Genomic DNA, 475,995 nt, shown 5'->3' with positions numbered 1-475,995 from the left:
CTTTCTTGGCTGCTACCGACACAAACGGAGCAGAGGTTTTCAACATATTATCCATAATGACCCCTAAATCATTTTCCTAAGTGTTGGCTCCCAGTGTGGAACCTTGAATTGTGTAGCTATAATTTTTTGCTCTTCCCTCGTGCATCACTTTGCCCTTGTCCACATTAAATGTCATCTGCCATTTGCATGCCCAGTCTCCAAGTTTTTCAAGGCGCTCTTGCAATTTCTCACAATCTTCTTGTGATTTAACAACTTTGAATAATTTTGTGTCATCCGGTAAATTTGACCACCTCACTCGTTCCCATTTCCAGGTCATTCCGCTTCTGAGCTAGTCTAATAATGAATCTCACAGGGGGTGCACTGAAAGAGCAAGAACGTGGAATTCCTTCCTGCCAGCTTCCAATTGGCTAGGTTACTTTAATGTATAAGAGGATGACTTTTAATGGAAATTCAAAGTGGCGATATGGATGAAAGCAAAGCAATAAGCTTAGAGATTTTTCATAATGTATTATTTTTGGTAAATGCAGTACTTTAGAACACAACTCAGTGTGTGTCTTTATTTACAAACTTTTGTAACTTGCTACCTTTTTAAGCCTGTTTTCTTCCTGTTGTAATTTTGTAACAGATTGTCCTTGATCACTCAACATGTGAAAAAGCAAAACTTAAATGTGGATGGTACTTTCTTAAAATGTATAAATTTGTGACGCTAAATAGTTTGCAGGGGGACAAACCAAGGAAACCCTTAACGATTAATTCCAATCCTCATTCCTTGTCCCCTAGACCAGTTCAGATGCATGTTTTTTTTTTCCCCCTACCAGCAGATGGAGACAGAAGATAAGCTTTGCTGCACTCTTGGAGGTAGATTTTAAAGGCCTTGCTCGTGCGATGGGCTAGCAACAGCCACATACATGCATAAGTGGGCCGCACGGTAGCTACGCAGATTTTAAATAGCCGAGAAGGGTGCACGACCATCGATGAACGCGCACCCAGAAAACGTAAGCGGGAAAGGGGCAGGGCACGGGCATTCCAGAGGCGGGGCCAGCACTGATGTGCGTAACTTCTCATTTTCCTCAGCCAGCACGGTATGCTACGCATGCCTTTTTGCTACAGCTCCTCGGTAGGCAAGAGAGCCGAGAACAAGCCTCTTTATAAGGCTCAGGCTGATACTCTATAGGGATACTTTGATTCAAGTTGAGGTGGATTGGGGTTTGGTGGGGGGGGGGGGTGTTACAGATGCATTCAGAGGTGTCCATTGTAAAACTGACATCATTAAAGAATTTTAGACCTTATAAGTGATGAAAAGGAGTTGATTTGTACAATGCAGCTAGCAGAGACCGCCGTGTACAAACCAACTCCTCTTGTTAGAATTTTCAACACTTATGAGGTCTAAAATTCTTTAATGATGCCAATATTACAATGGACACCTCTGAATGTGTAACACCCCCCCTCCAAACCCCAACCCACCTCCTGAAAACTCATCCCCCCCCTTACAATATCAGGCTGAACCCTATAAAGAGTCTCTCTCTCTCTCTCTCTCTCTCTCTCTCTTTCTCCCTCCCTCTCCCCAAGCGCGTATAAGATATGTGCGCAGAGCCGCAGACATACGCGCTTGAATATCTTATAACCTACGCATATAGGGGCAGATTTTCAGAGCCCTGCTCGCGTAAATCCGCCCAAAACCGGGCGGATTTACGCGAGCAGGGCCCTGCGCGCCGGTGAGCCTATTTACATAGGCTCACCGGCGCGCGCAGAACCCCGGGACTCGCGTAAGTCCCGGGGTTTTCGGAGTGGGCGTGTCGGGGGCGTGTCGGGGGCGGGGCCGGAGCGCGCGGCGTTGCGGGGGCGTGTCGGCAGCGTTTTGGGGGCGGGTACGGGGGCGTGGCTACGGCCCGGGGCGGTCCGGGGGCGTGGCCGCGCCCTCCGTACCCGCCCCCAGGTCGCGGCCCGGCGCGCAGGAGTCCCGCTCGCGCGCGGGGATTTACGCCTCCCTCTGGGAGGCGTAAATCCCCGACAAAGGTAGGATGGGGGGTTTAGACAGGGCCGGGCGGGTGGTTAGGTAGGGGAAGGGAGGGGAAGGTGAGGGGAGGGCAAAGGAAAGTTCCCTTCTAGGCCGCTCCGATTTCGGAGCGGCCTAGGAGGGAACGGGGGTAGGCTGCGCGGCTCGGCGCGCGCAGGCTATACGAAATCGATAGCCTTGCGCGCGCCGATCCAGGATTTTAGCCGATACGCGCGACTACGCGCGTATCTACTAAAATCCAGCGTACTTTTGCTTGAGTCTGATGCGCAAGCAAAAGTAGGCTGATCGTGCTTCTTTTAAAATCTACCCCATAGTGTATAAAACAGTGCGGATCTTTGCGCGAGACAGGATATGTGCGTTTATGGGTACATTTGCAGCCCTTTTAAAATCTACCCTTGGTTCTTAAGCAGCCTGAAGTCTCTTGGAATTCTCTGTCTCCAGCAAATGGTAGGAATGGTTAATTGTGATCAGACATTTTCCTGGAGAAATTGCTTCTAGGGGTGTTAGGTTCAGTGTTGAGAATGAGCAGGGGGGGTGTCAGTGGCCCTTCTTTAGCTTGTACCTGGTTAGGAGGTTCTGATAGCCAGTGGGGCTGGCTCCCTCAGATCATATCCTCTTCCTCTCCGCTCCTCTCTGGATGGCCCAGTCCTGATTCTTGAAGATTCAACTTGGGTAAATATATTTTTTATCCACTTCTAGTTTTTTTCGTTTGGGTAAGCACTGCCTTTAAGAAAAAGAAAACAAAAAAAAAAGAGCACTAAAGACAGTGCAGAAAGCAACTGGGAGCTGCTAAGGCACAGCAGCTCCGGTCAGTTGGTAGTTTTTTCCTGCAGTGCTGGGGCCTGAATAACTTGCATGGAATTGTGCAGAAGGCTTGCTGCAGAGAAGCCAGGTGGCCCATGATAGTTGACAGTTCCTTCGTTCAGTGCTGAGCCCTGCATAAGCTACACAGAGCGTGAACTGAAAGGTTTATTCTGCAGTGTTGCCTTTTCCCACATAGCAGATTTAGGAGTGATGGCCACATTTGGGCTGCGTGGGAAGACTGTACTATGTGTGGGGAGCAGATGGCGATCTTATTCCCTCTGGCCTATGTGACATGGGCAGCAGGGAAGATCCATCGGGAGAGGCCTATTCAGGCGCGGATCTTAAAAAAGCAAAGAAACAGTTCTGCACTGCAGTTTCTACCACTCAAGTAGAAGCAGAGAGAGCAGGCCAACTTAGTAGCTGCTCCAGTGGTGCAGAGAACTCTGGGGGAGGATTCTACAGATCCTCCACTCTTAATACTCGCTGGGGGAGGGCTCAGGGGGCCTCTCAAAAGAAGGCAGGGGGTTCTTCTGAGCTGCCCTTCACATCAGAGGAGGAAGAAGAACCCTTTTTCTCACAATTTGTTTTGTAGGTGCACAAGGCCTTTTTGGTGAAAAAAAGGGGCTGCATCTGGAAGCTCTTGCTTAAAGAGGTATTATCCTGGGGTCCTCGGCCAGCAATTTGTCCCAGGGAGGTTAGAGCCAGATCCAGACGTGGAGCTCAATTCAGGAGGCTCTGGGGGGATTCTCTGCTAGCATTTCCAGGAGTCCTCCCAGAGAATGAAGATACAAAGGCGGACCCTCTAGAAGAATGTGAAATTCCAGTGGCTGAAGGTGATGATCCTAAGGTTGTACAGCTTTTTAGGCAAAATGAGTTACCAGCCATGATTGTGCAGGTTCTCTCAGAGCTTAGGATAAAAAAAATAGGGCAAAATCGGAGCAAGAAGGGCAAGATCCTATTTTGGAGGAGCTTAGAGGATCTTCTAGGACTTTCACTGGTCCTTTAAGGCCTTATGGCCGCATTTTAAATTGGCCACACGCGCAAATATCGTCAGTTATGTATGTGGCTGGGCTCTGTGCGCGCTGCGTGCATTTTCAAAGAGCCCAGCCATGCATGTAAATGACAATATGTGCATAATTGCCGGGCCCTGAAAAGGGGGAGGACCACAGGGCATGTTCTGGGAGGGGCAGGGCGGAGGCCAGCAGGGAATAAGGAGGGGAGTATGCGTAGGGGAGTAGGGAACGGGAGAAGGCCCGATTGAGTCACCGCGTGTAACTTACTAAAACCCCCTGCGCGCGCCGCCCACACATGCGCACATGGATTATAAAATCCATTTGCATGTGTGCGCCACCATGGGATTTTATAACATGCGCGCGCTGGCTTGCATATATTATAAAATCAGTGCCTCCATGTGTGCGTGCCGGGAATTGCGCGCACCTTTTAAAACTACCCCTTAGTGTTTAAGGATTGGGACACTTCAGAGGTTGGACTGAAAGTTAGGAGAGCCATGGCCAAATTATACCCTCTGCCTGATGATACCTTGGAGCTATTTAAACTTCCCAAGATGGACGCCATGGTATCAGTGGTGGAAAATCATTATCCCAGTTGAGGTTTGTGGGGTGCTCAAGGATCTTTAGGACCATAAGATAGAAATTCATCTTAAGATGTTTGAGATGTTTGCCTTGGCGCTCAGGGCAGTGGCATGTAGCAGCTTTATGGCTTGTGCTTGTTTGCGCTGAGTACAGCAAGTCCTGGTGGCAGACTCTGAGGAATCTGTGTCAAAGAAGGAAGTGGAGCGTCTAGAGACATGCTTGGCCTTCATTGCAGATGCCTTGTATGACTTGGTTTGCACCTTGGGAACATGATGTTGGCATTGTCGGCAAACACCTGTTATGGTTGTCCAGTTGGGCTGTGGATAGTTGATCCAAGCTGAAGCTTGGTAACCTTCCATTTAGGGGTAAATTGCTCTTTGGGGAAGATTTGGACAAGTTGGTTAAGCACTTGGGAGAGTCTAAGGCTCATAAGTTGCCTAAAGACAAGCCTAAGAGGAATTGTAAATCTTTCCCCAGCAGGCAAAATTATCTGAAGCCAGTTATTCAGGGAAGAGCTCTTCGTCACAGCACAAGTTTTCAGGCAAGTCGCAGTTCTTTTGGAGAAGAACAGCTCCAGCTCCAGAGCAGGAGGCCTTAAAGAGTTCTCAATGAAGTTCCATTGGTCCACTCTTTGATCTGGTGCATAGGAGGCTGCCTCTCCTGTTTTAAAAAGGAGTGGATCAAAGTAACGACAGACCAGCGAGTTCTGTCAGTGATAAAAGATGACTATGCCAGTCCTCTAGGTCTTCTTAGTCTCTACATGTACCTTCCAAGTAAAAAAAAAAAAAGGAACTGGTGAGAATCACCTTGGAGTCTTTCCTCCTTTTAAAGGCAGTGATCCCTGTTCCAGCCAGAGAAAAAGGTCTAGGGCGTTATGTCATCTAGTTTGGTTGCCCAAGAAGGAGAGGGCATTTCATCCAATTTTTGATTGTGGGTGCTCCACTTTTGCATGGAAACTCTTCAGTTTATGATTGCAGTGGTGAGGAAAAGAGAGTTTTGGTGTCTTTGGATCTTTTGGAAGCTTACCTGTGTATCCCTATCTGGAAAAATCATCAAATTTGTAGTCTTAGGGGAGTATTTCCAATTTCAGATGCTCCCTTGTGGCTTGGCAACTGCTCCTTGCATGTTTACCAAGGAGATGGTGGTCGTGGTGGTGATTTTGCACAGAGAGGGCATTCTAGTGCACCCATATCTGGACAATTGGTTGATCAGGGCAAAGTCTGAGGAAGCTTATTGTTCTATAAGTAGGGTGATTGTTCTATTACAGATTCTAGATTGGGTGATTAATTTTATCAAGAGTAGATCGGATCTCTTTTGGGGGACTGTTTTGAGACCAGTGTGGGTAAGGTGTTCCTTACCATGGAAAGATGATTAAAGCTTCAAGGACAGGTGCTGCAGTTGTTCGGATGTGGTTCCTCAGGGTTTGGGATTACATTCAGGTTCTAGGATCTATGGTGTTTATGTTGAACCTAGTACCCTGGGCATCTGCTCATATGAGACCATTGCAGAGAGTCTTCCTCTTGATTTGGAGCTCTCAGTCTCAGGATTTAAATATAAGGCTTCCTCTATAGGGAGAAGACAGGTTAAGTCTATTCTGGGGCTCTCACGGGACACTTTTATTTGGCGAGGGGAGTAGAGTTCGGTACTGGTGACAACTAATGCCAGTCTACCAGGCTGGGGGACAATCTGTCAGGGGCAGTAATCCTTGGAGAAGACCTCTGGGACCATCAGTTGTTTAGAGATGTGGGCAATAAGGAAGGTGTTGCTGTTCTCTCTACCACTGGTCAAAGACAAGGCAGTCAAAGTGCTGACTGAGACCTAGAGTCTCCTTGGAACTGGAAATGTTACTCCGGTAGGCCTAGAGCAGTGGTTCTCAACCCAGTCGGGTTTTCATGATATCCACAATGAATATGCATGAGAGAAAATTTGCATGTTATGGAGGCAGTGCATGCAAATTTTCTCTCATGCATATTCATTGTGGATATCATGAAAACCCAACTGGCTGTGGGGTCCCCAGGACAGGGTTGAGAACCACTGGCCTAGAGGCATTTGATGGTCCTGTTGGCATCTCACATTGCTGGGGTGGAGAATGTGCAGGCAGATTATCTAAACAGGCATAGGCTGGATCCTGGAGAATGGGAACTAGCGAAGGGGGCATTCTCTCTCATTAAGTCCAGGTGGGGCTCACTGCAGGTAGATTTGATTTCGTCACAATAAAATGCCAAGATGCTGAGATTCTTCAGTTGGAGTCAGGGTCTGAAGGCCTCACACCTTGTCTCAGCTATGGCCTCAGGATGTGCTCCTATATGTGTTTCCTCTTTGGCCTCTAATAGGCAGGGTTATAAGATGGATAAAGAGGAATCAAGATCTGGTGATTTTGGTGGCTTCAGAGTGCTCCAGACGACTGGTTTGCGGATCTCACAGTCTTGTGATGGATGACTTGTTGCGGCTAGGTTATGTACCTGGATTTCTGTGTCAAAGTCCTATTTTCTTGAAACAGGCAGATCACTTTTGTCTTGCAGCCTGGCTCTTGAAAGGAAGAGGTTGAGAGTTAAGGGCTACTCTGAAGAGGTCATTACAACCTTGTTGTAAGCCAGCAGAAGTTCTACATCTTTGGTGCATGTATGTATTTGGAAGCTGTTTGAGTGGTTAGGGCACTTAGTATAGCTGGGTTTTGGATAAGTTCTGGAGAAGATGTCCTTTAACTGCTGTTAATAAAGTTGACTTAGGGAACAGCCACTGGTATTAGTAGCATGGGATCTACTTAATGTTTGGGTACTTGCCAAGTACTTGTAGCCTGGATTGGCCACTGTTGGAAACAGGATGGACCCTTGGTCTGACCCAGTATGGCAACTTCTTATGTTTTTGATGTCGAGTCGGGTTTCCGCCCATTTCAGGCCTCCATTCCAGGAGATCCTCTTTTTTGCAGAAGGAGTTGCAAAAGAGTTTGTCCTTGAACTTTCTTAAGGTGCAAGTGGCTGCATTATCCTGGTTCAGGGGTGAGGCTATTACCTCGTATCTGGATGTGCTCTGTTTTCTGAAGGGTGTGAAGCAATTGAATCCACTCATCTGCCATTTGGTATCTCCGTGGAATCTCAAAATTGTCTTAAGAGCATGGTCAAGCTGCCTTTGAGCCGATTAAGAGGGCTTCTGTGAAGGATCTCACTCTGAAAGCAGACTTTTTGGTAGCTGTTCAGCAAGACGTATTTTGGAGTTACAAGCCTTATCTAGAGATCCCTTCCTTCATTTTTTGGAGAATGGAATTTCTGTTCGTATGGTGCCTTCTTTTTTGCCTAAGGTGGTTCCAGCTTTTCATGTGAGTCAGTCTGTTGAGTTTACGGTTTTGCTAGATCAGGACTCTTATTCTTATCTCTCCTCCAAGTTTCAGACCCTTGTTGTAATGTAACTTTTGATCTCCCTGCACTTGTTTATGTTCCGTTTTCTGTTCTCACCCCTTGTTACATGTAAACCGGCATGATGTGGTTTCTAACCATGAATGCCGGTATAGAAAAAACGCAAATAAATAAATAAATAAAAATGTCTTGGATGTACATAGGATTCTTCTAAGGTATTTGAAGGTCATTAGAAGTTTCCAAAAATTGGATCACTTTTTTGTATTATTTTAGCAGCCCTAACATGGGACAGAAAGCGTCTAAGGCTTCTCTTGCTAGAAAGGGTACATTTTCAAAGACCTGGAGGTGCCGGCAGATCTGGGAACACTGAGAGGAGAGGATCACCTTGCTGGTGGATGAAAGGAATCAGTAAGTTTTTGCTTGGGATATTGTCTTTTTTAAAAGTATTGGGGCAAAGTTAACTATTTGGGAATATTATTTAGTGTGTTTGTGTGTTTGTGCCTTTAATAGTCAGAAAGGCAGTGAATAAACAAGTTAGACTGTTGTATTTTTAAATAGTCAATAAGGTAGCTAGTAAGCAGTAGGTAGTGTGTTTATTTTTTAAAGTCTGCAGAACTGAGTGTTTGTATTGGGAAAAAAAAAAAAAGTAGCCAGAAGCTAGAAATAAGCTAGGAGCAGTGTATACCTAAGTAAAAAAGTTGAATAGTTCAGCTCAGTTACTCACCTTGGAAAGGTGTTGAGGAAGTGTAATTGGGTTTGAATAGGGACCAACATTTGTTAATCAAGAGAGCAGTGAGTCAATCTGGCTGACTAACTGAATTCGATCAGACCCCCAGTAGGCCACTACCAGACACATAGTGAATTCACTCATACATTTAAAGGACGTTAGACACATTTCTACTCCCATAGCAACCTAAAATTTAACTAGGAACTGATCAAAATTGAGATGAAGGCAGCAGTCAAGCAGCAAGAGGGGGCTTCCTAGTCTTTTGCACAGAGTGTCACATGTATGATTTTTTACCCACTGGTGAGAAGTTGTATATGTGCATGCGATGCAAAGAGCTCCTGGCTCTCAGAGAACGAGTCCGATCTCTGGAGGCTAGAGTGGCAGACCTGGAGGAGCTGAGGCAGACGGAGAGGTATATAGATGAGACCTTCAGGGACATAGTAGTCAAGTCTCAACTTCAGACTGGCAGCCCTGGTGCTGCCTTGGAGAAAGAAGGTCTCATGATGGGAGAGCACCAACCAGGTGCAGCAGGAAAGGATCCTGTAGCAAGGACCTGCTTTCCAGGTGATGCATTGTCCTTTCGCACTGAGGATATCTCCCCAAGGCCTACTGCCCAGGAGGGAAGGGTTAGGTCGGCCGTCATAGTTGGTGATTCGATTATTAGGAATGTAGATAGCTGGGTGGCTGGTGGGCGTGAGGATCGCCTGGTAACATGCCTACCTGGTGCGAAGGTGGCGGACCGCACGCGTCACCTAGATAGGATTTTAGACAGTGCTGGGGAGGAGCCGGCTGTCATGGTACATGTGGGCACCAACGACATAGGAAAATGTGGGAGGGAGGTTCTGGAAGCCAAATTTAGGCTCTTAGATAGAAAGCTTAAATCCAGAACCTCCAGGGTAGCATTCTCTGAAATGCTCTCTATTCCACGCGCAGGTCACCAGAGGCAGGCAGAACTCCGGAGTCTCAATGCGTGGATGAGACGATGGTGCAAGAAAGAGGGATTCAGTTTTGTTAGGAACTGGGGAACCTTTTGGGGAAGGGGGAGTCTCTTTCGAAGGGATGGGCTCCACCTTAACCAGGGTGGAACCAGAATGCTGGCACTAACCTTTAAAAAGGAGATAGAGCAGCTTTTAAACTAGAACAAAGGGGAAAGCCGACAGTCGCTCAGCAGCGCAAGGTTCGGAGAGAGGTATCTTCAAAGGATACTAATGATGCATTAGAATTAGGGCATCCTGACAGCGAGGTTCCAATAATTAGAAAAATAGTCCAAGTGCCTGTAACTAAAAACTCACCTGAGCTAAAAAAAATTCTAACTTATCCCTATCAATTAAAAAGCAGAATGAAAATACAAACAAAAAACAAACTTTGAAATGTTTGTATGCTAATGCCAGAAGTCTAAGAAGTAAGATGGGAGAATTAGAATGTATAGCAGTGAATGATGACACAGACTTAATTGGCATCTCAGACACATGATGGAAAGAGGATAACCAATGGGACAGTGCTATACCGGGGTACAAATTATATCGCAATGACAGAGAGGAGCACCTGGGAGGAGGTGTGGTGCTTTATGTCCGGGATGGCATAGAGTCCAACAGGATAAACATTCTGCATGAGACTAAATACAAAATTGAATCTTTATGGGTAGAAATCCCTTGTGTGTCGGGGAAGACTATAGTGATAGGGGTATACTACCGTCCACCTGGTCAAGATGGTGAGACTGACAGTGAAAGGCTAAGAGAAATTAGGGAAGCTAACCAAATTGGTAGTGCAGTAATAATGGGAGACTTCAATTACCCCAATATTGACTGGGTAAGTGTATTATCGGGACATGCTAGAGAGATAACGTTCCTGGATGGAATATAGCTTTATGGAGCAATTGGTTCAGGAACCGATGAGAGAGGGAGCAATTTTAGATCTAATTCTCAGTTGAGCACAGGACTTGGTGAGAGAGATAACAGTGGTGGGGCCGCTTGGCAATAGTGATCATAATATGATCAAATTCGATTTAATGACTGGAAGAGGAACAGTGTGCAAATCTAAGGCTTTCGTGCTAAACTTTCAAAAGGGAAACTTTGATAAAATGAGAAAAATTGTTAGAAAAAAACTGAAAGGAGCAGCTACAAAAGTAAAAAAATGTCCAAGAGGCGTGGTCATTGTTAAAAAATACCATTCTGGATGCACAGTCCAGATGTATTCCACACATTAAGAAAGGTGGAAAGAAGGCAAAACGATTACCGGCATGGTTAAAAGGGGAGGTGAAAGAAGCTATTTTAGCCAAAAGATCTTCATTCAAAAATTGGAAGAAGGATCCAACAGAAGAAAATAGGATAAAGCATAAACATTGGCAAGTTAAATGTAAGACCTTGATAAGACAGGCTAAGAGAGAATTTGAAAAGAAGTTGGCTGTAGAGGCAAAAACTCACAGTAAAAACGTTTTTAAATATATCCGAAGCAGAAAGCCTGTGAGGGAGTCAGTTGGACTGTTAGATGATCGAGGGGGTTAAAGGGGCACTTAGAGAAGATAAGACCATCACGGAAAGATTAAATGATTTCTTTGCTTCGGTGTTTACTGAAGAGTATGTTGGGGAGGTACCCGAAATGGAGAAGGTTTTCATGGATAATGATTCAGATGGACTGAATCAAATCACGGTGAACCTAGAAGATGTGGTAGGCCTGATTGACAAACTGAAGAGTAGTAAATCACCTGGACCGAATGGTATGCGCCCCAGAGATCTGAAGGAACTAAAAAATGAAATTTCAGACCAATTAGTAAAAATTTGTAACCTATCATTAAAATCATCCATTGTACCTGAAGACTGGAGGATAGCAAATGTAACCCCAATATTTAAAAAGGGCTCCAGGGGCGATCCGGGAAACTACAGACCGGTTAGCCTGACTTCAGTGCCAAGAAAAATAGTGGAAAGTGTTCTAAACATCAAAATCACAGAACATATAGAAAGACATGGTTTAATGGAACAAAGTCAGCATGGCTTTACCCAGGGCAAGTCTTGCCTCACAAATCTGCTTCACTTTTTTGAAGGAGTTAATAAACATGTGGATAAAGGTGAACCGGTAGATGTAGTATACTTGGATTTTCAGAAGGCGTTTGACAAAGTTCCTCATGAGAGGCTTCTAGGAAAAGTAAAAAGTCATGGGATAAGTGGCGATGTCCTTTCGTGGATTGCAAACTGGCTAAAAGACAGGAAACAGAGAGTAGGATTAAATGGACAATTTTCTCAGTGGAAGGGAGTGGACAGTGGAGTGCCTCAGGGATCTGTACTGGCACCCTTACTTTTCAATATATTTATAAATGATCTGGAAAGAAATATGATGAGTGAGATAATCAAATTTGCAGATGACACAAAATTGTTCAGAGTAGTTAAATCACAAGCAGATTGTGATAAATTGCAGGAAGACCTTGTGAGACTGGAAAATTGGGCATCCAAATGGCAGATGAAATTTAATGTGGATAAGTGCAAGGTGATGCATATAGGGAAAAATAACCCATGCTACAGTTACACAATGTTAGGTTCTATATTAGGTGCTACTACCCAAGAAAGAGATCTAGGTGTCATAGTGGATAACACATTGAAATCGTCTGTTCAGTGTACTGCGGCAGTAAAAAAGCAAACAGAATGTTGGGAATTATTAGAAAGGGAATGGTGAATAAAACGGAAAATGTCATAATGCCTCTGTATCGCTCCATGGTGAGACTGCACCTTGAATACTGTGTACAATTCTGGTCGCCGCATCTCAAAAAAGATATAATTGCGATGGAGAAGGTACAGAGAAGGGTGACCAAAATGATAAGGGGAATGGAACAGCTCCTCTATGAGGAAAGACTAAAGAGGTTAGGACTTTTCAGCTTGGAGAAGAGACGGCTGAGGGGGGATATGATAGAGGTGTTTTAAAATCATGAGAGGTCTAGAACGGGTAGATGTGAATCGGTTATTTACTCTTTCGGATAGTAGAAAGACTAGGGGGCACTCCATGAAGTTAGCATGGGGCACATTTAAAACTAATCGGAGAAAGTTCTTTTTTACTCAACGCACAATTAAACTCTGGAATTTGTTGCCAGAGGATGTGGTTCGTGCAGTTAGAATAGCTGTGTTTAAAAAAAGGATTGGATAAGTTCTTGGAGGAGAAGTCCATTACCTGCTATTAATTAAGTTGGCTTAGAAAACAGCCACTGCTATTACTAGCAACGGTAACATGGAATAGACTTAGTTTTTGGGTACTTGCCAGGTTCTTATGGCCTGGATTGGCCACTGTTGGGAACAGGATGCTGGGCTTGATGGACCCTTGGTCTGACCCAGTATGGCATGTTCTTATGTTTGGGCCCATTCTGCTACCGTAGGACCCAGATAATGTCTTGGGCTGAGTGTCAGTTGGTTTCGCCTCAGGAGACCTGCAGGGTGGCCACTTGATCTTCATTACACACTTTTGCCAAACTTGGATGTTTGGGCGTCAGATACAGAGCTGTTGAGTGAAAGTCTTTACTAGTGGATCTTTCAGGTTCCCGCCCAGTTTAGGGAAGCTAGGGTACATCCTGTGTGTTTGTACTGGTCTGAGAACGATAAGGAAGAAAAAATTGGTTGTTTCCTTGGAGTCCCACAGACCTAGGATTCTCCAGACCGCTTTCCTGGTGTGTATATTATATACAGGCTGATTCAGTATTTAAATGAAGGGCCCGTGGTAAAAAGATGCGCTAGGGACACTAGCGCCTCTTTTTTTTGACAGGAGTGGCAGCTGTCAGTGAGTTTGACAGCCAACGCTCAGTTTTGACGGCGTCAGTTCTCAAACTCGCTGACAGCCACGGGTTCGGAAACCGGACACCGGCAAAATTGAGCGTCTGGTTTTCAAGCCGCAGGCCGATTTAACATTTTTTTTTTAAATTATTTTTTACTTTGGGACCTCCGACTTAATATCACATTTTCGATGCGCTAGCTTTATCCCTTATTCAGTAAAGGGTAATAGCGCATCCAAACGCGGGTTAACAGTGTGCTCCGCCGGAGCGCACTGTACTGTATCGGCCTTATAGTTCGAATCCTTCTGGAGTTAGAATTTACAAATTAAATTTCAGGCTTTTACCAAATCCTCTTCTCGTAGAAGTTAGGGGGTGTTTTGTTTTTAGCTTTGTTAAAGATTTACTGAGAGACTGTAGGTATGCACAGTAGCTTAAGTACCAAGCTTGCAGTGAAGCTTTTGTTCTCTGGCTCCATCTGCTGGTAGGGGAGAAAAATCCATGCATGTAGACTGGTCTGTGGGACTCGAGGAAAGAAAAGTAGCAGGTAAGAACCAATTTTTCCTTTTAAAGTTATTCTGCTTGTAATAGTATATAATATGCAAAGTAACTAATGCATGGCAGACGTAAATCACTGGTCAATACATCTTGGCAGGAAAAACTTTCATTGTAGATACAGTCACATCAGTGTACATTAGTCAAGGGAATTATAGTTTGTGGTGTGGAAGTTTTTTCCTGCCAAGATGTATTGTCCAGCGATTTATGTCTACCACAGGTTAGTTATGTTGCATTTGATCTACATGTGTGTGCTGCTTACTTCGCCCTTTTCATGTCATATAGCATATAATATAAAATATATATATATAAAATAAGTTATTTTAACTTATTTTATTTCTGTCTTGAGATTAAGGTTAAGTTATTTTAACTGGAGTTATTGCAGTAACAGCACTGACTCTGATATACAGGTGCTGCCTCCGGTATCTATTAGAGACAGACAGGCCGATACAATCTCATGCACTCAGGCTAGTGCACTGGTTAACCCGCGATTGGACACGCGTTTTGGACGCATGTCCATAACCCCTGATGCAGTAAGGGGATCAGCGCCTCCACACCAGCACATAGCTAATAGCGCTCAACACACATAAATGCCATGTTGATGAGGCTCTTAGCTGGTACCACTGATGTAAAAAATCACTGTGCACCCAACGCGTATGTTTTAACCTTCAAAAATTAACGCCAGACCCCGAGCTGGCATAAAGTCTTGAGGCGTCCCCAAGGCCTTAACAGAAAAGCATAAATTACTGCTTTTCTGTGGTTCCTCCGCCTTAATATCGTCGTGATATTAAGTAGGAGGAACCACAGAAAACAGCAACATGGGAAAAAAAAAGTCTTGAGGATGATCAGGGTAGGAAAAGGAAAACAGATGCTTGTAAAATTGAGCGTCCGTTTTCCTAACCTGTGCACAGCCTCGTCTCCTGGGCACCCGTTTGCCATGGATGCGCTGGGGAGGCACAATTTATCCCTAGTGCGTCCCTTTTAGCACGGTGGCTCATTTGCCTGTTGCATCGGTGCGCAAGAGAGGTGAATGCACGTGGTAAAAAACTGGGTGCCCAGTTTGGATGCACATTTCTTGCACGCACTGTATTGCATCGGCCTGAGAGAGATTGTGGTTTGGGTGCAGTTATCTAGTCAGGAGTTGTTTCTTTGATGGAAGTAGAGCAGAAGTACTCAGTTCGGTTCTGGAGGGCACAGGGGTAAGCAAGTTATGCAAACTTGTTTTGCGCTTAGATTATTTGCACATAAATGAATTATCGAATATTCATTGCTAATAGCCTAAAACTGAGACCTGTTCTATTGTCCTGAGGCAGGCTCTGCCTCCCTGCTGCTGTTGGAGGACTGCTGAGCAATGAATCTTTGTTAGGGCAGAGACTGGTGATAAAATCATTCTTGCTGTTTAGTGGGGGGGGGGACAGAAAAAAAATATTAATGCTTTATGATTTGGCCGTGCCAAGAGTCTCTTGAAAGAGGATTGATCACCTGTGTATTGAATTGAAAAAAAAAATTGGGGCAACTGCAGTTGTCATTAAAGAAACATTGCCCTATTACCAGTACGATCAGTCTTTGCACTGAATTCTAATTGCAAAGTAATAATTGGGTTCTTTGAAGTAATTAAAATGTTTCTCTGTTTACTAACAATGCATGTGAGCTGGGTTTCTAATGGAAGAAATACCAGCTCTGACCGCTAGGCTCCCCTGCTGCGCCACATGAGTTGCAAATTATGTAACAGCTTCCCTTCTTAAACCAGAAAGTATCCATGAGAATAACAAGAGAATGGGTGTTGTAACGGGATGCCTCTGTGTGCAAAGCATGCTGCAACCTGGCCTACCTTCAAGAATTATGCGCTGTCCCAGTTTGAGCCTTAGGGCTACATGAAAGCAATTCTGCCTCCTTCAACAAATTGACCCCCATCCCACCCCTGACCCCAGTTCTGTGGCTACTGGTAAGAGGGGGAGGAAAAAGCAGATGATGCAGTGGAGCACCAGCGGTGGAGACAGCATATAGTAACTAACGTTACACAGGTACCCCCCTCAGACACAAGTGGCCACATATAGCTGAGAAGCTCCTAAGCCGAGAACTGAAGCACAGCCCGTTCATTGCCGGGGGTGTCCCTGCAGTGGTGCCGCTGCCAGGCGGCGAGGAAATGCATCCAAGTGAGGGATGGCCGTCTGCAGTGGGCAAGGTTTCCAAGTCCAGGAGAAAGAGAGCTGTCAAGCTGGCCCAAGTGACCGGTGTCCATGAACCAGGGGCCTAGGGAGGACTCTGCCGCTGAATGCCACAGAGTATCAGCTACTCCTCTGCTGCTGCCACCGGGGGGGCTAAGCCGGCCTCGTGCTGAGGAAGCTGGGTAGCTCCGCTGCACTCCTTTCCCCATTCCTGGCGCAGCTAGGTCTGATGCTGCTGTCTCTGTAAGTGTCGCCTTCATCTGCGCTACCACGACCTCCATTTCTTGCAATGACGACAGGCAGCCCCTGTTGCTAAGAAATGGCCTCCTCACACATCTTAGGGCCTCCTGTGTCTGAGTATAAGGAGCTGAACCTCGCATGCAGCTGCGGGTCCGGTCTGCTCTAGGCCTGTTATGGAAAGAGGTTGACCTGGCGTTTGCTCGAAACACACAGCTGGGTTTATTATTACACCTCAAAGCAAAGCCAAACTTCCCTCAGTATCTGTTTACGGTCATTTGCACTTTTGTGCTACGTAAATACTGAGAGCCTTTCGATTTGTGCCTGTACTGAAAGCCATTGTTTTTCAGTCTGAGGGGAAAACTTTGGGAAACACAGTGTGACTGACTAAATAGAGTGTTTTTAAATATAATGGCTGTAGGAGTAGTAATCTAATCTGAATTAATGCAACAGTTCTGCAGCGAATGCACAACCTTTTGTATTGTAACTACTACCAGGCAGCCGTGAGCTCGCCCCGTTCCCCCACCCATCATCAAAACACCATGCCACACTTTGCTGATTGATATAATAGGGCCCCAGCTTTATTTCATATTATCACAAGTGTCATTATGGTCCCCGAGCCAGATCAGATTTCTCCACCATGGAGCCCTCTCATGCCATCAATTCACTGATGTGCAAGGCTCTGAAAAATGGCAGGGAGAAGGCCAGGCAGAAGAGTGTTGCTTAGACACAGACTGGCATCTTCACAGTGCCTCCTCCCAAAGCTGGCACAATATTTCATGCATGTCTGGGTGCCTTCCATCCCAATGGGGTTCTTTGCCCAGCCTTTGAATAATTGCTTGATGACAAAAACTCCTGTATGGGTCCCCCCCAGATCAAGATTTTAGCCAAAAAGGCTAAGCTGGCCACCTGTGTAGTGACTGGCCAAACCCCCGTCTCCTGGCCGGCCTGCATGATATAATCCACCAGTGCTTTCTCCAACACCAGGCCCTGTACCCATCGCTGCTCCCTTGAAAACCATATATGGTGTTGAAGCCTTGCTTGTACGCCTTTCATGTCGCTAGGAACACTGCTCTGTTTAGTATGCTCGTCTTGCATCATTACAAAGGTCCTCCAGTACTAGTGCACCCTCTATGTCTGCTCCTGGAGCCATCTGCCTGAAATGAGACCACTTAAAATGAGAGAGAGCGTCAACTATACCGTTCCTTTTCCCCGGTATAGGCCGAGCCCAGACTGTCATGTTCGGATTTGAACAGCGCAGGACAAATTCCCTGGCTAATGAGGTGAGCCATCTGCACTTAGGTGCCTGCTTGTTGATCACCTCCATCCTGCTTAGGTTGTCACACCAGATCACCGACTTCTGGTTGGCCAGCCTCTCACCCCAGATGGGCAGGGCCTCAGAAATCAGGAATAATTCCAAAAAGATGATGTTGTTAGCCATGCCTGCTTTAAACCATCTTGCAGGCCAAGGGGGCTGTTCACTGAGCTCGCTGGCAAAAGACACCAAAGCTGTTCCCAGCAGGGAGTTGGAGCTGTGCTCGGCTTCCTCATGGGCTATGCTAGGTTGCTGGCCTGGACTTCCTTGTGCATTTGTGTGGGGTGTCCTGCTCCACAAGTGCTTAAACTTGCAGGACTCTTGGAATGGGCATGTTGCTGTTAAGCTTGTAGCAGACATCCTTTGGGTCTGCCGCCGTCTGTCCCCGTGAGGAGATACAGCCTGGGTTATGGCCAAGAAAGAACTGTGATGTGGCCCTTCCCCTTCCTTTCCATCTCCTAACTCCAGGAAAGCTGCTTATCCACCTTCATTCTCTTTCTAAACTTATCATCATAATTGAGCACTCCCCACCCACCATGGTCACGTCAGCCCCTTATTATTATCATCATATTCACCATATTTCATATTATTCACCATATTTAAGTGAATACCATCGTTCAGATAATACTGCCAGTCTCTCAATACCTCCTTAGCTCTACAATTTGATTGTAACTGTACATATTGTCAACTGTATATAGTTGCCTCTATTGTGTTCTTCACTGCTTCTATCAGTCCAGCCTTGCCCATCCCCCTATCCCCTCCCTCTCCCACCCTTCCGTATCCTCCTTCCCCTCTCTCCTCCCCTGTTTTATTGCTCTATTGTTTTATTTGTTTTACTGTTCTGTTGTTTTATTGTAATTTTCCTCCTTTGAGTTATTTGTAAACCGGCATGATGTGTTTCATGAATGTCGGTAAATAAAAGTTAAATAAATAAATAAATGTTCCCATGAGGCCCTTCAGGTAAGCACGATTTTTATGATTTTATGAATGTAATATTTTGAAGCTGCAGCGAACTTTGGATTGAGCAGCATATACCTTTTTAAATAAATAGAGGAGTAACCATAAAGGTCAAGTTTCCAGTTATCAGTATTCCTGGCTACCTTCATTCTACAACCCTGAGTACCCTTTTTCTTATCATGTTTCCCCTGCTGGGGGAGAAACAAAAGTAGACCCACTCCTCTGGGTATCCACCACTCCACTTGATCTTCAGGGGGGAGTTGACCCCCCCCTCCCCCAGCAGTCATGCCTTGAATGTGAGAGAAGAGGACTTCCCACTCCTGATCCGCAAGCCACTGATGCTTGGGGCCTTTCTAGGTGGGAGAACTGGCATCGCACCCCCTGCATTCCCACTGCCTCGCACCCAGTTACTGTGGGGGCACTTCTGCCTGCACTCCATTGGCCCTTGCCCTCCATTTTGCCACTGCTGGGGCTGCATAAGGTGTGGGGGCCACCCAACGTTGAAAAGGGGCTTGTGCCGAAGCCTCGGGCGGACGAGCGCTAGGACCCAGAGGGAAGCCGGCTCTGAGGCGTGGAGCTTGCTGCAGCTTCTGTAGTAATGCGAGCTGGGCCCTCCCCGCTGCCAGAGCTCGGCCGTGCTGGAAGGGCAGAGGAAGCCACATGGGCAGGAGCTGCAAGGAAACGGGCGGCTCTGGCTGCAGAGCTGGGAGCTGACTCCGGCCCCGAGAAGGAAGGAGTGAGCCGGGGGCTGATCGTCAGCGGGCTCGGGGCTGCATGCATGCCGGCGGAGCCATTCCGGGCCCGGGAGGGCAGCGCGGAGGACTCGGCGCTCGCAGGTAGGGTAGAGGGGCAGAGGCTGCTGCTGTGCTAAGTGTCAGGTCGGGAGCGAAAAGGCCAAAAGCGTCCTGGAAGGCTTTGATCATACGGAATGAGCGGGGTTTACCCTGCTCCTGGCATTACCCAGGATTCCATTCCTAAACCTTGCCTTTTTTTTTTTTTTTCCATTTAGACATTGTTGATGCTGCTTTAATGATTGCATTTGCACAGAGGCGTAGCTTTATGTGCTGACTCCTTATTCCCTTTATGTCACTCTCTCTTGCTTTTGTTCCCTTAAGGCAGCGTCTTTTCAGGTTTGTTTGGCTTATTGTTGTCCCTCTGTTTTAAGGTGGGAGAATAAAAATCCAGGCAGCAGATGGTTACTTCAGAACATAAGACGTGCCCTGTTGAGTCGGACCCAAGATCTATCGAGTCCAGCATCCTTTCTCCGACAGGGGCCAGTCTGGGTCGCAAGTACTGGGTAGATCCCACTCGCAGAGATGAGCAGTGGCTTTCCCAAGCCTGCCTGATAATCGTTTATGGACTTTTCCTCCAGGAACTTGTCCAAACTCCTTTTAAACCCAGCTGTGCTGGATGCCTTGACCACATCCTCCTACAAAACATTTCACAGCATGATTGTCTGAGGTGGTAAAAAAAAATACTTTCTCCAATTTGTTTTACATCTACTGCCTGCTAGTTTTATGGAAGGATAAATAACTGTCTCCTATCTCCCTATTCTACCCCACTAATGATTTTATAAACCTCTATCATATCTCCTTTGTCACCTTTTTCCCCAGCTGAAGAGCCCTAATCTGTTAAGCCTTGCTTCAGTTTTGCTGCCTTTCTGTGCCCTTTTCGATTCCTGTTGTATCTTTCTTGAGATGGTAGGACTAGAACTGCACACAGTACTCAAGATGTGGTTGCTCCATAGAACTCGATTGGTGTTTCATTGACTTCCCAAAAGTCTTCAGGTACAATGGCTGTTTTTGGATAGATTACAGATTACTAGTAACAAGTCTGTAATTCCCTATGAGTTATTTCAGAGCACTGGGGTGAGTACCAACCAGTCCTGATGATTTGTTACTCTTTAGTTTGTCAGTTTGCTCTATTACATCCTCCATTTTCAGTACTGATTTGCTTCAGTTGCTCTGAATTGTCCCCATCAGAGAATGTTTTCGGCATGGTTATCTCCCCAATATCCTTTTTAAATTAAAACCAAAGCAAAGATTTCATTTAGGTCTTATGTCTGGCCTTGTCATCCCTGATCCTCTAGTAGTGCAGCTGATCCCCTGACAAGCTTCTTGCTTTGAGGGTTCCTGAACAAGGGAGTAATTTTCAAAAGGATTCGTGCACAGAAAACTGGGTTTTATATGTGTAAGTGGGCTTTTGAAAATCGCCATTTGAATTGTCAATAGGCTTCATGCGCGTAAGGGCACTTTAAGCACACATTGGGCAATTGAAAATTGCTACAATATAAGCTACATGCATAAATCCTTTTGAAAATTATCTCCAAAGCCTTTATTATTAGTTTTTGCCTCCATGGCAAGCCTCTTTTATTTTTTTTTTTTTGTATGCATTTTCAAGATAAACATATATCAAGTATACCTGGAAAAATAAAATACATAACTGAAATGTATATCTTTATATCACAAAAAAAAAATAAATTCTTTGTTCGCCTACCTTAGAATGTTTTATGTCTTGACTTGGCAGTGCTTTTGCCTTTTTTCCTCGTTTGGATCTGCTTTCAGTTTTCTGAAAGATGGCCTTTGATTTTAGTCATATCTTTCATGTCATTATTTTAGCATGCCGGCAGTAGTTAGGTCATCTTTCAACCTTTTTCAAAGCATGGAATACATTTTTTGTTTTCTGGGCTTTCAGTATGGTTTGTTTAAAACCATGTCCTTACCTTATGCAAACTTTTAACCTTTGTAACCAGACCTTTTATTTTGTCCTCGTTTTATCGTTGTCTCCCTTTTTTTAAAGTTAAATGCTCCTGCAGTAGTTTTACTTTATATCCCCTCTCCAGTGATTATGTCAAGATTTACTTGCACCCTTGCTAAGTGGCCCCACCATCATTACCCCTTGTATTAGGTGCTGCATGCCATTGAGGGCTTATATCTAAAATATTTACCTGCTGCTTCAAAAAAGGTTTGGGGTGGGATACAGTAAAGACATACATAATCAAAAACACTTAATAAACAACTTGCACAACACAAATATGCTGGAAAATGAAAAGAGCTTTCACTGTGTACCATTGGATAAGGGGAGAAACAATATTTCATCACATACGTACTGCAGCGTTCTTAAGCATGTAGGACATATTATCTTAGTTCACTGCATCAGATGAAAGAATCTTGCCCTTGGAGGGAAAAGCATAATTTAATATAAAAGGCTTTGTTTGGTGTCACTTGTGTGACATACACTGGATGGTAATAAATTCCACATAGTTGGCCCAAAGAAAGAGAGAGAGACCTCTCTCGTGTCTCCGGTATTCGTTTAGGAGTAGGAACACCTGGTAACAGCTGATTGGATGTATGGATTGCAATGTGAATTCTTAAAGTTGAACTAATCCAGGGTGAAGCAACATTATTCAACAGATTGTGTACAATGACTGCAGTTTTGGACACCTGCATACTGGAAGCCAGTGTAGTGACTTGAATAATATGCTCACACGCTTCAGTCCTAGCCAATGAACGAGCTGCTGAGTTTTGTTTTTCATCATTTTTATTGAGGCAATATAATAAACAACTTCAACATTGGGAACATTGAGTATCAGCACATTATACAGTAAACAAAACATAGTAAATATGACATCCATGTCACCAAATGTTACAAGCGGAAAAAAAAGTTACCATTATTTTCCCCTGGATACCCCCCCCCCCCCCCGCACCAGAATCAAATAAATAAATAAATAGGAGGTAGTTGGGAGAAGAGAAAAATTGAGGCATTAATACGAGAGAGGAGGATATCTTGCAGACCCATCATAAGACTTTAAATAGGATTTTTAACCATCTGTAAGAACATTATGCTGAGGGGCAAATCTGCGAGGTTTAGCTGCTGAGTTTTGAATTAGCCGAAGAGGTCTTAGTGTATTTTGTGGGGAAGCAATGTACAGAGAGTTAAGGTCATTGAGATTCCTAAGAATTAGAGCCTGAAGCACAGTATGGAAATTTTGGATCCAGCAGAGCTTTTGAAATGATATGGTCGTTTCGGGTTCACAAATGAGCTTTGAACGACCACTTTAACTTGCGGTATCTTAGTTAATTTAGGATCCAAATAGCACCTAACTCACCCCCCTCACTTCTGTTCTAGCAAATCCTGATGAGACATTTTCCCAGTCAGCACTGGAGGAATTGAAATCTCCCAATATTTTTGTATTGGCAGTTTTGTTCAACTTTCTAATTTCTGGTGCTATTTCACAGTCTTTTTCTTCATCCTGGCTAGGTAAACAGTTGTATACCCCTACTGCTATACCCGTCCCCATCACACGTGGAATTTCTATCCATAACAATTCCACAGTGCATTTTGTTTTCAGGACTCTATGAATAAATACATATTTGACTCTGTGCCATGTTTAACATATAGTGCCACCCCATCGAACGATTCTATCTGCCCTGTCATGTTGATAAAATGTGTACCCTTCGTATCACTGTCCCATTGGTTATTCTTCCACCAGGTCTCTGACATGCCTATTATCTCTATATCTTTAAGTGCCATACATTATAATTCTCCAATCTTAATTTTAGTCTTCAACATTTGCACACCTACAATTTAAAGAATAGTTTTTATTTGTATTTCCATTCTTATTGTATTACAGCCTGCTTACAAGCAGTTGATATAAATATTTTGGAATCCTTCATAGCTGTCTGCTCTTTAATTCCACCTGAGCTACTTCAGTCTTTATCACAACCTCTGTATTGGGATATTCAGACTTCCCTGTTTTGCCAGTTCATGCCAGTATTATTTAACGAATCCTCACCCCAACCATGCACTGCTGCGCGACTGTCTCCCCCATTCTCTAGTTTAAAAGCTGCTCTATCTCCTTTTTAAATGTTGGCGCCAGCAGCCTGGTTCCTCCTTGGTTAACATGGAGCCTGTCCCCACTTCCTAACAAACCTAAAACCCTCTTCCCTGCACCATCGTCTCATCCAGGCTTTGAGACTCTGGAGCTCTGCCTGCCTCTGGGCTCCTTCTCAGGTAATGGGGAGCATTTCCAAGAATGCAACTCTGCAGGTTCTGGGTTTCAGTTTCCTACCTAAAAGTCTAACTTTGACTTCCAGACCCTCCCTCCTGGGCCTAGTTTTACAGGACTCTCTTCACTCAGAAAGTGAAGGCCTTTATCGCATATTGGGTGGGAGATCAAACCGCACAGGCACCCTTGGACTGCTCTGGGTGCCTTATGTGCCTTTATTTTAATAACGGGATTGATGATGTGCCTTTTTGATTTCAAGCATATCTGCAGCACACTTTTCAATGTAATATTTCAGAAGCTGCCACCACAGAGGTGGATGTCATGACAGCACATTTTTTTAAAGCTTCCATGGGCATGAAGAGAAAAGGAACAGTGTAATTGTTACTCACTCATTTTCAGAGGAATAAGCCAAGGTATGACCTGCCCAGGGCCACCCAGAGATGTAGTGGCAGATGGAGTTTGGGCCTCCATTGGTGCTGAACTATTCAGCTAGACCACGGTGCCTCCCGCATTATTCTGTTTGCAGATGCTACAAAAATCTGTGACAGAGTGGGCCCGCCAGAAGGGGTGAAGTTGGGGGGGGGGGGGAGGGGGAGGGGAGTTGGGGAAAATTGGAAGTAATGGTCAAGGATTTTGAAGATGAACTTCAATATTAAAGAGTGTAAAATCGTGAAATTTAGATGCACAAAATCCTCTACTTCTCATTTGGAAGGATAAGAACTGGAAATTGTTAAAACAAGAAAGAGGGCTGGGGATAATCAGATCCAATGAGCCGCTCATAGTGTGCTGGGTTGCAGAAGCAGCGGGCTTGGTCCATGGATAAAGGGAGGTGAGATTTTCCTTGTATAGATCACTAGGGAGACCTCATCACATACCCAGGATGGTAGAGAACCAAAGAGAAAGGCAACTAAAGCTGCCTTGGATACAAAGCAGTATCCTACAAGCAGTCAAGCATCTACAGCTGACAGCTGGGATCTGTTCTTGGCAGTGTTGAAAATAACCGGGCAGACTGGATGGCCCATTTGGTCTTTTTCTGCCGTAATCTCTTACGTTACTATAGACATGCACTGTGAGGAAGGGGGCCGGGATTTATGAAAATGTTCTTCCATAATTTGTCGGTTTTAAAATAAATCTCTGGATTTTCTATGCAAACTTTAAATAAATTTCCTTTCTTTTCTCTCTCCATAAAGAATGTGACATGACCCAGTGTTTCTGCCTGGAATTTTACTGACGAGGGACCTATAGTATATTCAATTAATTGAATTACTGTACTTTGGAACATTAGGGGAGCACCATAACTGTCAGCATCACCATGAGTTGCCTTGACATAGATGTCCCTCATGTACAATTTTCAATTACTTCCTTGGTTTTGATTGTAGTGTTAATGTACTGAATATAATCAAAGGAATTGGGGCAGAGGGCTTCACTGCACTCTCACTCTGAGATGCGATCCCCAGTTTAGCTGTTGGGAGTCCAGCAGGCCAGTGGTTTACTTTTGGTCGCCTGGTGGTGCAGGGCGGTTCTGTGGGCACCGGTTGCATCACAACGGGACAGTAATTCCCAGATGGGGAGGATAAGGGGGCGCAGTGCCAAAAAGCAGGAAGCTGGCGCAATGTTGCTCTGCTTTCTCCAACACGGTTCCCCCCCCCCCCCCCCTTCCAGGGCTTGCACAGATGTAGTTCTCCCTGTGTAAACCCTCAAGAGTGCTTTCTGTTACCTGAAGCCCTGCTCTCGTTAATAATAATGCAAATAAAGCAAATCTCCCATGGAGCGTTGTGAGATTCTTTCCCCAGGGCATCGGGGAGGATTTGAACTTTGAGCAGCCCCGGACTTTTACCACAGGCCAGGTCAGAGAAAAACCACACACATTTTGTTCTCTTGATGGCTTGCACGTGAGGAGGTTACCAACATTTATAGAATAGTTAAGGACAGCCATGCCCTTTCTTGCAAGCACAGTCAGCAGCTAGAAACGCCTGCAGGAAGATTAAAAAAAAAAAAGTGAAACCCTGGTATGTGAAAGATTCTCTCTTTGAATGCATTTCGTGCTGCTTGCTCTCCCTTCTAGCTAGGGCTGTAAAATTCCATTTTAATGATCACTGTAATAACTCATATTCCGCCACCATCATTTTTGGCTGCTGCTTCACTGACCTGATGATGGGAGCAGAGCTCCTGAAAGCTCAGCACAAAAAGTCAAGTACTCGCGCTCTTTGTACCTGCTTTTTTTGTTTGTGGGCGGATATGTGCTGAAAACCGGTGCTCATAGTTTTGAGAATCCAGTCCCCACGTGTGCTGCTTTCCAGTGCCCTAGAGCCCCTACCTCCCTCCCCTCCCTGCGCCCGCTGGATTCAATAAGCGCTGTTTGCAGAAAGCCCCGGGTGAGAGGGTTTGGACATTTGTCCTCTGATGGAGTAAGTTAGCGCAGAAGAAAAGCGTCCCCTGCTGCTTCCTGGTTTTCCTTTCTCTTTTTTTTTTTTTGCGGTAACGATAGAAAGGAGCACTGACTCTCAACTCCCAGCGGCAAACATCGTAACCTTTTGTCTGTGCCAAATTTGTGCTCAGCCACCGTTTCGTCCATAACGATCCAGCGCTATTGGTCTGCACAGTAAGAGGAGCCTCTAGAATGCACCTTAGGCAGGTAAAACAGCTTTTCCCCGGGCTAGGAGAGCTGAGAACACTGCAGTATTTATAGCCCACCTACACCCAGGTCCCAGGCGGCATCCAAAAATCCCCATACATAATCAGATAAAAACAGAATGCAACAGAACAAACAAAAATACCACTGATCACTTTTGTGTGTTTAAATATTGCTATTTTATTCTTGTAAACAGAGCCGGCATGCTCCATGTTAGGAAGGGCCACGCAAGAGACCGTACCAGAATGATTTTCAGGGCCTGGCTGAAGGCTGCTATGTGACATCTAGCGCTCGGATTTCTCTTGAGCCATTCTGTAAATATCAGAATAACATGACTCATCTTGCTATTTATTCTGCTGCCGCATGCTGGCTTCTGCAAGACAGATGGAGCTTCAGAGAGGCAAGCGCCTCTGTATTTACATTCACCCCCAACTCTGGGTTACTCTCTGCCTTGCCTGATGCAAGGCAACAGATGACTGTGGACCGCTTTCCGTGCACCCGCTCCAGCTGCTGGCTGAAAAGTGCATCCGACCCGTGAGTCTGCCGTAACTGTGGTTCCTTCCCAGGTCTCGGTAGGGGCGATGGTGAAACACGCAACTATAAAGATGGGAGGATTTGCTCTAAACTTTGCCTCAAAGTGTTTGCCGGCTTCCTTTTGTAATCTGAAGCGAATGTTTAATTTAGGCCCAGGGATGGCCCCCTCCAGTCCTCGAGAGCCACGGTTTTCTGGATCCCCACAATGAATGTGCATGAGAGAGATCTGCATGCACCATCTCCATTGTGGCTCTCAAGGAACAGAGTTGGCCACCCCTGATGTAGGCTATGCTCAGAAAGGGACATTTTGCTTCTTGCACACCCCAGCATGTATTTCGTTCAGTGATTTCTTTGCAGTTTTACAGCTGGAGCTGGAGAGAATGAGATGCTGCTGTGGGGCTTCTAATTAATCATTTCTCTTGGGATGAAATGGTCCGGACAGTGTTAAATATTTGCTGTCGATCCTGCCGCTTACAATGCTGATGCTGAGTGAAGTGGCGTGTATTCTGTGCATCACATGCTTGTGCTGATATCTAGTCAGCCACTGCCCCTGTCTGCAAACAGATTTATTTGGGACAACTACTCATTCCAGTGCTTGTCGTTGCTCTAGTGCTACAAGATGTATATAGTGCTGCACAGGCACTCACAAGAGAGAGCCTTCCTGCTTCATGAAGCTTACAGTCAACTCAAAATGCACATGCAGGACAAATAAGAAGCTATGGAAAAGTGTCTAAAATCAACAATAACACCACCCCAATCTTCATTCAAAGTGCAGCATCAAATATAAATATCAAGAAATATATAACATAAGTTCCATTGACATTACCTATAGGCTTTATTTTAGTAAGAAAACAGTAGAGAGATGGTATGGAAGCCACACCGGTCAGCTGTCCCGATGATGTATTTCTTTCACTCTGCTTATAGGAGGTGGAACATGGCCTCATGACTCTTGCGAACGGTTGGAAAGGGAATCAAACATTTGATTTATTTTATTTATTTAAAATTTTTATATACCGGCATTCATGTTGCAAACATGTTGATGGGCGTGGCCTCCACTCTAAATGCTTTTCTCCTTTTGGATTTGGATCCGGCCTTTACCGGGCAGTTCTAGATGCCTGACGGGATTTTCAGTTCCTATCTTTCCTTGAGAAAGATGCTTTGCCTCTCCAGGGTTAAAAGAAAAATCAACCTGCTGCTTCGCTGGGTGATTTATGGCCTGTGCCTGCATTAGAATAGAGTCGAAACACAATGGTTGCTACAGTCGGTCTCATAACCTTCCACCGCACTCCTCGCAAGACGGGGCTGACCCTAGGAACAATGAAAGAATAACCATGGAGAACTCTCCACACAATAGCTGGCAGGTTCTTTTTCCTGTTCCTATTTTCTAAGGATTATAAACTGGTGTTCAGTTCTGTCAGTAGACGTACCATGCACTGGCTTTAAGGGCAAGGACCATGATACTTACTCTGCTTTTTTTGAAGCCTCTTTGGGTTATATTAGATCGTAACTTTTGTACTTGCTAATCCTGTGCATGGGTGGTGGGAAAACCTCCTTGAGCTGCTTGCCATGAAATGAGCCACTATATTTGCCTTGTTTGGTCAGTGCCATTATCGGAGGTAGGGGGATCATATCCAATAGGTGGGATTTGTGTTTTCCAAGTACCAGTAGAATTGTGCTTTAGTGTACTGGTCAGGTTCAACATTGCTTTTCTAGGCTGTGGGGGACGGTCGCCACCCAAGGGGCCACTTCTTGGGCTCTGGTGACACGGTGATGGTTTTGGATTTTGAAGTTGGGAAGTTCATTTTGATCTGAGGCCTGGAATAGCTGTTTTTGAGTAATATCTTAATTTTTGCTTTTTTATTATTTCTTAGATGTCTTACTGCTTTGCTTTGTTTTATGTTTGTTCTATTTTTATTTTGTGTTGCAATTTTGTGTAACTTTCATGAAATTTGTATTTTTTTTTAATTGTTGTAAGCCACTGTGGACAGTTTTTCAGATTGAAAAGGCAGGGTATAAGTGTAAACAGAAATAGAAATGTGGGTTCCCTGTGCGTACCCAGATCAATCCAGACTCCTGGGTTTTGCCTCCCTGCCAGCAGATGGAGACAGAGATGTTCAGAAAAAGGGATCAAGCAGAAGCCTTTCTTGAGAAACTGTCATATTCAGCATCATAAGTTCAAATCAAGCCCTCTCCGCAGCAAGCTACAATTTCAGAAGTGGGAGGGTCCTCCTCAGAAGATCTGGGAGTGGCTGCAAGCGGGTCTCCTTTTTCCCTGTGGACCCCCCTGCACTGTAGGGACTGCTTGGGCTGAATTTATGCCACTGGTCACATATATCGCTAGGGGGACTTTAGGAGCTTTCAACAATCAATAATTCTATTCCCCTGTTTGCTGCTTTGAGCAGCATGAATTTGATGTGGAGTAGGAGAGAGAGATTTTGTCAGTAGAAGCGTAGTGATATGACACTGGACGCCAGACGTGTTGTGCCATTGCTTAGGGTGAGAGAGGGGAAGCAGGAAGCATTCAGTAACGCAGATTTATTCGGGAGCTCGAGGCCTGAACTTTATTGCCCGGACAGAGGCAGAGAGGCCGGTTCCCCTGGAGCATAGCAGACCAGAGACGGATGCAGCGTGGTTTTAGCTAGAATACATTTGGATGCCACCTCCTAGCGGGAGGCTAATTCACAAGAAGCACATCAGGCAGCACGGTGTGGGGGGCTGACACCTAGGTTTCTAGTTTTTCTGTGTTTGTTTTTCAAAACTAGTATCCCATTAGCATGATGTTCAGCTCACAACGGGCCTGTTCTATTCAGGGGTGGTCATGGCTTGTGCTCATGGTGAGAAAAGCTTTGATAAACCCAGTATTTTTTGTTTTGGTTAAAGCATTTGATGCTATGTATTAAAAAAAAAAAAAAAAAAATACAGACAAATATCATCCATGAGAAGATTTTTTTTTTTTTTTTGCTTTGATGAAGAGAAATGAGTATTTCTGTAGCCTGTAAGCTGCAAGGTATGGAGTGGTTAGAGCAAATCTTTGTAATCCTCAGACTATAAACGGCTGCATGTGTACGCAGCCTGCCTCTGTAGAGAACGATACTCTCTGCCGTAGTTCCAGTTTATCACGTCACTGCTGCAGCCGCCTTTAATCCGATCTGTTTTAGACAAGCGGGAAGAGGCAATGTCGTGATTAATTTTTGTCATGCAGGAGCTGTAGCAGGAGTCAGTTTTTGACAGCTGTTAGGTGTCGGACGTTTTGCAAGATATTGATTGGTTGTATTTTTGCAAGTGTGGACCCTTGGACCGAAGTGAAGTTGGCGCTACCCACAGGGAGGGGCCCTGCAGGCCCTCATGGCTGGAGCAGAGGCCCAACAGGAACGTCACCAGTACCGGCCCTCGTTCCCCCTCAGGTTGAGCCCTTGAGTGCCGGGGCCGGCTGGACTTAGGCGCGGGCCTCTGTGCGGGGAAGAATCCATCACGGAAGCAGTAGGACTAGCAAGAAGATGACAGGTCGGTCCCAAGCAGAGGTCGGGGGAGGCAGCAGACAGCAGAGATGAGAAAAGCCAAGGTCAGGGCGGGCAGCAATCCAGCGAAATCAAAGGAGGTCTGAGGTCAAGTCAGAGGTCCAACGAAGCTGAAGCCGAGATTCAAGCCGACAATCCCGGGATCACCTGGACGAAGACATAGGAGCTCCGAGGAAGCAGGAACGGGAACCAGGAACAACAAGGCAAAATCAGCTACTCCGAGGAGTTTGACCTATTGCCGATGTATCTGAGGGGAGTCCAAGCAGGCCTTATATACCCTGGGAGCTGTGATGTCATCCAGAGGTGCCCCGGGGTATTTCCCACCGCAGACCCTTTAAAAAAAGGCTGAGCCGCGCACTTTGCGCGCCTGGGGACGCTTGCTCAACTGAGCGGCATCCCTCGTGCGACCTTCGTGCATCACGTCTGGCCTGCACGGCAGTCGGGTGCGTCTTCGCTGGCTGGAGCCTTGGCAGGCCCCTCTTGGCCCGGGACCAGATGTAAGAGCGGCCGGTCGTGGGACGGACCCGCGGCCAGCCAAATGCAACAATGTTGATGAAGAAAAGCTAATTTCCTGTATTTCCACTGGCAAAACCTTATGTTCCAGTCCCTCTTCATTATCTCCTAGCAAGTTTAAAATCAGATGTATGTTTTTATAGCCTAATAACTGTGCTAGTTGAATTTGGGCCTGAGATCGGCTCATTCCTGTATACAGGTAACTGAATGAGACCTTAGGTTTTTTGTGCAGTCATTTTTGGAGGGGGGGGGGGTGTGAACTGGTAGGGCTTGGGGAAGAGATGACTGAGAAGGGGATGCGATAAGCATTCAAAAATCATGTATGGTGCCAAACAGGTTTAATAAGGAACAGTTATTTACCCTTTCAAATGGTGCTAGGACTAGGGGACAATCCGTGAAACTAACTAACTGGTAGCAGAGGGTAAAGCAAATTAAAAACGTACTAGTGTTTGTTTTTCAGTCAGCACGCAACAAGTGCGGAGGACTTTGCTGTCAGAGGATGTGGTCAGGGTTATTAGTGCAGCTGGGATTGGGCACAGCTTTCGGAGGACAGGTCCATGAACGGCTAGTTTAAGCCAGACGTTTGTTTGTTTATTTTCCGCTTCTCAGGCACTTCAGAGCAGATTACTTTCAGGTCTGTAGCTATTTCCCTTCCCAGAGGGCTCATAATCTAAGGGCCAGATTCCTGAAAGCTTTTCTCTCATTTTGTGTCTATGGGAAAACCCTTAAGCAATCAGGTCCTAAGTTTGCGCCTGAGGCAGTGGAGGGTGAAGTGACTTGCCCAAGGTCACAAGAGGCAGCAGTGGGATCTGAACCTTAGTTTGCCTGGTTCGCAGCGCACTGTTCCGCCCACTAGGCCACTCCTCCACTCATTGATCACTTGAGCCACAGAGTGAATCTCTTCTTTTTGCTAAACCGCAGGCCTTCGTAATGCCTTTAACGTGATATCCTATGGCCAACTTTTCACACATCAAGAGCCACAAATCCAGAATTCCCAGTACCAGCGTCTCCTAATACCTCCTGTGAGGACAGCGAGGTTGTCAACTACGAGAGAATGGGCCTTTTCTGTGGCAGCACCTGTAATGTGGAATTCTATTCCTGCACTTTAAGACTTATGGAGTGTAAAAAAAACTTTTAAAGCTGCACTAAAACCTTTTCCTGTTAAGCTAGCATTTACCTGAACTATGCTTTTTCAAACCTGATTTATACTGGTGGTTGGTTACTGGACTATACTGGGGAAAGGGGAGGAACTGCTCCATTCCCCTCTGAAAGAAAAGGCCAACTCTCTCCCACCCACAAAGACACAAACTCAGTCCATCTTTCTCTCTCCCAGCCACAGGCACATAAACTCCTTCCCCAAGACACAAAAAGACTCATGTACTCTCTTTCTCAAAACCCACAAAAGCTACATGCTCCCTCTCTCTCTCCCCCAGTCACAAAAAGACACCCTCCCCTTTCCCAGCCTCAGACACTCACACTCCCTCTCTCTATCCCAGCCACACACAGGAAATTTTCATTCCTGGAGTCTCACATATCAGTCCACACACATGGGTCCCTCTCCCCCACCAGCAGATGGAGACAGAGAAGGAAACCCCCAAGGCACCCCAGCCAGCATGCCGCCCAGTCTCCCAGCATGCACTGCACCCAAGCAAAAAAGATCTATAACCAGATCTACCCCCTCTCCCAACCAAGCAGGGCAAAGATGAGTCCCCAACTGGAGCTCATCTGCTCATAGAGGAGATTCCAAACTCCAAAAATGAGGTAACTTCTTGATCGTTTACACACAGACTGGCGTGGTCTTTTAACAGGGTGGGGCTCTGGACTGATCTGAGGGACTTCAATATCATGGAGATGGCTGCCTGTTATTTCAAGGAAAGGATCCCACTTTTAGGGCAGTTCTGGGCATCTCTGTGTGACCCGGACCTGCCACTGTTGGAGACAAGGTGCTGGGCTCAGTGGGCCATTGGTCTGACCCAGCATGGCATTTATGTTCTTATGAAGCTGTGGGTGAAACAAAGAGGAAATCTGAGCAGACAGAAAACTAGACAGTGTTGGCATCCTTCGTATCGAAGACGGTACCCGATGATGAGTTGCACATTGATCGGGACTGATATGTTTAAATTCTCTTGTGTGTCTTTGTTTCTATGCTGTATATATTTATATATTTTAAACTGCTTACAAGGGCAGCCTGTGTGACTTGGTGGATTGGTACCAGGGTTATATTGCCTCTCACCTCTATCTTATCAATTGAAATTCCTCTTCAGCAAAAATGATTAGCAATCTCGATAATTGTTTTGATGGCCCACGCCAAGTGAGTTGGCGATCTACTGTAGTCCAGATCCCAGGGAGCAATCCAAAAAAAAAAAAAGAAACCCACCCTCCCAAATCCTATTTGACACCGATTTGGCAGGTTCAGACAAGCCATGGAAACAGAAGTGCCTTTTTATTGTTTGACGTGGTCCCTCCAGGACCGGATCGAAGCACACGAATCGTGTCCATGTGTGGGGAAGCTTGCTCCGGCACCGCCAGCATCGCACCGGCTTCTGCAAACAGGCTTTGTTTCTAGCACTGCCACCGATTCACTGCCCTTTGTGAGTGCAGAGCTGAGAAGCCACGCTGGGCATGAGAGAACGGGATTTCTTTCTGTGTAATTCCAGTCTTTTATGGGGCCAGCAAGATGATGGAGTATGCGAGCTTCCAAGACTGTGGAGGTCTCTGCTTCAGAAGTCACAGGTTCACTGGAAAAGTGATGATGAGACACTTCTGATCCTGGCAGGACATTTGCTTTCTTACTGACATCTTCCACTTCAGCGGCTGCCTCGGCCTAGACTCGTTTCTGACACCCAGGACTTCCTTCCAGCAAGCTGAGTCCCAGACATGCCTTTGTCAAACTGTTTGTGAATTTTATGTGTGAACATCAGCCCCCTTTTTTTTTGCCTTGATATGGTCCTTTTTTCCAGATATCAGGGTTATTCTGTGGCGTATTTCCCACCCTAAGGAACACCACCTTATAGCAGCACGAAAGATTGCAAAAGGTCTGCCCAGCTTCACTCCTGGCACAGAATCCCAGCGTAGATTTCTTCCTGCTCAGAAGCAATATAACCATGTGAATTAGCCAGTGTACTGGTGATGCTATTTAAGTAATATTTTTATTACTATTCATTTTTTGGTTGCACATGGGGAAGTGGATGAGGGTTTGGATAATTATGACTCTGTTATGCCATCCAGTCTGCATGAGGTTAGGCTATAGAGGGCTAACGTGGTACAGTAGATGGTGGTTGATTTAGTGGCCTATGTGCTAATGGATGTAATTGTTAATGCTTGCGTTAAATGCCGACACCCATGTGAGAAAGCATGAGCAGGTCAGTGTGTCACTGGTCCCATTTTTAGATTTAATGCTGCAGCCGACAGAAGGGAAACAGCTTTTACTTCCTGCCAGCAAAGATTTGAGAGATGAATTCCAGTGTGACCGGGGGGAGGGGGGTCTGGAGGTTTCATGGGTCCAGAGATCCATTTGTAGATAGGTGTTTGGGGGAGGGGGCCTGGAGGTCTGTCATTGTGTTTTGGAGGGTGGGGAGAACTCAGGAAGGGGCTGCAGAGGTCCTGTCTTTCCAGGGGAAGTGGGGGGATGGGGGATTCAGGAAGGGGCTGTGGGAGGTCAGTTCGTTCCACTGGGGGAGGGGTAGCTCGCAGAGGCCTGGATGGAGTGTGTGGATGAGTGTGTGGATGAGTTTCACCACACACACACACACTTTTCTCTTGAGGCACGTGGTCCTGCTGCGTTCTGTGCAGCCACGGTAACGCTGCCACTTTCTGTAGATCAGTAGTTTTTCTTTCTCGTGTAACCCTGCTGGTTTTAATGCTGGTTAGTGCCTAAATCTCTTAGTTGTCAGCTCGTTGAAACACTTGGTTTCACCTTAGCAGCTGGAGGACTTGAGTTATCTTGCTTAAAATATGACATGTATGGAAGGTAGGACAGGACGAGGCCACGATCTGTCCTTAACACCTGCCAGATGCTGCTTTCTTCCCTTCTCCTTGTACAGTGGCCTGCTTTTACCACCACTCAGATCTTAGGATGGGTAGTTTGTGAGCGATGGCTAGTTCATTTCTTTTCTCTCAGCATCTAGCACTGCTTTGGGGAATTTGCTCCTGAGAGAGATCCAGCGCTGCGATTCTGTCTCTCCTTTTGAAGTCAGTGGCTGGATGCACAGGGTCTGATTTCAGCGCCCTCACCATGGTGTGTCCCGCGTCAGGATGATGATAATGTGAGCGTAACCTTGTACGGCCTAGGAATTAAAGATATATATACATATATATAATTTATTTTTTTTTTAATGTAAGCTGTGGCTTGACGAGGTGTTGCTTCATACTCTGTAGCTGGGGATGTTGTTCAGATCCAAATAAGCCAGCTGGTTGTTGAGATAACACATGTGGGTTGTGCTAGTCTCAATTTCTGGAAGAGAATACAGCCTGTAGGGAATGTAAGAAAGGGACAGGAAGTGGTTATTGCACTAGAATGAGTTCACAGTGCGCTCCATTCTCGTTTCCAACTCATCTGGAGGAAATGAGAACTTATTGTACAATGGTGACTTGGTTAGCTTTGTAGGTTGAATCCACAAGCTTTGCAATAAGTCAAAGACAAACTTGAAAGAGATTTCTGACATGAAGTGAAATCTGGGTGCATTTTTAAACAAATAGGCCAAATATTTCCTCTTTAGACGCCTGTCTGCTTGTGCATATCTCTCTAATTTTTGCATTATGTATAGAGCCAGAGGTCTCTGCTGTTCTTTCAGTGTTCATTGTATGCCTAAAATACTTTAAAATAAAGGGTTATTAAAATAACAAGATCAATTAATTGTAGTGATATTGCCTGGTTTGGCTGATTTTTAGATCAGTGTTGGGAGCATGGAAATATTTTTCGGCATTTCTGTGGCACCATGTTAACTTGGAAGTATATTGCACATACCGCTTTCAGCTGACCTAACATAAGACATGACCTCTTACACCCTGCAAGAGCGCCTGCCAGGAACGTTATTCAGCCAAGAGCATGTGAGGTGAGTTAACATTGAAGACATTGTTCCACTGCAAGGTGAATAGAAAGAGAGAGAGAATTTCTCCCAAGCACCAAACTTCCGTAAAACTGGGGCTTAGAATAATTTGTTCGAGGCTTCAGCTGAGCCCTGCGGAAGACAGAAAATGGAGATTTAAAGTCCCCTGTTTTTGCTTTTTATGTGGTTTTGCTTTCCATTCAGGAGTATCGGTTATCCTGCACTTTTGCAACAGACAGGAGACAGGTTTAGAAAAAAAAAATCATCAATAATGGTTTTACTACTTCTCTGGTGATGGTGCTCAGTCCTGAGATATCTGTCAAGTCACTGAAATCTTGGTATAGTGTTTGGTTTTTTCACTATTTCTGACCCTTATATCATTTACAGTTCCATTCAGTTCTGTGCTAAAATGTAAAAGAACCGTCCTGGCGAAGGCTGCACAGCTCAGAGTGCAAGCCAGAGATCCAGTGGAAGATAATGACAAACCCATTTCTTCCAGCAGCACCAGTGGCAGAATCAGGCTAGGGGTAAGGTTAGAGTAGAAGTAGTTGCAATTACTAATAAATAGATTGGAAACTCTGCTGGGCAAGTGGCTTCTCTCTTGACTTTTTTTTTTTGATTAAAAAAAAGAAAGTAGTTGTGCAGGTTAATGGGAGATGAATCCCTGTGGCTGCTCTGGACCTAATTGTTGGGCTACAGGCATCTAAGAGCAGAAAATGACACAGAAAGCGATGGCTCCAAATCTTTGTGAAATCTGTGTGGCGTGGCTAGTGATTCAGACGGGGGGGTCCCGGCAAGACAACGGACGGAGCAAAAAGCAAGGCCCAGGCCGCCGGAGGCAGGGTGGTGTTACACCGTCAAAGCGTTTGAGTCAGCCACTTCTTGGAAAAGGAGAACAATAGAGGTTTATTGGCAGAATCAGATTCTCACCTGTCACTTATGGCAGCAAAGTGAGATCACTTCAAGGTCGCAGTGTCCTTTGAAGGAAGCTGGTCTTTTCCACCTCTGCCAGGGTTCAGGGGTAGGGGTCAGTGCGGCAGCTCTCTGCCCACACACAGGAGGTTTAGATGACTCTGGTTCCTTCTGGGTTGGACCTGGAGTCTTCAGGGATTTACAGTTCTGCTGATCTTTTACTGTTGCCAGTGGCGCAAGGCCTTTTTCTTTCTTGAAACGAATAATTTCTGGAGGAAATCCTTGGGTTTATAATGCAGTCATTCTGGTCACAAGATTCCCTGGACTGTAACTTTTCAAACCTGTTTTTATGTAGCAGAAACTCTGGATAACAGTAAAAGGACTCCTGCCAGATCACAGCATACTGCTTACAACTCTGAATGTTTTTGTGCCCAGGTCGTTATCTGCGATGACAAAGGGTCAGTGAAAAGGTGCTGAACTGAATAAGGGTGTAATTGTGCTGGCACTGCATTGGCTAAGATCTTAGTTGACAGACCTAAAAGAATTTGTGATTGTCTGGCTGGCTAGTATCATCAGGGCTTAGAATGAGTGGACTGGGTCGGGACAAATTTCATCTCCTAGCATGGAAGGTGAAATTCTTATAGAACTGTGGTTCTGCAGAGTCAGCACCAACCTGTTAAACCATCTATGCAGTCTGAAAAAAAAAACCCCAAAAACCCTTTAGTCAAGCACTGCCTCCATTCCAGCATTCAGAGGAAAATTTATTTCCAGCCCCAAGAATATATGTAGGTTCTGACTTTGTACGTTTTTAGATTGAATACATTTTGTAAGCACAGAATCTTAAATTCTGTCCACCAGCGCAGTGTATGCTGTATGTTTATCAGCTATCAAACCAGAATTACATGTCTAGTTGGGTGTTGCCTAGTGCTGAACTGTTTTGCTTTAGTTCACCCGTGTCTTAGATTACCGTTTCTGGAATGAGATCCCAGTTTAGCAATAAATAACTTCTGTCAAAGCGCATGGCTCAGGGAGGGGCGGAGGGCACACATGGGTTCAGCCTTTGCACAGTGGCGACACCTCCTGGCCAGACAGGGTATTCAAATGCTGGGGCCTGGAGGGAGCTGTGGTCTGTAGCTTCTGGGCGAGAACCCACCACTGCAGTGACTGAGCTAGGCAGGTGGAGGAGGGGGGTTTAAAATGGGGAGAATACCCTGGGGTATGTGTGAATAGAGGCTTCTGGTGCTGTAGCCCAATAGAGGCAGGTTCTGGCTGAGCTGGAATCTGAAAGAAGCTGGAGAGAATTTCAGTGTTAGCTTGGATAATTTAGAAGGCATTTCCAGGGGTAAAACGATGCTTTTCCGCAGAGAGATGGACCTGGTATAAAATTTCCCGCCAGACAGAGCCTGTATGTGCATACGTTTACCTGCTAGATGCAGGGGTGCGGTTGGGAAGGGGTTTCCCATACACGCCTGTTTCTGCATTTTATTTTTTTTTTTTAAATGAACATGCATAAAATTTCTCTAAAAAAAAAAATAAATCTGCACAGAGATCAGTGGGTGCAATTGCCTGTGGGTAGTTTTGGTGGGATTTCTTTTAAAGGGAACACACAAGTGTCCTTCCACAACTCCAAAAAGATATAGCAGAATTCAAAATGATACAGAGAAGGGTGACCAAATTGAGAAAGGGGATCGAACAATTTCCCTATGAGGAAAGGCTAAAGAGGGTGGGACTCCAGCTTGGTGAAGTGACGGCTGATGGGAGTTATGATAGTCTATAAAATAATGACAGTTTACTTTTTCAAAAAGTACAAAGACTAGGGAACACACAATGAAGTTAGTAGGTGATGCATTTAAGACAAATAGGAGAAAACATTTTTTTTTTACTCAACTCATAATTAAACTCTGGAATTCATTGCTGGAGGATGTGATGAAATCTATTACTGTAGCTGGGTTTAAAAAAGGTTTGGACAAATTCCTGGAGAAAAAGTTCATAAACCATTATTAAGGTAGACTTGCAGAAATCCACTGCTTATTCTTGGGATAAGCAGCGTGGAATCCATTTACCCCTTGGGGTCCTACCAGGTACTTGTAGTCTGGATCGGCCACTGTTGGAAACGGGATAATGGGCTTGATGGACCCTTTGTCTGACCCAGTATGGCAAGTTTTTATGTTCTTATGTCCTGTGTATATTTGATTTGAAACTAATGCGGGCAATTAGCCCCCGTCCCTTCCACATTAAGAGCAGGTTTTGATAGACTTGCTGGATTCCCCTACATTGTTTCACATTCCTCTCTAAACAAGATACATTCCCTCTTGCTTTGAAGGAACACAGATGAATGAAAAGTTGGATGGAGGAGGATAAATGGTCTGGCAGAGAGTGCGGGTTACTCCTGCTTTCCCTTTGGCCACTCACTGTGGATGCCCGCAGGAGCAGGATGGGTCATCTCCCTACTCCCTCCCCACTCCAGCCCTGCATTTTAATGACCAGTTGTGGTAGTAACTATGATTTGGGTTTTATACATCCCTATTTTTTTTCTGTTATCCCCCCCCCCCCCCGAAAAAGTTTCTGTATGTGTCCTTGCATCTCTCCCTATCCTCCTGTTATCTTGGTTTAACCAACAATAATTGATAATATTCCTACCACCACTGCTTCTCCCAGATCACCTTTAAAAGTTATCAGGCTATTGCACTCCCAGCACGCTTGTGAAATATTCCCTGATAAAAGTGCATTGGGGGATGGTTTAAATGAAAGTGATTATATAATTATAAATTATTCTTATTAAATTATGCATGCATAAATATTTGAGAGCTTCATTTTCAATAACAAAACCCTGCTCTTGCATCATCTTTGCTCTATAAGACACAGAATCAGACAAAAATCATTGTGGGAATACAATTTTGCTTGAGTAAATTATGCGCTTTGTAGCCGGGGGGTGGAGCCTGCAGGTGAATTTTCAAGGGGAAACTCCCCTCCCTCCTGGTGTTTCCCTTTGAAAATTCAGGGGATCGTGTGAAGTGTGTGTACTCTTGCATCCATGTGGGGTGAAATATGTGCGGGGATTTTGAGATGAAACCCCCGTGAGTACTGACGTTTAGCTATATTCCTTGGGGGGGCAGAGTTTTCAAATGTCATTTTTAATGGCTAAACACATATCTACCTGCATAAAAACTTTAACAAACATAACAACGCAATTAACAATCTTAATAACATAAGAAACAGTTATCCTCCAATAACAAATTAATAGCTATACATATAACACCAATTATACCACTCGAGCACATTGGGACGTCTCAGAGCTTGAAGGAAATGCAGTATGAAATTTCTCAAACCAAAGGAAGTGCCTGAGTAAAACAGAGTAAGCTTTCTGTGCTTTACCTCAGCTTAAAAAAAAAAATATTTTCTAACCAAAGCTGAAGATTTGTAAATGTTTAGGTTAAGTATCTAAAAGTTCACGGATCCTTATACTGGATTAATCAAAAAATGAAGCAAAAAAAGATGCTAAATTAAGTTTTCCACCTTTATTCGTGAGTGGTTGAAGAAAGGTTTTGGTTCCCTGACACGGACCGTGTTTCGCCACATGGACTGCGTCGGGAGGGACGGAGGCCCAGGAAGTCAACAGTGGATATCCAATACATGAAACTAACAGAATCCATGTGCTGCAGGAAGGAACGGCAGTGCTTTATGTGAAGCGCCCTCCCAGGGCGCTTTTTTCGCTTCATTTTTTGATTAATCCAGTATAAAGATCCGTGAACTTTTAGCGCTATACCATTTGTAATTGTGGTTTCTACTAATTGTGTATACCCCTCATCTCCACTTCCCGTTGGTAGTTTCAGTATCTGACATCTTGAAGCCAGCGGGTCAGTGAAACAAATTTTAATTTTAATTTCAGATCTGCTTATCCAATAAAAAACAAAAAAAAAAGATTTATTTTCATCTGAGCTATAGTCGGGGGGGAAAAAAGATTAGACTTCACGTTAAAAGAATCACGACTTCATTATCGCACTCTTCACTTCCTTGAAGACACTCCATTCCATTAAGACACACCTGAAACAGTTGGAGAGCTGACACCGTGCCCAACGTTTATCTGTACCTCTATTATTTCCACAGTAAATGCTCAAGCACTGTTGTGTGTTCTACTTCCTCTTTCTCTAGCATACATTGCCACCTATTTTTCTTCTTCTGTGCTAAGAAAAGCAAGGCGGCTGTATCAGCAGTAGCATTTAAAGTGTTGCTGTGTCGGGATGCACTAACTAGTTGTATTTGTGGCTGGGGAAAAGTGGGAGCTGCTTAATTGGAATTCCTGTGGTGCCTTCCTCTGGGCTTCTGATGTGCTCTCCATTTGCACATGTCAGATGCAGGCATCTTTGCACTGGACTGCATGGCCAGCCCCTTTTGTTTTTGGCGCCCAGCCTAGTTGAAGAAACAATACTCTCGGTATCATTTCTTACTGACTGTTATATAAACTGAGGGATGGGCAGGCTCGGCCAGGCTTGCACAGAAGGGATTTGAATTTGCAGCCCAGCCGTGTTCAGGGTTCTAAACACCAGGCTGGGCTTCCTCCTTTACAGACATAGCCAGAGGCGGGATATGAGGTAGACCCTGTTTAAAAAAAAAAAAAAAAAAAAGTGCGCTTTTAAAGGCAAAGACATGATTTTCTGAAATACAGTATCCACATTTTTAGGAGATACCACATATTCATGAAAACATAATAATCCCATCAAACTACTAATTATGAGATCACGAAGTCATAATGAAGGTGACATCTCACCAAATCTACGTGGCAGAATTCCAGTGGTCTGTGGCAGCACTAAACCCTGATTTTGCCACCAAGCGACAGCTAGCCAAATGACCATTAAGCTTTAGATGGACTTCCGGTGCCTTCCTGTCATCAGTTATATTAGTAATACATTTTTTTTTAAGTATCAAACTATGACCAGACTGTCGCTGCAATCTCTGGGCCAGCAGAGCTCTGCCCGTGATTCATTTTATCATCAGAGGATCTTGGTAGAGAGAATGCCTCCCTTCCTATACTGTTAATCTCTTTCCTTAGGAACCTGAGCGGAATAACATTTTGGCTTGCGTGGCATGTCGTATACTTGTCAGTCCTAGTCTGCTGCAATTTGCATGCTTAAGACATCATACCTGCTCCAAGATATCTGGATAGGACATTTTAAATGATCTAAGCCAGGACAGGAACAGTAACTTTAATGGCAAAGAATTTATTGCAAACATGGTTTCACTCCCTGTCTTGCATCAAAATGTCTCACTTTTTTTTTTCTTTTTTTTTATTCATGTGTACATGTGTGAGGATAGTTTTTAATAGTACGGAGAATAGACAGTTGATAATAACTGTAGCAAAACACATCAATTAAGGAGACAGGGATTTCAGAAGCTGGCAGAAAGAATGTAATTAATCTGTCTTCATAGAAAGATGAATCCCCGTTCCACCAGTGATGATCAGCATGCTCACCAGCTCTATAAAAGAGTTGTGCACTGCCTGCTGGGCGGGACCCCGTTATTAATACCAAAAAAGGCATTTCCATATGAATCCATCTACTTTTCCTTACAGTGGCCTGGGTCTTTATTATTTGACAAATTCTAATGATGTTTTTGAGATGCCTTTGAAGTGTTTGCGCCTTTTTTTATATACTACTTGTCTCTCTGGTCTTTGTAGCAATTCTTCTGTATGCTGTATTGATGTCGCACTATTGGTTTTCTTTTCTGGAGAAAACAGCTGCCCCTTATACTCAGCTGGCCAACATCTTCAAGCTTCTTAAAACAATCTGTCACTGGGTTGTCTCATCACAGAATGGCTCGTACTCTGCAGGGACTAGAGAGATCTGGGTTTACTTGCCAGCTCGGGCTTTGGCCCTGATGTTGGCAAAAGCTTGGCTTGTCGTCGCTGAAGAATGACGTCTCTCATAGAACTGGGCTTTTGAGTAAGGGGAATTTGTTGTTCCTCATGAGAACACCTAGAGGCCATCCACGAGGTTGAATGTGGGAACGCTCTGGGGAGAGCTATAATAGGCGGGGGAGCACTGTGCCTGCACAGTTTGACGTGGTGCAGGATGGGCTTCCTTGAAAGCCTGTGACAAAGGGGCAAGAAAAGGAAGTGATCTGGATTTAATTCTGAGAAATAGAAAAGCTAACATGGAGAAACAGTGGAAGCGAAGTGTAAAGCAGTTGTGACCACAGTCTATGGCGTGCCTCGGGACGGATCTAGAAATGAGCATCCTGTTGGGTGCAATAGACTGCAAGCAGAGGGTATTTTGGAGAGAATAGAGCAGTGGAGGAACGAGAAAAGTATGTGAAGAAAGCTTTTGACATGTGGCCAGGACTTTGACTGCTTCCATTGGAACTTGAAATCCTGCTTGGTCGAGAACAAGCGGCTCTTGCAAAGATGTACGAAACCATCCGGATGTGCCGTACACTGAGGACAACTTGTTTGGCAACAAAGTGCAAGAGATGGCGACTGATGAAGGAGCATCAGTTTACCCTGCAGTTATTGGTGGCTGGTAGGCATTCGCTGGCTCCAGCCCAGCATCAGCTCATTTCCTACACAATATCTATTCTCCCAATGTGTGCGGAAGAATTTTGATGATTTTTTTAAATTAATTTTTATTAAGAATTTAGCAATTTTATGTTTATAAACTTTTAATCTAGGATTATGTTTAATGCTTTTGGTTTTATGTCAATACATTATGAATGTTCTCTGTAAACCACCTTCATAAAAAATTTGGAAGGACAGTATATAAATATTTGTAAATTAAATAAATCTTTCTCAGGACACTTCTATCTTGTCCTTATTTATTTATTTTTATTTATTTAGGAGTTTTATATACCATCGTTTCACAATAACAGATATCAGCTTCCGGTTGTTGGGTCAACATTCCCATTCTGTTTCAATGCTCATATTCTAGGTCGCTATAACCTCATGTACGTTTTCTAGTAAATGTATTTTCTAGGTCTGTTTTATACATAATCTAGTTCATCTCAACAGCAAATGCATATTCTGGGTCGATATGTCATTATTATTTGGGGTGCTTTGAAGTAGAATTATAACCTAAGATTTCCATTACATTATTCTTCGTGTTATATTCACTAACATTTAACATCACTCAATACTTATTGCTGAGTCTGTTAACATAGTCTAATGTTCCGACAGCTATGTTGTTAGCATATTGGAGTTTTTCTTTAGTTCGCATGCATTTGTGAAGAGCCATGTTTTTAGTTCTCGCTTGAGAACTGGCGTTGTGACTCTGAGAGAGAGTTCTATAGTCTGGGGCCTACTATGGAAAACATTTGGTCTCTTATTTGTGTTAGGTGTGGGCTCCGTATTGTGGGCACCTCTAGGAGTCCTTTGTTTTGTGATTTTGGGGCTCTCTGCGGGGTGTATGGTGGAAGAGTCGCTCCGATTAAACATGGGATAATGTTGTTGATGATATTAAAAATTAGAGCTAATACTTTATGTTGAATTCTGGGTTGTAGAGGAAGCCAGTGCAGTGCTATCAGCCAGGGGGTGTTGTGGTCAAATTTCCTTGTCCCTAGTAAGAGTCTAGCTGAGGCATTTTGTAATGACTGTAGTGGTTTTAGTAGTCCTGCGGGAAAGCCAAATAATAGGGAGTTGCAGTAATCTATCTTTGAAAATATTAGTGTTTGTAAAACCATGCAGAAGACTTTATTTATTTATTTGCAGTTTTTATATACCGACATTTGTTTAGTAACCTCACATCGGTTTACAGATGACAGAAACATTGCAGCTGTGCGAACTAGAACAAACACATGCAACAGTGCTTTACAATAAACATTTACAATAATCAATAAACTTTACAATAAACTTGTTAACGAAAATATGCTTTACAATAATCAATAAACAATAAACTTCATCTTTTCTGAGATGAGGTCTCCAGAGCTGAACACAGTATTGCTCAGAACTAGTGATATGCACGGACTTTACCACATCTGCATGGCTGATTTATTGACTTAGGCACAGAAATCAGGGAAAAATTGTTTTGCTTATGACAATGTCAGTTTTATGATTTGTATTATACTACATGTTTTTATGTACACCACTTAGTTCAATTTTATTTGTAATTTGCAGTTTATAAGTTTTTAAAATAAATAAATAAATAATGGTTTATGAATTTTTCTTCCAGGAACTTGTCCAAACCCTTTTTAAACCCACTAACTGCTTTCACCACATCCTCTGGCAACACATTCCACAGTTTAATTGTGAATAGAGTGTAAAAAATACTTTTTCTGATTTGTTTAAATTGCCACCCTTTAGCTTCATGGAGTGTCCTCCTGGTCCTAAATAATACTTTAAAATCGTCAGCTCAGTGTGCTACAGCAGTCAAAAAAGCAAACAGAATGTTAGGAATTATTAGGAAGGGAATGGTGAATAAAATGGAAAATGTCATAATGTCTCTGTATCACTCCATGGTGAGACCGCACCTTGAATACTGTGTACAATTCTGGTCGCCGCATCTCAAAAAAGATATAGTTGCGATGGAGAAGATACAGAGAAGGGCAACCAAAATGATAAAGGGGATGGAACAGATCCCCTATGAGGAAAGGCTGAAGAGGTTAGGGCTGTTCAGCTTGGAGAAGAGACAGCTGAGGGGGGATATGATAGAGGTCTTTAAGATCATGAGAGATCTTGAACGAGTAGATGTGACTTGGTTATTTACACTTTCGAATAATAGAAGGACTAGGGGGCACTCCATGAAGTTAGCAAGTAGCACATTTAAGACTAATCGGAGAAAAATCTTTTTTACTCAACGCACAATAAAGCTCTGGAATTTGTTGCCAGAGGATGTGGTTAGTGCAGTTAGTGTAGCTGGGTTCAAAAAGGGTTTGGATAAGTTCTTGGAGGAGAAGTCCATTAACGCTATTAATCAAGTTTACTTAGGGAATAGCCACTGCTATTAATTGCATCAGTAGCATGGGTTCTTCTTAGAGTTTGGATAAATGCCAGGTTCTTGTGGCCTGGTTTTGGCCTCTGTTGGAAACAGGATACTGGGCTTGATGGACCCTTGGTCTGACCCAGCATGGCAAATTCTTATGTTCTTATCTGGAAGGGTAAATAGCTATTTCTTGTTTACCTGTACCTCAATCAAGATTTTCTAGACCTCTGTCATATCTCCTCTGTCACCTCCTTTCCAGGCAGAAGATCCCTAGCCTCTTTAGCCTTTTATCATAGGGAGAGCTGTTTATCCCCTTTATCATTTTGGTTGCCCTTCTCTGTACCTCTTCCAGTTCTGCTAGATCAGACCAGAATGGCACACAATACTCAAAGGGGCAGATTTTCAAAGGGGTACACGCATAAGATACGTGCAGAACCCCTGAAAAGCTGCCCCTTCCACCCCCTGCGCACGCTGAGCCTAAGCCTCTGGACGCGTGTAAGTCCTGGGGTTTTCCTGGGGGGGGGGGCGTGTTGCGGCTGGCGCGTCATCGGGGGGGGGCGTTTCATGGGCGTGGCCGCAGCCTCCGGACCAGCCCCCGCACCGGAACATGGCGCGCCGGCAGCCGGCCCGCGCACGCAAGTTACGCCTGCCTTGGGCAGGCGTAACTTTTGAAATAAAGGTGGGGGTGGGGGGGGAATTAGTTAGGGCCCGGGGGCGGGTTAGTTAGGGGGAGGTGGGGGGCGCTGGAAATAAAGTTCCCTCCGAGGCCGCTCCGATTTCGGAGTGGCCTCAGAGGGAATGGAGGCAGGTTGCGTGGCTCGGCGCGCACAGGCTGCCGATTTTGCGCAGTCTTGCGGGCGCCGACCCCAGTTTTTAAAAGATACACGCGGCTACACGCGTATCTATTAAAATCCAGCGTACTCTTGTTTGCGCCGGGTGCAAGAACAAAAGTACAGGCACACGTACTTTTTTAAAATCTGCCCCAAAGTGCACTCACACCATGGAGCGATCCAGAGGCGTGATGAGATCCTCTGTTTTATTTTTCAGTTCCTTTCCTAATATTCTATTTGTTTTTTTGACCACTACCACACACCGGGCCAAGGATTTCAAAATGTTGTCCACAATGATTACAAGATCCCTTTCCTGGGCGTTAATGCCTGATATGGAATCCAGCATTGTGGATTAACACTATCCAGCATCCGGATTAAACTCATTACTCACCTCACCTACAACCAACTTCCAAGTACTACCAGTATGCAGAAAACCATCACTTATGACCACTACCCTTATATAAAAAAACTGTAATTATTTCAGTTGAACAATTCATTGTAAATCACATAATTCTTGTAATGCACCCCGTCATACTTCAGGTTAATATACTATGTTAAAGTTCCTTTCATTTTTCCTCTTGCTCCCAGTTTTACTCATCCCTGTTTTATTGTAACTGTAACTATTTTATGTTTAGCACCTATTATTTATCTCGTTCATTGTTCCTTTTTTCACTCCACTGTTTATTGTAGACCGGCATGATGTGATACCATCACGAATGCCGGTATACAAAAAATTAAAATAAATAAAATAAAATTGTGTACCGATAGATTGGATTACTTTTCCCTATGTGCATCGTCTTGCACTTATTCACATTAAATTTAATCTGCCATTTAGTCGCCCAATCTCCTAATCATACAAGGTTCTCTTGCATTTTAACAATCAACTCGTAATCTAACAATTTTGAATAATTTTATGTCATCTGCAAATTTGATCACCTCAGTTATCGCTCCATTTTCCAGATCATTTATAAATATATTAAAAAGCATCCATCCTGGTACAGATCCACAGGGCACATCACTACCTTCCTTTCTCCATTGAGAGATGTGACCATTCAGCCCTACTGTTTTCCTGTCCTTTAGTTAATAATTAATCTGCAACAGGACATAGCCTCCTATCCCATGACTTTTTAATTTACTGATGAGTCTCTCATGAGAGACTTTGTCAAACACCTTCTCAAAATCAAGATAGACTTTATCAGCCAACTCATTCTTGTCAGCATGTTTATTAACCCCCTTCAAACATATCTAACAGATTTGTGAGGCAAGATTTCCCTTGGCTAAATCCATGTTGGCTCTGCCCCATTAGTCTGTCTGACTCCAGATGGTCAGTAATTTTATTCCTCAGAATAGCTTCTTCCATGTTGACCAGCACTGATGTCAGGCTCACCAGGCTGTAGTTTCCCATATGAACCCTGGAGCTCTTTTTAAAAATGGGTGTGACATTGGCCATCCTCCAATCTTCAGGTATTGTAGCTGAATTGAATGAGAAATTATAGATGACTACTAATAAATCTGCAGTTACATTTTTTTTGTTTCAAACCCTGGGTATATACCATCTGGTCCCAGAGATTTGTCGCTTTAAACCCGGATTTTAAACGCCCTGCATGCGTAAAGTCTGGGCTTTACGAGCGTGGCCGTGCCTTGCGCGCGCCAAGCCAATTTTCGAAGGGGCCCGGCCAAGCGCGTAAAGCCCAGAATGCGCACAAGTGCCGGGCTTCTTCGAAGGGGTGGGACAGGGGGGCGGGCCATTGTTCACTATCCCGAAGAAAAAGGTAGGGTTTAGAGAGTGGGGAAGGGAGGTTAAGTGGGGGGGGGGGGGGGGAGGGAAGTTCCCTCCCAGTCCGCCGCACAGAAATTGCAGAAGTCCTCCCCCCCCCTTGTGCGTGCCGCCCACACATATGCGCGCAGATTCTAAAATCTGGCACGCATGTGCACGCATCCCACGTATTTTATAACATGCGTCCGTGTGCGTGCGCCGGGAAGTGCGCCCACTTTATAAAATCTACCCCTTAGTTTGTTGTTTTGCTCTATTATATTTTCCAGGTTCACCATTATTTGATTCACTTTCTCTGAATCGCCCTGAAGTCATTTTTTCAGCATAGGTACTTTTCTACTACCCTCCTAGTAAAGACCGAAGCAAAGAATTCATTTAGGTTTTTTTTTCCTGCAATGGCCTTGTTTTCCCCGAGTGCTCTTTACTTCTCGGTCTAATGTTCCAACTGATTCTCTCACAGGCTTCTTGCTTCAAATGTACTTGAAAGTTTTTGAAATTTTGCTCCTTAGCAAGCTTATTTTCCAGTTCTGATTTGGCTTGCCTAGTGCTTATGCTCTTTCCTATCTTCCTCATTTGGATCCACCTTCCAGCTTTTGAAAGATGTCCTTTTGGCTTTTATAGCCTCTCTTACCTCACTATTAAACCATGCTAACAGTCATTCGGTCTTCTTTCGACCTTTCTTAATACATGGAACACATTTAGTGGGCTTCCAAGATGGCATTTTTATTTATTTATTTGAATCAAAGCGGATTACATTCAGGTACTTGATGCATTTTTAAACAGCATCCAGGCTGCATACAGACTTTTTTTTTAACCCTTGCAACTTCTCCTTTTATTTTTTTTTCCCTAATTTTCTCATAGTCCCCCTTTTTAAAGTTAAATGCTACTGCAGTAGCGTTTCTTAATGTTTTCCCATCAGAGATTAAATTTAAATGTGATTAAATTATGATCACTATTACCTCCTGAGCATGTCCCAGTGAGATATTTACCCAATCTATATTGGAATAATTGAAATCTGCCATTATTATAATTTGTTAGCTTTTCTAATTTCTGTTAGTATTTCATTCTCTGTCTCCATTCTGGCCAGGTGATTGGTACTATACCCCCATCACTGTACTGTTTCCCATCTGTTTGAAACAGAGATTCTTAAAACACTCAGCATGGAGGAAAGAAGAGAAAGGAGTGGGATATGCTAAAAAAAATTACATTATTTCACAAGCTTCAATAAAGTATGGGAAGGTGAAGTTTTCCATAGAAAAATTCAGAGACATGGGGGGGGAGGTCATCATATGGAGTTACAGGAAGGAAGATTTAGCAGAAACTTGAGAAAATTACTTTTTTATTGGAGGATGGTAGATGCATGGAATAACCTACCGGCTGAGGTAGTAGCACTATTTAAATGTGCTTTGGATAAGACAGAGCATAGTGCTAAGGGTAACTGGTGGGGGGGGGGGGATGTAACAGCTAGAAGAAATGAGGGAGGGGGCTTGCGTGTGTGTTCAGTCATATGAAATTTCAGAGGGTCAAAGAAGGAAGAATAGAAGCCGATGCTTGTAGAGTGGGAAGGTGATACGGCTGCATCAGGTGTCCAAGAAGGCCTGGGGTATCCTGCACGGAGTGGTCATACCCTCAACCCCCTAACATCAGCAGTAGGGTTTTACTGAGAGCTCAAGAAGGCTGGAGTAACGTGCATTGTAGCAGACATGGTTACAAGCACTAGTTTTGGTAGCTGCTTGGATTATTACAGACCCTGGTGGTGGGACATGGTGAGGGGGCCTGAGTATTGCACAAAGCTTGGGAAGTTTTAAGAGACAAGGAAGAAGGGGACAGGTCCTGAAACAGTTTTGGAGAAATGTTTGGACAGGCAAAATATAAAAGCTATTAAAAATAAGTGCGCGCTGTAACAGATTTAGAGATGCTCGGAACAGATACGGAGGGCAGCAGAAGGAACAGAGCTGAGAGGCTGGGAAAAAGACAAGATGGGGAGGGAGGGGAAGCTCGTGCTGGTTTAATTTTAGGAGCTGATATGCTTATCTGCTTCAAAATTGGTAGAAAACCTTGAGAGGAAGACAATTTGGGTAGAGCAGTAGGGCCAGTTTGTCCCTACCTATTCTCATCCTACTTTACCATTGCAGCATGTGAAAATGGAAGCATATAATGATCAGCCTTTGCGCTATCCAGAGATAAGATTAAAAGAATACAGTGTAGGCCAGGACTTGGCAGAAACCCAATCTATCTCTGTACTGTGATCATTTAGATTCTTCCTAACCATGTTCTAACAGCTTTATTGAGCCATATAAGGGATTAGTGGCTTAATCAGGAAGCAGCACTTAGCCTGGTGTTAAAAACATCTCTCAGCCCGAGGACCTCAGCGAGGACTCCAGGCGGCATCACTGGCCAACAAGGTCACTGCCCTTTAAATGTCAGCATGCTGGTACAGATTAAGAGAAAAGGGGGGGAAAATGGTTTGTTAATATTTTAAACGAGATTATTTTCAAAAGAAATCGGGTAAATCGAATTGTGTCTCCAGCCATTGGGACCTGTGGTCTCTGCTCGGTGAACATTGTCTCTCATTAATGAACGTTTCTGCACCGCTGCCTCGGTGCCTACAATGTGTTATTTCCAACAGATTTAGCTTTTGCCTTTGAATTTCTTTTGACTTTAATGAACTATTGGGGGAAAAGAAAATCCTGCTACTGCTTGTGAAAGCTGCCATGTGACCAGCCCCAGAATCCAAAGGCCTGCAGTGGTGCTCGGAACAGTTACGGGCTGGGCAGTGCCAGTGCCAGTGCCTCTGCCCTGCCAGTGTTCCTCAGCCCTGCTCTGGAAGCTCCACCTCTCCATTTCTGTGCCATAGATGACCCTATGTAGAGATCCCTAATTCCCAGCCTCTGGGTAGAGCGCTGCAAAGGGATAGACCACAGGTTCCCAACCTTTTTGGGAGCATGGACCCTTTTTGAATCTCCAGACTTTTTGCAGACCCCCTGGGCTTTTCTTTCATATTTTACCTGCAGTTATGCACCGTATATAGAAAAGTAATTAATGTAATAACAAAGAAATAATTATATAGACACCAAACCCACTGATAATATATAAAACTTGTTAAATAAGGCTTACTGATATAAACTGAATACAATTAATTGCAAAGCACAGCCGTGAATGTGCAACACTGTGCTCATATTCAGTAACTACAGGTAGCCACACAGCTTGATTGGTTTGGATCTGGAGCGACCGGAGGGAATGGACTGCAGGGAGAGTAGCAGGTTGGGATAAAGAGATGGACTGGTTGAGGGAGAGAAACAGAGCGACTGGTGGAGGGTGAGAGAGAATGGTGGGGTTGGACTGGTGGAGGGTGAGAGAGCAACTGGTGGGGCTGGACTGGTGGAGGGTGAGAAGGAGACTGGTTGGGATAGACTGTGGAATAAAGACAGAGTGAGACAGGTGGAGAAGGGGGAAAAGGAATGATTTGAGAGGCTCGCATCACTAAAAGGGAGATGTGGAGAGTTTTTGTGCACATATTTTACCTCTGTCCCCCAAATCATGGTATTTTTTTTTTTTATTATTATTTTGATGACAGGGAAACCACCCTGTTAGTTTGATCTTGGTGGGCATCCAATGGCTCTCTCCATACCTGCCTGTTATCAGATTCCATAAATGCAGAGCCAGGACACCCCCGTTCATAAAGCAAGAGGCACTACTACAAACATTTTGCACCATTATTGCATCTCGGTGGCATCTCTAGATAGAAGAACCTTCCAAGTAACACAAATCCCTGACCAGTTTCAACCATTAAGTAAAACTGCTACTAAAATGATTCAAGAGTATCAATCAAAAATTCTTCTGTATAGGAGTGGGGCAAATCCCAGAATATAAAACCTGCACTAAAGTACTCTACCAAGGCCGCTACATTCAGTTGCAGACTCGCCCACTTAGGTGGTAGTTCCCAGTTTATCCAGGCCCCATCCAATTGAGCCACTGACACTCCTGGCCCTGTCACATCAGCTGCCTTCTCAACTTTTCCAAGGTACTTTCCTTTCTGCCTAAACACCACCCTAATTTGTCACATCTGTTTCCAAGGCTCCTTCCCCCGTGTGAAACGATGTTACTCAGCAACTTCCCGCTCATAGTGACATCACTTCCTGTCTCCCTTTCATTTTCCCCTTTGCAGTGCCCTCTACTTTCCTGGTGGGCTTAACTGCCCCTTGTCCCTGGTTTCCTCCCAGCTGGGTGGAGCCCTGGGTGTATTAGAGACTACAGCTCCCCTCTTTAAAGCCACATTCCTTCTTTCTCTGCTGCTGATCCCCTTATCATGCTTTTTATGTCACCAATAGCCTATCTACTCCATACTGCTCTAGTGAGGGCCCCCCCAGTCTCCTGTGATTCCACGGCCTCAGCAAGAGCCACAAACTCTGGGCCTTCCTGTGGAGTTGCCCGGTCCCCCCCCCCCCCCCCCCATGGAATCGCCATGAGAGACTGGGACTGGAGCATTACCCTTTTTGGATGGATGCGAATCATCCCATTTGTACATATTCCTATCATCCCCAGTCACTAAGGGTCCCAAACCCTTCCTCCCTGTGCTGATCTTTCCACCATGAATTCAGGTCCTTTGTGAGGAATATTTCTTGCTCCCCTGTGGTAGGCAGGGAGCACTGCTGAGCAGATCTTAACTGCTTTTCAGTCTTTACTAACTTATCCTTAGTACCTAGGTGCACAAATGTCCAGGTCACATCCCTTTTTGGTTTTTTTTTTTTTCTGTCTAACTTCTGGATTTTCTGCCCATCCCTGGATGCTGATGCACCTGGAAGACAGTCATGTTCCTCTCCCCCTGATTTATTTCCTCCGCTCTCTAGCCCTCACTTTGGGGTCCACAGTCCCCTATCACAATGTTTGCTTTTCCGTCTCTTTTTAAAGTCCTTTATAACAGAGGCCCAGGCCCCTCCCCCTGACACACGCCCTGCTGAGTTTATTCCCCTCTCTGGGTACACTTAGAGCTTGTTTCTGCACCAGACGTAGGTAGTTAAATGTTTGCAGAGGAGCAGAGATGACAGGGGTCTGCCTTTCACAGTCTGAACTCTCCTGGTACCCTCCTTTTTTTTTTTTTTTCCTTTTTCTTGGAGACTTTTGCAACAGTGGTACCGGTTAGGGCAGCCCCTGATTTGTTCTCCTAACACGACATAGCTCAGCCCTGCTTCGGGTAACTTACTAACGCTGGATGCATGACTTATCATTGCTTCTCCTCGGCTTACGTTTGAAATATTTTATTGAGCTCAGTGTGGGTTTAATTAAAGTTGTGTGCAATCGTGTCAACGTGCCGAAATGGATGCCTCTTCCTGGTAGCGGGCTGGCCATTTGTTCTTGTTTCTGGGCTCAGCCGTGGTAGCTGCGGTCTGTTTTAGAAAACTGATTTTGTTTTTAACATCCCTCTTTTTTATTTTACACCTGAAGTGCAAGGAAGGCAATGGGACCCCGTGCATGCTGAAATGGGTGCACCGACATTCACCACTGCAGAGGTCCATTCTTAATTTACCACCTGGGAGCCTTGAAGGAAACAAAACCGCCCCATGCCCTTACTGTTAAGGTAGAATGCGTTTTTATATGCAGAACTAATTTTGCATGTCATTCAAAACAGCAGCAGGTAGGGATTAATAAAGCCATAACTCGCTGTGCAGTTGCAGAAAGCAATGTCAGGGATCAAAAACCTGTCGTGAGCAGGGCAGCAGGTCCTAATGGAGCCCCGCCGTGGGAATTAACTGGGGTACCTCTTTGGTTGTGATTCATAAGCCGCCACAGCGTGTTCAGCAGGACTCTGAGGTTACTGCTGGTGCCAGCCTTTCTTCTCTCTCCTCCTTTCCCCTCTGATCCAGTCAAGGTTTCTGTAGTCTTATGAGATCTGTTACATGAATTATTCCTTCTCCCCTTGCACGGATAGGCTTGATGAAAGGTTCATGATATATTCCATGTAATAGAAATCTGCTCCTATGCCATAAAAAACCCCCCCATATCTATATTTTTACCTCCTCTGCTTGCTGGCTGTACAGCAGCGTCTTTCTCTTGCCAGCACTGGGGCTGATATATAAAGAGCTTTGCCTTATTTTGCACCTGCGGGCCCATTTGATTTTGATTTGAGTACCGTGTGCTTTATGGAGGCCCACACTTAACTTGTTTTATGGAATTAACTTCAAGGTGTTCCAGCAGTGACACAATACAGTGGCCACAAATGTCAGCTGCTCTTGAGGTGCAGCACAGGGTGGTCGGTGTGGGTGAATACAGGGCAGTCGGACTGGCACGTTTTGCTACTATTGATTTCACATGGGCTGAAGTGCTCCCCTGTGGGCTTACAGAACTTTTAGTTCTATAGAGCTGTACACTTTGGAGGTTTATACAATAACCTTAAAAAAAAAAGTCATTTGCTCGTCTATCTTGGGTTTCCTACATGCCAGGAAGCCAGGCATGACCTTGCAAGGGTCTTGGGCCCTCCTGCTGCGGAGGGAGCTCGTGAGGCTCTGCCTCACAACTATTCTTGAAAACTGGAGACCAAATGCATTTTTTTTTTTTAAAGGTTATTTTTATCTTGTTCAGTTTTTACAGGGCTATAAAAAAAAAAAAAAATTGCTCTCCCTCCACGAGGCTGTGAGGCCAGCAGCAGTATTTGCCAATCTCTCAGCTGCCTACTACACAATTAACCACCACCTCACCTTGGTGCAAGATGGTAAAGATGATGAAGAGGTGGCGTTTCCCAAAGATGAGACACATCCTACCAGAAAGCAGAAAGTTCTTGCAACCATTGTGACGAACGGAGCTGTTAGCCCTGAGCACGGAGCACCTACCACAAAGCACTCGCTGTTCTCCATCTATGCAACAACCAAGCAATCTACCCTCGGATGATGCATGTCATCTGCCTCATCTAGACGTTTGCTCTGATAGAAAGTTCTCTTCCAACTGTGCTTGGAGAATACTTTGTAGGCAACCCAACTAGGATGGGATGACGTTCACTCTTTGTACAAATGCGGTATACCTTAGTTTTATTCTTCATCCTGCCCTCTCCTGAGACCATATTGATAAGGCCAAAGCAAAGGACAACAACCATAGCAATACCTTTAACAAGCTATGGTGTGAATTTGTCTATGCCATGGTCACCTTCTTTGGCACTCTGCCACTGTTTTGCTAAATATGATTACACAGCATGGGCATGGTCTCCACATACAAGGAATCTTGATGCACCATTAAATATTTGCTGCTGTGATGTCACTGGATGACTTAAACCAACTGACAGCAGTGGTGATTTAAAAAAATGTAAAAAAATAAAAAAAGGCACCTATAGGGAAAAGAGGGGAGGGGTCTGGATAAGAGTGCAGAGCAATAGCTTTTTGCTCTGCAGTGCCTGATCTACATCATCCCCTTCCCTTCCTCAGGAAGTCTGCAGGGAACAGGAAGTGGCAGGGTGAGCCTGGAGCAGACACTGCAGGCAGCAGATGGGGAGAAACTGGAGCGGGGCTGCAAGGGACACAACTCGGTCTGCAGCTGTGATTTCAGGACTTGGGACTCTGCAGAAGGTAGAGAGTGCACAAGTCTGGGAGCTGTGGCTTTACAAAGGGTGGGAGAAAAGAAAGGGCAGAATGCTACAGTCCTCCCTAGAGGAGGAAAAGTGGTAGGGGGAGGGGGGAGAAGGAAGAGGTTAGAGCGTGGATAGTTGGGGATGGAAGAGAGAAAATTGATATGCATTTTTCCTTCTACTCCTCCTTCCCCTCCAATCGAGCAATTTCAGGGTGACCACAACTCAGAAGGTCCCAGGTCTGCACACCCCTCCTATCCCCTCGTTTCAGACAGGCTGACTTTTGAGTCTGCTTGCAGTGCTGCTGTAAGACCACACCCAGATAACCAAAGTTTAATTTAAGGAATGGTTCCAGGGACAGAATAAAAGCACGGCACGCGGTCCTCGCAAGAGTCTCCTTGGTTTCATTTCCCTGCACAGGCCTCGTTGCTCACAGTTTAATGTTTTCATGCAGTAAAATGTTGAAGGGAAACGGTAAAGATCTTTGGCCAGAATTAGCTTTGCCAATATATGCTGTGGCTGTATGCAGGCCAAATTTTATTTTGGAGGGGTGGAGTGAAGATCTGACTTTCCGTTTCAGCATAGCTGTCTGCAGCCTTCAGACCATGATTTCTGGGATGAGGTCGGTGCAAGCTGGGGTATTTTATTGTGTGAATAGCAGTAGCTTCTCAGAGAGGTGAGGGGACTGCTCGGTGCTCTATGTGGCTTGAGTGCCCAGTACTACAGGTGAAGTAGCAAATCACTGTTTCAAATGGAAAAAAGAGAGAGGCTCCTTATCAAAAATCTGGCACTTTTTTTTTTCTCCTCCTGCAATTCACAGATACTATTTACAGTTTTCTCCTGCAAATGCACTGATTGAGAAGGACAACTGGTAGATTAGCCTTTGATTACGAGCTGTCCGGCTTCTTCAAAAGGGTTTCTAAACGGGTTAGCTAGAAATCTTATCAGTTATGAAAATTAACAACTCACAAGTGTGATTAATGCACTTTATTTTCTAATATTAATATCACACATTTAGTGCAGGGGGAAAAGAAAGTTGTATCCTTCCTTGCTGATAGTTTATAAATCAGAACATGTTTTAAGGCATGTCAGGATTTTTTTTATGTTACTGAAATTCCCTAAATATTGTACTGGTGGTATCACTGATTGTAACTTCAGTTTTTAAATTAAGAGCAGCTGAGAATGTTTTTCTAGATTATAAGGCGGGGATTTAAATGTATTTGTTACAGTTTGTTTCCTTCCAAATAACTAAGTGATCCATGACAAATGCTCAGGTGGGGGAATGATACCCCATGACGAGCTGGATTTATATATACAGTCTGTCGTTTCAGTGGAATACATTTTTACAGTTTTAGCACTTTGGAGAAATACGCGATGCAGCCATGGTGCATTTAGGACTGGCGTTCCCATTAGGCAGAGCAGGCACATGGCTAAGGGTGCCTGCGCTGGACAGGGCACCATGCAGGGCTGACCTTAGGGGGAGGGGGGGGGAGATGTGTGGCCCGGGGTGAATCAGCTGCCGCAGAGCGGGAAAGGAAATTATAGAGCTGGGGATGGGGCTACCATGGTGGGTACTGTTCATCCTCTAAGGACAGCCATGGCACCATGGGGTTTACCCCCTCAATGTGCAGTCCTCTCTCCCCTCCCTCCTGCTAGCGGAGGGCAATGCACCCAGAATCACATAAGAGATAATTCTGGCTCAGGGTGCATGGCCTGACAGCACACTTTGTGGGAATCTTTCTTACTGGAATAGAGCTAGGATGGCCTGGAATTGGAGGGACGTCAGTTGTTGTTACTGTGGGAAATTTTACAGCTAAGATAACCAAGCTACTGTGAGAGGAAGAGGCTTAATCGACAGGCCTCTTCCGTATTCTTTGCTTTATATTATCTCCTATGTATAAAATGTTGGCTCTGTCGTGCATATGGCAATGGCACAGTATTGCATCCCATCTGTTAAAGGGCAGTGTTCGAACTCATGAAGCAGGAGGCCCAGCCAAGCAGCCCTGTGGCCCACAAAGATACACATGCATTGGCCCGCAAGGACCAGAGTTCGGAAGAGGCTGATGGGGTGGGTGAAATGGCCCCAAGTGGGATGTAAGATGAAAGACTGTGTCTTGATAAGTAGGATGGGGTAAAGAATCTCTTTGGGTAAGAGAAGAGTGCTGGGTTTGGGTTGGGGAGGGGAGGGGGAAAAAAGAGGACTGGAGTTTGAGAGGAGGGGAAGAAAAAGCGTTGGGGTTGGGGGAAGAGGAAGCTGGGGTCAGGCATTGGAGGGGAGGGAGCTGGGAAGGAAGAATGAGTTTGGAGGAGAAGGTAAGGGGCAGGGGAGGGAGGGGTTGAGATAAGTGAGGGAGGAAGTGGTGGAGGGGGAGTGGAACGAGATAAGGGGGAGAAGGGTTTAGAGGGTGGGAGAAATTTACATTCTCCACAATGCAGCGGGCCTGACTTAGTCTCTTTTAACAATAAGCTTTTGGATGCTGTCTGTCTGGAGGTGCATGCTAACAGTGGCCACAAGGTGGCAGTATCCTATTATAGCAGATGTTGACACCTTGTGGCCACTGCCAGAACTGCAGCCTCATGTTTCCAGGACAGACAAGAGTATTATTTATTAAATGTTTCACGCCTGATCAAATTAATGCTCCAGATGTGCTACAATATAACATTTCCTTTGCAGAAATCACAATAAAAGAGAGATTTTTTCTGAATATTTTGGTAACAATACTGGACAAATACTGCTCAGTAAAGGCAGACTACACATGTGCTAACAGTAGTTTAAGTGCATTGGATCCACAAGCAATGGTTCAGGAGCACGGAGACAGCATTGGCTGCTGGTGAAAACAGCAGGGCCAATGACGGGTGCACTGCCTTAACAGGCTCCATCAATAGCATAGGCTGCACTCAGGGTGAGAACGATGGCAAGGCAGAAGGCCACAGATGTGGCATGGGGCTGATGGCCTGAGGTGGTAGGGGAAAGGGTTTGACCTGATAGGAACAATGAGGGTGAGAGGGGACAGGGGTATGAGGTAAGGTGGGGGGGGGGGGGGGGGGGGGAGGAGAAGAAGTTGAAGAAAGAGGGCTAAGGAAAGGGAAGGTTGTGATGGGGAGCAAAGGGAGAGAGGTGTTGCAAGAAAGATACTGATTTAATTGCAAATCTTTTAGCAGATTTCAGCTAATATGAAAATAATTGTCTTAGAGTGTATGCAGTGTGTAAATTATCATGCACTGTGTGCTGTCGCACATTGAAATGTTTTGGCATAAGAGAAGAAGATATGAAAAATGATTGATTTGTGGCTAAGAGGGTGGTTTTGGTAATTTGGCGTCCCAATCTGGAGATCTTTCTTTATACCAAGTGACATCTCTGGAGGGCCCTGATAATAGGACATGTGATCTGCGAGTGCTTGTACAACTCATTTACAGTTATAAAGTGCAAACTTACTGCAGAATGAATTTGCAGCTGTTTGTTTTTTGTTGCCCTTGGTTTTATTTTCTGATATATTCAGTTTTGATTATATGTTTGCTAGGGCGCATGCAGACTGATCCATCAGAATCTCCAAGAAAAATATTTATTCCTTTAATTTATGAGTCAAACTTTTTTTTTAGTTTTATAATGGAACAAGTAGGGTCAAGTTCTGGAAACACTTTGTATTATGAAATATCTTTATTCCAGGAGCATGCAGTCTTAATTTGGTGAAATACTGATTGAGACATATTCGTTAAAGGCTCACACCCTCCACCCCCATTTCGTGCATATGGAAAACATATTTTTACGTTCCCTAAATTGGGGAAGCAAATACCAAGAATGCTGGAGCTTGGAGCCCCATGTCCTGGCCCACTTTCTCCAGGATTGAAAAAATAGCCTGCAGCTAACAAAAAAAAAAAAGATTTCAGAAAGCTTTTTCTCTCTGTGCCTGATGACTCATGAGTGCTGTTTTTGGAAGGTCGGCAGATTGCTGCCATTTCGGAAAACATTGACGGTGCCTTCTTTGCATAGAGCATGGCGTGACACACAGAGCTGCAGCCGGGGGACATTTTTTTTTTTTTTATAGGCATTATTCCTGTTGTTATCATTAGTGGTGGTAGCATGAGTAGTAACACAAAATGTCGTTAAAACAGAAGCCGTTGTTCAAGAAAATAGCAAAGCCAAAGCCAAGCGTTCGCTGTTTGCCAGTTTGGGAGTGGAGATGTTTGCATAGTTTTATTTTGTTTGAAGGCAAATGAGAAGGCAGCACTGTACCACAGGCCACGCTTCTGTGCACCGGTGTGGAGGAAGCAGGACTCTTATTTCCCCTTAGGCATGGTAGGAAGGCACCGAGGAGGGACTGTGGGGCAGGTAAAGCTTATTTAATGTGACATGGACATCCAAGGGGTGAGCCTCGGTCATCGTGGAACAGCGACTCCTAGGGATCGGATTTAGTGGCCATGATTTTCATTTCGGAAGGAGCCCTGGTGCATGGCCCCCAGCCAAGGGACCATCACTGCACTGGCTGGACTAAAAGGATCTGGGAAGGGATATACAATAGCGGGGAAAAACAAATTCCCTGGGTCATTGTGAATGAAAAGTACATGGCTCCAGCTGCCTGGGCCTGAATCTGACTGAGCTTAAAACCCAAAGCAGGAGGAAACTGCTGGCTCCTTCCCCCTCAGATTTAAATATGGGGAGGGCCTCACATTTCAATATCATGTTGGTGTGATCCTCACACACACCTTCTCTCCCCCCCCCCCCCCCCCCAGTGGCTTAATCCTCTTCCTCTTTCCTCCTGCTGGCTTGTGTCATGGAGTGCTCGAAATGTAAATCCAGTCTTGTGTGGGAGATAAGTTACTACCCTAAACAGAGCTTATGGGAGTAACCTGCACGGAGTGGCAGTCGCTACCCTAAACAGAGCTCATGGGAATAACCTGCATGGAGTGGCAGTCGCTACCCTAAACAGAGCTCATAGGGAATAACCTGCATGGAGTGGCAGTCGCTACCCTAAACAGAGCTCATAGGGAATAACCTGCATGGAGTGGCAGTCGCTACCCTAAACAGAGCTCATAGGGAATAACCTGCACGGAGTGGCAGTCGCTACCCTAAACAGAGCTCATAGGGAATAACCTGCACGGAGTGGCAGTCGCTACCCTAAACAGAGCTCATAAGGAATAACCTGCACGGAGTGGCAGTCGCTACCCTAAACAGAGCTCATGGGAATAACCTGCACGGAGTGGCAGTCGCTACCCTAAACAGAGCTCATGGGAATAACCTGCACGGAGTGGCAGTCGCTACCCTAAACAGAGCTCATGGGAATAACCTGCACGGAGTGGCAATCGCTACCCTAAACAGAGCTCATGGGAATAACCTGCACGGAGTGGCAATCGCTACCCTAAACAGAGCTCATGGGAATAACCTGCACGGTGTGGCAGTCATTACCCTAAACAGAGCTCATAGGGGTAACCTGCACGGAGTGGCAGTTGCTACCCTTAACAGAGCTCATGGGGGAGGGGAGGTAACCTGCACAGAGTGGCAGTTATTACCGTAATCAACTTGCTGGGCAGACTGAATGGACCATTTAGTCTTTATCTACCATCATTACTGTGTTACATAATAACTGGCATAGCTGCTTCCTAGTGAAATCTAACTTAACATTTAATTGTATTTTTCTGGCCGATTTTTATTTTAATACTGGAAAAGAACCATTCATCAAAACGAAATCATTCCCCCGCCCTGGAAAAAACCCAATGTGCGGAGCTCTCGCCACTGTATTGATCCTGCAGAAAGCTGGATTCTCCCCAGGCTGCTCTACCTTCTCCTCTGACCAGCTAGCAGTTACCAAGGCTGCTGATTTACACGAGTCTTCGCAACCATATCACCTGTCAAGCAGCGAGCTGCGTGGTCTCAAGAGCTCATATACTAGAATGCTTTTGGACTTGGCAGAACTGTCACCTCCACTAAATAGCTCGGGATTGAAGAAATCTATTTTTTTTAAGAATATTGGTGCCGTAAAGATTTTTGCTTGGGCCACTTTGTTGATGTAACATTAAGGCACGTATGCAGTTTCTTTGACAATACTTCAGGGTTTTTTTTTTTGGTGTGTTTAATTTTTTATTTATCAAATTTTCAAGTATACACTTGCTTAGAAATCTTCAGTACACAAAGGCAACTAATTAGCACAGGTATACTTAAATATGTGTTCCATCAAAATACTGTACTTATACAAAAATAAAAGAAATATAGGGGAGAGCCCTGAAAATTAGAGGGTTTCTATTACTATAAAGAAAATAATAAATAATGGTAGCGAAAGGAGATCCAGCACTTATAACTCCAAGCCCAAGCCTGCAAGGGGTACTTCAGGTGTGAGAGTCTAGGAATACCCTTAGTTGTGGAGGTTGAAAAAACACCTAATTCTGATCTTGGAATCTAATACAGCATTTACAAGGATAGCATAGTTGAACCTGCACTCCCATTTGTATTACTTTTGGGCGTATATTAAGGTTTGTGTACTTTTCATTAGGTCTGGATAACACCAGACCTTTTGCCCAAAGAATAGGGTGTGTCTGTTACGAAAGAAATGTTTAAATATATTATTTCTGTCCATCATAAATGCAAAAGAATCCAACAGGATAAAGATCATTCAAGAGACTAAATGCTCAGTAGAATCTATATGGGTAGAAATCCCATGTGTGTTGGCTAAGAGTATAGTGATAGGAGTATACTACCGTCCACCTGGACAAAATGGTCAGACAGATGATGAAATGCTAAGAGAAATCAGGGAAGCAAACCAATTTGGCAGTGCAATAATAATGGGAGATTTCAATTACCCCAATATTGACTGGATAAATGTATCCTCAGGACTTGCTAGAGACATAAAGTTCCTGGATGTAATAAATGATTGCGTCATGGAGCAATTGCTTCAGGAACCAACAAGAGAGGGAGCTATTTTAGATTTAGGGCCTTATTTTCCAAGTGGCTCGCACGCGATACCAAAATGGGGGTGGAGTCGGGGTGTCACCAGGGCAGACTCCGCGAAGACGCTGCGGACGACGAAAAGGTAAGGCCCTTTTCGCGTCCGAAACCGGCACCCAATAGCGCCTGCGATACTTTAGAAAATGAGGCCCTTAATTCTTAGTGGAGTGCAAGATTTGGTGAGAGAGGTAATGGTGGAGGGGCCACTTGGCAATAGTGATCATAACATGATCAAATTTAAACTAATAACTGGAAGGGGGACAATAAGTAAATCTGCAGTTCTAACACTAAATTTTAAAAAGGGAAACTTTGATAAAATGAGGAAAATAGAAAAAAACTGAAAGGTGCAGCTGCAAAGGTTAAAAGTGTTCAACAGGCTTGGACATTGTTTAAAAATACAATCCTAGAGGCGCAGTCCATATGTATTCCACGCATTAAGAAAGGTGGAAGGAAGGCAAAACGATTACCGTCATGGTTAAAAGGTGAAGTGAAAGAGGCTATTTTAGCCAAAAAAAAATCCTTCAAAAATTGGGAGAAGGATCCATCTGAAGAAAATAGGATAAAGCATAAGCATTGTCAAGTTAAGTGTAAAACATTGATAAGTCAAGCGAAGAGAGAATTTGAAATGAAGTTGGCCATAGAGGCAAAAACTCATAATAACTTTTTTTAAATATATCCAAAAGCAAGAAACCTGTGAGGGAGTCGGTTGGATCATTAGATGACCGAGGAGTTAAAGGGGCTCTTAGGGAAGATAAAGGCCATTGCAGAAAGACTAAATGAATTCTTTGCCTCCGTGTTTACTAATGAGGATGTTGGGGAGACACTGGTTCCGGAGATGGTTTTCAGGGGTGATGAATCAGACAAACTGAGCGAAATCACTGTGAACCTGGAAGATGTAGTAGGCCAGATTGATAAACTAAAGAGTAGCAAATCACCTGGACCGGATAGTATGCATCCTAGGGTTCTGAAGGAACTAAAAAATGAAATTTCTCATCTATTAGTTAAAATTTGTAACCTATCATTAAAATCATCCATTGTACCTGAAGACTGGAGGGTGGCCAATGTAACCCCAATATTTAAAAAAGGCTCCAGGGGCGATCCGGGTAACTATAGACCAATGAGCCTGATTTCAGTGCTGGGAAAAATAGTTGAAAGTATTCTCAAGATCAAAATCGTAGAGCATATAGAAAGACATGATTTAATGGAACACAGTCAACATGGATTTACCCAAGGGAAGTCTTTCCTAACAAATCTGCTTCATTTTTTTGAAGGGGTTAATAAACATTTAGATAAAGGTGAACCGGTAGATGTAGTGTATTTGGATTTTCAGAAGGCATTTGACAAAGTCCCTCATGAGATGCTTCTACGAAAACTAAAAAGTCATGGGATAGGAGGCGATGTCCTTTTGTGGATTAAGATTACAAACTGGCTAAAAGACAGGAAACAGAGAGTAGGATTAAATGGTCAATTTTCTCAGTGGAAAAGGGTAAACAGTGGAGTGCCTCAGGGATCTGTACTTGATAAACTAAAGATATTGAAAAGCACCAGTCCAAGTACAGATCCCTGAAGCACTCCACTGTTTACCCTTTTCCACTGAGAAAATTGACCATTTAATCCTACTCTCTGTTTCCTGTCTTTTAGCCAGTTTGTAATCTTAATCCATATATATATATATATATATATATATATATCATCCGTAATTTGATAACCTCACTTGTCGTATTCCTTTCCAGATCATTTATATATATATATATATATATATATTCCTTTCCAGATCATTTATATATATATTTGCGGATGATACAAATATATATATTTATATATATATATATATATATATCAAATTGCGGATGATACAAATATATATATATATAAATGATCTGGAAAGGAATACGACGAGTGAGGTTATCAAATTGCGGATGATACAAAATTATTCAGAGTAATTAAATCACAAGCAGACTGTGATACATTACAGGAGGACCTTGCAAGACTGGAAGATTGGGCATCCAAATGGTAGATGAAATTTAATGTGGACAAGTGCAAGGTGTTGCATATAGGGAAAAATAACCCTTGCTGTAGTTACATGATGTTAGGTTCCATATTAGGAGCTACCACCCAGGAAAAAGATCTAGGCATCATAGTGGATAATACTTTAAAATCGTCGGCTCAGTGTGCTGCAGCAGTCAAAAAAGCAAATTGAATGTTAGGAATTATTAGGAAGGGAATGGTTAATAGAACGGAAAATGTCATAATGCCTCTATATCGCTCCATGGTGAGACCGCACCTTGAATACTGTGTACAATTCTGGTCGCCGCATCTCAGAAAAGATATAGTTGCAATGGAGAAGGTACAGAGAAGGGCAACCAAAATGATAAAGGGGATGGAACAGCTCCCCTATGAGAAAAGGCTGAAGAGGTTAGGGCTGTTCAGCTTGGAGAAGAGACAGCTGAGGGGGATACGATAGAGGTCTTTAAGATCATGAGAGGTCTTGAACGAGTAGATGTGACTCTGTTATTTACACTTTCAAATAATAGAAGGACTAGGGGGCATTCCATGAAGTTAGCAAGTAGCACATTTAAGACTAATCGGAGAAAAATCTTTTTCACTCAATGCACAATAAAGCTCTGAAATTTGTTGCCAGAGGATGTGGTTAGTGCAGTTAGTGTAGCTGGGTTAAAAAAAGGTTTGGATAAGTCCTTGGAGGAGAAGTCCATTAATGGCTATTAATCGTTTACTTAGGGAATAGCCACTGCTATTAATTGCATCAGTAGCATGGGATCTTCTTAGTGTTTGGATAATTGCCAGGTTCTTGTGGCCTGGTTTTGGCCTCTGTTGGAAACAGGATGCTGGGCTTGATGGACCCTTGGTCTGACCCAGCATGGCAATTTCTTATGTTCTTAAAAGTGGTCTCCTCCTCGTCACAGTTGTCTCTTGAGACATCTCAAGTAATTCGGTGACATCTAAGGGAAGTGCAGGTTCCTCCGCAGCTTCATGGTTATCCTCTGCCTGCGGTAGATAATAAACGTTAGTTAGGACTGGTTTGGCAGCATCTGGAATTTTCAGTATCTGAGATACATAACATTCTGAAAAGTTCCACTGACGAAATTGTACTCATTGTACTCAGGGAAATTAAAAAATCTTAGATTGTGTGCCCTTAGGCTGTTTTCAGTGTTCTCAAGCCTTTTATTATGGACAGTTTCTCCTTGTAACAAATTTATTTGCACTTTTTCAACTTCAGTCATTCGAACTTCCAATGCCACTATCTTGGCATTTTGTTGGGAAATCCCATCAGCATTTAATAGGACTTGGTTTTTCGCTTCCAAAGTCACTTTAGTAAGGGCAACAATAGAAGTTTCCAGGGATTTTAAATGCTGTCCAAATTGTAGTTAAAGATATCTCTGAAGGAGTTTGTATGATAACTCCTAAACCAGACTCTCCTTGACTCTCACCACCTCCTGCCCTTGTAGTGTCTGTCCCATTCTCAATGCCTGGAGATCCCAAAGAGTCTCTTCTCTCCCAATGGGGACTGCACCTGGATGTTGGCTTGGCTCACAGTAAACTCCTGTGAGGTTGCTCTCTGTAATGTCTCGGCCTCTCTTCCCCCGGATTTCTTCTGGAGGAGCCGTGGTCAACAGCTGCTCTTTGGCTCCTTTTCGGCATGGAAGGAACAGGCCTGCTTGGAAAGCCGGGGCTCAGTGACACATCCAAGAGTCAAAGGGGACAGTGCACGCCCCGCCACCATTCACCCTCCTTGACCAGCTCATCCGGCGTCTCTAGCACTGCCACGGCGAAAAAGCTCCCGATTCCAGGCTGGGTGGGTCTCTAATGGAGAGGCGCTGACCCCTGCTCCCCTCACTCTCGCCTTTCTGTTTGTGTGTGGCATTTTCGTCTAGGAATTGGTAAGTAGGCAATCAGTTCGGGAGCCCTCCGATAGCGTGTCTCCTCAGGCGGCAATCTTGGAAGGCTCTCATGACTTCAGTTTTTTCAATCGCCTACTTTTGGAAAAAAAACGATTGACATGGAGGGGTGTGTGGGGGTGTGTGCCCCCTTCCATGCATGTTGTCTGAAAATCTGTGTGTTGCCATGCAGGAGATCTGGATTTGAATCCCGAGCCCAGCTGCTGATGCTGATCAGACTGAGACTAAGGATGACGTAGGGAGTGCTAGCCATTGCTCAACAGCGACATCACCTGGCCAGATTCAGGAACTGCATTCTGTGGCCTTCCTCTGAGGATGGTGTCTGGGTTGAATGGGCTAGATGGTAGAAGGGTGCAAAATGGGTGAAACAAACCTCGGGTGGCTGTGTTAAGGATTTATTTATTTGTTGGTTTTTTTATACCGTCATTCGGCAATGCCATCATAACTGTTTACAAAACAGTGCATCAATCAGTTTACATTCATTAAAGTTAGAGCAGAAAATATATAATATTCCAAAAAATAACAATTTAACAATTAAAAAATAAATTTCACATCAGGAAAATACAGTAAAATCTTAAAAATACATAAACCATGAGTATTATTAGTAAGAGCATCTTAAAATTATCATTACAAGAGTTAATTAACCTACACTATTGTTCCTTTCCCAAACTAGAGAAGGAAAGTGATAGTAAAAGAAAATGTTACCATGAGCTGTCTGCATGATTGAATGTAAATAGTCTCATTCTCTTTTTTTGTCCGTCTCTTGTGCCAGTTACGCTATAACTTCCTTGCTATATATTCAGTAGGCCGCATAGTGGACAAGTTGTCTGGCTAAAATTAGTATATTGGATATTCAGTGAGATAAATTACAGACTATACTTAGCTGGATAACTTTAACCATAACTGCATATTCTTTTGAATATCACTGGTTATGTATAAAGCTATCCTGCCTTATGTGGCCAGATAACTTTACATTTAACTGATTATATTAAAAGAATATAGCCAGTTAAATAGCAGGTGGTGGGAAAAAAAATTGCAGGTCCAAACCTTTACCTACCTCCCTCCCAACCGAACTCCAAAACCCTTGTGGGGCGGAGCTTTCTGCCCTCTTCTCAAAGCACTCCATTTTTCAGAATTAAAAAAAATATATCAGGGTTGCGAGTCCCTGCAATTTATTGCCCCCTCCCCCTGCTCCCACTTCCCATCTGGTGTCGGGGCCCCCCCCCCCTCCCCCGTACCTTCAGTCCCTGCACCTGATCACCCGGATCGCGGCAGCATCCCCACCGCAATCCGAGCCAGAGGTGCCCTGCCATTGCCAGGCCACTACGCCCGAAATGTACACTTCCACCATCGTGGCCTAGCCACGGCAGATGGGCCCAGACCGGGGTAGGACGCCACCGCAACCCGGCTGAAGAAACACACAAGCTCCAAGGTTCTAGAAGAGCTAATTTTAGCCACAGAGGGTGCTGTGTGTGGACAGGGGGGATTGGCAGCCTTTGCCTCTGAAGAGGGTCGTCGTCTCCCCAAAGATCCAATGGGGGGGGAGGGGGGTTATAGTAAAGTTTGATTTCTGATTGAGCTAGAAACTCCAAAAGACAGAAGGAAACTTCAGGTGCTCCCCCAAACCAGAAATCCTTAGGAAGCAAGATGGCCACCGTGGACAGCTCAGAGCTCCGGGATAATTCTGGGCCCCCGGCGGTGATGTCAGCAGCATTCTACGTGGTGCAAGAAACCTCTCTCTCTCAGCAGATTGCTGGCCTCGATCTGTGCAGAACCTGCAGGTACAGACTGAAGGGCTGTTGCTATTTGGCTTTTATTTGAATAAAATGCCATCTTTGGGGAGGGGAGGGGGTGGTGGGGTCCATTCCTTGACCTGCCCAATCGACTGCCGACAACGTCTTCTGCTCCCGATCCTGCTGAGGCCCAGGAAACCTTGCTGACCGTTGGACCTGTGGACTGCTTGCCGGGTATTGAAAATGTGGTTTCTTTGGACCCTGAGGCAATTGAAATGGAGCCTTCCTCTCATATACGAGACCAACCTTGCTGGAGGTGAAGGGGACATTCTCCGACTAAAGGGATCCTTTATCTCTTCAGATGCTTGGGAGCTTCCTGCTGAGAACCTGAACACTTCCTGAAATACCAAACAATATAAACCTTCAGTTTGCAGTGCATGCACTTCAAAGTTTAGAAGATAAGGGTGAGAGAGAAGATGACTTTCTTAAGAAAAAAAATGTAATAACAGAACAAGCTTTGGAACAAGAAACGGGAGTTGCTGGAGTAGGCCGGGAACTTGTGTGAGCTTTACAGCCTGCCCTGGCTGTTGCTGTGAGTAAAGATAACACTAATTTGCAGGTGCAGAATGAAGCCAGGATGATGAATATATTACAGGGGTCAGTGGGGAGCCTTAGGGACGGCCAGAGGCACTGGAGGGATATTTTACCGGCTCAGTTGGAGAAACAAATATAGGCCTTTGTTTTGTACATTTTGTTGGTTCAGGATAGACCAGGCTTATAGGATTTTGGTTCAGAGCAAAATATATATATATATTTTTTTCATTTTATGCATCTCCCTTCTGGGCAGGTCAGCTGAAGTGGTCCGTGTTTCTCCTATATCACTTGATAAAACCCCTCAGCCTGTGAGGTCTTGGCATAAGTTCAGATAGTTTCAGAAAGGGTTCAGCGAGCTGGGTTGGGAGATCCTGCACCGCAGGAGCTGCTTGGGCAGAATTTAGGCCACTGTCTTCACCTCCCTCTCCCGCCCCCAAAAAAAGCCCCCTCTTATTGTTTCTTTGAATGCAAAAGGTAGAGATGCTTCTAAACATTGTGAAAAAGCAGCAATAGGAAAATCTACAAACTTGCTTTTTTTTTTTTTTTTCCCTCCATGCCACTCGGGAAAGAAGATGTGCTTCTCTGGGTGAAGGTTTTCATAATATTAAAGCAAATGTCAAAGTCTGTCCTCTGCTCTTTCTCATTAAACCCAGTAATGTGACAACAGAAAAAGACCGTGTGGCCTATCTCATCTGCCCATCCACACCATCTCATTCAGCTTCACAATTCCCATCACTCCCTTCCAGATCCCTGTATTTACCCCAGGCTTTCTTAATTCAGATACTGTTTTTGTCTCCACCGTCTTCATGCTATTCCACTACCCTTTCTGCAAAGAAATATTTCCTCCTATCCTCTTTCACCGTCATCCCATGATCCCTCGTCCTAGAGCCACCTTTCTGTTGAAAGAGGCTCGCCTCCTGTGCGTGGAAACCTTAGAGATACTTAAATATCTTTTGTTCATATCTCGCCTGTCTCGCCTTTCCTCTGAGGTATAACATGTTTAGATCTTTAAGTCTATCCCCATAGAACGAAGGACCATTGCTCATTTTAGTAGACTCCCTCTGGACCGATTCCATCCGGTTTATATATTGTTGTGAAAGTGCGGTCTCCAGACTTGTACCCAGTATTCCAAGTGAGGTCTCACCATGCTTGAGATACATATTTTATGATTATGAGGATGCAAAGAAATCAGATGATAAATCAGTTCAACAAATAGGTTTTCAGAATCATTTGCGCACTCTCCTAGAGATGTTTGTTTGTTTTTTATTATACTATGTTTTTATTAGCTGATGAATGTAAGGTTTAATTTTTAAATGTGTTAAGTTTTAGGATTTGTGTGTGTGTGTTATATTTATTTAATTTATGTTCTGCTTTCAGTACTTCAAAGGGATTACATTCAGATACTAGCGGTATTTCTCTGTCCCTAGAGTGCTTACAATCTAAGACCCTAGATTTATCATTTTGCTATATGTTTTGCAGGAATAGTGCCTGCGATTTAAAAAAAAAAAAAAAAAAGGTGCGTGGTTAGGGACATTTTTTGAGATACTGCAAACACACGCTATTTTACCACTTCACATAGGTATTTTACTAGTGATATTTTTTACTTTGCAAGCTGAGAAGTGCCCAGACAGGCATTTCCATGTTTGGGCTGCTCCTGGGGAGGGAAAGAGTAAGAAAGAGACTGACTGACTCTTTATAAGGCTCTCATGTAAGTCAACTATTTATATTACTATAGAGGGCCAGCTAGTAACTTAGTGAGGTTTTTGGGGTGATGGTCTAGGTTTAGGGGGGCAGTTTTACATGCACAGTCAGAGGTTACGAACAGCACAGTACACATCAGGTGAAGCTTTGATGTGATTTAGAATGAGGAAAGGTACACAAAGATGAGTTTGTACATTGTAACTCTCAACCTAGCTTGATAGCAGTTAAGTAGAGAGTACAAATCAAACTAGGGCAAGAGGTACAATGTATATGCATACTAACACATTCATTCTTTCACACCACTCCCTCTCTCATATACATGCCAAGTGCTCTCACACACACTCCCATTCTCCTCACACACACACACACAGGCTCTCTCTCTCCCGCACATGTGCCTGTGAGAGTCTGTGTGTGACACACCAGGCCCTAAAAACCTTAATACACCCACCTACTGGGCAAACAGAACAAGCCAGACTACTACAAAGAAACTAACACTAGTCAAAATACTGCACCTTTGACATACATGCACATCACAGACAGACCCTTACCTAATATAGAAAAAGGGACTACAAATTAGAAACAGAAACAAGTAGGCAAAACTGAAATGAAAGCCAGAGAAACCAGACTCTGTGAACTCTGGAATACTAAAGAAAAAGCAAGATACAAATATGTAATAAATGCACTATTCCCAAAGATGGCATATTCCAACTGCTGAAAGGCAAATTTTTTTTTGTTTTTACCTTTGTTTGTCTGATCTGTATTTTTCTGAGTTGGTTGGTCCCAATTTCTCTTTTTCCCCTTGTCTGTCTTTTCCTTATTCCTTTTTCAGGTCTTTTTATGCTTTTTGTTTTCTTCGTTTCGTCCTCCTGTCGTCAGTCCTTCCTCTATACACACACAACAGGCTCTCTCTCACACACAAGCTTTCTCTCACACAGAATCCCACTCATGCATGCTCTCCCACATACACACAGGTTTTCCGCTTCCCACCTCGTAAGCTCTCTCGCACTCACATGCTATCTCTCACACACAGGCTCCCATTCCCATAAACACACGCAAGCTCTCACTCTTACATGTTCTCATTCGCACACAGGCTCTCACAGACATGTGCCCATTACCACAAACACACACACAGCTTTCATTCTCACATGCTGTCTCGCACACATTTCCCATTCCCCTCAGACACACATAGGCTGTTTTACATACTCTCTCACACACAAGCACACAGGCTCTCACATGCAGGCTCCCACTCCCATACATACGTACACACACCCAGGCTCTCATTCTTACATGCAGGCTGTCAATATCATACAGCAACCCCAGGCTCATCACATGCTCTCCCACTCCCTCATACCCCATACAAGCCTTTACTCCCACATGCTCTCGTCACACGTAAACATACAGGCTCTCACACTCACATATGTTCTCTCTCTCTCTCATAACACACACACACACACACACACACACACACACATGCTCCCATTCACATCCCACCCTTCCAAAGCAGACCCCTGTTCTCTCTCACACACACAGAGCCAGGTAGGTTACCATTAACACTACACACACACCCACAGCCAGACAAGTTTCCATTCACACACACCCAGGCAGCTTACCATTCTCTCTCACACACACATACATCCAGGCAGGCTCCCCATTGTTCTGGAAGACTGCTGATGGACCAAGTCCCACCTGTGGCCGAGAAAGAGGAGCAGGCCCGGGAGGCCCACCAGCAAGCCGAGAAGAGGAAGGAACCTCTCTCCTGCTGCTCCTCATGTGCCTGCCCCACACTATTCAAAACTCGCAGAGCTAGCACTTCCTCTATGCTGATCTCATGATGCACAAGATCAGCAGAGAGCACATACTTGGCCGCACGTGGTTTGAAGGCTGGCAAACTTAGAGAAGTGGAAGGACAGGCTTTCTTTCCTCTTCTCGGAAGCCAGCACCTCCTGGACCTCTTCTTTCTCGGCCGCCGGTGGGATGAGGTCTGCCGATGGCCTCCTGGGCCTGTTCCTCTTCTCGGCCACCAGTGGCCTAGTGGGCCTCTTCCTGGCCACTGGCGGGTTGGGATCCGCCAGTGGCTTCGCGGGCCTCTTCCTCTTCTGTGTCACCGCTCCCCTGGATGTGCAGTGCAACCTTGTTAAAGTGGGTGGTGCCTGTTGCACCCCTGTAACTATGGACGCTACGCCCATGACATGAGGCAACAATAAGGTACCCTGTGGGATTGTAACCCCCTGCGTCTGGAGAGGAACGTTGTGCTGTCTTCCCCTCTGCTTCATTGAGTTTTTGGGCGTAATTGTACTTACTGTGCTTAGTCACTGTAACTCCTTTTGATTTATATATATGATTTATTAACCACCTTTGTGTTTTACTGGCTGCTATACTGCTGCTAATTGTAGCATTGCAGGAAACACCAGGTTCCTTTAGTGGTTTGTCAAATTGAGAACTTTAAATGCTGGATGTTCACTGGAGAAAGGGGTATAGACGCGTGTGTCTCAGGATTCTGCGGTTTTGTAGTCTGACATGAGCTCCGAGGCTTGCCAGATGGCACTGCTAGGTCGCCCTTACTTTTGGAAGCCTTGTGGCTGCACTCCTGTGGCAGAAGGACCACGGGTCTCAGCACAGAGGTGGGATTTATTATTCTCCCCACAACGATTAGAAGTAAAATATTAATGAACTGAGGATAATGAGGAATGATTTAGCAAGGGATAATTTTAAGGTTATTTTTGGTTTGAATATCTAGGTAGAGAATCTAAATCAGAGGGTGAAGCTGCATGATTTTCACACTCAGGGAGACTGGAAGCTTATCAGCTGCACATAATTGCCCTATTTGCGCAGTTTCCTCATATGAGAGAATTTTTTTTTGCTTTTACCATAAACTAGTTTCCAGGGGCTTCTCTAAGTGGTTTATATTTTTGTAGAAGGTTCATCATATCAATCCACTGGTTGGCTGCCGCATTCCCAAAGATACTGGATTTTATAGTGAAAGTGTCTGTCCTTGCAAAGGTTGCTCCTCCCTTGGGCTGTTAGGTAGATTTCTATTACTTTGCAGGTTTTCCCATTACTTGATGGTCCCATTTTAAATCCACAGAATGTCAGGATCGGTTCATGCTGCTATTCAAGCTAATCTTTCATGGGATGCATGGTGTGTGTTTTCTGTGTGCAACTGATCACATCTGCATTTCAAAAATACAGATTTAAAGTAAGAGGTTGACAGACAAATTCTAGGTGATTTCCTTTGAACTCTCAAGACATTGGGACTGTTTTGAGTAAGTTAGGCTCCCTTCATGGCACTGCAGCACCTTGGAAGTGACAGGCGGTAGTTAAGTTACTGGAATAAATACCTGTGACTTGTTTGTTTGACCTTTACTTCTCTGTATCCAAGGGGACTCACCCTGGCAACTGCACTACGAGGAAAATTCAATACCGTTGCAAGAGAAGTACTTCTTGTGGATATTGGCAATTCACGTGAAACGTAGGCGATAAGGGGAAAAGTTGAATATCCCATTTCATGCAATGCCTGTCTGGCACTGGCACCCTGAGGCAGGTCCGTTTGAATCGCCAAGCCAACCCTGGCGAATGCCTGCACTTGTAGATGCACATGTCAGCAGGCATCAGCCCGTCCTCTGGCACTGTCTACTGAGAACTATGGCAAAGTAAAACTACCGTTTGCTTTTTTAAATATCGCTTGTTGTGTGGTTTTTATTTATTCTCTGCGCTCCTCCAAAACCACGCTGTATTGTTCTGAGACCATGGGTGACTTTTTTTTGTTATGAAGATGAAACAAATAGAATATTTTAAGGGTAGTGAGTCTGTGTGTGTGTGTGTGTATGTGTTAAAGTAGAATAAAATGGTTTTTGCATGCAGCACAGAACACTCGCCCCCATCCACAATGCAGCAGCACTGTCTGGACGTAAAGAAAAAGTGGCTGTGGAAGAGCTCCAGCAGCTTTTTTTCCTTATTAACTTACGACGAGCGAAAGGACACGAGTAGATGCAACACTATGGTACCTGCTGCTTCCAAATTCTCTCCAGAGATCTAAGAAGCGGAGTGTCTGATACCCCACATCCAGCAGGTCACTGCTGCAAAACGTCCCAGGCTGGCAGGCTCGTAAAGAAGGATCAGTCTGGCCCAGAGACATGTGCTGACGCTTCCAGGGGGAAAGGCTGATCCCCGGGGGCCTGTCCCTTCCCCAGCATCCTGCAGCGGCAGCCAGGAGGAGCCTTTCAACACTGATCCCCGCCCCACCGGTGACTTTATGGGGGGGGGGGGAGGCAGAAATACCCAAATCCCATTCCCGCCTCCCCCCTTCCTCCTGATATTCTGGGATTTGGGATAAAAAGCTGGCAGTGTGTGCTTCCCATTTCATCTCCCAGGAAAGGGAGAATCTCTCCGAATAATGTTTGAGATGCTGGAACAGCCCCCTGCCTTGTCTCTCCAGGCAAAGGAGCCTCTGTTGCATGCTGAACGTCTTTGCACAGCTGGAGGAAAGCCAAGGCAAAGGCAAGCATGGTACCTGGGAGAGTTTTATGGCATGCAGCGTGTCAGCTTGAATAGCAAGAATTTGGCAGGGATGGGGAAAACAGGAGGCGAGAAGTGTCTACCTGCATTTCTCTTATCCCTGCATGACCCGGGCCACCCTTTTACTCTAGTTAATCAAAGGGAGAGAAGAGCCTTGCATTAGCAACTGCAGCCATAGTGGAGGAGGAGTCTTCTGGTTAGAGCAGCGCGCAATGACACAGGGAAGCCAGGGTTCAAATCCCACCGCCACTCCTTAAGTCACTTCACCCTCCGTTGCCTCAGGTATAAAACGTAAGACTATCGGCCCTCTGGGGACAGAATACCTACAGTGCTTGAATGTAATCTAGGGAATGTAATCAGATCATTAAAATAAATCCTCGTTCTCGCCTTTTGATTTCGTGGAGAAGCCCCTGCTTTGGCCAATGACAGAGCCCTGCAGCAGCTCGCACTGCGCGCCCCGGCGCCTTTCCAAACACGCGCATCAGCAACACAAGCTTGCTGCTGAGACCTTGACTCATGTAAACACAATGGGGAGTGTAGGGGTTGGAACTGGTGTTGCTGGAGATGACCCCCCCCCCTCCGGGTCAAAAACAGTTTTTCTGCACACCCCTACCCCAGCCCACCAGCTGTAGAAACTGTTCCAGCTCCCCGGCCCATGAGCAGCTCCTCCTCCTGCCTTTATATGAGGGTCAGGTCTACTAGCGGAGGTCCTGAGCATTAGACCTTGGCTTCTTCTGCAGTCAGACGGGACGAGGCATCTGCTCAGTAGCCTAGTGAGAGTTAGCAGGAAACACTTGGGCCTTGCAAGGAGGAAGCTTCCCTCCTGGTGGTGAGGGCTGGAGCTTGTGATGTGGCCAAAGGCCTGTAAGCAATCAGGATCTGACCTTCCTCCTTTCCTTGGTTGCCGGTGACTCACATAATTTCCTTGCCTCAGCCTGGTGTCGTTTCTTTAACAGTGAGCCTGTTTTGTACTTTTTTTGTGGCAATGCCTAAAAATACCCTTCGATCAAAGAAACGCAGAAGTGAATGAGTAGGGGATCCCTGCAGTATGGTGACCTCACTGGGGGTGGGGAAGAGAGGCAGGCATATGGCTGACTGACGTTTTAGCTAGACAGCTGTCACACTCCTAGTTTTCTAGTAAGCATGACATGTGTGCAGCAATAGAAAATGTCTTGCCTGAACGTTGAACTTCTCTTTTTCTTGTTTGCCTGCTTTTGATACTGTCATGGCCTTGCTAGTCCAGGCAGAGTGACTGTGATGTGTCCTGCAGATGTAGTTACACTGAGCCCAGGAGATATCGCTTATTCGCTTTGAACTCTTCCTGTTAGATGCAGTGCAGCATTGCAGCCTAGCCTACCTGAACATTTGGGGGGGGGGGGGGGGGGGTGGGCTGCAAAATGCTGCCAGTACAAGACCTAAAGAGGTGCTGGGCTAAAGCCAATCCCAAAGAAGGAAGCACAGTGCTAAAACCACTGCCACAGGTAGGAGGCAGCGATGTGCTGAACATGCCGCCAATAGGTAAGTGAGGGGAGGGAGCTGCAGGTACTGAAGGTTCACCGGCCCTGTCCATACCCCACCCAGTCATCCACCAGTCATGTCTGCTTTCTTTAGATGGATTCCGGGGCCTTCTCACGCTGGCAAAGCCAAGAGTTCAGATACAGAGCTAATTTGTTTTGCGTGCTGAAAGATTCCTTGCATCCAAATACGGTGGTAGTCTCATTTTTCTGAAAGTCAAGTCAAGGCGGCACGCGATATTTTCAAGAAGGAAGAACAACTTACAGCAGTCGCTCTGAGAGAGGCCCACGAGACTCTGCCGCATGGTAGCTCCTGCTTCTCGTTGCAAGAGACATCGGTGTGGATATGCAGCACTTGCTCAGAACTAGGGATGAAGTCGTGTGGCTGCTGTTAGTCCATTTTGAATGTACAGAAATAAAAAAAGAAAAAAACCAATATTGTGCAATACCTTTTTTTTTTTTGGACTCAACCAGCTTTCAAGAGCTACAACTCTCTTCTTCAGGTGAGAATCAGAAGCTGGCAGCCATGAGTGAGCCGTACCAGGCAATCCAGTGCTGAGGGGTGGGGGCAAGTGCGGGAGTGGCTCTCAAACGTGCTGTACGGGCCCATGTATTGTGCAGCTGGGCCACTTTCAGCCTTCCCTGGCACCTGTAAACTTTGCCTCTGGGTCTGGGATACATGGGGTTCAGATGGTACCCATCAGCCTAGGAGAATGATAAAGCTCTCGGCCACTGCCCCTGACGACAGGGCTCCCGCTGCCCAGGCAGGACTTGGTTGCGATTTTGCCTCACCTCGCGGGGCAGACGTCATCAGCTTTGTACCGGCACTGCCACACCATATCCTTCTGGCTTTCATTTTTCCTTTCTTTTCCTCTCTTCTTCACGCTCCCCCCCCCCCCCCAACCTCTCCCCACCTCCTCAGGCTCGTGCTGAAATTGTTTAAACATCATTGTGACATTGTAATGTTGTCCCCGCAGACTTGCCTTGGGAGCGTGCTGTGAGATTGTTGTGATAAGTGTCACTCATGTGAATGGGGAATTATCCTCCACACAAGCAACATCATTAGGAAGGAGGCCTGCACATGCTCACTCAGCAGCTGAGCCTGCCTCATCAGGCCTTGAACCTGACAACCCATCCATGAGGACTGCACAGCAATAAGCAATGCTAATCTCCCTTCACTTCCTCCAGTGCACTCGCTGACCAAAGGTACAGCTTTGGTGCAAGTCAGGATTATTATTATTGTATATTTGGCTCCTTCATTTCCAGCGCTGTCAAAACTAGACGTTATTGGGCTGTGGTGCCAAGAGCCTTCATTCCAGGGCTGCAGCGATGATCACTTCGGTGGTGGGAGGGCAGGGTCCTTCTCTAATGATGACTGGGAGTTGATTTCCCTCCAGTGACGGGGAGGGGCGCCAAGCAACTGCAATGATCAAGGGGAGCCATGTCAACTCAGTCGATATGGGTAATGCACAGGCTTGGGTTGTCACGTTCCGAGGGGCGGGGCCTCTCTTCTCACACATGCCCTAGTGTGGGCTGCACAGACTGACCTCTGTCTCCAGTAGCTTCTGCACTGTTTCATTTGCAATTTCCTAGTGGGGGAGGTTATTGTGATAAACTCGTATGTGTGCACCCGATGCAAAGAGCTCCAGGCTCTCAGAGAACGAATCTGATCTCTGGAGGCTAGAGTGGCAAACCTGGAGTAGCTGAGGCAGACAGAGAGGTACATTGATGAGACCTGCAGGGACATAGTAGCCAAGTCCCAAAACCAGTCTGGCAGCCCCGGTGCTGCCTTGGATCAAAAAGGTCTCCCAGTTGGAGAGCATTACCCTGGTGTAGCAGGAAGTGGTCCTGTAAGCAAGGACCTGCTCTCCAGGTGATGCGTCCTCTTGCACTGAGGACAAGTCTCCCAGAGCTACTGCCTAGGAGGGAAGGATTAGCTCGGCCATCATAGTTGGTGATTCGATTATTAGAAATGTAGATAGCAGGGTGGCTGGTGGAGGTGAGGACCACCTGGTAACTTGCCTGCCTGGTGCGAAGGTGGCGGACCTCATGCATTACCTAGATAGGATTATAGACAGTGCTGAGGAGGAGCCGGCTGTCATGGTACAAGTGGGCACCAAAAATTGGAAGAAGGATCCATCTGAAGAAAATAGGAAAAAGCATAAGCATTGTCAAGTTAAGTGTAAAACATTGATAAGGCAGGCTAAGAGAGAATTTGAAATGAAATTGACCGTAGAGGCAAAAACTCATAATAAAAACTTTTAAAAATATATCTGAAACAAGAAACCTGTAAGAGAGTTGGCTGGACCATTAGATGACCGAGGGGTTAAAGGGGCTCTTAGGGAAGATAGGGCCATTGTAGAAAGACAAAATGAATTATTTGCTTCTGTCTTTACTAATGAGGATGTTGGGAAGATACCAGTTCTGGAGATGGTTTTCAAGGGTGATGATTCAGATGAACTGAACCAAATCACTGTGAACCTGGAAGATGTAGTAGGCCAGATTGACAAACTAAAGAGTAGCAAATCACCTGGACCAGATGGTATGTACCCCAGGGTTCTGAAGGAATTAAAAAATGAATTTCAGATCTATTAGTTAAAATTTGTAACCGGAAGACTGGAGGGTGGCCAATGTAACCCCAATACTTAAAAAGTGCTCCAGGGACAATTCAGGAAACTATAGACTAATGAGCCTGACTTCAGTGCCAGAAAAAATAGTGCAAACTATTCTAAAATCAAAATCATAGAGCATATAGAAAGACATCGTTTAATCATGGAACACAGTCAGCATAGATTTACCCAAGTCTTGCCTCACAAATTTGCTTCATATTTTGAAGGAGTTAATAAACGTGGATAAAGGTGAGCCAGAAGATGTAGTGTATTTGGATTTTCAGAAGGTGTTTGACAAAGTTCTGCATGAGAGGCTTCTAAGGAAACTAAAAAGTCATGGGATAGGAGGCGGTGACCTTTCATGGATTACAAACTGGTTAAAAGACAGGAAACAGAGAGTAGGATTAAATGGTCAATTTTCTCATTGGAAAAGGGTAAACAGTGGAGTGCCTCAGGGATCTGTACTTGGACCGGTGCTTTTCAATATATTTATAAATGATCTGGAAAGGAATACAACAAGTGAGGTAATCAATATTTGCAAATGATACAAAATTATTCAGAGTAGATAAATTCCAGGAGGACCTTGCAAGACTAGAAGATTGAGCATCCAAATGGCAGATGAAATTTAATGTGGACAAGTGCAAGGTGTTGTATATAGTGAAAAATAATCCATGCTGTAGTTACAAGATGTTATGTTCCATATTAGGAGCTACCACCCAGGAAAGAGGTCTAGGTGTCATAGTAGATAATATATTGAAATCGTTAACTCAGTGTGCTGCAGCAGTCAGAAAAGCAAACAGAATATTAGGAATGATTTAGGAAGGGAATGTCAAAATGCCTCTGTATCGCTCCTTGAATACTGCATACAATTCTGATTGCTGCATCTCAAAAAAGATATAGTTGCAATGGAGAAGATACAGAGAAGGGCAACCAAAATGATAAAGGGGATGGAACAACTCCCCTATGAGGAAAGGCTAAAGAGGTTAGGGCTGTTCAGCTTGGAGAAGAGACGGCTGAGGGGGGATATGATAGAGGTCTTTAAGATCATGAGAGGTCTTGAATGAGTAGATGTGAATCGGTTATTTACACTTTCGAATAATAGAAGGACTAGGGGGCATTCCATGAAGTTAGCAAGTAGCACATTTAAGACTAATCGGAGAAAATTCTTTTTCACTCAACGCACAATAAAGCTCTGGAATTTGTTGCTAGAGGATGTGGTTAGAGCAGTTAGTGTAGCTGGGTTCAAAAAAGATTTGGATAAGTTCTTGGAGGAGAAGTCCATTACCTGCTATTAAGTTCACTTAGACATTAGCAATGGTAACATGGAATAGACTTAGTTTTTGGGTACTTGCCAGGTTCTTATGGCTTGGATTGGCCACTGTTGGAAACAGGATGCTGGGCTTGATGGACCCTTGGTCTGACCCAGCATGGCAACTTCTTATGTTCTTAACGTCCACCCCTATTCCAGTCATTGGCCCCTGACAAAGGACTATGAGTGCAAAGAGCGTGATTCCTTCTACAGCCTGAGTCTGGCCATTGAGTGATGTCTGAGATTCCTTCCCTCTCCCCCCCCCCCCCCCCCCCCCCCAAGAGGCCATGAACACTTCCTCTGCTGCATTTCCAACTCCAGGCAACAGAAGAACTGAACTGGGAGTCAAACCACATCACACTTGGTAGGTTTCGGTACATCTTTGTACATGCCTCTGGAAGTTTTTCCTGGCACCATCAGTCTGGAAAAGCAATTTCTGGAACTCTGAATTTGTTGGAAGAGTCATTTTAGTGTCATGGCATTCTTACATTTCACTAAAAGAGGGTGCTTTACATCAAATTACGTAAGCTATAATGAGTCTATGCCTCAGACAGTTTAGCGTCTAAGTGGGCATCTGAGGCAATGGGAAATAGTGACTTGTCCAAGGTGAAAGGGAATGATGGAAGCAGAATTTGAACCTGGGTCTCCTGGTTCCTCGTTCATTATTCTAACCACTAGGGCATCTGCCCATAGGAGTAATTCAGGAACAGCACTGATTAATTTCCCCTGTCTACAACTTCTTCAAATTACTTGACCCCTTCGCACTCAAGCTTCAATTGTAAACTCTCTGAGGAAGAGGCTGTGAAACTATGTGAATTATTCTGGAGAGCACCGGCTATACTGACAGTGCCATGTAACATTTTTTTTTTTCTCAGTTGTGCTGAAAAATCAGTTTGGGTCAGGGCTAATTGAGGGCAGTACAACATCCGGACTTGGATTAGGAGCATAGTAGTATCCCACAAAACCGGACCCGTTCTGTTTGTTTCTGCCGCTGGGCCAGCATGGTCCTGAAATTCCCAGCGCTGAGTGCCTCTGCAGATTGAGTAACTGGCAAATCATTCAGTGGGTTTTCGCTAAAAATTATTTTCAGATTGAGCCCTTAGTTTATGTATATATATTCTGAGGTTTGGTACCATCATTCAGTTACGAGCTTTCAAGCTGCTTCACATGGTCTTAAAGGCCAGCTCATTAACGGTACAGAGTAAATGACAGCAGATGAAGACCAAAAATGACCCATCCAGGCTACCCAGGGGAGATTGATCCTCTTTTGGTAGATATGCATATAAAATTCCCAAATGCAATCTAACACCAACTCCCCCCGGTACTAATCGTTATTACACATCAATAACTAATTTTAAATAAATGGGGGAAAACGTTCTCTGGACAGGGTAAGTTTGTGATCCATGTGATGGATGGTTGTGTTCTGTGCCGTTCCGAAGTGAATCCTTAGATTTCAGGATCTAGGCGGGTTCAGTCATAACCGACAGCAGTATGTATTGTGGAGAGCCGGGAGAATGTCTTTCGTTTCAATTTAATGTACTTCCAGTCCTGTAAATAAGCTGCAGGCACTGCCCCAGATTGCACAATAAAAAAACAAGGGTGGGGGGAAGTGATAGGAGTAAGTGATTTCCACTTGAACGGACCTTGCCGTTAATTATCAGAGAGAAATTTTATTAGGGCTTTGAAGAGTGCAGGTAATGGGACGTGAACCAAGCACCTGACGTACAGCATTGTAATGCGGTCTTTGGACGCTGTTCATCCCCATCTCCACCACCCAGAGTGTGTTCCTTTCCCTGGCTTGGGATACGACTTTTGTCACTCAAGGCAAGAGAGCCCACAGAAGCACGATATCCAATATTACCGCTGGCATCAGAGAACATCGCCATGGTTTGAACGTATAACTATCGTCGTATATATAAATGCATGCGGGTGTGTCTGGCAGGTGTTACAGCACAAGAGAAGCGCAGAGTACGTGGTGCAACCGCTGTGGTTCACATCATCCACGTTATAATCGTGGGGCCGCACATTGCGCCAATGCTCTGACATGGAGAAAGGAGGAGAGCTAACCATACTGTGTTATCTAAGGCACGAGGCCGCGTTACTGGGATGTGACTTCTCCGACGAGGGCACACGTACTGATACACAGTAAATGACGTCGGCTAAAGGACCAAACTGGTCCATCCAGTCTGCCCAGCAAGGAGTTCAGGGTTGTAACTGCTGCTCCGTGCAGGTTAGCTCCCATGCAGCCCGGAGCTAAACCAGAAGGGGGAACCCCTCTCCCGGGTCTAACACCAGTCGTGCCCTTCCCGTCCTTGGGGAGCACTTTTTCCAGGGCGTGGCAGGTGATTTCGTTTTGCTGCCACCTGCAACGCTCGCCAACACCTGGGGCTATTTTTAATTTTTTTTTTTCCATCTTATCCATTATTTACAACCATTTGTCGCCAAACATTCACACCCTTGCAGGTTTGCCTTTAGTGATTGTAAAACTTTATTTAGAAATAAGCACACGCTACCAAGCTTACTGCTGTCATTCTGAAAACAGCTAAGTGGGAAGGTGACTTTCAGAATCCCATTGCAATGAAGTAGCACATTACATTAACACTTTTAATAGACTCCTAATGTGTCCTGCTTTCCTGATTAGTGTCATTTTAATTTCGTTGCTTGCGCTCACTGGCACAGCCGTCAGAGCCACACTCCCACACTGGCAACGATTTTCATATTTTTTTTTTGAGTGGGATATAGAAGGGAGGGGAATGCAGTAACAACCCCGGCATGGACAGCACAGGTTTCCCGAGTCTTACATAGTCAATGACGCCCGGTGGAGATTCTTCTAATTTAGGTACGCTGTATGCATATGCAAGATCCCTTATGCAACCCAACATCAACTCACCTCCTCCCCCAACGCTCAACCCTTTTCCAACTCTCAGCATGCCCAACATCTTGGAAGGAATCCGGGCACTACCTCGAAATTCTCCATCGTTGGAGAAGCCCATTGTAGATGTTCGCTGTCTGTCTCTGAGTGTGGTAGGGTGGAGAGAGGAGTGCCTACCCCTCTCCTCCCTCCACCCAATACCTGCTGAATCGATAGTGAGAGCGTGGGCTAAAGAAATGTTTGCACTGGCACAAACTTGTATCTGTCCAGCATATAGGGAGAAAATTGAAGGGCCTTCTGTTTCTTCAAGCCTTTGGATCTGATGCTGGATGTTTTGGTGGGGGTGGGATTTTTTTGTAACATGTTTCAAGAATGACTCCCCATCGGATTTGTGGTTTTACATATTTTTTGGTAGGATAATTGAATATTTTAATTTTTTTGTTATTCGTGTGATCTAGATCATGATGATGTATGTGCTACTTTGTGATCTGCTAAAAACAATTTTATTGGACACGCAGAATTCAAGCATTTTATAATAAAACAAGCCGTTGAGCTCGTTAAAACGGGTGTGATGTTTGTTTGGAAAAGTGTAATGGAAGAGCCGAAGAAGAAAATTAGAGTTGATGTCTACAGTACACTTTTATATACTTTGTTTTCTGCGCATTTGCGGCACGTCTGTCAGAGCTCAAATATATATATTGATGGATAAATATTTATAGGGCTGTTACTGCGTTAGTCCACTTGGATGCCTAGAAATATAATGGAATAAAAAGTTGTAAGCGAGCCTTTTTTTTTATTGGACTAAATAGATATAATAGAGTAAAAGAGTTTGTGAAACACCAGTGCACTGACCTGGCTGATCTTCCTGCTTGCTTCCTATGTATTTATTTTATTTATTTATTTATTTAAGGCTTTTATATACCGACTTTCTTGATACAAATCAAATCAACTCGGTAGAGTAAGATGGATACTCGATATTCATGGCTAGTCTTGGTGTGACCCAGGGCGTGGGTTATATCAGTTCCTTGTATATTCAATGTTCCTTGTAATAAGCCCAGGTCGGACCGCCCCAACCAGGGTAACTTATTGTTTATTGTAAACCGGATTGATTTGTATTGTATACAGGAATTCCGGTATATAAAAATTAAAAATAAAATAAATAAATAAATATCAGTTGTCCTTCATTTCTAGCACTTACTGTCCATCCTGACTTATGCTCCAACCTTGGCCAATGGTGGATCTCAGGGAAGTACCATATTTGATACCATTTGGATATGTGCAGTTCCTTGGCCAATAGGGCCTGCTCACTTCATCAGTCTTTGTACCCTGACCAAACAAAAAAAAGAAAGATAAATGCCTGTAGCAGGTAGAAAGCTGAATTTTGTTTGAAGGTGGTTCCTGGATGGACTGCCAAAGAGCTGTCATCGCTGAATGCAGCAAATGCAAGGCTGCAGATCCTAACCTGCAGGAACCTGCCTGGTTCTCCATATCCTTAAGGGAATACTTTGAGGGCAAAGCGTTACTTTTCGTGTAATCTGGGACACTTACTCCAAGGTAGGACGTTGTGTGGATTGCAGCGTGCTGCCCTGAAACTGTCCAGATTGGGGGCTGAGCCAGTCCTCACCATGCAGCAACTCGTCCTGTGTTACCAAATTACTTGTGCATCTCTGAAACCAGTTGCGATAGAAAACTTGAGACGAATTACTATATTTCTTTCTTTTTTTTTTTTTTGGCACAACAGGCCTTGTCTTGCAATGTGGGCTATGGTGACTCTTCTAAGCTGGGTTCAAAGCTAAATATGATGCTTGTTAATATTTATTTTTATTTTGAGACAATAGGGTCTAAGCATTTTCCCTCCAGACACAAGATGGGGAAAAAACTTTGAATGCATCTTGCCCGTTGTTTATATTTTATACAAAATACAACCCAAACCCATCTTGCCCGTTGTTTGTATTTTATACAAAATACAACCCAAACCCAACCCCTAACCCAAAGCCTTGAGCTTTTGGGTTAGGCGATTAATACATAAACCTCCTGAATTCTTTCTCACATCCTTATGTCAAAGCCGATGTCTGTCAAAGCTGCAATTTTTAGCAAGCCTCCCAAATTTCTTGCAAACGCCTGCTGTGCTGCAGAGCACTTTTTGCGCATTATAATTCGGGAAATAAAAAAAATTAGGGATCTCTGCCATAAAAATGACAGCTGAAAAACAGTTTCTAATCCTGCTCCCAGCTAAAATCTGAATCGCAAATCATCTCACGAGGAAGCCACAGTGTGGAGAAGGCTGTGGCTTTGCAGTTTGTTCCCCACTGCTTGTTAGCATTAGATTTTTAATGTTAGATTTCTTTTCTCTCTTTTTCTCGAAAGTGGGTAGAGCTGCTTGTTTACTGACCAGGTTCTCATCATCCTTCAATTTAATCTGCTTTGAAGTGCCTAAAAAGCAGAATATAAATATAAAAAAAAGCAGGCAGTCAAAATGGAGCCCTTACGTTCTGTTGAAACTGAATAAAGTTGGCACTGATTGCCCACCAGTTGCTAAACCCAGCCCTTGTGAGTTACTCTCCTTACCCCATGCCTCTGACACAAGTCTTCTGCTTTCCCAGATGTTCGGTTCACCTGAAGTGTTGCAGCTCTACTGCTAATGATCATCTGTGAATATAAAGGGCTATCTGTTTTCATGAAATTGGTTTCCCCAGTAGAAACTATTTGTGCCAAACAGCGGTGGGATGTATGTTTAAAAAAAAAAAAAGGTATAGCATTGTGTCCTGCTGTTAGGAATACCTTGCATGTGCTGCAGACTTGGCCACTGGTGTAGGTGACACGAACATGAATGACAGGGGCACTAGTGACGAGCACTGCAGTGGCCCAGCATGGCACATCTGGCATGTCCATACAGTATATTGCCTGCAGGAACTCCGCCTCATTGTGCCTTCAGAAGACCCATCTGCAAATAGCTCTTAAGACACCTTCCCTCGTGGCTGGCCCCATGGCTCCAGTGCTGCCGCGCCGGACAAATCCTTTCCCAGCTTCTGTTTTATTTAATTTTTTTTGTTTGCTGGAGCTCACGTTGCCGCAGAGATAGCAGTCTCCATTTCAGTAAGGTTTGGGGGGGGGGGGGGGTTTCCAGGCTTCTCTTGTTGAGGTTCAGGGCATCTGTGGTATACCCAAACCTCTCTCCTCATCCCCACTCTTTACTGTGTGGAAGATGTAGCAGAGAAGTGCACCGGGAAGCATATTTTATGGTGGATTCTCACAGACTTATATGCGACCACGCATTGGAAGTTTTATATATATATATATATATATATATATATATATATATATATACACATAGAATATTTCCAGTTTCTGCATGCTCATCCCCTGGGTTTCTTTCCATGTATGTTGTCATTTGTGCAAGCTTTAAGGGCAGCTTATTCCAAGATCTTCTTATAAGGTGGCAAAGCCAGGTCATTTATTCTTATCTGATATAATGTATTTTTAATGTTAGCACTGGCAAATAAAGTTAGTATAATTTGTTGTTGATTTTTAAATAATCAGTCATGTAACTTATGCAGTTTTTTTACCTGGCTTTGAATGGCTCCTTTTTTTTTTTTTTTTTCTCCTTCAAATTTTGTCTAGATTCTAGCTAAAAATTATGCCAGGCTAGAATTCCAGCCCCTGTGCCCTTGGTGTGCCAAGAGTCCCGTTATTCACACAGAAATGGGCCTTATCACCCGCAAGCCTTCCAGAATCTGACAGTAAGCTGAAATTAAATAAGCAGATACTCCAGCAGACAGCAGTCAGTAATGACATTACGCCCTCTGTGATCCATGTCTAAATCTAATTAGTCATTTCTGTGGTTCTTTTTGACATGCTGAACAGCGGCATGGCTTAAGGAATCTGAAATATGGTTGGTAAATTTCTCCTCTCAATTTATCTTTATCCCCTCTTCCCCCCCCCCCCCCCCCCAATATTAATGCCATATGTCTATAGCTACACAAGCAAAGCCATGGGACTTGGAGCTGCTGATTTTAAACACCCCCACAACCACTTCCATTAAGAATAACATACGGCTCGATCCAGTAAGGCCGCGGTAAAAACAGTGCGGTAGTGTCAGGCGCACCCTTCCTCCCCGCACGCACAGTTCTCTTCACTAACTCCCCGATACTCTCCTCTAATCGCATGCAAATGCATGCCGCGGCTTTAAAGCGGTAGGGAAGGGTTATGGCCGCGTAACCCATTTTACTGTATAGGCGCTTAATACAGCGCCTATACAGTAACCTGGGTGCGCTGGTACCTGTCATTTCAAATGACATTTGAAATGACAGGTACCAGGAAGTGTAAAAATCAAAATTTGTAAATACCTGTCGGAGGGCCGCGTGGGTCCAGGCGGCCGGGGGGCCGGTGGTCGCGTGTTAAATCTAGGCCGCGGGCGGGTGGGCGCGGCGGCAGCGGCGGCGGGGGGACACGCGTTAGTTCGAGACGGCCGGCGGGCGGTCGCGTGTTAAATCTAGGCCGGGTCCGCACAGGCGCACATTCATTCATTCACTGCCGGTGAGCGCCGAAACGCAGGGGTCGCACAGGCGCGCATTCATTCATCCAGGCGGAGGAGCCGGTGGCGAAAGCAGCCGGCTCCTCCGCCTGGATGAATGAATTCATTCACTGCCGGTGGGGGTTGCCTCTCCGGCAGCCCCCACCGGCAGTGAATGAATGAATGCGCGCCTGTTCAGCGTTCAGCGATACAGTCTCCAGCGATACAGTCGTGCAATTGGGTAGGGTAGGCAGCAGCGGGGTCCGGGGGTGGCAGCGAGATCCGGGGAGCCAGCAGCGGCAGCATGATCGATCGCGCAGGCAGGTAGGTGGCAAAGTAAAGATGGCCGCCTGCACGGGAAAATCGTGCAATTGGCCGCTGAAGACGTGACGTCACACCCCGTGACGCCAAACGTCGTGACGTCACGTCTTCAGCGGCCAATTGCACGATTTTCCCGTGCAGGCGGCCATCTTTACTTTGCCACCTACCTGCCTGCGCGATCGATCATGCTGCCGCTGCTGGCTCCCTGGATCTCGCTGCCACCCCCGGACCCCGCTGCTGCCTACCCGCCGCTCCCCGATCCTGCTGCCGCCCCCCCGCTGCCGCTGCCCCCCCGGACCCCGCTGCTGCCTACCCGCCGCTCCCGGATCCTGCTGCCGCCCCCCCCCCCCCCCCGCTGCCGACCCGCCCGTGCGATTTTGGCGCTCATCCAGGCAGGGGAGGGAGGGAGGAAGGGAGAAGGGACTACCGGATGCCGCTGATGGCTGCCCGCCGCCCACCGGCCGCCTGGACCCACGGCCCTCCGACAGGTATTTAAAATTGTTTTATTTTTTTATATAACACACAGGTTTTTTGTTTTTTACACTTTTTACACTTACCATAGCAGGCCCGAGCCTTGCTACTTTTTCGTTTGTTTTTTTTTTCCCTGGTCCCGTCCGGTCTTCTGCAGCCCCGTCCGGTCCGGACGGGGCTGCAGGAGACCGGACGGGACCAGGGCCGGTAAGCAATGTTTTTACCCTACACTACACTACACTAACTCCTACTAGGGGGAGGCGGTAAACAAGCAGGTTAAGGCCGCGGCAGAACAGCGGGTTAGGGAGGAGATAATATCAGCGCCCGTTACAGTATCGCAGGGGAATAGATAATTCCTTCATTATACAGCTTTTTCGTTCATTTACATGCCGGGTGCGGAAAGGGTTATGCGTCTGTTTTCAGAAGCGATACGGACGCGTGAAACTGGAGACTGTATCGCTGAACTGCCTTGCGCGCCCGAATTGTGCGCTACGAGCACGTTACAGACGGGCAATCCTCGAGCGGACGATACTGGATCGAGCTGATAGTAATGAGTGCAGAAAAAGACCAAATGGTCCATACACTCTGCCCAGCAGTTTTCTTATAGTACTAACTGGCACTGCTGCTCCCTGCACATTACCTCAATGCATTCTGGTAAGGGTACTAAGTGTTGCTCTGTGCAAGTTCCAGCAAGTTATAAAACAATTCAATTAGATATTTGCCAGAACATCTTACTATGCTATTCTTTGGAAAGGGGTTCTTTATTTAAAATATATATATATAGGCTGATACATCCAGATTTCAGTAAGCGACAAACCCACAGTTCCATTTGTTTAGGAGAGAGCATGCCGCTGCTAAGTGCTTGCCCGCAGACTAAGCTAAAAGTAATGTCCCTAGGTCAGGAGGCGAGCAGGTTTGGACTGCCCCCGCCCGCTGCTCCTCCTCCTCCATTCCAGATGTGTGGTCGCGCGCTGCTACAGCTGCTCTCCTCTGGCGGCGCGCGCGTCTGCGCGTTTCTGAGCCCAGCTCCCTCCTCTTTCTTTTTTTTTTTTTTCTTCCCCTCGCCATGGCAACTTCGTCCTTTGCTAGAGGGATGGCAGTGGGGGGAGAATCAATGCTCTTCCTCCGAACGTGACTGTGCCCTGGCAGAGAGCCGTGCAGCCAGCAGCGTGCCGGGGTGGGGGGGATCCTTAAAGCCGCGTCGGAGGCCCCCCCCCCGCCCGCTCTGCAGAACACGAGGTGCCGGAGAGGCTCCTGTCCAGGCAGGTGCCCCCGCGAGGGGCTGGGTTTGGGGCATTGATCGATCGCGCCGAGGGGGGCACAGAGTACGGGCAGGGACTGCCTACGATGGGGGTTTTTATTTCAAAATAAATAAATGTGGCGGTGCCTTTTCCGAGGTATTCGCCGCTGCTCCACTCTAAGCAGGTTTATAATTGTTGAATGGAACGGGCAAAGATGGTTTTGTTTTTATTTTTAAATCTAAGCCCAGGTTGAAATAGATTTTGCTTTTTTTTCTTCTTCTTTCCTGGATCGCTAATAAGTAATAATTCTAATTGATTTCAGTTCCCTGGGAGGGAAGGAGTCCTTTATCGTATTAAAAGGGGCGATGGAGAGTTGATTTAAAGCTGCAACAATTGCCGATGCGAAGCGTAAAAACGTGGAAGAGTTTGGAGGGGAGAGGCAAGCACAGCTCCGCTTCCCCCCCACCCCTCCCCTCCCCTCCCCCCACGCACGGAGCTAGCCCAGGTCAGAGAGCGGCTGTTGCCCTCCGATTGCGCGCGGAGGGGCGGCGAGAGCTAGAAGCTGCCCCAGTCCCCGAGTGCTGCCCGCACCGCTTGGGCTCTTGTTGCCCTCTGAAGGGCAGGGCAGGTCAGGGGCTGGGAAGGAGCTCCAAGCCCCCGGGAGGTCTTCCTCGCTCCATGGGCGCAATCCCCGGGGGAGCTGTGCTGGCTTTTCAGCTCGTGCGGCGGGCAGTGGGGACTCGGTGCTGCCCCTGGCCCGGTGCTCGGCTTTCCTCAGCCCGTGCATATAACGCCGGAAACTTTGCAAGTGGCCCGGGTTTGCAGGGTGGGGTCGGACCCTGTGCCGGACTTGCTTCTAGAGCTGCAGGTGCTGCCAGTTCTGCTTTCCCTAACGCTCGAGTGACTTGGAGAACTTAGCAGGCTCTGTGTATGGCTGCGAGCTTGTAAGTGTTTTGCCCGAGCAAAGCTCTGCTTTGGTTAAAGAATTTTTCCTCGGTTTAGGTGTTTAGGGTGTGCCGCTGTGTTGCTTTGTGTTCAGTTCGGGTTGATGTTTGGGGCTTTTTTTTTTTTCTCTCTTTTCTTTTAAAGGCAATCCAAAATAATGCTGTCCTTTAAAAGTTGCCCAATCAAAATGGTAGGAGGGTCTGGATCTGTGGTTTTAGCACAAGCTATTTACAAATTCTTGTTTCTGTCGCCCCTTAGGCAAATGAGAGCAACCCCAACAGCCTCCCTCGCCCCCTCTTCCCCCCCCCCTCCTTTGTCACTGTGGACCACCCACTTAGGGGCAGGTTACCCCATAAACCCTTGCAAAATCATAGGTTTTATTCTTCTTTATTGGGCTTTCAATTTTTCATACAAGGCATATTAGGTGCCTGGTCTCAGTGGCCCCGAGAAAAGCCTAGGTGGTTTATTTTATATCTGTTTAGTATTCGAAATTGTGAATACTAAAAAAAAATGCATCTGACCACCATACCGGCTCAGATAGGGCGGTCTATATTCAAACTCTGCATGCATGCCTTTATCCCTTGAATTTCATGAACTCTTTACCATGTTTTTTTCATTTGATGACTATGAATTTCTACCCCTTGGGAAGCTGGTTTTCATCCAAGAGATCAGAAGTGACAGTACACTGCAAGAAAGTCAAACCAAAGCCACAGCACCTCAGCAGATTCATAAACATAATTATATTTTATATTCCCAATAAAAACAGAAAAAGCATGCCAGTGTTTGAGCTCTAGCATAGGGCTTCCTAGCCCTCTGCTGGTTTGCAGGTTCTCCACCATGATTATGCATCAGGAAAATGTTGCCTCCGCTGGTCTCCAGCGTATGCAGATTTACCACGGACATCCTAGAAGGCTGGCTGGGGGGCCAGCTTGGGGAAGCCCTGTCTAGCCAAGAACAGTCCCATCAAACACACCTTTATGCCTGCAGTCCATGGAGTTAGATGCCCAAACCTCTGGAGCTGAAACCTGATTGACTTCTGGAGGTACCCACATGTATGCAGTCAAAAAAACGGATACAAATATCTTAGTTCCTTCTGCTTCAGTTTGCTTGTTTTCTTATTTTTCTTTAATAGTCTTACGCTGAAAGGGCAACTAGGACTCTGACTTCTTTTTGTGCTATCCTAGAAGGAAAGCAAAGGGTTTTTTGTCATTTTGAGGAAAGGATCTGCTGTTACAGAGCAGAGAGTCTGGAAACCTGGCTGGCAGCTGGTATAGCGTGGATTAGTATTTCTTTGGCCTGCAGAATGAGTGTAAAGGAGGCTGAATGTACAGGGAGTGGAAATATCAACCACTCCTAAGGGGGGGTCAAAATCCAGAAGATCAGACACTGCTTAACTGCCCCTTTCTTGGGTGGTGCGTAAAATATTTGTGATTCATATTTTGTTTTTACTTGTAATTTATTCTGCAAGTTCTCTTATTTCCAGACAAGCTAGTTCTGATTCTAGTTGTGTGTGTTTTTGTTTTGTTTTGTTTTCCCCCAAAGCTCTGTGACAGTTGTGTTGTGGTGGCTGCTCAGATGGGGTATTCCAGATCTACTGGCCCTTCTGTGACTTCCTGGTCAAAGGCCACTGAAGTTAAACAGAGGCTTTAACAGAGGGAAAACCCTCCACACATGGTGCTTCTCTCATGGAAGGTGCATGAGGCCCTCCTAAAATACAGATTTTAGAGCAAGAGGCCATGGCATGAGACTCAAAGGAGAGGAGACTTGGGAGTAACACTTAAACAGTATTTCTTCACAGAAAGAGTGCTAGATGCATGAAGCAGCCTCCGGGGCACGTAGAGGTGCCAAAATAGTAACAGGATTCAAGGAGAATCCTTAGTTTGTTTATTTATTTAACATGTTTTGTGTACCGTCATTCGCTTTCACCATCAGAATGGTTTACAGTGCTCGTGAAATAATCATGGTTACAAAAATCAACGCAGCAAAAAGTCATCTGGATGGAAAGTTTTGGGGCTTGATTGTTAGTTGAGTACATATACAATAATTATTACATATTAACAGTCTACTATCACAGCGATGTTCATATATGTGGTAATGTTGATATAGATAAAAAAGAAACTGTTGATACATATAGGCTAGGGGGTAGTAAGTGAGGTCAGTTGCACATTGTCTTACGTGTTCAAATGGTGGGAGTTATTTAATTGAGGGATGGAGTGTTTTTCTTGGTGTTGTGTTGCTTGGTTGATTGGTGTTCTTGTTGAATGAGTTTGAGTAGGCTCTGGTGAAAAGCCAGGTTTTCAGGTCTTTTTTGAAAATGTTGGTGCTTGGTTGATTTCTTATTTCCATTGGTATTGCGTTCCATATCGTGGGGCTGGCGATGGATATGGCTCTCTCACTGGTTGTGTTTAGTTTTGTGGTTCTGGCGTGAGGGATTTTGAGGAGGCCTTTGTTCGTTGAGCGTAGGTTCCGTTTTGGAGCGTGGATTACGACGGATTTGCTTAGTTGGGAAGAAGTGAATGGAAAAGCAGAGATCAACCGGCAGCTCCGGCACTGCTTCAGAGCTAAAACTGGGCAGACCTGGGTGAGCTTTTATGGTCTTTTTATCTGCAGAAGGCCCAATGGAGGCTGGATCCAATTTGTGCTAGGAGCAGGAGGAAACTGCCAAGCCTGCAGGCCATCCACGTTCTGCTGTGTTTTATTGCTTTATCTGTTGGCTATCTTTCATGGGAAAGAGGCTCTTGGGTGTACTTACCCGCATGGCCACCCTGACCTTGGCTTTTGCTCCATCAAATTTTGATCCGTCCTGGAAGTGTTGTTCTGCATTTGGAGAAGGTCTTTCTGTGTTGTGCAAGTGTGGGACCAAGGCGAGCCGAGGTATTCTGTTAGTGTGTAGGGATCTGTAGCAGTCTTGTTCATTGGGTTTTCCGAACAGGAGGTGGTTTGGTGTTGTAGAGAGGTTTGCTGTGCTGCTGTATGAGTCCTGTCAGTTAGTGTTGCTATGGTATGGCAGGTTTGCTCCATATATCATGAGTGCTGTTCACAATGTTCCTGGCAGTGGAAGGAGTTTGTGTTACTTAGGCCACACCAGAATATATATATATAGTAAGGTATAGGGGGAAATATCCTGCTCTCCCCCTTGTTGGAGGTGTGGGGAAGGGGTTCCTGTGAATACAGAGTATGTATTTACAGACCTGGAGGCCCGGGGTTTATATTGGGTTTCTCTTGCACATACAATGACCAGAAAGAGCCTCGCTCATAAGCCCACGGTGCAGGGTGTCAGGTTGATCTCACTCTTAATGCTTGCATTGTGCCGATCTGCTGCTTTCTTTCTGTAGCTTGTACTGGCAACATTTCGAGGTGCGCTTGGAAGTTTTGGGATCAGGAGAGGGCTGCCCAGTTAGGATTGTTTCTCTGCCTTTAGGCCAGATTTTCTTTCTCTGATTACCTCTTTTGGTTCGTGATGATCTTCTCTCCATACATAGTACAGAATAGTTGCTTAGCATCACTAATAGAAGTGTCAGTACTATTTTTGTCAGTTTTCTCCTTTACCACGATGTCTGTCTTTTTTTTTTTTTTTTTTTTCTTTTTCCCTAGCATCGACCATTTAATTGGTTGGCGAAGACATAATTCTACTCTGAATTATGGGAAAGGATATCTGTAAGGAAGGAATGCCATTAACTGCTAACTTTATGAAATTGGCAGCCGAAGCAGGAGTGGAGTAAGGGGGGGGGGTGGAGTTCAGGTGTCCTCCCACCCACCCCCAACCCTAAATCAAAAAGGCATTCCAGCCCTGCTTAGCTGCCCTTGGGAACACGATGCCCAGAATCCCGGTGAAGTGAAATCCCATCGTCCTCATTTTGTCAGGTGCAAGAAGTACGTGGGGGGGTGGAGGTGAGCCGTGTCCTGTGGTAGTGTTTCTAGTTTTGCTACTATTAACACGTTCCCAAAAAAATAATGGACTGCTTAATCCAACCCGCAAATGATTTTCTTAATGTGAGCACTGTACAACTTTTCAAAGCTTGTGGTGCTGGTTCCCAGTGGTCTGTGTACTATGGGGTCCAATTATACTGCTCTTTGTAAGGCCTGCCCGTCGATTATGCCTCTTGCTACTGATGGGGAGGACTTGCCAGCTCGCCCAGAGCTCGGGACCCTTGGACTTTCTCTTCATTTCCCCCCTCTGGATTTTCTCTGCTGCTGGACCTGTCACTCTGTTTTTTGTTGTTGTGTGCATCCTTGCTGGGGACAGTCTTGTTCTTTTGGTAAAAATGCCAGGAAATAATGTTAAAGAAACCAACCCTGGAAACCGTGGGAAATGTGATGCGTGGTTTGTGGCCGTTGAGGGCACTGTCGGCTGACGGACGGGTCCGGTTTTTAGAGTCTGTGCAAGGAAGAAGCAAAGCGCACCTTATTTCAATAGATTTGTTTTACTGAATAGCTTTAATGGTGCCCTGAGGCTGGGCAATTCCCAAGCATGCCTGCCTGTTAGCAACTCCATATCCTGCTTCCCTGCTTCGGAAGAGGCAGCAGGCTCTTGTACTCGGGTTGGTTTGTAGCTCGTGCTGTCTGTGCCAGGAAGGGCAGAAAAGATGCTGGGATCTGAAGCTGTTGGGTGAGTTGTTTTTTTTTTTATTTTTTAATCTTTCTTTTAATGTTTCAAGGTCACCAGGCTGTCGTCCCTCCTGAGAAGTTTACTGGTGCCTGTGGGCCCTAGGTCAGCTCCATGACAGTGGGGTTACACGGGCAGCTGCATGCATGGAATAAATCCATAGCGATCAGCTAGCCCGCACCAGGGATTAGGTTTAAAATTACAGAGAAATTTAGATTTTTTTTATTTTTTTTTTACTGAGGGAAATGCACATTTTCATTAACCAGACTGCTCAGGCACCGTGTGTTTGTCTGCGATTGGCAAAAAGAGTCCTAAATTAACCCTAAAATGGAAGAGATTTTTACTTTAAAAAAAAAAAAGTGCCTTTTAAACCTCAGAAAGAGAGGAAGCTGTGGACTCTGAGAAGGTATTCTTTCAAAAACTAGGGAGATCTTATTTGCAAATTTGACTCCCCAAAATGCGAATCTACTTCCAGACTTTGAAGGCATCTTCAAACGTTAGGCTCCTCAGGAGCCCCTCTGTCTGTGTGTTTGCAGCTTGGAGAGCAGCTGAGCAGGCTCGTTCCTCGGCCATAAAGAATCGGGACTAACAGTCCAGTAAGTCTTTCATGAGTTTACATTTCTGTTGGAGGTTGGTGCTTCCTTTTTTTTTTAATTTTTTTCTGAATGCGTTTCTTTATTGTAGGTTTTCCCAGAACAACAGTAGCGACAGAGAGCTGTCACCTGCCTGGTGTTTCAGCTCCCTACTTACAAAAAAAAAAAAAAGTATAAAATGAATTTACTGCAGGGAAGGTAGTTCAGGGTTATAAATGTAAATCTATAATACTACAATCTATAAACACACAGCGCTGGAGGTATATCAAATTTAAAGTTTACTGTTTCTCATGGCTGAGGAATAAACATTGTCACAGAAAATGAAGGGAAACTCTTAGGCAACTGCCTGGGAATAGATGCAGTAAGAACTTAACCCATGGTTATAAAATGGGCCAAGCTCTCTTACACCTGGACCCCTGGGGGCTCTGTTTTTTTGTTTCTACTGTTGACCACAACCCGGAGGTGCAGATTGGTGGAACTTGATAATTGGTCAGGTAAAAATCCTTTTTTCAGCATAATGCTATGCAGGTTAGGATTACACTAGCTCCTTGGCATGCTCTTCTGCTTTGCCAGTTGAAGGTTTTCCATATCTGTAACATCGGTAACCATTTCCCAGTGATCTGGGTGGCACAGTTTGTTTGTATCTTTTGTACATAGATATGAGTCTGGTTCCTGATTATAATCATTTTCTGCAGAAGCCTTGGTAAGCTTTTATTTTTTTTCCATTTTAGGGCTGTAGTGCCGATGGAAATTCTGTTCAATAGAGCAGGGCCTTGGCTCCCTTAAGAGAGAAAATCCTTAGAAGGGCATGAAAAGCTTTGAGAAGAAGTGGATGGTGGGGGGGGGAGGAGATCGAACCCAGGTTGGCAGCAATTCATGATGACAAAATGTAGCTTGTCTAGTTGCTTGTGCACAAAAGCTACCCCTGGGGCAGTTACCAGATTGTGCAGTAGTTCATAGGATGTGATTTGATCCAGCATTCAGCGATGCACTGTGTGTCGAATCTACCAGAGCATTTCCCCAAGAACGCCAGGCTAGGAAATACTTTAGTGAAATGCTGCTCTTGTCTGGTTCTAAGATGACCTGCATGGGATTTTGCATCTGGACACGATCCCTCTATTACTCTGCTGTCTGCCAAGTATATGCCCAAGCAAATCTGGCATTCCTGCAGAACTGAATGTTTAACTTATACTGCCTTGGTTATACTGCTTTATGTAAGCCAAGGTTCAAGCCAAAATGGTTTACAGAGCAATCAAATACGTACAAATACAATAAAAAAAAAAAGCAATAATCATCAGTAGTCTAAAAAGAAATTGGATGCAATTTTCAAAACACTTTTCTAATTGAGTATATAATTACAAAAAAAAGATTTGTCCTGAGCAAGGAGAGCAAAACCAGAGAAGGAATTCCTGTATATATTTTTTTTTCCCCCTCTCTCTCCATTCGTTCTACAGAATAGTTCTTGGGATGGACGCTTCTTTTAGCAATGCTGATCTTCCTTTTTTTACCCCCCCTGCTTTCAGTATGTCTGGTTTTCTGGATGGGAATGTGCCTGTCCTATGTGATTACGACCTCCTTATTCTTTATGGTTCTGTCTGGGTCATGATCCCAAGCGCTTTGCTGCCTGACAGCGTGCACATCACGCCCAGTGACGCACTGCGTGACCGGTTCCCATTCTGATTTACAGAATCTGCATGGGTCCGTCTTGCCAGTGGGTTTTTGTGGTTTTTTTTGTGCGTTGTCTGTAGTCCACTGTCCTGTGCTGCAATTATCAATCTGGCTTTTTTGGGTTAAATTCACCCCTTCCTAACCATTCCTGTGTCAGGTTTTGATCCACCTGTGATTTGCTGAAATAACTTTGTATTTCCCACTGTATTTGTACTTTTGCTGATGGTTTTTTGGTCTAGCTCTTAAAAAGTTTCGTCTCTTGTTTTTTGCAAATTCTGTTGCTTCTTGTTCCATGTGTGCTGGTGGCTTCTCGCTCGCTCCTTCCCTTGGGGGACGGATGGTTCGTGCTTTCTGTTGTTGACCTCGCTGACCATCCCTAGTTGCTGTAAATGCATACCGTCCTATTCTGCCCTCTCCTCTATGGATAATGCTGGGGTCATTACTACACTGGCTTCTCTACGTTAATAATGTGTGGCACAGCAGGCAGTGTGGACAGGAGGAAGACTCTCAGCCAAAAGGACAGCCAGGGAAGCACTGAAAGCCCCCACCGGTCTCTCGCCCAAATTTTAAAAGCGAGAGGGATGGAGACGTACAGGGGACTCATCATGATGGAGCCATGCTCCAGTGACTTTTGAAACTTGCTGGCATGCCTGTGTCAGGGCAGGTGGCTCCTAACTTTAAGCAGATGTGGTTGGTTACATAGCGCGAGAGACAGGCATGCATATACCCACCGTGGGGATACCGTGTCGATTTTCTGCTTGCAGTCCTTATCCACGAATCTCTCTCCCACCATCTCCATGGCTCCCCTGGCATTTGAGGGTGTCCACGTTGCATTTGTGGGTTATCCGTAACTTCAGCACACATTTTAGTAACACTTCCCAGGGCTTCAGCTACAATTTGACCCTTTTGCTATGCATAGAGGAGTCTCGCCTTGGGACACCATGCTTTCTGCTTATTTTTCTTCACTCTTCAGCTGCCCTTTTACCTGGGCACATCGCCCACGTGCCTCTCCTGCTCCTTCCCTCCTTTCAGCATTTTCTCACATGTGGCCAACTGCTTTCTCTAATCTGTCCGCAGGCTTCCTTGCTGTGAACAGACCTCCCAAACTACCGCTCCCTCTGTGTAAGGGAGAAAGCGGAGATCCGAGCTGTCCATTAATTCCCACACTCTGGGGCTTGTGCTGTAGCTAGGAAGGAGAGGCACGTGGTCAGAAAGGAGCTCTTGCACATTGAAGTGTCCCCTTTTGGTGTTGCTGTGAGGGTAGAGCCTGGTTGCTGATCTGGAAATGATCATCGGGCATTGGTGACTTTTTTTTTTTTCTTTCCTGGGGCACATCTGACCAGGTCTGACAGCGTCCCAGAATGCCATGGCCCACTGGTTGGTAACGCTGCTTTATGCATAAAGAGCCCAAGCCATTGCCTTTCCTGTGGGAGAACAGATGTTGGCGTTCACGGTGTGGTGCTTGGTGCAGTGTGTGCGCGCGCAGTGTGCTCTCGTTGGACGGTGAGCAGATTAGGGCTGGTAGCCCATAGTTTCCTTTTCATCACCATGGTCTGCCTTCCTCCCGCCCATGTCTGGTGGTCCTGGAGAGCGTGGCTGAGCAGCACAGAGAATCCTCGCTCTGAGACCTGGAGGGGAAGCCGCCTCTTCAGTGCTGCTCTGTGGCCAGCAGGGGTCGCTGCAGTGGTGGTGGTGGTGGCTTCCTAATGCCTCCCTCTGTCCTCCCCCCCCCCCCCCCCCCATCAGCCCCTGTTGAACAGCAGATCTGATACCACTGTGCCACAGCATGCCACCCTGTGGCCCATCACGACCTAGGGCTGCCCAGGAATTCAAAAACACATTTAAAAAAAAAAAAATCAAGGTGCATGGGTGGAGAAAAATGCATGCAACACTTTCATAGATGTGCGTTTACTTTGATTCATACGGCTATGTCTCAAACATGTAGCACTCAGTCCTCAGATCTGTGGGTATAAATAAGACCCTGTTAATAAACTGAGCGTAGGGCAGCAGGGCTGGGTGCAGACAGGCTGCAGCATGCTATTAATCTCTCTAATTCAGGTTTTTACTTTTACATCCATCAAAGTATGAAGGGCTGCTGGCTTTTACACTCAGCCAGCTGTAGTATTTTCCGAGCTGCCATTGTGCCCTGCTGCTCATTTTGGATTTAAGTCTGTGCCGTGCGTGGAAAAAGAAAAAAAATTATTGGCAGTCCATGCGGCAGTGCGGCGTGCATTGTTTGTGTAATGTTAGGGAAAACAGCAAGAAACAAAACCCCTCATCTGTCCGAGGCATAATGATGTATTTTTTTGGTTTTATGTTTGTGTGTAATTTACTTATGTAAACTGCTTGTTTTTGTCACATACAGGCCATCAAATGCAGTAAATAATATATTTGGCTAGTACCTGCCCAGCTGCCTGTGTGGCGGTTCACATTTCAGGTACTACTTTTTAATGCTAGATAACCAAAGCGTCTCTCCCGAAGCAGCCCTAACGGGGAAAACGCTGGGGCATGAGTTCAAGGACTCCCCCTGCTGCCACAGTCTCTCTCTCTCTCGCTTGTAACTTTGGGCAAACCCCTTTGAAAACAGAGCAGCGAGCTTAATCTGACTCTCCGGATCTGCAAATTTAAACTCTCATTACGCCAGTCTCTTTGAGATTATCGGAATGAGCCCTTCAGAGGCGGGGGGTGTCCCTTTGGAGGGAGGATCGAAAGCAAGGTGAGAATTAGTTTTATACCGAAAGGGTAATGGACCCCCCCGGAACGGATTCCCAGTGCAAGTTTATAGGAGCCCGATCAGGGACTGAATTCAAGCACGTGTGGCATAAAACCTTGTTGATGGGGCAAGGTAGGGAGAAAAAACTTAGGGGCTATCCAGTCCGACCCCTGGATTCACAATCTGCCAACATCTCCCTTTACATGGGATAAGGACATTTTTGTAAAACCATTAAGGTTTCTGGTGTAGAAACCTTTTTTGTGTGCACGTATTTTCTTCACTTCGTGGCCTAGTAGTTTAGAGAGGCCATCTCGCACAGCTGTACTTTTTTATAAGAACTAAAATTGACCTCCTTGGTCTTAAAATAAAATCTCTCTTCGGGTCTTATAAAACCTAGCTTTCTAGGTGTCCTAGTAGTTAATAGTTTAACATCAGGAGTAAGATGAGGTGTATGGCATTCACCTCCCATTTAATAACCACGTGCAATAAACTGTAGAGAATGCTATTAAAATGCATCCCTTCCTGACAAAAAAAAAAAAAGCTATTGCTTACACTTAAGCTTGTTCTAATGTGGTATTTTCTAACCAAGTAATGACATTTTAGTGTCAATAAAACATGACTGGAATTGGAGTACAATTCTGTTCATGTCCTTAAAAAGTCTTGGCTAAAGGTACGAAGTGAAACAGTATCTCGCATATAATTAGGAATACATTTCCCCGTTTTAAAGAGTCCTCCTGCGTTGGGAATAGGTCTCAGGTTGCATTAAACTCCCCACCTGCGAGATGCACGTTTTTATAATGGGAACAGACGTTTCTGTAATGATCTCCTCAAACCAAAATGTTAAAATAGTAATTGGGCATGTTTTTTTTTTTTAAAAGGAGGTTGGGATGGGGAGATGTTGGTATTGAGGTTACAGCAGGTGTAGAAGATCTTGCAAACCTCACCTCAGACCCAGCTTCTAAAATCTTTTGTGCGGTGGGGGGCTCTCATGGCTTGTGCATTCCTACTGTTTAATACCAGGACCTTCCACTTTCCTGCCTGGTTGCTTCATTAGACACCGCAGAAGGGTGACTGGGTGAACTGTGTCGTGCAAGAATAAAAGGTTTCTGCCATTTTATTTATTTTTTTCTCGTTCCTTGAGGCTTTATCTGATGCTTGATGCTATTGGACACCAGGAACATTGAAGCAAAAGTAACTTGCGGGAGCTGAGAGCCGAGCAGGCCGGTTGTAATAACTTACTTCTGCTGCATCTAGCCTCGAGTTTGTTGCATTCTGGTTTCTGTCACCTTTCCTCTTCTCGCACTAGCTGCTATTGCTGCAGTTGTAGGTAAGACCATCCCTCAAGACTGGGAGGTGCCTTTTGTATAGTTAACATGTAGCCTGGTTTCTTGGGAATTTTTGTTTTTTTATTTTACTTTTCTATTCCCTGACTTATGTATTTTTTTTCCCCCCTCCTGAGCGCCTCTGTGGTGCCCTCCGTCCGTGCCAAACCCAATGGGCGGCCGACTTCGTGACAAGTTGGCTCGACAGCCCGCAACATGGGGTCCAGTTCAGAATCTGATTGGTAGAAGATTTTGCCCATGTAAAACCAGGTTGCTGGAATACTTTCTCGCCCTCCTCTCTCCAGCTCCCATTCCACTCTTTCGTGCTGTCCTGACCCTCCCACTTAAGGAAGGGGCTGCTTCCTGTTTGGCACATTTAATTTTATGGCATCCTTTTCCATTATGGAGTGAGTTTGCAGTGATGCACATCCCATCTAGTTATGAAAAGAACACGGAGCTACCGTTTCTCCCTTTTTCTGCTTTGATGCACTTCAGGTAAAGACACGCCCTCCCTGTTTGCCTGTATTGTCTCTTCCCTTCTGATGCTCACATGCAAGAATGTCCCGGCTGGGCTGCCTTCTGGACAGGTTGCCCCCTCCCAGTACTATTTATAATATTAATATTCCGCCCTTCCAAAACGATTGTTCATGTTGGATAACAGGTTAACCATTAGTGAACTAATAATATAATACAAATATAAGACACCAAGCATTCAGAAATGTTTTTATATTAACTGTAATATTTAACTTTTATTTTATGATGCAAGTTATCTATATAAATAAATCAATGTCTGTGACAAAAAGTATAAAGTCCTGTAAAAGCAGTCCTGTGCATCTTGGGAGGTTTTGGCCAGGTAGATCAGTGGGTACTACAAAAGCCAATGCTCCTTGTCCCCCCGTCCCCCCCCCCTGCAAGACGAGCTCTGTGGAGTGACAGAACCAGAGTGTGAGCTTGGCCTCCAAATAAACTGGGCCAGGCCTCCTCAGAATTCTGAATGCCAGCCTAAACGTTTTGGGTTTGGCTGCCCCTTTGTTTCTGAATCCAAGGCTGGTGTATGGAGTAGTAGTTGCAGAGCTGACCGTGTCAGTGCTCAAGTACTGCTGGAACAATCTTGTCCAATAATTCTGCCATTTTCTGAGCTGTACTATGCTTATAATGTCCTCTCAGTCCATTTCCTTCCCTTGACCCATGGATGTAATTCAAACGCGGCTTTCTTCCTCTGTGGTTGAGTTTCCACCTCCTCTTCCTCCTAATTTCTCCTTCTCTGCTGATGCCATGAACATCTGTGGTCACACTTGGCAGCTGTATAGCCCAGATGCCAAACGGTGGCATAGACTGTGTGCAGTATATTTGTAGGAGTGGGCACCAAGCGTGCCACTGCTTCCTTGTGCCTTCATCTCGGGGGACCAGGCTAGGTCCTACTGACTGCACTAGCACAGCCCTTTTATTTTTTTTTCTTATTCAGTTTTAACTGCACAAAGGGTTCATTTTTCTTTCTATACAGTATTCAAGAAGAAACGTGCGTGTGCATTCTATGCAGATTCTTGTTTGCTAAGGCTCTACAGGCCGAAACAGTACAGTGCGCTTGTAAACAGGTCACCCTGACTTGTCCGGCTCTCCCAAATGTTAGATAAGAATATAAGAAATGCCTTGCTGGGTCAGACCAAAGTCCATCAAGCCCAGCATATCCTGTCTCAGGCAGTGGCCAGTCCAGGTCACAAGCACCCAACAGGATCCCAAACAATAGATCCAGTCTTTCTCACTCATAACCAGGGATAAACAGTGGCTCTGCCATATCTGCATGGCTCACAGTGGTTTATGATTTTTCATCCAGGAACTTGTGTAAATCCTTTTAAATACAGCTACACTAACAGCTTTCACCACATCCTCAGGCGACAGATTCTACAGTTTAATTATGTGCTGAGTGAAAAAAATACTTTCTCCAATGTTTGTTTTTAAATATTCTACTATTCCTAAAACTATTTGAAAAGGTAAGTTACTGTTCCCTATTTACCTGTTCCACCCCACTCATGATTTTGTAGACCTCTTTCCTATCTCCTTTCTGCTATCTCTTCGCCAGGCTGAAGAGCCCTAATCTGTTTTGCCTTTCTTCATCCCTGAGCTGTTCCATCCCTTTATCATTTTGGTCGCCCTTCTCTGTACCTTTTCTAGTTCCCCTAGATTTATTTTTATTTTTTTGAGATGGGGCGACCAGAACTGCACCAGTACTCAACATGTGCTTGTACCAGGGATCAATTATAGAAGCATTATATCTTCTGCTTTTTTATTCCTTGTCTAATATGTAATAATCTATTTGTTGCTTTGAGTGCAGTTGCACACTGAGCCTAGAAACTTTGTCCAAAATAAGTCAAAGATCTTTTTTCCTTAGTGGAGACGCCAAATATGGAACCTAGCATTGTGAACCTATAACATGGATTATTCTTCCTTATGTGCATATTGGGACTGTCTGCATTTAATTTCATCTGTCAGTCCTTGCAAGGTCCTCTTGCAATTCCTCATAATTGGCTTGTGATGTAACTACTTTGAACAAATTTGTGTCATCTGCAAGTTTGATCACTTCACTCCTCCCTCTCTTTTCCGGATCATTTATAAATATATTAAAAAGCATTGGTTCCAGTACAGATCCCTGGGGCACTCCACTATTTACCTCCATTCCATTGAGATATAAATAACCATTCGATCTTACATTCTGTCTTCTAGCTGTTAGCCAGGTTGCAATCCACAGTAAGACGTTGCCTCCTATCCCCTGACTCTCTAACTCCCTGATTAGTGTCCCATGAGGGACCTTGTCAAATGCCTTTCAAAAATCCAGATACATTGTACCAACTGACTCATCTTTGTCCACATGTTTATTAACCCCTTCAAAAAAAATCTAACGGCTTGTAAAGCCAGACTTCTGTTTGCTAAATCCATGTTGGTTTTGCCCCGTCAATGTGTGCCTTTCTAGAAGACTAGTAGCTTTTTGTTTTTCAGAATAACTTTTACCATTTAGCCCAATACCAACATCTCTAGTTTTCCAGATCACCCCTGGAGCCCTCTTTAAAAATGGGCATTATATTAGCCACTCTCCAATCCCCAAATACTGAATCGGATTTGAATGAGAAGTTAGAGATTACTAATCGTTTTTCAGTTCTTTCAGACCTCTGGGATGTATACCGTCCAGTCTCAGTGATTTGTTACTCTTTTTAGTTTGTCAATTTGCTCTGCTATGTCGTCCCAGTTGCCCATGATTTGTTTCAGTTCCTCTGAATGTTTCTGGTGTAGACATTTCCCCAGTACTCTCCTCAGTGAGTACCAGAGCAAAGAATTCATTTAATTTCTTTCTGCTATGGCCTTGTCTTCTCTGAGTGCTCCGTCTGCCCCTCCAACCAACTCCCTCACAAGTTTCTTGCTTTGAGTATACTTGCAAATATTAGTATTATGACTTATTTCCCTCTTGTTAGCTTCTTTTCAAATTCTCTTTTGGCCTGCCTTATTAATGCTTTGCATCCAACTTGTCGATGCTTAACGCTCTTTTTCCTGTTTTTCTTTATTTGGCTGCACGTTCCAGTTTTTGACAGATGCCCTCATGGCTTTAATAGCCTCTTTCACCTCATGCTGGCAGTCACCTGGTGGTCTCTCTTCCTTTTCTAATGCATGGAATACATCTTATCTGGGCTTTCAAAATGCACGTGACCTCTTGGTGTCCAGTGCCAAGAGGGTATATTCCTTGCCTGGCAGTGCCTTAAACATATTGGAAACAGCACAGGCCTGCAGCACCTTCCTGATAGCCTCTGCTGCAGGACAGGAGCCCAAGGGAGCGAATCTCTACATGAATAGTGATTGTGGATATGCAAATTCATTTCTGGATATCCTGAAGACAAGCGTGGCTGTGCGGGTGTTGGGACTTGGTTGAAAAGCACTAGGGCCATTGTGGTCCAGAAGATTCAAGTTTCAGAAAAAAAAAACCACCTTTTAATGTGGAAACTTCTTTTCTTCCTCTGAGTATGTTGTGTGTTTGCATAAGAGGGAATAAAAGAGGGTATTGCTATGTCCTTTCTGATAATTCTGTTGGAAATGGTGAAAAATATTGTATTTGCCCCTCCCTAAACATGTTAAAAAGAACATGGGATGGAAAATACCTTTCTGTTAGACATGGAGCATTACGAAATTAAAGGAGTATAGTGTTTTTTTTTTGGTGGAGAGCTGAGCTGGATAGTTGCTCATCATAATTCAGATTTTATTTATTTATCTGCTAAATTATCCAGTTAGCGTTTAGCCGGATAAGTTCCCAGATCTTCTTCTTTTAGCTGGATAACTTCTGAGTCATCCGGCTAAATGCTTTAGAATATAGGCCCAAAAACAATCTATCGCAGGGAAGAACTTGGGGAAAAAAAAAAAAATCCTAGCTTAAGAGAGAAAATAAAGGCTACGTGTTAATGCCGAGCATGGCCAAGAATCTTTCACCTTAAAGATAAAAGATGCGCGAGATCCTCCTGTGTCAGAATGGCCCTGCTTGTTCCCGGATGGGATCCAGAGAGCCTGCTTCTGTATCTAAATGCTGCAGCACACTTTGGCTGTCAGTTTTTAAATAGATTCTTTTTCATCTAAACTTTGATTTAAAATCCTTTCATCTTTCATCCACCTTACAGCGGTAATTGGTAATGAATCTAAAAGCCAGAGACGTTATTTTCTTCTGCACTGACAGTCTGGACTGCCTGGGGCTTATTCGTTCTGGCTTACAAGTTACTTCATTAGTCCTTTTTTTCTTTTCTTTTTTTTTTCCAGCGTAGTCTGATGCCGTAGTAGATGCTGGAGAATCCAGTGAAAGTGATTGATAAAGGCTTCAAATCCGTGAGTAAATTACAGCTCATTGTACCTGCTCATTTAATTACTTTTATTTCAAGTTTGTTCAGCTAAAGGGAAATGTAATGTGACCAGCACGTCGGGTCTGAGTTCCTCGGTCCCTTCTCAGCGGAAGCCCTGAGGCATCTGATCCTTGAGTTCGTTCTTTTGGCTCAACATGAGAACCAGCCAGAGATGCTAAAGTACATTTTGCATAATGCTCATGTTAGATCCGGTAGTCTGAGTCACAGCGTACAAAAGATCCATCTATCCTTTGCGGAACTCTGCGCCACTGCTTCTTTTAACGACACCGAGACAACATTCCAGGTGAAAAACGTTCCAGTGTGCACCTTTTCCAGGGAGGCCGTGAAAGTCCTGTTTAAGATGAAGATTTTTTTTTTTTTTTTTTTATAATCCTGTGCCTGAGGCCTTGCCAAAAGATCCCTTCCCACCACCTTGGAAAGAGAAATCTCAGGTATCTTGGAATACCAGCGTCCAACGGACTGGAGAACTCTACTGGCAGCAGCATGGAAAGGTTTTCTAGTTTATCCCCCTTTATATTCTCTCAGCTCCTTTTGCCAACTTCTTGGGTCGGCAGCAGTTTTAATGGCCGCAGTCAAATACCATCACTGTTGCACTTGGTTTGATAGGCCAGCGGTTTTGTGTACGTATCCAGACCCCTAAGGCAGTGCTCCGTTGGTACTTTGGATTTTGGGAACATTTTTGCTTCGTGGCAAGGTTTTTTAAAATACTTTTTGTTTCTCTGTAAGAAACGTCCCTAAGCCTTTTTTTATATTTTTAAGAAATTATTCTAGTCCACATGGAAGAACAGACTCTGCTTTCAGCCCTCTCTTTTGGATACGTTAAGTCACATCTTCTTCAGTGGTTTTTATACTACGAAGGATTCTTGTACCGTGGCAGCTGTTTTTTGTTTGAAACCCCTCCTCTCTAAAGGACCCTATTTTTGCCCAGCATGGGGTATCTCTTCAGCAGTCAGAATGGAGGGCTGGCCTTGCAGTAGAAGAAGGCCGGCTCCCGCCTGAGTTGCTGCTTTTCAGGAAATGCGTGGGTCTTCGCTCACGCCCCCTTGCTCTTACAGATTTGCACAGATGCTATCCGACCTGGAATGCGCTGAGAGATTTTGCAGACTTTTTTTTTCAGGGGTGGGACTGTGTTCTGGTCTCTCATGTCCTATTTCATGGAGACAGGCCATGCCTCGGACATTGCCAGGGTTACTAGCTAGGCAGCTCTCTAGTTACTAATGTAATAACCTCTCCTTTCAGAGTTTGGTTGTGCTCAAATTAGCTGTAAAACAGAGAGAATAATTGCCATTGCAAGAGTCTTAAAAGGTTGAAAGGACTGGAAGAACTGTCACTTGTAAAACGTAGAAATTACTAAAATAAATCCCTAAATTCTAGAACAGAAGTAAAGGAAGGAACAAGATGTAATCTTGGATTCATCTTTTATTCCGGTGCTTTATCATCTTAGGGACTTCAAGGCTATAAGCAATGGAGCAAGGTACCTAGGATGGTTGTACAGGCTTCTATCAGAGGGTTTTGATTTTTATTTTTACGGTTTTCCTGTGTTTAATGACTTCATACACTTGCTGATGTTTTTAGAAATTCACAAATGTCAGTTTTCATTAAAATTGTACAATTTCACAACTCTTGTTGAGCATGTTAGAGACACATTTGACTGGTGGGCCCTGCAGGGAGCCAGGGGGAATGTTCTAGAATTGCTAGGTGACCTCTCAAGGTCCCTTCCTGTCTGGCATTTTCAGGATTCTAAGAAACACCAGTAGCTTTCCTAACTGCTCTTTCTGTTTTTGGAAGAAACATGAAGAGGATTTCTTCCCTCTGCCAAGATTCCTTTAAGTCTGATTTCTGGAGTAGCTGGCCAGCTCCCAGGATGGCTCCGATCTTGCTTCACCCAAGAGAGAATACCGTATTCCGTGTAGAGACTGTCTGCTGCTTATGCTGACATAGCTTGTTAAATTGGTCTAGATACAGTTTAGAATTGCTTTCCTTGTGTGAGACAGACTGGCGGTAGCTTGGGAGGACTGATTTGTTTCTTCACCAGATAACAAATTTCTGCTGCACTTTGCTTTTTCCCTGTGCTGTAGCAGTCATCTGTTCCCTCTGACAAGCTGTGACACGGCTACAAATGGTTGCTGCAAACTGTGGCCTAAAAATGTTATGCGTGTGAAACAAAACCAAGCATACGGTGGTTAAGAGACACCCAATCGGGCGAGTGGGTTATGCGGTAGATATACAGCAGTGCTCCTGGCTCCCTCCTCCTAGGGACCGGCATGTGCCACTTCTGTACAGCAGACACACTCTGCTCCAACCTGAGCCATCCTAGCTTCTGAATGTGGTGGTCTGTGTTTGATGAGTTGTATGTGGGCCATGAGTGAAGCACAGCAAGACTGACCCATATTCCCCTATGTCTAGGCTAGCGAATTAAGGGAGAGCAGGGAAAGTGACTGAGTGCTTATCAAAAAGTATTGATGATGATGGATTGGAATCCCAAATATCTCTAGGTTGGGCAATTTCTTGATTTCCAATGTGAGAGGAAAATGCTGTCCAGCTGTAGCCAACTCCTCTACTCTTTAATCTGCCCAATGAGAGAGATCAGGCCTTTTTGATTATTAGCTGCCCTCCCTCAGAGTTGTAAAGACCCAGGACAGGACAATTGAAGTTAGACTCAAGACATGTTTATACCAAGTGATGTTGCCTGAGCACTACTACTACGGTTTCTAAAGTTCTCCTAGACGTACATAGCACTGTACAGATGCATATAAGAGATGGTTGCTACTCTATGAGTAGACAACATATATGACAGTCTATGGCAAGTCATTTAATTATAGAGAAGTGGTTAGGATTTAAGAGCAGCCTCAAAAAGGTGGTTTTTAAACTGGATTTGACTACGGCCAGAGGGGGAGCATGACTCACCAGCTCAGGAAGTCTATTCCCGGTGTATATCGCAGCAAGATGGCAGGCATAGAGCTGGGAGGAGGAAGGCGACTTGCTCAATGAATGGAGTTCACAAGGAAAGGTGTAGGTAGAGAGAAAAGAAGGTAGGATACAAGGAGATGCAAAGCAAATGCATTTTGTAGGCAAGTAAGAAAAGCTTGAACTGTATGGCGGAAGCAGATATGGAGTCAATGTAATGGCTTGTGAAGAGTGGTTATGTGGTCATAGTGACATAAATTGCGCAGCTGAATTTTGAATAGATTATAGTTGAGAAAAGTGGGTCAGTTGAAGACTCGTGAAGAGCAGGGAGTGGATGAATGTTTTGGCAGCATGCTGAGAATGGAAGAGATGGATTTTAGCAATGTTATAGAGGAAAACACTTTAGTAGTGTGTTGGATATTTGTAAAGATGGAGGAAGAGGCATCAAAGATGATGTCCAAGGTTATGGGCCAAGGAGATGAAGAGGATGAGTATCCCATCCACAGAGAAGAGACTATAAAAGGGAAGGGTTTGGCGAAATACAAGTTCCATCTTAGCCATGTTAAGTTTAAGGAAGCAGTCAGGCATCCAGGTGGTGGTGATGGACAAGCAGGAAGAAAGTTTTGGACTGTATTCTTGGTAACATTTTCTGGTATAGAGAGATATTGTAGATCCCTAGGGGAGTCGGCCTAAAAATGGTACTGAAAACTGTGGGAAGAGATCAGATCACCAAGGGAGTAGATGGTGTCCAGGACAGAACCTTGAGGCACACCCGCTGGTGACAGAATACAGGTGGAGGAAGAACTACCAGGAGGCCATGGTAAAAGTATGATCAGAGAAGGGAGAAAACCAAAAAGAGAGAGCACTCTTAAGTCCTGAAATCCAGTTGAGTACATTGTGTCAAGGAGCCAGGTGGTGATGAATGGATCAAGCAGGATGAAGAATCAAATTGGACCTTGACCTTGGCCATGAAGAAATCACTGGAGACTTTGTCAAGAGCAGTTTCTGTGGAAGAAAGTGCAACTATTAGCGTATTGCAGTGCTTGAAGTGTAAATCCAAAAATAATTGAGAATCTTGTGGGCACATAGTGCAGCATTGTACAGTGACGGGCATGCATTAAGAACTGATTTCTTGGATTGGTCATGCTCAAGTTAATTGCCTGTCCAGCTCCTGGTGTCTCTTCTACCTCCCAGTTGCTTTCTGACCTGGAACAAGGTCTCTATAAAAAGCATCTCTGACACACACTAAATCCCAGAGGAGGTCTCTGAGCCCTGCTGTGGAACTAATAGCAGTTGACAGTCCTCCAGGAGCAATTCCCCGGGAGGCTGTAGACCCAAGTCTGAGAGTGGCCTGACTCCCTGGAGCTTTTTTGGACTTTGAAAACGACACAGAAAGCTCAGTTGCTTGACAAATGTGCTTTTTAAATCATTTAAAAGATTAATTGTCCCTCTCTTTACTGAGGACGCTGCAGCGGCATAATGAGGGTGCATGGACAATCAATAACCGCCTTAATCAATTAATGAGTAGTGTTTTCAGGGTGTAAAAGATGACACTTCATTTGTGTGTCAGAAATCCTCTGCTGCAAATCATTCCTAATGCCAGCCAGCCTCTGCTAGCAGCTAAATAATGTATAGTCCGCATTTTTGTGTTCCCTTCAGCTAGTGTAAGGTTTGTAGAAAAAGAATAGTGATGTCTGGAATAGTAAACGGAGCTGCACTGCTGGGTTTCTATTGTTGTGAGTTCCCTTATGAGTATGTAAAACACATTTTTATAGCCTATATAAATGCTGTCTCTTTTTAATGCCCTCTTTCCAGGTAATTCTGCATCCCTTGATGACTTAAGTACATAGCTTGAGTCTGAAAAATTAATTGGTGTGCAAAGATTTTGGCACAGATATTTAGGGGACGGGACTTTTCCAGGTTCAAGCATAGGGTCACAGCTTTGTCCCTGCTCGTCTCTCTTCCTCGTTTTTAAAGGAAGCTTCCTCTCATTATTCCTTTCCAGAGGTGTCTCCCTCCTCTCCACCAAACAACAATATGCAGCTTGGATCCTTTTTATGGTTATGATTTGTATTTTTTCTATTTGCTTTATTGTAAACTGCTTGGAGATTTTAATATCATCCAATATATCGAAATTGGATGAATAAATACAAGGGAAGAAGGGGCGCGACAAAGGATGCCCCCACTGTTGTCAATCTTGGCATATTTATTTATACTTTAGAGCAAAATTAGGGAGGATTTGTTTAATTTCCTCTTCAAAACAGATGTAAGCTGGAGACCTGCTAAATCCATGCAGACACCAGTCATTTTTTTTTTTTAAACATAGAAAATGTCCCTTTGACCCAGTAGGCGTTCCTTCCTTCTGCTAGTATTTTTGCATGGCTTTGGGGAAGTTGACTCATCTTCTGTGATAAAATCTGTGTACTAGGGTCACCCAGTTCCCTTAGAAGCCTTCCACGGGTGTTGTCTCCTCTGTCGGGCTCCTTGTCTCATCGCATCACCGCATCCATAGCTTGATCGTTGCTGTTGAACTGCATCTAGTGGACCGCCCTCTCTCCCCAAGCTTCCTACATACTCGCCAACTTCAGACCCATCTCCAATCTCCCCTTCATAGCTAAACTCCTAGAAAAAGCCGTTAACACCCAGATCTCTGAACACCTCAAAAATCACAGCATTCTCTCCCCCTCAAAATTTGGGTTCCGAAAATACTTTAACACCGAAACCCTCCTTCTCTCACTCTGACACAGTTATCAAAGGTCTTGACAACGGCCAATCATACATCCTTGCCTTACTCGACATTTCTGCTGCTTTCGACACTATTAGTCACAAAACCCTCTTATGCAGACTAGCTGAGAGAGGCTTTTCTGGCTCAGCCCTCAACTGGTTCAAATCATATCTTAACAATAGATCCTACAAAGTAAAAGTAGACAGCCATGAATCCCATCCCATCAGTCTCACCCGTGGAGTCCTCTACCCTCTTCAACATTTACATGTTGCCCCTCTGCCGTCTCCTTTCTGACCTGGTCCTAACCCACTACATCTACCTGGACGATGTCCAAATCCTCATCCCTATCACCAACTCTATCACTACTTCCCTTCAAACCTGGCAAAACTGCCTATCCTCTATTAAATTGCTTCTCTCAAACCTAAAGCTAATATTGAACACCTCCAAAACTGAACTTCTTTTCACACACGACCTTCCACTTCCTCCTCCCTCTGCCCCCCCCCTTCCTCCCTCTTACTCCACCAAGCACGAAGCCTTGGTGTCACCCTGGACTGCAACCTCAATTTCAAAATATTTATCAGCTCCACCCTCAAAGACTGTTAATTACAAACTCCATGTACTTAAAAAAAAAACTTTAACCCCTCCTTCACATATACGATTTCCGTACGGTCCTCCAAGCAGTAATTTTCTCCAAAATAGATTACTGCAACGCACTCCTTCTTGGCCTCCCTGCTACATCCCTGAAACCCCTGCAGATGCTCCAAAACTCCACTGCCCGTATTCTCACTAACTCTCGAAAATGCGATCATATCACCCCTATCCTTAAAGACCTACATTGGCTTCCCATCTCCTCGAGAATTCTATACAAGACCCTCATCTTAGTACACAAAACCCTACCCAACCTAGGCATGCAATGGCTAAACAAGTCCCTATACTTCCACACCCCTTCCAGACTCACCAGATCCTCCCCCCGCCAAACACACACACCTCAGCTCCACCAGATACCGTGCCTTATCCGTCGCCGGCCCCTATCACTGGAACTCGATGCCCCCTGATATTCGTCTAGAGCCCTGCACCCAGACCTTCAAAAAAAAAAATTAAAAACCTGGCTCTTCATACAGGCTTTCTCATAACACATCGCCACTCCTACCCCTCCCCTGTATATATCCCCACCCCCCTGAATGAATGCTATGTTATATTTCTCCAGTTAATTATTCCTCTACCTTTCACCCCCCTCTCCTATCGCTCTTCTCTTCCCTCTTCTTCTTTCTTAGATCCACCTATATAATCAATTAACTGTTATATTGTAACTTTTTTTTCCAATTTCGCTCCCTCTTCTTCCTTCGTTTTATGTAAACCGATGTGATGTCCATACGAACTTTGGTATATAAAAGTGTTTAAATAAATAATACCCCCAAACCCCTCCGTAGCAGCAGCAAGAACCCAACTCTGTTTTACACTAGGAGGTAAGAAAATGTGCAGTTAGAATATATCAAATTAAGATTAACAACCAAAATGCAGGATAAATGCAGATAGTGTAATGTGTTGCAGGTAGGGTACTGGGCTGTCTCGTCCTTTAGCTAAAAAGAAATCTGGCCATACCCAGCTCCTGTCTCTCCATATACCTGCATGCTTATTGCTCCCATCCTGTGCTGGTCTAAGGTTTGTAAAGCTGGCTGCAGTCTAGAATCAGATGATCTGTGGGCTCGATTTATGACCCTCCATCTGCCCGAGACATGCAGGGGGTGTGTGGCTCCTGTGAGTACCATGTGCTGCTCCATGCAGACCTATCGCAGCCTTTGGGCTGTCTTGCCACCAGTTAACCTAAGCATCCTTCTTTGGGTGATTCCAGTCTTACCCCTTTTTTTTTTTTTTCTCACTGTTACAAGCTCCTTAGGTCTTAATTTTTCATTGAATTGTTTTGGCCCATTTGTCCAATAAAAAAAAAATGTTGTCTTACTTTTGGACCCTTTCCTCAGTTTTATGTACATGTTGATAATGCACTGGGCAGAGTAAATACATGAAGAGCAGAGCTGGGTTGATGCCATGAGCTACTGTAATACAGAACTGTGCTGACAAAGGATAAGACTGCAAAAGGGGTGGACAGTGATTCATTTTCTGTCCTGTGATGACCTCATCAGGAAGACAGCATGCCATGTCACCAGCCCTGTAGCGCCATACTTAGATTCAATTGGCACAGCTTTGTGGTCGACTCTGGTTCACTTTAGCTGAATTGTACTTTTTAGGAAGATTTATTTTTTTGTCATCTGATGGAAAGGAAAGTATGGGAAGGGAACAATTCAGGGGAATTGAATCTCTTTATTTCAGCAGAAGGAGTTGAAATGTGCAGTCCTGCTTGGTGGAGAAGGCATTCATCATTCCCCTCTGGGCACGGCGGTGATTGTGCTGCTGTTATTGGCACCGTGTGACTCCTGAAGCCAGTGTACAAAAGTTTTTTTGCATTTATATTTCTTCTCGTTACAATAATGGGCACTGCAACTTTCATAAGAACATAAGAAGTTGCCATACTGGGTTAACTGAGGGTCCATCAAGCCCAGCATCCTGTTTCCAACAGTGGCCAATCCAGGCTGCAAGTACCTGGTAAGCACCAAAACACTTAAGTAGATCCCATGCTACTGATGCAATTAATAGCAGTTAAGTTAACTTGATTAATAGCAGTTTATGGACTTCTCCCCCAGGAACATCTCCAAATCTTTTTTTTAAACCCAGCTACACTAACTGTCCTAATCACATCCTCTGGCAATGAATTCCAGAGCTTAATTGTGCATTGAGTGAAAGATTTTTCTCAGATTTGTTTTAAATGTTCTTGTTAACTTCATGGTGTGCCCCCTAGTCCTTCTGTTATCTGAAAGAATAAATAACAGATTCAAATTTAGCTGTTCTAAACCTTTCATGATTTTATAGACCTCTATCATATCCCCCCTCAGCCGTCTCTTCTCCAAGCTGAACAGTGCTAACCTCTTTAGCCTTTCTTCATAGGGAAAGCCGTTCCATGCCCTTTATTATTTTGATCGCCTTTCTCTGTACTTTCTTCAGTGCAACTATATCTTTTTTGAGATGCGGCGACCAGAATTGCACACAGTGCTCTAGGTGTGGTCTCACCATGGAGCGATACAGAGGCATTATGACATTTTCTGTTTTATTAACCATTCCCTTCCTAATAATTCCTAACATTGTTTGCTTTTTTTGACTGCCTCAGCAACTGAGCTGGCGATTTCAATGTCTCTTTCTTGGGTGGTAACTCCTAATATGGAGCTTAACATCGTGTAAACAAAGCAAGGGTTATTTTTCCCTTTATGCATCAACTTGCACTTGTCCACATTATATTTCATCTCCCATATGGATGCACAAGGTCCTTCTGCAGTTTATCAGAATTCGCTTGTGATTTAACTACTGAATAGTTTCATATCTGTAAATTTGATCACCTCACTCATCATATACCTTTTCCAGATCATTTATAAATGTATTGAAAAGCACCGGTCCAAGTACAGATCCCTGAGGCACTCCACTGTTTAAATGATCTGTGTTCTCAGTGGAAAAAAGATAATCTTAATCTGTTTCCTGTCTTTTAACCAGTTTGTAATCCACGAAAGGACATCGCCTCCTATCCCATGACTTTTTAGTTTTCCTAGAAGCCTCTCATGAGGAACTTTGTCAAATGCCTTCTGAAAATCCAAATACACTACATCTACCGGTTCACCATTATCCATGTTTATTAACCCCTTCAAAAAAATGAAGCAGATTTGTTAGGCAAGACTTCCCTTGGGTAAATCCATGCTGGCTGTGTCCCATTAAACCATGGCCTTCTATATGCTCTGTGGTGTTGTCCTTTAGAATAGTTTCCACTATTTTTCCCAGCACTGAAGGCAGGCTCACCGGTCTATAATTTCCTGGACCATCCCTGGATCCCTTTTTAAATATGTTACATTGGCCACCCTCCAGTCTTCAGGTACAATAGACTATTTTAGTGGTAGGTTACAAATTTTTAATAAAACATTTGAAATGTCATTTTTTAGTTCTTTCAGAACCCTGAGATGTATACTATATGGTCCAAGTGATTTGTTACTTTTCAATCTGGCCTACCACATCTTCCAGGTTCACAGTGATTTGGTTCAGTTTATCCAAACCATCTCCAGAATTGTTATCTCCCTAATATCTTCATTCATAAACACGGAAGCAAAGAATTAATTTAGTCTTTCCACAATGGCCTTATGTTTCCTAAGAGCCCCTTTTAACTCCTCGATCATATAACTGTCCATTGAATTCCCTCGCAGGTTTCCTATTTTGGATGTATTTTAAAAAGTTTTTGCCTCTACAGCCAACTTCATTTCAAATTCTCTCTTAGCCTGCCTTATCAGTGTTTTACATTTAATTTGACAATGCTTATGCCTTTTCCTATTTTCTTCAGATGGATCCTTCCAATATTTGAAGGACTTTTGGGGAAATCAGAGATTTGTCTCTTTTCAAGAGTTTCAGGGAAACATTCATTGGAACCTAGGGAAATCTTCTGTTTCCTGCAAATTAGACACTTTTTAGTAGCGGAAAAAGTGGAGTCTGATTTTTGCTTTTAGGGAAAACCCATTTTGAACATTGGTGTGAACAGGCGGACTCACACCTTTATAGATTTCTTAATCAAGACCCAACCAGAAAAACGACGACAGTGGCGGCTTGGAAGAGGGATTTGGGTCCGGAGTTATCAAATGAGATATGGGACCAAATTTATTTGAGCACTAAGCGCAGTTCAGTTTCCATGCTTTTACAGGAAAATAGTTACAAGGTTTTGTTGAGGTGGTATAATACCCCTGCGTGCCTCCATAAGACCTTTCCGACCCAGTCAGATCTTTGCTGGAAAGGTTGTGGGAGAATAGGATCCTTTTTTCCATCTATGGTGGCAGTGTTTGAGGGTAACACAGTTCTGGACAATGATATTTTCCTTTGCTCATAAACTGGTTGGATCTACCATGAATCCTGCTCCTGAGTTCACTTTGTTGAATCTGCCTCTAGATATAGAGGTACCTAAAGAGAATTTTGTTTCAACAAATTATGCTCTCAGCCCGTTGTGCCTTGGCTTACAGATGGAAATCTGAATCGATCCCTACGCTGGATGATGTTAAGCAACAATTAGGATATTTTTATCTAAATTGACAGCTATTAAAAATAAGACACTAAGGGCCTTATTTTCCAATATCGCATTGGTAACGCATTAGGGGGCGTTACCAATGCAAATGAGGCTTCTTTCGTGCAGTGGGGAAAAATCGCGTGCGGCGATGTTTTCGCCATTCACGAAAACATTAGCGCCACACGCGATGTTTTCCCAGTGCACGATGATTCTTTCAGTCTTTTATCGCAGTTCACGATATTTGCCGGTTTCTTTTATCGCAGTGCACGATAGAGAGAGAGAGAGAGAGAGAGAGAGAACCTTACTATAGTGCCTATGCCCTACATAGGTATTTTAACCCCTATGGGAGGGCCACCTACTAACTCGGGGTGGGGATTAGGTATGAGCGTCGGGGGTTGGGGGCCACTTTCGCATTCCACATGAGACCTACGGACAGAACAGTGGTCTCTAGTGCAGATTTGCTGGCTGTCGGAGTGAGGACGCTCACTCCAAGAAGTGGTTTGGGCAACGTTCTCTCTACCTAGCTTGATGGACACTCTACCTGGGCAACAACATGCTAGGTGGAGAGAATGTTGGCCAAATCTCCGCTTGGAGTGAGCGTCCTCACTCCGACGGCCAGCAAATCTGCACTAGAGACCACTGTTCAGTCCGTAGGTCTCATGTAGAATGCGAAAGTGGCCCCCAACCCCCGACGCTCATACCTAATCCCCACCCCGAGTTAGTAGGTGGCCCTCCCTTAGGGGTTAAAATACCTATGTAGGGCATAGGCACTATAGTAAGTCTGTCTCTGTCTCTCTCTCTCTCTCTCTCTCTCTCTCTCTCTCTCTCTCTCTCTCTCTCTCTCTCTCTCTCTCTCTCTCTCTCTCTCTCTCTCTCTCTCTCTCTCTCTCTCTCTCTCTCTCTCTCTCTCTCTCTCTCTCTCTCTCGTGGATGGCGGTAATCCTTTTCAGGCCCGTAACGCAGTCCACAACGCGAGGTTGGAGTTGTAGTTATTAGCCGCGCTAACACTGCGGCTGTTTCGCCGCACACGATACACAGGTTCCCGCTTTACATATGCTCCGCCCCCTGAATACCAAATGACTAATTTGCAATCGCGTTAACAGCTGTTAACGCGATTTGCGAATTTATCGCACGCGGTAAAGTGCTTGGAAAATGAGGCCCTAAGTTTTTCAAAATATGGAACCCCTGGATTGAAGACTCTGTTACTCATGTAATATTGCCGATATTTGATTAAGACACTTTATGCGACTAACTCAAATTAGTAGCAGATTATGCTGGCTCTCATGCTGGTTTTTGTCTGAGATTTAGGAATGAGGTGGGGGTGGAGGGAGGGGATTGGGGATGGGGATATTTTGAAAAATGATGCACTGTTTTTTTGTTTGTTTTTTTTCCCCACACAATATATGTAACTTTATTTCATTTTGTTTTATTGGAGACAGTCAATGGGGTTCATGCTTATTTGGACTCTTCTCTGTTTTTTATGTAATGACAATATTTGTGTATCAATAAAACTACAATTTGGAAAAAATAATTAGATCTAAAATAGCTCCCTCTTTCAAGGTTCCTGAACCATTTGCTCCATGAAGCAGTCATTGATTCTGTCCAGGAACTTTACATTTCTAGCGTGTCCTGATGTTACATTTACTCAGTCGATACTGGGGAAATTGAAATCTCCCATTATTACTGTACTACCAAATTGGTTAGCTTCCCTGATTTCTCTTAGCATTTCATCATCCATCTTATTATTTTGGCCAGGTGGACAGTAGTATACTCTTATCACTTATACTCTTCCCCAACACCCAAGGGATTTCTACCCATGCCCTCCCGGACATAAAGCTGCTCCCACCCACTACTCAGCAAGTTGATCCTTCCTATCATTGCGATATAATTTGTACCCTGATATAGCACTGTCCCATTGGTTATCCTCCCTCCACCAGGTCTTTATGATGCCAATTATGTCTATCTCATTATTCATTGCTATACACTCTAACTTCTTAGACTTCTGGCATTGACATTCAGACATTTCAAAGTGTGTTTTTTGTTTGTATTAACAACCTGCTTTTCAGTTGTTTGGGATAATTTGGAATTCTTTAGCTCAGGTGATTCTTTACTTATAGGCACATGGACTATTTTTGCTTTTATTGGAACCTCTCTGTTGGAATGCCCTAACTCTCCTGTTTCATTAGTATCCTTTGACACCTCCCTCCGAACCATGCGCTGCTGAGCGACTGTCTGCTTTCCCTCTTGTTCTAGTTTATAGTCTGTAGCCAGCCACAAACCCCATATCTTTCAGTGTCTGAAATTTAAGTCCATCAGCACCCTTTTCCTTGCATCATTTCTTTAAGAAAATGTGGTCAGTTGCTTGAAAAACTTGTGCAAACCTGGACTTTTTTTTTTATATGTTTTTCCCCAGCATTTTAATCCATTGCATTTGTGAGAGGGAGGCACATCTGAAGAAGATCTGTGTGATCTCAAACTCATGTGTATCATCACATTTGGATACAATTTAGATAAATGTGTTGGCCTCTTATTTCTACCTGTATCACTTCAATAAAAGATTTCACAATCTGCAGTGAGTGGGTGGGTAAGGGAAGGGAGATTCTATTCCCCCCCCCAGACTGGTACATCCTTCTCGTTGTGCGTGTCGCTTGTCATCTGGCATCTGATATAGTTCAATGAAACATTAATTCCAGATAAAAGCTTGCTATCACTTTGCCCAGCTGTTCCCTGCTGTTCAGTTTTGATTTTTGGGAGGTTTGACGAGACGAGGGAGGGCAAATTCCTCATTGCTTTGAGCAGCAGACCATGAATGGAACTAAATGGGTAACGGATGAGGTGGAAGGGAGAGCCGAAAGAACTGTTCTGATCCAATGTGCGGGGAAAGGGCTCTGTGACTGGAGAAGGCCCAGGTGATGGGAACGCTTCAGTAAGAAGCAGTTTCATAAGTCTTCGCTTCCAGCTTATATTTGGACATCCAGTGAACTGTGACGGGATTTAATAGCTACGGTGGAAGGCTACTGTTCAACACATTCCACTGATCCTACAATAAATGTAGACTTTACAGTATTTAGCCTTCATTGTTGGCAAGTGATGTCAAATTGTCTAATGGATTTTAAAAAATACTTATCGCTAGTTTATTTTTTTTTATTTGCTATATTTTTTTTTTTTTTGTGTGTAGCCTCGTCATTCCTTGGCATTGCTATTTTTTAAGCAGTACTATCTGCTTTTGTGTAGTGGGAGGGTGGGTTGTGTGTCTTGGATGTAGAAGATGTGAGGTAGATAAAGACCCTACCTACTGTGCCGCCACGAGTCCTAGTCAATCTATGATGGTCTCTCCCTCTGCTGCCACTAAGGACCCCTGGTATCTGTCCCATGTAGGCTTGATTTCTTCCACAGTTTTGGCTCCTCCTTAACCACCTCTAGATGTCTGGTGTCCACTACCTTCCTTCTTATCGAAAAAGTATTTTCTCGCATTCCTTTTAAGTTTCCCTTCTTTCAGCTTCATTATATTCTTTTAGTTTTTTCTGTTTAATGTAAATAGGAACTCTTATTCTGCTTTTGCAAAGAGCACCATCACTCATTGTAAGATATGCCCATCCCATTCTAGAGAATGCAGCCTGGCACATATTTGAATGTTTGCGTCATCTGTTTTGCCCAGTTATGGCACTTTTGGAAAATAACATCTTGGTAACAAAGTAGAAAATACAAATTATTTATTTATTGTAGTCTTTTATTGCAGCTGTGCTTCAAGAGGATCTTCTTTATTCTTGCTTTTATTATATATATATTTTTTTAAATGTTAAGAGCTTCTTATTTTATTTGCTTCACTTGTGTCTGAGCAGCTCAGTTTTGAACTGAGGCAAGTGGTGGACAGGGAGCAAGAGTTATAGTACAAGATGCAACCTCCGATCCCCTGTACGCCCCCCCCCAAAAAAAAAAATATAGTTGCTAAGTAGTGCAAGAGAGTAAACCAATAAGAGTAGATCCATGACTCCTCCCTTTTTATGCAATGCATTTAACTAAAAAAAAACTCAAAAAAACCTCTCTGTACAGGGGTTTCAAAACGATGGATCCGATTTCAAAGTAATCTATTTCACGATGGGGCCATCGTTTTGAAACGTCCTGTACTTTAGGGACCCATGGAAATGTTCTAAAGTTAGGCTCGTATGATCTGCACGTGTGTAGCTTTGACCCGGATTGAACAAAAGGGGTTCCTGGACGAGGGAGGGAGAGCGGGAGGGGTTTGCCCTTATGACTGTACCTTTTTTTTCCCCCCCCCCCCATTTTCAAAAGCAGGTGCTGAAAGTCTGCCGTGCTGCCCCCCCCCCACCCCCCCCACACACATAATAGGTATAAAATTGCGTGGGGGCAGTTTTTGGTGGTTTTGTTTTCACAGCAGAATTATGCATAGAAGTCGGCTTTTGAAGATTTGTTGTAAGCTATGCATGCATTTGCTGCCTAATTTAGGTGGGCTGTTATAAAATGACCCCTAAGTGATTTAAAATACATTTTAAAGTCAAATTTCCAAAATAACTGGTCACACAACATAGCATTTACAGTGAAATAAATGTTCTGCCGTGCTCTTTCTGTCACCCTACGCTTGGCTTTCATCTCATCTGCTGTCTCATTCCCTCCCTGTGTCCCTCTGACCCTGCTCTTTCAGGTCTCTCCATCTTTCTTTGTGGCTCTTCTCTCCCCACCTTGTACCGTGTTCCTTCCCTCTCTCTCAAGTGTATTTTTTCCTCTTTCCTCTTTTCCCCATTCCCAGCCTTCAACATGTTCTCGTCCTCTGAGCATTGTTCTGCATCCCCAGCTCATAGTTCTCCCCCTTTCCTCGGCTCTGGCCTCGTTCCTCTCCTTGCCCCTCCATCCTGTAGCACAGGAACGCGAGTGTACACTGCACTGTCCCCGCAGGTGCCCCTTCTCTTCCTGCGCTTTGGGGCAAGAGGACCACCACGCAGTTTCGTACTTTCGTTCAGGCTTCTAGTTTTCCTCTCGTTGACTGTTGTAATGGTCTTTATCTTGGCCTCCCTGATCTTACGCTGCAGCCTCTTCAGCCGCCCATTTGATTTCTGGCATCAAATGACAAGTATTACCCCAGCGCTTATACGCTTGCATTGGCTGCCCTTGCAAAATTGGACTGTGTTTTTTTTTTTGTGTTTTTTTTAAGCTTATCCATCTGAGTAGCTGCCCCTGGTCAACTGCCTTACTCAAACTGTACCGGCTTTCACGACACTTAAGATCCTCTCGGAGAGGCCTGATTGATGTTCAGTCTGTTTGTAACGAGGCAGTCGGCCTTTTCAGTTGCAGCTCCAATTTTATGGAACGCCTTTCCTATCGAATTACGACTCTGTGTCTGAAAACATTCCTTTTTAGGAAGGCTTATTGATTACATCAAGTTAGTTAAGTTCTGAAGATACCTTGTCACAACCAGGTCTAAGGCTAAGTTACAAAGTGTGGGTTTTTTTTTTGTTATTGCTTAATTTGTATTTAATGTACTGCATTTTGATTTTATGGATTTTTGTTTAGCTTAGGCCGGTGAGTGTGCGCCTTGCTTTATCTCCTCCCACAACCACCCCCTTGCTGACATCACTGGGCCATCCAAGCCTGACCCTCTGTCATAAAACAGTGAACGTTTATTACACTGGCCATAAAAAGCTTCTGACTCTAGACACGGAGAATGCTTTGACTCACTTCCTGAAATGACTCCACTTTTTAAAACCCCCTTGGCCTGCTACCCAGAGAGGAGTAATAGGACCATAAAATGTATAACACGGCAACCCGTGCGCCTTTTGCCTGCCCAGCCAGTTTTTGGCTAGCAGAACTGTCCACAGACTGCAACACACACAAGTTCAGCAGCTACAGCTAAGCCGTTCTCTACGTTACAGCAGGACGCCATCCCACAGGTATCTCCTGTGCCACTCTATCACTAAGCAAGGTGGGCTCGGATGTACTTTTCTGCTGTATGACTCAGTTCACTGAAGCAGTCCCTTTGAAAGTGACTCCTGTGAAATCAACAGCAGGTTAATTCATTATTTCCTGAATATGGGGATGAAAAGGAATATATGCTAATAAGAGAATTTTCCAGCAGTATTAGCTCTCTTTTATTTTAAAAACATTTTTCTGTTCGCTCTGTACTCTGTGGCGTCGTTCAGCAGCTGTTGCCTGTGTGTGTGTTCGCTGTGTCCTCTCTAGGCAGTAACACTTGGACATCGTTGGCTGATACTAGTTGTTGAGGTGACGGTGGAGAAGGCTTGTAGCAACACAGTAAGCAACAAAGCAAAAAGAGCTGCTTGTGAAAATTGAACTCTAGTGTCGGATGTTCTCAGAATTTACAGACTAGGGACACCTTTTTTTTTTTTTTTTTTTTTGCCTTTCATCCAAATACATATATACTTCAGAAATTAAAGCTGGCAAGCAAAGCTGCATGTGGCTGCATGAACCTGATCCGTTCATGATTAGTTTTCATGACTTAGCAGCTATACCCCTCCCTAGTTTAACCAGTAACATAAGAACATGCCATAATGGGTCAGACCAAGGGTCCATCAAGCCCATCATCCTGTTTCCAACAGTGGCCAATCCAGGCCATAAGAACCTGGCAAGTACCCAAACACTAAGTCTATTCCATGTTACCATTGCTAGTAATAGCAGTGGCTATTTTCTAAGTCAGCTTAATAGCAGGTAATGGACTTCTCCTCCAAGAACTTATCCAATCCTTTTTTAAACACAGCTATACTAACTGCACTAACCACATCCTCTGGCAACAAATTCCAGAGTTTAATTGTGCGTTGAGTAAAAAAGAACTTTCTCAGATTAGTTTTAAATGTGCCCCATGCTAACTTCATGGAGTGCCCCCTAGTCTTTCTATTATCCGAAAGAGTAAATAACCGATTCACATCTACCCGTTCTAGACCCCTCATGATTTTAAACACCTCTATCATATCCCCCCTCAGCCATCTCTTCTCCAGGCTGAAAAGTCCTAACCTCTTTAGCCTTTCCTCATAGGGGAGCTGTTCCATTCCCCTTATCATTTTGGTCGCCCTTCTCTGTACCTTCTCCATCGCAATTATATGTTTTTTGAGATGCGGCGACCAGAATTGTACACAGTATTCAAGGTGCGGTCTCACCATGGAGCGATACAGAGGCATTATGACATTTTCCGTTTTATTCACCATTCCCTTTCTAATAATTCCCAACATTCTGTTTGCTTTTTTTGACTGCCGCAGCACACTGAACCGATTTCAATGTGTTATCCACTATGACACCTAGATCTCTTTCTTGGGTTGAAGCACCTAATATGGAACCCAACATTGTGTAACTATAACATGGGTTATTTTTCCCTATATGCATCATCTTGCACTTATCCACATTAAATTTCATCTGCCATTTGGATGCCCAATTTTCCAGTCTCACAAGGTCTTCCTGCAATTTATCACAATCTGCTTGTGATTTAACTACTCTGAACAATTTTGTGTCATCTGCAAATTTGATTATCTCACTCGTTCTATTTCTTTCCAGATCATTTATAAATATATTGAAAAGTAAGGGTCCCAATACAGATCCCTGAGGCACTCCACTGTCCACTCCCTTCCACTGAGAAAATTGACCATTTAATCCTACTCTCTGTTTCCTGTCTTTTAGCCAGTTTGCAATCCATAAAAGGACATCGCCACCTATCCCATGACTTTTTACTTTTCCTAGAAGCCTCTCACGAGGAACTTTGTCAAATGCCTTCTGAAAATCCAAGTACACTACATCTACCGGTTCACCTTTATCCACATGTTTATTAACTCCTTCAAAAAAGTGAAGCAGATTTGTGAGGCAAGACTCATCCTTCTTATTTGTTTTAAATTAGACTGCATTTTACCTAGAAGGCCTCCAATTGGTGAAATCCCAAAACAGTCTTTTTTTTCTTTTCTTTTCTTCTCCCTTTCCAGTATCATGCTGAGCATGCAGGAACTCCCCTAAGCTCCCTCTCTTCCTGGTCTGGTGCATGGCATGGGTGTACGTGCTCCGAAATCTTGCAGGTCCTCACCTTTTAAACTGCTTGCTTTTCCCCCACACCTCTGTCTGTCCTTGTGACCGTCCTCGAGGGACATGGATGTGACTGTCCTGCCTGCCACCAGCTGTATGAACTTGAGCAAGTCACTTTTACCTCTCTGCTACAGTTCATATAAGCTCAACTAGGCAATGACACTTGCAGGTTTTATTTCTTCCATGTTCTTCTCTTTGCAAGTGCAATTCTAGGCCCTGCCCCCACCCCCCCATGTAGTCGTGACGATGTAACTTTTTTTTTTTTAAATTTTTCCTGAAGTATTAATTTTTAAATTTGTAAATCGGTGTGTAGTGTCCCTCCAGGAGCATGAAGGAAGTCCCAACTCTGTCACATCGGTGACACCCAAGTCTAGCAGGTTCTGGAGCGAGCTGTGGGGTGCAGGCTCTGGTTGAGGACACTTGCTGGGATGCCTGGGCTAGATAGGAGTGGGGAGAGGTTGAAAAATGGCAGGGCTGGTGCTTCCATTAGGCAAACTAGGCAGTCGCCTAGAGTGCCAAAATTTTGGGAGCACCAAAATCCTGCCAGCACGAGGCCCAGGGGGGAAGGGAGTGCTGTGCTGGAGCTGCCGCAGGGTGGGGGGTGCACGACTGAAGCTTTGCCGGGGGCACCACGGATTCTTGCACTGGCTCTGGGGGGGGGGGGGGGGGATGAGGACAGCACCAGTAGTTGCAAGTCCCCAGTAGAGCCTGCTTTCAAATAAGTTGGAAGCTTGAATGAGCAAGAGAATTCCTGGCCCAAAATAAAAATGGTAAAGGACCCCTTATGGATTCAAATTATTACTGATAGCTCTTTAAAATGTCTGAGCTTGAAAAAGTAAATTTGTAGATCCACTAAACATTAGAATTAATGGCTTCTCTCCCCTTGGCTTCCCCTAGTATGTAATCTCTGCAGCAGTGCCAGTACAGCACTACAGAACCTGAGCGAGACACGATGCAGGCTCTCGGGATTGATGCGTAATTTATTAATATTGCTCTTTGCTGGTGCAGCCAGGTCGCCTCCTGGCATTGCGCGAGAGAACCCGAGGCCGCCTGGGATGCCGGGCATTCATCGCCCCCTTGTTGAGCGGTGCTGGAGGACCTTTCCACGCAAGTTGGGGTGCGAATTCTCCAAGCAACTGTTGGCTTTTCTTGCAGGCACTGAGAGGGCCTTGGATCAGTGCCGCTTAAATCATATAAAGAGCTCCCACAAGTCGTGTACGTGGAAGAGGGCCGCGGTTTGAGTTTGGCGGCTGTAGTGAAATAGGGACCGCATCGGGTGTCTGGGATGAAGACGCGAGTAGGTCCTCGTGCGTGCCCCCCAGTTTTGTGTATTTGGGCAGGAAAATGTCAGCCGCTGTCCAGTTACTTTTACTGTCGTCAGGATTTCCTTGATTTTTCAGACTGACCCCCATCCCCCCCCTCCCTGTATGCAAGGAAGGAAAGGGAATCTTTATTATGAAGCTTAGAATGGTTGGCTCCAGTTATTTCTCCTTCTCCCTCCCCCCGGTGCATTTCCCTCAGGTGTGACCGTCAACCGGATAGTTTTTTTTTCTCTTACTCGGTAAATTCATTGGTGTTGCAGGAAGTGAGATCATTTTGATCTTTAGCAACGAAATCCTTATTCTTCACTGCATCTTGGCTTCTTCCCTGGGCGAATCCTAACACAAGACTGCAGTTCTTGTTGCGTTCTGAGATTCTCTGCTCCTGTGTGCGTTATCCTTGTTGCTTTTCTTAATTCTGTGTTCTGGTCATTGGTTTTGTAAAATTTGGGTTTAAGGCTCGACTCAGTCTGTGTACCGGGACGGTTCTTCTTTTTTAACCAGCAGATCTAGCCAGGCTTCCTCTACCATCTTCAGTATGTAGACGGAAAATTGGATTTTCTCATCTGCTGTGCTTGCTCTTGGCCAGTTGCCCAGTGTGATTAAGCAATGGCCCTTTTGACAACCTGATGCAAAGTCCTGCTGTCCCTAAATAGGTGTTAACGTAGGCTTGGGTATTTGGTACAAGACTGATGTGCTGATCCTTTTTTTTTAATCTTTCTCTAGCACAGCATTTCCCAACCAGTCTGTCTTCAGACCTCATCGGGTCCGCCACAGAAAAGTCACGACTGCCTGATGCTCGGATCTAGGCCAGCACCTCATGGCGAGAGCGTGTGGTAGCGACTTTCTGAGGCCTTATATAATCGTGCCTGCCGCCTCTTCCTAGCTGCAGCTTGAGCCCCACAGCGTGGGAATCAGTAAGCAGCGTGCAGGGCACAGTATTAGTAAAGCCAGACTCTGCTTTGTGTGGTGCATACATAGGACCCTTTTGTGTTCAGTTTTTATTTTATTTTTCCAGGGAGTTTCAATGTTATAACACAAAAAAAACTCAGTGGTAAAAATGACTTTTCCATTGCTTTTTCTCCTGTGTGTTATAACAGTCATCTTTCCACTGACTTTGTTTGTTGTTGTTTAAAACATTGAAATTCCCAGACAAAAAAAAAGCAAAGCTGAAAATGAAGGTTCCTGTGCATACAGCATCTCCTCACCTTTCCCCTTCTAAACTTACTCTTTTGCATGCTTTCAGCCTCTGTCGTCTCTCTGGAGAGAGCATGAACTGAGCGCTGGATGTTGACTCATCCTAAGTGCGGGGAGCCACATGCAGCGGGCCGAGGTAATGAACAGAGTCAGCTTCTTGCATCCCTCCACCATCTCTCTCCTCCTGCACAGCTCACATTGTGATGAGTTCATGGGGGTCTCTTCATTTTAAAATTTGAAAGCGAGACTGGTGGGGCTTTCACTGCTTCCCTAGCTCGCTCTTTTGACCGTGCGAGTCCTCTCCATGCCTGCACTGCCTGCTCCATGGAGGTTGGGGTGCCACACATTTTAGTTAATGTAGGTGTGCCTTGGGCTTCAAAGCTTGGGAAACGCTGACCTAGCAAACGGGCCGATATAGTAAAAGTCGCGGGAGAGCGGTTGAACGCAATTCTGTATTCAAATGGGGGCCCACGGCAAAAAGAGGCGGCGGCTGTCAGCTGGTTTGACAGTCGACGCTCAATTTTGCTGGCATCGGTTCTCAAACCCGCTGACAGCCACAGGTTTGGAAACCTGACGCCAGCAAAATTGAGCGTCCGGTTTTCAAGCCGCGGGCTGATTTCAATTTTTTTTTTTTTTTTACTTTTTTAACTTTGGGACCTCCGACTTAATATCGCCATGATATTAAGTTGGAGGGTGCACAGAAAAGCAGTTTTTACTGCTTTTCTGTGCACTTTCCCAGTGCCAGCAGAAATTAGCACCTACCTTTGGGTAGGCGCTAATTTCTGAAAGTAAAATGTGCGGCTTGGCTGCACATTTTGCTTTGTGAATTGCGCGGGAATACATTTGCATGTTGCGGGCGCTATTAGGTTCGGGGGGGGGGGGGGTGGCGGTTGGATGCACGTTTTGGTGGAATATTGTGTTTTAAACAAGCATTATGGATCATTCAACTAACCACTCTAATATACAGCTTCTGTGTTCCTAACATTTAAAGAAGCCTAACATTTAAAATCATGAGAGGTCTAGAACGGATAGATGTGAATTAGTTATTTACTCTTTCGGATAGTAGAAAGACTAGGGGGCACTCCATGAAGTTAGCATGGGGCACATTTAAAACTAATCGGAGAAAGTTCTTTTTTACTCAACGCACAATTAAACTCTGGAATTTGTTGCCAGAGGATGTGGTTAGTGCAGTTAGTATAGCTGTGTTTAAAAAAAGGATTGGATAAGTTCTTGGAGGAGAAGTCCATTACCTGCTATTAAGTTCATTTAGAGAATAGCCACTGCCATTAGCAATGGTAACATGGAATAGACTTAGTTTTTGGGTACTTGCCAGGTTCTTGTGGCCTGGATTGGCCACTGTTGGAAACAGGATGCTGGGCTTGATGGACCCTTGGGTCTGACCCAGTATGGCAACTTCTTATGTTCTTAAGCCCATCCAGGTCATTAGTATGTGGGACTACAAAAACAGTTTCAGGCTGATACAGTACTGTGTGCTCCAGCGGAGCGCACTGTTAACCCGCGATTGGATGCGCGTTTTTGATGTGCTAGCTTTACCCCTTATTCAGTAAGGGGTAATAGCGCGTTGAAAACGCGCATCCAATCGCGGGTTAACAGTGCGCTCCGCCGGAGCACACTGTACTGTATCAGCCTGAAACTGTTTTTGTCGTCCCACATACTAATGACCTGGATGGGCTTAAGAACATAAGAAGTTGCCATACTGGGTCAGACCCAAGGGTCCATCAAGCCCAGCATCCTGTTTCCAACAGTGGCCAATCCAGGCCACAAGAACCTGGCAAGTACCCAAAAACTAAGTCTATTCCATGTTACCATTGCTAATGGCAGTGGCTATTCTCTAAATGAACTTAATAGCAGGTAATGGACTTCTCCTCCAAGAACTTATCCAATCCTTTTTTTAAACACAGCTATACTAACTGCACTAACCACATCCTCTAGCAACAAATTCCAGAGTTTAATTGTGCATTGAGTAAAAAATAACTTTCTCCGATTAGTTTTAAATGTGCCCCATGCTAACTTCATGGAGTGCCCCCTAGTCTTTCTACTATCCGAAAGAGTAAATAACTAATTCACATCTATCCGTTCTAGACCTCTCATAATTTTAAATGTTAGGCTTCTTTAAATGTTAGGAACACAGAAGCTGTATATTAGAGTGGTTAGTTGAACGATCCATAATGCTTGTTTAAAACACAATATTCCACCAGTCTTAACATCAGTTCTCCTCCGTGGACTACAGCAATACAACATACAGTATAACACACAATAGTATGGACAAGCCATAACAAAACCCACATATAATAAAAATCCTAATAAATAACAACAAATTCTGCTTTCTAAGAGCTTATTCAGCTGACTGAATAATTATCTGGGAATGGGTGACTTGCATTTTTTTTTTTTTGTTTTTGTTGAATTTTAATGTTAACATCTTCCTTTCTAAATATGTAGGAAGAGAGAACTCTTTAGAAGTTGTTGGTGTGCATTTGGGTGCTGCAAACTAATAGCTTCTTAAGCAGCCCATCAAAGTGTACAGAAAAGCAGAAAATACTGTTTTTCTGTACATCCTCTGACTTAATATCGTGGTGATATTAAGTCTGAGGAACCAAAAGTTTAAAAAAAAAAAAGTGTGTTGGGAGTCAGGTGGAAAAGGGACGCTCAATTAACAAGCGTCCATCTTCCTAACCTGTGGCTGTGCATGGCTTAGGAAAATGGACACGCTTAAAATTGAGCCTCCTTTTTCCTAACCCGCTGACCGCCACCTCTCCTGGGCGCCCGGCTGCCAGGGAGGCACTAGGGGTGCACACTTGTCCTCCTTGGCAGCGTGACCCCTCCTTTAAATATTCAATCTCGGGCCCAGGAGAGGTGCTGAGCGTGCGTTTAGGAAAGCGGGCCCTCAAATTTGAGTTCCTGATTTTTTTTTTTTTTTTTTTTTTTTTTTTGCATCGGCCCCTTGACGTGGTGTGAGTCAGCTTTTGTTTTCCCTCCAGCACTGCTAAAACAAATACCAAAAGGAACCAGGAAGCAGAAGTGATGCTCCTTTCTGGGGTTGGTGAGGATGTGATTTGAAACTGAATAAGCCTGCCAAGTAGTTGGGCCATTGTGCCCTATCATCTTTTAATCCCGTTCGTTTTTTGGTTGACTTTTTAGAAATTGTGTAGTACTTATTTGTACAATAACTTCTACAAATATTTCCATCTGTTTTATTTTTATGCGTTTCAAATAGTACCGACATCAAATAATTGTGTCAAAAAGAAATATCAGGTATAGATGGCAAATCATTATTTACCAACCAAAAAATTTTTTTTTAAATCAGTCTAAGCCATTTACCCAATGTTACAATACAATTAAGGGGGAACCCTTTAATTGAGCAATTACACAAACTGGGGTAGATTTAAAAAAAAAAAAAAGGACGCCCGCACATACTTTCGTTTGTGCAACCGGTGCAAATAAGAGTACGCCGGATTTTAATAGATAGGCATATAGCTGTGCATATCTTTTTTAAAATCCGGGGTCCGCGCGCGCTAAGTCACACAGCCTGTCTCCGTTCCCTCCACCCCCCTCCCTTTGTTTGAAAAGTAACTCGTGCACGATTCCCCGGCCTGGGAGCAGTTTCGGAGGCCTCGGCCCCGATCCCGGATGACGCGCCGCCGCGACACGCCCCCCCCTCCCCCCCAGGAAAGCCCCGGGACTTACACGCATCCTGGGGCTTGCGAGCGCCGCCGTGCCTGTTCAACATAGGCTCGGTGCGCGCAAGGGGATCTTGGGGCAGGTTTTCGGGGAGTACGTGCCTATCCCTTTGAAAATCTGCCCCACTGTGTAGTAAGAAAAAGGAGAGGCAGGGAGTTCTTTGGAGGCAGCATTCCTAGTCCATGGGGGGAGGACGACGTTCGGGCAGTGGCAGCCTCCTGTGGCTGGATTTTAGGGTTCCTACAGGAGTCCTGGTGCATGGCCCCTGGCCCAGGACTGTCGTTGCATTGACCAGACTAAAAGTGAACTGGGAGAGATTATAAAATAGGAGAAAATTCCGCACTTAGTTACTGCCACTGCTGCTTTATCCATCTGTAGTGCTATTGGTGTACACAGTGCTGTACAGATGTAGGAGAGTCCCTGCTCCATGGAAGTTGCCGTCTAGTTTGAGACACAGGCAAAATTTATTTTTGAACAGAATGTGGAAGCAGATACAGGGGAGATAAGTGTAGAGCTGTGAGAAGAAGGGTAACCTGGTCAAAACGACGCTGTAGGAAGACTCTTGCCAACCCCAGGTCTGATTTGAGCTGAAGCCCAAAGGAGCAAGAGGAAATTGCAGTGAAGGGAAGAGAGAAAAAAAAAGCCAAAACAATATTTGGATTCAATAAATTTTATGACCGCCAAAATAAAAGCTTCCAAGCAGGAGTGCGGACTCAGCGCTTGCTCTTTAATTGCAGAGCGTGGAATGTGCCAGCCTGTGGAATATCGATCTCGGAGTACTCTGCTCTGTTTATATTTCATCTCTAATGCAGCCGATGGATCTCTTCCATTACTACAGCCTATGTGAGCAGATTTGTGCAGAACAGCAGACGCATTACAAAGTGCCTCGTTTTGGTAGGCATATATATATATTTTTGTTGTTGTTGTTAGGGTGTGGGGATAAAAAATTTAGTATCTAGAGAGAGGAAAATGTTTTAAACTCCTAAACCACCTGGACCTTTGGCAGTCAATCCAAAGGCCTCTGTGGTGATGGGGCTGTTTTACAACGAGATCTAACACATTAGGAGCAAGAGCAGTTTCTCCACTAATCCTGAGCATGAGGAAATACAGCTGGTACTTTATATCCTGCGTGAAATTGACATTCAGCTATTTGAAAGGAATAAATAATGTACTAGAAGCCAGCATTTTTTTTTTGCTGGAAAGAGAGCTTTGAGGTAAAGGGTTCATGCTGTGAGACGGAATAGCATAGACATGGTGCGTGCCTTCCCAGAAAGGGTGATTTAAATGCACGGAGCGCCATTCCAGGGATTCTGGCGGAGGCACAAGCAGTGCTTTTGGCTTTAAGAAATCATGGGATGAGCACAGAGGAGGCCTAGTGACTCAGAAGTTGGAGTAACGCCAGAGATTAAAAAGGGGAATTGTGTGATATTGAAATGGAAAGGGGAAAACAGGCAGGCCTTGAAGTCTTTTTTTTTTTTTTGTTTTCCTTTTGTTTTGAAATTAAACAAAAAACAAACTCCACGGTACAAAGGCCCGTGTCTCTCGTCCATCTCAGTTATGTGCTGGGAATCTGAAGCCTGGTCTTTTGTATTTATTTATTTATTTTTGTATTCACTAAAACTCCTTGAAGCTTGATGAACTCATGAGAGCAGCATTTACTTCCTACCGGCTTGGCATTGGTGCAGATGGTTTTTTTTTCTGTGTTGCTCATTTATTTATTATATGGTTTTCCAACTAACAGCTCAAACCATTATAACAAGTTTAGGTCTACAGTATGGGGTATGGCACAGGAGGTAACAGCTATGTTCGAATTACAAACATTTTAGGATAAATAATTTGGCATTGCTTTTGAGTACATAGGACACAGCACACTAGCCAACAGCTGTGTTTAAACCACAAACATTTAGGGTAAATAATTTAGGACATATAAGGCATCCTAGGTAACAGCATGGGAGTAGTCAGGACGGAAACCAGAAACTAACGTGACTTAGTAGTTCAGCCACATGGCTGATATCTTCTGAGGGTTTAGGGTACCTCTTGATAGGCACAGTATGAAGATGAGTCCCGTATTTAAAGCGTCTGACGGCAAAACATCTAAATATCAGGAGGCTAGGTCCCGTATTTAAAATGATTCATAATAGCTACATATCGAATAGCCTTATTTAAAGCAACTGGGAGCACGTCAGAAGTCAAAATTTGCCTTCTGGGGAAGGGGTGCATTTCATGTTGTGGTTTCAGTACCCAAAGCCATCTTGAAGAGCCAGGTTTGTAAAGACGAGCAGGCTGGATGCTAGTAATCTGTCCAGTGGCAGGGTTGGAACTGATCCTGAGGCTTTTTCTCAGGTGGCTCTGAGATGTGGGTCTTCTGGGCGCACTGTTAGGTATACGTGGGGTACGGTGACTCCTTAGGTGCTGCGGTGTACTTGCTTTTGAAGGCCTTAAAGGCTAGTACCCATTATTTTGAACTTGGCTTGATGGAGTATTGGAAGCCAGGGCAATGGTTTTAACATAGGAATTGTTCTTTAGGGTTTACTACCTTTTGTATTTAGCCCATTCATTCACACCCGTATTAATCTGAATTAGTAAAGTAATATGTGAGAGCCCAATATAAATCTGGTGCAGGCCCCTGAATATTTTTGTTCACTTTGTACCTACACATCTGTATTTGGGAATGTTCTTTTTGGGGATATTAAAAGTATACAGAGTAAAAGAAAGTAGCCCCAGATGTCAGCAACTGTGATCCAGAGCAAACTTCCCTAAAATTAAAACCTGGGAGCATTGGCTCAACTCCAAATTCCTGTGTTTGCTCTGAGAACCAGGGCCCCCCCCAGCTCTGTCCTGCAATCTGTATTTTTAAAAACTTGACATGCCCCCGCCAACCCCAGATCCCATGGATAGGGAAGGGTATGAGGTACTCTAGGCAAACCTTGCAGCCTAGCACACACTCCACCACCCCCCCCCCCCCACACACACACACACTCTCCCACACCCTTTACGGACACACAGATTATGCATTTATAACACATTTTACATGAAAAAGAACATTCAAAAGTACAGGCTGCTGAGGCAGTAACACCACAAGCATATTTACATGCACTCCTGTAGTGCGAATCAGAAAACTCTGCAAAAAAAAGACACTTGGAGCTCCTATGGAATTAGATTTTTTTTTTTTTTAATGCGTATTGGGTGTGAGCTTGGCCCTCAGAAAACCATGAATAAACAGAATTACCATTACAATATAGTAAATCTCCCATACCAACCCTAACAACCTTATCTATGAAAAGGCAACACTGCACACATTACCCCAGGCCCTAGAACACCAATAAAAATCTTATTAGGAAACCAGGCTGCTACAGATCCTTACACAGAAATTACATGCCAGCAAAATACCTCACCTGGGTCGCATATATAGAACACAGAGAGACCCTGACCAAATACAGAATAAAGAGATCAGAAAGTATCAACAGAAACTGTGCTGAGAAGAACTGAACTGCAATCTACAACAAGCAGAGCAACAATGGAAAACCAGAAACATTCCCATTCTAAACAAAACATTAGATAGTGAAATCAAGAAATATAAAACATCAATCATAATAGTAAAATCAGTCATAAAATTAACATTTCAAATGAGTAAATGAACAGAATATCCAAAATTTCCCAAACACCAATAAAATTTCAAAACATCTGATGAATAAAAAAATCCAGTAATTAAAAGATGTTCTATTCCCCCCTCCAAAAAAAATTAAATACTTCGAAAGAGCAGAATCATCAAATCATACCCAATAACTTAATCCCACAGCTTCCCATATTTTGTCATTTATTCCCCCCCTCTGTCTAATCACCCTGTTTCCTACAGTTATCTAAGACCATTTTATCATTATACTTGAACTCAGTCTATTTAATGTACCTATCCTTTGGTACATCTTATCTGGTTTATACTCATTGTGCTTATCCTCTGGGATACCTTGCCTTGTTCATATGTTTGACATGACAGTTCTCAGATTGTTAAATGTTATTTTTCTTCAATGTCTTCAATAGTTTTATGTAACATGTTGTTATAATCTGTAAACCGGAGTGAAGGCTACTCTGCTCTACCTCGGTATATAAAAAAATGCTAAATAAATAAATAATTAGAACTAATAAGGATTAAAAAAATCTTTTGCTTTCCCTACCTGTGATCTTCTGATTTTGTTACCCTGAGATTGTCGTGAATTGGGGGGGGGAGATAAGGCCGCACACATTTTCTTCTTTCACATATACGCACGATAACACATTCACTCTCTCATACACTCTCTCCCTAACATACACAGGCTCCCTCTCCCTCACAGATACATTGTGTGTGTTTGTGTCTGTCTGTGCCTGGGAGAGCCTATGTATGACACATGGGCTTCACAGGCTCTCACATACACACACGGCCTCCTGCTGTCTTTGGGTCATGGTGGGATGAGCTCCACCACTGCCTACTGACCTTCTTGCTTTGCAGAGGGGGAGAGCAGAAGCTGTGCGCAGGGGCATGCACAACAGAAGACCCGGGCCTCTCACTTTCAGCTGCCAGAGTTGAGCACCTGCAACCTGCAGCATCAATCCTTTGGCCGCTGGCGGGTTGAATGCCAGTAACCCGCCTACGGCCGCCGGTGGATTAGACTCCGCCAGCAGCCCCTTGACCTCTCCTTGCTGCCGCCGGCCACTACCCCGTGCAACTGCACGGTATGCACACCCGGTCGTGCTGGGCCTGTGCAGAACGTCTCTGGCTAAAATCCTGTGCCAAAGCAGACTTCATACATTTCAAATTCATGCTGACCTCCTTCTAGTCTGCTATTGCACTTGCCAAGCAAGACTACTACGTCCATCTGACAAACTATCTTGCATTCAACACTTGCCATCTCTGTACTACACCGAATTCATGCCTCAGACTTTCTTTGCCTCCCTCCCCAGTTCACTCTCTCCAGACTATGGCTGACTACTTTAGTGATGAGATTCACAAAATTAGTCTTGAGTTCTCAACCAGGTCACCTCTTCTTCTTCTTGCCTCTTCCACACACTCCTCCTCCTTTTCTGGAGTCACAGTGGAGGAAACAGCCCCAAACTCACTCCTTGTTCCTCTGACCCAGTTCCTCAGCTCTCCCTCCACTGCAGTAATCCCTTCCATCTAGCACCTTCCACTGCTACTGGTGCTGCTGCCTTCAAACATGCTGTAATCACACCAATTCTCAAAAATCCCAACCTGAAACCCTACCTGTCCTGTTTTGACTTTTTTATTTTTCATCTCAAGCCATTCTTGATCCACTTCATTGTGTTTTCACCCTCTGCATTCTATACAAACAGCACTTGCCAAAGTCTTTAACGACCTGTGTATGGCTAAAATCAAAGACCTTTACTCAGTCCTTCGCCTCCTTGACTTGTCTGCTGCTTTTGACACTGATCACCTCCTACTCCTTGATACTCTGTTCTCCCTTGGACTTGTCTTGTCTTGGTTCTCCTCTTACCTCTCCCATCACACCCTTCTCACTGCAATCCCACTATCAATTCATGTGCCTGGGGGTTCTGTCCTGGGCCACCTTCTCTTCTCTGGGTGCTCTGATTTCCACTCATGGCTATCAATACCATTCCTAGATTTACCTCTACACCAGATATTCCATCAGGAGTCCAGTCCGGGTTCTCAGCCTGTGTGCCTGACACTGCTGCCTGGATGTCCCACTGCCACCTTAAACTCCACATGGACAAGACAGAGCTCCTCAGCTTTCCTCCTAAGCCCACGTCCCCTCTTCCTCCTTTCTCTATTTTTGGGGATCCCGGACCTATCAGCCCATAACCTAGGAGTCATCTTCGTCATCTCTTTTCTTCTCTACGCATTTCCAAAGCTCTGCTAAAGTGTGCCGTTTCTTTCCCTATAATATCACCAAAATCTGTCCCTTCCTTCCTGAACTCACTACCAGAACCCTTCCCCACTCTCTCATCACCTCCCGCTTAGACCATTGCAGCCTGCTCCTCGCAGGTCTTCTGGGACGCGTGCTCTCTCCTTTGCACTCTGTCCTAAATTCAGCTGTGCACCTTAACTTTTACCAAAGTCGCTATAATCCCTCTTCTGAAGTCACTGCATTGGCTCCCTCTCCGCTCCCGCATACAGTTCAAACTCCTCTCTCTCACTTACAAATGTCTTCACTCTGCAGCTCCTCACCACCTCTCTTCTCTTATTTCTCTCTCTACCCCTCATCAGGCAAGTCGCGCCTATCTGTGCCCTTCTGTAAATTCCCCGCTCCATGCTTCCCACGTGACCTGGCTACACTATATGCTTGAATAGAGTTCCTGAGCTGGTGCGGCAGGCTCCCTCTCTTGCCTTATTTAAATCCTGTATAAAACCCACCTTTTGAGGCTGCTTTTAAATATTAACCCCTGAATAGCTCTCTTGCAGTCTCGTTAATTTTTAACTAGGTTCTTAATGAATGACATTCCCAAAGTGTCTTTTTGCCCTATTTGCTTGTTTTTGATTAGCTCATAAGCTCTACTGAGCAGGGACTGTCTTATGTTTTTGTACAGCGCTGTGTATGTCGAGTAGCGCCATAGAGAAGTGTTAAGTGGTGGTGGTAGAAGGATGTAGCAAATCCCTCACTAAACCTCGGTGGACACAAATACAGAAAGCATTCTGGGGGCTGAGAAGACATTTTAGCATGCGTCCTTTAGGTGCTGGTGCTTCCGTTTACGGTATGTGTGGTGGTATCTGGTGCTGGTGCTGCTGAGTTCTAGGGGTCGGAGGGTGCATGCAGGATCTTTGACTGGAGGGGAAACCTGCATGGAGCCTTCCGGAAGGTGGGTGCAGGAGGTCACTCCAGTTCTAGCAGGGCACTGCCACAGGGAGGCCCTGCAGAGGGATATAGGAACCAGGAGGCCGTGCGGTTAGGGCATCGCTGCCTGCTAACGAAGTGCTGTGTAAAACCTGGGAGTAGGTATGAAGACCTGGGGGGAAAAAAGATGAAACATTTGGAAAATGTTTTCGGGGGGGGGGGGGGTTTGTTTGTTTTTTCCCGTGGCCCTTGCCTCACCCCAATAGAAGTAGAATAATTTCGGGGTAGGGGTGGTGGTGGTTTTTGGCCCTTCACATCTCTGCTTGGGAGCATAAAGCACCTTTGCACAGCAGAGCCTATGGGATCCTGTCTGTGCTGCGTCTGCGTGGGCGCTTAGGATGTGTGTTATTTATTTATTTATGGTAGGAGATGAGTCTGTCTTTTTTAATCAGGCGGGTTTTTTTTTGTTTTTTTTAAGTCTAGTCATCTGTAAATGCTGGCTAGGTCAGAATGCCACCTGCTGACGTGTAGCACTAAAATACATCGCTTTGTATCGGGCTGTTTAAAAATGAACCCTTTGTCAGGCTAATGAGGGGGCTTATTAACCCCAGAAACTTTTGATAGCAAAGGTTTTTCTCCTCTGCATTGCTAGGATAAGTGGGAGCCTTAATATAAGCCCTTGTTTTTGTTTTAGCTCTGAAATTTTGCTCTCTAAAGAAGGGAGCGACTTCACGTCTCAGAACTTTAAGACTACGATATCTGATCTGTGCTGAATGGAATAAAGATCTCACACTGTCGCTGCCAATTCACTTTAGCACTTAACTGTGGATTAAGACCTTTTGGTGTGGACAAAAATACTTGGTAGAGGTTATGTCCTCATAAAAATATCCTGTGTTGGCCAGAGATTCTTGACTATAACAAGAGACTCTCTCCCGCTGCTTACATTGCTTTGAGGCGAGGCCAGGAAATGTTCACCTTGTTCAGACGTTCACGGTACTGGGGCTTGTTTGCTATTCTGTTTTGCTGTAGTGTGGGAGGGTTTTGGGCCCAGCAGGGCTGGTGGGAGAAATATGTATAGAGGAATTCTGGTGCTCGGAGCCCCATGGGTTTAGATGCATTGCTAAAACCATACAGAGAGCTTTTGAATTTTAGGAAGCCCCACGATGTGTGCTTTCTATTTGTGGGGAGGTAGGGAGGGACTTCATAACATCGGAAGTCAAATTGACGCATGGCCTTTTCCTTGGTCACAGTAATTTTGTGAAGGACAGTAGAGATTGAGAAGTTGTAGCTGATTGATATAAAAGGGGGAGCAATTCATTTTTTGAGCTTGGAGTAATTCATAAATCCATGCATTCTAGTTAAAGAATTACCCTTTGTGTACTATGAAGGTTACCATCGCCGTTTCTTCATCTGCTGTGCGAGTGTTGGCCATGTGAATGAGGCTTGCCTTGGGAATCGTCCTGCCTGCCCTCAAAATCTTCGTATGCTTCAGCAATGTTGAATGGCTTCTATGGTTCTTTTTACTGCAGGTGTCCTGGATGAATCCACTCCTAGCCCTTTGAGGAACCTTTACTTCCTGGAGTCATCTTCTGAGCAGCAGGAAAATTCTGGACTTCAAGATGCTCATAAAAGAATATCACATCCCTCTTCCAATGAGCTTAGAAGAGTATCGGATTGCCCAGCTGTACATGATACAGGTCTGTGATGGCTACAATATTACGTGCTTTTCATGGATTCTTATACTGTGGTTTAACTTTTTTGGTTATCTTTGTGCAGTTGGGAAGGCTGCATGAGCATTTTCATTTGCAAATGTTTTACTGGAAAAAAAAATATTGTACACAGGACAGTGGATCTTGCCAGCCTGTAACATGTTTGTTGTCTTGAGGGTTTTGTCCAGCCCTATTTTCCCAACTGCTGTGTGATTTACAAGTGTAAACTAAGCTCTGCATTCAGGTCCTCCTTGTTGTTCCAGGTTTCCCTCGATGGTGAATGGGTTTAAGATTTTGGCACCCAAAGGAAGGGCTGAAAATCAGGGGAGGGATAGGGGGGTCTGGAGCGCTACAGCAGCAGCACGCTGAAGTGGCTCATAGCCTTAAAACGAGCGTGAGCAGGCTCCTCTCTGGCCCGGCAGCACCCTTCTTCAGTCCAGGCGCTTGCTGCCTTCAAAATTTTGGCAGAAGTTGGGAGAAGCTTTCACGGGACCAACCAGGTCTGGTACGAGGGTAGTAGGCCCCCTAGGCGGCTTCTGCCCCGCGCCATGCCGGTCTCGGCCCTGACTCCTACCTCGTTCACGCCCACCGACTGCGTGCTTCTCAGAATGCATGTTAAATCAGCAAATGTGCTCCACGGCTGCACAGCTCTCTTCAGCAGAGAAATCTGACGTCAGCAGAGGGAAGCAATGAAGCAGTAAGCTGAGAGACATCCATTCCCCCTTTACGCTGCTCCCGCATCCTTCTTCTCTGGCTGCTGCTCCGTTTCTCAGAGGATCTTTATTTAATGAGGAGAAAAACCCACTTGGCATTTAATTTCTTTCCTGACCTGACTTTAAGTACGTTTTGCAGCAGGGCTGTTAAGTAAATAAGGAGCTTTAATTAATGGCCAGTGCCATCATGTCTGCCTCGGAGAACATCGGCAAGGTAATAGGTTATGTAATCTAGCAGGCCTTTCGGATCTGGACCTCACGTTCCCCCTAACGAGTCGGGGATTTTAGGATATAGACATGGGGGGGGGGGGGCTCAGAACTTCCATAGTTCAGTTACCCTGAAAACCTGACCCGTTTGAGGGAGGGGAGATACTTGAGGACCGGATTTGAAAATCTGATTCAGAACAAATATCCACCTCTGAAGCAATATTATCAAGTCATTTACAAAACCAAATAGCAACTGCCCTAGTGTTAGTCCAAGCATGACGAGACCAACGACTAAATGGGACTAGTGGTCTCTTATTTGCAGTCGGTGGCTGTTACTGAAAGAAAGTTGGATGCCAGTTGAACTCTCGAATAAACTGACATCCTAGGGCAAAGAGTATTTTTGAGATCCTACACAACCAGGTGTGGACTTCAGTATAATTCTACTTTCTAGGGAGAATACTGCATGTGTTAGAACTGTAAAGCTCTTCGTGGCCCTGTTTGGGTGAGAGGCTCTATGTAAAGCTGAGCCATTGCTGTGCTGAGTGAGGATGGGATGAGAGAAGCCTCCAGTGAGGCAGAGCCTTGCAAGAAGGCCGCTGAGCTTTCAGCATGCAGCCACGTAGTCCACAGCACATCCACCCTCCCCAGCCCCACGCCACCTTCTCTGAAGGACACTGACCACAGCAGACTGTTCTTTCTAAAAAGAGCACTAGCAGTAAATTTGAAAAGATGGAGGTCGTATGCAGTGTACTCCGGCTTATGAGCAAGGTTCATTGCTCTCATGGTACGTGCAAAAGAAATCCATAGTAATGTACGGTATCTAACACCAAGAAAAGAGCATCTAGCCTGCCCAGTTACCCTCGCCGGCTGCCACCCAGAAGGTTTCTCCTTATCCGAGACAATCTTTGTTTTTAATCTTCCCCTTTTGTACTCTACCATCTTAGGTAGGAGACCGTTCAAGATCCTCCAGCACCCACCCTTTTCCCATGCCTACTTCAAGGCTGCGTAATATCAAAATAGCCATCAAGTCTAACAGGCCATTGTCCAAACATATGGCCTCCTGGGACCCCTGTACAGACTGCCAGACCCAGGTTTGAACCAGGGACCTTTTTTTCAGATCTTCATTGTGACGCTTTCCGTGCCAAGTTATTTCAGCACGGACTGGTGAAAAATGTCAGGGGTAAACATCTTTGGAGACCCTTGCCCTGTGCGATCTCGGGCCAGTCCAGACTGTTTCACCAGTGTTGCTCAGCTGGATCCGTAGGTGTACACGTGCTGCCAGGGACCTAGCAAATCTGCCAATTTACTTCCAAGCCTGTTCAGAGATGTCTTCAGAAGATTCTTCTGGTTTTCGGGGAGTTTTTTTTTTTTGGTTGACTCCTATAAATCATATGAAATTTTAAAGTCCTACTTTTGCCAGTTTGAAATATATGAGTGCAAATCCCTGACTGGCTGAACTTGACAGCATCAAGTATAAAATAACCCTAGAAGAATGAAACTAATGATTTTCAGTATGCTGTTAGATGGGACTATGACCACAAGTGACCTTTTTAACTACTTTGCTTATTTGGAAATTAGTAGATTGATATTATTGGGATTCACGTTTGGGTTTTTTGTTACTCTTAGAGGCTGGTCAAAAGACAGTTTTAGCAATGCCAGCTAATCACTAATAGTTCTGTTATAAGGCTTTCATATTTTGAACAAGGATTCATGTTGATGCGTTGGGCCGGACTCTGTGATCCATTGGCGTGAAATGATTCTGCTCTTTATATTTCAAACAAAGATTCAAATGTATGGCAATCGTTGAACAGCTAGGATTTGTCAGATTGTCTCTTAGGAATTAGCATGAATTACTTTGGGATTATTCTGGTTATATTTTTTAAATTGTATATGGGAGTGTGGGATTTTTTTTTTTTTACTCCTTTAATGATACTATTACCATACTGTGTTCAGTTACACAGATCATATCTCAAAAAGGATGGAGACAGGATCAAAGCAGGTCCATAGACAGGCAACCAAAATGTTGTGGGGCCTGCAACAAAAGTTATGAGATGAAACTGAAGAACCTAAATAAGTATACGCTGGAAGAGAGGAGAGATGGGGGGGATATGATACTGACTTTTAAATACCTGAAAGATATTAATCATGCACAGGAATTGAGCTTTTTTTCAATGGCTAAAAATTAACTGTAGAGCAAGGGATCATAATATGAAGCTCCAAGGGGGTGGTATCAGGACCAGCACGAGGAAATATTTCTTCAAGGAATGCCCTCCCAGTGGAGGTCGTGAGGACAAGGACAGTAAGTGAATTCAAAATGGCATGGGATAAGCACAGACTATTCCTGGTGGATAAGTGGTAGAGACTAAGAAAAGGGTAACCCATGTTGACTAGGGTATCCTGCACAGAGCAATAATTACCCTAAGAATTAAATCTCGCTGGGCAGAGTGGATGGACCACTTGGGTCTTTGTCTGCCAACATTTATCTTGTTACTATGCTGCTATGTAATTTAGACTGTTTTAAGCCTTTTAACTCCCCACATTTATTCTGTCTTGGGAATAAGAGCCCTGAAGTTGCTTTCGGTATGTCTGAATAATGTTGGCATAAGGTGCTATGACAAAGTGTCTTCCAGGGCCCACCTCAGTAAGAACATGAGCAGACATCGCTCTGCTGGGACTAGGACCTTTAACCTGCTGGTCTAGAGCTGGCATCGTGACTGATTTAGTCAAATGACGATACTGTCTGTGCCTATAGCAGGGGTCTGTAGTATCATTGCCTACCATAAAGAGAGAATATCCCAAACATGACTGCTGTCATTGTGGTCTTGCACACTTGGATGACTTATTAACTTCTAGGAATAAACTGGGACATGGGTGTTCGTAAACTCTCAGAAAAATACATCATTTGCCGGCTTTTTTTTTTTTTTCTTTTTTCTAAATGCAGTCTTTTTGAGAATGTGTTACCTAGAGAAGTGGTGGAAATATTTTCATGGGAGGTTTGTGCCGGAGGTTAGATGACCATCCCTCTGGGATCCTTTAGGCATGGCAGGTCAGCGCCGCTACAAGAGTATTTGGCACCCTAGGCGAATCTTCGGTCATGCATCCCCCTTCCCCCATCTTACCTATTGGTGGCAGCTTCAGCTTAATGCTCTTTCCTATCTGTGGCTCTAGCACAGCACCCCTGACGGGATTTCAGCCGTCCCCAAAATGTTGGCGTTCTATGCAACTGCCTAGCTTGCCCAATAGAAAGCACCGACTCCTGCCCCAGTTCTGCCTGGAAGCAGTGGGGCTAGATCAGACGAGCTCTTGAGGTCCCTTTCTGCTCTGTTTCTCTTAATAGGATTGTGTATATTGACTGTACATTGCAGATTTTGAAGAACAGTCTTGCTGTACTTTTGATTTGACATTTTTTATTTAAAAAAAAAAAAAAAAAGATACTGGGGAACAGCTGCAGTACGCACTGGGACAGATAGACACATTTTTCCATAAAAGAATTTGAGTATTCACAAAACATGAAATTTAATCTCTCAAAAGATTAACGTTATGGTTAAGATGGTTTTAAAGCTCCCTCTGAAGCAATAAGTAGACAAACAATGAAGTATTAAAGGAATAAAGATAAGGGAAGAGGAACCATTGTGCTCAGCTATTACTGATTCAAGTGACTTTCTCAACCATAACAAGAACTCTGTGTGTTTAGTTGTATTTCTTTCTTTTTAAGCTGAACGGCACTCTAAAGGAAAGGGCTGACTTTTTTTTGGAATTTCCACTGGGCTTCCTATGTTCTATTGTATGTTGTATTTTTTTTTTTTAATCTCTCATCCTTTCTGGTCATCTATCCTCAAGCTCTTTAAAACCTGTGGTAAACTTTCCTGCACCAGGCTAGGAATAGATTCCAGGAAAAGTATACGAGCGAGAGCTTTTTGGATTTTGCCAGCCTTTTTCAAGGGAGATTTTAGTCTCCCTTATTTTTGGCCCAGTTTCCATTTGGTGATAGAAACATACTTGATGTCCGAAAAAGATCGTATGGCCCATCCATCCAATTAATTTAGCATCACTTCCCTAGAGATCCCTATATTTATCCCAGGCTTTCTTGAATTCAAATATTTTTGTCTCTACCATCTCCACGAGGAAGCCGTTCCACACATCCTGGTTATATCCTTTTGAAGATGTGGTCTCCAGAATTGTACTCAGTATTCCAAGTGAGGTCTCATCAGGGACCTATACAGGGACAATATCACCTCCATTTTTCTGCTGACCATTCCTCTCCCTATGCAGCCAAGCATCTTTCTGGCTTTTACCGTCACTTTATCCTCCTGTTTGGCCACCTTTAGATTATCAGATACAATTTACCCCCATAATCCTGCTCTTCCTTGGTGCTTAGAACCTCACCTCCAATGTTGGTGCTTTTCTCTTGGGTTTTTGCATCCTAAATGCATTCCTCTGCATTTTTTAGCATCCAATCTTAGCTGCCAGACCTTACACCATTCCTCGAGCTGTAGTGGATCTTTGGTCTCCTGTGCCCTGCTCCCATCTTCTCTTGCCAATGCGCACACGGTCACACGAGGTCGTCTTGAATCGCTGTAACAGTTTTTTCATGAGTTGTAAACATCACGGCCCAGAAAGGGAGAAAGCACATTAAGTGCTTGAAGCGAGACCCTCTAATGTCGCTAGAGCTATACGTGCAAGAGCAATCCCAGTAGATGCACGTGCACACATGGTTAGCCAGTGAAAGAATATATGATGTATCGTGCACAAGTTTGTCTTTTATTATAGCTAAATTTTAAAATAAAAGTACTATAGATCCATCTTAACTGATCCTTTCTTGTGAGTATTGCATTTGTCTTCCTTGAGGTGGGGTAAAGAACCGTCATAAATCCAGCTTTTAAAATGGGGGTAGTTTTTTTCGTTCTTGGAAATCTTTGGGGTTCTGTAAGTGTAAATGGTGAAATGATCTGCGTTTTTGTTAATACTGGCGCTTTGTTGTGTACATTTTATTTTCCCTTGTGTAGAAAACCTAATGGATTCTGTCCTAAAAAGCCCAATCCAGTTCTCGGAGAGGGGAGCAGAGTTAGCAGTAGCTATGGGTGTTGGCTCCCCCCATGTGAGACATTCAGGTGGTACGCTCTAACGGTTTATAAACCCCTGCTGCCATCTCAGGTCTGGATTTCCTTGCTTGACCCTTTTAGGGGCAGCATGTCTTGCTGTTCCCACTTCTGATAGTGTTTTTCTGGGAATGGGGAGTTTTGGATTAAGGCCTGGGTAGAAGATTGGAGACCGTGCGCCTCATCCCTTAGTTTTTGATCATGGTCTTGAAAACCTTCGTTATTGGAGGAGGAGGTTTGCCTCATTTAATTTCCCCCTTTTGAGTAAGATTTTTTTTCCTTCACATATTTCATTGGCTGAGTGCCCTAGGGCCCGGGGACGTGGATTCTTTACCATCTGGAGGAAGTGATGTCTTAAGAACCTGGAGAGCGTTTTCTGTCAGCAGGGAAGCATGGGCTCGCATCCATTACCCGAGAAGAAGGAGTTGGGCGTATCATCATTCAAGAGCATATCGCTACTGACCCGGGTGAGAAACTCGTGGGAGGAGAGGCATAAAACTGTACCAAGCCGCTGATAGGGCCAGGAGGAAGCCAGGTGAACAGGGAAAACTGCAGGAGTGGTATGAGAACTGGGCCTCAAGATTTGTTTCAGTGACTGGGACTGAATTTCTAACCATTTCGCAATGGGAAGAAGCCACAAGTAACCTTTTACTGATTGGGAAGGAAGAAGGAGCTGAATTATCTAAGAAATTGACTTGAACATCTAAAGACATTTTGCTGGAAGTTAAGAGGTCACAAATTTATTGAAGAATTAACATGTAGATCGATTTGGACTGTAACATCAAGAGCTGTAAAGATCATTTCATTCCATTCTACCAATTATCAGTAAAATTGAGTTGGAAACCAGAGCAGCTTCCAGCATGATCATTGCTGCTGTCTGTCTTATTAATCATCAGTACTGTTTACAAGGGACTAAAGGGGCAGATTAAGAGGTAAGTGACACGTCGGACCCCCATCTGAGAAGTGAAAATCCTGAACGGAGGTGTGCGCCCTGAGGGTTACACTTCCATGGCGCCTCTCGGAGGGATCGAGGCCCAGGTCTCTTCTTTCATTTATTTCCTCCTTTCCCTTCCCCCACCCAAACAAATAACTTAGTCTTCACATAAGCATTTAAGATCTAGGCCTAATTCGGTCTTGTCTTCCTTTCTCTGGGCCTGTTTATCCTGGGGATATTTCTTCAGGGTTTGTTTGTTTTTTTATAGTATTAAGTATGTTTCATACTGTGTGTTTATAACTGTGTATGGGTTTGTTTGTACCTGCCTTGAATGTTGGCTAAGGTGGGAAGACGTCTTTGTAAATCAATAAAATACATGTTTATGGCACTTACTGTTAGCTACCAATCAGCTCGATCCAGTAAAGTCCGCGGGAGAGCGGACGAACGCCCGCTCTCCCGGCGCGCGCACCGGCCCCTCTCCGGTGCGCGCTATCCAGTATTTAAATGAGGCGACGCGGTGCAAACGGGGAAAAGGAGGCGCTAGGGACACTAGCGCGTCCCTAGCGCCTCCTTTTGGCCTGGAGCGGCGGCTGTCAGCGGGTTTGACAGCCGACGCTCAATTTTGCCGGCGTCGGTTCTCGAGCCCGCTGACAGCCACGGGCTCGGAAACCGGACGCCGGCAAAATTGAGCGTCCGGTTTTCGGCCCGACAGCCGCGGGCCGAATTCAAAATTTTTTTTTATTTTTTTTTTTACTTTTTTTTACTTTTGGGGACCTCCGACTTAATATCGCTATGATATTAAGTCGGAGGGTGCACAGAAAAGCAGTTTTTACTGCTTTTCTGTGCACTTCCCTGGCGCCGGAAGAAATTAGCGCCGACCTTTGGGCGGCGCTAATTTCTTAGAGTAAAATGTGCGGCTTGGCTGCACATTTTACTTACTGGATCGCTAGGGAATACCTAATAGGGCCATCAACATGCATTTGCATGTTGAGGGCGCTATTAGGTGCCGCGGGCGGGCCGCGTGTTTTCCTCCCCTTACTGAATAAGGGGTAAGGGAAAACACGCGTCCAGAGCAGGGTGACAGTGCGCTCCGACGGAGCACACTTTACTGGATCGAGCTGAATGTTATTGTTTGTTTAAAATCAGCTGAGAAATGTGAAACTGTGATTAAAGTTGCTACTCGTAGAACATGAAGAACATGTGACTTTCCCACTTGCTTGTGGGGGTCTGTTTTATAATTTACATTTAATTTTTACTAGCCTCAGTGACTTTTTTTTTTTTTTTTTTTCTTAATTTCTGGTGCGGTGTACTGAAAGCCCAATAAAACTCTGAAATCCCTGAACTGATTCAGGAAAAAAGTCTCTTATCAAAAAAAACAAACCTCTTTCCTTCCTGGGATTTTGTAACTCCGAATCTTCACAAACAAAATATCATGTTTTATTTTCTTTCACCCTTTTTGAATTAGGTAACCTCAGTATCTTTCAAAGTCCCTTTTGATGACTTTGTTCTCTTCCAGGGTGTGCATCCTCGCCATTAAAATGAATGCCTCGCCTCTCTGCCCAGATAGCTTTTGAATCTGGAGTCTCTTTGAATGTGTTCCCTGTATAATGTGGGTCCCATCCAAGGCAGCCAGGCCTTCCAAATTAAATTGCTTGATTATAGGCCTGGCAGTCCCTAGCGAAGGGAGATGCTGGTTCCTAAGAAACTCTGGGGGAGGTCTCAGAATTCTCTGTCTCTTATCAACTTGCATAACTTTGATCAGAATTTGGTTCCTTGCCGCCACCATCACCATTTTTTTTTTTTAAGGTGCCCTAGACCATGCTGGAGGCACCCCCAGTCATTCCCACTGGGGCAGTTGTGAAATTGTTTGAGGATGCACGTCCCCCTTTTAAGAACATAGCCAGAATTGTATGCAGCCTTGACGATTTGTTTTCCTGAAGACTTCTGACACCCTCTAATTTAATCGCAGATAAGTGTAGTCTAGCTGCACATCTTCTAATAGAGTTTTCCGCAGGGTTCGTGGAAAGTCAGCTATTTACTTATCCTGCATTGTTTTTTTTTTTCTGTAATGCAGTACCCTCTTCAGTAACTTCGCTACTGATTTGGCTTGTGCTCTAGCATTTTGTATGTTGATTTTGTAATAAGCCACACTATAATTTTCTGACTTCTTCTTGAAGGAGGAATGACTTTCTAGAGTCTTCATTTGCTTTCGCTGCTCTGTTTGTTCGTGTCTCGGTGTTTCGAGTTCAGGGTTTCCGTTTTATTTTATTTTTTGCAAACTTTGGGTTTCCCCTCATGATCTTCAGTTGTCTGTTGTTCCTTCTGTTAGTCTTTAGATCATGGGTTCAATCCATTCCTCTGCTGAATTTCCCCTTCCCCCTCCTCACTCCTAATGACCCAACTGATCTTGGTATAGAACTCTTAAGAATACTTGGAACCAGCCTTGGCGGACACAGGAATGGAAGAACTGATCTGCGACTTGAGCCCTGATTCCTCAGCAGGCCCTCTGTCCCTTATTTTTAAAGGAACCCAGTTGTGGTGCGTAGTAAGCTAGCACTTTGGTTTTTAAAGCTATTTTCAAATTGAAAACGTTTGTGGCTAATTGGAAAATGTTTTCCACTAAATAGTTTCTGGGCTTTGCAAGGGGATTATATGGAGGTGGTTGGCTTAATCTATACTTAGTGATGTAATGGCAGGCATATTACATTCTGCTTTGTCATGCAACTAACACGCAGGTTAGGGAGAAATTGCAAGTGGCTCAGCAAACTTAAGACCTGTTTGTTAAAACTGCAAATAAAACAGGCCAATAAAACTTCATTTGTGGGTACTATTGACATTTTAAGTTCATTTTCAGCTGTAGAGGTGGTATTGTTAATGTTCAGGAGTTTTACGGTGCTCACAGATGAAAATTGGTGAAGGGACCCTATTTCAAAGGGCTGAGATTTTTAGCGTAACTTTTTTTTTTTTTCCCTAGCTTTGGAATGATTCTGAAACAGAACGAGCTTGGGACGGCTGCTCTGAAAGATGTATTTGTCTGATGATAGGGGACGGGAAGACTTGATCTTCAGTAATCAAATTATGTTGCTTGGACTCACAACTCCGAGCATGTCTTTTTTTTTTTTTTTTTTTTCAATCAAAAGTAATTTGAGATTCCTCTCTGTTTTTGTGCGTGTGGTTGAAAATATTTACTAGTTAATGGCCCAAAACTTGTGTGTGGTGTTTGAGCTCTAATCCTCGATGGAAGCATCTCGTGGGAGAAGTGATGGGGATTTCTGGTTTCGTTCTGCCTTGGTTGATCCGTCTTAGACAGGCAGGGGATCCATGGATGAAACCCTGGCAAATCAGTCTGCAACTGATTAACGTGGTCTCTTTAACCTTCTGTTTTGTAACCAGATAACCGGTGTGAATTGGCCTCTGTGTCCATTGCGCCCATCAGGGCAATAATTTGTCATGAGGCAAATTTTGTCACTTTTGTAGCCATATCAAAGCAACAGGCATGCGGCGGAGGCTATACTGGGGCCGGGTCCTTCATCACACGCAATCTTGGAGGCAGGAAACGGAATTACTGAAGCAGCAGCTCATGAAATAACAAGTTATTTTGGGCTGTTAGAGCTTTTAATACTTCCGTATGCGCAGGGAACTGGAAATCAATATTTTCCAGAGGATGAGTCCTGCTATTCTCATTGCTGTTCTGAACGCTGATGGGATTATTATTATTATTATTATTATTTTTTTAATCATCTTAGTTGGGGCTAGGTTTTATTCTGTTCAGTATTCTGTATTTCATTGTCAAGCTGTCTTTGGTTTTACTGCATGTCCAGTTTTAAACCTGAGCTTTGGTGTGCAGTAACTATGATTAAATCTTTCTAGTAAATATTGAGTGCGGTGCTGCCTGGCTCAGGAAGCGGATTGGATCTGTTGTAAGATGCATGACAACTTTTTTCATCCGGCTGGCTTGCTGTTCTGGTTCCGCTGTTACCAGCTTACAAATAAAGAAGCACTTAAGAGCCATGGATGCAAATGCTGAAGCTTTTCTCTCCTTTTGTAAAGGTTATGAGTATTTTAAGGTGCAAATTAGGGCTGCTGCAGAGGTTGGCACGCACATTTGCCCACTGGCCGCAGGGCACATAGAACTAGGAATTTTACCGATCCAGCCTGGAGTTGCATCTGACCTGCTGCAGTTAGCTTAATAGTATGACAGGAAATGCATGCTGGGGGAAAATCAGCCCTCGGAGATAGAGTCCTACATTCAGAGGATTGTTTTAGGTATCTGGAAATTATAGTATGTCTCTGGAAAGAAGACAGATGTTAGTGAAATAAGTATGTGCTAGTATGTCGATGTGTGCACACACTTAACGATTTAAGACATTTTAATATTCATACTGGTTTCTCTTTATATACAGATTCCCAGAAAGTTACCACAAACAAAACCTTTTTATCTCCTCGTTTTTGTAAATTATTTTTTCTGGGAATACGCTGTACTATTGGAGCCTCCAGATATTTCCTGAAGTTTACATGTTGAGAAGCAAACATTGGCCCCCTTGCTTCACAGTGACCATTAGGCTGGACCACCAGTTTAGTTCTTCGGTAGTCTTGTCCACCTGTGCCTCAGCAGTGGTCACCCCCCTTCTCCCAGGAGGAACTATGGATGAAGGCCAGTTCACGCTGGACAATGACTTGACCCCCTCATGCAGTACCCTCGAATGACTGCCCTTCCCTGAAGGAGAGAGACTCCTGTAATGTTTCCAGTGCCTCTTGTGTGCTGGAGCTCCACAGGGCCTCAGGATGATTCTTGGAGCTTTAGCCACAGAACTCCGTTAATTGTAATAAGTGGGAGCTTTGTGTGACCCTTGGGAAGATTTATCGGAGGTCTCCCGTTGTTTCTCTCTGTAATTCTGAAACACAAAACAACCTTGTTCGACTATTCATAGAAAGCTAGTGCCTTGGCTTGTATCCTATTGCGTGGAAAGGAAGGAAGAGTTAATCCCATTGCTTCTTCCCATGCAGAAAATCTCATTTTTTTTAAACACAGAAGTTCTTTGCAGGTTTTTTTTTTGTTTTTTTTTTGCCTTGCTACAACTTTAATAACTAAATCACAAGAGGATTGTGATAAATTGCAGGAAGACCTTGTGAGATTGGAAGATTGGGCATCCAAATGGCAGATGAAATTTAATGTGGATAAGTGCAAGGTGATGCATATAGGGAAAAGTAACCCATGCTATAGTTACACAATGTTAGGTTCCATATTAGGTGCTACAACCCAAGAAAGAGTTCTAGGCGTCATAGTGGATAACACATTGAAATTGTCTGCTCAGTGTGCTGAGGTGGTCAAAAAAGCAAACAGAATGTTGGAAATTTATTAGGAAGGGAATGGTGAATAAAACGGAAAATGTCATAATGTCTCTGTATCACTCCATGGTGAAAACCGCACCTTGAATACTGTGTACAATTCTGGTTGCCGCATCTCAAAGATATAGTTGCGATGGAGAAGGTACAGAGAGAGGTGACCAAAATGATAAAGGGGATGGAACAGCTCCCCTATGAGGAAAGGCTGAAGAGGTTAGGGCTATTCAGCTTGGAGAAGAGATGGCTGAGGGGGGGGGATATGATAGAGGTGTTTAAAATCATGAGAGATAGATATGGGTAAAATGCAGATTGAATATAGGAGACCAGTTATCTCTTTCCATTGGTTTATTCTGTGAAAATTGCAATACTGTATATCTCAAAATGAAAGTGTTTGATTTCTGTTATTGTTGATACTTTTCTATTTCAATTAAATAAAAAAAAAATTGAGAGGTCTAGAACGGGTTAATGTGAATCGGTTTTTTACTCTTTCGGTTAATAGAAGGACTAGGGGGCACTCCATGAAGTTAGCATGTGGCACATTTAAAACTAATCTGAGAGAGTTCTTTTTCACTCAACGCACAATTAAGCTCTGGAGTTTGTTGCCAGAGGATGTGGTTAGTGCAGTTAGTATAGCTGTATTTAAAAAAGGATTGGATAAGTTTTTGGAGGAGAAGTCCATTACCTGCTATTAATTAAGTTGACTTAGAAAATAGCCACTGCTATTACTAGCAACGGTAACATGGAATAGAGACTTAGTTTTTGGGTACTTGCCAGGTTCTTATGGCCTGGATTGGCCACTGTTGGAAACAGGATACTGGGCTTGATGGACTCTTTGTCTGACCCAGTATGACATGTTCTTAACATAAATACTCTATATGTGCAGAATATTATATGGGCTGTCTAGACCATGTGGTGGCCAACTCCAGCTCTCAAGAGCCACAAACTGGCCTGCTTTTCAGGGCCTCCACCATGAATGTACATGGGAGAGATTTGCTTTTAATGAAGGCAGTGCATGCAAATCTTTCTCGTGCATGTTCATGGTGGACATCCTGAAAACCAGACCTGTTTGTGGCTCTTGAGGACTGGACCAGGCCACCCCTTCTATTGATGGCTTTTATATGTTTGTGGTTTGTTTGACTTGGTAGCTTGCTTCGATCAGGTGGTGTTCGTACTGTGACTCAAGAGCAGACCACGTGGTTTCAAAGCCTTTGTCCGGTAGTCTCTGGCTCCTCAGGAACTTGTCACGAATTGATGACCAGGCATGGAACAGAATTTAGATTTGCAGGAATAAAAGTAACCACTTCTTCCATGACACCTGGAAAGGGACAGAGACCACCACCTCTTTTTTTTTTTTTTTTGTCCTAACTTCCAAAAGAAGAAAAGTAGGGTTAAGAGGTTAACCTATTTATGTGTCCGTGTAATCGCAGAGGTGAAAGCCTCTGCAGCACTGCCGATTCTCCTGCGTATTAACAGATGACGTAGCTGTGCAGAGGGTGGCAGATCAAGGCCTGCTGGCCCATCCAGCCTGCCTGGTTCTTTTATGCCCATGCCGAGAAATCCCTTTTGGTGGTCTCTCATCTGCTGCGCTCTGCTGACGGGAGCAGGTGTCTGCCAAGGCTGCAGAGTGTTGGCATGCGTTCTGTCAATTCGGGTTTGCAAAAAAAAAAAAAGGGAAAACTGCTTTCCTTTCTGTTGTGGCACTGCTCTGTCTATAAACTGCGCTTGAAACCCCATGCCAGCTACTTGGGCCTACTGTGTAGTAAGGCCAGCTGATTCCAGAGGTTGCAGCGGGTGAGTGCTAAAGCACGTGAGCTGGCAGGAGGCAGAGAACAAGGGGCAGGAAGCCCGTAGTCACCTGTGGACTACGGATGCACGGCCCTGTTTGACTGGCTACAGGCAGCGTGCGCGGCGCCCTTCCGATGCCGTAAACCTTGACTGTTTCTTCACAGGTCTCGCGTGGAGAGCCGTGTCTCGCCTTTTCTTTTTATACCGAGCTCCGTGCTGACTGGCAGGTTTACAGAAGGACATCTGGAGGCGTGCTCTCTGTAAATCGCTCTGTCTGTGTTGAACAGTTACTTCCAAGTATTTGCTTCTGTCATTTCACTATCTCCCCCTTCCCGAAAGGATGCAATACTTGCTTTTCCAGCTGCTGCTTGTCACTGTCTTCTAAGTCCCGTGGTTGAATGCGTTTACAGGCTAAGGATTTTAGGTTTGCTCGGGACAAGAAACAAGCACTAAAATCTAAGTGGATGTGTTGAAGGTGAAGAATGATAGCCTTGCTGCTGCTGCTTTTTTTTTTTTTTCTCTTCCCTGAATGTGAATTAATGTGGTCTTCCACTGCTGTTTATTATTTGCCTCTGCTCATTAGATTAAAATCGTCGTGCCTTGCGTGAAGGATTACAGCAGAAAGGGCACGCAAAGACCTCTGCTGTGGGCTCCATGGTTACTGGCGCTGTCGTCATTCGGGCGAGATTAACAGTAAATGGTTTGTGTGTGTGTGTGTGCGCGGAGCAAGCTGACCAAAGATGAACTGAACCAAGCCTGTTGGGCTGCTGATGCAGTCGCGTTGCCGTGGCAACAGATGCTGCAGCTAAAAGTTGCCTGTGCCTGTAAAACGGTGCTTGCTAACTCTATGTATCTATATGCGAGTGCGTGTGTGTGTACAGAAATTGTCTGCTAGGGTGGCCAGGTTTTCTGCTGTCATGCAGGGAAAGGATGCACAGGTGCCCTGCTCAGTCTGGCCACAGCTGGAAGAAGATTTGACTGAACGTCATACATGACACATGGGCAGATGTAAGATTTAAGGTAGTGTGTATTGGGTGGGGGGGGGGGGATTTCATCATCCCTCTACTGCTTCCCTTCCGATTTCCCGCCCCCCTTCCCCCCCCCGCTTTTTTTCTTCCAGGTTTCTCTCAATCTTCCACACCCTCCCGTTTCTCCCTCTTTCCCCCCCCCCCCCCCCCACCACCCTACGTTCTTCCAATCACTTGCTGCTCTTCCTCTTTTTCACAGTGGAAAAAGGTAAAACAGTGGAGTGCCTCAGGGGTCTGTACTTGAACCGGGGGCTTTTTAAACATATTTATAAATGATCTGGAAAGGAATAAGACTAGTGAGGTGATCAAATTTGCGGATGATACAAAATTATTCAGAGTAGTTAAATCACAAGCAGACTGTGATACATTACAGGAGGACCTTGCAAGACTGGAAGATTGGGCATCCAAATGGCAGATGAAATTTAATGTGGACAAGTGCAAGGTGCTGCATATAGGGAAAAATAATCTATACTATAGTTACACAATGTTAGGTTCCATATTAGGTGATACAACCCAAGAAAGAGATCTAGGGCATCGTAGTGGATAATACATTGAAAATCGCCAGCTCAGTTGCTGTGGCAGTCAAAAAAGCAAACAGGAATTATTAGGAAGGGAATGGTGAATAAAACAAAAAAGTCATAATGCCTCTATATCGCTCCATGGCGAGACTGCACCTTGAGTACACTGTACGGTTCTGTTTGCCGCATCTCTAGAAAGATATAGTTGCACTGGAGAAATTACAGAGAAGGGCGACCAAAATGATAAAGGGAATGGAACAGCTCCCCTATGAGGAAAGACTAAAGAGGTTAGGACTGTTCAGTTTGGTAACGAGACGACTGAGGTGGGATAATGTAGAGGTCTATAAAATCATTAAAGGACTTGAATGGGTGAATATGAATCGATTAATTCTTTCAGATATTAGGACTGGGGATACTCCATGAAGTTAGCAAGTAGCACATTTAAAACATCAAAATTCTTTTCACTCAATGCACAGTTAAGCTCTGGAATTCATTGCCAGAGGATGTGGTTAAGGCAGTTAGTGATGCTGTTTTTAAAAAGGTGTAGATAAGTTCCTGGAGGAGAATTCCATTAATCAATAGAGATTAATGGAATTCATGCACTGCTTATTGTTGGCATTAGTAGCATGGGGTCTATTTAATGTTTGGGTGCTTGCCAGGGACTCTTGACTTGAATTGACCACTGTTGGACACAGGGTGCTGGGCTTGATGGACCCTTGGTCTGACCCAGTACGGCATGTTCTTGGGTCCTTCCTCTCCCCAGGTTTCTTTCCAATTTCCTTGTATAACCACAAGTTCCTCTTCCTCTCCCTGCCCTTGGATTCTCGATCATCTCCTCCACCTCCTCCTGCCCTATCTCCACAGGTTCCCTCAAGCTCCCTTCCTTCTCCAATTGACTCTCTTATCCACTTCCTTTAACATCCACACAAGTCCGTCACGGTTGGAGAAGCTGAGTGGCGTAACCAGGGTCTCTTTCTGCTGGTATTGAATTCTTGCTTTGACTGTGGCTAATGTGCAGTGAATTTAAAGTGAGGAGGAAACGATGTGACATGGCAATTTTCGTGCAGTAGACTAAGGCAGGGGTGGTGGTTCTCCCCAGCCCCATTGCATACCTTAAATCCTGTTGTTCAACATGCCAGGGTAAACACGGGCTTGCAGCGGCTCTCTCTAGTCGAGGAAAACAGAGGTGGAGTCTTTCTGGCAGGTGGGAGTGTTTTTTATAAACAATTTAAAAATACTCTTTAGACGCGTGGTGGGGCATTTCTGGACTGGAACCGCATTGTCTGGTTTCCTCCAGCCATGGGCAAGAACAGACCTGTGAGATGCTATCGTGATAATGAGGGGAATTCTGCCATGTTTGAATTGTGAAATGGAGGATATACATCTATTTTTATTTTTTTTTTGTAACATCTTTATTGAAGCAACATGTCTTAAACAATTGCCGAATACAGAACATGGGCAGAAGAAACAGAGGAGCAGCAGGCGATACATCCGATTCCAATGCTACATGTCTCTTCCTTATTTTCCAATTTACCCGCTCCCAGTACCCCAAACATACACACTTCTCATTTAACCCACATTCACATATCCAGAACAGCACACAGGAGCCCCCAGTTCAGGAAACGTGAAATGCAGTTACCCAACCTTCCAGCGAGATACCCCTGCCCAGAACATGAATGAATTCTTTAAAGATGTGATCATCTTTTTGGTACCTAAGTCTTTTTTTATTTTTTTTTCCTCAGCAGATGCAACGCAGCTGTATGATGCCCATTGCCATTCCCGAAAAAGTGGAACAGCAGAGTTCCAGTGGGATAGGATGATCTTTTTAGCCTGAGTTAGGGATAGGACAATAAACCACTGACTCCACACCCCTCCCCCCCTCCAGTAGAGGTGGTGGAAGCAAAAAAATAAATAAATTACAGAATTCAAGAAAACCCCAGGATAAGCGCCGAGGAGTAAAGGAGAAATGAGGGTGAAATTGCAGTACCACAGCAGGAAAGGAATAGAGGCAGATGGGGATGGGTCAAGCAGTTGTCTGTCATGGCTGCCTCTTTCTGTATTTATTTTCTGTGACGTGGGGCAGTTTGACAGGAAAGTCTTAACAGAAAAGTGTTTAAAAAAAAAATGTACAAGCTGTTTTTGTTACTCAAGGCACTTTTCTTATTATTTTTGCAAATTTAATGTGCTTTTAAGGCAAAATGGCCTTCTTTTGCATAGCTATTTGCAGCCGCCTGCCATGCGCGAGAACGGTGTGCGGCCTGTTCTCAGTCTGCATCCAGTGAGCAGAGCCTGCTGGTGCTGAAAGCGGGAATGTTGATAATGAATTGGATGTCCGGCCTAATGAGCAAAAAGGAGCAGCAAACACAATGCAGGGCCGACTTGCTGCAGAGAAGAGAGGCTGCCAACATGATTGGACATCTCCTGGATGGGTTTTCATTTTTTTTTTAATTTTTGCTTCTTGCGCATGCTGTCAAGCCATTTTTGAAGGCGAAGTGTTGGTTTTTTTTTTAAATTTTAAAATCATTTTGCTTTATCTTCAATAAGAATGTGTGTACTGTGAGTTGGTTTGAGGCTGCACCCAGAAAATCTGAATGGAGGCATTTAATTATTATTATTATTTTCTTTTTAAATTAAGAGGGAGGTAGAATCCGGAGCCATCCTTGACAACAGCTTGGAGCTTTTATGTTTAGAGATCATTAGGCCTTCATTTAGATGGCTTATGAAGCATGAGAGGGGTGAATTGACAAAACAGTTCCATGCCTTATAATCCTGCATGTGCAGTGCCTCGTTCACTGGAAGGGTTCCATGCCCGTGGGCTCATGCTACCGCAGATTCCAAGCTGAGACCATCTTGGATATTTTAAGGCCAAAGTAAAATTAGCAGTCTCTGTGCAGAACATTGCAATGTGTTTTGTTTGCAAGGCTTTGGAGGCTCCCTATAACTGAATTATAGGAATATCATGTGCCAGCCTTTTGATCCTGGAGTAGAACAGCTCAGTTAATCCCTTGGCTTGAGTTGCGTTTTAGGCACCCCTGCAATCTAATTAAACAAGCTCCAGGCAGCATGTCGCCAGGGAATATAGTCCTCTCACCGCCTTATGTTGCAGGCTCTGTTTTCTGTGTTTCACTTGGATCTCTCAACACATTCTATGTAGCCAAGTATCGCGCACACTGTGTTCTAAAGCACTTGCATTCTGCAGGAGCTCCCAGTCATATGGTTGAGATTCTCTCAGGCCTGGTGCTACAGGGCGGCACACCTGGGAAGGTGGAGTCAGGAGCAGGGAGAGGCCCATGCGGCCACCGGTGGACCCCATCCCACCATGGCGGAAGAAGCAGGAGGCCTGTGCTGCCTTTCCCTCCTCAACCTTGCCATCTTGTTGTTGTGCTGTGTTTTTGTAAATATTATATCGCTCGATTGTAAGGAATGCATGGAAGCAGATGTTCAGTCATCCATTTGTGCTTTTAATTGATAGAAATCAGGGGCAGGAGGGGCTTCGTTAGCTCTTGTTGTGTTTGTCAATACAGAAATTAAAGCAATTCAAATTATTTTTTTTACACAAACTAGAATGCCAAATTGCAAAATAAGATTGATTCACTCTTAATTTACTTTATTTGTTTCAACACAAATTCCTCCAAATTGATCGTTAAATGGCTTCTGTTGTGCATCTTAAAAATGTCTCTGTAATGAGATCATCTTGTATCTAAATTCAGGTCAGCCTCAAGTTATAGATGATATAGAAGAGTTTACTGTTGAATTACTTACAGAAATCTGGCAATTTTTGAAACTTATCGATTTTAATTGATAACTAGCAAGTTGGTGTCAACATTGACGTACTGGAACTTGATTATAAGTTGGCAAAGCCTAGCTCCGATACACTGCAAAGACTGACCATGGAAGGTCTTTTTTTTTTTGATGGCTTTCTACCTTGGAGATCGAAGAGTAGGAGAGAACCTTGCTGGTGTTACCAAAGTCCTGAAGCATATTTTCTTCCTGTTATACTGCAGACCTTAGCTGAACTCTTCTGGGACTGTGGCCCTTCTTAAAATTGTAATCCCTGTTGAGTTTCCTGTCTTGCACTGTTGGCTTCACCTATGTCTTGAGAGTGCCAACATTGCTTTAAATTATGACTTTTGACCTCAGTTCCTAGCTTTATTTTATTATTTTGAGCTACTGAAGACCTAACTCAGGATATATGCCTGAATCCGAGTGTTAAAATGATATCAAACTAGTTCTTGGGAGCTTTCAGCATGACACGCAGTACAAAAACCATGATCATTCATCTTGTTCATATGCATATATTTTTTGCACGTCTGAGGTTGATGGTGTATACAGTGTAGGTACACCTTGTTTACTGCTTAAACACAAAAAGAATGTGCTATTAACACATTGCTAGGAGTGCAAGCTGCATCCTTCAGGGTTTCAGCAGTGTTATGTGGCATTAGGAGCAGTAACGAACATTCCCATTGTTCATGAGGCTGTTCGTGTTATAACAAAACGGTGAGCTTTCGACTGCATCCAGTCTCTCTTGGTTGCTAATTTTCAAGTTGTGCTGTTGGGCTTGGATGTCCAGAGCAGAAACTGGATTGGAAAGGAAATTTTTAGAGGAGGAGTAGATCTGTAGATCCTCAAGTTGTCTGCATTTTGGCAAACCCTGTGGGTAGAATTTGCTGAAATAAAGAAAAGATGCATGGATAATTTTGCTTTGATTGTCTCGTGAAAAGGATGAGCACAAACGTGTGGCTGCTTTTTCTGCAGGTGTATATATATTTATTTTTTAAGGCAATCTTACGTGTGTAGCTTTGATTATTCAAAAACGCCTCCCGCCGCCAAATAGAGGCCTGGGATTCATTGCCCCCACAGATACGTGAGTAAAAAAAGTACCTGCACTGCGGACATACACAGGTATTTTCACCAGCATAGAAGGTAGGCAATAATCAAAAAAACAATGTTTTTACCTGCAAGAATGGCATCTATTATTGCCTTTCCAAGTAAATGAATAACTACATCTCCTCTCAACCATTTTCCAGTGCATGCATTAAATGTACAGCAGAGATCAGAAAATATTGGCACATTTTACAGAGCACGCATTCTCTTGGGAGTTGCTCAGCAGCTAAATGCATTCTCTTTATTTTGTAACTGCCGGGCATGTCATCTGTAGGTGCGGTTATCGTTTGCCATCTGCCTGCTAGTTTGTAGCTCCCATGAAATTGCGCTTCCCCCCCCCCCCCCCCCATAGTTCTAAGAAACATCAAATAGTCTGAGCCGTGGTGGCATCCAGGTGAAATGTAGACCACGGGGCCCTTCGTTTGGCCTCCTTGCTCACACAGCACAGGCAAAGGAAGAGGTGATAAGGAGAAAGGGGAGGGAAGAAAGGGATACTGCCGGCCATTAGATTAATTTATTTGATTTATGTTCTGCGGATTACGTTCAGGTACGGTAGCCATTTCCCTCTCCCCAGAGGGCTCGCGATCTGTTACTTTGCACCTGAGGGCAATGGAGGGTAAAATGACCAGGCCAAAGGGAGTCAGCAGGCTACGACGCCCCAGAAACCTACTAGCATACTTACCAGCATGTGGGTGGAGGCTGAGTACTGTCCGGCAAGGCCAGGAGAATTTAGGAGGTTGTGGACGTTGGATAGCAGCTTCACTAGTTCTGGTAGTTCAGATTATTAACAGTATTTAGATGTAAGGTAGATGTTGAATTAAGTATGGAATCTTAATGCTCATCTACCCAGGACAGTAGAGAACCAAGGAGGAGGAAGAAGAAAAAAAACAGACTTGGATAAGGAGCTGGATCCTACAGTGGGTCAGGCTTCCATGGCTGGCAGCTGGGATGTGTCCTTAGCAGTGTGGTCAGGAATAACTGCAGACTGCATTCGTTTTCTGCTATCACCTACAGTATTTCTGTGGTAGAAATAGTTCCCAAGTCAGTATGGCCCTCTGTTCTAGGTGGCAAGAGCCAGTGTAAAAATATGACTAGTGACCACTCTTGTAGTCCTGTGGATAAAACTCATGGTCCCTTGCAAAGAAATCCCCATTTATTCTTTGGAACCAACCGGTTTTAACAGCCCTGCAGTGTTTCCATGATCTGTGGATCTTCCCTTATCTTCTACTATGCTGTAGTATTTTTCTTACAAAAAGCTTTGTTTTGTTTCTTTAAAAAACTTGGCAGAACTGCAAAACTATATTTCATGGATCCTCGCATGCAAAATGAACTTAAACTTTTTTCAAATGAAGTTAAACTTGTTCCATCTGTTGCTATGTATTCTTTTTATTCTCCTGAGTCAGCAGGATGTTAGTCCTCAAAGATGGGTGACATGATTAGATGGAGCCTGTATCCGCGCGTCCATGCGGGGTCCCTCTTCAGTCTTTTTTTTTTCGCTTGCAAAGTATTTGTCTCTTGGTTTGTGGAGCTCTGCTCTTTTTGGAAGTTTTTTTTCAACTCTCTTTGCTGGATCCCTCTTCTTCCAGTAATCCGGTCAGTGGCCGTGGTAGTTTAAATTTTTTTCCATTGTTTGCGTGTAAGTACCTTGGTACAATTGGTCATGAACTACTTCGCTAAACAACTATGTATAATGATATATTGTAACCGAATCTTTGACGGCACCTGTTAGAATGTACTATAGTACACTTTCACCTACATGAAATATGTGCCTACATGTAAACAGTTACGATAGTATTTTACTTAGCAATGGTATAGAAATGTTTTTAAAATAAAAATAAAATCTCCGGTGTGTTGCTCCTCTGTGGCTGCCAGCCATCGACTGCTCGCCAGCTATTTTTCATGGTATTGTCCATTTTCCGCCTATGCCCCCCGTATCCATGGACCGTGTCCATTACTGATTCGCCTGAGGTCTGTATCCTCTACTTGGGGGTGTCGCACGACGGTTGTGGGTGGTGTTTTTGTGATCAGATGACCCCCATCTGGTCAAGATTTAGAAGCTTTTTGGTGCCAGTAAGTCTGATTCATCGACTCTGGCATCGGGGGCATCAACACCTGGAGGCTGCGTGGAACCCTTGTACACGTCGTCAGTGTCCACCCTTCCATCGGGACCCCCTCTCTCTCTTGAGGGGCCGGGGATAGGCCATTGCCGGTGTCGTCGCATTGAAAGACATCGGGCTCCTCTTCATTCTCGGCGCGGGGAAAGATCGGGCCAAGCACCGAGGGAAGGTCCCGCAAGCATAGACACCAGTCACCATCTGTACACGGCATCTGTGCCTGCAGGATAGCCTGGCTCAGAGCTTCAGACCTCCAGCTGGAGTTCCAAGAGAAACTTGCAGACCTACCCTGCAGTGGCCCAACTGAAAGATCACAGAGCCCCTTTAGCATCTTTCAGTCAGTATTTCTGACCTGCCGTCTTCAGTCAGGAGATCCTTGTGCCAGGGCTCTAAGAAGTCCTTCTATTGCCAGAGGAAGTATTATCCTCCTGCCTCACAGGTGTGCACACTGCACACCAGCTCCCGAGGCTGCTTCCATCAGCAGCGAACCCCCAGGCCTCAGCCAGCCCTGCAACAGAGCCCTGCTATGGGGTTTTGACTGGCGGCAAGGGAGCGTAAGCCAAAACGCCATACTCTTGACATCTTGCCTTCCAGTAGGGAGAAGACTGTATCTCTTTGCAGCCCACTGGCCCCATGTTACCTCAGACCAGTGGGTCCATTCCATCATTCGCCAAGGGTACCGGCTGAACTTCAGGGACATCCCTGTGGACTCTCCTCCTTGTCCATCTTGGGGCTGTCCCCTTATCAGGTGTTACTCTTGACAGAGCTTCTGGCCTTCTAATGGCCAGAGTGGTCAAACCCGTTCTGCTGTGCCAGCAGTGCCGAGGATTCTAATCTCGGTATTTCCTGATACCGAAGAGAACAGGAGGCCCCCTCCTTATTCTAGACCTGAGGGCTTTGAACAAATTCCTTCAAAAAGAAAAGTTCAAGATGGTCTCTTTGGGCACCCTGATCCCACTCCTGCAAAGAAGAGATTAACTTTGCTCCTTCAGTCTGAAAGATGCCTATGCCCACAACGAGATCTTTCCTGGTCACCGGAAGTATCTTCGATATTTTACCATGAGCGACATACATTTCCAGTACAGGGTGTTACCGTTCGGCCTTGCGTCGTCCTCAAGGGTCTTCATCAAGTGCCTGGTACTCGCCAGAATGACTCGCCAGAATGAGGGCTACTGCCTGGAGTCAATACCTTATTAAATAAACATACACATGCTTACTGTGACTCCAACTCGCTCTAAGCTTCAACAGCAAGAGGAAATGTGGAAAAAAGGATTCACACTCACAAAGAGGGGGAGTAGCTGGCTTGTTACGGCGGGTTACTACCCCAAATCAAATAAGTCTGATACTTCACTTTCTATGCATATACAGCATAGTTCTCTGATTCAACGGCAGGGGAGAAGAAAAACCGATTCTTCACACATCCAGCAGAGCTCTCTGCTCAACGGCAGGGGAGAAAATGAGGGTTCGCACTCACAAAACGGGGAGTAGCTGGCTTGTTACGGCGGTTACTACCCCAAACCAAATGTGCCTGATACTTCACTTTCGATGCACATCCAGCATGGCTCTCTGCTTCAACAGCATGGGAGAAGACTGATACTTCACTTAGCGTATCCAGCATAGCTCCCTGCTTCACGGCAGGGGAGAAGAAAAACAACCAATAAGGCTGTATAACATAGGCTGGGTAAAACAAATAAGCATGGGTTTAGCTTGCTTATTGCGTGCGGCTTACTACCCCGAACTAATCAAGCTAGATATTCACTTGGATGCAGCTCCATCACTGCTCTCTACATTAAAACTGGGGGTGGAAGGGAAATAGAAACCAAGAGCTAAGAGAAACAGATAAGTATGAGAGAGAAAAATGTGTGAAGCTTGCTGGGCAGACTGGAATGGGCCATTTGGTCTTCTTCTGCCATCATTTCTATGTTTCTATGGTAGTAGTAAGCACACGCTTACGCTGTCAGGGAATGCACATTTTTCCCTACTGGACAACTGGCTGGACAAGAGCATCACCCAGGAGGGGGTGCTTCGCTCTCTGAAGCTGACCATTCAGGTGCTACAGTCTCTCGGATTTATCATCAATTACCCGAAGTCCCACCTCAACCCATCCCACAGCTGGCCTTCATCGGGGCCCATCTAGACACGGTTCAGGCCAGGGTGTTCCTACCTCACGATCAGGTGCTTGCCCTGTCATCGCTTGCGAGTTTGATCTGTCACAGCCGGGAGGTCTCGACTTGCCTTTTGCTTCGTCTTCTTGGCCACATGGCTGCGTCGGTTCATGTTACCTCCCTGGTACACTTGTGCATGCGCAGGGCGCAATGGAGTCTGCTGTCACAGTGGCAGCAGGCCACAGAGGATCTCAGTGCACGCATCTGTATTATGCAGCCTCTTCAGATCTCCCTGTCTTGGTGGGAAGATCTTTCCAATCTGGAGCATGGGGTTCTCTTCCTGGCTCCCCTGTCTCAGGTTATACTTACCACAGGCGCATCGACTCTGGGATTGGGTGCGCATGTTTACAATCTCCATACACAAGGTCGATGGACAGCTCAGGAATCCCAGTTCCAGGTCAACTTCCTAGAGCTGCAAGCGATCTGCTACACTTTGGGTGTTCTGGGATTGCCTGCCCCACCGTTTCGGTCCTCATCCAAAAGTGGTAATCAGATGGCAGTTGGTAATCAACTAACTGGGAGGCACTGGTCATACCGCCTCTGTCAGGAGGCAGTGCAAATTTTGTCCTTGGCCCCTGTCACGAGGCATGCTCCTACAAGCGATCAGTACCTGGCTGGGACAGAGAATGTAGTGGAGTGTCTGAGTTGGGTGCTTTGGCACACGTGGTCCCTGAATCCAGTAATGGATCGCATCTTCTGCCTGTGGGGATCCCGGACGTGGACCTCTTTGCCTCTCCTTGCAGTTACAAAGCAAGCCAGATCAGACAGAAAACCAGCCCTGATGCCTTTGCCTACCATTGGGGCAACGCCTTCCTGTACACATATCTCGCTTTCCACTAGTGATGAAGAACTCTTGAGCTCCAGCAGGACAAGGGGACCATGATTCTCGTGGCCCCTTGTTGGCCGAGGCATTTCTGGTTCCCGCTCCTGAAGGACGTGTTTGTCAGAGAACTGATCAGTTTGGGGACCTCTCCCAGCCTGATAACTCGGGATCAGGGCAGACTACACCAACCGAACCTCAGTGCATTAGCCTTGATGGCCTGGAAGTTGAGAGGCTAGTTCTGTGGCCCCTGATCCTCTCTGATGATGTGTTTTCTGGTACTGGTAGCTTCCAGGAAGCCTTCCATCCCAAAAACTCTTACATCTGAAGTGGAAGAGGTTTTCTGTCTGGCGTGCTTGGATCCGTTTGCCTGCTGTACTCCAAAGTTGCTCAACTATTGTAGAACACCTTTCGGAGGCTGGCTGAAGATCATCTCAGTCAGGTACAACCTGATACCATCAGTGCTTACCCCAGGAGTTTGCGATACGCCCATCTCTGTGCAGCCTGTAGTAGGACTGTTTATTGCGGGGTGGCTTCGGCTGAAGCCTCCCTTGGCAGCCTCCTGTTACGTGGGACCCTCAGCGTTGCTTTAGCTTGGCTCATGCATGATTCTGTTGAGCCTCTGCCCTGCTCCTGTGATCTGAGGTACCTAACATGGAAAGTTCTAATACACCTGATATTAGGAAAACAGAACAAGCCAAGCTGTTATAGATCCCTACAACAGAAACTACACACTATCAGAATACCTTAGCACAGTCATACGTGCAGAACATATAGACCCTCACCAAATACAGAATAAAGAGAGACAAAGTATAACTAGAAACGTAGACAAAAACTGAATTGGAAACTGTAACAAGATAGACTCCGTATGCAGTGCAACCATGGAAAAACAGAAACATCACCATGTTCTCATTAAAACATCAAACAATAAAATCAAGAGATATAAGGCATCAATCGTAATAGTAAAACCATATTCATAAAAAGAAATATTTCAAAAGCAGCTGATGACTAGAACATCCAATGATTTAAAAATATATAACATTTTTCTAAATGTTTCAAACATCAATAAAATATTTCAAAACAGCACTCACATCAAATAACACCCAATAATCAAAACTAAGGCTAAATAAAATTCCCTTCATATCTGGGAACTCCTTGTGATCTTGGGCAAGTCACTTTACCCTCCATTGCCTCAGGTACAAACTTAGATTGTAAGCCCTGTGGGGACAGGGAAATACCTCCAGCACCTGAAGGTAATCCGCTTTGAAGTGCCGAAAAGCGAATATAAAATTTCTAAGATAAATACATGTTATATTCTCTCTCACTTACGTGTGGTAATCATAAAAGCAGCAGACTGTTATATATTAAATAAAACCAAGGCAATCCGGATCTCCCCTATCCCTCTATTCTTCTGTTTAGATAATGTCTGAAAATCTTGGACTCCTATTCGATGCTTCTTTCACATTCCAGTCCCAGTTGCCCCTAGAGGTAAAGAATGGTTTCTTTAGGCTTAGGAAGGTACACCATCTTAAATACTGGTACATATTGGATGTAATGACTTCAGGTCGGCTGTCCAGGCCTCTGTTCTATCAGTGATCGACTACCGTACTGCTCTGTAACTGTGGGTTTACCCAATGCCACATGGCAGCTTTGCAGCTACGTATGAATGGGCCGCTGGCCTGATCTCTGGCAGTGCCACACGTGATCACATTTCTCCTGTTTAAAAACACTGCATTGGCTCCCTGTGGAGCAGCGAATCAAGTTTAAAGTGTTAACCTTGACCTTCAGGGCCTTCATATGAAAATCCCAGTATCTCTCTCAAAGATGCTAAAATGGTACTGTCCAGCAAGAACATTGTGGGACAGAGAATCAATTTTTTATTGGGCTGAACCTAACCAGAAAAGAGTTGACTGAAAGAACCCTGTCAACGAGCTTTTTGTATAGCAGCACCTACTCTATGGAAAAGTCTCGCCTTAACAATTCATAAAACTGACTATAAAAATTTTAGGAAGCTGTTGAACACCATTTGTTCCATGAAGCATTTGCTAATTGTAATTGATTTAGGTTTGTGATGTTTGTTATGATTCTTTCTTATTACTGTATGGTCATGTTAAAATGTGCAGATTCTGTATTTTATGTTAAAAGTTTGGAATCCGCCTAGAACAGGGCCTGGTAATAGGCGGATTCTAAATTACTGTAAATAAATGTTTTGCACATTTGCAAACAGTTCTGTCTTTAATGTAAACGATAAATCCTTTGCTTTTCGTATCCTTCGTGTTGAGGAATTTTCCTGGCTAACGACGGAATCGTGGCGAGGAACTGGCTCGGATCAGGCATTCTGGAATGAAGTATCAAAAATAGCTAAAGTACTTCCAGTACCTGCATGTGATCCTCTTTGAAGTGTCAAAAGGCGGCATAGAAATTAAATGAAAAAATAAAAGGACCCACGTCTTTCTGATCTATCATAATTATCTGTTATGGAGCCAGTGATGAATAATGTATTCCTTGTGTATACAGACATCTGAAAGGGAATACATTTGTGCCTCTCAGAGCCGTACACATTGTTTCTTCTTGCTGTATCCCTGTATGTCTGCCTCCCTACATGGGCACAGATTAGGGTCGTCAGCCTTTCCAAAGGAGAGCGCTCCATCTGCCCCCTGTGCCACACAGCAATGGAGACAGCAGAGGTGCCTTGTAAAGTCCCAAGCTCCCAACCCATGCAGATGAGCCCTTCCCATCCCGACATATGATCCATGTAGCCAACCCTAATTGTAGACAATTATATAGTAGATGATGACAGAAAAGACCAGCTGACCCATCCATTGTGCCCTGTTAGTCTTGTCCGGACTGCAAGGATAGATACCAGCCTTAGTGTGGTCACTTATAAGATCTTCCTTATCCAGGAGGTTCCCGCCCTCCCACACTTTTCCATTCGGGCAGAGGCAGGTGGTGCATTTTAGGCTACCTACCTAGCTTCTTGTCTGGCACTGGCAGCCATTCTTCTTGGGTCTGGAGCTAACTGGGAGGCAGTGGGAGTGGCAGAAGGTAGGGAAGGAGCGAGCTCCAAGCTGCTGACCTGTGCCGCGGCACTATCCAGCTCCCCGGGAGGCTCATGTGCTGCTGCCACGTGTGCGCCTATCGCCTCTCCCTCTTGCTACTCCACCGCAGGACCGTAGCAGAGGGCTTCCTGTCTGAAAAGGAAGCCTGTCCTCTCTTCACAGCTGGCACTGCCACTGCCAGTTTTAAACGTCTTCCCTCACACTCTCCTTCACCAGTGCGCTGCTTCTGGCTGGGGCAGGCTGCAACCAGGACAGACGAGAAGATCCAGCATTCAGATTTACACAGAGCAGGGTGGGGGTGAATTCGCAGGAGGCCTGGAGAGAAACACAGGGCACAGCAGCAGGATGCTTTCCTTTATATTAAGACCTTTGTTGGTCAAGACTGCCAGCCTGATCCCTGCTCCGGTGGCAAAAGCCTGTTAGAAAATTCCAAGAATCACTAACGCTGTAGGCAGCGGTCCCACGTCCTATGCAATTTCTCCAGTAGACTGAGACCTAAAAAAGAAAATGAGTCGGTTATAAAAAAAAATTGTTGTGATCTGCTAAGTATTTTTCTCATCTCTTCAGAGCAAGGTATTTGTTGGCAGTTGGTTCCCTTTCAGTAAAGTAGCTCATCTCTGGTCTTTTATCCCAAACAGGACGTTCGCTCTTAGTAAATCTTTTATGCAGAGGGTTTTATGGTGAGTGGGAACTACATTTTTCTTGGAACTTTCTTCATTCACAGTATTTAAAAAAAACAAACACACACAAACGCAGTACCCTAAGGAGGAGGCTGGGAAGTTTCTGGGGAATGATAGTCCGATTGCTTGCAAACCAATTTAAACATTTTCTGTAGTCTATACCACGAAAGAGGCAAATTCAAAAGGAAAGTGAAAATAAAACCTACTTTTTTCACCAAGAGGGTGGTGGACGCCTGGGAGGGACTTCTAGTAGGGGTGTTGGGAGTCAGCAGTGGCAGAATTCAAGCCTGCATGGGACAGACACAAGGGGATTTTAATATTTCCGTGCCACCTTTTGTGACGGGCCAGCCACTTCCATGCCAGTGTATGGTGTTGTGGGTTAGGGGGGAAGGGGTCAGAAATAGTCTGTGTTACGTAAAAGGCATCAAGGTCTTCACGGAGAGCAAGCTTCCTAGCTTTTGAATGTTATGCTTTCTTTCTGATGAGCCAATGCCGATCACAGGAATAGGTTACAGAGGGAGTCCGTCCATTGGGTAAGTGGCCGTGTGTCTGGTTGGTGCCAGAAGTCTTTAGTGGTGGATTCCTTGTCAGTAGGAGGGAAGTGCAGTCCATAAAGCTGCTGCCGCATCTCTGCAGGCTCTTCATCTAGTTTGGGATTTTTTCATTTGGATCGAGCTAAGAGGCAGAATAGGCAGTTGTTGATGCAAGTGAAGGTTTCTCATTGGGCGATTATCCTTTTTACCTTAATGGTGCAAGGAGGGAGAAGATCACGGATAGAGTAAGGCCTGCGATGGCACAGTGGGCAGCCTGAGTGGACCACATGGTTCTTATCTGGCAACGTTTTCTGAGTTTCAGCGTTAATACAGTATTAATGATGAGATCACACTTCTTTATAGAAGCTGGAAGAGTGGTCGAAGATATGGCAGCTGAGATTCAATGCCAAGAAGTGCAGCGTCATGCATATGGGGTGTGGAAATCCGAAAGAACTGTATTTGATGGGGGGTGAAGGGCTGATGTGCATGGAGCAGGAGAGAAACCTTGGGGTGATAGTGTCGAACAATCTAAAGTCGGTGAAACAATGTATTTTTATTTATTTATTTATTTATTAACTTTTATCTACCGACATTCGTGAAGCACATCATGCCGGTTTACAATGAACTCAGGTGGGAGATACAGTATAACAATATGACAATAAAACAGTATGAAAAAACTAACGCAAGAGCAAAAAACAAACCAAAACCAAATACAACAAAATAAACAATAAATGGAACCAAGGAATAGAGATTTGAGGGGGGTAGGGGGGGGAGAAAAGGGAAGGTGTAGGAGGTGGGTGGGAAAGGGGGATAAGGGGGGAAGGGGGGAGAGGTATAGTTAACAGAGGTAAAGGGAGGGAATAAAGCTGAAAAGAGGAATACTATGTACAGATGACTAATGTACAGGAAACATTTGATTAAATAGGAATATGGAACAATTGAAACAGGAGGTAATTGCTGGGAAGGGTTTCTTCAAGGGTATGTAGGGGGTGTGGAGGGCAGGGGAAAAAGGGGAAAAAAAGGGGGGGTAGACGATAGCTAAAGCCAGAAAAATGCTGGGCTGCATAGAGAGAGGAATATCGAGTAAGAGAAAGGAAGTGATGATCCCCCTTGTACAGGGCCTTGGTGAGGCCTCACCTGGAGTACTGTGTTCAGTTCTGGAGACCGTATCTCCAAAGGGACAGAGACAGGATGGAGGCGGTCCAGAGAAGGGCAACCAAAAGTTGGAAGGTCTTCATAAAATGACTTATGAGGAGAGATTGAAGAACCTAAATATGTATACCTTGGTGGAGAGGAGGAGCAGGGGCAATATGAAACAGATGTTCAGATACTTGAAAGGTTTTAATGATCCATGGTCAACAACAAACCTTTTCCTTTGTAAAAAAATCAGTAGAACTAGGGGTCACGATTTGTAATTCCAGGGAGGAAGACTCAGAAGCAATGTCAGGAAGTATTTCTTCACGGAGAGGGTGGTGGATGCCTGGAATGCCCTTCCGGAGGAAGTGGTGAAGACTAAACTGTGAAGGATTTCAAAGGGGCATGGGATAAACACTGTGGATCCATAAAGGCTAGAGGATGGGAATGAAGAGAAGAGCCATGGGGGTGGCTTGCTGGAATGGAGGCTACTACCTGGTGATTACTACCCTTACTCAATAAGCCTTCACATGGTTAATGCAACTCCAAGATTGCTCTGTGCTTCAACAGCAAGGGGAAATGTGGAAAAGAGGATTTACATTCAGACAACATCCAACAAGGCATTGATCTGTGCAGTCTGGGTAAACAAGCATCAGGGTAACTTGCTTGATGTGGCGGTTACTACCCTTAACCATTAAACCTTATGCTCACCTTTGATGCAACTCCAACATTACTCTCTCCATCAATGGCAGGGGATGGCAGGAAATTTGAATCAAACAGTTACCAAGGGCCCTGAACTTGGTGGTTGGTGAAACTCAGATAAGTATGGGAAAATAAGTGTGGGAGCTTGTTGGGCAGACTGGATGGGCCGATTGGTCTTTTTTTCTGCCATCATTTCTATGTTTCTATATTTCAGTCTGCTTCTAGAGCGCTGCTAGATGTACACAGCACTGTATAGATAGATGCACATCAGAGGAGAGTTTAGTGGAGCTTAGTCAAGCAAACATACAGGACTTCCATGTAGAGAGAATTGAAAGCCACTTGGTAGGTGCAGTTTTTGTTTAACGTGTTCTTTACATGACTGAGCTAAGTTAAGGCTGACTTTTATCATGTAATCTGTGAGACACAGGATGATTCCACTTGGAATCGCAGAGAAGCAGTTTTAATCTTCTTCAAGATTCTGGCCACCTCACTTTCTTCAAAGCCTGAGGGATATGGAGCTGTCCAGTTGCGAGCTGAATTAAATTTCTTAGTTAACCTTGGGAAGGCTTTGTGGGGGGTTTTGTGTATAGAGGTAGAGGTGTTCTAATATCTCTTAGAGCAACTTTTTTTGTTTTTTTTTAGGTTAAGTGCTGAGCTCAGAAATAGAAAAATGTTACACATGTAGTTAGTGGGTACCTTCCATGTCGTGTTTTGTTTTGTTTTTCTTCTTCTTTGTATCGTTAGGCTAATGGAACCCTTTGAATATTTTCCTGACCAATTTTATTTTTAAAGGGCTAGTAAGTTTAAAAAAAAAAAAAAAGTTCAAGTTAATGAATTAACTGGCCTGACACTGATGCCAGACAGGGGATGATTTTTCCTGCTCCCCGCCTGCACTTCCAAAGGCTGAGCAAGGAATATTTTCACCCTCTCACTTCCTAGCAAGCAAGAGGCAGAGCTGCTTTTTGTCGGGGTTAGTGCAACTTCTGTCCTCACTGAATTCCAAACCGTTCACGCTTGGCGGCCAACACAATCAGTGCAATAAAGCAGCAGGTAATAAATGAACAATCTACATCAATGTAAATATCAGGTATAAGAAAACCTAAACCATCATCATAACAGCCAATATAATCAATCAAAAAAAAAATTGGCAGTATAAAATTCTGCTGAATCCTAAAATAAAGATTGTATAATTGTAGTTAACTTTATTTGATAAACAAGTAACTTGGACATTATATTAAAATAGTAAGAAACACAAAACAAAACTGTAACACAAAATTGGTAAATCATTCATAATCATAAAACAAAACAAAAACCCCTCACATGTACCATGACTTTGATTTAGCCGGACCTGGAACGTTAAACCCTTTCATTTGCCTCTTTGAAGCAGAATAAACCCAGATATGTCTATTTAAGCTGAAAGTAAAAGCCGGTATTGTTAACTGCTACATGGGGAGAGGGTTGAGAGCGATGGCTCTGCTGAGCCACTGCTGCTTGAGGTGGAGCTTTCAGGAGGTGCCCAGTATTTTCTTGGAAGCCCCAGTTGGTTCGTGAAGTGGAGCTCCTCCAGTTTTATATTGGCCACACACAGTTGGTAACGACGAGGCCAAGAGACATTGCATTCATTTTTCATCCCAATCACTCTTACTGGGTGCAAAACAGGATTGTTGCCATGCATGGGAGAAGCTGCTGCCTCAGCGCTCAGTGGCTCCCTTCCCCACCTCCTGCAGAGGTGGAATGGATGGACTGATTCAGGCTGTTACGCCACTTGATTCCTAGTGCACTAAATTATGGAGTCTTTTTATGGAGCATAGTGCAATCCAGATTACTACTTTGGGTACTAAAAATGTTTTTGGGGGGGGGTTTTTTATAGCATAAGCCAAGAAAGAAACATCCACTCATTCGATGAGACCGAAACATCTCAATAATTCAGCCTTGCTTTGTGACTTGTCTCGTGTTGGTATTAAGTTTTGATAGGTTGCTTTCTAATCTCTGTTCTTTCTGATGTTGTGCCCTTTGAACCTGGTCTCGTTTTTTGGGTTTGTAACTGGCTTTTGAAGCTGGCTCGCTCAGTTGATGTCAGGTTGGAAGCCACTGCAGTACAAATCGCTGTGGAGTTTGTCTCTCAATGCTGCTTTTATTAATAGATAAGGCAATAAAATTAACATTTGCTGCAGGTATAAACAAGGTAACTTTTGAGCAAGGTTGGAACTGCTCATGGTTAGGGAAAAGCTTAACTCCATTTCCACAGTAGGGGCAGGTGCAATAACTACTTGACATCTTTTAATTACAAGATTAACACAGAGCTTCAATACTTTTGTTTTGCATCACATCAGAATATACAGAGAGAAGAGCTTATGGGTCTTCCTCCAGGATCCCACGCCATCTCTTCTCCTCTGATCAGTCTACATGCTTAGAATACCTTTCTGAAGCCCTAGAGAACCAATCCAGATCCTTGGGGGTGGGTCCAGGAGCCGTTCTATGGTGCTCTACCCAGCATACCAGCCCAGAACCAAGCAAACCCCAGTTCAAGATCAGCTATAATGCTTTTGCCCTAACAGCTATTAGTCAAGTCGCAGATCCTAATCTGTCCTTGCCAATTGCAAGAGTGATGAAGACTCAAGTCACGCGTGGTTAGTATTTTGAGCTGATTGCATGCTTTCCTACTCTGCATTGCCGGCGTGTTGAGGAGAAAGTTCCAGACGACATTCGTGCTAGGTGTTTAATTTCAAGCTCTCATTCCACAACACACAGATCAGAGTTCAGCATGCTCTTTATTATGGAGCATAGATGACTGTATCAGATTTGTTTCCTTTGCTGCATTGGCTTTCATACATAGTAAGGTCCTTGGCATGAAATATAATCACTGAAAAAAAAAGGATATAAGTGTGAACATCAAGATATAACTTTTTAACTGCATAGTGGTAAGGAATGGTCAGGAACTGGAAGTACACCATAATAGCAGGAAAAGGCATAACTGCTCGCTCTTAGAGAAAACTTGAAGCAAATTTTTCTTTCATTGACTGGGGGGGAAGGAACCCTTGAAGGGTGTGATGAGGGATGGACCATGCTACACACGTACCCTGGTTCTTCTGTGCTTTGCTCTTGCCGCAGTTTGAGACAGGATGTTATGGATGGATTTGCAGTTTGGCAGTTCTTAAGGTGTGTGGGTGGATTTTTTTTTTATATATATTAAGTCATCTGAATACCTGAAAACATAAGATGCCTTGGAAATGAAACACAAGGAGATTTTATGGTCGACATGACATAGGAAGGTTCCTGCTTGCATGCGGTTTGTCGGTGACGGTGCATCATGTACCTTCCCCGCAGCTGCTTCTCAGTAGAGGTAATGACATGATGTGATGCTGCCTCGGGGCTCAGCAGAGCTAATCCACAATCTTACATATGTTAAATAATTAAAAATTCCTTGTAGAGTTTTCAGTGACTTAATGGTTATAGTCCAAAAAAAAAATGAAGTGGCGCTCTAGAGCAGATTTCCCCCGAGAAATGACCTAATGCTTGGAAGAATTATCTCCGGAGAGGAAAATGAGGAAGGCAGTGGCTGATGGAGTCCGAGATTGCTCTGAATGACTAGGCTTAGTTTGCTTTCATTACGTTTGTAGTTCCCTCCCTTCGCCTCATGTCTAAACACTAGGCAGCAGTACCAAAAAGCCATTAAACTAACAAGATAGGAAGACAGGGCTTCTGCATCCTTATAGATTGTCCAGGCTGCTTATTTATCTTGGGGGGGGCGGGAGAGCAAAAAAAAAAAAAAAACGTGCTCAGAGGAATTTAGTTCATTATATAAGGGGAGAATTATCAGAAGTTTCCCTGTGTAAAAATAGGCATTCGTCGCTTACATTGCCGCTACTTATGTATTCTGTATTTTATAAAAGGGGAAAATACACCCGTATTTTCACTGTTGCACGCGTGTAAAACAGAGATGTTCTGGTGTGGGGCCAACCCTTTAACATGCGTAAGTCACGGGTACATTTACTAATTTACTTGCATATTTTTACACCTGCTAATTATTTGGCGTTGTCATATTAACTATGTTTATGGTGGGAGGTCTGGGTGAACATGGAGCCGTTAAGGTTAGAGAGCCTTAAAGGAGGGTCTCTGATTTGGAAAAGGACTGGGCAAACTGTTTATTTCGCCAACGTGCATACATAAATTGGAAGTTGCACAAGTAAGCCCTGCTTTGCTTTCATGCGTGCGTAGATTTTTAAGATAGGTGTAGATGGTTTTAGTGCATTGCATGTATTTGCGCATAAGCCTACATATGCGCTTACGTTGTGGGGTAGAGATACACGTACATAATACATGTGGGTTATAAAATACTTGCATATATCTGCTCGCGACTGTGTACGAGTGCATTTGTTTAGAGTTATCCTGTACTGTATAAATATTAAAAAAAAAACAAAAAAACATCCGAATCTTGCAGATCTCTTAATCCTAGCAGCAACATGGAAGCATACTTTTGGTTAAGGTGAAATGAATTTCTTCATTATTTTTGCAATTGTGACATTTTTATTTATTTATTTATTTAGAATTTTTATATACCGACATTCTTGTTTGCCAACCGTGATGGTTGTGGCTGCAATACTGAGGACGAGAGTTTTTAAGTTTTTCAGATGATAAAAACAAAAGTTCCCTGCAACTTCTAACAAGAAAAGCAACAAATAAATCGTCGGGCCTCTCAAGTCGTAGGTGCCAACGGGTTTGCAGGCTTTTTACAATCACTTTGTCTTACACGTCGGCACCAAGTGACTACAGCCGAAAACCGGATATGGTTTTGATGGAAAAAAGACTGGGGGTTGTAATATAGACTGAGAAAAGTAGTGATCCAGAGAGAGATCAAGGTTTGGGATTTGAAAGAAATGATTTTTTTTTTAATATCAATTACGGTTTCATAATTGGCTATTGACTCAGGATGCTTCTTTCACAGATTGCCTCAGACAGACTTGATGGGCTTGTTTCATCAGTTCCTGTAATGTGACTTATCCGCATAGAATTCCAGAGCCCGAGAACTAGAATTATTTATTGTCTAATTTAGAAGGGACAAAAAAAAATCAAAGTTCTAACCAACAATTGGTTTTCAGAGCATTAGTAATATTGGAGATCAGCTAACGGGTGAAAACGTGAGGGAGGAATTTACGTGGAAAAGTAGGCATTCAGAAATGTACCGATAAGTCAATTCTTCACAACCTGTATGAGCTTTTAATTAAACAATTATCCAGATTTAAATGTTATGGAATCTCTTCTTTAATTTTTTTTTTTTTTAGGTTTGAGCTTATAATTTACTTAAAATTATACTGTACTGACCATGCCTCCCTGTTTGGACCAAATCTGATTTACATTTAATGTTTTAGATACTCTTTATATGCTCAAGCTTTTTATTATTATTTTTAACAGTTATGCCTATTAATGCTTCGAGGAGAATTTTCCAAAGCCGTTTGCCCTGGTAAGAGGACAGTCTGAAGAATGCGCAACCCGTACATGGGTAAAAGGAGGCACAGGGGATCAACGGTGCACGTATTTCTACAAAGGAGGCGGGCTCGGAGGCGGGGCTTGGGCGGGAGAGACCACACGGCGCGCGCGCGAAGCTTTACCATTTCAGAACTACCTGCAGAGTTTGCAGCGAGGAAATTACCCCCACAGGAAAAGCAGGTGCAAATCTTTGGGTGGGGAAAATACCCGAGTGAAGGTATGGGTGCCCGCGGAATTTAAACTAGCTGCACAGTTTTGAAAATTGACCCATAATGACTTTTTTTTTTCCTACAATATGTCTGGCTGTACAGTCTACCAATTTTTGGTTAAATATCCCAGCCTGTGAAATGTCATTTAGTTTGACTTTTTTTTTTTTCCAAATGTTTATTAAACATTTCGAAGCAGTGTCTTCCAACATCCAGTGATTGAAGGAGACCTTCATTTACGCTCCTGTGCACCGATAAATGCGGGTTGATTTAATCAGTTTTTATAACAGTGGGTGTAAACATGGGCCTGTCGAGGTCCCATGCTAAGCCTGCTGTGCCCAGTAATGATATTTTTTTTAAATTTAATAAAACCTTTTTAGTAACTGGCATCTGCTTCTCTGGGCTCCATTTCATGAGTAATTTTAATGCTATTACTCGAGCTGAGAGAAATCCTTGCCACCATCTGTCCTGAGAAGCTATCGGTGGGCATCGACATCTGAGAGGGTTCCCTGGGGGTGACTGGATTTCCAGTTGCTACACGGTCTAAGAGGTTTTGTGTGCCTTATGACTTTAGATGCATTTTGTGTAGAAAAGCTCTTCGGTTGCTCTGACTGTTCAGCCAGACAAAAATACAAATGTAAACTTGTGTTTGCAATTAGGTGCAAGTGGGAAGAGCAAACATACCGTGAACACATTTACCTTTTTAAGTTCAAGCTCATGAAACCTGCAAAACATTCACTTAAAAGCAAGTGCATCTAGCATTCGAGGTTAAAAAAAGAAAATGGAGCAATGCTAGTTGAATGTTTATGAAGCCAAACTATATCTCGGTTTTAACATTGCGCCTTTCACTTCTCTCGCATGTCTAATGACCGATTTTGATCTGTCACTGAAACTGTGCTCTGTAGAGCTTACCAAAGTTCTTAGGACAGCAAGTATGTAAGTCCTTAATTCACTTTATTAAAGACCTCTGCATGTGTCTGAGGCCAGTAAGCACTGAGTGGAACAATGCTGTCTGTCTTTGGGTTAAAGAGACCTGTGAGCCTTATGCAAATGGAAAGCCCTATTTAATAAGTTAACTTCTGTTTAGCTGTGCTTCTCCTAGGACATGGATGACATTGGATGGAGCCCGGCATGGAAAACGTTTGTCAGAGTTTCTAGAACTTTGACTGGCACACTGAGCATGCCCAGCAATGCCACTGTGCACGTGGGGTCCCCTTCAGCCTCTTTCTTTCCGCGAAGTGTTGCCTCGTGGTTGTGGAGCTCTGCTCTTTGAGTGATTTTTCTCTTTTTTTTTTTCTGGGCCGGGTCCCCCTTCTCCCGCCGGCACTTCGATAGGGCGGCTTGGTAGGTTTTCCCCTTCCTTGCAGTCGATTCCCAACAGTGCCGTTCCTCTGTGACTGCCAGTCATCGACCGCTCGCTGGCTCTCTTTTCATGGCATCGTCGGGTTTTCGCCGATGCCCGCGGTCCATGTCCATTTCGGATCCACATGAGGTCTGTATCCTGTGCCTGGGAGCGTCTCACAATGTCCGGGGATGTTGTCTGTGCGATCAAATGACCCCCAAGAGTCGTCTGGCTCTGTTAGACAAAATGGAGAAGCTCTTCGGATCCAGAAAAATCTGATCCTTCTACTCCGGCATCAGGCACTTCGATTCCCAGAGGCCATGGGGAACCGATGGATGTGGGTCCATTGGTGTCTACTTCTCCGAGACCTTCTCAGGAGCAAGGGACCAGGGATAGGCCCTTTTCAGCATTGTCATGCTCCAGGATCTCAGGTTTGTTCCCATCCTTGATGCCGGGGAAAGACCAGGCTGAGGACCATGGGAAACCTTGGAAACATCATCACCAGTCACAGTTGTCGCATGCCACCAGACCAGGGGTGGCTCTGGTGTCCATCGTGATGCCCCCCAAAGAGATCCCATGGAAAGGAGACATCGGCCTCCATTGTACCTGGGAATCCTAGGTGTTCCCTACCAATATTGGTGCCAGGTACCGAGCTTCCCTGGGGCTCCGGAAAGGCTCTGATTACACCTCTTCCTCTTCCCCCTTCAGTCCTTGCTTCGATGGACTTCCAGAAGGAACTGGACCATAGGGTGCAACAGGCGGTGCTCCGAGCCCTTCAAGGTATCAAACCGCCGGCTCCAGTGTCCAAGTCTGCCCCTACGATGCTAGCGCTCCTGCTGGAGTGCCTCGATGTCCTCTTGGGCATCCTGCCCATGCAGCTGCTTCCAGCGCCCAGAGGTCCCTCTACCCCAATGGCCACCGAGTCGTCCTCCCTCTGGAGTCATCCCCATTGTGGGTTTCTTGGAGGATGATGTTTCCCAATAGAGCGCACCATTGTGGGCTCTGGTACTGTGTCTAGTCCAGCCCCCTGGCCTTTGGGGACCTCAGTGCCCTTGATGCTGTTGAGGCTGTTGGTGCCATCAGTACCGGATCCGAGTGGCTTGGACAGGGGGCCCACAGAGGACTTCAATGAAGACGACGCCCCGTATGATCCCTGGGGGAATGATGCAGCAGAATCTTCCTCACAGGACTCCAGAGACCTTCCCTTGTATCCATCCCCTCCGGACGAGAGGTGCTGGTCCTCGCCAGAGGATCTGACCTTGCCGCCTTTGTGCAGGCGATGGCTGGGTCCATGCCCTTCCAGATCCTTATGGAAGAGGTTGCATGTCATAAGATGCTGGAGGTCCTCCAGTTCATTGATGCCCCAAAGGAGGTCTTGGCTATCCCATCCATGACATATTTAAGGAATTACTCCTCAGGATGTGGGAGCACCCCTGTCTCGGTGCCTCTGGTGAACCGTAAGACAAATGCAGTCTACTTGGTTCAAATGGCCTTGGATTTGAGAGGTGTCAGTTCCCACACCAGACAGTGGTGGTGGAGTCTGCCCTCAAGAAGGCCAAGAGTTCCCGTACACAGGATCACCTGGATCACTGCCTACCACTGTACATGACCCAGTACACTCGTAATCTCTGGAAGCGGGTTCAGGAGTTGGCTGAATGCCTTCCCCAGCAGCAGCAAGAGGCCTTCCTGTCCGATGCCCAGCAAGGCTTGGAGTGTGGCAAACACAAGATGCGTTCCACCTATGAGACAGCAGCTACGGTGGCGGTGGCAGGCATTGAGGCCCATAGGATAGCGTGGTTCCAAGCATCAGACCTCTGGCTGGAAGTCCAAGATAAGCTAGCCAACCTGCCCTATACTGGAGAGAACCTGTTTGGAGACAAGGTGCGAGATGCTGTGGCTCAATTAAAAGATCCATCATGAGACCCTCCAGCATCTCTCTGCTGGTACTTTGGACCCTCTGTCAGGAAGTCCTTGCGTCAAAGCGGCAGGAGGTCCTTTTATTATCGCCAGAGGAAATATTATCCTATGGCCTTGCATGCTTGTATGCCAAGAGTGGGTTCTAGGGGTCACTCGAGACAGCAGCGGACCCCAGGACTCAGCCGGCTCCCAGCAAAGCCCCACTATGGGGTTTTGACTGGCCCCCAAGGGAGCATAAGCCCCGTGACCGTACCCTCGACTACAGTCCTTTCAGGACCAGTGGCTACAGATCACCTCTGGACCAGTGGGTCCTAGCTATCATCTGTCGAGGGTATCTGTTAAACTTGAATGTGTCCCCATGGACTCTTCCCGCTCCCCCCCCCCCCCCGACTCGACGTGAGGATCACACGCCACATCAGGAAGTCCTTTGGACAGAGTTTTCCACTATTGTAACGGTGGGAGCAATAGAACCGTTACAATCAGCGGGGACTGGGATTTACACCAAATTTCCTGATTCCAACGAAAACAGGGGGGCTGTGTCCCCATATTAGATCTGAGGACCTTGAAACAAATATCTGAGAAAGAGAAAAGTTCCGGATGGTCTCACTGGGCACCCTGATTCCCCTCCTGCAATGAGGGGACTGGCTTGCTTCCCTTGACCTAAAGGACACGTAAGCTCATATAGGGATTTATCCTGGCCACAGGAAAGTACCTACGGTTCCTTGTGAGCGACAGTCCACTTCCAATGCAAGGTGTTGCCATTCGGCCTCGCTTTGGCCCCACGGGTCTTCACCAAGTGCCTGGCAGTAAGGGGTGCACTACCTCCGCCACCTATGGGTGCACGTTTTCCCCTACTTAGATGACTGGTTGATCAAGAGCGCCATGCGCGAAAGGGCGCTTCACTCCCTGTGCCTAACTATTTCGGGTGCTGGAATCCCTCGGGTTTATCAATTACCCGAAATCCATCTTACCGCGTCGATCAGTTGGACTTCATAGGAGCCTGCCTGGATACGACCCAGGCCTTGGCCTTTCTTCCTCGCGACCGGGCGCTTGCTCGGTCTCTGGCGAGAGTGGTCCGAAGGGTTCTGGCCCAACTGCTGCTTCGTTTACTGGGCCACATGGCCGCTCGGTCCGTGTTACCTCACTTACACACGTGGAGCGCGCGGTGGCAGCAAAGCCTCCCATGCCAGGGGAAGGCAGCTCCGGTCCCCAAGTGCCGCAGGTCAGTTGGGGTTTCTCAGGATCCAATGACAAATATGCAGGAGGTGCAGGCACGTCCAGTGCGGATGTCCGGAAAACCTCAGCCAGGGTGTGGCGCTCGAGGGCCAGAATTGTCTGCCCCTGCTTGGAGCGGAGGTCTGGAGAACCATCAAGCTGAGGAGCAGCATCCAGGGCAAACCTTCGATAGCCGGCTACTTACCAAGAATGGACACCGGGCGGATTGCAATAAATTTAAAACAGGCAATAGTTCAGTAGTGTAGTGGCTAAAATGGTAAGCAAATATCTTCAGAGCAGAGTTGGCCAAGTTCTTAGAAAAACACGGAGATCTGTGGCTAATGGTCATGGAATTATTTATTTGTTCTATTTATAAACTGCCATTTCAAACGAGTCTCTAGGCAGGTTTACAATAACATGAAACATTATGTTCCAGGGAAAAGAGCTGCCGGCTGCATTTAGGGGGTGGAAAAAAATGATTTTCTTATTGTACTGATGATGATGTGTTGACATACAAGGATATTTTGCCTTCCCCTGGATTAACTGTCTAGAGCAGTGGTCCCCAACCTTTTTTGCCCCAGGGACCGGCTTCAAGCAAGACCATTTTTCCATGGCCCGGCAGGGTGGGGTGGGGATTTGGTTATATGGGGGTGGGGTTATGGAGGGGTTGGATTTTTAGTGCATACTTATTTAATTATGACATTTATAATGTGAATGTGACTCAACTCGCCATAGGTTCAGAATGAGTGAGAGCACTGGGCTTGTTTCCCTTGTTTTCCAAACTTCACACCTCTCTCCTCCACCTGACGCCTTCCCTCTCATGACCTCCGGGGCCGCACGGGCAGGAAGGAGGAGGAGCACCTGCACGTTTAGACGCGACCTTTTTCTTCAGGCCGTGGTGACGTGAGCTCCACCATGGCCCTGCTGATCTTGCTGTGTGTATCCGGCACACAGCACAGCAGTAGTTCACCACTCAGCCGTCAGTGGGATGAGGTCCACCAGCAGCCATCGGCGGCTCAGCGCCCCCCTAATGCTTGGCTCCCTAGGCGATCGCCTAGTTCACCTAGTGCTTCCACTGGCCCTGGGCAGCAGGCAGCATCTACCCCACAAAGTGTGCTCTGAGCTGCCGCAGAGCAGAGCACACTGTCAGTGTTTAGTGCTGGTCTGCGGCGGCACCGCGGACCGGCAAAAAACCCCCAACGGGCCCGGTCCTGGTCCGTGGACCGGTGGTTGGGGACCCCTGCTCTAGAGAGTCAATGTGTGTAATGGTCATTTCAATGTTTAAGTAACAATTATTTAAAATATACAATGCTTATAGCTTACATGGGCTAAAATTATCCTTCAGACTTCAACTTTAAAAAAAAAAAAAAAGAAAAGGCAGATATTGTAAGCTATTGCTAATATTCTTATGCCAATTTATAAAAATAGAAAAAAAATGTAACGGCTTTTCGGACATGCAAGTCAGCAGCTCCAAGAAGTTGTATCCCCTGCAGCAAGTGACGCGTGTCCTTCCACGCTATGCATGTCACTTTTTTTTTTTTTTTCCCCCAGACTGTTCTTGCCTCCAAAGTGTAACTTCTCACCGTGGGGTTCTTTGGCGGCGTTCTAATAGTAAGATAGGCAGGGTTAAAGCATATCGCGCATACCTGGTAACCAGTTGTCTGGTTAGTTCCAGCTTGTCTGTCTGGGATATTCTTTCGTACGCTCACTCTGTGTGTGTTTGCATGTGCACGGTTTCCTCCGTGTAGCTGCTCCATCACTGTTTGTTTTTAGATTTTTTTTTTTCCCATCAGAATACATAATTCTGGCAAAGTGACTTTGCTGGACAATAAACAGACCTCTGAACCATCACAATCTGTGGAAAAAACCAAAACAAAATAAATGCCCCAAACAAGTTGTCTGGTACGTGAAGACAAACTTTAAAATGTCTCTGGACAATTTCAGACTATGCAATGAGCCTTTTTGTACCAAAAAATGATCAACCTTTGATCTGAAAGCTTAAACAGATGTTGAGAATGACCTGAATGTTTTCTCGGGATTAAGCCATTTTAGTCTTCCGGCCGACTACATGCAACACATTCCAAAAGAAATTTGTCCAGCATGATCATATTTCATTTTGTCAGCCTGTGCTGAAGTTCTAGTAACCCCCCCTTCCCCCTTCCACTCAACCTAGAACAGCTGGAAAAAAAATCTATGAATTATTAGGCAGGGGCTACTGCAACATCTAATTCCCAAGATGAAGACTTGGTCATCATTCTGGAAGGCGCTCAAGTAGGCCTGGAAGCGTTGATATGAGCAAACATGTCAACAGCAGATATATATTGCCCAAATAACACACTGCATGAAAGGAACACGCCGTTACAGCCGTCTGTGAATGTACCAAGTCCTGGCACTTAGCAAGGACTGGCCACACACGAGAGACATCTGCTTCTGCTCCATTCTGAGGAGTGAGTTAGCTGGCGTCAGTCGCTGCCTACTTCAAGAATAGTCTCGGGGAAGGTGGCGTTCATACAGCATGGCCCAGTTCCGACTGTTTCCAAGGCTTGAACATAAACTTGTATTGTAGCTTTTTAATCTTGACTTGTTGCTTTCTATGCTGCTTGATTTAAAGGCGGCATAAACTGCAGTTAATATACCACATCTCTAAGTAAGGGGGGGAGGAGGTTTCTCCCTCCGTCCCTGGGAGCATAATTTTCAAAGCTGCTAGAACACCGTGTACAAAAAAGGGCTTTGTTAGATTTTGCCATTTTTGGATGTAATCTTCTCATTCCTCCTGCTTAGTGGCATAATAATTTTAAGTTCTTACTTGTCTGTGACTTTCTTCCAACTCCTACAGCCGGTAAAGCTAACGTGATGGGTAGGTGTCCAGGGTACACCAGTGTAAAGGTTCTTGTGCACAAAGTTAATTTTAAAGCACTTGGGAGGCCCCGCTCTGGCTGGAAGGCTATTTTTAAAGTTGTGCTACTGTCGTGTCTTAGTAGACATGGTTTTGTAACTTAAAGGCTTTTACTCTAGGATATCATTGCTCACAGGGCAGTATCTTCAAATGCGTTTCTTTTCCAGTGACTGTTGGCATATCTTTTGCGAATATTTTTAAATTGGGAGGAGTAGCCTAATGGTTAGAGGAAAGCCAGGTTTCAAATCCTGCTGCTGCTAGACACCTTGGGCCTCGCGTGCAAACTTAGGCCCTCCGTTTACTCATCATTTTTCCTGTAGACGCGGAGTGGGAGAAAATCCTTTGTGAGCCCTCCGGGGACAGGGAATACCTGCAGTGCCTGAATGAAAATCAGAATGTAAATCAGAGAGAGAAATTTGGATTTTGGGGGTGCAGAATTGTCATTTTGGTAGAATTAACAGAAGAGAGTGGACTGGTGCTCCTGTTTCAGAAACAAGTCCTGAGATTTTTTTGGGGTCTGAACCCACCAAATAATTTTCTTGCTCTGGTAAGCTTCCTTGCCGTTTGATGGTTGGCGAACGGTTTCTTTGAACGTGGCCCAGCCACGTAACCTGCTGAAGAAATGTGACCTCTCCTGTCATCTTGGGTCTGAGAGAGAGATGCCCTCGCACGTATCGCAGGCACAAAAAATACAGGATTCAGACTGTGTCCACTGGAGCCAAGGACTCCAATATTGTATGGTGACCCTTGCTCTGAATGTTCCCACGGAAGCAACAGTGGCTTTTCTGGGGTTTTTTTTGCCTTTTGGAAGTAAACTTCTTTCAGATGTGGCACGAAGGTCATTCTTGATTCTAATTCATTTATCTGTACGAAGAATATTGGGTCTTGGATTAATTGGATGCAAAACCCCGTTTGCATTTTGTTTTGCAGCAAAGGAGCAAATTCACACACGAAAGTATTTTGGAAGCACAAAATCTGATCAACAGGAGTTTGGCTAGAAATACATGCAGGTTTTGGATCCTGTTGTCTTGGTCCCATGCGGGGCCATCCCAATGATACCACTGCTCGCTTGCATGTGGCAGACCTGCGTCAGAATACCTGGCCTGCCGAGGCTGGGGATGCAGCAGAAACGCCACTCCCAGCCCTTAGAGGGGAGGGAGTTGTAGTCGATCAACGGAGACATCTATTGGTCAGACTTGGGACTGTCAATTGGGGCTGTTGGTTTGTGCCTCTCCCCCCTACCCCCTGGCCGAGGACACTTGTTGCAGTGGCTGGGCTGAGTTTAGAGGGAGAGAGAAACAACTTTTTTTTTTTGGTGTAATAAAAGCTCAGGGTAGTTGCAAACGAGGGCTCATGGCATTGGTTCTAATTGTGCCGAAAGCCAATAAAAGGAGCAAGTGGAAACTGCTGGTGGTACCTACCCCACTGCCTCCAGAAATAATAATAAAAAATATTACTGTCCAGAGATAGGAGTCTCAATAAGTGTCCAATGAGAACCAGGTGATTTTAATTAAAAACATGATGGCAGAAAAAGACTGTGTATGGCCCATCCGCCCAATTAACTTAGCTTTATAATTGCAGCTCATTTAGCCTTGCCGCATGGAATTCTGAATGATGGACCCTGCTTTGATTTGTAATCCAAGATCACACTGCTCTTACTCCTCTCAAGTTAGAGATCGCCTGGGATAAAAAATATTAAAAGCAGAGGAAGCCGTGTTCGTAGCCTGCGGACACACAGCAGAGAGCACGGTGGGACTTTGCCTGCTGCGTATGTGTTCATGATGCATGGACGGTCCTGTATGGTTTCGTTTATTGGGTAAACTTTCAGTGAAGCTCCTAACCTGTTGGGCCTGCGCAGAGCACAGCGACTTTCAAACGCATCACAAACCGCCTGCGAGGATGTAGGAAATTGGTTAGTTACGCGGGTAAATGCTCGCTCTAGGTTTCCAGGTCAGTCAGAACCTTCACTTGCAATGGTCTGGAATCCTTTCTTTCTCCCCTCCTGTTCCTTTTTTTTTTTTTTTTTTTTTTTAACCTCTTCCATGTAGCTCAGCAATTGTGGTCTCCATCTTTGGCTGGGGCAGGGAGCTCTCTGGCCGATCGGTGACGCTGGGACTGTCTCCCCTCCAGGGACTGTGAACGTGCTCAAAGCATCCCTAGCCCTGGCTGACTCGGAGCAGAGACTTTATTACCCAAAAAAACACAGATGAATTCAGTCCATAAAGAATTTATTTGACGTGGCCTGGCAAGTTACTTACAGAAGGATCACAAGACAGTTATTCTTTTTTTTTTTTAAGAGGTTAGTGCATGTGTAATAAACTTCCATTGAAGGCTGTGCTTGCATCTTAGCTTCTAAAGATAAACTTCTGTATTGCACAGTGTCCAGGCACACATGAGCTTTTTATATTGACATGTTTATTAGTTAAAGGGGAATTTTTAAAGTAAAGAGCTGGCCCAATTTATTTTCAAAAGCAAAAGTACAATTTTTTTTTTTTTTAAAGACATTGTGGTCTTTCCATTTCTCAATCAAATCACTCTGTTTCCGTTCAGCAGTATTTATTTGTTTTAGTGTCCTGTGAAGTTTTTGCGTGCCACCTGTTACATTTCATGCCTCTGCTGTGGGGTAGGATTGTGCCACGTTTACTGTTTGTTGCCTCTAACCTTATATTCTTGGCAGTCAGACGGCAGTATGTTCTGAAAGTTTTTTATGGCAATTGTAACGTGCATTGCCTTCGATGGAGAAATTAGACCTATAACCATATTTAAAAAAAAAAAATCTCTCAGCGTAAGAATGATGGACTCTCTGTGAGCGTTGCAGCAGACAGTCCGTATAGCAGCAGTGCCTTCTGCATGACCTCTTAAGTCAGTTTGAGAGGTTTTCAGAAATTGCATTTATTTTTTCCATATATTAAATACGGACTTTTCCTTTTAATCAAAAACAAAGAAATCTTCCAGGTAGCAGTAGACCATAACCGTGCAGTGTTGTTAATTAGTGGCGCAGCTATAGTTGGCATGAGCTAGTTTGTAATGTCATAAGCCGTCTGAGGTTGGACTTTGAAGGTTATAGGTTCAGGTCCCTCATAGAGTGGGCCTGGAATGATGTGATGTGCTTACATGGAAATGCAATAAAGACCTACCAAAATAAAGTTAGTTAAGAGAACTAGCAGAGTTGTTCGGTAGATGGTTTAGCTGTATTAGGTTTACAAATATTTAAAGAAGCAAGTGTTGTTGCCCTCTAAGATCTCTTACTCAGGAAATGTTATTTATTTTAATATCATTTTTTTTATTGAGAAGACTGTTTAGCATGTGGGGGGATTTTTTTTTTTTTGTCTCTTCAGAAAAAGAGCCGAGAAGAGACGTGTGGAGAAGGAAGCGGTGTGGAGATCCTGGAGAACAGGCCGTACACGGATGGGCCGGGAGGCTCTGGGCAGTATACTCGGAAAGTGTACCATATTGGTATGCACATACCCAGCTGGTTTCGGTCTATACTGCCAAAGGCAGCATTAAGAGTCGAGGAAGAGTCGTGGAATGCATATCCTTACACAAGGACAAGGTACGGTCTCTCTGCATGTGTGCGCTGCAAACCAGCGGTGCAGGCTCACGGCAGTCTGCGGGCTTCTAGAGGTCCACATTCAAAAGCATTTAGCCGGCTAACTCAGAAGCTAGCCAGCTAAATGAATATTTGGGCACACATCCAGCTGAATTCTAGCCAGCTATTAAGTTAGGGAGCTAGAATTTAGCCGGATAAGTTAGGGCGCAACGCGGAGGAGTTCAGATATTCAGCATTAGCTGGCTAAGTCTGGTGAAGCCAGAGAGCTGTCCTAAAGCTAACCAGCTACATTCAGTAGTGCAGCTACACTATTGAATATACTTCCAAAGTTAGCCGGATAAGTTTATCTGGCTAACTTTGCTATCCGAACTGTCTGAACATGGCCCTCCTAGTGTTTAGGTGAAATCCAGCATATGCCAGGCCCCAGTCCTGATGCTCTGAAGGGAAGGTATGCACGTTGTGTCCTAACTCGCATGTACTGTACCAGAAGGCAGGAAACTGGAGGGAGAGTGGGACCCTGAAAACCTGACATGCTAAAGGTTAAGAAGTGACAAAGGCATGGACACAAGGAATCGGCCACATAAACCTTTGCACATTGAGAATGTTGATACCCTGGGTACAGTGTAAAGAATTATCGTTGCTTGTATTACCCAGAGATTCTCTCCAAAAGGCGTCTGCTTTCTTCAGTTTTGCTAAGAAACCAGAAGGCCCAAATTTAGTGAGACAGAAAAGGAAATTAATTTTATAAATGTAAGGTCTGTGAAGGTTGACTTCATCTGCTGATTAATGTAGCCAGGACTACAAGCTTCCCTCCTTCTGCTTTGGGTTCGTTCTCTTTATTTTATTATTATTATTATTTTTTTTAATATGAAATCTGTTGGCCTGACCCAAGTGCAGGAAGGGTAAGGCAGGGTTTGTGTAAGCCATGCCTTTATAGGGACTAGAAGAAAAAAAATATTTCCACTTTCAAATGCCTTCCTCTTTTTGTCTTGCCATGGTTTGCATGTTTCTGCTTCATGAAATATGTAAGCTTTCTTATCTGAGTGCTTCACCCTGCTCTCACCCCTGTCCCGGTGCTGCCCCTGGAGGCCTTTTCTGTTCAGCTATCCAGCAAAGGATCCAGAAATCAAACCACACGATTTTTATATTTCCTGGAAATGCCAGCTTTCGCTCATTTTGAATTCCGACCTGAAGAAATGAGAATTAGCTCTCAAATGCCAGTCAAGGAATGTATTAAATTAGTCCAGTAAAAAGGGATCACATGATTATATGTATTTTTTTTTGTTCTTGCTTACCTTTTATATCTGTGCAATCAAGTGGACTGACACAGCAGCCAAATAATTTGTCCAGAAATCAAAACCGCAAGGAACCCCCCCCCCAGAGGCAGCATTCAGAGTGACAAACAGCAGCCCAGGCAGCCTGAGAAGGGGAAATACTGACGGACATTGAGGGGGAGAATAAAAAGGAGAGATTTGTAGAGAACGAGTGCCGGCTGCTCTTGAGAGGTCAAATAAACGCGGCTATGATCGTGAAAGTCAAAATATTTTCTCCTGTCACCTTTTTAACATTTTGTTCATGCAAAACGGTCTTGAGAGATGCTTGTTTGCTAAACGTCATAAAAAGCAAATTCATAAATATTTTAAATAAATCTCGTGTCGCAATCCCTTCTTAAAATATTCCACTGAGCTCTCTGCACACTCTCGCGGGTTCTTTCTGGTTTGACCTCTTGCCCTGTTTACTTCTGTGAGCAGGAAATGGTTTAATTGGCGATAGCTGAATGTTACAGGAAATATGGTTGTGGGGTTTTTTTTTTCTTTAATTTTCTTGTTTTTCATGGAATTTTTAATGGTTTTGCCTTTCCCCGCTTTCTCAGTTCTAGCATTGACTAGGTCTTTTTTTTTTTTTTTGTGGTTAAAAGCAGGAAACCGAGAGAAACTTAGAAATGATGGCAGAAAGGGACCCAGTGGTCCATCCTGTCTGCCCAGCAAGCTTATGGTAGCACCAGCCGCACCATACTGGTCTTTCCTATAAGATTCTTCAGGGGATGGCAACTGCCGTGCCATACAAGTTACCCTCATACTTAGTTTTCCAAACTGTTTAAAGTCAGGGCCCTTATTGGTTGCTGTCTTGAGTCCAATTCCCCTTTTCCCCCTTGCCATTGAAGCAGAGCACAATGCTGGAGTTGCATCACAAGTATAAGGCTTATTGGTTAAGGGTAGTAACTGCTGCATCAGCAAATTTGTTTTCCCAGACTGTAAAATTCATGTCCTTATTGGTTGCTGTTTGAAACTAATTCCCCTTTTCCTCTTTTCCCCCTGCTGTTAAAGCAGAGAGCAATAATGAGTTGCATCAATATTATGAAGGCTTGTTGGTTAAGGGTAGGATTAAATGGTCAATTTTCTCATTGGAAAAGGGTAAAACAGTGGAATGCCTCAGGGATCTATACTTAGACCATTGCTTTTAATATATTTATAAATGATCTGGGAAAGGGGAACGACGAGTGAGCTGATTAAATTTGCAGATGACACATAATTGTACAGAGTAGTTAAATCACAAGCAGATTGTGATAAATTGCGAGAGTGGAAGATTGGGGCATCCAAATGGCAGATGAAATTTAATGTGGATAAGTGCAAGGTGATGCACATAGGGAAAAATAACCCTTGCTGTAGTTACACGATGTTAGGTTCTATCTTAGGAGTTACCACCCAAGAAAGAGATCTAGGTATCATAGTGGATAATACTTTAAAATCGTCTGCTCAGTGTGCTTGCAGCAGTCAAAAAAGCAAACAATGTTAGGAATTAGGAAGAGAATGGCAATAAAACTGAATGTCATAATGCCTCTATATTGCTCCATGGCGAGACCACACCTTGAATATTGTGTACAATTCTGGTCTCTGCATCTCAAAGATATAGTTGCACTAGAGAAGGGTGACCAAAATGATAAAGAGGATGGAACAACTCCCCTGTGAGGAAAGGCTAAAGAGGTTAGGGCTGTTTAGCTTGAAGAGATGGCTGAGGGGGGAAGGTATATGATAGAGGTCTTTAAGATCATGAGAGGTCTAGAACGGGTAAATGTGAGTCTGTTATTTACTCTTTCAATAACAGGACTAGGGGGCATGCCATGAAGTTAGCAAGTAGCACATTTAAAACTAATCAGAGGAAATGCTTTCACTCAACTACAATTAAGCTCTGGAATTTGTTGCCAAAGGATGTGGTTAGTGCAGTTAGTGTAGATGGGTTTAAAAAAAGGTTTGGATCAGTTCTTGGAGGAAAAGTCCATTAACTGCTATTAATCAAGTTGTCTTAGAGAATAGCCACTGCTATTACTGGCATCAATAGCATGGGATCTATTTAATGTTTGGGTACTTGCCGGGGTATTTGTTGTAACCTGGATTGGCCACTGTTGGAAACAGGATGCTGGGCTTCATGGACCCAGTCTGACCCAGTTTGGCACTTATGTTCTTATATATTGTAAAACACTTCTGCTCACTTGTACAGCTAGGAATAAAAGTCACACTTTCAGAGGAAGGAAAGTACTTAGCTTTGAGCTAACTTGTTTTATTTTTTTATTTACAAAGGTATACATGTCCTTTTGTGGAGAAATTCTCTATCGACATAGAAACGTTTTATAAACCTGACTCAGGAGACCATGTCAATGTATTCAACCTTTCTCCCACAGAGAAAAGACAGACAACACTTGGTAATTGTTTTCTTTTTCTTAAACCTTATACAGATTGGTATACACTTTGGGGTAGATTTTAAAAGAAGCGCGATCAGCCTACTTTTGCTTGCGCATCAGACTCAAGCAAAAGTACGCTGGATTTTAGTAGATACGCGCGGAGCCGCGCGTATCCACTAAAATCCTGGATCGGCGCGCGCAAGGCTATCGATTTTGTATAGCCTGCGCGCGCCGAGCCGCGCTGCCTCCCCCCGTTCCCTCCAAGGCCGCTCCGAAATCGGAGCGGCCTGCGGAGGGAACTTTCCTTTGCCCTCCCCTCACCTTACCCTCCCTTCCCCTACCTAACCCACCCACCCGGCCCTGTCTACACACCCCCCCTTACCTTTGTCGGGGGATTTACGCCTCCCGGAGGGAGACGTAATCCCCGCGCGCCAGCGGGCCTGCTGCGCGCCGGGCCGCGACCTGGGGGCGGGTACGGAGGGCGCGGCCACGCCCCCGGGCCGTAGCCACGCCCCGTACCCGCCCCCAAAACGCTGCCGACACGCCCCCGCAACGCCGCGCGCTCCTGCCCCCGCCCCCCGACACGCCCCCTCCGAGAACCCCGGGACGTACGCGAGTCCCGGGGCTCCGCGCGCGCCGGGAGGCCTATGTAAAATAGGCTTCCCGGCGCGCAGGGCCCTGCTCGCCTAAATCCGCCCGGTTTTGGGCGGATTTAGGCGAGCAGGGCTCTGAAAATCTACTCCTTTGTGTGTGCTTCATAATGATCTCATACCATGTGATTTGCATATGAAGGTGTTTGGTTCATGTTTACAGTTATGGTTAACCTGCTAAAAGTGGAAAGCTTTGCTAAGGGGACGCATCTCATTTGATGACAGGGAACTGGCATTGACTTGGTTCAGTTGTGGTTTAGATCTGTCAGCCCCTGTTTCAAGAAGGAGGAGAACCAGGAAGGCACATCGGAGACAGCCCAAGGACTTCGGTTCATATCCTGTAACAGGACCATTCCTTTGGATGCCGTATAATTGTGCATGCGTACAAGAGGGAGAATTGGGGCAAGGAAAGCAGGGCTTGTCTTCAAAACCCCATAAGGCAAAGTTCATGTCGCCATATTTGGTTCTGGAGAGAACTGGATTCTTTAACAGGGCTGTGATACTATTTTGGGTTGGTAGTTCTCAACCCAGTCTTTTAAATGCACCCAATCTGGTTTTTGGCATATCCACAATGAATATGCATGAGTGAGATTTGCATGTCCTGCCTCTATGGTATGAAGGCTCTGTCTCATGCATATTCATTGTGGATATGCATAAAAACCAGACTGACTAGGTTGAGCACCCCTGCTTTTGGGTAATCCTCATTTTGGTTCTATAAAAAGTATTGGCAGTTTTAAAAGAATCCAGTTAGTCTCCCATAGATATGCACTGGAATAAGGAAACTTTAGAATAAACAGTGGAAAAATAACACTTTTTGGTCTAGAAAGATGCCTCCTTTCTAATTGTTAAGTTGACCATGACTTGACTATCAGCGTTGCTGAGGCTGAGCCCCAGACGATGAGCTGCTGTTGTGCTATTCTTGATTTTACAACAATCTAAAAAAAAGGGTCCATTTTTCTCCTTAGCTAGACAGTGCACTCATGCATATTCCATTTTAAAGCATCACCTGGACCTGAAAGTGTTCCTGCTCTTTGGGGTTGGGTGACATTGAGGCTGACCGTCCTCCTGGCCTTTGCATTGTTTATCACCGTGGGACATCTAATGGCTGCTGGATGTCTTTTTCTAGCTTCCCCTCAGGATAAGTACATAAGGCAAAGTGCTATTTGAATGCATTTGTTGCAATCTAGGGCATATGACTTTTATGCCAGTAAATTGTTTATCTGTTAACTATCAACAAAACTTAAAATTCATTGCACTTACTTTATATAATTTGTTTTATTCTTAACCAGGAAGATTAATAAGCCCCTTTATACTGCCACCAAAACCATGATTTCTTGTGAATAGCAGCTTGAGAATATAACTTCAGTATTTTAGAAATCCTTTAAAAACGCACACTGCAGAAAAACTCTACCTTCATCTCCTTCGAGAAGAGCATATTTCCTTATGGCACTCAGATGTTTTCTTATTAACTGAAATGTTAAACATTTTTGGAATGTAGCAGAAAATCTTAAGATGTTATATCCTGAGAAGATTTGGCTCAGTGGGATAACAATGGGATGTACAGCTTTTCATCACAACATTCGTTGTTTTGAATCTAGCCAAGGTAGGTCATTGCCATCAGAGTTCCAAATAGACAGGACAGGTGTCCACTAAAATCCACTCCCAGGGTTTGAGGGTAGTTAGTACTCTGATGTGTTGCTAGTTCTGCCAGCTGAGTTGAAGGGCTGAGTGGGTGTTAAAACTCACTGGTTTCTCTTGCTTTAGAAATGGATCCTCTGAATGTTGGCTGGCACTGTTTGAGAGCTTGCACAGTCGCTGCCTGTGCCATTCTGTAGCTCGGGAGATGACTTCCCCTTTCAGAGCCGCCTTCAATCTGGAACCTTTCCTGAGCATTGAAGTTATTATTTAAAAAAAAAAGATGAAATAAAATTGTACATTGACACTTGGATCAATGTCAAGTCTAAATGATTGTTTCATCTTGCTGTGATGCCATCAGAGAAGCCCAAAGGCTGAAATTGGAAACTTAGCCAGAACCAAAACATTGTGGGTGGCAGGAGCAGAGTTTAAAGATGAAATGCACAAGAAAGTGTTTAAATGTCAAGTGATAGCACTGCCAAAGTGCCTTGGACCGCACTGTAACCTCTTTACACAAAATTGCAAAAGAGAACTGTTGCAAAAGATCATTGCTAAATTCTTTCATGTGAATTCTTTGGCCCGGTAAAATGCCTGTCTCGCAGCAGTGTATAAACAGTTGAAATAGTTGCTGAAATTAAATCAAGAGACCCCATTCCATTTAATATTTGTGTCGGTGCGGGAGTAGAACTACAGCAATAAATGGGCTGCACTCAGGAGGGGGTAGGTTTTGAGAAGTTTAACCCATAAAAGAGGGCAATAGAGAGGAGGAAAGCAGAGGAGAGTCAGGGATGAAGACAAATATTTAAAATATATATATTTTTTTTAATCTGCTGTCAGGGCTGGTGCAGAGTCTTGGGCCCCACACACACACACACACACACACACACAACCTTTCAAAATGAATATCCTTCATTAGGATGTATACAAAGTATGCACTCATACGAACTGATTTATTTAACATGAAGAAGAAATATTTAATTATAATATATTGTGACATGTATATTTTATTTACATTCATTGCTATGGTGCCAAACAAAGCAATTACTGAAAACGCTGCAACATAACACTCGAAATCTGTGTAGTAAACCTGCCATACCAAAACAGGTCTCGAACAGCAACCATTCTGCCTATGAAAAGGCAGCTTTGTAATTGCTAGACAGTCCTAGAACCCCCACACACCTCTTACTGGGAAAATGGAACAAACTGGAGTGCTCCAGAATCCCTACGCAGCACTACATGCTAGGAGAACACCGGCCGCACATAGCAGTGGTGGCAGGAAGGAGGGAGATGGGAGGTAGTAGTGACTGTCTTCTGGGAGGGAGGGAGGAAGAGAGTGGCGTGAGGGCTGCATGCCACCCCCAAAACGTCAGCGCTTCAGCGACCATCTAGTTTGCCTAATGGAAGGGCCGGCCCTTTCTGCTTTCCTGTAATGTGTTACTGTATGGTTTTATCTTTCACACTTTAGATCCCATCGACATTGTTAAAGATCCGATTCCTTCCCATGAATACAAGGCAGAAGAGGATCCAAAGCTTTATAAGTCTGTCAAGACTAAAAGAGGTCCCTTACCCGAGGACTGGATAGAGGAGCAAAGGAACAATCTTGGCAAATACCCAATTATGTGCGCGTATAAACTCTGTAAAGTAGAGTTCAGATACTGGGGAATGCAGTCCAAAATTGAAAGATTTATCCACGATGTTGGTAAGTAATTTTCTCCTTTGGTTAGCAGTGTCTTTTTTTTTCTGGTAAAGAGAATGATGCCAGTCAGCTGTTTTTCATGGCATTTGACAAACGTCTAGAGCACCGGGTTAAAATAAAACATGGACCTGGGCATAGGCTGCTGTCTTCAAAACCGCTGAAGGTCCTAGAAACACCGACAAGAGGACCCCTCTGCCTGCTGATCTCTAGTCCTTTCCTTCTCTTGCCCCCTTATTTCAGCGCCCTCTGCCTCTGGCCTAACCATGCCGCTGTGCAGAGAAAGGTGGGAGGGAGGTGGACAAGCAAAGCTGCTCAGGTTTCCTCTATAGTCTGCTGACCCGGTCTTCACAATACGACCGGCTTGTACGCTCAGTGAGAGCCTCGGGTTAGACTAAGGCCCATCGAGCCCAGCATCCTGTCTCTGACAGTGGCCAATCCAGGTCCCAAGTACCTGGCAGATCCTATAAAGTAGATCCAATTCCTATTACTCCCAGGGCTAGCAAGAGCTTTCTTAGTCTACTTGGCTGATAATGTTTTATGGACGTTTCCTCCAGGAACTTGTCCAAACCTCTTTTAAACCCTGCTATATGCTAGTCTCCTTGATCCCGTCCTCTGGCAAGGGATCTAATAAACTCAGCACAAGGTTGACCTCCAGACTTGTCAAAGGCTGTAAAACAAAAGGAAGCTATTGGATATTTGAGCTTAAAATTTGATTAAGGGGCCCAGGTCAAACCTGTACGCAACTGTATGCCAGTTGGCATCATGTGGCTTCAGTACGGTTAGGCACTCTTTTCTTTCAGCTCTTGACCGACAAGTAGGGGGACACAGATCATCTGCGGGAGTGGGAAAATGGAGAAATAGGACTCAAAAAGAAACACACGACAGTATCTCCCGTCGCTATCCCAACCCTGTTGTCAGCAATGTAAAAACCGTGCATGATCGTTTAAAGACTTCAGTCGTACAGGCACTCAATAGCCTGCTCCTTGGATCAATCTTCCGAGCCATTATACTGTAAATGAAAAGCCATCTTCTAGCCTGAATATTAAAAAGGCACGAGTGACAGTTTTTAATTTTAGCTCCAACAAAGGAAACAAATGCAGCTCCTTCTTCTGTGTCGTCTGGATCTTTTCTACAAGGCTGTTCAATAGGTTTTTTTGTGATTTTTATCATTCTGCAGGCCAGAGAGAGGCTGAGATTGTGCTCGTGGCTAAACGCAGCTCAGTGTGGAGCCTCGGGTGCTGCTGGGATTAACATATTTATTCATTGCGAAACAATGCAAAGGAATAGAACAGAGGGAACACTTCAGCCTGTGTCAGGCGTGGCACATTCACATTTAGTGTGTGTGTGTGTCTTCCCTCCCCACTGCACAAGAGTTATTGGTGCATAGGAATGCTGCATGCACACGACGTCTGTTGGTAATTCAGATGTGTGCCCGGAGACCCGATTCACGATGCCCATCTCTAATAAAAAAGAAAAGCACGTAGGAAAGGGGGACATGCAAGGGGTTGCTTGTCTCTCGTGAGCGAGTCAGGGCTTTTTTGGGGGGGGGTGTAAACTGCATCTGTGATTCATGAAGCCAGTGCTAAGATTTCAGTGGTTAGCTGAGCAGTATTTTGGCAAGGATGGGATTGGAACCCCAGAGGCCTTCACGGATTGTCAATGCACGGCACCATCTCAGCCAGATCACGGTGAAATGTGGGACGTCTGGGCTATGCAAGGTGCCCAGCCCTCGGGATAATAAACCTGAAGAGCAGATTGCTGTAATGTGGCAGGTCTGCAGGTTTGCTGTAGCTAGGCATGTATTTCTGTGTGCGGCTGTACCTTTTTTTTTTTTTTTTCTTGTTGCCCATGGGCCTGGCGATTCGCCCAGAGTAAATCCACGGCCAGGCACAGCTTTCCATGATGTTTGGCGGACAGCTCTTTATTGCAGGGAGGGAAGGAGAATGCTCCTGGTTGCACTTAGTTATTTCGAAAATAACTAGCATTATTGAAATTCGTCAAAAGCCCAAATGGTGAAATAGTAGTAGTCCTGCATCAATCACAAATGCTGCTGCGATTCCCCTTCATATCTGGGGCTGCTCCTCTTTTTGGAAGGTCCTTCCAGGATTGCATGACACACGGAGGGCATCATTAATTGACTCTGGGGCAATCTGACTGGGGGCTTCAGTCTGAACGTCGCAGTGGGTGCTCAGTAGAAATCTGCGCCACTCTTTCACAGGGCAGGATTTATTCTCTCTGAGTACATGATCTTTCTGGAGTCTCTGTCTTGTCAGAAGTGCAGCTCTTTCCAATTGTTTACTGCATCTTTTTAAAGCATTTTCCTAGGGTGACCCAGTTGCCTCAGAACGGCATAACAGTGATGGTGCCGTGGGCGTTATGAGAGCTGTCAGTCAGTCGGTGGGTTTAAAAAAAAAAAATCAGGAATTTCAAGGTCTGTCTGTCTTAAGAAAAGGAGGCATTTGAAAATTGGGGCGTGTTAATGACCTCTCTGTTAAAGTGATACCTTTCCCCTTAGGCTCTGTGCAAATTTAGGTTTAGTTGTCAGTTTCCTGAATTTTCGAGCAGGGGCTGGGATTTAAAGTTGACTTATTATTTCTGCAGCTGCCAAACTTTCGGCTCGATACTGTAAGGCCGCGGTAGAAACAGTGCGGCAGTGTCAGGCGCACCCTTCCTCCCCGCACGCACAGTTCTCTTGACCTAGCGCCTGATACTCTCTTCTAATTGCATGCAAATGCATGCCGCGGATGTGAAGCGTTAGGGAAGGGTTATGCCCGCGCAACCCATTTTACTGTATAGGCGCTTAATACAGCGCCTATACAGTAACCTGGGTGCGCTGGTACCTGTCATTTCAAATGACATTTGAAATGACAGGCACCAGGAAGTGTAAAAAACAAAATTTTTAAATACCTGTCGGAGGGCCGCGTGGGTCCAGGCGGCCGGCGGGCGGCGGGATCCGGGGGGCGGGTGGTCGCGTGTTAAATCTAGGCCGCGGGCGGGTGTGCGCCTGTTCCAGGCGGCGGGGGCGGGTGGACGCGCGTTAGTTTCAGACGGCCGGCGGCGGGAGCCAGGGGGCGGGTGGTCGCGTGTTAAATCTAGGCCGGGTCGCACAGACGTGCATTCATCCAGGCGGAGGAGCCGGCAACGAAAGCAGCCGGCAACGAAAGCAGCCAGCGCCGAAAGCAGCCGGCTCCTCCGCCTGGATGAATGAATGCGCGCCTGTGCGACCCCTGCGATTCGGTGCTCAAGGCAGTCACATGCCGTGACGTCGAGCGTCGTGACGTCACGCCTTGAGCGCCGAATCGCAGGGGTCGCACAGGCGCGCATTCATTAGGCAGCCCCCACCGGCAGTGAATGAATTCATTCATCCAGGCGGAGGAGCCGGCTGCTTTCGGTGCTGGCTGCTTTTGTTGCCGGCTGCTTTCATCGCCGGCTCCTCCGCCTGGATGAATGCGCGTCTGTGCGACCCGGCCTAGATTTAACACGCGACCACCCGCCCCCCGGCTCCCGCCGCCGGCCGTCTGAAACTAACGTGCGTCCACCCGCCCCCACCGCCGCCTGGAACAGGCGCACACCCGCCCGCGGCCTAGATTTAACACGCGACCACCCGCCCCCCAGATCCCGCCGCCTGCCGGCCGCCTGGAACCACGCGGCCCTCCGACAGGTATTTAAAAATTTTTATTTTTTCTTCTGACAGGTTTTATGTGTCCCACATCATTACATTTTCTCGATCATCTCTGTATCGCTTTTTTTTTTATTGTGTTTTATTGTTTTTGAGTATCTTAAGCGGTGTCGATGGATTTGTTACTAGACTCACAGTCCTAACACCTACTAGGGGGAGGCGGTAAACTAACACGTTAAGGCCTCGGCAAAACAGCGGGTTACTAAGGAGATAATATCAGCGCCCGTTACAGTATCGGAGGGGAATAGCTAATTCCTTCATTATACAGCTAATTCGTTCATTTACACATCATATACATGCTGCGTGCGGAAAGGGTTATGCGTCTATTTTACGAAGCGCTAAGGACGCGTGAAACTGGAGACTGTATCGCTGGATCGCCTTACTCGTCTGTATTGTGCGCTCCCAGCTCGTTACAGACGGGGAATCTTTAACCGCACGTTACTGTATCGACCTGTTTGTAGCAATGCCCAGCAAGCCCTTCGGTATTCCTTTTTTGTCCGGATCACAAGTTGTTTTTTTGTTTAAAACAATGTGGCTGAAGCATGGCTTTGTAATTTTGTTATAGCAGGACTGGGTGAGAGACGGATCAAGAAGAGAGAATGTGATGGTGGGGCTTCATGCCAATTTATTAAATGCTGCTAAAGACCTGGAACTGTTTTGAGATGGTTACCAAAGAATTAAAGCACTGCAGAGGGGGGGAAAGTGGAGATTTGTCTTGCCAGCAAGCTGACAAATGTGGTGGCTACCTGCAAGACCATTTTTTATGTCTGTAAAACTACTGATCTGGGAGGCGCTGTATTAGATTTTGCAGTACTTTCAATTTATTTTGACATGCATTTTAAATTTGTGGCTTTAAGTTTTTCCAAAGGGGATTTATTTTTAAATCTAGAAATGTCCGTAGATGCAGGGAAAGCTTCCACAAACGGCGCACGAGACGGTCTTGTGCATTAAGCTGTGATTGGATTTTATCAGACTTTCTTGAATTGAAGAAGAAAGTGGCCAGTTTAATAATATAGACAAACTGAAGATAACTTTCAAACAAATGCGTATGCTGGCACATGCGCAGGTATATGGCCGTGAGCAGATACGTGCAAGTATTTGATAACCCGCATATATGATATTTAGAACCCGAGTGTTTTTCTGCGAGAGATGCATGTATGTAGGCTTACATGCGGGAGACGTGCAGTGCATTGAACGCACGTACTTTACCTTCCTGTTTAAAAAAATATATGTATATATATTTTAACATGCGAAAATAATGAAATGCTTAAACCTTCTTCAGACCTGCAGAGGGTGCAAGTTCAGATCTGGATTTAGGCACAGGCTGTGACTGAGGTGGCAATTGTTTTTTTATTGTGGTTTTTTTTTTGTGATGGGGAGTGGGGCAGCAAACGTCTGCTACCCTGCGCTCCTGCCCCAGACTTAGGAGGGCGCTTTTCCTGCTACTGTGGCCACCGCCTGCCTTCCCTTCTCCTTCCCTACCTCCCACCCCTTAGCGGAAATCCTCAAATTGCAGTGAAGGCAACGAAGTTGTAAAACTCGGGGGGGGGGGGGGGGGTCCTGGTATGAAGCTCCAAAGGGGAAAGACTCGGGAGCAATGTCGGGAATGACAAGGTATGGTCTCTCTGCATGTGTGCGCTGCAAACCAGCTGTGCAGGCTCAACGGCAGTCTGCGGGCTTCTAGAGGTCCACGTTCAAAAGCATTGGGCCGGCTAACTCAGAAGCCAGCCAGCTAAATGAATATTTGGGCACCCATCCAGCTGAATTCTAGCCAGCTATTAAGTTAGGGAGCTAGAATTTAGCCGGATAAGTTAGGGGCGTAACTGAGAGGAGGTGGAGGAGTTCAGATATTCAGCGTTAGCTGGCGAAGTCTGGTCAAGCCAAGGAGCTGTCCTAAAGCTAACCAGCTACATTCAGTAGTGCAGCTACACTATTGAATATACTTCCAGAGTTAGCCGGATAAGTTTATCTGCAGCTACACTATTGAATATACTTCCAAAGTTAGCCGGATAAGTTTATCTGGTTAACATTGCTATCTGAACTGTCTGAATATGGCCCTCCTACAGTCCGATGCAATAAGAGGTGTGGGAGAGCCAGCGCTCAGAGTCGAGCGCCCGCTCTCCTGATACGTGCCCAGGCACCTCTCCTGGGCATGCGATTTTGTATTCAAATGAGGCCGCGTGCTAATAAGGAGGTGCTAGGGACACTAGTGCGTCCCTAGCGCCTCCTTATTAGTGGAAGCGGTGGCTGTCAGCAGATCCAACAACCAACGCTTAATTTTACCAGCGTCTGTTTTCAAACCCACGACAGCCACGGAAAATGGACGCTGGCAAAAATGTCTATTTTCTAACCTGCCAACCGGCAGGCAGGTTGATTTTTTTTTTTTTTTTTTTTTTTGTGCCTCCAACTTAATATCGCTATGATATTTAAGTCGGAGGGTGTACAGAAAAGCAGTTTTTTCTGCTTTTCTGTACACACTTCCTGGTGCTTTCAAGTTTGGGCAGGCATTAATTTCTGAGAATAAAATGTGCAACTTGGCTGCACATTTTACTTTCAGAATTCTGGGCGAATAACTAATAGGCTTATCAGCACGTCTTTGCATGTCATGAGCGCTATTAGTTTCGGGGGGGGGGGGGGGGGTTGGCCACGCGTTTTCCATGTGCTTTGCGATAATAAAGAAATATTGGGGCCATCTGTTCAATACAGATGCACCATCTGCAGTCCAGGGGGCACTACTGGCTTGTAAATTAAGACAGAAAAGCAGAATGTCCAGTATAAGAGGTAATAATAGTGCGTCTAAAAAATGTGGCTAAACGGTGCACTCTGCCTGCTAGTGTTTAGGTGAAATCCAGCATATGCCAGGCCCCTGTCCTGACGCTCTGAAGGGAAGGTACGCATGTTGTGTCCTAACAGGGCCTGTGAGTGCAGGCTTAGTGCCCTCGCTCACTGCACTTTGAGAATCGCCATTGGAGCTGAGGTCCAGGGGGTACAGGTTTGGCAGGGGTGGGAATTGGGGAGACAGCATGGTGTCAGCACTGAATCTGTGCCTAAGGGCAGTAGCTGACTAGATCTTACCCCTGTATAAGTTAAAAATACAGAGAGGTTCATGCTACATATGCCAGCAGGCCACAAAATTACCAAGATAACTTTAATGGGATATTCAGCAGAACTTACCTGGATATACTCTTATAAAATGTATCCAGATAACTTTAGGACAGATACCGGTCTGATTGATTAACGTTACCCACCAACTTTGTCTACTTCATGTTGACTATCGGGGCTACCTGGACAAAGTGAAACTGAGCCCCAGGAATGTCCCCAATGCACCCTTTTTCTACCCAAGTAAATTCTGTAACTGCAGCAAGTTGCCAGGACACTGTATAGCTGGAGAGTGAGGGTGGGGATGAAATATTCAGATCTAGGCTTTTGTGTAGCTAGCTCAAAGTTAGCTGGACAATGCTTGGAATATTGACCTCCTGGAAGACATTCTAATTTTTTGCAATATCTATGTACACAGTGTGCCCTGCTAGCAAACTTTAAACTATTTTGACCACAGCAACCTTGCCACGAGAGATTGTGTCCAGTGTGCCACGAGCTTGTGCTGCTGTTGAGCTAATGAACTGAGTAGGCAGGTTTTGCACCTCTTCATAGGGGTGCCTGCAGGTGAAATAACTTAAATTTTACCCATGTTTTCATTTTCTGAATGCATTGTTTCTTCCTAGGCTTGAGGAAGGTCATGGTTCGAGCTCATCGGCAGGCCTGGTGCTGGCAGGATGAGTGGTACGGGTTGACTATTGAGGACATCCGGCAGCTGGAGAGGGAGGCCCAACTGATGCTTGCCCAGAAGATGGCACAGTTTAGCCTCAGCGACAGTGAGTCAGAGCAACACGGAGCCAAAGAATCGCCAAGTGAAAAGGATGTGGAGAGGAAAGTCATCACCTCCATTGAGGCAGTGGATGTGCCCAGTAGCATTGGAGAGTCTCTGGCAGGAAGGGCGCTGACCAAGCAGTGGTCCACCTCTTCCAGGTCATCTCGGTCTTCAAAGAGAGGAGGTGAGAGAGCTTTGCATGGGGGCGCTGTATCTGGTGCTCTAGTCTTGCCTCGTCTGGGAGCCTGGAAGTCCTAATGTGAATCTAAGCCAGTATCCAGGCAAAGGAAAACTCTAGAATAAATCATTTATTCCAGCTGTAATTGTATTATTGTAGGTTATTTAGGGGGAAAAAAAGATAATTTTTATTGATCCAATTCATTAAAAAATGTTTAACGCGTATTTGGGGTATTTAGGGACAGACTTGGGTTTGGAAGGCTAAGATGCTCTCCTCAGTATAAAATGCAGCAATATAGTATTACACATCCTTTAAAGGGGCCATTGTCTTTGTACTCCTTTTATACTCATTTTTTTGTACTCATTCGTTTATATACCTTGGTATATAAACAAATGCTAAATAAAATACTCCTATAACCCCATCTCGAGGGGCTCACGTTTGGCACTGGGGCAAAGTCCTAGACTCCGTCTCACGCAGCCCCAGTGCAGGTCCTCCATTGAGGGAGGGGGGGTAGGAAGATAAACATCCAAGATCCTTTATGTTACGTGTCAGTGAAGAAGCCGGACGCTGTGGTGCGGATCCAGCAAAAGACTTTACTGAGGTACCTTATGGGCTTTAAGGAAAATCCAGTATGGTGGCTTTTTTTTCCCTCCTCTTCTCCTAGTTATGGTACCAGCTCGGTATCCATTCCTTTTGCCAATTGCTGGACTGGCAACAGAATCCTTCTGATTAAGGGGTACAACTGAATGACAACCCCCCCCCCAAAAAAAAAATATATATCTCTACTCTTCTCCTTAATAATATAGGAATGGTGACCAAAACTTCCTCCTAACAGAAGTCACACACAGAATAAACCACTCAAAAACCAAAAAATACCTCCATAAGTTACCAAGTACTGGCTGTTATCTAGAAATAAATCTCTTAACTAAGGCTCTACTCAATCCAAGGCTTTGGGGCTGTACTCTCTCAGCCCCAAAGCAAAAATACAGGAATAAACCATTGCAGCAGCCCCCAATAGGGGTGCAGTTACAATGATGGGACATTCCTCTATACCACGCCACACTGTTTGACCTTGCTACTAGGCCTCATTCCTTAAGGATCCCAGTGGGGCTCTAAAGCTTGCAGAACATAATTAGTCTTCTGGGCAGTTCTGGGTGTGCTGCTCTGGACACCCATGACCCCGTGCTGGAGCCTGTGGGGGAGCTGATATATAGGGCATGAGCAGAACCACCAAGTAAGGTAGCGTGGCAGTCCGAGAATTGTACAGAACTTCTTCATCTTTTAATCACTGGAAGGTCAGCAGAATCAACTCTTTTGTGTGTGTAGCTGTGTTGACATTTTTAAGGAAGCTGTGAAAGGTCGCAGCGCTTTTACCTAGCTCGTTAGGTTTCTCTGCTCCATGCAGGGGAAGGATGGAAGGACAGCATTTCATTATGGCTATAATTGATACGGGGGACTGGGTGCACTAGGAGTTGGGAAGATCCTCTGCTGCCATGGACTTGTATACGTGTTGCATATTTTTCTGATTACATCAGACCTCACTAGTAAAGTGCCCTGGGAGAGGGGGAGGAAGAATCTAACTATCAAAATTAAGAGTGCATGCCTAACTGATTCATGCCTTCCGCACAAACTCCTAGTCGTGACTCGATGTTGGTAAGAGTTCTGGAAGCACTTGTTAGTGAGGTGCCAAGATGTGGGCTCACTTCCTTGTGGTGGTCTCGCTCGCTCGCACACAACCCCATCCCGATGTCCTTGTGGCTTCCCTTCTAGATAAGTCATCCCAGGTGCAGTGAGGCAGCTAACACCCGTTGCCAGGTTTGGTTTGTGGTCTCCCTCTCTCTCTGTAGGGTTTGTGATTAAAAGTTTCAAAATTATTTTGTTTACTTGGCATATACACTGAAGATTTAAAACAAAAACAAAAAATTCTTTTCTTCTACCATAGTAAGATCCAACTAATTCATACTCCAAGGTTTACAGGCAGTGATACTGTATGTTCCCACTAATAATTCCATCGTTTTGGAGTTCTATTAGGGTATCCATGCACGATCATCCTCTGTAAATCTTTGTTTAGTATATGAATAATTTTTGTCTTCTGTTACTAATATATTCTGAGGTCAATATTCAGATACTGTGGAATGCATACATTATTCAGCTAAATTTAGCTGGCTGAGTTATCCAGCGGGATAACCATCCCATTCAATATCCCCGATTTTTAAAGTTATCCCGCTACCTTTATCTGAATAACTTTTCACCTAACTGGCTGTCTTTTTGCTGGTTATGTGTAAAGTTATCAGGCTTTGGATGTCCCCAACCTCTCCCGTCCTCCCCACCCCAGCCGGAATCTGGGAGCTGTGACACCTTCAGCCCCGGTTGGTGGTGGAAGCTTACTTGCCACCCAGGCCCGGGGCGCCTAGCAGAGCCGTAGCTAGCCCATGGATGATGTGGCCTCGGCCCTAGGCACCACTCAGTAAAGGGCACTGCCATTCCCTCACAATGCGGCCAGGCTGCCTGCCCTTCCCGATTCCAGCCGCCGCTTCCCAGGGAGGAGAAAAACCTGCTCTTCCTTGCGTTCCCATTCCCAGAGCTGTCTCTGGAGGGGGAGGGGGGACATTATCCTGGGCTGAGCGGGTTCTGCAGCCGCACCCTAGCAGCACTGTTACCAGGCCTGTGACCCGAGGTGCGTTGCTGGGAGGAAGAGCCTGCGCAGAGGTGGGAAGCAGCGGCAGGGGCCGGGACTTCTTGCACCTAAAAATGGAGCATGCGGGTCTGCGCGGAGGCAGGAGGATTCGGCGGAAGCAGATTAATCATAGCTGGTGTGTAGGGAGCATCGGTGTCAGGGAAGGAAGGACAGACTTTCGGGCCGATACAGTAAAAGTCGCGGGAGAGCGCCTGCTCTCCCGGCACATGCACAGGCCACTCTCCTGTGCACATGATTTAGTATCGGCCCACATGCAAATGAGGGCCCATGGTAAAAAGAGGCGCTAGGGACACTAGTGCGTCTCTAGCACCTTTTTTTCGACAGAAGCGGTGACTGTCAGCAAGTTTGACAGCCGACGCACAATTTTGCCATCGTCTGTTCTCAAACCCACTGACAGCCTTGGGTTCGGAAACTGGAAGCCGGCAAAATTGAGCGTCCAGTTTTCAAGCCGCGGGCCGATTTTTAAAATTTTTTTTTTTTTAAATTTAAAATTATTTTTAACTTTTGAAACCTCCGACTTAATATCGCCAGGATATTAAGTCGGAGGGTGTACAGAAAAGCAGTTTTTATTGCTTTTCTGTGCACTTTCCCAGTGCCGGCAGAAATTAGCGCCTACCTTTGGGTAGGCGCTAATTTCTGAAAGTAAAATGTGCGGCTTGGCTGCACATTTTACTTACTGAATCGCATGGGAATAACTAATAGGGTCATCAACATGCATTTGCATGTTTCGGGTGCTATTAGTTTCGGGGAGGTTGGACGCGTGTTTTCGACCGCTGTTACCCCTTACTGAATAAGGGGTAAAGCTAGCGCGTCCAAACACGGGTTAACAGTGCACCGGAGCGCACTGTACTGTATCAGCCTGATTGAAAGTAGAGTGGAGATAAGGTAGCTGATTTCAGGGCTCATTTCAGCACTGTTGTGTCTGCCTATAGCAGTATATTGCTGACGTGTGAAGTTGATGGAGAGAAGTGGGATCGGAGCTTCACCAGAATCTTGGGGGAGGGGGAGGGTCTGGAGGGGGGTGAGTGTGAGTATTCTGGGAGGTGTGAGTCTGGGCGGGGGGGTTGAGTGTGAGGTTCTGGGAGAATGAAGGATGGGGACTGTGTCTGAGAATTCTGACAGGGTGGGGGGGGAGTGAGTGTGAGGCTGTGGGATGGAGAGGTCTGGGGGATGTGAGGATTCTGAGAGGGGGGATTCTGGGAGGGTGGGGGGGGCTGGCTGGAAGGGGTGAGAGGATTCTGGGTTGCCGAGGTCTTGGGGGGATGAGGATTCTGGGAAGGGAATTCTGAGAGGGTAGGTGTCTGGGAGTTCAGTGTGAGGTTTCTTGGATGATGGGGGTCTGGGGGTTTTAGTCAGTGGCGAGGGTCTGGGGGCTGAGTGTGAGGATTCTGGGAGGATGAGGTCTGGAGGGATGTGTGAGATTTGAGAGGGGAGATTCTGGAAGGATGAGGATCTGGGAGAGGTGAGTGTGAGGCAGCTGTGGATGGAAGCAGGACTACTGTTGGGAGGGGGGGGGGGGGGGGGGTTATGAGAGCTGAGACTATCATCCCCCATACCCGTGTCTCCACCTTCATCCTCCCCACTAAGCTTGTACTTGTCCACCATGGGGGAAGGAGGCGCATTGAGAGACAGAGACTCCTGGGGACAGAGGTTATGACCTGAGATGATTTAGGAAATGTAAGTTGCATGACAATTTGTTCGTGCATTGCCAAAGTAATTTATGCAAAGTGTTTAAAATAAAAGAAATACTTGTGAGAAATTATTTAAGTGATAACAGTATAATAAGATTAGAGGTTAAAGAGAGGAAAATAATGAACAATTTCCAGGTTCTTGTCTTGGTCCACATATTTAATCAGATCATAGAGCCTAGTGACAGGATAGAGAAATGTTGGTGCAATTGCTATTTTCTTTCTTTTTTTTTTTGTAAAATTTTTTGGAATAAAGATGGTATTTTATTTTTCTGCTGATGAATTTTTAGATATTTTATGATTATTGCAAGTTTATTTTTTTGTTTTCCGAACTGCAGCTCCCAATAGGAGGGTGTACTGTGGTCTAGGGCAGTGGTTCTCAGCCTTGCATGAGTACTGTACCCCTTTTCAAGATTATTAAATGTCTTGTGTACCTCTAGGGTAAAAAAAGAAATTCAAATTCACAGCAAATACCAGAACCCCTATTCAGAAAGATGCAACTTTTTGTTCCAACTGTAAAGGTCTTTAATTGTGCCACTGTTATGTTTTAAATAAAAGAAAAGTGCAAGAGTCTCTCAGCTCATGATGTGATGTGTTGTATACGGAGTGAGGGTGCACTCTTTTACTTGGCCATGGGTGCCAAATTGCCTGGCTACGGCTCTGGCTTCCCTTGTTGCTAGGGAGTTACGCTGGAAGCGTAGCCTGCAGTGGGAACTTACGCTTCCAGCGTAACTCCCCTAGCAACACGGGCAGCACCGGGCCTGGGTCGCAGTCGCTTCTCCTGTCATCCAGGCTGAAGAGATCGCGGTTCCCAGCTACGGGTAGAGTGTGCAGGGGAGAGGAAGGGGCTGGGACTGCCTTTTTATGAGACTATTCAGCGCCGGGAAGGTGGTGCCAACAGCTAAGATTTTTAACTTGCAGGAGTTTGGGGGGTAGGGCTCTTGGGCCGGCAAGCACCTTGTTTGCAGTGTTTGGGGGGGAGGGGGCAAGGATTTAGGCCATCAGGCCCACACGCCAACTTTTTGTTAACCAGGCCCCTGCTACTTAACGGTTTTCTTCTCCTTTGAAGATAACTTTAGAGCTGCTCTTGGGGATGGCTGCGTAACTTATTCAGCTAACCCTGGAACACCTCCAACATGCCCCTTTCTTATTGAAATCATTAACTAACGACTTAATCAGAATAAAAGTTAGCTGGAGGGAGATGTTTAAAACTTGCTGTTTAGCTGCATAACTTGTCAGTTATCTGGCTAAATAGCTTTGAATATTGACCTTTGTTGGCTTTGCATTGCTGGGCATTCATCTCCTTTGTTTACCTGTTAAATCCTGTTTCCCTGTACGTACCAGGATCAGTCCAGGACACCTGGGTTGTGACTCCGCACCAGTAGATGGAGACAGACTAAAACTTGTGGGCGGAGCCATATATGCCCCTGTGCCAGTCACAGCCCCTCAGTCTTACTCTGTCTCCAGTAGATGGTGCAGGTCCGGTCACAGCCCTGCCTGCCCTGGTTCTGGTACTCCGTCAGGGTCGGTTCTTTTGATTTCGTTAGGCCAGTTTAGGCTACGGTGTTTTCTATTTGGGAAATTTTTTCTAAATTGTCACTTAGGTCCCTTCGCCCTGCCTCCCAGGGGGGTTGTGAGGTTCTGAGGGGACCACCCCCCCCTGGTTGAGGCCGCTGCTAGGGTCGAGGACCCAGCTGGCCTAGTAGCAGCGTCAGGGGTGACACCGGGGAGCCCGGTTCACTCACCCCTGCTGGATTAGGGCTCCAGGACCGTGGACAGCGACAGGCTTTTTTGTTAAAAAAAAAAAAAAAAAAAAAGGTTTGTTTTTTATTTTGTGCCGGCTCTCTCTTGCTTCGCGTCGCCGCTCGCAGGGGGGGCGCCGCCGACTGGGGGAGGCCGTTCGAATTTTTTTCTTTATTTTTCGTCGCTCCTGCTGCCCCGTTTTCGCGCCTCTTCGCCGGCATGCCTCGCGGCTCCGTCTGCCGGGCCTGTGGCTCGGCGCGCGCGCGTCTTTCGCGCGACAGTCTGTGCGCGGCCTGCATCCCGGGCGGAGAGGGGACGTCTGGGGCGCCTCGGGGGGCTCGTTTTCGGCCCGCGCGATCGCCTTCGCGCGGGGGGGGCGCTGCAGAAAAGCCCCAAGAGCTTTTCCCGCTTAGCGCGGGAGTGGCGGCCATTTTGGCCACGGGCCGCGAAATGGCGCGGGAAACGGCAGGGCCTTCGGCCTTGCCTCCCGCGCTTTCCCCGCAGCGGATCGCGGTCGGAGGGGGTCCCTCGGGGGACACAGGGTCCCCGGGGAGTCCCGCTGATTTTTCCTCGGACTCGAGCTCCCTTTCGGAGGACCTTGCGCTTTTGTTGCGCAAGGTCCTGAAATATAAAAAAAAGCAAGCGCGGCCGGAGTGAGGCTCGCAGAGCTCCACCGCAGAAGAGGTCCAGGAAGCCTTCGGGGGTCGCGGAGGGGCCCCAGGGCGCCTCGCGGGGGAAGCGGCCTCCACGTGGCGTCCCACAGGAGGCGGACACCGATTCTTCCCCCGAGGAGGACGCTGATTCCCCTGAGGAGACCCAGAAGGAACCCAACGATGTGGGAGCGGACGGCTCCGCTACGTCCGGCGTAGCAAAAGGCTCACAGGCAGTTGAAGGAGACGATCCCAAAGTGGTCAGGCTCTTCCGTAGGGATGAATTGCCACCTTTAATTCCAGCCATTATCCAAGAACTGGGAATAAACCCTCCTCCGGCGGTGGTTCGTCAGGAAGCGAACATGGATCCGGTCCTGTTAGGCCTCACGGGACCAGCAGTTGCTTTTCCGTTCCATTTTTCTTCAACAGACATCATGTTCAGGGAATGGGACACTCCGGAGTTAGGGTTGAAGGTCAGCAAGGCCATGGACAAACTTTACCCGCTCCCGGAGGATGCGCTGGACCTTCTCAAGTTTCCCAAGGTGGATTCGGCGGTTTCGGCGGTTACGAAGAGATCTACTATCCCGGTTACGGGTGCGACAGCCCTTCGGGACCTTCAGGACAGGAAGCTGGAAGTACAGCTCAAGAAGATTTTTGAGGTTTCAGCGCTAGGAATTCGGGCCGCCATGTGTACGAATTTCGCTTTGAGAGCTGGCTTACGCTGGGCTCAGGTCCTTCAAGCCAATGCGGATCTTTCGGCAGACGAGGCAGCGCAAGCGGATAAGTTGGAAGCGGTAATAGCATATGGCGCAGATGCACTCCACGATCTGCTGCGCACTTCGTCTAGATCCCTGGTGGCGTCTGTCTCGGCGCGCCGCCTCCTGTGGCTACGCAACTGGGCGGCGGATGGCTCTTCTAAGGCTCACCTCGGGGCGCTGCCATTCAAGGGTAAATTGCTGTTCGGCAAGGAATTAGATGACTTGATGGCTTCCCTGGGGGAAAATAGGGCTTTCAGGTTGCCCGAAGATAGATCCAGGTCGCGGCCTTCCTTTTCAGCCAGGTCCCGCTTTCGTGGGCCCAGGAGGGCGCGGCCTCAAAGGTCGTCGGGGCACTCGTTCCGGTCTTCCTCCTCCCGTACCCCACAGTGGCAGCAGCAGCAGCAGCAGTCCTTTCGTGGGAGGCACTTTGGTAGACCAGGGGGTGCCCTGGCCATCACGGCGCCCAAATCTTCACAATGAAAGGGGGTCGGCCCTTCTCCCGCCGCAGCCTCAGCACGCCGTTCCCAACGTCGGGGCGCGGTTGCTGTCGTTTTTCGAGAGATGGGCCGGAATAACGTCGGACCAGTGGGTCCTCACCGTGATAAGACACGGCTACGCATTAGATTTTGCTCGCATTCCAGTGGACAAGTTCCTGGTCTCACCCTGCAAGGCTCCCGAGAAGAAGGCGGCGGTGCTAGACACCATCCGCCGCCTAGAGGACTTGGGAGCTATCTCCCCCGTTCCGGTCAGCCAACGAGGAACGGGCCGTTACTCCATTTACTTCATCGTTCCAAAGAAGGACGGCACGTCCCGACCAATTCTGGATCTCAAGGGGGTGAACCGATGCCTTCGCGTTCCTCGCTTCAAAATGGAGACGATCCGGTCAGTCATCGCTGCGGTCCGGCCAGGCGAATTCCTGGCCTCCCTGGACCTCACGGAGGCGTATCTTCACATAGGCATCCAGCCGTCGTTCCAACGCTTCCTCAGATTCTGCATTCTGGGTCGGCATTACCAGTTTCGGGCGCTCCCCTTTGGGCTCGCAACGGCCCCTCGTACTTTCACGAAGGTGATGGTCGTGGTGGCGGCGCAACTGCGCCGAGAAGGTCTCCTGGTCCATCCATACCTGGACGATTGGTTGATTCGGGCGAAGTCCGAGGGTCAGTGTCGGATGGCGGTGGCCAGGGTCCTCCATCTGTTGCAGTCCCTGGGATGGGTGGTCAACTTCAGCAAGAGTCATCTGACACCCACGCAGACCTTGGAATATCTGGGAGCTCTTTTCGACACGAAGCAGGGCAAGGTGTTTCTGTCCCTCGAACGGATGGTCAAATTGCAAACTCAGGTACACCGCTTGTTGTCTCTCCGCCAACCGCGGGTCTGCGACTACCTTACGGTCCTAGGGTCTATGGCTTCCACGCTGGCGCTGGTGCCATGGGCGTTCGCTCATCTGCGACCCTTACAGTCATCCTTGCTTTCCCGCTGGAAGCCGGTCTCGGAGGATTTCCACTTACCGCTTCCTCTAGCGGGACACGCGAGGTACAGCCTGCGTTGGTGGCTGGACCCCAGTCATCTTTCCGCCGGAATCTCTCTCCTGGTGCCCAGTTGGACAGTGGTGACCACGGATGCCAGCCTCTCCGGTTGGGGAGCGGTCTGTCTAGGGAGCTCAGTTCAAGGCCTATGGTCAGTGTCGCAAGCCCAGTGGTCTATCAATCGCCTAGAGACCAGAGCGGTCCGTCTGGCCCTGCAGGCTTTTCTACCTTTGCTGCGGGGAAAGGCAGTCCGAGTGTTGTCGGACAATGCGACCACCGTGGCATACATCAACCGGCAGGGGGGGACCCGGAGCCCCCAGGTGGCAGAAGAAGCTCAGCGCTTGATGGCCTGGTCGGAGCTACATCTCAGCAACCTCGCAGCGTCTCACATTGCGGGAGTCGACAACGTGCAGGCGGACTATCTCAGCCGTCATCGTCTGGATCCCGGAGAGTGGGAGCTGGGGGACGAAGCGTTTCTTCTCATTTGCGAAACGTGGGGGGTGCCCCACATGGATCTGATGGCCACGTGGCACAACGCGAAGGCCCCGCGATTTTACAGTCGACGACGAGAGCGGGGGGCAGAAGGCGTCGATGCGTTGGTGCTTCCCTGGCCGACGGATGTGCTGCTCTATGTGTTTCCCCCGTGGCCGATGATCGGCAAGATTCTACGGCGCATAGAGTTGCATCCGGCCAACGTGATCTTGGTGGCACCGGAGTGGCCTCGCCGGCCGTGGTTCGCAGACCTCGTACAACTGGCAGTAGCGGCACCCCTTCGGTTCCAGGGAATGGCGGCCCTACTCCATCAGGGCCCCGTCTGTTTGGAGGATGCGGATCACTTCTGTCTCGCGGCATGGCTTTTGAGAGGAATCGACTGAAGAGAAAAGGTTATTCAGATGCGGTGGTGGCCACGCTACTGCGTTCCAGGAAGCAGTCGACGTCTTTGGCTTACGTCCGTGTCTGGGTCGTCTTTGAGGACTGGTGCGTGCAGCGAGGGGTGGACCCCACTTCGGCTTCTGTCGCTGAGGTTCTAGCGTTCCTTCAGGCGGGTCTGGCCAAAGGTCTGGCGTGCAGTTCCCTACGGGTCCAAGTGGCGGCGCTGGGGTGTTTGCGAGGTAACTCCCTGGCGCTTCACCCGGATATTGCTCGTTTCCTTCGGGGTGCTAAGCACCTTCGCCCCCCGTTACGTCTTCCTTGTCCGGCTTGGAACCTCAACTGGGTTCTCTCCGCTCTATGCACGGCGCCGTTTGAGCCCTTGAAACGCGCGACTCTTAAGGATCTCACTTTAAAAACGGCATTCTTGGTGGCGATTGCCTCGGCACGGCGTGTTTCCGAGTTACAGGCCCTGTCCTGTAGGGAACCTTTCTTGCGTATCTCCGATTCGGGGGTTTCCTTACGGACGGTTCCTTCCTTTCTTCCGAAAGTGGTCTCGTCTTTTCACGTGAATCAATCGGTGGAGTTGCCCGCTTTTGCGTGCGGAGACTCCTCTGCTACCGAAGAGAGGGAGTTACGGAGGCTTGACGTGCGGAGATCCCTCCTCCGATATCTGGAGGTCACTAATCCGTTTCGGGTCACAGATCATCTGTTTGTCCTGTTCTCTGGACCAAAGAAAGGAGCTGCAGCGTCCCGCACAACGATCGCTCGTTGGCTCAAGGAGGCCATTGGTGCGGCGTACTTGGTGCGGGGAAAACCTCTTCCCGTGGGGCTGCGGGCTCACTCGACTCGATCTCAAGCAGCGTCTTGGGCGGAAGCTTCTCAGGTGTCGCCTCAAGAGATTTGTAGGGCGGCCACCTGGAAGTCGTTGCATACTTTTATCCGGCATTACCGGCTAGATGTCCGGGCTACCGATTCCGGGGGTTTTGGAGAGAGGGTACTCCGAGCGGGACTCTCTGCTTCCCACCCTCAGTAGGTTGCTCTGGTACATCCCAGGTGTCCTGGACTGATCCTGGTACGTACAGGGAAAGGAAAATTAGTTTCTTACCTGATAATTTTCGTTCCTGTAGTACCAAGGATCAGTCCAGGATCCCGCCCGCAGTGCTGCGCTGAAGTAATGGAGAGTCCGCTCTGTGTTGTGCTTTGCTCTGTTCCGCTTGTTCGCTCTCTCGGTTGGAGAGTCCGTTTCCAGAAGGGGTATTTCTTTCCCCGTTAGTTAGCGGTATCTAGTTTTGTTTACTTCTCTGGTTGTGTTCTACTTTGACATTCCGTAAGACTGAGGGGCTGTGACTGGCACAGGGGCATATATGGCTCCGCCCACAAGTTTTAGTCTGTCTCCATCTACTGGTGCGGAGTCACAACCCAGGTGTCCTGGACTGATCCTTGGTACTACAGGAACGAAAATTATCAGGTAAGAAACTAATTTTCCTTTTTAAAGTGCTACCTCGATCTCTCATCTCCTTTTTCTTTTGTACATTGTGGTCGTCCTTTGATTTCAAAGAATTTCTGTGCTCATGCAAGTTAGTATGTGTAAAAGACAAAAAAAAATAATAATACATGGCGAGCCATGTGGCTTCCATGTTTACAAGTTCATATTTCTGCTTCCACGCTTGCAGCCGCTGTCCAGTGAAAGCAGAAAGATTCCCCTCCCGGCCCCAGACATCTGCGGTGGCTCGCTCTGTGATGATCGCCTAGGCTAGGAGAACATGGCTCGGACTTCGTGCTCAGTTTGCATGAAGCTGTAACTGGAAATCCCTAGTTAAATCATAGGCGCTTAACCGCAAGGTCCTAGGTGTCTCGGAGCAATCGCACCCGTCTTGTTTAAGTTGCAGCAGGTGTTTTAAAAAGGTAGAGCTCCCCCAAAAGAAGCAGCGCACGTTTTTTTAAAAATGTGGCTTAATTGTGCACGCGAGTTCCTTGCTCTCCGAGGTGCTTTTGGGCTTCCCTTCGCTTTAGGTGTGCCGCTTGGTGAGATGGCTCTTGTTTTAGCCAGCTCGGTATGCAGGACGTTGCTGCGTTTTAAGGATCGTGTCCGCAGTTTGGGATGACTTTCTGTACTCTAGCACATTATTGTAAGCCCGGCCGAGAGAGAGAGAGAGAGCAGGAAAGGCCCAAGCTGGCAGTTCTGCCTTTGTCAGACAAGGCAGAAAAGCCTCCACGCTGCTGAATTTATTAAGGCTTTTTTAGATTTGTAGTCCGTTGAGACAGCTTAATCTGCGCCTGCATAGAACCCATGGCAGCGAGCGGCATCCCCATCACCCTCCGTGTACCAGGGAACGATGTTATTTTTGGAGAGCCTTCTGCGAGTAGATTGACGTCATTGCTGTGTGGTTCCTCTCTGCCGTGCCAATCACGCAGCATCCAGAGAGAGAGTGGCTTAGGAAGGGGCTGGGGAGCAGCACACAAGTTGTAATTAGCTGCCTCTGCACAGGGTCACGGTGGCCTTTACACATGACAATCAAGAAGGTAAAATTAGATGCTGAAGAATTTCGCTCCCAGATTTCAAACCAAGCAGAACAGGAATAATTACCTTTCATGTCACTGCTGTAATGAAAGGAGCCATCGCATGCAGTTATACAGTATGTATTTGACAGAACAAAAGATATCGGCTTTTTTTTTTTCTAATGCATATACTGTAGGTGTATGGGTGGGTGTGGCACATTCTCCCCCACCCCCTTGTTTAAAATGACACAGCCTGTCCATAAGCTGCAAAGGCAGAGAAGAAACTTTATCTAATTGTTTTGTTACATAACAGTCACATGGCCAGAGCGGAGTCTGAATGGCATCAAGGTATGGGATGCCAAGTCTGACCCAGAGAGATCAGCGAACGTTTTACTGTGTGTACGTAGCAGTAGGTGAATGCTCCTAAAACTGGATAGGGGATGTGAATGGAGAGGCTAGATTGGCCATATAGGTTGTTTGTTTTTTGGGGGGGTTTTTCCCCTGTTGTCATTTTCCCTTGTCTTAATCTCCCATTTGACATGCTTTGTATCTAGAGAGCTTTTAGGAAGATGAAAATACAAAATTTCTAAGTTTTTTTTTGTCCAGAGAAGGAGCCTTCCTCCCAGTCAGGAAGGATTGGCATTGGGCTCTTAACATAACTGGCAGAGCCGTCATTGGGTTGCACTCTGCTGGTGTCAGCGGTGTGACACACCTTATATGGACGTCGCTTGTCCCGCTTGCCATGCCTTTTCCGCAGATAAGCTTCCATTTCCAAAACAGTCACCAGCACTGGCGTAAGACGAACACATGAGGCCTGATTCATGATGTGCTTTCCCCCCCCCCCCCCATTCTGTTTCTATGGAATCAGGCCTAAAGTCTATCTCTTCTGTAACATAACATCATACGTAGTAATGGCGGCAGATAAAGACCAAATGCTCCATCCACTCTGCCCAAAATTTGCTTATGGTAGTAACTGCCTTCATGTGCTCTGTTAAAGGTAGTAACTTCCGCTTTGTGCAGGTTACCTCCATGCAGAAATGTTGTAGCAAACCTTTCCTTAGGTTTTTAGGGATCCACAATGTTTATCCCATGCCCTTTGGAATTCATTATCTGTTCCTGTCTTCACCACCTCTTCTGGAAGGACATTCCAGGCATCTACCAACCTATCCATGAAGAAACATTTCCTGGTATTGGTTCTGAGTCATTTCCCCTGCAGTTTGCGGTCGTGACCCCTAGTTCTATTGTTTCCTTTGCAATGGAAAAGGTTTGAAGTTTGTGCATCATTAGGACTTGTCTGATAGCTGAGTCTGTATCATATCTCCCCTCCTCCAGGAAGTACATATTTAGATCCTTCAGCTTCTCCTTGTGGTCTTCTGAAACCACTCAACACCATTTTGGTTGCCTTCCTCTGAACCGTTTCCATCCTATCTCTATCCTTTTTGAAATATGGGCTCCAGAATTGAACACTGTAAGGCCTCATCAAGGATCTGTACAAGGGCATTATTACTTCCCTTTTCCTGTTGGTTATTCCTCTCTCTATGCAGCCTAGCATCATCCTGACTTTAGCTACTGCCTTATTACAATGCTTTGCTGCATTCAATCATCCCAAGGTCCCTCTCCTGGTCCGTGAATGACAGTCTTTCGCCCCCCATCAAATACAGCTCTCTTGGATTTCCACACCCCAGGTGCAGGACTGCACTTCTTGGCATTGAATCGCAACAATTCAAGTTTTCTTAAATCACTTTTCATTCTCCTTCAGGCATGTCCACTGTTGCAGATCTCAGTATCATCCACAAAAAGGCAAACTGTTTCTTCTAACCCCTCCGCAAGGTCGCTCACAAAGATACTGAACAGAACCAGTTCCAAAACCGATCCCTGTGGCCCTCCACTTGATGCTTTTTCTCTCATCAGAGCGGGTTCCTCTTACCATTACACGGTCTCCTGTCAGTAATCCACACCACTGTCTTTGTGCCCATATCAGAGCTTCTCATTTTATTCACAAGCCTCCTATGCAGGACTGAATTGAAAGCTTTGCTAAAATCCATGTCAATCACATTGAGCACCCTTCCTTGACACCCAGTCAAAAAAATCAATTTCATTCTCTGGTGAATCCGTGCTGCCTCCAGTCCAGCAAGCCAGCAGATTGTAGATATCCTCTCCTTCAGCAGAGTCTCCATTAACTGAGGTGTGGCTAACCGGCCTGTAGTTTCCAGCCTTCCCTTTTGTGAAGCGGGACCACAATGGCCGTTTTCCAATCTCACGGCACCACTCCGATTTCCAGGGATCTATTGAACGGACCCGCCAGCACCTCTCTGAGTTCCCTCAGTATCCTGGGATGTGCCTTGTTCAGGGTTCCAAGCTCTTCCCATACATTCCCTTCTGAAAACAGGGTCGCATCTATTCCCCTCTCATCCGTGGTCTTGTCAATCGGAGACGGTCCTTCTCTGGGGACTTCTTTAGTGAACACCAAACTGAAGTATTTGTGTAATATTTCTGCCTTTTTTCTTCCTCTTTCTCCCCACATGACTCCTTGTCAACTTTCAGTTTCAGTATACCACTTCTGGCCTCCCTTCTTTCTCTGATGTATCTGAAAAATGGTTTTTTGTCATCTCGCTTTACCTCTCTGGCAATCCTTTCCTCCGCTTGACCTTTTGCTTTCGTGATTTCTTCCTTCATCTCCCTCACTTTCACCAGGTATTCTTCCCTGCGTCCCTCTTTTGGGGATCCTTTCTGTGAAGACAGGGGGGTCATTTTATAGCAACAGGCTTAAGGGCTAAAGTCCGTGTGCAGATCGGACGCAGAGGCTTGCGGGCACAAGTTGTTTTTGGAGTTAGCGGGCGTGCGCGGAGTATGTTCGTAGCAGTTCATGAGTGGGTTTTGAACACGAAAGCGTGCTTGCAGATGTTTTTCCTGCTCTCTCTGGGTCGTCTGTAGTGCGAGTAAAAAGTAAGCATGGCATCGCTTCTGCATGTGTGCAAATCCCCTCCCCCAGGCCATCTTTCAAAAGCTCATTTACGTGCACACAGCCAGCTTTTATGTGCATAAATCTTCTTGAAAATTCTGCCCTATATGCCAGTTCTGACACATGGACTAGGAAAGGAAGGAAGCGGGGTTTCATTTAATCCAGTATATGACTTTTTTTTTAATTGTCCCCTTTTTAACCCTTAGTGGTCTTGGCCGCATCCATCCCCTGGATCGCTCTGGCCCCAGGATTGGAGGCAGGGGCAGCCAGCTTCCCTTCCTCAGGCCCTGGATCTGGGTGCTGCAGCCCCTGGTCCATTACCTTCCTGAGCTAGGTGGCCAGCAGGCTTAATCCCCACCCCCACTAAAAAAACTAAAATTGATGTGTGGCATAGTGCCAAAATCCCCCCTCACCCAAGCATTCAAAAAGATTTTATTTTTAAGAATTGTGGGCCTATCAGCCCAAGGAACCTTCCCCCGCCCTAGCTGCCAGAAGTGCAGTACAATCCTACTGCTCCTGGTGGCGTTCAGTGTTGCATTGACAGCAGCGCCAGTAGAGTAAGCCATGTGGGGGTGGGGAGGCCTGCAACTTCAAAAAAAATATTTGGGGGGCTTGGAGGGGATTTGGGTATTATGCCCCCCCCCATCAGCTTTTCTAGTGGGGGGGGAGGGGTGAAGATCGGGTTTGCATGCCTGGAAGACTTATTTTTAGTGTTTTCCTCATTTAAGTGGCTTTCGGGCCAATGCAATATCTTGTGCTGAGCCTAGCGCACTGGTTAACGAGCGCTTGGATGCGCGTTGTGAACTTGTGTCCGTACCCTCCCGATGCAATCAAGGGGGATCAGTGCATCCAAAACGCGTGTAACTAATAACGCTCATCACATGTAAATTCCATGTAGCTATTACCCTGCGATGCAAAAAATCCCTGTGCGCCCAAGGCGCACTTTTTTTTTTTTTTTAAACCCTTCAAATTTTACGCCTGCCCTGGAGTAGGTGTAAAGTCTTCCCACGCGTCAAGGGCTCAACTGAAAAACTGTCGCATTGCTTTCCAGTGGTTCCTCCTACTCAATATCATAGTGATACTAAGGAAGAACCACAGAAAGCAGCAGCATGAAAAAAGTCTTGACATTAAAAAAAAAATTAAATTAAAATAAAAATTCGGGGTGCACAATATATACCCACAATATACACGCTCAGGGCAGTGAATATTGTGCATGCATATTGTGCGGGATAAAATGGACACTCATAAATTGAGCATCTGTTTTGGTAACCTGCACACACAGGGCACTTAATATTCGTTTATTCACTGCTTCACCACTGCTGATTGGTCCAGTCACTGTCGCATGTCAGTGAAAAGACCAATCCCTTTTCAGAAGGCTGTCCTGAAAGGACCAATGAGGAACAGCCCTGCCAGGGATGGGGAGGGAGCTCTGGTCAGGCCGTTGTGGGTGCACAGCCACATCTCCTGGGTGCCCAGTGCAGAGTGCCAGGGACTCCCAAATAATCCATTGCATGTCCCTTGCAGTTCATTTGCGCATTGCATCGAACGCCCGGGAGAGGTGGATGTGCGAGCGTTCACAAAACATGCATCCGCTTTGGTTGCACCTTTTTTACGCACATGATGCATCGGCTTGTATGTGTTAACTTTAACCTTAACCAGTTATATTAATCTGGATATATGTACCTGCATAACTTTCAGACCTGCTGTGGGAACGGATGAACAGCACTGATAGTTATCTGGCTAAGCTGTCAAGCCCTAATCTGGAGTGCCTTTTTTGTATCCCGCCAGGTAATGGTGCACTTGGCTAAAACTTCTCCAGTCAGTTCCCAACTTATCCAGACAAACCATTTTTGGATATCGATCTCAGAGTGCGGGGGTCTGTAAAGTCAGAGGTGTGTCATGGCTGCAACAGATGCCATCACCCAAAGTGAATGTAGAAAACACTGTGTTTTGTTTTGTTTCCAGCAAGCCCCTCACGTCATAGCATATCGGAGTGGAGGATGCAGAGTATTGCGAGGGACTCAGATGAAAGCTCGGACGAAGAATTCTTTGATGCACACGGTACGTGGCCTGGAGTGGTGATTTGTCATATTTACAGCGTAAACGTGGAAAGCTTTCTTCTATAGACTGGCGGCAGATAACGAAGGTAGGGCCCGTTCAGTCTGTCCATTCTCCCCTGCTCCTGCAGTAGTACAGACCCTCACTCAGGCACTCACCCTTACATCCCCACTCGTTTTCTTGCTGATCCCTCATTTCCTTGAATTATTTTGCTGGGGGGGAGGGGGATTTTTTGCCTCCCCTGGGAGGCTGGGCCATGAACCTGTCACCCATTCTGTGAACAAATATTTCCTTAAAGTTACTCCTGAGTCGGCCTTGTATCCTGACTAGTTTCCATTCCAGCGAGAGAGCTTTCTATACATTTCATGTGTTTTGAATCTCTCGGCCATACCTCTTCTCCCCTCCTGGGTCCATGTTTCGGTCTTTAAGCCTTTCCTGATGGAGTCTACGGGGCAGACTCTGCATCATTTTGATAGCCTTCTTTTTTCCTTTTTTTTTTTTTTTTTCAAGATGCAGCCCCTGGAACTGGGCAGCACTGATCCAGATGAGGTCTTGCCAAAGAGTTGCGCACCCTGGCATTCCTCTGGCTCTCACCACTGCCTTGCCTCGCTGTTTTGCTAAGTGTCAAACCTTCCGCTGTCTCTCTGGTTTGATACGCGATGAGGCGGGATGATAATGTGTGCACCTAATACGGGTCTGCACTTTCTTCTACTACTTAAGTCTAAACTCTGAGCCTCTCCTCAGGCTTTGTTAAATCGCTCCTCATTGTGCTCTGGAATCTACCCCATTGCAAACTTTCTTTGAAACAAAAAAAAAAAAGGAAGAAATGAAACATCCAGGGCTCTTCCTTCCTTAACCACAAAACCCCAGTGCTGCCAAATTAGAAAGTGAGTTCCAGCCCCGTCCTCCTGCGGGCCTGCTCGCATACCCACAGCTTCCTGAAGGTCTCTTCTTCCAGCCATAGGGGTTGCCAGAGTCCAAATGGAGCAGGAGCAAGCCTCCAGTTTGGCAGCCTGTAGTTTTTCAGTGACTGTAGTTTGTTACAAAACAAAAAATACCTAACAATTTTGCTAGTTCTTCTATCGTTTTGTTTTCAAAAGGAAACAGGAAATTTGGTTTCACCAAAAGCAAAAACCTGTTGTCCTGTAGCCTTCCCACCTGGGGCCCGAGCTTTACAGCAACTCGCTGTGCTGTTCATTGACTGGTCAGAGTGAGGCCTAACTCCAGTCCTCCCAGCCAGCCTGAGCATTGCAGTGCAGAGCAGCTGCAGCCAGTGGGGCCCAGTTTAAAATAGTGTGTTGTAAACAAGCTGGACTCCAAAGTGTCTGGTATTAAATGTGCCCAGATGCTGTAGACATTGTGTCAGAGAGTGATTACATATTTAATGTCTCTTTTCTTGACCAAGTTTACACGTGCATTATCACGTTACAAGTGGTGGGTAGAATTGGTCCTCTCTTTTTCCTGGGATTGCCTGCAGCATGGTTAAGAAGGAACAGGGCACAGCGTGCCTGCATCCCTTAGTAGTCTCAGTTCAGCCAGGGTTTCTGTATTACAGGGGGCTGCTGTGCAAATTCTTCCAGTAGCACTGCTGACTTGTTCTCCTCGCAGACGGGTCGTAATTGTGTCCTCCTGTGCACAAATGCAGATTCACTGGGGTGTACACAACACGATGCTCATGTGCATGCAAAGAAGAGAGTTGCTATAAATAGATTAGTGTGGGTGCTGGAGGCAAAAAAACTGGTCTTAACCTTCCCTACCCCCGAGAATCTTTGAGGATAATATTCGAATATCCCTATAATGGGGATAAACGTCTTGCTGAATATCCTTGAATAAAGTTTATCAGCTGCTTTTCGGTGGATTACTTTAAATCTAACCAGCTATCTTTTGAATATTCCCGGTTAGGTTTATAGTTATCTGGGTAAGTGTATCTGATTAACTTCGGACTTAACCGGTTATAATCAAAAGAATAAAGCTGGTTAAATGGCAGTGGTACAAGAAAAGGAACTGCATGACCATAGCGGCCTGATTACTCTATCCCCACCCAGTGACTGAAAAATAGGCTCTGCCACTTAACTCGCTAGGTGCTTCTAAATATAGCCAGTTAAGCCTGAAATTATCCAGCCCCGTGAGGCCAGATAACTTTAGGACTACTCCTGAGGCAGTGCTAGAGATGTCCAGCTAACTTAGCCGGATACAGCTTAATATTAGCCGAGTTAGCTGAGTAACTTTGCTCACCGTGGAACGCCTCTTTTTTAAAATATGGCTATAGTCAGCATTTATCTTTATTGTTTTATTTATTATATTTATATACCATTGTTCTGTGACCGATCACAACTGTTTGCAAAATAAAACAGTTAAGAGCATCATGACGGATAAAATCGTAAACTATATAATGAATAAATATCAAGGTAAAAAAAATCATAAATACAATATTAAAATACATAGGTTTAAAAATTAAAACCAAATAAAAAGGAAAGGAAAAAATAAGATAAAGTGAGAATAAGGCCTCATTCGCTTATTCCAGCTTCAATACCATCCTAAGAGCCGAAGAAAGATACTACCTTAAGCATTACTCTCATATGCCAATTTAGAAAGCCATGTCTTCAGACATTTCTTAAAAACAGAAAAGTCTCTTTTTGCAGCTTTAATTCAGCAGGGAGAGTATTTCACAGTTTAGATCCAGCAATTGAGAGGGCTCTCTCTCTCACTTCACTCCTGTGCAGTTGGAACTGATGGAACTGTCAACAGGCCTTTGTTTGTGGACCTTAAATTTCGTTGAGTATGTAAATGGATAGCAGCGTTTAGCTATACAACCTTTTCATTATGAATCAATTTGTGTAATAAGCACACAACTTTGTAATCTATTCTAAATGTTATTGGTAACTGGTGTAAGGCAGTCAGTGCGGGAGTGATATGATCATATTTTCTTCCACCAGTTAAAATTCTAGTGGTGGCGATTTGAAGTAATTGGAGCGGCCTGGGAGACCAAGTAAAAGTGCATTGCAGGAATCCTAAATGAGAGAAAGTCTAGAGTTTGAAGCACAGAGCGAAAGTCGTCATGATTAAGAAGAGGCTTTAGTCGTTCTAACACATGCAATTTGTTATAGCCATCTCTAATTTTAAGATTAATGCACTTCTTCCATGTTAAGATCGCTATCAGTCATTACTCCGATAATTCAATTTGTGTCAGACCATAATTAAAAACAATAGGCATATTTAAAGAGGCTTTTTTGGTTAGTAATAAGATCTCAGTCTTTTGATGATTTAATGATTAGTTTCATGTGGCTTAAAAGTTGCTGAATGGCAGACATGTTTACCTCTACGGGTTTCGAGGCATTTTCTCTGGATTCATTAATTGGGATCAGTAATTGGACATCTGCATATATATATAATAAATAATCCCCAATCCTGATGATGATTTACAAAGGGGTAGCATATATAAATATTAAAACGTGTTGCAGACAAGGATGAGCCCTGGGGGACTCCAGAAAACCAGGTCAACTTTTTCAGATAAGGAGCTGCCAAATTTAACCTGACAGGAATGTTCCTTTAAGTAAGAGGGAAACCACTGAAGGGTCTCACCACAAAGTCCAGTTTCAGATACTCTATGAATCAAAACGTGATGATCTACCATATCAAAGGCGGCTGACAAATCTAATCAGATTAATAAGCAAGATCTGAAGGTATCAATGCCCCTTAAAATCATGTTGGTTAGTGTTAATAAAAGTGATTCAGTACTAAAATATTTCCTAAAACCAAACTGAGTGGGAAAGAGTATGTTTACTTCAAGATATTCAGCCGGTTGTGTCTGCACTACTTGTTTCAGTTATCTTGGCAGATTTGAGAGAGGTCTAAAATTATTTAGGATGTTCAGATCAGAACATTTATTTTTTTAAAAATGGTCTGAGGCACATTTTATCTGACTAAATGCCTTTTGAATATGGACCTCTAAGTGACTGCCTGCTAGCAAGATGCTCCTCTTATCTATTTCTGATGCAAATGTAATTAGTAACTTATGATGACTAAACATTTGCATTGGTATTTTCTTTGAAACTCTTACAAATTGGTCTTCTCTTCATCACCTGGAACAGGACAGAAAGCTGCACAAGTTGTTGCATGCTTAGTCCTGGAGAATCCAGGAGGATTAGACCTCAAAAAGCCCAAGCCACTACTGAATACTTTGCTGGTGCTTCTTAATATGCCGGTCCATACATAGATGGTCAACAGTGCTGTGTTTCCTTGGGTTCTGCTCAGGCTCCAGGACATCCTACGTTTCACACCCTCAGGCTCCTCACTTCATTTAAGCCGAGGCTGTTTTTCTTATGGGTGTATGGCTTTATATCCGTTGATCGTCCCTTTCTCATCCCCAGGACTTCCCTGTAAACCTAATAACTTACTTTTCTGTTTTTTGCCTTGTGGTTGTGGAAAGGAGGCTTGTTTGCTATTTAGATACAACCCTCCTGGGGGGGGGAGGGTGGCTTGTGGTAAGCCATACTGGCTTCTGTGCTGACCCATAGGAGCAGACTCCAAAAAAGTGGGTTTGGAGTCTCCTCTCTCTGTACTGCTGGAGATTTTGCCCACATTGTGGGGACTGTGAGCAGGACCAGGTCACAGTGGCCTTGTTGCTTCCAGATAATGACAGTAGGGAAGGGTGATCTAGCAGTCACATCTCAGGTTCTGCGTTTTTCACACTGCAATATCCACGCAACCAGGAGAAAACCATTACTGTATAAGACAAACCATGGCAGCATCAACAAGATTGCTAAAACAATGTGATGAGAGAGACAGGCAGTGAGTCATGCGTCTGGGACTCCCGTGTTTACAGTGCCGCAGGAGCACTCTGTGTTTACTTCCATCCGAAGCATCTTTCTGTCTAAAAGTTTGCTGCATTTTTATGTCGCACAAGAACTCTTGGTGCCTGAGCTGGTGATGCTTTCTAAAACTGCAAATAAATGGAGGTTTTATTGGAGGCTGATCTGCAAGCTGTTATGTAAACTGCTGTTTTCTGCTTCTGCTATTTAGGAGAGTTTATTGAAATGCATAATAGCCACCTTGGTAATCAGAGTAGAAGTCAAATGTAAATGAGTGCATTCAGGTGTGCAGCATGTATAATGCTACCATGTAGCGTCCTCCCCCTTTTGGAGGAGGAGATTTATCCAGCATAGTTTTTCTTGCAGATCTGCTTCCTTTGCTCCCATCTGGTCTCTGATCCCTGAGTCAGTCTCACCCAAGAGAACCTCACAGGTTGCCAGTTCTGTGCCTGAACCCAGCAAACCATCGGGGAGAGCAGAAAACGATTCTGATGCATAAAAAAGCAAAGCTCCAACCTTGTGTATCTGCCCATCGCTGAGTAATCCAACATGGCTGACCTCTTGGGCTGGCTGTGTTGGGTGTGGTTTTATTCTTTTACAAATCCTATTTCAGCTTGCTCATAGGGACCTTTTTGGGAAGTGACAGGTCCAGTGTAGAGCCTCTCATAATGATTGATCATTACTCTTCTTCTCTTACCTTAAAGAGGACTTGTCAGACACAGAGGAGGTGTTCCCTAAGGAGATCTCCAAGTGGAGTTCAAATGATCTCATGGATAAAATTGAAACTACAGAAGCTGATGACATCCAAGGTAATAACAATTATTTGTTGCTTGTTTTTTAAATTGGTAATGATACACAAGAAGTGACAGGTTTTTGAAGAGCAGTAAGAGCCAGAGGTCAGAGAGATTGCAATACAAGGGGTACTAATGGTTACTGCTCCACAAGGCAGTGGTCACAGTCTGACTCCACATGCAGTGGGACTGAGCTTAGGAGGCAGCAGGACAGGGCAAAACAGGAGCCCCTTCTGTTCAGTGATGTGGCCACGATACCACCTCCACAGCATGCTCGCTACCCATCGGTGTGGTCAGGTGACCTGATTTTAGCCAACTTGGTTATATAAGACATCTGTGGCCTCTTACTGTAAACCATTTACTGATCTTTGGTTGTTGACAGTCACTACAGCTGATCAGCTTGAATAGTGCAGCGCTGTCTCACATTCTGAATGACCTCTGAGCAGGGCCGGTGTGAGCACTAGGCAACAGGCCTAGGGCGCCACACATTTGGGGGTGGCCCAGCTGCTACCTACAGCTTCCACTGGACCTGTTCTGAATTGTGAAAAAAAAAACATTGTCCCGACTCCTGACACTGGTGGGGACTGGAAGAGGAAATGAGTTGTGGGCCCGTGTGGGAAGGAAGAAGGATGCCCAATCATTTGCATCTGAAAGGAGCCGGCCTGGAAGAAAAGACTGAGAGGGTCACACATCACACGTCGTGGCCGACGAGAGACGGCGTCGGCTGACGGCCTGTTTGGTCAAGGAAAGGAGCCGTGACTGCTCAACAAGGAAGAGAGTGGAGGTCTCCTGGTGCCATGGAAGTCCAAAAAGAAAGCTGCTGCTGCCTGCACCTAGGAGGGAGAGAAACGAGTGTATGTGTGTGAGCATGTGCGAGTACATAATTTTAAATAGTGTGGGTGGGGGGGAGGGGGTGCCAGGCTCTAAGGTTTGCCTCGGGTGCCTAATAAACTTGCACTGGCCCGGTCTCCGAGAACATTGGGACACGAGGGGGGGATTTACTCGTTCACTTGAACATCGTAGAAACGAATGGTGCTCTGCATTTCTCAGATTCAAGGTGCTTGGAGCACATGGCCGGACACCACTTGATATAGAATATTTTACACATTTTAATCTAGAAATGTAAAAGCAATCAAATCTTGAATACCATAAAAATAAGAATCTCATTATCCTATTGATTTGTATTTCGGAATAATCCAGTTCAAAGTGAAAAAATAAGCCGCCCGCCCCCCTTTTTTTTTTTTTTCCCCCCCATTACTATTCCCCCAACGTAGTGTCTACTTCTCACACCACCATTTCACTCCCAAGGAGCAGAAGTTATGCCACATTGCTATATTGTGTCAAGAATGGGCGCTGTTGCCCGGTATAGTTATAACTCTTCTCAAATAAATCCATCGGGAATGCAGTGCACCACGCGACCTGCAAACCCTGCAATGTGACACACGTCCTGCGGCACAGAACATTAGACACAGGCACTCTCCCTCCCAGCTGCTGATCCCTGGCCACTTCTGCCCCATGCTCCAAGTTTACTTTGCTATCCTGCCTTGTCTGTGCTTCTGTACTCTGTGCCATATTGGCAGGGCCATGGTTTTAATTAATTTGTTGTAAAGGCTTGTTTTGTTTTTCTTTCAGATGATCTTTATCATGAGCCATCAGCAGAATACACTGTTAGTTCCAGTGTGGAGCAACTGAGCATAATTGAGGTAAGCGTCTTCCCCTGAAACAAAATCAAGGGAATGTGTTTCTTATCCTTTGTTGTGCCTTGGTAAACTGGCAGGTAGCACATCCAAATGTTTAACAAAAATAAATTGACTTTGGTCCAGGCAGTGTTGAATTAAAGTTAAGCCTTGTGCGTTTACTCTCTTCTGATCATGTTAAATTTTAATTTATCTTGCTTGCCAACAACTCTCAGATGGATGTACAAGAGCAGCAGGCTGGCAAATTAGCAAAGCTCATCTCTTGAGATGTTTTATCCATCCGGTTGTCCAGGTGTTACATGATAGCGGGACATGGTGTCACAGACGGGCGTGCCTGCCCTCTGTGATTTATTCCTCATGGCTGAAACCAGTTGCTTCTTCAGAAGGTGGACGTATTAGTATGGCAGCAAAGAGCTTGCATGCTATGGTCCTTACCCAATGTTGCTTTTCTGCTTCTGTAACTGTTTCAGTGAAGGAGTGAGAACAAGCAAGGTCAGCGCTCAGGATGTCATCTGTTCTTATTTGTGTAAATTTGACCTTGTTTCGCTGTTCACTGCAAGGTAGTTAACAATAGATGTTAAAATCCATTTATAGTACATGTAAAGGTGAATTTTAAAAAGCCCGGCGCGCTTGAATTAGGGGATGCACGAAGAAGTCGGGCCCGCATGCACTGACCGTATTTTAAAAAGCGCCCAGATACGCATGTAAATGCCGTCGTGCGCACCCCTCAACATTTTTCAAACTGGGTGGGGTATGGGCTTTTCGGGTCCTGCCTGCCACGTAACTGGGGGTGTGTCAGCTATCAAACTGGGGGGGGGGGGGTGTGGAGGCCTAGCTGTTAACAGGGCAAACCGGGGGACAAACTGGGAATGGCGTGGGCGCTTACACCTCTTAAAATCTCCTGACTTGCGTGGTAGAAGCCACTTAAAATAAGGCGCCCACGGACAAGTGGTCAGGCTATTTTATAGTGTGCGCGCATAACCTCGCGCAAGTTATAAAATGGCTGCGCCCCTGGGCGTGGGCTGACACCTACGTGCAAATGTGTGCCCGCGTGCCGGTTTGAAAGTTACTGTCAAAGCATATGTAGTTTACAAAAACACCGAGGAAAAATTAAAATCACTCTCTTCCTCCAGGAAATTCAGAATTGCCCATCAAAGCCAGCCCACCCGTGTCTTAATCTTTTTTTGAAACGTTGAATTTCTAGAGGTTTTGCATTCCAATGCTTTGGTGCAAAACAGCTAAAAGGACCATTGCGTTGAAACCAGATGTATTGCAGATGAACCAGAATTTCCAGTAAAGCTCATTTAGCAGACTTAGAGACCCTTTACAGGTTCATGTTCCAGGAACAAATCTGCACAATATTTTGGTGTTGCTATATAAACGAAAGAATTTTAAACTGCAGCCTGCACAGCTCCTTCAGAATAGGCATGGCATGATCTTGACTCTTCTTAATGGCGGGATTATTCTGACAGGGGCGGTAAATGCTTAAGACTTCACAGTGTGGTGGTTTTTTTTGTTCAGAGCAGGAATGTAATGTGACTTAGGTTGTGGAGGAAGATGGGTCTGTCCTGGCCTTTAGTCCTGCTCTCCAGGTGCATTGTGGGTCCTGTGGTGCTGACTGTAAACAGAAGAAGCAAGGACTACAAACTCTACAATGTATCAGGATGGAATTTATAAAAAAAAAAAAGAAAACAAAAATTGTCTTTTTGGGGTGCTTGCATTGACTCTGCCACTTTACCCCAAAGCCGCACTGTCGTCCTGGTGAGCCAGTGGCAGCAGTTCTGGCTGCAGGTCAGAAGCGTGACTGCATCCCACCTCATCCTGTCGCCACCTCTTCCCCACATTTGTTGATGGCCTCTCTTTGTCCCAGGCAGCTGGTGCTTATCTGACAGCAGCTGAGATAAAGCTGTTGATATTTCAGTGTGAGTGGAGTCTGATTTGATCCAGAAGTTTTAAAGGGCATCTGCGCTGGGTTTGAAGAACGTTTCTTTGTTTCTGGATGCTGGCTGCAGTCACTTTCCGCAGGAGGTTGTGATTTTTGGAAACTTGTCTTATTGTAAAACGTATATCTCGCATTAGCAGCGGTTTACAAATTCAGCCTTCATAATAAAACGAAGACCAGCCAGCACAACAAAACTCCCTGCTGTCAGCCTCCCTTCCTGTCCAGAAATTACCACTGCATCTCCCCCTATGGCCACCAGCCTTTGTGCCTAAAACGTCAACCCAACAGTTGGTAAATACATCCTTCCATTCCTTAGGAATTTTTAAAAGGGAATAAATATGCCTTAGTTTGTCTGGAACCTCAGATAATTCAGTTCACCTCTAACAGCAGCTGGAAACGGCTTCCAGACTTGGAGCGCTACAGCTGTAAATACGGGTTTGAAGCAATGGCTGGCTTTAAATCTGCACCCCTGGGCAGAGCCCAGAAGAAAGCCCTGGGAGCAGCTGAGCATGCGCCCACTCCACTTTTTCACGTGGATATTTCGGCCTGTTCAGGGTCAAAGTCTACAATTTAAACTTTGCTCTCAACCACCAGCAACCGATGTGACAAGGCCACCAACGGGGAAATCCTCTTCTGTTCTGAACTAATTATAAATTCTGGGTGAGGGGAGCTGGCAGCCTCAACAGAACATTGCAATAATCCAACCCCCACAACCATTGACAGTACCATAGCTTTCAAAGTCATGACATTAAAAGAAGAAGGGCATAACTGGCGCACTCTTCAACTGCATATATGCCATCTGACACATTTCCCCTATGAATGCCTGCAAAGGAAAGGCTCACCCCTAAACTCTTAGCCTTAGATATCACAGCCAGCACATGACCTTTTAACACAGGTTGCACCAATATCAGCCCTTCTCTTGTATATTTTTTTTAACGTGGTGTTTTGGAACTAGTTCCCCTAGTAGGGCAACGGTTAGATCTAGGCTTGTGCGGGCACTGCAGAAGCCCTGCAGCTGCCCTGTCTGGGAATAGCGCCTGTAAAGTCACTCCAGGCCTATGCATGGGTACATCGGGCTTGTGGTTAGGCTAGCAAATTTCCTACCTCTTCTGCCTTGGAGGACTTCCAATCCGCCGCTTTCCCCCTCGCACCATGTGGGCCGCCGCTCCTGCATTCATTGCCTCCCCCCCCCACACACACACACACTTCACAAGGAAGGGACTGAATGATCTCGCAGTGCTGTGTTCATGAGCACTGCTAGCCCCGCCCCCTTTTGATGTCTGTGCGAGAGGCAGGACCTGTGAGTATGGGGGCCACAGGATTACTCAGTTGCTGTTTGCTTCCGCTTCATAGCTATGCCAAAATATCGCGCACCCCCCCCAAAAACAAAAAAACATGCTCCATGGTGATCCTCCCTTTAAAGTCCAGCTCCATGAAGCGGGAAATCTTTTAGATGTCTGCAGAGTGTTGAGTAAATCTTGCATTGCTGGAGAAATGATGAAGAAGAATAGCTGGAGAACAGGCCTTGGTCTTCCTCTTTAGGTTGCACTGTGGAGTCTCTTCCAGTGGGGCTGCGGTACTTTTGGGACCCTCGCTTTCATGTCTGTATACTGCTGGACTCAGCTATCAGCCTGAGTTGTTGGGGCTCCATTCCCTGCTGTGCCAGCGCTGCTGGATGGGCCTGTCCCTTCCCCTCTCCTCGCTCTCAAAGCCAACATGAAGCTCCTGTAAATAACTTCTCGCTGGCTTCTGCTGCCTTGCCCAGTCAGAATGTGTCTGTAAATGGATGCAATTGGATTTGGTAACTCAAGGATGCTAAGAGACCTCTGAGTTGGCGGCTTAATTAGCTGGAACGATTGTACAGTAAAGTCAAGAACTTAGGTTGCCAAGAGCAACGCGCTAATGAATCAAGGCAGTGGCACTAGCTAGATCATCAATTTCTGGGCTTGTTTGTGTCCTCTTCCAGTCTCACCATTAAAGCTTCTTTTGTTCCCCTCCCTCACCTCCCCCGTCTCCTCCTTCCCCCCAGACTGAAGCACATTTATCATGCAGGAATCGTGCTTTGTTATGCAGAATTAAGGGTCCATTTATTTCCATCCTCGCTGTCACCTCCCCCCCCAGTCTTGAGCCAATCTGTAACAGCCTTTCATTGCTTGCTTTTACGGCACATCCACGTCATTAAATCAGTAATTGTGTTTTAATCTATGAATCTTGACTTCCGTTCCCCACAACTGGGTGTCCAGCATTCATATGAGAGAGACCTCTTGGCCTCTGCTCCTTTTCTCCCTGGCCTGTGGGGGAAGATGGCAGGAGAGACCAGTGCTCCCCCTTCGGGTGGCCGCTTTTCTCATTGCACTCGGCACGAGGTTCATGTTGATGCTCCCAGGTGTGGCCAGCAGTTTGCTCTTACAGGTATTTACCCAAGGTGCATCTGTTTCTGAAATGGAGAGCTGCTCCCATGCACCTGTTTCACAAGAAGCAGGAGAAATTTAAAACCAGGACCAAAGGCATGAGTTTTCTTTAGAAAACTGGATTAGAAAGAGCCCGTGTGCATATAGCAGCCTGCACATGGGTGCCTTTCGCCTTTCGGGCAGACAAAATGATAAGATGGTTCTAAATGAATAATTATGAATGTACTCCTGGGGAATTCTGCACAACTACGCAGCTCAGAATTTGCACAGAAATTTTCCCCTCTTGTGCAGAATTTTTATTTTTTTGAACAGAAATTGCAGAGAGGCCCAGTGGGGGCCGTGAGCGGAGCCCATCCTGCTCGCAGTGAAGATTTGAAAAGCCCGGGAGGCTGTGAGAGGAGCTGGTCCAGCTTGTGGTGAAGTTGAGGCCCAATAGGGCAGTGGGCAGAGCCCAACCCTCCTGCGGCTGACGAGGCCGAGCAGAGTGGCCTGGGAGAGCCATGATGGAAACTGGCCAGAATTACAGCTAAGACTATGGGCCTATGGGGGAAGAGTGAGGGTGCTTTGTGTGTGTGTGTATGTGACAGAGCCTGTGTAAGGGAGTGTGTAAGTGAGTAAGATTGGAAGCTGGTGTGTGTGTGTGGGGGGTGAATGTTTGTGTCTGAAAGAGGTATCCTGTCTACAGGTGTGTGAGAGAAAGGTAGCCTGTATGAGGGTGTGTGTGTGAGAGGGGGGAGCCTGTGTGGGGATGTGTGTGTGAGAGAGAGCTTGTGTGTGCGCACAAGAGAGAGGGAGCCCGTGTGTGTAAGGGGGGTGTGTGAGAGAGAGAGGAGCCTGTGTGTGTGTGTGCAAGAGAGAGAGGGAGCTTTTGTGTGTGTGTGTGAGAGAGGAACAGAGGACACCTGTGTGAGGGGCTGTATGAGAGGGGGGTCAAACTGGGAGTGACTGGGAGGGTGAAGATAGAGTAAAAGGGAGAGAGAGGGTGGAGGAAGTGGGACCTGAGAGGGCAGAGTGAAAGGGGTTGAGGAAATGAATAACTTGTACTTCTCTGTCCAGCTTAGCTTATATTAGCAGAATAGTGTTCTTTAAAGTTATAATTTGCTCCACAGGGCCTGGCCAGGGGAGTAGGGGGAGAGAGGGTAGAAGCGACATGCTTATAGTGCACTTCTAGGGAAATTCTGCCCCTTTGAGTAAGAACGTTCCTGTAGCACATTTTACATTAATTACTCAGATTGTGGTGTTTTGACCGATACAGAGTGCGCAGCATTCCCCCAGGAGTAACTCATGCCGGGCATTAAATGTGAGTCCTGCTCTGCCCCAGGGGGGCAGAAAGTACGGATACCACAAAGGATTGCACTAAACCAGAGCTGCTGGCAGTCGCATGATACGGATGTGCAGAAGGCCATCATGCTTTATTACTCATCCATCTTTATGGCGCTGGAGGGCGGGAAGAATGGACCTTCATTGGCCTGCTGGTGTTGCTCTTGATCTCTTAGCTTGAGGAAATGTATTTTCTTAGTTGGGGCATCTGGCAATCTTTCTTTCAGTTGTGTTTGTTTTCTTTTAATGAGCATGGCTGTTTATAGACTGTTAACACTGTAATGAAAATGGTGAATTTCAAGAAAAACCTCCAAGTATTTCCAGGGTAGATGCTGCAAAGCATTGCTGTTGTCTTGCATATCAGTAGGTTTATTTGTACTTATTTTGCACGTACTCTGATCAAAGGTGGTTCTGTAAAGTTACCCAGCGCTGTCCATTCTGTCTGAGAGCTGAAAGAGAAGTTCCAGTCCAGACCTGATTAGCTTTTTACTTTCGTGCGCAGAATCACAGTTCTGAGCTCCATACTCAAGTGATTTCCAACATCGCCGCACTGGGCCTTGCCACAGTTATTCCAAGCAAACCGTCCATGGCGAGTGAAGCTCCCGTAAGTAAAAAGAATGCAGAACGAATCTGCTGGAGCAGCGTTGCCTTGGAGGCAGAATCCGCACTAACCGGATGCATTTCGTTTGCTAGCTAAGGTCCCAGGTCTGAGCCATAGCCGCACTCACAGGGAATACTTTCTGCGCATGGCAACTGGATTGAGCGGGCTTTAAAGCCTCCTGCGTGTGGCCCAGACCCAAGGAAGTCTTGCTTTAGATTCTCAGAGGCCCCTGTTCTTGCCATGCGGGGGAGTAAATCTCCCTACAGGCTGGAAATGCATTCTGTCCCCCCCTGCACTCACATGCAGGCGTGCACCCCCTGAGCCACAGGCAGAGCACCATTTCCAGCCCTTCAGAACTGGGACCAAAATGAGAGTTGAGCGGAGTCCTAGGTTTTCAGGTGGTTCTGTGATTGCACGAGAATTATTTCTGAAACCCTGCTGGGAAGTGGCCTGCTTTGCGGTGCAACGTGCTTTTCTCCGCTGCTGTCATCTTGAGACTTATACTAAGCCAGTACTTGCTTGCACACGTTTTGTTTTCCAACATGGATTTTTGGTGTGGCTTAATGTGGCATTTTTAGCATTGTGCAATGTAACTGTATTGCCTTTAGTATCATTGATGTACTAACTGGAAGCAGTCTGGTTATATTTGCCATCTTTTACAGGCAAAGAAAAAATATTCATACCATATGCAAAACTCTTTTTAAAAGCAATTTAAGAGCTATGGTATCCCCTTGACATTGCATGAAGCATGCCAAATCTTTGCAAAAGCCTCTTGCATTTGTTTTGCTACTTTTAGACTAGTGGCTCTCATCTCTGTCCTTCAGGTATTCGGGGCATGCAGAATGAAATACACATATGAAATGATATTAAGTGCAAGTGCAAGTTCATGCATATTCATTGTGGCTCTCTGGGTACAGTCCTTCAGGAGTTGCCTGTTGCTGCGTTAGACACCGTACGGGACTCTGTTTCCGTGGGGCTGCGGTGTGAATGACTGCAATATGCATTCTGTAGATCAAAGGTTCCCGGGACCCTGTCAGAAATGCTTCTTTCTACATATGCATGTAGCTGTGGCTCCTGAGTAGGTCCTGGAGTGGGGAGGCATGGTCTGGTGGGTAGAGCAAATCCCACTTCTCCCAGTGACCTTGGGCAAGTCACTTCATCCTCCATTGCCTCAGGTACAAACTTAGGGTCTAATTTACTAAGGCCTTTATCCCAGTCTGTCTCTATGGGAAAAATGACCCCCTTAGATTGTAAGCCCTCTGGGGACGTAGAAATACCTGCAGTATCTAAAATGTAACTCACCTTGAACAAATAATTAAATCCAAATATCCTGAAAAACCAGTACAGAGGTTAGAAAACTCCGGTGTAGACAGCCCTTAGGAATATTTCCAGCAGCCACCATCTGCTGTTTAAATGGCAGTCGTGTTCATTTCATTTTTTTTTTTTTGTAACATTTATATATTGCTATTCCAGAGCCAGCTCAGGGTGATTTACACCGTGAAATCAATACACTACACGCCATCCAATCATATTAAAACCATAACCAAATCCACCCTCCCTGTCCAGCGCCTCATTCCACCAGCACTACCTTCCTCTCTAGGAATAAACCTTTAAAATGCTATATCCGCGGCTCCTTCCCGTGTCCCCTGCCTTCCTTCAAAGACCCAACATAAGCGTGCAGGTGATCACCAACTCTATACTTCCTTTTTTGCAGCTGAAGAGATGTTGGTAGCTCACTCAATCACACTGATGCCACTGGGGGGGGACGACACACAACCCAGTTTCTAGTTCTTTGCAACGAAACGTCTTTGAACTCTGGAACAGATGAGAATTCCTCTCTCCCCCCCACCCCCATTTAAACATAAACTCCATGTTGGGGTGTAGGACCCCAAGCATTCTCACAGATATTCTGGTCCTCTTTTATCGCTTTAAAAGCCAGCATCAGAATCTTAAATCTACTTACAAAAAATTTCTGGCAGCCAGGGGGATCACAGTCTTTTTCCCGTGGAGATCTCCCAGAATACTGCCTACTGCACCAATTGGAGTGGAGTCGTCTCAGCTCGGATTTTGGAGACCTCACATACGGGGCATGATAGCAATCCAGTCTTGACAGGTTAAAAACCTGGATCGCCGTAGCCAAATTTGTGTTGGACAAGAATGCTCTCAACCCCAAACCAAATGTGCCTGATACTTCACTTTCGATGCATATCCAGCAAAGCTCCCTGCTTCAACGGCAGGGGAGAAGAAAAACAACCAATAAGGGCTGTATAACATAGTCTGAGTAAAACAAATAAGCATGGGTGTAGCTTGCTTATTGCGGCGGTTACTACCCCTACTACCCCTAACTTATCAGCTAGATATTCACTTGGATGCAGCTCCATCACTGCTTTCTACATTAATGGTGGGGGTGGAAGGGAAATAGAACCAAGAGCTAAGAGAAACAGATAAGTATGAGAGAAAAAAGTGTGTGAAGCTTGCTGGGCAGACTGGATGGGCCATTTGGTCTTCTTCTGCCGTCATTTCTATGTTTCTATAACTGGAGAGCCATTTGTGGCTAACCAAGCAAAATTATACAACAGTTTGTCTGCCTTTGAAAGAATAATGACTACACTCCAAGGTTATGCACTGACTGACAAAAAGGGATAACCCGGACATTAGTTTGAACCTGCAGATCTTCTAGTTGTGTTGCCTTTCCCACCCTTGCCTCGGTTTTCGTCACATTTCGCTTCAACCTATACGAATGTAACCATCTAGCACGGTCTCCAACCCCTCCGTCAATCTGCCTTAATCATATGCTGTCCTCTTTCCTGTTGGGCGAAAGATTTGAATGTTGTCTGCGAAAGTATGGTAGCATAAGCCCACTCATCTTAAAACGTCACTCAAAGGAGTCATGTGTAGGTTGAATAAAGGAAAGACTATCCCCATGTGGTTCCCCGCACACTACATCCCAAGGCTGTGATTAAAACGCCATGGAAACCTGCTGTGTGTGCCCAGAGAGAAACTTACCAGAACCATTTCGGTTCCTGCCCACGGATCCCGCCCACTGTTCGTAACCGATCTACCAACAGCCCTTGGTAAACAGTGTCAAATAAGTCACCATCGCATCAGTACGTTCATCCAGTTCCCTGTGTAACTCATGTAGGAGGGATTCCAACAACTTCTGTTACATTGGGCCCCGAAATCCTGATCCATAATAGGGATGTGCTTTTGTTGGTCAGCTTTGTTTGTTTCATGGTACGTGTGTATCTCTAGTATCTGCAGAAGTGTCTGGGTGATTGTACAATGGAAAATGCGTGCACGTACTGTGAAATGAATGATCAACGAATGCACGTCCCTAATCTATAAGCATCCAAGGTTGGCTTACAGTGTAAAAAGTCTAACAACTGGATCGCCACTAATGTCTTCCCCCCCCAAAAGGTAACTGTGATACTGGATGATGAGAGAGAGACATTACTTAAAGAATGAATGTCTGGGATTCTTGACAGCTACAAGGCTGTTTTCTTTTGGGGGAGGGGCACCCAAGGGGCACCCTTGGACCCTCACCTCCTCCTGCATCCAGTGCCGCAAGCACCAGGCATGACTGCCGCGTGGTGGCGGAGCCTGCAGGCCTGGGAGATGCTGCGATACGCTGCAAACTGGAGGAAGGAGGAAAGTCTTAAACTCAGAAACCCTGCGCGTCGCATTCCCACGCTGGGCTCTGCGTTAAACGGTAAGAGGCAGTTTGATCAGTGATTGCTTTTTAATTAGCTGTTCTCTGGTGGCTATGTTACTCAAACTGCAGTAAAACGCTGCTACTTTATGATGATGACTTTTTTTTTTAACAGCAGAAATCTGTGATAAATATTTTTTTCCCTAAAAATTTACACAAAGCTTCTTGCCGGCTCCATACCCACCGGTTAGGACTGCTGTCTTCGATCCAAGAGCCAAAAGAGATGGCTTAATGAATTTCTAAAGAGAACACAATCTCTGGGGAGCACAGTAATGACACAACAGAGAGAACTAAACTAGTTATGCAACTTTTTGTGAACATAATAGACCTGACTGGTTTCGTTTTATATAGGGGTCCTTCGTTCTAGGTCTGGAAAACTGTACAGTGCTGTCTGTCTATTGAAGGAGCCCATCCACTCACTGGAGAAGTCAGTGTGACATGAGCCTGGCGTATGAAATGGAAAACTGATTTGAGAGTGGGATTGTAGAGTCCTTCTGTGGGCAGATCAGATGGGATCCTCTTAATCCCTATCTGCCATCATATTCTAGGTTTTCATCCTGTTTGTTTGTTTGTTTTTTCCCATAGGATGAATCTGTGCAACCGCTGATGCAGCCCTGCAAGATCCATGTGCTGGTGCTGGTGCTGCACGGAGGAAACATTCTGGACACGGGAGGCGGTGACCAGAGCTCCAAGCAGGGAGACGTCAACACCATTGCCTCCGTGTTTGATGCAGTGATGAGAGTGCACTACCCCGCTGCTCTTGGACACATCGCGGTCAGGCTGGTCCCGTGCCCAGCCATCTGCTCGGAGGCCTTCTCCCTGGTATCAAAGTGAGCAGCTGACGCCACTGGCTTTTGCGTGAATGCTCTTTAAATCGAGTGACGAGAGCGCCATCACTGGGGGGGGACAGTCCTGGCTTTATTCCGTTTGTCCTGCTGTTCTTGGGAGAATCTGGAAGTACAAATCCACAGGAATGCACTGGGATAAAAGCAGGATTGGCTTAACCTGTCTCTGACATGGAGTCAGCTAGTCAGTCTGTATAAATCCAGATTTAGGGCCCAGATAACTGCTCTCCCTTAAAATGATTGATTCAAACCAGATTTTAAAAAATTTCATAGCAAATATTTTACAACCAAAGTAAATTGTTGAAAGAAAATTGACATGGAAATCTCCCCTTGAAGCTTTCCCTTTAAACTGCATCTTGCTGGCTGTTTTTAGTGTGGGATATCAAGGAGATAGAAAAAGATGCTTCACTGGGCTCAGCTTTAAAAAAAATAAAATAAAATAAAGACTTGGGCAAAGCTGAAACGGGTATTAAAAAAGTACTAGATGCATGTCTGAGAGCATTCTGGTCACAGCACGTGTTAGGTCTTCATGCACCATGGGATGTTACTGCCAGAGTCCTAGTTGGTGGGTTTGCTTATGGTGGATCATTGAGGTCCTAAGAGATGCCCACCACCACCAAACCTGCTGCCTTCTGTTTTCTTGCTTTCAAGATTTTGTCTTGGAGGCCTGGGGGATGTTTTATAGCTTTGCCAGATCGAAGGTTGGTTTTCCTTTTAAATGGACCAGATTAAATAATATTTTGCTTTTTCTTTTAATTCATTTGTTGCTTGTTGGGCACTGTTGATTAAAGGCCCCTCCCTACCAGCCCCAGCCGAAAGAGAAAATAAGTTTGGAAGGTAGATATTGCCATTCAGCACTGAGGTAGTGATCAGTCCCCTGTCCTAGAGAACCAAACCCATCCTTCGGATTTCCATGCATGCCTGTAAAGTGACGCATCTTGATACTGGATGCGATTGCTGCTTCAGTTTTCTGCCTTTGATGCTCTCTCCCTTGTGTGCACAGCCTGAGCCCGTACAGTTATGACGAAGGCTGCCTGTCCAACAGTCAGGACCACATTCCCCTCGCTGCGCTTCCTCTGCTGGCTACCTCCTCGCCACAGTACCAGGAGGCCGTGGCCACAGTGATCCTGCGAGCCAACCAGGTGTACATGGAGTTCATCAAATCCCAGGATGGCATCTCCTTCACTGGCCAGGTCAGTGAGGGTGGGGGGGGGACAGGACCGAGGCTCAGAATAGGAGGAGCTATTACTTGTGCCTTGTGAGGTGTCAACTGCTGTCCGTGCTGCTGTCGATAACGTGGTATGTACGCCTCCCCTTCCAGCACAGGCCGGGGGCTTTTGCTTTAGGGTAGCAGGTTTTGGGCGCACTGTCTCTTAATTATTTTATTTTTTGGTACTTTAAAAGATGTCTCTACCAGTTTCTCCAGAACTGGTACGGCTACTAGGAATAAACTAGTGTTTGTTTTCCCGCACATCAGAGTTTTGTTGGGTGTTCAAAGGCTACCATCTGGCTCCAGTTTAAGATTCAGCTTTGGTGCAAATATATTCCATTTTATGCATTTATTATGTGACTGCTGAAAGTGCTGTCATCTTTGCTTCTTCTCTGGATTTTTCCTCTTAAATGGCTTAAGATGTTCCCGGTACGTACCCGGATCAGTCCAGACTGCTGGGTTTTGCCTCCCTTCCAGCAGATGGAGACAGAGAGAAAAACTTGTAGAGCACCCCCTCTTAGCCTGGTGTGCCACCTACATCTCCCCAATATTTCTCTGTCTCCAGCAGATGGAAGTGGTGCAAAACCTGCGGTCTTTACCTTTTTGTTGGGGTGTTGACAAATCTCGTTAAAACAAAACTAATTTTCCAAAATTCTAGATCAAGCAGGACAGCAGGAGCAACCTCCCGGGGGGGGTAGGCAGGTCCCAGTGGGGCCATCCCCCCTGATCGTAGGTGTTGAGGAGCTGGGGTTGGTGACCCCGTGGGGCTCCAGGCTGGTTAAGGCCTGGAGCCCCACGGGGTGATTACCGGTAGTCCAGTCCCTCCCCCTCAGTCCCAGACCAATTAAACAAAAAAACCCCAAACATTTTATGCATTTATTATGAGACTGCAGAAAGTGCTGTCGTCTTTGCTTCATCTCTGGATTTTCCCTCTTAAATGGCTTAAGATGGTCTCTGCCTTTGCTTCCTCTTTCAGGTCTGTCTGATTGGGGATTGTGTAGGAGGAATCCTGGGATTCGATGCCTTGTGCTACAGCAGCCAAACTGTGTCTGAAAGCCAGAACAGTAGTCGGCGAGGAAGCGTGGTCAGCGTGCAGGTGAGCGCGTTGTGAAATTTCTAAGGGCGAGGTTTGTACCATATCCTCTTGTTCTCCACTTTAACCAAATGGAATAGTGAGCTCCAGATTTCTTAAGTAATCTGAACGCCTGCCTTTCTGAGCTCCCAACCGAGTTTTCCTTCTCTGTACGAGCAAAGCGGGTTTGTTTCCATAGCAAGATGCAAAGACGTCAGCGTTGGGCTCAAGCACCTTGTTCAGCTGTGAAGCGCACAGCTTTTTAAGCTTTTGGTGCTGATGGCGCGTGAGCACTCCCCAAGCTTCCATAAATCTGCAGCTTTCATCTACCCCGTTGCCTTGCTTAAATATCCCTTATGGGACTTCAAGGCAGGGGTCACAATCTCCAGTTCTCAAATGCTGCATTCCTTCTGTATTTTTTTTTTTCTGATTTCCCCAATAACTGTGCATGAGCATTATTTGTATTCAACAGTTCAGTTTATGGTTAAGTTGCATATATTTCTTAAACTGATAAGCAGACCTATTTGTGGCAGTTGAAGTCAGAAGCCTTTCTGATCTAAAACAGGGTCGGGGGACTTATTTTTAGCTGAAGAGCCACATTGGGCAGGATCCACCCATTTGTGGAGCCAAATGCCACCTTGTCTGGGGGAAGGAAGGCCTGCTGAGGGTACGGGGGAGGGGGGGTATCCCGCTCCCATGATGGGAACTAAACCCAGAAGAGGTGGTGTTAGTGAGTGGACCAGGAGCAGCCACTGCGATAAGCAGTTTCTCGTTGAGGGGGTAGGAAGGAAGCGGGAGCAGGAGTGAGTGCCACCATCAGCTGTTTCTCCCCCAGGGGTGGGGAGATCTTGCCAAGGGCAAGATGAGATTGAGCTGTGGGATGGATTTGGCCTGCAAGCTGGAGGTTTTCCAGCCCTGTTCTGAAGGATGTCAGTCATGATACCAGCCAATGAAAAGGCATTTCTTGGAGCCAATGAAAGGGGACAACACTTAGTCCCGCCCATCTTCCTCAGGGGCTTTTTTTGAATCTCTGATGGTTTAAGACATCACTCAGTGGGCATCACAATATTAAAGACGCAAACTGAAATAAATTGTCTATAAATTGTATAAATATGTGTGGGTGTATATTTATAAGGGGGGGCTTAGGTTGCTCGCTGGCTTCTTCGTGCAGGATTGATTTTTAAACAAGAGAAGATTTTAATCACATTTTTTTCCTATTTGAATTGGCAGCCTTCCTGGTAAGGAGCTGTTATATATTCATACGTTTCCTTAAAGAACATTGCTATAGAATCAAAATATCGAGATGGATATTTAAAGCCTAAATGGCTAAGTTACTTAGCTGGATATAACTTATCCAGCTAAGTTATGTGGATATTCAACGACGCGGCTATGGATATGGGCTTCCACGTTAGGAGTCAACACCCAGGAAAAAGATCTTGGAGTCATTGTGGACAATGTCGAAATCCTTAGCTCAGTGTGCTGAGGCTGTCAAAAAAAAAAAGCAAATAGACAGTTGGGAATGAAGGATTAAATATCATCATAATGCCACTTTCGATCCATGATGTAACTGCACTTTGAGTATTGTTTGCAGTTCTGGTTGCCCTATCTCAAAAAAGACGTAGCAGAACCAGGTAAAAAGAAGGGGTTCTAAGTGTGATTTTGGGGATGGAGCGGCTTCCTGAAGAAGAAAGGCTAAATAGGCCGGGCTTTCAGCTTGGAGAAGAGAGAGCCGAGAGGGGATTTGATAGAGATTTATAAACTCATGGAGTGGGGTGGGAACAGTTATTTATGTTCCCTCTTTCAGGTAGTGCTAAGTCTAGAGACGCTCCAGGAAAACGAGTAGCAGATTTTAAAACTAAGAAAATACTATTCCACTCCACGCATAATCCTTCTGTAGAGTTTGTTGTCAAAGGATGTGGGGAAGGCATCCAGCATTGTTGGGTTTAGACCGGTTCCTAGAGGGAAAAGTCCATAGGCAATTTATTTATTTATCGGGTTGTATATACCGTCATTCGAATTCATCATTATAAATCCATCATGACGGTTTACAAATATGAAGGTTGCATGTTCAGGGATAAAAGCCACCGCTTAGCCGTGGGAGCGGGCAATGAGGAATTGGATCTGCCGGGTACTTCCTAATGACCCAGAATGGCCATTGTCGGAGACAGGATGCCGGACTCTGTGGACGTTTGGTCTGACCAACGTGGCACGTTTTATGTAAGGTGTATATGTGCGTGTGTGTGTGTATGTACGTGTGCAGATATGCGCGCACACACAGTTTTCCAAAGCCATTACCCAGGCAGAAAGGGTGTCTGAAACCAGGGATGAACAATGTACCCGCTTGTACTTGGGCATAGCAGGTGGAATCGGAAGCAGATTTAGGTCAGGGGAGACGGCAGAGTGTGTGTGTGTTTGGATTTTCAAAGCAGTGTGCACTGTTCTTCAGGGAACATTCACCTGCAGAGAGAAGCAGATGCACACCTCTGTGGTTCCTTTATTCCTGGGCAGCTTTCAAAGGGAAAGTCTGCATTTAGTTTCCCTTTTTTGAAAAACCGGTGTAAAGTCCACAGGGGGGAGTAGCTGCAACCTTTGCAGCAGGCCTCCAGGTTTGGAAATATGTCCCCTTCCACCTCCCAGAGAGAAACTCCCACTTTTTTTTTTGTATATGAAATTTTTATTGATCACCTTAAACAGACAACATACCATAATAGCATAATGAGACCAATACCGTTTTCAAACAAACAGTCTCCTAGACCCCCTTCCCCTCCCCTCCCCACCCCTTCTCTATAGCCGCTCCAATACAGAATAATCTAAACATATCTCGTAGTACAAATCACCAAAGAGAAAAAACATGAACTAGAACAGTCAGTAATATCAAGTCCACCGGAGAGTAAATAAGGCGAACAGTCCCTGGAAAGTACGAGGTCCAGGCACTCAAAGCCAACCGGGCTCCAGTCCCCCGACACTCTAGGTAGATTGGTTTTGAATCCATTTTAGAAAAGGTTCCCAGATGCGCTGAAATTTAGCGACCTTGTCCCTGCGCAACGCAGTAAGGTGCTCATACGATGACATATATGTAGTCTATGGATCACCACTGAAGAGAAGGTAAAACAGGCTGCCTCCAGGCCTTGGCAATTTCGCAACGGGCTGCAATAAACACCTGAGAAATAAAGACTTGCCGAAATTTGTCCATATCCTCGCAAGGCAAATTCAGCAAGACCTGGAGAGGTCCCATGGGGATGTCCATGCCCAGCACAGCCCGCAACCATTCACCGACTGCATTCCAGAAGACAGTTACAATGGGGCAGGTCCACCAAATATGGAGATAGGAGCCCACCTGGCCACACCGTCTCCAACACTTATCAGAACGCTGTGGAAACATAACGTGCAACCGAGCTGGGGTCAAGTGCCATCTATACAATAGTTTATAACAATGTTCCTGTATGGCTGCAGAGATGGAACTTTTGGCTGTAGAATGAAAAACAACCTCCCAGTCATCATCTGAAACACTAACTCCCAACTCAGTCTCCCATGCTTTAAGGTGAGGGAAAGCAAAGGGGGACAATGCATTTAATAACCCATACAATTTAGAAATTACACCTCTTAGCTTATCAGCATTATCACAAAAGGTCTCAAACAAGGATTAGTGGTACGTAACATCTGTGCAGCCCGAATCCTTTGTAGGAAGTGCCGAACCTGAGCCACTCCAGAAAATCTCCCATTCCCCCTTGAAATTTGTGCAGAAACTCCTGTGCAGATAAAACCTCCCCACCTGTCCATAAATGACTGATAGTGACCACTCCCTGCTGTTGCCAGCTATGAAAAACTGGGGACCGGAAGCCCATCTGAAAATCAGTGTTATGGAACAAATGAGTCAACTGAAAATACCTATAGGGTCCGACAAGCTGGTTACGCCACTGAGCCCACACAGCAAGAGTGGTCCGTAACGCCCCAGGTAAGTAAACAAGAGGCCTGTATGTGTGTTTGGGCTGCCAGAACAGAGCTTGAATAGGCATGACAGCTATCATAGCTTGTTCTACCCGGACCCACTGCTTAACATCACGTTGTTGATAGGTGGCAATAATAGCTCGTAGTTGAGCTGCCCCATGATACCATGTCAAATTAGGGACTCCCCTCCCCCCACTTCTACGGGGGAGATAAAGGACAGCACGCGACACCCGGGGCGGTCTCCTCCTCCAGATATATCCGAAGAGCTTCCTTTGCCAAGTCGCTAGAACCGTTTTAGGTACTAATATGGGGAGAGTAGAAAACAGATATAGTAACCGGGGAAGCACATTCATTTTCAGAATGGCAATACGTCCCATCCAAGAGAAGGCTTCCCTGCCCCAACGATGTAGATCCCCTTCAATTTTCTGCCAAAGTTTGGTGTAATTAAGGCGAAATAAATCAGAGGTATGTGCTCCAATATGAACCCCCAAATATTTAATAAAATGGGTTGCCCATCGGAAGGGGAACACCGCCTTTATACGCTCAACTTCCAAAGGTGGCAGAGTAAGGTTCAAGAGCTCAGATTTATCGTGGTTGACCCTGAAACCCGCTACTCTCTGAAAAGCTTCCAGTTCACCCCTCACAGCTGTGAGAGAATCAAAGGGATTCGTCAGCGTAAAGAGGACATCGTCCGCAAAAAGCGACATTTTACAGTGAATGCCCTGTAACTCAACTCCCACCACCTGGGAGGAAGCTCGGACCTTCGAGGCCAGCGGCTCCAAAAAAAGGGCAAAAAGCATAGGAGACAGAGGGCATCCCTGCCGAGTACCCCTCTGAATAGGGAAACAAGGGCCATATCCACCATTCACCTTTACCCTAGCCTGTGGGGAGTCGTAGAGGGCCTGTACCCAGCACTGAAAATATGGACCAAAGACCATTTTTTGCAGGACTTTAAATAAGAAGGGCCAATGAACCAGATCAAAGGCTTTTTCAGCATCAATGGCCAGGAGGACTGCTGGTATTTGTTTAACCTGTACCCAGTCAATCAGATCAATTACTTTGCGAATATTGTCACTGGCCATTCGATCTGGAATAAAGCCAACCTGGTCATTGTAAATTAAATTGGGTAATATAATCTTCAAGCGTTCCGCTAAGACCCGGGCCAGTATCTTAAGATCAAGGTTGATCAGAGAGATCGGACGGTAAGAGCCGCAGAGGTCAGGGTCCCTCCCCGGCTTTGCGATGACCGTGATACCCGCTACATTAGAATGGGGAGCTAGCCGCGCTTCGCCCCGCAAAGAATTAAACATGTCAGTGAGGGGCTTGGCCAAGGTGTGCGTCAATTTTTTATAGTAACTCCCTGAGAGGCCATCAAGGCCTGGAGCCTTGCCCACCTTCAACAATTTAATAGCATATTGGACCTCAGCCGCAGTAATAGGTCCCTCTAGCCTCTCTTGCTGTTCGGGGGTCAGGGTCGGTAAAGCAACCGGAGTCAAATAACAGTCAATATCCTTGTCAGTTATAGCAGAATCTTTAGCATAAAGAGCCGCATAGAACTCCGTGAAGCAGTGACGAATATCGTCAGAAGTCGTGACCATCTCACCCATGGGGTCTTTAAGTTTAGCTATATTGTTTTGGGCAAGGACCACCTTTAGACGTCGGGCCAACATGCGGCCTGCCTTATCCCCTTCCTCGTAAAACTGCTGTTTGGTAATATTTAAAGCCAAATTAGTCGTGGCAAGATCTAGCGACTGAAGTTCCGACCGGGCTTTTTCTAGCTGATTATAGATTTTTTGGCTTTGCCTAACTTGATGCTGCCTAGATAATTGGGCAATAAGGTCGTGCAAGAGTGCTCTACGTTCCCCCTTCACCTTTTTACAATATGTCGCCTGCGAAATAAGCAGACCGCGAGCCACCGCCTTAGAACATTCCCACAGCAATGGTGGCGCACACTCTGGGTTGTCGTTATGCTGAAAATAAGCTAGCAGCTCTTGTCCCAATTTCGTCACAAAGATCTTATCTGCCAATAAAGTTTCATTTAACCTCCAAAATCTTTGTCCTGAAAGGGCCTTGGATAATGTAATTACCATAGTTACTGGGCCATGATCCGTCCAAGTGATGGGATCAATGTCCCCCCCAACCACTCTATTTTGTATCCTAGAGTCCACCAGAAAAAAATCAATCCGCGAATAGGATTGATGTGCGTGCGAGTAGAACGTATAAGCTCTTGTAATTGGAAACCTCTGTCGCCAGATATCTTTAAGATCCCACCGGGCCATTAAAGAGAGTAATGAGGACCTCGCTCCCCGGTAGATAAGTGAAGACTGCCCGGAGTTGTCCAAGGCGGGATTCAACGTGACATTAAAGTCCCCCCCTAATATTCCACATTCCCTGTTATACTGTAATTTCTTGCTTCCATTGTTAACTGGTTTTTTCCCCCTAGTTCATTGTAAACCGGTACGATAAGACCTGGTCTTGAGCATCGGTATATTAAAAGAATTTAAATAAATAAATAAATAAATAAATAAATATCAATGGTCCTTCCGCATGCATAAGCAAGATATTGTCCAGTTTGCGGAAGAAGGTGCTCTGTCCCGTGTTAGGGGCATATACAGTGACCATAGTGAACACCTCGTCTCCGATGCGAAGTTTCACTATCACATATCTACCGTGAGGATCGGGCACAAATGCAAGAACCTCATGCGGGAGATCCCGGGCTAATAAGATTCCCACACCCGCAAATTTAGAATCTTTAGTACTTGCCGCTAGGTACCTATGTGGGAATTGCCGAAAGCGCAGTAAGTGTTCATATCGCTTACGGAGATGAGTCTCCTGTATAAACCCAACCGTAGCTTTATGGGTCTCCAACTCCCTCTCCAACAGGGCCCGTTTATGGTGATGATTAAGACCCTTGACATTAATGGAGACAAACCTCAACATCCCCGCCATAATCTATAGAGTAAGATGACCCCTGGCGAACTATGTACTCCCACAATTTTAAGCCGTGGACTGTTCATATAAACAAGATATTGTAACCAACCAGTTAGAGAAGAAACACCCCCCCAATCTCCCCCTCCCCTCCCACCTCCCCCCCACCATCCATCACAAGAGATGGTGAGAACCATGAACAGGAGGGCCTCCAAACCGGGCGTGAACAACCGCCATCAATACCCCTCCCCCCCAGATTACATACATTTCAAGAAGATATCATAAACTAAGAACATGGCAATACAAACACACATGTACTCGCAGAAGAACTCTGAATCCTTAAAGCATAAATAGATATACAGAGATACAACTGAAACAGGTGACCATCAATGGTACCTAAACTGTAAATTAATCCAGGACGGAAACTGGAAGCATTAGCAAGTCAACCTTGATCCGACAGGGCTGATCTCGATTCTTCTGAGTGCCTACGAAGGCGTTTACCACCTTTGCCCACCCTGTGCCACCTAGGTTGGTCAACCAATTTACGGGAGGCAGTCTTGGGCTGATTAGTGGCAATGGGGAGGCGAAAGCCTGCTTTCTCCAAGACCGCCACTGCGGCATGCAGGGTTTTAATCCTGTGCGTTGACCCTTTCACATCAAATTGGAGCCCGAACGGGAAAGTCCATTTATATCTGATATTTTCCTGGCGCAGAAAAGCGGTAACTTCCCGTAGCTCGAACCGCCGCCGTAGCGTGATGGAGGCTAGGTCCTGAAAAATGGAGATAGGGTGTCCTTCCCACATCCAGTTGTTCTGTTTCCTGGCTGCCTCCATGATCGCAGTTTTCTGGGTAAAACTGTGGAAGCACAACACCAAGTCCCTGGGTTTGGCATCAGACCTGGGTCCAAGTGCCCTGTGTGCCCTTTCCAATTTGATAGCCGGCTGAGTCGAGGGGTCTGGATTAGGTATATTGCCCTCATTAAGAAGAAACTTGCAGATAAGCCCAGCGACCTCACCGGCGTTAGTGTAGGCTGCCGATTCAGGGACACCCCGGATCCTTAGATTGCAGCGGCGAGAGCGATTTTCAAGATCCTCTAGTTTATCTTGAAGGGAGGACAGCTCATCGCTCATGGCACCCTGTTGCTCATTTAAAGTATTTATAGCTGCCGCATGTCCCTCGGTCCGGACGTCAACCTCATCTACACGCTGTCCCAGCGCTGCGAAATCCTCCCGGAGGTCAGAGATAGAGGCGAGAAGGTCTTGTTTATAAGTCATGAGATCCGCCCGAAATTCTATAAACCAGCCCCGAATCTCATCTCGCAGCTGAGTTATACTCGCCGGGACCTCGATTTCTGCGACTGCCGCGCTTCCCGGGGGTACATCAGAATCTACTGCGGCACTCTCAAGCGCGGCCTGCTCCGGCCTAGCCTCGTGTACCTCCGACATTTCAGGCGGTAGTTTAGAAAAGGAAAACTGCTTCAGGTCAGTGGTTTTCCGCTTTCCTGCCATCATAGAGAGTACCCGCTCTAGTTAGGCTATATATCCTGCAATTTTCTGTGAGTAAAAAGTCCCTTTAGCAGCGCTTTTATAATCCGGGAGGGAGAGCTCAAATTTAAGCGGCCATCACCGTCTCCGGCAGAACAGCGCCCCCCAAACTCCCACTTTTTAAGAGTTCTAATGTGTCGTGAAGGTTACAGATTAGGCTTCTTACGCTAGAAACAGCACACAGGAGTTGGGCTTAACAAAAGAAATGATGCGTGTAACTCCTGGGAGCTCTGCTTTCCCTCTGGGAATGTTTACAGACAGGAATACTGTTCTTAGTATAACCCGGTGTGCCGTGTGTAGTGGTTGCGTGGCCTCCTTTTTCTGGGTATAACCCAGTGTGCCATGTGTGTAGTGGTTGCGTGGCCCCCTTTTTCTGGGTATAACCCAGTGTCTGTGTGTGTAGTGGTTGCGTGGCCTCCTTTTTCTGGGTATAACCCGGTGCGCTGCATGGAGGTGGTGGTTGCGTGGCCTCCTTTTTCTGGGTATAACCCGGTGCGCTGTATGTGGTGGTGGTGGTGGTTGTGTGGCCCCCTTGTTCTGGGTATAACCTGGTGTGCTGTATCCTGTAGTGGCTCTGTGGCCCTCTGGGTATTTTTGGCTATGCTGCATAGGCTTGTGGCTCTGTGGTCTCCTCCTGTGCATTGCAGCAGTTCTGCGGCCCCCATTCTCCGGATTTAAACCTGTGCATGCATTTGGTGGTGGTCTGCAGCCCCTGTTCTCTGTGTGTGGTGATAGCGCCACAGTCCCTGTTCTGTGTGCAGTAATGGCTCTGTGGTTCCCTTTTCTATGTGGAAACTGGTGCAGTGTATGGTCCTCTGGGTATAACCCAGTGTGCCCCGTGTGTGGTGGCTGCGTGGCCCCCTTTTTCTGAGTATAACTCAGTGTGCCATGTGTGTAGTGGTTGCGTGGTCCCCTTTTTCAGGGTATAACCCGGTGCACTGTATGTGTGGTGGTAGTTGCGTGGCCCCCTTTTTCTGGGTATAACCTGGTGCGCTGCATGAGGTGGTGGTTGCATGGCCTCCTTTTTCTGGGTATAACCCGGTGCGCTGCATGGAGGTGGTGGTTGCGTGGCCTCCTTTTTCTGGGTATAACCTGGTGTGCTGTAGTGGCTCTGTGGCCCACTGGGTCTTTTGGCTATGCTGCATAGGCTTGTGGCTCTGTGGTCTCCTCCTGTGCATTGCAGCAGTCCTGCGGCCCCCATTCTCCGGATTTAAACCTGTGCATGTATTTGGTGGTGGTCTGCAGCCCCTGTTCTCTGTGTGTGGTGATAGCACCACAGTCCCTCTTCTGTGTGCAGTAATGGCTCTGTGGTTCCCTTTTCTATGTGGAAACTGGTGCAGTGTATGATCCTCTGGGTATAACTCAGAGCGCTGTGTGACGGCATCTCGGCAGCTCTCGTTCTCTCAATATAAGCAGCGTCTGGGTTTTCTTTCATCATGTCAAAGGTTATCAGCCCCCTCAGGTGGAAAATTGAAGCAGCTGGGCATATTATTCCTGGCTGCCTTTGCTTTTCCAGCTAAAAATAGGTTGCACTGGTAGCTGATGTATCAGATGAAACTGGGTAGAACAATTTGGATATTGTGGTGTGTTATTTTTTTTTTAAGAGGGCTAGAAATCCTTATAAGGGAGCTGGAGTACTTATAGCCTAGAGCCAGCTGAGGGGTGGAGTGAGTGGGGGTCACACTATGGGGAGATTGGGGATCCCTTGCAATCTGCTGCCAGAACCTCCGGCCTATTCAAAAGGAGAAGTTTGAGCTTTGGGAGCAGAGCTGATCGATTTGCACCATGATATATGTTTAATGCTTTTTATTCTAAGGTTTTTATTTTTTTTATTTTTCAGCTTCATTCATTTTGTATAAAGATAACATGTTAATGCCACTTACAGCATTGAACTTCTGTCGCATTATAAGCTGAAAACACCAGGCCAACGATTCTGAATTATGCAAGATGTAATATTTCAGCTTTCAGCCAGACATCAGTAAGAGTTGCCTATCGCTCTTTCAGCAGGAATACAGAGTTTTCTCTGTAAACATAATATCAATAAACTATAATCCAGCACCTGCGAGCCCAGGGAGATGTCTCTGCTCGGCCACATGTGCTCATGCATTCTGCACGTTAGGGCTTTCGTTCTCCTAGCAAAGGGCCATCCTGCACACTGCGTGCTTACTCCACGCTGACATTCGCCATTTCTTTCAGAGAACCCGTTTCTCTCGCCTGCCGCCTTAGTCCTTCCTGCTAGCCTTGAGCTTGTGATGCTTTGCAGCAACCATTCTGGCATCCAGGAAGAGCTGCAAGATGAGCGTCTCCTATGACTCCAGTATTTAAAAGCCCATAGTGCAGGAGGCACCACCGTTCCGCCTTTTTGTCATTAAGCATACGTTATTTTATTTATGTATTTATTTATTTATTTTGAGGCAGCCGAAGCCCAAACGAGCTCCAGCAGGGAAAGACGTTGGGGGTTCCACACCTCAAATAGACCCGCAGGACGGATTGAGAGACACAAATCTCCCTGCGCAGCAACAGCTGCCATAGGAAGGAGTGTGATGTGAACTCGTGCCACACACACAACTAATGCAGCCAGAGCTGCCGGGCTCCGCCAGGCCCAGGTCCTCCCAGGCACAGATCGCTAACCCAGAGAGAGAGAGCGCGCTCTTGGATCAAGACCACGCAGTCCTCACTGGTGTCACAAGCCAGCCCCAGAATAGACAGTCTGGGGCTAGAGAGCCCTCCAGAAAGAAAAGTGCAGTTTACGAGCCTCAGAAGAGGAAGACTATGTTTATGGATTACCCTCTCTTGATCCCGGTCTAAAAGTGTATCCAAACAGTTATTCTTCGTTTCCAGAGACAGGGGGACGCTGTCATTCCATTCGTCCAATTACTGTTTCTAGGTTTTAGATGGTAATCCTTTATAACTTTAATTATTGAGGGGAATAGATATTCAAAAGCCATTCGGATGGATGACTGAAAAGTTAGCTGTCTAAATTTATTTGATTTATATTCTGCTTTTTCAGGCACTTCAAAGCAGATTACGTTCGGGTACTGTGAGTAAACGGCTTGGCTTCAATATTCGGCGACCTATCCGGCTAACTTTTAACCCAGCTAGAATTTTTTAGAACAAAAAGTTACCAATAAGAGCCCTGACCTCAGCGGTCAGAGTAACAGATAAATATGAGAAAAATAAGTGTGAAAGCTTGCTGGGCGGACTGGATGGGCCGTTTGGTCTTCTTCTGCCGTCATTTCTATGTTTCTATGTTTCTATATGGGTGTTCCGATGACCCCAGCCGGCTAACTGGCCATGCTGTAGGCAGGTCTAAGGTTAGCCAGGTATATTCAGCGGGGCCGCTCAACAGCTGAAAACGGACCCCTAAAGATCTGTATCTCTAAATGATGTGGGGCTCTGTCAGTCTGTCTCCGGCAGTATTGATAAAACGGGATTAGAATATGGTTCGCTTTTCTGCATGGATGTATGGCAATTAAAGAAGTAACAAGCAAAATATATTTAAGGTGAAGCCTTTCATTATTAAATCTATAAAAAAAATATATATATTTCTTGACTAGCTTTCCCTTCCTTGAGAATCCTAGAAGGTATCTTTGGTTGCGGCTCTTGAACCAAATCTTCTTGATTCTTTAGACTCGGCTGGGTGAAAAGGGGCTTCATTTAGCACAGCGGCCTCTGCACGGACCACCTTTTATTTTCTGGCTGCCCTCTCTCTCTCTCCTCTTCCTCCCAGAAATCCCCACCACTGAAGGAGACTCTTTCCCTGTGCATCCGTTGAGCCCGGGAGAGGGAGGTGAAGGGAGAACGCAGCTGCTTTAGGTATTGCAGCTTTAGTATGAAGGTTTAAAACTGGGGCAAGCCAGGCCACCCCTGCAAAGCTGCATCTTCCCTGGATACGGCCGGCGAGCGTTCTATTTAACTTTCAATTAACGTGAAAGCTGGGAGTAAACGTTCAGCTCGGGATTTGTCCCTTTCACGTTGGCACGCACCTGCTTTGGCTTTCCTGGTTGTGGGGAGCGAGGCCAGGGCCGACGCTGATCCACTCCTTTTCTGTGCTGCTGCTTTTTTTTTTTTTTTTCCAAGTGGTTTTCACCGTTGTTTTAGTTTTTTGCTTTAATGATTTCAGCATCAATGCTTTTACTTAGCCGGACCGTCTTCGTGTGCTCGGTTTCGTTAAGTTCTGTGTAAGGAGGGACGAGCTGAGGAGTCTGCTCCAATAGTGTGTGACACCTGAAGTCTCGTACTCAAAGCTTTGCACCAAGCTTGCATTTCTTGCCTGTGGAAATATTGATGCAAAGTAAGACGTGCACATAAAAACAGAGCATAGCCTCTTCATGCAGACGATTGGCATAGCATATAAAGACAATTTCATGATTTTCTTTTTGTTTATGAATCTACTTTTATTTTACATTGGACTATTGTGGTGATAAATGCTTTTTTTTTTATTGGGATTGGGCAAAGTCGTCATTTTACTTTCAGGATGCATTTTCTAAACTAAAATTTCAGTAAAAACCCTTATCAATGAAAATAAATGGGAGGTGTGAGAGAGCAGAGCAAGTTTGTGTGTGTGTGTGTGTGTGTCAAGCAGGCAAACCAGGAATTGATGCCTTCACTAACTGCAAATCCTGTGCTTGTGAAGGCTGCCAGGCTCCTCGAAATTCATCGTGCTCCCGATCTGGGGACAGAACGCTCAGGGCAGTTCCTAAACACAGTCTCTTGTGTCTGCAAGAGGGGGCTGATTGAGAATAGGGAGGAAGGGAAATCTTGTGCTGCGTTTTTAATGAAAATGTTTTGTGAGCTGTGCCGTGGCATTCTTGCTCTTGTTCTGTGATTTTTTTCCTAAGATGCTCATTGCTTTTCTGCTAAACTAATTTGGTTAGCAGTTAACAGCTTCCCCTTTATGCTTTGATTTTCATTAGATTTCAAAGGAGCAGCGGTGTTTTCTCCTTTGCTGTAAAATTGCAATGCATTAAGTGAGAGATGTCTGCACAGCATCTGCTTGGTGTCTCCATTGCGGGCAACTAATGCAGGAGGCACTGAGACTCTCTCTGGCTTTAGGCCACAAACGACCTAGGGAAAGCAGAACACTGGAGCCTTTCCTGAGCCATCCGGTTAGAGGCAAATGGAAAGAAGAAATCAGGGTTTGTAAATGGTGAGGTCCCTTTACAGGAGAATGCAGGGTGATAGGAGGAAGGAATTACAGCTAGACTAAAATCTGTTTCTTTTTGTCCTGTCAAGTGATACCACAAGCAGCCTGGCGTCTTCAATTTTCAGTGCATGATGGCTACGAAAATCCGTTGTTTGCTTGCTGAAATGTGAAGTCAGTATGATAGAAAGATGGAAGTTAATGTTAATAGATTGGAGCATGCAACAAAGCGCTCTCTTCCTTTGGCTGCTAATCTCAGTGATGCACAGAATCGATGGTGAACAGCACCAGAGCAATAAGCTTAAGCTGCCCCTCTTCTCTTGGGTGCTAGACCAGGCCTTTCTCTAGTGTATCACCAGCTCGGTCCGTGGAGCCGAGATTACAGAGGGATCCTCTGTGCTGGGGCAATGATGGCATCGTTGGAGATGAGTCTGCAGCATTTTAACAGGAAAGGAAAACGGGCAGATATAAATGGGCCTTACAGGCTTTGGCGGGGGAGGGGGATCAGTAATCAAAAGCTTTCGTGCAGGTAAACTCACTTTTATCTACCTAAAAATGGGGTTTGATTACAGATCCTTTATCGACCAATAAATACGCATCCGAAGGATCGTAGGATGCTTAGAGATGTGGGAAATGTGGAAAGTTTGGAAACGTTCAGCTGACATCGAGGTGGGTGGAGCAAGACTGGGGGCGAAAACTGAGTTGTCCCCATTTATGAAGTTGTGGCCATAGGGATTTTCCTGAAGTGTTACAGAAGGCCGTCTCCTAAATGGCATGAAACGAGTAGCCACAATTCGGGTACCCGGTAGATGAGAGCAGAGACTCAGATTGCTAACTTTAGAAGAGTTAAAGCAGAAGCAGGATCTCCCCCATTTCCTACGTTTATGCAAGTGAATGATAAATATCAGCTTGGTATCCACTCAGGGGGAGGTATCAGGACACTCGCTTGGCTGAGCTGGCGGCACAGCGGGTGGTGGACCTAAGAGAGGACTTAGACCTTCCTTCTATCTGTTTTGAGGACAGGTAGAAGGAGGGTCATTTTCAAAAGCATTTCCGCTAGTTGGAAACTGTTTACCCTCTCTGCAGGGGCAGCCGCTCCCCCAGTCTGGTTGGACTACTTTGGTTGTAAGGGAATTCACTTGTTCCCTGTACGTACCAGGATCAGTCCAGACTGCTTGGTTATGCCCCCCTCCAGCAGATGGAGTCAGACAACTGAAAAAAGGCCCCCCTCTTAATTACCTGGTGTGCCACCTGCGTCCTCTTCAGTATCTCTCTGACTCCAGCAGATGCAGAGGCATGACCTGCTGTCCTGATGCTTTCTAAGTGTATCTTTACTTGTATAACCAGGTTTGGTTTTATTTAATTTTCTTTTCTATTACCTTTGACTAGATCAATAAAAATATTTTCACAGACTTAAAAAAAAAAAAAAAAAAAAAAAATTTCTCTGACAGGCTAGGCAGGGCGTTGCCCTAAAGCCTTATACCCGGAGATTTTGGCTGCTAGCCCGGTGTGGAGGAGACTATTTACCGGTGGGCCGGTCACTTTTCTCCTACTTTAGTCCTACCTTGACCCATATTAAAAAATATATATATATATAAAAAGGGGGAAGTATTCGTTTTCTTCACAGACGTTCTTCCTCTGTTTGCCTGAGACATAAAAAAAAACAAAAAAAAACCGAATACTAAATAAATTTATTACAAGGTAGTGGATATTTATATATTTTCAAATCACTTACTTGTGCCTGCCATATTTCCCCGGGCCTCCGGAGGGGGTGGAATTGTTCACCCGGTTCACAGTTTTAAAATCACGCCGTTTTCATGCCGCGGGGGCATCCTTGTATTGCTTGTGGTGTTTCGGGGAGCTGGCTCTCCCGCGAGGGTCTCTGTTCCCGGTGTCTTCCCGGGGGTGAGGGACCCTCGCGGAAGACTGTCAGCCAGAACCTCCCAAATTCATAGCGCCTCAGAAGCGCCGGCAGCCAAACATTTTCGTTCAAGCTCCCTCGAGGGCTCAGCGGCGGCCATCTTGAATGCATCGGAAGCCGATGCAGAGCAATGCTGGGAAGAAGGGGAGGATCCTTCTCTCTCCCCACCGGAGTTAAGCCCTGAGAAACAGCGCAATTTGACTTCTAATGCTGCTCCTTCCTCAAATTCAGCTCCTGAGGGAATTTTAAAAAAACAACCCCCTTTTTCAACTCAGTTCGTTCTATTAATGCATAAAGCCTCCCTGGAGGCTGAAGCAGCTCTATCTAATACAGGGGCAGTTCCTGTCAATCCTGTACCCTCGACTTCGGGCTTGGGAATTTCAGGATCAGCGGTCCCTATTTACTGCTGCAGGCTCCGGGATTCCCAAATCCTCAGCACCTGTAGGTCTTTCCCTGACAGACCTAGCAAACACGGATGTTAATAGGGATATAGATTCTACTACCCCAATGGAAGGAGATGATCCGCAGGTGCTCCGGTTATTCAGTAAAGAACAATTGGATCCTCTGATTACGCATGTACTAGTAGGTGAGTTGGAAATTCCTTCACCATCTCAGATTTCAGACCCTTCTCAGGGGGATTTGGTTTTGTCCGGTCTACGTTCCCCTCCCCAAACTTTTCCTTTTCATCCAAAACTTTTTCATATAGTTTCTAAAGAATGGGATTCTCCAGAAGCAACCTTAAGGGTTAGTAGAGCCATGGATAAGCTCTATCCTTTACCCTTGGAATCTTTGGGTTTGCTTAAAATTCCTCAGGTTGACTCTGCGGTTACGGCCGTAGTCAATCATACTACAATTCCCGTTACGGGAGGAACGGCCTTGAAGGATCTTCAGGACAGAAAATTGGAGATTTTACTTAAACGCATTTTTGAAGTTTCGGCTTTGGGGGGTAAGGGCTGCAGTTTGCAGCAGCTTTATGCAGAGGGCCACCTTACGATGGGTTCAACAGTTGCTCACGTCTCAGGAACTTTCTCCTGAGGAGACTGATCAGGCGAACCGTATGGAGTCAGCAGTTGCCTACACGGCTGACGCGTTATACGATCTCCTTAGAACTTCTGCTCGCACAATGTCCTCGGCAGTTTCCACTAGAAGGCTTTTATGGCTCTGCCATTGGGCGGCAGATTCTACCTCTAAGTCTCAGCTGGGTTCCTTCCCTTTTAAGGGTAAGCTTTTGTTTGGAGAACAGCCAGAACAACTTATCAAGGACCTTGGAGACAATAAAGTTTATAAACTCCCAGAAGACAAGCCTAAGTCTTCTCGGTTTGCAGGTACCTTCCGGAGATGCTTTCGGGGTCAGCGTCGTTTTCGTGCTGGAAGGGGGACTCCCTTCGTTTCACGACAGACTCCTTCCTGGACTCAAGCATGGACACATTCCTTTCGTGCCAGGCGATCTCAGCGTGGTGGGACCTTGCACACCTTTGCCCCTCCTAAGTCTTCCCAATGAAGGGACGCCGACCCATTCCTTCATCCCAAAGATCAAAATCACCTCAGATCAGTGGGTCCTAGACATAAGTCACAGCTATGCTTTGGATTTTGTTCGCCCACTTTGAGATTGTTTTCTGATATCTCCAGGCGGTTCTTGGGAAAAGCAACAGGTTATTCTCCAGACATTATCTCGATTGAGAACGCTGGGGGCTATAGTCCCAGTTCCATCAGCCGAACGTTGGACCGGTCGTTACTCCATTTACTTCGTGGTTCTGAAGAAGGAGAATTCCTTTCGTCCGATATTGGACTTGAAAAAGGTCAATCTTCACTTATGAATTCCAAAATTCCGTATGGAGACCTTGAGGTCCGTAACTGCAGCTGTCCACAAGGGAGAGTTTTTGGCTTCTTTGGACTTAGTGGAAGCTTATCTTCACATAGGAATTCAAAAACACCATCAAAAGTTTCTACGGTTCATGGTACTAGGAGAACATTACCAGTTCTGTGCACTTCCTTTTGGCCTAGCGACGGCTCCACGTGTATTCACCAAAGTGATGGTAGTGGTGGCCGTGAGTCTATGACGGGAAGGAGTACTGGTGCATCCCTACCTGGACGACTGGTTGATTCGCGCAAACTCCCTAAGTAAAAGAGCAATCTCCTCCACAGGTCCCAAACAGTGGAATTTGCTCCCTCCCGACCTCAGGCTGGAACAATGCCCACTTATTTTCAAGAAGAGACTTAAGACTTTATTGTTCAGACAAGCTTTCCCATAATCTCTTGCCGTTCACCACTTTATCATGGAACCTATCATCCCAAGCTTAGGTTCCTAATCCCATCCGCCTCATCACCTCAGCCTGCTATTTTGCTATCTCGCTCTTGATCCCCTTTAAATTTGTAAAAACCCCTCTTCCTCCCACACCCCTCTTCCTTCCACACCCCTTTCTTTCAGGCCTTACCTCCCTCTCTATAACTTACCAACTTGTTTAAGTTTCCCTCATGTACTAATTCGTTTTAAGTTGCGCCCAAGTTATCTCCTCCCTTGTTCTATGTAAGACAATTATTGTTACTGTCAATGTTTTTGTTGTAATGTAAACCGGAATGATAATTAACTCCATTAATTGAACTTCGGTATAAAAAAGTTATAAATAAATAAAGTTGGAAGAACTTTGCAAGGCAGCTGTACAATCAGTCTTGCTTCGTCTTTGCTCGCTAGGATGGGTGGTCAACTTTGCCAAAAGTCAACTGATTCCGTCCCAAGTTCTGGAATTTCTGGGAGCACGCTTCGATACAGCACTTGGAAAGGTTTTTCTACCGCTTGGGCGCATGGAAAAGTTGATGTCCCAGGTAAGAAACCTTTTGATTCTGCCTTTACCAACGGTATGGGATTATTTACATGTTCTTGGTTCTATGGCATCTACCCTGGCATTGGTTCCGTGGGCTTTTGCTCATTTATGACCCTTACAGAAGGCCCTTCTTTCTCGATGGGACCCCAAGTCGGAGGAGTTTCACATGCCCTTACCATTGCTGGAACCAGCAAGATCCAGCCTCCAATGGTTGGTTCCACATCATTTGTTTCAGGGTGTGGACCTGGAAACTTCTCATTGGATTATAGTCACGACGGATGCCAGCCTGACGGGTTGCGGAGCGGTTTGTCAGTCCCGATCGATACAGGGACAATGGTCCCCATTCCAAGTGACTTGGTCCATCAATCGCCTAGAAACCAGGGCTGTCAGATTGGCCCTATACCAATTTCTACCGATGGTTCGTCACCAAGCGGTCAGGGTACTTTCCGACAATGCAACTACAGTCACTTACATCAACAGTCAAGGAGGAACCAAGAGCCACCCTGTAGCCTCCGAAGCAGCCAAATTGATGTCTTGGGTGGGACGTCACCTATCTCGCATAGCAGCGTCGCATATAGCCGGGGTGGACAATATTCAGGCAGATTTCCTCAGCAGGCAATGGCTAGATCCCAGAGAATAGGAACTCTCTGACGCAGCGATGCGGCTCATCACTCACCAGTGGGGAGTTCCTCACCTGGATCTCAATGCAACTCACCTAAACACCAAAGCGACTCGGTTTTTCAGCCGCAGAAGAGAACACGGCTCAGAAGGGGTGGATGCTCTGGTTCTTCTCTGGCCACAGAACATTCTTCTATATGTGTTTCCTCCATGGCCTTTAGTGGGCAAGATTCTTCGACGCATAGAATATCACCGGGGGCCAGTTATTCTGGTAGCCCCAGAGTGGCCGAGACGGCCGTGGTTTGCGGACCTCATCAACCTACAGGTGGACGGTCCTCTACGTCTCGGTTATCTGCCGAAGCTACTACGTCAAGGTCCGGTATTTTTCGATCAGGCAGATCGCTTTTGTCTTGCGGCCTGGCTTATGAGAGGAGACAGTTAAGGAAGAAGGGATATCCCGAGGCGGTTATTACTACTCTTTTGCGGGCTCGTAAGACGTCTACATCTCTTACCTATGTTAGAGTGTGGAAGGTTTTTGACTCCTGGTGTAGCAGGTTGAAGGTGTCTCCGTGGAAGGCCACCATAGTCCATATTCTCGCCTTCCTTCAGGATGGTTTGAAGAAAGGTTTGGCCTATAGTTCACTTAGAGTACAGATATCGGCCCTGGGTTGTTTGCGTGGTAAGATTGACGGATCTTCAATTGCTTGTCATCCTGATGTGGTTCGTTTCTTACAAGGAGCTAAACATTTAAACCTGCCAGTACGGGCTGTTTGCCCTTCATGGAACTTGAACTTGGTTTTACGCGGTCTTTGTAATGCTCCCTTCGAACCTCTTAAACGGACAACTTTAAAGGATTTGACCCTTAAATCGGTTTTTCTGGTGGCTATCTGTTCGGCCAGACGTGTTTCAGAGCTCCAAGCTTTATCTTGTAGGGAGCCATTTCTGCATATTTCGGATTCCAGCATTTCTCTCCACACGGTGCCTTCCTTTCTTCCAAAGGTAGTCTCGGCTTTCCATGTCAATCAGTCTGTGGAGTTACCAGCCTTTTCTGACGTGGATAAAAACTCTCCTCAAGGTTGGGAACTGCGGAAGCTAGATGTCCGAAGGGTACTTCTTGGCTACTTGGAGGTTACTAATCCTTTTCGGCTATCTGATCACCTTTTCGTTTTATGGGGTGGTCCGAAGAAAGGTAGTAAGGCTTCCAAGACCACTATTGCTCGGTGGTTGAAAGATGCAATTGCTTCCACATACATATGTCACGGACAGCCAGTGCCAGATGGGCTTAAAGCTCATTCTATACTTCACAAGCGACGTCGTGGGCGGAAAGCCAATGTGTTTCTCCTCAAGAAATCTGCAGGGCAGCGACTTGGAAATCGTTGCACACTTTTACTAAACACTATCGTCTAGATCAGTGGTTCTCAACCTTTTTTTGGCCGGGACACACCTGACAAATGGTTCTCATATGCGTGACACACTGAACATGTGACCATCACGGGGCTAAGTGTAAACATGCACTCTGCATCCACAGGAATCCCCTCAACCCTCAGCAATGAGTGCAGAGCAGATCTAGGGCATAACCCGTACAACTCACTAGGGATGTGAATCGTGTCCTCGATCGTCTTAACGATCGATTTCGGCTGGGAGGGGGAGGGAATCGTATTGTTGCTGTTTGGGGGGGTAAAATATCGTGAAAAATCGTGAAAAACCAAAAAAACGTAAAATCGCAAAACCGGCACATTAAAACCCCCTAAAACCCACCCCCGACCCTTTAAATTAAATCCCCCACCCCAAATGACTTAAATAACCTGCGGGTCCAGCGGCGGTCCGGAACGGCAGCGGTCCGGAACGGGCTCCTGCTACTGAATCTTGTTGTCTTCAGCCGGCGCCATTTTCCAAAATGGCGCCGAAAAATGGCGGCGGCCATAGATGAACACGATTGGACGGCAGGAGGTCCTTCCGGACCCCCGCTGGACTTTTGGCAAGTCTTGTGGGGGTCAGGAGGCCCCCCCCAAGCTGGCCAAAAGTTCCTGGAGGTCCAGCGGGGGTCAGGGAGCGATTTCCCGCCGCGAATCGTTTTCGTACGGAAAATGGCGCCGGTAGGAGATCGACTGCAGGAGGTCGTTCAGCGAGGCGCCGGAACCCTCGCTGAACGACCTCCTGCAGTCGATCTCCTGCCGGCGCCATTTTCCGTACGAAAACGTTCCTGACCGCTGCCGTTCCGGACCGCCGCTGGACCCGCAGGTTATTTAAGTCATTGGGGGGGGGGGTTCGGGAGGGTGGGGGATTTAATTTAAAGGGTCGGGGGTGGGTTTTAGGGGGTTTTAGTGTGCCGGCTCACGATTCTAACGATTTATAACGATAAATCGTTAGAATCTCTATTGTATTGTGTTCCATAACGGTTTAAGACGATACTAAAATTATCGGACGATAATTTTAATCGTCCTAAAACGATTCACATCCCTACAACTCACCATACAAAAAAAAGATATTCTGGTTCTGATGACATCTCAGTAAAAGCAAAACAAACTCCCTTTACTACCAGGCACAATAGCCTTCCTTATGAAAAGACAGTAATTTACCACTAATGCATATCCTATTGAGAAAACACATCAAATAAGATTGATACAAATGCCTACATGCTAGTAAAACACCTCACTTTGGTCACACACCCAGAACTGACCTTCACCAAGTACAGAAAAAACACAAATTATAAATATGGAGACAGAAACTGGAACGGAAAACCAAAAAAGCCACTCTGCATACAGTGCGAACCTGGAGAAATGGAAAGAGAAATATAGCACCTAACAGACTCAGGATTTGCAATAATGCACACAAACTAACCTGCACAAAGTTACACCTGTATTACAGAACACACGCAAACAGTAACAACCCTATCTAAGAAATACAACTATTAAACCAGGCCCTAAACACTAAAACATTTCCTATTGGGAAAACAGAATAAGCCAAGCTGCTAGAGAGCCCCACACAGAAATCATTGTAAAGTTATACCAAAAATGTTACAAAGCAGCTGCTGAACAGAATAATATTCAATTAAATACTCATAAAAATTATTAAAACATGTCCAAATATCAATAAAATATTTCAAAACAGCAGACATCGCATAATACCCAATAATTAAAATGGCAGTCAATCAAGAAAAATAAATTTAAAAAGCCACCTTTACTTACCTTCTCCAGCAACTCTCCTACTCCTTTCCCTTCCAGGCCAATAGCACTAACCAGAAGCAGCAAGGTCTGCTGAAGCTCTGTCCTCAATCTTCTTCCTTAGCACCCACAACCAGTCACTCACAACACACACCCCCCCAAATAGACCCCACGACCAGTCTCGGTCTCTTTCACACCAGTCATCTTCCTGACCAGTTTCTCTCTCTCACACAGAAACACATCACCTCCCTGACCAGTCTCGCTCTCTCAATCACACTCATGTTCTCTTATATACAAGCTCTCAATCACACACAAAAGCTCCCATTCACACCAGCTCTCACCCAGGCTTCCATTCACACCCCTACACACAAGCTCTCACCCAAGCACCCATTCACACCCAATGTCACAAGCTCGCACCCAGGTACCCATTCACACCCACAGACACAAGCTCTCACCCAAGTACCCATTCACACCCACAGACACAAGCTCTCCCCCAGGCACCCATTCACACCCTCAGACACAAGCTCTCCCCCAGGCACCCATTCACACCCTCAGACACAAGCTCTCACCCAGGCACCCATTCACACCCTCAGACACAAGCTCTCACCCAGGCACCCATTCACACCCTCAGACACAAGCTCTCACCCAGGCACCCATTCACACCCACAGACACAAGCTTTCACCCATGCATCCAATCACACCCATAGACACAAGCTCTCACCCAGGCATTCAATCACACCCATAGACACAAGCTCTCACCCAGGCATTCATTCACACCCTCAGACACAAGCTCTCACCCAGGCATTCATTCACACCCTCAGACACAAGCTCTCACCCAGGCACCCATTCACACCCACAGACACAAGCTCTCACCCAGGCACCCATTCACACCCACAGACACAAGCTCTCACCCAGGCACCCATTCACACCCACAGACACAAGCTCTCACCCAGGCACCCATTCACACCCACAGACACAAGCTCTCACCCAGGCACCCATTCACACCCACAGACACAAGCTCTCACCCAGGCACCCATTCACACCCACAGACACAAGCTCTCACCCAGGCACCCATTCACACCCACAGACACAAGCTCTCACCCAGGCATTCATTCACACCCACAGACACAAGCTCTCACCCAGGCATTCATTCACACCCTCAGACACAAGCTCTCACCCAGGCCCCCATTCACACACAAGCTCTCACCCAGGCCCCCATTCACACACAAGCTCTCACCCAGTCACTCACAACACACACCCCCCCAAATAGACCCCACGACCAGTCTCGGTCTCTTCCACACCAGTCATCTTCCTGACCAGTTTCTCTCTCTCACACAGAAACACATCACCTCCCTGACCAGTCTCGCTCTCTCAATCACACTCATGTTCTCTTATATACAAGCTCTCAATCACACACAAAAGCTCCCATTCACACCAGCTCTCACCCAGGCTTCCATTCACACCCCTACACACAAGCTCTCACCCAAGCACCCATTCACACCCCTACACACAAGCTCTCACCCAAGCACCCATTCACACCCACAGACACAAGCTCTCACCCAAGCACCCATTCACACCCACAGACACAAGCTCTCACCCAAGCACCCATTCACACCCACAGACACAAGCTCTCACCCAAGTACCCATTCACACCCACAGACACAAGCTCTCACCCAAGTACCCATTCACACCCACAGACACAAGCTCTCCCCCAGGCACCCATTCACACCCTCAGACACAAGCTCTCCCCCAGGCACCCATTCACACCCACAGACACAAGCTCTCACCCAGGCACCCATTCACACCCTCAGACACAAGCTCTCACCCAGGCCCCCATTCACACACAAGCTCTCACCCAGGCCCCCATTCACACACAAGCTCTCACCCAGGCCCCCATTCACACACAGACACACCAGCTCTCACCAAAAATAACTTCTTCCTTGATTGCAGGGATGGGCTCCGGTTCCGCCGTGGCTTTAATCCGGCGGGCCTTCTTTTTTCGGCGCCACGGGGATGGGCGCCTCAGTCAGAGGTCGGGTTTCCTCTTCGTCGCTAGGGGTCGGGTTTTCCTCTTCACCGCTACGGGGATGGGCTCCCGTAGCGGCCTTGCACCGTCGGGGTCGGGTTTTCTCTTCACCGCTACGGGGATGGGCTCCCGTAGCGGCCTTGCACCTTCGGGGTCGGGTTTTCTCTTCACCGCTACGGGGATGGGCTCCCGTAGCGGCCTTGCACCGTCGGGGTCGGGTTTTCTCTTCACCGCTACGGGGATGGGCTCCCGTAGCGGCCTTGCACCTTCGGGGTCGGGTTTTCTCTTCACCGCTATGGGGATGGGCTCCCGTAGCGGCCTTGCACCGTCGGGGTCGGGTTTTCCTCTTCACCGCTACGGGGATGGGCTCCCGTAGCGGCCTTGCACCGTCGGGGTCGGGTTTTCCTCTTCACCGCTACGGGGATGGGCTCCCGTAGCGGCCTTGCTTCGTCGGGGTCCTACACTGCTATTCCTCCCACCCCACTCCCGGGCAGTGCCATGCCTGCCTCACCGGCCAATCAAAGGCTTCCTCCCTTCTTCCTACTACCACTGGCAGGTGGCAGGGAGGAGGCTTCCGATTGGCCTGCGCGGGGGAAGGCAAAATGAAGGAGGCTTCCCATTGGGCAGTGGGGGTAGGAAGAAAGGAAGCTTTCAATTGGACCGCGGGGGCTGGAAAAAGGGAGAAGGAAAGTACAATGGGGCAGTGGGACACCAGGAGACGCGACACACCTGCCGGTGTTTGGCGACACACTAGTGTGTCGCCAAACACCGGTTGAGAAGCGCTGGTCTAGATGTCCGAGCTCCGGATGACGATTCTTTTGGCAGCAGTGTACTTCGAGCGGGACTCTCTGGGTCCCACCCCATTTAAGACAGCTTGGGTACATCCCAGCAGTCTGGACTGATCCTGGTACGTACAGGGAAAGGAAAATTAGTTTCTTACCTGATAATTTTCATTCCTGTAGTACCAAGGATCAGTCCAGACGCCCGCCCAGTGAGTTTTCAGTTCTTTTAATAGAGTCCGCTCATCGATATTTCTCTTTTCCTTTTTTTCTTCCATATAGGTTCCTACAGACGACTTTTCTACAGTTTCTCCAGGCTAGTTGCCTTTTTGTTCCAATGTTCGTTTAAATGTTATCTTCAATCTGTTTGCCTAAGGCAGTTTTTACTTGATCCAGTCATTTGTTATGGAATTTTCTGCTTTGTTATTAATTATACTGAAGAGGACGCAGGTGGCACACCAGGTAATTAAGAGGGGTGCCTTTTTTCAGTTGTCTCTGACTCCATCTGCTGGAGGGGGGGCATAACCCAGCAGTCTGGACTGATCCTTGGTACTACAGGAACGAAAATTATCAGGTAAGAAACTAATTTTCCTGTGCTTGCCCCAGCTTGAAATTGACTGTTCTCCCCCATAGAAAAATCTCTGACATGGCCACCGCTGCCTCTCTGTGCCTGAAAGTAGCGTAATGCCAGTCCACATGCACGTTCCTGGCACAGAGGGGCGGATTTTAAGAGCCCTGCTGCGCCTATTTTACATAGGCCTACCGGCGCGCGCAGAGCCCCGGGACTCGCGTAAGTCCCGGGGTTTTTCGAGGGGGGCGTGTCGGGGGCATGGCGGGGGCGATCGGCGTGGCGTTTCGGGGGCGGGCCCGGGGGTGTGGTTTCGGCCCGGGGCAGTCCGGGGGCGTGGCCGCGCCCTCCGGAACCGCCCCAGGTCCCGTCTCTGCGCGCTAGAGGCCCGCTGGCGCGCGGGGATTTACTTCTCCCTCCAGGAGGCGTAAATCCCCCGACAAAGGTAGGGGGGGGGTCTAGATAGGGCCGGGGGGGTGGGTTAGATGGAGGAAGGGAGGGGAAGGTGAGGGGAGGGTGAAAGCGAGTTCCCTCCGGCCTTGGAGGGAACAGTGGCAGGCTGCGCGGCTCTGCGCACGCCGGCTACACGAAATCGGCAGCCTTGCGTGCGCCGATCCAGGATTTTAGCAGATACGCGCATATCTACTAAAATCCAGCGTACTTTTGTTTGCGCCTGATGCGCCTACAAAAGTACGCGAAGGCGCCCTTTTTTAAAATCTACCCCAGAGTGAGGGTGGGGGGGTTAGCACTTATGGAGTGAATTTTCAAAGAAGGTTTGCATGTAAAATTAGCACTTTTCGTAGCGATTTTCAAAAGCCTATTTGCATTGTAAAACATTTTGAAAATTGCCTCCCTCTGCAGGTGATTTCTCTGGAAAACATGCTCGCACAAATAGGGCATGGGTCTGTGTGCATCGTCCCGACCCAGTTTCTAAAGTACCAGCACTTCTGGGCTAGCCCTCTGAATGCATGATAAACGAGCCAATGCAAGAGAAGTACGGTTTAAAATGTTACAGCACATGTCACAAGGGAAGGAGGAAATAAAATGAAACTGCAGGAGGATGATATATGCACTCGGTGCATAACTCACACCGGAGTTCATTAATGCATGTGCTTGTGGATGATATAGAAGGACTGTTGAAAGGCACCGTGGACTGGTCGAGGGACAACATTTAACTTTTTCTTTTGTTTTTGAGAAAAATCTTCAAATATATACAACCACCTTAATAAAAAAAAAAATAATAATATTTTTTCAAAAGTATTCATTTTTCCCTCCACCCTTTCTCCACAAAACCTATTCCGAAAAAGAAATCAAAACTGAAGGAGAAAGCTCAAGCCACTAATTAGAGGTCACCTATCTTTTATGCCAGTCTTCAAAAGCATTCCAAATGCCATGAAAAAGCATTCACTCTCTCCCTTCTCATTGCCGTAATTTTATCCTCCAAGAGGGCTGTCCATAGTCTCCGAATAACTGCCTCAGATGTTTGAGCTGACCTCTGCTTCCAATTAGCGGCCGGTTCCCAGCAAGCAGCGAGACATTGAGAGGCAAGCTTCAATCTTTTTTTTCTTGCGGCCTTCCGATAATGGAGCACCCAAGATGTATATTATTGGACCCTCTTCAGAGCCGAGCCCAAGTCCTTTCTTTCTCTTCAGTAAGGCTCGATAACTGGGAAACGCCATCAGATGTGCAATGTTAAACTCTCGCCCCTCACTGCCACCAGCAGGCTGTATCACCCCCAGGTGTAAGATACCGACACAAGTCCATCTTAAAACTATTTTCTGTTAAGTTTAGGAGAAATGCAGGTTTTCCCCACCCTAGTTGCAGTTTGACCAAGTTGTTTTTTTTTCACCCATTATTTCAGTCGTCTTTCCCAGGCCAGTAAGTGTTACCGGTCCAGCCAGCGGATCTGTACAAATTAGATAGAGAAGACTTCAGATGGAGTCATTTTTTCTTTGTAAATGAGAGGAGAATCCCTTCTGCAGTAAAATGTTTAATTTGGGACAGAATGAATGGAATTGGGAAGCATCTCTGTAGCTTAGTAAAGGAGGGCGATGCTGTCTTTGTCAGATGGCTGCAGTTCCAAGTCTTCTGTAAATCCCAGGTTCTAGTCCTGGAGAGAGATCCAGAGGAGGAAATTCTGAGTAATCTATTGGCAGTGATTGTTTTGTTAGCAGGGGATCCTAAAGCCTAATACTGAATGGATTTGAGGGATGCCAAAGTGTTTGGACTCTTTTTTTTTTTTATTTTATTTTTTTTAAGGTAGCCGCGTGTAAAACCTAAGGAGATATTTTAATGCCTACAAAAGGGACTATTAAATTTGTATACGTAGCAGCGTTGATCGCAAAGAGCAGCATGCAGATGGGGAAAGTTGGGAGAGAAATATTAACCGTAGGCAGTGTATGAATGCCGTACCGGAGGGAGAGTGAAGGGCGGCGCTCTAAGGTCTGTGCAGAATGAGCTTAGTAATACAGTGGGAGAAAAATTCCAGTGCCCCAAAAGATGGCGGCAGCGTGAGGTGTGAGTGTGGATGAAGGAAGGATTGAATGCTTGGGTTTGGAAGGGGGGGTAAAATCCGAAGAAGGAAAAAACCCCATTCCAATCTGAACTTAAAACCAGTATTTCAAACCTTGCACTGTTGAATGGAAAACAAATTGTGTTGTGAGCGGATTTGGTTTAATAATAAATAATGTTCATTGCCTCAACCTTCCCCCCCCCCCCCCCCTGAATATGGAGGAGAGCTTGCACACTTCAAGGTGTGCCAGAAATGGGTGGTGCTGGGGAAGAGAAGATTTCAAAGCCGCCCCGCCATCGCCCGGGTTTTCAAAGGGAAACTCTCCCGGGGCATTTCCCTTTCAGAAAGTGCTCTGGAGCTACAGCTCTGCAAGCTTTTTACTGCCGTCCTAGGCCACGTTTTGCCGCAAGTTACTGCCATGAATGCCACAGCTCAAATTGGGATCTGCTACACCTTGCCCATAGCGTAGGAAATAATTTCTGATGCTGCGTATCCTTGCAGACCTCGGTTTAAGAGATTGAGCCAAACTATTGCTGAGTTAGTCCAAGGGACCAATGCATCAAACCTGTGCTCCCGAGCAGCACTGAAAATACCCAACTTTCCTGTGGGAAACGGATTGCTGTAAACCTCCAGCAGGGTTTCTTTTTTGGTTTGTTTTTTGCACCAGAGAAAAAATTGGCCCAGTGGCTTGTTCTCTTTTTGCCTGGGGGACGGGACGGGGACCAGTCATTGTTGCAGACCATTAACCGTATGATGTCTGTGCCTCCTGGTCTAGGACACGGATCTCCTGTCTCCTGGCATCATTGTGAACAGCTATTGCTCCAGCGGCTCTAACCTGGAAGCCAGCCGGCATCTGAGCAGAAGCAACATCGACATCCCTCGCAGCAACGGGGAGGATCCCAAGAAGCAACTGCCCCGCAAGAGGAGCGACTCTTCCACGTACGAGCTGGACACCATCAAACAACACCAAGCTTTCTTGTCCAGGTAAGACCTCGGGCCGTGACGACACTCAGGCTTTATCCGGCCCAGACCAGGCCTAGCCAGACAAACCTGACGTTTAAACGTATCCCTGAGCAGCCAAGCTTTTGCCGGATGGCTTATTATCCAACGAAAACGTTGTCGGTTAAGAAAGGCAGTGCGGGGATGTTTTGCTGATTTTTCAGAGTTAGCTGGCTGAGTTAGCCTGATTACGATCGCTCTGAGGCACTCCTAGCGTTAGTTAAGTTATACGGCTTCGTGTACCCGGGTAACTTAGTACTTAACCGGTACTTTTTTTTTTTTTTTTTCTACTTATTATAAAGCAATCGTTTGATATGTTCTATGTAAATCGTTTGATATGTTCCATGTAAACCGCCACACGGCGGTAGTTATTTCAGTTACCTGTGAACCGGAGTGATATGTATTTTATACAGGAACTTCCGGTATATAAAAACCAAAAATAAATAAAATAAATACTATATATTTTAAAAAAAAAAATAGCTGGGACTTAAAAGCTTCATCCCTTAGCCTCTCCACCCCCCCCAAAAAATAATTAAGGGGACTGTGGACTAGCACTCAATCTCCCTTTCCAACCTCTCCCAAACCATCAGAAGTAAAAAGTGCATAAATAAAATGTGGGTTATAGCCCCTGAGGCTAGCTTGCCCCCCCCCCCCCCAATATTGCATGTGAATTCAGAGCACTCCCTCCCCCACCTACCTGAAACCTCCACCCTCACCCCAGCTGTGCGCTTGATAGCGTCTTGGCCGCTTCCGGCACTGCTCTTACTGCAGCCTTCTCAGCTGGAGGCGGCCGGGAGCGGGTGAGTCAGTATCAAGCTCCTAGCTGGGATTTGGAGAATCTTGGAGGAGTGGGGAGGGGGCTGGGGGCTCAGTAAATTAATCTGTAATATTGTGGAGAGAGGGGAGCTGGCCTCGCGTCGCTGTGACCTGCATCTTTAATTTGGATGGTTAAGGGAAACGGGAGGGAGACTGCGCACGAGTGGTCCATCGTCCCTTTGAGTATTCGGGTAGGGTGTGGGGGTGTGGGGATCGGACCTCAAGTCCCAAAAGGTATTTTGGTTAGTTGGTTTTTTTAATGTAGGTACCTGGCTGTATTCTGAATATAGCTGGGCAGGGTTAAACTTAGCCTGTTAGCCAGTGAAATGTAGGCAAGTATAATCAATGGGGAGACTTCTGCTGCTGAATATCTGTGACAAGTTATCTAGCTGACTTGTGCCGGATGACTTGTTACTGAGTGCGGCCTGATTGTATTCAGTGTGTGTTTTAAAATGGCTTGACCTATCTTCAGTGGTGGGCTGCGTCAGCTGTAGAGAAATAGTTACTGCCCGGCACTGTTCACGAAGGGGAAGGTTCCCACAGCTGTGATCGAGGAGCAGGGACTCTTGCACAAGAGTTGGATGCATGTGGGTGTCCCCTGTCAATCTGCATGGCAGCATGGAGCGAGATTCTTTCTGCCGGTGCTAAACGTCTGGCTGGGGCAGGTACGAGGTGCTTCTGAGTGCTGCTGAATTACCCCCAAGGGGCCTAAACCATCAAAACAGTTGCCATTGTTTTAAAGTCCAGTGACAGTAACCCGGCTTGCAACGCCCTCCCCATCAGCTCTTTATCTCTCTTAGAAATCTTACTCTGCCGGCTTAGCAAATGAAGAATGCTGACCTGTAGCTGGAAGAGCTCTGCCTTTTGCACAGGTTGCAGATCACGTTTGGGGACCAGATTGAGTCCCTGTTCTAAGGTGAATTTTGGGTCCTTTGTAGTTAGCATAGACGTGGAGGAGATTGTTTGGTTTACTAGTTATGTGAAAAGGAAGTTGAATGCTATTTGTTTTTTTGGTTTTGCATGCCCAGCAGCTTCCTGCCAGGCATCCAAGTCCAACAACACAACCCCCTCCCTCCCCAACATACACACAGATGCTACGCACCCATCATTTTGTAGATCCTGGTCTCATTGTTTTCACCCAGCTTCTGACCTGGCCGAGGGGCATGGCTTGGAGTTCTCTTGGAGGCCCCGGTACAAGCGCGCTTTTGTACTAAAAAAAAAAAAAAAAAAAAAGGCTCCATACTGAGCAATAGCCAGAACTTCCCTCCTTCTGGGGGTCTATGGACACTGCCTCCATAGCTGACCCAAGGATCAGGATCCAGAGCCAGCATGCAATCTGGGTCTCTGCATAGCCACTGAGCCATCAGGCCAGCCCCTGATTGCTGCTGTTTTTAATGTCTACTGAAGTGCAAAGCCTGTGCTAAATGCATATTTCCTTTCAGGTTAAAAAAAAACCAAAACACACAGAAATGAATGTGTGTGTATGAAGAGTTAGGCTTGCGTAGCTTTCTTCACCGATGCTTTATATTGTGGATGGATGTTGGGCACAGCACAGGGGCGGTTCTATAATGAGGCAGGGTGAGGCAGCCGCTTTGGGCGGCAGAATTTTGAGATGGCAAAAAAATTCCCTTCTCAGAATGCCACCAAGGTGTCCACCTCACCCTGCCTGCCCCTGGCGTGGCGGCCTCAGCTCGGGCTGGCAGCGGCCAAAGAACAAAGAGAGGCTCCTGAGTCACCTTGGTATGCTGTCTGGAGTGGCTGGTATGTAACAAGGGGAAAAAATCTTGGGGGGGATTAAAAAGCCCCACTGGATTTGAAATAGCTTCGGTATGCAACTTGGGTAGGATCCAGGAATGCTGCTCGCAGATGCACTGAGAAAAGTAGGGTACCAGGGCTTAAGTCGTGTAATGCCTGAGTAGCGCACGTGGGCTCTTGTTAGGCTGTGATAGCCTTTATTGGACCAGCATAGGAATTATTCAGAGTTGCTGTGCGTGAGCGTTTTGAGACCCGACTAAGGAAGGGCCCTCTCTGGTCTCAAAAGCCCCTGCACACTATCCTCTCTGCATAATTCTCTGGGTTGGGCCAGTAATGGTATCGCAGCCCGCAAAAGATGCTGATTTAATTAAGGAGAAGAATAAATTGAGTGGAACAGATGGGATCTCACCTCGCGCTGGCTGCCAATCTGCTGTCCCTGCCATGGAATTTCTACTCTTGAGATGCGACTTCCAGTTTTTTTGGTTTCTGTTCATCTTAGAAATGAAACTGAAATAAAGGGAGGACGTGGTGTTGCCACGGCTGATCGGCAGATGCGCTGGCAGGGTAACCCGCGAGACCTTCGCATGCCGCCCGGCTCATTGCATCGTTAACGGATCGCAACGAGTTTACGATGCACATAGCAGGCGGAGGGGGCTGAAATCCTAGTATCCTGCAGGAAAGTGACACAACATGCTTTTCCTTTAGGATACTCACAGGCTAACTTCAGGGCTTGCAGACGCTGATCTGACTTAGAAAGGGACCTGAGTGGCCACGTGGAAGGACCCTGGGTTCGATTTTCCTGGCTCAGTCCTTCCACTCCCTGGGTTGGCGGCCACTGTGGATGCTGCAGAGGAAGTGCTCACATCCCCTTGGGAAGAAGGAGTACTGGTAGTCACGTAATGGCGCCATCTAGTGGTTGGATTTTAGGCCTGTGGTTGCAGGGTTCTGGAGGAGCCTTGGCGAGTGCCTGTTGCTAGGATGTTTGGATTAGGTGGGTTCAGAGCAGAGATAAATGGGGGGTTGGGAATCCCTGGGTAATTTGCGAACGAAGGCTTCTTAATGTTTCTATAGCACTACCAGGCATGCACAGTGCTGTACAGATACAGCAGCTCCCAGCTCTGGTTCCCATTTGAGCTGAAAACCCAGAAGAACAGGAAGAAACTTCTGGGGATGTAAAAAATAAAAATAAAAAAAGGGTTTTATGATCCCTTAGCTACCATCAGATTCTGTATTTCTGTGGTAAAAGAAACATCTTTCTGCTAACTTTAATGGTTAATTTTATGTGGTTGTTTCCGAATGCTTAAACTTTGATGGTCTGTAAGAGGGCACTGGGCTCCCCCTGCTGGCTGAGTGAGGGAGTGTAAGATTAGAACTCGGGGGTTCTGTCTATTGAAGTCTTAATTTCACAGCCCTAGATTTGGTCATAGCAGTTAAAATCTTAGCGCCTGACTGTGTTCATGGTCCTTCTATAAAAGGCAGCGTCTCAAAGCTCTAATTTGTTTCTAATTTATTGGGTGGCGGTACACAGCCGCCAACCAATACTGTATATAGAGGTTGATATTCAAAAGACGGATATCAAAAGTTATCCATCTAAATGGCAAAACCAGCATATTTAGCCCCTTATTATCCAGCTGAATTCTAGCCAGATAACTGGAATTTAACCAGATAAGTGGGGGTGGGGTGTTCAGGGAGGAGCAGCATTAGTCGGATACGTTACTCGGCTGACGCAGATATTCAGCATTAGCTGGACAACTTATCTGTCTAACTGCCCTAAACTTATCCGGCTATCTTTAAGATAGCTGGGAATATTATACCCTGCTAGTTAACCAGGGAGCCGCACAGCAGCTGAAAACGGACCCCATGATTTTTTAGATGAAAGGAAAGATCCTCATAAGTGGGATGGGAGAAGCCCTGGAGCAAAACCCCTGTTCTTAAATGTGAGTAAGTGGAGACCTAGCTCCCTGGCTGATGGCCCCGTGCCCCCTCTGTTTCTGCTTCCCTCTGCTGGTCACTTTCTCATCGTGCCCTTGACCAGAGATTGGGGAAAGGTCTGAAGAAGTGGCCCTGCCCGTCCCAGTGGTCTCCCCTTGGTCCCATATTGCCAGGGGAGCTTTCCTCCTCCTTACCCCACAAGAATATTTTCTGAAAACGAAGGCACTGCTACACGAAAGCACAGTCCGTTCTTATTTTAACATCCCTGGTGCGCCTCGTTGTTTCCCTGGTGCCGGCTGCTGGGTAATTCACTTCCTGACCGTTCTCAGGGCTAGGGTCCTTTTTTATTAGAGCAGCCGAAATGCCAAGTTGACCCGGTTCCGTGGGGGTGGGAGGTGGAAATCTCAGGCCGGTGCTGGATTTCCAACAGGCCCGTTCCTGCAGCATGGATTTTTAAATGATTGGAGCAGGGACTTTGCGGTGCATTTGGTTCAAAAGCCAGGACTGGGCCAGAAGTCTTCCTCCTTGAACCGGGACAGCAGTGCTAAAAATCAGCTTTCGGGGGAAGGTGCTGACACTGTGGCTGGGGCTGGCCCTGCTCTGTTCCTGGAAGGATTTCGGCCTGCGTAGATGTGCAGATGTGGTGCTGATCGTGAGCGTTCCTTAATCCATCGGGAGCATCCGTAAAGCGAGGAGGTCCCTGTTTCAGGCTGTGCTCGAGCTTCCTAATGAGGGGCTGTTTATAGCGAGGGTCCCAAGTGCCTCTCCCCTGCCACTGCAGGAAGAGCTTCCTGCTCATTATTTTTCAGGTCTGACACACTGTTATCCAAAATTGTAGTCAGATTTGACATTTTCCCCGATGTGAATAATACATGTCTCTTTAATAATTGATTTTTGGTTGGTGCTGGGGACGGAGCAGACGTTCGTTTTATGTTAAATGTCATTGTTGCTCCACATAATGGAGGAAGAACCATGTTTCCGCAGGGTTTCACTCGCTTTCTTTTTTTTTTTTTTTTCCCCCGCTCATAATGCCTCTCCCCCCATCTTTTGTCCTGCCTCCATGTCTGAGAGAGGATTATCTTCTCAGTACATGGAAGCGCACTGGATAATGAGAGCACAAGATACAAGGAGACAGAGCAGGAAGCATGCTCCCATCCACGTGAAGGTGTGGAGGGTGACAGAGAAGGGGAGGGCTGTGATTTGCCCAGCAGTATCACGTGACCGTGCCGCCAAAGTCTTTTCAGAGCGCAAGGGACAGGACAGCTTGAACCCGTGCTCAATAACGTCCCAGTCTGCTGCCCCCCTCTAATCACTTAAAGAAACTGAAAATTGCAAGCAGTTTAATTAAATCCCCTCCCCCCCCAAAAAAAGGATTAACAGTTGATTTTCTGAATTTTGAAAGCAAAGCTATGTACTTTTTGCCTGTGAGTTGAGTTCTTGCCAGCGCGATAACGAGAAACTGGTGGAATGCAAGGCTGTGTTGCATTTCTTGGGTGGCGACGCTGCCCAAAGCTTTATCTTCTGCCTCACGGCACTAACGGGGCCTGAACCGAAATCCCTTTAGCGCACCGTGCGCGACTGCCTGATGTGCTGGCGTCACTTCTGCACTTGCGTTAGGACGTGCTGCAATAACAGGCCAAGGATTTCGGGATCGCACAAAGGAATCAAGTTCCAAGGAGAAGCCTCCGTTACAGGAGCAAACGCAGCTGGCGCAGGGGGTGCGCGCTGGACTGTTTGACCACTTCCACCGATGCAAACCTTCCATGAGACGAATGGGGCATGGCTGCTGCACAGCTGGGTCGGCATGGAGCAGGCCTTGCTGCGCTTCAGTCGTATGAGGAGCTTTTGAATTCTGCGCGAGATAAATGCTAGCGCAGTATGATTTGGTGCCAGGTGTCTCTCGAGCTTTTAAAGGTTTGGTTGTCATCAGAAGAGCATAGGGTCCTGACGCAAGCTTTTTTCTTTGTGTTCCATGCTGTAGTTTGCACTCGACTGTTCTGAGAAATGATCCAGGATCTAGGAGGTCCAGCGGCTCCACGGTGCTGGATGGAGGGAGCGTTGGAAAATTTGAATTTGAAATTGCCGATTTCTTCCTTTTCGGGTCCCCGTTGGGTCTGGTCCTTGCATTAAGAAAAACCGTCATCCCAGCTCTTGACAGTGAGTGGTTTCTGTTTGCACAGTTGAAGCTTGGGAAGGGGTTTTTTTTCCTTTTGTTTTTATACTTTTTATAACAGTTTATTGGCAAGATCTTACTCCAAAATAATTTTTCATCCTCTTTATTTAGACTTAAAAAAACAAAACCAAAAACAAGAAAGTTAGAATTATAAACTAAATGTGGGATTCTTTATAGCAAAGAAGTTTTATGTAAAGAAAATCTATGTAGCCCTCCTTATCAGAGCCCCATCTTAGTACGTGAGAAGAGAGACAAAAATAGGTAAAGTTATACAAGTCAGGAAGAGGCTGACGCGTTCCTACCTGCCCCTTCCCTCTCGGGGGGCCGATAAATCAGGTAACAAGCGACAGCTGTCAGAAGCCTCTGTCTCTGTGTGGCACAGACCGTCCTGCTGAGAGTCCAAAAGCCCACCAGCTGGAGGCTGCCGACACGTGGGAGGGGGGCGGTTGTAAAACCAGCAAATGAATGCGTCCCTGGGATGCATTCCCCGTGGAGTAGCCATGTCCTTATTTCTGGATAGTTGGTGCAAAACCAATTTAGGTTGCAGCAGATAATTGGGGTGTTTTGGTGGTGTTTTTTTTTTATATAACCTGCAGTAACAAATTGTAAGCAGAGTGTTTTTGCTTGTACAGTGTTACATATATTTTAAGAAAATTAGGATTCTAGCAAGTTCTACAGCATTAAGGAATTATAGTTGTGGGCAGTTTTAACAAGTAACTTTTTGCAATTGCAGTGTTTGGTGTCCAGTAACATAAAACGCTGTTTTCCTGTTTTGTCTGTCTTGATTTCCTTGGGTTTTTTTTCCCTAGTCTTCCAGCTGAGGCCAGCCTGCCAGCAGGTCTATAACTTGTTCCATCCGGCCGACCCTTCTGCCTCTCGCGTGGAGCCCCTCCTGGAGAAGAAATTCCACCTGCTGCCTCCCTTCAATGTCCCGCGGTACCAGAGGTTCCCCCTGGGCGATGGTAACTCCGCCCTCCTGGGTAAGTGGAGCGGATCACAGGCTCCCAGAAGCGGAGGTTTATTTGCCACACACACACATTTCCACCAAGCGGGGGAGACTGAGCCATTCCAAGTCTGTCATCTTCCGTTTTAATTCTCTCCTGTCCTGGATAGATGTCAAGTTCCCAATCGGCCATTTCCCCCTTGCGTGACTAGCAAGTTTTTGGGGGGTTTTTTACGATCATCTAAACAGCCACCAAACATAGTGAAACAGTTGCCTGAACCTCTGACCGCCTATGTCCCGTGGCCGGGCTGGCTGGTTCCTGGCCACCACCAACTTGCTGGCATCGACCTTGCTGGTTTCTGGGGAGGTGCAGCCTGTTGGTACCAATCTGGCCACCCTGTGGCCTGCAGTGTCAGTAGGGTTGCACTTTTTGTCTGCTCCTGATGTGTGGACAATACCCAGTCGCCACCCACCTGCTGGCATTGACTTAGCGACTGCAGATGAAGATGGCTTTGCAGCATCTGCTGCCTCTTGCTTGTCCTCCATGGCTGTTGGTAAGGCTGCCAGCTGGCTTCCTCTTTTCAGCACAGGGTGATCCAGTCCTGGTTTTAGCATTGCACAGACCAGTAATCTTTCTTATTAGAAAACGCAATAGAGAGGAAGCAAGGTTCATGCATGCAGTGGGGTAAAACCAGGACTGGATCAGGCCATGAAGAGAAAATAACCAGTTGGTAGTAACCCTAGCTGTTGGTGGTGCTGCTGCTTTCCTGCCACCCCGTGCCTCATTGCAAGGCCTTTGTGTCTTGAAGGTTAGCCATTTGTACAGCTATCCCGGGTTCTGTGTGCTGCCCTGCCCCCCACAGTCATGATCATGGCTCTAGACCAGTTACTGCAGCAGCCAGATAGCAAGATCAGAGCTGGTATCGCACTGCAGAGCCCCTAAAGACCTGACGGCCTCTTTAATTTCTCTATCAATGTGTTTGTATTTTGTGTAAAAATAAATAATAGTTCCTGAACTCTCAGAAGAATGTGACGTTTACATGTAAGGAAATCAGAAACTGGAATATGCTGGCATAGAATAAAATGCACTGTTGCATGAAATGGATCCGTAATCTCATTCATTCTCGTTGAATGCACCGTTAGTAAGGTCAGAGGCTGCTGTAAATGAACGAGGAATAGGTTTTCTGCTGCCCGACGCTGCTCTGTTAATGGGACCCAGTCGCTCGTTTGTTTAATCTGGAATAAGGCCGAGCCAAGCTTCAGGAACGGTCTGCTCTCATGCTCCAGTGTTAGCCATAAGCTGTGGAAGTAAATCCTGAATACACAGTGTGCATATAGATAGTGGGGGTGGGGGGTTGGAGGGTGGGAGCAGGGACTGCTTTTGTCCTCTTTGCAAGAGATTTAATAATCCTGCTGTGGCAATGCTCACCACATCCTGGCCCCAGTGGGATGGGCCACAGGAGCCCTGGCCTGATTAAAATCCAGCTCCCCTTATAGTTTTTTTTTTGCCACGGGAGAGCCCAGAGCCAGCCCAGCAGTCGTGTTCTCCACCTCTGCAGCTCTGGGCCCGACGGCTGCTCTGAACTGCACGGGACTCTGTACGGCCGAATGGTTCAAGGCACCCATCGAACCAGACTGTAGAGGAGGAGGCCTGGGGCCACCACTGCTCTCCTGCCACTGCTCGGGGGGGGGGGGGATTGTAGGGGGCGCAGAATGGAAGAGAGGGCAACTGTGAAATGAGGCCGCGGCTGTTCTGAGGAGCTTGGCTGACTGGAAATTTCAGGGCGAGAGAAGAGAATTTGGGATGTAAATGCAAATTTGTGAAGGAAACTACCCCACCCACCCCCACTGCACTTCCCCCCCCGGGCTTTTGTGCTCTCAAATGTCCGACTGCCTATGGCTTCTGTCAGAAGCAAATTTAAATTCCTGTGTCCACCACTTGCCCTAAAGAATCGGGTTAGTACTCGCAGCAGTTACAGGCCCATGGCCGGGTTGGGACGTTATGGGATGAGCGAAAATGCTTTGCATTCTCCTGTGAAGTCGTCCCTACCTGCGCCTCAGTGGCAGTACCTGTGGAGTGGTGTAAAATCTGTCCATCCTGTCACCTAGCAACAAGGGGCTTGCTGCTAATTTTGTCAAGAAAAAAAAAAGGTGGGGGGTGGGGAGGGGAAGAGAGAGAGAGAGAGAGACAATCCCACAGCTTTAAAAGAAAGTTGTACCCTTTGTGTGTGAAGCAGTGCTTCATCAGCACGGGACAGCCAGTGGGGAAAACTCTTACCGCTAAAGTCCTTTCTGCCACGCCACCCCCGGCTCCCTGGGAGCCCTCGCACCAGTCAGCGAGTGGACCGCACTCTGATTGGCTCTTGCATTTGCAGTGTGTGATGTCATCTGAGGCCATGGCCAGCCTGGCAGCACCACCTCGCCCGCCCGCCCGACAGGGGGGTAGGGAAAGTTTCAGGGGAGCTGCTTTTAAAGAATTTCCAAATTACTGGCTTTAATGTAAAACACTGACCTGGCCTGGGGCGAATGTTGCAGGGTGCAGGGAGGGGTCATGGCTTTCTTCTCGGGGGCTGCACTGTCTAGTTGGTCGTTTTTGTTTGTTACACTTCGTGGCTACATGTCTGTTGTTCTTGTCCTTTTTTTTTTTTTTCCTTTTCTTTCCTCACCTGCTTCCAGTCGAGACAGTCCAGAGCAATCCCATCCTCCTCATGGAAAGCAGCCCCCTGGTTGCTCTCCAGCGCCAGGACAGCGTCATGGAAACCAGTATCCCTGTTCCTGTCAACTGGCAAGATGTTTCTGCTAAAAACACCATCTTTGTTGAGTGTGTGTATTCTTCCTATTCTTCTATTGTCTCGTTTTATTTTTTTTGTGAAATGCATGCGTTAGAGACCTGAATGAAAGTGGCAGAGCTTGCATGGACACAGAAGTGCATGCGTCCGCCCTACAGCTGGACCTTTTGCTGGGGACTAAACATCGCCAGCGTGCGGTAACACAGCTTCTGCGCTCTGTCTGAGAAGTCTGGGGCTTACAGCACTGGGGCTAGCTTGCCCTTTGTATCCGTAGCTGTTACAATTGCTGTGGGGCTCTTTAGAATTACCCCTGACGTTTGGCTCGCCCCCTCCCCCCCCCCCCCCCACCATGAAATGTTGGTGAGATGATGTGCATGTTTGGGGGGCCCTGCATGGATGGAGAGCTGCTGCTTGTACCGTCTGCGTAGATTGGCTTCAGCACTGGAGAGAGAGGCACCCCCCCCCCCGTTCATAGCGATGCATGTTCTCGCTAGCGCAAAGCTCCTCTTCTATCCAGCTCTTGCACTGCTGAGTAATATTCTGTAAGTGGGAAATGTACAGAGCTTCCATGGAGGTATAACCATGCAAAAGCACACTTGTGTTTGGGGCTCTTACGGCACTAGAGCAAGGGATGTGTGAGTTTTTTGTCAGGGCATTTGTCACATGCAGAGGCTCCTGTTAAAGGTTTTTCTTGTGTGTTGCAAGACAATGGGACAAGTTAATTCCAGTTTGAAGCATAATGATGAAAGGGGTACAGTATTTGTTTTCAGGTCTACCCTTCAAATGTATATATTTTTTAATTGCCTGCCTCTACGGAGATATGGGACTGAAGGAGTCACTTTCACCTGCTAGCATTGCAGATCTGTCGGGGATCCTGGTGCACATTCTCTGGCAATGAGTTTTACGCTGGAAAAGTGTAAATGAAATCTTACTTAAAAAAAAAAAAAATAATGAAGGTGATAAAATACTAGACAAGGAGATGTTTTCGGGTTGGATGGTTGAATTTCTAGTTTTGGCAGCCCAGAACATGAGAGGAGAGAGTTTTTTCAGGTACACAGCAGCGTGGGATAACTTCAAACCTGCCTGCGCTGGCTGCAGTAAGCGAGAGGAAGCAGCTGGGCACATCTGGGCAGTCAAGTAATTTTCAGACCAGGCTAAAATGGAGAAGCTCCTCCCCCCTTCCCGCCCCCCCCCCCCCCCCAAGTCTGTTTCTTGCAAGAGGAGAAACAGATTTTGTCTATCCGAAACGGTTTTCTCCGTATTAACACGCGCAGCAGTCCTAGCTTCAGCTCACATGGTTCTTCCGTCCTGGTTTATTCTTGCCTCTCCTGTAAGCGGAGCCGCTGCAGAAATTAATATGCTAGGCACACACCGGTTCCTGAATACTAAGTACCATCTGTAATCCTGATCAGCTTTGACCTTTTTCGCTTTTAAGGTAATCTTTTTTTTTTTTTTTCTTTTTTTATAAGCAGCCCGTTGTGGTAACAAGTTAGAATCTAAAAATACACCAACCGTTGCCCATGAGTCAGAATTTTTTCTTTTTTTTTTTTTAATGTGAAATTACTGCAGAGGCAGAAAATGTCAGGTTCTCACAGAGTACATTTTCTCATCGGTCGTCAGCGTAATTCTCTGCCTTGCAGCATCTCTCCTTAATGGGATCCTGAACCACAGGCACCCAACAGTCCCTGCCCACTCTGCAAACTCTGAACGACGAACATTGATGGCTTTCGGGTGAAAGATCCTGGCCTGTTTTAAAACGCCCTAGCACGTAGTTATTACCGGTCTCATGGTAAAACTGCATTACACCTTGTAGGATCCACACAAAAGTTTGTATATTTTGACCTATACACACGTTGGTAGCAAAAAAAACCCCCACCATGCCCTCCTTCCCATCTCTCCACACGCATGCAGTTTTCTGATGTGTGCGTGACCATACAGCACTCTGGGTGCGTTTGTATGTGTGCAAGACTTGATGGTAGCAGTGCTTCCTTACCATACATGGCAGAGAGTTGCTGAACAGCAAAAGGAATTTGTTTACATATTAGCACATTTCACCATGTTGATGGGAATATGCCTCCAATTGAGTGTCCATTTTTGTCAAGTTTTTGGGCACAGAGGAAAATCGGCTCATGTGACACACAAGGCCCAGCTTGCAAAGTAGCTGCCATACCTATGGCCAAAGGGAAATAGTCACACTGTTGCAAGATGGACCTGGATCTTCACGTTCTGGCCAGTGATGGAGCTGCTCAGTTGCCCCTCCAAAACTAGTTCAGTGGGCAAAATTTTAGAAAACCTGTAAAGGATGTGGAATGCCACAGCTCTGCTCTGTGCCAACCTTTTTTTGCTTTTCCAGTGCTGACGTCTTCCTCTTCCTGGGGATCCAGGCAGCTGGTTCTGAGCTCCAATGGCTTTGGTGTATGCAGCTGGTGTTTTTAACCAGAAATGGTTTTTCTAACTTGGTGCAAAAATAACAGCTGGAACCTTGCTCCTTTTATTTGCAAGAGAAATCAAACAGTAGCTAAAAATAAGATAAGCCGCCTTTTCCAGAAGTACTGGATCTCCAGACCTTCTCATGCACTCTGGACCATTTAAAAAAAAGTTTTTTTTATTTTAAGCAGATGGTCAAAACCCTTTCTCCCTGGCATCTAAAATAATCATAAGATGTGAGCATGATTTTATAATCAACATTTCATTTCTCCTAGGACAGCAGGATGGTAGTCCTCACACATGGGTGACATCATCAGATGGAGCCGGGCACGGAAAACCTCTGTCAAAGTTTCTAGAACTTTGACTGGCACACTGAGCATGCCCAGCCTGCCACTATCCCTCTTCAGACTCTTTTCTGCACATCTTTCACCATGCAGTTGTGGAGCTGCTTGCTTCAGAGTTTGTTTTTTTTCCTGGTCGTTTTTTCGACTTGTCTGAGCTGGGTCCTTCTTTCCCCCCGTCCGCTGCCTCTGTAGGGCTGCATAGTAAGTTTTTCCAGTTCTTTGCAGTCAATTCCTGGCAGTGTCGCTCTTTTTTTTTTTTCCCCCCAGGCCTCTTTTGCATCAGGGTAAACGGGCTCTGCACAGCTTGGATTGCAAGAGGGCCTTAGATTTCTACCTCGAGCGAACAGCAGGCCACAGGCAGTCCTCGCAGCTCTTCATCTCTTTCGAAAGAATAGATTGGGAGTTTCAGTTACCAAGCAAACTCAAATCTGCCAGCCAGCTTGACAGTATTTCCTTCTGGTATGCGCAGGTGGGCTTCATCTTGGAGGCCACATCAAGGCTCACTCCGTTAGAGCCATGGTGGCTTCGGTAGCCCACTTGAGAGTGGTCCCCGTGGCCGAGATCTGCAAGGCTGCGATGTGGAGTTCTCTCCTCAAGTTTGCCGCCCATTACTGTTTGGACAGGGATGACCAACATGACAGCAGCTTCTGCCAGTCTGTCCTTCGGACTCTTTCAGCTGTAGAACCCAACTCTTCCTGCCTAGGGCCCGTTGTTCGGGTTCATGCTGTCTCCCTCTGTTCTCCACAGCACCAGAGTTGTGCCCAGTGGCACTAGTGTAGGTGCCTGTGGGTTTAATAAAGTTCGGGAGCAGCCTGTAGCGCATGTTCACCCATTTGCGAGGACTACCATCCTGCTTGTCCTAGGAGAAAGCAGAGTTGTTTACCTGTAACAGGTGTTCTAGACAGCTGGATAGTAGTCCTCACAAAAACCCTCCTGCCACCCTACAGAGTTGGGTTTCTCCTACGTTTATTTTTTCATAAATTCTATGTTATGGGACTGACGAGGGACCCCGCGTGGACGCTGGGATAGTGGCAGGCTGGGCATGCTCAGTGTGCCAGTCAGGTTCTAGAAACTTTGACAAAGGTTTTCTGTGCCGGGCTCCATCTGATGATGTCACCCGTCTGTGAGGACTAACATCCTGCTGTCCTAGGAGAACACCTGTTTGCAGGTAAGCATCTCTGCTTTCTGTTTACTAAAATTCTCGTTACTTTGCAGTGCATGTTTGAATATTTAAGTTAGGGGGCTGGATTGCAACCCACTGGTTAAAGTCGCTCAGACTGAAATCTCCCAGAAACCGGCATCAGCGCAATAAAACCTGGCAGCGTGGGTCAGACGGAAGATCCATCTAGCCCGACTTCCTTCCTCTGCCTGTGGTTGACGAGGGGAGAAGGGAGAGGCCTTACCGGCTGCCAGCTCTTGGGAGAATCATCTTGGATTTTTACCGCTTGCTAAAAATTCATCAAGATTTAATCGGTGAAAACAGGGAGGGGGGGATTTGTAACTGGTAAACTGATCGGATGAGAGATGCAGGTCAGTACATGGGCATTTTGGCACGTTGGCTTCTGTTTCTGGAGGTTGGTAAGAGCATGTTGTAGCCTTTCTCTGCCATTTTGCTGTGTGCATATATGTATATACAGTGTGTGTGTGTGTGTAAAAATATACATATATGTGTAATATATGTGTGTTTTCCATCATGACTTTGTTGTTCATTTTCCCACTGTCATAAAGAGAGAGGAAAATAATCTGTGTTGAATTTGATTTGCTCAATCTCCCTTTGTTTTCATTTTGAATGCAGGTGAAATGTAGCTCTTCAAATGAATTTTGAAAAACTTGCATTCGGGGGTTGGCTTTCCTGCTCCCATTAGTTTGCTGCCGCCTTTTTCAGCCTTTATTTTTTTGTCCTGGTTTTAAAGTTGGTCTAATTTTTTTTTTTTTTTTTTTTTTGGTTCTCCTTCTTGCTTCCTGTTGTTTTGTCTTTGTAGTGGATGTTGTTCAGTCTCATGGTACGGTCTTCGTGGAAAAATCGTCATCCTCTTCCCCTGTAGCCGCCCCCAACTTCAGGGGGTCCCGGAGGGCAAGCGAGATCAGCATTGCCAGCCAGGTCTCGGGAATGGCGGACAGTTACACAGCTTCCAACATAGCCAACAGTAAGTGCCCCTCGGACGTCCTCTTGCCATCCATGTCATCTACAGCAGTGGTCCCCAACCCTCTCCTGGGGGCCCACCGGCTAGTCGGGTGTTCAGGATATCCACAATAAATATGCATGAGAGAAAATGTGCGTGCTATGGCGGCAGTGCATGCAAATATTCTCTCATGCATATTCATTGTGGATATCCTGAAAGCCCGACTAGCTGGTGGGCCCCCAGGACAGGGGTGGGGACCACTGATCTACAGGACCGCATCTGTGCAAACCATTTCTCATTGTTTATTGTTTAATGATTGTTGGTTTTATTTGACCTTAGTCTTTCAACATGGATATTCCCTTTTTTTTTTTTTTTTTTTTAAATGTTGTACTCTACGGCACCTCCATAAGAATGGTTTCTCCCAGAAGGCTGTGAACTGCAGGATGTGCATGTGTCTCTCTGCTGGAAATGCAACCCTTCCAGCTATCTCCAAGTCACTGGGGGCATTGTGTGTTCAGTACGGTTTCCTTTTCAGCATGCTACTTAAGTACATGAATGCAGACTGGAAAGGCGAGGATCTGATAGGAGCTGGAGAACGCATATCAGAAGCAAGATGATCTGATGTTTTGGAGTTAGGTGACAGGTCTGAACTTTCTTTGGCCTAAAACCTAGTGAACTAGGAGAAGAAACAAATTGAAAATGGTAGACTGCCCAATCAATTAAACTTATATTCCTTCTGCCTGCCAAAGAAACCTTGCTGAGCCCTTGTCGGCTTGCTCGAGGCCGATGACTTGTTCAGAATTGAGTTGACCTGTACTCCCCTGCCGATAGCACTCCATTGGTTTGATGGAAAATCTGCTTTGGCATGAGAATCCTCCAGCTTTTCACTTGGGTCCTCAGAAGTCAGTCAACTAAGTTCAATCTCTAATCCCCTGAACCATCACTGGCCTGTTGCCTTATTGTCATGTGCTTCCATATTACTGTGTGCTAAAAAGTCCTGAAAATATTTCCTCATTCAAAGGCTGATCTTTAGCTTGTATTGTAGAATATCGCATGATATACTGCAATAAGATTCAGCAAAGGAGAGGCTTGTAATAGATGTCAATGGAATTAGGAGACTGTAGAACTACATTAAATTTAGGGTGAACTTTTTCAGTAGTGAGGAAGAGAGATAATGTAACCTTTCTCATGAGGGTATTAATGCAGTGTATTCCCCTCATGCACAAATCTACAATCCAGATAATCTTGTGCAAGTGTCTAAAATGCTTGTATGGTATGGATTTAATTTTTGTGAACAGAGCCTGCTACTGAAATAGCACTTTAGCAAAGCTTCCCTAGCTGTGGCCCTGTTGTTATGCCCAAGAAGGCCAAATAACATAACTTAAAAAATTGTTCTGTTTTCCTGTCTTGTAACCCTTGCAAAGATTATAATGTGAGTGTTCAGGGAGGATACACTGCTCAATTTGGCTCCATAATGGATGGAAGCAGACTGAGGGATAAGTGGACATATAAGTGCCAAAGTTAGGGAGAAGAAACATAAGATTTTTAAATGAAGGGTTAATTGCAAGAAGGGTGCATAGGGCTATGGCATAGCTCTGTTGAGCTGAGAGGTAACCCTTACATCAGTTATGCTAAACTACTTGCACAATGAAATTACCAAAGGTGTGCTTCATCTAGAGAGGTCCTGCACCTTGCTGCAGGTTCCTTAAGGGCTGGACCTGCTTGCTGAGCACCCAGCTCCTACAGAAAAGAGAGTGTGAGCGAGCCATGGCTCAGTAATGACCAGTCTCACCTTACCCTTGGGGTGGCTGGAAGAGGCAGGGTCACCCTCTGCTCTGTTACTGTTAGGCAAAATGTGTACGGTTAGCATAGGGGCACGGATTTTCTGAAACCTTGTGCAAATTTAGTTTCACCCGAAGAATATTTGTTTTGGAATTCCCCGAGAGGTAGTCCTTTGAGGTTTTGGATGATGAGATATTGGTGAAGCACAGGGATTCTAACTTCATAACTTCCCTTATAGGTAAAGTCTGCATGCACGTGGTGTATGTGCACAGACTTTCAGAGTAAATTTACACAGCTAAGTCCATTTTCAAAGTTCTCCAGGAAGTGGCCAGGTATGTACAGAGATTCACTGACCTAAATGGATACCTCCTCTTTGGGGGACATAACTAGGGCACGTGCGCGTTCTAAAATTTAATTTATTTTTTTTAAAGTATGTACGTAGGCACAGCCCTCGGAGCCCCTCAGCTAAGCACAAAATCAGGTTCCCTGTACGTACCAGGATCAGTCCAGGACACCTGGGTTGTGACTCCGCACCAGTAGATGGAGACAGACTAAAACTTGTGGGCGGAGCCATATATGCCCCTGTGCCAGTCACAGCCCCTCAGTCTTACTCTGTTTCCAGTAGATGGTGCAGGTCTGGTCACAGCTCCTCCCTGCCCTGATTCTGGTACTCCGTCAGGGTTGGTTTTCTTTTCTTTTGGGTTAGGCCAGGTTAGGCTTTCGGTTCTTTTAATTGGAATTTTTTTGCCAAATTGTCACTGACGTCCGTCTGCCCTGCCTCCCAGGGGGGTTGAGAGGTCCTGAGGGGACTACCCCCCCCCCCCCCCCCCGGTTGAGGCCACTGCTAGGGTCGAGGACCCGGCTTTGCTAAGTAGCAGCGTCAGGGGTGACACCGGGGAGCCCGGTTCACTCACCCCTGCTGGACTAGGGCTCCAGGACCGCGGACAGCGACAGGCCTTGTTTTTGTAAAAAAAAAAAAAAAAAAAAAGTTCTTTTGTCTGTTTTTGTTCGGCTCTCTGTTCCTTGCGTCGCCGCTCTCGGGGGGGGGGCGCCGCTGACAGGGGGAGGCCGTTCGCGCGATTTTTATTACTTTTATTAATTTTTGATTTTCTGTTGCGGCCCTCTTCGCGCCGTTTCGCCGGCATGCCTCGTGGCTCCGCTTGCCGAGCCTGTGGCTCGGCGCGCGCGCGCGTCTCTCTCGCGACGGTCTATGCGCTTCCTGCATCCCGGGCGATGAAGGGTCGTCCGGGGCGTCTCGGGGGGCTCGTGTGCGGCCCGCGCGACCGCCGCCGAGCGGGGGGGGAGCGTTGGAGAAGCCCCAGGATTTGTTCCCGCTCAGCGCGGGAGTGGCGGCCATTTTAGCCACGGGCCGCGAAATGGCGCGGGAAGCGGCAGGGCCTGCGGCCTTGCCTCCTGCGCTGTCTCCTCAGCGGGGCCCGGCAGGGGGGAGTCCCTCGGGGGACCCGGGGTCCCCGGGGAGCCCAGCTGAGGCTGATTCGGATTCCAGCTCGTTTTCGGAGGACTTTGCGCTTTTGCTGCGCAAAGTCCTGAAATGTAGGAAAAGTAAGGGCAAGCGCGGCCGGAGGGAGTCCCGCAGGGCTCCACCGCCGAAGAAGTCCAACAGTGGGCCCCCGAGTGCTTCCAGGGGGAAACGTCCTCCGCGTGGCGTCCCACAGGAGGCGGACCCGGATTCCTCCACGGGGGCGGACACTGATGCCTCTGAAGAGCCACAAAAAGGGGCCGATGACGTGGCAGGGGACGGATCCGCTCCAGCTGCAGCAGGAAAGGCGTTACAGGCAGCGGAGGGCGACGATCCCAAGGTGGTCCGGCTATTCCGTAGGGAAGAATTGCCACCTCTAATTCCAGCCATTCTCCAGGAACTGGGAATAGACCCCCCTCCGGCGGTGGTTCGTCAGGAAGCGAACATGGATCCGGTCCTGTTAGGCCTCACGGGTCCGGCAGTTGCTTTTCCGTTCCATTTTTCTTCAACGGACATCATGTTCCGGGAATGGGACACTCCGGAGTTAGGTTTGAAGGTCAGCAAGGCCATGGACAAGCTTTACCCGTTCCCGGAGGATGCGCTGGACCTTCTCAAGCTCCCCAAGGTGGATTCAGCGGTTTCGGCGGTAACGAAGAGATCTACTATTCCAGTTACGGGAGCGACAGCCCTTCGGGACCTTCAGGACAGGAAGCTGGAAGTACAGCTCAAGAAGATTTTTGAGGTTTCAGCGCTAGGAATTCGGGCCGCCATGTGTATGAATTTCGCTTTGAGAGCTAGCTTGCGCTGGGCTCAGGTCCTCCAAGCCAATGCGGATCTTTCGGCAGACGAGGCAGCGCAAGCGGATAAGTTGGAAGCGGCAATAGCATATGGCGCAGATGCACTCCACGATCTGCTGCGCACTTCGTCTAGATCCCTGGTGGCGGCTGTCTCGGCGCGCCGCCTCCTGTGGCTCCGCAACTGGGCGGCGGATGGCTCTTCTAAGGCTCACCTCGGGGCGCTGCCATTCAAGGGTAAGTTACTGTTTGGCAAGGAATTAGATGATTTAATGGCTTCCCTGGGGGAAAATAGGGCTTTCAGGTTGCCCGAAGATAGATCCAGGTCGCGGTCTTCCTTTGCAGCCAGGTCCCGCTTTCGTGGGCCCAGGAAGTCGCGCCCTCAAAGGTCGTCGGGGCAATCGTACAGGTCTTCCTCCTCCCGTACCCCACAGTGGCGGCAGCAGCAGCAGTCTTTTCACCAGCAGTCCTTTCGTGGGAGGCGCTTTGGTAGACCAGGGGGTGCCCTGGCCATCATGGCGCCCAAATCTTCACAATGAAAGGGGGTCGGCCCTTCTCCCGCCGCAGCCTCAGCACGCCGTTCCCAACGTCGGGGCGCGGTTGCTGTCGTTTTACGAGAGATGGGCCGGAATAACGTCGGACCAGTGGGTCCTCACCGTGATAAGACACGGCTACGCGTTAGATTTTGCTCGCACTCCAGTGGACAAGTTCCTTGTGTCACCCTGCAAGGCTCCCGAGAAGAAGGCGGCGGTGCTAGACACCATCCGCCGCCTAGAGGACTTGGGAGCTATCTCCCCCGTTCCGGTCAGCCAGCACGGCAAAGGCCGTTACTCCATTTACTTCATCGTACCAAAGAAGGACGGCACGTCCCGACCAATTCTGGATCTCAAAGGGGTGAACCGATGCCTTCGCGTTCCTCGCTTCAAAATGGAGACGATCCGGTCAGTCATCGCCGCGGTCCGGCCAGGCGAGTTCCTGGACCTCATGGAGGCGTATCTTCACATAGGCATTCAGCCGTCGTTCCAACGCTTCCTCAGATTCTGCATTCTGGGACGGCATTACCAGTTTCGGGCGCTCCCGTTTGGGCTCGCAACGGCCCCTCGTACATTCACGAAGGTGATGGTCGTGGTGGCGGCACAACTGCGCCGAGAAGGTCTCCTGGGTCCATCCTTACCTGGACGATTGGTTGATTCGGGCGAAGTCCGAGGATCAGTGTCGGATGGCGGTGGCCAGGGTCCTCCATCTGTTGCAGTCCCTGGGATGGGTGGTCAACTTCAGCAAGAGTCATCTGACACCCACGCAGACCTTGGAATATCTGGGAGCTCTTTTCGACACGAAGCAGGGCAAGGTGTTTCTGTCGCTCGAACGGAGGGGCAAACTGCAAACTCAGGTGCACCGCTTGTTGTCTCTTCGCCAGCCGCGGGTCTGCGACTACCTTACGGTCCTAGGGTCTATGGCTTCCACGCTGGCGCTGGTTCCCTGGGCGTTCGCTCATCTGCGACCCTTACAGTCATCCTTGCTTTCCCGCTGGAAGCCGGTCTCGGAGGACTTCCATTTACCGCTTCCTCTAGCGGGACACGCGAGGTCCAGCCTGCGTTGGTGGCTGGACCCCAGTCATCTGTCCGCCGGAGTCTCTCTCCTGGTACCCAGTTGGACAGTGGTGACCACGGATGCCAGCCTCTCCGGTTGGGGAGCGGTCTGCCTAGGGAGCTCAGTTCAAGGCCTATGGTCAGTGTCGCAAGCCCAGTGGTCTATCAATCGCCTAGAGACCAGAGCGGTCCGTCTGGCCCTGCAGGCTTTTCTACCGTTGCTGCGGGGAAAGGCAGTCCGAGTGTTGTCGGACAATGCGACCACCGTGGCATACATCAACCGTCAGGGGGGGACACGGAGCCCCCAGGTGGCGGAGGAAGCTCAGCGCTTGATGGCCTGGTCGGAGCTACATCTCAGCAACCTCGCAGCGTCTCACATTGCGGGAGTCGACAACGTGCAGGCGGACTCTCTCAGCCGTCATCGTCTGGATCCCGGAGAGTGGGAGCTGGGGGACGAAGCGTTTCTTCTCATTTGCGAAACGTGGGGTGTGCCCCACATGGATCTGATGGCCACGTGGCACAACGCGAAGGCCCCGCGATTTTACAGTCGACGTCGAGAGCGGGGGGCAGAAGGCGTCGATGCGTTGGTGCTTCCCTGGCCGACGGATGTGCTGCTCTGTGTTTCCCCCGTGGCCGATGATCGGCAAGATTCTACGGCGCATAGAGTTGCATCCGGCCAACGTGATCTTGGTGGCACCGGAGTGACCTCGCCGGCCGTGGTTCGCAGACCTCGTACAACTGGCAGTAGCGGCACCCCTTCGGTTCCAGGGAATGGCGGCCCTGCTCCATCAGGGTCCCGTCTGTTTGGAGGATGCGGATCACTTCTGTCTCGCGGCATGGCTTTTGAGAGGAATCGACTGAAGAGAAAAGGTTATTCAGATGCGGTGGTGGCCACGCTACTGCGTTCCAGGAAGCAGTCGACGTCTTTGGCTTACGTCCGTGTCTGGGTGGTCTTTGAGAACTGGTGCGTGCAGCGTGGGGTAGGACCCCACCTCGGCTTCCGTCTCTGATGTTCTGGCGTTCCTCCAGGCGGGTCTGGCCAAAGGTCTGGCGTGCAGTTCCCTACGGGTCCAAGTGGCGGCGCTTGGGTGTTTGCGAGGTAAGGTCCATGGTACGTCTCTGGCGCTTCACCCGGATATTGCTCGTTTCCTTCGGGGTGCTAAGCACCTTCGCCCCCCGTTACGTCTTCCTTGTCCGGCTTGGAACCTCAATTGGGTTCTCTCCGCTCTATGCACGGCGCCGTTTGAGCCCTTGAAACGCGCAACTCTTAAGGATCTCACTTTAAAAACGGCATTCTTGGTGGCGATTGCCTCGGCACGGCGTGTTTCCGAGTTACAGGCCCTGTCCTGTAGGGAACCTTTCTTGCGTATCTCCGATTCGGGGGTTTCCTTACGGACGGTTCCTTCCTTTCTTCCGAAAGTGGTCTCGTCGTTTCACGTGAATCAATCGGTGGAGTTGCCCGCTTTTGCGTGCGGAGAGTCCTCTGTTCCAGCAGAGAGGGAGTTACGGAAGCTTGACGTGCGGAGATCCCTTCTCCGATATCTGGAGGTCACTAATCCGTTTCGGGTCACAGATCATCTGTTTGTCCTGTTCTCTGGACCAAAGAAAGGAGCTGCAGCGTCCCGCACAACGATCGCTCGTTGGCTCAAGGAGGCCATTGGTTTGGCGTACTTGGTGCGGGGAAAACCTCTTCCCGTGGGGCTGCGGGCTCACTCGACTCGATCTCAAGCAGCGTCTTGGGCGGAAGCTTCTCAGGTGTCGCCTCAAGAGATTTGTAGGGCGGCCACCTGGAAGTCATTGCATACTTTTATCCGGCATTACCGGTTGGATGTCCGGGCTACCGATTCCGGGGGTTTTGGAGAGAGGGTACTCCGAGCGGGACTCTCTGCTTCCCACCCTCAGTAGGTTGCTCTGGTACATCCCAGGTGTCCTGGACTGATCCTGGTACGTACAGGGAAAGGAAAATTAGTTTCTTACCTGATAATTTTCGTTCCTGTAGTACCAAGGATCAGTCCAGGATCCCGCCCGCAGTGCTGCGCTGAAGTAATGGAGAGTCCGCTCTGTGTTTTGATTTGCTCTGTTCCGCTTGTTCGCTCTCTCGGTTGGAGAGTCCGTTTCCAGAAGGGGTGTTTCTTTCCCCGTTAGTTTAGCGGTATCTAGTTTTGTTTACTTCTCTGGTTGTGTTCTACTTTGACATTCCGTAAGACTGAGGGGCTGTGACTGGCACAGGGGCATATATGGCTCCGCCCACAAGTTTTAGTCTGTCTCCATCTACTGGTGCGGAGTCACAACCCAGGTGTCCTGGACTGATCCTTGGTACTACAGGAACGAAAATTATCAGGTAAGAAACTAATTTTCCTTTACACACAGGGCCAGTCTTAGGATAGGCCCCAAGACAAGGGGTGAGCCAGTGCCACCAGCAAAGTAACTCACATATGGGGAAAATCCCCCCAAATTTTAGATACAAAAGCTGGGCTCTGAATTAGAAGTAGCCACTCAGGAAATGGATTTTGGCATCATTGATGAAATCCTCAGGTCAGTGTGTGTGGTGATGGTCAAAAAGGCAAACAGAATGCTAGGAATGATTTGGAAAAGGAGTGGAGAATAAGACAGAATATCATAACGCCTCTGCATGGATCCATGGTCTGGCCGCACTGTGAGTATTGCGTGCAATTCTGGTCGCCCCATCTCAAAAAGAATATAGCAGAAGTAGAAAAGGTAGAGAGGAGGGCAACCAAGATGGTTTAAGGGGTTGGAACAGCTCCCCTATGAAAAAAGGCTAAACATGTCAGGGCTTCTAAACTCAGAGAAGACTCGGGGGGGGGGGGGGGGGGAATATGATAGAGGTCTACAAAATCATAAGTGGGGTGGAACAGGTAAATAGGAAATGATTATTTGACCTTCCAAAATATACTAGGAGTAGGGGATGCTCTTTGAAACTAACAGCACAATTAAAACAAATTGGAGGAGGTTTTTTTCTCTCTTTTTTTCACTCAATTCACAGTCAGGTTGTAGAACTTTGTTGCCTGAGGATGTGATCAAGGCATCTAGCATAGTGGGGTTTAAAACAAGTTTCTGGGAAAAAAAATCATTAGTAGTTATAAACAGACGACTCCAGGAGACCCAGCCCTTTTCATAGGAAGTGAGCAGCCAGAAATTGGATCTACATTTTTGGGATTGGGCGCTGTCAGAGACAGGATGCTAGGTTCGATGGACCTTTTTGGTTTGATCCAGCCTGCCACTTCTTGTGTTCCTATGACGTTGACCGAGAAATAAAAGAATTTAAAAGAATACATCAAACTGCAGACTAAACTAAATATAAAGTCTGTCTCTCTGCAATGTGTGTGTATGGCGGGTGCACGCCACATATAGAAATACTCCTCTTTATTACATTAACAAATTTCCTGTCTCACAGACTCGAACAGTGCACCACGTACAACCCTTCTCTCAGGAATGTATTAGTCTGGTTTTGTGTGTCATCTTGTAAGAAGAACCTGCTGTATACACTTGCCTTGTCTTGCGTGCTGTGTTTTGAGTTTTTTTCATGACTTCCATGTAATGTTTCACGTGTTTTGCATGCACACGTGCCAATTTGAAGCCTCTCAGCAGGGCTGGTACCAGTTTAGGGGACAAAATATTATAGGTGGGAAGCATCAGACATTGTCACTGGTCATAAAAAAATGCTACAGCTGTTTGCTTTATTCACATAAAGCAAAATGCATATGGTAGTTTGAATTTAAAAAAAATGTAGAAAATGTGGATATTAAATCAAATTGATCAGAGTACGATACACTGTTTTACAAGTTGCTAAAATTTTACTATGTTGAGAAATATTTATTTTGGGAAGATAATTTTCAGAGTGATTTACCTAGATAAGCATTTTTTAAATTTATACACTGACATTTATAATACATATCAAATCATGACTAGCAATATTAATTCTCCAAGGACAAGCAGGATGGTAGTCTTCACACGAGTGACATCATCAGATGGAGCCAGGCACGGAAAATTTCTGTCAAAGGTTCTAGAACTTTGACAAGCACACTGAGCATGCCCAGCATGCCACTATCCACACGTCTACATGGGGTCCCTCTTCAGTCTCCTTTTCCGCGAAGCCGAAGCCTTGTGGCTGTGGAACTCGCACGTTTTTGCTGTGGAACACAACTTTTCTTTTTTTCCTCTTCTTTCACAAGTCCTGTCAGGTCCCTCCGTGTGTTTTTCGGGGTTTTCTTTCTCTGTATCTGTAAGTTTCCTTGGTAGTTTGCAGTCGATTACCATCTGTATCGCTTCCCGGTGGCCACCAGGCATCGACTGCGTGCCACGTTCTTTTTTTTTTTCCATGGCATCATCCGGCTTCTGCCGTTGCCCCCAGTGCCCCTGGACCATGTCCATCACAGACCCCCACGAAGTCTGTGTCCTGTGCATGGGGGTATTGCATGATGTCCGTGCCTGTGATCTTTGTGCCCAAATACCTGTACATAATTTTGTGTACACAGGGACAGGGCAAATCAGAACACTTCGATTCAGAAAAAGATTTTAAAATATAATTTATTCAGCTGTTTATAAGAAATTCCAAGACAAGTGTTCTGGGAGATACAATATAACTGCCCTCTATCTGTAATACCTTGCATCTCAGTGAATCTCTGACATGCCCTGACTTATATAATCAAAAATACAACATTCCCGAAGTTTCCAGAATGAATGACGTGACTGCTCAAAGACTTCTTCTACAAAGATACCTTAGGCTGTTGTCATGACAATCTATCATGTATAGGAAATGCTTGTGATGACACCCCCCATTCAATTGTAAAAATCATTCTATACTAGTCCTTCCTGAACCCTCCTCCCATCATACAAGTTCCTGTATCACTCTGGCTTTGATGCAATGTATTCTCTTCTGTTCTTCTTTTGTTATTCTGTTTGTGTAAACAAATCGCAGTCTGGGTCTTGAATAGAAGCTAGACTTGAATTCCACTTCTTAGCACCAGGATTCATTCAAAACTGTCACCTCACAGGATCTTCTTTTTCAACTAGTTTCTGTTAGTTGAAATATGCATCTGCAAGACAACAGCTTGCATCTTGGACTCAGTTTCTCTGTATTGTGAAGCAAATGTGCCATTAAATAGGCCTCTCTCCTGTTGTTGCCAGCAAATCTGTCTCAGAGCTTTTCTGCAAGTCATGCTCAGAAAAGCACTCAAAGTTCATTCACCTCTTGACAAGCCAAAGTACAGCAGAGGTGTCTGGGAATTATTGGTTGTCTGCTCAGCCTATTCTTCATACCCCCAAGGGTTGTCTTGCATGCCTGGACAAAATGGAGAAGCTGTTGAGCGCTAAGACATCGGAACTGTCAACATCGGCATCCAGGACTTAGACTCCGCATAAGGGAATCTTGGCAACAACCCCCTCTGTGTCTCCTCCACTACACCGTCCCGGTTCAGTAGTAGCGGTGGACGGAGCGAAGTCCATATCCTCGCGATCCAGTTCCTTTCTCAGTATCCAAGGCCATTGATCCGTGCAGGAGCAGCATTTCCAGATAAACTTCCTGGAGATGCAGGCGATCTGTTACGCCCTAAGGGGATTCCGGGAGCCACTTAACCAACAAAGTAGTCCTAGTTCAAACGGACAATCAAGTGGCAATGTGGTATTTGAGCAACCAAGGGGGGACAGGATCGTACCTCCTATGCCAACAGGCAGTGCAGATTTGGTCCTGGGCCCTCGTGAGAGGCATCTTTCTCCGAGCCATGTACCTCTCAGGGACGGACAACATTCTGGCAAACTCGTTGAGTCGGGCCTTCCAACCCCACAAATGGTCCTTGGATCAGGAGGTGGTGAACCGCATCTTCCATCTGTGGGGGACCCCGGACATAAATCTGTTTGCCTCCCCGGAGAACAAGAAAGTGGATCAGTTCTGCTCCCTGGTCCAAGCGGGCAGGAGATCATGTCTGATGCCTTTTCATGGCACTGGGGCACCGGCCTCCTGTATGCTTATCCTCCCCTGCCACTGATCTCGAGGATACTTCAAAAATTCCAACAGGACCAAGGCACCATGATCCTGATTAGTCCTTTTTGGCTGCATCCAGATTTGATTCCCACTTCTGCAGGAACTGGCCTTACGCTTTCCGATCAGGCTGGGGACTGCCCCAGACCTGATCACGCAGGACCAGGGCAAACTGCGCCACCCCAACCTCCGAGCCGTATCCCTTATGGCTTGGATGTTGACCGGGTGACTGTTCAAACCCTGGGCCTTTTGGATGGCATGTCTTGGGATTTGTTAGAATCCAGGAAACCTTCCACGAGGAGGTCTTACAATCTCAAGAGGAAGAAGTTCTCGGTTTGGTGTGAAGGGCACAGTTTGAACCTGTTTTCATATCCCTCACCAAAGCTTTTGGACCTACCTACTACACCTCTCCGAGGCTGGCTTGAAGACCACTTCAGTGAGGGTTTATTTCAGCCCCATTGGGGCATATCAGGGGATGGATGGGGCCTCCATTTCCACCCATCTACTTATAGGGCATTTCATGCGGGGCTTATCCTGGAAGATCACCTTCTTGGTAGTGGTCACCTCAGCATGCAGGGTCAGTGAGCTTCAGGCTTTAGTGTCGTAACCACCTTATACAAAATTTTGTCATGATAAGGTGGTCTTACGTACACACCCAAAGTTCCTCCCAAAGGTGGTCGCAGAATTCCATCTCAACCAATCCATTGTCTTGCCTACCTTTTTTAAAAGGGGAGGGCGCCCCGCACAATCTGGATTGTTAAAAGGGCCCTGGCTCTTGACCTGTAACGAACAGCACCTCACCACAAGTCTGTTCAGCTCTGTCTCCTTTGACAGAACAGGTTGGGGGTTGCAGTGTCCATAGACCTTATCTCATTGGCTAGCAGACTGTATTTTTTTCTGCTTACACACAAGCGGCCACATCAAGGCTCATTTTGTCCGAGCCGTGTCTGTTTCGGGGGCTCACTTGTGTGCGATACCCCTGCATGAGATATGCAAGGCAGCCTCTCGTTATTGTCTGGACAAAGATGGATGACGTGACAGTCATTTCGGTCAGTCGGTCCTCTGTAATCTGTTTCAGCCTTAAAAATCCAACTTGTCCTACTTTGGGCCCTTTCTTTGGGTGCAGGCTTGCTCCCCAGGTTTTGGCAGCTCTATTTGTTGTGCACGTCTGCACCTGTTAAAGGCTGCATATGTTGGGAGCAGCCTGTAGCTACATATTCACCCATGTGTGAGGACTATCATCCTTGAAGAAAGCAGAGTTGCTTACATTTAACAGGTGTTCTCCAAGATTAGCAGGATGTTAGTCCTCTGGGAACCTACCCGCCACCCCACGGAGTTGGGTTTCTTTTGGTTTAATATTTCATTTTCACGAACTCTGGTATAAGACTGAAGAGGGACCCTGCGTGAATAGTGGCACACTGGGCATGCTCAGTGTGTCATTCAAAGTTTCTAGAAACTTTGACACAAGTTTTCCATGCAGGGCTCCATCTGATGATGTCACCCATGTGAGGGCTAACATCCTGCTGTCCTTGGAGAACACCTGTTACAGGTAAGCAACTCTATTTCCAATAAGAGAAAAAGAAAACTCTTTCAAATACATTTCATAACCTGACCTTAAATCCAAAAAATGGTGGGGAGGGAGATATCCAATGAGAGGACTGAGCGCACAAAAAAATATATATTAGGATCCAAGAGCAACTCAACATAAGCTTTTAGGATTTATGCGAGCCCATGCCTCAAAGTCCTTGGGGAAAACCATGGGCTAGGAAGCATTTTAGCCTGTATTAATCGGCCGGTGTTCATGTCGGGGGAGGAGGAAGAAGAGGCTGTGTGTTGATGGGCATAGTCCGATCGCGGCGTGTGGTTTCTCTGCAAAAATCTCCCTACAGAGAAAGTGAGTGCAAGTGACCCACATGGCATGGGGCTTTGTACCCTGAGGCTAGTTTCAGAGCAAACGTTTGCTTGGGGAACTGGTGCCAAGCAAAGCCTGCAACTCAAATGTACCAACGGTCTTTGTCCAGGGCGGATGGTTTGTAAATTACATTTACGGCTTGATAACATGTATCTTGCAGGTATCTATAGTGCAAGCATATCTGGATAAAATTAAATTGAAAGGCAAACATTTAACAAAGACACCCTTAAATATCACTTGCGACAAAGAACAACTTCAGGTTTGCTTTGTGGTCCCCTGTTCTATTTGAATTAAAAAGTGTTAATTAGTTGCCAGAAATGCATCTTCAGAATAGTCCTTGGTCCATATAACTTGTTTTTACTGTGAAATGTTGGTGCTTTCTGGTGAGGATGCAGACTGGGCTTGGGGGGGTGACACGATAGGGACATACAGGCAGACCGGGTGGAGTAAAAGCTACAGTGTTATGCTGTTTTGAACAGAGACTGGCAATTACTTATAAATGATTAAACATTTACATGGAGACGTCTATTGTTTAGTGAACAACTGTGGGTCTTGCACAAATCAGTATAGGAAACGTGCAGTCAAATAATGCGTTGTTCCACCTCAGGTGGATTTTCCACACTTAGGAAGATTATGGGTTGTTACAGAATAGGAAATGTCACCACCTGTAAAACCATTTAACTAATAAAGCTGCATCTGATAAATGCATTAACCTCTACCTTTTTTAAAATACTTTTTATTTAAATTAAAACATGAACCCTGCAAAATGGTGTGTGTTTTCCTTTAAACCTCTCCCATATTTGGTATTTATGCAAAAATAAGTATCTGAAGGGTTCTTGCTGCTCTCCTTCCCAAGTTTGAACATGAAGGTATATTAAAGTAAATAAATGTGCAAGTTTCTAATCCAGAGGTATGAAAACGAAGGCCAGGAGAAGCTCGTGGGAGGTGAACAGGGCTGACCACCCTGGGCCTTGCAGCTTGGTGGGGACCCCGTTCTGCCCTGGTAGCTGCATCCCCACACTAAAAATTCGGTGTTTCAGGCCCCTGCTTCTATTGATTTGCCCTGGTCCCTGCAGCTTCCTAATATCAGCCCCAGGAGGAAGCTTCTGAAGGAAATTGTCTTGCATTTAAATATTTGTCTTTATTTTTTAAATGTCTGCAGTGCTAAAAGTCTCTCTGTGAAAAGATGAGGCTTGGATTCCCGGATAGTATGTGCTTTTCATTGCCCTCTGGGATATTGCTTAGAATGGATTGCTGGTTTCCCTGCTGCTGCTCTCAGGTGCCAGCCTTCAGCTCAATGTCCTCCTCGGAGGAGAATCGTACGGCCTGAAGCAAGCAATTCACTTTCCCAGAGCAATAATGCCGAGGAGATTCTGGGACGTCATGGAGCGAGCGAGGGAGGGGGTTTACATATACTGAATCCAAATCTCTCATTTTCACAGAGATGCATGGCAGTGTGTAACTTTCTCTTCTATCCTGTAACATCCCCGCCAATTGCAGAGTGTCAATAGTGTCGGCATGCAGCCTCTGGCCCTTTTCATTTTAGTTCAAAGCCACTAGTCTGATTTGAAATACTTGGACAAAATTTAAAATAATTCAACAAATGATGGTACTCTTTCCCCCGCATGCTTTACGAATGTAAGACTTTTTTTTTTTCTATTTTGTTTTTGCTTGGAACTTTGTCTTCCTACTGGTTCATTATTCTAATGTCTATCCAGAAATATCTTGGGCATTAGCACTTTATCCTTTACATTTTGTAATGCTCTTTTTTCGATAAAATCACAAATGTACTTTGACTGGAGCAGTAATCTCTTAAAACAATTTGATTTTTACTTTAATCCGTTCCCTTTTTCATCACCTTGTCAGTTTTAGGAGGACAAAATTATTTTGCATGTGTGTGTAATTGTTAATCAAGTGTTTGCTTTGTTCCTTAGAAAAAAAATCTCATCTTAATCATTGCAAAAAGTTAAGCCTCCTGTCCCAGCTCGCTCTCCCTTACAACAAAGCCCACACAAACAGATCACGCAAACACCGTAGGCATCCCAAACCCGACCTGTCCCAGAAACACTATCGAAGAAGATTTGCACTGGTCCCAAATGAGGCATCAGACAGTAGGCCGTGGATTTCCGCCGTGGACATCGAGAAAGGTATTCAGGAGAGGAGAGCGCCCCGTGTTAACATGAAGTGACTGACTCTCTCAGGAACACGTGCCTGTCGTCTCCAGATCTCTGTCCCACAAATGTTTTTCACCTTAACCCACGTGCTCTTCTGCTGTCCTTTGGGCACTAACATTTATTCTGTGGCTGAAGGAATGCGAACGCTGACATGTCTGAAAGGAACTCTTGGGAGGGTCTAACGTTGAGGTTATGAGAGTTTCCTGGGATTTATAAATCATGATGGCAGTGGCATGAGCTATGAACAGCTGGGACTTTACAGCATCATTGAATAGTGGTTGCCTGCACTCAGCCTGCTGTGTGGGGGGAAAAACTAAGGCAAGATCAACTGATTACAGAGTTGCATATAACAATGTGACAGCAGGCACAATCAGACCTTACTAGTGGTCAGGCAAATTGTGGGAAGAGCAACCAAAGAGCCATTTTGAGCAATCCCTACCGAAATGGCATGTGAGGAGAGCACGTCTGTGAAGCCCCAGCTGTGGTGCAGGCTGCAGATATGATTCACTTCTTTCCAGCATTCATCAGCATCAATAATTTTCATCCTCTTTGCGTTTCATCACCAAGCCAGTCGCTGGAAGACTCTGAGCTTCAAGAGCGAGCACAAGTCCTTCAAACTAAAACATTTTCCCTCCTTTGAATAACTTGCGTGCTTTTCCTTTCCTTTGACTGTAATAAACACTGGAAAATGTGTAGACGTGCTTTATTGAAATACAAAACGTGAAAGATGCAGTAAGATGGAATTACTGGGAAAATGGTCGGGTTTTCTAGTGCGCTGCGTTCTTTCAGTTGATTTAACATTAATTTGCATGTTGCATGTTTCAAAGGAAAATGGACATGCCATTCCCCTCTTCTCTTTGAATTAGAAAGAAGCAAGAACTAAGTTTTTGAATCCATGGGATGTGATCACAGAAAGATTCTTTTAGTTTGTAATGAGGATTTTCTTTTTCTAGTTGCTGCCAGGTGGTGGGGTACAAAAAGAATCGACTATGCTCTCTACTGCCCTGATGCCCTGACCGCCTTTCCTACAGTAGCCTTGCCGCACCTCTTCCATGCAAGCTATTGGGAGTCCACCGACGTGGTTTCTTTTCTCTTGAGACAGGTATTGCAATCATTTCTGCAGTGTTCTCTGCTTCCCCAACTTCCACTGAATCGGAGATGGCCAGTTGTGGTCTTCAACGGCTGCAAACAGGGTCTGTCTTTTAAAATAATCAAAATGTTCAAATTAAACTCACTATATGCATACATGAGGAGGCTAAATTTGCACAAGACTATGGTTTGTAAACCTGCCAGGAGTAATGAGGCTATCCTGAAAACCAGATCCATTTGCAGCCCTTCAGGATTGCAGTTAGTTGTCCCAACACTGAACAATATGTAGACGTCTAATGTCTGCAGTTTTGTTTTTTTTTTAATTGGATCAAATTTATTTGACCAGGGGCCACTCCGAAGGCCTAGTGGCACTTTGGTGCATTGCCATTAGGCAGACTTGGGTTTAATTCCTGGACCTGCTTTCTTACTTATTGGGCTGGCAGGGGCTTTAGGGATACTGGGGGGGTAGAGGGAGTGAATCCCAGCCATCACAGAGGTGCCTGTATATCAGGGAGCCACGGGCTGTGGCCTCTTATGAAGGACTGGTTTATAGAGAGTAGCTGTGAATTGAAGGTTCCTGGCACCAAAGTCCAAGCTGGAGCAGCTTCCAATTATCGCTGAAACTCAAAAGAGCTGCTGGGAGGAAGCTGCTGCACCAAAGAGACCCAAGCTTTATTCTGTTCATTGTGTTTGAAGTACTCCAATTTGTATATCTGTACTGACGTCCTTTTTCACATTATAGTTTTAATTTATCAGACATTCCAAAACGTGTTTTCTCTAGGTGTTTTGTGTAGGCACTCTGAATCGTAGGGTGAGAGATTTCTGTTGCTCAAGTGTTGAGTTCACCCACACTCTGTCTGTTCTTATTTCTGCTAATCTCGTCAAGCAATATTAATCACTCCATGTCAGTATTATTGACTTTGTACCCTGGGCACCTTACTCGATGAACTGTGTAGTGGTATTGATCTTTTAACCTTGTGTCTGTGGCAGGTCTATTTGCTGGAACATGGTACACCACATTGCTTCGGTAACGAGCTGTTGATTAATTCTGCACCCACCACTGAGATTTGGTTAGGGCCGATTCCAGCGCTGAAGGCCATGGGACTACTTTTTTTTTTTTTTTTTAATATTTCTAAGTTGTTCAGCTAGTTACAGATCACAGTTTGTGGAATTAAGTGAACAGATAATTTCATGCGAATGCTGTCTTACATTGGGAGTCTTAACTTCTATATACAGCAAAAATTTACAGCCTGGTAATAGATGCTTTTCTATATCCTGCAATAACTGGAACCCGTTAAATAGGCCTCAGAGTATGATTGAGGGCCAGTGTTTTGTTTTTTTTCATTTGCAGTATTGATCTTAAAAATGTTTATGTTCACAATATAACTGTTTATAGTTTAGGGAAATGTCTTTTATCATTGTTGTAGTCAGTTAGTGAATTACTGTCTTCACCTTTCTGTTTCTTGAATTAATAGAAATGTCTTATTTTTTACATAGGCCGAATGGTCTCTTTCTGCACTCATGTTTCTCATCCACACCAATTATTTTTTAAGATGTTAATTTGAAGAAAGGATCCAGTCTGTGTGGTGGGACAATGATTGTCCATCTGATTTGGTAGAATTGTGGTGGGCAGTTATGATGGTGGTGTAGTTTACATGTTAAAATGATCCATTTGTACAGCACAGCTTTGCTAACTCATTGTTCCTAGATCAGTCCAGACTCCTGGGTTTATGCATCCCTGCCAGCAGATGGAGACAGAGAAAGTTTTACTGACACTGCTACATAATCCCGTGTGCCACCTGCAGTTCTTCAGTATTTCTCTGTCTACAGCAGATGGTGAAAAACCTGGAGAGTATTTATGTGAGCCTTCCTTCCACAGGGTTTTTGGGTCCTAGTGGATCCTTCCCTGTCTGGTTGGGGTAGATGAGCTGGGGGTCGGTGACATTTTTGTTTGTTTGCTCCATTGTCCCATGGGGTGTAAATCTGGTGGTCCAGATCTCTCCCCTTCACGAGGCTGCTAAGGTGGCTGTGGGCTCAGGGCAGCTGTTTCTTTCCTCAGTTTGCCTCTCCTTTTTGCATAGGCTGATCTTCCTGCAGTGTTTGACTGCTCTTCCTTTTGGATTGGCCATGGTGCCCCGCACATTAACCAAGATAATGGTGGTGGTAGCGACAGCATGACGGAGTGCTGGTGCACCCTTACCTGGATGACTGGCTCATCAGGGCAAAGTCGGAGGAAATTTGTTGCCAATCGGTGCAGGTGGTCATAAATACTCTGGAGCCTCTAGGCTGGGTGGTGAATTTGGCAAAGAGCCACCTGGTTCAGTCCGAGACCCTTGAGTATTTGGGAACTCGATTCGATACATGGAAGGGCAAGGTGTTCCTTTACAGAGGAGCGTATTTGGAAGTTGCAGGGGTCAAAAACGTCCAAGCGGATTTTCTGAATTGCAGACTTCTAGATCTGGGGGAATTGGACTGGCCGAGACAGCAGTGCAGCTTATCTGCAAGAAGTGGGGCTGCCCCCATGTGGATCTAATGGCGACTCGTCTCAATGCAAAGGTAGCTCGATTTTTCATTCGAACGGGAGTATGGGGCCCAGGGAGTTGACGCCCTAGTGCTAGCCTGGCCTCGGGAGGTTCTGCTTTATGTATTTACTGCTTGGTCTCTGGTAGGCAAAGTGTTGTCGGATAAAGAGACACCTGGGTGAAGTGGTGTTGGTAGCCCCGGAGTGGCCATGTCTGCCGTGGTTCGTGGACCTAGTCAACTTGGCTGTGAATGGTCCGTTGCGCTTCAGCCATCTTCCAGGCTTTCTGTGGCAGGGCCTCATATTTTCAGATCAGGCTGCTCACTTTTGTCTAACGGCTTGGCTTTTGAGAGGTGGCGTTTGAGACACAGAGGGTACTCGGAGGAAGTTATTGCTACTCTTCTTCTTCTAGATGGACGTCTACTTTGTTGTATGCGAGGGTCTGGAAGGTTTTTGAGTCCTAGTATATAGCTAATGGAGTGCAGGCCTTACGCCCTTTGGTATCTCAGATTTTATTCTTTCTTCAGAAAGGTTTGGTCAAGGGCTTGGCTTTCAGTTCTCTTAGGGCCAGATTTTAAAAGCCCTACGCACGCCGAGCCTAATTTATAAAGGCCCGGCAACACGCGTAAAGCCCCGGGATGTGTCTAAGTCCTGGGGCTTTGAAAAAGGGGCGGGGAAGTCCAGGGGGTGGGGCCAGAGGCCTCCGGCACAGTGGCTATTTGCCGCGGTGTCGGAGGATTATGTGTTGGCAGGTGCAAAAGGTAGGACAAAGATCAGGGGGGCCCTAGGTTAGGGCTAGGGAGCGGGAGGGCTAGGGGAAGGGAGGTTAGTTTAGGGGGTTGGAAAGTTCCCTCCCAGGCTGCTTCAAAATCGGAGCGGCCTGGGAGGGAACGGGGGAAGGCTGCGGGTGTTTGGTGCAAGCACCCCCTTGCGCGCGCCGACCCCCAATTTTATAACATGTGCGTGCACCTGCACGCACATGTTATAAAATCAGGCGTCCATGTGTGCGTGCCAGGTAGCATGCGCACATGGACGCTCGCGCATACCTTTGAAAATTTACCCCTTAGAGTCCAGGTAGCGGCTCTTGCTTGCTCGTGAGGTAAAGTAGAAGGTTGCCTGCTGTCTTCTCATCCTGATGTGGTTAGATTTCTTTGGGGGGGCTAAGAATTTGCGCCCTCTGGTGAGGAGAGTTTGTCCTTCCTGGAATCTTCGCTTGTTCTCAGAGGTTTGTGTGAGGCACTTTTTGAACCTCTTAGGAGAGTGATGCTCAAGGATTTGACCCTAAAGGTTGTTTTTCTTGTAGCCATTTGTTCAGCTAGGAGAATCTCTGAGTTGCAGGCTATGTCTTGCCATTATCTGTTCCTGCAGATTTCGGACTCAGGAGTGTCCTTGCGGAAGGTACCCTCATTTATACCAAAGGTGGTATTTGCGGTTCATGTGAGTCAGACGGTGGAGCTTCTGGCCTTACCAGAGTTGGACTCTTCCACGCCTCATGCTCGAGAGCTTAAGCTTTTGAATGTCTGCAGGGCTTTGTTGAGGTATCTTAAGGAAACAAATGATTTTAGGTGGTAAGACCATCTTTTTGTTTTATGGAGTAGTTCGAAGAGAGGTAGTCAGGCTTCCAAGGCTACCATTGTGAGGTGGCTCAAGGAGGCTATTGGGTCAGCATTAATTCCAAGGAGTGTCAGGTGCCTGAAGGTTTGAGGGCGCACTCTACGCATTCTCAGGAGGCCTCATGGGTGGAAGCTCAGTTGATTTCACTGCAGAAAATTTGTAGGGCGGTGACTTGGAAGTCGCTGCATACATTTGTAAAGCACTATTGCTTGGATGTGTCTTGCGAGCGGGACTCACCCACCCTAAGTAGGGAGCTTTGGTACATCCTAGGAGTCTGGACTGATCCAGGTGCGTACAGGGAAAGGAAAATTTGGTTCTTACCTGCTAATTTTCGTTCCTGTAGTACCACAGATCAGTCCAGATCCCACCCGATCTATGGAGATGGAGAGTCGTCTGCTCAGCTGAGGTTTATTGGTAGGGAATACGGATTTTCATGGTATGGAATGTAGAGTTGTTGAAAGTTTTTTGTAAATATTTTGAGTCTGTTGGTATTTTTGCAAATTTTTTTTTCTTTGGTGCTTGGATACCAGTCAATACTGAGGAACTGCAGATAGCACACGGGATTATGTAGCAGTGTCAGTAAAACTGTCTCCATCTGCTGGCAGGGAGGCATAAACCCAGGAGCCTGGACTGATCTGTGGTGGTACAGGAACGGAAATTAGGTAAGAACCAATTTTCCTTTCTGTGGTGGAGCCTCTTAAGCAGATCCCAGGATGATGCCAAGGAATGTCTGTACTGATACTGAGAGATTCCTACTCCCAGGTCTATTTAAAAGGGAATAAACCCTTTTCTGTTGGTGCTGTCCAGCAGCAGAAGTCAGTGTTCATGAAGCATTCATGCAATATGGGGTCCAAGCTTTTCTTTCTGTCTTGCTCTTGGCTTTTGCCCTTTTGGGGAGGGGGGTGGGGGATCAAGCTTCCTAGAGCCTCCTTTTTGACTTGCTGTCATGGTAGTGCAACGCATATCCACTCACCCTCCGTATTGTGCCCAGATCGCTTCCTGCTTCAGTAGCCATTTGTTACAGCTGAAATCTTCTGTCCTGGCCAGTAGACTTTCTTGCTCAGTTGGAAGTCCCTGTATCCTGGATTCAGGGTCCAAGAGGAGTACAGCAACAAATCAGCCATGCAGTGGCACAGATACACAGCACTAACAATGGAATAAAGCCACAAGACTGTCTCTCCAGGGCCACAGATTAAAGTCACCTTAAATTCATAGGGGATAGCACTCTATAGAAAAGCAATCATCTAATTTGCAGTCTTCTTCTTAGGTAATGCGACATGAGAATCCGAGTATCCTGGAACTGGTTGGAAAAGAAGTGTCTGTGTTCACTCCTTCAAAGCCAAGGGAGAAGTGGCTTCGAAAGAGGACACATGTTAAGCTAAGGGTACGTGCTTCTCATGCTTACAGATATATGCAGGTTGGGATCTGGGAGGAGAGGTAGGACGACACTCCAATCCCAATATGTTAAAAGATTCAAATTTCCTAATGATTGTCCAGTTGGAAAAGCCTGACAGTGTTGGGGGAAAAAAAAAAAGTTCTTAGGTTGGTGCTGAAAAGATTCAGACTGCTCACAAGCCCCTTCCTGTGGGGTTGGCCAGATAGAGGACTGTAGCAAAGTGTAGGAAAGAGGAGAGTGCTGAGAAGTAAAGGGTGAGATGAATGGTGTCCGCGGTGGGACTGTGTAAAGGACACTGGGGCCTGTGCACTGCCCACTTTGTCGACATTTAAGAGACCAAGCAGACCTGTTTAGTATTAACAATGTGTGGATGCTATTTGTGTTCCATTTAATGCAATTTGCATTTGGTAATAGTGAACATCCTTTTCTTCAATCCTGAGTGCACTTAATTGCTAACCTCCATTTATCACCAGTGCACCACTGCATCTTGTGTGTTTTTAAAGTGACTTAAGGTACTTTGCATTTTAGTCATGACAGAAGTTAACTACACAGATATGTATGTATGTTTGATCATATGTGCCTCCCAGACCCAAATAAGGCCAAAGTTTTTTGGTTTTGGTTTTGGGTTTTTTTTTTCTCACATAGCTCAGAACATGACAGTCTTGCTGCATTTGAGTATCTGTGTTTATTCTTTCAAAATTACTTGCATGGTATACTTATAGCAACCAGAAGAAGACGGATCAGTAAAAATGATTCTTTATTTATCACAGTACGAATGCCCAACTCTGGCCGAGTTTCGCTCTATTTTTAGAGCTGCGTCAGGGGCTACTATAACAATAAAACATATCAAACATTTAAAAACATATAAATGAGATGACATCACAATAAACACAAATCATAAAAAATAATAATCAGTAATCAAGCAAATTAAAATGTATCAGAAAACTTAAACCACTTCTAACAACCGCCAACTTTCGATCAGTACTTCAAGCGCTAATATTTGCAAGCACTGATTATTGCAATACCCTTCTACTAGGTTTACCATACACCTCCATAAGACCACTACAAATATTGCAGAACACGGCTGCAAGAGTATTAACTGGAAAAAGGAAAAGAGACCACATTACAGAAACACTGGCCGAGTTACACTGGCTTCCCATTGAACAAAGAATACAGTACAAAACACTATGCACCATACACAAATTAATACACAACGAAAACGCAGACTGGCTTAACACAGCCCTTCGCATACACATCCCCAACAGAAATCTAAGATCAGCCAACAAAGCACTTCTAACTATTCCATCAGTCAAAACAGCAAGACTAACCCAGGTAAGAGAGAGGGTGTTATCCTTAGTGGGACCCATACTATGGAACTCCATGCCCTTGGAATTAAGACTACAAAGAGAAAACAAAACATTTAGAAAGAATCTAAAAACTTGGCTATTTAAACAAGCCTTTCAGAAAGAGAAGGGAGAATAGAATCCAGGGAAATGCAAGGTTCAAACCAGGGAAGTGCAAGGTACAAAACACCCACACAAACAGTAATCACTAAGGGTGTATGTTTTAATAGAATTCATCACTGAAGGATAAGTTACATTTATAGAATGAGTCCTAGACTCAAAACTGCTATAGAATTGACCTGGACATAAGTGTTCATACTCATTTAACAACTAACTTTGATTAAAAACTATGTTACCGAACCTTATGGCATCTGTGTAAAATGATAGATTTTAATAGCATTACTTTTTGTGCCTACTGTAAACCGTTGTGACGGTACCCACCTTAACGACAGTATAGAAAAAGATTTAAATAAATAAATAAAATTATATAAAAGAAAAACATATCAAACAATATAAAAAACACAAAACCACAATGATGTATGTATCAGTATATAGGAACTAGAATCATTTTGGATATTCTTATACCTGTGGTGTGTGTTCAGTAATTTTCATGTAAATACTGCGCACACGGTCCTTTTCACAAGTTATCACCAAAAATGGTTACGCTGCTTATATATTAATGGAAGAGAAAAGATAATGTCAGTATAGGCATTCATTATAGGTAAATATACCACACTCTTTGTAACTCTTTAATAAAGATATTATTCAGAAAGTCTTACAGAATATGTCTGTGTCCTTATATCTCTTCGCTTTGGTGAGTACAAGGCAAATGAGTTAGAACAATTTCTACACCATGCGGACAAAAAAAACCTAAAAATAAAATCTATCTTCTCTAGAGTAAATTAAAATGAGTGCTGGAATGTCGTGCAATAAATAATGTGAACATGTCTCCATCTACATCTATCCTAAAAAGAAACACAGGATTATATACTGACCCCCCCCCCCCCAAATCGATATCTGCCTTAATTGTAGACTTCTACCTCTCATCCAGAATCAAAACAGTTTAAAGATAGCTACCTGCCTGCACATATGGACACAATGCAATGTCAGTGTAATGAACGCTGGCTCAGAACATGACAGTCTTGCTGCAGTTGAGTATCCGTGTGTATTCTTTCAAAATTACTTGCATGGTATACTTCTAGTCACATATTCTTGCTTAGGGATTTGGGGTCTGTGTGCTATTGATGTGATTATAGCTCGGGGGGGGTGGGGGAATAACAAGTGTGTGACGGGGTTTTTCTTTTGATTTTTTCAATGCTTACAGAATGTTGCAGCCAATCACAGAGTCGGCGATGCCATAGGTAATGAAGATGGACCCCAGACCTTAATGGGAAGGTTTATGTATGGTCCTCTGGACATGGTCACGCTCACTGGGGAAAAGGTACAGTCAGCTTGTGCAGAGCCAGTGTGATGTGCCTATTGTATATTCATTACACACGCTTCTCTTTATAGTAAACTGAAGCTTTACTTGTTTATGTGCGTAGCAGCTGTCCACTTGGCCTGTCCAGCCTTCAGGTTTCCGTACTCTGTCACAGGAAACCTGGCTCTCCCACCTCCCTTGCCTTTACTATCGCCCACAGCCTCTATCCTAAGTGTGCTTGAACTATTTCAGGTTTTCAGATACCACCGCTGCTTCTAGTAAGCAAATCCAGGCATATTGTTGCATTCTCAATAAGAGTCCCCCCCCCCTCCCCCAAAGCTAACTCTCTGCAGTCTTACAGGAGGCTCCTCTTATAACAAATATTCTTTGACTAGTTTTATAGGCTCCCAGCTCACTTATTGTAAAGAGGCACCAATGACATTCCCCACTATACTCCAACGCGTCATGAAGCAGAGTTGACTTGCCCATATCTTTTGAACTGACCAATAAGTACTTGTCAGCTTATTCTATGCCCTTCTTGCCCAGGCTTTTAAATTACTCCTGAAGAATTGTTATTATGCATAGCATTGCCAGGTATTTACTATAGATAGATTTATTTAACACTTATATTCTGCATCTTCCATAAAATATGTTCAGTGCAGATTCCATTAAAAACATAATTATGTAGTGCCTGCCTCTAAAGCACTTACATATTGTCAGGCCGATATAGTAAGGACGCGGTAGAAAGAGTGCGGCAGTGCCGGGCGCACCCGTGTTTGCTGCACGCACAGTTCGGATGACATACCGCTCGATACAGTATTTAAATGGCATGCAAATGCAAGCCGCATCCAAGAAGCGTCCATGAAGCGCAATCCATTATACAGTATCCTGGGTGCGCTGGTACCTGTCATTTCAAATGACATTTGAAATGACAGGTACCAGGAAGTGGATACAGGAGACAGGCTGCCTGACCCCCTCACTCCCCGGGACAAGACCAAAGTGAATCGGGCAAACTTTCCCCCAGCCCCCGCTCACCTGTCCTGGCCGCGTCCATGGATGCCGATCTCCCACGCTGACAGCTCCGGAGCAGCCCCAGTCCTCTCTCCCCTCCTCCCGGGGACAGCCGACGGCGAGAGTGGCTTCAGCAGCCCGGGGCGGATCGGGCACTCCCCATGGCTCCCAGGATTCCGATTCTCTAAAAGGTAATGAGTGCACGCCGTGACCTGAGCGCCCGGCTGGACATCCGAGGTCACGGCGTGAGCTCATTACCTTTTAGAGAATTGGAATCCTGGGAGCCATGGGGAGTGCCCGATCCGCCCCGGGCTGCTGAAGCCGCTCTCGCCGCCGGCTGTCCCCGGGAGGAGGGGAGAGAGGACTGGGGCTGCTCCGGAGCTGTCAGCGTGGGAGATCGGCATCCATGGACGCGGCCAGGACAGGTGAGCGGGGGCTGGGGGAAAGTTTGCCCGATTCACTTTGGTCTTGTCCCGGGGAGTGAGGGGGTCAGGCAGTGAAGCGGGGCTGACTGGGGCTGCTCCGGAGCTGTCAGCGCAGGAGATCGGTACCCATGGACGCGGCCAGGACAGGTGAGCGGGGCCTGGGAGAAAGTTTGCCTGTGAAATTTTGTCTCGGCTTGCCTAACGCTCCACACTAACACAGGGGTAAGGGTAGGCGATAAATTAGCAGGTTAAACATGTGGCAAAACTGCAGGCTAAAAAAGCGATAATTGGGGTGCACGTTACTGTATGGGAGGGAATAGCTAATCCAATCGTTTACATATCATATACATGCCGCGGGTGGAAAGGGTTACCCGTTGATTTAAAGAAGCGGTAAGGATGGGTTAAAAGGGATAGTGAATCGCGGGTTGGACTTACGCGGCCAAATTGCGGGTACAAAGTGGGTTAGAAACAGGGAAATCTCGGCCGCACTTTACTGTATCCGCCTGTGTGTAAGCACAAGGATTTTCAGGAATCTGATGATGAGTAACCAAAGATTGTGGGATTCAGACCCAGTATCCAGGCCTCAGCATGTGTGCGCCCAAGGCTGTGAGCTGTCAGAATGGTGGTCAGCTCTTCCTTTCATTTTACAGGTTGATATCCACATTATGACGCAGCCTCCTGCGGGCGAGTGGGTTTTCTTTGACACAGAACTAACCAACAGCAGTGGAAGGATTTCCTATGTCATCCCGGAGGGCAAGCGGCTGGGAATTGGCGTGTATCCAGTCAAGATGGTGGTCAGGTACTGTCATACGGCATTCTGCAACTTCCTGTTACTGGTGACGGACAGCAGGCAGTACTTAGAAACCCTGAATCGAAATTAACCTGACAGTAATTGCTGGCTAGTGCTCTTCATATTGATAGATGGGGAGACTAGAGTTCAGCTGTTTATTCCTTGGTCTCAGAGAGCTGCTGAAGGAGGAAAGCACAGAGAGTTCTCATCCAAGTCATCTTGCAGTGCTGAGGGACAAACATGAGAGGAGGAAATGGGAGGTGTGAGCCAGGAGATTAGCTTCCGCAGAAGCTGGGGTAATCCCCTGTATCTCCTGTGCCTCACTTTGTTCAGCTGTTTTTGGATAATAACAGGGGAAAGATGTCTTCATACAGAGCAGGCAGCGACCCTGGTTCCTAGACTTTTTCATCCCAAAGGTGGCTGTGTCTGTATTTCTAAAGTACTATAACCATAAAACGTGCCGAAGGGTGATTTAATTACTATACAGATTTACTATTAATATTACAAGGTTTAATCTGATGTGGCAGGTGGGAGATTTCTAGAGAACTAATGCACTTCTTGTTAAGCGCCATGCCATTTTTTATGACTCTTATATATCCAGGGATACAAGAACACTTAGAATTTTTTATAAATCAATATATAAGTATTCTTGGGAGATGCTGATGCCATGTCTCTGACAAACTGACCACTAGCATCTCAGTGTATACAGGAAGTGATCCTTCTTTTATAGATAACATACAATATTGTGGAAGATTCTAGAGTGCGTGAGTACCTCGAGGATAATTTACATAGGTTGTCTGTCAACAGCATGATAAAATCATCCCTAAACTGCCCTGATTACTTCTCCCAGGTGGGGCCCATTTGCCATCACTTTTTAGATAGTCCTTTGTTCTGTTAGAATCTTGCTGGTCAGGGTAATTAACACATCTGTGGCTGTGTTTATAGAAACCCCTGAGAAAGAGTGCTCCATTGTGACTGTAAAGCCTGAAGTTTCCAACCGTTACCTTCTGCTTTGTGTGACCCTATGATTAGGCATCTCCTTATGGAGCCAGCTTGACTGCCTGTCCAGATGTCCTGGGAATTCTGCAAGTCATGCTCAATAAGTCACTTAGAGTTCATACAGCTAAGGCAGGCTAAGAAAACCGAGGATTCTGGGTCAGTTTCCTTTCTCCATGTTGGTTTTCTGTTCAGGCACACTCCTCATTCTGACTACAATATACCTAGAGAGATGGTAAAAGGATGGTGCAAGGAGGTTTTGTGTATTTTCTTCATTCCCTGTACGTACCCGGATCAGTCCAGACCATGGGTTGAGCCTCCTGTCCAGCAGATTGAAACAGACCAAAACTGGAAAGGGTATCCTATATCAGGACAGAGCCTACCCTGCAGCCCTTCAGTATTTGTCTGACTCCAGCAGATGCCAGGCAGCTCACCCTGCGGTTCCCTGTTAGCTTGCCCTTCCCTTACAGGGTTTTCTTCTTTTCTTCTGCTTAAGGGGCAAGCTCAAGCAAGTATTACCTGTTCTCTTTTTTGATTAAAAAAAAAAATTGTCTTGATTGAAAATTGTATCTGACTGTCAGGGAGACAGCCCTGTCTCCCTCGCTCTTGGGGTTCCTAGGGGGGCTTTGCCCCTTGACTTGCTCAGCCTAGGTTCCCTGTGACCTCCTTACCTGGGGCGAATCTGGTGGTGCCAGTTACTCCCCCTCAGCCTTCTGCCTTGCCCCAAGACGTCCATACCTCGGGTGCATATTCAGGGAAGCGCATTCCCCTGCAAATCTCTACAATTTAAAAAAAAAAAAGAGTGAAAAAAGATAGTAATTTAATATTTTTATTTCAGTGTAAAACTCAGTGGCAGAAAGGTTTTAATTCTTGGGGAGGGAGCGGGGTTCGATCTGCTCCTCTCCTCTGGGACTCCCCACTCAGCTGTTTTTTGATTTCTATCACAGCTGGGCTGATTTCTTCATGCCACGTTCACATTTGTGTTTAGCCTGTGGAGAGCCGGTCTCCCGGCTCTTCAGAGATGGGGTGTGTTCCAGATGCCTCCCGGGTGGGGAGAACTCCTCCGGCGGTGCCAAAATCTCAAGCCCGGGGCCGGGCTCCACGACGCATGGCCAGGCCATTCCTGACCCGGCAAACCGCGGGAACGGTGGCCATTTTGGGTTTTTCTCCCGATGTGGATTCTGCATCACAGGGGGCAGAGCTGGATTTGCTGGTTTTTACCCCCCGATTTGAGCCCAGTGCGCTCTCAGGGGGATGCCCTGGGGCCCCCCTCCCCTCGCGGGAAAATCGTCTTGGGCCCGATTTTCTTCGGATTTTGTGCTCCTTTTGCACAAATCATATTTGGCTAGCCTTCAGGAGGAGGAGGACCTTCCCCCCCCCCCCCCAAACTCCCGCGGTTCCAGAGCCGCAAGGCCCTGTGCGGGTGGTCCCGGGAGCCCCCCTCCCTGTGGACCCTCCACAGCCCCCCCGTGGACCCTCTTAATGAATTTGATGAGGAGGCTGCAGCTCAGACCCCCCTGCTCGAGGGAGACTATACCCGCGTCCTCCGGTCATTCCAGCGGGAGGAGCTGGAGCCTCATATACCTTTTATTCTACAAGAATTGGGGATTGACGCTCTGCTGGATGATTCTGTGATAGCAATGCCACCGAACGCGGACCCGGTCCTGGTGGGACTTAGGACACTCCCGCATACGTTCCCCTTCCATCCTAATCATAAACTGCTTCTCCTATGGGGATGGGAAGCCCCGGAGACGGGTCTCCGGGTCGGGAGGGCTATGGATAAGCTCTATCCGCTCCCCGAGGATTGCCTGGACATGCTGAAGATTCCCAAAGTGGACTCTTCTGTGTCTGCGGTAACCAAGCATACCACTATTCCAGTGGTGGGTGCCACAGTGTTGCAGGATGTCCAAGACCACAAGCTCGAGTTTTATCTGAAACGGATCTTCGAGATCTTAGCTCTCTGGCTCTGGGCGACAATCTACAGCAGTCTCATGTAGCGGGCAAGCCTTGGGTGGATACAACAATTACTCAGCACCCACGACCTCCCGTCCGCAGAAGCGGAGCAGGCGGAACGCTTAGAGGGCGCCATTGCATATGGCGCGGATGCCCTGTATGACTTGCTTCGCGTTCAGGCCAAGGCAATGGTTTCCGCAGTTTCGGCCAGACGCCTCCTCTGGCTGCGCAACTGGTCCGCAGACTCCTCATCTAAGGCACAGCTGGGCACACTGCCCTTTAAGGGCAAGTTGCTTTTCGGAGAGGACCTGGAACAGCTCATTAAGTCTTTGGGCGAAAATAAAGTCCATAAGCTGCCGGAGGACCGCCCTAAGCATTCTTTCTTCCCCACGCATACCCGCTTCCGCGGACAGCGTCGGTACAACACCCGTGGCCGCTGTTCCTTCCCACGGGGTGCTACTTCCAGGTCCCAGTCTTGGTCTCATTCCTTTCGTGGCCGCTGTGCCTTCCGAGATGGGAGTCAGCATCACCCAGCCACCAAGACTGCTCCACAATGAGATACGGCCGGTCCATTCCTCCGCACAAAACTTAGGTGGGCATCTTTTTTTGTTTTACAAGGAATGGGCCAAAATTTATTTATTTATTTAAAAACTTTTCTATACCGTCGTTTAGTAGTATACCATCACAACGGTTTACAGATAGGCACATAAATAAGTCTGGTTAGGATTATAAATTAGCTAGTAGGTGCCAAAAAAGTTTCGGTTACATGATTCAAATAATATACACTATTTGGATTGTGGATTGGAAATTCCATTCATATGAATAATAGGATATCCATATACGAGAATACTGTACTCTTAAATTAATCTTTAGGTATGAGATAAAATAATAAAGGAGGGATAACTGCTATTTGTTGACTTTTAACAGTGTGCCGGAGTTCTCTTTCTTGTCCGCTAGTATTCCTTACGCCCTACTCTCATTGTGAAAAGCTTTTTTGAAGAGCCATGTTTTTAAACTTTTTTTTAAAGAGTTTTAGATCTTTCATTAGTCTTATTTCGAGTGGTAGTGTGTTCCATAATATCGTCTGACCAATGGGTCCTCGAGGTGATAGAAAAAGGCTACGCATTAGAATTGGCCGGGGACTTACCGGATCTTCATCTCGTCTCCTCTTGCGGTCTACTCAAGAGGCCCGCGGTGTGCCAAACCTTGACCAGGCTCCAGGATCTGGGGGCAATCATCCCGGTACCGCTGCAGGAACAAGGCGCCGGCCAGTATTCCATTTACTTCGTCGTGCCCAAGAAGGACAACGCCTTCCATCCGATCCTGGACTTCAAGCAGGTCAACCGTGCCCTCCGGGTACCCCATTTTCAAATGGAGACTCTGAGGGCGGTGATAGCGGTCCATCCGGGAGAGTTCCTTGCTTCCCTCGATTTAATGGAGGCTTACCTGCACATTCAGATTCGGCCAGACCATCAGAAGTATCTTCGGTTCCACATCCTGGATCAACACTTCCAGTTCCGGGCCCTTCCTTTCGGCCTTGCCACCGCCCCCCACACCTTTACCAAAATTATGGTGGTAGAGGTGGCGGCTCTCCACTGTGAAGGAATCCTGTTCCACCCTTACCTGGACAACTGGCTCGTGCGCGCCAAGTCGTCCACTCTTTGTGTACAAGCCGTCGACCGCGTTCTTGCTCTTCTCACTTCCCTCGGCTGGATTGTCAACTTCTCCAAGAGCCATCTCCAACCCTCCCAGGTTCTGGAATTCCTGGGACCCGCTTCGACACACGGGTAGGAAAAGTGTTCCTCCCAGACGCTCGGGCGCTCAAACTTACCGATCAGGTACGCAGCTTTATCTCTCTGCTGCTCCCCACAGCATGGGATTACCTGCAGGTATTGGGGACCATGGCCTCCACTATCGACCTTGTCCCCTGGGCTTTTGCGCATATGTGTCCTTTACAGAAAGCGTTATTATCCCGTTGGCACACAGTGTCCGAACAGTTCCAGGAGATCCTCCCTCTCTGACTCTACCATTTTCAACATTCAGTGGTGGCTGTCGCTGGCGCATCTCCTGAAAGGGATGCCTCTTCTGACACCTGAGTGGGTCATAGTCACAATGGACACCAGCCTCTCCGGGTGGGGGACGGTCTGTCAATCTCAAACAACTCAAGGTCACTGGTCCCCAGAACAATCCCGCTGGCATATCAATCGTCTGGAAGCCCGGGCGGTACGCTTGGCCCTGAAGGTTTTTCTCCCCCTAATCCGCTGCAAAGCGGTCCGTGTTCTCTCGGAAACACCACGGTGGCCTACATCAATCGTCAGGGGGAGTACCTGAAGTCGCCTGGTAGCACTGGAAGCCAGCAAGCTTTTCACCTGGGCGGAGAGGCACTTGGGTCGCCTAGCAGCCTCTCATATAGCGGGTAAGGAGAATGTGCAAGCTGAATTCCTCAACTGACGTCGTCTCGATCCTGGAGAGTGGGAGTTGTCAGAGGAGGCAATGGGGTTGATTGTTTGCCGATGGGGTCCCCCTCACCTGGATTTGATGGCAACCTTCGCCAAGGCTCCCAGGTTCTTCAGCCGCTGGAGGGAACATTGTGCAGAGGGCATCGATGCCCTGGCCTTTCCTTGGCTGTCCGACATTCTCCTTTACGTGTTTCCACCTTGGCCTCTCATGGGAAAAATTCTCAGGAGAATAGAGCTTCACCGGGGACCAGTCGTTCTCGTGGCCCCCGAGTGGCCTCGCATGCCGTGGTTCGCGGATCTAGTGAATCTAACGACGGACGTTCCCCTTCGTCCCGGTCACCTTCCTCGTCTTCTTCGGCAGGGTCCCGTATTTTTCGACCAGGCGGATCGCTTCTGTCTAGCGGCATGGCGTTTGAACGGCGCCGTTTGAGATGCAAGCGGTATAAAGTGGAGGTTATCTCCACTCTACTCCAAGCTCGTAAGCGGTCTACGTCCCTGGCTTATGTCCGCGTTTGGAAAATTTTTGAGAATGTCTGCGCGGAAGCGGGAGTCTTGGTGCGCTCGCCGTCGGTCTCTGTGGTTCTCACCTTTCTTCAACGGGGACTCTCCAAGGGCCTTTCCATCGCATCCTTGCGTGTTCAGGTTTCCGCTCTCGGTTCCCTCCTGGGCACCATTGAGGGCCATGCGGTGGCCTCTCACCGGATGTTGTTCGATTTCTTAGGGGCGCTAAACCCTTAAAGCTGCCCGTTCGGGTTATTTGTCCCTTGTGGAATCTAAATCTGGTTCTTCGGGCGCTTTGTGCGGCTCCTTTCGAACCTCTCCATCGGGCTACTCTCAAGGACTTGACTCCTGGTGGCCATTTGCTCTGCCAGGAGGGTATTGGAGCTTCAAGCTCCGTCTTGCAGAGCCCTTCCTGCGTTTTTTGGACCTGGGAGCCTCTCTCAGAACCGTGCCTTCTTTCTTGCCAAAAGTTGTTTCCCCTTTCCATGTCAAATCAATCTGTGGAACCTCCCGCATTTTCTTCTGTGGATATAGCGGGACCCGGAGGTTCTGATCTTCGTTGTTTGGATGTTCAATGCGTCTTGCTACGTTATCTCCAGGTTACCAATGACTTTCGGATTTCCGATCATCTCTTTGTTCTGTGGAGCGGCTCAAAGAGGGGCAACCGAGCCTCTAAGACTACGATCGCTCGGTGGTTGAAAGAGGCGATTTCTTCAGCATATATCTGTAAAGGCCAGGAGGTCCCGGAGGGCTTGAAAGCTCATTCCTTGCATTCTCAGGCTACTTCTTGGGCGGAGAGTCAAGCAGTCTCTCCTCAGGAAATCTGCAGGGCGGCTACTTGGAAATCCCTGCATACCTTTGCTCGTCATTACCGCCTTTACGTTCAGGCGCCAATGTTTGGTTCCTTCGATTGGCAGGTACTTTGAGCGGGACTATCTCGGTCTCACCCTTTGTAGGGAAGCTTTGGTACATCCCATGGTCTGGACTGATCCGGGTACGTACAGGGAAAGGAAAATTAGTTCTTACCTGTTAATTTTCGTTCCTGTAGTACCACGGATCAGTCCAGACGCCCTCCCGCATTCGGTCCGCTCGAATTATTTACTGTTCTTTTCCTTCTTATAGGAATATTTTTGTGTCTCTGCATGGCTCTCTTGGATTCTCATCACAGGCACCGGAAGCATCTTTTACGATGATCTGGGGTAGTCATGCAAGAGCGCTTAATCACACAGTTCATTCAATTGTTTCTATTGTTTAATTGCTTTCACAACGTTAATAGTTAAGCTGTTACTTGCTTGATCTTATACCATTCCTGCTTTGCCAATAGTTATACTGAAGGGCTGCAGGGTAGGCTCTGTCCTGATATAGGATACCCTTTTCAGTTTTGGTCTGTCTCCATCTGCTGGACAGGAGGCTCAACCCATGGTCTGGACTGATCCGTGGTACTACAGGAACGAAAATTAACAGGTAAGAACTAGTTTTCCTTTCAGCTGTCCCTGACTTCAGGTGCTTTTTGCCTCAGACAGAACACATATGACACCTGCTAGGAAAGGAAGTACCCTGTGTGTTTCTGTGCAGCTTTGCTCCCTGAGGTGTCAGTCCACAGCTGGACTGGCATGTTCTGTACAGACCTAACACCTTCTTACCATTGTACATTTGGGGAAACCTCCAAAGCTTGCACCATGCTCAGTGCAAAGTTAACACTGATGACCTGCAGGCTGCTAAAAAGAGCTAGCGGACAAGAGTCTGACCTGCTGATACGTTGCTCCTAACCAACCCAGGGGCCTGAGAGATATCAAAACACACTATGGCCTCCTACCCAGCTTTCCCCTTGCCTTCTCTTTCAGGGGAGATCACACGTTTGCAGACAGCTATATCACAGTTCTGCCAAAAGGAACAGAATTTGTGGTTTTCAGCATAGATGGCTCCTTTGCAGCCAGCGTTTCCATCATGGGCAGTGACCCCAAAGTCCGAGCTGGAGCGGTGGATGTCGTAAGGTCAGTAAGTGGGAGTCACACAGCGTTAATACTGCCAATTTACTGGTTTTGCTAAAGGTAATGAGAGAACATGTGAGCATAATATGTTCTCTTTGCCTTATAGGCACTGGCAAGAGCTTGGCTACCTCATTGTCTATGTCACGGGTCGACCTGACATGCAGAAGCAGAGGGTGGTGGCTTGGCTGGCACAGCACAACTTTCCTCATGGGATAGTGTCCTTCTGCGATGGGCTCGTCCACGATCCACTCAGACACAAAGCCAACTTCGTGAAGAGCCTCATTGCTGATGTAAGCTTCCATTCCCCTGAGGGGTGAACAAGCTGTGGCAGCCCTAGCTCATGGGTAGCACCCTGGTAGGCTAAGCCATGACCTGCACAACAAAGAAAGCTTGAAGTTTTCCTGCTTTTCTTCTCCATAAGTTAAATTGTAATGTATCTGAAACCAGGCATGCATTGTTTTGGAGATTTTTTTGCTCTTTATCTTGCGTCATCAAACTGGAGTGCCACCTCCATGATACACCTGCAGTGCCATTTATCTGGGAAGGGATGGCACAATTGCAGCAGCCTTCTGCCCTCCTGCCCAGTTCCAGAGCATACTACTTGTGCCATGCCACCCGACCAGCTTCCGATGATGGGGACTCCACATCTGGATACCTCTGCACCACAGCATGCAGCATTGTGGCTTGACCCACAGGGATGACCCAAGGCATGCATGCATCCTTATCTTGCCCCATTACTGGTTTTCTGGATGCTCGTTGTATTGCTGTAGCCATAAATTACCTGGAAGGGTATTGTCTTGAGGAATGATTCAGCTTATCTGACTCAGCCTGGGGCTGGCTCACTGACTGTGGTTTGCAGTGTTCCCGGATCAGTGTGTCCATTCCCTGTACTGGCCAGACCTAGAGATGCCGCAGAGGCAGCCTCCAGGGCAGGGAGGGAGTCCTAGACGTTATGCAATAGTTAACGTACAGAGGCCAGACTTAGAGTCCAAGTTAGCCAGGTTCTGAAAGGATCTGTGGTTTGTGGCCCCTGGCTGGGCTGAGGGAGTTGGGAGGAAGATATTTAGATTAGAGGAGAAACACTCAGGTCGATGGGAATAAACATTCATGGTGCCATAGCCAACAGAGGCCAGGTCTGATTGAAGAGAGGAGGCGGCCTGTGAGGTCACTGATGGACCCCATCCCACCAGTGACTGAAGAAGGAAGAGGCCCCCGCTAGAGAGAACATGTGGGAGTGGAGATCCTCTGTGTGTATGTGTGAATCGAGAGAGCATGTGGATGTGGGAGCCTGTGTGTGTGAGTGGCAACCTGCTTGTGAGAGCCTGTATGTGTGTGTGTATGGGAGTGAGAGTCTACATATGAGAGAGCACGTGAGAGCCTGTGTGTTTATGTGGGAATGTGAACCTGCATGTGAGAATGTAAGAATGAATAGCCTGTGTGTCTGTGGAGGGTAATGGGAGCCTGCATGTGAGAAAGTATGTAACAGTGGGAGCCTGTATGTATGGGAATGGTATCCTGTGTGTGAGTGCATATGAGAACGAGAGCGTGTGGTGTGTGTGTGTGTTTTTGTGGGAATGGGAGCATGTAAGTGGGAACCTGAGTATGAGAGACAGCATGTAAGAGTGAGAGCATGCATGTGAGAGCATGCAGGAGTAGGAGCCTGTGTGAGAGAGTGCATGTGAAGAGAGAGTCTGATTGAAGGAGGAAGGAGAAAGAAGAAACAGAATAAGAGACCCTGAAAAAGGAATTAGGAAAAGACAGATAAAGGGAACAAAGAGACTGAAATCAACTAATTAGAAAAATAAGATCAGACAACAAAGGTAAAAAAAATATTTGCCTTGCAGTGATTGGAATATGCCATCTTTGGGACTGTGCATTTCTTATATATTTATAATTTACTTTTTCTTTGGTATTCCAGAGTTCTCAGGCTTTCCATTTCAGTTTTGTCTGCATGTTTCTAATTTGTAGTCCCTTATTCTGTATTAGTTAAGGGTCTGTCTGTGTTCTGCATGTGTGACCAAGGAGCAGTATTTTGACTAGTGTATAGTTTCTCTGTAGGGATTTGTAGTAGTTCAGCTTGTTCTGTTTGCCCACTAGGTAGTGTATTGGTGTTCTAGGGCCTGGTGTAATGTTTGTTGCCTTTTCTTAGTTGCTGCTGTTTGAGTCCTGAGAGTTAGTGCTGTTATGGTATGGCAAGATTCCAGGTGTGGGTTTTTAGGGGTTTTTTTGGTAGGGATTTGTCTTGCTTCACAAAGTGGCACTGGAGGGAGTTTATTTTGCTGTCACTGAGGTGATACCAGAATTTGAATATATTTTTTGCATGTCCTAGTTCTGTTTGTACCGCTTGCAAATTTCTTATGATGATTCTAATGATTACTGTTTTATTGCTGTTATGATATTCTCTGCAGTTTTGGAAAGAGGATTCATAAAAGAATATATTTGTTTTATGTGATTGGAAAGTGAACTTTGTTTACTTTTTACGTGATATTGTACATTTATAAACTGCAATAAACATAACATACATTAATACAGATTAATAAGGTCTTTTTAATGTTGGTAAGTGCTTGAAATAGAATTAAAATATTTTAAAGTATCACACATGATGAGACTACTTAGAAATCCATCGCCAACTGCACTCTAAGGCATTATTTATCGAAAAGAGCACAACTAGTAGGGCCTAGACTTTTGTATGTCAACTACCCACCCATATTAACCTTGGGCCCCCCAAAAAAATCATTTCTGGCTATGCCACTGGTTTGACTGCAACACTGTCGTGCTCTCCTGAACGAAAAAGCAGCTTTCCCCACACTTCTGCCAAGTAAGAAATATCTAGATGTTTAATATAATCTGCTGAAACTCTTTCTAGAAATGAACAATCTAATCCATGTGTTAAGCTGGTAAAAGTGGTTCTGTGCTACGAGCTCCAAAGACAAGGTTAGGAATGGGATGGCAGAGTTGCAGAAGTAGCTGAAGCAGACCAGACTGGGAGCTGTTCTGACCCCTTCTCTTCATCTGTTTCTCTCAGGTGCACATGAAGATTCATGCAGCGTACGGCTCCACTAAAGACATTTCAGTCTACAGCTCCCTCGGGTTGTCGCCCTCACAGATTTACATCGTGGGCCGGCCAACCAAAAAGCTACAGCATCAGTGCCAGGTAACAACCTTCAATCTGAAGCTTTTCCTCTAATATTCAACTTAATGAATGAATAGGAAAATTGGTTCTTACCTGCTAATTTTCATTCCTGAAGTACCACAGATCAGTCCAGACAAGTGGGTTTATGCATCCCTACCAGCAGATGGAGGCAGAAGACAAAACTTTGAGGCACTGCTACATACCGAGAGTGCCACCTGCAGTCCTCAGTATTGACCTGTACCCATACCAAGATGTCTACCTTAACAAACCCCAATAAACCTTGGGTGAACAGAGACTGAAAGTTGGAGCCCCCTGAAAACTAGGCCCCCTTGATTTAACACAAAGCACATACCAAAACTATGTACACCTTTCATTAATCTGAATATATCACATACCAGCTCAGCAACATCAAGAAGTGAGGACGTTTTTCGAAAGATGGGGACGGGTCTCTGGATTGATCTGGGGTACTTCAGGAACAAAAATTAGCAGGTAAGAACCAATTTTCATTTCCTGTTCGTACCCCAGATCAGTCCAGACAAGTGGGATGAACCCAAGCCCCTCTATTCTGGGTGGGAACTCACAAAAGTCCCCTCTTCTGGCACCCGCACATCCAAGCAGTAGTGTCTGGTAAAAGTGTGAAGAGAAGACCATGCTGCCACATGACCAATTTCCTGCGGAGAAAGCAGTTGACACTCCGCCCACGAGGTTGCCTGCACTTTAGTGGAATGCGGTCTCAACCTCTCCGGCACCATCGACCCTTACAGATGTAAGCCAACACTATCGTCTCTTTTAGCCATCTTGCAATAGTGCCCTTGGAAGCCTTATTTCCCTTCTTTGCTCCACTGAACAGGACAAACAGATGATCAGATCTCCAAAAGGCATTTGTCACGTTAAGATCTAAAAAGAATTCTGCGCACATCCAACAAGCGAAGCTCCCTCGCCAGAGGAGCATCCACAGACAAATTCAGAAAGGCCAGTAATTGAACACCTGGTTAAGGTGAAAGGAGGAAACTACTTCAGGCAAAAAGGAAGGGACCATACGCAAAGAAACCCCCTCCTCTGAAAAACGCAGGAAAGGGTACCTACACGACAAAGCTTGCAGCTCAGAAATCCTTCTAGCTGAATAGATAGCCACCAGGAAAACAGCCTTCATGGTTAAGTCCTTTAAAGAAGCCCTCCTAACCAGTTCAAAGGGAGGACCACACAGCACCCGAGGAACCAAATTCAGATTTTATGCTGGACAAGTTTTTCGGACCAGAGGATGCAGATGTTTTGCCCCCTTGAGGAAATGAACTACATCCAGATGAGACTCCAAAGGTCTTCCCTGAATTCTACCTTGAAGGGAGCCTAAGGCTGTCACCTGAACCCGAAGGGAATTATAGGCCAAATCCTTAGCCAAGCTGCTTTGCAAAAAGGCAAGAATCTGCGGGACGTCCACCTTCAAAGTCTGCACCTTGTTCTGCAAACACCAGGATTCAAACACTCTCCACACTTGGACATAAGCCAATAACATGGATGGCCTCCTTGCTTGAAGCAAAGTCGCAATCACAGGCTTCAAGCGGAGCCGTCTCCTCTCAAAAGCTAAGCCGTTAGACAGAAGCGATCCTTATGGTTTGAAAATATGGATCCTTGACTCAATAGCCCTGACAGATGGGCCAAGTCAACCGTCAACCGTCCGCTGCCAGACAAAGAAGATCCACAAATCACAGCCTGAGCAGCCACGCAGGAGCCACCAGAATTACCCTGCCCAGATGAAGCTCAATGTGCCACAGCACTCCACCTATGATAGGCCAAGGTGGAAACACGTACAGCAACAGGTGTGTAGGCCACGGTTGAACAAGACCATTGAAACCCTCTGATCTGACCTCTCTTCTGTGACTGAAAAACTGATCCATCTTCGTATTTCCTGGAGTTGCCATGAGGTCTACCACTGGTCTGCCCCACCAAGCCTGAAAAGATGAAGGCCTCTGCCGACAACTCCCACTCCCCCGGATCTAGACACTGTCTGCTGAGGAAGTCCGCCTGCACATTGTCCACTCCAGCCACATGGGAAGCAACTATCCTTACTAAATGTTTCTCCACCCAAATAAACAGTTCTTGCACCTTCAGCACTACTAGACGACTCTTTGTTCCACCCTGACGGTTGATGTACATCACTGTCTTTGCATTGTCCGAGAAAACTCGTACAGACTTGCCCTGAATGAGTGGGAGAAACACCAGTAAGGCTTCGCGTACTATCCTGGTTTCCAGCCGATTGATGGACCAGGTCGTCTCCTCTGACCACTGACCCTGGGCTGATTTTCTCTTAACAAATTGCCCTCCAGCCCAAGAGGCTGGCATCTGTTGTCGCTACCATCCAGTCGGGCACTTTGAGGTCCATCCCTTTCTCCAGATTGTGCTGAAACAGCCACCATGAGAGACAGGATCTGGCCTTCCTCCGTAAACAGTAAAGGAAACTGAAATTCCTCCAAAAGCAGATTCCAATGGGACAACAGAACCCTCTGCAAAGGATGTGTGTGAACAAAACCCATGGAACCAGTTCCAGCGTAGAAGCCATGGAACAGAGAACCTGTAAACAATCCCAGACCCTGGGAACTGACATCCTCAGCAGCCAAAGGACCTGACTCTGCAATTTAACTACCCTTTCTGTAGTCAGAAACACCTTCCTTAACCTGGGTATCGAAGCATACCACCAGATATTCCAACGACTGGGCCAGATTCGTCACCCACCCCAATGAATCCAGGACCCGCTGAACTGAGTGACAATACTCCACTTATGATTTTGCCCATACTAGCCAATCATCCAGGTACGGGTGTACCAGGATACCTTCTGTCCTGAGCGCCACTACCACCATCACATTTGTGAAAGTGCGTGACTGTGTCACTAAACCAAGAGAAGGGCCCGAAACTGGAAGTGCTCTCCCAGGACCATGAATCTCAGGAACCTCCGGTGCTCAGCCCGAATGGGGATATGGAGATAGGCTTCTGCCAAGTCCAACGATGCCCGGAACTCCCCTTTGCGCACTACCGCTATCACCAAGCACAAAGTCTCCATCCGAAACCGCGGCACCCATAGGGCAGCATTGACCTTCTGCAGATCGAGAATGGGCCGAAAAGTCACCTCCTTTTTGGGGTCCATGAAGTACACGGAGTATCAACCCTGTCCCCTCTGCTGAGGGGTCACGGGAACAATAGCACTCAGGAGCTGTAACCGTTGCAACGTCTCACTGCCCCGCCCCTCATTTGCCCCAGGAGACGCAGCAGGAGATTACAAAGGCGTCCCTGAGCGAATAAGAAAGTTCTAAGGCATAGCAGTCTCCTACCACCTCCAGGACCCACTGGTCCGATGTGATCTTAGTCCACTTATGGTAAAAGAGGGATAGCCTCCCTCCAACAAGCTCTGGAGAGGAGAGGAGCAGCCCACCTCCATTGACCAATCTTACTTCTGCCGCCCCCTTGGGGGCCACCGTCCCTCGGAGGTCTGCATTGGGCTCAAAAGGACTGCCCAAACTCTGTTTTTGCACTGCCAGCCCAGGGCTCCTGCCAGCGCGAAACCTCCTCGCCTCTCAGAATCAAGCTCTTGGGGGAAAAGACTTCTTGGGGGTTTTCCTGTCCTCAGGCAACTTATTACCCTTCGACTCCCCCAACGGCTTCATGAGCTGCTCCAGATCCTTCCCAAACAGCAGCATGCCTTTGGAGGTTAGGCAGCTGAGCTTTAGACCGAAAATCCGCTGACCGATTTCACAGCCATAAAAGTCTCCGCACCACCACCGTAGAAACCATGCTCCAGGCAGAGGTCCAGATCATGTCATAGAGGGCATCCGCTAAATAGGACACTCCCGCTTCCAAGAGGGTAGCTTGAGCCGCCTCAGCCACTGATCCCGACCGCTTATCATGTGCCTTCTGCACCCAGCACAAGCAGGCTCTCTGCGTCAAGGTTCCGCACACCGCCACACGAAGGCTCAGAGCTGACACTTCAAACAGTCTCCTTAGTAGGATCTCCAGTTTCTGAACCTGGATATCCTTCAAAGCAGCCGAACCTGCCATTGGGATGGTCGCTGTCTTGGTAACCGCGGAAACCGCAGCATCCACCTTGGGAATCTTCCACGACTCCATCTCTTCCGGCAAGGGATATAACTTAGCTATAGCCCTGGCTACTTTCAAGCCCGTTTCAGGAGATCCCCACTCCCAATCCACCAACTTCTTCACCTTCGTAGGTAATGGAAAAGCCTTAGGGGGCCCTTGTAACCCCTCCAGGACTGGGTTTAACCCCTCATTATCAGAATCATCCTGAGTGACCTTAATCCCCAGCTCCTCCAGCACCTGGGGAATTAGCGGGCACAACTCATCCCTATGGAACAGGCAGACCCACCCTAGGATCATCACTGTCCATGATCGGAACCTTGTCCGGGTCCTGCATTGGATCCACCAATGTGCTGACAGCGGCCCTACCCGGATCCACCGCCCCCCCCCCCCCCCCGTATCTGATCCAGATCGTCTGTCTCATCTGATGTGTCTTCTTCCACTGCGTACCTATTGAGACCCAATGACCACAGAATCCCTCCAGACTCTGCATGCCTAGGTTTCTTAGCCCCCCTGGACTTTCTGGGTAAAGGCCTCTTAGTCCCTGCTCCCTTTCTAGCCAAATAGGCCTTATGAAGCAGAAGGACAAAATCTGCTGAAAAGGCTTGCAGATCCGAAGAAGAAGGGTCCGGGCCCGTGTCCCCCTGCACCTGTTCCCTTTCCCTGCCACCAGCAGGGTCTTATTCAGAGGGAAACAGCGTGGGAGGGGAGTCCTGAGGCTCTGAAACAGCAGCCTGGCTCCAGGGGCGGATTGGCCTATCGGGGAATCAGGCATCCCCCGGTGGGCCGGTCACACTAGTCACATGGTCTGCCGAGTGCGGCCGTGACAGAGCCGCACTTGGCAGACCACATGGTATCTCCTGGGCGGCGAATCCCTGGGCCGGTCTTCATCGGAAATCCGCCACTGCCTGGCTCCCAGCATGTGTAGACAAAATGGCCGCCGGCTCCTCAGATTCCTTCCCCCCCGGGGCCTCCGGAGCCAGCCCAGCCAACCTCGTGCTCCTGCTGTCCCCAGGAAGTTCTGCAGAGATCCCAACCACTCCGGAGATGCATTCCTGGTACAACGCTGTCGAATCGAGGCGTGCTCGATGAGAACTGCAGCCACAACAAACTTTGCTGCGCTGCGCAGGAGGCAGCATGCCGGCGCAATCCGGCCTAAAAATATCCCCTGCTGACGCGAAAACAGAACTGCGCTGTCCGGCACTGAAACAGCCCTCAGGCCAGACGGAGGGAAGAATTTGTCTCCCAGCAGAGAAACTAATACAGCCGCTCACACTGCATCAACCCTGCTCTCACTGCTTCTTCCTGTTGTGCCTTTTTTTGTGTTTGTTTTTTTAATTTAAATACACATACACACATGGCCAGGGAAGGAAAGAAAACTCATAGTTCCCTGCTTCCGAAGGAGGCTGAGGGTGCCAGGGACCCCCGGCTTTCATACCCTCTCCCCCCTCCCCCCCCAACAACAGGGGCTGAGCCAAGACAGGGATCTCCAACCCTCCCGCTTGCCCTGCTCTACCCGAGGGATGACCCACGAAGGAACATAACACCTCAGGGAGCCAAAATCTCCTTAAATTTTTTTTTTTTTTTTTTAAAGTCCAGATGGCAGGTTTGTACCTCTACCATCTGCTGGAGACAGAGAAATACCGAGGGACTGCAGGTGGCACTCTGTTATGTAGCAATGCTTCAAAGGTTTGTTCTCTGCCTCCATCTGCTGGTAGGGAGGCAAAACCCACTTGTCTGGACTGATCTGGGATATGAATAGGAAACAGTGCTTACAGCCCAACGGGGAAGGTATTTGCATTTCTAACAAGTCTGAGTGCACCCTTTGGTATGGGGTGAATGCAGATTGGTTTTTTTGGCTTTTTTTGCACTTTTGTGTGTCCTGACAGACCTATTTGAAACAGTATCACATCTGTCTGGCAGGGTTTTGATTTTTGCAGGGGTTGAGGATTTCCAGGTTTTGTTGTATGCAATAAACCTGAAATTTCTCGCTGCGTAGACTATATCCAGTCGACTTTACCTGGAACTCTCAAGGCTTTTTTTTTTCTGGTTCTTTGAAGTATGAAGGTTCGCTGTCCTGACCTTTTCTATGTATGGTACTTTATGAACCGTGAAAGTTTCTTTGGAATGATGCTTCCATCATCCGTGGTAACTTTTGAAAAGATGTAATTAGATTTCCAAATAAACACATGGCATGTGAGGAAAGAAATAATAGGATAAATAGCATGTGGTACAAAAATCAAGATTTTTCTTGAGAGGAGGAACAGAACTCTCTAAGGGACTCTTCTGGATTTATTACAAAGAGTAGAGCACGTGACCACCTGAGATTCCACGGGGATAAAAGAATTCATCGTCACTGGGTGACACCTTCATTACATTAGCCAGTTTGAGGGGTCTCTCTCTCAGGGTGAAAGAGGGTAAGGAATTCAGAACTAAGGGGTTCTAGGATAATGAAGAAAATAATGCCTCCTGTCCATAAACACAATGGGCCTATGCAATAAACACGAGCATGCATGTTAAGGCCCTCTTGTGCATGCTAAAAATAGTGAGCTACATAAGAAAGGAGTCCTAGAAGGCATTAGCATGAGCATGCAATTGAAGGAATGTCCTATGCAAATGTGAGTTTAATGTATGCTTGGTAAATGAGTTGTATACTTACCCTCCATACTATTGAGCTCTCACTAACTAAACTCTATTTAATACCTGTCTTGAACTGGTGTTAATTTACTAATCTGAGCATCCTGCTTACCAAGGGGAAGCCAAATAGTGTGATCATGCTAAACTCAACATGATTATAAGAGGGCTTAGCTAACTATAAACAGAGGGTCTGAAAACTTAAGGTAGTGGACTGGAGATAACACCGTACAACTGTGCACATAGCCCATGAAGATGAATAGATTTGATCATATTTCTTTTGACCAAAACAAAGTACAGCTAGCACACAACTTTTTTTTTTTTAAGTTTCAAACAGGCTTTATTGTAATAATGAAAGACAATGCAATAATAAGTTAAACAGGAGCGAAAACATACCACCCAAAATACGAATTCCATCGTTCAGCAAAGAGAGGTAGAATATACATAACATATTACAATATCACAATCCTTCTAGGTAACATTTGATACAATGGAAACAGATCCCACTTCTTTACCAGCAAGCTTGGAAAAAGGGCCCTCAGGTTCTAGGCACATTGCAGAATGTGTCTCACGCAAGATATGTAATTAATTCCATAGGAAATGCAGACCAACATGCTTGGATCCAGCCTTCAAAAGAAGGTTTAACTGGTAATTTCCAAAATCTAGCCACCGTAAACCTCGCCACAACAATCAGATGCATCACTAAAGGAATGCCCTTGCCTGAAAAAGTTGTTCTACCTGGGTAATGGAAGACCTAATAATATTATTCCTAGATCAAATGGCAATTGTATCCCCGTTGCCTCCCGAATCCATGACAGAACTTCCTTCCAAAATGCCGAGATCAAGGGGCAAGTCCACCACATATGAAAAAATAATCCCACTTCCCCACAGTTCCTCCAACACCTGTCTGAGTCGCTCAGATTCATTCTATGCAAGTACCAATGATGAAAAATGTTATAGCTATTCTCCTTAGCAAGCATCCTTCCAGAGTTCCCCCGACTCCATACTATGTGCTCCCATTCCTCCTCCTCAACCTCCCTCCCTAAATCTTTCATCCAAAGATCCTTATATCTTGCTATTGGGTCAGCTTCTTCACACATAAGAATCTGGTAAAGTTTAGAGATCAATCCTCTATTAATTACATTCCCAAGGAGAAAACTCTCAAAGGGTAAGATCTTTCTGCTGAATAGAGATGCAAACTGACCTGCATTCAAAATTCCCCGAAGTTGTAAATACCTAAATAATGGGATATCAATGCCCCCAATTTAGTGTTAACTTCTTGGATGGAGAGAAATTTCCCCTCTTTAAATAACTCTCCAGCATTTTGAAAGCCATGCTCATACAACCACTGAAATCGGTTTTAGTAAGATACTCTGAGAGACGTGGATAATCCCTCAGAGTGGGGAAAAACGGGCAGTTATCCTTCCAATAGAAACGTTATGCCAAGTATGCGAAATGGATGATTCCCAATCAACTGCTTCTGTTTAAAAAAGGGGAAACCCAAAAACACTCTGAAAGAAACTTTTGATTGGAGTCATTTGCTCTAACTGAACCCAATGTTTCTCTGCTGGCATCTTCTACCAATGAAGAATGCTCTTTAAATGAATTGCTTTCAAACAAGCCTTAAAATCAGGGAGACTTAAACCTCTCCTAAGACCATTAGTACTTTCCCACTCAGTCTAGTCTGCTTATCCTTCCAAAAGAAATGTGACACCCTAGCACAGGGGTTCTCAAATGGGTCCTACAAGCCCCCCCCCCCGGCCAGTTAGGTTTTCAGGATATCCCTCATGAATATGCATGAGATTTATTTGCACACACTACCTTCTGTGTATGCAAATATTTATGTATATTCATGAGGGATATCCTGAAAACCTACCCCCCCTCCCCCCAGCAAGTCCGGATCAGTTTGAGCACCCCTGACTTAGAGGTCAAAGGTCTTTGGGGGTCATTGACTTTGCTAGTGTGGCCAAAGACCACTTTAGGCATTCAGAGGCTTGAGGCTGAAGAGCAGTCTGAGCTTCAAAAGTTGGTTTGTTTTTTTTTTCTTTTTTTTCAGTTGACCAATTGTTTTGGATTGAGTACGGAGCTCATTTCTGTGTGCTTTGAAGCATAGAAGATTGTACGATGCAGCCATTGCCAATGCTTATGTTAAGAGGGTGCTTGTAGAGGAAAGGAATGGTCAGGTGCCAGAGCCCTGCTAAGTCAGAGCGACCAGATTCCTCCCTGGCCTGTCCCCCTTGCATTCTTCCTTCTTACCCCAGTCGTATCCTCTTACACTGCGCTTTGGAGTCTTACTGTCACAAAAGACAGATGCTCTAAACAAGGGAGTCATGTCACTTTTCTGCTCTCCTTTTGACCTGTTTGCCTGGTGTGTACTAGCTTTCCCACTTCTTCCCTTGACACCGATCAGTAATATGCGCTTAGTTTATTTAGATTTAGATTATATTCCGCTTTTCGCACTTTTTTCAGCACTCATTCTCATGCTACTTATTGTCCCTTCGGTAAGTTACATGCTCATGCTACTTAGTCAATGCACTTTTTAGTTGCCATGCTAAGAACAGTGTGAGCATGCTCCTGGAGGACATTTTTACCATGAACATGCTAAATGCTTTTGCATAACTCAAGTGGCTTTTTAACATGCATGTTCAATTTTTTTGTGAGCCCATGCTAAAGTAGATTTTGCTCAAGTTTTATTGCATTAGCCCCATTGTTGGATAATAAAAATGGGACGAAAACCGCAATCCATACAAAATACACAACACTGCCACAGCATGCCTATGTATCTTATTTAGTATGAGAGGGAAGCAGCTAGACCAGAAATGATCTGCATTCTGTGCATTGTAAGTGTCTTCTGTTGTCACTGTCATTCTGTACAGTTTATTACAGAGGGGTATGCAGCGCACCTTGCCCAGATGGAATACAATCATCGCTCACGCCCTCCCAAAAACACTTCCAGAATGGCACTGCGAAAGGGGAGCTTCTGCCTTCCTGGACAGACGGATTTCCTAAGGAAAAGGAACCATTTGCTCCGCACCATCTCTTCTCAGCCTGCCGGGAGTGCGAACCACAGGCCAGAGAGAACACAGAGCCAGTCTGAGAGCGACCGGGAGCGGGAGAAGGAGCGCAGCCAAAGAAGCATGAGCATCGCCACAGGATGCTGGGGAAGAGGCGCCACTGCTCCCACTACCACTGGCAAACTGGAATCTGGCGTTTTAAGTCAGAAATAAGCTGCCATACCCTCCTGCCCACTAGCCCCTGCGACGCTACAGGAAGCAAAAGGCATAAAGGCGAGCACCGCAGGACAGAACGGTAAAATATGGTGCTACAACACAAGGAGATTTTGACAGATGTGACTATGATCATACGTTTCATGGGTTGAATTGCAGGCCTTACAAGATGGTGTTCATTTTGTGAAACACTATCCCAAAAGACCATTTAAGATTAGTGAATCAATAAAATAGGAAAAAAAAAACCAGTCTATAGCTTAAGAACATTGCCAGCCCTGCATCATTTTCTTATCCATGTGTAATGACTACAACTGTAAATAATTCTCCTTCCTAGCCATCTATAAAATGATGCCTTCAGTAGAGTAATTCTCACTCTGTGGGTAGAAGTTAAAGGGTTTGGGTCTTCCTTTTGATTGCATTCATGCTAAGAGATGGGTGCACTTTGGTCAGGTTTTCTGCTGCTGATGGGTTTGTGATGAGGGAGGGAGGAACAGACTAAGAATAATTGAACAGTTTTTGCCTTGCACTGCCAGAATACCAGCGATAATGTAGGCTGCTACCAGATTTCATACCGCGGGACGCTTCAGGCAAAGCCCTGGAGTTTCACAGGGTCACCTGTTCTATGTCCTTCTGCAGAAAATCCACATTTTGACATCCATCCTTTCAGGAAATGAGCACCAGTGAATTCACAAGTGTCATACCTGGTATCCTGTTACCAGAACAGAGGGCCCAAACCCTTTGGAACCTAGTCTGGTGTTCAAGGTTCTCTTAAAATTTGATAGTTGTCCTAGGAGTTGGGCTTGCTGTAGTTACTCAACTGTAAAACCTCATTGTTTTTTGCACTGATAATTTTTTGGAACGGAGACCTGTTACCATTTTATGTAGCCACACACAATTGTCTATAGCGCATGACAAACCTAAATATTGCTAATCCAGGGTATATTTTTGCTGTGCAGAATTTTTTTGCAGCAGGAGTGAGAATGAAAAATGTGCCATACAAGGAGCACAAGCTTATTAAGTAAAGGCCATATCTTCACTTTTTTTTAGATCCAGATGAGGAAATCATGATGATTTGAAGACTGGTCATGGCAGGGACTGAACACATGCACTTTCTGCATGCCTGACCTGTGACTGTCTGAGCAAAATGAACTTACCGCTATCTTCTGCAATAGAGATGTTACATTTATACTGCTTTCTCCTGAACCCAATAGGAGCTTATTTATAGAAGGAAAGATTTTTTTTTTTAATGATTTCAGAATAGTCCCTTCACTTTAACTCATTGCAGTACTGAGTGCCTCCTGCCCGCACTCTGACACCCAGCACTGTGACTCTGCCCTTCCCCATGCAGAAATCCAACTTTATCACCTTCGTTACGCCAGTAAGAACTGGGACGTGCTTAAGCCACTGAGAGATGCAACTCCTTCTTTTGGCAGACCTGGAATTTCCAGAGTAGAATTTATACTCTCTGGGTGCGACTGTAAGGAGAAATCGGTTTGTTTGTAGCAGCAAATAAGACCCACCTAAGCCCTCCACTTTTTAGCTAGTCTAATTGCAAAACACCAAGTAACACATCTTTGATAAGTTCTCTGTTACAGGACATATAAATGGATTTCCCTTTCTGATGGCTTGGTATGCTTGTTTTGAATGTACATCCTCAATTACTGGCTAAAATGTGAATTATTTTACAAAGGTATTTATGTTGCTGGTTTAAAATTGCAGAGGAAAACATGGGCACCATAAGTAGTACATAGCCAAAAGACAGAATACAACCTTTGTTGCAAAATCATGTTGTAAATTTGGATCTGGGCCATTGAGAGTAGCAGGCTCTGAATTGAGTCAATGTATTCATAAAGCAAGTTAAGGGATGTAAATTAAAATAAAAACCTATGTAAGGGGTGTAAACGTATCATTGTGTGTAGATAGTGTAAACAAAGGATACTGTAAATGTTCAAAAGTGGGTATATACAAAGTGCAAGTTATTTATTTATGTAGAGAGAGAGTGTCTGGGGGCAGAAGAACCTCTGGAGTTTAATCTAAAAAATGTAGCTTATTTTTTTGTTCCAGGCATTCTGTACAAAGCAATTATTTTATGGACCAAGTTCAATGTAACCGTGTGCAGGAGTGCAATACTAAAAGCACGGGCATCATTCCATGTTCAGAAATGAGCTGTAGGACCGACAATCATGCCACGTGCACTGGTTCTCCCTCCCTGTCTTGAACTTTGCTCCCCCTGCCGGGATTTGGATGGAGGAATGTGCTTTTATTTATTTTATTTTTTTTTCGGGGGGGAGGGTGGCTTGACAAAATGCAGGATGGTCCGCGGTGACCGCATTAATATTGACGTTCTGCAGGCGTTGTAGCCAAGGTGGATGGGGACCGACGCGATGTTATCGTCCCACTCCTCCCACCTGCCAGTCATGTCCATTTTATACTCTATCTGGATATTCAAAGCAAAGACTTTACTGCTTTCACTTGAGCAATAGCAATAGGGAGGGCAGCTTTTCTGCCCATTAGCATTTTGGTTTCTCGTGGAGGCAGGCAGGCAGGCCAGAATCCGTGCGATAAAGCAGAAAAGAATGGGACTGATTTTTTTTTTTTTGCTTTAACAGGAGGATAGTCTACTGCATCCCATCCCCTTCCCCTTGCTCTACCCCTTTATTAAATTCTGTGAGATCCTATCTGTGGAAGCCTTTTCTTACCCAAATCCCTCCTTGCCTCAACCGACTCGCGTCGTATCATAATTTTAGGATACCAAAAACAATATCTAAAAAGAAAAGTTTACAGTGTTAGAGAAGAAAAGCCGAGGGTTACTGATGGAGCCAGTGCACCTCCCCCCGCCGCACAGAAACCTGCACTTTTACTAGCCTGGCTAGATCAGGTATGGGTCATCCTTGCTGCATTTCCTATTAGTTCCAGGAGCCTTATATTTTCCTCCTCTTGTACGAAGCCCATAGAAATATTGATAATGTCGATGTGTCACTTTTATATTCAATGATGTTCTATTTTATTTATAAAGAGCTGTTTCTTAGACGACATGGCTGAAACCTATTTTCTGTGTAGGTAAGTATGAGAGCGAGAGCTACTGATCACAAAGGATTGACTCTTAAAGAAAACCTCCATCTCTAGCTTCCTGGTTTTCGTTTCCCATGTTACTTTGTGCGTACAATACTGTTGATCCTTTTGCTTATATGTAACCAGCCATACCTACTTCTTGCTCTTGCCATGTAGTGCATCGTTCTAGAGCCAGAGTGTGCTTTGTATACAGTATCATTGTATGTTACACAGATTAAAGACCTGGGAAGCCTAACTTTTACCTCTGGGTGTTTTCTTTTAATATCCTCTAAAATGTAGTCTTTAAAACTATTTGAAAGTGAAAAAATAAGAGAAAAAGAAGGTTGGCCTCCTGCTGAAGGGAACAGCATTGACATTTGAGATAAAATATGGTAAAATATCCCAACAGCTGGGGCTGTAGAGGGGGCTTCAATAAAGACCTTACCAACTGGAGCTGCCAGCATGATGCATGCCTACATCAGTGGGATTTCATTTTCAGTTGCTTGTCTTTCAACATCAACAGTTGGCCACTTGTGGGTGACAGTGTGGCTTCAGGTCGCCTTTAGTTGAAAGTATCTTACTTACCAAAAATAAATAAATGTAAACAAATGGTGAAAATTATAATAAGATATCTGATCTTATTCTTTTAAACTTCCAAAACCATGAGACTGCTTCCAAATTTCAACAGGATTTTTTTTTTATTATTATTTACAAAACGTGAACTGTAACGGAAGCCCTGGGTGCCCCTTTGAGCACTTGTACAGTAGCTTGGGCATTTAGCAAACCCTCGGCATCCTTCCCACTTTACATTTGATGTTCTCTGCATGCATCTGACAAAGTGGATTCTTGCCATCGAAAGATCATGCCTCAATAAATGGGCTGCTCTATAAGATGCACCAGCCTCTTATCATTTTTGCTTCTACAGACTAACAAGGCTATTCCTTGTCCTTCTGCCCACCAGTCAAGAACATGTGGGTATATTCTTCTCATCCAGCACTGGAGGCAGACTTGGTCTTTTATTTTTTTTTTTTTTGAACAATCACCTCTGCATATGACATTTAGAATCCTACATGACAGTGTTCTCTGCCTCCAGCTACGAAGAGGATGGTTGGTTATCACACTCCTAAACACTTTTACAACTACATTTTTGTTTTTTGAACTGAACCTTTATGCTGCTGCTTTCAGAGTTACTGTATTAACTTTTGGCCACACACCTGCAGATTAGATCTCCTGCAGAGTAGCGAGCCACTCTCTGCTTGTCTTTCTTCTGACAGTAGATTGAGTCCAACACTGACATTTATATTTCACACATTTTCTTTCAGCGTAGCAGCTTTTGAGCAGAACTTAAGCAGCTACCTTACCTCCTTTCACTTCATAAGCAGCTCAGCCTCTATCTACCTGTCTTTTTCTACAGCTGAGGTGCACTTCCTGTGGCAATTCAACTACTTCCTGAGTCATCTAAGCTGCCTTTTTCAATGGCTCACTCAGGTAATTCAACAAAAGTAGGAATTTTTAAAAATCCTCTTCCTCTAAACTGCGCAACTCTTCTTCAAAGTCTGCACATTTAAAAACAAAATCTTCCGTGGCCTCAGTTTCCCTGCATAGCGACATCTTTGAAGCCATTCGCTCAATGGTTGCAGACATCTTGCCTCCTTGTGATGCATTGGGAGTTTGGAGAGACACAGTGTTTCTTTTGTGCCACAACTTGATCCAGAAAAGGATACAGGTATGTACACTCCTGATTTCTTTAAACTTCTACACCAGGCTTACCAAGCTTTAAAAGAAAACCATGAAAATGCAGCCATTAGAAACAAGTTAGCTTGTGAAAGGTCATTGCCTAATATTAGGAAATAACCTGTTTCAGAAATCCCTTTTACATGCAGTGATATGCTGTCATCATCTAACAGCAAAGGAATAAATTCAGGTATAACAGAGTTTTTACCTGAATTGTATGAGGAAAGAGAGTTAAAATCAGATGAGGTAGAGGATTCAATTTGCTGATTTCAAAATGAGAAATTTCTGCTTTAATTGCACAGGTTACATCAGCTCTTAGATTGTCAGAGGATATCGTTGACGAAAGTCCAGTCTGGGATCCAATCTTGAGAGGTTCAAAAAAGGAACGTGCCACATTCCCTTTACATTCTGAGCTTAAGGATATGATTTATTCATAATGAAATGCCCCTGAATCTGGTTACAAAAGACTTGGGTTTTTACAAAACTATATCCGCTCCCTTATGAGTGCAAAGAGACTTTCTTTAAACTTAACTAACTAAAGTGGATGCTATGGTTTCTGCAGTTTCCAAACTGAGAAATGATTACTCCTCTAAAATGGACTGTTGTAACTCCCTTTTCCTAGGCCTCCCCTACTCCACCATAAAACCACTTCAAATGTTGCAGAATGCGGTAGCTAGGACCATATCTAATGCCCGCAAACTTGAACATATCACCCCCATCCTTAAAGACTTGCACTGGGTCCCGATCCCCTCTCTTATTCTCTACAAAACTCTCACGATGATCCACAAAGCCATTCACACTCACAACTCCAATTGGCTAGATGAGCCACTTCGTCACACACGCCCCAACTGCCCCACCGGAGCCTCTAATAAAGGGACCCTCCCCATGCCTTCCCTAAAGAAGGCACACCTTGCATCCACGAGGGATAGAGTCCTTTCCATTGCTGGGCCTACACACGAATTCACTACCTTCGAGCCGTGCGCCACTAAATTCAGAACTAGCTTAAAGACCTGGCTCTTCAAACAAGCATACCCGCAATAGCTCCTCTACACGCCCACACCCCTTTGCTGCGCCAACGTGTAATCCGAACCTATGTATAAAGTCATGTTACATTGTTTCTCTGTTTTTCCTTGTTCTGCGTAATTCCGCAAGCATCCTGTTGTGCTTGAATCTTCAGTTCCTTACTGCATCCTTACTTGTTTCCTTTGCAATCCCTTCCCTGATACCTGTTTATTGTAATTTCCAACCTGTAATTCTGCTGTAAACAGATATGATGTTGCTACTAATATGGATATAAAAAAGTTCTTAAATAAATTTTCTTTTCTTTAGCACATTCAGATGAATCTAGAACCAGTGGGTTATGCACCCCTACCAGCAGATGGAGACAGAGCAAAGTTGACATCATGGTATATATACCCCTGCAGAGACATCAGTCCACCAGTATTCTCTACAAAAACCAAAAGTGGACAGACTAACAAAAACTTGATTAAAAACAGATAACAATGTCAATACTCAGCCAACAGGAAACACTGAGCTCAGACAAAGAATGTATTTACACTAATGTAGGGACTGGATTAACACTTACCAATAACACTGGAACACGTAATCATGCAGGAGGACCATAGCACAATCATTCGGCAGCCAAGGGCAGGAAGCTGGATTCATCTGTCTGTCCTAAAGAAAAGTAAATTTATCAGGTAAGTAGTCATTTCTTATTTCTTAGTGTCCAGACAGATGAATCCAGAACCACTGTGATGTACTCAAACTAAGCCCGAATAGGGCAGGAGGTTGCCCGCGGTCCAGTCAAAACTGCACGTGCAAAGGCTGCGTCCTCCCAGGCCTGCACATCCAGGTGGAAAAGGTGTGTAAGGAGGACCACACTGCAGCTCAACAAATGTTGACGGGAGACGTAAGAACATAAGAAAATGCCATATTGGGTTAGACCAAGGGTCCATCAAGCCCAGCATCCTGTTTCCAACAGTGGCCAATCCAGGCCATAAGAACCTGGCAAGTACCCAAACACTAAGTCTATTCCATGTAACCATTGCTAATGGCAGTGGCTATTCTCTAAGTGAACTTAATAGCAGGTAATGGACTTCTCCTCCAAGAACCTATCCAATCCTTTTTTAAACACAGCTATACTAACTGCACTAACCACATCCTCTGGCAACAAATTCCAGAGTTTAATTGTGCGTTGAGTAAAAAAGAACTTTCTCCGATTAGTTTTAAATGTGCCCCATGCTAACTTCATGGAGTGCCCCCTAGTCTTTCTACTATCCGAAAGAGTAAATAACCGATTCACATCTACCCGTTCTAGACCTCTCATGATTTTAAACACCTCTATCATATCCCCCCTCAGTCGTCTCTTCTCCAAGCTGAAAAGTCCTAACCTCTTTAGTCTTTCCTCATACCCTTCTCTGTACCTTCTCCATCGCAATTATATCTTTTTTGAGATGCAGCGACCAGAATTGTACACAATATTCAAGGTGCGGTCTCACCATGGAGCGATAGAGGCATTATGACATTTTCCGTTTTATTCACCATTCCCTTTCTAATAATTCCCAACATTCTGTTTGCTTTTTTGACTGCCGCAGCACACTGTACCGACGATTTCAATGTGTTATCCACTATGACACCTAGATCTCTTTCTTGGGTTGTAGCACCTAATATGGAACCCAACATTGTGTAATTATAGCATGGGTTATTTTTCCCTATATGCATCACCTCCACATTAAATTTCATCTGCCATTTGGATGCCCAATTTTCCAGTCTCACAAGGTCTTCCTGCAATTTATCACAATCTGCTTGTGATTTAACTACTCTGAACAATTTTGTGTCATCTGCAAATTTGATTATCTCACTCGTCGTATTTCTTTCCAGATCATTTATAAATATATTGAAAAATAAGGGTCCCAATACAGATCCCTGAGGCACTCCACTGTCCACTCCCTTCCACTGAGAAAATTGCCCATTTAATCCTACTCTCTGTTTCCTGTCTTTTAGCCAGTTTGCAATCCACGAAAGGACATCGCCACCTATCCCATGAATTTTTACTTTTCCTAGAAGCCTCTCATGAGGAACTTTGTCAAACGCCTTCTGAAAATCCAAGTATACTATATCTACCGGTTCACCTTTATCCATATGTTTATTAACTCCTTCAAAAAAGTGAAGCAGATTTGTGAGGCAAGACTTGCCCTGGGTAAAGCCATGCTGACTTTGTTCCATTAAACCATGTCTTTCTATATGTTCTGTGATTTTGATGTTTAGAACACTTTCCACTATTTTTCCTGGCACTGAAGTCAGGCTAACCGGTCTGTAGTTTCCCGGATCGCCCCTGGAGCCCTTTTTAAATATTGGGGTTACATTTGCTATCCTCCAGTCTTCAGGTACAATGGATGATTTTAATGATAAGTTACAAATTTTTACTAATAGGTCTGAAATTTCATTTTTTAGTTCCTTCAGAACTCTGGGGTGTATACCATCCGGTCCAGGTGATTTACTACTCTTCAGTTTGTCAATCAGGCCTACCACATCTTCTAGGTTCACCGTGATTTGATTCAGTCGATCTGAATCATTAACCATGAAAACCTTCTCCATTACAGGTACCTCCCCAACATCCTCTTCAGTAAACACCGAAGCAAAGAAATCATTTAATCTCTCTGCGATGGCCTTTTCCCTGTACGTACCTGGATCAGTCCAGACCGTGGGTTATGTCCCCAATCCAGCAGATGGAGTCAGCACAAGCTTCGAGGGGGCGTCACCATATATGCTACTACCCCCTCTGCAGGAGTTCAGTATCTTCTGACTCCAGCAGATGCGAGTAGGGGACTCAGGGTTTCTCCCTGCTGTTGTAAATTAATCTTTTACCTTTTTGCTTCCTCTTTTTCTGGGCTTCTGCCTAGTTTTCTTGTGGATCAAGTTTTTTCACTTTAAAAAAAAAAAAAAAAAGTTAAATTCAAAGGTCAGACTGTGGGGAGGCGTGGCTTACCCTGTGTTGTTTCCTCTCCCGGTGCTGAAACCTAGTAGATAGGACGGGGTAAGTGGTACTATTTGTCTGTAATTTTTTTCTTTGCAGCTCTCCCCAACCCCGGGGCCTCGTGGCTGCCGGTGGTGCCGGTTTTTCAGCGCGTGTGCCTAGTGCAGCTCCTCGTGGGCTGCTGGGGCACACAGAAAACTTTTCCTCTGACGGGTTGTGAGGCCGGGAAGGCCCCCCCGCGGCGATTTTGTTCGGCGGGCAGTGCAGGCTTTCTGGGCCCCCCCGCAGCGGCGGTTTTTCACACGGCCCCCCCCCCCGAGGCTCAACTCAGTGCTCTTAAACCCGATTTTGCGTTGCTCTCTGCTATGCCCGGGAGGCGCGGGCCGGCCCCTCCCCCATTCCTGGCGGGAACGGCGGCCATTTTGCATGCCCAGCGCCCTGAGGGGAATCAGGCAGCACTGGAGGAGGGGGATTTAATTGCGGTTTCTCCGCCGATTTTTGCCGCCGATTTTATTGCCGGAGCAAGGCCCGCAGGGGCAGGGCCCAACGGGAGGTCCCCCCCCCCCCCGGAGCCCCCTCGAGCAGGCCGGGGTTCTCCCCGGAGTTTGTTCTTCTGATGCATACAGCATTCCTCCAGGGGTTGGAGGTTCCTGCGGGGCTTCCCCCTACCAAGATCCCACGGACGGCCTCCCCTTCACAGGCCCCCCCCGCTCTGGCGGGCGCAGGGGCCCCTCATTTTCACCCTCCAGCGCGGACTCGCCTTGCAGCCGCGGCTGTGGGAGCAGTGTCACGGACGGCCTCCCCTTGACAGGCCCCCCCCGCTCCGGCGGGCGCAGGGGCCCCTCATTTTCACCCTCCAGCGCGGACTCGCCTTGCGGCCGCGGCTGTGGGAGCAGTGTCAGGACCAGCGGATCCGGGGTCTGATCCTCCGGATTGCGGACAAGGGGACTCCATGCCTGAGGGTGACGACCCGCGCACGCTGCGCCTCTTCCAGAGGGACGAGCTGGATGACCTTATTCCACTTATAATTCAGGATTTGGATCTGGACCCACCGCCAGACCCGCCTGCCCCAGTAGCGCCGGCAGTCGTCACTTCTTCGAAGAAGGGGAACCCGGTCCTGGCAGCCCTGCGGCCCAGGGCTCGAGCGTTTCCCATTCACGAATCGTTACTGCAGCTTCTCACTGGAGAATGGGATACCCCGGAGGCTTCTCTGAAGGGCAGCCGGGCCATGGAAAAGCTCTTCCCACTACCGGAGGATTTCCTGGATCTCATCAAGGCTCCAAAAGTGGACTCCGCGGTGTCGGCGGTCACGAAGAGGATGACGATACCGGTGACGGGAGGAGCGGCCTTGCGGGATACGCAAGATCGCAAATTGGAGGTTTTCCTGAAGAGGGTCTTCGAGGTCTCCGCTCTGGGCATGCGGGCAGTGATGTGCAGTTCCCTTGCTCAGAGGGCGAGTCTTCTCTGGGTACAACAGCTGCTCACGTCGCAGGACCTGCCCGCTGAGGAGGCCGCCCAGGCGGACAGGCTAGAAGCGGCGGTGGCGTACGGGGCGGATGCCTCGTACGACCTGTTTCGGGTCCTAGCAAGATCCATGGTGTCGGTAGTGGCGGCACGGCGCCCCCTGTGGCTTCGCAACTGGGCGGCGGATACGTCCTCCAAGTCGAGTCTGGGCTCCCTGCCATTCAGAGGTAAGTTCCTCTTCGGGGAGGATCTGGATCGGATCATCAAGTCCCTGGGGGAAAACGCGGTTCATCGTCTGCCGGAGGACAGATATCGGCCTTCGAGAGCGTATGCCTCTTCCCGGACCAGAGCCAGGGCGCAACGCCGCTACAGGCCATCGGGCTCTAGACCCGCCGCCTCCAGGTCACAGTCCTGGTCGCGTTCCTTTCGAGGACGGAGGCCCGCCCGCACCACCCCCGGAGCAGGTAGCCCCTCTCCTACGACCTCGCAATGATGTCAGGCTCGCCCACTCCGCCAGCCCCAGAATTGGGGGCCGGCTGGCGTTTTTCTACCAGGAGTGGGCGCAGATCACCTCGGACCAGTGGGGCCTGGACACCGTAGAACACGGCTACGCATTGGAATTTGTCCGTCCCCCACAGGCAAGGTTCATTTTCTCCCCCTGCGGTCGGCGCTCAAGAGACGGGAGGTGCTGGCGACTTTGGACAGACTTCGGGAAATAGGTGCTATCGCCCCCGTGCCCTCCGGAGAGGTGGGCTCGGGTCACTATTCCATCTACTTCGCCGTGCCAAAGAAGGACGGGTCCTTCCGGCCCATCCTGGATCTCAAGGAAGTCAACAAGTCCCTCCGAGTGGTCCGGTTTCGCATGGAAACGCTGCGGTCCGTGATCACGGCGGTACATCGGGGGGAGTTCCTCGCCTCTCTGGATCTCACGGAGGCCTACCTGCACATTCCCATCCACCCGGCCCATCACTGTCTCCTCCGGTTCAAGATCCTGGACCAACACTTCCAGTTCATAGCTCTCCCGTTCGGATTGGCGACGGCACCGCGTACCTTTACCAAAATCATGGTAGTTGTGGCGGCAGCCCTTCGAAAGGAGGGCGTGCTGGTCCATCCTTATCTGGATGATTGGCTCATTCGAGCGAAGTCCTTCAGCTAGGGACCAGCAGCGGTGAGCAGGGTGGTACAGTTCCTGCAGTCCCTGGGATGGGTGGTGAACTTCTCCAAGAGCTCCCTCGTACCCTCGCAGCGCTTGGATTTTTTTTTGGGAGCGACCTTCGACACCCGGCTGGGCGAAGTCTTCCTGCGTCAGGACAAGGCGCAATCTTTGCGGGAGCATGTAAAGCGGTTCTCTGCGTTACAAGATCCCACCTCCTGGGACTACCTCCAGCTCCTGGGGGTGAGGGGTTCTACCATCGACATGGTCCCTTGGGCGTTTGCGCATCTCAGGCCCTTGCAGTGGGCGCTCCTCTCCCGTTGGAAACCAATTTCGCAGGACTACCAGATGATTCTTCCACTTTCGCAAAAGGCCAGGGACAGTCTGGGCTGGTGGTTGGATCCATCGATTCTGGCCCACGGCGTGTCTCTCGACTTGCCCAATTGGGTGACAGTAACCACCGATGCCAGTCTGCTGGGCTGGGGTGCGGTCTGCGATCAAAGCGCCACACAGGGGACGTGGTCCGCGGTGGAGGCGAAGTGGTCCATCAACCATCTGGAAACCAGGGCAGTCAGGTTAGCTCTGCGACACTTCCTGCCGCTTCTTCGGAACCGGGAGGTCAGAATCCTATCGGACAATGCTACCACCGTGGCCTACATCAACCGCCAAGGCGGCACGCGCAGTCCGCAGGTAGCGCTAGAGGCGGCGCTGCTGATGCAATGGGCGGAGCGTCATCTCGTCCGGCTAGCGGCCTCGCACATCGCCGGAGTGGACAACGTTCAGGCGGACTTCCTCAGTCGCCAGCTGCTGGCCCCCGGAGAGTGGTCTCTGTCCGAGGACGCGATGCAACTTCTAGTCCATCGGTGGGGAGCCCCCCAACTTGGACTTGATGGCCTCCGCTCTCAACGCCAAGGCTCCTCGCTTCTTCAGTCGTCGGAGAGAGCGCGGCGCGGAGGGAGTGGATGCGCGGGCCCTTTCGTGGCCGTCACATCTTCTACTCTACGCGTTTCCGCCGTGGCCCCTGGTGGGCAGGATGCTTCGCAGAATAGACAGCCGTCAGGGGACCGCGATCTTCGTCGCTCCGGAATGGCCCAGGAGGCCTTGGTTCGCGGACCTGCTACAGCTGGTGATCGACGGGCCAGTCAGGCTGGGGCACCTCCCCCGTCTCTTACGTCAGGGCCCAGTATTTTTCGATCAGGCAGAACTCTTTTGTCTTGTGGCCTGGCTTTCGAGAGGCGCCGCCTCCGGCGCCGGGGCTATCCGGAGGCGGTAGTATCCACACTGCTGCGGGCATGTAAGACATCGACATCGGTGGCCTATGTTCGAGTCTGGAAGGTGTTCGAGCTGTGGTGTGCTAGTCAGGACACGAGACCTACTAAGGCTTCGGTATCTCAGATCCTACAGTTTTTACAGGCGGGGGTGGTCAAAGGACTCGCCTATAATTCCCTGCGGGTACAGGTGGCCGCCCTGGGTTCGCTGTTGCGCGATGGCGGCTCTCTGCTACAGCATACGGACATTGCGCGTTTCCTCAAGGGGGTCAAGCATTTACGTCCTCCAGTACGGGACCCGTGTCCATCCTGGAGTCTCAACCTGGTGCTTCGCTCCCTGTCGGGACCACCGTTCGGGCCACTGCGCACTGCAATGATCAAGGATCTCACTCTCAAGGCGGTATTCCTGGTGGCCATCTGTTCCGCTCGCCGCATTTCGGAGCTGCAGGCTCTGTCGTGTAGAGAGCCTTATTTACGTTTCTCCGACTCTGGAGTGTCGCTTCGCACAGTGCCTTCCTTCCTACCGAAGGTAGTGTCTGCATTCCATGTGAACCAGACGGTGGAACTGCCGTCCTTTTCTTCCTCCGAGCCGAAGGCTCTCCGACTATTGGATGTCAGACGCACGCTGCGTCTCTATCTGGAGGCTACCAATGAGTTCCGGATTTCTGTCCATCTCTTCGTGCTTTGGTCCGGTCCCAGGAAAGGGTCTCCGGCCTCGAAGGCGACCATTGCGAGGTGGCTGAAAGCGGGTATTGCTGCTTCATACATTGGGGCGGGGCGGACTCCCCCGCCCGGCATAGTAGCTCATTCTACACGTTCTCAGGCGGCTTCCTGGGCGGAGGCTCGCTCCGTCTCTCCTCAGGAAATCTGCAGAGCAGTTACCTGGAAATCTTTCCACACGTTCTCGAGGCGCCTGCATCTCGCCTCTTCAGTCACGGGACATTTTGGTGAGCAGGTTCTCCGAGCAGGCCTCGCAGGACCCCACCCGAGTTAGGGAAGCTTGGGTACATCCCACGGTCTGGACTGATCCAGGTACGTACAGGGAAAAGAAAATTATTCCTTACCTGCTAATTTTCGTTCCTGTAGTACCATGGATCAGTCCAGACGCCCACCGCGCTTGGGTCTCAATCCTGCTCGACTCTTCTCTACGGGACTGTAGTGTGATAGGGCTTTCCCGACTCTTCAGTCTCACTGTTCTCACAGCCCACTACACGTTGGCGTGCTGTTTACACAGCTTCCTACCCGTTGGTAGGACGGTTACAATTTCTATTGATGTTATCCGGTTTACCGTTGCCGGTTCATATAAACTTGATCCACTAAAGGGGTTCTATTTCTCCTCGGGCTTTGATATACTCGATACTGAACTCCTGCAGAGGGGGTAGTAGCATATATGGTGACGCCCCCTCGAAGCTTGTGCTGACTCCATCTGCTGGATTGGGGACATAACCCACGGTCTGGACTGATCCATGGTACTACAGGAACGAAAATTAGGCAAGGAATAATTTTCTTATCTTCTCTAAGTGCCCCTTTAACCCCTCGATCATCTAATGGTCCAACTGACTCCCTCACAGGCTTTCTGCTTCGGATATATTTAAAAAAGTTTTTACTGTGAGTTTTTGCCTCTACAGCCAACTTCTTTTCAAATTCTCTCTTAGCCTGTCTTATCAATGTCTTACATTTAACTTGCCAATGTTTATGCTTTATTCTATTTTCTTCTGTTGGATCCTTCTTCCAATTTTTGAATGAAGATCTTTTGCCTAAAATAGCTTCTTTCACCTCCCCTTTTAACCATGCCGGTAATCGTTTTGCCTTCTTTCCACCTTTCTTAATGTGTGGAATACATCTGGACTGTGCTTCTAGAATGGTATTTTTTAACAATGACCACGCCTCTTGGACATTTTTTACTTTTGTAGCTGCTCCTTTCAGTTTTTTTCTAACAATTTTTCTCATTTTATCAAAGTTTCCCTTTTGAAAGTTTAGCACGAGAGCCTTGGATTTGCACACTGTTCCTTTTCCAGTCATTAAATCAAATTTGATCATATTATGATCACTATTGCCAAGCGGCCCCACCACCGTTACCTCTCTCACCAAGTCCTGTGCTCCACTGAGAATTAGATCTAAAATTGCTCCCTCTCTCGTCGGTTCCTGAACCAATTGCTCCATAAAGCTATCATTTATTCCATCCAGGAACGTTATCTCTCTAGCGTGACCCGATGATACATTTACCCAGTCTATATTGGGGTAATTGAAGTCTCCCATTATTACTGCACTACCAATTTGGTTAGCTTCCCTAATTTCTCTTAGCATTTCACTGTCCATCTCACCATCTTGACCAGGTGGACGGTAGTATACCCCTATCACTATAGTCTTCCCTGACACACAAGGGATTTCTACCCAAAAAGATTCAATTTTGTATTTAGTCTCATGCAGGATTTTTATCCTGTTGGAGTCTATGCCAATGTAACCTCTGCCCATGACACTGCCTGAGCCCTAATCTGACTAAGCAATGGCTTCTCAGCAGCCACCTATGCAGCTGTGACTACCTCCTTAATCCAGTGAGCTATAGTAGCCCGCAAAACCTGCTCACCCTGTGTACTTTCACAATGGAGGACAAACGAGGAATCTGTCTTCCTGAGAGGTCTAGAAACTTCCAGATAACTCTCAATATGTCTTAACATCCAAGAGTCGCAACAGGCAATATTCCTCCGCATCCCTCTTCCTAGCCAGAGACAGCAGGGGAAAAAGACTGATTCAAGTGAAAATCCGAGACCACTTTTGACAAAAAGGAACAGTATCAGCTGTATCACCCCTGGAGTCACTCGAAGGAACGGCTCCTGGCAAAACAAGGCCTGCAGCTCGGATATTCTGCGTGCAGAACAAATCACCACAAACACAGTTTTCAAGGTCAGTAACCACAAGGAAAGGTTACACAGCGGTCAAAATAGGGCCCGCTAAGAAATCCAAAACCAGATTAAGACTCCACAAGGGAGGACGAAGATGCTTCAGCCCTTTCAAGAAACGGCCCACATCTGGATGAACTGACAAGGGCCCTCTGTTCACCTCACCCCTGAAACAGGCTGGAAGCACTCACACACACCTGACGAGGGCAGCCTACCACATAGGAAAACATGCGAAAACACTGCCATGGCCTACCACGCAGTCCACAGAGAAAAGCCTAAACGTGGGGCCTAGCCCAAAAAGGCTGCTCAACCTGCCCACATCCCATAAGCTTCTCCAGAGGTGGGAATGAATGTCAGGTCAGCAACCAGAGGAAGGAGAAAGCCCTACAACAATCCCTCCTCCTTGTTTTGTTTTTAAGCTTTACTAAGCTCAGCCTGTCCAGGTTGAGTACAGAGTCTGTCTCTGGCTGTGGGGGAGAGGGACATATACAGTAACCGCCATGCTCCATGGTGGCTGGAAAAAAACAGCTACCGGCCTAAGGCACTCATCTGAGGGATCACAGAAATCACCTCAGGAATTCTCAACTGAGGGGGGGGGAAGGACCATTTTGGTATCACAGCAGGAAAGTGTGGCGAATTAAATTTCCTTCTTTCTCCTAAAACTTGAAGCAATCCCCAGTAGGGAGATGTGCATTCACCATCTGCTGGAGATGGTGAATACTGGAGGGCTGATGTCACTGCAGGGATATATATATATATATATACACACACACTGTGATGTCATCTTTGATCTGTCTCCATTTGCTGCTAGAGGTGCACCCACTGGTTCTGGATTCACCTGTCTGAATGCTAAGAAAAAAAATTCCTTTGTAGGGAGGAATAGCTCAAGACAATAGAGATGCTGCTAAAATCTTTTCTCCGCAAACTTTTTTTCTTCAGCTTGTTATATGCTCCAGTTATGTTTCTAGGGCCTTGCTTTATTGGTTACAACAGTTTACTGATGAAGAAGCAGATAGGTTAGAGTCCGCAGCTTATCTAGCTGATAGTTTGTGAGATGCTTAGGCTTTTTTCCAAGTCTTTAGCTCTATCTGAGGGAGCCAGAAGACTTATGGCTTCAAAGGTGGGCAGCAGATTCAGGTTCAAAATCTAGGCTGAGTAGGTTACCTTTCAGAGGCAAAAATGCTATTTGGAGAAGAGCTAGATAAACTGTGAATCCTGCTTCTCCCAAGCCTTTCCTAAAACTACCAGGGACAAACCAAGACCGTTTTTCCACATTAATCGCAGTAAGAATTTTTCTGTTGATAAAAGATCACATTCTGCTAATTGTAATTTAACAATCTTCTCAGATTTGTGCCACTTGGTCCTCCTGCCCTTATAGGCTTTGTGCAACAAAAGATCAAAATCTGAGAAAGAAGAAGCAGCAGCATATGAGTCCTCCAGGGCGTCGTCCTCACTGCCTGAAGGGGGCCCCTCTGTGCCTAGACCTCCTCCGGAGGTCACCACCACTGGAGACAACTGAGGAGGGCAATCCCCATCCGCGGCAGCCCTGCATTTGATTAAAATGGCCACCGATTCCGTGCTTAGTGGGAAGGGATTGTCCGTGAGCGGCCATGCTAGCAAGAACCTCCCAGGCTCACGCCACCTGGCAGACTTCACTACTGCCATGCTCCCCGAAGTGCCTTCCCCACCAGAGAGGCAATCGGGAGCATTTGCCGTCGTACGTCCCCACAAGCCGCACCAGGCATGAAAAATGGCACCAGGCAGCAAGTGCTGCTGGAGAAACGACCACAACACTATCAAGTAAGGCGCACAGCTGCCCCTGTCTGCTCTCCCCCAGAGCTGTCCTCCTGATCTTTTCTTAAACTTTTTTTTTTTTTACAACAAAAACTTTAATAAGTAATAAACAACTAATGAATAAGCACTTCCCTCAGAGAATAGTTGCAGGCTCAGTCCATCTCCAAGGACCAGTGAACCGGGACCCCCGCTTTTCAGCCCTGTCCCACAATCAAGGAGTGAGCTACAAAAGGGTCCCCTGATCCCCTGGGAGGCAAGCACTGCTGAAATCTGTAGTCCAATCTCTTTTTTTTTTGGCAAAACAGACTGCAAGCTTTGCACCTCCACCATCTGCTGGAGACAGAGAAATACTGAGTGACTGCAGGTGGCACCTCCTGTTAAATGGCAATAACAGGAGGTCTCCATCTGCTGGAGGGGAGGCAAAACCCAGGAGTTTGGACTGATCTGGGTACGTACAGGGAATTTAAATTTAGTGCTATCAGTCTTAACATAGCCCCATTTTGAACTCTTAGTCAAAGCAACTTTCACTTTAAAAAGTCTTTTTAGTTGCTATAGCATCTGCCAAAGAGTCATGTAGGCCTCTGTTTCTCAAATTCACAAACATTCGGTAATTTTAAGACCAGTACGCTCCTTTTTACCAAAGGTAGTCTCCATTTTTTCATATAAATCAGAGAATAGTCGTGCCTTCATAGGGCTAGGAGTGACCATAAGGGTTCCTTATGGGCACTTCATTTACTACATCTTAAAAGATATATCTGTCAATACTTATGTATTACCAAGAGTTTTAGAAACACAGCTAAATTATTTGTTCGGCAATAGAAAGGGAGCGGCAGTTTCTAAGGCAACTATGGCAAGGTGGATTAAAGAAAATGGATTTAAGCTTGTCCAAGTAGGGACTCTACAAATATCTATTGGCTTAATTGCCCCTAATTCTGCCCATGAAGTCGCTTGTGCTCTAGTAGAATGTACCTTTAAACCTAATGGAGCTATTGTTTTGGGCAACAGATATGGTAAAGAGAATTATCAAACATTACAGATTGGATGTTTTTGCCAAACAAGAAGCATCATTTGGTGCTTTGGTTCTAAAAGCAAGTATTCAGTCAATCCACCCGTAATATATGGGTCCATGTTCCTGACTGGTGCACAGAAGGACAAGGAAGATGAAATTATTACTTACCTGCTAATTTTCTTGACACCAGTCAAGAAGTCAACCCTAGATCGATTTTTTTTTTTTTTTTTTTTTTTTTAAAGTTCAAACATTGATATAAATCTGTTGGAAATGTGTGTTAATGATTTTCTATGTATATAATTTAATACTTTTAAATATGTAAGGAGTGGTGATTTATTATTTTCTTCAAGTAGCTCTAACAGTAGCACACGGGCATGTAGGATTTGAATGATGTCATGGGTAGAAGTGATGTGTTTAAAAAAAAAGAATGACCAACTCTGCCTCCAATGCTGCATGAGAGGAGTATTCCCACTTGTTCTTCCCGAGGGTGCAGAAGTATTTAGTTTGATGATTATATTCTGCTTTTTGGCACTTCAAGGTGCATCACATTCAGGTACTGTAGGTATTTCCCTCTCCCCACAGGGCTTACGATCTGTTTGTACGTGAGGCAATGGAGGGTGAAGTGACTTGCCCAAGGTCACAAGGAGCGACAGTGGGCCTTGACCCCTGGTGTCTCCTAGTTTGTAGCCTGCTGCTCTAACCACTAGGCTACTTCTCCGGGTAAGCAATTTCACCTTCCTCTAGAGGCTCTGCAGTGCATCCTGCTACCCTGAAAGCAAACCAGGCCCCAGCCAACAAGCCACGTCCAGCTTTAGCACTGCTTGGTTAAGCATGGAAAAGAGATGCAAATGTACAGCAGTAATTGCAGTAGAAAATTTCCCAGTAGTTTTCACACTATAACAGATCTGTGTTGAGTGAGCAGTGGCTCAACTCACATTTGGCTGATGCAAGCGGGCAAGCTGGCACTGCTCTGGGCACGAGGGGGCAGCTCCTCTAAGGTAAGTTACTGCACTAATCCACCCTGTCCTAAATTTATAAAGACACGAGCAGCAGTCTCTCTTTTCCTTTCACTTTTAATGCGATGGGGTTCTCCACCAGTCCAGGGAAAGACACTGATACACAGGAAAGCCAGGCCTGAAGACTGGTTCAGCAAGCCCCTTATTTTCACTTTTCCTTGTTGTGCACAATGGGGAAAAATACTCCGCCTTTTTCACAGCCCAGTGTGAGTCTGATCCATGAAGGAAGGCCATAAGGAGAGGGCTCACATTGTTCCGACTTAAGCTGAGCCGAGAAGGTGCTGTCACCATAATAGCACCTCACAACGTTTGAGCTTGCCCGATATAGTACAAGTCTGTGTCCGACGTGTTTGCTGGAGCCAGGCGAGTTCTGTCGTCCTGTAAGTCCAGACAGCACAGCCCAGCACTTCAGCTCCAAAGCTGGCTGACTGCTATCAGAAGAGCGATTCCCTCACCCCAGGCTTGGCACAGTCCAGGGAGGCAGCTGCGTTCTGTGGTTCTGCCTCCACACAAGGGTTACTGCAGCAGTCCTGACCTCATTTGGAAGGCGAGACCATCTCCTCGGGTGGCTTGCTGGAAAATAGTCAAATCAGCCATGCCATTATTGCCACAGAATTGGTTTTTAGATAATGTTTTTGTTTACCACAGTTTCCAAATTCTGCAATACAGATTTATACAGAATGTACTTTATCTTACAGCAGCTGGTGGAGCACCAGAAAATGCATTTATATCAAATCAGATGGTGAAATTCCTGGCCCTGGCTTTTGTATGGAAGTAGCTCAGCCTGTGAGAAAACACCCACCTATATTATTCACTAAACCTCAAACCATCACTGGACAGACAGCATGTATGAGTAAGCGGGGCACTTCTATCTTTTTTTTCCTCCTGCCAACAGGTTTTACCTTATTTATTTCCTTGTGTTTCTCTTTGCTCACGATTTCTTCTAAGATTTCCCCATCTCCTTTAATAAGCCTGTAAAAGGAACGCAGTATGAATGGCTCTGCCCTCTAATAACGTGGTTGCACTAAAATTAGGAATGCCACATTACCACCCTTCTCTCTTAAAAATGTGTGATAGAGCTTTCCGACAGTACAGTTAATACATTTCATAGACTGGTTCAGCATGTTCGATAATGTGTTGCAGGTTTTGATTTTTGTGTTAATTACCAGGTTTGGCAGGCTCTACAAACCTTTTACCCTTTAGACCTAAGGAGAAAAAAAACAAAGAAAAAAAATGCTCCAGCTCCCAATGCCTCATACTCTATTTATCCAAGGCAGCCTGGCCAGCTGTACAATAATAGCACCCTCAGGTGCTGTGGATCCGAGGCGCCTGCAGCTGGATAACATTCCCCTGAGCGGTGGCCAATCTGAGGCAAGGCTCTGCCTGTTTCTTAAAAGGGAAGGTCCAAAGAAACAAACCAGAAACCGATCCAAACCAGTGGTAGCAACCAAGACAAGAGAACCGGTGAACACCAAGAGTTCTTAATTCTGTGCAAATCATCACAAAAATCCCGACTCAGGCTGAGTTTTGCTCATTTGAGCTGCTTCAGGGGCTGCACGCCGGTTTGCAGAAGTGATCGCACTGAGGGATCATGCCTTGCTGGTGAGCTATTTTTTTATCCTAGGAGTGCAGCCATACGGTGGCTCTTGATTGAAATTGTATACGGAGATAGGGGGAGTGACTGGTTCAAGTATGAGAGAATATTAAGAGAAGCTGAATTGCTGCATGCAGGTAACCACCGATATCAAATTCAATAGCCCCTGAAGCAGCTCAAATGAGCGAAACCCGGCCTGAGTCGGGCTTTTTGTAATGATTTGCACAGAATAAAGAACTCTTGGTATCTGCCATTTTCTTTTCTTTGCTAAGAGGGTAAAATGGTCCTTTAGCTGGGGCAATGCCTGAGTATATGGGTAGGGCCCGTATGGGCAAAAAAAAATCTAGGTGCAGTTTTGGTGGGATAATTATCAAAATATTTGTAAATGTTCCCTTACCCACTGAGTAAAAGGGCCCTGTAGACGTTACACCAATATAAGCAATTACATGACTACCCCCCTAACTGTGCTGATCTTCATCTGTTAAGAACAAAATGTGGCATTTTTATTTATAATTTTACAGCCCCCAAGAAGTGTGGTGGTATTGGTTATGGATGAAAATACAAGAGGGAGAGCCCTTTCCTTTCCCTGGCTCGCATTCTCCCATTCAAACGCTTTCCACCTATACATCCTCCAATCTTCCCACTTACCCTTCCCATAGCCAGACTGCCGCTATCACACCCCCCCCCCCAATCTCCAAAGAGGAAAAGGATGAGATTTCCACTGCAGTGCGGCTGCATAATCCCCATCTTTCATTAGGGAGTGGATGTCTGGTTATTTTTAATTTGTCCTCTCTATTTTCTTTCCCTCTGCATTTAATTTTCCTCCTAGCTCCCTTACACCTTGAGCATGGGGGCACGGCAGGCTGGTTCAGATGAAGTGGCAGTGCTTCTGAGGGGATGGGATGGAAGAAAGCGGAGCTGCGGCTGGCTGCCAGCAGCAGTTGGGGGGGTTTGATTAGCATGGCTCTGTTCAGAGATTTAACTTTTACATGCAACTCAACCTTGTTCTCCCAGTCTCTGGATCTACCACTCTTCTGATTATGCTTTGCCTCATATCCCATTCTTCTTTGGTCATGGGTTTCATGGCCTGAATCCTGGATTTCTGTTCATCTGTCAAAGCTAGAAGCCAAACAGGGACATAGTTTACAGTAGGGAGAAAACCACCCAATCTCAGTTCTGACATGCACAGCTGATCCTTCTAACAAATGCTTGATAAGGCACGGCCTTATTCTACATATGACTCCCAACCCAGAATCCTGATGGTGGAGTCCACAGGAGAGAGGGAAGCCAGTAGCCTTAAGAATATACACAGCAAGTATCTTAAATTTACGTCAATTTTTTAAGGGGTTTTTTGGGGTGGGGGTGGGGGGGGGAAATCCCCACTTTTTTTTCTTTTTACAATTCTCAGTACTGTAACTCTAAAGCCATGCAAATAACCCAACTGGTCCAGCTCAGCTTTACTAAAACATTAAACTGTAACCAAAGCGTCAGCCATTACAATATGGCACCGGCAGCTTCTAGCGCATTTGAGTATGCTTGCAAAGCAACGGGAAATTAAATATATTAAAACAAATCTAGCTTAAAAACTGCCTGGTATCACCATAATAATACAAAAATCACAGGATACCAACAGCTGTTTCAAAACAATACCTAACAGGGAGAGCAGACGAGGCGCATGGTGAAAGGTTTCTTAAGTCCGGAAATTCAAACCTCACCTGGGCCAGGCTCTGCCTCAGCCTCTCGCTGCCACTGCGCCAGAGAAGGCCCAGGGCCATCATCCCTGGGCTGGGATTTCTTTTCTTTCACCTTCATTTTGTGTGTCTTGGACTTTTTTTTCTTCTTCTTCTTCCCCTTTCTGTCTTTGTGTTTCCTTCGTTTCTTCTTGCTGTGGCTCCTCTTTTTTGGGTTGGAATCACTGTCACTTGAGTCCTCTGAAGTGGAACTTGAGGAAGACGACACCTTAGAAGGTGAGGAGGAAAGGTTTTGCTTTCGCGTTGCTTTGGCTTTTTCGATTAGTACTGAAAGGAATGTGAACACAAACCAGGATTTAGAGTAGCAGTGCTTCCTGAGAAGGAAGGCTGCACCACGAGAACAGTATGGGCTCCTTTAAAACAAAAAAAAAAAAAAAAAGAATGGAAGGAACTCTGCGCCAAGAAAATATCTGGTAAGCCTTTATTTTCTTCCTGTGCTTGAACCCAAACTGAGTTCCAAGGAGCAGGAGAACAGCAAGGGTCTCTCTCTCATTTGCTTGGTCCCCACTTAAGGAAAGCCTGGTGCCTAAGAGGTCAAGCTAAAGAAGCTTGGCCAGGAGAGGGATGGGAATATTTCTCAGGGAGTTCATTAGGCACTAAATCCTAGGATCAAAATGAATTCATTAAGAAACATATTTCATTCGTGAACAGACTCCATACATGGGCTCAAAAGAGAGTAGCCAGCTGTGGGCAGCTCAAGCCTGACTACTGCACACAAATATGACAATGGCCTAAAAAATCAATGTAAAAACTGACTTGGATGCTGCATGTACTCTTTTTCTCCCCAGTTGCATACAAACATTGAACTTGTGCCCCCCCCCCCCCCCTTTATCCCTTCCCTAGAAAGCACAGGAACCATGCAATTAATCCTCATGTATGGCCTTCAAATATATTTTTATTTATTTATTTATTTAACAGCTTTTCTATACTGACATTAAAATACACATCAAGGGGGGTGGGGATAGGGGAAGGGATAGGATGTAACCACTAAAAAATGTCAAAACCTGTTGTATATGGTATTTTCATGTATGTTCTGCACGGTTGGACCTACTGTATTGTGTACATTTGTATTCTTTGGGAGTGTTGTGCTGAACGATTTTGTTTAATAAAATATCTTGGAAAAAAAAAATACACATCATATCGGTTTACATTGTAACAAAAAGGTAGAAAATACAATAAATAGGGACGGGGGAGGGGGGATAACAAAACAATAGAAAGACAGCGCTAATGGGGAGCTTGAGAGAAAGGAACTACACAGTGCGGACAACTAAGGTTAGTGGGAAAAAACTATTTACAGTGGTAGGGAACTGCGCGAAAGGCACGGACGGGGGGAGGGAGAGAGGTATAATTGCTCTAGGGGAACCTAGTGGGAATGCCAGGAATTTAGCTGAGGGAAAGGGGGAGGGGTAAGCAGAGAGAGCAAGGGTTGTTAATCTGGAAATGCCTGGCGGAAAAGCCATGTCTTTAGCATTTTCCTGAATTTAAAAGGGCATGGTTCCATGCGGAGGTTGCATGGTAGCGAGTTCCAGGTAGTTGGGCCAACTATTGAGAGAGCACGGTCTCTTGTTGCTGTGAGTCTGGCCTTCTTGAGGGGAGGGACTTGCAGAGTGCATTTGAGGTTGGTTCTGATGGGGCGATCGGCTTGCATGAGTTGGAACGGTTCACTGAGCCAGGAGGAGTTATTTTTGTAGATAGATTTGTGTATGATAGTGTTTTGAAGAGGATGCGGGATGAAATGGGAAGCCAATGTAGCTCTTTGAGTATGGGGGTTCTATGGTCGGTTTTGCGTGCATTACTGATAATCCTTGCAGTAGCATTTTGCAGCATCTGTAGTGGTTTGATGGTAGAGATGGGGAAGCCTAAGTATAGGGAGTTGCAATAGTCGAGTTTAGAAGATATGGTGGCTTGGATGACAGTTTTGAGGTCATGTGTGTGAAGGAGGGGTTTAAGCTTTTTTATGATATTGAGTTTGTAGAAACCTCCTTTTAGGACGGAGCTGACATGTTTTTTTAGGTTCAAGTGGGGGTCGATTAGGACACCAAGGTTTTGTACAGGGGGTTGTGAGGTGAGGGGTATGGCAGAGGAATCATTGGGGGGAATGAGCTTAAAGGTTTGTTGGTTGTGGAGGAGGAGGAGCTCGGTTTTAGATGAGTTGAGAGCAAGTTGCAGGGAGGTGAGTAGGGAGTTTATGGATGAAAGACATTTTTCCCAGAAGTTGAGGGTTGCGGATAGAGACTAAGGGAGTGGGATGATATGAGTTGTCACCTGTATTAGTCCTAATTCAATCCAATTCACATCTCCATAAGCTGCATGATAGATCTGTTTTACCAGTTCCACACATCTTTTACTAGTCTAATTATTATGCTTTTATCCTTTTACACAGAATTGTTCTATTTTATGTTTACTAACTTATTATACTTACATAGCATATCAAGATAAAGTATTCTTGAATTAAAAAAAAAAATCTCATGTCATGAGTTAGAGGGAAAAAAAAAAAGCTTCAATTTACTCTCAAAATGCATTACCTTCATTTTTCCTTGTGGAGCTTTGGCTGGGGTTTTGTGATTTAAATTTGATTTTTCTAGCGGGGGAAGAACTACTGCTGCTCCTGCTTGAGCTTTTCTTCCTTGGCCTGCTGCAAGATTCACTCCTGCTGCTGCTTCTCGCTCGCTTCCTTGAGTGGCTGTGAGCCATGGGAGTCTAGAGGGGCTACAGAACAACCAAAGATTTTCCATTAGCTCTACACCTGAATCCTTTCAGCAGCTTTGCTCTTGGGGTTTGAGTTCCTGTCGGGTCAGGGGCACCATACATTATGGGAGTGGGGGGTAGAAAAGTGATCAAACATGTCTTGGGTGACTGCTGGCTCACAGGTACAACTGAAGAGTCCGCACTGGAAGGACCAGCCAAGGAGCTTTAATTCAAGTCATGCTACCTGCTCATTTTGCTTTTGACCTGAGGAAGGGGTGTAATCTCAAAAGCTTGTCAATAAAGGTATCCTTTTATATTTTTTGTTGATCTCTACCTTTGCCAACTCCTGCTAAAACAGAAGGGCCTTTAGGGATATGCTATAATGTATGAAGAATTACTTCTTTGTGAACAATACTGGATGTACATGTTCAAATATTATTTTGCAAGTTGCCCTAATTTTCATTGTTCAACACCAGAATTCTAACATCTGCTAGGCACTGAAGCCTTGCAAAGACAACAACGTTGTCTATGGATGTATACAGGCTGAGGGTGGTCAAGTCCAATGCACTTACATGCAAGTCTCTGTAAGAGGCTGATTGATGGTTAGTGTCATCTTGCCAGTTTGCACCTCTCTGTCAATCACATATAGCATCTGAATCTTGACTGTCTAATTTCCTTGCATGGTTCTAGCAGAGCCCTGTTCTCAATTAGAACACATGTACTGGAGATTGCAAACTGACATATCAAAACTTGAAATTTGGTACTCCTTTTTTAGTGAGAGGATATTTATTATTATATAGAGCAGGGGTGGCCAACTCTGGTCCTCCAGCTTCACATCGCCTCTGCCTTTTAGTGTGAGGTGAATAATAAATTTATTTATTCATTCACAAACAGGCCAGGTTTTCAGGATCTCCTGAATGAATATGCATGAGATAGTTTGCATACAATGAAAGCAGTGCATGAAAATCTGTCATGCATATGCAGTGGGGATATCCTGAAAACCAGGGCTGTTTGTGGCTCTCGAGAATCGGAGTTGGCCACCCCTGCTATAGAGAGATAACAGTACTGCAGGTGTGGGCAGGTAAGGATACAGTCCGGTTGCCCGCTGACTAAGTCTTCCATCAGCTACCTCCCCTGGCCCATCTGACTGCTGTCGTAGCCAGAGGTCCGTGCATTTGGAGCATACGAGGACTAACGTCGCCAGCTCGCCCTCCACCTGCTCCGCCACATGGGGGGGGGTGTCTCCACCCCCGTTCCTGCGCATGCGTCCTCTGCTCCTGCAGAGCCCTGCCTTGCGGACCGAATCTCGCAGCGCCAATCCCTCCCCTCCTTTCCTAGCTAGCGCTGTCGGAAAGAGAAGCTCGGCGCCCATAACCTGAAATCCCAAAGCCGAGGAAGGAGACAAGGATCAGGTAAGACTTTACTAGCGGTCGTCTGAATTATTTTTTTTAAATAATGACATAAAAAAAAATCACTCACCGGCTTCTGTTTACAGTGACGACGTTCAACACTTTTAAGCGAAGTCCTTTTTGTCCCCCCCAAGTGTAAAATGAGTGTGTTTGCTCGTCTTCTTTCCTACTTCCGGTCTTTATGTGCATTGGTGAATAGTGTCCCCCCCGCCAGAGAATGGATGCCGGGACATTAGTTCCTAAGGCTTCACAATATAAACTGCGGCAGGGTTTATCTGAAAGTTTGCATTATGTTTTTGGGGTACCATAAAATCTCATTAGAATGGGCTAGTGCTTGGAATTCACTAACTTGACTGAGATAGACGACATTAATAGATGATTAAGCCTGGACTACTTCCATAGAAGGGTTTTGCACAACAGAGGTTTTACTGGAAAATAACATGGCTGAAAAAAAATGTACTAAACTGTTATATCGATTGTGCCAAACCCTGACCTAGTGATCTCACAGCCAGCAGGGTTGAACACAAGAAATATGCATGACGTAGAAGACTTAGTGAATGCAAATCTATCTATCCATAACCATATGCATTATGTCAATGGGCCAGGCTTGGGAACCACAGTCTTGTGTATTTAACGTGGCACGTGTATTCTGTCACACAGGAAGAGCCAGACTGGATCAGACCAATGGTCCATTGATATCCCGTCTCTGACAGTGGCCAATCCAGGTCACTTGGAAGTACTCAGAAGATCCTTGTTGCTTATTCCCTGATGTAGAAGGTGGCCACCCCCATGCCTGCCTATTAATAATGATTCTAACCTCCACAAATTTTTCTAATTGCTGGGGGGGGGGGAACTCTCACTCTGGGCAATGGTATAACACAAAGAAATCTTTGTGGCACCATCTAATCAGGTGAACATGGATATCTCTTACAGAAATAAAGGGTGCAGTACACGAACCTGCCAAAAGCTTTCACAAGTGATCATTCAATTGCACCCAGAAATTCGAATTTCTGGGTGCTGCTTTCCTTTATTATTAAAAAAAAAAAAAAAGTTGCAAGACTTTCGGTTATAGCGCTGGGCTGAACAGAGGTCAGGTGTAAGAGTTCCGAAACACCTTCTCCAACAAGCCTTACTCTTTAGCCCATCTGGAGCCCGGAATACTCTGAGCTGTAGAATAAAGACTGCAAAGAGGTGCGCTCCTGCCTCTCCCTGCCTGCGTGTTGCTGCAGCGTGGCTACGAGCAGCAAAATGGTACGAGGCGGGAGAGAAAAGAAAAGCGGAGAACCTAAAATGGTGGCAATGACCGGGGTAGAAAAAATATTGGCAGCAATATCAGAAAAGGTACTCCCCAAATATCTAATAGTGTGTCGGCGGCGTTAGATGACCATTTAATCAGGATTCAATCTGCCATGGATGATATTAAAGGCAGCCTGGAGGGGCAGTCGAAGTGAATAGATCATGTTGGAACACCAAATATCTACGCAGGATGATAGACTAACCAAGGCGGAGTTCCAAATCACTGAGCTAAATGAAGAAAAATGCAATATTCGCTGAGCACCTCGAGGACCAAGAAAATCGTAATAGGCACAACAATCTAAAAATCATTGGTTTGCCAGAAGTGCTGCAAGAGGAGGAATTACAATTGAAAAGTGGCTCCCTGAGCATCTAGGCCCGCAGATTCCAGATGATCACCTTTGGTGTGAGCATGTACACCAGGTCAGGCCACAGCGTGCAAGGGACAGTAAACCTAGGCCTGTCATGGCGCACATTCTGAACTGGTCACGCAAGATGAAGCTACTGCGTGGTTTCCAGCAAATAAGATCCTGCTTTTCAATGATTTCTCAGCTCAAGTGGCCACACAGTAGAGAGAAATGGCAACTATCTGCTCAGAGCTGCATCGTAGAGGGATTCGCTTTATGCCGTTATTCCCGGCCAAGCTTCTACTGCTCTTTTTTTGCTACTAAGGCATAAGCTGTCTACCCTGAAAAAAGAAAAGGAGGGGTGACAGTATCGAGAGGGGGAAAAGGCTTAGTGATTAATCATGAATGGAGCTGCAAGAGGCCTGCCAAGAAGGTTGAATGGTGCAACAGACAAAATGCTGCACAGCAGGCACGTTTGCTGTAGCATAAGAGTCTGCAGCACCCTATTTGCTCTATTTATACTCTATGGTTGCTGTTGATAATTTTAAGTATGTTTATATTGAGATAGGAATGACAAAATTATTAACTAGACAAAAGATTACAGATGGCAGAAATTTAGTGATCTGTAAAAACCTGCTGGGTCATCCTAGTGAAAATGGTGTGATGGATATGCAAGGAAGAGGAAGGTTTTCTGTACTCGATCCCTGCTATATTATGTGTTCACAGGAGGCATCGCATTTAGTGGATTATTGAGACAAGGCTTAACTTATCAGGATTACAATTTTCAACGAAGGGAGGGGATGTTTGATGGGACACCCTCCCCAGAGGATGAAATACACAAAATGAAACGGGGAGGGGGAGTTAGTCTCTAGGAGCAGGAGGAGGGCTGTGGCTATGAGTTCGGGAGACATGGTAGTGTGCATGACTGAGGATGACTGGGGTAGGGTATGGGGGGGGGGGGGGGTGTGGAAACAGGAAATTGAATTTCTTTTCTCATGCTCTGAAAGGGGCAGATAGGTTTTTCTTTTGCTAATGTCTAGTCACGGCAAGGGGCAAAATAACCACATTGAATGGTGACGGGACTCACTTGCCGGTAAAATGAAAAACAAATTGTTGAATATGTGTAAGAGGCTGCATTCTCAGATTGTATTCTTACAGGAGACACACCTGACCGATGAAGAGCACAAGAAATGGAAATGAGAATGGGTGGGTCCTTGTATATACTCCTCTTTTTCTAATAGAAGCCAAGGTGTTGCAATCCTCATGCATAAGCAATTACCCTTTCAGGTCGAACGCCAGCTTCAAGATAAGGAAGGTAGATATGTCATTGTGGGTATGCTGCATCCACATAAAATTGTTCTCTGTAATCTTTATGCACCAAGTGAGTATTCTCATGATTCCTTTCTAAATCTGGTAAGCATTTTACTTTCCTTCCCAGATTATTAAGTGCCTTTAATATTGTTGCTGATAGGATAAGCGATTGCAAGCCTGCAGGAGGGACTGCTGGATATCTGGAGGGTTCTTCACCTTGGGGAGCAAGAGTTATATTTCCTATCCCAGTCCTCACAAATCCTGCTGCAGGCTGGATTATCTCTTGGGGTCTGAGGGAGTGGAGTTGGGGGGGGTGGGGGGGGGAGGAACGAGACTCTCAGCATTCCCCTTTTCCCTGTACGTACCGGATCAGTCCAGACTCCTGGGTTTTGCCTCCGCACCAGCAGGTGGTGACAGAGCCAAACTTGTCAGGCTCTGCATATATACCAGGGTGCCACCCACAGCCTGTCAGTATATCTCTGTCTCCAGCAGGTGTCGGGTGCTTAACCCATAGTCTCTTCTGATTAGTTATTAATTAGTTAGGAAAGGAAGGGATTTGGCTTCTGAGTGTATTCCTTCTTTCTGGGTAGTAAAGTTACAAAAAAAAAAAAGAGTTTTTTGTTTTTTTTTCTATAGGTCTCCGTGGATGGCTCTGAGCCTCCCAGGGGTTTGTCAGGTCCCGAGGGGACCATCCCCCCTGGTTGTCAGGCGGCTGAGGCTTAGGGTTGAGGACTCTATAGGTGGAAACCGGCCCAGCAGGGGTGATACCGGGGAGCCCGGCTCACTCACCCCCACCAGGCCACTTCAGGACTCGCCGAGGGACAGTGTCATTTCAAAAAAAAAAAAAAAAAAAGGTAAGCAGGGCTTTCGCACTTACCCACCGACGTTGTTTCTCCGCTCAGGGCCGGGAGTGTTTTTTGCCGGTTCTCTGTTTTTTTCTTTAGTTTGGGCTGCGGGAGCAGCGCGAGTCGGCCGCGATGCCACGTGGTGTGGCCTGTGCGGCCTGCGGGTTGGCACGTGCGTGGCTTTCCCGGGCCAGCCTCTGTTTGGCCTGCATCCCGGGCTGAGAGGGCCCTTCGGGAGCCACGCAGGGGCGTCTGGGAAGCGGGGAGCTTCTGCTGCAGTGGTCAGCTCGTCAGGGCTTTCCCCCAGGTCAGTGCAGGCTGATGCGGAAAGGGCCGCCATTTTGACGCCGGGAGCGATCCCGATCGCGGCGGGGGCCGGGCAGAAATTTGCCGCCTTCTCTCTCTCCCCAGCGATCCCCTCCGCGTCCGACAGCGCCCGCAGGACTCTCGGGGAAGGGTGCAGGAGACGTCACTGGATCGGATTCGGACGTCTCCTGCTCCTCCTTTTCATCTGATTTTATTTTGGCCATGCACAGGGCCTTTAAGGCCCATAGGGCACGCAAACAGTCTGCGGCATTGGCTGGTGGTTCAGAGGAGCCACATTCTTGGTCTCAGGAACGCCCTGGGTGGGGGGCTCCGTCCGAAGAGCCGCGGGCGAAGCGGTCCCTGAGGGCCATTCCACCGCAAGATGACCCAGATACCTCAGACGAGTCTTCGGATCAGGAGGGCTTGGAGGGCCCATCCCCGAGGGGGGTAGAGAGTGATGGGAATCCATCACCTGGAGCCAAGCGTCAGGGTCAGACATCCGAGGGCGACGACCCCAGGGTCATTCGGCTGTTCCGTAGGGATGAGCTGGCGCCTCTCCTCCCCGCCATACTGGAGGAGTTAGGGATTTCCACGCCCCCAGTGGAGGCTAGAGGAGGCTCCATGGATCCAGTATTGTTGGGTCTGAGTGGCCCCCCTTCCACCTTCCCATTCCATTTTTCTGCTACGGATTTGCTGTATCGGGAGTGGGACACTCCGGACTTGGGGTTAAAGGTTTCCAAGGCGATGGACAAGCTTTACCCATTGCCGGAGGACACCTTGGAGGTCCTGCAGGTCCCTAAGGTGGACGCCTCAGTGTCAGCAGTCACGAAGCCACTACCATCCCGGTGACGGGCACCACGGCCCTGAGGGATCTCCAGGATCGGAAGTTGGAGATGCAATTGAAGATCTTTGAGGTTTCAGCCCTAGGGGCTCGGGCTGCAATCTGCAGTAATTTTGTGCTTCGCACCGGCTTGCGATGGGCCCAACACCTTCTGGCCAATGAGGGCCTGTCGGAGGAGGAAGCTCGACAGGCCGGACGTCTGGAAGCGGCCGTGGCCTACAGTCGGACGCGCTGTATGATCTACTACTAACCTCTGCTCGATCCATGGTCTTGGCGGTTTCTGCAAGGCGGCTTCTGTGGTTACGGAACTGGGCGGTGGACGGGGCGTCCAAGTCCAAGCTGGGTTCCTTGCCATTCAAGGGCAAGCTGCTGTTCGGAAAAGAGTTGGATGATATGATTCAGTTACTAGGGGACAATAAAGGCTATAGTCTCCCGGAAGACAGGTCGCGTTCCAGATCCTCCTTCTCCTCTACGACTCGGTTTATGGGAAATCGGAGAACCCGGTCCTCTCAGCCAGTTACTACTTCTTCATCTTCCTCTTCCTTTCGCCCTGGAGGGGGACGGCAGCAGGCTCAGACTTTTCGAGGCCGGCATTTTGGTAGGTCTGGTTCCTTCCAGGCCCCTTCAGGAGTTAAGTCCCCACAATGATGTACAGACGGCGCATTCCTCGGTACCCAGGGTAGGGGGCAGATTGTTTCTCTTCCACGAGGAATGGGCCAAGATCACGTCAGATCAATGGGTACTGTCGGTGATAAAACACAGCTACGCCTTAGATTTTGCACGCCAGCCCCGCCCACGATTCTTCCCGTCTCCTTGCGGGAACGCGGACAAGCGCCGAGCGGTCCGTCAGACCTTGGAAAGGTTGCTAGACTTGGGAGCCATCATCCAGGTCCTGCCTCGGGAACAACAAAGAGGACATTACTCCATTTATTTCATCGTGCCAAAGAAAGACGGTGCCTCCCGTCCCATACTGGACCTCAAGACCGTCAACCGATGTCTGTGGGTTCCTCACTTTCGCATGGAGACCCTTCGGGCTGTGATAGCGTCAGTGCGGCCCGGGGAATTTTTGGCATCTCTGGATCTCACGGAAGCGTACCTGCACATTGGGATCCGGAAGGATCACCAGAGGCATCTTTGGTTCTACATCTTGGGGAAGCACTATCAGTTCCAGGCCTTGCCTTTCGGGTTGGCCATGGCTCTTTGGACATTTACCAAGATCATGGTGGTAGTAGCGGCATAGCTTCGGAGGGAAGGATTGCTGGTTCTTCCATACTTGGACGATTTGTTGATCCGGACGAAGTCCGAATCTCTCTGTCGGTCGGCGGTTGCCCGAGTCATGCAGTTACTGCACTCCCTGGGTTGGGTGGTGAACAGCGCGAAGAGTCATCTCATCCCCTCTCAGTCACTGGAATTTTTGGGGGCGCTGTTTGATTCTCGCCTAGGGATGGTCTTCCTTTCGGCGGAGTATCACCGCAAACTGCAAGGACAAGTGCGGGAGTTACTCCTGAAACAACCACCGATGGTTTGGGATTATCTCCAGTTGATAAGTTCCATGGCGTATACGCTGTCCCTGGTTCCCTGGTCTTTCGCGCACATGCAACCTTTACAGTCCGCGTTGCTCTCCCGTTGGAGTCCGGTTTCAGAACAATTTTATATCCCATTACCGTTGACGGGGACGGCGTGGCTCAGTCTTGCGTGGTGGCTCTCTCCGTTCAATCTCTGCCGGGGTGTGACACTGGAGACTCCTCAATGGACGGTGGTCACGACGGATGCGAGTCTCCAAGGCTGGGGAGCAGTGTGTCGTCGGAAGTCGGTTCAAGGCAGATGGTCGGCAGCCGAGTCGCGCTGGTCGATAAATAGGCTGGAGACCAGAGCAGTCCGCCTGGCTTTACTGGCGTTGCGGTCCCTGGTTCTGGGGAAGTCGGTCAGGATTCTCTCAGACAACGGGACAACGGTGGCCTACATCAACCGCCAAGGCAGAACCAGAAGTCAACCGGTGGCTCTCGAGGCTCGCCTTCTGTTTCAGTGGGCGGAGCGACACCTGACCGCTCTAGCGGCGTCCCACATAGCGGGAGTCGACAACACACACGCAGACTTCCTAAGTCGTCATCATCTCGACCCCGGAGAGTGGGAACTGTCAGACAGAGCCTTCCAGCTCATCTGCGACAGATGGGGCACACCAGCCATGGACCTGATGGCGACGTTTCAGAATGCCAAGGCCCCAAGGTTTCTTGCCCGTCGAAGGAAACGGGGGCAGAAGGGGTGGGTGCCTTGGCGTTACCATGGCCCACCTCTTCTGTATGTCTTTCCTCCTTGGCCCCTGATCGGCAGGATCCTTCGACACATAGAGGAACATCCATGCGAGGTCATTCTGGTGGCGCCCGAGTGGCCACGGCGTCCTTGGTTCGCAGATCTTCTCAACCTAGTTGTGGAGGGGCCGCTGCAGTTCCCAAACATTCCGGATCTTCTCCACCAGGGTCCCGTGTGTTTCGATCAGGTAGATCGCTTTTGTCTAGCGGCATGGCTTTTGAAAGGTGCCGTTTGAAGAAACATAGAAATGACGGCAGAAGAAGACCAAACGGCCCATCCAGTCTGCCCAGCAAGCTTCACACATTTTTTTCTCTCATACTTATCATTTTCTCTTAACTCTTGGTTCTATTTCCCTTCCACCCCCACCATTAATGTAGAGAGCAGTGATGGATCTGCATCCAAGTGAAATACCTAGCTTGATTAGTTAAGGGTAGTAGGGGTAGTAACTGCTGCAATAAGCAAGCTACACCCATGTTTATTCCCTTTACCCAGACTATGTCATACAGCCCCTATTGGTTGTTTTTCTTCTCTCCTGCCGTTGAAGCGGAGAGCCATGCTGGTTATGCATTGAAAGTGAAGTATCAGGCCCTTTTGGTTTAGGGTAGTAACCGCCGTAACAAGCCAGCTACTCCCTGCTTTGTGAGTGCGAATCCTTTTTTTTTTGTTTTTTTTTCTTCTCCCCTGCAGCTATTCTGGATATGCGTGAAGCCTCAGCTTTTCTTATTCCCCTGCTGTTGAAGCAGAGAGCTATGCTGGAAATGCTTGATGTATCAGCCTCTCCCATGCCATGAAGCAGAGAGCCATGCTGGATATGCATCGAAAGCGAAGTATCAGGCACATTTGGTTTGGGGTAGTAACCGCCGTAATAAGCCAGCTACTCCCCGCTTTGTGAGTGCGAACCCTCTTTTCTTCTCCCCTGCCGTTGAAGCAGAGAACTATGCTGTATATGCTTGGAAAGTGAAGTATTAGGCTTATTTGGTTTGGGGTAGTAACCGCCGTAACAAGCCAGCTACTCCCCTCTTTGTGATAGCAAATCCTTTTTTCCACATTTCCTCTTGCCGTTGAAGCTTAGAACGATGTTGGAGTCACAGTAAGCATCTGTATGTTTATTTAATAAGGGTATTGTCTCCGGGCAGTAGCCATCTTTCTGGTGAGCCACCCACTCTATATTGGCGGTCTCTTGACTTTATGGATCCACAGTGTTTATCCCACGCCCCTTTGAAGTTCCTCACAGTTCTGGTCTTCACCACTTCCTCCGGAAGGGCATTCCAGGCATCCACCACCCTCTCCGTGAAGAAATACTTCCTGACATTGGTTCTGAATCTTCCTCCCTGGAGCTTCAAATCGTGACCCCTGGTTCTGCTGATTTTCTTCCTACGGAAAAGGTTTGTCGTTGTCTTTGGATCATTAAAACCTTTCAAGTATCTGAAAGTCTGTATCATATCACCTCTGCTCCTCCTCTCCTCCAGGGTGTACATATTTAGATTCTTCAATCTCTCCTCGTACGTCATCCGATGAAGATCCTCCACCTTCCTGGTCGCCCTTCTCTGTACCGCTTCCATCTTGTCTTTGTCTTTTTGAAGATACGGTCTCCAGAACTGAACACAGTACTCCAGGTGAGGCCTCACCAAGGACCTGTACAGGGGAATAATCACTTCCCTTTTCTTACTCGATATTCCTCTCTCTATGCATCCCAGCATTCTTCTGGCTTTTGCTATCGCCTTGTCGCATTGTTTCACAGACTTCATATCATTAGATACTATCACCCCAAGGTCCCTCTCCTGCTCCGTGCACATCAGCCTTCCCCCCCCCATCGAATACATTTCATTCGGATTTCCACTCCCCATATGCATGACTTTGCATTTCTTTGCATTGAATCTCAGCTGCCATGTCTTCGACCACTCTTCCAGTTTCCTTAGATCCCGTCTCATTCTCTCCACTCCTTCCGGCGTGTCCACTCTGTTGCAGATCTTAGTGTCATCCGCAAAAAGACAAACCTTACCTTCAATCCCGTCCGCAATGTCGCTCACAAAGATATTGAACAGGACCGGTCCCAACACCGATCCTTGCGGTACACCACTTATAACCGCTCTCTCCTCAGAGAAGGTTCCATTTACCATCACACATTGTCTTCTGTCCGTCAACCAATTTGCAATCCAGGTCACCACATTGGCACTCACTCCCAAGCTTCTCGTTTTATTCACCAGTCTCCTGTGCGGAACCGTATCAAAAGCTTTGCTGAAATCCAAGTATATGATATCGAGTGCTCTTCCTTGATCCAATTCCTTGGTTACCCAGTCAAAAAAGTCAATCAGATTTGTCTGACAGGATCTTCCCCTGGTGAATCCATGTTGCCTCTGGTCCATCGATTCTCCGGACTGTAGATTGTTCACTATTCTCTCTTTCAGCAGTGACTCCATTACTTTTCCCACCACCGAAGTGAGGCTAACTGGTCTGTAGTTTCCAGCCTCCTCCCTGTTGCCACTCTTGTGAAGTGGGACCACCACCGCTCTTCTCCAATCACTCGGCACCACCCCCGTTTCTAGGGATCTATTGAACAGGTCACACAGTGGAGCCGCCAGAACATCTCTGAGCTCCCTCAATATCCTTGGATGAATACCATCAGGCCCCATGGCTTTGTCCACTTTCAGGTTCTTTAGCTCTTCCCACACATTTTCTACTGTGAAAGGATTTTCATCTATTCCACTTCCCTCCAGTTTCTTGTTGTGTAGAGATGGTCCTTCTCCAGGGCAGATGGTCCTTCTCCAGGGCAGATGGTCCTTCTCCAGGGCTATTCTGACGCAGTGGTTTCTACTTTGTTGAGTTCGCAGAAGAAGTCTACTTCTTTGGCGTATGTGGAAGGTCTTCGAGTCGTGGTGTTTGGAGTGTTCGGTTCATGCTACCAGAGCCTCAGTTTCGGACATTTTGGCCTTTCTGCAGGATGGTCTGGCTAAAGGGCTATCCTGTGGTTCTCTGAAGGTGCAGGTAGCGGCTCTTGGTTGGTTCCGGGGGTCTATTGAGGGTAGGCCCCTGGCAACGCATCCCGACGTGAACCGATTCTTGAAAGGGGCGATCCGTTTGCGTCCGCCTTTAAAAGTGCCGTGTCCTTCCTGGAATTTGAACGTGGTGCTCAAGGCTCTGTGTGCCTCCCCTTTTGAACCTCTAAAGTGGGCGACCCTTAAGGATCTCACTTTAAAGACAGTGTTCTTGGTGGCGATATCGTCTGCCGGCAAGTGCCCGAGCTTCAAGCGTTATCCTGTAGGGAGCCTTTCTTGCGGATCTCGGAAGCAGAGGTTACGCTACCCACGGTGCCTTCGTTTCTTCCGAAAGTAGTTTCTTCATTCCACTTGAACCAGTCGGTGGAACTTCCATCCTTTGGGGATCTTTCGGGGGCGGATTCAGCATCAAGGGAGTTGAAGAAGCTGGATGTCCGTAGATCTCTACTGCGGTACCTGGAGGTGACCAATGATTTTCGGTTATCAGATCACCTTTTTGTGCTTTGTCAGGATTCCAAGAGAGGTAATATGGCCTCCAAGACCACCATTTCTCGCTGGTTGAAGGAGGCCTTAGGTTCCTCCTATTTACTCTGTGGGAAATGCCTTCCACAGGGTCTCAAAGCTCATTCGACGCGTTCCAGGCGGCTTCCTGGGCGGAGTGTATGCAGATTTTCCCACAGGAGTTTTGCAGGGCTGCAACCTGGAAATCTTTGCACACTTTTGCGCGTCATTATCGCCTGGATGTTCAGGGCTCACGGGACGACAATTTCGGAGCAGGTGTTTTAAGAGCGGGCCTCTCCGGATCCCATCCCACGTAGTCTCAGCTCTGGTACATCCCAGGAGTCTGGACTGATCTGGTACGTACAGGGAAATGAAAATTAGGTCTTACCTCCGATAATTTTCGTTCCTGTAGTACCAAGGATCAGTTTAGAGTCCCACCCTCAATATTTTCTCTGATTGGAGAGTCCGCTGTGTTTGGTCATGGTGAACATATCTGTGTTTTTTTCCTTACAACAGAACAGTTACTTCCTGTTTGATTCTTTGGGACAGGGCCCTCGTTGGGGTCAGTGAGCCTAGTTTCTCCGGTTAATCTCCGGGGGTGTTAGTTAGTGTTCGGTTCAGGAATTTTTCTGCTTTGACATTTCGTTATACTGACAGGCTGTGGGTGGCACCCTGATATATATGCAGAGCCTGACAAGTTTGGCTCTGTCTCCACCTGCTGGTGCGGAGGCAAAACCCAGGAGTCTGGACTGATCCTTGGTACTACAGGAACAAAAATTATCGGAGGTAAGACCTAATTTTCATTTTCATGGCAGATGAGCCCAGAACTCTGCTTCGATGAATCTTTTCATTTACATTTGAAAGAGAGATGGGAGGAGTATTTGCAGACCGACTCCTCTCCAGAAATCTCGGCGTCTCTGCTTTGGAAGGCTGGCAAGGCAGCGATACGCGCTCACATAACTGCTTATGTAGCAAGAATAAAGAGAATTTGCAACGCTGATAGTTTGAAATTAACCAAAGTTTTGAAAGCTGCTCAGTCTCAGCATATGGCTGATTTTTGTCTGATTTATCCAAGTCTAAAGCAGACCAAGCATGTGCTGCTTTGAACCACCTCTTACATCGAAAGGCAGTGAAACCTTTTTTAAGATTTTTTCAATATCAATTATACCGATTTGGCACTAAGTCTAGTAAGCTCCTGGCCAACCTGGTGCGACTACATGGGTGGAGATCTGGTATAGCAGGTATTAGAGATAGGAAGGGGAGGCATAAACATCAGCGTTCCGATATTATGGAGCAGTTTTTGGAGTACTATAGGGAGCTCTATCAACATAAGGAAATGAATATAGAAGCCTGGGAGACCTTTTTTTTTTCTCACAGATTTTCCATGGCCCAACATTTCCCAGGAGATGGAGAGCAAACTCAACTCCCCAATTTGTGATGGGGAGATATTTTCAGTTACCCAGGGGCTGAAGCTAGGGAAAGCTGCAGGGGGTGGAAGGTCTTGGATCAGAATTTTATAAAATATTGAGATTCCCGGTGCTCCCTGTGTTGACCAAATTCTATGACAAACTTGCTCCTTCAGGGATTTTACCGTCATATATGAATCAGTTGGTAATTGTTGTTCTATCTAAAAAGGACAAGAACCCCTTAGAGGTGGGGTCTTACCATCCCATCTCACTGATTAACGTCGACATGAAAATAGGAGCTGCGGTATTATTTATTTATTTATTTATTTTTAGTTTTTATATACCGATATTCCTGTATAATATACATATCACACCGGTTTACAAAGAAATAAAACTGACGCCTCGGAGGGCAGTTTACATTGAAACAAGATAACAGATAACATAAAGGGGCAGAGGAACTTAGAGGAGGTTACAGAGATTAAGCATGTCTAGTTAAATAGCGATAACGAACTATTCAATAAACTATGTACAGGTGATGGTGGGTCCGAGTCTAAGCAGATATAGTGTTCTTCCGGCTCTTAGATCTCCGGGAAAGCTTGTGCAAAAAACCAAGTCTTTAGCTTCTTTTTGAATGTAATGTGGCACGGTTCGAGGTTAAGGTCTGGAGGGAGCGAGTTCCAGAGTGTGGGGCCGGCTGTGGATAGTGCGTGTTTCCTCAGGGAGGTTTTCGCCGGCTGGGTGCGTAGCATATTTCTGTACGCACTTCTGGTTGGTCTCTTGGGAGGTGTGTAGCTGAAGTTGAAAAGTTAAATTGAGAGGAGAGATGTTATGTAGGGCCTTGTGTATCATCATAATGATTTTAAAGTGAATTCTGTATTTGATTGGTAGCCAATGTAGGTGCTGGAGGATGGGGGTGATATGATCCCTTTTTTTGGTGTTTGTAAGAATTCTGGCCGTAGCGTTCATGACCATCTGAAGTGGTTTGGAGGTGCTAGCGGGAAGGCCAAGAAGGAGTGAATTGCAGTAGTCCAGTTTCGGTAGTATGATGGCTTGTAGAACAAGGCGGAAGTCTCTGTAGAGTAGTAGTGGTTTTAATTTTTTTAATACTTGCAATTTAAAGAAGCACTCTTTTGTAGTGTTGTTTATGAACTTGTTGAGGCTGAGTCTGTTATCTAGGAGTACACCAAGGTCTCTTACTTGAGGTGAAGTGATGTCTTTGGAGTTGATAGGAGATTGGCTAGAAGTTGAAGTGATAAGTGGGATGTAATTTTCAGGAGCGATAAGGAGGATTTCAGTTTTGTTTGTGTTTAAAACCAGGTTGAGGCTGTCAAGTAGGTTATTTATTGATGAGAGGCAGTTATTCCAGTATGACATAGTTTTGTGTAGAGATTCCGCTATAGGGATGAGTATTTGTATGTCATCCGCGTATAGGAAGTGAATTAGCTTGAGATTGGTAAGTAGGTGACAGAGAGGCAGAAGATAGATATTAAAAAGAGTGGGTGAGAGGGATGATCCTTGTGGTACGCCCATCTTGGATGCAATGGGGTGAGACTCTTTGTTATTTATTTTGACCTTGTAAAACCTATTTTCAAGAAACTATTTGAACCAGTTGAACGCTGATCCTGTGATGCCAATGTCGACTAGACGTTGTAAGAGGCACAAGTGGTTCACGGTGTTGAACTCTGAGGAGAGATCCAGAAGTGCGAGGAGGCAAGGTTGACCTTTTTCCAGATTAAAGAGAATAGTGTCTAATAGTGAGGCTAATAGCAATTCGGTGTTCTGGGTCTTACGGAAACCGAATTGGTTTGTGGTAAGGATGTTGTTTTCATCTAGGAATTCTGAAAGTTGTCTGTTTACAATTTTCTCCATAATTTTGGCGATCATTGGAAGATTTGCTATGGGTCTGAAGTTGGCTGGGTCTGCTGTGGAAAGGTTGAGTTTTTTGAGAGAGGCTTGAGCATTGCCAACTTGAGTTGGTTGGGGACATGGCCTTGAGCAAGCGAGCAGTTAATGATGTCTGCGACGGGTTTAGCAATGATGTTAGGGATGGAGCTCAGCAGATTGGAAGGAATGTGATCTAATGGATGAGACGATGGTTTTATCTTCTTAAGGATGTTCTCTATTTCTAGAGTGGATGTTGGCACGAAGGTATCGAGAGCTGTTGGGGTTGTGTTATGTTGTTGGGGGGTTGTGTGCACTGATTGAGAACTGGAGATGATAGAGAAATTCGGCAGCGGCTATGTCCCCTTGAAGGGGGGGTGACGAGTGTGGAGATTTTTTTGTCAAAGTAGTCTGCGAGTTCGTTAGCTTTGTTAAAGGCTTGTTCATCTGGTATGATGGGCATAGTTGAAATTAGAAATAGAACAAACTCCTTCCCCCAAGTGATACGCGTCGAGTAAACAGGGTTCATGAACAGCCGTCACAGAGTCAAAAAAGTGCAAAGATTGGTTGCTGCGCTCTCTCAAAAGACTAAAATAGAAGCAATTATTCTTAGCTTAGACGCGGAAAAGCGTTTGCCATGCTCTCATGGGACTATATGTTCTGGGCGCTAACCCAATATGGTTTCTCGGGATGGATGTATAGTGCCAGGGTTCTTATTAAGGCTGTCAAAACCTTTTGGTCTGCGGTGTGGAGTTCGCCATGGGTGTCCTGTTTCTCCTCTTTTATTTATCTTACTGATATAACCTTTGGCGATGCAGTGTTTAAAGGTCTTTTAATTGGGAAGCACTTAATGAAAATTGCTATGTTGGCTGATGACATTTTATTGGTTGTAGATCAGCTGAGACAGAATAAACCTAAAATCATCAGCTTTTTCTCACAATGTCAGCTAATAGCGGGTTTGAAAATCAATTTCATCAAGTCCGAGGCTCTGACGTTCGATCCCAAACTAGCTGGGCCCTTTTCTTCTCACATGGGCATAGAATAAAATCACATATTTAAGGGTGTGGAGCTCTTTGTAGGAAACTCTTTGTAGGAAACAATCATGAATGTTCCGGATACAGCTGAGAGCTTGGCAATCTCTTCCACTATGGTTATCTGGCAGGTGTGGCTCCTGAAGATGGTAATAATTCAAAAATTACAAGTGCTTCCATACTGGCTTATGACACGGGACCTTAACCTGTTGAGATCAACTTTCTTAACTTTTATGTGGAACGGGGGCAAGGATAAGTCCAGCTAAACCTATGTGTGCTTAAGAAGCGGGGGGAATTGACTCTCCCATCTTAAAATGTTTACTTGAAAACATGTCGCCTTGGTCTCCGCTGTATTTAACTCACTCTTCAGATCAAGAAATCCGCAGATTAACAGTCTCGCGTGCAGGCACGGCGCTGGTTAAGGAAAAAAGGGGGATTTCAGGGCAATAGATCTTTACTACTGCCGTTTTTAGGCAATAGCAATTTTTCCCTGCATATAGAGTATGTGAGAGTGAGCAAAGCTGGGAATTAAACATACAGTATCTTGCAACTGTATGAGGAGGATCGACCGGTCGGTCTTTCTTTTGCTGTGCTTTGTCAAACATTTCAAGTTCCTCCCAGACCGTTCGTTGCATAGCTTCCAGCACGCCATTACTGGAGTTCTTTTCAATGGGAGGACAACAATTTTCAGATGGAGGTTTCCTTTGCTCATGAGCTTCAGGCGATATTCATCAAGGCAAAACTCTATTTCAATAAGGCATAACTTATGTAAAAACGCACCTACGGGACGAACATCTTGCATCTCTTGCTGCTTACTGAAGCACGGCTCTGAAGGATGAGACTTCCAAAGAATCCATGTCTAAATATTTTAAAATGCTGTATTGCCATGCTGTGGCTACTAGCCTGAGGGAAATGAAATTTAAGCTGCTGCATCGTGCCTTCATAGATGATGTCAAGACATGGCGAATGAAGATGGCACCAACACCTGTGTGTATGAAATGTAATGAGGCTGCTGGATCTTTAAGGCAAAAAAACAAAGAGACAACCTTATGCCGTGGAAAGATTTTTTTTTTTTTAAATTGATAATTTTTATTGATTTTTCAAAAATTAGACAACAAAACAGATGTATAATTATTCCATAATTTCAAATCACCAGAATACATAAATTCCCATTCAAGAAACATATAATGGTCTAATTATGATCCAATCAAGAAATGTCTTACCACATTTATCTAAGACTAACAGAGGCCTGGCAAATTAAGGGAGATATAAAAGAAACTAATATTACTCTTATCAATGCATTGAAGTCCTGTTAATATTTCTTTTCACTGGGCTATGTTTGGTGACATGGCTGCTCTTTTTTGCTCAACAAATATTTTCAGATGTTCTGGACTAAAGAATATAAAAACATCCTGTTGTTTTTTAACAATACATTTACAGGGATATCTAAGGTTAAATACAAATCCCACTGACAGTAATTCCTGTCTAAAGGTCAGAAACTCTCTTCTTCTAATCTGTGTAGAAACAGATAAGTCAGGAAAAATCTTTACCCAACTTTCCTGAAATGTGATGGGGTATATGCTAAAATATTTTTTCACGACTTTATTTAAATCAAGTAAATTTGTAAAAGCAACTAATAGCAATCCCCTATCAATTATTTGATTGTCAGTGCTCTCTAAGAAATTTGTGAGATTTCCCTGAAAGGGCATCTCCTCACTATTCAAGTTGGGGTTTTTTTTTTGGTAACAAAATAGCAATAGCTAATCATTGGAAGATCATTTTCCGAAAATGACAAGATTTGTACTAAGAACAACTTCAGTGTTTCCATCGGTACCTGCCCATGCCGTGGAAAGATTTATTAATTTATTGTAATACAGAGCCCGACTCCGGCCGAGTTTCGCCAATTAAGGCTGCATCAGGGGCTAAAAATATAAAATTTAAAAAGATTTTTTTATAAAAACAAGTAATTAAATAATATCTATATAATTCATAAAAAAATTTTCATAAAAATTTTTTAACTCACATGACTTCTGATGGCAAAAGAAACTACATAAGTATATTCTTTTGTAGTAATGTTATCAAGTCAAATTTCAATCTAAAATAAAGAAATTAAAAAAAAATTGAATGACAATGAATCATTCAAAGTTTAACAGAACTCAAATTGGACAGATACTGAATTTGCATTTCTTGTTTCAAAAGGCATTCTCTATTTTAAAATTTTTCATCTATTGAGCAAAACTATAGACAAGTCCTTCCGTGGTAACAAGGTGTCAATATGCAATAAAATTGTATACTGCTAACATTTAGTAACATGTGTCTGAAAGAACAGTTTTACTGTGTTGATACTTAATTGCAGCAAATTTTAACCTCTATGTATATATATATATCTGTCATGACTAGTTTATATCTTTATGGCAGTATGAATGATATAATTGTCCAATTTCCAAGTTAAAAAATATTTTCTAATAAACAGCGGAAAACCTCAATTGTTTACCTTGATCCTGCATATAGCTATCTTCACTTCGCGAACTGGCAGCGTATCACGCTCAAAAGTGTGTAGAAATAAGGCAAGAATAAATCAATGTGTCTATAATCTAGAACATGCCAAGGTTGTATAATTACTCACTATAAAAATACTGTACCAAGGTTAGCATTATATACCCGATGTCAGTACGGCACTCAATCAATCATTTGCCAACTTCATGTCACTGGTGACAGAGAAAGTCCTATTCTCAGCTATAGGAAAAAAACAAACACATTTTTCTTTTAATAAAAGCTATAAGTTGACTCATAATTTATTTTACAAACTGTCAACCAAGTTCATATAGTGATCTTCTTGTCATTACAAACCACTTTCTATATGTCAATCCTTAATTCTAGCAAGGTAACTTTATACTCACATTTTGCAATCTCTCAGCCGCAATAAGGCAGGTCCTCGTAATGCTAAAGATTCGTTCTTATTACTGGGTCTGTTTATATATGTTTCCTTTAAAAACCGTGCGAAACTAAGCCTGACGTCACATCCTCGTCAATGTGACTAAGCCTGACGTCACATCCTCGTCAATGTGACGTCAGGCTTAGTTTCACGCGGTTTTTAAAGGAAACGTATATAAACAGACCCAGTAATAAGAACGAATCTTTAGCATTACGAGGACCTGCCTTATTGCGGTTGAGAGATTGCAAAATGTGATTATAAAGTTACCTTGCTAGAATTAAGGATTGACATATAGAAAGTGGTTTGTAATGACAAGAAGATCACTATATGAACTTGGTTGACAGTTTGTAAAATAAATTATGAGTCAACTTATAGCTTTTATTAAAAGAAAAATGTTTTTGTTTTTTTCCTATAGCTGAGAATAGGACTTTCTCTGTCACCAGTGACATGAAGTTGGCAAATGATTGATTGAGTGCCGTACTGACATCGGGTATATAATGCTAACCTTGGTACAGTATTTTTATAGTGAGTAATTATACAACCTTGGCATGTTGTTCTAGATTATAGACACATTGATTTATTCTTGCCTTATTTCTACACACTTTTGAGCGTGATACGCTGCCAGTTCGCGAAGTGAAGATAGCTATATGCAGGATCAAGGTAAACAATTGAAGTTTCCCGCTGTTTATTAGAAAATATTTTTTAACTTGGAAATTGGACAATTACATCATTCATACTGCCATAAAGATATAAACTAGTCATGACAGATATATATATATACATAGAGGTTAAGATTTGCTGCAATTAAGTATCCACACAGTAAAACTGTTCTTTCAGACACATGTTACTAAATGTTAGCAGTATACAATTTTATTGCATATTGACACCTTGTTACCACGGAAGGACTTGTCTATAGTTTTGCTCAATAGATAAAAAATTTTAAAATAGAGAATGCCTTTTGAAACAAGACATGCAAATTCAGTATCTGTCCAATTTGAGTTCTGTTAAACTTTGAATGATTCATTGTCAGATTCAATTTTTTTTTCATTTCTTTATTTTAGATTGAAATTTGACTTGATAACATTACTACAAAAGAATATACTTATGTAGTTTCTTTTGCCATCAGAAGTCATGTGAGTTAAAAACTTTTTATGAAATGTTTTATGAATTATATAGATATGATTATTTAATTACTTGTTTTTATAAAAAAATCTTTTTAAATTTTATATTTTTAGCCCCTGATGCAGCCTTAATTGGCGAAACTCGGCCGGAGTCGGGCTCTGTATTACAATAAATTAATAAATCTTTCCTCGGCATAAGGTTGTCTCTTTGTTTTTTTGCCTTGGCTACATGGGACCACCTTCCGATTTGCTTTATTGGACCTTCCCTTGCTGGATCTTTAATCCACTGATTCCTGCATTGTAAAAAACTAGATGCCTTTTGGGATGCAGTGCTGCCATCCACTTACCAATGTACTGGGCTAGCGATTCCAAAATCTGGCAAGGTTCTCTTATCTGGTGAAAAATTCATATAATTGGCTCTGCAGCTGGCATGCAAGTGTGAGGCAGTGCCTTATCTTTGATTCCTGGCGTCTTAAAATGATTCTGGTGATGCAGATGGAGTGGTTGACTCTAAATCGTGTAAATGTAGGGTGGCGAAGGCATATTGTGCTGCCTGGAGGATCTTTTTAAAACGCCTGTCTCCAGATTTCAGGAGCGGATTATCAGCTATGGGATACTCTACTAAATGGCGTGGAGCTTTCTATGGTAAATCACAAGGTTTAAGCTAAGGTGCACGTTAATTCCTCATGTTTTGGGATGTTAGCCCATTTGCTCTCTTCCCCATGCATGTTTCGGTGGGGGGGGGGGGGGCCTTAATCCCCACTGGATGGTTGCTTTCTGTTTCCACAATGAAAAGGGAGGATAGGGGTAGGAATGAATAGATGGCTGAGTGTCGTATGTCTGGGGTTTGGCTGATGGTGTGGGTGAGGCAAGAAAATGGAAAGGAAAGGGGGCTGTAGCTTTTGAGTACCCATTGGGGAAGGTGAACATGGAGACTAGTAGAATAAAAGGCTCAAGATGCTGTTGGGTTATGGATTTTTGTTTTTTGTTTTTTTTACTAAAATGTTCAGGGCTGCCCCTATATACTTACTTAATTTATCTAGTGGGTATATGGAGTTTTTCTCTCCATTGAGATTGTCTTCAGTTTATGTTTGGATTTGCCGAATGTACTACTACCTCCTTTTCCAATAAAAATTAATCTGCCAAAAAAAAAAAAAAAAAAGTTGTGCTTTAGCTTTCCAGCAGCAATGCAACAACAAAGATCTGAAATTGAAACATCATGGCTGAATGAAACCCTGTCATGACCTACAGTTGGGTCTCTGTTGCTGTATTTGCGTGTCACGACCTCCTTTCCACTTTGCGAACTCTGGCAGCATCCTTTAAATGGGCAGATTGAGAGGCTGACGATCCAAGCTCTTGTAAGCTCTTCGTAGGAGGAGTCATGCAGACAGGGGATCTAGGACCCGATTGCCTAAGGGTTTTTCCCATAGACACAAAATGGGAAAAAAGCCTTCAGGACTCTGGCCCTTAGATTGTACAGAACTGTGAACACTGCGGTTATTATATAATGGAAAATCAACAAAACTGGATTGTTACATCAGCACTTATGTGGGGTTTAGAAGAATTTGTTTTGGTTTATTAAAATGATGAGATCTTACTTCCTGAGCAGTTAAAGCTGGGAAAAACACAATGGGTGCCGAAGAAGACTGCCTAAATAAAAAAAAAAAATCCTGAGGGAGGACCACATGGAAATGAGCTTTCATGAAGGCTGGACAGATGTTCACCTGAAAAAACAAAACAGAAACCAAATTACACACTAACCAATGGAGAGAAGTTAAAAAAAAAGAAAGAAAGGTTTGCCCTGATACTGCAGGTGCCCCCGCCAGCGGTGTGAGAGGGAGCTGGCAAACCCTTGCATGGGAAGAGCACAGCAGAGAAAAGCTATTTTTTGAAAAATGGAAGAATTTTTTTTTTAATACACTTTTTTAAAATTCTATAAAATAAAAAGATAAAAATACTAGCAAGTTCTTTAGAAGAAAAGGCCAGAACAAAAGGGCGAAAATCATTTTACTTTGACTTTCATTTATAGATTAGTCTGAACTCTGTCCTATGACCCATGAGCTGCAGTCGCAATCTGAGCCCGCAAACCCATTTAAACATAGAAGAGGGTGGCTTCTAGCTCTTATTTATGTAAAATACTAAAACATCCCTGCCACATCTATTTTGAAAGTGGCACTTATAACTGTTAAAACTGTCAGAAATGCAGCCGATGATTAAAAGAACACCTCTACTTGTCTGGGAACTGACCTTTGTGAACCATGCACTATTTGATCCAGTGCTGAAAGGTGCTGGTCCTCTCCCCACCCTATAATCCCATAACTCCCAGCATCTCCCCTCTACCCCGTAGACAGACTGCAGAGATTTCTGGTTTGCTCAGAGAGCTCTCGGCTCCTGCCGGTAGGAGTTCACATCTCTAACCTGCGCCCCGTGTGCCGTGTTAGACTACAGCACACACGTCCACAGTCTTGGGTGAATCTGCTGCCTTTTCTTGGGTGAATCCGTCCCCGAAGCCCAAGACTTGGACCAGCTCCGGCTTCTTGTCGCACATTGGGCAGAGCTGGTTGCGCACAGCTGCTGATCTCATCCACACAATGAGGTTCCAGCGCTCCCCGTCCGAGATGGGAAGAGCGCCATGCCTCTGCTGCCCCCGGTGAAGCAGCCCCCAAGAAACCACATGTTCCACTTCCGTGTACCGCCTTTCATTATCTGGAACCTGAAGCAGAGGGGGTAATAAAAGCAAACCTTCACGCAGTTACGGGCCTGGTCAGTCAGTGTTAGCAGCAGAATTATCGGAAAGCTCATGGAGGGATTAATGTGCTCCTGGTTTTTAACTGGGGCCCTTCTCCCATTCACCAAAGGCATTCAGTCTACTGGATGACACTTTAATATCGACAGATGTTTGGGCTACAGAGTCCCTGTAGTGGGACTTCCAGGGGTGGGGCCAAGGCATCCAGAGAAATATATATCAAAGTGACAGCAGACAAAAACTAATTGACCCATGCAGTGTGCCCCTCTCTGGTTCTCTACCACTTTGAGTAGATGAGCCGATACATTTCCATACTTAGACCAACACCAGCTGCTCCCTCCTCTTACTAGGTCTTTTAACTCAACTCTGTTCCAAACCTTGCCTTCTCTATGAGTATCTCAAGCACATTTCAAATTCTGCTCCAATGCTGACTTCCACCACCTCTGCTGATAGACTATTCCAGGCCTTGACTTTCTTTTTGGTTCTTACAGTCCTATGCTAAATCCAATATCGAGGCTTCCTCTCATGTCTTACCCTGAAGTTTTTTAATAATCTGCACATCCAAAACTAAAAAAAAATCCCCTTCTGAGGAGGGACAGAGCAAGCCCTGGATAAGGGCTGAACTCACGACTGCCGGGTTTACAAGTCCAGCACTCTTACTTCTGAGCTCCAGTGCCAGCTTCGGAGGTAAATCCGAGTCAGCCGAGATCATGAACTTTAAGCTGTGCAGAGTGGCTGAGTGGGCCCTTGACAAGGCATCGGATATACTTGCACACACTGGAACTAAGAAACAGGTTTGCTTGCATATTCGAGTTCCCCTGAGAACCAGAGCTGGATGGGAGACGGCAAGGGTTGTACTGAGGGAGCCTGGCTCATGGCTTCTCCTAGGACAAGCAGGATGGTAGTCCTCACACATGGGTGACATCATCAGATGGAAAATTTCTTTCAAAGTTTCTAGAACTTTGACTGGCACACTGAGCATGCCCAGCATGCCACTATCCACACGTTCACGTGGGGTCCCTCTTCAGTCTCTCTTTTTCCACGAGGCTTTCGCATCACTGCTGTTGAGTTTGTGGCTAACTTTGTGGAAAACTGTTCTTTTCCATTTTTCCCAGTCACGCCGGGTCCCTCTGTCTCCTGGGGGTAGTGGCTAGGTGTCGCGGCAAGTTTTTATGTTGTTCGTGGTCACTTACCGAAGGGGCCGTTTCCCAGTATCCGCCAGCCATTGACCGCGTGCTGGGTTCTTTTTCCCATGGTATCGTCTGTTTTTGCCGATGTGCCCAGTGCCCCTGGACCATGTCTATCATAGACCCCCACGAGGTCTGTATTTTGTGCCTGTGGGGCATCGCACAACATCCGGGATGTACCTTCTGTGCCCAGGTGACTCCAAAGGGCCGTTGCGCGTGTCTTGACAAAATGGATAAACTTTTCGGTGCCAAAATGTCAGAGCCCTCAACTTCTGCATTGGGGACATTGACGCACCGGGGACGTGAGTCAGCAATCCCTGCTCCTGTGTTGTCTTCTCCACCGCTGAGTTCTCTAGTGGAACTGGGTGCAGGGGATTGTCTGCTTTCTATTTCTTCTTGTTCCAAGTCTGGATCTTCGCCGTTGCCCTGGCTCCAGAGAAGGACCAAGCCGAGCATTGGGAGAAGTCAAGAAAGAATCGACATCTTCCCATGACTCCAAGCTCGGGAAGGCATAGGCACTGTCCAAGTTGCCCCCAAAGCGGCTCCGGTCCAAGGAGGCTCCACCCTCCATCGAGACTGAGGGCCTGAGGCAATCTCCACCAGTTTCGGTGATGGTCACTGATCCCTCTCGGGGCTCTAACATAGATTCGGTTCCACCTCCTCCTCAAGCTGTCCTCTCATAGTCAGCATTCAAGGAGGAGTTGGAGTGCCATGTACATTTGGCAGTCAATCGAGCCCTATAAGGCATCAAGGCGCCAGTTTCTTCAGGACTACCGCCGCTGGCTCCATCGATGCTCGCACCATTGCTAGAGTGACTGGATTTACTGCTTGGTGCCTTGCCGACGCAGCCCATCCTGGTACCCCGGCCACCTTTGATGCCACACGGGACACCGAAGTGGTCTCCACTGGAGGCTATTTCGATGGCCGATTCCTCCGATGAGGAAGGACCGTCAGGTTCGGTGCCAGTGGGCTCCCCAATTCCCTTGGTGCTTCCGGTGCCTGCAGTGCTGATGTAAGCGCACCCTTCGGTGCCCGCGGGACCACTGGTGCCAGCACCCATACCTCTGGGGCTCCCTGTTCCTTCAGGGTCTAGGCCTAGGGCCAGCGTAGGGGCTCCACCTCCGGTGTCCCCAGGTGCTTTGAGTGAGGAGGATGCTCCCATGACCCTTGGTAGGAGGAGGCAACTCCATCCTCTTCAGAAGATTCTGAGGACCTTCCCTCTGAGCCCTCGCCTCTGGAGGAAAAGTGTAAGTCTCCACTGGAAGACCTGATGTTTGCTGGTTTTATGAGAGCTATGTCGGAATCGGTGCCCTTTTAGCTTTTGTCCCAATGGGACGCCAGGCACAAAATGCAGGAGATCCTCCAGTTTGTGGATGCCTCTAAGGTGGTGGTAGCAGTACCAGTGATTGACATTTTCAAGGATCTGTTTATCCAATTGTGGGAGCATCCCATTTCGGTTCCCCAGTGAACTGAAAAACCGATACAGTTTACTTGGTGCAACCTACTACAGGCTTTGAGTGCCGCCATCTTCCACATCAGTCCGTGGTGGTGGAATCCACTCTGAAGAAAGCTAAGAGGACACGGACACATGCTTCGGCTCCTCCAGATTGTGATCAGAGGACCCTGGATGCTCTAGGACAGAAAGTCTTCCAAGGGTCCATACTGGCGGCCCAGATTGCATGTTACCAGTTGTATATGGGTCAGTACTCCAGGAAACAGGTTCAAGATCTGGTGGAATGCCTCCCACAACAGCTTCAGGAAGACTTCCTTCCTGAAACTGTTGGAGTATGACAAGCATGAGGTCCGGTCCGCTGATGATGTTTTCAAAATGGTGGCGAGGGTGGCTGCTGCAGGCATAGGCTCTCGCCGCATACCCTGGCTTCGGGCCTCGGATATCCGGCCAGAAGTGCAGGAGCATATTGCAGATCTCCCTTATACTGGTGAAAATCTCTTCAGAGATAAAATCAAGGAATCAGTGGCACAGCTGAAGAATTATCACGAAACCCTCCAGCATCTGTCTGCCAACTCCTCTGACTCTCAGTCCTCTGACAAGAAGCCATTAAGGCAGAGTTAGAGACGTCCCTTTTACCGCCCGAGGAAATATTATCCTCCAGTGCAACGAGTAAGGTTGCAGCGTACGACACCTAGGACATGCATGCAATAGCCACGTGACCCTTGGCCACAGCCAGCCCCGCAGCAGATCCCTACCATGGGGTTTTGACTGGTTTGGAGGGAGTATAGGCCAGCAGCCTGCCCCGGCGACGAACGACCCTCTTGTCGGAGGCCACCTGCAGTTCTTTGCAGACTGCTGGTGGGCAATCACTTCGGATCAGTGGCTCCTATCCATCGTTCGTCGGGGGTACAGACTGAACTTCTACAGGGTCCCCCCAAAATCCCCTCCGTGCCCCTCCTGGGGTTTTTTGGCGAACCAGCAAATACTGCGAGTAGAGCGCTCCACCCTTATAACAGCTCAAGCTATTGAACCCGTACCGCTAAGTCAGCGAGGCACCGGGTTCTACTCCAGGTATTTTCTGATTCCCAAGAAAACAGGTGGCCTCCATCCTATCCTGGACCTGAGGGCTTTGAACAGATTCCTTGCAAGGGAACGGTTCAAATTGGTTTTGCTAGGTGTCCTGATTCCTCTCGTACGAAAGGAGGACTGGTTTTGCTCCCTTGACTTAAAGGATGCATACGCTCACATTGCCATTTCTCTCAACCATCGGAGGTACCTTCGATTCTTGGTGGGAGACGAACACTTCCAGTATCAGGTACTGCCCTTCGGCCTAGCGTCCGCACCCCGCATTTTCACAAAGTGCCTAGTGGTGGTGAGTGCTTACCTCAGAGAGCAGAGGGTGTAGGTCTTCCCCTACCTGGATGACTGGCACATCAAGAGCGACAGCAGGCCCGAGGCCTTGCAGTCTCGCCAATCCTCCATCTGGATTTTGGAGACCTAGGGTTTCTGATCAACTACCCGAAGTCCCACCTGGTTCCATCCCTACAGCTGGACTTCATTGGAGCCAGGTTCAATACTTACTGAGCCAGGGTGTTTTTGCCCCAGGACTGAGCGCTAACTCTGGGATCCCTGGCGGGGGCAATCTCTTGGAGTCACCTCTGCACACAAGATGCTGGGCTTGCTGGGCCACATGGTGGCAACAGTCCACGTTACGTCCTTTGCTTGGCTGCACATGCGCATGGCACAGTGGACCTTTATGGTCCCAGTGGCGTCAGACCACCCAGGATCTTCGGGTATGCGGTGTTGTGACCTGAAGTATCTATCCTGGAAGGTCTATCTTCCAGGTTGCAGTCACCTCTGCACACAAGGTCAGTGAATTTCAGGCTCTGGTGTCATACCCGCCTTATACAAAATTTTTTCATGTTAAGGTGGTTCTGCGCAGATATCCTAAGTTCCTTCCTAAGGTGGTGACAGACTTCCATCTCAATCAGTTTATAGTCCTACCCACCTTTTTTCCAAAGTCGCATTCATACCAGGGCAGGCGGACTCTGCACACCCTGGCTGCAAGCGTGCCCTAGCCTTTTATCTAGAGTGTACGGCGGGCCATAGGCAATCCACACAACTCTTTGTCTCGTTTGACAAAAATAGACTCGGAGTTGAGGAGTCCAAACAGACCTTATCGAACTAGTTGGCAGATTATATTTCATTCTGCTATGCACAGGTGGGACAGCAGCTTGGTGGCCATGTTAAGGCTCATTCTGTATGAGCCATGGCAGTGTCTGTGCCCATAGGTGAGATCTGCAGGGCTGCAACCTGGAGTTCTCTCCTTACTTTAGCTTCACGTCACTGCCTGGATAAGGACAGTCAACGTAACAGCAGTTTTAGTCAGTCGGTCTTCCGTAATCTTTTTCAACTGTGAAACCCAACTCTGCCTACCTTAGGCCCTGGGGTTGGGATAAGGTTGTAGCAGCACGGTTTGTTGTGCACATTGGCACCTGTTAAGTGCTGACTCCTTATAGTTGGGGAGCAGCCTGTAGCGAGGGATTCACCCCATGTGCGAGGACTACCATCCTGCTTGTCCTAGGAGAAAGCAAGAGTTGCTTACCTGTAACAGGTGTTCTCCTAGGACAGCAGGAGGTTAGTCCTCACAAAACCCACCCGCCACCCAGTGGAGTTGGGTTTATTTTATTTTTCAGGAATTCTATGTTATGAGCTGAAGAGGGACTCCACATGGATACATGGATTGTGGCAGGCTGGGCATGCTCAGTGTGCCAGTGAAAGTTCTAGAAACTTTGACAGAAGTTTTCCGTGCCAGGCTCTATCTGATGATGTGAGGACTACCATCCTGCTGTCCTAGGAGAACACCTGTTACAGGTAAGCATCTCTGCTTTCAGTTAACCCCAGGTTTTTTTTCTTTTTTGCTTCCAAAAACAAGAGGTAGGGAATAGCTCCTTTGCAAAACAATCTTTTACATTTAAAATATTAGCTATCCTTGTTACTTTGACTGAAAACATTTGGATATTTCCAGAATATTAAAAAGTAATTTAATCCCTAGCCTGTATTCCATGGCAGTCTTTCAGAATTTGCATTAAAGAAGTCAGACTGTGAGCTGGCGACGTCACTAGTACCTGTCTCATGTCTGAGAAATACAGGTTTCCGTCTGTGAATGCCTTCCCCAGACAGACGTTCAACGTTACTTCTGCGTTGTCATAATGGCAGCTCAAATCCAGGTCTTCCTCCATCGAGTACTTCACTACAAAGGCTTTGTGGCTATCCAGGTAGCCTCCCCCACAGTCGGGGTATAGCAGGGATGTCAGAGGCTGCAGGTATCTCTCACGCAATGGGGTGACAAAGGTGTCATCAAAGCCAAGCTCATTTAGCAGGACCTAGGAAATGCAAAGAGCAGAGAGTCAAGGGAAGCTTTTGATACAGAACCTTGTAGCCAGGTGACTAAGTCGCTCAGTTTTCGGCCCCATGCCAACCACCAAGGCAGAATTCTAAGACCACGCCTTACTGCGGTCCTACTAAGAGTCCCCACTTTACACACCATGTATGAGGTTACCACAGTCCCATCCTACCCCATAGTTATTCATTGTGTTCGGACGGCCCTTAGGCATCTGGGACTGCTCAAACATTTCCAGTTCTTCCACCAAATCTCTGCAGTATTCTGGAATGAACACCGGAAGGCAATAGATTCTGTCTAGAAAAAAAACCAATGATATTCATCACAGGCTCAACCAATACAAAGGGATGACCCTCAAAATACTCACTAGCAAACTGTACGATATCTTATACTCTGCAAAACCAGTATGAAGTTTAAAAGAAAATGGAAATTTGACTAAATATTTAAAGAAATATATTTTTAAGTCTAAATATATTTCATTGCTTATCCCCATATACCATTGTAAAATAACACTGTAGCCCCCAAAAATGATATCCAGTATCACCTGACTGACGACCTCATTGTTTAGTGGAGTGTTTGAAAGCACAATGCTATGATGTCGCCAACCCTGTGACAGTTTGTTTCATCATTTCCAAACCCATTGCAGATGTTATCAATAGCTCCCTCTCTTCAGGCATTGTCCCTGACCCACTCAAGCATGCTGTGGTCAAACCACTGCTCAAAAAACCTGCACTTGACCCCAAGGACCCCGCCAACTTTAGCCCTATCTCCAATCTCCCTTTCATCTCAAAAATCATGGAGAAGGTCGTCAACTCGCAACTTACAGAATTCCTTGAAACTCACAACCTTCTCCACCCCTCTCAATTTGGCTTCCGTAAACACCTAAACACTGAGACCCTCTTACTTTCCTTGACTGACTACTTACTCAGGGGAATGGATCAAGGTCACAGCTACCTTCTTGCTCTACTGGACATTTCAGCAGCTTTTGACACCATAAATCACACCCACCTCCTTGCCCGCCTAACCGACATTGGCCTTTCCGGCACAGCCCTTAAGTGGTTCTCATCCTACCTCGACAATAGGAAATTCACGGTGAAAATAGGCAATGCTGAGTCCTCTCACTACGCCCTCGCCCAAGGAGTCACCCAAGGCTCCTCCCTCTCTTCTACCCTCTTTAACATTTACCTCACCCCCTTGTGCAAACTCTTATCAGAACTTGGCCTCAAATTCTTTCTCTACGCTGATGATGTGCAAATCATCATACCCATTCAAGGCTCCCTATCTGACACCCTTGAATCCTGGGGAAACCATCTCACTGCCATCAACTCCTTACTTACCAACCTCCACCTTGCTCTAAACACTGCCAAAACTGAACTCCTCCTCATATCCCATCACCCACCTACTAATCCCGCACTCTCAATTGACTCTGCTATCAAGATTCCTCATGCACAGCCCTGCACAAGGAACCTGGGGGTCCTAATCGACCAACAACTGAACTTCAAAAAACATATCAGTGCCATACTCAAAGAGGGTTTCTTCAAACTTAAAGTCTTAAAAAACCTGAAACCACTCCTTCACGCTAGTGACTTCCGCACTGTCGTCCAGGCTACACTGGCATCCAAGATGGATTACTGTAACTCCCTCGTTCTTGGCCTACCCTACTCCTCCTTAAAGCCCCTCCAAATGCTACAAAACACTGTAGCCAGAACCCTCTCCAACGCTCACAAATACGACCATATTTCCCCTATACTGAAGGACCTACACTGGCTCCCTATTCCCTCCCGCATCCTCTTTAAATCCCTGACCATTATACATAAAGCCTTATATTCCCATCACTCCAACTGGCTGGCAGATCCCCTCCAATTTGCATGCTCGAATCGACCGACAAGGACCACTAACAAAGGGTCCCTCCATGTGCCATCCCTAAAGAAAGCACACCTCACAGCTACAAAGGATTGGGCGCTCTCCATTGCTGGACCTATGCACTGGAACTCACTCCCAACCCACCTCAGACTTGAACCTTGCATCACCAAATTCAGAGCCCAGCTCAAAACCTGGCTATTCAAACAAGCCTTTCCCCAACACCCTTGATGAATATTGAATTGTGATGGATCATGACCTGAATTTGACTATGACCTTGTTCTTATGACATTATAGTTCACTTGTTGTTTGTTCCTATGCTTCTCTGCTCTCCTTATGGTTTTTTGTACCCCTTACCCTTCCCCTGTTACTTGTAATTTCCATTGCTTTTGTTCCATGTAAACAGAGGTGATGTTTCGACCAACATCGGTATAGAAGACTTTTAAATAAAATAAATAAATAAATAAATAATGACAGGAAGTTAGGTAAGATTTGAAGATATTGTCGGCTTCATGAACTAATCCCAAATGTTCGGCTCTTTAACATGAGAGGCAAGCTGTGCGCAAGAGGCCATGCTTTGTCGAAAGATAAGAGATCAGAACGTCACCAGGGACATGCTGAAATGGGCAGATTTTGTAAATCTTGCTTTAAGGCACTTTACAATCTTTATGTACAGGACCCAAGCATGTTCTCCAATGCTATCTGTGCTTGTGATCAGACAGTAGAGAACAGACCTGAGGATATTGATTTTTTTTTTTTTTGCCTTGGTTGAAGACAGAAATGTGCCACGGGCAATAAGCATATATGTCTGTAATATTCTGTTTAAACATTTGGCGCGCGTTACCTGACACTGGCTGAATACGTCTCAGCAAGCCTTCCACATCTGCATCTTGAGATGTGCAGAACTTGACCGTTTCCAAAAATTCTGGAGCCAAAAATGAATCCTGGGGGAGGGAAGAAACTGAGAATCTTTTCTGCTTTAACATTAACAATGCCTGCTCATTTGATTCTTTTTTTTTTTAACCAATCAGGGATAAATCTGAAGTTAATAATGCTATTTCAGTCTGTTCCTTTCCATGCTCAATTACAACACAATCTTTTATCTCCTATACTACTATATCATTAGTATAGCTAGTTCCATTCAGCTATGAAGCACATCTGTGATATTTTAACTGCAGTTTCAGTGAGTGTGCAGTGTATTTGTGTCGAGTCGCATGCCTCAGTGGTATTCGTACACCTAACAGATGGATTTACCTGTAAAATATACACTTCGGGATGCAATGGCTCATAACACTGAGCAATGATTGTTCTTCTTTCGATAGACTGTTGGCCCAGCAGCGTCCTTCTCTGGACTTCCTTTTCTATCTAAAAACAAGACAGGTACAATCTTTTAACGAGGCGCATTACTAGGCTCTTTAAAAACCAGGCTGCATTTTAGAAAGAGCTGGAACGTGCTAATAGTAGCCTCTGCAACTTGCCAAGCCTCCCTGTCTACACATCTGGGAAAGGCAGAGAGAGTATTGCTCCATAATGCTCGCGCTTCGCCGCAGTGCGCAACAGGCAGAGTCCCAGCTGAGCAGCCTGGAGGTTTCCAAGCATGCGCGCACATGCTCGTGTGTCACAGACCCACTCATGCATAAACAGGAAGTCACGTGGGCACAAAAAAAAAAAGCCTGCAAAACCGATGCAGGGATTTAAAGAGGTAATGTTTAAACACTAAATATTAGATTCGCTGGGCACTCCTTTTTTTTACGTGAATCATAACTGTTTTGATGCAGAATGATAAACCAACATGTCCGTGCCAATCTCAGAATCTTTGTCGGCGTTGATGAAGACTCCGGGTACGGGCTCCAACTGTCCAATCACCATTGTGCATTAATAAATATTATTAATTTCAAACTGGAGTGTCCGGCGATTCTCCTACCATTAACAGATGATAGGCTGAGGCTTACTCTGTGTCGCTGGCCACACTGGAACCAAATAGAGTGTAATCCTATAGAATATCCCAGCTTAGACTATGATTAGGGACTTTTGTTTTCAGTTTTTATTTTATTTTTCCAGGAAATTTTAATGTCGCAACAAAAAAAAAAGTGGAAAAATAACAAACAGGAGAAAAATCAGTAGAAAAGTTAATTTTCCCCACTGTTTTTATTTCGTTAGCACATTGAAATTCCCAGGAAAGCTGAAAAGCAAAAGGTCCCTAACTCTTTTGAACTTTGCTAGAGTTTAGTCATTTAGGACCTTATATTCAGTGCTGGCTATGCTGCTGAATATCTGTGCTCAAGGCGCTACTTATATTCAGTGCTGGCTATGCTGCTGAATATCTGTGCTCGAGGCGCTACTTATATTCAGTGCTGGCTATGCTGCTGAATATCTGTGCTCGAGGCGCTACTTATATTCAGTGCTGGCTATGCTGCTGAATATCTGTGGTCAAGGCGCTACTTATATTCAGTGCTGGCTATGCTGCTGAATATCTGTGGTCAAGGCGCTACTTATATTCAGTGCTGGCTATGCTGCTGAATATCTGTGGTCAAGGCGCTACTTAGCCAGATGAGTTAAATCTGGCTGTTAGATCAGCTCTATGGCTGCTCTAACTTATCCAATTAACTTAAGCGGTTAAGGACGAATATCACTGTTTATCTGGTTATGTTAACCAGATAAGTAGGGCTGCTCACATTCGCCCACTGCCCACCCACAAATTGGCCGGCTAAAAGATAACTGGACAAGTGACTTATCCGGCTATCTAGCGGCTGCTGAGTGCGCTTTCAATATCGGACCCCAGTTAAGTACCTCAGATAAGTTCTATAGGTGTACGTTAGTCATGTATGTTCAAATAGGGAATCCTGAGGCATACCTTTTCCAGGACTCTTCTAAACTGCTCACTGCTTCTGCAGCCACGATCTCTTAAAACCTGGTCACAAAGAGAAACGTTGGCATTGTCTGAGTGGCAGTTCATGCATTCAGTGGTTGCAGTCACAGCTCAGGGGCTGCAATTAAGCCAGAGCTTTACTGGCTAAGGTTACCATTCAGAGAGGAGGGAGTGGGTGGTGCTTATGCTGAAGTGGGGAGAATCAGGACTCCACGTGATTTTGCAATTACACCTCACCCTCTTTGTCCACCCCAAAGGTTTTGATTTATCAAGGAATGTTCTCCCAGAAAAAGAAACAAAAAATCCAGCGCAAAGCCTGTGGCTGCTGACGCCAGCCCTGGGCCTCTTGCCAGTCCCCTTTCAGATGCGTTTTGTTTACCTACCCTGCCCATTTCAGATGGAAAGAAGCAAAAACTACAGATACAGCCATGCACAGCGATTGCAAACCCAGGAGCTGGCTGATGGGGGAGCACTGAACTTTTTATCAGTACCTGCCATGACCTTCGCCCAGTCCCTGGACGCAGCAGTGCATTCTGGGATGGCTCAGGCTACAGTTTTCCTGTTGCAAGGAATTGGAAGGCTGCAGGTCCCAGAATGTTAATGCTCAGTGATTTAAAATAAACAAATCACCCAGGCTGAGCCAGTCTGGGGGCAAGGGCTGTGGCCTTTTATTTATTACCTGCGCCCTTCGATGTTCGGGGCGGGTTACAAATAATCCAATCATAATGAAAACAATAAGAGAACAAAGCAATTTATAACATATATAATGAGTTCTAAAAGCACTCTATTCAAGTAGAGGCTTGATATGTTTAAGAAGATGCAATTTGTAGAAAGAGGATTTAACTACAAATTTAATGTGAGTTTGCATATCTGTTTTGGTGTCATGGGTAACCTCAAGATTTCAGACGTGTTTAGATATGTGAATGGTTGTATTGTCTAAGGAGATGGTTTTCGGCATGTCCTCAAAAGGAGGGTTTCCGAGGATCATTGTTTCAGTTTTTGAAAGGTTTAAACAGAGTTTATTGTGGGAAAAGCCAAGTTTTGATGGAAGATAGACACAGAGAGAGAAACTAAGAGGTAGATTGCCAGTTATGCCATGTTGGAAAATAGAATTGAATGTCATTAGCGTAAAGATGATAAGAGAGGCCTAAAGTGGAAAGCAATTGACAAATAGGAGAAAGGTATATGTTAAATAATGCAGCAGAAAGTGCTGAACCTTGAGGGACTCCAGTATTCAGTGCAAATCATAATGGAATGGCAGAATTTGTGTATATTTGTTGACTTTGGTTTTGTAGGTAGGATTCAAACCAGGAGGTGACTATACCAGATAGGCCAATGTTAATGAGGCGAGAAAGTAATATCTCATGATTGAAGGTGTCAAAGGTGGCAGATAGCTCTAGGAAGATTGAGACATATGAGGTACCAAAGTCAAACCCTCGATGAATAATGTCAGTGCTGGATAGTAAGAGTTGTTTCGCTACTGTGGTGTAGTCTGAATGCAAATTGATACTGATCAAGTAGGGAGTGTTTGTCTAGTACTACAGATTCTATGATTTTGGAGAGAAATGGAAGAGAGGAAATGGGATGAAGATTACTGTAATCAGCATTAGAGGTTGCTGGGTTCTTTTGTTGGACAGGGAGTTAACAGACAAGAGGATCTCATATTGGAGATGATTTGCAATATTTTGGTACTGGCTGTTTCAAACGTATCTCAAGTATTGTCGGATGTAACATGGGGAGAGGTAAGTATTGTTGTAGGAAAGGAGTTAAACTACGATTTGAATTTTAGACTGAAAGTAGTTTCCAATCGCATTACATAATTCATTAGGCGAGCCGGCTTTGGGGTATTTGGGTCCGTGACAGTGGTTTTTTTTAAATGGATTTTACAGTATTCAAAAGGAATTGAGGGTTGATGTTAGTGTCTTGAATGCGTTTAGAATAGTAATTTTTCTTTGGTAGAGTGTACGTTGTTTATTGAAGAGATCAAGATACAGAGGAGTTCTATGTTTCTTCCATGCATATTCAGATTTGCGAAGTATTCTCTTGTGTAAAGCTAAGGTATGAGTATACCATGAGGCGAATGATGTTCTACTTTGAGATAGCTTTTGTAAAGGAGCGATCTTTTTCATGGTGTTGGATAGAGCCGAATACCAGATGTTAACCATGTCATTAGTATTGTTTTTCAGGCAAGCTGGAAATTAAAGGGAGGAATTCTTCTTTAAAAGTTGTTGGATCAATATGTTTTCGTTTGTAAACATAGTAAGTGAGCGAGTCATGATTTAGGCGAAGTGAGTTAAATGAATAGTAGCATTGATTAGGTAATGATCAGACCAAGGGATAGCAGAGATGGTCATATTAGTCGGATCAAGCTGAAGTGTAAGGAATAAAAAAAAAAAATAGGTCAGCCCTTTGAGTGGGAGTATTGATAAATTGTTGCCATTGACATGCATTCATACTGCTGAAAACATGCAGGTTAAAATCAGCTAAAATAATAGTTTTCTCAGGGTGAGGGAGAGAGGTTGAAAAGCATTCAATTAGAGGAAAACAGTTATGGGCCAGAAGATCTGAGGGGCAATAAACTAAGCAAAGATTTAAATCATGACTAGTGAGTAACAGGACTTCAAATGGGGGAGGGGGGGCATATCAACCTGAGATTGAATACAAATAAGAGAAAATTTGTGAAAAATTATGGGTCCTCCACCATGGCAGCGGGTTCGGGGGAGGTAATGATAGGTAGAGTTCTAAGGACAACACTGGTTTAGTAAGGAAATGTCCAAGCCTCCGTGATGCATAAACCATCAGGTTTGGTAGCTGAGGGTAGGTCATAGATAATGGGGACTTTTTTGGATATAGAACGCACATTGCCTAATAGCAGTAATAGTAATGGAGGCGGGGCGAAGGTTCATAGGTTGCAGTGGTATAGTCTCCTTAGGGCAGCCTCATGGGGAGGGCCTGCATCACCACCTTTTACCCAATCCAAGGGGAACAGAGAAGAGCCCCCTCCCCTCCCCCCAGTGCAGAGCGGCTCTGGGGCACAGGAACACCATTGTTTAGACATAGTCTGTGTATTATTTGCTTTCTTTGTGGCAGCTACAGTCACTTTTTAACTGCGCTTTTATGAAAAAAAAAAAGGTTGTCATCACTGCTTTCCATCGAGTAGTCTTTAGATCGGGATGGGCAATTCCAGTTCTCGAGGGCCGCAAACCAGTCAGGTTTTCAGTATATCCCTAATGAATATGCATGAGAAATTTGCATGCACTCTGCCTCATTTGTATGCAAATCCATTTGATGCATATTCATTAGGGGTGTCCTGAAAACCCAACTGGTTTGCAGCCCTCAAGGACCAGAATTGCCCATCCCTGCTTTAGGTGGCCGCTGGTAAGGAAGCTGATGCTGTGCTTCCACCACAAGGCTAATCCCAGCTCTGTTGGGTCAGTGAGCAAGTCACAGCCTCAGAACTTCAGAGTCAAGGAGGAGATAGCCAGATAGCCCAAGGTGACTAGTCAGGGCCAGGCTGCTCCAGTGCCATCCTAGCTTGCACATCTTTGATCTGAACTTGCCCTAACACACCCCTCTCGCGATAAAAAATCTGATTGGCAGACCCCTTACCATTTCATAATCTCTTCTGAACTGCTGCTCGTGCAGGTATCGGACGTGCAGCCTATAATCCTCCAGGAATATGTTTTCCCTGTAGAAGCAGGCACAGACGTAGAAGGTTTTGCTCTGGGAGGGAGATGCTCCAGGGCTAGGTGCTTCTGTCATGCTCTTTGCAGTCTATGGTGCCTGAAAGCCAGCAACAAACATTTATCAGCCACCCCTCCTCTCCCGTGTCAATCCAGGGAGGAAAGTGAATCTCCCAGAAGCCTTCCCCCCCCCTACATCTCCCTGCCTGACATCCAAAGGACAGACTAAATTTGTGCTCTGTAACGAAACAAATATGGTGTGTGATGATTTTGCTAATAGGTATCAAACATAATTATTTAAATTAAAGGCATTGCACCATCAGGAATAAAGATAGCAAGAGCAAAACAACCTCTTACAAGCAAAAGAGGACTGGGAACAGTATAGGGAATTATTGTGATAGTGCCATGCTTTTCACCCCATTTTAGCTAGCGATGCATCTTCCTAATCATTTAAAAATAACAAAGTCTACTTCTTATCTGAGATTAATTAGGAATGCATTCTATAAAGGGGTCTGATGCACGAAAAGGTCCTGTGCTTTGTTTCCATTAAACATATCCTTGGATTGGCTAGTAATGCTTGCTGTGAGGAATGGAAGACCCAGTTTGGCTCCTACCAAGAAATAACTTTTGCTAAAGACGGTGGAGCCTGGTCGTGAAGAATGTGGAAAACTATACACAATAACTTGAATTCTATGCCCTTTAGGTCTTATTTGCAACTACAAATCAGCCAGCATCATTCTTGTAGACTCGCAGCAGCAGGAACACTTGACTTTTAAACACCCATACCATGTATTCTGTTTGTGGAAAATAAACAGTCGCAATATTATCTGCTTTGATGACATTGTATGACAGATAACTACATGAAAAGCAAACGTTTCTAGGTTTTGTTTGTTTGTTTTTGCTTTCTAGTGCAAGACTATATCAGTGTGCATTAAGGATTTTGTGTATAATTCCTTGATGGGGATTGTACCAGGGGAAACAGCTTTCTACAGTCTCCAGAATCACTTACATTTTAGCACTCTGTTAAGGACTAACTATGCTACATTTCCCAAATCACTGTTAACCTTTTTTTTTTTCATAAGGCCTTATTATACAGTGTGTTATTTGACCTGTCTTTATGTAATTGCATTCTATTTCTGTTTTATTGTACAGTGCCTTGTAGCCCAATGAGAAAGAGGCAATTTATAAATCCAAACAGAAATGTCTGCCATGTAGCAGCGCTAAACGCTAAGAAGAGCCTTTTGTATTCTTAAGGGATGATGAATTTAATGGAACTGGAATGCGGAACTCAAACAGAGGTAAAGGCTGTGGAGGAAATTCAGTCTGACACGAGGGCCGAGTCCCTACAGAGGTACCGACAGATGTATAAGTACTTGGTGCATGGGAAATACCCAAAGAACCTCACTGCCTTGCAGAAGAGAAGTCTGAGGCGATACGCCCTGAAGTTTGAAGTGGAGGGTAGGTCCGATTGCCCAACTGCATCCAACAGGCAGTGGTGTCAGTGAAAAATGTTATTTGAGCAGTGGAGATTTTAGTACAGTGTGAAAGGCGCATTTGAAGAATGATTATGTAGTGCCTCAAAGCTGAATTGCTGACCCAATTTTTAAAAAACACACTCTTTTTAAATAGGAGGTTGGATCAGCTATAAAACCTTTTTTCTAACCAAGGGCCAGATTCATTAAGGCTTTTTCTCCCATTTTGTGCCTATGGGAAAAACCCTTAGGGAATCAGGTACAAAGATAGGATATGTTTAGTAATGTACTCTCTGCATTGCTAGGCCTGTGTTCAATTCTGTTTGCTAATGCCCCGCATCTGGTTACTTGCGTCCTGTTGGTGCTGCCCCGGGAACAGCAGTTGCCTCCTGGCACTGCATAACTCAGTGAGATTGGGCTGCCCTGGGTGCCCAGAATCCTGTGCCATTTTTGTGAGACTGAGAGGTCTCTGGGCATCAAGAAGCCGTTAAAACTCACCCAAAGTCAGCGGTGGTGCTGGAAGGCAACAGCTGTTGTGGGGGCAGTGCTGCCTGGGGTGGAAGATGGTGAGAGAGAGTGGTGGGAGGGGATTGCTAAACTGGTAAAAGATAAGGGGGAGACTGGGTGGCCTGGGGGGAGGAGAGGCTGCAGACTGGGTGGAGGGGTTTGCGCTGCTCCTCTGTCTGAAGGGGAGGCTGTCACTCCATTGAGAGGGCCCCCCTGACGGCCACTACAGCAAAAAGCGCTGCGATCGCCCCACCCCCCTAACCTGTCTCTCACCACCTAGTCGGACCAGTTTCCTCATGTCCCACGATCCTGTCCCTTCCCCCCGGTCTGTCTCCGGCCCGCTGTGCTTTTCCTGCTGCTTGCGAAATTAGACACGGACCCTGGGCGGGCGGTGTCGCAGTGAAACGGGTCCGGGCGGAGCGCTTCCTAGGAGACGCGCGGCGAGGGCAGTTCCGGTGTCCGGTCCGGCCCGTCCCGTCCCGCCTCCTCCTCCCCGCCGCCCATGGAGTCCCTGCCTGTGGCCGAGGAGGAGGTGGTGGTGCTGGAGTCCTCCCCCTCCAACAAATTCGAGGATATCTACCGATTCCTGGCCGCGGGGGCCTTCCCCCCTTGCTTCTGCGCCATCAAAAGAAAGAACCTGAAGCGCTACGCCCAGAAATTTATCTTGGAAGGTAGGAGGAAGTTGACCTGCCCCCGGACCGACATCCGGAGCGGTCTGTGCTCTTATGGCCCTGCCATGGCTCGGTTCAGGGCTGCCGCCTCGGTTCTGTCCCACTGCATGCAGGGATTTGTAGTTTCGGTTTTCTTGGCCCAAGCAACGAGAAACGTACAGGTGCGGTCATGCAGTGGAACAGGAGCGAGACCGGATCAACCTGCCCGGGGTCAGAGTAGGATAGCAAAATCTAGGGAAAGCCTGGCCACTTGCAAATTAAGGCTCCTGGCATTGTAGCCCAACAGAGGTCGATTCTAAGCTAGCAAATCAAAGGAGCAGGTGGAAGCGAGGTCAATTTATATACAATGTTAAAACAGGAGGCGCACTTATGCATCTCTCATAAGCAAGCAAATAAATAACCTGCTCTTAAACACAAAGCAGCCGAGCTTCTTTGCATGGGTGGCTTCCTTTTCTAGTTTTAACTTTTGTTCACAATTAATGCTGAAAGTGCCATGTAGCATTAAACACCTATGCAAAAGCAGCTCCACAAAGCCAATTTTGTGATAGGCTTGGGGATGCAGCTTTAAAATACCAACTCATGACAGCAACGTAATGCTTTACCTAACTGCATTGACAAATACTGGGGAGGGCTTCTCTTTCTGTTTGTTCTTTCCAAGGAGGCTGTTTGTATTACGTTGGACCGAAAAAGAATGAGAAAAGAGAAGTTGTTGTGGATCCTGAAAAGAGAAGGCAGGTTATTTTAGAAAGTCACTTTACGGAGGTTGGACATCACTTGGGACAGAAGAAGACGGTGCACAGAATCCAAAGCCGATATTACTGGCTAGGGATTGTAAAGGATGTAATAGACTGGGTGCGTACTTTTATTACAGAAATGTTATGAAAACCAGTGCTTCCTTATTGATACTTCTTGACATAAACATTTTGGAGGATGTGTCTGGTTTGACTGACAAACAGACGGTTAAATCTTTCAGTGCCTTGCTGAAAAACAGCAGCACCTGTAATCTGTTTGAATGCTTCAGTTCTCATGGAAAAACGTCAGTGAAAGTATGGCGATTGCTCTCCTCTAGTGCTTTCCAGGACATATGGCCAGAAATAGATGATTCTTTTCACATATTTAAAATCTTTTGTATGCTGCCTATACAAAAATGATAATTCAAAGCAGAGGGGGGTGGGGGAAAATGGAGTTCAAGGTAAAAAGGTTTAAATACATAAAAATAAAACAGAATAACATAAAATCATGTCAAACAGGGTCATTCTTTATTCTGCCCATGGGCCATTATTGTGGCAATGCCATGCTAATTAGGGGAAGGGGAGGCGTGTGGGCAGTAGCACCATGGGAAATAACACCTTTTCTCATGGCGCTATGGGGACGACAGTGTGCGCTGCGGCCGGCTGCCTGCTATCGCCCCGCCCCTTTTTTCGCAACCCATTCTGCTATAAATATAAATGATGAGTCTAGGGGAAAATAAGATGGGGGGAAAAAGGGTCTCATACCGTTTGGAGTTTGCTGAAAGCGGTGAAACATAAATAAGCTTTTAGCATTTTTCTTTAACTCTTTTAAACAGTTTTCCTTATGATCTCTTTAGCCGAGGTCCTGACTGGGTTTGAGGGTAGTTAACGAGGTTATTGCCAACCCAAGACAAACTCAATTTAACGGAACTGAACCAGGTCATAGAGCTTCCACTCACATTTATTCTGAGGGCTGAACTATTTCTCCAGGGTGACTGCAGATGTTGTCAGCATCAGCCTGTTGCATCAGGTGGTCGGCGATGCTGGTGGTAGCTTCTGTATTGCTCATTTTTTGTGGAACATTGCAGCAGCCACGCCCCCCCGAGCAATGTTCCTTCTAATTTTTGGAAGGCTACGTGTGCCAAAATATTCTTTTGTGCAACTTTTTATAAGCCAAGTTCAAATTTGTGCACTGTGAGCCAGTATAATGCAAATAACATTGGGATTTCTTATGCACGCTATGTTTTTCTGTGAGCGCAGGGTTCATGGCTTGCATGGGCACACACATGTGCACAGCGTAGAGGAAACAGTACCCCCGAGTCATCTGGCCAGTTTAATGGCCCCTTATGATTGTGCCTCCTATATAGAATTGGCATTTTTAGCCTGCTTTCTGCAAGGGAAGAAAGCTTAATAACTTTGGTGTGTGGTGACCTGCCCACACCCAATTTTCAGGACAAGTCAGGAGATCCCATGGTATTCTGAGAAAGTTGGGGAGTTTTTGTTTAGGGCTCCACATATATGCACTGCAGAAAAGAAGAATCCTTTTGGGTTGATCCAAAATGGTGGCAAAAGGCATATAAACCATTGCAGTACAATTTCTTGCTTTTACAGGCTGATGCAATATAGTGCGCTCAGGCTAGTGCACCGGGTGACAGTCTTTTGGACGCCCTAAAATAATCCCCAATGCAATTCAGGGATTAGCACATCCAAAATGCACGTCCAGTCATGTGCATAGCTAATAGCCTCATCTACGTGGAATTTGTATGTGATGAGCACTATTTGCTATTATCCCGTGATGCCAAAAATTGCTGTGCGGCCAAGGCATTCATTTTAATGCGGCAAATGTAACGACTGCCCAGGAACTGGCCTTAAAGCATGCCGCGCTCAAGGGCTCAACAAAAAAAATCCTGCTTGCTGTGATTCCTCGTGGGGGAACCACAGAAGGCAGCATCCCCAAGGACTGGCCCGATTGGACCCCCTGCTGGCAGTAAGTGAAGATGTTCATAAATTAAGTGTTGGGCACTCAGTATTAATTTATTCACACCTTCACTTACTACCGATTAGTCCATTCACTGACAAGTGTCAGTGAAAAGGACCAATCGGGAACAGCCCTGCTGGGGATGGGGAAGGAGCTCTGGCCAGGCTGTTGTGGGCGCACAGCCACTTCTCGGTGCTTGATGCAAACGCTAGGGACGCACAGATTACCCATTGCGCATCTGTTTTAGCACGGCAGCTCACTTGCCTAATTGCATTGAGCACCCAGGAGATGGATGTGCACGCATTCAAAAAACATACACTTTTTTATGTGATTATATTGCATTGGTCTGCTAGTATTTAAGCCTTATCCCTAATGAAGTTTTTATCAATTAATATTATGAGCGCTGCTGAGTAATATAATGGATCAACAATCCACACTGCGTGGTGCTTAGATATGTAACTACAAGCCTTAATACGCTCAGAGCTCTGGTCAAGAAGGTCTGATAAAGTTAATGATGTAACTGTAGCCTCTGGAACAGAGAAAGATCATTGATTAAAAAAAACAAACTGCATTTGCACTGTTGAAAGCATACCAGAATGCTAATGGCAGGTTAGCCACAGGAAGAAATGCACACAACTCTGTAATCTTTATGTAAAAAATATAATTACAGTGGAGCAGTGTTTTTATTGGTTATTTCAGATTAAAATATGTGAAACCTGTCAGAATGCAGAGCACAATAAGAACCTGTCCAGAAGATGCAGACCTGTGAAAGCTGGCACTCCCTGGGAAGTTCTAGGGATAGATCTCCATGGTACGTAGCCGTGAAATTTTACCGATGGCCACTAAAGGTCCTGCTGTATCCAATAAGGATGCATTTCTGGAAACGTCAGATGAAGTGTCTTTAGTAAGAGACCCAGCATGACCCATGCTTGTTCTGTCATTTCACACCGCCCCACAAATGTAAAGAGACATAAGGCTGTTACAAACATTTTAGAAAGAAGGATCTTGATATCCCAAAGAGATTTTTGACTTAAATTTAGTGAACACTTGCACGTTAACATTCTGCTGTTTTCTTTCACTGTTCGGATATATTAGCGGGAGCATGTGCCGCACTGGCTGTTTTGTGCAGTTTGAGTGTTAATAGACCTCAGTCCCTTCATTTGCACAGCTGCTGCACTACGGAGAAATTTGAAAACAAATAGTCTGCAAGTGTGACTTAAAATAGTGAAATGATGAGTTGCGTTATTTAAAACAAACTTACTGTTTGATTTCTCTGTGTCAATCTCTCAATTTACTTTTTTATTTTTGGCCATTGCACAACAGCAGAGATGAAGATTGAAGCAGCAGACTTGGTCTATATTGCTGAGCTACTTCCTGATCTGCTGCAGCAGGGTTGTAAATGGGTCCTGTCCATTTTACTAATCCTGGCAGTGTCCCTTAAGGTGAAACGTTTGATGCTTAAGTCACTTTGGGTTTTCTGTGGCTCTTTTATGACTTTCTGCTCATTAAAATAACTGTTCTGTGCACTCAGTTACTGCAGAGCGGGAATGGAAGGGGAAGCTCAGGCTGTGGTCTTTCTGCAGCTGTCATCAGGTGACCTCACCCGACCCTGCCACCTACTGCCTGATGACAGCTGCAGAAAGACCACAGCCTGAGCTTCCCCTTCCATTCCCGCTCTGCAGTAACTGAACATAAAAGATTTTACTCAAGTCAACTGATAGACAAGAAGTCAAAGGTCAGCCATGAAAAAACAACTGGAAGAGCCAGTTTTCACTTCATTATTTTAAAATTGTTTATATGGAATTTCGGCAGACAAGTAGACAAAACAAATTTCCCTGATTAAAAAGAGATAAACTTTCACTTGACTTTTATCTTCAGAGAGTGTTTGGTGATTTTTTTTTCTCACCTGTTATGCTTGCAAGAGAAACCTCATTTCAAACGGGGTCCCCCACCAAACAGTTATATTTTGCCAGCATCCGTTTTATCTGCTTTGGACAAAGAAATCATTTTGGATCTTTTGTTTTCCTCTTAGGCCCATTCCCTGAGACGATCCGGGAAAATGCTTATGTGCTCACTGTGACAGATTACTTTACAAAATGGATTGAAGCTGTGCCCCTGCCGAAGAAAGATGCCTTTTCCATAGCAAAGGGACTGGCCTCCGTGTTTTACAGGTGTGCATTAGTCTCCTGAGACATTCTGGGCTGCATTTATGAAGAAGGAATCCTCTTGTCTATGCTTTTTCTGGGTTCCTATCATGGCAGTGTGATATCTATTGAAAATAAATTCAGATGTTCAGGGTAGTGCATGCAAATTTTATTCTTTTCATATTTTCTTACGTGAATTAATAATACGCCCAGCACAACTGCTGCGGAAGCACTAGCTGAGGTAGCTTCACTTCCCCTGGCCTACCAACCACTTACTTCTGTTGTGGGCTATCTCTAGGACAACCCCCCCAACGCCTGAGCCTATTAGGCTCTGGAGATTAGTGATGTGGACTCCTAGCCCCTGAGCGCTGGCCTGAGATCACCCATTCGTTTCACGTAAGCCATTGCCTGGCTTAAGTTAAAGCATGTTCTTAGATGAAAATACCATTTTTATTTTTTATTTTTATTAATACAGGTTTGGTGCATCAAAAACCATTTATTTTGGTCAAAGCTGGGACTTCTGTGATGAGGTGGGTAGAAAACGGGGGTTTCTGAGCAGAAGGAGCTTTTCCATTGAGAGCTATTTGAGGACCTTCATTTTCAGATTTTATTTTTCCTGGGACTTTATCAGCGTTTATTATCATAAGAGCAAATATATTGGTGATTTTTTTCCCCATTTATTTCTTCCATTTTTGTTGTAATAAACACTGATAAGCTCCCAGGAAAAAATAAAATAAAATCTGAAAACAAAGGTCCCTGCTGATAACTACTCAAATTACTCAGGCTGCTTTTGGGAGCTGACTAATTGGGACCTTATTTTCAACGAGGTCTTTCTAGTCCCCCGCCTCTGGCAAAGTTCTTGAAAATAGGACCTTGTGATGGGATTAGAGATCACGTTAGCACTCGGGAAAAGGATGTAGGAGAAAAAAGGTGACACATTAGAAGGTGCACATGACAGCTCCCTGATGAGTGCTGTGGGGGGAAGCGATAAGGAGAGACCCCACGCAGGGAAGGCAACTAGAAAATTATGAAAGTGTGATCTTTGTGTGCAGAATATTCTGATATGGCTGCAAATGCCTGATAGGATGGCAGTTTCTTGTCCTGTCAAAAGCACAAAAGAATTGGGCAGATTTTGGGAGGTGGGACGCCTGGGGCACAGAGCGAGTTCTTAGGAGCACCGCGCCTGCTCATTTCCTTCCCAGGACATCCTTTTGTGCACTTTTCAGGTGAGCAGGCACCTCTGTGAGAAATGGAACATTTCGCAAGCCCTGACCCCAGCCGATGAGTCCAGCGGCCTGGACGACTGCAGCAGCCAACTGCTTAGGGCCTCTATCAGGAGCGTGGTGGCTGAGAAACAAAGCGACTGGGACATCTTCCTTGATCCTGCTTTGTTTGAATTCCGGACATCTATAAATCCTGTCACAAAATACACGCCGTTTTTCTTGATGTACAACAGAGATGTTCGTTTATCATCCGAGGTAGGTGCTTGTGGACAGACTGGGACTATAGCTGTGTTTGGGTGGAAGAAGGTCAATGGGCTGTAACTCACGACAGATGCATCATCCCTTCTACTTCCATTACAGCCAGACTAATCCGTCTGTAGACAGTATTTATTTGGATATCTGGATGTTTCTCTTACCAAGAGTGCCACAAAATCAGTGTTTTGTTTTTTTTAACTATGTAAATATTTATTGCATTGGATCCAGTTCCTGCATCAGTCGTGTTATAACTTCCAAAGAGAGTCAGCAGCGTACTTGCAAACATCTAGAAAAGTGCCCACGTGGGATTCGGAGCTATAGGAGAATGTGGATTTCTAGCTCTCTTTTTCCTTTTAAACTCTGGCCTTAACCAGGGAAGTGTAGTTGCTAATGTGAACCAGCTGTATTGACCCCCTACTGACGTAACTGATAACTGTGTGTGTAAATTCAGCTGATTTGTATCACGAATTCTAAATCCTGTACTAACAAGACTTGCAGGTTCGAGCAAGCTCCTCTGACAGTCCGGACCAGCCCTTGGAGTTTCTGTCTGCCTCTGTGTCTGATGAACGGAAATGGTATCTCGAGGGAAGGTTTTTCTTTCCCTTAGTGCCAGAATGGCAGAGATATAGTCTGTAGACTTTGAACCAGGTGAAGGGATTGAGGGTGCTTTGTTATTTTTCTGAGCTCCATTATTGAAACAAATTGCCATTGGATGACCAGGACTAGGCAACTCTGGTCCTCCAGAGCTGCAAGTTAGTCGCGTTTTCAAGATATCCACACTGAATATTCATGAGCTGCGTCTGCGCACACAGCCTCCGGTGCACCTGACGCTATATTCGTTAACGGATATCCTGAACCCCTGAACGACTTGGTGGCCCTCAAGGACCGGAGCTGCCGATCCCTGCTGTAGACTTTTGGGACTCGGCCTCATCCTAATCTTGCACTGCACAGACTGGAGATTTTACTGGAGTCCCAGGCAGAACATCGTTTTTAAAGCTTGCGCTAGTCTTTTTATCCTGCGGTGTGTGCTTTCTAGGTGGAGTTTGCTAAGGACGGCAAAGACCTGAGCGCAGCCTCTCTTAAATGCAGCGCTCTGCCACCATACACAGCTGGCGTACAGGAGCAGCAGAAGGCAGTGAAGGAGATTGTAAGCTACTTCTCTGTTTGTGTTTTCTGTCTCGGCCCCATTTATTTTCTTTCGGAGCAGTGTTAACACTATGTACAATAAAGGCAGAGAGCTTTTCTCTGAATAGACCATGCACCAAGATCGAAGCAGGTTAGATTTCCCCAGTGCAATATTGAGGGGGGGGAGTTATTTATAAACAAAGAGGCTGAATTAACACAAGTTTGAAACTTGTGGGCAGTAGTGCCAATCGTCAAGGCTTCAAGCCCCGACTGCTGTCCATTTGCGCATCGTTCGCATGCATTCATAATTACATTTTGAGAACATTTTCTTTGTATTATTTTTTAAATAAAGTGAGAGTACGTCTCACTTTCATGCACCTCCTGTTTGGGTCAGAAAGGGTTGGGTATTCTGAATGCAAACTTATTTACATTTCTTACAGGAACTCCTTATCAATGGGGAAACAGGTTTGTAAGGGGATGTGATGAGCTATAAAGTGAGGGAGGTTGGGTGAGGGCTAGGAGAGAAACACAGTAAAAAGAAAAATGCTGGGATGCTGATTTGGGCAAAACCCCCAAAAGAATAGCATAGATTGCTTGCCTGCTTGTTTGGGGTTTTTTTATGGAGCACCTGTAAGGTTTAAGTAACACGCAACACCATATGTACATTTGATTGAATCAAACTAAACTTCGTACTCATAAGCAAAAGACCCATGTTGTATTATCCTAAGATGCAAAACGGTATCAGCAAATGAAAATACCTTTACACACTTCAGACCCTCAGCTATATTTAGGGTTATCAGAGGATGAGCTCTGTTTCCCTCTTGCACTCCTTGAGCAGGCCCGTACTGACCATGGTGTTACATTTACCAGCCCGCCCGTTCATTTCTGTTCACGCCCCTCTGAGGGGAAGATCTAGGATTTGCGTATAACGGGAAATCACAAACCACTTTTGTTTTCCGAAATGCCTGATCTGTGGATATTTTTTTTTCTTTTCAGGTTATAGCTAACATGAGCGCTGCCTACAAACGAGAGCGAAAAAGTATGAAAAGGAAGGCCAGGATCCTCCCATCTCTGCAGCTCAAAGATGAGACCTTAGCAGCGTTTTCAAACACTCCCCTGCCAAAGTTTAAGAAGGGCCATGTGGTGTCCTTTCAGATTGAGACGGTCTTAGCTCCTGAAGAGTGCATATCCAGAGTTGAGCAGACCAGCTAGCGAATAGCCACATGGCTGCAAAACGTTAACTTTCTGGGGGTCTCTGTGCTCCACGACCTTCAGCACAATGCGTTCCTGCTGTCTGGGGGAAGTTAACTCAGGTGCCACGTAAAACTAACGTTTTATAAGGCTTCTTCTAACTGCGACCATGGGGCTGAAAACAGAAGTTGGTGTAACAGCCTGTTGCTGCAGTTTAGACTTTGTCATCTGCATTCATCCACCTCCCTGAAGTAAGACTGTAAGCAAAAGATTTTCAAAGATGAGTGACTGACTGGCTCTTTCAGCATAAGGAAAGCTCAACCACTCTCAATCCTGGTAACCTCTGCACCTGTTCGGGAGAATGGCACGTTGCATTGTGATGCATCATTCTGACCAAGGTACCAAAGAGTGGATGGGACGTGCATCAACCATCCGCAGCTCTGCCCCGTTTGTGATCTGTCTGGTTGGCTGCATTCTTACAAGGAAAATTGTATTAAAAACAGAGTGGAACAGGGTAAAATGGGAACCAAGCCATACTGGATGTAATTAAACAGACAAAGCCTTTTATGCTGGTATTCAGGTGCTGTACCTCGGGGAGTGGAACATTTGCAGAGAGAAAGATAGCACAGAGCCATCATAAAGTCCCTCTGCTGGAGCCGAGTTAAACAGAGCTGGAAGGTGATCTTCTGTATCTTTCCTTTGACGTCTAAAAACTGGTTATTTGGCTCGTCTGAGGGATTGAGGTTAATAGCTCCAGGGAAGCGGAATGCCTTCTTTTTGTATAATTTAATCCTAACCTCTTGTATTCCTTTTCCAGAAACCTGGAGCTAGAACAGTAAAACTTTTTCAGACTTCCTTTATGTAAACATTAAAGGGTTGCTCCTGTAAATAAATGTAAAACACCTGTTTGGCTGTTTTTTTTTAAACTTTGTATTTACTAATTTCAGTTATGTTACAAAGAAGACCTTTGCACAGAAACATCAGAGAAAAGAGAAAACAAAATTTCACAGTATTAATTATTCAGGGAAACAAAACATTTACTAATCATCTTCTCTCATATATAGACCTTCCAACCATGGAGGGAGAGGAAGAAAAGAGGAGAATTTAACCAGGAAAAAAAAAGAGAGAAAAACACAGGAGAATGGCCATAGCATGAAACCCATTCCAATACCATACGAGGTATTCTGCTCGTATTATTGGGGACATAGATGGAACAGCCTGCTTCCTCATATCAAGGAAACTCCTCAGCTGCTCTGGAACAAAAAAGATGAGACTCTCAGCTTGCAGTCTGACTACACATTTACAAGGATATCTTAATAAGATTGATGCTCCTGGAGCTTGTACTTCTTGGCGTAAAGCCGAGCAGCCTCTCCTTTCTTGTGTTGCCCTAGCCAGGTCAGGATAAATCCTGACCGACCGGCCCAAGAAACTAGCAGCTAGGTTTTTGAAGTAACATTTCATAAGAAAACTCAGGTCATGCTCACTAAAAAAAAGAAACTAAAAGTGTAGTCTTCTCAGTTATCTCCAAAGAAGATTCCAGAAAAGAAGTCAAATTAGCTAATTCTACTGGTACTTGAGCGGTAGCTTGCCGGCCAGAACTTGATGTAAAAGGAAGAAAAAAAGACCTTATTAAATGATGGCATATTCTCTGGTGTAAAATGCAATATTTCCGTTAATTTTCTCAGAGTTAATTGTGGAGGTTCACCCATAACTTTGGGGAAGTTGGTAAATCAAAGATTGAAATGTCTGAGACAATTTTCCACATACTCCAGCCTTCGAGTCCAGAAACCTCATTCCTGAATGATTGTAGCGTTTACTGATTCCACTTTTCGGACAGCCTTTTCAAGCAATTGAATCTGGCCAGCCTGCTCATGCTGAATTTTTAATTGATCCTGAGCAAGGGAATCAACTCTTGAAGAAAGAGTATTGACTTTATTTAAACAGTGAGAAAAGGAATGTTGACCATTAAATCCCACAATGAGTCCAAGGTAACCACCGGTGGTTTAGTTGGAATAGCAAAGCAGACTGCTGCAGAAATCTCACCCACAGCAGAAGGACCTGAGGACTGATGGTCCGGGTCCTCTGGAACCACTACCGATGACAATTGTGGGGGGAAAAACGCCTCCTTCTGTAGCTTCTGTCCCAGAAGAATCAGGTATTCGGCTTGCATCAGCTATGATCGGGAGATAACCGCCAGCTGCTCCTTCCCATCAAGGCACCTCACTCCGCGCCTCACTCCGCGCCTTGAAGACTCTGAAGGTAACCTGATCCCTCTCGGCCAGTAGTAAGCGGCTATCGAGCGGACTGAGAGATGCTTCGTCCCCAGTCGAGTAGGACTCTCCTCCACCCAAAACGACAATGGGAGTAAGTATCCGCTCATTCACAAGTACAGGAGTCATAATGTTGGATTCATGGACCCTTGGGCCGATCGGAACCAAAGGATGAATTGCTGAAGGTGGTTGCAGCAGTGGCCCCGATCGGGAGGTGGCAAGGACAGACTCGTTGATGGCCGAAGGAGGGACTCTGGAAGCCCTATGCGACCAAGGGCCTTGGCGAGGAAGAAGGAGACGATGGAGCTGGCGCAGCAGTAGGAAGATCTTCGCCCTGGAAGCCGATCCTCCCCCGAGAGGAGCTCGTAGGAGTTCGGCCGCTGGGACTTAGGAGATTCACCCTGGAAGCCGGAGTTCCCCCAGGAGGAGCCCGTAGGAACCCGGCCGCTGGGACTTAGGAGGGCCCGCGGGGGCCGAGTCAGATGGAGTCCAAGGTTGAGTGCCGGAGGGTCGTCGCTCGCCAGTCCAGAGTCAAGAACCCAAGGATCACCGTCAGCCAGTCCGAGGTCAGGAGCCAAAGAGTCAATGTAAGCCAGTCCGGGATCAGAAGCCAGAGAATCACCGTAAGCCAGTCTGGGGTCAGGAGCCAAAGAGTCAACGTAAGCCAGTCCGGGGTCAGGAGCCAAACAGAAGCCAAACGACACAGGAATGCAGCAACTGGAGACAGGGAAACCTGGGAACCTCGTTGCAAGGCAGAGAAGAGGAGGAACTGCAGGGCTTAAGTAGCCCTGCAGCGTCTGACGTCATCGGAGGCAGTCCCGGGTTCTCCCGCGCTGGCCCCTTTAAGAAGGGAGCTCAGCCGCGCGCGTGCGACTAGGGGGCGGAGCCAGCCGCGCCAAGACGCCGGCTGCTCCTCCGAGGCAGGGACGCGGCACCAGAGGGCCGTGCAGGGCTGAGCACGCGGGAACGGGCCCCGACCAAGCCACGGGTGGGTGCCGATCCCGGGACCGGGCGGGGGACGAGTCTGGGCCGCGCCACGGGTGAGTGCTGACCCCGGGGCCAACCCGGGGTCGTAACACACAAACTCGGGAATGGTACACTGCTTCGGGGAGAGAGGAGGGTCGGAAGGAAAGACCCTTACTCGCCCTTTCCGTTTAGAAGGCATCATAGAAGAAGAGGAACTTATGAAGCAGCAGCGAGTTGTGCATTCATGCAGCCATCTTAACTCCTCCCCCTTTTCCCACCTGTTTTATGCTCCTGCTTCTGCCAGTGATTCCTTGCTGTGGAAATTATAACATCATGGTTCCTCAGCATTCGGGCAGGTCAGTCCCCACGAGTGGGTTGTGCACCTCTACCAGCAGATGGAGACGGAGCAAAAGCTGATGTCACAACCATATAGTCCCACCCCGACATCAGCCTGCCAGCATTCTCCATCTCCAGCAGATGGTGAACATGCATTTCCCTTCGGGGGATTGCCTGTGAGTAAAAAAAAAAAAAAAAAAAAATATATATATATATATATATATATATATATATATATATATATATAAAAAGAAGTTGGAAAGGAGATATCAGAAAGACAAGACGTCTATATAGCACTGCTTGCCTCCTGAGGTGATACCGTGTGGTCCCTCCCTCAGTAGAGTGTCTCGGTCCGGTAGCCTTGAGTGGCATGGACCTACATTTCAATTAGTGGTTGCAGACCAAGAGAGGCTTGGCGGTGAAGGCTTCAGCCCTCTCCCCCCCCCCCCCCCCCCCCCCCCCCTCAATAGCTGGGACCCGTACCTGCTATCAGCCAGGGAGGGCTGAGCTCAGGTAAAAGTTTTTGTTACTTAAAAGAAAAGAAAAACCGCACAGAAAAGAAAGTAAGCAGGCAAAACGGTCTGTTACCTTGGCGTCCGGCTGTCCCGCTCACATCTCTGGGGAGTTCTGTGAGGAGAGGAGGGAATGCAGGAATGGCGGGTTGAGCAGCCATTTGGCTGGGCCCCGCTCTCAGGCTTCTCCCTTTTTGGCGTGTGGTAGGCTGCGAGGTGTTTTCACACATTTTTTTTTGCTGTGGGCCGTTGGCACAAAACTGCGTGCACGTTTGTGCGTTCATTCTTGTCTGTGCATCCAGCTTGGATGTTCTTCCTTCTGGACACACATCTTCTGCATCCTGCTTAGGTGCTTCCTTGTTGTTGGTACTGGGCGCCCGTTACAATAAGCGGCCTAGGCGCGTGTACTGGGACACACATTTTTTGTGCGGCTTATAAACACAGTTAATCGAGGTGTGACCTGTACCGGTCTGCACGCTTACAACTATGGTGCCTGCAGCGAAGAAGCCTAAGCGCTTATCTATTTGTGCTGCGTGCTACATCAGGGCCATTCAGCCAGAGCTTTCTTTAAGCCTGTCTCAGCGCTGCCTGGATGCTCGGGAAGATTTACCTCCTTTATGATTTTTCCGGCGATGGTCCAACTCCTTGGCCTGAGGGGAGTAGGACCGAGGGAGACACGACAGGGGTGTCCCCTCCCTTGATCCACAGCCAAGTCGTCGCGAGCCACTAGCTCTCAGGATGTCGGGTTCAGGCCTATGGGGCCTGGAATGGACCCACCCTCCTTTTCCTGGGTAGAATTCCTCCAGGGATTGCAGACATTTCTACAGGGCCGGTCTTCGGAATCGGCACGGCCTTTTAAGGTTGGTCCATGCGCTCCAAGTGCTCCTCCGCCTGTCTCTGTGGTCAAGCGCCGTGGTACAATGCGGCCTGACAAAGCTCAAATGCAGGTGGATCAGGATGATGCCGATGATGACTGTGGTGGCTCTCCTGCTGAGGAAGGGCACATACCCCAGATCTGGGCGTCATATTGAACTCTTCTCCATTACTTTCATAGCGATGAGTTTCTTTTTTTTATAATTGAAATTTTTATTGAAAGTGTGCATTAATAAATACAGCTTTGGCATTAACAAGTCAACAAGATACAATAATGGTAAGGTAACAAAACAATCTAGCGCTCAACTCGTGGACCTTCGCACACCAACACACTTGCCTTTCAATATCCCTCCCTCCCCCCTCCCTCCCAATCCCCCAGGTGCTTAATAAGTAATAGTAATAGTAAGAGTAGACTGTGTATATGGAAAGCATTAATTAATAAAAACTGCGGTACAATTGTGATGAGGATGAGGAATCTATGAATGTTGTCGTGCTTGCCAATCTCTATATGGCTGCCATACCCTCCGAGATGAAGCTACTTCACATTCTCGAAAAGTGTTGACGCTGTCGTGTAACAAACTGAGAGTGCGCAATCTGTTATGAATTTTCCCAAAGGCTATAGGACCAGGCAACCTCCATTCCAGGGCTACCTGACATTTGGCAGCAGACAAGATATAGTTAATGAGTTTTCCCTGTAGTAGTGACAACTCAAACGGAAGATTCAATAACACCTGCTCTGGTTGAAGGACTATCGCGGTCCCGAGAATTGCTCGGATGAGTAGGGCCAATTCATCCCAGAATTTGACTAGATAAGGGCATGTCCACCACATATGATAGAACGTACCTTCTTCCCCGCACCCCTTCCAACATCGGTCGTCATAGGTTGCCTTAAACTTATGTAGTCTAGATGGGGTATAATACCAACGTAATAATACTTTGTACCTGTTCTCTATCAGCTGCGAATAGGGGAGACCCCGTTTCGTGCAAGAAAATATCTGATCCCACGTCTCATCCGACAGGGATCTGTGCAAATCCCTCTCCCAAGCCTGCTGATACGCTGGTTTAACCACGGGGTCCTTATTAAGGTAATTATAAACCTGCGAGATAGCTTTCCTCAAGGTGTCTGCCTGATCACACCAAGCCTCAAATTGCGTCTTGCCGAGGATTAGATCCCCCCCCACCTTTTCCACTTGAAAAAAGTGTCTAATTTGTAAATATTGAAATATATCTCCCGATGGTAGGTCATAAGCCGCCTGTAGGGAGGTGTATGGGATCATCCCGTCAAGTCCCCACAATCGGCCGAAGTTCTTAATTCCCTTTTTAAGCCAATCTCCAAAGGTTTTAGATGTCATGCCCTGTGGGAATCTAGAATTCGTTTGAAAACTGGAGCTATAGTAATACCGTCTATCTCCCGCCAACTGTGCCTTCCACCGGTCCCAAACCATAAGCGTATGAACAGTCGACGCGGTAGCATGGACCAAAGCGGGGCGTGTTCTCTTAGGTTGCCAAATCAAGGAACTGAGGGAGGATACTCCAGCCAGCGATTTTTCAATGACCACCCATTGTTTCTGCTCCTTTAACCTGTGCCAATCAAAGAGAGCCCTAAGCTGGGACGCCACTAGATACCGCCTCAAGTTGGGAACTCCCAATCCGCCCCGTGTCCTAGGTCTATACAGGACTGCTCTGGCAACCCTCGGAGGTCTTCGCTTCCAGATATATGAGAAAATACGTTTCTGCCACCCATTTACTATAACATCAGGAATATGGATAGGAAGCGCCTGGAATAAATAGCCAAGCCGTGGAAGAATATTCATTTTGACCGAGGCTATTCTCCCTGTCCAAGAAAGGTAGAGTTCAGACCAGCGATCTAAATCCGAAAAAATTTTACGAACAAGGGATGGGTAGTTCAGTTGATATAACTCTGCTGGGTCCTTGCTAATATAGACTCCTAAATATTTTATTTTAGAGGACGCCCAACGGAACTGAAACTGCTGTTTAAGATCCGATAGCTCCGAGCTAGTTAAAGTAACATTAAGTATCTCAGACTTATCTATGTTGAGTTTGAATCCAGAAACCGCCCCAAAATTCCCCAAGGCTTCCAAGGCTCCTTTCAAAGACATTGACGGGGTTGTCAGGGTAAATAAAATGTCGTCCGCAAACATGGACATCTTGTAGGATGCTTCCCCCACCTCTACCCCTCGTATCTGTGGTGTATTTCGAACCGTGATGGCCAGCGGCTCCAGAAACAGGGCAAATAGTAATGGGGACAGGGGGCATCCCTGTCGTGTTCCCCTCTGAATATGAAATGCGTCAGAGTAAATGCCATTGACCTTTACGCGAGCCGTAGGATTAGTGTACAGAAGCCCCAACCAGGTTAAGAATTTATCCCCAAAATTCATGGCCCTCAAAGTCTGGAATAAAAACTGCCAATGCACCATGTCGAAGGCCTTCTCCGCATCGACCGAGAGTAATACCATCGGCTCGCCCTCCCTTCTAGCCCACCCAATTAAATCCACAATTTTACGGATGTTATCCGCCGCCATTCTCCCAGGTATGAACCCGGCTTGATCTGTGTGTACTAGCTTCCCCATAACACTATTCATCCGATTCGCCAGGATTTTAGCTAGAATTTTAAGGTCGATATTGAGGAGGGATATGGGCCTGTAAGATCCACAATGAGTAGGATCTCTGCCAGGTTTCCCAAGAATGGTAATGCCAGCCTCATTAGACCCCGATCTCAGAGGATCACCCTCTCGTAAGGCGTGAAATAAATCTTGAAGCAAGGGGACCAAAGAAGCCGAGAACGTTTTGTAAAACAGAGGGGTATAGCCATCTAGGCCCGGAGCCTTGTTAGCCTTGAGGTCCTGTATTTCCAGGGGTGAGATCTCGCTATCCAGCCTATTCTGTTCCTCCGACGTCAAGACTGGAAGTGTAACATTACTAAGGTATCCCTGAATCTGGGCGTCCTCAATTTGGGTGTCGGTGGAGTATAAGACACCGTAAAATTCCTGAAACCTCTTGCGAATATCTGGAGGGGAGGTCAGCAGGTCACCGCCTGCAGCCCGGATCCCTAAAATTTGATTCTGTGTTTGCCTGCGCTTTAAAAACCTGGCCAATAATTTCCCGGCCCTGTTGCCCCAAGCATATCGTTCTAAATTCAGCATTTTTAGTCTATCCGACAACTCTGCGGAGGCTAACAGGTTCAGTTCCCCTCGAGCCTGTTGTAAAGAGGCATAAATTGTTCTCGATTGCGTACTTTTGTGTTCCCCAGCTAGACGCTCAATTTTCTGGAGAAGCTGCTGTTTATGCGCTAACTTAGTACGTTTCACGTGGGCTCCCTGTGATATACATTTGCCCCTCAGTACCGCCTTAAGGCAGTCCCAAATCAGTATGGGCGCCCCTTTATTATGAGTGACATACTCCTGAATATCAGTAATTAGCTGTTGGCGGAAACCTTCGTCCCTCAATAAGGTGTCATTCAGTTTCCAGGATTTAATGCCTGTGGTTTCATGCTTTCCTCGAAGCTTTAAGGTTATGGAAGCGTGATCAGACCATGTAATAGTTTGTATCTCTACGTCCCCAATTCTATCCACCAGCAGTCTATCCAGCAAAAAGAAATCTATACGGGAATAAGTGTGGTGGGAGGCCGAGAAAAACGTATAGTCCCTGCCTGTGGGGTTCTGCTGTCTCCAAGGATCTACCAGATTCCACTTATCTATCAAAGACTTTAGTCTCAGTCTGTGAGGGCGGGACCCTTCCTGTGCCCCTTTGGAGTTGTCTTTATGGGGGTCTATAGTCATATTAAAATCTCCCACGACTATTATTTGTCCCTCTCCTTCGTTTTCCAGAACTCCATCTAGCTGTGTATAGAAATCCTTCTGGTGGTCGTTTGGTGCGTATATATTCAGTAAGGTATAGGTGGTCCCCTGATAGTCGAAACAGACCAGCACATATCTCCCATTTACATCCCCTATCTGTTTGCGGATAACATAATCCTCCCCCCCGGCCAAAAAGTATACAGACTCCCGTATACTTTGCCTTCGGTCTGGCCGCTGAGAAAACTCTGTAGGGGAATTCCGGCCAGTGGAGCAGATGTTCGTATCTTTTGGTTAGATGTGTCTCTTGTAGGCATATGATCTTGGCGCCTAGGGACTGAATATCATGACGCAGCAAATGCCTTTTCCGTGGGGTGTGCAGCCCCTTGACATTAAGAGAAAGCAAATGTAACGCCATTATGCTAAGTGCGTGCTGGATATTAGTAGCTCATGAGAAACATACATACACATCATTGAATTCATTGAGCCCTCCAGTACCCAAATACACATCCTCTCCCCAATCCCACACACTACAGCTCCCCATATTCTGAAATTAGCATGTATTTGCCATAAATCACAGTCATCCCTTTTGTCCACGCACTCCCCATCCCCCGCTCCCTCTCCCTCCCTCCCACCCCCCTGAAATATGCGCGCCATAACCATATGACGCCTCTGCCGAAGCAGATGAGACCAGTGAAATCCCTGTGGTGGCCCGCTGCCGCTCCAATGCCTTCCCTCGTACGTCCTTTGAGAACTGAGCAGTTTATAACCAAACATGAATTAAAGTAAAAGAACTCGTCCCCCGGTGCAACTCGTATCCCGTCGATACCATAGGAACACTAGAAATAAGTGCAGCTACTAAGAAAACTAAAAATTCATGGGATAGTAGGCGATGTCCTTTCGTGGATTACAAACTGGTTAAAAGACAGGAAACAGAGAGTAGGATTAAATGGTCAATTTTCTCAGAGGAAAAGGGTAAACAGTGGAGTGCCTCAGGGATCTGTACTTGGACCGGTGCTTTTCAGTATATATATAAATGATCTGAAAAGGAATATGACGAGTGAGGTTATCAAATTTGGGATGATACAAAATTATTCAGAGTAGTTAAATCACAAGCGGATTGTGATACATTACAGAAGGACCTGGCAAGACTGGAAGATTGGGCATCCAGATGGCAGATGAAATATAATGTGGACAAGTGCAGGTGTTGCATATAGGGAAAAATAACCCTTGCTGTAGTTACACAGTTAGGTTCCATCCAGGAAAAAGATGTAGGCATCATAGTGGATAATACTTTAAAATTGTCGGCTCAGTGTGCTGCAGCAGTCAAAATAGCAAATAGAATGTTAAGAATTATTAGGAAGGGAATGGTTAATAGAACGGAAAATGTCATAATGCCTCTGTATCGCTCTATGGTGAGACCGCAGCTTGAATACTGTGTACAATTCTGGTCGCTGCATCTCAAAAAAGATATAGTTGCGATGGAGAAGGTACAGAGAAGGGCAACCAAAATGATAAAGGGGATGGAACAGCTCCCCTATGAGGAAAGGCTGAAGAGGGTAGGGCTGTTCAGCTTGGAGAAGAGATGGCTGAGGGGGGATATGATAGAGGTCTTTTAAGATCATGAGAGGTCTTGAAAGAGTAGATGTGACTCGGTTATTTACACTTTCGAATAATAGAAGGACTAGGGGGCATTCCATGAAGTTAGCAAGTAGCACATTTAAGACTAATCGGAGAAAATTCTTTTTCACTCAGCGCACAATAAAGCTCTGGAATTTGTTGCCAGAGGATGTGGTTAGTGCAGTTAGTGTAGCTGGGTTCAAAAAAGGTTTGGTTAAGTTCTTGGAGGAGAAGTCCATTAATGGCTATAAATCAAGTTTACTTAGGGAACAGCCACTGCTATTAATTGCATCAGTAGCATGGGATCTTCTTGGTGTTTGGGTAATTGCCAGGTTCTTGTGGCCTGGTTTGGCCTCTGTTGGAAACAGGATGCTGGGCTTGATGGACCCTTGGTCTGACCCAGCATGGCAATTTCTTATGTTCTTATCGGGCCGCTAGCCGCTATTTTATACATGGTAGCAAACTTTTGCAGAGTTCCCCTCAACCTGTGCATGCTTTCCACTGCAGCATTCTTAAAATAGTTATCATTTGGCGGGGGGGGGGGGGGGGGCTGGGCCCCATAACTGTGTGACACCGCTGCGATCTAGGAGAGTGGGGTTTAATGTCTGAGCTCCAGCTCTGCTTCCTGTTGCAGTTCCGGCTGCTGTGGTAGTGTCATCATGGGGTAAGGGAGAGAGTCCCAGCCCTCATCAAACATTGCCACCTATTAGTTAAACACAGTGTCCATGTTGCCCAATGGCACGGGTGGACAGTAGTGGTATTTTTACGTCACAGAATAATACTAACACAAATAGAGTTAAGATGGTTACTTGATAACAATATCATGAAAAAGCCAATTCATATAGCATTAGAATGTAAATATAATACAAATAGCATTAGCATATATAGAAGATAGATACTGCCACTCATTGTTTCCCAGTGATCAGAGTCCAATGTATCTTGTAAGCAGGAGGATCACAGCGCTGGAAAACCGAAGCCCCGCCTTTTCGGTCACTGGCTCTCAACAGCTTTCCCTGGGTGGCCTGGACTCAGCTCTGGCTCCCGGTATTAGCAATCTTCTTCTAGAACCTCCCAGTGGATTAGTTACAGAACTCTTATTACATATTGCCTGCTTAGTGCCAGACCTATTAATTCATATTGCCTGCAGGCATAGCTGCAGCTGTTCTCTGTAATGGTTATCAGGTCATTCGTCCATCTTGTGTCCTGTTTTCCCTTTCCACAATTCTCTGATTCACTGCCCTTCTACCTTCATAGATGCTCTACTCCAACTGCCCTATCACGTACCCTTCTGGCACTATATGGCTGTAACTGTAAAAGTATTGAAGCAGTTAAAAATGTTGTGAAGCAATATCATGAAAACATATATTCATTCAGGTGCTGTAGCGTCTACATTCTTCCACTACCATTTCCCTAAACCACATAAAATGGGCTTCATATCCGCTTTAGCTTCTCTGTTTCAGTGATCACCACCACACCCAGCTTTCAGAGAGCTGTGGGCTGGGACCCTGTCGGACAGCTGTTGTGATGGTTGAACTCGATGAAACAGGATTAAATGCGCACCGGATCTGCACACTTGATTTGGCTGTCGTCCAAATTAAGCCTAGTTTTCCATCTAGTTGGCATCCCAAATAGGCAGATGTGATACTGTGCGCTGCGGCCAGCGTACGGCTCAACACGTGATTGGACGCACATCCATGACCTCTGATGCAAAACGGGATAGTGTGTCCAATCAAGTGTGTAGCTAATAACGCTCATCACATGTAAAGTACATGTAGATGAGGCTATTTAGCTAATCCCCGTGATGCAAAAAAATTTCCCTTGCTCTCAATGCACCCTTACAGTGTAACAAATTTTATGTCAGCCCAGGGCTAATGCACTCAAGAGCGCATTGTAAAAACCCACAATGCCTGTTTTCTGTGATTCCTCCTCCTAGTATCCTTGTGATACTAACTAGGAGGGACCACAGACAGTGGAATCATTAAAAAAAAAAAATTAGCAAAAAAAAAATTTCTGAGCGTCCAATATACACCCCCAATATACACGGTCCAGGCCATGTATTTTGTGGGTGTATATTGTGCCGGTAGCAGGAGAAAACAGACACTCATATTGAGTGTCCATTTCCTAACGCACTGCCAGCTACCTTTCCTGGGCGCCTGAAAGTGAGAAGGCGCTTAGGGGGACACAGTTTCCCACAGTGCCTCCTTTTTGCCACAGCACCTAATTTTAATATAAAATCGGGTGCCCGGACGAGGTGGATGGGCATGCGTTAAGAGAGTGGGCACTCAATCATGAGCACCCATTTTAACGCGCAGATACTTCATTGGCCTGAAAGGGAGCTGGAATATAAATTGTAAAGTGCAGAGAATTTGTAAATTCTGGTAGCTGGGAGAAGTTGCAAAGGCAGTGTTCACACCGCTGCATGAACAGTATCCAGCTATCACAGGATAGAGCTGCCACTGGATGGGATCGAGGATGGATGTGCATTAGGTTTGAGAGGGAGCTGGGGGCGATGGCCCCTGGCTGAGAATGGTTGCTGTGATGGCTGAGTGAAAGGAGAGTGGGGCCTGATCAGAAAACAAAAAACAAACCCTAGCAGCCAAAAATGGAGGCCTATGGTTTGGGCAAGTTCTAATAGATCTGGTAACTCAGTTATTGGGAAGGCTGAGCCAGCTAAAATAACAGTGTGAAAAAGATGATTTCACTGTGACTTAGCTTGGTGCTAGTGACTCTGGGAGGGTCAAAAGTAAAACTGAAGTATCATTGTGTCATGCAGACGGTTCCTACCTGCTAGCCTAGTAGCAGAAGAGGAAGATCTAAGGGCTGCGCTAATACAGAGCTCTCCGCCCAAGGCCTAACTGGAACTGACTTCCACAAGCAAGGTCATAGGATGAAAAGAAACCATAGGGCAACTGCACAGGGCCTGGATTTTTATTTATTTGAGAGTTTATTTAAATTTTTATATTCCGCTTTTTGCACTTTTTTTAAGCACTTCAAAGCGGATCACGTTCAGGTACTGTAAATATTTCCCTATCCTCAGAGAGCTTACAATCGAAGTTTAGATCCGAGGTCCTCGCTCAGGCCTGCTACCCGAAGAGAAAATGGGGCAAGATTTGAGAAGAGTAGAAAAATAAACCTGCCATTGCTAATAAAAAGTGCAGGTTGGATCCATTTTTAAAAATTATTCCACTTTGAAGAGGTCCCAGCCTCCGTCCGAATGGATCTCCAGCAGACGGGAAGTTCTTTAGCGCCGCACGGCGCCCAACAGCGGCACTGCAGCCACCCTTGGACGGCGGCTAGCATGCGTGGGCGGGGCTTGGTGACGTACGATGGGCGGGTCTGCGGTGGAAGCGCCGGAGCCCAGGTAAGGTGCAGACGCTGGTGGATCCGTTTTTGGAGGCTGCGCAAGAAACTTGAGAGACAAGAGGTGAGCGTTGGTCTTCCTCTGCATCATCACCGATTCCGCCTCGCCGGCCTGATCCCCTCTGCATCCAGGTTTTGAATTTACCAGATTGGCAGAAATAGTATTTAGCTGCATAAACATTGCATTTAGTTCCTTTGCTCGTAATCACTAGGTATTGAATGTGCCGGTGTAAATTATTATTGAGAAGCTGATGCACCAGTTCTAGCAATCGGTAACGTTGCGCCTGGATTTTGTGCATGATGGCGACGGGTTGCGAGGAAAGAGCGCGCAATGTAGCGCTCTCCACAATGCGGCAAAAAGCTGAAACGCGGTCCTCCCGTCTCTCAACAAGGCGTCATCCGAAAAGCTGGCTTTGCTCCTGATGCAGGGTGACATGACCTGTCCAGTGGCAATATGATACTCCCTTTATAGCAACAGAGCTGCCAAGCAATTAATCTTGATGAGAAGGCTGATTGTAGCTGAATGTACTAAAAGTACTGGTAGATTGACTTTGGTAGGACAGCAGGACAACAGTTCAGTCTGTGATAAAGAGAGACCAAACGTGTCTTGCGCAAGGCACAATATTTTTTATTTCCTTTTGTAATCTCCAAAAATGCTTCCTTTTCCTAATCTGGAAAATCTTGCTGCCATTGATATATGCACAATTTTGCATACAAAGTAATTGAGTGAATAAATGTTACATCCAATCTGTACATCATCTATTCGTTGTACATATAGTTCCAGACACTGGAATAGAACTGTAGTGCTGGATAGAAAGGTTTAGGAAGGATAGGATGTTTTTACCCCTCCTATGATCTCTGCCTTTTCATTCGGGGAATTAGTTTTGGGCCTCTGATGCACACGGGTATATAATCAGAAGGAGTAAAAGTAATTCAGTACAGTGCTTCTGAACTATCATCTCAAGGGAAAGTACTTTTAATATTCAGTGAACTAGGAGTGAGGGGGGAGGTTACTCAGAAACCAGCATTTTGAATTAACTCCCCTTCTCCCTGCTGGTTATTACTGCTTCTGCTGTGGTGAGAAGTGTATTTGCATCTACTGTTTTATAAAGCACCCTACAATCAGGCCGATACGCGTTTGGCTGCGTGTTTTCACCTGCTATTTTGACGCTTTATACAGTAAGGGGTACTAGCGCATCGAAAATGCGCGGCCAACCCCCCTGAAACTAATAGCGCCCGCAACATGCAAATACATGTTGATGGCCCTATTAGTTATTCCTGCGCGATACAGAAAGTAAAATGTGCAGCCAAGCCGCACATTTTACTCTCAGAAATTAACGCCTGCCCAAAGGCTGGCATTAATTTCTGCCGGCACTGGGAAAGTGTACAGAAAAGCAGAAAAAACTGCTTTTCTGTACATCCTCTGACTTAATATCGCTATGATATTAAGTTGGAGGGTGTACAGAAAAGCAGCAGAAGCAGTTCACTGAATATTAAAAGTACTTTCCCTTGAGATGATAGTTCAGAAGCACTGTACTGAATTACTTTTACTCCTTCTGATTATATACCGATATATAGTGATATTAAGTCGGAGGCCCCAAAATTTAAAAAAAATTAAAAATCTGCCCGCGGCCCGTGGGTTGGAAGACGGGTTGGAAGCTGACAGTCACGGGTTTTCCGAACCCGTGACTGTCAGCAGGTTCGAGAACCGACGTTGGTAAAATTGAGCGTCAGCTGTCAAACCCGCTGACAGCCGCCACTCCTGTCAAAAAGGAGGCACTAGGGACGCGCTAGTGTCCCTAGCGCCTCCTTTTACTGCGGGCCCAGGAGAGTGGCCTGGGCGCACGTTAGGAGAGCAGGCACTCGCCTCGGAGCGCCGGCTCTCCCGCAAATTTTACTGTATTGGCCCGAATGTAAAGAAGGAGCTCAAACATTAAAACAGGGCTGCTGTTATCCTACTTACAGGGCAGATTTCAGCAGATGTTAGGTTACAGACCCTCTCTGGAAATTTCACTATGATACCAGGGTTAACATCTTTCACTGTGTGAAAAAAGGTGAGATTTGAAGTGTTACAGAAATTATATCTCATCCAATGAAGATACTCCTCAGCAGTATAACATGCAGTAATCCATGCTGAAAGACTAGGTTGTCACTTCCCTCTCCTCAGCTTCTGATAACATTGATACTGTGGGCATTAGCCTGAGGCTAGTTGCTGGGACATATGCAGTTTTTTCTCCAAATTTCCCATCAAGGTGATATTTTGTTTCGACTTTGGTTGTTAGTGTAAGACAAAATTGTTATTATTATGAATGTTACATTGTACTCTGCCTAGAATAGTAGAACAAAAAAATAAATAAATTATATAGATTATATATAAATAAATTCCATGTTCATGGAAGGTCTCCTGTCCAATTATTGGACTCAGTCCAGCTGCTGAATATAACTCTGGATTATTAGTGCTGTCCTTTTCCATTCAGAGCCTTTCTGGTTGCTCACTGAGTACTAAAGCAACACCAGCATTATATGCAGTTTTTTAATTTCATCCAGTCCCTTGGATCAAAGTGCATTAATGCATTCTGGGGTGTGTTGTTTTCTGTAGTTACTAGTAATGGATAATATGCCAGAGGACCCTTCTGGAGGGAGACATTTGACCATTTTTATCCCAACCCTTCCTGCTATTTCTAGTCTTCCTTCCTTTTAGAGTCAGCCTTACAGATACCAAAATGCAGACAGAATGAGTTTAAATAAATCCTTCCATAACTAATTTTACTCTCTCCAGCAGCTGGATCACTTGGAGGCACTGGGCGACTCTGCTGGAAGCCCCATCAACCCTTTGGATTCCAGTGGCCTCCCAGCAGACACTGCCACAGTTCCATGGCATCAGCTCATGGCCTCACTGCATTGTGATTGGTTTCAGCACCACTTTCTTCTGAGCCAATCAGAAGCCAGCTTGTTTAGTTGCTTCTTACTCCTGCATTGGTGCTCTATGTTCTATTTTCATTCGAGTTTTACTGATCTTGGCCAGGCTACCTAGTTTCAGACAAGCTAAAATTCAGATTTCCTTTTGTAAACTTCTGACAGGCTAAGCTTTTGCTTTTCACTGGTAAAAGGAGATTAGTAATCTAATAACCCAATATCGTGATACAGCTTTCATTTATTAAACCCACACATGCAAGCTGCTGCATTTTATTTTCATTAAATATTTGTAAGAGCAAATGCATCCAAACACAGAGCTAATATATAGTTCTTTATACCATGAAAGTCACTAACCCACCTGCTGTGGTGTTGATTCCAGGTCAGATCTAGAAGATGACTTTCAAGGTCAGCTAGCTCACTTCATCTGGTTTCACCCAAAAGTCTCTCATTTACTCCTCTCTCCACTCCCTAGAAGAAGGAAGAAAGGATGAGACTGAGAACAGCTGTTTGCTTTACTTGCACTTTTATAGTTTCTGATGTAATTATAACAACAATGCTGTACACCTATGGCTGCAAAAAGAATGACATTATGGAGGACTTGAAGCATTTTAATATCTTTAACTCTATGCTGGATGTCTGGGGACTGTGCCTGCTTCGGAGCTGCTTATTGCTTGCAGCTTTGATTGGAGTAGCAAGAAACATCAGCTATGGCCCCAAGCGATTGGAAGCCTCCCTGACGTGGATTGCTTTGCTTTGCCTGCTCCTGGGTGTGTATGCACTGATAAAATTGCTGCTCTACTCGGAGTCTGAGAAGCCTGTTAAAGACCCGTGGTTTTGGAGTCTGTTCATATGGACCTATGTGTCTGCAGCTGCGACTTTCTCCTGCTGGTGGCTTCTGACTCTCATAACGCCTTCCGGGCCCAGCCCGGCCTTTTACTCTGAACTGCGGGCTGAAGAGACAGAGAGGCAGGACAGCGCACATGAGGGCAAGGAACCAGCGTTACCCAGGGCAGCGATAAGTAGACTGCTGTCTTTTTCCAAACCAGATGCCCTTTACCTTGGAGTTGCTTTTTTCTTTCTTTTGGCTTCCGCTTTAGGTAAGTCAGACCACTTACATTCCAACCTGCAGGCCATTCTTTTAATGTAAAGAAATCTTCAGTATTATTATTGATATTAAAGAAATCTGATGTCCCTGCAATTACAAATTACTCTTACACCTTGATTTATGAAGGATTTTTACCCATAGGCATACAGTGGGAGAAAACTGATAAATCCGAACTAGCTTGGGGTGGTTTTTTTGGGTAAGAAAACCCATTTCAGAATATTAAACATGACATGGTGCAATATAGTTTAACCTGGGAAATTGAATGCAATGTTTTTAATTAAATAATTTTAGGCATGGATCTCTAAAATTGACCAAACGAATAAGTGGAGGAAGACCGCACTATATAAACTTATAGTAAAAAAAAATAGTGGTGCAGCAGTCAAATGAATGTCATATTCCAAAACTCAGAAGTAAGCTCGGGTAGAAAGTATTTCTGATCCTTGGAACACTGATTTTCACAGAGTTCATAAAGCTAGGTTTATCCCCAGACACCATTCAGATTGATGGACATGCACTGTTCCTTGACAAACGGAGTGATCTGGCCCTCCCATTGCAGCACGTACATGTCGGGGACAAACCTAGCTTTATGAACTCTGTGAATATCAGTGTTCCAAGGATCGGAAATACTTTCTGCCTTCTTTAAGAGCTTACTTCAGAGTTTTGGAATATGATGTATTCATTTAGGTCTGCTGCACCACTATTGGAGCTAATGCTTCCTGCATTTAATTCATTTTACAGAGAACTTGGTTAACATTTATGGCCAAGACCACTTAGAGGTTCTGGTGTCCTCTGAATTGGGCAGTTTTCTGACTCCAATTCAGAGGGGTGGCCAGCTCTGGTCCTGGTTTTCAGGATATCCACAATGAATATGCATGAGATATATTTGCATACAGTTGGAGGCAGTGCATGCAAATCTTTCTCATGCATGATTTGATGAACATCGTGAAAACCAGGCTTGTCTGTGGCTTTTGAGGATTAGGGATTGACCACCCCCATCATAAAAGAATGATCTTAAATACCTTGCTGTTCCCCTAGCAGTAGCATTCTGTAAGGAAAACCGTGGTAATCTGATCTCACCCTTTTGCCTCCTCTCATACTGTACCTGTTGTGCCAGGGGAGACATTTACTCCGTATTTCACTGGATTAGTAATAGATGGGATAGTCGTTCAGAGGAGCTTGGATCAGTTTTCCAGTGCAGTGCTCATTCTCTCGCTTCTTGCTGTAGGAAGGTAACTTGAAGTTTTTGCTTGCTTTATCTTCACTTTCAGACTTTGAAAAGTGTGTTTTTTCAGGCGTTTGCCATCTAAAAAAATAGTTTAAGTTGACATGCTTTCTCCCCCATCCTCTTACACATACATGGGGAGATGGGGGGTATTGTGCTGATATGTAACACTATATTACAAAAATGTTTAAAAAAAATTTTTTTAAATGACTTTATACTTGTAATACACTCCACTCTTCCTTCTACCTGGGCCCTGGTCCAGCAGATAGCTGCCTGTTCAGAGCTTGGAGCGGGCAAGCTCTGCACACCCCAGAGAAGGCCCCAAATGAGAGAGCAGATATATGTAACCATTACATTCCATATTTATGTACTGGTATGTACATCACTTTGATTTAATGTTCAGTCTATCAAATGTAATAAACTAAACACTGTATTTGGTTCTTGCCTTTTCCACTTATGTGCTCAAAGCATTTTACAGCAAAATATATAAAACCATAGTAACAAAGCATCAAAAAACAACAGCAAATAATTAAAAATGTACACACTAGTACTTATTCTGTTTTTAAAGTTTTATTTTATGATTATGATCTATATTTGGAAATTCAAATGTGTTTAATTGTGCATTTGATAACAAGTTGTAAACTGATGTGATGTTTCCTACAAACGTCAGTATAAAAAAAACAATAAATAAATAAAAATAAAATAAATAGTACAACCAAAACAATGATTCAGTGAATCAAGCAATAACGACCATAATAATGTACTGCATTCTAAAAACAAAGTAAAACTATGCATAAAATTGCATTCATTAAATACCTAATCAATAAACAAATATATCAACAAACATCTTGCTAAGGTGTATTCTCCTTTCTTGGTAGTGTATAGTGGAAGGAGGAATGGTCTGGTAGTTAAAGTGCTGGACTATAATTCTAGGGAAGCCCTGGGATGTGAATGCAAGACTCCCTTTGGATTCTGTCTGATCTCGGGCAGCTCTCATTATCTCCCTGTGCCTCTGGGTCCCAGTTGAAACCAAGCCAGTTGGTCCTAATCTGTACATGGGGTAATGGAGAGGGATGCAAACCTTGGGGCCCTGCTTTGGCTCCTTGTTCCGTCACTCACTGCATGACCTTAATGAACGACACTCAACCTTCCTGTGCCAACACAGCATGGAAAGTGGGAAAAATTCATCAGAACTTCATTTTCTTCAACTATGCTATGGGGGGGGGGGGGGAGGGGAATTAAAAATCAAGTGAGGAGTTAAGTTTTTATCTTTGCCCATTTGTAATGGGCAAAGATAAAAGGCCTCTCGTTTGTCATGCAGTGTTGCCACTCTAGTAGCATAGTTTAAAATAATGCTTTTGTTTTTATAACTTCAAGCACTGCTTTTGAACTTGGAAGACTGCCCCTTTTTTTTTTTGTTCTTACAGCCTAAGACAGCTGGCAGCTTGTGGACACCCATGTTAGTTGCAGCTGTAGTGTGTGTGGGTTTGTAGGGCATACTGAGTACGCAATGCACGTGTTCATCCAGTGTTTAACTTATTCTCTGATTTCTAGCTCCTTTGCTGCTGGCGTCCGCGGGGGCCTCTTCACTTTCACTTTTGCCAGGTTGAATATCAGAATCCGCAATCTCCTCTTCAGATCGCTGGTCTCCCAGGAAATTGGATTCTTTGATGAGAATCACACGGGTGAGCCCCTGTCCTGCTACAAGGTTGCTTGCTCTTTTCACACGATCCCTTGGAATCTATGCTATGATGTAGGATGCAACCACACAGCTCAAATCTCTCTTACCACCATGTTCTCCATAAATATTATGTTATAATGTAACTTTATGCTCCTTTTAGATTGTCTCTTGTTGATTGGTTGGTTATAGTTACTGCTTAGTTCGATGTAAACCGAGTTGATTTGATTTGTATCAAGAAAGTCGGTATATAAAAGCCTTTAATAATAAATAAATAAATATCATGATTTTGGCTTTTGCTGTTGCAGGGGACATCATTTCCCGCCTGACCTCAGACACCACGGTCATGAGCGATCTCGTGTCAGAGAACGTGAACGTTTTCCTGCGGTGTTTGGTGAAGACATTGGGCGTGGTTGTCTTCATGTTCAGCCTCTCTTGGCAGCTCTCGCTGGTCACGCTCATGGGATTCCCCCTCATTCTGCTGGTCTCAAAAGCCTATGGGAAGTATTACAAGGTACGGCCACCGGTCTCGTCTGTGTTTTCCAATTTGCTCAGCTTATTCACTTAAGATTATCACCTGCCCATCCTGTCCAGCTCAGAACATAAAACAATGACACAATAAATACAGTAAAGATACAAACGCAAAACTGCAAGAATAAAATAACACATGACAAGTAGATAAAAATCAAAATAACAGAGTATATTCAAAGAGGTGTTAGATGTCCTAAAACAGAACTTCACCACCATTGATTAAACCTCATATTAAACCCAGGCGTTATATTTCATGGTATATGTCCCTAAATTCATCTTTTGTTTCAGTTGCTTTCCTTTTCTTGGCTCTTGCCTCTCCAGCAAAGCTGTGACCCATGGGGTACATAACAGCATGGTTAGGAGACGGGAGAATACAGCAGCAGGGCTAGGAAGTACATTTCTAGGTACACGGGAGCGGGCCGGTAATGTCTGGCATTTTCTGCCTAATCCATGCTTGGTTTTAGTATTTTTTTATCGTGTTAGAATTACTATGAAATATACCACTGATAGCTTTAAATTTTCGCTATATTTGCTGTTTTAGATTTCATTCCGTCTGCTTCTGTTGAATAGTCTTCAAAGATAAATGGGAATGCATTATTTTAGAAGCCGTAAGCATGCTTATTAAAGGGGTACTTTTCAAACTGTTTGCATTAGGACAAATTCTTTGGGTACATGTTTACCCGCTGACTCTGCATCACATTCCAAAGGAAAAGTACAGGCTTACTCTCTCTTTTTGCCCTGCAGAGTTTTGCTCCTGTATTTTGTGAAAATAGACTTGGAATAGACTCGATAATTGCCATCTCCATGTATTCTGTTCTCCAATCCGGTCCAAAACGCCTCCCCTTAAATGCTGTTCAAAGTACTTTCAGCCATACTGAAGGAAGGTAATTCTTCGGGCGGCCATTTTGCGCACACAGATTGTGAATTGCTTTGAAAATAATCCCACATCAATCCCTAAATGGATGCTTAACACATAAGCATGTAACTCTGTGCTGTCTTTCTGGAAAAATAGGTGCCAGTGCTCACATGTGAAATGCAACTTTTTGGGTTTGGTTTTTTTTTTTTTGGAGGGACCACAAGGCAAATCAAGCAAGCAGAGGGAAAAAAAGGTGTCAGTGTTCAAAACCAGCAGGTAACCTCTGAAAAAAAAAAAAAAAAAAGCCCTGTGTATAACAGTTTGAAAATGTACTCCTCTTTTAAATGTGTCAGATCTGATGTGGGGATTGTCAGTACCAAGACTGAAGAGCTAGTGAATCCTTCAGCAGCATCTCCACTGTTATGCATCTACCATTACATGCTGACCTCATACTCACATGTGTAACCGCAGACCTGGGAACGTTTAGCCCCTTATATCTTTGATAGCTTTTGTTTAGTCCTGCTATTTCCTTGTCAGTTTTCTCTACTCCTGCCTGTTTACAATGAGTTTTCAGAATCACACAACCTCCCATCCTTGGCTGGCATCTGAAAAAGGAGTCCCCACGACACACGTACTACATTATCTTCGGACTATGGTCGCACTGGTCAGATAATAGGTGTCGCAGCCCCCAGCAAATCCAACCTTACCAGGAGCTTTACCATGAAATACATGGTATTGGTGAGGCAGGTTTAGGCATCAGCTCCCAGAATGTCTAGGTACAAGGGCTTGTGGATTTCAAGCAGGGTAACAACTGTGATAATACATTTATTAGGGCCATCTGTTTAGTGGAAATTTACCAAAAGGGTTCCAGGGGGCACTGCTTGCTTGTAAATTGAGTTCGAACTGTCTCTCTTTAAATAAGTAGAGGAAATAATGTATCTCTTTGTAGTCTTAGACCTGTCTTCAAGGTTAGTTAAGTTTCCCAGGACTCTTTGGAATGTCAGATGTAAGCAAATGTTTCTTTTCACCTTGTGACCTTAAATCAAAGGAGTGTTGTTTTAATTACTGGGGCAAAACTGTATTTAAGACTAGCAAATGGCATATCTAACCAAGTCAGTCTCTTAGGCTTATGAGCTGACTTCCTTATGCGCATAAGAAATAAAGGCTTTTGTTCATGAGAAATGCACTGTCTCTGTCTTTCCTGGTGCCCTTGATAAACATTTTTATAAGCACAATGAAATAAGGCAAACATTGCTTTGATTACAGCCTTTCTGGGTTTTTTTTCTCTTTCTTTTGTTTGTTATTTTACTAAACCCAGAGGCTTGCCAAAGAAGTTCAAAACGCTTTAGCAAAGGCCAACAGTGTTGCAGAGGAAACTCTTTCGGCGATGAAGACCGTAAGAAGTTTCGCCAACGAAGAGACAGAAGCCAGTAACTATTTGGAGAAATTGCAGCAGGTGTACATTCTGTACAAAAAGGAGGCCTTGGCCTACACTTACTACGTGTGGTCCACTGGGGTACATCGCACTGCTTTTCCACCTATTACTGCTTTCAGTGAATTTTATATCTGCATTTGGAGGGTGCCTTTTATGCAGAGCTCAAATCTTTTACAGTGACAGCATGGAAGGGATAATTTTCTGGCCTTGCACTTTGTTTCCACCTCCTGGAATCCAGCAGGCGGTTCGAGGTCTGTTGTTGACCAGTGGGTGTTGAGGATGCTCCCTCCAGCTAAACGCTTCAGGGGTGCCCTTGACGGACAGGTGTCTCCTAGGCTGCGTGGTGTGAAAATCTGCTCACCACACATCCAACAGACATTTTAATCCTTTAGTTCCATCCTTGTCAAAACTTCACATAAAATGTCTCTTCAGCTGTAACGCAGAGCACAGTGTTGCAGGAATAAAATCACACACATTGAACCAGGAGATATTGGAGAAAGCAGATGAGGAGTTGAGTTGGACGCCAGTATATTTTCACAGGCTGTGATATGCTCCTTCCAAATTAGAAATGACAGAAACCCATCTCTCTTCTGTCCCTCAAGCACATGAAAGGTAGAGGAGGAATGTGATGCTTGGAGCACTAATTCAGGAGCAGTTCTAGGACGCAAGCACAAGATTCTCCTCTATTTGTTTCCTTCTAACCCATTTATTGCAGCTGCTGGCCATTCTATGCCATTGTCTCTGGGTGACTTAAGACTAGTCACTTTTATCTCCTCCTGCCTCCAGGACCCATTTTCAAAACAAGAAGACAGATGTAATAAAGTGCATTTACAAATGTGCTCATGCATTGGAAAAAAAAGCAAATAACATGCATAATCACATGTGACTTAACTTGCATGTTTTGTTGGTTTTTCTCACATTTTGTGCATGCAAATGCCAATGGAAAATTTATGCAAAATTATTAAAGAATTGAAAAATCAGGCAAATTTAGTTCATTAGCATATTTTTGCACAGTTAAAATTCCCACAAAAAATTGCACAAACTGTTGATTTTCCTAAAGGCACAATTAAGGGGTTATTTTGCAGTAAATTCTGCACTTATGATCAATTTTCACTAACAAAAAAAAAGCCCAATTAATCAATTTGCATATTATGCAAATCAGTCATTATTGCAAGAAAAATGCAGTGCATTAAGGACCCATTTCTATGATCCCCATGTCTACAATCTGTAATGCAGATTGGTACATTGGCCTCATGGTGCCTGTCTTCATCTGGTGGGTCCCATGAAAACGTAAATTATATAAGAAATCTTTATTGTCTGCAGATACACATGGCTTGGCTGTTGCTGCAGGTCCGTGAAGATGAAGAGATGCATCCAGCTGTGGGGCAGCCTTATTTCCACATATGAGGTGAGGGTGAATGACTGATCAAATTATCGATTTAGTCTTTTTTTTTCCCCATTTGATTGCAGCTCACTCAGCTCGTGCTGCAGATCAGTATCCTGTACTACGGCGGCCACCTAGTGATATCCGGACAGATAACCAGTGGGAATCTAATTTCTTTTATTATTTATGAGTTTCTCCTCGGGGACAGCATGGAGGTGAGCGTGGTTCAGACTGTTGAAGAGTAAGCAAAGGAGTCACCTTTTAAAGATTTTCATGTTTTCCATTTTAGTTTGAATCTTATAAAAATAGTGTCCCATCTGCTTTGTATTTCCTGACTAGGCGTGTGCCCGTTTAATGCACATATTAACTGTTGAGAATTAGGATTCCTTGTATGTACCCAGATCAGTCCAGACTCTTGGGTTTTGCCTCCCTGCCAGCAGATGAAAGAGACAGAGAAAGTTTCTCTGACACTGTATATAACCAGTGTGCCACCTGCAGTCCCTCAGTATTTCTCTGTCTCCAGCAAATAGTAGATGGCTCAAAACCTGCAGTTCTGCAGTTAAAAAAAAAAAGATAGTAGAAGAGGCAGAGCCTTCCTCCCAGGGGTTGCTAGGTCCTGGTGGGACCATCCCCCTTGGTTTAAGGTGGACGAGCTGGGGGTTGGTGACCCTTTAGCATGCTCGGTCTTTAGATCCGTGGGGTGTAAATCTGGTGGGAGGAATGGAAATAGCGAACACTGGGATGGGAGAGCTTCTCTCCAATTGGCCAGTGCCTACCATTTTCGTTGCTTCAGCAGTCATTATCTAACCAATAGGAGACTTCTGAAGTAGACTATTAGTCATGAGAGTTGTAAAATAAATAATATCCATAAAGAGACATTACTGCACAATGTAAGTAATTTACCTCTGTAAAGATTCTATTATTCTTGTCTATCCTTGTCTCCTTCCTCCCCCAGTTTCAACAACCCTGCTATATTGTAACTTTTGCTTCCTCTGCACTTGTTAAAATAACAATGTTATTGCACCCCCTGTTATTTGTAAACCGGCATGATATGATTGTATCATGAATGCCGGTATAGAAAAGCTTTAAATAAATAAATAAAATAGTTTGTATGCTGTAATTTGTTTTGTTCTTGCTTTATTTTCATGGAAAGTTTCTAGTAATCAGTTTATAATCATAATTTTATTTATTTAAAATGTATATGCCACATAATTCCAAGTTCTAAGCGGCTTACAGTGAAAACGTACATAGATATAATAAAACTACACGTAGTACAATGACAGACCTCGGCTAGCAGGAAATATCTAATGACCGCCAAGGCTGAGCCTCTCCAGCTGTTGATGCCCCGCTAGGTCAAGGGTGCTCAGCTGTGTGTCAGGCTCTTTGCTTCTCCCACCAGGGAATTCATTGTCAGGAGACCCTTTCCCTTTTGGTCAGTATTGCTCAAATGATACATGTTTGATCATTTGCTGGATTTGCTCTAGATTTAAGCTGTAGACAACTTTTTATGTGGTATAAAGTTGATGATTTAGATTTGTCTAGAATTCATTATTTTAAATGCTAAACAGCTGTATTTCTACCCTGTGCTTTTGATGTTTTTAAATCTATGGGATTCTGGAAAGACAGATTTCTTACAAATGACCATATAAGAGCAAAGCATAGATACAGCTGCTTCTCCAGGCGATCCCATTTACAAACCTGATCTATGGATTAATGGTAATGCATCTGTTCATTTTGTTCTCTCCTGTAGTCTATCGGCTCTGTGTACAGCGGATTGATGCAAGGAGTCGGGGCTGCTGAGAAAGTGTTTGAATTTATAGATCGCAGGCCGGTAATGGTGAACACTGGAACACTGGCCCCAGATCACTTGGAGGGGAAAGTGGAATTTAAGCATGTTACCTTCTCGTATCCCACACGGCCGGCAACACAAGTGCTGAAAGTGAGTTTTTAAGAACATTTTCTGCTACGCAGCTAGCTAAGCCTTCCTGGCAGGGATTTATGAGGAATTTTAAAGAGGAGCCATTACAGTATCAGAACAGAATAAACTGTGTCGCTGTCTTGATGCTGTGCTGTTTTCTGAGGGCAATGGAGTTCAGTGAGAGAAGATTTTATTTTCTTAATGTTTTTAAAATTAAATTCTGATAATACAGGTTTGTAGGGCAGTAAGTAGTCAGAAATATATTTGGAGAAAAAGAGAGAATTCTCCTTTTTAACAACTCTTTTTTGCAATCATCATAAATCACCACCATTGTAAAGCTTGTTTTTGGGAACTGAGCCACAGTGGCATGAATTCTCGCCTTGAGCTGCCCCTAACTCTGTCTGAATCGGCTGCTGCAGCTCTTTGTGTGTCTTTCCAGTTGGCAAGTGCCGCTCCTGAATGAGCCGTTCTGCACATCACTCACTCCAAACAATGATGCAACAGTTTGGTGATGAGGCTGAGCTTTGCCCCTTCAGCCCACATGTGGAGGAGAAGTTAGGAGAAACTGCAAATTGTAAGAATTAACCAGGCATGGATGCAAATGGGCTGACATCTGAGAAGTGCCTCGACCTGGTCAAAGATGAATATGGGACTGGGAGATTTTCCAGATAATACAGGAAGGAGTGAAACTGAATTGCTAATTGTGGATTTCTTGAGCTATAAAAACGGGGATATCCAAGAAGATTGAGCCTTCCAATTAGTACCATGCGACTTTCTAAATCAGAGCGAATAATAAAAATGCAACTTGTAAGAAAGTTCTTCTGCTGAATGACATTGGATTAGCTACATGCACGACTGAAAGCATCACCAACAAAGGAATTTTTTGATAAGACTGTGACTGTACTAAAAGCACATTTCTCATGCACACTGTCTGAAATTACCCTGGGATATCAATTTTTACTAACATTAGCAGTGCCCCGACAAAAAGGTTACAGCTTATGCAGCTGAATTTTGCTGGATGGCAGAACCCTGTAGTAGCTTCTTGAAACTTGAAATAGAAGTTGAGCCGTAAGGCAGTCTTGTCTGTGGGGTCCATGATGAAGCTTTCCAATGTCACCTCCATGCTGAGGAAAGGCCACAGCACATAGATGAAGTCTGTCCATCAGAAATACACCAGGCTCACCACAGCCGCCAATCAAATGTCCTATTGACCTTGAGAATGTGAGAGCAGAGACTGCATGTTGTGCTTCTGTTGTGATGGAAGCCACACACTGGATTTATGCCGATTGAAGGACACACTGTCACTTTTGCAAAAAGAGAGCGCGCACAAAGTCCAAGACATCAAGGCAGGAAAAGTCACCTACAAAGCCACAGATTTCTTCCATGAAATCTGAGTTATTTATTTAGATTAAATCGTAGCCTTTTCTTTGGTAGCTCAAGGCAGGTTACATTCAGGTACTGTAGGTATTTCCCTGCCTCCAGAGGGCTTACAATGTAAAGGGTGAATTTTAAAAGCATTGCTCACATTAAAAGGCGCATATACGTATTTAAAAGGCCGCAAATTCTGTGCGTATATGCGCATGCATGAACCAAACCAAAAAAAGGATGGAGTTGGAGCATGTCAGGGGCGATCTGGGGCGAGGCCAAGAGTTACATGTGTAAAACCCGTATTGTAACTCCAGCGACAGCAGCACGCAGTGGACTGTTAGCCGCGCAAGTTTACGTCTGCTCTTGATGAGGTGTAAGTCTGCATAAATCTCTATTTAGGCCTAAATTGAGTGGGTGAGGAGTATGGGTCAACTGGAGGGAGCACAGACTGAAGAACCAGAAGGGTGTGGATGACCTCGAGATGGACTGGGCAAACTAGTGGACTAATTGGTAAAACTGGGAATGGCCTTCATACAAGCACGTTTTAAAATCCGCTTACCTGCACGCATTGTGATGAGTGGCATGGGAGTGAGCCCTTACTGCTGCGGCATGGTTGACACAGCCTTGGCAAACCTACGAGGCTTACGCCGACAGCTGCCGAACGCATCCTGAAGTGGGATAGACTAGAGCTTTACCTATACCAGCCGCGTCCTCTGCAGGTTGAGCCCTTGAATTCTAGCGGCCAGCAGACGGGTCTCTAGGGCGGTAGGGCGAACAAAAGTCCAAGAGCACGCCTGGGTCAGGACAGGCAGCAGACTGGACATACTAGGAACAGGCCAAGGGTCGGGGAAGAAGGCAGGCAGGCATGGTCAGGTCCACAGCAAGAAGTCAGTACTAGGAGGTCAGGCTGAAGGATAGGCGAGGAGACACTGGATGAGACGGACTGAGTGGGACAAGGCTGGATGAGACAGGATGGAACTTAGGCCTGCAGGATCAACACGCACTGCTTAAGGCAGGAGACCCATTGCTGAGGCAGTGACTGGCAGCATGTGAGGCCTTTGAATACCCTGGGGCTGGTGATCTCGGGTACAAAATTAGACTGTAAGCCCTGCGGGAATAGGGAAATACCTGAATGTAATCCGCTTTGATGTACACTCTGAAGTGCCAAAAAGCGGAATAGAAAAATATAAATAAATAAAAATGTCATCCGAGGGCGCAACAAGGCTTTACCCATGGCGGGTCCTTTAAGGTTTGGTGAGTGCCTAAGAGAACCCCGGGGAGGGGCTAGAGCATGGTGATGTCTAAGCAGTCTCGGAGCCGCGTTCACTGTCAGGCCTTGCCGGTGAGTGTGGCCGGTCACAGGCCTATCCCGCAGCCGTCTAGTCGTAACACGCATTAAGTAGTCCTAAGGAAGGTAAATGAAGTACGTTTGCATGAGTAACCGCTTAAAATTAGCACAAATATACCTGGTAGGCATATTTTAAATTATACGCGCATATTGCCCGCATGATTTAAAATTCCAGCATATGTGCGCTCGTTTAAAGTTACCATTTGAGCTTGTACCTGTGAAGCCGTAGAGGGTAAAGCGACTCGCCCAAGGTCACAAGGAGCAGTAGTGAGATTTGAACCCGGGCTTCCCTTGATTTCAGCCCACTGCTCTTAACTATTAGGCTACTCCTCCAAGGCAGCCAAAGAATGAAAGCATCCAATATGCCAGACCAGAGGGATACTCCACAGAGTACCATGTGAGATGGAAGTGGACTGTGGACTTCCTGTCACCATCATCTCACCAGAGCTGTACTGAGCACTTCGGTCTTCAGCAAGTCCAAAGTTCCAGCCACCAACCATATTTTGAAAAAAAGACTCCATGCTATATTCTCAACCTTTCACCTGTCCCTTAGTGATATCGGTGATGCTGAGGTGTTTCCCAGATCAAGTCCCACACAAGGTTGCACCTGGGGCTGAAGGGAGTGAGTCCATCCTCACCACTAAAACTGTTGTATTTTCAGTTCACCTGGAGTGAGGATAAATGGAAGGTCGATGAGGAGCTCCAAAGCCTGCAAATGGTACAGACAGAGGCACCGAATGAGAGCTGCGGCAGCAGATAGAGCACGGCTGTCGGCTAAGATGCACAACGCTGCCACCTAGTGACCAGAGCCAATACCTGATTGCTTGGCTGATCTATAGAAGTTTTTCCTGTTCTTAATGCCTCATTCACTGAAAGAAAAAAGTACTTCCTGACACTCTTGATGAAAAAATGTATTTAATATAATAATAATAATGACCCTTCTCGGTACTTTGTCAGGAAGCTGTTATTCCTCTTCGTGAATAGTTGCTGGTCCATGCCACATGCATCGTTCATAGCATCTTTCTACTTAAATATATCCTGTGCATGCGAGATGACATGAAACGTACTTCTAATATTACTGGGTGACTCAAGGTCACCGGGGGCAGGTTGAGATGGTTCCGATGTTTGCCCTGTTACATGGGGAGAGTTGTAGTTCTGTTCCACTTAACGTAAAATTAGAAGACAAAGCTGTGGGTTAGGATCCGGGTCCTGATGGGCCTGAGCTAATTGGGAACCCTGTTCCGCGTTCAGCCATAGATTGGACCTGGGTTGGGTTTTGTTTTTTGTTTTTTTACCCTGGTGATGGTTTCGGCAGCTGTATAAAGCGCTGCCATGCCTTTTGTTGTTCTAGAATGTGACCTTCACTCTTCATCCTGGCAAAGTGACTGCTCTGGTGGGTCCTTCGGGGAGCGGAAAGAGCTCTTGCGTCAACATTTTGGAGAATTTCTACCCTGTGCAAGGCGGCGAGGTTCTGCTGGATGGATGCCCTATTGACCTGTATCAGCACAAGTACCTGCACACTAAGGTGCACGCATTTCTGAGTATTTTATCTTCAAATCATTTCAGCTGAGCGTGAAGAGACAGGATGTGGTGCTCCATTGCTCTTGATTTTTCCATCTGCCTGCTATCTTGGGCAGCTTCTGCACAGACACTGGCATTGCAATGAGTGAGACAAGGTTAGGAAGGATCTGAGTAACGAGGATGCCCCTCCTTTTTTTTTTTTTTAATGTTTTAAATGAGAAATGCCACTATTGGCACAGACTGGCAACCCAGTACTTCTTTTCCTGCTGTGCCAGTGTCTGAGAGAATGTCATTTCATTAAAAGTGCAGTTCACATGGCCGTTATTTAGTCGCAGAACTCTGCCTTGGCACTGCGTGCTAGCTCTGCAGATTGCATATTGAAACCCTTCCCTACCCCCACCCATTAATTTTCATCCCTGTAAAAAAATCTCTAAAAATACAATACCATTGTACCCATCCTGGATGCCTTTTATCCCATGCAGGATCCATTGGGCAGACTGCCTTTTTATTATTGTAGTGGATGATCATCTGGGAGCCAGTGACCACTGGATTCTGTGGTTCAATATTAGGATGCAAGAGATGAAGATATTCATTCTAAGGCAAGGGTCCTAGACTTCAGGAAGTCAAGGAGTCATTAGCTGGATGAGAACATCTAGGGGAAGTAGAAGGGCAGTGGGCAAAACTGATAGGAGATAGCATACGAGCAACTCATTTTTTTGTTAGGAAAGTAAAAGGAAGAGGAAAAAGATGCCGATATGTTTTTCTAAAGAAGTAGCTGAAACGGTAAAGGAGAAAAGGTTAGAGTTCATAAACTACAAGAGATCAGAGAAAGAGGAAGGCAGGTGACAATATCTGGAAGAGCTAAGAGAAGCTGGGAAAGTAATCAGGAATGCAAACATTCAAATAGAAGAAAAAATAGCAAATACAGTAAAACGGGGGACAAGACTTTTTAAAAATATGTTCGTGATAGAAGGAATTGTACAAGTGGCATTGTGAGACTCAGAGATGAAGGGGAGGAATATATAGAGGCTGATGAGGAAAAAACAAACTTACTTCACAAATATTTCTGTTCAGTGTTCACTATAGAAGGCTCTGGAGCTGGACCACATAAAACAAACACAAGTAAGATTGGAAGTGAAGTAAACCTCAATCGTCAAAACAGTGTGTTTGTGAGCAGCTAACTAAACTTAAAAAGGGGCAAAGGGGCCGGATGGGATGTATCCCATCCGGCAAAGGGGCCGGATGGGATACATCCGACGATACTAAGGGAACTTAGAGATGTCCTGGAAGCTCCGCTGGCTGACCTTTTCAGTGCTTCTTCAGAGTCTGGGGTAGTTCCGGAGGGCTGGAGAAGGTGAATGTGGTTTCTATTCATAAAAGTGGAAGTAAGGAGGAGCTACAGGCCAGTTAGTCTGAACTCTGTAGTGAGAAAATTAATAGAATCTCTGCTAAAACAGAGGAGAGTGCAGTTTCTGGAACCCAATGTATTGCAAGATCCAAGGCAGCATGGTTTTACCAGAGGTAAATCTTGTCAGACGAATCTGATCAATTTCTTTGATTGGTGACCAGAGAGTTGGATCAAGGGAGTGTGCTAGATATAGTGCACATGAATTTCAGCAAGGTCTTTGACACGGTTACACACAGAAGACTTAAAAATAAATTGAGTACCCTTGGTATGGATCCTAGAGTGAGTGACTGGGTTAGAAACTGGCTGAGTGGGAGGTGACAAAGGGTAGTGGTAAATGGAGATTTCTCTAGGGGGGGGGGCGGCGTTACTAGCAGTGTGCCTCCAAGATCAGTCCTTGGACTGGTGCTTTTTAACATTTTTGTGAGCAATGTAACAGAAGAATTGTCAGGAAAGGTTTGTCTTTTTACCAGTTATACCAAAATCTGTAACAGGGTGGACTGCCAGGAAGGAGTGAAAAACATGAGGAGGGATCTAGCGAAGCTTGAGGAATGGTCTAAGGTCTGACAGCTAAGATTTAATACAAAGAAATGCAGAGTAATGCATTTAGATTGCAAAATCTCAAGGGAAAGATACAGTATTGGAGGTGAAATTCTTCTAAGCAGAAAGGAAGAGCGGGATCTGGGAGTGATTGTATCAATGATATTAAGGTGGCCAAAAAGGAGGATAAAGTGTCAATAGAAACCAGAAAGATGCTTGCCTGCATAGGAGAGGAATGGTCAGCAGAAAAACGGAGGTGATACTGCCCCTATATAGGTCCCCGGTGAGATCACACTTGCAATACCGCACCTTCGAAAGGATAGAAACAGGATGGAATCAGTCCAGAGGATGCTACTAAAATGATCAGTGGTCTTCATTCTAAAGCATATGGGAATAGACTTAAAATCTAAATGTAACCCTAGAGGAAAGATGAGATAGGGGAGATATGATAGAGACAATCAGATATCTCAAATGTTTCCATGCACAGGAAGTGAGCCTTTTTCAATGGAAAGAAGGCTCTAGAACAAGGGGTCATGAGATGAAGGTGAAAGGGGGTAGACTTAGGAGTAAGCTGAGGAAATATTTCTTTACAGAGAGGGTGAAGGATGCATGGAATGGCTTCCTCATGGAGGTGGTGGAGACAAAAACAGTATCTGAATTCAAGAGCACATATGATAAATACAGGGGATATGTGAGAGAGTGATGCTAAATTAATTGGACGGATGGGAAGACTGGATGGGCCATACCGTCACGTTTCTATCTTTCCCTGTACATACCCGGATCAGTCCAGACTCCTGAGTTTTGCCTCCCCACCAGCAGATGGAGACAGAGAGGTTTTGACTGACTCTGCCCTATACCCTGAGGTGCCACCTAGAATCTGTCAGTTGTCTCCAGCAGATGGTGGAGGTGCAAATTCTGCAGTCTGTAGTTAGTCCTTGGTTGTAAAAAAAAAAAAAAAAAAGTTTGGAAAAGGGGATCTTTTGAGGGAGATAGTTAGCTGTCCTTATCTCTTAAAAAAAAAAAAAAAAGGATAGCCTTTTTTGTGAAGCCTCCCAAGGGGTCTGGCAGCTCCTGAGGGGACCATCCCCCCTGGTATTAAGGCTAGTGGAGCCGGGGGCCAAGGATCCTGCTGCAGCTCCCCTAAGCCACTGAGGTGATACCGGGGAGCCCGGCTCACTCTCCTCATAAGGGACAGGACCCGCGCTGTGGACAGCAGCTGACCAGGTTGTTAGCGGCGTGGGGGGATGCGCATGCTTGCGTGTTTCGCGCGATGGTGTGTGCTCAGCTTGCCTCCCCAGGGGGGAAGGCACTTCTTTATTGGTTGGGAGCGGCATTTCAAGACCGCGCCGGGAGCCTGCGAGGCCCGAGCGTTCGCGGCTTGCTGCCACAGATCCGTTGCCGCTCAGCGTGGGAACCGAAGCCATTTTGTCCACCTTTTGTGCGGCGACACGTGCAGCGATGGGGGAAGGGAAATACCCTCTTCCTCTTTCCCCACAGCCCACTGCCCCCGTGGAGGGTGGCTCTGGTGATGAAAATGTTGGGGCGGCGGAGGAGAGCTCCGAGGGGGCCTGACTCCTCATCATCTTTTTTCTCGGATTTCATCCTCCTGCTGCATAGGGCTTTTAAGGCCCGGAGGTCAGCTAGGAAGAATGCGGGGGGCAGCGGTCGCTCCTGCACAGTCCCGTCTTCGGAAAAATCGGGAGTCCTGCCTGTTAAGTGTGCATGGTCTTCGGAGGCTCCTAAACCTAAGCGTCCCCTCCGAACCAGCTCCTCCCGTCCACGACCGGATTCTTCCTCTGAGACTTCGGAGCCAGAAGAGCTAGAGCCAGGGGCCCAGCCTCCTCAGGGTGCAGCTGTAGAGGAGGACCAGGGTCTTTCTTCCAATCCCGGCTTCCAAGTGGTGGATGGGGATGATCCTAAGGTTGTCAGTCTCTTTAGGAAAGACGAGCTTGGCCCTCTTATTCCTGCAAATTTGGAGGAATTGGGTATTGATGCTCCTCAGGAGGACTCCCGCATGGGCTCAATCGATCCAGTCATGGTCGGTCTCCCTGGTCCTATCAAGTCTTTTCCATTTCATCTTTCAGTTACGGACTTGTTCAGGGAGTGGGATACTCCAGACTTGGGCTTGAAGGTCAGTAAGGCGATGGACAAGCTGTACCCCTTACCAGAAGAGGCTCTGGATCTTCTACGGGTTCCCAAGGTGGATGCAGCGGTGTCCGCTGTCACCAAAAAGACCACTATTCCGGTTATGTGGCCGAAAGCTCTCAAGGATCTTCAAGATCATAAACTGGAAGTTCAGCTTAAGAAGATATTCGAAGTTTCGGCTCTGGGAGTCAGGGCTACCATGTGCAGTAGTTTTTCCTTGAGGGCAGGACTCCACTGGGTCCAGCAGTTACAGAGTTGCCTCTCTCTGTCGGAGGAGGAGACCATCCAAGCCAGTAGACTGGAGACGACTGTGGCTTACAGTGTGGACGCACTTTATGATCTTTAAAGAACCTCGGCCAGGTCTATGGTATCAGTGGTCTCGGCTCGCCGATTTCTATGGCTTCAAAACTGGGCCACGGACGTTTCCTCTAAGGCTCAACTGCATTCTCTGCCATTTAAAGGCAAGATCCTCTTTGGGAAAGATCTAGAAGACAGCAATCCTGGTCCCAGTCCTTTTGGGAACGCCGCTTCGGTAGAGCAGGTGCCCCCCACGCAGCTGGAGGACCTAAGTCTTCCCAATGATGCCAGGATGGCCCTTTCCTTCGTTCCGTCAATAGGGGGAAGGTTGTCTCTGTTTTATGAGGAATGGGTCAAACTAAGTCCAACCATTGGGTCCTCAACATAATAAGGCAAGGCTAAGCGTTAGATTTTGTTCGGCACCCTCGAGACCGATTTCTCATCTCTCCGTGCTCCTACAAGGAAAAGCGGCAGGCGGTGCAAGACACCCTGCAGCACCTTCTCGATCTAGGAACAATTTGTCCAGCTCCTCCCACGGAACACCGCAAAGGACGCTATTCCATTTACTTCGTAGTACCAAAGAAGGAAGGCACCTTTCGTTCCATCCTCAATCTCAAGAGAGTCAACAAATGTCTTTGGGTCCTGCGCTTTCGCATGGAGACCCTCAGATTGGTCATTGCGTCGGTTCACAAGAGAGTATTCCTGATGTCTCTAGATCTAACAGAAGCGTACTTGCACATTGGCATCAGGTCTGCCCACCAGATGTTTCTGCAGTTCTCCATCATGGGGGAGCATTTTCAATTTCATGCCTTGCCATTCGGTCTGGCCATGGCACCCAGGACCTTTACAAAAGTGATGATCGTGGTGGCAGCTCAGCTCCACAGGGAAGGGCTGTATGTTCATTCTTATCTGGACGATTGGCTGATTCGAGCGAAATCAGAGTCTCTCTGCCAGTCGGCGGTACAACGGGTACTTCAACTGTTGCGATTTCTCAGTTGGGTGATCAACCCTGTCAAGAGTCACCTGGTTCCCTCTCAGTCGTTTGAGTTCCTAGGAACCCTCTTTGACACACGTCAGGGAAGAGTTTTTCTGACGGGGGATTGAATCAGCAAGCTACAGGAGCAAGTCCGAGATTTGTTATCCAAACGTCCTCCCAGAGTTTTCAATTATTTACGGGTCCTGGGGTCGATGGCTTCCACTCTGGAGTTAGTCTCATGGGACTTTGCTCATATGAGACCTCTGCAATCAGCATTACTCTCCCGTTGGAATCCGGTGTCCAAGCTTTTTCACCTTCAGCTTCCTCCTACAGACTCTGTGCATCTCAGTCTCAATTGGTGGCTCCTCGCGAACAACTTGAGCTGTGGGGTGCCCCTGGAAGTTCCTGAATGGATGGTGGTTACCTACAGACACCAGTATCTCCTGTTGGGGAGCGGTTTGTCAGAAGAAGTCAGTGCGGGGCAGAGGTCGGAGGAGGAATCCCGGTGGTTGATCAATCATTTGGAAACCAGAGAGATACGCTTCGCATTGCAGGCTCTTTTACCCCTCCTGCAGGGAAAGTCTGTCAGCGTTCTGTCTGACAATGCGACTACGGTGGCTTACATCAATCGCCAAGGAGGAACCAAGAACCAACCGGTCGCGATCGAAGCGCAATAGTTGATAAGCTAGGTGGAGCAGCACCTGGCCATGATTGCAGCCTCCCACATAGCCAGGGTTGACAATGTTCAGGCCAATTTTCTCTGTCACCAAAGACTCGATCCCAGAGAGTGGGAGCTCTCTCCCGAGGTGTTCCAGATCATATGCGACAAGCGGTCCACTTCGAGTATGGACCTGATGGCAACGTTCCGCAATGCCAAGGCTCCTTGTTTTTTCAGTCGATGCAGGGAGCTGGGAGTCGAAGGGGTGGATGCCCTGGTTCTCGCCTGGCCAAGGAACATACTGCTGTACGTGTTTCTGCCGTGGACCCTCATAGGCAAAGTGCTGAGATGAATAGAGGTTCACCGTCAGAGGTAATCCTGGTAGCTCCGGAATGGCCAAGGCGTCCATGGTTTGCAGACCTGGTCAACCTGATGGTAGAAGGTCCCCTGAGATTTCGGGACCTTCCCAATCTTCTACGCCAAGGACCTGTTTGTATGGATGGGGTGGATCGCTTTTGTCTCGCGGCATGGTTTTTGAGAAGCAATGTCTGAAGAGCAAAGGATATTCGGATGCAGTAGTCACTACCCTCTTACGGTCGCGGAAACCCTCTATGTCCCTGGCTTATGCCAGGATGTGGGAGATTTTTGAGTCTTGGTGTGTAGAACACAAAGTGAGTCCCTTTTGGGCTTTGGTGTCAGATATCTTATCCTTTTTACAGGCCGGCTTGTCTAAGGGCTTATCGTGTAGCTCTCTAAGGGTGCAGGTGTCAGCCCTTGTTTGCTTTCGAGGTCAAATTCAAGGGATAGCTTTAGCTGCGCATCCGGACGTAGCGCATTTTCTCAGAGGGGTGAAACATTTGCGCCCTCCAGTACTGAATCCTTGTCCTTCTTGGAGCCTCAATCTCATTCTCAGGTCACTGTGTGCGGAGCCCTTTGAGCCCTTGAAGAGAGCGACATTAAAGGACCTTACCCTAAAGAAGGTTTTCCTTGTGGCTATTTCCTCGGCTCGCCGGGTGTCGGAGCTTCAGGCATTATGCTGCAGGGAGCCTTTTTTGAGAATTACGGATTCAGGGGTCTCATTACGGATGGTTCCCTCCTTTCTCCCTAAGGGTGTGTCCTCATTTCATCTCAATCAGCCGGTGGAGCTCCCTTCATTTCCAGGTTTAGATCACTCCGATCCTCAGTCCGGAGACTTGCGAAAGCTGGATGTGCATTGTGTTCTGTTATGCTATTTGGAGGCTACTAATTCTTTTCGTGTGTCGGACCACCTGTTAGTGCTCTGGAGTGGTGCCAGGAGAGGACATAAAGCGTCTAGGGCGAAGATTGCTCGCTGGTTGAAAGAGGCTATTGGTTCAGCGTACTTGTTACAGGGTCATTTGAGTCCTGTTGGTCTACGAGCACATTCTACCCGTTCACAGGCAGCATTGTAGGTGGAATGTCAGATGGTGTCGCCGCAAGAGATTTGTAGGGCGGCCACTTGGAAGTCCTTGCACATCTTTGCTAGACATTATCGTTTGGATGTCCAGGTCCCAGACTCTGAAGGTTTTGGCACAGATGGTGATCCGAGCGGGGTCCCACCCCAACTAGAAGAGCTCTGGTACATCCCAGGAGTCTAGACTGATCTGGGTACGTACAGGGAAAGGAAAATTGGTTCTTACCTGCTAATTTTCATTCCTGTAGTACCACGGATCAGTCCAGAGTCCCGCCCTGGTTTCTTAAGGGTGTAGTTGAGAGTCCGCTTGTTCCTGTATGTATTAATTGGTCCTGCAGAGTATTTTCTTACTTGTTTTACAGTTGTCTCCAGTCCGGTTCCTATGTGAGGTTTGTGAGCAGGATAGATCACGTGGCGAGGTTTCTCTTCCCCTGGTTTGGGGGGGATGTTAGTGGTTTATTCTAATCTTATAGTATTCTGCTTTGATACAATGAAATACTGACACTGTGGGTGGCACCTGAGGGTATAGGGCTGAGTCAGTCAAAACTTCTCTGTCTCCATCTGCTGGTGGGGAGGCAAAACCCAGGAGTCTGGACTGATCCGTGATACTACAGGAACAAAAATTAGCAGGTAAGAACCAATTTTCCTTTCATTTGGATCTTGTCACAAATAAGAGGACAGGACACGCTGGCTCCGAAAGTCACTTGGCTTTATGGGGGAAGGGAAGCTTTCACTGGGGTGCCTAATTGCAACGTTACACGTAAGCACGTACAGAACAACCTGGTGCTTACCTAAATTGTGCTTTGACTGTTGGGTTGCTATGTAGCTCAATGCCTGTGCATCAATTTACCCATTTCAAAATGGCAGCGGAAAGTTGTGAACATCGGCGTGCCAATACTTTATGAAAATGCAAACTTCTGCATGTAGATTTGTAATGCCCACCACCAAAATGCCTCTTTCTATGGAATCATATGTATGCATGTTATGAACATATGGCATAGTTTTAGGTCACTGACAACTGACATAGGCACATTCAACCAACCAGTATGTGCAACTCCTGACCGAGCTTTTCCAAAACCGACCACTGTGCAGAAGGCAAGTTAAAAGAAGCATTATTATTTGATGAAATGGCATATTGTACCATGCAGACTAAAACTCCAGTGGTAGCTTCTACAGTTTCACCTGACACATATAGGATGTCCTATTGTGTGATCCATTCTGTGTGTCCTCTCTGTTTGTCTTCTGTAGGTGTCTTTGGTCAGCCAAGAGCCAGTGCTATTTGCCCAATCCATTGAGGACAATATTTGTTATGGTTTAAACTCTGTCCCATTGGAGCCGATCATTCGTGCGGCAGAGAAAGCCAATGCCCATGGATTTATAACAGAGTTACAGGATGGCTATAAAACAGGTAAGGGTGTTTCTACTCTACTTCGGCTTTATTCTAGACGCATACAGGGCACAGGATAAAACATTTTTCCTTCAAACAAAGCCATGAGAAAACTTTTCTGGCCCGTGTTTGCTTGCTATTTCAGATACTGCCTGAGCGTTGCTCTCCAGGTTTAAGATGTTGGAACCCCCTTGCTAGAAATATTTCCTTACGTTCCACGGAACCTCATGTGTTCTGGATTTCTCATTTCCTCACAGAAACTGGTGACAAAGGTGCCCAGCTGTCTGGCGGGCAGAAGCAGCGTGTGGCCATTGCCAGAGCTCTGATACGAAACCCTCAAGTGCTGATACTGGATGAAGCCACGAGCGCCCTGGATGCAGAAAGCGAGCATGCTGTAAGTACAGGCTGAGTTTTCTATTGCAGAGAGGCCTGGTTAGAGGCTGTGGCGCAGCCTGGGCCATGATGTCTGCAGCGTAGGCCTCGGGAACCCTTGCCGTTTTCTACCGTCCAATGTGTGGGCAAGCTAGAACAAGGAAATAATGAAAAGGTGGAATTTCTGAAGTTACCTCTAGTTCAGTAGAGAAGTATTTATTTATTTATTTATTTTAGATTTTTATATACCGGCATTCGAGACAGCAGTCACATCATGCTGGTTCACATAAAACAGGAGTGCAAAGTAAACATAACAATAACAATGGTGCTGAAAAAGCAGTTACATATAACACGGTGATAAGAACTTGGCTTAGAGGAAGAGAAAGGACAGGTTATTAATTTACACAAGTAAACGATAGGAGATAAGGTCGAACATGGTGTAGATGGAGATTAGGGGTGGCTTGGAAGTATTAGATCAATTGACTTCTGGGAAGGCTTGTGTGAATATCCAGGTCTTTAGTCTTTTTTTGAAGGTTGAGATGCATGGTTCTATTCTGAGATTTGAGGGTATATGGAGTTCCATAACGGTGGGATGGCTGTAGAGAAATGGCTGTAGAGTATGAACCCATGACCTAGAACTAAGGTGGAGATTTCTGAATGGCACTGTTGCATGTTGGCAAAAGCGTTAGGCATTTGATGATGATAAATTCTAGATTTTGAATTGCTCTTTGTTTCACAGTGGGAGAAGTGACTTGGTCAGCTTTCTTTCCTGGGTATAAGGCCAGGGAGTTTTAACCTGCTGCTTTGCACTGCTGCCTGGTTTTCATGTGGCATCTCAGCAGACTGAAGATTTAAGGTTGGCCACACTACTGCCATTTATCCATTGCACCCAGGGGATGATACAGTAAGAACTAGGGTGGTAAGGCCCCTCCACCCCCGTCTGCCTGTCACAGCAATTTCATTCCTACAATGACCTTATCAGGACAAGGACCTTGGATATCTCTGCAAAGCAACATGAAACGATGCACTTTGGTGTCAGCGAGGCAAACTGAAGAAAATACAGGATCTGCCATTTGTTCTTCAGCTTGGTAGATAAGCCATGCCTTGTAGAAAGTTTGGGGGTGTGGTGCGGGTGCACCTTGACAAAAGCAGTGGCATAGAAAGTGTCCCAGGTTTTGCGTCCATGGCCACCGAGTATGGTAGGTCAGGTCGAATGGAGCTGCTGTCCTCTAGGGCTTGTGTAACAGAGGGCAGAAGCTGGATTGTCTGGATTAACAGGGGTTGATTTTCAGTGCCGTTTAGTTGGATAAGTTCGGACTTAGCTGGTTAAGTGGCACAGCTTGAACAGCCTGCCGCATTCAGTGGCCACCACTCGGCCAGATAACTGTTTATCTGTCTAAATAGTTATCCGGCTAAGCAGTGAGTGGAACGGGCATTCCAGGCCTCGAGAACATAACCTGGTCAAAATAAAGAGATGAGGGGGAAAGATGTATGCTGTGCAGTCCATAGGTTGCCCACCACTGGTCTATGCCAAACCTGAGGTTCATAGGTTCAAATGCCAACAGCCTTGGTGCAATTTAATAATAATTATGCAGCATGTTTGTAAAGTATTTAAGGAGGAATTGTGGTACTTTTTTCTTTGAAAATTCAGGCAAAGTATTTGCGTTAAAACTGGCCATGTAGTTTTCACCTGCTTTTTTTATGCAGGTGGAGAGGGGGAGAGGGAGGAGGGACACGTGCAGATTTAAAAATGCTTTTGGCATGGTTCCCTCCCTGCCCTAAACCCACCTCCCCATGAGCAGCTAAATGTTCTGACATTGGGATTCCCAAAAGTATTTTTCAGAGAGGCCAATGTACTTGAGTAAATCAGAATTTCCCCAGCTAAATGGCTTTTGCAATTGGCTTCTTAAGGTCTTAGAATGCAATGGTAAATATAATTACAAATTAGTTACTTGATTGATTGATTTGAAATTCTGTTTGGTGACTTTTCTGTTATTTTTTGGACAGATTCAGCAAGCCATTAATACCGAGCTGCGGAACCACACGGTGCTGATCATAGCGCACAGGCTGAGCACGGTGGAAAAGGCGCATCATATCATCGTCCTGGAGGACGGCCGGGTGGTGCAGCAGGGGATCCATAAGAAGCTGATGGAAGAAGGGGGGCTTTACTCCAGACTAGTACAGCGGCAAGTTCTTAGCACAGATGCCAGCCTGGAGGGCAGCATTCAGCATGCGGAAGGCAAGCTTCCTGATGCCACCGGGACGAGGCAGGAGTCCTGCCTGTCGGACAAGGAGGTTCAGCTGTGATGTGCTCTGAACGACACGGGGAGGCGGGTGACGGTGGGGGGGCGGTGTCTGTCGCACCTGAAGGGGACGGCGTTTTCCAAGACCATTGCCCCGCTCTCTTCCTATGAACACAGGCAGGAAGAAGCCTGGAAGGATGAGGCGCAGCACAGTACGGGAGGAAGCAACCTCCAGCAACCTAGGAGCGATGGACCAGCTTCACTTACCTAGCCCAAGGAAATTGGATAAAAATGAATCTTCTAGCAACAGCTTCCTGTATGAAAAGAGCTGCCTGTTCGTGCAGAAAGCAGATAGTACCCAGGCAGGAAAGTGACTTCTCGGCTCTTGCACTGAAGTGTCTGCCCAATTCCTTTTCCCTGTGAAGATGTTTCCCTGGTTTACATGTTCAGAGGGAAGTCTGTATTCAGATACAGTACAGATAGGAAACTTAGCCGAATAAACTTATCTGGCTAACTTTGGAGGCATATTCAACAGTGCAGCCACACTACTGAATATAGCCGGCTATCTTAATTACGGGCCGATACAGTAAAGTCCGTGGGAGAGCGGGCGAATGCCCGCTCTCCTGGCGCGTGCACAGGCCACTCTCCTGTGCCCACGATTCAGTATTCAAATTAGGGTCGGCGGTAAAAAGAGGCGCTAGGGACACTAGCGCGTCCCTAGCGCCTCTTTTTGGTCAGGAGCGGCGGCTGTCAGCAAGTTTGACAGCTGATGCTCAATTTTGCCAGCGTCGGTTCTCGAGCCCGCTGACAGCCACTGGTTCGGAAACCGGACGCCAGCAAAATTGAGCGTCCGGTTTTCGAGCCGCAGGCTGACTTCAAATTTATTTTTTTTTTAACTTTTTGTGACTTTCAGGACCTCCCGGAGAAATTAGCGCCCACCTTTGGGTAGGCGCTAATTTCTGAAAGTAAAGTGTGCGGCTTGGCTGCACATTTTCCTTTCTGAATCGCGCGGGAATACCTAATAGGCACCTGCAACATGCAAATTGCATGTTGATGGCCCTATTAGGTTCGGGGGGGTTAGACGCACGTTTTCGACCCCTTACTGAATAAGGGGTAACGCTAGCACGTCGAAAACGCGCGTCCAATCGTGGGTTAACAGTGCGCTCCACCAGAGCGCACTGTACTGTATCGGCCTGTATGTTAGTTGGATAACTATAGCCGGCTAACTTTAGGACAGCTCTTTGACTCAACCAGACTTAGCTGGCTGAGTCATCCGGCTAACTCTGAATATCGGACTTAGCCAGTTAACTTAGCAGCTAACGCAGCTCCTCCCAGTTAAGCCCCTGGACCACGCCTAACTTATCCAGCTAAATTCTAGCCTGCTAACTTATTAACCGGATAAAGGCTGAATACAGCTGGCTAAGCCATTTGGACGATAACTATTACGTTATCCGTCTAAATGGCTTTTGACTATAGCCCTCGGGGGTCTTTAAGTTTGATTGCTGTGTCTACTTTCTAAGCAGCTTGCTTCCTTAGTGACTTTTAGCAAATTCCTCTGACGTAGTCCTCCAGCCATGACTTGAGGCTGCTTCGCAATAAAATCCTACCTCTGTCCCAAAGCTCATCCATTTGTAGCTGGTCACAGACTGCTATAGTGCGGCGTTTTTTCTTCTGGCACTGCCACTGTAGCAGAATTTCACAGCGCCGGTTTCTCAGACCCAGCTGCAGGTTCTCTAATATTCCCATACCTTCCAGGAGCAGGGCTTTACATATGCTTCCTTTGCATATAATTTATTTACATAGGCGGTATGGTGTGTTTAGATTGTGAAGAAGGCATCATCCGATCACATGCCTTTGTTTTTACATATGCAACGGCCTTTAGTATGTGTAAGAGGCTTTCACACCCCAGCTGCCAATATTACATTTAATCTTGAGTAGCACAAAATCTTGTATGTTAGCTTATTTTTCAGATTGTTTTTAAACCACGGCCTAGCTTCTGCGTTCCTGTGCTAAACATTTTCTCTCATTTTGTGGCAGGAAAATGTTTGATGTACAGGGCCCTTACCCTGTTCCTGAGGAATTGGAGCCAGGTAATTCTAGATGAGGGCTGGGGAGAGGGAATGGGGATGTAGCTAGGGTGAAGGGACTGATAGGCAACATGGAGGTGAGAGAGCAATGAGAACCGAGGAAGCTGGCAGGAGAAAGGGAGAGGAAGCAGGCCGGGGAGGAGAGAAGTGGGCTAAGGAGAGGTTGGAGGAAGATGACATCCAGGAGAGAGAGAGAGGCTGGGCTGGAACAAAAAAAAAAGAAATGTGTCAAGTGGGAGACTCCTACAAATTTCAGTCAATTCTGTCCACGGAGAGGGCTCATGATCTATGTGGACAGACAGGACAATAGCAATAAGATGCTTTTAGGTGCGTTTTAGCAGTGCAAAAGGGAAGGCGTGTGCATCAGGTCAGGCGACTCCACAGTGGTGCAGAGATACCATGGAATGATGTCTACTGCAGTCCGTAACGCACACCTTCTACTCTGCCGCCATGAGTTGAGGCTTCCTCCATCAGACATCTGTGACATTCTCAAAATATAAATCGGCAGGTGACAGCAGATAAAATGACACACTGAAATTTAGTCGTATCGTACAATATCCAGAGAAGGAGTGTGCTCTTTATCAAGGAGGTAATTGCCAGACAGCTCCCTACCAGAAGCAGGGGAAAAAAACTCTTTTTATAAATGCTGTAGCCTCTCTGAAAGGTGACCTCTTCTGCCCTGAGCCGACAGCAGGGATTGTTAAACAGAAACCCTCAACCCCTCAACACCAATAGCCTAAACCAAATATAAATGGTTCATTAGGAAACACATCCAAATAAATGGTTGACTCTATTTAGTGGATGTAATTCCTCTGTTTAGCAGATTTGATTTCAGTTTGACGTTCTTTTTTTTTTTTCGCCTTTCATGGCTGGACGACCTCTTCAAGGCTGATAACATAATGTTTGGTTGATCAATATTTGGAGCATTGCATTACAGACAGGTTTGCATACAGTGTATGTCAATACAATAGTTCATACTTTAGTAACTATAAATTATAAAGAACAAGTTTTTCAATTAAATCAGTGATTATTTATGGCCAGTGGGCTTCTCAGAAACCTAGGAATTGATATTTTATAATAACTGAGGTAAAAGTCTAGACAAAAACCACAAATATTTCTACTTAAGAGAGAGCTTGGACATAATAAACGCCCTGCTTGATTGGGGGACAAGTCTCTTTCTCTCCTAGTCTTTATTTGTTTTATGATGATGCTGAGGTAGCCATGTGGTTTCAAGCTGTAGTCTATTTGTTTCTTAGTTCTTGAGTGTCATAGATTATTTGTGAATTTTCAGTGTCGTTGGTTCTTAGTTCCCAGTGTCATTGGTTTTGTGTGGATTGTCTGTATCGATGGGAGTGGTATGTTATAGAGAGAGTGTGTTGGAAAAGTCATGTAATTATTGAATTCCTTGTAGGGTGGGGAGTGGGGAATGCATGCCACAGTTCTGGTGCTGCCCCTCTGAAAGTTCTTGTTGTATTTTTTGGGGGGTTTTTTAATCGGAGAGTTTAAAGGAATGGGACTGCTAGTTGTGTATAGATTGAGCAGAGATTTTGTTGTGGTTGATATTCTTTTTTCTTTTTAGCATGTATGAGATTCCTGGTCCTCAGTATCACTACCTCTCTTCTCCACTTTTGTGACCACAAGTGTATCTGGTTGACTTTCTCGTTCAAGCCTCCTATTGCTTCTTTAACTGAGTGGAAGCCGGTAGTGAGATAGGACTACGGGGCTTTGATTTTCATCAAGAGTAAGACTATTTGGGGCCTTTCAGTGGCCTAGGGATCCAGGACCTGGCACACAAGGCTCTAACCAAATCAGCCTCCTCTTATTCTTGATCGTAGTCCATTTCGCTGTTTCTCATGGGCATCACTTGTGAAGATATTCCTTGGCCAAATCAGCAAGAACTTGAGCTGCTGATTATTTTTTTTTTTAAATATAATCTTTATTGAAGAAGACAGAACCATATCCTGAAACATTAACAGTAACAGGGATAACATTTCGGAACAAAATAAATGAGACATAGCACCAGTCTTCCAACATTATCTCCATTTTCCCTCTCCAACCCAATCAAACACCCACACAACCATTCATTCCACATTCATAAATCCACACAATCTCACACTGCAGCCATTTATGCATCGAGGTAAACATAGGTAGGATTAAGACATAGGCAAGACCTTTTCCCACAGTCTAAAGTATCACCGTAAAGAGAGAAGACCTTTGTAACCACGCATCTTCCATTGTCGTAATAACTCCAGAGCAGAATAAGAGAGTAGCTCCTTCTTCCAAATCTCAAAAGAAGGTGAATCAGCACAATGCCATGCAGTTAAAACAGTTTTCTTTGCCTGTGCCAGTGAGACATCCAGAAATCTCTTCCCCCCACCCCCATAGGCAGCGACATAGATCTCGGGAATAAATACATATAAAACATCTTCCCATCCCAGCAAAGTTTCTGTTCCAGTATAACATTCATCAGCTGCCGGAATGACCTCCAAACATTTTGCAATCTGTGACATTCGAAAAACATACGAGACAGGGACCCAACTGCACTGTTACATTTTAGACAAAGATTGGAGTCCCAAAGCTTCACACGAGTCCCCTTCTGTCTGCTGATGTAAACGCAATGTAATAATTTGAATTGTATTTCACTGGAAGGGAGAAGAAGTCTGTAAGTATTCGAAAAGGCATGTATTAAATCATCCTCATTCAACTCCAAGCCAATATCAGCCACCCCTAGTAAAGCAAGCTTTCCAAGATGTGAGGATGGAAGTTGCTTTTTAAGAGGCATCATCCAGATCCGTATTGTATTAAACTTTGAGGCTATTTCAAAAAATGATTCTTCATCATCAGTAAAAGCTATCCGATTGATTAATCCCCCGCAGTTGTGCATAGCATATTGCCTAAGCTGTAAGTAAGCAAAAATGTGGGATCTGAGAATCACGCATTGTTCTTGCAATTGTTGACAGGAATACAAAGAATTTGTTTCAGCATCAACCAATTGTCCAAGACAGAAAAAAACTTTCAATTCCCAGGAATGAAAAACTGAGCCCAGGTAAGAAATCTCCATTACCCAGCAAAGACAGGAATGGAGAGCTAGAAGATTCCCTACCCCCACGCTGTCTTCACCACCTCCAATCTCTAAACAGTGCCCTAATCCAGAACACACAAGAAATAGATCTACTGACAACCCTCCAGGAAGAATGTATTAAATTTAAATTTCTATAAGGCCATGACCATTCGATCATCAAATTCTCCCCATCAAACTTGTGTTGTAAGGCCACCCAGTCCATGTACATACCGTAACAGGCATGCAACATTGTAGAGCCTTAAATCAGAATTTCTAGATCCTTAGGGTTAGTTAAAGTGGCAACACTAATCCTAGCACATTTATTTTTCCAAATAAAAGAGGACACCATAACCTTGAATTCCTTCACTTCTTTCCCCTGTAATCAAATCAGAAGCATCTGTAAAGGATATAATAGCTTAGGGAGAATCATCATTTTTAATTCAGCACAGTGCCCCATAACAAGGGAAAAGCTGACCAACGACTAAGAACTGATCATATCTTATTCAGAAGATCAGAGATATTCAATTTATGTAAATCCAGAAGTTAATGAATAATCCAATCCCTAAGTACTTCATGGCTCCTACGTTCCATTTGAGTGTAAAAGGGCCTGCCGATTGCTGAGCTAACCCAGGATCAATAGGAAATGCTTACGATTTGTGATAATTAATTCTCAACCCAGAAGATCCCCCAAAGGAAGTGATGTGTTCAATAATAAACAAAAAACATTCGCTAGGATAACCTAAGAATAGCAGCATGTCGTCAGCAAAAAGACTAAACTTCACTTGTTTATGCCCAATGGGAATGCCTTGAAAAAGATCCATATCTTTAAGCTTAAGCACTAAGGGTTCTTGGGTTAAGACATACAATAAGGGGGAAAGAGGGCACCCGTTGGGTGCCACGATGTAATTGCAAAGGAGAGGAAAGTGTTCTGTTAAGCAAAATCCAAGCTAATGGTTGTTCATACAAAATCTGGACCTGACTAATAAAATGATCCCCAAAGTTGAATTTTTTGAGAACCTACCAAATAAAAGCCCACTCAACCTGATCAAAAGCTTTTTCTGCATCTAAGCTAATCTGTACCCCATCCGATTTCTTGGACCTACCAAGATTGGATGATCAACAAAGCTTTTAGGAGGTTTGTGGAGGAGAATCTACCAGAGATAAACTTGGTTTGGTTCGGAGAGACCAAGTAACTGAAAATCTTACCAACTCTAGAAGCTAAAACTGTGGCATAGATCTTAATATCCTGATTAAGCAAGGATATAGGCCTGTAAGATTCAGGGAGGGACCAGGCTTAGGAATCACCACAATTGTAGCCATATTATGGCTCACCTCAAAACACCCTCGAACATGCACAGTTACGAACATGTGCTGAAGGGCCTCGAGAATGTTGCCCCCTAAAATCTTGCAGAATTAATTACCAAACCTATCCTGGCCCAGTGCTTTCCCTGGCTTTAGGGACCAGATAATCCCTAAAGGGCTTTAGGGACCAGATAATCTCACCTTCTAATATGGGAGCATCAAGCTCAATCTGCTCCGCAGGGGAGAGTGCGGGGAAAAACAACACCCTGAAAATACCGTTCCAGATTCGCAAACGAGGGACTTTCACTCATATAGAGCTGCTCATAATAAGCTCTGAATGCCTCCAATATTGAAGGCATAGTTGTACAACTCCGCCCCTGATAAGTTACATGTTTAGTTTTGATACTACGCACCAAATTAGCAAGGAGCTTACCCAACTTATTTTCCCACTGAAATAATTGATAGCGAAAATAGAGAAGATTACGCTTTGCCTTAGCGTCGAACAGCGCATTCAATTCACTATGGATCTGAGAAATCTGTTGTTTCAATTGGGGCGACAGCAGTCTAACATGAGCAGCCCTTAATTGTAGCCACTTCTTAGAAAGTTCTAGCATTTTAGCTGAATTAGCGCGTTTCTTCCTAGCCTGATGGGCTGTAATGTGCCCACGTCGTACAGCCTTTGCTGCATACCAGAAAATAAGAGGGTCAGTATCTGCCAGATTATTAAATTCTTGACATTCCTTCCATTTTCCCTCAAGAAAGGTGCAAACTCCTTATCATAATATAATAAAGAAGATATTTTCCAAGAGGGAGGGAGAGAGCCTTGATCAGAAAAGCTATATGTAGCAGCTATATGTAGAGTGGTCCGAAAAAGGTACCTCAATCATGTCACATGTCCGAAGGTTATCATAAATCTCTTCAGAACATAACATATGGTCAAGGCAAAGAATAAACATTATGGGCCGGATTTTAAAACCTGCGCGCACAAATGTACGCCCGATTTTATAGCAGCCGCGCGCAGATTATAAAATCCAGGGTCGGCGCGCGCAAGGGGGTGCACACTAGTGCACCCCCTTGCGTGTGCCGAGCCCTAGGGGAGCCCCGATGGCTTTCCACATTCCCTCCACCCCCTCCCTTCCCCTATCTAACCCGCCCCCCAGCCCTGTCCCTGCCCCTTTCACAAAGCCCTGGGACATACGCGCATCCCGGGGCTTGCATGCATCGCCAAGCCTATGCAAAATAGGCTCGGTGCACACAGGAGCGGTTAAGCACATAACCCTTTTAAAATCCGCCCCATTTGGGTTATTTTATTTATTTATTTATTTAGATGTTATATATATACACACCATTATTCCATAGAGTAAAATGAGAATCCCTTTCCTCCAAATGCAACATTCGTCATGTGTCAAGGAGGTGTAATTCTTGACAAGGAAAGCCAATGCCAATAGCAGCTTGATTTCTCTTTGGGGTTGTCCTAGGCTGGCAATCGATGTCTGGATTGCTGACCATGTTGAAATCCCCTCCCATAAGAATTACCTAATTTTGGAAAGGACAATATTACAGTCACCAAATCAGCAAAGAACTTATGACTATATACTTTAGGAGCATATACATTTACTACAAGCGCATTCCTGTTGTGTCTGTCATTGGCGTGAACCTCGGGGGCGTCCCCCGAAGATGACATCACCCTCGACGGATATTTAAGGTCTTGGAATTTGCTAACACACTGAGTTAGCAAGGACACGGACACGGACACGGATTGACAACAGACTCGCTCTGTCTGTCTAAGCTACTCTGCCTCCTCGGACTTACCAGAGGTACCCGCTCCTCGGGGGCCTCGCTTTCTCCTTGTTTTTCAGGTGACAGTCTGGAATCGGTACTCGCTCCTGGAGGGCTCTCATCCCAGACTTACTCATATACTCTTCTGCTTGGAAGTCTTCACTACCAACTATCTCAGCTACATCAGTGAGTTACCATCGTTCTCTCTGAGCTTTCTCTGGAACCAGGTACTCGCTCCTCGAGGCCCTATACTTTCCAGCTCCTGGGCTTAATTGGGATGTCGTGTAAGTGTTACATCTGCATACCCTGCCTACTCACTATATCTCAGTCTCTCTTCAGCTCAGCCTCCATGGATCGCTGTTCCAGTATCTGAGGGTCTACAGCCCAGCCGGGCTTGCCAGCTCACTACTGCCATCTCTGGTGGTTCAGTATACTGTCTAATAAAGAACTAGTGTGTGTTTGTCTCCTAACTCAGAAAAGATTTTAAATAAATAAATAAAATAACTCTGAGCCTGACCGGTGGTCCCTCTCGGAATTATTCCCCAGGGGCGTGGTCATCTGCCACTGGTCCAAGGATCCACCCTCAACTCTCATGTGTAACTACAGATCCCGAACGGATTGCTAACTACTATCTGATTGCTCCTCCCATCAGGCATCAGATCAATAACAGATTGCTAACTCCTAGCAGCAGATCCTTAACAATTCCTCCTACCTAATGACCCAGCAATAATAATGTAGCGAACCTCCGGGTCCTTAATCTGGTTATGAAGTTCAAAAGAATGTGATTTATGAATAAGGATAGCTACTCCCCGCTGCCTATTAGGAAATGAAGAAAAATAGCAGTTCCCTAGCATTCCCTCTTAAGTATAAGATGCTCAGGGTCCATCATATGAGTTTCTTGTAATAATGCTATAGGGAAATGGGAGGGTGTAACCCATCTACATTTAAAAAGCTGAGAACATTATCACCTATAGTGACTTATAAAAGTGATTATGACCCTGTAAAATAACAACATCCACAAAGGAGGGGCTCCCCAGCCCAAGCCTCCACCCGCCTGTCACAGCAAGAACAATAAAATTCCAAATCAAAATTATCACCAGAAATGACACAATGTCCACCCATCAATAGAAGACGGGAAAAGATGCACTCCAAGATTCCATATGGAACCAGTCTGAAACACCAGCCACAACCATCTCTCTTACACATATTCACACCATTCATACCCCATACCCCCCCCCCCCCCCCCCGAACGTTGCACTAAACAACCAAACACAGTCCCAACTTCCACAGACGAACAGTGACTGGTGACCACCAGCGCCAAGGTGGATTCTGCTCCTGACAGCTAGCCCTTTCATGTGAAGACAATTGTCCAAGAAAAGCAGGCCTCAAAAAGGTGTTGAATAGCCACAGTAAAAATCTGAATATGTCAGTGATCCCCAGGGAGACAAACTGTTCGGCATGATGTCATCACTCTACCAAGCTGATGATTATTATTATTTCTAAATGCTTAATATACCGCAATCCAGAAGTCTGACCAGTGCAATGTACAACAAGAATAAAACAAGGAACATAACATAATCCAATTAAAACAATATTTATTTATTTATTTAAAAGTATTTATATCCCCCCCCCCCCCCCCAAAGTTCAGGGCGGGTTACAGGGCAACATATATAATATCATTTAAATAAACACAAAGTATAAAAAAAACAATACAATCCTTCTGAACAAAAACCTGACACTACTGACTAACCAAGTAATCACTCCTTAAATCCCCGTAACTCTATTACTTCCACTTTAATGGCACATCCACTAAATGACCTTCATAATAGGCATCATTGTGCGGTAACACATACCATTTTTCACTCTGCCTTATTTTTAATCATTGGTCAGTCCATATTCAAATTTTTCTCATTTTGCTAGTGCTCAAGTGCTCTGTGAATTAAAACTTTTTCTTCATATATTGACTTTTCCAAATTATTAATCTTATCATTACTTATCTTTAAATCCAAACATTTCTTGATGTGCCCGACACTGTACAATGTTTCAGACGTTGTCGTCCTTCCTCAAGGGCAATATTTCATTCCTCCAACATGATGGCACGGACACGGAGAGGCAATGTGGGGATTGGACACATTGCTATAGACCATCGGATGTGAAGATCTTGGGCTGAAATAATACATCAAGAAATGAAAAGCACCGGTCCAAGTACAGATCCTTGAGGCACTCCAGTGTTTACCCTTTTCCACTGAGAAAATTGACCATTTAATCCTACTCTCTGTTTCCTGTCTTTTAACCAGTTTGTAATCCAGGAAAGGACATCGCCTACTATCCCATGAATTTTTAGTTTTCTTAGTAGCTGCTCATGAGGGACTTTGTCAAATGCCTTCTGAAAATCCTTTATCCACATATTTATTAACCCCTTCAAAAAAATGAAGCAGATTTGTTAGGCAAGACTTCCCTTGGGTAAATCCATGTTGACTGTGTTCCATTAAATCATGTCTTTCTATATGCTCCACGATTTTGATCTTGAGAATATTTTCCACTATTTTTCCCGGCACTGAAGTCAGGCTCACTGGTCTATAGTTACCCGGATCGCCCCTGGAACCCTTTTTAAATATTGGGGTTACACTGACCACCCTTCAGTCTTCAGGTACAATGGATGATTTTAATGATTTTACCTTCTTAAGAAATGCTAGATAATTACTTTCCTGTCTGATATCAAGTGGAGCAGAGTTCCAAATTTGTGGTCCACAAACTGAAAATGTCCTTTTACGATAAGACACCTTACGGATTTCCCAGACCGATGGCACCTGACCAACACCCCATGAGCAGAGCAGAGCTTACCTCCCTGCCATTATTTTATTTATATTCCGCTTTTCACACTTTAAAGCAGATTATATTCAGGTACTGCAGGTATTTCCTGAGAATAAAGTGACTTGGAGCAACAGTGGGACTTGCATCCTGGTCTCCTGGTTTGTAGCCTGCTGCTCTAACCACTAGACTACTCCTCCACTCCAATTTTGCAGTACCTGTATTCATTGTATCAATTTGTCTGGCAACGCCCCTTTACAATAATCAAATATTAGGGAAACCAATGCCTGATAATAATCCGAAATGCAGATCTCAGCTTTCTTAGAGGACAGTTTCACAAGCACCCTTCTAATCATCCTTGCTACATAGGGCTCAAGATCGACCTGAACGGCCCCCGAACTCCTCACTGTCAATGAAGCACCAATCTCCTTCCCTAGGAGATGGCATCTCAGGCCCCCCCAGGAATAAACAACCATTCTGTCTTGTTCTCATTTAATATAGAGCTATTTCAGTCCAATCAGTTTCCTATCACCTTCAGCCCTTCATTGATCATACTACTGAAATCATTTAAATAATTAAAATATACTTAAGCAGTGGGGAGGGGATGGGAGAATAAAAACGATGGGGCTGTTGGGGTGACCAGCAGCACTTGCCAGCAGCGCCCTCAACCTTTTTTTTTTTTCTTTTCTAAAGCCTGCTTTCTGACGAGAGAAAAATTGGCTTAAGAGATTATGGTGTGTGTGTGTGTTTCACCTAATAACTTTTGTGCTTAGTGTCCACACCCAAGTTTTTAGTATATGTAAGGCAGTCATGTTTCTAATAATGGAAAGCAGACTGCTAGTTAATGATTCAGATTTGCCAAACACATAACTGGCCAGCAGGGGGCGTCTTGCAACCAAAGAGCACTGCATGGAGGATGTCCATTGACCTAACACAGAAAAGCTACTTGGTGTCAGCCCAGCTCCCTCCCACCCGTAGTCTTTGCTGTAAATGCTCCTTATCTCTGTCCCATTCATGTTAATCACCTCCTTTGAAGTTAAAATGTGACTCTTGGAGTTGCGGACTTCCCTATCCTGCCTGCAGGGTTGTCCTTGGGGTGTGCGCAAGGGTCAGCCCTGCCACCTCCCCCTCCTGCTAGCTCTTTGACTTAAACAGCAGAGGCCTAAGTTGTTCACCAGTGCGGCTGATAGAGGGGACAACAGAATTTGTTTCCCCAGCAGGGTCCATAAACCTCCCATTTATCATCAAATGAATAAAAGTGACCATGTACCCGCAGTCAGAGTTCGGAAACAGAAAAGGGCAGTGGGCCAGGCGTTTGTTACCCACACACTTTTATATCTCCGGAACCAAGGTGTTAATGCCAAACAGAGAAACTCAGTTTGTTTAGGAAAATCGGTTGCGTCTGAAGTATTTTTTTTTTTTAATTTAAAGTTTATTTGATTTTAAATCATCAATGTGATATCTTCTCCAGAAAATCACAGGAAATGTATACACAAAAATAAATCCAACATAAAAATAATACATCAAGATGAAGTCCACATCTCAATGAGAGAAAGCCGGAAAGAAAGAAAGAAAAGCGTAAAATACGTGAGCAGAGATCCCACCTGGCTCTGTCCCACCCTTTCATATCTCCACCATTAGGCATTTTATCAGCTTTCTAGTTGGGAAGAATCTGAGAATACAGACTTGTTCCCCTGATAATCTAAGGCTCATTTACAAGGAAACCAAATAAAAGGTTGCCAGCCAGAGAACTCTGACTTTTAATTGGAGGAAAGCCTTGCTCCTAGCTTGGGGCGTTCTAGCGAAAACGGAAGTCCCTTCTTACACGGGACACAACCCTGGCAGCCTCTCCCAGGACCCAGGATTATTTCTGTACTCTGAACGCTACCAGGACCAATCAGAATGTGACAGTGATGAGCATTCTGCTTCCTGGGACCCCAGCCACTCCTCCCGCCCCCTCAATAAATAAGGCCGCAGGTACCAGAACGCATTGCTCTTGGAGTTGGAAAACCAGATCTAGACAAAAACTGCTTTCCGCAGAGGGGTGGCAGGGCAAACTGGTCCTCGGGCCCATCGACAGCTTTGGTTTTCAGGCTAACCAAAATGCAGATGAACTTGGTTCCTGAACCAAAAGCGTATCATGAATATTCCCTGTGAACAGCCTGAAAATCAGGCTCGTTTCTGAGCTCCCCTCGCCAACGCACGCGTACACGCTGCCCCCCGAGGAAGACTCTGCCACCCTCGCTAAAGGCGCGTGGCAGCCACAGCGCTCTGCCTTATATCCAACTACGCAAGCGGCAGGCTATAAAGCCAGACGATCTTTCCAAGTATCCCAAACTGGGCCAGCACTGGAAAGTAGCAGGAGCCCACTTTCCTGCTCGTGGGCTTGACCTGCCATGAGCTCGGAAACTGTACAAGGTTCTCGGCTTGCAAAGCTTACACTGTTCCCCTGCCCTAAGCGTCCGTGCAGAATGGCGGGGTGACTGGGATAGAGAGGAATGACACAAAGCCTGGGTTTTGTAACGTAATAGAATGTGTTTTCAGGAAAGAAGAAAGGAACTTAAGCACCTTTTAAAAATGTTTCTGTCAGTTCACCATTTTATGCAATCAATTTATTTATTTTATTTATTTAAGAGTTTTTATATACCGTCATTAAGTTATTCACCATCATAACGGTTTACAATAGGGCACCTATATAAAAAATGGGTCGTACGTTACATAGGTGGTGCCATTAGTATTCGGTAACAAAAAGGCATTTATTTGTGGGGATTGAGTGTTTCATAGCAATGTGACCTGAAGGTTGCCTACAGTTAAAAAAGGTTGAACTAATTCAGTAAGGAGCATTAAATAAGGCATTCGGTGCTTTATGCCGCATATCCTTGCTTAATTGCCTGCATCAATTTTCTTTCTTGAAGGCTTGTATGAAAAGCCAGGTTTTGAGTTGTGTTTTGAAAAGTTTATGATTGCTCTGGAGTCTGAGATCAAGGGGCATGGAGTTCCATAATATGGGACCGGCTAGAGACAAAGCTCGCTCCCTCACTTGGGTAAGTCTTGCAGTTTTCACAGAAGGAATGGGAAGGAATGCTCTGTTTGCTGACCTTAAATTTCTGTGTGGGACAAGTACTCTAAGTGCTGTGTTCAGCCATTCTGCTTTATCGTCGTGGATAAGTTTGTGTATTAAGCACAGTGCTTTGAACGGTATTCTTTGTTCTATGGGAAGCCAATGTAGGGTGACGAGCGTATCTGTTATGTGATCTCTTTTGTTTTTTCCAGTGAGAATTCTAGCAGCAGCATTTTGTAAAATCTGTAGAGGTCTTACTGTAGTGTTGGGTAGGCCTAGTAGCAAGGCATTACAATAGTCTGTGCTGGCGAAAATCAGAGATTTTGCACAAGCGGAGAATGGTTTTAAGAGTTTTCCCAGCAGTTTCTTCCTGCTCCTTTGGGTCTCCCCATGCACTCGGGACAACAACATTTCTGAGCCAGGAAACACAGACCGTGGCTACGATGGAAGTTGAAGAAACTCCCTCCTCCAGGACGCTGAATGCCAGGCAAGGCCAGTGCATCCCATTAGGCGAACACGGCGCTCGTCTAGACCGCCAACCATTAGGGGGTGCCAAAGCGCGGCTTAATGTGGGGCTGCAGGTGGAGCCTCTCCTGCTCACAGCAGAGAGGAGTAGAGATTTGGCGGGGGCCCTCGAGCAGTGTCTCAGCGAATGAGATGGGGTTGGGGCCAGGCTGGGGAGAGGGAGAGGGGGGGGGGGGCGGGTGCAAGGCAGAAGGTTCACCCAGGGCGCCCAATACCCTTGCACGGGCCCTGATGCCAGGGCTTACTAAAACCCATCCTGGGGTTCTTGAACCAAAAGTGTATCGTGAATATCCTGAAAATCAGGCTTGTCTCTGACCTCCCCTCGCCAATGCGCTGCCTAGGTAAGCCAGTTGGGGTTTCAGGGTATCCACAAAGAATAGGCGTGTGATATATCGGCATGCATGTCACACCCAACATATGCATATTCGGTGGGGGGGAGGAGGGAATCCTGAAAAGCTGATTGGCTGTGGGGGTCCAGGACAGGTTCGGGAAGCCCTGCTTTATGCTGCCTTCCTAGCAGCATTCGCGGTTCTGACCGGCCTAAAGCACAGACGTTGGTTATGGGAGTCAAACCCGGGCACTACGAAATGGCGGCACTCGATTTTCTTTTCAGATCTGAGATACTAAAGAGGGCGGCATCTGGCGGCACGACCAAGCACAGAAGTGGACGGATTTCACAGCAAACGTCTCATAAAGCTTACTGCGCGGGAGGCAACCAGAAGCCACGTTCACATAGCACAATGTAATGCAGCGTCGCCTGATGTGAAAAGGCAGCTTCACCCTGATCTGCTTTTAGTCCACTCCTTCGCCTGTATCAGTTCAAAAATCTTTTTCCCATCTACTCTGAGAGTCCTTGCCAAGGAAAAGAAGAATGTCTCCCTTGTCAAGGTCTCTGTACACTTATTGTTCCAGTCGGATTTAAACGGAGACTACAAAAGAACAAAAAACAGTATCAAATAGAAAGAGAGCTCCTCCCTTCCCCCTCCCAAAAAAATTATAAATGAAAGATCTACTGTTTAAATGCATTTCTTTTTAAACTTTTATTTGTCTTATCACTTCAGCATGCAAAAGCCCAGCAAAGCTGCAACACTCCTCTGCCTTTCTAGAATTCAGAGCCGTAAGCTCTCAACCGCTGAAAATCATTTTTAGGTTTAATGTATTTAACTGTGCACCTCGGGGCTTGCTATGTGCCCGGGATCATCTTATACCTGTCCCAAGCCTATCAGGCGGAGGGGTCAGACGGCAGCACCCAGAATAAATCCTCCAAACCATGGAAGAGACATAAGAATATATAACCATGGTAGTCCAGGCGTTCCCCCTTCCCCTGACTCCCCCACTCAAACCCTAGAAATACAATACATTAATGCAGTGGATCCCCACCGGTGTGTCACCACACTTCCCGGTCCCCCTGCTGGCCCAGCTGCTCCTTCTGCTGCAGCAAAACGGAACTCTTCCTCAGCCCGGGCACTCGCAGCATGGCCTTCTTCCTGCCCCCCCCCCGCGCGACCTGGAAAAGGAAGTGAAGTGCAGCGGCCCTATGCGCGGGAAGAAGAGACCCTGTCTCTGCAAGTTGGCCCGAAGAAAATCAGCAGCGCCGGCCTGAAGAAGAGCAAAGTCAGCCCCCAAGGCCGATAGGACTCCTTTCTCGAGGCTGCGAGGGCTGGAAGAGGAAGAGACCGGGAGGGAACGCTGGAAGGCCTGGATTCGTCACCGCACGTAACCTACTAAAATCCACTCCCTGCTCGCGTCGCCCACACATGCGTGCATGGTTTTTAAAATCCGGTGCGCGTGTGCACGCGGCCCACAAATTTTATAACATGCGCACGCCGGCGCACACGTTATAAAAGCCACGTGTCCATGTGCGCACGCCGGTAACTGCACACACCTTTTAAAATCTGCCCCTTTATGTTCAGAGAGTGTTCTTATGTTTCCCTTGTGTCATTCTTAACAATAAAAGTAATACAGGGCCTTTTTTTTTTTTTTTTAATTTCTTCCGTAGATTGTAATGAGCAGCGTGTCACGCATGTGAGAACCATCTGTCAGGTGTGTCCCGACCAAAAAAAAGGTTGAGAACCACTGCATTAATGAATCGACACCATTTTAAGTGAAAAAGGCAGGGCTGCGGCTTTTATAGCAATGCAACAACTGAGCTGTACCTGAGCCGGTCTAATGTTAATGCACACCGCCTTGCTAGCCATCGAATGGTTGGGCCGAACCACCGTTTGCCCTCCATGGAGCCAGCTGGGTCATCTGCTTTGGACTTTGGCCCCTCTGGCCGACTAGCCCACCCCCATAGCTTCCAGGTTGACCACCATAGGCCAGTCAGCGTGTCTGGACTCCTTCTATCGCTTCACCTTTCTTGTCCGTGCCCCCATCCCCCATGCCCACCCCCAGCCCATGTGGCTGTAGCGGTCCTGCATTAGGAGTTCAGCTGCTTCCTGGCATCACTTACTGCACCATTGACTCGGGTACCATCCCCCCAAAGCTGCGACAGATTGAAACAACAGGCTCCACCTTACATCAATTTGTTACCATCCCAATGGGGGGAGGGGGTTGGAGCTATGGGGGAAGGAAACCCAAGGAGAAGGGTCGAGGAGGAGGAGAGGGGCACCCTCTGCCCTGTTATCCTGTCCTGTGTGGGCACTTTGACCCCCACCCCCCAACCTTCCCTTAATGCTCGGTTCCAGAGCTTTGCGCTCCCCGAGAGGTGTCCCATTCCGATTTGGCGGGGAGCCGAGGCGCCCTCTTTAGATAAACCTGGACAGGCGTTTGGAGAGGAATTTCTGAGACCAGGTTCAGTGCCACCACACGTGCAGAGACGCTTGCTTCCTCGTCACCCTCTGGCCTGCGCACTCTCCGTGCAGGCATTGATCCCGGAAAAAGAAAACTGAAGATGTTATCCTGAGAAGGGGAGAGGGATGGCCTCTGTGTGTATATTTTTAATTTTTAGATGCAAAACAAAAACCACATGCATAAAATAAAAGGAGCATATTTTACCTGTTATTAATGCAAATGTATTCAAACAAGATACCTCTTGTAGAAAGCTAAAGAAGGTTGTAGCAAACTAATGATGTTAATGCACTTGAAGCCACTACTTTCGCATGAAAACTTTAGATTAGTTCTCCAAACTATGCTGTTCACCGGACTAGATTACTGCAATTCCACGATGTTAGGACTACCTAAGGCAACATTACGTCCTTTACAGGTTCTGCAAAATACTGCTGCCCGTATTCTCTCAAATACAAGAAAGAAGGATCACATCGCTCCGGTCCTACGAGATCTGCATTGGTTACCCGAAGAAAGCAGAATAATGCACAAATCCTTATGCATTATCCACAAAATATTGTATGGGGAAATCTCTGCATGGTTGAATTCAATTATAAAATTACACATTCCCCAGCGCAAGCTTGGGTTAGCTAACAAAGCCCTCCTGTCAGTACCTACAGAGATCGTGCCATATCAATCGCAGGTCCAATCCTCTGGAATAAATTACCACAAGAGTGGAAAGAGCTACAACATAACCCAAAGAGATTCAGGAAAGATCTAAAAACGTGGCTTTTTAAACAGGCATTTGAGATGGTCACTTGAGATATTAGCCAGGTCTTTTCTCATACTTTCTATCTTTTACTCTGTTTTTACCTTATTATAATGTTAATTTTAGTCTCTATTTATTAGCTTCTAATTGAATTTATATAATTTATTTTTTAATTTTATGATGTACTTTTATTTTTCTTTTACTATGTCGATTTTTAGATGTATCTTGTAAACCGTAGAGATAGAACTTGTCTCTGTGCAACGGTATATAAAAATTGTAGAAATAAATAAATACCTTTCAGTATGCAAAGTGCAGTACTAAAGTGACAAGGTGAGCTAGGGAAGTTATAGACTGGATGTAGGATATTTGTAAGGTCTGTTCTCTCATCACATTCTCTCTCCACTCCCTCTCTTATCACATTCTGCCTCCACTCTAATACCACCCTGACTTCCTGTGGGGTCTCCTAGTAGTGAAGGTGGGCCCAGCACTAGTGGGTGTGCAAACTGTGCAATTGCACGGAGCAGGACACCCAGGAGGGTGATGGACAGGGCTCACCAGGAGCAACAAGAAGCTCATGCAGCTGCCGGTGGACCCCATCCCACTGGCGGCAGAAGAAGAGGGAGATCTGCATGCCAGCTGAAGAAGAGGAAGCTCATTTTGTGGCTCCTTCTTGTGTTCCAGCCAGCCGGCCGGCCCTGCATCACAAGATGAGCATACAGGAAGTGCTAACACCGTGAGGGTTGATTACCTTGGGACCGGCTGGCACACTTTGCTGAAGTCTGGTGAGGGTCTGTCTTGTGTTGGCCAAGAATAAGCGAGGTGCAACCCTAGCCGAGTTACACTGGTTACCCGTTGAGCAAAGAATACAATACAAAACACTTTGCACCATACATAAATTAATACATAACGAAAAAGTGGAATGGCTTAATACAGCCCTCCGCGTACACAAACCAAACAGCAACCTGAGATCAGCTAACAAAGCACTCCTTACTATTCCATCAATAAAAACAGCAAGACTAACACAAGTAAGAGAGAGAGCACTATACTTGGCAGGACCCATACTGTGGAACACCATGCCACTGGAGTTAAGGTTACAAAGAGACAACAAAACCTTTAGAAAAAGCTTAAAAACCTGGCTATTTAAGCAAGCTTATCAAATCGAGAAGGGGGAAAAGTGAAGCCAGCGAAGTGTGAGGTACGAACGAATAAACATCAACACAATCAATATGTGTGTAGCTATATTTTTTATTTTTATTTTACTTTATCTTCTCGTCCATCACTATAAGATAAAGCGACACTTATAAAGTTAGCATTGTGTTCAAAACTGAGAGAAAATTCTGGACAGTATTGTATCATAAACCAATTATTTTGTTTAAAAAACTATGCACCGAATCATTATGGCACCTGTGTAAATTAATATATTCCAGCATCCTTATTTTATGTGCCCTATTGTCAACCGTTGTGACGGACCCTTCTTAACGACGGTATAAAAAAAGATTTAAATAAATAAATAAATTTTGCTAGCATGTATAGTTTCTGTGTAGGAAGTCAGAGCAGACTGCTTTGTTCTGCTTTCCTAATAGGAAGTGTTGTAGGGCTTAGTGTAATATTTGCCTTTTCATAGCTAGGGTTGTTCCTGTTTGCTTGCAGTTAGTACTGTTGTAGTATGGGAATTTTACTACATCGCTGTCATTCAGTTTACTCAAGGCTGTCCAAGGGCCAAACCCACATCTAACGCACATTAGGACAGGCTAGGCTAGGGTGACCAACTGCCCGGTTTTCGACCAGACAGCCCAGTTTTGCAGCCAGTTGTACAGTGTCCAGTTATAATGGTAACTGGACACTTGATAACCTGGCCAAAAAAAGGTTGATTTAACTCTGACCAGTAGTTAATCAGCACCAATCAGCTGCCTGCTCTTTTGCTTCTGGCAGCTTGCAGAGCCCCAGAAGACAGAGTAGAGAAGTGTGCTGCTCGTCTAAGCGTTTGCTCATGTCTGAACTTCCCTAGCTTGCTTCCCCAGCATCTTCTCCTCTTTCAATGCATGCGGGCTTGGCGTGAGTTACTGACCGAGAGACTGCCCCTCCTCCTTTAACGGCTCAGGTGGTCTACAAGGCCTGCCTGCCGCAATTGGCTCATGGTTTGCCTGCCTGGGTGGGCCAGGGCTTAACCCAGGACACACGCCCGTGACACCATGTGCCCGAGCCTCCCACCTGTGCTTACTCCCTGACTGCTGCTCATGCAGCTTTTATCTCAAGACTCCAGCCTTCAGGTAAAGTTGCCTTATTTATTTATTTGTGGTTTTTATATACCGATAATCGTTCGGAACATCTAATCGGTTTACAGCGAAACAGTAAATTCAGCAACAGGCTTTACATATAACTTAGTGAACAACATTTCAGAAGCAGGCTAGAACTAGGTAGTCAAAGTGACTGTTATGGGAGTCATTACTATGTGCAACAGTATGTAAAGAAGGTCATCGATAAAAGACAAAATATATACAAACATATACAATTGGCTTGGTAAACGAGGAATTAAACTTTCTGAAAGGTATATTTACTCAGTGGTGTAGACTATCATTATAAAAAAGGTGAAAGCATATATACAGTGGCTAAGCGAGCGAGAGAAAGAAACAGAAAAGGCAGAGAGGAGAGGGAGGGAAGGGCGAGAGGAGGTACGGTAACTAACGAAAAAAAAAATAGATAAGGGGGAGGGGAGGTGAAGGCAGTGGGAGAGGGATAGCTCAAGTGAAGGCTTTGCTGATGCCCTGCATGCCTCCCTCTCTCCCTCCCTATACAGTCCCTCGGATGTCTCAGTTTCAGAACTGCTATCCTGTCCCTCATGGTTGGCGCAAACCTGGCCCCCTCCTCCCCCACTGTAGCTTTGCTGCTGCTAAAGTTATTTACTGGTTGCTCCCCTCTCTTCCATGATAGGCAGGACTGGTCTCAATCTTGTCCCCACCCGCAGGCTGCCATGTCCTCTCTCCTGCTACAGGGTGCTGCAGCCAGAAGTCAGTTTAAAAAGCTTATAGCAAAAAAAAAAATTAAGGAAAGCCAAAATCGCCTTAGCAAGTTGGTCTCCTGTACAAATCGTGTGGTGTACAAGTGTAGGGACACCTCTTTCCCCCTTCCTGCCCCTCCAATTATAAAGGTCATTTGTATAGCCTGTGTGTGTCAGTGAGAGCATGTGAGAGGGAGCGTGTATGTGTGAGAGCATGTGAGAGGGAGCAAGTATGTGTGAGAGCATGTGAGAGGGAGCGTGTATGTGTGAGAGCATGTGAAGGCATATGTTAGAGAGGGAGCGTATGTGTATATGAGAGAGAGAGGGACTGAGTGTGTGTATGAGAAAATATATGTGTGTGTATATGAGAAAGAGGAGAAAGTTTCTGCTTCCCCTTCACCTCCTCCCATCCCCCAATAATCCATGACAGTTGTGGGGGTGACTGGAAATCAAAAGTTCCCAGGTATGGAGAGCAAAAGGTTTTAAAATCTTTATTAGTTTTATTTATTGGTGTTATTTGATGTGTCTGCTGATATGAAATATTTAATTGGTGTTTGGGAAATTTTATAAACATTTTGTAAGTTTAATATGTTTTTAATTATTGGATGTTCTAGTCATCAGTTGTTTTGAAATATTAATCATTTGTATCAGTGTGGGTTTACTGTTAGTATTCATGTTTTATATTTCTTAATTTTATTATTTGATGTTTTATGAGAAATGGTGATGTTTCTGTTTTTCCATTAGTGCACCTCATGCAGAGTCCAGCATGTTGGGGTTTCCAGTTCAGTTTTGGTTTGCATGTTTCTATTTAAATTTTATGGTCTCATTATTCTATATTTGCTGAGGGTCTGTCTGTGTGACTGAGGGGGAGGTATTCTGCTAGCATGTAGCTTATGTGTAGGAATCTAGAGCACTTGGCTTGTTCTTTTTCTTAATAGGAGGTGTATTGGTGTTTTAGGGCTTGGTGTAATATTTGCATTGTTGTCTTTTCATGGATAAGGTTGTTACTATTTGAGTGCTGGCAGTTAGTCCTACTTTGGCATGGGAAGTTTACTATATTAGAATGACTTTCTGAGGGTGTTATAATAGGCCCAATATATGGGTTTCAAGTGACATGATAGAAAAATATGATATGATATGATATGATATGATAGAAAAATATGATTAAAAAAACACCCAATCGAATCTTCAACCATAACCACAAAATAACTTGTCTCCAACCAGCACCAAACAAACCCTCCTCTCTCAAAAAAATTGTTTATTTTCTAGACTGGTAATGTTCAACCTCTTTTTTATATGCATCCTGTTATACCTTTTTTTCACAATTGTTAAGAAAATTACTACTTGAATCTTGTAAACCGTTATGATGGCTTCACCGAATGACGGTATATAAAACTCAAACAAACAAACAAACAAAAATAAATAAATAAATAAATATGCACATTTATGCAAAAGAGAACATAAGAACATAAGAAATTTCCATGCTGGGTCAGACCAAGGGTCCATCAAGCCCAGCATCCTGTTTCCAACAGAGGCCAAAACCAGGCCACAAGAACCTGGCAATTACCCAAACACTAAGAAGATCCCATGCTACTGATGCAATTAATAGCAGTGGCTATTCCCTAAGTATAATTGATTAATAGCCATTAATGGACTTCTCTTCCAAGAACTTATCCAAACCTTTTTTGAACCCAGTTACACTAACTGCACTAATCACATTCTCTGGCAACAAATTCCAGAGCTTTATTGTGCGTTGAGTGAAAAAGAAGAGGGAATAAATATTACTACCCCCCTGCCCTCAAGTGTCCAGTCATGGTCTGTGGAAAAGTTGGCGACCTTAACACTGTATGAGTTCCAAATGTCTTTTTCTTGCAGGGTTTTCTGGTTGGCACCACAGCAGTTAAGGTTTTTCTGTGCACCAAACTGGTGCTGGCTGTAGGGCCCAGTTGGCACCAATTGTATGTATAGGAGCAGTTGGGGATCATTCCTGCACAATTTAGAAATTTTGGACCTGTGGATGAGGTAAAATAGGTTCATGGGGGATTGGGTCGATTTTGATGGTTTGGATTGTAGGAGGGAGTAGGGCTTTTTTTTTTTTCCAGCAGCGACAATGGGGTCTGGGACAGAGTGTGAGATTTACAGTTTCTATAATGTGTTGGGGAAGACGACAAAAATTTTGCGTTAAAGAAAAAACAGAACCTGGTGGAGGATGGGGAGGGGGGGGGAAAGCACGGCACTTTTTTTTTTTTTTTGCACAGGGCAACACTGGCCCCGAGTGAAGGGGATTCCCTTTCTCCTCCTGGTGGCGCTGCACAGCGGAGCAACAGGACAAGTCCCATCTAAAGCGGGTGCAGGTGACGGCACTGGCGAGACCAGAGAGGATGGAGATGGTTGGGCAGGGAGGAAAAGAAAGCGATTCTCGTGGAAGAACTCCCTAATCCTATTAGTGGAAGTCAGTTCTAATATATATATATATATTTATTTTTTTTGTTTTTAATCTAAGTCTCTTGTCTTCTGATGATCAGCTGTAGCTCCTCTGACAGCTGAAGCCTGCCTGGTTCTGCCCAGGCCTCTGTGAGCGCTGATTAATACCGGTGGTGTTTGCCTGTCTTGCCTCACCGCTGCTCTGGACTTTACCCCGGGCCCTGTGCTTGCAAACATCGCTGCCGCTGGGAAGTGCTCAGCCAGTTAAGTCCCCCTCAATCCAAACAGTTTGTGGGTCTTAAAAGTGCTTGGCGTGAGGTCCCTCTCTCTGTCCAGGGCTGCCCTTTTTCTTTTCATTTGCAATAAAACACCATCGTTTCTTTTTCTTACTAACAATCCACGAACAAAGCAGCAGCAGCAGCTTGATATTCAGATACATTTCCCGCCATGTCACCTCTGCTGTGTGTGCCCTGCTCCGGAATAAACCAGCGAGCGGCGCCGCTCCTCACTGGCCCTGGGCAAGGACGCCCCGGCAGGGCTGAAGCTTCCGACGTGCAGACAGGTCCAGCGAGCGGGGATTAAGCGTGAAGGGCACGGAGCTGGGGCGTCGCCTGGAACCGCCTGATTTTAGCTTGCGCTTCGGCTCAGGCTGAGCGGCCTGCAGATCCCACAGAAATCGTTGCACTGTCAGAGGTGCCGCCTTGCGCAGTGCCGGGCACAGGGTGCCAGTCTGTGAAGCAGGGTTGATTTTTTTTTTTTTTGCCAGGTCATCCACCTGGAAACTGTTTTGAACTTGCTTCCTTCCCTCCATTTGAAAGTTACCACCTGAGGTGGAGAAGTTGTCAAGGGGGGTTCAGTCTGAGGAGAGGAGCAGGGCAGCCAGGCCAGAGGCAGGAGGTGAAGGGCCTTCCGGGTAAAGGCAGGAAGAAAATGGGCAGAAGATCCAGGCCCTCTCCACGGGCTGCACCAGTGAAGGCCCAAGGCAGGAACTGGAAAGGAAGTGTACTGAAGGGTCAGGGGGTGCCAAGGGGTTCGGAACCCCTCTCTGCAATCGCTCCCAGGGCGAGGGCTCAAGAGCTCAGACTGCAATCCATGCAGAAGTCATCTTGTTGCTGGTGGGTCTGGCGGTTTC

General features: G+C 45.9%; 4 protein-coding genes and 1 long non-coding RNA gene across 21 annotated transcripts; 2 read left to right on the top strand and 3 right to left on the bottom strand.

Moving 5' to 3' along the window:
- The first annotated feature begins 19,096 nt into the window (after positions 1-19,096).
- PITPNM2 (phosphatidylinositol transfer protein membrane associated 2) lies at positions 19,097-335,333 on the top strand. 10 transcript variants are annotated; one of them, XM_029571360.1, is made up of 28 exons: positions 19,097-19,305; positions 106,579-106,644; positions 140,012-140,179; positions 188,314-188,528; positions 192,104-192,225; positions 195,955-196,188; positions 203,587-203,916; positions 221,273-221,368; positions 226,881-226,985; positions 228,600-228,670; positions 234,840-234,941; positions 239,233-239,477; positions 240,496-240,685; positions 241,679-241,798; positions 270,522-270,730; positions 277,230-277,405; positions 278,231-278,401; positions 281,041-281,187; positions 285,907-286,071; positions 301,537-301,749; positions 302,730-302,878; positions 308,268-308,384; positions 311,064-311,180; positions 313,246-313,394; positions 321,139-321,288; positions 321,392-321,575; positions 324,311-324,439; positions 334,012-335,333. In XM_029571360.1, exons 3-28 carry the CDS (start codon positions 140,102-140,104, stop codon positions 334,360-334,362), a joined length of 4,335 nt encoding a protein of 1,444 aa, XP_029427220.1. In that variant the 5' UTR covers positions 19,097-19,305; positions 106,579-106,644; positions 140,012-140,101; the 3' UTR covers positions 334,363-335,333. The 10 variants fall into 10 exon arrangements, with proteins under 10 accessions (XP_029427220.1, XP_029427228.1, XP_029427222.1 ...); XM_029571368.1 differs by having other exon boundaries at positions 334,022-334,279; XM_029571361.1 differs by lacking the exon at positions 19,097-19,305 and adding an exon at positions 90,433-90,887.
- Positions 335,334-338,089: 2,756 nt separating this feature from the next.
- LOC115073153 lies at positions 338,090-341,166 on the bottom strand. Its single transcript, XR_003851939.1, has 2 exons — positions 340,733-341,166; positions 338,090-339,187 (listed from the first exon to the last, which is right to left on the bottom strand). It is a non-coding gene; the product is annotated as an uncharacterized LOC115073153 (long non-coding RNA).
- Positions 341,167-352,906: 11,740 nt separating this feature from the next.
- Positions 352,907-361,363, bottom strand: ARL6IP4 (ADP ribosylation factor like GTPase 6 interacting protein 4). The gene is made up of 6 exons (XM_029570985.1): positions 361,240-361,363; positions 359,598-359,781; positions 357,037-357,339; positions 356,323-356,440; positions 354,630-354,699; positions 352,907-354,300 (listed from the first exon to the last, which is right to left on the bottom strand). The coding sequence occupies exons 2-6, from the start codon at positions 359,764-359,766 to the stop codon at positions 354,244-354,246; spliced, it is 717 nt and encodes a 238-aa protein (XP_029426845.1). The 5' UTR covers positions 359,767-359,781; positions 361,240-361,363; the 3' UTR covers positions 352,907-354,243.
- Positions 361,364-381,009: 19,646 nt separating this feature from the next.
- OGFOD2 (2-oxoglutarate and iron dependent oxygenase domain containing 2) lies at positions 381,010-400,189 on the bottom strand. 8 transcript variants are annotated; one of them, XR_003851903.1, is made up of 9 exons: positions 399,747-399,882; positions 397,421-397,594; positions 393,797-393,853; positions 392,197-392,307; positions 391,787-391,886; positions 389,258-389,379; positions 388,808-389,065; positions 381,543-382,017; positions 381,010-381,432 (listed from the first exon to the last, which is right to left on the bottom strand). XR_003851903.1 is itself a non-coding variant. In XM_029570980.1 (9 exons), exons 2-8 carry the CDS (start codon positions 397,571-397,573, stop codon positions 382,731-382,733), a joined length of 1,077 nt encoding a protein of 358 aa, XP_029426840.1. In that variant the 5' UTR covers positions 397,574-397,594; positions 400,054-400,189; the 3' UTR covers positions 381,884-382,017; positions 382,712-382,730. The 8 variants fall into 8 exon arrangements, 7 of the variants coding, with proteins under 7 accessions (XP_029426841.1, XP_029426840.1, XP_029426839.1 ...); XM_029570980.1 differs by lacking the exons at positions 381,010-381,432; positions 399,747-399,882 and adding exons at positions 382,712-383,006; positions 400,054-400,189 and having other exon boundaries at positions 381,884-382,017; XM_029570979.1 differs by lacking the exon at positions 381,010-381,432 and adding an exon at positions 382,712-383,006 and having other exon boundaries at positions 381,884-382,017; positions 399,853-399,977.
- Positions 400,190-406,344: 6,155 nt separating this feature from the next.
- ABCB9 (ATP binding cassette subfamily B member 9) lies at positions 406,345-451,871 on the top strand. Its single transcript, XM_029570976.1, has 12 exons — positions 406,345-406,475; positions 425,839-426,556; positions 427,679-427,793; positions 429,341-429,471; positions 429,773-429,978; positions 432,170-432,367; positions 433,757-433,885; positions 435,421-435,609; positions 439,656-439,829; positions 448,527-448,686; positions 448,923-449,059; positions 451,045-451,871. The coding sequence occupies exons 2-12, from the start codon at positions 425,947-425,949 to the stop codon at positions 451,342-451,344; spliced, it is 2,349 nt and encodes a 782-aa protein (XP_029426836.1). The 5' UTR covers positions 406,345-406,475; positions 425,839-425,946; the 3' UTR covers positions 451,345-451,871.
- Positions 451,872-475,995: the final 24,124 nt, after the last annotated feature.

The sequence above is a fragment of the Rhinatrema bivittatum genome, chromosome 11 (assembly GCF_901001135.1).
Source record: "Rhinatrema bivittatum chromosome 11, aRhiBiv1.1, whole genome shotgun sequence".
NCBI lineage: Eukaryota > Metazoa > Chordata > Amphibia > Gymnophiona > Rhinatrematidae > Rhinatrema > Rhinatrema bivittatum.
This window is presented reverse-complemented; position numbering and strand designations above follow the sequence as displayed.

Bases quoted from the DNA above. Each gene is read 5' to 3' on its own strand.
- ARL6IP4 (XM_029570985.1), bottom strand. From the start codon at position 359,766: ATGGCTCACAGCCACTCAAGGAAGCGAGCGAGAAGCAGCAGCAGGAGT. The intron at 357,340-359,597 runs GTAATGCATTTT...CATTCCTTTCAG, and splicing joins CTCCACAAGGAAAAATGAAG to TACTAATCGAAAAAGCCAAA. The intron at 356,441-357,036 runs GTGAGGTTTGAA...TTTGGCTTCTAG, and splicing joins TGAGGCAGAGCCTGGCCCAG to CTTTGACAGATGAACAGAAA.
- PITPNM2 (XM_029571362.1), top strand. From the start codon at position 140,102: ATGCTCATAAAAGAATATCACATCCCTCTTCCAATGAGCTTAGAAGAG. The intron at 228,671-234,839 runs GTAAGCGTCTTC...TTTCGTGCGCAG, and splicing joins AGCAACTGAGCATAATTGAG to AATCACAGTTCTGAGCTCCA. The intron at 324,440-334,011 runs GTAACAACCTTC...CATTCTGTACAG, and splicing joins AGCTACAGCATCAGTGCCAG to TTTATTACAGAGGGGTATGC.
- OGFOD2 (XM_029570980.1), bottom strand. From the start codon at position 397,573: ATGACAGAAGCACCTAGCCCTGGAGCATCTCCCTCCCAGAGCAAAACC. The intron at 391,887-392,196 runs GTAAATCCATCT...TCCCTCCCCCAG, and splicing joins CCGAAGTGTATATTTTACAG to GATTCATTTTTGGCTCCAGA. The intron at 383,007-388,807 runs GTACTAGTGACG...CCTCTGCTTCAG, and splicing joins ATTTCTCAGACATGAGACAG to GTTCCAGATAATGAAAGGCG.
- ABCB9 (XM_029570976.1), top strand. From the start codon at position 425,947: ATGAGACTGAGAACAGCTGTTTGCTTTACTTGCACTTTTATAGTTTCT. The intron at 427,794-429,340 runs GTAACTTGAAGT...TCTGATTTCTAG, and splicing joins TCGCTTCTTGCTGTAGGAAG to CTCCTTTGCTGCTGGCGTCC. The intron at 429,472-429,772 runs GTGAGCCCCTGT...TTGCTGTTGCAG, and splicing joins CTTTGATGAGAATCACACGG to GGGACATCATTTCCCGCCTG.